This window comes from Pantherophis guttatus, chromosome 8, assembly GCF_059756535.1.
Source record: "Pantherophis guttatus breed Tessera chromosome 8, ASM5975653v1, whole genome shotgun sequence".
Classification (NCBI taxonomy): Eukaryota; Metazoa; Chordata; class Lepidosauria; order Squamata; family Colubridae; genus Pantherophis; species Pantherophis guttatus.
The window spans coordinates 30,484,971-31,061,686 of record NC_142070.1 but is presented as its reverse complement, the minus strand read 5'-3'; the positions used below and the strand labels follow the sequence as shown (position 1 = coordinate 31,061,686).

Genomic DNA, 576,716 nt, shown 5'->3' with positions numbered 1-576,716 from the left:
CAGGAAGAGCCTTACAATCTGGTTCTGCCAGCTGGGATGGAGCCCTGTAAGAGGTGCTCTATGCTGGGGTGGCTAACAGGGTAGAGAGAAAATTCCCACTCCATGTTGCCTGTCCTCTTGGTTTTTACTCTTTAACTAATCTTTTGTAATTTTAATTTAATTGTTTTGTATTATCTTTTTATCATTTTGTAAGCCAGTCAGAGTCACAGCTGCAGTGGGATGGGTGGCACATAAATCTAATAGATAAATATTGCAAGGCAAAATAAGATTACAACTTAAATTATGAAGAATTTTAAAATGAAATTTGGTTGTCTAAATGACATAAATTCCAATGAATTTTTTTTAGTCTGCGGAAGACTGCTGTCAAAGCCAACATGCTCAATTTAGTATGCTTAATTTTGGATATCGAGACTTTTGCTACTTCATTTAGAACAGCAAATGCAGCTGTTACTACATCATTAACTGTTGTAAAGCTTTTTGAAGCAGTTTCATAGTAATAGAGCAATGATGAGCACACTAAGCTAAATATCTAATGATTCAGAAGTACAATCAACAGGGTTCAGCAGACTGAGATATGAGATTTGGAGCTAATAATTCCCCCAATCCTGTTGCCAATTTGTAAAATGGAAATATATTTTTATCTATGATATTTTATGAAAGTGAGTACCTACACAATTAGAATGAGTTTTTCTAACACCATTCACAGGATCATGATACAGCAGATAGCTTATGTACTGAATTTACTTACTTGTGAGTTTAGACTCTGCATAATTATCTGCTTGTGCAGATGGAATAAATTGCTGTTCTTCCTCTGGTGCTCTCTCTTCCTTGATATCCATGATCAATCTCTCAGCCTGACAAATTTGAATTCACAGTTCTTCAGAATTTGCCTGGGTGCCACAGCCCAAGATTCATAGGCAGTCAGTCCTTGGTGCAGCTTTAAGATAAAGATCTGGGTCTCCAGGCTGAAATTCTGTGTTCAGAAAACATTTGACAAAGTTTCATTAAACCAAACTTTACCAGACATCTTTTTGAAAATTATCATGATATTTCTAGCAACAATTTTGCACATCTTTCCCACCTATCACCAAAACGTAAATAACCAAGCTGATGTTCCATAACCAATCCTAGAAGTAGATGGCAGCATGAAACCTCTATTTGGTACATTGTGTCAGGCCTCTCTTGGCAAGACAAAGAACTGCAAAAGCATATTTCCCAGGAGATAAAAGCTCAGATGAGTAGATTTACTGTTACAAAACTATAAAATCATTCCAAAACAATTCCACCAACTGCAGTGTATAAAATGCAAGCTCCATGTGTAACAATCAGTGTTCAAGTTTTTTCTTATATTTCTCCTGTCCACTTTATATAAAGAGCTAGAAAAAAATGTCTTTGGGTAGGAAATACAATTTCCATCTATTCCTCTTTTTTGTTTTGTTTTTGTAACAACTGATTTTTATTTTGAGTTGCTTACTTTTGACCATATAAAAACTAAGTTTCATATTTAGAATTTCAGCAGGAGGTTTTTCCACGCTATTAACTTAAAAAAATATTTTGTAGTCTGAACAGAATTAATCAAATGGATTTCTGAGATTCATTTGAGAAACAAGTATTCATTATTTGTAAGGAAATAATGTTACAAGCTAACCCTCACTTTGTCAATGAAAGTCAGACTGTCTGGGCATTATAACACTGGAAACCTTCACTGGAACAGTTCCTCCTTCCCTTGCCTCACTTTCCATAAAACGAGCAAAACAGAGCTCTGATCTTCAGAGATATAAGGAATACATAAGGAATTCTACTATAGAACTGGAGGAACCAGTGCTTCTTTACCCATTTAATGTCTGATCTTGATCCATCTTCCCCTCATCACTATTATCAAATTCTGGTTATAGCAAATTAAAAGGAATTAGAAAGCTTTCCAGAAGAATTTAACTTACTGGGCTTTGGGTTGCAGGAATTTGTGTTAGGTGCTTATGAATCTCCTAATCTCTTGAAGTTCTCTCTTCTCTCTGCTTGCACCGAGTACGTTACTATAGCTTAATACAATCAAGAAAGGCTGAAGCCAATTACCTACTAGCTACCTCTTCTCTTTTGCCAATCTTTTCTGAATACCTAGTGAGGACTGCATTTCTTCCTAACCTTGTGGGTGCGTTCATGAAAGGTTCAGAGGTTTACCACCCTTCCATGTGCTAAGCCAACTGGCACTGTCCTTGCTCATATCTTGCTCAAATCAGTAATGGCCATCAATGGCTCAGCCTATAATGCCCCAAAAGAATATTAACTCTAAGCTATCAAACAAACCAACCAAAAAATATCAGAGGAGTTATTGGTGGCTAGTTTGTTGTCTACAGGTGAAACTAATCAAGAGAAGGACAATATGGAATATGCCAAGGCCAAATTGAAATTACCTGGCATTACAATGAGTAGGCAGCAACGCGGATTTCTTTATTGCCAAGTTGTGGAAAGAGATCTTACAAAGTTTTTCATACCATCATACATGTCAGGCTCCAAAACTCAAAAAAGACACCCTGGGGTTCTGCTAAGCAGTTTCCTTTATTGTGCCTCACCTATTGATAGAAACCTTAACAAACTAAAAGAGACTACTTGCACCATGAAACATACTCTGAGACTCTCACACAAACTATCTAAGCTTCACTGTCTTTTGCTCCTTTGGAATGCAGAAGAGATCTTGGGAATCAGAAGAGATCTTACAGTATTAATTTACATATCAAACAAACTACCTGACTAGATGGCTCAGTGGCTAAGACACTGAGCTTGTCAGTCAGAAAGGTCGGCAGTTCGGTGGTTCAAATCCCTAGTACATGTCTCCTGCATAAGCAAGGGGTTGGACTAGATGACCTCCAAGGTCCCTTCCAACTCTGTTACTGTTACAATGTATATGCTGAACAATGCAACAGACTTCATGGAGTACAGCTTCAGGCTCCCATGCCTAATGTAAAAATCAATTTTAAAAGTTTGAATGTTATTTTTTAAAAATATTTCCTGGAATTTCCCCAAGATATTTTTTCTACTGTAGACCCGGGTCGAACTCAAAAAGTTCTTTATGCTTTTCACAATATAGCCAACTGAGCAATTGCCAGAGCTATTTACAATGCCAATAGGAGGCTAATGGAGAAAGCAAAATATACAAATTAAATCAAATGTTCAAACACTGCCTGTTGCAAAAGATCAGCTGCAATAACCATTGCATGGTATCTATTAATTTTCTGAGATATAGTTAACTAAAAAACCCTCCCAACAATTGGTGCATTTGTGAGATAAAAACAGCAACTGGGGTATGTTATTGGCAGGGTATACTGATGCTGCAGGAGAAAGGAAGCTAAACAATCAGATGTGTGATAAAATATGCAAAAGCACAGTTTTCTCATTTTTTCCTAATGTTTGTAGCGGCAGAAACAAATACACAATCTGATAGCTTATGCATCAATTACATACATGCCAATATTCAAACTATAAAGAACAAATACTTTTATAATACACATCCTAAATACATTTGCCAGTATAAGCTGTAATATCAGTATCATACCTACATTTAAAAATATTGGTTAAGAGAAATCATTAACTTGATTTGCTAAAATGTTGTACACAACTAGAAAATTTCTAAGTCTACATAAGGATAAAAAATATCATAAATCTTGCCCCCAATTTATAATCTAATAAACTATATAAAGGAACAAAGAAACAGAAAAGAGAAAAATCAACAAGTTCAGACAATTGTATTTCAGTGTAAAGCACGTAATACAAAACCACAAAACCTGGGTCTGCCGATTAACCTGGAAACCCAATGGGGAGATATCACACTGGAGTTAGTGAACTAGGAAGAAGCTCCCATCTCCACTCCATTGCATTCCGAATGCTAACATTTGATTTCTGTTAATTTTTAATATACACTGCTCAAAAAGATAAAGGGAACACAAGCAGAAGACATCCGAGATCTGAATGAATGAAATAGCCTTATTAAATACTTTGTTCGTTACATACAGTAGTTTTGTGTTACCTTTAATTGTTTGAGCAGTGTATAAACTACTGTATGTAAAGAACAAAGTATTTAATAAGGCTATTTCATTCATTCAGATCTCGGATGTCTTCTGCTTGTGTTCCCTTTATCTTTTTGAGCAGTATATAATGTTTTAGTATTTTTTGCTTTTATGATATTGTAAGCCACCCAGAGTTGCCCAATAGTGAGATGAACAGCATATACATTTAATAAATAAATAAATAAATAAATAATACAAATAATACAAATAAATAAATAAATAATACAAAGAAAATGTAGTTTTAATAGAAGAAAATAGATCAGGGTTGAACTCTGGACTTGGTTGTTTGCTTGGAGATGTTTCATTACCTGACTAGGTAGCATTATCTGTACTAAGTGGGTGTGGATTTATTATATTCATTAATTTATTTATTCACGATGACTATTATGCTATTTTTAACACCTGTTCTTTCATATGTTAATATGTCAGTCAATAAATTAATCCACAATTCCAATCTGCACGAACCTAGGAGGAGATACTATTCAGTTATGTTGTGGAGATATAGTTATTCTACATCTCTGTCAACTGAACTATATTTTGTTTATTATGTAGTCTACGGACATTTTTACCTGATGTACATGTACTCTTAGTAGAACTAACAGTGTAGAATAAACAAGATCTCCTCAGATGTCTTCCCGTTACAGGCAGTCCTCAATTTACAATTTCATTTAGTTATCATTTGAAGTTACAATGGTACTGAAAAAGTGACTTATGATCATTTTCACACTTACGACGTTATGTGATCAAAACTCAGGCACTTGGAAACTGGTATGTATTTATGACAGTTGCGCTGTCCCATGGATATGTGGTCACCATGACCTTCCCACCCAGATTCTCACAAGCAAAATCAATCGCAGGGGACCTGAATTAACGACGGTGTGAGTCACTTGAGAACTGTAAAGATTCGTTGAACAATTGTGGCACAAAAGGTTGTAAAATGGAACAAAACTCACTTGACAGCTGCCTTGCTTAGCAGTGTAAATTTTGGGCTCAATTGTAGTCGTAAATTGAGGACTACCTATACTGATCTCAAATATAAGAATTTCCCCAATGTTCTTGCATTTGCAAACCTTTTTAATGGATTTTAACCTATACAATTACATGAGTCTCAAATTTTGTAACATTTAATTGGTGTTACATATTCAGTTATAAAGAGTTTTAAATTCTCAAAAAGCCAAGCACAAAAATTTGGATGGAACCGATTTAAATTAGAAATAATCCCCTGGGGGATGGCGGAATATAACAGCATTTTATTGTCAAAAAGGAATCTATAGCTACCTAAGCCATAGACAACCTTGATTTACCATCTGGTTGCTTTTGTTCATAATATACTTGGTTCGTTCTTCCTCAAATTTGTATACCTAATTTATCTCTAACTTTCATTCTTCAAATATCCATTGTGAGTTTGCTTTTCCATATAATTTCATCATCGATTTTAGGAAAACAATAGGATTAATTAACAATTGAATCTTTGTCTTTTGCATTATTTAATAAAGTTTTAACACATTTATACAGATAGACTACCATTTTACTATTAAACCATGGTAGTATGTTATCCTATTCTTGATCCCCCTTGAAAGGACCACTCAATAGATAATGCTCAATAACAGCAAGGCAGCTTTTTAGTGGACAAGGGCTGCTCTTTACATTTGAAGTATAAGGCTGGCTGACTGTGAAAGTAAAGGTGCAATCATTTCATGCATGAGCAAGAACAGTTTTGTGTTCTTGCTTCAGTTTTGGAGAAAATTATTTCTTTCTGCGATATACCTAATTGTACGATTTTGTTACTGTAACTTTACAATAAAAATAATATTAGTACTTGTCTAATATTAAAGAAGCATTAGTAATGCTTCTTTCTTGACTATCTCAAAGGGCTGACAAGATGTCACTAGGCACACTGATAATCAGATGCATGGGAATTGGCAGTGAATCCATACGATACATCACAAATTGGTTTCAGACACTTTCTTTAATGTAAGCAGTACATAAAATAATGTAATTACAGATAACAATGAACTTTTAGAAAAAAGAGTAGCATAAAAGTAGATTGAAAATAACATAAATTTGGAAAATTATATGTTATAAAGATTGCAATAAAAGAGTAGAGTAGAATAGAGTAAAGTAGAGTAGAGTACAGTAGAGTAAATAGAATAACAGAGCTGGAAGAGACCTTGGAGGTCTTCTAGTCCAAGCCCCTGCTTAGGCAGGAAATCCTACACCACTTCAGACAAATGGTTATCTAATCTCTTCTTAAAATCTTCCAGTGTTGGAGCATTCACAACTTCTGGAGGCAAGTTGTTCCACTGATTAATTGTTCTAACTGTTAGGAAATTTCTTCTTAGTTCTAGGTTGCTTCTCTCCTTGACATAATATAATAAATTGTTTAAATTATGATGAGTTTGGAATTAGGAATGGAAGTGAGACAAGATTCTTCTAGTTTCGATCCCTACCCATCAGCAAATATGGGTGGCATGATGGCTCAATGGTTAAGACGTTGGGCATCTCAGCTGGAAAGCTGACAGCCTGAGTTTGAGACACAAGTATCGCACGATGGGGTGAGCTCCCGTCTTTACCTAGCTCCTGCCAAAGTAGCAGTACCAAAACATGCAAATGCAAGTAGATAGATAGGTACCACTTCAATGGGGAGGAAACAGTGCTCTTTGACATCACACTGGCCACATATCCACGGAAACATCAGACAGTGCCCAGATAGTGCCCTTGAAATGGAGATGAGCACTGACCCCTATGTGAGTTACGACCAGCGGAGTAAAATTTGCAGAGACTCCTTTCCCTTTTTCCTGTCCATCAGCAAAACTTGCAGTTATCACCTCAATGATCAGACAAAAATAAACTAGTTAAAACTTTGTAAGGATACAGAATTACAAATAGCTCTATCTGTCCATCCTTATACAGATGAATGCTTTCCTATAATTGGTTATAAATACAGGAATAAAACCAAATATCCTTCTGATTCATAAATTACTTGGTGTCACTATGATTTATTTCCTTTAGAAGATATTACACTGCTGCATAACTCTCTTGGGCTCATCCATTTGACAGATGTGTTTTACAATTGTTGTCCTTACTTGTTAGTGCTCAACAGATATATTACACTAATTCATCTGAAAAATATAAATTATCAAGCTGACTACAGATAAGATGTAGGTTGGTATTAATTTTACCACTGGCTCCATGATTCTAAAATCTTGTAATATAATCTCATGGTTTGGATAACTTTATAGCCCCATAAGAGGTTTATGATCTTGTGCAGACACTAACAGAGGATATTATAAAAAATGAGCCTGCAGCTGTTCTGAATTCATCCAGAACTATTGTTATGTTTTTAAACTTTTCAATGTTTTTGAAGTATTATTTTGCATTCATTAAATTATAATTGGAATATGTGTTACAAATAGATATATTTATTAGTTAGCAACTCATTAGCAGTAAGCTTATTTAGTTTTTATTCATAATATCATAATGAAAGGAAGTGTGGAACACAGAGGTGCAATTACAATATTTTTGGATTGCCAGACAAAACAAAATAAACATTAGAAATCTAAATTTTATAATTAGAAGTCCTAAAATCCAAATTAGGACCCTAAATAAGTTTTGGGTGTTTTTAAATTCCTTTCAACAAATACTCTAGCATGACATCTTTATAAAAAGAATTATCCTATGCAGAGTTTAGTTTTATAAAAAACAATTTGCCCACTTTCCTACTTGTTGAATGTCTCCATATTGTCATCAGTGAATATTATTGGAACGTCTGAGCAAACAGGTAACATCAAAATTGGTCCTTGTCTTATTTCATAACCAAATAATTCAACATATTGAATTATTATTATATTATAAAAGTCACTGTGCCTTTAGAGTCAATAAACAATTGTAACCATCTTCAACTAAACTAATTCTCTAGTTTTAATTAACGATCAGTCTCTCATAGTGCTGGGTGGAAATTTCAGCTTACTTTTCCAAAGCAAATACGTTCAGCTAATACATTTGACATTTTTCTAAATTCACCTGTGTTTTGGATGCTATCACAATAGTTATGTGAGATTTTATAATGAGATCTACTTTGACTTGTCCATTCCAAAATGCTGTTTTTTTCAAAACCTTGCTTATAAGGCTGTGGTCACTGTCTGGTTGAATGACCCACTACTCTTCAGTTTCAACTGACAGACAAATGGACTGATACTTTGCTATTGAATTTTTAGATATGAATCCACGAATTCATATCTAAATTTCTAAAGCAGAATTCACAAATCATGCCAAGCTGTCCATATCTAAAAGCAGCAACTCAGCTCCAAACTAAAATACCACCAACTCCAGGCTTGACATTTGCGATCATGTTTCTGCTATGCATAATAATGCTCATCTAGCCTGAAAAGTTCTGCTTTTAAACAGTTCCACTTAGTTTCTGTTTAAAAAACAACAAAAGAAAGCTCATCATCTCTAAAAGCAATTTCCAAAGGTAATTCTGTTCTGTTTTCTACATGATGGGCATCGAAATATTTGAAATTTTATTAACAGTATCCACATACTGTACCTTGTAAGTTAACTCTGTACTCCTCTACAGGTCTATGTTTAATGGGGATAAGGAGGCCAACTGTATTATAAACACACACATTATTTTTATATTTTATATTACTATTTCTATCTGGTATCCTGATCATCTATTTTCACTTTACAGTAAGGAAGACAGGACAGAATCTGCCTTTCCAAATTTCAGGAAATTGTATGTGTGATAAACTGAAAGACATACATTTACATCCTTTCATTTGTTTTTGAATAAATGGCCAGGATATTTTAAGTACCCATATTAATTACAGTGACCTCAGACAATAAAGTTCAAGATCAAGATCTATGATTTTTTTTTATTATCTGATTTATAAAGCATTTCAGGCTCTATTATTTGAAATTTAGAAATTCTGGAATTGAAGACAGCACTAACTGCAATTTTGTAATTCATGTAGAGTATGAAGAAATTCAGAAAGAGAAGTGATTAGTATCTGAAAAGAAGGAAGAAAAAGAACGCATAAAATTGCAGCAGTTCTCATAATTCCAAAATGCAGAATATGGCCTAGATTTGGAATCCTTTCTACAGTTCCTATAATTCTGTGTATCTTGAAAAGTATCTTCTGGTATTGATATTTAAAATTTTCTCTAGATAGGTATCTTTACATGATCTGGTATAAAAGCTTTTTATGCTCGATACTTTATGATAAAATTTAAGTTTAAATTGTCGGGTTTTGTAGATGTAAGGTAAAGGTAAAGTTTCCCTTCACACATATGTGCTAGTCGTTCCCGACTCTAGGGGGCGATGCTCATCTCCGTTTCAAAACCAAAGAGCCAGTGCTGTCTGAAGACGTCTTTGTGGTCATGTGGCTGGCATGACTAAATGCCAAAGACGCACGGAACGCTGTTATATTCCCGCCAAAGGTGGTCCCTATTTTTCTACTTACATTTTTTATACGTGCTTTCAAATTGCTAGGTTGGCAGAAGCTGGGACAAGTAATGGGAGCTCACCCTGTTACGCGGCACTAGAGATTTGAACCACTGAACTTCCGACCATTCGATCGACAAGCTCAGCATCTTAGCCATTGAGCCACTGCGTCCGTTTGTAGAAATGGTTATCACCAAATGGCAATGTTCAAAAAACTGAATGCATATCAGAAGAAAAGTCAGTGTTCAGATAAAACTCTTTAGGCAAAACATGAGATCTGAAACTAGCACCTTGAAATACAGTAGTTCAAGAGTTGAGCTCCTGTGATTCAAGTTGACCTTCAAGTAACCAGAAGTATAAAACAGAATAAGAGGCCAGTTTACAGCTTCCAGCGTAAATTGACAGAAAAAAAAGGTTTGATGTTAAAACTTGAAGGCTTATCTAGACATCAACATTTTTCCCTGGTGAAATTTGTTCACCTATAAGAGTGCTATGTTTCAAGTATTCCAAGAGCCAGCAAATCAATTCAGCAGAACTCATGAGGCCTTTTTTGGGATCTGCTGCATTTAGTAACCTAGAAAACTCTGTTAAGATTCAAAATTATGTGTGCGTGGAAGGTAAGGATGACTGCAAGTGACTACTAGCTTCTTAAAATTATATAGAGGACTGAGGACAGCAAAAGAATATATATATATTTGCCGTGATGTTCACCACATGCAATGGAAGCTTAAAAATATTAACTTCTAGAGTGTTTTTAGTGGCCTAGTATAAATTACCATCCAATTTGCAAGTCTAAGATAACACTAATGAGAACATAAACTAGGATTCTCATTAAACAAGAATCATAGATTTTAGTGCTTCCTTCAAAGTAAAGTCTTAAAGGGATGGAGCTCTTGGGAAATTCAGTAAAATAACAATTCTGTAACTTGTATATGTCCTTGGTCTAGAGCCAAGGGAACAGTTAATCTTATTTGGAGACTGGGAGTCTGAAGTAGAATTTTGAGCAGGCACTGGGCATGCTTCCAAAATATTATACATATATATTTTTTTTAAAAAAAAATATGCCCATGCTGCTATTTGTGCATATCTATGGAAATTATACTGGATAATATGTCTTCTGGAACAGTTGACTGGTTTTGTTATGACATTATTACAATATGATTTAGAACTATTTTGAAACTCTGTGTGTGAGAGTGTGTGTGTGTGTGCGCGCATACACACACACACACACACACACACACAGAGCACTCTCTGAGCAGTTTACAGTGTCAGCATATTGCCCCCAACAATCTGGATCCTCATTTTACCGACCTCGGAAGGATGGAAGGCTGAGTCAACCTTGAGCCTGGTGAGATTTGAACTGCCAAACTGCTGGCAGCCAGCAGTCAGCAGATGTAGCTTGCAGTACCGCATTCTAACCACTGCGCCACCACGGCTCAGTGACAATCAGCAATCTGATAATTTCACTTTACCAGAGAATCATTAACCTTAGCCAAAAAGACTTACAGTATGTTCAGGTCCTTTTTTATACCTCAGTCTAACCTCTGATCCGTAGCCTGGTTTGACAACGAGTATAGCTTAGCGAAAACATGGTAATTCTTGCCTACAAGAATGTATCTATGATTCGACTGGAAGCGTCACCGCAAGTCAGTCGGGGAATTAGTGGGCTCCGATGAGCTCCACGAAAACCCGAACTGACGAACCGCTGCCAAGTGTATTTGGACTGGAACCGTCCTGTAGGATTGGAGAAGAAGGAGAGGCACCTCGGAAGACCAAGAGGAACAGGCAAGTTCCATGAAGGTCAGAGGAAACTGATTCAGCAGTGGGGGCATCGGCCATTGTGGCCGGCAAGAAGCTTGGGCAACCGGGCTAAGTATTGAGCAGGAGCAGTGACTGGAACAGAGTTTTGAAGCTGGGTGAGTGACAGCCAACCCATAGGCGAAATAACAACAAAAAGACTTTTAAATCTGAAAAAAACCCAGCGTAAAAATAGTGGCTAATGGGCATGGGGGGAAGAAAAGAGGATGTCTGAAGTGGAATTGAAAGGGACAAAAACCTGAAAAGAAAATTGATTATTGAATAAAATTATTTAGAGAACTTTTAAAAACAAGAAGAAATAACCCCAAAATTGGCTAAAGAATTGGAAAGAAAATAAGTAGATCCTTTTTTTTTACATTAAAAAAAACAAAAGAGAAATTGGAAAATAAGCCCTGCAACAGAAGTGCTGTAAAAACAGAACCAAAAAAAAAAAAAAAAAGGAGGGGAAAATATTGTTTAATTCAGACTGGACTATAAAACTGATTTGGCATTTTCAAAGTTAAAAAGAAGAAAAGAGAAGCTAGTAAAGACTGTTAACGTGGATTGAAACAAAATGGATACTTTGTCAGACTACTGATAAGAATTGTGGATTGTAGAGAGACATTTTCAGGAGAAAAAAGAACACTGCAGTTTGGAACTTTTGTTTTGGAAAATTCTGAACTTTATTAGTGGTAACAGCCGTGAGAACTTTTGGGGAGGATTTCTTTGTCTGCAAGTGGCTTGACATTGGGAAAAAAAGAGATTACAACTAAACTTTTAAAATTGAAATAATCTTAACCCAGAAAGAATAAAATGGCGCAGGAAATTAGAAAAATGATGAAAATGATGTACTCATCATGGAAAACGGAAATAAGGGAAATAATTTCAATATTACATGGAGAATCGAAATCTGAGGACCCAAAAACTGAGATAGAACATGCTCAAGCTGACAAGGAAATAAAGATGGAGAAGCAAGACACAGCGACTGAAAATAAAGAATAAAAAATAAAAACAACGAGATTAATTATGGAAAATTAATTGAATATGTGGATAGTAACAATAAAAAGGATGTTTTTAGAGATTACATTGGGATTAACAATGGAAAAAACAGAGAGAGTGGAAAGAAACAAAGAAGGAAAGAAGGGTGGAATTAGAAAGAATACAAAAAACTTAAATGATTACACTGAGATTAACAGTGAAAAGATAAAAAAGAGAGAAAAAGGGTGGAAAACAACAGGAAATATAGGGCAAAATAGAAGAGTCCAGGACTTTGAAATACAGAATGATTACACTGAGACAAGCAGTGGGGAAATAATTAAAAGAGAAAAGAGATGGGAAACATTGGGAAATATAGGGCAAAATAGGAGAGTTCAAGATTTTAAAGCTCAAAAGAAAAAAAGGGGAAAGAAAAAGGCAAAAATAAAAATGAAAAGGGAGAAAAGGAAAAAGAAATGAAAGCGGAATATGCTATATATACTTAGAATTGAAAAATAAATTGTAGTAAGAAATAATGGAAAATTATATGATTGTAAAAATGAATTGAATAATAATTGGAATATTTTTATCTGCATTTTTGAAACCGAGACAATGATGAGTTTTTAGAAATATGAATACATTTAAATTGTAATAATTGAAATACCTTTAATGGAATATGGTGGTGAAAGTAGAAATGACTAAGTTGTGGTTTTGAGGAATATATGGGGAAAGCTATATGATTAGAGGATAACAGCTAGAACATTTTTAAATTTAACTAGGGAAATTGCAATAATTGAAATATTTTTAATTGTAGATTGTGGCGAAAGCAGAAATGACTAAGTTGTGGTTTGGAGGAACATATGGGGAAAACTATTTGGTTTATTGTTATGTAAAGAGAAAAGATAGTTACATAATTAATTTATTTTTTTAAGAAGTTGGATTGCATGAAAATGGAAAAAATGGGAATATTCATGTTCATATTTTTGGAATTTATATAAAGAAATATATTTATTTTTTTATTTTATTTTATATTGGATTTCTATACCGCCCTTCTCCCTGAGGACTCAGGGCGGTGTACAGCCAGATTAAAAAACATGCAGAACAAATATTAAAAACAATTAAAAGATATATAAATTTGGCCCAATTAAAACTCATTTACCAATTAAAAACGTTTAAAACATTTAAAAACAGTTAAAAATTTCATCTTAAGCCAGCCCGGCTTGTTTAAATAAATGGGTTTTAAGGGCGCGACGGAAGGCACTGAGGTCTTGGATTCTCCTTATCTCTGGGGGGAGCTGATTCCAGAGGGTGGGAGCCCCCACAGAGAAGGCTCTCCCCCTGGGGGTCACCAGCCTACATTGTCTGGCTGATGGCACCCCGAGGAGGCCCTCTCTGTGGGAGCGCACGGGTCGATGGGAGGTCGTTGGTAGCAGCAGGCGGTCTCAAAGATAGCTAGGCCCTATGCCATGGAGCGCTTTAAAGGTGATAACCAACACCTTGAAGCGCACCCGGAAGACAACTGGGAGCCAGTGCAGCTCGCGCAGGAGCGGTGTTACATGGGAGCGCCATGCTGCTCCCGTCACTACCCGCGCTGCTGCGTTCTGGACCAGCTGGAGCCTCCGGGTGCTCCTCAAGGGGAGCCCCATGTAGAGAGCGTTGCAATAGTCAAGGCGAGAGGTGACGAGGGCGTGAGTGACTGTGCACAGGGAATCCCGATCAAGAAAGGGCCGCAACTGGCGAATCAGGCGAACCTGACAAAAGGTCCCCCTGGTTACAGCCGTCAGATGTTCCTCCAAGGACAGCTGCATATCCAGGAGGACTCCCAGATTGCGAGCCCTCTCTGTGGGGGCCAATGACTCGCCCCCAATAGTCAGTGATGGAGTCAACTGACTATATCGGGATGCCGGGAGCCACAGCCACTCAGTCTTGGAAGGGTTGAGCTTGAGCCTGTTCCTCCCCATCCAGATCCGTACAGCCTCCAGGCACTGGGACATCACTTCAAGGGCTGAGAAAAGTTATTTGGTTTATGATTAATATACAAAGAAAAAAGATAGTTATATAACTAACTGATTTATACCAAAATGTTGGATCGTATTACCTAAGGAAATGTATGTTATAAAATAATTGGGTTTATTATTCCTATAAGAAATGAATGATTGTAACACCACATAACTAATTAATTTGATGATGGATATAAAAATAGATGACAATGGGAAATATTACTAATCATAAGAAAGGAATATAATGAAATACTAGGAATCATTATTAGGTGAGATTTTAAAGTTGAGGGGTACAACATAGAATAGAAGGGAAAAATTGAATTTGGTTAAGATTAGAATGAGAATGAAGGGTAATATTGGTTTTAAAAAAATAGATGAGAATAAATATCATGGCAAAAAGGAAGTATAGAAACTGTAAATTTAGTTGAAAAACTGTGTAAATTTCTGAATCGGCCAAATACTCTGTTCAGAAAAAATACATTGTATGTTTGTATGTATGTTTGTGTAAAAAATAAAAAAAAACTTAAAAAAAAAGAATATATCTATGATGACTCTCCTTCATGTGAAAGATTTTACTTTCTAAAAAGGTCTATAAGAAACTTTAAAAGAAAAAAGCATAGTTATGCTCTTAATAACTGGATCAGAATCCAACAGGAAGTAGTCAACAAAGAAAATTGCCTGTTCTGACAATATCTCAATTTTCATCTAAAAAAATTGTTGGCAGCACCAACCTAATTTCCCTTGAATCTTGGACTGGATATTTCTGTAGTTTATACACTGCATCTGAAAGCATTGAACATCCTCCTTAACCATTTTATGAACCGCTCTTTGATGGCCTTTGTTTTCACCCCAGAAGTCCAAAAACTAACTGGAAAATATCAAAACTTCTGGTAAATATTTAGACCTACCAGCATTCCTAAAACACTACATGATGGACATATGTACTTGCTTTCCTCTTCAGAGTCATAAATAATTTCTTATTTCTCCCCAAAGATGGATTAACTCTATTATTATTCCTATTTACAAGGAATCTATCAAATGTGATCCAATATGTCTCCAATTATATATTACAATTTCTGTATTAATAAACTTATGGACTGGATGTCCGCCAGAAACATTTTGGCCTAAGGCAAGCAAGCTGTAGCTCCAAACTTTTAACCATGGATCAATATCACACTGCATATTGTAACTTGGCTGAGAAATATTACTGTCAGCCCAAAGTTCATTTTCATGTACTTTATTGACTATAAGAAAGCCTTCGATTGTGTTAATCACATTGAAGCTATGGAAAGCCCTGCAAGACTTTTTTTTTTTTTAATTTGATTTATATGCGGCCCTTCTCCGGAGACTCAGGGCGGCTTACAATGCGTTAAGCAATAGCCTTCATACTTTTGTATATTTATACATAGTCAGCTTATTGCCCCCACAAACTGGGTCCTCATTTTACCTACCTTAGAAAGGATGAAAGGCTGAGTCAACCTTGAGCCTGGTGAGATTCGAATTTACAGTAATTGCAGACAGCTGGTGTTAATCACAATGCTTTTAGTCTGCTGAGCCACCAGGCCCTTGGAGCTACCAGCACATCTAGTCAAGTTGATGCAATCACTGTACACAAATCAGGAAACCACTGTGCAAATACCATATGGAGACATTGATTGGTTTAAGATTGCACTCTCTCCCCTTTCTTATTCAATCTGTATGCCAAAATGATCATGAGGAAGCTAAATCTTGAATAATCAAAAATTGGAATAAAGATTATAGGAACAATCTTTGATACGCTAATAATACAACTCAACTCTCAGAAACCAAAGACCTGGAACATCTGATCAAGAAAATCAAAGAAAAAAAAATGAGAATTTTGGTCTCTTTCTGAACATCAAAAAGACCAAGCTCAGGACGATTGCAAGGAATGGAAACATCAAAATAGAAATCGACAGTAAAGCAATAGAATACATGGAAAAGATCACTTTCCTAGAATCACAGATGGCTCTAAGGGTTGAATGGAGAACAGAAATAAAATGTGGGATTCTATTGGGTCGCACAACAATGATGAACATGAGCTGAATATGGAAAAGCAAGTGCATCAGTCTGACAGCCAAACTTAGTCTGTGCTATTGTGTTACCTGTAACTACCTATGGTTGTGAAAGTTGGAGCTTAAAAAAGGAAGACAAGAGGAAAAGTGACTTATTTGAGCTATGGTGCTAAAGTAGGTTCATGGACAGCAAAGGTGACTAACAAGCAAGTACTAGAGTGCTAGACGTGTCACTGGAAGGCAATATCACAAAGCTGCATCTTACTTACTTGGGTCATACCATTGGGAGAATTCGCTGGAGAAAGCAATTATGTTTGGAAGAGTTAGCAATAAAATGAAACCAGGATGTCAAAGAACACAGTAGCTGGTTATTATCAAAGCTGGCGCTACTTAGAAAAACTCAAAGTAGTTGTGCAAGATTGGAAGTTGTGAGCTCTGGCCCATAGAATTGCCAAGAATCAGACACGACTGAATGGATAACATCATCATCATCATTATATAGCCTTTAGAGACCCAAAGACAGCCTTTGATTTTGTTCCATAAAAAATGCCTCTGGAGGAACAACAGTCTGCCATCTTCTTAAACTAATAAACCTGTCACAGCACAACTACTAGCAAAGGCATTAAGCAAGGCTGTAATTGCACCACTATTATTTAAGCTTTATATTAGCACTCTTGATGGACATTTGTTAAGCCAAAATTCCATCCTCCCTGCCGTGCCGACCCCCACCCCTATTCTTCTTTGATGATGCAGCCATAAGGTCAGTAACCAAAGTAGACCTTTAAAGATGCCTTAAAACTCTTTATCATTTTCCGGTAAAGAGATCAACCTGAAATAAACTACAAAACAAAAAGTATTAGTATTTTTTAGAAAGTACTTTAAGGCCCTAATTATATAGACTAGGGGTAGCAAACTCATGACGACACGTTGTCATCACATGACGTATTGCAACTTTTTTCATCTTCGCTAAAACGGGGGTGGTCGTGGTCAGCCCGTGACACATCTGGCCCATGAGTTTGACACCCCTAATATAGACAATCAACAGTCAACTTATCTAGCAGGTAACTTGGCTCTTACTTACTTGGGTTGGCCTGTGGCCCTGATGGCAGCGTGCTATATGGTTGATTGAGTGAGAGACAAAAGGCATCCCTGCATCATTAGTTCTCTTGCTTTTAGCGTTTATTTAAGTGTTTTAATTTTAATGTTTTTTATATTTATGCTTTTATGGCATTGTAAAATGCTCAGAGTCACTTTTGATAGTTAGATTGGTGGCATATTAAATGAATGAATAAATAAAATCCCTTAAAAATCTAGATATCAAGTTTTCAGTATTCTATCTGATAATCTATTCAAACAAAAGGGCTTCTAAGTAAAAGCCCCAAAACTGTTCCTTGCAAATGCTAAATTTGCACATCAATTTTGTAATAATTATGCCTCAGAAGCTATTAAAATATTTAAAGCCACAGTTCTGGGTTTGATGTTGTATGGTGCGTAGATATGCATGTAGAAGTTTAGTTCTAGTTTAGAAGCAATTCAGTCAAAATACTTGCAAATCTTCCTACAAATTCCTTTTCAACTTTTAATGTTCTAACATAACGAGAATTAGGCTATATTTCCCTTGGGACCTGATTAAGATTTTGCAGTCTTAGATTCTGGCTGAAGCAAGTCTGTAGACCCATTTCATCTTGCTAGATGGGCTGTCTTCCACCTTAAGACAAATTAATGATGATCTGACATACTGCAGTCTCACCTTGTCAGCACTCCCTGCTGTGGGACTTGATAAAAGCTTGGCTGAATTAAGCAGAGGATTTAGGATCTAGATATCTAAAACAATAGAACCAAATATCTCATCCCTTTTACAGTACAACCGCACCTTCTCTCTAGATTATCCCTAGAAGTAAATAGTCTTCTGTGTGCAACATAGAAGATAATTATCTTTAATTTAATCTTTAAATTATCTTCTATGTTGCACACAGAAGACTATTTACTTTGACCCAAATTGGGGTGCTACCTATTAGAGCAACAATTGGGATCCCAAGCTATCCCAATATAAGCTTCCTATATGAAAGCAAAATGTGTTTCTATTCAGATTCAGAATTAGCGCTGTTCTCACATATGCCATTAAAATCTCCATTGTCCACCAAATGGTGATCAAGCTTAATAATTCCAATTGTTAACATGCTAGTTGCATTTGTGACAATAGGCAATTATCCTTGCCCAACTATGTTTCCCACCAAATTCCCCAAAAGGCAAAACTGGAAATACAGTGAAAAGGTGTCCAATATTATTGGATCCAAAGCAAACCTCTTCAGGATACAGTGCACTACAGCATTCTTCAGGGCTGCCATAACCACACATTTTACAAAAGAAGCACTGATCAGCTCCCAAATCCCATTATTCATCCCCCATTGCCAAACCCAAAGGAATCAAGTGGAGCACGGATCTAACCCACAAAGTGTTGCTCCTTTCATATCTACGGACCGCACCCAATTTACCCACATAATGTTGTGCAAATAACTCAAACCTATGGATTCATTGTCTTCCCACCCTAACATGTATCACATTTGAATATTTATATCACTTAACATAATCCATGATCATCCTTTTTAGGAAACAAAGTTCTCAATATAGTATTTTGCCTTTCTGGACAAGATCTATTGTGAGCTTACTCATTGGAAAGCTTGAAAATAATTGAAACCAATTTGCTGTCCTTCAATTTTAGTGCCTTCCATAGGGTGAGAATTACCATCCATAAGAATAGGGAAACCAGGTGTACATTTTAAACATTAACCTATACAGTGCAGATCAGTGGTGGGTCCCTCCCGGTTCAGCCCAGTTCCGCAGAGCCGGTAGCGGTGACAATATGACATCATCGAACCGGTTCTCTTTGTTCGGGAGCTGGGCCCTCCCGCCCCGTCCGCGTTATTCTTACCTTTTATTTGGCCCTGCCCCCAATCTATTCGCTGCCTCCCGAGTCCCAGCTGATGGCTAGAAGGAAAAAAACTGTTTAAACTCTTGCCACGGGGCTTCAAAGGGCCGCCCTACAGCTGATCAGTGTTAAAAGGCAGTGTGGTGGTAGACCGATGCTTCCAAAAACAAATGAGTAGACCGGTGCCTCCAAAAACAAATGGGTAGACCGGGAAACTCGAAAAACAAATGGGTAGACCGGGACACTCGAAAAACAAATGGGTAGACCGGGACACTCGAAAAACAAATGGGTAGACCAGGACGCTCCAAAAACAAATGTGTAGACTGGTACAGCTCTGCAAGCAGTTAAAAGCCTGGTAGACCAGTACCTCTGCTAAATCCTAAAGAATTGTCACATGACCATCAAGCCATGCCCACAAAATAAGCCACACCCACAGAACCGGTAGTAAAAAATGTTAGAACTCACCCCTGGTGCAGATCAAAAGGAACATTTAAATCAACAGGATATTTTTACATTAGTTATGGATCACATTGAAAAGGACATCGTCGTCATTATTATAGTTCTTATTATAATTATATATACTGTTTAGAAATGTAAAGATGTTCTCAGATTGATCTCAGCTCTTGGTGAAAACAAATAGAGTTAGGGTTTGTTAAGTGAGTTTTGCCCCATTTATAATCTTTCTTGCCGCAGTTGTTAAGTGAATCACTGCAGTTGATAAATTAGTAACATGGTTGTTAAATGATTCCCAATTGATTTTGCTTTTCAAAAGGTCGGAAAAGGTAATCATATGACGTTGAGACACAGCAACGGTCATAAACATGAACCAGTTGCCAAGCATCTGAATTTCGATCACATGGGCATGGGGATGCTGCAACAGTCATAAGTGTGAAAAATGGTTATAAGTCACTTTTTTCAATGCTATTGTAACTTTGAACAGTCACTAAATAAAATGTTGTAAGTCGAGGGCTGCCTGTATAATAATAATGTTTTAATTTATTAATTAACTAATTTAATTAAATAAAATAAAAAGAGGACTACTTGTATTAATAATAAAAAAAATCACAAGGAAGTTCCAGGGCTATATATTACCCTGGAAAGTCAGGAGAGGAGAAAGGACTGGAATAAGGCAACAACAACCCAGTTCTCTATCATTGCCAAGAAAATTATGTCTTATGACTTACACTATGTCTAAAAAAATCACCAGAAGGAAACTTTATCATTTATATTTGTCGGAAGTCATCTTTCTTGAACTAGAGAGATGATTCTTTACATGGATGCCTTTTCTAAAGTAATTTGTCTTCTAAGATATACTAACAGAGTATCTTTTGCCTTGAACAACCCAATCACCCTAGCTCTCATGTAGTTTCTTTATGGTCCCAATAGACAATAAATGCATCCATCATCTGCTTTGTTTTATGTTATTATTTTATGCACTTGTCCAGCTTAAATTTTATTATTCATGCATGACAGGTACTGTATTATTAAAGTTATTATGCACTCTAGACTTTGTTACAAAACAAGTGTTTAAAACAAGAATTATGTGCCTAAGCAACAAAATGTCTCAAAATTTCTTTTTTTACCTATTCCGCTAAATATAAAGAATATAATGGCATTAGAAAGTCTCAAAAAGACATCACTACCACCCCAAATTGCAAGGCTTAAACTGCTAGATTGTTAGAAGGCAATGATCCATATGAATAGCAAAGTGGTTTCAAGTATTAACATTCCTCAGGGTAAAAACTACACCCACACAATTATGGCATGCTGATTTCCATTACAGGGTCCATCAGAAAAAACTAGTATTTCTTCCATATTATATTGGTTGTTTTCTTAAAAAAAGAAAAAAAGAAAAAAAGCTAGTAGAAAGTTTATTTGTCCAGACTTTGAAAAATGATACATTAAACTTCAAATTAACATAAGAGGATGCAAAACACAGAGAAGGGGTGTTGGTCCTACCTGTGACGCACCTTCTTGTTGGCTGAAGACAGCAGCCAGGCATGGTTGTACTTGTCTGTTCAGATTGATGGACTGAGTCTGTCATAGTTGTTAAGTCCCACCCTTGTTGCTAGGGGCTCCCAGCTTTTGGCAAAGACGAAGAAACAGACTTGACGTGTGGGAGAAAAAAATAGAGTTAGCAGAGAAAGGACCAGACTGACAGAGGGTGGAGCTGGCTGCTGTCTCCACCCAACAAGAAGGTGCGTCTCAGGTAGGACCAATGCCCCTTCTCCATTGTGGGTGAAGCCAGCAGCCAGGCATGGGACATACCAAAGTTCATTGTCCCTAGGTACGGGCAGGACCAGTCTGGTCCGAAGACTCCACCCCAGTAAGAACCCTTTGTAGCACTCTACGTCCAAATGCAGCCTCAGCTGAGGTGAACTTGTCCAACTTGTAGTGCTGGATAAAGGGGGAAGGGGAAGTCCATGTCACCGCCCTCTCCAGCAAAGACGCTTGGGTGGCCCAAGCCGCTGATATAGCCACACTGCGGGTAGAATGCGCCATCAGGTTAGCAGGCTGGGGTAGAGAACGCAGTTCATACGCCCTAGCGATTGTCTGCCATATCCACCATCCGATGGTCAAGGAAGTTACCCTGCCACCTAAAGAGACTGGGAGAAACAACACAAACAAAGACTCCGTCCTGCGGAAGTCAGCAGTTCTCTTAAAGTATACCCGGAGAGCCTTCCGGATGTCCAACGTATGCCACTGCCGTTCTAGGATGTGTGCAGGGCGAGGGCAGAAGTCAGGCAAGATGAGTTCCTGCATACGGTGAAAAGTTGTATTGATCTTAGGGACAAAGGTAGGGTCAAGACGAAGAACCACTCGATCAGCATTGAACACGCAGAGGTCACTGCGCACAGACAGTGCGGCAATCTCCGAGATCCATCTTGCAGAGGTGATGGCCACCAAAAAGGCAACCTTACACGATAAAAGTCGAAGGCTAGCTGTCCATAAGGGCTCATATGGGGGACCCGTAAGGGAATTCAGAACAATAGACAGGTCCCAGGTGGGGTACCTGTGCACCACAGGGGGACATAACTTAGTGGCCCCCCACAGGAACCTATGTATAAGAGGGTGTTGGGACAAAGAAGAAAGGGACCCATAAGTCAGGACCGTTGAGAGAGCCACCACCTGTCTCCGAAGCGTATTGGGCGAAAGGCCGTTGTTTAGTCTGTCCTGGAGAAAAACAAGGACATGGACAATCGAGGCCTGAAGGGCTGAAACCCCTTTACGGTCATACCAATCACAAAAGGCTAATCAAGCAGCCGAATAAATGCGTTCCGTAGACAGCCTCCACGATGCTTGAATTGGTTCGGATAACCTCGGAGGGAATGTTGTCTCTAGTCAGGGCGCACTGCTCAAGCACCAGGCGGTCAGTTGGAGCCACTGAGAGTCCGGGTGGACCACTGCCCCTGGCTGAGAGAGGCAACGCCCTGTGGAATCCTCCAGGGAGGGGCCACAGACAACGAGGTGAGATCTGCAAACCAAGGCCTCTGTGGCCAGTGAGGGGCCAGAAAAATGAACTCCGCTTGTTCCTGCAGAAGTTTGGATATCACCCTGGGGATGAGAGGTATGGGCGGAAAGGCATAGAGAAGGCCTGGCCTTTGTTCCACTGGGAACAAAGAGCATCGACTGCTTCCGCTTGTGGTGTCGGGAACCGTGAGAAAAACTGCGGAAGCTGTGTGTTCAGGTGGGTCGCGAACAAGTCGACCTCCGGGGTGCCAAACCGGGCCGTTAGGTCCCTGAAAATCATCGGACGCAGGTCCGCATGGTCAATATCCTGTCGACTCAACAGTCCGCCTGCACATTGGACACCCCGGAGATGTGCTCTGCCTTCAAGGAGCAAAGATGACGCTCCGCCCAAAGCCCCAATCTCTTGGCCTCCAACTTAAGGGACTTGGATCTGGTGCCGCCTTGCTGATTTATGTGCGCTTTCACCACAACGTTGTCCGTTAACCCTAAGACATGTGTACCTGCAAGAAGACCTTGGAAGGCACGGAGGGCCAGAAACACCGCCCTTAATTCCAGCCAATTGATGCTCTGACAGCTCTCGCTGGTAGTCCACCTGTCCTGTGCTACCTGCGACTGACAATGTGCCCCTCAGTCGAAGAGACTGGCATCTGTAGTTACCACCAGCCACTGAGTTCGTAGAACTGGCAACCTTTGGCAATGGCTGGAGACCGCCACCATCTGAGGGATTTGAGTACCTTGGGGACAGGAACCGTGACTGATGACATGCTTCTGCCTGCCTTCTGAAATGGCAAAAGGAACCATTGGCAGTCTCTTGAGTGTAACCGGGCCCAGGGAATGATGGAAATAGCCGAAATCATTTTGCCCTTTAGCTGCGAAAGTAAGAAAGGGGACTTTTTCTGCACCCCTCCACCCTGGACACAAGGGCCACTAGGCTATTTTGATGCTCCTAGGATAAATAAACTCTGCCCTCAACCGAGTCAATCGCCGCTCCCAAATGGAGGAGACGGGTTGAAGGGATGAGATGACTTTTCTCCAAATTAATGGAGAATCCATGGGATGCAAGGGCCTGAAGGGTTAACTGGAGGTCCTGGCAGGCCTGCTGAATAAAATTAGACAAAATTAAAATGTGGTCCAGATAACACTGGAGACGAACAGATCTAACCCTGAGGGAAGCAGCCAAGGCCGCTAAAACTTTGGTGAAACAATGGGGAGCAGAGGAAAGCCCAAAGGGCAAGGCCCGATATTGATAATGGGCCCCTGCATAACAGAACCTAAGAAACTGTCTGTGAGAGGGGAGGATAGGAATATGTAGCTAGGCCTCAGTGAGGTCAATAGAGGAGAGGAGGTCGCCCTTCCTAACGTCGTCTAGAATGGAACACAAAGACTGCATTTTGAACCAGAGATATACCACATAACGGTTCAAACGTGTAAGGTTCAGAATAGGTCTCCACCCCCGATGACTTTGAGACAAGGAATACACGAGAATAAATCCCCTGCCCCACTTGATCCTCAGGCACCCTTTGGATAGCCTTGATCGACCAGAAGGTGCCGCACCGCCGAATCCATAAGGACTCATTTATCGCTGCTATAAGAAAGCGGACAGCGCACAAAGAACATCAGATGGGAAGAAAGGAATTCTATGGCCAATCCCGATCTTACTGTGGCTAGGACCCACTTATCAGAACTATTTCGCTCCCAAACGTCAGCGAAGAGGGCCAATCTGCCACCAATGGGGGGGGGATCCGAAATGCAGCTAGCAACGGTGTTAGGAAATGATTTTACCTAACTTGTTGGGTTGGCAATATATAAACCATTAATATAGTTTTAAGACTGCTGTATTGCTGTATTGCATCATACTGTGTCCTGATTGGTTAGCTCTGTAGCCAATGTCCTTAAAAGGGAGCTACAAACCTGGTTTGTTTCTCTTTGCTTCTCTTTGCTGTGTTTGCTACTGTTTGCAACTGTTTATCGTGTATGACTACAACGACTGGTAAGAAGATTTTGTTATTGGATTATTCCTGGACTATTGTTTTACTATCTACTGCTTTATATGTGAATGACCTGAACTGTTTATTGGACTGTGCCTTAATATTATTTCCTGAAAGTAAACACAACTCAGTGTTTCTCTGTTGGCTGTATTATTTCCTAATTACTCTCAATCGCTTTTCATGTGCACACCCTTGCTACTCAAGGGTTGCTCTGCGAATTCCTCAACAGATGGCATCAGATCGAATGACCACCTCCCTCACGAAAGGGCCGCTTACTCAAAAAGGGTCTACCCCTTGAAGACCTGTCTTGGAATCCCCACTGTCTGGAAGTGAAAGACCCAGTAAAACGAGAAGTACCCATATGCCCTTCTGGTCCTCGAAACTGGGAACGCTAGGAATATGGAAGGAAGCGGGACTCTCCCGTACAGTGTGCAGTAAGTAAGACCTTCCGCTTATCCTTGGTCTCAATAAGGAAAGGCTCCAACGACTCCCCAAACAATTTGGATCCCATAAAGGGGACAGACGCCAGACACCACTTGTGCCTAGAGTCTGCCTGCCAATGACGGAACCAGACCAGATGGCGAGCCGCCACCGAGGAGGCTAAAGACTTAGCGGCAAAATGGGAGGCGTTAAGGGTGGCGTCAGCTGACAACTGGACAGCCATGACGATCTTGTTTAAATCCTGATGCATTCTAGTGCCCTCCGGTGACAATTTATCTTGCAACTGGCGTAACCACAATAGAGTAGTCCTGTTGAAAAAAGAGGCCGTGGTAGCCGATCGTATCGCCCAGGCAGCCCCTTGATGAGCACACTGAAGAACCTGGTCTGCCCGACGCTCCTCAGGGCGCAGACCTTCATCCGGATCCCCGGGAATCGCAGCATTAGAAAATAGAGCGGCAACAGGGGTGTCCACGGTTGGCACCTGGAGGTGTGCCGCCAGATCAGGTGCCACACTGAAATTCTTACGGTCGGCTGAAGTTGGGGTCGGAACCGACCCTGGCGAGGACCACTGCTTCCTGACTACATCGAGGAACAAATGTGGGGATGGAATGGAATCCATTGGACTGGCAGGCTCCACAAACAGAGGGTTCAGACTCCCCTGAGAAGATGGGAGAACCGCCTCAGATGAACCGGGACCAAGCTGAGCTACATTAACCGCCTTGAATAATAAAGATTTGAAAAGGGTCTGCGGGAACAGGCCAGTGAATGCTGGTTGTTCTGGGGGAAGACCCTCATCCTCAGAGAGATCCGGTTTGTGGGGCTCGACCTCCTCCAGAAACGACGGACAGCTCACATGAGAAGAAGTTGGGGTGTCAGGTTTCGATGCTATCTCAAAATAAATGAACTTCCAAACTGCCCATCTTTAAGGAAATTTTCTCTTTATTCGAGTACAGCAACCGGACCCTGGCTCTTCGTGGTCAATACTGACCTTTGCCCCCCAATCCCTCCCTTTCCGATCCCCAATTCTCTGCTTCTCATTGGCTATCTTCCAAGTCACTCTCCTGATTCCTTTTCCCATCAGTTCACAGGAATGTTTCCCCCCTCCTCATCTCCAAGGAGACCGAAACTCCAAAGGGATTTAGCAGGCAAAAGTTCAGGCTTCATCCTCCCTTTTTTATGTCAGCGCTGAGACGCTGATATGGGGAGGCAGGATGCACAGAATACAAAAAATCCTCCTGGTCTTCCCTATCAGGCGACAATAGTGCAAAGGAGCGCATGGAACGTTCCCTGCTGGTAGGCAGGCATCTAGCTGATAGAGACTGCTAAACAGCAGTATCAATCATCTGCCGAATTTCTTCAGGCGACAACAAAGTGTGAGCACGGTCTTGAGTGGAGCCTGTTCCAACAAGAGCATGGACCGCAGAAGAGGAAGAAGGTCCTGGAAGTAAGGTGGGAGCAGGATCCGCATCCGGAACCACCTGAGGGATGAGAGCTGCGACCGACCCCCACAAAGTAGAAGGTTGAATAGTCACCGGGCAATTTTGGAGAGACACCTGGTCCGGTGTCACAGCTTTAGCCCCTGCACTGGAGGCCTCAGGGCCCGAAGGGCAAACACCTGCCATAGGATTAGTTGACAGGGACAGATGACCTGCAGCCTTGTCACATAGTTTCTTTAAGGCCTTGTCCCGTCCCCTCTCATCCTTCACAGGAGCAGAGGAATGTTTGCTGGATTTATGGTGAGAACGAGAGTCCTTGCTGCTAGTGACCTTGCTCAAAGGGCCAGCGCCCTAAGAAGTTGTGGGAACAGAGTCCCCCAAAATGTGACCCAACCGCCCATTAGTCCCGGCCTTCCAGCCATGCTGGGATTTAGACGTGGCCTTGGGCATGATCAAGTGGTCAGTTTTATAACAGAAGCTCAGTCAGAATATCAGCAGAATTAACACAAGGTCACCAATTGCTCTGGAGAGGCATACTTGTCAAGCAGTTCCTTTATACACAAAATGGTGTCAGCAGGGAAATCGTCCCCAAACAAGATGGCCGCTGGGAAAACAAATTTGGAGGCGAGGCAGCCGCAATCGCCAAGAGCCAACTGACCCAGGACAATAGGCCAGGGAGGCAGGCCAGAATAGGGAGGTCTGTAGTATCAGAACCGTGGACCCTTGTCAGCAAGGCACAGGCCGAAACATGGAGGCCAGTCGAAAGGCACGATCCCTTACTGTCAGGTACTTTTGGCAACAAACAAAATGGCTGCTGGCAAAAGAAAATGTAATCGGGAGTGCGAAGCTCCTCTTAATGGCGGCCCTGTGCAGTAATCACCAAGCTCAAGGCTCCTAAAGCTGCAGCCGCAGAACCGGGAAAGAGAATGCCAACAGCACAAACGCCAAGCAAGGCAGGCTGGTGAAAAAGAAGGAGCACGAAGCTCCGGATGGCTGATAAGACGTCGGGCGGCAACTGACAGTTAGTGGAGGGAGTGCGAAGCCCCACTTGTAAGGCAATGTGTAGCAAAGTCGACAACAGCCACCCGACAAGCCCGCAGGGAGCGCGAAACTCCACACAATCTACTGGCTTCTGGGAGTGCAAAGCTCCACATAAATTAAAAAATGTAGCTCCCTCTGGGAGCGCGAAGCTCCATGCCGCTCCGGAACGCCTGCCTGTTCAACGGAGGGCAATACACTTGGAACAATAGAGAGGTGAAAATACTCCTAGGCAGACAAGCTACTGTAGGAGGAAGAGCACAATCCACAACTGAAAACCAATCAAGCAATCCTGCACTCACGATCACAAGAAAAACACAGTCCAAATTCCAAAGAAGAAAAAGTCACTAAGCAGAGAAACAGTCCCACACACCTGTCCAGACTGAAGGACTGAGTCAAAAGCTGGAAGCCCCTAGCAACAAGGGCGGGACTTAACAACTATGACAGACTCAGTCCATCAATCTGAACCGACAAGTACAACCCATGCCTGGCTGCTGGCTCCACCCACAATGGAGAAGAGAATACTAGGATCAAAGCATATCCAAAAAAGAATAATAATATTTCCAATAAATTCTGAAGCCTTTCTATTCTTCTATTATGTGTCTTGATTTAATTTTTTTAAAGTATCTGACATAAGATTTAAACTTTAGAGATGATTCAGTGGTAATTAAAATTAACAGTAGAAATAAGATGTTTCGAGAAGATGAATGCAATTCTGATAAATCAGCATTGGTCATATTCTCATCTACTTAAGTATATAAATTTAATGGTTTGGCAAAAAAAGAAAAAGAAAATGTGTATTTCGGTAAATCAGAACAGTAAATTACACTCTGCATGATTTTCAATATGATAAAAGGCAGCATTTATTATATGATTCACAACAGTCCAATTAATAACAAGCCTGCATTTACAATTCCATCTAATTGTGATTATACAGGAATGTTGGTGGGCTTTGCTCTGTGGTTGCTTGTCCTAATTTTGGGGGGGAGGGGACTTAAACATGCAAGAAGTTTTTATGTTTGATTGATTTAATGTCATGTGCAAATTGGGAATGGTGCTTTTCACTCTCAAGCTAGTCTGAAATTGTAAGCGGTAAACAGACATGCTTTGGACTGTTTCAGTTTCCACATTATAATGGAGAAGCAAGCCAAGTTTATATAAAACTACTTGTTTGCTAGTTATTCTAAACAAACATTGGCTTGCTTAATTCCTCTCACAAGCAGAAGAAGCCAAGTGGAAGGTCAAACATCCTGTGCTAGAACACAATGTCCTAATGTCTATGTTAATATTTGTTTTAGAGTAAAGAAGTTATAATTATCACCTTTGAAGAGGCATTAAACAAACAAGCATACAAATAAGCTCTGCAGATAAATTAAAAAGGAGTAAATCTTCATATTTTGGAGGCTTTATTTGAGTTCATAAACAAAGGCTGATCATTATTATTTGAGAGCAAGATAAACACCCTTTGAAAAGTATTTAGAAAAGGAATTATGAGGCATTAGCTAAATTTAATATTTTTGTTACTGTGTTTCTAATATCTGCTACAGCCAGAAATGTTGTATATGTTGTAAGATTGGACCAACATCATACACCAAATAAATAAACTTTAAGCTTAATTGCTGAATAGTCTACTTTATTTTTAAAAAATGACAAGATGTCTTAAATTTTACATAGTAATAGTAGCAACACCTGGCTTAGTCTGTAGAGCATTGCAAATTGAGTAAGTTTGGTTTGTTTTAGATGGAAGAGCATTAAAAATACTACAGCTGTCAGCTAGATCTGGGAGCTGAAAGATATGCCAGTAGAACATAGTAGCATGTGTCACCAGTTTTACTTGTCTTTACCTTTACAGAGTAATTCTGTATTTTTATTGTACTGGACATGACTTGAGCTCTTGAGAGAAAAGGAAATACTTAAACAGCATGCATAATAAATGCCACTGTTCATTCTAAAGTGCTCTTGACTGTTAAATATATTTCTGCACCTTTGGACGTATTCCTATTCTTGAATATTTATTAAAGAAATATATTCAAGGCACGTACCAATACCCAATTCATCTTCATTTTCTAAATCAGAATTATACATACTGTAAGGTTGCAGCATTGTGTGCAGTTGTCCAAACTATGGGTATGGCCCTTAGACCTATCCCCAATTGAAATAGGTACTATGACAAGGAAGAGAAAACATGCAGAATGTATTCAGAATTTTATACAACTCCTCAACAGCAGTTTAACTCTGGGTGAAGGGGAAAAGAGAAAAAAAGGACTTAGGATAGGAGCTGTCAGTAGCATTCCAAGGGGTGGCAATTGGTTCTAATAGGGACATTTTTCTGGATTTTCTTCATCTTTAAACTTGTTCTCACTTTGCCAGCTTTTTCCTCTACATCAAATTTGTTCCTATTCTCTTTTCAGCTGAGAGTCAGATAGAGATAAAATCCTGAACCCTTCTTGCCCAAGTTCTTTTAAAAGGTGGAAAAAAATAACTAAAGAAGAAAAATGAATGGATACTTATGTATGCATAGTATTTTCAGGTAAGCTGAATTATATAGAGCAAAAATCACAAACAAGGAAAAGTCAGACAACAAATGAAAGATAAAAAATAAGAGTAGAAAACAATGTATTCCTGGAAATCTTTTTACTAATACAATTCACTATATCATTTCATTTCTTTTTGTCCTTGTAAAGCATTTTTGCTTCCACCACATCCAGACGGTGTTTACCTACTGCTTTTTGCTCTTTGGACTATTCTTTTTTGATCTTATAATTTCTCATAACTTCATTCTTCATTCGTAGATTTATTTTGAGATTTGATCCTCATTCATTTACACCAGCCATTCATTTGTGTACTACAGCCATATTCATTCAGGGCACACTTATTATTGACCCTTCCTCTTCCTGTTTTATAAAGTTCACACTTAACCATCAACATGGTTTAAAATAAAATCCTCAAAAATAGGCTAATATATATTTAAGAGGATGTTCTTTTCTGGTGTCTTGAGATAACAATTCAAATGTAATACTAGCCAATTAAGGTACTGCAGCTAATTAGACACTAATTTGTTAGGTGATTAAGATGTAAATATGATCCCACTTTAAAATGCTTCAAAATCCAAAACTGAAATATATGTACATGACACAATGTCTATGAAACCTGGAGAGATATAGTTGTTTTAGACAAATATTTATTGAATATGACATCACTGAAGAAAACTTCATTCTACTATGTCTTTCTGTGAAAGTTATTCACTTACTATAATCCTTTTATGTGTGCTATTAGTAAACTAAATTGTCTGGCATCACCCAAATTCATGGACTTACATTTGTTGGTTGATTAAGCAAATTGAAGGAAGTTAAAAATTCTTGAACTTTATATATGAAATATCAATTTGGATTAAATAGACCTGCAAAGCTATATTTCTATTAGTTTAGATTAAGACAAAGGGAAATTAGAACTGCAAAATTTATCTTTCCTGCACTTGTACATTTTCATATACAAAAGATGTAATAAATCAAGTATTTTAAACTCGTACATCAAAATAGCAACACTGTCTCTAATCAAGATTTAATCTCCTTTCATTTTATATAACTGTCAGAAAAGCAAAAATCTATCAATATACTACTTTTAAAGCTCATGACATCCTTTTCTGTTAGTTTAGATTAAGACAAAGAGAAATAATTATGCAAAAATATATTAATATTGGAGAGTTAATTATGGTTATAATCTGTTAGGAGAATAAAGACAAATTCCAGTAGCACTTGAGACAAACATACCACAATTTCTGGACCTGATTATTTATGTTTTGTTTATGCCATTTTAGAAAATCAGCTTTAAAACCTTTTTTTCAACTTGAGCACTTCAGTCCTATTAATGTGGAATTATTGCCACCCACCCCTGGTCTTTTGACTTTCCTGCCTCAATCATCCTTACCTTTATTTACTTTAATTTTAGGGTTAATGTTTTCAAACAAGTCACTTGACCAATTTGCTCTGATAAAGCCAATGGTGCCTGCTGGGTGGAGCTGGTGGATGGGGTCAAAAATACAAGTTAACAACTGTGGTAGCAACAACTGTGCTATCAAAGTCCTTTACCTTTGCATGTCTGTGCAATGTGTACTTGTGTTCCCATTCTTCTCTCCATTTTTTTTGCACAGGTGCATACCTACACAGTTCCCAACACTGCCATTAATCAGATTTTCCCAGGGGAGCTTACAACATATTAAAGTCATATTTAAAATAAAATTATATTGTTTATGAAATAATACAACATATAAGCACTATTCTGAGATGAAGAATGATATCATTTCAATCATATGGCCAACCCCTCCCCCTTTATAATGTACCTCTCTGCGTTAGAATATTTATTCATTATTTACTACTGAAGCATATTTTACTTCTCCCAGAAAATGTAACTCTTTCTTAACTGATTTTGAAATCCATCTCCCAAAATTTGCTAGTAAAAATAAATCTCCAAAATAACACCTTTATCATAAGCAGTACTCTATATTAGTATAAACTTCATGAAAGATCAATAAATGAAAAAAGAAGAAAAGGAAGTATATTCTTCTCATATTTATAATATATATTCTAGGCAAATCAAACTATTCAAGCACAGAACATAATAAACAGATCATGTAAGGATTGAAATGCATAAAAAGCAGACATTTCCAAAGCTTAGGGTTTTTCATATCTATTTTAGGAGGGTTGATAAGAGAGCTAATTTACTAACCTACTAATCTTCTTTTAAAATTGATTTTCCTATCAATTTAAATGTGATTTAAATCATGGTATGTTAGGTTTGTCAGTGAAAACAGAACTCTTTTTATGTGCACAAAGAAATATTCCAACTATAAATTTTTGTTCTTTGTAACTCTACAAGCAGGAAAAAGGGTTTCCTGTGTGTTTTTTTTTTTCCTTTTGACTTAATGCTCAAAATACTTTTGCTTTTTTTAAATCTTAAGTGAGAAAAATACTAACCAGTCATAGCATTGTATCAATTCGGAGAACGATTTATACATGTCTCTAAATTTGGGGCTGAGAATTTCTTATCAAGGTGATTTTATTTTCTTTAAGACTATTGTGTGACCTTTAAATATTATATTGTGTAATCCTACATAGATATTATTTATAATGACTCTGTACGGACTCCTGTATGAAAGTGGTATCCTGTCAATATAAATTGCAGGAAATAAAAATATTGCTGGATTTCTGGAATTGGGCTGGCTTATTGTTGTAATAGACTGTAGTGGAGGGAGGCAATACCAACCACTACTGACATGCTTATCAAATACCGTAGAATGCAGCAAACATAAACACTCCAACACTGAAAAGAAATAAGAATGCTATTATCCAAAAACCCTGTCATTAAAACATAAAAGCCCACACCATGGTCAGTACTATGAGCATTAATTTATCCAGCCTCCAATACTTTTCTTCTGCTTTCTATCTCATAGCAACTGTGCCCAATATGGATTCCTTACTCTGCCCAAAGATATGACCAATTCAAGCCAGCATTCAAAAATACACTAGACTGTGATTTATATATCTCAATCACAGCAGTCATCAGATCACCAACAATTTAAAGATTCCCAGAGTTTATGGGAGATAAAGAATCAATATCACAAGCAGATAGAAAATCCAATTCACTTTTAACACATAAAAGTGAAAAATAGTCTTTTTTCTGACATGCTTTCAAAGAAGCTTTTTTTAAGTTAAAAGTACTACAGATAAAGTTCCAAATAATTTCAAAGTGAGTCTAACACTATACTGTAAATCTTAAGATTTCAATCTATCTTTATCCACTGTGAGTTTCAAACAAAATAAAACTGTGTGTATTCTTTGAATACACACTTTAAATCAAATCACTTCCTGGAAAATATAAGGGAAAGAAATGGAAGCAGTGACAGATTTTATTTTTGGGGGCTCTAGGATAATTGCAGATGGAGACTGCAGCCATGAAATTAAAAGATGCTTGAGAAGAGAGCTATGGCAAACCTAGACAGCATATTAAAAAGCAGCAACACCAAAGTCTATATAGTGAAAGCTATAGTTTTCCCAGTAAAATTGTATGTAAGAGTTGAACCATAAGCATCGAAGAATTGATGCATTTGAATTGTGTTGTTGGGGAAGACTCTTGACAGTCCCTTGGACTGCAAGGAGATCAAATCAGTCAATCTTAAACGAAAAAGGTGTTGGGTCTTACCTGATACGCTTCTTCTTGTTGAGTGGGAACAGCCTCCAGGAATGGGTTGTCCTTGTCTGTCAGCCAATTAGACTGAGTCTGTCAAAGCTGCAAGGATATGCCCTCTGCTAACAGTCCCAGCTTTTGGTGAAGATGAAGGGACAGACTCAATGTGATCAGGTCCGTTGTGTGCTATGTTGGACGGAGGGCCAGCCAGTCACTACGGTGGGGCTGGATGCTGTTCCCACTCAATGAGAAGAAGTGTATCAGGTAAGACCAACGCCTCTTCTCCATTGTAGTGGGAACAGCATCCAGGAATGGGACATACCAAAGCGGTCCTGTCCTAATGGATGGGTCGCAGCCTGGCCCGATGTCCCCTTATCCGCACGCACCCTCTGGAGGACCTGCCTCCCAAAAGCTGTCTCAGACGAGACATAGCTATCCAGTTTATAGTGCTTGATGAAAGGGGACGGGGAGGACCAGGTAGCCGCTCGGCAAACCTCTTCTAGAGCCCATGCCGCACTTGTGGCCGCACTCCTTGTGGAGTGTGCCACTATACTCTTGGGCAGTTGAATGGCCTGTATCTGGTATGATTTGGCAATACACGCCCTAATCCAGCAGCCCAGAGTCAAAGGAGTGATCTTTACCCCTAAGGAGGCAGCCTGGAATGACACAAAATGTGACTCCGGCTTCCTGAAAGAGGAAGTTCTTTTGAGATATATCCGGAGTGCCCTCCTCACGTCTAGTGTGTGCCACTTCCGTTTCAGTGCATTCACTGGGTTGGGGCAGAAATTGGGTAAGATAAGTTCCTGGGCCCTGTGGAACCATGAGTTTACTTTCAGAACAAAAGATGGGTCCAGACATAACACCTCCCTGTCAGGGTTGAATACACAGAGGTCTTTCGGGACGGAAAGCATCGCCAACTCCGATATCTGCCTGGCCAATATGATAGCCACCAGGAATGCCACTTGCAGGTCAGGAAGCGCAATGTGGCCTCTCTCAGTGGTTCAAATGGGGCCTCGGTCAGCACCTGCAATACCTTAGTGAGGTCCCATGTAGGGTATCGGTGAACCACCAGAGGCCTGAGGTTCACTGTGCCCCTGATCAACCTGCGGACGGTTGGGTGTTGCGCAAGGGAGTCCAGCCCCCCGCAAGAAAGGACCAATGACAGGGCCGCCACCTGGCGACGGATCGTGTTAGGCCAAGACTTAAGAACAAACACATAGAAATCAGGACTGAGGAGAAAGCAACAGACAGCAAATGTTGCCACTGCAAAGAAGCTGAAGAAACTGTGGGCCACCTAGTTAGCTGCTTCAAGAAGAACACACAGACTGACTATAAAAAATATTGTGACAAAATAGTAATTGTATATTGGAATATCTGAGGCAATTATCATCTGAAGCAGGTAAAATGCTCTGGGATTTTAGACTGCTACATAACCCCTCTGAATAACCCCATTTTCTATAAAAAAGACAAAAATGTCTGGATAGTGGACATGTCTATCCAGAGAAAGCAAAAAAGAAGAGGAAAAAAAAACCAGGACAAAATATTCCCAGAAGCAGAACACAAGCGGTCCCAGCGGGCTTGGACCGAAGCCCTTCTCGCTGGTAGCACCTCAAGAATCAACAGAAACTTTTCCTTTTAAAATTAAATTCTCAATTAAAGTTTGCAGAAATGTGCCAAATGGCAGAGTAATGGCTGAGTGTGTCTGATCCAGAGCAGATCGAGTCAGAAAGCTGGGAATCAGCAACAGGAGGGGAGCTTCTCAACTGTCTGACGCGATCCATCAAGATCAGGGCACTTAACCCTCTCATTCTCATGACCACTGGCCCCTCGCTCCCTTAGAACCACTACTGAACCATTCTTATTCCCAAATCAGGCACCTGACTGTATGACCAACCATAATAATACATTTATATGCTGCCCAACTCCCAGAGATTCTGTCTTCCATTTGTCACCCCAGCATTCACATTTCTAATTTCATTTTAGAATGGCTTATATAAATTGCTGATAATAGGTAAGATCTCTACAGATTGCCATGTCATATTTGAATGACACAACATTCTAAATCAATGAGGATACATCGTTCTAAATCAAACTGATTCTTTTTCTGATACACTGTTAAAGTCATGTTGTTAAAAATAGATAATAGGAAATGACAAAGTAGGCTTGTATTTTTCCTTTGAGGTCAGAATGTTTTCCTGTTTTTCTCTTTTCCTCTACTGCTTTCTCTAACTATATCTATTCCTTCTAAATGTACAAATTATATTTCTCGTTTACGTTAGATTATACAAATTTACCTTTAGTTTCAATCTATATTCATGAACTACAAATAGTACTTATTACATATGCCAAATACTTCTCAAATTCCTAACTACTTGGATTATATTTGGCATTTTATTTGAAATTTATTTAGTACACCGATATCAGGATTTCAAAAGCATTCAAAGTGGCCATGCCTCACTGCTTCCACCTACATTCACTTACAAATAATTCATTCAGGATCAGACTACAAATTGTATTTCCACTGCCTTTTTGTAGTTGTAAGCATGCAAAACCTGAAATTATCATGTGATAATTAACTTAGGTTCAGTTATTAAGAGGCAACTACATGTTCACATGTGACCCTGTATATTTTAAAGGAGGGCGGCTGCAAGAGCCATAGTGGATAAAGATTCACAGCTAAGGCTTCCATACATTTCCATCAGTAATCATGGTGGTTGAGACTGCTGGAAGTTGTAACTCAGCCATAGCTGCAGGGCAATGTGTTTTCCAGTCTTCTTCAATCTTACACACAAGAAAAAAAGTAGGGCAAGGGAGAACAAGTGTCCATGGAGCAGAGCAAGCATCTATTATAGTTGTTTAAATGTCTGGATGTACTTCTATCATCATTTAAAATCTGTGCTTGTTTGTTTGGCATTATTCTACTCAGTACAATATGAATGTAGGTCTCCGGCAGATATTTCTCTAGCCTGCAGCCCTTTCCCACTGTTGCCAATTTTCAGTCAGTAAATAGTTATTTAAAAGAATATGGTGAAAAATAATAGAATAAAATGAGAAGGAAAGTGAGACACTATGAGAAGAAATGATTTTTCACTTTGGATATGTCCAATTAGCTCCCCCTCGTTTGCCTGCTCATTTACAGTTCCTGAAACTTCTGACCAAAATCACCATAAAGCCCAAATCTTAGAAAAACTGTGAACCCATGATTTAGTTCTCAAGCAAAGCAAAAAAAAAAAAAAAACCCAGCCAACCTTTTCTTGCGGAACAGAAGTTCGAAAGTTTGTGTTACAGATATTAGTGTTGTGAATGGTTGATAAACTTAATGTTTGGATTTGAAGTTTGCATTACGATGTCATAAAATATTCTCCTTCCCAGTTGTCATAGCCCCGTGATGGTGAACCTATGGCACGTGGAGCCATATCTGTGGGCACGCGAGCGTTGCCCTAGCTCAGCTCCAGCGCACATGTGCGTGCTGGCCAGCTGATTTCAGGCCTTCTGGGCCCACTAGAAGTTGGGAAATGGGCTGTTTCCGGCCTCTGGAGGGTCTCCAGGGGTGTGAGGAAGGCTGTTTTCGCCCTCACCAGGCTCCAAGAAAGCCTCTGGAGCCTGGGGAGGGCAAAACATAGGCCTACGGGGCCAACCGGTAACCTTTTTGCTGTCGTGTGCCAAAAGTGAGGGGACCACGGGAGGGAGGGGCGGGGGGCATTGAATTATGGGTGTGGGCATGCGCACGACCCCCCTGCATTCCTCCTGCTTTTGGCACGCAATGGCAAAAAGATTAGCCATCACTGTCAACCTCCCCTGTTTATCATATGCATGCTCAACTGCCAATAGAAGCTAACATATGGATCTGGCAGAATATATTTTATATATAATTTACTACACCATTTATATACTGTATTTTGCTATACTATCATATATTTATATATTATAGTTACTATTTGTATAATATATATTTACTTTACCAAAGCTTGTAAATATGTTGGCAATAAAATTCATAACATAGTGGCATTTTGTTTATTACTAACGGCGCAATTTGAAAAATCACTCTAGAATAGCGGCAATTACAACTCACAGACAGAAAACTAAAGGTGATGTCTGACTTATATAAAAACACTGCAGTAATAAAGGAAGGAAATGAGAAAAGCACTAGAGAGAGAGTGCAGCAGAAAATTATTTGAAGGAAATGTTACCAGGCTAGATTTTAAAAAAACACAAGAACTATTTTCCTTTCTTCTCTATAAATATCTCCAATTATCTAGGTTAGTCCATGCTGTTTTTTTCCTGAACAAAGCTTGCATAAAGAAATCCTTTATCAATGTTGTCATTAGTGTAGAGCTTCTAGAGCCTGACTCAACAGATTGAGAAAGAGACCCTAAAAAATGAACAGGTACCTTTCTTCCAAAACAAACCACCAGAAAAAAAGCTTTGTATCTATTCTCTAGAGCAATAATTTGGTACTCTTTTGATTCTTTGGATTGTAGCTCTCCTATAAGCTGCTTATTGGCCATGTTATTTGTAAACAATGGATACTGTAGTCCATGAAGGATAGAAATTAAAGTTTTCTTGTGATGAAATATAGTTACCATTTCATTCTCTGTTCATGATTTGATATCAGGCACAATGGAATGTACATACCCTTAGACTAAATGAAATAAGGAGCATATTGTCATAAGTCAAGGAGCACATGTAACTTTTATGTAAATGAACCTTAGGGATAATGCATTCCCTTCTTCTAATATAAAAAGATCAGAAATTTCACTTCCATCTATAAATTAACTGGTGATTACAAATAATTATGTTAGTCAAAATGAGAAATCACAAGAGTGTTTGGATTTGTAAATAATGGCTGGACCAAGAGGCCCTTTTCATGGTCACTTGCATTTTTGGTTATCTCTCAACTGCTCTACTGCACAGCTTTCCTAACATAGGCGCCTTGCAGGGTTATAGATTTTAACCTGCAGATTTCCTCAGCCAAATAGATCACAATGTTGAAAATTCTGGTGCCTAGGTTTAGAAAGACTAGCTTAGCATAAAAGGTGAATTCAGTCAAAGCTAAACTACAATTAGTTGCATATGGAAGGAAAAGCTTTGTATCTTCTCTTAGTCACACCAGGAGAGGAAAAGCAGATGGAACTCAACTTTATTGATGTGATTACACACTAAATTTCATAATTCTTTGAGTTTATTGTTCAACATAATCCATAGTTTAAAGCTATATAAATGTTTCAACATGCCACTAGCATTTTTAATTCTAGGAAATCAAAGTACACCTTAAGCTGCTATCCAAATAGATTAAATGACTTTTTAATCTATAAATTCCATATGTTTTTCATAGTATATTATAACAGCTGGCAATCTTTTCATATCTCTTTTGGGGATTACCATGGGAATGATATTACAACACTTAAAATAAGCCATTATACTTACATTTGTTCTACACACATTGTATATAGTTATTGATTTATGAACCATGGACTATTTTACTAATGCTTTTCTATCAACTAATAATCGTTATAAATAGTTTGATGTGTGCTGCAGCTTATGTCAAGCTTTTTAAATAATTAAAAAGTTATTTTCTGGAGATACATTTTCAACTAGTTACTGGTGAAAATCAATGTTGAGCAGCTTCATGATGTACTGAAAACCTAAAGTAAAACTCAGCTAAAGTTAATTCAGGGTAATGGCAACCTATTATGACATTTGCAGTTCATAAAAAAATTATTTTATAGTGAATGAACAAAATATACAGTTTTAGAATGTTTTTCCTCTATCTCTGTACAAATACTTAAAAGTGAAGTGTCTAAGCAAAATAAAAATAGCATACACACAAGGAACAAACTGATCTAATAGATGAGATCAGTTCCAATTATTACATCATTTGGCTAAAAATTAAGAAACATATACTGCAACAGACAATAATGTCTATTTTTTAAAATAACTACAGCCTATTTAATCACAAGTCTACTGTTAAGTAAAGCCTTAAGTGCAGACTTTAAACAGCACTTCCAAATGTATGTTTATTCAGATTACAATGGTTTTAGGAGATCATAATTTCATAGTAAAACCAGAATTAGTATTGCTATTCCCTTTGCTTGTAAAACATTAGTTAATGTCACTTAATACAACTCAGTGAACCATTTTGAAATTGAACAAAAGACAGAATGGAATCCCTATAACATGAGAATAGTTCCAGGTTTTATTTTTATTTATTTCATTTATTGATTAAATTTATATACTGTCCATCTCGCTATTTTGCTGTGGCTCTGGGAAATATACAATATAATAAAAAATAGAAATATAGAAAATCATTATAAATATAAAAATAGATTTTAAGAAAATTGTCTTCTATACAGACTGCTTATTTTCCAGCATTCTAAATAGTAAAGGCTCAGGCAAAAAGAGACAAAGTAGAAGAGCTAATAGCAATACATCTGGGACATGGTGGTTCAGGATTCGGAATAGGTATTATAGGAATTCTGCTAAAAACTTCAGGATTCAAGATCAGGACAATGGACAGCAACCCAGGATCTAAGATAAAAAAACAATGTATGCTCCTTCTGGTAAGTCCACCCATTTAGACTCTGCAAGTTTTTACAGATTCAGTGGTCTTTTCTTTGAAGACAATAGGAATTGGGCTTGAGGAATAGGGATTTTGATGGAAAATGCTTCTTGTAATGTTTCAAATCACTGGTTGAATCTGAAAAGCATTCATACAAGGGTAATTTAGTAAATTTGAGTTAACTATGGCTAACCAATCCTGCACAAGTGAATACTAACTCTGGTATGCTCTGCTCTTACATAATTATGGAGTCTACGGAATTATTTCTGAATGGCCTGTGAGGACTTACCAAGTGATACTGGTTGATAATTTCATTGAGGACCTGTATTCATGGTAAGCAAATAAGATGGGCCAGTGATATTACCATACATTCAAAATGCCATCAGGTTCCCATTCATGGGATTCTGAATGGGATCACACTTGGGTTCTGGATTCACAACTTCTTCACCAGGAGACAAAAGGAGTGTTTGTCCAGCTTCAACTAATGTATCAGTTGCAGCCTTTCTAAGAGTAAGCTGACACATGCACTCATAGTCTCAAAGGTTTATTTTACAATCAGTGCTGGGTTGCCCCAGTTTGGACCGGTTCGCAAGAACCGGTAGTAAAATCAGCCAGGCTCCGCCCACCAACCCAGAAGTGCACGCACAGAAGCGCGCATGGTCCCACTGCGAACTGGTAGTTAAGGTAAGTAGAACCCACCCGTTTACAATGAAGTTTTTTTAATGTTTTTCATGGGCAGTCAGAAGTATATCAAGCATATACAGAGCAATCTACTTGATGACTGGTGATGTCTGGGTAACAAAAGTTTCATGGATGGTATCAATAGGTTTCTGAATAGAACTGAATGCTGGTTTTAACCTGTAAACTCCTACCTGCCTTGGCTCCCTGTTATCCAAAGACCTTCAAACCGAATCTGCCTATTCAGTGCCCTCCATCTAAAAAGTGACACTTTGAATTCCTTCTTTGAAGCAAAGCTGACGGAACTTAAGGTCATGTTTATCAGGATATCATTCTCTCTGCAGTGGTCCAACTGCACATGCTTAAAAATAATTCTTACATTTGATTGTGATTTTATAGCTATTTTATGGAAATAGCTGTGGGGTTGCTTGTTTTATTTTACTGACAAGAACTGCTCAGAATGACCAAACATACTGTTGAAGATTCTCTCATATTTTATAAAACACCTATAAAGACAAGTGGAAAGCTTTTGGGACAAGTGCTGAATCTTTTATTAAGAACAACAAACCAAGTAATAAAAAGGTAAAAAGAAACAGATGAATTCAGAGGAAAAGCACAGACATGAACGGATGATCACATAAATTGTCTTACTTTTCATTAGAAAGATCAGATTTCCTTTCAGATGGCACCATTTCTCTTCTGGCTCTGTGTAGGACAAAAACAGTTTCAGTTTGAATAGTCTTTCTGCACTGATTCTTAAAAATAATAAAATTGGGGAATCATTAAAAATATGCTTCATTGGTAGCTGATATAAGTTAGATTTTTACACAGCAGAAGGAATATGCAGCAGAAGGAATATGACATCCAGTGTAGCAAGGTGGTATTTCCATTACAATATTTATTATTACTACCATCCCATTTTGTAGAACACCCCCAAACAATTATATTTGCAAAATCAGATGACTGTATGGCATTAGGCTGGCTTTAAATGCCTTTATTTACTTTTTTAAAAAAACCCAAAACCCAAAATTTCTGCCTTTTGTATTCCATAAATAATTGTCCATTTTTGCTTTTCAGATACGCAATAGGGATTAGGTGCCATAAACAGAGCCACTGGGTGGCTATCAGTGGATGCAATAACGATGAAGAAATATTGATGCTTTGCCATCCTTATTGAAGTTGTCCCTAATTGGCAAGCAAAGAGCACCTCAGAATCAGCATGCAGAGAATGGCTGCATAGGAACAATATGATCAAAGGCTTCTACCACTTACCCATGCCAGGCAGATATCAGGCCCTCAACCAAACTGCCCACCAGAACCTCTGGGGCAGGGGTGTCAAACTCACGTCGTCACACCAGCGTTACATGATGTATCGGGACTTTTTTCCCCTTAGCTAAACCAGCTGTGGGCGTGGCCAGCATGTAACACATCTGGCCCGCGGGTCGGAAGTTTGACAGCCATGCTCTGGAGAAAAACCCAAGCTTTCTCTGGAATCCCATTTGATCCATCAACTGCATAGAGCAGGCTGATCAAAAAGGCCCTGTCTCTCTGCAGGAAGGCATGACACCAGTGAGTTGAAAGAAAACCAGAAAGGAATCTGTCCATGGCAATGGACAAATATTAATATACTCCACTATCAGATCACATCTCAATGTTCCTGAGAAAAAACCAAATATGTGTGGTCTGTAGTATAAATTGAATAATCAATGACTCAGGACAGGACCATGGTAGCCATGATATTCCCTAAATCCAACTTCAGTCAGAATGCCTCACATCTGGTTTTGTGTGGAGTAAAATCTATAACAATTCATGGATGAAAAAAGCCACCCACCCCTCTTCCCCATCATGGACTCTTGTTTGATAGAGAGCCTGGACATAATTTCTGAGAGGATAACCTCTCCTCTAGGCCAAATCAGGTCTCAGTAAAATTTGCCAGATACATGTCCACCTCCAAGATAAAATCATAGATTTTATAGCAAAGCAAGGCCCCAATAATTTGAATAATAAAATCCTCTAAAATCTAAGCGGAGACACTCGTTTTAAGATTGGGGGAGATGTCTAACCTTTCTTCTACATATTCAGTTGTGCAGCTGCCCATTTGTCCATCTTCAGCTGGGTACCTCTAGCGTCTAACCTCATTAACCTGCTTCTAGCTACATTAACAACCATGTCGAAAATATGTCTACTTTGTTTCTAAATTAAACATAAAAGGAAGATTTTTTTCACCTATATAAAATAATCCAGTTAACAGCCAATAATAGCAGGACTAATCTGCCAGCATGAACCTAATTCACCACAGCTATGGCAGAAGAGCAATCACTTCAAAGATGTTTAGCAGCACTCAACCATTAGCAAAGAAGAAAATGGATTATACTGAGAAATCTGCGACTAAGACTGTAAGCTGACAAGAATTGCCAAACACATATTTGCAGACAATTGCCTGTTATTTTTACTTCTATATTTGCCATTCCTGAATATTCTGCATATCTCCTCTGCAGATTTCCTTCCTTAACAAAACCAGCCACAAAAATCAATTCATTAGTATTTTATTGCATCCAGCTGTTATGCGCTTCATTGATTATAAAAAGGTCTATGACTGTGTTAGTCACATGAAACTATAGAATGTGCTTAGAAAAGTGGGAATCCAAGAACATCTCATTGTCCTCATGAGAAACCCATACACAGGCCAAAAAGCTAAACGATAGACAAACCATGGTAAAAAGACTGACCCCAGGTTGGTAAAAGAGGGAAAAAACCTGTATATTCTTTCCTTCTTTATTCATCTTATATGCTGAATACCTCTTAAGGGAAACTAGACAGGAAGAAAATGAGTGTGTTTTCAAAACTGGATGAAAAAACATAAATAACCTGCACTATGCTGATACTATTCCGATAATTAAAGTAAAGGTAAAGGTTCCCCTTGCACATATGTGCTAGTCGTTCCCGACTCTAGAGGGTGTTGCTCATCTCCGTTTCAAAGCTGAAGAGCCAATGCTGTCTGAAGACATCACCGTGGTCATGTGGCCGACATGACTAAACGCCAAAGGCACACGGAATGCTGTTACCTTCCCATCAAAGGTGGTCCCTATTTTTCTACTTGCATTTTTTATGTGCTTTTGAACTGCTATGTTGGCAGAAGCTGGGACACGTAACAGGGGTTCACCCTGTTAGGTGGCACTAGGAATTCGAACCGCTGAACTGCTGATCTTTCTATCAACAAGCTCAGCGTCTTAGCCACTGAGCCACCAGATCCTCTTCTAATAATTAAACACGCACAAAAATGCAAGGTCTATTAATAAAAGTCAAGAAGCTTAGTAAAAATGGGACTAAAATTAAATATAAAGAAGACCAAACTAATGATAGGAGGTACAACAAACACACTTAGAATTGAAGATATCAAAGTAATGGATAATCCGTCGCGCGCTCAAGACTTTCCTATTTCATCAAGCCGGCCTGACCTAAGTCTCTCCCCTTTTTAAATGGAAATTTTAAATTTGGTTTTAAATTATTGGGGTTTTAAATTTGTTCAGCCAAATTATTTAATTCGTTTTATTCTATTTTAAATTTTGATTTTATATGTTTTTATTCTATGGCTGTTCACCGCCCTGAGTCCTTCGGGAGTAGGGCAGTATACAAATTCAATAAAATAAATAAATAAATAAATAAATAAAATAATATCTGCCTTTCAAAGGTTAACCATTAGCAGTAAAAGAAGCAGCAAAAATATCTTGCAAACTAGCACTTGGTAAAGCCGCCATAAAGGCCTTAGAAAAAAATATTCTCAGGTGTTGTGATGTCTACACTTACAAAGATCTGGATTGTCTCTGCCAATGTTGGTTTTTTGCAATAGGATAGGAAGAGGATTGACGCTTTTGAAGGTTGATGTCAGAGAAGACATCAATACTGAAAGTATTGTGGACAAGAACAAATGGATCACTAACAAAATCATTATTGCTATAGGTACAAGTGATTAGGCTTATTTCATTTGCTTATTTCAGACACATTATGCAAATATCGAGCTCTTTGGAAAAGGTTCTAATGCTGTGAAAGGTGGAAAAGTACAGCCAGCGGTAAAGTGGATATACTGAGTTACAGTGGTGAGGGGACATTGCCAGAAGACCTCAAAGTTGATTTTAGTGATAGACTGTCATGAAATCTATCTCTGTGTTTTCTAGGAGTCAAAATGATTTGATGTCATATAATAAATAAATCAGCTGTTCATGAAGAGAAAGTTTGGACTAAAAGAGAGATTACACTTGGGTTGATTGAAAGCATGCAAGCAAGATCAAGTACAACATAAAGATTGTGCATATTTATTTATTACTTCAGTTTATATAGCAGCCCATCTCAAATATATGACTCTGGAATATAAGAATATAAATATAAAAGAATATAAGAATATAAAAAAGTAAGCATTAAAAAATAAAAAGAACCCCATACAATCCATATCTGAGATATGTTGTTGTTAGCGCTGTCATATTCATCCTAAACAATGTCTTTCTTTCTTTCTTCCTTCCTTCCTTCCTTCCTTCCTTCCTTCCTTCCTTCCTTTCTTCTTTCTTTCTTTCTTTCTTTCTTTCTTTCTTTCTTTCTTTCTTTTTTTGATTTATATGCCGCCCTTCTCCGGAGACTCAGGGCGGCTTACAAAGCGTTAAGCAATAGCCTTCATACTTTTGTATATTTTATACAAAGTCAGCTTATTGCCCCCACAAACCAGGTCCTCATTTTACCTACCTTAGAAAGGATGGAAGGCTGCGTCTACCTTGAGCCTGGTGAGAATTGAACTCGCAGTAATTGCAGGCAGCTGGAAGCTAAATACTACCTTTAACAGTAGCATTAGTCTGCTGCGCCACTCAGGCTCCTTCATTTACTGTCTACTTTTATGGATTAGCATATTGATTTATTGCAAATAAGAATAGCAAAGGCCACAGGGTTTTGAATGTTAAATTACACATGAAAAGATTTAAAAACAAGGCGCAAACATTGAAGCATTCCTTCCTGTGCAGGTGTTCACAAGACCTTTCAAAGGATGCTAATGACACAGAACGGGTCTATTCATCATTTTCTGCTGTTCTCCCTGATTGGTATGGCTAGCAAATAACTCCTTGGATTCTGGAGTTGCTGCCAATATGAGTGTGTCTAGGATTTTATGCTAGGCCCTCAACTACTTAGAGATACTGGTTGGCTAGTGTAGTCTTAGAGAGGAGAAGCCAAAAGTTATGGCCAATCACAATACTCTATGTGCCATGCCTTTAGCTTGGCTTAACCTGCCTGTTGAACAGCAGTACAGAAAACAGATGTTTTCTCTGATGTCTTTATGGATATATCCATGTGCAATTTAAAATTTAAACTTGGGCTAAGACATAAATTTAAAGGTCAAATGTGATTTGAGAACCATCCCTGTGCATGAGAGAGGAAAAACCAATGCCAGCTCAGTATAGTTTTGTAATTTTTGAAGTCATTTCTTTTGTTCTGCTGGAGATTGGAAACACTAGCAACAACACACAGTGGATTAATTCAGGGGAATTAACTTATTCTCCCTTGCTTTTTGAAATTTAGCTTTGAAAACAAAGCCTTTGTGGTTGTAGTCCTACTACAATGGCTTTGCGGTTATAGTACTAAACCTGGGGAAGAAAAGACTCCTGATTGTTGGGTGAAAATTGAAAGTTACTAGGGATCAGGAGGCATATATTTGGTTAGCTAACATGAATTAGTTTTGGCTAATAAAGTCAAATAAGATTTCTGGACTCCAGCTAAACTATAAGAGCCTTAAATTAAAAGCTAAAGATAATTCTTCAGGGAGGTAGGAAAAGCAATGACAATGACAGAATCAAATGTTATTTTTGCTTTTCATGATAATTTGCAATTATAAAAAAGCATTAGACATTTGCTTTTCAATTTTTCACACCAAATACTTTAAAGCTATGTTCAACTCTGACAAAATTGGATCACAACATTTTAGAGCTGTATCAGCATTAAGTTTAATTTAAAGTAGTTAAATCTGGTATTAACATTACTGCAAATGTCTTTTTTAGGTTATAAAGATTCTTGTATCTCATAAACATTAGGAAATCTTTCTCTAATCAGCATTTCTTCTTTTGCAGCAATACCGACTTAGCTAATTTAGAGCTGCTGTAACAAAAAAAATGTAGCAAGTAAACAGTTGTTATCTGTCCTTTTCCTCTTCTAGTTTTCAGACATTAAGACTTAAATAGTCAAGGCTAACAATATTTTAAAGTTATTATTTATTTGTAAATGTCTAATAGGCATGACAGAAGCATTATCAATTGCTAGAATAGTTGAACTATCAAACCTCCAATCTCTGGAGATCACTAAAAAGAAATTTTGGAATTTTAGAAAACATTATCGCTGGCAGACAATGGCCAGTTATGCATGCATTTGTTCATTAATATTATTATTTAATGACTATTTCTATTTGTACCCTATGGTCCACTAATCTTACAGCATTTAGGGTGGCTAGCTGAAAAATAGCAGCAGAGCAATAGGTAGTAAAATCAACAACCTTTTGAAAGGCCTAGCTAAATAAAACTGAAGAGTATGTAAATAATAATGATATTCATTTGTTAAGATAATCATTGTAAGGTAGAGCTCACATGACAGTTAAAGATAAATAACTTCACAAGGAACCAATTTGTCAGAAGAAAGAAGTGCCCAAAACCCATCTTTGCACCTAAAATAATAGAAACCCCTTACTTCCAAATTATTTTTCACAAACACCTTAGACCAAGGGTTTCAAACTCAAGGCCTGTAGGCCGCATCGGCCCACAGGGTGCTTAAATGTAGTGTGTGGGGCCAGCCTAGAAATAGCAAAGGACCAGCCTATAGTGCCAGGGTGCTGCAGGAGGCATCTGGCCCACGGAGAACTACAATGCTGATTCGGCCCTCAAAGATATCCAGTTTGACATCTCTGTCTTAGACTCTACACTACAAACACATACTGTATAATACATAACCAACATGGTCACAAGCAAATATCTTGCTTTAGCCCCTCAGAATTGGCCTGCAAATTCCTCACAATAACATCTTAAACTACAAAACCACCACTCTCTCTTCCAGATCATTCCTTCTCAAGGGCACAACTGCACTGAATCTCTCAGTCACTCATATTGCCTGCAGAATTGCCACAGCATCCAAGTTATCAAGCAGATGTTCTCTTTGTATTTAGCTTTAAGAATGGGCATTTATTCCTTAATTATTGTACTTCCATGTTGTTCTATTCGAAATCAGCTCCAAGCATTGAAACTAAGCAGCATCCCAGCCACTATCTTCATTCTATAGATCTGTGTTTCTCAACCTTGACTTTCAGATCTATGAACTTCAACTCCCAGAATTCCCCAATTAGCCCTGCTAGAAGAGCAACATGGAAGTATGATAACTAATGAATAAATGTTCTCTCTTAAAGCTAAAAAAAGAGGACATCTGTTTGAGAACTTGGATGTTGGGGTAGTTCTAGAGCAGGTGTCAAATTGGCCCATGGATCAGATGTGTCATGCACAGGCCACGCCCACCCCAGCAAGGGGGATGTCACGATACGTCACATGATAGCAACATGACGCCACAAGTTTGACACCCATGTTCTAGAGGCAATATTGTGAGTGACTGAGAAATTCAGTGCAATTGTACCCTAGAGTAGGATCAATCTAGATCATGGGTGTCAAATGTGCGGCATCACACTGCCGTCATATTTTACGATGTTTTTCCACGAGCTTGTGTGGGCATGTCCTGCATGTGACGTATCCGGCCCACGGGCTGCCAGTTTGACACCCCTGATCTAGATTGTTTTAGGACTAATGCTGAGTTGCACTCAGGTGGCTGCAACTCAGTGTTGAGTTTAAAACACAACATCCTGGTTTTGCCACTTAATAAAAACATTTTAAAATGCTTTTTCAAGTCACTCATAGGAGGGTTCACAGATCAAAAGAAAAGGTGTAATAATACTTTTGTGTCCAATTATAACCCTTTGTTCAATTAAGGAAGTGACGTACAAAAGTGTTCAAATAATGTTACATTCATAGACACTGAAGTAAGTACATTTTCTTTCAATCTGCACATTCTTTAAATTCATATATTACACTTCAGCATCCCATAAACCTGGAATTAAACACTGTGCTTAGTAAGAATGCACAATTTTTTGTTTGGCTTTGCCATTGAATCTTGTAAATTATGGTTTCACACAATTCATAAATCCATGTAACATGGTTTGCAACACTTGCAGTTAGGCACCGTTTTTGTGGGTGGGAGCACTAACTACAGTTGGGTAGGCAGACATAAAATTATGCATTGCAACATTCAAACATAAACAAAAACAAAAAACCTCTTTAAACATTTAATTGAATAATTCAAGTCCTCAGTGTTTTTCTTTATATATTGGTTAATAACAATATGCTTCTAAAATAGCTTCTAAGTTGCTAGCAGAATGCCAAAAGCAAGAGAACTGGCATTAAGTTCTGATGTTGAAGTGCTGGGTTTGTTTGTTTGTTCAGTTCAATGACAGTTATAATAATTGTAAATTTATCTTCATGGTTCATATGCAAACTGTTTCTACACTTTCCCCACTTTTCCTTTGTATATATTCCATCTATTTCTGTCATTTGCAATTCAACTATTCAAACAAATGAAAAGAAATGAAGGCTTCTGAAATAGCAATGAAATCTCAGTACAGACAGAAAATAGTAATAGGATATTTTAAATCCCATAAAGGATAAGAGTCATTAAGATAAACAAAAAGGTCTTGCTAGATTGCTATTCCCCACCATGATCACTTCTCCTCATGATTCATACTAATTTAATTTCTCTGTTCCAAATGGGAAGACAGCAAGAAAAATGAAAGAATTACTGGTTTTACTTTAAAACTGCTTTCTTACATTAGCTGAGTAAAATGAGTCATGCAGTTTTCTAAAAAAAAAAAAAAATACTGTGTTCTTCTATAGAAGAAACTACATGACCTATAGTGTTCATAATCAATCAATGCAGTAGCACTAATGATGGATGGTAGAGTGAAAGAAAGTATATCTATGAAAAAAAGGTAGAAAAATGAATTTTTGCAGTGATTGTTTAATCCTTCTTTTTCAATAATGTTATAAAACTTAGCTTGGGGAAGGACAGCCATGTTAGTCTATGGTAGCACTTTTTCTAACTAACAATTTTATTAAATGTCTCACGGAATCATATACCTTTTAATAAAATTTCTTAGTTAGAAAATGTGCTCTCAGACTCCTGATTTTTATACTACTTAGCTGTGAGCTGTAGTTTGCACTGCATGATTTGATGATGCAGTCAAAATAGAGACTTTTTAAAAATGCAAGCTACAACAGTATCTTTTCTTAAAAGTCTTTTTTCTAGAACCAAACAAAAAAAAGAGATGATGTTATCCCTTTATGACACCTACCTACTGTATATTTGTTAATGACACTGTATATTGGCTTAACAATGCCTACCAGTCTCCATGACTATGAATTCTTCCCTTCCAAGCACACAGGTGCTCCATCAACACCAGAACATACTTACTCTTAGGGTCTACTTCATGCTCATCATAATTCATCACTATGGCAATAAATCCCATACTCTTAATCTTTTGTTTCTGTGATAATAATGGATAACCTCCATTCTTGCCAAAATTATATAACTCATTCTCAATCATTCAACCGGGGCACCCCTTAACCGGGCAATTTATTGGAATGGGCGTTGTCTTACCTGAACGCCCCTTCTGGGGACCGGGAAGACAGCGGTCAGGAAAGGGTTATTTGCTCCTAATCCAGAGAAGATCGGGTCAGGAAGTTGATAAGCTCCTCCTCCTGTTGCTTCTCCAGCTTTCGGACGAGGATGTGATGCCTTCCTGACGACGCACTAGCCCACCTAGAGGAATTGAGAAAGAAGTGGCCCGGCTGAAACGAACCGGCGGGGAAAAAGGGCGGGGCTGACCGCTGTCTTCCTGGTCCCCAGAAGGGGCGTTCAGGTAAGACAACGCCCATTCTAGGGAAGCGGGGAAGACAGCGGTCAGGAAAGGGACATGCCAAAGCCCGAGCACTATAGGGTGGGACCCGCCCGGGACGTGGAGGCCTGGTCCGCGCACACCTGTTGGAGAACTCGACGGCCGAATGCCGCCTCCGCCGAAGCGAATATCGATTCTATAGTGGCGGATAAAGGGAGTAGGGGATGCCCAAGTGGTGGCCCAGCAGATGTCTAACAGGGAAGCTTGAGTTGCCCAAGCTGCTGAAGTGGCGGCACTGCGGGTGGAGTGAGCAGTGACACGCCTGGGGGTCGGAGTGGAAGAAGCCTCGTAGCATGAAGCAATGGTGGCACGGAGCCAACGACCCACAGTGTGAGAGGAGACCTTAAGGCCCAGAGTGGACGGTTGGAAGGAGACGAAAAGCGCCTCCGACCTGCGGAACGAGGAAGTCCGCCTAAGGTAGATGCGGAGTGCACGGCGAACATCCAGGGAATGCCAAACCTGTTCCCTAGGGTGGGACGGGTGGGGGCAAAAATCGGGGAGAATTAATTCCTGGGACCGGTGAAACGGGGAATTAACCTTTGGCAAAAAGGTAGGATCCAGGCGAAGGACCACCCTGTCCGGGTGAAAAACGCAGAGATCAGCCCTCATGGAAAGGGCAGCCAACTCTGAAATCCGCCTGGCAGAGGTGATTGCAACCAAGAAGGATACCTTATAGGAGAGAAAAGGATACAGTACAGTACGAATAGGCTCAAAGGGTTCCCGAGTGAGGGCGTTCAACACCTTTGGGAGGTCCCAGGTAGGGTAACGGTGCACGGGAGGGGGCCGAAGATTCGAAGCCCCCTTGAGGAACAAACGAATCAGTGGACGATGAGCCAGGGAGTTACGGGACCCCAAGCAGAGAATGGAAGACAGAGCGGCTACTTGCCTGCGTAACGTGTTTGGCGCGAGGCCGGCGGCTAACCCCTTCTGAAGGAAGATGAGTACCTGGTTAGTAGAAGCCTGCTTCGGATCGATCCCTTGAGGCATACACCATTCCGCGAAGGAGCGCCATGTAGCTGCGTAGATGCGTACCGTGGCCGGACGGCACGCCGCCAAGATGGTGTCTATCACGTTGTCGGGCAGGAGAGACTCCATCAGGAGCTGGCGCTCAACCGCCATGCGGTTAGTTGTAGCCAGGAGGCGTCCGGATGGCGGAGCGATCCCTGGCGAACGACGACGTCGGCGGAGGGAAGACGCCACGGAGGACGAATCGATAGAGCCTGAAGGTCGGCAAACCAAGGCCGACGGGGCCAGTAAGGAGCAAGGAGGATTAGCTCTGCCTGTTCCTCCAGAAGTTTCCGGACGACCCTGGATAGGAGGGGAAGGGGGGGGAAGGCATAAAGAAGGCCCTTGGGCCACCTGCTCAGGAGCGCGTCCGTGGCCTCTGCCATCGGGTCCGGAAATCTGGAGACAAAACGAGGTGTCTGGCAATTGTCCCTTGTCGCGAACAAGTCCACCACCTGTTCCCCGAAGCGACGTGTGATCCGTTGGAAAAGGATCGGGTCGAGGCGCCACTCGCCGTGGTCCAGCATGGAGCGGCTCAGCCAGTCGGCCTGGGTGTTGACTAGGCCGGAGATATGGACTGCTCGCAGGGATCGCAGGTTGGCCTCCGCCCAGGTCCCCAATCGCTCCGCTTCGTCCATGAGGGAGCGGGACCGGGTCCCCCCCAGGCAATTGACATTGGCCTTGGCTGCCACGTTGTCCGTCCGGACAATTACGTGTCGGTCCTTGACGATGTCTTTGAAAACCCTGAGGGCCAGGAAAATGGCCCGGAGCTCCAGCCAGTTTATGTTGTGCGATCTGTCCTCCGAGGTCCAGGAGCCCTGGGCCATGCGTGAGTGAACGTGGGCCCCCCAGCCTAGAAGGCTGGCGTCCGTTGTTAGGATGACCGGGTTGGGCTCCCTGAACTCCCTCCCCTTGAACAGGGACCTGGAGGACCACCAATGGAGGGACTGAAGGACAGAGGGGTTAAGGTGAACAATTTGATTAGAAGCCGAATTGTGGGACTTCTGATACGGGAGAAGAAACCATTGCAGAGCCCTGCAGTGGAGACAAGCCCATGGCACGATGCCGATGCACGAGACCATTTTCCCAAGGAGTTGAGAAAGGGTCGCCAAGGAAACGGGGGATCCTTGAGCGACCGAGCTGACCAGAGACCGCAGGCTAGACAGCCGCTCCTCGGAAAGGAAGACCCTGCTCTCGACCGTATTGATGATAGCCCCTAGGTGTTGAATCCGGGTCGTGGGTACCAGGTGGCTCTTGGCCCTATTGATGGAGAAACCGTGAGCCATCAGGATCTGGAGGGTGGTGTCCAAATCCTGATGCGCCCTATCCTCCGAGCTCGATAGAATGAGAAGGTCGTCTAGATAACAAAGAATCCGAATTGGTAGAGCTCGAAGGTGAGCCGCAATAGCGGCCATCAATTTAGTGAACACTCGGGGGGCCGAGGAAAGGCCGAATGGAAGGGCGCGGTACTGGTAGTGGCGACCCGCATGGCAAAACCGGAGAAATTTGACATACGCCGGATGAATAGGGACATGAAGGTAGGCGTCAGTCAGGTCAATTGATGTGAGGAAGTCCCCGACCCTGATGCTGTCTAGAATCGAGGAAAGGGACTGCATCTTGAACCGCCGGTAGGGAACCCAGCGGTTCAAGGACTTAAGGTCCAGAATTGCCCTCCAACCTCCCAAAGATTTCTGAACGAGGAACAGGCGGGAATAAAAGCCCTGTCCCTGCTGCTCCTGTGGCACCAGCTCGATGGCCTGAATGTCAAGGAGATGTTTGATAGCACAGGCCAGCAGGAGCCGTTTCTCGCGATCCCGAGAAAGAGGGCATCGCAGAAACCGGTCAGGAGGAGTGGAGAGAAATTCGAGGGAGAGGCCCCACCTAACCGTCTCCCGGACCCAAGCATCGGAGGAAGAACTCTCCAACTGGCTGGCAAAGAGAGCCAGGCGGCCCCCAATGGGAGGAGAGGGGAGAGGGCTATCTGGACCTGCGGAAGGGACGACCCCAGGAACCCCGGGGAGGACGTCTGGAGAATCCCCTTTGATTTTGATATCCCTGGTGGTCTGGAATCCTGGAGCGGGGAAAGGAGGCCCTGGGGAACCTATCCCCCGAATAGGGAAACTCCGGCTGACGAAAGGAACGAAAATTAGCCGGGGGAGGGCGATGCTCAGAACGCCTAGAGACTGGTGGAAGGATACGTTTCTTGTCTTTTGTTTCAATTAAGAGAGGTTCTAATGGTGCCCCAAAAAGGAGGGGGCCCTCAAAGGCTGCAGAGGCAAGGCGCCACTTTGATTTGGCGTCCACCTGCCAATTCCGTAGCCAGAGCAACCGCCGGGAAGTTATGGCTGATCCAATTGCCTTAGCTGAGAAACGGGACGCATTAAGCGTCGCGTCAGCGGAAAATTCCAGGGCTGCTAAGATTTTGTTAAGGTCCTGATGGGTCCTGGAATTCGACACTGGAAGCCTGTCCTGCAGTTGTCGAATCCATAAAATGGAAGCCCTATTGAAAAATGACGAGGCCATAGCAGATTTAGCTGCCCAGGCCGAAGCCATGTGAGATTTGACTAGTGACTGCTCCAGTCGCTTGTCCTCCGGCCGGAGGTTTTCCTCAGGAGGGCCAGTAGCATTAGAGAGGGCCGGAAGGCCTGCTACCGGAGGGTCCACGGTCAGGAGTTGGAGCAGGGAGGCCAACTCTGGGGACATGTTATAAAAGCGCCTGTCAAGCTGATTAGGGTTAGGCCCCGAAGCAGGCGCAGACCATTGTTTCTTAAGAACGTCCCTAAAGAGCTTGGGACCCGGGATTTCCTCGGTTTCAATCTCGGGGACCTCAAAGAGGGGAATAGAGCTCTGATTGTCTCTGCTAGAAGAAGGGACGACCTGAGGGGTACCCAGGCGGGTAGTCAACTTGGCTTTGTATAAAAGGGACCTGAAAAGGTGAGGTTTAAATAAACCTATGAAGGACGGCTGATCAGGAGCAAGGTCCTCATCGTTGGAAAGCTCCCTTTCCCTAGCATCCTCGTCATGGTAAGATGGATGCTCAGATGGTGCCCCCGAAGAGGCAGCAATCGCAGGGGTGGCCTGAGCCTCTTCCAAGAGGGAACCCTCCATCTCCAGATTCGAGCAGACAGATTCGGCCACCCAGGAGGATGTTCTGCGCTGCTTCATTAATTCTGCTTGAACCCCTTTTTGAATAGCAGATTGAATGAACGCCAAGATTTCAGGAGTAACAGAGGGCCCCGGGGGTACATTGCTCCCCAAGTTAGAAGGTGCAATTTCTAAAGGGGTAGAAGAGGCGGGAGCCTGGCCTTGGGGAGGAGTATCGGGCTGTGCCCCGAAAAGGGCTTCACAAATCCCCCTTTGTGGAAGGGCTGGTATTTGACCCCCATCCGGAGATAAAGGGCGTGATTCCTGGGCCTGCAATTCCGTTGGCTCAGGTGGAGTGGCCACAGAGGCCTGGGGGGCCAGTGGGGTTAGAGTGGCAATACCCCCTTGAAGGATTGGGGCCTCCCTAACAGAGGCCTCCTTGATGGCTTTCTGTATGGAGCGTTCAATGGCCTGGTGCAGGCGAAGCTCCTCTTTAGCCTTGGCCGCCGCCTTCTTCTCCTCCCTAGAGGCCTGAGATTTTTTAGATTTTTTTGGTGGCTCAGCTGATGAAGCTGAGCCGGATCCTCAGAGGCATGGCGCTTAGTAGCCTTAGGAGGACGCGATGCCATGCTGTTTAAAATTGGGCCTCTAATGCCACGAGGTGAGGCAAAATGGCGTCCGTTATATTCAAGCGTTCAATGGTGGCCTAGGGTGACAAAATGGCGGCCGGTATAAAATTACTCTCCAGACGCCGTCCAAAGCCAGGAGAAAAGCCCCAAATAATAGCCCAGGCGTAAAAACGCCTTCTTTACAATACCGCTTCTTCGCTCCGTTGATTTGGAAATGTCTGGCGGCGAGCGCAGGCGATGACGAAGCAGTCAGACGCTGAGCGGCTCAGGGGCGGCGGCAGGCACGAAGCGGCTGCTAGCGGCAGCAATTTAAGCTGCCGAGAGGTGCCTTCGGCGAGGGAGAGATCATCTCGCCGGAATACAAAGGGCAGCCGCTATGAAGAGACAGAGAGCCTCAACTCCACGAGGAGGCTCTCAGCGGCGGAATCGGGCGTGAACCGTTCACGCCGAGCAGGAGAGACCCAGCTAAGGCGTCCTCAATCCACAAAGACCGCAAGCGGTCGCAGCGGAGTTGGACCAAAGCAGCCCTTCTCGCTGTGCACCTCAGCAAGCAATTTGAAGAAATTTAGAAATAAAAGGACCAAATTAGAGTTGGAGATCAAGACTGCAAAGCAGGAGAAAGGCTATGTGCGTTCGATCCAGCACAGATCGAGTCAGAAAGCTGGAGAAGCAACAGGAGGAGGAGCTTATCAACTTCCTGACCCGATCTTCGCTGGATTAGGAGCAGATAACCCTTTCCTGACCACTGTCTTCCCCGCTTCCCTAGAACTGGACATTTTCTGTTTAACTGAATTAGTCTTGATAGCTACATAGCACAGTAGGGACTGCTTAATGGGAGGGAACCCAAAGGGCTGGTGAATAAGTGGAAGACTGTTGGTCTTTGGATCAGTGCTTTCATTGCTGCTGTTTTTGGACTTGGGTCCTTTATTTTATTTCTCTTCCTGTCACCCTCTTTTCAGATAGCATTTCCTGCTTGTCCAATGGAGAAGGAGCTACTGATATATCCTTACAGCATTCCCTTGCTGCAAGAGCTTAAGTAAATTCCAAAGTGTGAATAGTTGATATAATTAGTGTGGATTTTGTTAAGGAAAATTCATTAGATTGGTTAGCTGATTGAGCCAAGTACGTTGTTGGAACACAACCATATAACATACACGTGACTCTGCCAGTTTCTTATTGCCTTACACTCAGTTTTTCAAGCCTTTTCACACAAATAACACTGATTTTAAATTCTAGAAGTGCTGTGTTACATTTTAGCCTGAAATTCTTAGTACCAGATAAAGTATTTCAAAGACAGCTAAACTAAAGAGCATTCTAAAGTCAGATCACTTAAAAGGTCATCTTGCCATGTACTTTAAAAATTATGGCAGAACTGACACAATATGCTGGCTGCAATGTCTTTGGTTACCTTAAGCTCAGTGTTTTGTGCAAAGCAGGCCTGCTATGTTTCCCCAATAGCAGGGAATAACTTTGCATTTAAATTAACGAGCTAGTGTGTTCTGGAAGCATGAACACAGATCATTATATACTGATGTCCCAAGGACAGATCACTTTCTGACAATGACTCACAAGATAAGTCATATTTAACAGACTTTCCTTGTTGTCCCCAATCATCCCCAATGCCGTATATAGTTTGATTTATTATTGATATATATGAAACATAATATTAATTATAAGAAATATTAATTATTACATAAATAGCATCAAATATGAGGTGAGGATAAGCTTGCATTTCAGTCATGCGAGAAATTAAAAAGAAAAAGTAAAAAAAATAAAAAATAGAACAGCTTGGCAAATAAGAAGTTACCAAGCATGGTCAAATCTACTACTTGTTATCATTCTGTTGCCTTATATCCATAACTTCCCTCAAAAAGGGCCTGGTGGCTCAGCAGACTGATAGCATTGTGATTAACACCAGCTGTCTGCAATTACTGTAAGTTCGAATCTCACCAGGCTCAAGGTTGACTCAGCCTTCCATCCTTTCTAAGGTAGGTAAATTGAGGACCCAGTTTGTGGGGGCAATAAGCTGACTTTGTATAAATATACAAAAGTATGAAGACTATTGCTTAATGCATTGTAAGCCGCCCTGAGTCTCTGGAGAAGGGCGGATATAAATCAAATTTTTAAAAAATTATTTATGAAGTTTTGAATATTCCCAGAATTTAGGAAATACTGCATTGGATTGATATGCATTAGAATGGGATTGCACCGTTTAGAAATGAACAAACATGACAATATATTTTATTGCAGATTATTAAATTTGTCCATGTAAACTGAGGAAGCTTCCATGTTATGAAGGGCCTTTCATCAACTGTAGCATCTCATAAGACAGCCTTGGCCTAATTTTTCATTTTACTAATTACACTTCTGTAGTCCAATATTTGATACAGTATTTGTTATTATATATAATGTTTTATAATCACTTGATTCCCAAAGTTGGTTAGCATATGTTCACAACCTTCAATATGTAGGGTGAGAGGCTTAAGATGTGCTCTACTGCAGCGATCCCCAATTTTTACAGCCCAGCAGGGGGTTGTGGGGCGGAGAGAATGACATTCTATTTATTTATTGAATTTACTTCCCACCCTTTTCTCAGACCTTAAGGAACATATGAGATGTTTCTCCCAGTATCAATTCTGAGTGGTATATTGGTATGAGAGAGAGAGTTACTAGCTTCAAATCACCACGTGTACCTTATGGATAACCTAGAACAGAGGTGTCAAACTGGCGACCTGCGGGCCAGAGGAGTTATGTGCAGGCCACACCCATCCCAACTCCGCAAATGGGAAAACATCGCAAAAGCGAAACATCACTTGACAGCAATGTGACGCTGCGAGTTTGACACCCGTGACTTAAAACATAAGCCTTAGTTCTTAGTGCATAAATGCCCTTACAAAGACAGATCCTGAATTATAATTTTAGACTACAGAAGAGAAAATTATTAAATGTGAAGAGAAATTATACTGATTCAATTTAATAAATATAACTTAAGTTTTATTAAGTTGAATTTCAGATAAAACAAAATTATTTCTTTTTCTTTCCCAAACCACTTTTTCACTGTAACCTCTGGCCAACAATCAAAGGCCCTTAAAATCTGGATACCATATTTTACTGTAAGTATACATTTAGTTACTTACATGTTTACATCAACCATTGCAAAATAAACATTTGATTTGAGTAATCTCTGATTGTGGAAATCCATTCTAACAGTATACAGTTAAAAAAAAAACCCTACCATACTGTTATTAAATAGAGTACTGCAAATAGAGGCTGATATTGCTTTTTCATCATTGCACAGAAATAGAAGGCATTAACAAAATATAATGGGAACAGCACTCAGTAGAATACCAATTTCAGTAGAACACCAATCTAAAAAAAAAAGCAGTGACTGCTTGACATTTTATAACATTTGTTCTTTTGAGCCTCAAAAATGAATAGGAACTTCAAACCTGATGAAACATTCTCAGTTCTTTATACTGTAGGAAATGGTGAATCCGATATTGCTACGCAATGAACACACAAGGAAAAATACATTCTAGACAGGTTTCTCATCTCAGCCCTTCAAAAAAGAGTGAACTACAGATCTTTCATAAAATCCCTTTTGTGGCATAACCACATTGTGCTCGTCTTCCATATCAGTATCAATAAATGCATCCTAAAACATTTTTTGTATTTGGTTTAAGAAGAGTTACATGATTATAAGTATGGAAACTATAAATTGTGTCTACCTTTATAGTATACATGGAGGTTTATTGGCACTTGCAAATTTTATTTCCACTTCCTCTTGGTCTAGTGGTTCTAAATCTATGAAGACTAGGAACAACATTCTAGATTCACTCTTGTGTCATGACAATTTGCTTTAAATTTTGAAATACTTAAAAAATCCAAGTCTTTTAAATAAATAGCTTTTGTTGATATAAACTTATTGTTTCACTTTCATATCTGTGAATTTCACTTTCAGAATTCTCGGTAAACCCATGTCGGATGGGGAATTCTGGAAGTTCAGGATCACGTATTTACCATGGTAAGGTAAAACTGCTGTAAATTATTAATTAATACTATCTCCAATGACTTGCAGTAAATAGTCTTTCTTCTAGCATTTGCCATTCATTCATTCATTCATTCATTCATTCATTCATTCATTTAAAAACAGGCTCTGGGTGGGGTACAAGTAAAATATTGTATTATAGTCCTACTCCAACAGCATATGATTTATTCATTCACTATAGCAGTAAAATAATAGATTACATGGGCTTTGGTGGATTTAAGAAGAAACCTATACTTGTACTACAAAAAGTTAACAAGGAATAAGCATTTTCTTAGATAAGCCCAGGGGTGAAATCCAGCAGGTTCTGACAGGTTCTGGAGAACCGGTAGCGGAAATTTTGAGCAGTTCGGAGAACCAGTAGCGGAATTTTTGAGTAGTTTGGAGAACTGGCAAATACCACCTCTGGCTGGCCCCAGGTGGGTTGGGAATGGAGATTTTGCAATATCCTTCCCCTGGAGTGGGGTGGGAATGGAGATTTTGCAATATCCTTCCCCTGGAGTGGGGTGGGAATGGAGATTTTGCAGTATCCTTCCCCTGCCACGCCCACCAAGTCACACCATGCCTACCAAGTCACACCCACAGAACCAGTAGTAAAAAAATTTGGATTTCACCACTGGATAAGCCCAAAACAGATTAAAATGTTCTATAAAGCAATGGAGACCCTGAGAATGGCTACATTCCTTTAAGTCTTTTCCATCTCCCATCCCCCACCCAAAGGACATAATTATCTGCTTTGCATAGTCTGCTTGTGAACAGTCCTCAAAATATCAGTTCATAAAAATATCTCAAAAATAACCAAAGACAACTGAACTCCTCAAAACTGAACTACCCTTTCTTGATGTTAGCTTCTTTCCCTTTCTATCACAGCCCATATCACACTGAGAACAACAATATTCAGTGATAGTTTTTAGTACAGCAGAAACCACAGGGATAGGAGAATCCCTTTCTATAAGCTATTTTCCATTCACAATTTTCACAATCTAAACTAAAGTCATCAGAGAGCACCAAGAGGTAGGAGAGGAAATCTAAACATAGACTATACTTAAAACCTGAATTAGGTAACACACACTTGCTTTTGGTTGCTGAGTTCCATTTTAGATCATATATAACCTCTTGTAAACCATACCCAAATCTGAATTCAATAATACAACCAACAATTTTTAATTGCATTTTTTATAGAGTGCCACCATACATCACTGAAAGAAATTTCAAAGACACTTAGGGCCTTTGACCAAAGCTGACCTATTCTGCAATTATCACATCCAACAATATGTGTTGTTTTACTGCATGAAAGGCTTTCTTCTTCGTATAATTATTTTTAAAATGTTTATTATCCATTTAAGGCTTTCTAAAAATAGTATCTAAGAATAGAGGAGAATTGCTTACCTCAGTGAGTCAGCTTTTTACCATCAGAGAAATCTATGCCATAACTGTCTTATCAATAAGCATTTTATGACTTCACAATACTGAATAATATCTTTAAGTTTACCTTTGAAATAAATAAATTTCTCATAGTTTCATAAAAGACATAAAGCTTATGCCTGGCATCATTTAAAGCAGGAGTGTCAAACTCAAGGCCCGCGTGCAGAATCCAGCCCATGGGGTGCTTAGATCTGGCCCCTGGGGCTATCCTGGAAACAGCGAAGGACTGGCCTGCGATGCCTCTGCCAGCAAAAATGCCAAATTCAGTCTGAACATCTGGCTGACTGTGCAATGAACAATAATCTAATATAACCAATTTCATATTCTTAAAGGCTAATGGTTAAAAAGAGAGACAGCTGCGTATTTTGATATTTTCTAATTTTCACTCATTAGTGTTATGGCTTGCTGGACATATCCTCATATGAGGAAGGTGGTGAAGACCCATCTAAGTGTGGGTGATTTGAGCAGTAATGGAGCCAATAACTCCACTCTGGTTTACGCAGGTCTAGATATCCCCAGAACTCTTTGGCTGCACCCACTGACAGCCTCTTAAGACTCTGAAATTCAGTCACCCAGTCCTACACAGAGGCACATGATAAAAATTCAACAAGAGAGAGCTGAAAGACTTGTCAAGAAACAAGTCAACAAAACAGCCAATGCTGAGAAGTAAAGTGCCTCAGCTGGGTATTAGTGGAGGCTGAGCATGATTGATTTTTTTGGCCTCATTCCATGAGAGCAGATGTTGAAAGCCACTTTTGAATTCTCAGCTTTGTCATGTTTACCTTGCTGTGGCGTGGATTCTATTTCACAATGCCTCCTGTGCTTCCCACTGGATTAGTCACCTGTTCATTGGATTCCTGGTCTCAGTCTATGCCAAGGTTGTTGGCTAGGTTTATAGTTATCATTTTATCATTTTATGATTCCTCAACTCTGCTGTGCCTGAGCTTTACCTATCATTGGACTGTGGCAGGCATCCGGCTTGCTATCTTGTTGGCTGGCAGCCAAGCTTGCCAGCACAGAAAAATTGATGATAAATATCTATTTATTCATTTATATGCAAACTAGCGAAGTCTCTTTAGGAGAAGAATTTCATGGGTGACATCCTTTCCAAGGACTATCATGTTCATAAACTTTCTGATCTCAGATATGAAACCAAAGCAACTAATTAGAAAAACCAAAGGCACACTGGAAATAAGTATTTTTAATGATATCATCGTATTGTTAAAAAAGAATAATATATAGGTGGGGGCAGTATGTAAGAATAGAGATTTAGCCTTCTACCCAAAGATAATTGTGACATTCCAAAAAATGATATGGATTGGTAATGAGTTCAGGTTGCAGAACTTTCATTAGGGAAGAAAAGTAATTCGAAATCTATGCCAGGAAAAATGAAAACCTTAACAGATTTTGTTTCCTGATGGTGATGAAAGGAAAAGATTGTGAAGGTGAAAGTCAAATTTATTAAATTATATATAGGACATAAGGAAAACTTTGTTCTCTTTGCTGAGTTATTCTTCTGTAGGCTAAAGTCAAGGCCAGTAATATTATTTCCTCAAAGGCGTAAATTAACTGTAAGGAGACCATCTTATTACAGGAGTTTTTCACAACCTGTATTCAGGTATTAACAGCTTCAGAAACTGACAATTCTATCACAATTATGTTAAAGAAAAAAACCAAATGTTACCAGTTAACAATCTAAGAAACATTAAGAGGAGCAAAAAAATAAAGGTTTAAGGTCCAAGAGATATGTTTCCAAAAGCTATTTGAACATTTGCAATGTTGATGTGGATGGTTGCAAACTATTTAAAAAATGGATAGCTGTGTAGCCAACATAGTTACCCAATTATAGTATTGTACTGAAAATCAATGAAAGGGTACTTTAGCAAAAATTGTTAAGGAATCTAACCTCATTTTTAATCTTGTAAATTACTTTTACAAGGCAAAATTAAGTGGAGTTGTTTTTGCCTTCTGTCTTTCCTTAGTTTTGTTTTAGTGTATCATATCAGCAGGAATAGCCATTTTTAAAATGTCCTGCAGAGACTTCTTTTATTTCTGTATTAAAAGCTGGATGCAAGCAAAATGGAGGATTGCAGAAGATAATAAAAGAGTAAGAAACATATTGTTGAGTTTTTTTCACCTCAAAGTTGGCTAAATTATAAAGTTCACATTTTAGCAGTCACTTTAATCAGTTTCAGAAATTCAGAATCTATTTTACTAAGCCAATCCAATTAGGTTCCTTGCTTTTTTTAGTATGCAGTGGTTAATTGTATTAGTTATCTTGAAGAAGCTTTAATCACTGCCATTCAATCTAAATACATTAGAGATAGTAAAATAAAGTATTTAAAAAAGGAGGAGCTTATTGCAAAGGTTCTTCTTCTGGCAATATGACAAGTATATTGATTCAAACACAAAATACATCAGCTTCAGTTTGAATCACTATTTCAAGTTTTTTGCAGTTTGGTGAAATTTTCCTGGACAATTTCACAAGGTTTAATTTGGCCCCCTGCTTTATTTAATAACCACATGAAACTGCTAGGAAGAATCATATATAGGTTTGGAGCCATTTATCACAGGTCAAGCTTTATGGACCTCAAAGTTCAGAAAGATTTGAGTATTTTACCTCATTATTAGAAAGTGGTTTGCTCAAAAGGAGCAATTCTTTTATCAATCCTTCATATTTACCAGTATCTGATAAATACTCTGCTGACACAGAAATGGGAGGCTTTCCTCTGACTAGATGCATTGTTTTGACTTCAAGGAAACTTGAAAAAGGAATACAACATTGTTTTACAAGACCATTTCTCAAAGCAGGTAACTGAATCTCCTGTGACCTATTGTGATGCTCAGTCTATTTCAGTTTATTAATGTCTCTCCTAATTAACCATCCAGGGAGAAAAAGTGACTGCTTTTCAGTTACGACCATTGCAGTATGGTCACGTGACCAAAATTCAGATGCTTGGCAACTGACTCACATTTATGATGGTTGCAGTGTCATTGGGTCATGTGATCATCTTTTGCGAACTTCTGTCAAGCAAAGTCAATGGGAAAGACAGATTCACTTAACAACCGCATTATTAACTGAGCAGTTGCAATGATTCAACAACTGTGGCGAGAAATGTCGTAAAATTCTCAACAAATGTCTCACTTAACATCATAAATTTTGGGCTAATTGTGGTCGTAAATTGAGGACTACCTGTATTTGGTAAGCAATTGTTTCAAGTCATAACAGTGTTCAACAAATGGTGGTTACCACAAGTCCTTGGACTTCCAGTCATTCTGGTATTCCTACAGAATACAAAAACCATGGTAGTGCAGGCGTTAGAATGCAGTATTGCAGGCTAACTCTGCTCAAAGCCAGGAGTTCAATCTTGAGAACCTCAAGATTGATTCAGCCTTCCATTCTTCCGCGGTTGGTAAAATGGGGACCCCGATTGTTGGGGAAAATATACTGATTCTGTAAACCACTCAGGGAATGCTGTAAAGCTCTGTGAAGCGGTACATAAGTCTAAGTGCTATTGCTATTGCTACTATCATGTGATCATCTGGATGCTTTGTAACCTATTTGCATTTATGAGTAATTGTCAAGTGCCCCACATCACATGATTGCCAGTTATAACTGGCAAAGATTTTTCCAGAACATCAATAGGAAAGGAAGCAAAGATCTCTAAAGTCACTAGGGTAAGTCTTCCACTGGCACACACTCCCTCAGACACTTGAAGCATGTGCTACACTGGCCACTCTCCTGCATCCCCGTACACCCCTTCCCAAACCATTCCATTCCTGTGAATACTCTTTAACCTACATGGCACTTGTCTTGTACCCTCTCTGATCTGCATGGCATCTCTCATGTACCTACTCACACCCTTCCCAATCTGCACTCCTCACACATCCCCTCAAATGCTCACACATCCTCCAAGACCCATTATGTCTCTCATGAAGCTCTTTGCATACCCATTCCTCTTGCATCCTCTCTGACCATCAGTGCTATGTCTCTTGCACACCCTTATGTGCTCCCACATGACCTCCTTAAATCATGCAGCACCTTTCATCTGCTTCCTCTCACCCTTCCTCACCCACCTGGCACCTCTCATGCCCCACTTCGCACTTTATGCACCTTCCCCGGACTGGATAGCATCTCACACACACTCTTGCATAGCCTTCCTGACCCTCCCCTACAGTCATACCCACACAACCACTCCTACTAGGCAGGATAAACTTACCTGCCTGTACGCCTGGCACTTGCAACTTCCTGCCAAGTTCCCCACTGACTTTGGATATGGGAAGCCAGTAGGAAGTTGGCTCATCTAACAATTTGGTATCAGTTAACAAAGGCAACTAGGACTTCAGGAATTGCCATCACTAAGTGATGCAGTCATAAAGTAAAATTCCAGTCTCGTTGTTATAAGACAAGGATTACCTATATGTTATTTTATTTCTTGTTGCTTATATTGCATTTTCTTTTGCTGACTTTATATGTTCAGCAGATTATTGTCCTCCTATCATAGCTAAATAAATAATACTAATAAATAATAATGTTCTATTTATAATTTATGAGTGCAAAGGCATTCAAGTTAGTTTTTTTGCTCTTCAGCTATAAAATGTTGTTTTTCTAGAAGGCAGGGAGGATTTCAAATTGGAAAACAACTACAACAACCACCCTATCTGAATAATCAGATTATTCTGATTATGACATACACAAATAGGTGTTTAGAGCAGAAGAGAGCCAAAATGCCAATGAAGTGATTTTCTAGAATTAGTTCAGCATTGCTTTTATGCACAGATGTACTGGAAGGATTAGCTTGTATAGAGTTTTTTTTATGTTAAACCTGCATTTTTAGAGGCAGCCATGGGAATAATTCCTCAGCCTTCTCAGCAATTCAGAAAGTAATGGGACCAAAGAGTCTACAAATCATCTCCCCATCTGTAGGTCATGTCCATGACGGAAGCTTTTAGAGAAGAGTGAGTCATCTAGTGACAAAGTCTTTTAGCTTTTATAACCATAATTGCCATAGGCATGAAAGGCATGGTCCAAAGAATCTACTCTGCTATCCTCTGCTTTTGAATAAAAAATTCTAGCCAGGAAAGATTTAACCTTTATAACATCTGGACTGCATCAGGCAAAAGAGCAATAGGAATAGAAAAAGCAAAGCTAGCTGCCTTAGCAATATATGGTAAGAAATACTAAAGAAATGTGTGTGTTTTTCACAAAACTTCTATGTTCTTCTGAATTCCTTCTCTAATCAGATAGCAGTAATACTTCAAAAGCTGATCTCATCTCTCTCCACATACATGAGTATGGACAGACACTTGGTTTTATTTGAAATGAAAAAAATGAACAGGAGGCTCCCGATCTGACATCAGAACAAATGAACAGCAGAATTTCCACTGACCTGAAAAGTGGAGAAGGAAAAAGGCCAAACAGGCGTCAAGTGTGTTTACATATGTATGCCTTTATTTACCAATTAGGACATGTAAGGACAAGTAAGAAACAACATTGCTTTCATAATTAGGAAGGGACAGTATTTGGCTACAATGCAAAAGTATTATCAGTTAGTTTTTATGATAATCCTTTAATATGAAGTTTATGTTCCTGTCCTTGATGCAACAGAAGAGGTAGCTGATGAGTTTATATGATGATATTCAATTTGAAATCAACAGAATAAAATATGCCAGCAAACTGTGCTTCGTGTGGTTGGAGACTGGGATGCCAAAGTTGGAAATATCAAGGAGGAAAATGTAGTTGGACTATATGGGTTAGGAAACCACAAAGACAGAGGAGAATGATTTATCAATTTCTGCCAATCCAATAATTATCTTCATTACTAAAACAGTAATTGGTAGTTTAGGATCTCCTTACATCTAAATTTAACTGTTACTTATTTTTCTGTGTTTTTTAAAGTGAATTTTATTTTTATTTTATTTTTTTGTTTGCATTTTTAAGGGCTGTTTTTATGTGATCATGTTATTTTAAATCCTTTATATTGTAAACTAATCCAGGCTCATCTAGATAAGGGGGGCAGCTGCAGAGGGTGGACAGGAAATCAGCCATGCTGGGAAGGTCACTGACATAAAAAAGGAACAGACAGGAAGTCCTTCCCAGCCAAAATAAAGGGTCACGTGGTAAGTCATGTGGTTTGTTTGGCACTCGTCATTTTTAGTACTCATCGGACCTCCAGGAACCAATTAATGAGTATTAAGATATCAATGTATGCAAATTACTTTTTTAAAAACTTTGCATAAAGCCAGGAACCAAGAGACAGATGATACAGGGATGATACCCTAAAACCCATCAGTGAGCGCCCTCCTTAGCGCCCCAACCAGCAAAACCAAGTTTTAATGCCCTTCTAGAAGGCCAGAAGGGTGGGTGCAGTTCTCAAAATATCCCAAAAATGCTACTGCAAACTTTATTTATTGTCTAAAGGCATATTCACAATATATTTCAAATGTAAAAGCAGAATTGCAGTCTGTGTTGGCAGGGGGCAGAGGTCGACCCCAAGGCCCCTTATATGTGGGGTGCCACAAGGGTCGGTCCTCTCGCCCCTTTTGTTCAACATTTATGTAAAGCCGCTGGGTGAGATCATCCGTGGTTTCGGGGTGAAGTACCACCAGTACGCTGATGACACCCAGCTGTACATCTCCACCCCAGACCACCCCAACGATGCCCTTGAAGTGATGTCCCAGTGTCTGGAGGCCGTGCGGATCTGGATGGGGAGGAACAGGCTCAGACTCAACCCATTCAAGACCGAGTAGCTGTGGTTTCCGACGTCCCGATATAGTCAGTTGACGCCATCGCTGACTATTGGGGGCGAATCATTGGCCCCACGTCCTGGACTCACGGCTGTCTTTAGAAGAGCATTTGACAGCCGTGACTGGGAGGATTTTTCATCAGGTTTGCTTGATTCGCCAGTTGCGTCCCTTTCTGGATCGGGACTCCCTACACACAGACACTCATGCCCTCGTCACTTCCCGCCTGGACTATTGTAACGCTCTCTACATGGGGCTCCCCTTAAGGAGCACCCGGAGGCTCCAACTGGCGCAGAGTGCGGCCGTGCAGGTGGTTATGGGAGCAACATGGCGCTCCCATGTGACACCTCTCCTGCGCAAGCTCCACTGGCTCCCGGTGGTCTTCCGGGTGCGCTTCAAGGTTTTGGTCACCACCTTTAGAGCGCTCCATGGCTTAGGACCTGGTTATTTACGGGACCGCCTACTACCACAAACAGCCTCCCACCGGCCAGTACGCTCTCATAAAGAGGGACTCCTCCTCCACCGTCAGCCAAACAATGTTGACTGGCGGCCCCTAGGGGGAGGGCCTTCTCTGTGGGGGCACCTACTGTCTGGAATGAGCTCCCCCCAGAGATACGAAGGATCCCAGACCTGCGCACCTTCCGCCGCGCTGTGAAGACCTTTTTATTCCACCAGGCGGGCTTGGCCTAATCCTTTCCCTCTTTTTTAATATGTAAATTTTAATTTGTTTTAAATTATTGGGGTGTTTTAATTTGTCAGGGCCAAAACTATTTAATTCGATTTTATCTGGTTTTTTAAATTTTTTGTATCTATGTATTTTATTGTTTGGCTGTTCACCGCCCTGAGTCCTTCGGGAGTAGGGCGGTATACAAATCAAATAAATAAATAAATAAATAAATAAATAAATAAATAAATAAATAAATAATAATAATAATAATAATAATTCTTCATAGTACAAATTGCATAACAAATTCAGCAGTAATTATTCTTTTATTTTTTACCCGAAGAATGTTCTGATTAACCAAGAAAAACCAAAAATAAGAAAGTGGGGTAGAGGTATAACACAGCTTCTACAGAGATGTCCAACCACATATTCTAATATAACACATCAAAAGTAACTATGTTGGATGTAATTGTATCATACCTTAAAAGTAAACAGGCACATTTTTAATAGTCTACTAATCTGTTCTTTATTTCTATAAAGCTTAATAAATATTCATGAGTAGCTCCATGACATCTCATTAGTGAACTGTTAAACAAGTTGAATAAATGCTGAATTAAACATCTGTAATGAATTACTGTAGCCTCCTAATGCAATATGAAAACATTTATTCATATATACAAAAACAAATTTACTTTCCTAGTTCCAATTTGTATTTCCAATCTGAAATACAACTGTGTTTGCAAAGGATAAGTCTATATTGCGTTTTTATTTTAAATATTCAATCCAACAATACCAGCCCTGTATGGGTAGGATTGCTGATAATAACATTTGTTATTATCATTTCCAATACAACTTCATATGTTGTATTGGAAATTTGCTCAAGTCAACCTTTCCCATTCTGATGTCCTTCAAATATGTTGATTTCAATTCCCAGACTCCTTTAGACACCATGTCATTGGCTCTGCTAGCTGGGGAATATGGGAGTTTAATTCCAGTACATTTGGAAGGGATAAAATTGGAGAAGACTCTGTAAACAATTCAGCTGATTCTGACTGAGCATCAAATGGAATTCACTTTTACCAAACACTATTTGGTAAAAGCAAATACAAGAGCAATATATTATTCAACATTGATAAAACCTTTTGCATTTTAAGCATTTTACGGTTGCTATGTAAATGCATTTTTGTTTAACACAAGTGATTGAAAAAGTAAAGGTTCAGCTTCCCAATTATAAAATTTGAAAATTTAATTATTGTATATGCTAGTTAGGAATTTCTGTTTGTTACATTGGTAAGAGTTAATAAATCTTAATTTAAAATACTATTGCGAGTTAATTACAAAGAAAAAAGGAGAAGAAACATGAAAGTATTATCCAGGTGTCAAACTCGATCACGTCACATGATGTATCTTGATGTATCTTGCCTTTGCAGAGCCGGGTTCAACACCCCTTAGCAACACAGCATAACAGAATATTTGTCAGGCTACTGATAATTCATGACACCTGGTTTATTTCTGAATAGGAGAGTCAATTTCAGAAGTCCGAGTTCTCAAATTCTGGCTTTCACTAAATTGTTTTCTCTCCCAGGTTCTTATATTGAACTACCTATAATCCTACCTAATCATTGGTGGGTTGCTACTGGTTCTCCCTGGTTTGGGCAAACCGGTAGCAGCAGCGGTGTAAGGCTCTGCCCACCCGCCATCAAAAACGCTCTGCGCATATGCAGAACCTTTTGCACATGCTAGTAGCGCCGCGCGCTCCCGGGAATTAAACCCACTACTGTATCTAATACATTTGAAAATCAAATGGTCAAAAATAGAGAAAGAGAGAAGTAGCCTACCCATTTTAACCTACTGATAAATTATTTTTACTGCATGGATTTTGCGGTGAAACTGCCTATTACAATATCTCTTGAATTACATAAAAAGTAGGAAGTATTCTATTATTATTTATTGCTGCAGCGAATTTTTATCTAAACTTGTTAGTCTAGTTATTTCTCCTATCTGTGACAACAGTGCATGCAAAATAGGAAAATATTATATAAGTCAAAAAAGAGGAACAGTGATTACACAAACTGTCATGGCTCTCATTTACATTGATTTCCCTTTACATTACATTACTCTAAAAGGAGATATATTTCTTTGCAAGTGTATATACCCCAGACGAATTGAAAACAAACAAAATTCATATTCATTTCTCTTAAAAAAATTTTCATTATTTGAACTGTGTGTGTGTGTGTGTGTGTATGGGTATGTATATGTGTACGTGTACGTGTACACATACACATACACATACACATACACATACTCATTCAGTTGTTGGAAATATATATTTATATTTCCAACAACTGAAATTATATAAATTTGTTAGTACTGTATATTGCCATCTAGTGTACAGTTTTTTAAAGAGCAAAACAGTTCATAAAATGTTTAATATAGCAGCAAGGTTTTCATTACAGGTAGTCCCAACTTATGACCACAATTGAGCCCAAAATTTATGTTGCTAAGCAAAACATTTGATAAGTGAGTTTTGCCCATTTTACAATTTTTCTTGCCACTGTTGTTAAGTGAATCATTGCAATTGTTAAGTAAGTAACACAGTTGTTAAGTGCATCTATCTTCCCCATTGACTTTGCTTGTCAGAAGATTGCAAGAGCCACAGCCACAGCCAACCGTCATAAATATGTATCAATTGCCAAGCATCTGAATTTTGATGCTGCAATGGTCTTAAGGGTGAAAAACGGTCATGTCATTTTTTTCATTGCCGTTCTAACTTTGAATGATTACTAAATGAACTGTTGTAAGTCAAGGATTACCTGTGTAATGCACCAGTGGACTTTGGATACTACAACATGACTTTCTCTTCCTTATATTTTACACATAGCTCTGAATCTGTTCCATGAAACTGAGGCTCAGATTGAATAATTCACAAAAGAGGAAAGGAAGAAGTATTACCTCTTTTTATTCTATCAACAAATTATTCACTTTATTGCTAAAGTGAAACTTACCTGAACTACTTCACACTATCATAATTAGAATTGGAGACAGAATTATGTGATACATAATGTAATTGCTAGGTAAAATTATAACAATTTTATTCCATTTACTAACTATTCATGAAGAAATGTAATCTTTACTAAATTATTCACGATATATGTATCTAATAATACATCTGGTATCTAGTATTTAATGATATTCTACTAAAAATATTCCCTGACAAAGGATCCTTAAAGGGACAGATAACCAGCATCTCTAACTTGTAAGTCTAGAACAAGAGTGTCAAACTCCCCATGTCATGTTGCCATCACGTGACGTATTGTGATGGTTTTTCCCTTTGCTGAACTGGGGTGGGCGTGGTCTGTGCGTGACACATCTGGCCTGCAGGCCACCAGTTTGACACCCCTGCCCTAGAACCTCCTAGTGCCGTGATGGTGAACCTATGGCCCACATGCCACAGGTGGCATGTGGAGCCATATCAGTGAGCACATGAGCTCAGCTCAGGCGTTCACGCATGCGCTGGCCAGCTGATTTTCGGGCCTTCTGGGCCCACCGGAAGTAGGGAAACAGGCTGTTTCCAGCCTCCGGAGGCCTTCGGGTGGGTGGGGAAGGCTGTTTTGCCCTCCCCAGGCTCCAGAGAGTCTCTGGAGCCTGGGGAGAGCAAACAACGGGCATTCCAGTCCCACTGGAAGTCAGTAAACGGGCCATTTCCGGCCTCCGGAAGGCCTCCAGGAAGTGGGGAAGGCCGTTTTTGCCCTTCCAAGGCTCCTAGAAAGCATCTGGAACCTGGGGAGCACGAAAAACAGGCCCACTGTGCCATTGCGTGCCAAACATGCGGGTCGCACAGGGGGGTCGCACATGCATGCAGGGCACATAGAACTATGGGTATGGGCACATGCACATGCAAACCCCCCGCACTCCCCCCATTTTTGGCACGTGATGGCAAAAAGGTTAGGTATCACTGTCCTAGGGCAATTTCTTATCAATTTTAGCTTGAGAGTAAAGGAAATAGGTGTGATAAGCTTCTTAATGCTTAGGATACTTCCACGAAGAAAAAATCCTTGCAAAATTATTAAATAGAGAAAGAAATCCCATTTGCGTCTCCTTTCATGATAACAATTACATCCCCATCTTGCCCACTGTAGACCTTAAATGTTTAAAAAAGGCAATTAAAAAGGCTGTTTATGATTTGCCCATTTGTTTAAACATGGTTTCATTTCACTTGAAACGATCATTTGTAGTCTATCTTGTCCTGCAGTTTTTACTTATCAAATTAGACTGGGACTGGAGGGTTAATAACATTTCAAACTGCGAAGAGAAAAACAGTAAAGAATGTCCACTTTATAATGTTTATTTAATATTATGGGCACTTAATGAATCCTCAAAGTGTATGTTTGTTTTATTGGATATGTAACAGCCATAAAGCAACTCTGATTAACTAACCTAATAAAAACATCAATATATTAACAAATAAAGCAATATCATAAAAATGAAAAAATGAAAAAGAAAATGAAAAAGATGGCCATTAAGGAGAACCCCATAATGGTATACATTTTATTCACACATAAGCCCATCTACAGATAAGCCACCCTCAATTTCCTAATCAAAATACCATGAAAAATGTTCCCCCTGTGAATAAACCAACCTTCACTGGCACCAAAACTCCGTATACCCACAGGCATATATGATAACAGCAAATTCATACAATTTTCAGCAGTTTAACTATCTTCTGATCCCTATGGACAGCCAGATCCAGGTCTTAAAGGCTTTGAGGAAGCCACAGAGTATGCCTCAATCTAATTTCAGGTTGAATGCATGGCAAGCACTGCAACAGACAACTTCTTGGGTCCTTCCAGGTGACAATCTTTAATTGACAGGATCCATAAGATCCACCTTCTTCCAGATTTGATGGGGCAGATAGAGACAATTAGACAAAGGGACTCCATCAAATATTCCAGCATCATTTCAGGCTTTATAGATAACAATCAACACTTCCAGTTGCATATATTGACCTACTGGAAGCCGAGGCAGCTCACAAAGCAAGGATATAACATAGATTTACCAAGATATGCCCATAATTGCTCTTGCTACTATTTTCTGGACCAACTGAAGCTTCCAGATGTTCTTTGAGGACAGTCTCATGTAGACTGCATTGCAGTAATAAATTCAGGAAGTGACCGAAGTACATCACAATTGTTTTCCTTTAAACAAATTACAGTTGCAACTGCTCTGGTAAAAATAAACAACTCACTTTATTGTAGAAATGTTACCTTGACATTATTTTAAAATGTTAACATATCTGAATTTTAATTTTACGTTTCATCACAAAATTGTTTAAAGAAGAAGGAAACATCCTATAAAATAACTGCAAAGTAAATGAAATTTAATCCTCAAACAGGAAAATCTATGTAACATTTTATGTAACATAAAAGCAGGAATAAAGTATCTAAAGTAAAAGATCTAACAATGCTTCTGACAGTTTCAGTCTTGTATTCCATAACTGCTGGATCTAATGTAGTAGAACAGTAGAACAGAATTGACATTTCACTATCATTTCTGGCTAGATGACCAAGTTCAATTATTTTTGAGAAAAATATGTTACATCTCATATTTTTCTTCAGGTTAGGGTAAAAGAAACAAAAATAGATTATACAGCATGCCAAGCTACAAACCACCAAGAGATCAAATCTATATCTCCAAAAACTTGACACCATGTCACTGTTATAGTTGTTACAATTAGACTGATTCAGAAAGATTTTACAACATAAACTTGAAAGAAATCAGTAGATATTACAGGGAGGATTTACTTGTATTTTTTATTTTTTTTGCAAGATATAGGTACCCATTTGACTACCTATGCATATCAACTGTAACATCAATTTCCTCCCACTAAAATATATTAGGATTAAAATCCAGCAGAGATAACCAGATAATATAGCAAAAAGCTGGGAATTTAAGGCAAGAAGTTCTTCTCCTGCTAATGGTCCACTTATTTGAAAACTGGTACATTGGGAGGAGGAAGCGATAGATTCTCTATTAATATTCACACCAAGTACAAATCTCTCATGTCATTAGACTTATTGTTCAATATGAAAGCACATCTTCAGATGAAAGACAGATCTTCCACATCAGAATGTAAATAAATATTTGCACTGCAATAAATGTGAATTACTTGTTGTTTCATTCCCTGTTCCTCCTGGCCTTGTTAATATGTAATCTCCCATTCCTTCAATTAGCAGAAAAGCATACTGTCTTTTGCACCAACAGATGGCCTCTTTTCTGTCTCAATTACAAGGCTAGCTATTGTATGTATGACCATTTACACAAGCGATTGGTAAGTTGTATTGACTTCATTTTTCTACATTCTCAGCCAGTGTCATCTGCCAGTGGGAAGAAGAAACACCAGTTGCTTCCCTTTATAAGCACTACATGCGACTACCTATGAGGAGTATTCAGAAGCTAAAACTAGTGCACACTGCAGCATCGAGGGCAGTTCTTGGGGCCTCTAGTGTGGCCCTTTTACACTGCTGTTCTGCAAGCTACACTGACTGCCAGTTGGTTCTGGGTGCAATTTAAAGCCCTACATGGCATGAGTCCAGGCTAAGTGATGAACCGTTTCACCCCAATGGGACTGATCCCCTCCACCTATGCCAACAGAGGAGGCATACTGCAGATCCCACTGGTCAGAAAATTCCAACCAACAGGCTCCAGGAGAAGAGCCTTCTCTGCTGTAGCCCCAACCCTTGCCCTAATGGGGGATTATTATATTGGGATGGTTTGATGGACCAATAGTGGATCCCACTTTTCCCCACTTACATTCTGCTCCCTGCTTCCTTCTTCCCCATACTTTTGTTATAACTTGTATTTTTACAAATATTGTATTAAGCGAGAGATTTTAATGTTGTAAGCAAAATGAATGAATGAATGAATGAATGAATGAATGAATAAATAATACAATACAATACAATACAATACAATACAATACAATACAATACAATACAATACAATACAATACAATACAATACAATACAATACAATACAATACAATACATACTGGGACAGCTTTGAGCAATTGCAGGCTGTTACCTGGAGCAGTCTTTTAAGTTGCACAAAAGACAGTTCTGCTTCTCAGTTTGACTTTGACTTCCAGTTATTTCTGAATATGGATTTAGTGTTTTTAATACTATTTGACCTCTTTAACATGAGTCTTGTGCTCTTCTGAATAGAGCTATGTCTATGTCCAAAATATAGTCCAATTAAAAAATTGCCGAGGGCAGCGGCCCCCAACTTTTGGGGACCAGTTCTGTGGAGAAAGGTTTTTACGCAGACCAGAGGGGGTATGGTTTCACATGCTGCCTGGGACGGGGCTTCGCTTGTTTGCATGGCCTGGTTTCTGGTATGCTGCAGATTGGTGCCGGTCCATGGACCAGGGATTGGAGATTCCTGGCCTACAACCTATGCCTCTCTACAGAGTGGACAGGCATAGGTTGAAGCAAGCAGGATTTCTCCCACATTTCTTCCATTTCACTTTGCACTTTTGTGTACATGTGATCAATCTATCCCTTAAGGAAAGTGAAAGGGAGCCATCATTAAGGCTCCACATGGATGTCAGTATTGGCAGTGAATGGCCATGACCAGCAGCTTTTGATACTAGTGCTTTTGGCTACACTCTTCAGACTGAAAGGGGTACAGGGAAGAACACTGTACAGGATAGCTGTATTTCAGCTATTAAATATTCCAAAGCATTGTATTCTTCAATAGAATGCTGATCATGTGAGTAAACAGCTAGGTCCAGCAGCACCCCAGACGTAGCTAATGGGGTTTGCAAAATGACAGTGGCATTCTCCTAAAAGCAGTAAATGATACGGTCACTGAAAAACACTTTTGTCCACATAACCAACAAACATTACTTGGGAAGAACCAGCAACAATCTAGCTCTGATTTCCATTTCTCAACGAGAGCACCAATTCTGTTTTTTAAATATAGATGCTTTCCCAAAAGCCATGTTTAAACAGGTTCAAAACAGGTTTAGTGTTCTTCCAAGAGAGCATTAAACCCACAAAAATGAAGCATACATAATGCCTGATTAAGCATTAGAAAAATAGATGTATTTCAGAAGAAAAGATCTATTCTCCCTAGCAGCCCAAACCAAACAGTCATTGAGGGCACTGCCCTACAAATGGAGGAGGAAGAAGAGGTGTGCGTAGAGCAGCCTATATTGGCAAATAGGTGTTAGGAAAACACCAATCCCCCAATGATATCATCATCAACACTGACAACAAAGCAATGGCACTGGTAACAGTAAAGAACAGTATGCAGTCATTCAGGTAATGTCCCACTTGTGACAAAGGGAATCTATGAGAGACACAGTGGAAATTAGTTTCCCAGGAAAGGTTGACTATATCAAGGGACCAACTGCTACGTCATAATGAGTGTGAAAAATGCAAACCCATATATTCATTAAACCATGGAAGAAGTTGAACAGAATAGTGGCTTTTACCTGCAGTGGTTATACGGAATTTTGGCCTCATTTTAGCAGACAGTAATCAAATATTTAAGAGGCTTAATTCAAGTGTGCAATAAAACTTCTTCACTAGCTGTACCATACTGTCTACTTAGCGTATGCTAAGCCACCTAAAGAGGGGATCTGACAGTTCCACAGGATTGTATCATGTCCTCTATGCTGTTCCATTTCTGCATGAAACTATTGGAAATGGTCACTCAGAACTCAAGTAGGGCTTTAAAAACGCTAGTAATTCAGTACTTATGAATCCTGCCTGTGCTTGAAAATAGGGAGAATGATAAGTGCTTGGTGTTCTTTGAGCTTGGTTGCTTCCTTCCAGGCATTTCGTTACTAGACTAGAAAACCTCTTCCACGCTAGAATGGAATAGAATTTGCTCTGTTTATATAGTAAGACACCCTGTCAATGTCGATGGCATGTTGTTCTCTTCTTGGATATTATGGTCATAAATTATGATAGTCATACAGCAAGTCATCGAATGACTGACCTGATTCAAAACTTTTTTTGCAGCAATCATTAAGTGAATCACTTAAGTGAATCCATGTTTATTAAGTGAAACTATTGTTCATGGCCAGAACCATAGGGATACAGTGGTTAGAAATGTACTATTGCTGGCTGATTCTGTCCACTGTCAGAAGTTCAATCCTGACCACTTCAGGTTGACACAGCCTTCCATCCTTCCAAGGTCAATAAAATGAGGGTTCAGATTGTTGCGGGCAATATGCTGGTTCTGTAAACTGCTTAGAGAAAGCTGTAAAGCACTATGAAGCGGTATATAAGTCTAGGTGCTATTGCTATTATTGTATGGTGCTTTTGCCAAAAAACAAAAGTAACACAGCAAAAACATAGTAGATCATAGGCATGTGACTGCAGGCTACTGCAAATGGCTGTAACTGTGAGCCAGTTGCAGCCTGAAATGCAGACATGTTACTATAGTGGGCAGCCCTGCTGTCAGAACTGTCAGAACCAGATCATAAGTACCTTTTGGGAGGTCCATCGTAACTTTGAATGGTCACTAAGTGACTGGTTGTAAGTCGAGGACTACCTGTAGTACCTTGTTCAGGCTGTTTACTGCTTGATTGATTGTCTGTGGCAATCGTTCATTGATTAGGGTATTGTTTCCTGTTTCTTTATCTGGTGTTAATCTTGGTGTTAATCCCCCAGTTAGCTGGGTATTGATTACTAATGAAGATATGTTCTGGTCTTTTTGTTTCTTTTTCAGCTTTTTTATTGTTTCTTTTGAATGGTATGTAGATGTTGTTTCAACAGATAAAACTGTGCTTGTTGATGGCTGATTTGTCATAGTACTAGGCTCCAGAAATTCTCTAGCATTTTTGGATTTAGCTTGACCTTGATGCTCGCAGTCTCCTAGTTGAAATCATGGTTTTCATTGTGTCTTCTGACTGCTAGTTTATGTTCATGGATGCACTCTTCTAATCTTCTGCTTGTCTGTCATAGTGGCTGTTATAATTCTTTACATATTTACATGTTTTGTTCTTTGGCTTTTGAATCTACTTTTGTTTTACTTAAGATGTTTTAGTGGGCTTTGGCTGGTTTGTGCTACGATTATGCCATGTGGTTGTAATAGTCTGTTGACTGTTTCTGAGATGTTTGAGGGCTGTTAGCCTTTTCATAACTTGCATTGGTTGTGTTATAGTGGGCTAAGTGGTTAGGCACTTTTTGATAAAAGTTGCGTGGGGAAAAGTTCAATATTGATGGAAGATATTGTATAGGCAGTCTGTTTCCTTTTTCTGAGCTTCTGGATTGTTGCAGTGCATTTGTGCCTGTTTAAATAATGTTCTTATACAGCTGCTCTTGAGGGAAATGGGGTTGTTAATTTGGGTAGTGGAGCACTTGATTAGTGTGGGTGTTTTTCAACAAACTTGTATTTCTAATTTGCCACCATTTCCTCTAATCAATCAGGATATTCAGGAAGGGTAGTGAGTTGTTCTCTTCTTCCCTTCTGAATTTTATTTTTTGAAGTTGTTGTTAAACAGTATCTTCCTATATAACTGTCTACTCTAGTTGTTCCTTTTTTATTGAGACAAAAGTGTTGTATTGCAGCAACCCATGTTTAGATTACTGCAACCATGAAAGGCATCTGAGAGTTTCAACTGGTGAAAAATGCAGCAATCTTTCAGAGCACAAAACTAAGATTATATAATCTCAATAGTGATTATAGTCCAGTGATTGTTAATTGTTTAGAACTTAATTTAGAATCTTGCTTTTAATATTTATGTATCTAAAAATCCGTTTCATTATGAAATTGGGTTATTAATTGGGAATGTTACTCCACTGGCATATTCCAGCCAATTGGCATCAACACTGGACCCAGTCAACAAATCCTTCAAGGACCTGGATTTTGGGCTGCTGCTACTGAACACCAGGTCAAGTTTATAATGAAGCTGGCTTCATCCGTGATCTGATCATCTGGCAGGACAATTTTCTGTCATGGCACCTGCCATCTGGAACCTTATTCCTCCACACATTAGAGCCAACCGAAACCCTGCTAGCTTTTCGTAGGCCCTGAAGACAAGGTTTTGCCACAAAGCTCTCCAGCCTAAAGGTTTAGGTAAGTCTATTTTTATGGTTATATTAACTGCTGTGTTAGTTGTTTTTTCCTGCATGCTATTTATAATTTTGTTATATTTTATTGTTTTTATTGTGTTCTTCAATAATGGTAGCTACCCAAAGTTGTATGTATGAGATGGACAGTCAAATAAATTCAATACATAAATAAAATCAAGTGAAATATAATCAGACACATGAGAAAAAAACGATTGCCCCAAAGTTTTGGTTTTAGAAAAGTCCTTAAGGCTCAGACTTTTGCTTCTGGTGTCCTAAAATGCTTTTAACAGATTCATTATTCTTTTTCACTGTTAGTGATATTATATTTTTGGATTAATATTTTTATCACATTGCTATTATTTTATGATTTATGATATCCTATATTCAATTTAGGTAGTTATATAGACAAAAGATATAAAAGTATTATAAACAATAAGATAATACTCTCACAAAAATTCAACCCCTTCTTTTTTTCTATAAGCAAAGAAAAATACCATTACCAAAGTCAGGGGTAAGAGAATTAATGCTACTTATTAAATCTGTAGTACTAAAATATATGTGAATAAAATATCTGGGCAAACGCAAACATCATAGCCCTTATCTGCCCCAGAGTATTATGAAGTGCTACATTCAAAAAATATCTTCTTCTGTTAATTCTTCCCAGATGTACCAAAACTTATCATATCATAAATATGATAAAATGTGCATTGACCTGTACATTTTATGCATACTGTTATCTTTCATTAAAAGCTGTAGGCATCCTTACAATTAAAGCCCCTTAGGTACTTTATCTATGGAGCATGACGCTCCAAGCTAAATCCATGATAATTCATGTTTGTCTAATAAAAAATGACTATAAAAATAAATCATTGAAGTGTACCGCAATTAATCCTGGCTGAGTCATAGATTTCATACACCATTTCTAAAACCTAACCAGCACATGATAATTAGGATAGGAAGGGGCAATGGCTTTTTTAAAGAAGATTTTCCTTTCCATTAGAAAGAAAAATGGCAAATTAATGTAACTAGCAACAGAACATTGTTTCTGTAAACATACTGGGGATCATTGATATGGAAGACCACCAATTAAATAACCCTTTCCTCCCTAATTTGAGGTTTGACATTGAATTACACGTTTTCAGCTGTGGTTGTCCAATAGAATAAAATAATCAAAATAGCAAGATGCGGCCTTTATGAATTGGCATTAAGCAAAAATTACAAAATAGTCACTGAAATATGCAGATTTTTTTAGTCTTGAAAGTAGGCAATGATTTAAAAAAATAATTCCAGAAAACTACTGGTATGGTCATAATTTCAAAATCAAAATGGAAAAGTATTTAATGTAATTATTTTGGGCATTTATGTGTATCACAGAATGCAGTATTTGTTTATTTAATTGGATTTATATCTGAGCTTTTTCATACTGAACCTGATAGTTTATATTATAGTAAAAAAGGCTTTTTCGTTGAGTAAAAAAGTAATAGCATAGCACTATTTTATATGAAATCTTAATGTGGAAATTAATGAATAACAAAATGGAAAATACTATTTATGGTAACTTAAACAATTTACATATCAATTAATTTAAGTTATTATAAATTAAATTACAACAAAATTAATTTTAATGGTTTTAATAGCTGATTTTATTTAAATACATTTTGAACTTAATTATTAAAAAGCCGTTTTATTGGATTTACATCTGAGCTTTTTCATACTGAACTTTCAGCTATGGTTGAGACATTTGGTCTTTATTTTGATGTTAATTATTCTTAAAAACACTCCACAATATCACAATGAAATTAGCTTTAAAAACAAACAACAAACCATCAGCTCAGAATTTTTAAAAGCAGAAATAGGAACCTGCAATTATGCAGATATTCCTGAATGATAACCAGCAAACACAGTAGGAAGAGATTCTGAAAGTTTTCAACAACTCTGGAGAGTCACAGATTTTCCTATTTTCAATTATTTATGATTAGTCTCTTTAGTTCACTAAAATTTAATTATTGTTTAATAACTGTGCCTCTACTGTCTGTTCATCTAATATGAAAAATTAGCAATGCTCATCTAATTTGCATAATACATTATGCAAAACACACCCTATATAAGCTCTGATTTACCCAGAAGTAACCTTTATATTTAGCTTTATTCTGTTAGGCTGAAATCTTAGTAAAAGAACTAAGCAATGTGAGTTTTACTCTTTAATAAATATACAGAAACGTTTCTTTCATTTGGAGACTTTCCTAACCATAAAATAAAACGATGAAGTATGACTAAGAAATAGAAGTGTAATACTGCATGTTTTTGTTCGTTTCTTTAAAAATGTTATATGGCCTCCAAATCGAACAACATGACTCTGGATGGCTTAAGACAACCAAAATAAAACAATTAACAGTAATAGTAGTAATCAATAATATATGATCTGGCTCTTCCTGCAGATCATGATCCTAACTCTTTGAGACATAACCATATTGTAAAGCCTTTTTAAAGATCAATAGGGTCAGAACCAAATGAACTATTTCTAGCTATTTCCTATTACTACTAATAACTATTTGAAATAGAACAGAACCAAATCAAATCTTTATTGCAGTCAATGTCCAGGCCATAGACTATTTAACATGTGTTGCACTAAATTCAGTTGAAAATTTAAAAATCAGGGCGAGGACCATACTATCTATTCTCTATTCCGTATAGCAAATTCCAAATTAAAGTATACCCAAGAGATGACTATTAACATCTGTTTGGTAACAGGCAGAGGATTAGAAATCCATTACCCACCATATTAGTTCAATCATCTGATTTACTACATTTATCCTAATACTCACTGCACAATCTGCTGTCCTCTAACTTATTACCATTAAATTAAGTCTTGCCATTCTTGCAGTAGAAAAAATAATGGTCTCTTTTCTATGGCAGTCATTTGACAAGTGCTGTCACATATCTTTTTTGCCATTCAAATCATCTTATGGCTAAATGTATCCAATTCTTTCAAATGTTTATAGACCTTGTTTTCAGGATGATTACTCATCTTTTGAATCTATTCGCATTTATTTTGAATCATAGGGCCCAGAATGTCTCAGAACAGCTTTATTATGTAATGAGTTATAAACTTTTAATAAAACCCATAATTTATTTTTTTCATATATGAAGAGTACTTAAATCACTACCGTAAGGAACAAATAAAAAGAAAATGATCTGTAGCAATGTATGAAAATGCTATTACTCCTCACTGCTCAGCTTTACAATAACTATAAATTACAATGAGTCCTGCATCCTCTGAAACTGCATTTCAAAGATGAATCAAACTACTTTACTTGAAATAGGCAGCACTGTACATTCAGAGCTAGGTATTTCCTGCTGGATCATACTAAAGCTGTACTTAGCGTGATGACAAGAATAGTTCTCGTTTTAGAGAACTAAGAATACACAAAAATGCAGGCCTAATGCAGATTAAGCCCCACAATGCCCTTAATGCTACCTCTGTCTCATTTTGGAGCACTGGTAGCAAGGAGATGGGCATATATACACACACGTCATATGGGCTTAAACAGATATCCATTAAGCAGCTTTTGGATATCATGACCAGAGATTATAGGGCATAATTCAAACCAGCTAGAGAGCATCTTATTGGAAGAAGCTGCACTAAAACTAGTCCTCCAATATTCTTCATTATTCTCTTTCGCCTCTCCAAACACAAACTACGTATCTATAGAGATATTAATATAGATATAAACAGTGATTCAAATTTATATTCAGAGACACATAACAATGTATTCTATGAGCTACAGTTCCCATAGGATGGCTATGCAAGCTGCACACTTCCCTGGGTAGTTTTGAAAATATGTAGAGAAAATATTTTTTTCCCTGAAAATCTTAACAAATGTACCAAAGAGCATATACATCCCAAATGAAAGCCCAGAACTTTCAGATCCTGCTTCCTTTTCTTTGCATGATAGCATCTTCTCACTGTATGCAATTTAACCATTAAAATTTAATATTAAATATAAAGTCCTAAATAGAAAATAATATCTGCTTATCTGCAGATCCACTTATGAGCAGAAACTCATTAATAATGTTGACAGGTAATCCTCCACTTACAACCATTCAAAGTTTATTTATTTATTTATTTTAACTTTATTTATAAAATTTATTGGCCACCCATCTTGTCTCAGGGTAACTCTGAGCCACTTACAATCATAAAAAATAAAAACTGTACAAAGATGAAAGCATAAAAATACTACACAGAGCCAAAAACAGCGGCCCAATTAAAAGATGAGTAGGGAGGAAACAGAATGGGAGGAGAGATGGTATCTGATGTGATGCTCTCCCATTGAAGCCCCCCAAGTCAACTTGCAGAGTCAGTTCTTTAGGCTCTTATAGAAGGTTGGGAGGGTTGGGCCAACTTCACTTCAGGGGCAAGATGTTACAACAGCACTGAAAAAAGTGACTTATGACTGGTTGTCACACCTTACAACTGTTGCAGCATCCCCATGGTCACATGATCCAAATTTGCACATTTGGAAGCTGGCATGTATTTGGGACCGTTGCACTATCCTAGGGTCATGTGATCACCATTTGAAACCTTCACAGCCAGTTTCTGACAAGCTAAATCAGTGGGGGAAGCCAGATTCGCTTAACGACTGTCTGATTCATTTAACAACTGCAGTGATTCTCTTAACAACTGTGGCATAAATGTTGTAAAATGGGGAAAAACTCACTTAACAACTGCCTTGCTTAGCAATGGAAATTTTGGACTCGATTGTGGTCATTAGTCAAGGAGTACCTGTATACTTTCCAACCCAATAGATAATGTGAAAGAATAAAGAGGCTGGGACTTTACTTATTAGCATGACAATTATTTTATAACAAAGTAGAATGGGACCAAATTTAGAATGGGGGAAGAAGCACCAAAAGAATGATTAAGTTTGAAATTGAGTAGAATCCTGATGGTGGCAGAAGAAAATAATATCCATGTATGCTAATGTATTCATGGAGCAGTATTTCTTAACTTTGGCAACTTTAAGATATGTGGATTTCAATTCTCAGAATGCTGGCTGGGGAATTCTGGGAACTGAAGTCCACACATCTTAAAATTGCCAAGGTTGAGGAATCTGCTCTAGAGGTGAAGTTGGTAACAGCTCAGAATGTTGCCCAAATCTTCATTCTGAGCCTCTCCTCCTCCCTCCCAGGTGCATGACCTTATAGAGCTGTTATTAAGGGATTAAAAAGAATTCAAGAAACCATATTCTGTGTGCTTTTTAAAAACCCAGTTCTATAGATTTTTTATGCATGACTAATCTGATGCCCTGAGTCATGTCCCCTTTGACTCCAGTACTAGATGATATTCACTCCAATAATAAGCCTGTTTGTGTGCATCTATTTGAACCAGTTCAGTGCTTTTCTTGTTTGCAAATGAATATTTATGAATGGTTATATAACATCCCATGTACAAAAATGTCCAGATCAAACACAGACACGCTTCTACTTCAAACAGCTCGTTATTATATTTTATTTTTAGTTAGTACTCAGTAATAATTTATTGACCCTGTGTATTTATTTTGAAGAAAATGTCTATGACTCAAAATCATTATGATTTTAAAAACAGTTTTCCCAGTATGGTTCAGAAGCTTTGAGACTACAGTGAAGCAGCTTTCAGCTATGAAACCACATTAAATTAATCATCTTCTAGCATATTTTCAGAATAAAACCATGACATTGAATGCTATGAATACCCTTTATTACCCAATACAACATTAGGCCATTAGCAATCTATAGTTAGTAAAGTTAAAAACATATATTTTACCCAATTAACAAGTACCTACTATTATTTATTCAATTATTATGCTGTCCAACTGTCCAGAGAAAAGTATGGATGCTTTTCAAAGAGGGCACTGTATACTGGAGTTCACCTAACAACTTTCCCCTAAAATGTGACCACAAAATTCTTTACGGATAGGTCTAAAATGTATGCAGGGCAATGTTTCCTTGTAAGGTTAGGGAAGAGATAAGGAGCTTCTAATCTAGAGCATGACACATCAAGTGTCATTTCTAACTTTCCTTCCAGAGCAATCAGTTGTAGCACTTCTCTGAAAGACAGCATGCATGTAGTTGGAAGGTACTGTATCTTTTTTTCGCTTAGTTGATTTTGTCTGAGATGTTTAGTAAAAATTAAGCACGCACCAAGTAATCGACTGTTTTCTGAATCCCTGCACAAGATTCTCCAGCACAAAGGGAAAGGGATTGTTCTTCTGGCAGTGCTGAACAATATTCTTTTCCAAACCTCTTAATCAAGGGGAGCAAGCAAGCAAGCCGGGAAGACTTCAGAATTATCAATCTGTCCTTTCTTTTCCCCTGCATACCCAAACGGACTGAAATGCAGCTGCTGTGTTGCTGCTGCTCTTGGTGTGGTTGGTTTTTTTTTTTTTTCCTACAACGCAGTTACAAAGGACCGACACGAGGAGCATCCTGCCTTATTGGAAAGCAATTCAGGATCATTCAGGAGAGTTTTAGGTTTAATGTGTTTCAGCGCGAGAGTTGCACGACCACAGCTTACCTCTGCGACTTCTCCACTTCAATATAGGCGCATTTTCTCGGGCAAAGGTACCGAGGCATATTATTATTATTATTATTATTATTATTATTATTATTATTATTATTATTATTATTATTATTATTATTATTATTACATCTTACATCCTCCGACGATACCTTAACAGTTCCTAGGTCCTTGGTTAGGACTCGAGCTGCTGAGCTATTAACCATCCTCAAAGGCTGTGAATCTCACTAAAGATTAACCAATAATGATGATGATGATAATAATAATAATAATAGTAATAATAATAATAATAATAAAAATGAATGAATGAATGAATGAATGAATAAATAAATAAATACCACGCAGTCGGAGGATCAAAGAGGATGGCAAGAGGATTACTCCTTCTCCGTTCGCTCCTTCCTTTCTCCTCCTCCCAGAGAGGAGGAGACAGCTTACAAAAACGATCGCCTTGGAAAGAGCAACTGCAGGTAAGGGGAACAGGCTCTAGGCACTAAAAAAAAAGAAAAAACCGCCCACCGGCACCACCAGCTTTGGAAGCCACTAAGCTTGAGACACCCCGCGCCCCGCTTTGCCCTTCTGTCTCCCGACTGAAAACCGCGCCCGCGACCTGCTCCGGCACCAACGCAGCCCCCTCCCGCCTCCACGTCTCCGCCAAGGAGAGCCTGCTTCAACCGATTTCGGGGATGGGGAATGGGGGGATCAGCCCTCCCGCGAGCCCCCGACTCCAGCGCCCGCCTCGCCAGACTTGCGCTCCCAGCGAAACTGCAACAGGAAGAAACTTGAAAGGGGATCCAGAAGCGACGTCGGGGCAAAGACGGAAAGCTCTTCGCCTTTAGAGAGAGACGATCCCCCCGGCAGCAGAAGCAACAGCTTGCCGCCCCCTTCCTTCCTTCAAAGTCGAAGGGAAAAGGGCCAAAGCAAAACTCCCGGCTTTTTTTTCTTTTCTGTTATTTGACTTTTTTTTTTCTTTTCTTTTTTTTTACCTGGTGGTTCCTCCCTTCCAGCCGAGACGTCACGGTGATAGCCGTGCCTTCTTCCCAGTCCGTTGCACACAGCAGCGTCCGTAGCCGGAGCTATTTATAGTCCGCAGCTTCCTTTCCAGCAGACTCCGGCCAAGCAACGGGGCAGGGAAAAAAAAAAAAAGTGGCCAGAGAAGCAGAGGCGGGAAATGGCGGGAGTCCCGCCCGAACGACCGGCTCTCCGATCCGATCCCCTCTCCCCGAGCGCCGGAGCCGCACGCACCGCGAGGATAAGTTACCTGCCCCGCAGCTGCAGCTGCCGCTCGCTCGAGCCAGGGGCGCAAAAGCAAGGCGCGCGCTCTTCCCCTCGGCGCCGCCTCCACCCTCCCAAGTCTCCTCCCTTTCCCCCCCCCCCCCACTCCCTCTCCTCCTTCCGACAATGTCACCGCAACCAGCCGGAGTCTCCCGAGCTCGGAAGGAGCGAAGGGGCCGAAGGCGCAGGCGCTTTAGAAGACGGGAAAGCGGGTGCGCCACGCTGCGCTCGGTTGGTTTTTTTTTTTTTCCCTCCTTTTCTCTCTCTCTCTCTCTCGCAGGCCCTGCAAAGCAGCTCTCTGAGGTGACCGTTGGTGCAAGAGCCGGAGAGGAGAGGAACAGGAAGAAGCGGAGGCTTGTCGTTCGCCTCCCGGTGCCCAGAGGGAGCTCCACTCCTGCGATTTTTTTTGGACCAGCAAAGACGGGATAGAGAAAATGCTTTTCACCGCCTCGGATTTTCCTATTTTCCTGGCGGTGTCCTAGGCGGCAAGCGTGTTTTTCTGAAATAGTAATGGCTAACCCCATGATGATCTGAATCAGTAACAGAGTTGGAAGAGACCTTGGAGGTCATCTAGTCCAACCCCCTGCTCACGCAGGAGGCCTGTACTAGATGCTGTATACTGACGTAGGCCGGCAGAAATCGAGGCGACTCAGGCTATCAGTAACTAAGCATTTTAATCATGTAACTCAAACGGGTAACAGTAACAATCTCGAACGGCTAACTGTAAGAGGAAGAAGCAGTTCCTTCACGATCTGACAGCTCTTACATCCTCGAGCTGTCAGGATCTGAACCAATGAGCGATCACCTATTTCCCGCCATGATAGCGCCCTCATCTGTCGGCGGCAATTACGCATGCGCCAATCTGCCAGGACATAACACTAGGGATTCGAACCACCGACCTTTCTGATCGGACAAGCTCAGTGTCTTTAGCCACTGAGCCACCTAGTCAGATCTGATGGAAGTTTCCTGCCATGCAGCTCTATGTCCGCACTTGGTCAATGTTTTTTTTTTTCCTGAACAACCTTTAGGAAACCTGAGATAAACGAAATAAAGGTTGTTTTTGGATGGATTTCTTTATGGTAATTTGCATTGGGCATTCAGGTATTAGTGCCCGTTATGAATGTTCAGCCTGTGTTTTAGCTCTGTTTGAGTTTATTTACCTAACAAGGGCGATGAATTAGAAAGAAAGACTTAATAAGTGCCCTGGAGCAGTGGTCTCCAACCTTGGCAACTTTAAGCCTGGCGGACTTCAACTCCCAGAATTCCCCAGCCAGCGCTGGCTGGGGAATTCTGGGAGTTGAAGTCCGCCAGGCTTAAAGTTGCCAAGATTGGAAACCCCTGCCCTGGAGCACTTCAGACAGAGCAGGAAACTGTAGCTGTTGCTCATGAGAAAAAGCTGCAAAAAACCAGAAGGTTTCCACCTCTTTGATGCCTCTGAGGGAGAGACCAGGCATTTCTGAATCCCACTGTAGCCACGCTAAGTAGAACTAAGGAGCAATTTCCTGACAGAACAACAGCTCCAGGGGTGGGTTCTACTTATCTTTACTACCGGTTCGCAACGGGGCCGCGCACATGCGCAGAAACATTTTGATGACGTCGGGGTCGGTGGGTGGAGCCTCCCGCCGGGTTTACTCCCGGTTCTATAGAACTGGTGCGAACCGGGGGCAACCCACCACTGAACAGCTCGCTTCCAGAAGTTGTGGGTGCTCACTGGAGCTTTTTAAGAAGAGGTTGGACAACCATTTGTCTGAAATGGTATAGCTGAAATGCTTGTGCAGGGCGTTGACCAGAAGACCTCAAGGTCCCTTCCCTTTCAAAGAATCACAATAATATTTCCATCTTTCATATTCAGGCTAAAATGAATGTTCTCATATAAATGCCAAAGTAGATAGTCTATTTGCATATCAGCCTGTTTATCATACTTTTGTCTTGACTTAATTTTTCTGAATTCTAATATTTTGAGAGATACATTCGCCATTCCTTCATTTTTTAAATGCAGAATATTAAAATACTGTGTAATAAATCAAACATTTTTGCAGCCTTGTTTTTTTCACTTTTTCCAGATCTACAATATTCTTTTTAGATTCAATGCCTGAAATTGTTTTATAAACCTGATTAATGATTCTTTTTTTATCAACAATCTGACTAGATCCGAATTTCCAAAAGAAGAAATTACCAGTTTAGATTATAAACATGTGGCAAATATATTCTTCTGGTGGCAATCTATATTATTTAAGTACTGGTTCACAGAAATTTTATGCAATATGCCCTTAGAGTCTCTGCTAATCTTTTCTCACAATGAACCGTAGCGTGTAAATTTCCCCCACAGATAAAAATCTGTAGTTTTCCAACATTTATTACCACAATCATGGCAGCTATAAAAATGTTTGGGCACCATGGGAAGAATCAGTACAAGAAAACAATGACTATTTTTTTTCATATAGTATGATTATCTATGCAAATGTATCATTGAGGACTATTGGTTTATATATGAATGTTTGTTGATGACAAGCCAACAGTCTTTAATATTCTGAAATAAGTAGTATATGAAGCTGAAGTGTTTGGGAAGACTATTACTGTAGCAAATAAGGAACAGAAATCAATTGTAAACTAGGTTAATATGCAAGCAATATTATAAAGATCTGTGAAAGAATACCACCATTTCTCAAGTAAATCTTGATGGGCACTCAGAAAGACGACTGTAGGGACATGCAATCACATACCCTAAGATGGAAATGCTGCTGCCTTAATTCTGATTTGCAGAGCCACAGACAAGCAATATAATTCTATTTATATACAGAATTATGGGCTTTATGGATTCTTGCGGTGTGATGCTGAAAGCTCAGAATTCTACCTAGAAATGGGAAGGAATATTTTCATTTTATTTGGAGTGCTCTAGCAACAAAAAAGAAAAGCACAGCATCACCAACATCTGTATTCTTTGGGAATCCTGAGTCTTTAAAGAAAAAGAATTTATCCTATGTTATGAGATAACTAATCCTCATAACAGTAAAGATATAGTAGACCAAATATTCAACATCTCACATATTTTTCATTCTGTTTATCAAAAAACTTGGAGAATGAATGAAAATTAGGCAGAAACATCTTCAACAGCTGCATAAAAATCAAGATTGTGATCCACAATTTGTACCAGACAAATTTAAAGCTGCTCACAACACAAAGTGGATCACAATCTTGATTTTTATGCAGCTGTTGAAGATGTTTCTGCGTAATCAGAAATGAATAGTGACCACCATAAATGTGAATATCTAATTTTTTAAGAGCTAAAACACCTGAATTGGTCTACTTGCATGAATGCATTTTTCATATACTGTATTTTGGATTACAATTTCAACCAGATACTAGCTGGAGCTGATGGGAACTGAAATCCTGGTTTTAGAACACTTGTGATTTCTTTCACATTCAAAATCTTTTCCAACCTACACTCTTTTGTACAATATTTATGCTGAGGTTGGAGAGTTACCGCAATAAAAAACAACAACCAAGCTTAATTTCTTGCCCTTTTTGAGTTCTATGAAGCCAAAAAGATTGAGAAAGCAGTGAGTGTGAGGGTTTTTTTTTTTAATGAAAAACCTATTTTTAACTGCAACTACAATCAAATGTAAGCAATTACTGCTTACAGAATTCTAGGTTAGATTACACAAAGATGTGATATTGACTGTACAAGAAATCATTGAAACAGATAATGAAACAAGTGCCTTATCTGCTTTATGCAATTGACAGCAGTTAATATATGACTAGAGAAATGTCCATTATTGTGATGGGTAAAGGTTAGAGAAGTGTTGTAAATTGCAGGGACACATTATATTTATGCCTAGCTTTATTAAATTCAGCTGGTCAGCTGAATTCAGATCAGGCTAAACAACATCCGTGAGCTTTATTCTCTTTAAAATGTCATTGCTTTACAGTTGCCAACTTTTTAATGGATACTGCTCCCTAGCTTTTAACAACAACTTAAAATGCAGATTTGATTTTGTATTCATTTGACCGAAATTTATTTTCAGATAAGCACATATAGCAATCCTGCTTCACCCCCATCCCCCTCACTTATGAATTTAGTAGTTCATAAACTATAATCCAGATGTGACAAAAAAAAAACCTTACAAATTGTTCTTGGTGAATGTGTGCATTTCTTTTACAATCATTAAATACGAAATACTGTCCTGCTACCAAATTTGTCTGATGGCTATAGTTGGATTACCATAAAACCATTTATGTTTGATGCAGATTACCATGACAAAAATATAATAAAATATGTCTTTGAATATCATGTTTCCTATTCTCCTGCATCCATTCCCTCAATCTAGAATCAGTCCTATTTTCTCCATGGTTGGGCAACCAGGTATCAGCCATATATGAAGGGGTGGGTTTACAACACTCCTATTTCCTACTCACTGATCATATAGCGGGGGATGATGGGGACTAAATTGAAAATCAGGAATAATAATAATAGGCTTCCTACCCCTATTGTAGACAAGTACCTTAACATGGAAAATTTCTCTGACTACAATCTCGGGAAAGGGATCGAAATAGAATGGTGACCATAATCATGTAATACCCATAAAAAATGGTGGCACTTCGTTTATATGGTTGTAGCCACCATCCTGACATTTTTTGATCCTCTCTTGCAGATGAGTCTTGACATAACCTATCACAATACAAAGGAGAGACATGTAAAATATATGCTCCATAATACATTCCATAACAATAACAGAACCAGGAGTGAAATCCAGCAGGTTCTGGAGAACCAGTAGGGGAATTTTGAGTTGTTCAGAGAACCAGCACATACCACCTCTTTCAGGCCCCAGAGTGGGGTGGGAATGGAGATTTTGCAATATCCTTCCCCCAGGAGTGGGGAGGAAATGGGGATTTTGCAGTATCCTTCCCCTGCCACGCCCACCAAACCATGCCCACAGAACCTGTAGTAAAAAAATTTGGGTTTCACCACTGAACAGAACCAACCAATTACATGTAGAAACTGAACAGATTATTATCATTTCATTTTCAATAGTATGACAGCTTGAATGTTGATCAGTTCTGCATTTGTAGCACATGGCTGTTCTTTTCTGGTCAGTGTTTCTTAAAGCCTAAGAACAGTAAATACTTCTAAGCAAAATCAGAATGTTGAAAAAGGTTTTGAGTGTTCCTACCGAGACACACAGCTTTCTATCAGTTCTATTATTGCTTGCAAGTGTATGACTAGCCTGTTCATTTATCTTAAACCTGGTATTTGTCTACCCATCTTAAGTAAATACTGGTACAGATATGAGGATATGTAAATAAATGCAGTTTTGCAAGAAGAGCTGGATAGGATCTGGCTGCAAATAATAATAGTAATAAACCAGTTTTTATCTTGATGAACAACCTAAAATTGTTAGAAAAATGTCCTCCATGAATAAACATCTATTTTGAATATGGCGGTTATCTATAATTTTAAATTACCGTCAACCCAGCATAGTATTATTTTAGGGCAGCATAGGGACACTGTAAACACTGTAAACATGTAAACACTAGGTTCCACTTAAATTTTAATATTTCAGAATTCCCTAGGTGAAATTTAGGGAATGTAAATGTATAAAAGAAAATATATCTTAGTCTATCAGGTTCTTCACCAACGTTCAAACTGTCCTCCTTAGAAGTCTACAGCTTGGCAGTATTGAAAAGGGTGCCAGAGCTGATCATCCTAGCTGGACCTATATTAATGGCTTGGCTGGACAGGGAAGGAAGGAAGGAAGGAAGGAAGGAAAGGAAGGAAGGAAGGAAGGAAATTTTTAAAAGGGAAATAATATGCATGAATTTATGTTTTTCAGCAAAGATAAAGGATTGTTCTCTGATACTTGCAAAATGCTTCTGAAAGTTACGATTTTTATACTATTCACACAACTTAAAAGGTGGTATTAATTTGGTCATCGGAATGCCTTGATTTTTTTTTTTATAATGGCCAAACAAAGCATCTTTGTTTGTTGCTACTTGTATAGCAAGCCTGTAGAGAAGAAAGGACCAAATTGATAAATTTTAAAATCCTTATGGATCTCAAAAGAATTATTGGGCTGCTGTTCCGCTGTTTGGTGCCTATAGTAGTGGAACAGGAGTAACACTCAGCAGCATCTCTTTCAGGGCACCGACAGCAATGAATGTGTTCCAGTGCTTTTTTAAAAACCCCAATGGGCTGCCCAAGGCTGCTGGGTGGATTGCATGTTGAATAAGCTTGTTTTAGAGTTTCTTCTGCTATAGAGTAACATATCCAAAACCTTTATTCTCTGGTTCACTTCTTTTTCACCATGCGATCCAGCAAACAAAAATGGAAACTATCCTTCATAGCATTATATTGTCCTAGTGTCTTTTTACTATAATTGCATTTGGTAATTTCCAGATATTCAAGCAACAATAACAGATATATCAGGACAAAAAAAAACTTGACTGATTTTTAAGACATATAAATTACTTCTGTGCTTCCTTCAAGTCTTTCCTCAGGTTATGCTGGTAAATACTATAATATGTTTTTAAAATGGGAAGATTCATTTATAAAGGCAGGGGTGAAATGCTCCTGGTTCGGACCGGCTCGGGCGAGTAGGTAGCAATGGCGGTGGGCAGTTCGGAGAACCGGTAGCAAAAATCCCTGCCCCTGCCCCCCATGCTCAGCTGAGCCGCGCGATCATCAGAGGCTTTTTTTCTTTTAAATGCCTCTGACAATCCAAGCTGTGATGATCCCAGCTGAGTTGCCTACTAATCAGGCAACTCAGCTTGGATCGTCAAAGCCATTCAAAAGAAAAAAAGTTTTTTCTTTTAAATGGCTCTGACGATCCATGCTCTGACGATCCCAGCTGAGTTGCCTGCTAATTAGGTAACTCAGCTTGGTCTCGTCAGAGCCATTTAAAAGAAAAAAAGTTTTTTTCTTTTAAATGGGTCTGAAGATCCAAGCTCTGACGATCCCAGCTGAGTTGCCTGATCGGCAGAGGGTTTTATAAAAACCCTCTGCCGATCAGACAACTCAGCTGGGATCATCAGAGCCTTTTGAAAGCATTTTTTTACATGGTTTTACATGTAAAAAATGGTTTTAAAAGTAAAAAAAAAATTGGCCACGCCCACCCAGTCACATTACCACCCCCATCAAACCATGCCCACAGAACCGGTAGTAGCAAATTTTAGATTTCACCACTGTATAAAGGTAAAGGTAAAGCTTCCCCTCACACATATATGCTAGTCGTTCCTGACTCTAGGGGGCGGTGCTCATCTCTGTTTCAAAGCCGAAGAGCCAGCACTGTCCGAAGACGTCTCCATGGTCATGTGGCCGGCATGACTCAACGCCAAAGTCACACGGAATGCTGTTACCTTCCCACCAAAGGTGGTCCCTATTTTTCTACTTGCATTTTTTACATGCTTTCGAACTGCTAGGTTGGCAGAAGGTGGGACAAGTAACGGGAGCTCACCCCATTACGCGGCACTAGGAATTCGAACCACTGAACTGCTGACCTTTCGATCAACAAGCTCAGTGTCTTACCCACTTAGCCACCGTGTCCTTTCTCATTTATAAAGCAGAGTCCAAAGACAAGGGGCACTTGCCCAGGATCGAACAGAGCCAAGGATCTGCTTAGTTTAAAAGGGACTTAAATCTGAAACCCAGGATTCAAATTAGAGCCCAGAGTGTAGAAGTCCAATATCACCAGTGTATATCTATAAAATATGATAACTAGAAACTATTTTGTGTATCTCTTAACTGCTAGGAAGCCATTAGTAAGGGGATTCAGGGTAGAAAAACAAAATTCAGAACCAAGACTTTTAAAAAAAGGATTCAGTGGTAAGACTCAAACACCACACTTAGAAATATCTGCCTGACCCATGCTAGGCTATAAACCATAATTGTACATTTATGATGGGTGAGAACCACAGTGAAAAAACCTAGCAAAATCACATTATGTCTTTCTATAATGTCTTAATCTAGTCAATAACTTTCTTTCTTACAAGAACTGTTGCAGTCTAATTGTGGTTTTGAGCAACGGGATACAATATCCAATTCAGTTGCTCTGTGTATAGACTTTTAGCCACTCTGTTAAGATAGAACATTGCTTGCAGTATACCATCATGAAGGTAGTCTACACTGCATACCCCTTCATATACTTCATACATAAGGATGGAGGGCTTCGTTAGATATTGAATCATAATCAATATTAATTATGGGAGCGAGACGGCTAGCTGTTAGAAAAGAAAAAAGTGAGAATCAAACTGCTGGCAGTCAGCCACTGCGCCACCACAGCTCATATATATATATATGATATTTTATTTAAACTAAATTTACATATCAGGGATTGCATCATCTTTGTACATGCCATAGGCAGGGATAAACGTATTTGTTAAAATATGTTTATCCCTGCCTCTCTTCAGGCATGCAACTTCTAACACGACCCTTAATATTGTGGATTTTATTGGAATATTTTATTGGCCAGTCAAGAAAGCTAATCTGAAGACAGGGAAAATCCCTAATTGTTCTACAGTTGTTCAGTCATCAGATAATTACAGAAAGATTATCATATTATTACACTTACAATATTTAGCTCTTCTATGAAATTTGTAATAAATAACATTTATTCATACCTAATTATTCTAATATCAATTAACCAAAGAAATTGTTATTTATGCAAAAAAAATTACTGTTCTCTTGTTCAAAAGTCATAATCTGTATAGATAATCTACAGTTTAGATAATCTAATGCATCTAATTCTTGTTTTTATTGTTAGCTAATGATTATCAAAGGAAATTATAGAAGCAAACCAACATATACGCTTTAAAGAACAAATGGCAGATATCTTTGCTAGGTCTGTGCTATATGCGTAACCATTTCCTTTCCTGCTGAGTTGTACGCAGATAAGAGATGTCAGTTGTCAAACAGTATTAAATGAGATATACACAGCATTGGGTTGTGAATTTTAAGGAATAAAATTAGCAGCATGGGGCAATATGAAATGTCAAATGAGCTATGGTTTTTTTTGAATAGCTTGTTGAAGTTAAAGTAAATCTTCTCAGGATCTGATAGACTGCTGGGAATGTTCATATATAAGCTTATACAAAAAATGCAGATACAGGTAGTCCTTGACTTACAACCCCAATTGAACCCAAAATTTCTGTTCCTAAGCAAAACAGTTGTTAAATGAATTTTGCCCCCTTTTACGACCTTTTCTGCCACACTTGTTAAGTGAATCACTGCAGTTTTTAAGTTAGTAACAGGATTGTTAACTGAATCTGGCTTTCCCAATGACTTTGCTTATCAGGTCACAAAAAGGGATCACATATCCCCAGAACACTGCAACCGTCATAAGTACAAGTCAGTTGCCAATCGTCTGAATTTTGATCACATGACTATGGGAATTCTGTGTGAGAAAAGGTCATAAGATCCCTTTTTGAGTGTAGTTGTAACTTTGAATGGTCACTAAATGAATGGCTGTAAGTCAAGGACTACCAGTACAAATACACTTAATAAACATTGTCTATGCATGTATTTATTAAATATATATAACACCATATCTCCTGAAAACCTGATGGCCATTGGGAAACACATCAGCTAAAATGTCCAGGTTAAAATACGATTTACCAGAGGTGTCAAACTTGCATCATCGTGGCATCGTCCTGCCATATACATTACATGAAATTAGAAGTTACACATATGACAACTGTCATTGATGATATCACCATGAACTCCTGAAAAGTTTTCAGAACAATTTGACATTAAATAATATACATAGGCTAGTACCGGTACTAAGGAAGTCAATTTTACTTCCAAGAGAAGAATGTTCCTCTTTCAGATTACCAATCATAATGGAAAGGGTACACTTCCAGGATTTAGTCCCTCTCATTCTTAAAATGGAGCAGTGTAAGAAGCTTTCTCATGGGAGACCACTTCAAGCAGGTCCAATCCAGTTGGAGAAGGCAGTTTTTAATGTATCCAGGTGTCAAGGCCATAAAGAGTTGGGGACCTTGATTGTTGGGGAAAATATGTTGACTCTGTAAACCATTTACAAAGGACTGTAAAGCTGTATATAAATCTAAGTGTTATTGCTATCAGCTGAAATCAGCATTTTGTGTTGTATTCTGAAACCTACGTGCAACTAGTGCAAGTCCTACAGCATTGATCATGATCATGATACACATTAAAAACAACATATGATCACTGGATTCTATACCAGTTACACTTACTTAATGATCTATAAAGACAGTCCTATATAGAGTCTATTTGCTGCTGAAGGCCTGAATCACCGTAGCAATGTCCTCCTACACTCGATAGAAAGGAACCTGGCACATCAGCTGAATCTGCGAAAGAGCTCTTTCTCTTTCACCAGTAGCTGTAAATCCAGAAAGACCAGGATACCGTGAGTTCTAGTCCCACCTTAATCATGAAAACCAACTGGGTAACTTTGAACCCATCACTCTCAATCCAACCCATCTCACAGTGCTATTGTGGGGAACATAGGATGAGGAAGAAGTGTTAAGGGTGTTCACTGCCTTGAATTATTTATAAAATAAAGACAAGATATATATACCCACATATACATGCTCTGTGTGTGTATGTGTGTGTATGGGATCCTATATACATACACATACACACACATATGCATACATACATGTGCATATACATATATATTACACATGTATGTATATGTATATGAGCTTGGTTGTTTTCTTGAAGACATTTCATTACCCAAACTAGATAACACCATCAGTGCTACCAAGGAGTGGGGTTTGCTCTCAGATTATATTCTAGTGAGCCGCGGTGGCACAGTGGTTAGAATGTAGTACTGCAGGATACTTCTACTGACTGCCAGCTGACTGCAATTTGGCAGACCGAATCTCACCAGGCTCAAGGTTGACTCAGACTTCCATCCTTCTGAGGTCAGTAAAATGAAGACCCAGATTGTTGGGGGCAGTATGCTGACTCTGTAAACCACTTAGAGAGGGCTGTAAAAGCACTGAGAAGCGGTATATAAGTCTTATTGCTATTGCTATTGCTAGTGGCTGGCTTGCCCTATCAGTGTTGGTAGGAATGGTTTTGGAGGTTTTTTGATTATTTATTGGTTAGCTTGTTTGGTAATTTATTGGTTAGTAATCAGTTCCTTGATTGGGGTATTGGTTGTTGGTCTGATGTTAATCTTGGAATTAATCTATGCTCATCTGGGCATTGATTGGTGATGGGGTGGTATTTTGGTTTGGGGTTGTTATTGTTTTTGTTCTTTTTGGTTTGTAGATTGTCTCTTTTGCACAGTATGTGCTGTTTATGCCTATGACTATTGATGGCTAATTTGTCAGAGTACCAGGTTTCTAGAAATTCTATAGCATTTTGTACTTCACTTGGTCTAGGATACTTTCATGTAGTGGTTTATAATGCAGTTCAGACTTAAATAAGCTTTTATTTTAGTCACAAATGGGTTAGTTGGCCTGCCTATAGTGGGACATCTGTGAAAACTGGCTGATCATCAATCCAATGAACTCTGTAAGATTCTCTAACAAAAAAAATCTGGAAACCAAAATGCTTTAACATTTTCTGAAAGACTGCAGACTTTTATGGACTTTTTACTGAAAGAAGAAAAAATGATATGATTCATGAGTTTAAAGATTAAAAAAGAAGTGGACTAAATGAGTGATTGAAGGGATTTATATAACATGTAAGAGGGAGGGAAGATTATAAAATTATAACTATAATTGTTGGTTGATGAGAAAGTTGGCAGTTATTAAATTTCATAACTTTAATTTCTTTTTTCTTCTCTTGGAACTTTTTTCCATCTCTTTTATTTCTTTTGCTTTAGATTAGTCTGTTACTTCATGTAAAATTCTGAATAATAAAACTAAGACAAAATATTTTTTTCCAGATTTCTCCACATCTGGATTGAGTTGTTTTTTTATAAGCTAATATTTCTATTCCTTCAGTCACACACATCTGTAAAGCAAAGCACCAAATAAAATATTTCAAAAAAGACCTCTGAGTTCCATGTAGCTAACAGAAGTTTTATCTGAATCTACAAAATAATCCAGTATTTGCATGAATGTCACATTGCATAAAGAAAGATGGCATGAGAATATTTAGGAGAAATTAAAAGAGGTAGATTCTGATGAATATTGATTTATAATTGGCCATGGCTGCCATAGCAAATGACTATATATATTTATAGTTCCAAAAAAAAATCACAAAAGTGCTATATTCTCACTATTTGATTTATATTGGCTGAACATATTTTCATCTGTCAGCAAATTAGTTATATCAAGCATGGCAAAAGAATTTGAAACAAAAAAAAAATAAAAAGCAATCAAAATAATAAAGACTGACAACATGTCACCTGTGCAATCATATTGTTTTGACAAAAGAAATATAATACTTTCACCAAGATTTTAAGACTCCAGTAACCACAGTTATATCATTCTAGTAATTCAGTGCCATGTAATCATGTGTTAGCAAACTGTCCTAACAATATTTAGAACAGGTTTTTCAATTAGTTTTGATAGATTATTACTTGAACCATTTCCATGCTTTACCATGTGCAAAATTGTATCTCTTTTATATCTGAGGCCAAATAGTATTTTAAAGAGTATTTTAATGTTAGATTTGAATGACACAAAATAGATTTTCCATTCTGTTTTTTTTTACTATTATTTTGATTGGTTGGTTGGTGCCATAAAGCTCTGCAGCAATCTGGATTGAAAAGTTGAACCAAGATGTATATTGGAGCTCATATTGTCCGTGTTGACAATTTCTCAAAAGCTTTGGAGATTATACAGCTACCTTCACACAACCTCAGGGAAAGGCATATTTTGATTTAAGAAGATGCCCTCGGTGCAGTGATGCTCCTAATCGCTTTCTCTTGTTTGACCACAGCTGGTTGCACAGCCAATATGTATTTATTGTAAAGATTACAATAATATATATCCATACTGTGCATCGCATTAATGATACAGATGTATTTATTAAATGGTGCAGTGTATTAATTATTAATACCATTAATAAATGCACTGTATTGCATTAATACTCAAATTCATAAGAAATAAGCCATATAGAATAAGGGAAATCACTTGACTTTTAGTTTTTTTAAGTCTTCAATAGAGCTTAGATCAGGGGTCTCCAACCTTGGCAACTTTAAGACTTGTGGACTTCAACTTCATCTGCGCACTTTCCACCGTGCCCTCAAAACATTCCTGTTTCAGCAAGCCGGCCTGGCCTAACTTTCCCTTTATATTGCTTTTTTTATTTTATTTTAAACTGGGATGTCTTGAATTATCTAGGACCAGAGTGTTTAGTATATTTTAATTGGTTTTTTTATTAACGTTTGTATTACATGTATTTTTATCGTTCGCTGTTCACTGTCCTGAGTCCCTTAGGAATAGGGCAGTATATAAATTTAATAAATAAATAAATAAATAAATAAATAAATAAATAAATAAATAAATAAATAAACTAACTAACTCCAAGAATCCCTCAGCCAGCAAAGCAAAGGAGTTGAAGTCCACAAGTCTTAAAGTTGCCAAGGTTGGAGACCCCTGGCTTAGACAATATACATGTTCCAGAAACAACTCTTATACTGATATTCATTTAACATAGTTTCCTTGATTTACCTCTCCAAGGTCCTGACAATGCTTGGTTTTCCTCAGAATCAGATCTGCCTAGTCAATGCATTCATTTAACTTTTCCTTAAGTTGCTTGTTCATTGATTCATTCAATTTCTTTGCCTGCCCATTTCACACAAGTTATTTCTTTGAATTCTTCAGTCTACCCAGACGCTTGTAATACATACACATACACACTTCAGGTACATGGTATATGTTATGATCAGCAATGCTTCCATTTGTTTTAAAATGGAAAATAATTCTGGGCTTCTAAGCCAACCAAGCAGTCCCCAGACATCCACAATTCACCAAATTGCTCAATTGAAACAGAAAAGGCTTTTTTTGTTTTTATTGCTGTTAGTTTTATATTGTTTATTAGGTTGTAAGCCAAAATTATTTTAAAATGGGAAGATGTACAAATGCTTTTTTTAAAACGACAGAGATATATTCAAGGGACAGCATTTTTCTTGAAATAATTCTCACAATCCCATTTGTCCCCCATGTTTACAGCACATTTGTAATTTGTAACAAAATGATTTATCATTGTAATCTCAAACTTTTGGTTAAACAGAGAATTCCTACTTCCTAGCTGTGAATGTTTCATAGAAGTAAAAGTGTTCCACTATTTCATGGGCAATCTGTAGTGCAGATGGTCCTAACTTACTGATTGCAATAGGCACCAGGCACTCTTTCACTAAACAACCCAGACATAATGTGAAATATATATCCACAGCAGTTTTTATGTTAGTTCTGACTGCAGTCATGAACCAAATCATCATGAGTCATTAAGAGTGACATCATGGGACTGTACCTTGTGACTTCCTGCTGACTTTCCCATTGATTTTGTCAGAACCCAGCTGTGAAATTCCCAAAGGTTGATCACATGATTGCAGGAATGTGTGTGTATGTGTGTGTCTCTCTCTCTCTCCCTCCTTTCCTCCCCCTCTCTTCTTCCTTACACTTACATTGTAGAAACAATGCATTTGGTTGCTCTCCTAACCATCCTTTTTATAGGAAAGATGGTTGCTTTGCAATATATATTAGAGAGCAGAAGTAGTTACTTCATTAGTTACTAACTCTCAACAAAGTTCTAATCAACTGCTACTTCTCTATGAGCAACTATTCTCTATGAGTAACTATTAAGTCTTGATTAGCTGTTGGTTCTCTATGTCTTCTAAAGATGTAAACTTTTCCACTTAGCAATGTATTCTAACAAACCTAACAGATGTGGAAATAGTTAGAACGAACAGTTAATCCCAGCTTCATTTTCATAATGAAATGAGATGATCTGGATAATAGAACAATTGTTTCTCTGGAAACACCAGAGTGTAAGCCAGCTAATCTTTGGAGGCTAATGTAAAACTAGGATCAGGGATAATAGGTTCTCACTCTAAGTACCATTTTTCTCTCGTTTTAAATGAGTTGTGTATGTTAAAAGTGAAACATAATTTTATAAGGAAGGTTTACAATATGTGTATGTGTGTGTGTGTTTGTGCATTTTGTGCATGTTTGTGTGTGTTATTAGTTTATAACTAATGCAGTGCTGTACAATAGAATAGATGAGAAAAAAAACCCAGCTATCGAAATATGGATAATTAATAAACTGCATAATATTTACATCAAGCTCAAACACACAGGAGGTAATTTGACTTGAATAATTCTATGTAACTTATATTTTTATCATATCTACAACCCATGTAATGGATTGTACACTTAAAGAAAATGCCTACCAGAGACAAAATCTGCTGCTTTGTATGCTAGAGGAAACCCAGTTTGCTAAGCAACTCTGCAGTTATGATATGTTACAGTGATACCATAGGTTAGTTCTATTATAATGTACACAAGATTTTTTTTAAAAAAGGAATAAAGGTTTGATGGATATCTTAAATATCAAATTCTAGAAAAGTTTCTTCTGGGCTGGGCTCAGAACAGCATACTAGGCTAACATATGCTTGGCTAGTTTATTACGGTGCTGTGCCTTGTCTACTGTGATGGAATTTCTAATAGACCTTGGAACCACTGTGAAACATTAAGACAGTTAATGGAGGGAACAGACCCATTATAGAAGAGATTACCAAGTGCAGGAGAGGGGGAGAAGCATGAGAAAGAGACTGAGAGACTCAGAACAACTGCTTTAATTACACTAGTGTGTAAGAGAATTTCTTTGGTAGGCATTCAAGAGTCTGTTATATTACCCTACTGGCAGTAAAAATCCAAGTGCTTCTTGTTTTCCGAATTTGCCAGATTTGCAGGGCTTGACACCAATCAATGTAGATAGTTCTGTGAACCAGGCAGTTGGGTTAATTCAATTGAATTTAGGGATTAGTATACTGCGTGAATGCGGCCAGTTTATTTATTTTATTTATTTTTATTTCACCTTTATTCTTTTTATAAATAACTCAAGGCAGCAAATATACCTAGTACAGCTCCTAACCCCTGTGAGGTTAGGCTGGTTTAAGCTGAGAGAGAGTGACTGCTCCAAAGACAGTCAGTCTGTTTTCATGTCTAAAATGGATTAAAACTGGTTCTCCAGTTAAGTAGCCTGATGTCTTAACCACTACACCAGACTGGGTCTTCATTTCCATCAATTACATTTGATTTAATTAATTTAGTAACTGAAAATGAAGGGTCAAGCAAAAGAGTGGCTGAATAAAACTATTTGGAATAGAATGTTATAATGAGTAATTAAACATTTACATTTTAGAAGGTTTTTAATATTATCTATGCCTAAATTCATAACAATTTGTCTTAAATTCTGGAGATTTTTATACATAACAAATATACCTGTAGGAACAAGTGCAGAGAACAAGCTAGAATTCTAATAGACATCTACATATGTAGAATAATGTCTGATGTTACATAAATAAAATTACATAAATAAAATAAATAAAATGTTGGTTAAAAGCTAAGATAGAAATCTTATCAGAAGTCTTTATATAAATAGTTAACTCAAACCACCATCCCTCCCAAAAATACAACCACGTAGCAAGTCAGAAGAACCCCAACTGTAAAAGTGTTTAGCACAAAGCAATCTTGCATCTAGGAAAAGGAGGTGTCATTCCAGGAATCTTATCTAATTCTTAAAAGAAAAGGTCTTTGGTGTATTGGTTTTTTTCCCTCTTTAACAATAGGAAATGCAATCTTCGTTTAATGAGAGAAAGCTAATATATGGAAAATCTATAGTACAAAATAAAATACCATATCCCAGCAAAACAAAGCAAAGCAAGACCAAGCCAAGCAAAAGTTTTATGGAAGACTCAATTGAAATATATACCAGCCAATACTTGGTCCAGTTTTACATCCCTGAATTCTTCTCCTCGTATCTAGAGCTGCATTGCATTTTCCAAATCTTATCATTACTATTAACAAGAGCTCTAGTAGAATCATATGCTACTACAGATCGATTGAAGCACCTTTAAACTTCAGAAATGTATGTAACTTTTTTTAAAAAAGGATTTCTTTTTCCATTTTATTTCTCAAGATAACCAGAAATTATACTTTCTAGAATTTCTGGTATCTTGGGTGTAACTCCAGCAGTAGAGGAAAAATATGAAGCATCTTTGCTTCTTCCTTTCCTGCAATAAAAATAGACTGTTGCCTAAAGAGCTGGGCTTATGTACTGTGCTAAACTGTAGTGGGACTTGATAGGTCCCATTGTGGTATGTGTCAGTCAAGCCATTATGTTTTGCCCAAGTAATCCATGACTAAAAGAAAGTTGAGCTTAATGAAATGTGTGAATCCAGTTACTGACAGTGAAAAGTTTATCCCCTGCAATAGTTTTGCTTATTTAGGAGATCCAGCTTCCTGATAGAGGCCCAACTCCATACTGAATTTTAACTATTTTCCTCCTCACTCATATCGTCCTATCAGGTGAATGACATAAGCAAATGGTAGAAGCCACAACAAATGATGTGAATTATATAATGTGCATCAGTTGAGGAACTGATATAACTTACATTTGCACAATCATATCATGATGTCTGTGATGTTTTTGGGCCCTACCCTATGTGGATTTCATCTGAAAGTATCACTTCTTGTATTACATTAACACCTGAATTTTATATTCACATGATTAAGTGGACTGATTTATGAACAGCTTTGCACTAAGTGGCATCCTGCATAACATAAGAGCCGAGGTAGCGCAGTGGTTAGAGTGCAGTACTGCAGCTACTTCAGCTGACTGCTAGTTCAGCAGATCAGCGGATCAAATCTCACCGGCTCAAGGTTGATTCAGCCTTCCATCCTTCTGAGGTGGGTAAAATGAGGACCCAGATTGTTGGGGGCAATATGCTATTTAGTATACTGTCTTTGGTGTAAGCCACCCAGAGTCCTCGGAGAGTGGGCGGCATAGAAATATGACTAATAAATAAATAAATAAAATAACATGTTATATTAGAAGACCTCCCACCAAACTCCAAATTAGAAAGCATGGATTGTGAGCATACTGCTATTGACAAAAACTTTGTTAAACATAATAAATGTTATTCCCAGATTGACACATTCATATACACTGTAAATAATTTGACAGTAGCATTAATTATGTTTACCAACAGTATTATCCTCAAAATGTATGCTTTCTAATTCAGAGTTTGGAGTTTGGTGGGAGGGTTTTGAAATATCACACATCATGGCAAAAAAATTTCCCCTAAATAGGAATTTAATATGTCATCTGCCATGCATAAAGTTGGAAATTTGTCCTTATTTTTATACAATGAATTTTGTTTATTAGACTATGCACATGAAAGGCCTTCCACAATATTACAGTCCAGGCTATGATAAGCAGAGTCCCATTTTTATGAGACAGTTTTGATAGGTATGTTCTCTTTCACAGCTTCTCAAAATGACAGGCAAAATATAGTACTTCTGTATGTATTCACTCTAGACTAGAGCTGTCAAATAATTATATAAATAAAACTTTAAAAAATTAATAGGTTACAGTAATGCAATTCAAATGTATGAAAACAGATATTTTTTTCCTTATAGGAATAGGTTCACACATTTTAGATTATGGAATAAGCCATGATTCTCTGGGTTCATAAAACCAGACAATCACTCTGGTTTGGCATAATGCAACAATCCACTATATGACCATACTGATGACCTTCTTAAAAAGAGGTTTTCATTTGAGGTATCAGCTCCAGCCTGCTATTAAAGCTAAAGTTCCAGGATGAAACCTGCAATAACCCATCATTTTCTGCATGTGCATATACTGTGTTTCCCCAAAAATAAGACCCTATCTTATATTTTTTTGAACCCTGAAATAAGTGCTTGGCCTTATTGCCATGCGCTCAAAAGCCTGATTGGGCTTATTATCAGGGGATGTCTTATTTTGGGGAAAACTGGGTAGAAAATAAAGGGTAAAAAAAATTAAACAATGAAAAGTAATTGTCCCTTCCAACAGGAAAACGATATAGCCTCATAAATCAGAGAACTGCAGAAGGGATTTCTGATGTGTCAGTTGATTAAGGCTTCCAGAATTTTTATCTTACTGAAAATACTTTTTCTTTTGTCAAAAGCTAATCAGCTGGAAATCATGGAAGAAAAAGGATATTTTAGCTGATATGGTTCACAAAACATTACTTAAGCCTCATGAGTCTGATGGACAACAAATTATTGCCTCAACAGCTCAAACTAGTGCAGCATTTTTCCATGCCATTTAATTCAACGTTCTTATTTGTCACCAACAATCAAGGGAGGAATTTTGAGGCAGATTTCTGTGGCCCATTTTCTAATGGGAAGGTTTCTTCTATTACTCACCTATTATACTTACAGCTTTATTTTTGTAGACAAATTATCCATATTATCTAGACTTTTTCCTTGGTCACACTTGTGAATCTTTGCTGGAACCTGTATGTAAAGAGTACATACAGTTTTTTAATTTGGATTTATTGGCTGCTTTTGATACCATTGGCCAGGCTATTCTTTTGGATTATTTGCTGAGCACTTTTTTGGGGCAGTTCTACTCCTACTCAGTAGGCAATTCCAATTGATGTGGGGGAGAAGAGGTCAGCATTTATGTCATCGACTCTTGATGACATAAAACCAGCTCAGCTGAGCTGAACCCAAGCAAGTTGCAACTGCAAATTCTCTGTCAGGCCTGTGTTGTCTCTGGGAGGAAAAGAGCTACCTCTGAGGAAGGAGATCTGCAACTTGAGAAGTCAAAATCTCTTGACCACTCTTTATTATAGAATACTAGCTGGATGCCCTTGCTTCACTATGAAACTATGTGATCGGATGTGATAAATTGATATTTAAAGCCTGAAACTTAATGTAGAATAAGGCAGCTGGCAGTTGGAACAGAGGGGGAAGGGGAGTAGAATGTCCCAGCCCGCAGGCCAGATGACTCATGTCCTGGCAACGCCCACGGTCAGTTTAGTGAAGGGGTAGCATCAGAGTGTGTTAATATAAGGCAACTGGCAGTTGGGACAGAGTTCCTTTCAGATGAGGATGGGGAATAGAACGTCCAGCTCCTTAGCATCAGAGCGTATGAATCAGTGGTGGGTTCTTCCCGGTTTGGCCGGTTCCCCTGAGCCAGTAGCGGTGATGATATGATGTCACCGAGCCGGTTCTGCCCCCCCGCCCCACCCACCCACCCCCTGCGTTATTCTTACCTTTTATTTGGCCCCACCCCCAATCTATTGCTGCCTCCTGAGTCCCAGCTGATGGCTAGAGGAAAAAAAACTGTTTAAACTCTTGCCACAGGGCTTCAAAGGACCGCCCTACAGCTGATCAGTGTTAAAAGAAAACAAATGAGTAGACCGATGCCTGCAAAAATACATGAATAGATCAGTGCCTGTAAAAATACATGAGTAAATCAATGCCAAAATACGTGAGTAGATCAGTGCCTGCAAAAATAAATGGATAGACCAGTGCCTGCCAAAATACATGAGTAGATCAGTGCCTGCCAAAATATATGAGTAGATCAGTGCCTGCAAAAATAAATGGGTAGACCAGTGCCTGCCAAAATATATGAGTAGATCAGTGCCTGCAAAAATAAATGGGTAGATCAGTACAGCTCTGCAAGCAGTTAAAAGCCTGGTAGACCAGTACCTCTGCTAAATCCTAAATAATTGTCACATGACCATCAAGCCATGCCCACAAAATAAGCCACGCCCACAGAACTGGTAGTAAAAAAATTTAGAACCCACTCCTGGTATGAATATTATACTGTATATGAAATACTAATGATCTGATGGTCATTTTGAAAAATCCTTTCTTAGCGAGCAGCTATAAGCCAAGAGGAACATACATGCCAAATTTCAAGTTTTACCGTTCTGGAGATTTCGTGATGAGTGAGTGGTATTTGGCTTTTATATATATAGATTTAGTTTAGCTGAATTAATATTAACAGGCTACAGTTAATTCTAGTTACATATGTATAGCCCACTTGTATATTTGTAGAAAAATAAGAAATTTCGTCTAATAAAATAGAAAGGCAAGGATTTTCTTTAACCATTCAGTTTCCCCTGTGTCCTAAAAACCTTCTCTGAAGATCCCTCAAATTCCTGCTTTGTGTGAGCAGATTTCAGCTCATGTGCCACAATTACATTTGTGATCCTCATGGAATTGATATTATTTGATTCTGTCATAATTTTAACCAGCAGATATCCTCCCATTTTTTATTTCTTGAATTCAGAATTTCAATATAAAAATCTTTAAAATCATTTCAACTTCCAGAAAATTGTATTTATTTGTTTGTTTGTTTGTTTATTGGATCTCTTTGCTGACAATCTTACTTCAAGGTGACTCTGGGCAGCTTACAAATATAATAATTATGTTATAAAATAATTATAATGATAATGATAGTAAAAATGCATGAATTAAAAATTGGTTTCCCCTGTATTTTATTCAGCCCACAGGAATTCAAGAATTTCTAAAGTACAAAACTGCAGCTGTAATATTTTAAAATCTTGGAAGTACAGACATCCATATAGATTATATTATTTTCATTTTTAAAAATACACTTGCAGATACAGGAAACATCTGTGTGCATGTCCAGGACAATTAAGGTTTTTAGGGAAGGAAATTGAAAAGGATTATGACTATCACTAATGTTAGAAAAACTACTGGTTGCTATAGATAATAAAACTGCTGCAGCAAAATGTGCACATTAATAAGTTAGTGTTGAGACAGCCAATATCCTTGACTCTTCTAGAAATTTTACAGCTCCTTATTAAATCCAGGAGTAGAGAAAACATCATACAATGATCAAAGAAATGCAAAATAAGAGCTCTTTGACACATCCATGTAGTTTTAAGGTATTAGGCTAAAAAAAGGGAAACCATGAGTTCAAGTCCTGCCTTAGTCATGAAAGCCAGCTGGGTGACTTTGGGCCAGTCACTCTCTCTCAGCCCAACCCACCTCACAGGTTGTTGTTGTAAGGAAAATAAGAGGAGAAAGGTGTACTGGATATGTTCACTGCCTTGAGCTATTTGTAAAAATAATAAAGACGGGTTATAAATAAATAAAAGGGTAGCTGGAGACAGATAATAAAAAGAGTAAGACCTGGAAAAAATAACAAAATACAAAGGCCTGCAAATAGAAGTAGAAACACTATGACAAAAAAACAAAAATATTACCAATAATAACAGGCACCTTGGGTGCAATCCCAAAACATCTTGAGCACCACTTGAACGCCATTGGCATTGACAAAATCGCCATCAGTCAATTGCAAAAGGCAGCTTGCTCAGAACAGCCTATACCAGTGATGGCTAACCTTTTTGCCATCAGGTGCCAGGAGAGGGGGGGGCCGGGGGAGGGTCACACATGCATGTGCCCACGCGCATGCGCACGCAACCCCACCCACCCCCGCTCCTGGCACATGATGGCCTGGTAGGCCCATTTTTCTTTCTTACCTGATTCCAGATCCACTCTGTGTATCTGGGAAGGTCGAAAACAGCCTTTCCCACGCCCTTGGAGGCCCTACGGAGGCTGAAAGGGCCCATTTCCCAACTCTCGGTGGGATAGGAAGTGATTTTTTTGCTGTCCCCAGCCTCCAGAATCTCTCTAGGAGTCTCTAGGAGCCTCTCTAGGAGTCTCTGGAGGCTGGGGACAGGAAAAAACGTCACTTCCTGTCCCACCGGGAGTCGGGAAATGGGCCCTTTCAGCCTCCGTAGGGCCTCCGAGGGAGTGGGAAAGGCTGTTTTCGCCTTCCCAGATCCATAGAAAGGATCTGGAGCCAGGTAAGAAAGAAAAACGGGCCTTCCCCACCCCCACCTGGCCCTCCAGAGGCAGGAAACAGCCTGTTTCCCTACTTCTGGTGGGCCCAGAAGGCCCGAAAATCAGCTGTCCGGCACGCGCATGCACCCCAGAGCTGAGCTGGCGTGCCCACTAATATGGCTCCGCATGCCATAGGTTCGCCATCACGGGCCTATACATTGCAATGATACCTTTAAGACCATCAAATATCCACATCCCAGGTCCTTAGAATAGGGTTAAGGTTAAGGTTAGGGTTATGGTTAGGGTAGCGGGAGAGGGGGAAATAGCAAATCTAGTCTGAACATTGGCTGAATGTGCGATGAACCAATAATAATAATAATGAAAAAAATGGTTTGCCATTGTCTTAATCTGGAAGAGAGAGAGGGAGGGAGGGACAGACTGAGGGAGGGACTGAGAAAGAGAGAGAGAAAGAGAGAGAGAGAGAGAGACTTACTTTCCATTTTACAGCTCTAGGAATTCTCCAACTCAGATAATAACCAAGACTGACTTTTCAAGATCAAAGTTGCAAAGTGATGCCATCTGGTGTGACAATGTGAATTTTATTATTGTGAATATAAAACTTTACAAAATATCAGCTGACTACCATTATAAGGACAAAAACATTAATGAGGAACTTTTATACTTTAGTGTTCTGATATGAAGTAATCTAATTTAATCTTTGGATTATTGCATTTCATTATATGGGCTTTAAGGAATAGCAATAGCCATAGATTTTTCAGTATTTTCTGATAAAGTGTATAAATCTCCCTGTTTAATAACTAGATCTTTAACTCTTGAATGTTTATTACTTTGTGTTTCTCTTTCAATAGCATTGCTTGTGTGGACATTAAAATAGCTGCCGCCACCTCCTGCAGAGGTTATTGCAGTAATGCTTAAAATAACTTGTTTCTTTCTTCTACAGACAGTTTTACTATACTGATAATGAACCACCTGAAATAGTTATATGCACCACATATGTTATTTGCAGTTTCAGTCATGCCATTTAAGAGGAATCCATTTCAAAAAATGTTGAATCTGGATTACAGTTCAGATTGCATAACCTAAAGTTATCAGAAGTTACAAATTACATTTTTAAAAAATGTTGTCCACCTTTAATTACACATGTAAGCTTCAGTTCAGAGAGGGGGGAGACAGGAAGGAAAGAAGGAAGAAAGAAGGAAGGAAGGAGCAATGGTGACACACCATTTATTAAGGTTTTTGCAAGTGAACTCGGTTTTTAGAATAGAATAGAATAGAATAGAATAGAATAGAATAGAATAGAATAGGATAGAATAGAATAGAATAGGTCAAGTGTGATTGGACACACAAGGAATTTGTCTTTGGTGCATATGCTCTCAGTGTACATAAAGAAAAATAAAATATATTCATCAAGAATCATAAGATACAACACTTAGTAATAGTCATAGATTACTATTAAGCAATCAAATTGTACTAGGAAATAAATAATATAAATTGTAAAGATACAAGCAACATAGTTATAATCATAACTGGGAAGAGATAGGTACTAGGAAGAATGAGAAGAATAATAGTAATACAGTCTTAGTAAATAATTTGACAGTGTTATGGGAAAAAATTGTTTAGCAGAGTGATGGCATTCGGGGAAAAACTGTCCTTGTGTCTAGTTGTTCTGGTGTGCAGTGCCCCATTTTGAAATAATTTATGTCCAGGATGTGAGGGGTCTGTAGATATTTTCACAGTCCTCTTTTTGACTCTTGCAGTATACAGGTCCTCAGTGGAAGGCAGGTTGGTAGCAATTGTTTTTTCTGCAGTTTTAATTATCCATTGAAGTCTGTGTCTATCTTGTTGGGTTGCAGAGCCCAACCAGACAGTTATAGAGGTGCAGATGACAATAATTCCTCTGTAGAACTGAATCAGCAGCTCCTTGGGCAGTTTGAGCTTTCTGAGTTGGCACAGAAAAAACATTCTTTGTTGTGCTTTTTTAGTGACTTTTTTGATGTTAGGTGTCCATTTTAAGTCTTGAGATATGATAGAACTGAGAAACTTGAAGGTCTCTACTGTTGATTCTGTGTTGTCTATTATTGTAAGCGGTGGTAGTATAGGTGGGTTTCTCCTAAAATCTACCACAATTTCTATGGTTTTGAGTATATTTAGTTCAAGATTGTTTTCATTGCACCACAAGTTTAGTTGTTCAACCTCCCATCTGTATTCAGATTAATCGTTGTCTTGAATGAGACCAATAACTGTTGTATCATCTGCAAACTTCAGTACTTTAACAAAGTACTTTAAATTAAAGATTACTTTAATCTTTTGAGATGCAATCATTGGTGTATAGACAGAACGGAAGTGGAGAGCGCACACAGCTCTGGGGGGCTCCTGTGCTAATTGTACAGTTATCTGATGTGATTTTGCCTAGCTTTACCTGCTGCTTCCTGTCTGTTAGGAAGCTTATGATCCATTTACAAGTGTGGTCAGGTACAGCTAGCTGATTTAGTTTAGTTAGAAGAATATCTGGAATGATGGTATTGAATACTGAGCTGAAATCTACAAAAAGGACTCTTGCATAGATCTTTGGAGATTCAAGATGTTGTAGGATGTAGTGCAGAGTCATATTAACAGCATAATCTGTCAATCTATTTGCTCGGTAGGCAAATTGCAAGGGGTCTAACAGTGGATCTGTGATGGTTTTCCAGTGGGCCAGCACTAGCCTTTCAAAGGTTTTCATTGGCTTTGCACCTCATTATCTGTAATCAACAGAGGTGGTGAGCCTAATGGGATGGGGTAGGTTGTAGGAGGCTTAGCTGTTGTTGGTATGTCTGAGATGGGGATTATGGAGATGGGTGGCAGTAGTTTTCTCTCAAATAAACACATTTTTTCACTTTTTAGTGAAAAAGTTTCATATATTAGCCATATTGCTGTTGTTTCAGCCATGGAAGTACCAATCATTAAAAAGGAACCACAAAAGACTTGTATTTTTCCCCCTAATAGACTTAAATGCAAATAGAAACTATTTTCCAGTTGGTTTGACTTGGATGCAAGACAATATAGAAAGCAAAAAGTAATATTTTTATACAAAAAAAGCTACTGTATGTGAACTATTTTATATCGTTCAGTCTGATGATCCTATTTAATTATGGTACATTTTTAATGCCTATCTAGTTTGTTGTTTCATACAATACTATACAGTTTTGTAATGGAATAAGTAATGCATATGATTACAAGATATAACTAATAAGAAATATTATAGAATGTTATCACATTTGTTTCTAATTACTGTATGTTCATATCAACAATGATACTCAAAATAATTTTTTGGTACCATAACAGCAGCTATTAAGATTGTCATAAGACAGTTGCATTGTTTTTGGAATTACATCTAATCAGAGAAACTGACAGCTAACAAGTAATGACGATAGCAACAGAACACATTTTGACAGCATCCATGGCAGCTCCACTAGCTCAGATATCACTATGTGATGAAATGTGCCTCTGTTCAGACAATGAGGGGAGAAATCAGCATTTCTTGTATCTAATGCAAGGATCATGGGATATCATCCAATTTACTTTAGGTAATCAGCAGACTTTAAAAAGATACTCCTCTAGCTGTTCCATTAGTAGATACATGTGGTATGAAACAGTGGTGGATTTCAAAATTTTTTACTACCGGTTCTGTGGGTGTCTTGGTGGGCGTGGCATGGTTTGGTGGGCGTGTCTTGGTGGGTGTGGCAGGGGAAGGATACTGTAAAATCTTCATTCCCTCCCAATCATCTGGGACCCGGGAGGCAGAGAATAGATGCGGGTGGAGCCAGTCAGAGGTGGTATTTACCAGTTCTCTGAACTACTCAAAATTTCCACTACCAGTTCTTCAGAACTGGTCAGAACCTGCTGAAACCCACCTCTGGTATGAAAAGAACTTGATGCACTTCATGACATGGTGAAGATGAAGATGCAAATGCACATGTAGGCCACATGCAAAGAGCTACTCTTTTGAGGAACAAGCATGCTTTGGTGCAAAGATTCTACTTTAAGAAAAGACATACTTGGAAAATTCCACATACAAGTCCTGTTAGGGGAATAATGTGCTGACTGCATAATTTTTGTGAAAGGAGTAAAGTTGGGGAGGGGACACGGAGACAGCAGCAGAACAAGGAACAGTAGGAAATACCGCAGGCATGACAGAATGGGGCCAGTAATACCAGGATCTGCTGGTAGCTTAGCAAAAGAGAACACTTATATAGGAAATAAGAGCTGACAGTTCAGATATCACTATAGAAAACTGTTGACATGACCACCGTAAGATAAATCAGCTTTTGTGATGCTTGGCCTGCTACAGTCAACTCAAAGGATAAAAGGAAGGGGGAACTGAAGTTAAATCTCTACTGCACTGAATAACTACACAGAGAAACTCATGCTGTATATGCAAAAGAACAGAGATGGATCAGAGGAAGTTCTTCCAGATTGTTCCACATAATTCCAAAATGCAGACTTTCTTCCTAGCAGAATAGACAGTGAAGAGTTCCAAAATGTAAATTACACCTAAGCATAGCCTCTTTTTAAGGTCAAAAGTGTAAAGCGGTGTTTCTCAACCTTAGCAACTTTAAGATATCTGGACAATTCCCAGAATTCAGATATCTTAAAGCAGCCAAGGTTGGTCCAAAGTAAGCCTATAGGCTGCCCCTTGGATCAGGACTACTATGTGTTAGGAGAAGAGTTTTACATCTTTCCCCAGATTTTTTTTTTTTTAAATTTTATATGCCACCCTTCTCCGGAGACTCAGGGCGGCTTACAATGCGTTAAGCAACAGCCTTCATACTTTTGTATATTTTATACAAAGTCAGCTTATTGCCCCCACAAACTGGGTCCTCAATTTACCCACCTTAGAAAGGATGGAAGGCTGAGTCGACCTTGAGCCTGGTGAGAATTGAACTCGCAGTAATTGCAGGCAACTGGATGTTAAATGCTGCCTTAGTAGGAGGCATTAGCCTCCTACGCCACTCAGGCTCCTGAGTTTGTTTTCCAAATGCTTTGCCCCTGCCTTTCCCACAGATTGGCTTCACCTATAATATTGAATTACAATGTTCATTTTATCTTAATATATTGCTTGAACTCAACCAAACGGCACTGATTCAGAAAACTGAGTTCAGTGGTTCTTCCTTAACCCAACTGTAAGTTCTTCTTGATTATGTATTTATGCTGTTTCAAAGTAGAACCGGAAGAATTGTAGAACAACTCTAAACCTATGTACTGGGTAAAAGATAGTGCCAGAGTGGCTGGTGGGGGCATGGGAAGCAATTGTAAGGTGACATGAATATATATTTCCATTCACTCATATTTGATTCTTAGAGACTGCCTGAACAAATCCCTGCAGTTTTCTTGTCAAGGCTTTTCAGAAGTGGTTTGCCTCTGTCTTGTTTCTCAGGCTTACAAAGAGAAAGAGACTGAACCAAGGTCACCCAGCTGGCTTTGTGCCTGAGGTGGGACTAGAACTCCCAGTCGCCCAGTTTCTAGCCTGATGCCTTAACTACTGCACAAAAATGGCTCTTAATCATATATTATCTATATGCATATAACAATCTTATATAATTACATCTATAATAAAACAGCACATAATCATAGAATCATAGAGGGAAGAGGAAATTATTAGTTGAATGGGAATGGGAAGCAATTACCTGGAACAATATTCTCTCATCTACCAGGCTAAACCCTGTAGCTCCCTCTGAATTCTCTGATCAATTTCCTATCTTTCCTATCAGATAAGCACAGCTATATCCAAGAGACTTTAGTCCTGTTTTTAAAAGAGGTATTTTATATTATGGCAGTATATAAATGCTGTTAAATGAATAAACAATAACCCTTGGTTTGTAATGAGCCTGCATAACATTTAATAAGTGCTTCAGAAAGCACCACTAAGGCACTGGGCGATTATATATTATTTAAAAAGTTAGGGTTTCAGTTTCTTCTGCAGCCTGAAGCAAAATTGCCATGAGGGTGTTGTGTCAACCTTTGAAGGCAGGACAGGTCAGGGAATGCAAGTACTAATTGAACTCTTACTTTATTTTTGAAGGATATAATAACAGAATCTTGAAAACTTGCTAATGTATCCCTCTGCTCTCTCTTATACAAAGCAAAAACAAGATGGAGTTATCTTGAAATTCTTTCTCATTCTGTTCTTCATTCCCAAAAAACTGAATTTATTTACTAGTTTTTGCATTCTGTCATGAACCAAGCATGACTCTGAAGAAGTTGCTCCACTGAACCTGTGGAATGTAAGCCTCAGGAGACGCCACGCCAAGAATTACTTGAGGCTGCCCATACACAGCCACCATCAGAACATCTGGAGCATTAAGATGATGAGCCACAGTCTCAACATCCTGGACTCTGTGAGCAGAGCAAGGAAGCTCAGTGAAGCTCCTTGCTAGGCAAGGCAGTAATTGTCTTAATTAAAAGCTGGCTGCAGCCTGATTTAAGAGGCAAGCTTGAATCTTTCTCTTGGAAAGAACTGCCTCATCCCTACTTTGATATTCCTATATACCAGTGGTGAAATCTATTTTTTTTTCCTACTGGTTCTGTGGGCGTGGCTTGGTGGTGGTCATGTGACTGGGTGGGTGTGCTATGTAGTCATGTGACTGGGGAGGGGGTCAAAAGACAGAAACTCACTTTAACAATATCCTGCTGGAGCAGGGGGTTGAACTAGATGACCTCCAGGTCCCTTCCAGGCCTGGATTGATTGCTGTGCTCTTTCAAGGTATCCTCTGAAGTTGCATCTAGTGCCAGATTTGTGGTCCTTCCTTCCTCTCCTTTTTCCCTCCCTCCCTCCTTCCCTCCCTTTCTTTCTTTCTTTCTTTCTTTCTTTCTTTCTTTCTTTCTTTCTTTCTCTCTCTCTCTCTCTTTCTCTCTCTCTCTCACTCTCTCTCTCTCTTTCTCAGCACTCCTACACACACACACACACACACACACACATTTTTGGCCTAGCAGGGCTCAGGGAAGCCTCCTAGGAGCAAAAACGGACTTCCCCCAATAGGACACCGCCTGGGTGTCATTAATTCCTGGTTTTAACCAGGAAGTAATGTGTTTTTTACCTTCTGCACATGCACAGAAGGTTTTGCGCATCCTCAGAAGGTCTGCACGTGCTTTGCTTGCGCACACACGGCGCATGCACTTCCGAACCGATAAGGAAGGTAAGTAGATTTCACCCCTGTACAGGATCCAATCTGAGTTAGTCACTGGGACCAGAGGTTTTGTTTTCCGAACTTTCAGACTCCTGTTGGAGCCCATCCTGGGGGAACTTCTCGGTGTTCCCACAGACAAGTTGTAGAACTTCTTTAAAGAAGACACAGAAAAGTTCCCTGAGGATGAGCTCCAGCATGAGTCCGAAAGCTCAAAAGGCAAAACCTCTGGTCCCAGTGACTAACCCAGATTGGATCCTGCAACATTATCCTGGGCATCATATCACCTTCATGCCGGAGATAAAATATTCTGTATTTCTTTGCTTCCATCTAGTGGCCATGTTGACTTCTGCAATCAAAAGCTGGTCATTCCAAAAACAAATCCCTGAACCATCTGCAAGCCTATTCTCTCAGAAGGATTTGGAAATCTCTGTGACCTTTCACAGGCTGCAAAAAATCAGGGTCTACAATTTTGCTATAAATAATTACTGGTGCATATTTAAGAATGTATTTCCCTTACTCCCTCCCCTCTCCAAATCTGAGGAAGAAGTGCTGCTAGTTTCAAAATTTTCCTTCCACAAGAAATAAATTATTCAACATAAAAACTTTTTAGTTTTAAATTGCGCCTGACATTCAATCATATATTTTTTTCTCCCTCATTTTTCTTAATATTTTTGGTTGAATCGGTGTTTATCATTAATCACTGCAGGTGGTAGAACAAGACAGTGATTGGTTAAATCCAACTTGTAGGTGGTCCTTGCCTTTGGCCATTATTTGCCGTTTATAGGATAACATAGAAGGTTATATTAACTGTCCAAGCTATCCACACAACTGTCAGCATGCTGGATGGAAAAATCAATAAAGAAGGGCAGCAGAGAGGCAGAAAGAAAAGAAAGGAGAAGAAATTACAGGCTGCGTGAGGTAATCTAGTATGTAGGACAGGCAAAAGGAAGAAACACAAGACAATTTCTCTCAAAATCAGCCAACAATTGAGAATTTCTTCTGCCTACAAAAACTATAAGTAAACCAATTACCTTTACTTCTATTGTTAGTTCTATCCCAAACTCTTAATACCGGTAGAACTGTTTGAATGGGAATTGCAAAGGAAAGTAGAAAAACAATTGCTATTGTACCTTTCAGCTTCCCTAAAAGAAAGTCTAAGTGAGTAGTCAAGTCCCTCCATCTGTCCCTCTTCCTAAATCATTGCATGTATCCCTAAATGACAAGATAATTTGAAAGCAGGAGTGGGGGAAGATATTTTTACAGGGTGACTCAACTGAATGTACGGCAAAGCATCTCACAGCCCCAGTAGATATTTCAGCTTTTGAATAGTTAGTTACATCAGTAAAAATCTAGATTCACTGAAAAGTGAGTTTGGAGATTCTGCTTATAAGCCTACTGGAAGACTCTCTTCCTATCCCCAGTCATTTGTTCTGGCAAAAGCAATTCCATCTGATTATTTTTTTAAAAAAAATTAGGTTAGTAGGTATAAAAATAGTAACTTCAGCATATATAATTTAAATCTCCCTCTCAATTTAAATGTATTTTCTCTTCTTTAAACTTTAAAAAAAATTATAAAGGGCCACCTTTATAATTATTGACATCTACTTCCCCCTTTGAGAAGGGACCTAACATCATCTCTCAGAATGTTAATGCACTTCAAGGAGATTTTGGAAAAACTTCCACAAGAGATCCATGAGCTGTTTAGAACAGGGGTCTCCAACCTTGGCAACTTTAAGACTTGTGGATTTCAACTCCCTGAGTTCCTCAGCCAGCTTTGCTTTGCTGGCTGAGGAACTCTGGGAGTTCAAGCCCACAAGTCTTAAAGTTGCCAAGGTTAGAAACCCCTGGTTTAGAACATGCCAGCTGCAGTGGTGGAATTAAAATTTACTACCGGTTCTGTGGGTGTGGCTTGGTTGGCGTGGTGTGGCATGGTGGGCATGGCTTGGTGGACATGGCAGGGGGATAATACTGCAAAATCTCCATTCCCACCTCACTCCAGGGGAAGGATACTGCAAAATCCTCATTCCCACCCCACTTTGGGGCCAGCCAAAGGTGCTATTTGCCGTTTCTCTGAACTATTCACAATTTCTGCTACTGGTTCTCCAGAACCTGTCAGAACCTGCTGAATAGCACCCCTGACCAGTTGGCTTCTGCTAACTCAGACTATTTGGCTCATAGAGTAGGAATGGGGAAATTATAAGGCCAAGGATGCATATGCTTTCTGAACCAGTAGTAAAAAAAGAGGCTCCGATGATAGCAGCTGTGCCGTGCGATCATCAGAGCCTTTTTTTTTTTACTTTTAAAAGCATTTTTTACAACCTATTAGGTTGTTAAAAAATGCTTTTAAAAGGTTAAAAAAAGGCTCCGATGATCACAGCTGTGCCGAATAGGTTGTAAAAAACTGCTTTTAAAAGTAAAAAAACCGGCTCTGACGATCACACAGCACAGCTGATCACACCTCCCCCCATGCGCTGTTCTACTTACCCCATGCCTCCTTTTGGTGTGCACTGCACACGCGTGTGGGTGCATAGCTCACATTTGTTGTGGGGTGTGCACTGCACATACACATGCGCAGTGCACGTTTGGCACGCAGCGTGCATGCACAGCCAGCAAACTGGTAGTAAACCGGTTCAGATTTCACCACTGATTATATGCCACCCATCTCACCAAAGGTGAATTTTGCAACTTACAATCAAAGACAATCATTATGCAAACAATTCAGTTCAAATGCAATACACATCACACCAAGCATCCCTTTATATGAAAGAATGGGAGGGATAAATGTGTTGAATATGTAAATAGAGAGACAAAGATTTCACTCCGGTCCAGGGTGAGTAGAAGTATTAGCATACCCCCGCTCATTGGCCCATTCGAGCAGCGGGAAAACAAAGCGTTGTCAGTAGCCGGGCTGCCTGACAGAGCCCTTTAAAAGAGGGCGCTGTCGGCCAGTCAAGCAACATGCTTTTGCCTAACCTTGTAATAAAGAACTGAAAGAACTATCCGGAGTCCTGCCTCTTCCTTCAACCTCCCCACTTAAGAAAATGGCAAATTTAAATGTCTTTTAAGGTGTACAAGTCAATTATATCTTCTTACTGGCAGTGGACAATGATGTGTGTGTGACTTCATCTTTCATACAATAAAGTTTCTGATCTAGGCACGCCAGGCCTGGCAGCCTTCTGCCAAGTTCCATCAAGATGAGCTAAGCTATGATGTGTCAGAAGGTTTGTTATTTATTGTTGAGTCTTGGTTAGGAGGCCTAATGCAGACATGCCAAGAACTTTAACAATTATAAGTGTTAATGTTACAGGAAGGGGAAATTGTGAGTGGAAAATAACAACATTAACTAGTATGGTCAACTAAATTTAATTGGAACTTACTTTAACTGTAAATTATTTGTGCAATAGCCAAGTTGAGTACCCACTTAGACACAGTTTACAACATTTATATTAATAAACATAGAAAGAACTGTAATATAACTTTTCACAATGTATTCACAAATATATGCTTGAAAGTGTGGCAGAAGTGCTGTGCTGACTTGAAGGATCTACATAGGTATCGTAGGAAAACACCCAGAAAGTCATTGAAATAGCAAAAAGAGAAATATGCAAGTATGGAGAATACTCTATTTACACAATTGCATAGAAAGTTAGGTACAACATCATGTGCTATAAATCTCTTTAGACTTACCTGAAACTTTCCAGTGAGCAATACGCATGCCCAAGATGGCGACGGTTGCCGAGATCGCGGCTTGAGGATGAGGGACTGACCTACCCTTTGGGGTCTTTGGGGGTCGTTGTGAAGATCTACGACCCCAGGCCCGGTTAGGAGAACTCTCTGCCCACACGGAGAGGGTTTTTTCCCCTCCGGATATTGAGGCTGGGCAGAGAGAGAGAGCGGGCGATGTCGGGAGCAGCGGACTGCTTCAGCTGGGCGTCGGCAGCGTTTCCTCCAGCTGGAGTCCACGTGGGCGTCGGAATCGGCGTGGCGGCGTTTTTTGCCTGGGGCGCTGCGGTACGGCGATTTCCCAGGCTGAGGGGTTGCCCGGAGTGCTATGGGAGTTGCCGGATTTCCTAGGAGATCTTTGGGACGCTGCCAGACCCTTTTGGGCGCTACGGCAGCGACGGCGGTGATGGCATGACGACGGCAGCTGTGATGGCAGCCCAGAGGGTCTGGCAGGGAGGAGACACCCCCCCCAGAAGTTGGGGATGGGGGGGCAACGAGGCCGGGAGATCATCTGCCTTTTGGGTTGGGCAAGGACCTGGCATGAGACGCTTTCAGATCTTGGGATGCCTCCATTGTTATGTGGGGGCTGGGGGGGGCTAGAGATAACTGCCCCTGTTTCCCCCCAATGCTTCTCTACCAAGACTATGCCCACCTTGGATTGTCGGCTAGCTCACTGACTCACCTGACGCCAAGTTTATTTTCATCTGAACTTTCCCTAACTGTGGGGAGGACTATTTAAATCTGAATGGGGGCTGGTACATGGCTCCATCCCATCAGCTGAGAGGGCTGGGCTCAGTTAAACCACCGTGAGAGGGTGGCTCTGATGTCGGGGCCCCTGGGGGCTGAACTGGGATGATATTGAATTCTTGCATCTGCCAGCAGAGGGGACCTGACCATCGGACCAACCACCGTGAGAGGGCGGTTTTTGGACCTGAGCCCCGGATGCTGTGCTGTCTGCATTGGTTCATCGCTGCCATCTCACCAAAAGAGGGGGTCGAATGGTTGATCGGACCTCCGTGAGAGGGTGGTTGGGTCTTCCCCCTTCCCCCCCTTGGACTGTGGTCGACCTGGAACTTGACTTCGTCCTCTGTTGTGAGGGGACAGTGGACCGGTCCTGTTGAAAATGTTTTTGAGACTCCCATTCCATGTCTCTCCCCTGGACCTTCTATATGGACCCCTAGGATATGGTTGCTCCCATCCTCTGTGGTCAAGATGTATTCCGCAGCGGAGCTTCTTGGTCTGCGAGACTCCCCCCTCTCGCAGGCTTGGCCCTCCACTCTATCGAGGGCCTACCTCGATGATGGGCTTTGGAACCCCGAGAGGTGGCATGCCGCAAAGAGGGGGTTGTGGGGTTTTTTAAAATTGTCTTTTTGTAATCTTTTAAGGGGCTTAGGGCGGGGGGTGGGGAGGGAGGGGCATAGGTCAGGCCCGTTACAGGGGCATGGAACGGAAGGCGGGGAGCGGGGTGTGGAGGAGCTCAGTGTGGATAGGGTGGAGGGCAGTTCTATCAGGACCGTGGTTGGGAGGGGCAGATATGGCGGGAGTAGGGGGCCACATCAGGTGGGGGGGGCACGCACCCGCTATCTCCAAGCGGTGGCATGCCTCGGCCCCCATGACTCTTCTCGTTTCCCCGGCTGTCCAGAGTCTCAGAGCCCAGGCCTTAGACTGATGTTGTGCAACGCCAGGTCCGTGGTTAATAAGGCCCCCCTCATTTGTGAGCTAATACAGGAGGGGGGTGCGGACCTGGCAGGTATTACAGAGACCTGGTTGGGCCAAGAGGGGGGGTCCCCCTCGTAGAGATGTGCCCACCAGGTTTCCGCGCATTCCATCAGCCAAGGGCCCAGGGCAGGGGTGGGGGGTGGCGGTCGTTATAAAGGAAGGTCTTGATCCGAGGGAGGCCACTGTACCTCAGATAGCCGGATGTGAGTCTCTCCTGGTGAAGTGGGGCCATGGGATGCAGGTGGGCCTGCTGATCGCGTACCTGGCTCCCTGCCACGTGACAGCGGCCCTGCCCGAGCTTCTCAACGTTATTGCCGGGGTGGCGGTTGATACCCCCAGACTTTTGGTCATGGGGGATTTCAACCTGCCATCTACCGGTGGGGCGTCTGGGATGGCTCGGGAGTTTATGGCTTCCATGATAGCCATGGACCTGAGACAATTAATTCATGGCCCCACTCACGCGGGAGGACACACTCTGGACTTGGTTTTTATCTCTGGTCAGTGGCGGAGTGGTCTGGATATAGGGGATATAGTTATTGAACCCCTGTCATGGTCGGACCATTCTCTCCTGAGACTGGACCTTTCGACCACTGCACCCCACTGCAGGGAGGCGGAACCGACCAGGTGGTTCCGCCCCAGGTGCCTGATGGATCCTGATAGGTTCCAGAGGGAGCTTGGGCCAGTTCCTGAAACTCTGGCACACGACTCGGCTGAAGATCTGGTGGCTGCCTGGGATAGGACAGCCGCCGGTGCTCTGGACCGAGTCGTGCCTTTGCGGCCTCTGACCCGACGCCGAACCTGCCCGGCCCCTTGGTTTTCCGAGGAGCTGAGGGAGATGAAGCGCCGGAAAAGACGCCTAGAGAGTGGTTGGAGGGCGAGTCGCTCCGAATCCGACCGAACACTAGTTAGGTCTCATATTAAGACCTATCTAGTGGCGATAAAAGCGGCAAAGCGTAACCACTTTTCCGCTCTTATTGCATCGGCAGATAACTGCCCAGCCACCTTGTTTAGGGTGACCCGCTCCCTCCTACATCAGGGAGAACGGGAGGACCCCTTGCAAGGGCAGGCTGAGGATTTTGCACAGTATCTGCACGATAAAATCGCTCAGATTCGGGAAGGCTTGGACTCTGACTGGGTAGATCCCGGCGGGGTGACTGAGGCTGGTCTTGAGAATGTTACCTGGGATGAGTTCGACCCTGTGACTCCTGAGGACGTGGACAGGATCCTGGGGAGATTAAACGCAACCACATGTTTATTGGACCCGTGCCCCTCCTGGCTGGTACTGGCCACCCGGGAGGTAACACGAGGCTGGCTCCAGAGGATCATAAATGCTTCTCTGAGAGAGGGTTTCTTGCCTCCCGCCTTGAAAGAGGCGGTGGTGAGGCCCCTCCTCAAGAAGCCTTCTCTGGACCCGGCCGTTTTGGCAAACTATCGTCCGGTCTCCAACCTTCGCTTTGTTGCGAAGGTTGTGGAGAGTGTGGTTGCGCGACAGCTCCCACAGTTCCTGGATGAAACCGTCTATCTAGATCCGTGCCAGTCCGGCTTCAGGCCTGGGTACAGCACAGAGACGGCATTGGTCGCATTGGTGGATGATCTCTGGAGGGCTCGGGACAGGGGTTGTTCCTCTGTTCTGGTCCTGTTAGACCTCTCAGCGGCTTTTGATACCATCGACCATGGTATCATGCTGCGCCGGCTGGAGGGACTGGGGGTGGGAGGCACCGTGTTGCGGTGGTTCTCCTCCTATCTCTCTGACCGGTCGCAGTCTGTGTTGGCAGGGGGGCAGAGGTCGACCTCGAGGCGCCTTGCTTGCGGGGTGCTGCAAGGGTCGGTCCTCTCGCCGCTCCTGTTCAACATTTATGTGAAGCCGCTGGGTGAGATCATCCGTGGTTTTGGGGTGCGATGCCATCTGTACGCTGATGACACTCAGCTGTACATTTCCACCCCAGGCCACCCCAATGATGCCCTCGAAGTGATGTCCCAGTGTCTGGAGGCCGTGCGGGTCTGGATGGGGAGGAAGAGGCTTCGGCTCAACCCTTCCAAGACCGAGTGGCTGTGGATGCCGGCGTCCCGATATAGCCAGCTGGTGCCATCGCTGGCTATTGGGGGCGAGTCACTGACCCCCACAGAGGGGGCTCGCAACTTGGGCGTCCTCCTGGACACACGGCTGTCTTTAGAAGAGCATATGACGGCCGTGGCCAGGGGGGCTTTTTATCAGGTTCGCCTGATACGCCAGTTGCGCCCCTTTCTGGATCGGGACTCCTTGTGCACAGTCACTCATGCCTTGGTTACGTCACGCCTGGACTACTGTAACGCTCTCTACATGGGGCTCCCCCTGAGGAGCACCCAGAGGCTCCAGCTGGTGCAGAATGCGGCCGCGCCGGTGATTATGGGAGCGACGTGGCGCTCCCACGTAACACCTCTCCTGCGCGAGCTGCATTGGCTCCCGGTGGTCTTCCGGGTGCGCTTTAAGGTGTTGGTTCTCATCTTTAAAGCGCTCCATGGCTTAGGGCCAGGGTATTTGCGAGACCGCCTGCTGCTACCGATAACCTCCCACCGGCCAATACGCTCTCACAGAGAGGGCCTCCTCGGGGTGTCGTCGGTCAGGCAATGTCGGCTGGCCGCCCCCAGGGGGCGAGCCTTCTCTGTGGGGGCACCCACCCTGTGGAATGAGCTGCCTCCTGGAATACGATTGATCCCGGACCTCTGGACCTTCCGTAAAGCCCTGAAGACGTTTTTATTTCATCAAGCCGGCCTAGCCTAAATGGTTTTTAATTGGGATTTTAAATTTTATGGATTTGGGGTTTTAAATTTGGGTAGCCAATGATTTAATTCTTTTAATTATCTTAACTTTTGCATTTGTATGTTTTTTAATTTTGGCTGTTCACCGCCCTGAGTCCCTTCTGGGAGAAGGGCGGTATACAAATTAAATTAATAAATAAATAAATAATAAAATAAAAGAAGAGAGGGTGTACTAGTGAGCAGTATGAAAAAAATGCATTTAGTTGTATTTTATCTACAGTTAAGGATAATGTATGATGCCAATGATTTATATATTTTTTTATTTAAAGGAGCTAAAATAATAAGATGTGCTTTATAGTATAAGTAGTGCTATTTTTACTACTGCTTCCTTAAATTTTTAATGTATGTACTTTAAATCACGTTCTTTCTTAATAATATGCAGTGGCTTTTATTTCTATTAATCTCTTTATTCAAGAAATATGCTATGCTCTGCTTTTATGCTTTTTTATATTATATTTTTATATTTATAATTTTGGAATAATAGTTTCATTGTGTAATGAATATGAAATTCAAAAGCTTATTTTGAGTTTATTTTGAATCCAATCAAAGACCTACAAGTTTTTCCTTGATTTGCATAAGGGTTTTATCCAGGAAGGCCAAATTCTGTGATCTGCCGGAACGTGCTGGTTTTCTCCTCAGAACAAAAAAAAAAAAATAGTATCTATTGCATTTTAGATGAAAACTGCTGAGGAAGCTTTAAAGCAGTTCATTACTCAGTATTACATTGTATAATTATGAGGCTGAAATAGCTGCAACTTTCATCAAGGAATATATTTATGCATAAGAGACAATATTTGTTATATTGGTCTTAAGAAAATAAAGCCAAAATTAGTGGAAAGGAGTGCAAATAGCAAAAAAAAAGTCAACAAAAATTTTAAAAAAAAGAATTCCACAGAACTAATGTCAGGCAAACATTACAAAAATATGATTGAGCAAAAAATACCGTAATTGACGTGGTTCTGGAATTTGCATTGTTAAATTAAACTAATGTAAACCTCAGGAATGAAATATGTTGATTTTCTCCTTCACTCTATCTGTCTTCTCCCAATCTTTGTTTTATAAAGATAGCTGGAGAATTGACCTTTGAATTGGATTAATAAAAGTATTTAGCTAATAGGGATTTTGCAATATTTACTCATGTTTATCAGTGCAACCATTTACAAGTATATTTTACTTAGGTGAAACATTTTAAGAATGTTCTTAAAATGTTCTCATCTTAATCACTGAAAATTCCTAATAACAGCTGTAGTTTATCCCACTTCCATAGCTCTTTTTGATATCTTTCCATCCCTTGGTAGCTGTTCTGAAATAACATACATTTCATGCTAAACAGTATACGTCCCAAGTATTTTACCGTCTTCTTAATTTTGAAGCCAGTCCTTTTCTTCAAAATGTCTTAGTCATTTGTGCTACTATTCTTTAATCAACAACTTTGTTTTTTGTTTGTTTACTTTAAAGCTGGCTAATACACCAAAGTTCTTCAATTTCTTCATTAAGTATTCAATATCATTACTAGGCTGAAAACTAGATCATCAGTAAAACCCCTCAATTTAGAAGTATCTTTTTAATTTTCAATCTCATCATTTTCTCATCCTGTTTAAGATCTCTGTTCAGTACCTCTAGAACTAAAATGAAAAGACAAAAAACTGTAGAAGACTATAAAGTATCAAAATCTGAAAATCAAAATGGAAAGATTATGGCATAAGCTGGCTATGATGGTCACAGTGGTTATTGGCGCACTAGGTGCTGTATCAAAAATATTGGATGGCACATGAGAAAATATGTGCAATGATAAAATTTCCACATGTCAAAGGCCACACAGCTTGAATTTACACATATATAACCTCCTAACTTGTTGGGAAGAACTTGATACATATGAAGGCCAATACCAGCTAAAGAACTGGCAACTGTGATTTCATATATTTGTGTATACAAGAATGAAACATTAGAATAATCAGAAGTTTTAGAAAATAGGGTGATAGACGCTATAATTGTTTGAATATTAGTACCTTATATCCTTACTGTCTCCATGATGGAACTCAGTTCCCATCAGATTTTCTGTCAAACACTATATAGGCTTTGACTTACTAAAGGCTGGCAAAGATACTGATCTAGCAACTTCAACTCATGTCAAATCTGCCTTTCATGATTGGGTGATCCAGTATATTCCCATGCAGTTCACTATGCTGCAGGCAGGAGGTAAATTCCAGCAAATCTAGAAAGTATTATTTGCAGAAGATTTGAGCTAGACATACTAAATGAAGGCAGACAACTTGATAATAATCATGTATATTTGTCTTCATTCTCAAGTCAACTTGATTTATCAGAAATTTTATCACATGTAGATAAGAAGAAAGATTGTATTCTGGTGCCACTAAGCAAACGAACAAGCTAGCAAGCAAAACAAAACAAAACTCAGGCATTACATTTGTATGATTTCATACAATCCCTCACGAGATACAAATTAATTCATTCTACCACAGTTGTCGTTACTGCTGCATAGCTGGCAAAAGAAAGCATTTGTAAAGGTTTTCTTGAGGGTTTGAAGAATGTTACAGGCTTTCCAATTTATCCTTTTGTCAGACCGCAAACTTTTGAATTGGGCTGAAGGAAGCATTTAACCCCTCAAAATATTTTTAGTCATCTTTTTAAAAATGTTTAAATAAAATATTTGCTTGAAGCCTTTTCCAGAAACAGAGATAAAGCCTCTTCACATATCTGAGCTTGGCAAAAAAAAAAAAAAAAGGAGAATGTAATTCTCTTCTGCTAAGAAGTGACAGCATAATATGCCTATCGCAGCATTGCAGATGCCTTGTCTCACAGAAATCTCATTTTCCGGCCCAAACTTTATGTGCCTTTAACACTACATTTGAAATGTGTTACTCTCAAATGTCTTATGGACATTAAAGTTCATAACTAGATTATATATCTTCTGTCTATGTAGAGAAAGTTTCTAATTCTAAAAATGTAAATGACATTATTGTACTGAAGCTGTGAAAAAAGGAGGCAAATTTATGGTTGGGAAAATTTGACATATACAAACATGCCACTGTTGTCAGGTGGACTCATTAGCACTCAGCCTAATTTTAGAGTGGACAAGCGGACAGGGACCACCCATGTGGTAGTCAAAAAAATCAGGGGGGTGGGCTGACAGTGCAATTGACAGCTTGTCTCTTTTTTATGCATGTTGCATGTGATCATGGAGATCATGTTAAACCAGAGGTGGGTTTCAGCAGGTTCTGACCAGTTCTGGAGAACCGGTAGCGGAAATTTTGAGTAGTTCAGAAAACCGGTAAATACCATCTCTGACTGGCCCCACCCCCATCTATTCTCTGCCTCCCGAGTCTCAGCTGATCGGGAAGAAATGGGAATTTTGCAGTAACCTTTCCCTGGAGTGGGGAGGGAATGGAGATTTTACAGTATCCTTCCACTGCCACACCCACCAAGCCACGCCCACCAAGCCATGCCACACCCACCAAGCCACGCCCACCAAGCCATGCCACACCCACCAAGCCACACCCACAGAACCGTTAGTAAAAATTTTTGAAACCCACCACTGTGTTAAACCCCTGTGGACATTCTGCAAATGGACATAGGCATGGAAGGGGGAGGGAAAGAAATCAACCGCAACATATAATCATACAAATGTTGTAAACTATATGGAAAATATAGTTTATATATGCTTCTACTATGCTTCTTTAGTTTATATGCTTCTACGGAGCATAGAATATGTGCCTATTGTGCAGTGGTGGTATTCAGCCAGTTTTATCCAATTCAGGAGGCTCCGCCCACCTGCCCGGATGTCATCACGTCCCATTTTTGACGCTTTGTGCATGTGCAAAGGTGTGCATGTGCATGCTCACATTTGCGAACTGGTAGCGAAGGTAAGTGAATACCACCCCTGCTATTGTGCTAGTACAAGATATCCAATACAAATGGCCAGCTATATCATATCTGATTTTCTAATCTTGATTGCCAAGTAGAAGACTCTTGTTAAATGCTGATCTTATACAATGGCGCAGTTGTGCTGGTGTACAGTAGCAATAGCTTTAATTTTCTTTCATCAATTCCTTGCAAGCTGTCAGATGCAGGAAACCGGGAGCCAGCCAATATATCCAATACAAATAGGTAGCTACATCATATCTGATTTGCTAGTCTGAATTGCTATTCGGAAGACTCTGTTGCTTAATGCTGACCTTATACAGTTGCGCTAGTGTACAGTAGCAATAGCTTTAACTATCCTGTTTCAAATCCTTGCAAGCTGTCAGGGGCAGGAAAGCAAGAACCAGAATAGAATTCAAAAGCACTTCTAATTTATTCCATGCAACCTATATACAAGACTCCAATCTAATAACAGTCAAGGCAAATTGGCACCAGAGAAGAATCAATGGACTTCAAGGCAGGGTGAGGTGGAGGGCTGGACTTAGGTCTCTTTCGGGACTGTAGGGATTCCAGACTAATGATGCATTTGACCACACTCTTGGGTCTGGTCTGGTCACCTCCTACACAGGCAGAACTCAAGTACAGGGTTAGCAGCATAGGGAATTTTGGCAGCCAACCTCTTCCAGCTAATCTTTGAAATTTAAAGAAGAATAAAGCTGGGAATCTTGCAGAAAGGTTGGATCAAGCGTAAATAAATTGTATAATGAAGAGATGCAATCCACAAACGTTTGGGTTTTTTTTTTGTGTGTGACTTTTAGAATGAATTGAATTATATCCAATCTCTCTTTTAGGAAATCTACAAAAAGATATTTTCATTTCTTGAAGGCGACAAGGCAAAATAGAATAAAAAATATTTACTCTATTTATTCAGTCTAAATCTATTTCTGAGACTATTGTACCTTTAGATTGCTTAATTTAAGCATTTAAGATATGTCACATGAATTGCATAACTTGCCAATGATAAATTCATATGGGTAAAAAATCAACACTACTGTTGTCACATTAGGAATACGTTGTCTTGCCATATTTGAAAAATTCTAGCATTTTACAAATCACGATCTATAAATAAAAAATGAATTTAGAAGTACTGCAGAAATTAAGGGGTATCTTTCCTGAGAAATGGACAGCTAAATCTAATTTTCTGATTAGATTAGATTCTAGTATATAATCCTGATGTCAAGGAATATACATATGTACTGTGTCTTCTTTGCTGCTTATTATTGTGCCTTATTGGCATGAAAAAATATTTTTAATAGTTTATCAAGGTATTATTATAAGTTATAGCTTATAACAATAACAACAATAACTGCTCTTGTATGATTCTGACCTGCCCCTTTGGGTTATTACGTAACAATATTTTCAGGTCCCTATAAATCAATTTTAAATTTTCATTTATTTTTTCCTTTTGCTTAAAAGCATGTTCTCCACATATATTCCATTGAGCTCCTGGAAGAGGGAATCTTTAGTATGCTATGAATGAGTGGCTATTTCTTTTGCCCCAAGAAACCCATAAAAAGCACATATTTTTTAAAAAATCAATTCCAGTGTTTTAAACTTATATTCTAATTCAAAGTCTGCCTCAGTTATAAATACCTCATTCATTTAACTTCACATGAATCACTCCAAAAAAGAGTTTGCTGATGGATAATCCCTGATAACTACTATAATCTTTGTAGTTAAATTTCTTTCCAGAATCAAAGAGTGCTTTCACCAATGGTGTCGTACATCACTGCTAATTTCTACCCTTGATGGGATTATGCTTTATTCTGGATATTTTATTTTGCTGTCATCAACTCTGCAAAACAGAACAATAATAGCAGCAAAAATCTGATACTAGGAAATCTCACAGCAAGCTTGTCTAATTTACCTTAAAAAGGTAGTATGGTTTTGGGTTTTACAAGTTTTTAAATTGATTTTATACTCTACAAAAATGCAGTTCATTTATGCATTTATAGCCTATCTTTATTTTTTTTATAAATAACTGCAAACATATCGAAAGCTCCTTCCTTCTCCTATTTCCTCCAGAAGAATTCTGTCATTGGGCGAGGCTGATAGAGAGAAATTGCCGACAAATTACTCAGCTAATATTCATGCCTAAGGTGGGAATAGAACTCTCAGTCTCCTTGTTAGTAGCCTGGTGTCTTAACCACAAACTAGTTATCACTTATTAAATGTTACAGCCAAAGTTTCTCTAAGATACACTGCACTCTATTAATAAAAACACCTATATATCCCTAGTTGTAATAACATCAGTACTATTTTAATAAACTGTTTTAAAAGTGTTGCTATTTAAGAAGTATTAAAGAATATTCTCTCAAATCTTCCATTAACTGAAATAAAGGATAGTATTCACACATCATTAAGTCATAGTTTACTTAACCATGGATTTTATAGAAGCCAAAATTGGCTTCGTTCACACAAGACATTGGTCATGGTTTAGAAATCACAGCAGTTAGATTCACTCAGCACTTAAACTAAAACAACAATTTAAAAAATCACTTTATAGGTTACTGCAATGTATAAGCCAAATCTATGAATCTTACTAAAATGAAAAGCATGGAGACTGCTCTTTTCCAAGCAGTCATCACCTGAATTTCCAGCTTTTAGATTCAGTATAATTCACAAAAGCTTAGGGCTATCAGATCCGGGCTGCAAGATACAGAATGACCAATACGGTAGACAGCAATATTTAGTTTACTTTATTGTCATTGCACATCGTTCAACGAAATTAAATGCCATCTTCATTGTACATTATAACTATAAAAATAAAAACACAAACACACATTCTATATAATTGAAATTGAAAACCCGATATTGCATTAATACTGCACTATACCGTAGAATTCAATATAGTAGAATTACTGCCCTGGGATAGAAGCTGTTTTTTAGCCTATTTGTCCTTGTTTTTATTATCCTGTACCATCTGCCAGATGGTAATAGTTCAAAAAAAAGAGTGCCCAGGATGAGATAGGTCTTTAAGAATGTTTAGAACTTTCTTAAGGCAGCGGGAGCTATAAAGTTCTTTCAAAGAGGGGAGAGGGCAACCAATGATCCTCTGGGCAATATCGTTAATCCTCTGGATCACTGTCCTATCTGTCAGTGTGCAATTGGCAAACCACACACAGGTGCAGTAAATTAAAATACTCTCTATGGTGCAGCGGTAGAAGGTCACCAACAGTTTTTCATTCAGTTGTTGTTTTCTGAGGTAGTATAATCTCTACTGGGCCCTTTTGACCAGTGCTGCAATGCGAGTGTCCCAGGTCAGGTCCTCTTTTATGATAACACCCAGAAACTTAAAACGGGCCACTTGCTCCACTATTTGTTTTTGCGTGGCTCTTTTCTATCATCTAAGAATGATCAGGATCCTGCAGCCTAGATCTAGTATCCTAGTTGTACATGGGTTTTTTTTTTTAATTGACAAATTATATTAGAACAAAACTCTGGATGTTTGGTTTGAATAAAATATACTATAGAGATGAAGAATTGTCCATACACATAGGGCCTTTACATGTTTTAACCTTCTACAAATGTATTCAATTAAATTTTCTTCATTCCTACTTTCTGTTGCATTGTTTATATTGTAAGCTAGCTGTCATTGTTTGATAGTTTCAAAAAAAAATTACAATGTTGCTTTTTGCCAAATATCTTTAATATACCATTTGTTTTCTATATCTGGCTGGTTGCAACCTTTCCCTATTCATTTAATTTTGTTGTTGTTCATATGGAGGATATATATTGTCTGATTGAAATAGTTATTCAAGTTATATTTAACTAAAATAGCTATTGTAACATGAATTTCAGCAATATCTAGAATATTGGAAATGAATTATTGCAACAATGTCACTTTAGCTCCTCTTGGAAAATAAAAAAATAAGCTCTAAATAACCCAAGAATAGTTAGTTTGAGAGTCACAGGAAAGTTATTTGTTGTAATTATCCAACTGGGAACTGGAAAAACTAAGCCTTTGTATCAAACTATCTAATATTTTGTTAATAACAAGGCCACAAGTTGATTAGTGGAGCAAAAATAACAAAAACATGATACTTAATAAAGTGTATTTATAACCAAACTCCAGGTTTTAGGCTATGGTTGTTGATGAAAATTCTGCAAATTTCTCTGAATTAATAAGCAACTATAATTACAAATTGTAGTTGACTGCTACTTTAATTATTAATAAAGTGATTCCAACTGTCGTTAATTTTAGGGGTAATTATAATTATTGTACATGTACTCAATATTTCTATTTGTTACTGCCATTTCACATATTTCAAGGTTAATTCTAGTATCAAAAGCAGATTTTAAATTTAAAATCTGCATATCGCTGCACATCACCACGTCACTGCATTATAGCACAATAATTTATAGCCTACTTGTCAGCACATTCCCCCCCCCCACTCTCTCTTCATGCAGATTTGAAACATGTGATACTAGTGTATATTCTTCTAACCCCAGATGTTAGACATTCAACCTTCCAGAATTCTTAACCAGCATGACTATTTTGGAAAATGTACAATACTAGGAATTGTAAGCCAAATATATCTGGAAGGACTAGATTCAAGACATTTGTAATAATGTAGAATTCAAATAGTGGACAGAACTGTTTCATACTGGTTGGGCATATCTGCACTTACTATTTCAGCTTCTCTGTCCCTCTGTTCTTGATGACTGACTCTAACACAGTTTAAGAAAAGCCTATCTTAACCAAGACTTTAACAAAAGCTTGCAAAATAGATATTTTAGTCTCGCCTTCCTTTTTCTACCAGGAAAGCAATTGCCATTTTTCTTCCTGTATGTATGTGCATTGATATATACACATACAAAACTATTTTAGATATACAGCATCAAAATGCAGATACATGCAGACACAACAAGTTACTATTGCAGAAGTCAGTAGCATTGGTGGATGAAGTAATCCATTAGTGAGTCATGATCTTGATAATACCTCTAATCAAGCAGTTTGCAATGCATGACACATACTATGTTAGCAAACCTGGTTATCATTGCTGTTGCCATTATCAATTAGAACAAAGGCTTAAAGTTCACCCCCACGTCTGTGAATCTTACATATGATTAATAATAGCAACTAAGTCTTCACAACTTCCTACACAATAACATTCCCTGAACACCCTTTCGCCAGTTCATATGTATTCAGCATTTCAGTAACATGTTAGTTCATTGGTTCGATCAATTATAATAAATCTGGAATTGGCAGTGTTTTTTTCTTGATTTCACACAAAATCATGCTGGTGCAAAATTATGATTAGTGTTGAAGAAGAATTAAATTAATTATGCCATTTCTACATCTTTTGTCCAGCTGCCTATAATAATCAGCCTACTTTTATCATATATACCTAATTATTAAAACCTCTTTATATCCTGTAGGGATAAATGTGGGATTGTTTTTTTTCCAACAAACCATAAAAATGCATTTAAGCACTTATCTTGTGCCTTATAATTAGAATATTAGGGGATAAGATGGCTTAGTGGCTAAGACGCTGAGCTTGTTCATTGAAAGTTCAGCAGTTCAGTGGTTCGAATCCCTAGTGCCACGAAATGGGGTGAGCTCCCGTTACTTGTCCAAGCTTCTGCTAACCTAGCAGTTCAAAAGCATGTAAAAAATGCAAGTAGAAAAACAGGGATCACCTTTGGTGGGAAGGTAACAGCGTTCTGTGTGCCTTTGGCGTCTAGTCATGCTGGCCACATGACCACGGAGACATCTTCGGACAGCGCTGGCTCTTTGGCTTTGAAACGGAGATGAGCACCGCTCCCTAGAGTTGGGAACGACTAGCATATATATGTGAGGGGAACCTTTACCTTTACCTAATTAGAATATTGAAGTTTATTTTCATTAAACCATTTATTTATTAAACTCATATCCTTTCCACGCATTAAGATTTCAGAACTAGTTTGTATTATTCTTGGATTACTGAATCTTTAAAATGATTGTTTATTTTCCATACAATAAAAAGTGGGGGAGAGATATAGTAAATTAATAAAAAAATACACATATCCTGCACATTTAACTTCTTTTTGTATAGAAGGACCCATCACATTTTTTCGGACCATAAGGACTGCAATGCATTTTTCTTTGGGCAACCTTTTGTTATCATTAGAAATGTGTGTGTAATTAGAATTACACAATCAGATACTTGGAAAATACTAAAAGCATGCAAATTCTTTCCCATTAGTCAATAAGCCAATTTATTGCTTATTTATTGCTTTGCCAGAAAGCATTTGAAAAAATCCATTAATCCAAAAATCAATTAAAATCCATAATAAGCAATAAGCAAAAATAATCCTACAGTCGTGGAAAAGTTGTATTAAAATAATCCAGGTATTCTATGGAAGTGAAGCTCCAAATGACTAGAAATGAAACTAGTAATTAAAAACTTATAAACACACAGAGAACATGTGAAAGGAAAATTTATCCAGTAATATATTGTGATTGCTTATTTTTTATAGGAATAAACATAGTATTCCTCCACCAAACCTAGAAAATATTCAAGTGAAATTGACAAAAATGAATCTATTGCAAAATAATATGTTGTATGGGGAAAAAAAGCAAACTAGAAATGTCTCATGGAATATGGTTTCAGTTAACATCAAATACATTCCCAAAACAGTGAACAGAATATAAAGAGGTGTTTTATTTTTTAAGTCCAATTATTTTCATTTGGGCTTTGTTGTTGTTTTTACACCAATGCTTTTCCCTGCCTTTTCTCAAGATCAGTTAATTTAACATCAGAGGTGGGAATACTGCAAGATATTAAATATAAAAAGCTATTCTCAATTAAAAATTATCAGGAATGTTGTTCTCTGGTTCTGTTTGTTTCTGATTCCTGAAGGAGATTCTCTTTGGGTGAGTAGTACACATACACTACACTGACTTTTATTAACCTTGCTACAGTGTCCCTGGAATGTTCTGATTTTTGTTTCTCATGAAATCTGTCAGCTAATCAAGTCAGGAACACACAAGAATTTCAGAGGTGAGGCTTCCAAGTCCAAGTTGGAAGCAATGGAATAAAGAAAGGCTGAGTAGAAGTCAGAAATCTTTAGGCATGGAGGGAGGCCATGTAGTCACCCTTGAAATTTAAGCTCTGAATGTCTGACTGGATTAATTCAAAGTGCTAATTTTGAGGTCATGATTCACTAAGCAAAATAAATGGATAATCACAGGTACGTGATGCACACCATCCGTAGTTTGCCTTGTCACTATTCCTATACACCTATCTTTACAGAAATTTTGGGATTGCATGCTTTTTTTTTTTTTTAAAAAAGGAGCTGATTGAAATTGGAACTACCAGCTATAGAGACAAGAAAAGTTAAGTATTCACCATGCAGCCGGTGTCATCCTACGTGCACCCGAGGCTATGGAAAAATATTGGGGAGAACAAAGATACTGCAACTGTAACAAAGCCATTTTATCACACACTCTTTGTCTCAACTCATGTTCAGAGGTCAGAGCAGGAATCTTAAGTTAAATCTGTTTTTTTCTCCATTCAGATTCGAACAATACTTTGGTCCTGTTCATGTGGCATGCTTGATAGGGGTAGGGGTTAAATGTGTTACATAAACACTTCAGTGCATAGATTACCTGCTTAAGTACTGCAAAGATAATTAGGTTTAGCCCCAAGTAGGCCTTTCCTTCTGTGGAGCTAACCTAACTCTTCCCTATGATGCCAATTACTCAACCAGAACATTACCTGCATTTCCAGTGTCCATGCCTGAGAGGTAGGCTGTTTCTGACCTGTAGCAATTTGGGTTTTCACTTTCTGCACACTGACATAGGGGTTTTTAAAAAGGTTAGAAATAAGAGTGGAGGTGGCCCTGACAATTCCTGTTGTGTTATCATAGATTCCTCATTCTCCACACCCAAAATAAAAGAAATATAGAAAGGAAATGTAGCCTTGTAGTCTTCTTCGCAGGAACTGGAGGAGCTAACATATTGATCCCTGACCAGAGTAATCCTGTGTCTCATTCTCTGTTGACTACAACAGAGATATGGTGTCTTCTCCGTATGCTCCAAAGTGTATTTAGATATTTGTGTTTTGTCCGTACACTCCAAAGTAATGGAGTGGATAGAAATTACAAATCCTGGGTAGAAATTATAATAAAGATACTTCTAAACCACAGTTTAACCCATGCTGTCAGTTTGTACCTCGTGCTGTGCTTAATCATACCATGGCTTATTACAGTTTTAGGCCATTTTTTCAGCTAGGGGACTGTGCTTTTTAAATTATCTTGTTTCCCAAAGGCTGAGCAAGCAGAATTTAATTCCCAGTGGTATCACTGGAAAAGTGAGATAAACACATTCGCCTATTTGGGCAGAGATAAGATCTGTTACTGGTGAAAAATGCGTTTTGCTTTATAGAATCTTAGCACATCCATTTCAAAAGGGGTTTTTTGGGGGGGCGAGAAAACAAAAAAATGTATTGCCGAAAAATAGTCATTTTTTTATTAACTTTTAGCAGCACTATTAGTGGGTGCTCTTTTGGGCTACAAAATGTGGTATGAGTTTCAATTTGCAGAACCTAAACTCATTATGTTGAACAAACTATAACATATTATTGTTTATTTCTTTGATTTCTAAAAATAGAACTCAAATGCAAATTTTGAAAAGTGTATATGTGTTTGTATGTGTGTGTTTGTGTGAATAAACAAAATAGAATAATTGAATGAAAGGCTTTCAAAATGCATTAGGATTCTTATTTAACTTATTTTTTCAAACAACTCGATTCAAAATTTGACTTTCTTTGAGCCTTCTAGACTTGTTTTGATAGGCAGCAGATAGATACAGTAGATGGTAGATCAATTGAGAGAGAGAGAGAGAGATAGGCAGGCAGGCAGATAGACAGACAAGAAAAAGAGAGAGATTAGTTTAGGAATTTTAAAATGGGACAGAAGCCTTAACTATGTGAACTAATTTGCCTTTTTCATTCAGCATTGCAATATGGATGACAGGAGCATGAGATAGTGATCTTTTGGACACATACAGTTCAAAATCACAATTTCTCCAAGAGAACACAATCTCACTAATATTTTGCAGAAAAAATACAGAAAATTATAGGAAGTTAATATACATAAAAATAGTGTTGCTTCAGATCACTTCTCTCCTGCCACCCCATTTACCCAGAGGCCCACTATTTCTAGAACAGTTAACAATAAGAATACTATGTAAGGCCTTTGCTTAAAAAAATCAATACTAAGTTGGTGATATTTTATGGCAAGAAAGGATATTGTTTTGCCTATACATGCACAAAGCTAAGATTACTTAGTTCTGGAATCACAGGATTGTTTATTTTTATGATTCAGATCTTTAAACAACTATATTGGGTATTTTATTATAGGCCTCCTTGAGAGAAGCAATAAAAGATCAAATGAAATTCTAAAGCTTGTTATTTAGAAAAGGAAGTATCATGTTATGAAGTAATCTGCTGGTGTGGAGCAGTGATGGGATTCAAAAATTTTTACTACCGGTTCTGTGGGCGTGGCTTGGGCATGGCATGGTTTGGTGGGCATGGCTTGGTGGGCGTGGCAGGAGAAGGATACTGTAAAATCTCCATTCCCACCCCACTCCAGGGGAAGGTTACTGCAAAATCCCCATTTCTTCCTGATCAGCTGGGACTCAGGAGGCAGAGAATAGATGGGGTGGGGCCAGCCAGAGATGGTATTTACTGGTTCTCCAAACTATTCAAAATTTCCTCTACCGGTTCTCCAGAATTGGTCAGAACCTGCTGAATACCACCTCTGGTGTGGAGTCATTTTTTTCTACTAAAGAAAAGACAACTTTTGCTGGGCTTAAAGAATAAAAACTCTTCCACCTTTTACAATATTATTCTTTTCCGTTTAAAAAAAATTCTACCTCTTAGGGCCTTTCCAACTCTATGACTACATGACATAGCTATACGGTTAACTATGGTTCTTTTGTAACAAGGACAGATAATTCTTAGAAATTCTAAAAATATATATGTCCGTGTATTTGTACATTTGTACATTTATCAGGCATTCTTGATGTAACTTTCTCCAATCTTTTAAATTCCTAGTCAGCATATTAATGTCAATGGAAGTTATAGGATTGTATTCCAGCATATAAAGATCTTCAGACACTGGATGATTGTTTATTAGAAATGGTCTACTAGTCTCTGCACTGAGGAAGAGATGGAATTAGCTAACCTCTAATCTAGCCAACTCTATAGTAATTATGCCCACCTACTTTGAGTGCTATAATAATGGTCAGGCCCTTTTATGGTTGCTACATCCCAGTGCAGGGCACTTCATAATTGATGCAGGGCTGAATCCTGGTGTCAGCATTCTGATGCTGCCATAAAAAGGAGGAGACAAGGCTTGACTTTTCACCTACTTATTTTCTCTGTAGATAATATCCCCTAGGAGATGGGATGGGAGGGGTACATTCCTGTGGGCTGAGGTCAGAAGCTGGGGAGAGTGACTTGGAAGATGGCCAATGAGAAGATGAGAATTGGGGAACGGAAAGGGAAGGGTCTGTGGGTCAGAGGGTTAGTATCGGCTATGACGAAGTCGGGGCCAGATCTGTCGTACTCAATAAATGGAATATTTCAGCAAAGATTAATTGTTTGGGAGTGCAATTTATTTGAGATGACATCGAAACCTGACACCTGGAACAAAATAATATATTGCAGAGCTGTACAAATTCTTTGAAGGAAATGCTTTACAAGGCAGAGGAGCATTAAAAAAGTTGTGTTTTTTCCAGCCTCATACTGGTTGCTTTGTAAGCTACCCTTGGCTGCCTATACAGGCATGTACAGTCTTACTATTTGACTCTGCTATAGAGATACAGCCAGCAACATTTTCTGAAGCAGCTGCTTTGAAAAGACATACTGCTTTAATGATAGGAAGGAAGGTGCTTTACAGATGCCCCTGTGTGTTGTGAGGCATACTGCTTGCAGTACCCTAAATCTTTTCTGCTGGACCAACTCTGCATTATGCCATATGGGGTGGTTACTTCAAGCAGCATATACAGTCTCAATCAAAATAAATTATTGCCAAAGGAGAAATGGGTTGGAAATCCTAGTTTATTCAGCAAATAAGCTTACTGAATATATGGTAAACATTCTCTAGATTTGACCAACATGTTCAGTCTATCAACCTGTAAAGAATTTGAATACTCAATGTATCTGCTCATGTTTAACCTGCAGTACTTACCATAAATTATATTCTCTTACACAACACATTTTAAAGAATTACCAAAGGTACAAGTGCTATTATTACACCATCATTCTCAGTTAACTCCCTTCTTATTGCAACAATGCAAATTATTTGTTAGCAGTAATCAGTTATGTCAAATATTTTTACACTCCTGACCACTCTGATTTACTGAAATGGAATTGGCTTTCAGCCACTAACATCCTTTCTTGAAATATATGATTTGTTACGCTACTAGAACATAGTACCCTCCTGTTCCAGCTTATTTCCTTTATGTGCTCCAGTCCAAGTTTTATATCTTGTAATTATGTGCATTGTTGTATTAAAGATATATACAACTTTTCATTCTGACAGTCTAGTGAGTTTGGGTGACTACAATGCCACCCAAGTTTATAATTTTGTAGAATATTTTGCCATCCAAGTGGCAATAAATAGAATTTTTTTTGTTGGTAGAATAGATACTATTTGCAACTCTCAGTATTGTTCAATATACCTATTTGTTTAATAAACAATTGTTAGAAAGACTCGGGAAAATGAAAAGAGGATATAAGATTTAAGGTATTTCATTTTTAATCCTATTTTAATCCGAATGTTTATAACCAGATCCCCCCCCCAACCTGGGACTATCCAAATATGATGAACTGTACTAACCCAACTCATCTAGAACATCTCTTCTTTGGTGTTATATATTGGACTATAAGAGCATAAAATTTCAGTGGAAACCAGTATTCTTACAAAAAAGAACACCAAGATTATGCTATGCAATGTTAGAGCATAACTGGAAGAGATCTCCAGAACACTTGGTTGTTTTTGTTTATGAAGAAAATAATTTTGCTTCCTTTAAGAGAGAGTTCCCTAACCTTTCCAGCTTTGGGGACCAGCAGAGGAGGGGCAGAGGGGATGGTTTTGTGCAAGCGGCTGGCAAGCACATGCATGTATACAGCTCCATTTCCATGAGAAGCATGCATACAGGCCTGACGTTCACACAAATGGAGCACATGTACATGTGCTTGTCTGCTGCTCACGCAAGTGAGGATGTGTGTGTGCCTGCTCACCCACCATTTCCACAGCCCGGTTGCAAACACCTCACAGCCCACTAGTTGGGAACTCCTGCTTTAAGACATCCAATAGAGTTGAATAAATACATGTTTCATGAGAGAATTATTACCATAGCAGCAAATGGTATAATATAAATGTCTGCAGCAGTTCTGGTTATGGTATATTCAGATGTGCAAGCATATATCTTGCTTCTAATATCCTACTAGAAGACCTCCAGGGTTCCTTTCAGCTCTGTTATTTTGTTATGTCCTGTGAATTGCCATAAATGCTAAAGTAAAATGCCAAAGATAAACAATCAAAAGGACTTCTGGTTGACATTGCGGCAAGAACAGCTTGGAAAATAGTGGGCATTGCCGAGCCCTGCAAAATCCAGCCAGTAACCGCTGTCGGGAGGCCCTACGGAGTCAACGCCACCTTGTGGGGTGGTGAAGAAAGGAGTGGTGCTTCAGAGACCACAAGGAACTCACAATTTCCTAATTAGGTCCGAAGCAAGTTCTCCCAAACGGCAGCAGGGACGATGGCCATTTTTGGCAGTCACAAGCTGGGACAACCGGAACCATAACATTTGTGCTGGAGTGGTCCATGAACAGAGCATTGAAACTGGGTGAGATAATTTTCAACTTTTACTCCAAAGATTTAATTTAAGTACATGAATTTTAAAAGATAATGTCCAAGAGTTAAGGAAGCGGTGATTAGACACACTGAGAAGATTAAACACTGAAAATTAAGAGGCAAAAGAAATGCCCAAGGGAAGCTTTAAAATACAAAAAGCCTGGAAAAAAACTTAAACAATTTGAAAGGTGATTTTTGGGAGAAACTGTCTTGCTTATTTGTATTTTAAAATCCCTTGGACTTATTGGATAATCAGCTGTTTTTGACATACGGTTTAATGTTGGACTTGGGAGCAGGAGAGCCATCTACTGGAAGAAGAGGAGCATTACAGCCCCACAGCGTCAATATTCTTAGTGAAAGTGAGGTCCAATACACATAAAGTCTAATATACAAAATAGAAGAATATATATAATACCTGGAAGGCGTTAAGTATGCATGTTTATTTGTATTATTACTGTTAGCATTGTTTAAAAAAGATTTGACCCAGTCAATATGCTGTCCACACAATATGTATGGTGTGTATTATATTAAAAAATAAAAAAATATTTAAAAAACAATTTTTATAAAACACAGGTACAAATCATAATCCAGCAAATATATATTATAGATGAATGTGATTGGTGTAATATTATAGATGAATATGATTAGTGTAATATTATAGATGAATGTGATGACATTAACTTCTTTGCTTCAAGTTATTCAGAAATAGGACCTTTCAAAAAAATTGGCACTAGATGTAATATCAATAAGTTAGGAAAGGTGACATTCATAAGAAAATTAGAACACAACTGCTCATTTGGTGATTGTTCAAAGTTACAACATTATTGAGAAAGAAATAACCAGTTCATAAACATTGTATCTTTTTTAATAATAATTTTGTTAAAAATTACAACTATAATGATGAGAAACCAATACAACCTACAAGAAAAACAAAAAAATAGAAGATGTGGAAAAGAAAAAGAAAATAGAAAATAAAGAAAAACAAGAACTTAGTAAAGAAAAAATCGATCTCCACAATTTACTTCTGCAAGCTGCTTTAACATATTTACAGTTATTGAACCAACAAAATGGCGTAAGAACAGTATATTTTAACACATTGTTGTTAATAATCCTAATTTTGCTCAGTGGTTTGCTGATCTCTCCTCTTTTCCTCTTTCCTTTTTCTTCTTTAGAACTAACAGAACTGTAGTGAAGCCAAAATAGTCCCCAGATCTAGTTCACATAGAAACATACTTCTGGTCGACTTCACTTGGTTTTACAGAGTTGCAGTTTAGGATCCGAATATATCCCAGTTGGCTTATTTATGTGCTGAATAAAAAAAAAGGATTTGGTGTCCAGTGTGTAATTTCTCCTGGCATGTTATTTAAATGATGTCACAGAAAATAGAGATCAAATCCTGTCTTTAAAGTCATTTCTACTGCTTATTTTACAGTTTGTCCTTACAGTATAAACCAGAAGCAAACGGTTATCATTCTGAGTGAGAGACAAGGTTATTCTAGTAAATGCTTAGGTCTGTATTTTTAATCGTGCATTCCATGCTGGTTCGGGAACATTTAGTTTAACATTTTAATATATAACATGTTGTTACAATTGCATATCGGTAAAAGATTTGAGCAAAGAATGATTAGCAGCAATGTGGAATTGGTTTGGTTGTACTTAAGAGATATGCTTATCTCAGGCTGATTTGAAAAAGCAGGTTCCTCATCTAAAAGCTGCATTAGAATATTGTGCTTCTGTAAAAATGATTGAAAAGTAGTCTGTAAATGTGTAAAAACACACTTATCTGCCACTTAATCCTTCAAACTGGAAATGCCAGGGAAAGAAGATGGCATTTTCCATCTGCAAGCATGCACTTTATTGCTGAGCAATATTCTTTCTAAAATATTGACCTTTAATGTGCTCTTTGGGTGTTAAATAGAGAATACATAGCTCTAGATTTTACATTGTCAGGAACAAAAATGATCTCACGCTACCTGCCTTTAAAAACATCTTGCTCTGCAGAACTCAGCAAATGAAATATTTGTGAAGATACTTGGTAGACATGTAAAAAGCTAGAAAACTCGGGAGTCAAATTCATACTCTGATTCAGAGGATTTAAAAAATTAATATATAATCGAAACCAGAAGTTTTTCTTTTAAGATTGCTGAACAAACAGTTGGAAAAAAGTTATGGAACTTCATTTTTATAAATGATAATGCAGTGAAATTATTGCATGCATAAAGATACAAAGATTTGGCACTATGTCTCATTTGATTTCTTTGATCAGAGAAAAGATATGTATGTTTATTGCTGAGTGAAAACCCCTGATTAAGGGGAAAACCTGAACTTAAGATATATGAACTTAAGATATATGAATTTAATTATTAGGAAAAAAACAGATTATAGAACTGTGGGAAGCCACCCTCTCCCAGAAGAATGAAATATTTTAGGAAATATTAAAAAGGCAGATTATATTTCCCCTAAAAGAAAAATAGAAATCTTAAGGAAGACAGAAAGTCAGCCCTAGCTCCCTGCCCCCGACAGGTATTTGGTGCCCATTAAGAAAGACTGGGCCAGTCTATCTACAAGACAAAAGACCTTCAGCCTCAGGGTGATGGGATTAGTCTTCACTCAAGATCCAAACCAGGACAAAGCCATAAAGCCACAATAAGACCCTTTCAGAACACAAGCCTCTTCATTACATCATCACCCTCCCAGCTTCAACCAAACCTGGAAGCTCAGACAAATTCAGCTATGACCTCTGCATAGCTCCCTGGGAGTCTGACAGCAACCAATAGAATACATGCTCTTGCCACAGGAAGAGAAAGCTCAAGTTCAAAGCCCAGAGAGGGTATAAATAACCCTCACCTCCATGTGATCAGTTACCTAGAAACACACATGCTTGGTGCTTCTGCTTCACCATTAAACCATCTTTCCAACCAGCCTCCATGTTTCCAGTGTCTTTCTCCCCACTTGGAACTGAACCAGATGGATATTCCTTCCAACAGAACAAGTGAAACTTCCTGCATCCGTAGAAGAAGAGATTAATTTACATTTATACTTATAACTGCTATAAAGAAAAACAGAAGGCACTTCTCTGTATCTTTTTTCTTTCTATTTTTCTTTTTTCTTTCATCTTTAACTTTCTCTTTCAATTCTTTTTTCTTCTTCTTCTTACTTTACATTAGTTTGTATTAACTGTTAGTATGTTTTTAAAAAAACCCTTTAACCAAAATTATATATAAAAAGAAATATTTTTGACAAGTAGCGAGTTATTATTACTTAAAACGATTATCATTACACTGTCATTTTGGCAAATAGCAAAAGGTATATATGCAACTTAAAAATATTTACATTAAAGTCTACTGTATTATACAGAATAAACAGGTTACTGTTCATGTTCCTAAATTGATTTTTAGGAATTGATTATTGATTTTATCGCTGGCTGCTACAGCAAAAACCATTTTACTATCAGGAAATTTCCTATAAAGAGACAATAATGCTGAGAAAAATATCCATATGGAAACCTGAGGTGCCACTGAAAGCACTGCAGAATTCCCCTGCTGTCTAACCAACAGACAGAATTAATAAGTGGATTTCCATTGGTAATAGCTGTGACAGGGTATCAATAATCTGGAAAATAATCCCTGGCAGGGAATAGAATAAGCCATAAACCAATAAGTTTCAAACACACTGGTTCTCTGCTGTTAATAAATGGGAATCCAGTGACCTACTATAAGAACCACAGCACTCCAGATGTTGCAACTCTCAGCATGCCTCATTCACAAGTAGCTAATGATGAAGGATTCTGGGAGCTGTAGTTTAACTGTAATACCAGGAGAGTCTCCTGCTGACTATCCTTGGTAAACTAAATCCCCTCTAGGATGCCACCATTTTGCATTCCTCTCAGGACTAATTGAGGATCAGGTCAAGAAATGGGCGTGACTTATGATTAAAGCCCCATACCTTTTTATGCGATTTAGGGCTTCAGTCATGTCCACCATCTTGATCTTTGTGAAATCCTGTGGACACATTTGACTGCCCTTTAATCAAGGTTTGAGACTTTCCAAAAGCCCTACATATTATATGAAACCAAGAGAATCTGTTATTTTTTACATAAAATGGACTGATTTTAAAACTTACTATTGGTCTGCTATTAAATTTGTACATCATCTAACTCCTTGCAATAATGGGATGTTCACAAGTTGAAAAACACAAAATAAACCATCAACAGTAAAAACAAGGAACAAAAAAAATATTGAAGTCTGGGAAACAGGCCTCTTGTCAGTCAACAGGAGTGCTGATTTATCACCAGCTTATCAGGTACCGTACTTAAGAGCCAAAGGACTTGGCAGGACAAGGAAATAACAGCCAATCACTTAATAGCCAGCCATCAACTTCCCAATAAATGAATAAGAAGCTATCCAAGGGGTGTTAAACTCTATTTCATTGAGGGCCACATCAGGGCTGTGGTTGAACTCAGGGGGCTGGCTGGGCATAAATCAAACCCAAAACTTTGATTTAGATAGGTTCATTGTAATTGAAAAAGTTAGTATATATCACTGTGCAAAAGTAAAAAGTTGAGACTGTAAGGTTTATTATCTTCTACTGTGCTAAAAACAGTTGGAAGTCAATGCCTTTTTTTTTCTTTTCCCCCTTCTTACGCCATACTTTCTCCTCTTCCTTTAGTTTCCCATTATTTTGATATTCCTTTGTGTTTTATATTCTGATAAACTAATAAAAATGAAATACAGAAATACAAGATGCTGCTGGTGGTTTGGTTGACAAACTAGGATATAACCCAAGAATGGTGTAGGAAATTATCTGTCAACTCACAAAGCATCCCTGGGCTGTTCTCAAGTTGCAGTAGGCAAGGGGGATGATAAAACAAACTTTGCAGCTGCAGCGAGGGAATCGCATTTCAGTCAAAACCAAAGCACATTTCAGCCATCTCTCTGTCAAGGCCATCTCCGCAGTTACCCACAGTGGTTGGAGGGGAGTGATCTCTACAACCCACAAAATTGCTTCGTGGGAGAATGTGACCAATGACACACCTTTGGGGGAGGGGGGAAACAAGGTCAGAACCGGGACGTAAATTAAGTGAGGTCAGAGTTGGCTTCACTTGGAATGTGCCAACATGAAGTTCCTAATAAATAACTGGATTTCTTTTGAAGTTTGGCTCCAGGCTCATGATTTAATTAGATGTCCTGCTCCCATCGGAGTCTGAATCTGAGGGGGAAGATGAACAGCTGACAGAGAGTGGGAGAGTGGCTCCATTGGCTGTGGAAGAAACTGGGGAAGGGCGAAGTCAGGCTGGGCAGAGCAGGGGAGAGGTAGAACAGGGAGAGGGGATTTGGATGAAGACCAAGATCCACACCCTCCTCATCCTAGGGCACGCAGGGAAGAACGGAGAAGAGAGAAACGTGGGTTGCATGGCTTACAAGGGACACCTGGGGATGGAGTTTAAAGAAGAGGCAAATGGGAGGGACATTTGTCAGGAACAAACACTGAGTTCATCTCGTGTTAACTGCTTTATCTGAATTCCTGACATCCTCCCAACTGATTTGATTTACTGCCGTGCTACTTCACTTCTGGAACTCCTTATTTTGCTTGCCTTGCCAGATTAATTACCTTATCTTGCTTTGTTGGATTTATAGTTGGAAGTTTTCTGCTTATAATGCTTGGACTCGAGTATTTTCAGCCAAAGGCTGTTACAGGTTTGTGGGAGAGTTTTTCTCCAGACCAGAGAGTAAAAGGGACTTTGGGGGCAAAGCTGGAGCTAATAAAGGGACTCATACTTATTCTCTGGCTGTGTTGCCTTTGTGCCATGCCCTGGGTCATCACATTAGGGCATCAGTCTGAACCCTGACATTATCAAGTTTTATGTGAAAATGAGATCTGATTTTGTGCTAGGTCTGGGGCTAGGGATTTGTGTATGTCCTGTGTCCATTTTGTGTGTATGTCAGGAATGCTATTTTAGTCTGGATAGTCGTATTGTTTTAGTTAAGTTTTTAATGTATGTATTGCATACTCTAACCCAGGGGTCCTCAAACTTTTTAAACAGGGGGCCAATTCATGGTCCCTCAGATTGGTAGGGGGCCAGACTGGCTGGGTGGGCGTGGCTAAACGGTCATGTGATTGGGTGGGTGTTGCCCATTTATTTATTGATATGGATTTTTATGTTTTACATCTATAGTTTTTATATAGCTCTATCTCACTGTTGTGTGTCACCCAGAGTCACCTTTGGTGAACTGCTCTCATCAGAATCTAAGGCAAAAATATTCAGAAGGACCCCAAAGCTAATGCAGCTTCTATAAAAGCATTTGCAAGATTGAACTATTCATATAAATCCTGGGTGAGATTGCATCATCGCAGATATTCAAATACCTGGGAAGGGAGTGGAGATAACACCTCCCATAGCAAAGCCCATAAAAATCCTGATCTTGAGTGAGACATAGACTGGATCACTTTATTTCAGAAGTGTAGTGGAATCTTTTATTTTATTGAAAGCCGAAAGGCTTTGTGATTAGCACAGTCCTCATATAAACCCCTCCCTCATAATATGAACTCACTGGTTCTGAAACATGAAACAAATCTGTTCCTTCTTTAAAGACTTGAAGAGAAAGATTCCATTGCTTCTTATTGTCCCTTCTCCCGACTCAGGGTCTGCAACACTCCCTCTCATCTCTCTCTCTCTCTCTCTCCCTGTCCAGCAGCAGAGGCTTTCCTCCTGCCCCTCCCCTGCCACTCATTCCTCAGGAAGCTCGGATTTCCAAAAGGAAGAAAGAAAACCGGGTAGCAAAAAGCCCCAAGGAAAGCACACAGGGTTTTCCGAGTGAGAAGACTCACAGAGTCAGGGAGCGACACACACACACACAGAGGGAGACTGGCTGATGGGTGAGCATCTTTGGTGAGGGCCGAATCGAGCCGAATCTGACTCTCCCCTCCCCCTCTGTCTCTCTGCCTGACTGGTGGGAAACAGCGGGCGGCTACTTCCAGGTTTGCTCTCCACCTCATGAGACAGAAAGAGCTGCCAGGGGCGAGTGGGGCAGGGAATGGGCTTCTGGAGGAGGAGGGGATCCAGTCTCCCCCATTGTGAAGTGTGCTAGCTTTAGCTGTGTTGTGCAAACTGCTGCAAGAGCAGCGGGCAGGTATTGAGTGGAGAATTGGGTCTTCCCCCCCTGCCTCCTGCCAAATGAAAGCCAGCTGGGCTTCTCCTTCCCTCTGATCCTTATCCCTGCTCCCTTCCACCTACTCACTCCTACTTTGAGACAGAGAAGCGCACACTGAAAACGCGTCTTCTGACCCTCTGGCGCTTGCCCACAACTCTCTGCACTCCTCCAGGCCCAGCTTGCTGAGGGGGGGATCTTCCCTGACACCTCTGCTGCCTCCCCCTCCAGCCATCGCTGTCTGGGGAAGGCACCAGCAACAGAAAGCATTCCACTGTGAGAGCTGGGCCATCCAACTCACAAATGCTGGGCCATCACCCCCCCACTGGGCTGTTGTGCTCGGTGGGGGACAGCAGGGCTTTCCCATGCCGCCCTTTTTCTCTTGGCCCCGCCAAAGGAGAAGGCCAGGCTTGGGAGATGGCCCCCACCCCACAAGATCCTCCCCCACCATTCTTCCCCACCTCCCAGCCCACCGCCGAGCACAGTGGGCACAGAGCATGTCTCCCTCTCCTCTCATTTGCGGGCAGCTACAGTGAGATTTTCAAGCCCTGTGAGCTGGAAGGAGAGGCTGACAGCGCTCAGCCCCTCTTCCCGCCAGCATCTCCACCCAGACTCTCCACAGCACAGCTGCTGGGGGCAGCTAGGGACCACGTGGCTGCGCCGCCAGCATCACCCCTATGCCAGCTGGCACCCACCTGCCATCCCACACCCTTCAGCCTTACCTTAGCAGTGAGCAGACCCCCGTGGGCTGGAAGATAAGGGTGATGGCTGGGAAGCGCGAGGCTTAATCACCACTGTGCGCGGGCTGGATAGATTGCATCGGCGGGCCGGATCCATCCTACGGGCCATAGTTTGAGGATTCTTGCTCTAACCCATCCAGAATCTTTCTGGAAATGGGCTGCTTAATGAATCAAATAATTACTTAAAAAATAAAATAAACCTATCCAGAACTGGTAGGCAAGAACTCCAGAACTCCTTCCACACTGCCATTATTTTTGTCATGTGTTTTCCTTGTTAAAGTCAATTACATTTTGAAATATTCTTATCCTGAAACAAATCTGGTAAATTTCCCACATTTACAATGAATAAAAATTGCATAACTTCAATAATAAGTCCGGTATCTCTTAAATTCCAATTCCAATCTTTTTTCTATCAGAAAAAAAAGTTAGTAAATGTAATTATTTCTATTTTGGCCATTTATAATTACATTTAGAATTCATTGTTTAACAATATAAATGTGCTAACAGAATTTGTATCTGCTGTTTTTTTTCAGCACCTAATGGTTCATCTTTACCCACTGAGTTGGCTAGTATTTGGTTTCCTTCTTAAAATGTATTAGAAATGTCCAGTTCAAACATATCCTTCAATAAATCATATGAGAAACACTCTATACTACATAGATCTACTGAATGAGAAAATCCAATATCGTAGTCCAGGGGTGAGCAACCTGCGGCTCTGGAGCCGCATGTGGCTCTTTCACCTTTCTGCTGTGGCTCTCTGTCACTCAAAATATGTGTCACAACTGCCAATGTGCAACACCCACCAGCATGCGATGTATTGAGCTTTTCAACTCCTAGTAGGCCAACCGTGGATAAATCCAAGAAAAGAAAAGTTTCAGAAGAAAACAGAACATTTAATTCAACTACATATGCTACTTTTGTGGCTGCTCAAGAAATAGTCAGGCACAGGAATGGTTTTGTGGCTCCCGGTGTTTTCTTTTCTGTGGGAAATTGGTCCAAATGGCTCTTTGAGTGTTTAAGGTTGCAGACCCCTGTCCTAGTCTAGTATAACACAACTTTGTATATACTCCAGCAGAACTGGAGAACAATGATACAATATTAGCAAAGAGTGAGAATATTATAGTTCTATATTACAATGCTGCCATCTAGGGATAGTTTAGATTTTTGCAGCCCAGATATGGCAGGTCTACAACAGAGTCAACAGAACCTTTTTACATTTAGTAAAAGGTCAGGCTTCTGCATTTACTGAGATCTCCTTGTAGCACTTTAATGAGTAAAATATAAGAATTGTGCCTACTCTCAATAGTTGAAGGAACAATGTTTCTACGAGCAAGTACAGGAGATGACAGTATATACTATTATGTTAATTCATCCTGCTATCTTAGCTTTTATTGCTTTGAAATAGTCCTAAAATTGATTTTCATAGAACATGGCTTCCATATTCAAAGAGCACACTCTGCTGGTTGACTATCTGATCTACTGTGTTTGCTTTAGAAGAGGTTTGTCTTCTTAGTTCATATAAAACTAAAGCTACTGCCCTACAGTAACCTTAGTAAGGTTTATTTTTCAAAAAAACATGCAAAGACTTGTACTGTATACTTTGTTTCCAGATTTTTCTTTGTCCACAAAATATGTGTCAATGGCGTTATTTCTAAATGGTAGGCAGACCTTAATAAATTATGTAATCCACACATGATACAAGCATTTGGTGCCCAGTCAAGGGGCTTGACCAAATGACATTGGATTTCATCAGATGAAGCAAAGTTGAATTTTTACAAGCAACCTGAATTAAACTAGGAAACTTCATGAGTGCTTTGGTGTGCTGCAAAAAAGTAACGGCTATCATTACCTATCAAAATTGTCAGTGAATTAAGTGTGGTTTATTTGGAGGCTTGTTTATTTTGCAGTGATACTAGCTGCACTAAAAATGATCTCATCCATTATTACTTTCCAGGTGAACTATCCACGCTCTGCTATTGCAGATATATTTACAGATTGCTGCTTAGATAAGGAAGTCTTAAAAGAAAGTAGAATGAGCAAAATGATCATTCTTTGATCATTCTGATCCCAGCAGCAACAAATGATTTCTGCAATGTATTGTTCATTTAAGGATTTCTCATTTTGAGACATTAGCTGTCCTATGCACTCATATCAATGCACATACACTTCTGATACATTTTGCTAATGGCTGGTTTCATATTTTATTTCTGATACATAGCAATTACTATCCTGCAGAGGGAATGTATTATAAGAAACACTCCTTCATTATGTTTTACTGAAGAGGCAGTCACTACACTTCTGAAAGACATTTGTACTGCTTCTATATCATTCTCAGATAATGGGGATCGGAGCAAAATCATTATTTTCAGAACAAATCTAGAGGAGACAAGATCATGAACTGGCTCTGGGTTTTGGCATTTCTCTAAGATGTACCATCACTTGAGCAATACAAAATGCAACGATTCCCTTATGGTTTCATTCAACATATTTTTGTAAGAGTATGACAAAAATGATATAGAAAACCATCAGGTGGGAAATATATGTTTGCTATTATTAAATTGGCAGGTATAGCGGGCAGTTAATGATCCTTTGGAGTACAATTGTTTATCCAGCTACATGCAATATCTTGCCCAAGTTATTAGTTTATCGGGAAATAAATTTGTATTTTCCAGTTTGGGTCAAACAAGATCAGCTCTTGTTTCAGAGCATCATGAATTTGAAAACAAGTCGTTACCAGAGCTTAGCCATTGTGAAACAAATACTGATTTGCAATCTTTTTTTTTTTTAAATTGAAATATTTTAAAATACACAGTACAAAAAATAGAAAAGAGCAAAAAATAGAAAACTATCACACAAGAAACAAAAACAAACACATCGAAACTTAAACACTAATAACAGCTTTTCTACATCGGTATCTCTATCCTAATTAACTTCCATATACAAATTCTACTTCTATATATCACTATCTTAATTTACATTGTTATCTAAGTTATAATAACTTCTATTCAATATTCAGTTTCATGACAAAATATCACTTACGTTTTAGATTTACTCTCCAGCCAGGAATACCATCATTCCAAATTAGATAGTACTCAGTGTCTTTCCTTTCCTTAATTTCCATGGATAATCTGTCCATTTCTGCGCATTAGTATATTTTTTTAATTATAATTTGGTCTGGGGGGATATCCGGTTGTTTCTAATTTTATACTATGACAATCCTACTTGATATATTGTAAATTCTTTTCCATTTTCCCTTCCAAAATACCCAGGAGGAATAGTTCTGGTTTTCTTTCTATCTTCCGCCCAGTTATCTCTTCCAGCCACTTTTTTTATCTTCCACCAAAATTTCCTAATCTTAGGGCAGGTGCACCACATGTGGTAGAACGTCCCTTGGTTATGGCCGCACCTCCAACATTCCAGGGACCTATTTGAGAATATCCTAGCCAATCTCACTGGTGGCAGGTGCCATTGGTAAAACATACTGATTTGCAATCTAGTGACATATCAAAGCATACACATATACAAAACAATTTGAGTCAGAATATACTGTGATTACGGGGCTTCAGCAAAAATTCTCTTTTCTAAGCATTTGTTTTTGGTAAACACAAAACATTTTTAATTAAAATAACAAGGAAGCATTCTTTCTGAATGACTATCTAGTTTTCATTTATTATTCAAAATGAACAAAAACTACATGAAAAATATTATTAAAAAATTCAAGGAAAATAAGTACTTTATTATTGCTATAATGTTTGGGAAATTACAGCCAGGTTTATTTTTGTTTAGTATACATAAGCCAGTGAATATATCATACTGGGCCAAAGAAGTGCATTGCACTTTATTATTATTATTATTATTTAGACATGATTCATATGTGTTTTTAAGTACAATGAATCATACTCATGCCCAGCCTTTACCCCATTTCAAATAGTCAACCAGAGCAGCAGCATCTCCACATTCCTTAACAACTGGAATTTAGCAGGATGTTGCTTCCACTGTTGCTCCATTTATTTATGTAATTTCCATTATAATGTCAAAGGATAGTCGTCTTGTAATACAAAACACCACAGTATAACAATATAGTGTGAACAAGTACTTCCTTTTTCCTGTTATGGATAATCCCACAGCCTAGAATTGTGAGAAAAATGGGAAGGTGTTGCCGTAACTCAGGGGATGGAATTCAGCTTATTTAAAAAGATAGCTTACATTTATAATACATTGGTTAGTACATTATGATATATAATATTTAATACATTACAATGGACTTTCAGTGATACTAATATTCACTGTCAAGTAAAATAATTCAAATGTCCTATTGTACCATGTATAAATCAATATTTGCAAATATGGAATGTTTTATTCTATTCTTTCTTTACCAAGAGATCTTTATACTCTAGTTAGGTTCTATCAAACTGATAGAAAATCAATAGAATCATATTAACACAAATGAGGAAAGCATTATTTTTTTGCTTCTCAATAATACAATATTTTGGACTTATTGGTCCCATTGTGTTTGTACAGAAAAGAAATAAGTGATTATGTTGTTTCAGATGCCAGAATAATACTTCATTAAAACACATAGTTTTGTAGTGTTTTAAAATTATGTTCTATGCAGAAGTAATCATATAATTTATGGTCCCAGTTACCTAGGAGATTGAAGACCTGATGTTAATTGCAGTTTACAAACAAGTTATCTGTAGATGTAGATTATATATGGACAATTACAATGAATTTTTAAAAAATATTTATTGAAATTGATATTTAAAATGATACACACACATATCCCACACCACAGACACACACATACAGTACACAAAGAAGCCCTCACATGTACGATTTATGTCATTATTTCCTTGAGGTAATTTTTTTCTTTTTAAAAAATAAGAAAAAAAAATCCTTATTGCTTTGACAGAAAACTGATTCTATTGTCCTGCAATTGGACAGCAACTAAGAGATAATGCATGGTAACATAACATATAACTATACGCAGTCCAAGCAATCAATTTATTAATTGTTAGTACAAGAGCAATCTAGTAGCAACAACATTGATACCACTGAGAGTCTATGACACGGGTGTCAAACTAGCCACATGAAGTTTCATGACATTTTTCCCATTCACGAAGCTGGGGTAGGTGTGGCCTGCACAAAAGCATCCGGCCCGCAGGCCGCCAGTTTGACACCCCTGATATGTGATTGCACCAGATGTAAGTTAATAAACCCCTCATCAATGTTTGGTAATTTTATTGCAACTTACTAATTATAATGTTGACGGCATCAAATAAAATGACAGTGAGGAGGACGGCTTGCTGATAGTACAGAAAGTGGCAAAGTTTACAGCACCTATGTCATAAATCCCAAACAGATTAGTAGCACATTTGCAACTTTTCCAAAGAAATCCTTTGTGACATTTTGTTAAGCATTTTAAGATTATTAGTGTGGAGACAAATAACAATAGAAAATAATATTCTATCTTTACATATGATTCTGGAGTGCACATAGGTAGCCCCCGACTTGCAATAGCTCATTTAGTGACTGTTCAAAATTACAGCGGACCTGGAAAAAATGACTTGTGACTGTTTTTCATACTTATAACTATTATTGTATCATGGTCATGTGATCAAAATTCAGACGCTTGGCAATGGACTCATTTATGATAATTACAGCGTCCTGGGATCATGTGATCATTTCCCCCCACCTTCTGACAAAGCCAACGTGGAAGCTGGATTCACTTAACCATGTTACTAGCTTAACAACTGCAGTGATTCACTTAACATAAAATGGGGCAAAACTCACTTAACAACTGTCTCAGCAACAGAAATTTTGGGCTTTATTATTGCCTACTATCTAATGCAGGACTTCCTACATTAGATAGTGCAGGCAAGAGCAACTATCTAATGACTGTGGAAGTAGATAGGAAAACCCAGGTTGTCATCCATTTTATGGTGTAAGAATCAATGTGTGGGTACAATAAAGGCAATTTACTCCTCTCTCTGAACTGGACCCCAGCATCAGCATCCGCTAATAATGTTAAATGGCATTAGAGTCAGGTAAAACAGTAATACTTCTACATATAGTCAAAGCTAAGGCTTTTTATTCCATAAATATGGTTAGAGTAATCAGCTGAGATAATTTTTAAAAGGATTAACAGATACAGGTAGTCCCCAATTTACAACAATTCATTTAGTGACTGTTCCAAGCTACGTCATTGAAAAAAGTGACTTATGACCATTTTTCATACTTGTGACCATTATAGCATCCCCATAGTCACATGATCAAAATTCAGATGCTTGGCAACTGACTCATATTTATGACTGTTGCTGTGTCCCAAGGTCATGTGATCACCTTTTGCGACCTTCTGACAAGCAAAGTCAATGGGGAAACCAGTCTTACTTAACAACCGTTACTAATTTACCAACTGCAGTGATTCACTTAACAACTGTGGCAAGAAAAGTCATAAAATGGGGCAAAAGTCATTTAACAAATGTTTCACTTAGCAATAGAAATGTTGGGCTCAATTGTGGTCATAAGTTGAGGACTACCTATAATTTCATCAGGTGAAGCAGCACTTTATAATATTGTGAAGATTAGGTGATATTTTTCTCTTGTGCCCAGCTACAGTAGAAACTTTCCCAGAAACGACAGGATGACCACTTTAGCAGCTAGGCTTTTGTCTGATTCAACAATTTATTTTGTTTTTCGGACAAAAGCAAAAAGCATCTCTTCGAATGGTGTTCCATATTTTTTAAAAAGCTACACATTTTCACAGCCATACATTGCAACCGGGAAAATCATAGTCAAGGTATGGTTTTCCCGATTGCAATGTATAGCTGTGAAAGTTGGACCATAAGAAAGGCTGAGCGCCAAAGAATTGTGGCCTTTGAACAATGGTTCTGCAGAAGACTCCTGCAAGTCCCTTGGACTGCAAGGCGATCAAACCAGTCAGTCCTAGAGGAGATCAACCCTCACTGCTCTTTAGAAGGCAAGATGAAACTCAAATACCTAATGAGAAGGAAGAACTCACTGGAGAAGAACCTAATGCTGGGAAAGATTGAGGGCAAAAGAAGAAGGAAACAGCAGAGAACGAGGTGGCTGGATGGAGTCATTGAAGCAGTTGGTGTGAGCTTAAATGGATTCCAGAGGATGGTAGAGGACATGAAAGCCTGGAGGAACATTGTCCATAGAGTCGTGATGGGTCGGACACGACATAGCAACTAACAACAACACATTTTCAGCTGATTAAAAGAGCAATTCCATGTCAGTGTGGGTCATTCTGCCTCTCATCGGTCTTCCATCAACTGATACAGCAAAATATTACACCTCCAACATCCATAACTTTCCAATTAATCAGCAAATACAGATAGTCCTCAAGTTAGAGACCAGAATTTCTGTTGCTAAGTGAGAAATTTGTTAAGCGAGTTTTGCCCCATGTTATGACTTATCTTGCCACATTTGTTAAGTGAATCACTGCCGTTCTTTTTTTTTTTTTAATTTGATTTATATGCTGCCCTTCTCCGAAGACTCAGGGTGGCTTACAATGCATTAAGCAATTGTTCTTAAGTTAGCAACATGGTTGTTAAGTGAATCTTGGTTTCCCCCATCAGAAGATCGTAAAAAAAGGTGATCCCATGACCTGGAGACCCTGCAACCATTATATACATCTGACTCAGTCGCCAAGTGTCCCAGTTCTGATCACGTGACCATGGGGGGGGGAATCCTGCAGCGATCATAAGTGTGAAAAGCGGTCATAAAATGAGATCCAGACTACCACCACCCTATTGGCCTTCCGGAAAGCGGTGAAGACCTGGCTTTTCCGGCAGGCTTGGGGCCGTTGATCTCGCTGTTGCAATCTTGCGAGATCCGGCCATGAATGATGTGCACGGGCTTTTAATGTTTTTAAAATGTTTTTATAATGTTTTTAATAATTTTTCTATGTTCATTGTTCGCATTATGTGCTGTAAGCCTCCCAGAGTCCCTTGGGAGTTGGGCAGCATAGAAATGCAATAAATTAAATTAAATAAACCCCATTTTTCAATGCCGTTTTAAACTTCGAACGGTCACTACACGAACTGTAGTAGTGTTGTTAAGTGTTGTAAGTCGAGGACTACTTGTAAAAAACAAAACAAAACACAAGTCCAAAGGGAACAGCGGTAATAAACCCTACGAATCAGGTCCCTTTAAACTTCCTGCTCTATTTCTGCCTCCGCCCTTCCAACCGCATTCTCCCTCGCGCGACGCTCTCGTGCTTGAGGTGACGCAAAAGGCCTCCGGCCTTTCCAGCGCAGGGGACGAGAGCTAAAGCGCAGGCGCGTCGGCCAGGCCGCCGTCCTCCGAACAATACTTTGTTTATGCGCAATTGGAACGGCCGCCTTCTATTTCCCGTCCGGCGTGACGATGCGTTGTTCTGTTGCTTCCGGGTCACGTGTTCCCCCGGCGTTTGGGGCCTCCGACGTCTGTGGGTTTTGAGGAGCCTCTTGAGAAACGCCGGGTCGGGCCGATGTTGAGGCGTCGCTGCTGGCAGGGAGGTTGAAGGGCGGCCGCGGGAGCGAAGGGAAAGGGCCGAAGGGGACCCGGTGGCCAATGCTGGGCCGTCGCCCTTCGCCATGGAGAAGATCTTGGAAGGCCTGGTGAGCTCGTCCTACTCGTTGCCGGTGAAACGTATGATCGTCAAGCGCGTGGTGGAGTCGGCCGAGTCGCCGCTGAGCGGGCCGCAGTGCCAGGCCATGTTCGCCCTCAGCACCCGCCTCATCCTTCAGGGCCCCGACCAGTTCCAGCGCCAGGTCGGCCGGCAGGTGCTCGAGGCCTACGCTCTCCACCACCGCGACGACTTCGAGGCCTTCTTCACGCGCGACCTGGTCCTGGCTTTGCTTCACGGAGGAGGAGGAGGAGGAAGCCCCGCATCCCTTCTCTTCCTCGTCCCTCCTCCGTCGCCTGCTCCCGGCCTCGGCTCCAACTTGGACCCCGGCGTCTTAGACTACATCCAGACCGGCCTGAGGCTTCTCATTAGCTGCCCGGCGGTGCTGGAGCTGTTCGCTCTGCTCCAGAGGGAAGCGTTACGTCTGGTGAGCGAGAGGCCTCCGGCTCCTCTGTGCGCTCGCCTTTGCCAGCTTCTGAGCGACTTTCCTCAGTGTCTGCCCCGCGGTAGAAAACTCGCCCTCGCCTTTTGCCAGCAGTTGGTACGCAGCATTGCTCACTTCCAGACCCAAAGCACCCGCGAAGCTGCTCTACGCCTCTACGTCTCCCAAGTCACCCAAGTCAGCAATCTGCTGCGCAGCATCTGGAAAGCAGAACCCGACACGCTGCTGCCTTCCTTGCAGGAGCTCTTTGCCATCATCTCTTCCACCGGTAGGCTCGCGTTTCCCTCCTGTCTGTCTTCCTCTTTGAATCTAATCCCGTTCTGTTAAGTAAAGGGGGAAAAAATAAGAAGCTGAGGGGGATATCAAGAGAGGGGAAAAGGCCTTCCAGCCAGCCAGCCCCAGAAAGGCTAGGAACCAGAGTCATGTTGAAGTGAAGCAGAAAGCTGGTTAAGGCTTCACCTGGATGGCAGCACAGAGATGCTGAAAACTGAAAATCCTCTGCTGCTTTCTAGTGGTTTCTGGATTTTTGCAACTCAGATATGTTATACCTCTTTTTGGTTGCTTTTTTAAAAAAACGCCAGCTAAATATTGGAAAATGGAACCTTCTCTTTACTGCTAATAAGGTTCTCATTAACACAGTATTTGTGTGATATCTGATTAAAGTTCCTAAAGTTTCAAAGAATGTAGGTAAAAAATTGATTAAAATACTTAGCATTGGTATTGGTTAATAGAACCAGTGACTAGATTTTAGAAGTTCTTGGACGTAGGAACTGAATGTAAATATTTTGGAGAATGTTAGATTAGCAAGGTATATATTTTTATTCCTGTATGCCATGACGTCCTTGATTTGTGATGGGCTTTGATTTATAATATAATTCGGGCACAGCTTGAAAATCAGATGGATTCTAGTTTGATGAGTGAGATAGAAGTCAGTTTATATTTTTGTTATTTTTTGAAACTTTTAAGTCACTTATAGTATTATTAATGATATAGTTAATATTAAATGTCATTGAGTGGCTTCTTGGGCTGTCTGCATGGCCTTTAATGACTGTTGGCTTTAAAGTGCACTCATTTTTTTTTCTAATGTGAGATTTTAACACAAGTAGAAAGTTTTTAGTTGCAGTACCATAGAACTAGTTTAGTTTAATCAATTGAATATATTTACAAATATAATTTGTACACTACACTTTGTGTAGTGTAGTTATTACCATCCAGCTGTGCTGTACATGCTTTAGTACTAGCTGCAGAGATACAACTTATGGCTTCTCCATTTTGGGTTTCTCCTTGCAAAATAAATGATGACATGGTGCAATATGTCATGTGTTGCTGTTCATCTGAGATTGTACTCAATTATTTTTAAGAACTGCTTAGGACCAGATGATTTTTACGATGTCCTGATACATAAAACTTGAAGACGGTGTACTTTCTTTTTCACATGACTGAATATGAACTGTAGCATTTGCTAAAAACAGAATAATGGATGTTGAAGCTGGTGTCCTTTTTATAGTAGCATCACATTACTGAATGATACATCTATATGAGTGTGAGACAAATAACTTACATACAAAATGTAAATAAGAAATTCTATCAGTTGTATTATTCAGAAATTTATTTTTATTTTGCCTTTATATTGTTTTTATAAATAATTCAAGATGATAATTACACAATATTCCTTCCTCCTATTTTGCCATAACAACAACCATATGAGGTGGTTTGGAAAGAGAGTGACTGGCCCAAGGTTACCAAGCTGGCTTTCATGCCTAAAGACTAGAATTCAATTTCTAGCCTGGTGCCAAACCACCAAACTATGTTATATCCAGACTACCTGTGAGCTGAACTATGATACAGGAAAGCCCCATTAGAGGAAAGCAAAGAGCTGATTTTTCCAGTACTTTTGTAGTTTTTTTAGCTTTTCTCAAGATGAAAATAGGAAGCAATGCTCAAATACTATATTTTATCCTTCCAGCAAGGAGCTTCCACTGAATATCACTCTTTTTGGGTTTCAAGGGAGTCTGATAGCTTTGAATTGGTTCAGAATATGGTTAAACTTGAAACATAATCTTTTAAAATTGATTAAAATCTTACTGGAAAAAAAGCAGAAATAATGTATTATAATTTCTTATATGTTTGGCAATTATAGATACTTCTGAACCTTCAGTTGCTTTGGCAAGTCTTGTGCAGCATATCCCTTTACAAATGATTACAGTCCTGATTGGAAGCCTTACCACAGATCCAAATGTAAAAGATGCAAGTATGACACAAGCTTTATGCAGGTATAGTATTCAGTCTGGCAAAAGAGTAATTGTTAATTAAGCATCTTGTTTATTACATGCATTTTAAAGGGAAGTTTATTATTTCAATTTATATCACTACTTATCTCAATTTCATGACTCTAGATACCATCCAGTACTGAAACCACAGCAAAGAAACAAAACAAAAAATTATACATGTAAATAGCAGCTAGGTAAAAACAATGACAACATAACTATTGTATGGACTACTGCCTACTGTCACAAAGCATGGATGTCACAACAGAAAGGCTCTCAGGGCCCAACATATAGCATTCCCTACTAAACTGACCTGAAGTATGCCTCCTGCCAGACTTAATAGTACAAGTACACAATCAGGTGGAGGCAGTTCCTCAGATAACTAAGTCCATTCTAGTTAATATGCAGATTAAATCTGCATATGTCTGAACATGATGTTCCTGTGTTGAATATATATTTGTATTGGAATGGAATACTTTATTTGGCCAAGGATAATTAGAAAGAGAAGGAATTTGTGTCCAGTATAAAAGCACTCAGTGTACTTGCCAGCAATGGAGAGAATAATAATATAATACCAATAAAATGGAGAAATGAAGAAGATAATGAAAAGGATAAATAATATTCCATGGTTTAATATGCATGCACATTAGACAGAAATTGCGAGAATCAGGTGTTCAGCAGAGTGATGGCATGAGGGAAAAAACTGTCTCGTCTTTAGTTGTCTTGGTATATAGTGCCCTATAGCACCATCCCAAGGTGAAATAGTTTATGTCCAGGATGTGAGACATCTGGAGATATTATCTCAGTCCTCCTTCTGACTGAAATTATTTTTTCTGCAGTGTTGACCATCTGTTGATGTCTGTACCTGTCCTGTTTGGTTGCTATACTAAACCAGAGAGTTATAGAAGTACAAATAATAGACTCAATCATTCCTCTGTAAAGCTATATCAGCAGCCTTCTGGGATAGTCTGAACTTTCTGAGTTGATGCAGAAGAACATTATTTGTTGTGCCTCTTTAATGATGGTTCTAATGTTAAGCATTCATTGCAAGTCTTGGAAAATTATAGAACTCAAAAACTGAAGGACTCTACTGCTGATACTGTTCTATCGAATATAGTAAGAGGCAGTAAAATAGAAGGGCTCTTCTTAAAATCCGCTCTTCATTTCTACAATTTAAAGCATGTTCAGCTCCAGACTGATTCAGCTGCACCACAGCCAAATAAAACTCCTTTTGCATTAATTTAGACAGCTTAAATTAGCCATGCAGCAAGCTAGCTCTAAACAAGAAATTTGTTTATCTTTTTCTTTCCTATCGTTTCTTCCAAAATAAAATACTTAGGGCAGTGATGGCTAACCTTTTTGCCATCGCGTGCCAGGAGAGGGGGGGCGGGGGAGGGTCTCGCGCGCACGTGCCCACACGCATGTGTGCGCAACCCCCCCCCCCGCTCCTGGCACATGATGGCCTGGTAGGCCCGTTTTTCTTTCTTACCTGGTTCCAGATCCTCTCTGTGTATCTGGGAACGGCAAAAACAGCCTTTCCCACTCCCTTGGAGGCCCTACGGAGGCTGAAAAAGCCCATTTCCCAACTCCCGGTGGGACAGGAAGTGACATTTTTTGCTGTCCCCAGCCTCCAGAACCTCTCTAGGAGTCTCTAGGAGCCTCTCTAGGAGTCTCTGGAGGCTGGGGACAGGAAAAAAGTCACTTCCTGTCCCACCGGGAGTGGGGAAATGGGCCCTTTGAGGCTCCATAGGGCCTCCAAGGAAGTGGGAAAGGCTGTTTTCGCCGTTCCCAGATACACAGAGAGGATCTGGAGCCAGGTAAGGAAAAAAAACGGGCCTTCCCCACTCCCCCCAGGCCCTCCAGAGGCAGGAAACAGCCTGTTTCCCTACTTCTGGTGGGCCCAGAAGGCCCGAAAATCAGCTGGCCGGCGTGCGCATGCGCCCCAGAGCTGAGCTGGCGTGCCCACTAATATGGCTCCGCGTGCCACCTGTGGCACGCGTGCCATAGGTTCACCATCACGGACATAGGGTATATACAGTAGCTTATTTTGTTATTTTCCATTAGCTAACAATTAAAAAGTGTGCTGACTGTATGGTAATCTATTTTATATAGGACTCCTTTTTCTGTGATCACAAACACTGCAACAAATATGCCTATATATTTTAATTGCTGTAGACTACAAAGTCCATGCATGGTTTAGGAAAATAGTGCCATTTCATTAGAAATTGGGTTAATTTTGCAACTGTAATTGACAAAAGGAAAGGTAAAGAAAAATTGAGAATTCTTAGAAAATGTTTATGTTTCACAGTAATTTCAAACCTTTTTTGAATTTCTCTACTACACGTGAATAATTTAGAACTACTGTACTTTTCCTTATATTTTCTTTTAGACATTTCCTTAGCTCTCTCTGGCATCTTTACTTGATTTACCTTTTTCCTTGGGGTGTTTCATTTTATTTATTTTATATTACCTAGGATCAGTAATGATAGACAATTCAGCTTTCTGAGAAACTAAGCTAAAGTTAGGAAATGGGGAAAAATTCACCTTTTTAAAAATTAGATCATGAAACTTTTATTTCCAACAAAATTCAACAGCACTTCTGGTTTCCAAAGAAAACTTAGTGGAGGTCTCGTGTAATTGCAGAATATAGAAACATATTTATTGGGGGGTGGGGTTTTTACAAATCTGGAAGAAGAAATATTTTAAAGTGTACAAAAATGGTGAATATTGTAATTTAATAGAAAATTTAATTTGAAGATTATATGTGGAATATAAAATTAATGCTATCAAGAATTTTTTATTTTTTTATTTATTTTTTTGCTATAATAGATGTTTTGATGATAGTGTAAAGAACATATGTTGGCTTTGATAGTTTTGTTTATGTAATGTAATAAAACCAGAAGGGATTCAAACTGTTTATCTGTATCGTGATGTCCATATAGTTCCATAGAGCACTGCAAATTACAAAATATGTGTTGCCTTGATGGAAATGAGACAAAATACTCAATCATCGATATAGCTTCCCTAGAGGAACAGCTATCTGGCAAAGTTTTTCTCCCAGCCAGAGCATCTTAAAGTTCTGGTCTCACCTGTGATCTGTGACCTTCATATAATTGATATAATATGTAAACCAATATCAGAGTTCAGAAATTGAGTAACTGGGATATAGATTTTGCAGCTGAAATACTAAAAATGAGAAATTCATCACTTTTCAGGATGATTGACTGGCTGTCCTGGCCATTAGCTCAGCATGTGGAGACCTGGGTGATAGCACTACTGAAAGGACTGGCTGCAGTTCAGAAGTTTACTATCCTTATTGATGTTACTTTGCTTAAGATTGAATTGGTAAGTATTATTACTCAATGATTATTAGAATTTTAGTTAATGTTTTAATAAAATTGTAAATGGGTTGCTTTTTTATAGAAATTCTTCACTTTAATTTGTGTATTTTAAATATATGATACAGAATTATAATACTGCTGTACATTTCTTATTTTTAATAATTCTTCCTTTTCCTGAAAGGTATTTAATCGCCTTTGGTTTCCTCTGGTGAGACCTGGTGCTTTGGCTGTCCTTTCTCATATGCTGCTCAGTTTTCAGCATTCTCCAGAGGCTTTTCACTTGGTGAGTTCTATCTTTTTTTTTTTTGCTTTAGAACTCACTGAAAAAGAAAATATCTATAAGCATGCCATCTTACTATTATATCAATAAAACCAAAACCACATTCTTACAACCCGGAAAAAAATGAATCAAAACAAGTAACAGTAGTTTAAAGAATTTGCTATTTATCTATATAAACATGTAAAATCTAGTAAGGAGAGAGATACTTTACAGAATGTTGTTGCTGATGTCTGTCTGGTTCTTAATACTTTCTTTCTAAGAGTGTTGTATCTTACAGTGGGTTGTATCAGATTATGTTACTCCAGTGGCCAAAACGTCTTTGATCCTACAGATTTTTTTTGCATTCTTTCATGAAGCCCCCTCCAATACTCCTATCTTGATAACCTTATGGCATAGGAATGGCTCATGCAGAGTGAAAGTGAAATCATCAAAATTGATTCCTAGTTTGCTTCCTTGAAGCTTCAACTGAATTTAAACAGTCTGTCATCAATGAACTTGGATGCAATTTATTTTATTTGTTACATTGCTACAGATGTCTGTTATAAAGAACAGCATGGGTTATAATTTAGCAACAATGCAAATTAAACTAAAAATTATAGGAACAAACAATCAAAGATGTACTCTGCTAATTCTAAAATGATTGAATATTCTTTTTAGCACTTTTGTAAGGTTTTTCCTTATTTGCTAGCAGAGGTGGAAAATTATGGAGCTATAAAATTAATTTCAGGAAGAGCTCACAAAAATAGAATGTTTTATACCTTTGCAGACTTGCCATACATTTTAAAATGTTACTGTTTCAATCACAGCATGTAGAGTAATAATGTACTAGTATTGGCTATCCTGATTTCTATCTCAATAGAATGTGAAATTATATTTCTTAACTTGAAGTTGCTCATTTAAAAATATAGATAAAACTGAGATGTTCAGGTAAATAGAAATATCATAGTTAATTATTATGTTCTGACTTCATAATATAGTAATTTTTTTAAAAATGTGTTACGTTCAACAAGCAAGCCAATTATTAATCTATTTATTTATCTTAAAATTAGATTGTTCCACATGTGGTTAAATTGGTGATATCGGTCAAAAGTAATGGTTTGCCTACTAGCACAGCATTCTTGCAACAGCTGAGTGAATTAATGCACTGTATGATGTACCATTACTCTGGATTCCCAGAACTTTATGAACCCATTCTAGAAGCAATAAAGGTATGCAAACACAAATATTTCAGTACTGAAGGATGTAAACATCATTTTTATTTTTATACATAAAAATTGTATCAGATTTCAGGAAAAAGTAATGAAAAACATTGAAATCAGCAGAGTAATACTGTCATTAATGTAAAGCTTTTAAATAAAATATTGAGTTTTATCTATAAAAGAAAATGGTAATGTATATTTTTACTTCAACATGGGAAGATTTTCATAGAGGTATTTCTTGCCAGTTAATTATATTTTTAAAAAGTCATTTTAGCTAATTCTTTGATATCAGAGATTGCTGTTTAAACTAGCCCAAAGGTTGCCAGATTAGAAAAAAGTTTTTCACATTTTTGTTAGCAAGGGAATAGTGTTTTAGAAGATAATGTGTGTTTAGATGTATGTAATAAACTTCCACAAGATGTCAGACAATGTCTGTAAAGGTGGATTGGTGACCACTTAGCTGTGATCCTTGAATTGAACTGCAAGAAATAAAAATAGATCGTAGTGAACAAGATGGTTATATGTTGTTGTCAGTTTACAAATAGGCACTTTTCTTAGCAGAGAAGTTGTTCAAGATTTGGAAGAGTGGAACATAGGCTGCTTGGCTACTCTTTTAGTAGATATAAATGCCATGGAAACGCTTGCATAATACTCCCTGTTCAACTTGTGTCTCTGATGTCATTATAGGAGCTTTCCAAACCCAATGAAGAAAAAATTAAGATGATACTGAATCAGAGTGCCTGGACATCTCAGTCCAGTTCCTTGCAATCTTGTCTGTCTAGATTTTCTGGAAAATCTGAAACTGGAAAGACTGGTCTGATTAATTTAGGAAATACTTGCTACATGAACAGTGTGATTCAAGCACTATTCATGGCTACAGAGTAAGTTTAAGCCTATTTGTTTTAAGGTTTGCAACTTTTTATGTATGCAATGTTTTCTTTTTTTTAAAAAAATACATGGTATTTTTAAATTTTAAGATCTAAACAGTCTCTACTCTACTGGCATTTCAAAGGGCCCTGAAGACATAGCTGTTGGTGATGACAACTGGCACTTCCTTTTCCTTGTTACCATCTAGGCTTGTTTTCTTCGCCAACTTTGTTTTTTTTTTTGTTTGTTTGTTTTGTGTTCCTTGTTTTGTTCCTTGTGTTTAAATCTTTTGAACAATTTGTAAATGCCAAGAATCGCTGGGAGTTGAATCGCATATAAATTTCAGTTGTTATTGTTTCTACTACTAGTTCTGTGATGGCTTGAATATGGTAATAAGAATCTGAGTAAACAGCAGAACGTGTTTCCTTGCCTCAGTTCACATCATGATTAAAGAAAATGTAAATCGCAATCAATAAATTTTTATTTGGTCATTGACCAGCAAATAAAACAAGAAAATTACAATTATTTAGGATATAAATATCAGGAATATATAGGTGGACAGCGGGGAGATAGGCAGCAGTGCCGAAGGAGATGGTTGTGCATGTGCAACCTAACTCTGCGCATGAGCAAATCAAGTTTTGCATGCTCACTCTTTGCTTGCATGGCCCGGTTCCCAACAGATTGCAGACTAGCACCTGGGAGTTGAGGACTTCTGAGTTAATGAATTGCCAAACATATTTCTATAGTAGAAGGAAACTTAAAGGCATTCCTTCTGCATTATTTATAATTGGAGAAACTTACTTGAAGGTTGCTCCCCCCCCCATTTCAAACCAAAGCAAAGTCATTTCCCAAAGTGATTAAATTGTTCTTCAAAAGTATGGCTTAGCATTAAGATTTAGTTCAAGTTTGAGCAATCTCATATTGCTAATATGATTTGGAGCATAGTTAAATTATTTTAAATTAGCATAGTAAACACTCTTGAAACATCGGAGTGTCTTTGTATAAGTTGTATCTGAAAACATGATCTCATTTTTTGCAGTTTCAGAAGACATGTGTTATCATTAAATCTAAATGGGTGCAATTCACTAATGAGAAAATTGCAACATCTTTTTGCATTTCTTGCTCATACACAGGTCTGTATTATTTTCTGAAAATTAAAATAATATTGCAAAAAGGGGTTTTTGGCCTTATTTATGTGTAGAATTAATTATGGAATATTTGAATTTTTTATAAATCAGTAGAAAATGCAGACCATTTTGTTTCATCTCTGAAATTTTGAAAGAAGAATTGGATGCTTCTGGAAAAAGTGCAGACTGGTTGAAACTGGGCACTATACTGATACCGTACTCGTAAAATTGTAAGATACTCTCATAAAACAGTAATTTTAAATTAGATATAATCAAATGTTTTATTCAAACATAATCCCAAAGGTTAAAGTAATACATTAAGAGGTTAGGATTAATGTCCAAAATTACTTTGGAAAAGGACATGAAACAATTCTTGTTGCACCTGAATACATAACATTTCATTAGTTGTCTTTAATAATAACTTTTATTTTTCTTGTATTTCAAATATACTTTTTAATTCTAAATTAATATTCAAGATTGAATTTGAACATGAAATTGGGAAGTAGATACTTAAATATTAGGATTTATTCTGCAGTCAGAACAGTTCATTTCCACTGTATAACGGTATGTGAGAAAGACTTTGAGAAGTGGGACAAAGAGATCATGTCTAAGGAACAATCAGATAAGAGGGTACATCCTGCAGCTGCATAAACCTCTCTAACTTCTCAGGCTTTAAATGAAATATGGTTGGAGATTTGTACATTTGCAAGATTCTGTTAATGTAACCTTACAATAAATTAGAAGTAGCTTGTGTGGTCTGTTTCCTATCTGATGTACCTGGGAAGGCGGACATCTACTCTACTTGCCTCCTATTCACTTGATTTCTGTTTTTATAAATTATGAAGTGCTTTGTAGAATAAAGTCAGTGTTTGAAATCTGTTTTGTCTTTGTTTGTTTTATCTAGAGGGATGCCTATGCTCCTCGCCTTTTCTTTGAGGCGTCTAGGCCTCCGTGGTTTACTTCTAGATCTCAGCAGGACTGCTCTGAATATCTTAGGTTCCTGCTAGACAGGTAATGATATTCTGAATTCATCATCCAAGATATTATTTTTAAATACATTTTATATGCAAAATATGTTGTAGGCAATACATTTCTTGTAATGGGTAAGAAGTATTTACCATAAACTTCTTCCACAGAGAGCTATAAAACTTGAAGCAGTCTTCCCAATCTTCAGGTACAAAAAATATAGTATCTTTGTAAAAACAACTATTATTTAAAAATAAAATAATTGAATTTTATATGGTCTGAAATAATATGCGTTGCTTTTGACGTGACATCTCAATCACAATCTCTTTCAATACAACCTTTGTTTTCAGGTACTGTTTGCTAAAAACCATTTGAATCTCTGGAGTGGAATGTTTCTCTGTCTATAAAATTCATATGATGCATCAGACAGCTCAAACTTTACCCCAGTTAGAGCTGAAGTAAAGTAAAGTAACTGTTAGAATTAAAGCAATGGAGCAGAGTATATTTGTAGTTGGGCTGACGGCATTCAAACTATAGTACTTTATTCCACACTAGTCTTGCGTAGTAAATAATTGGTTGTGTGTATAAGCATATTGAAACATAGTAACGTATCAAATAGGTAAACTGGTGGAGAACAATATAACTTGAATAGAATTATTTTTTTTCCTAAGGCTACACGAAGAAGAGAGAACCTTGAAAATTCTGTCTTCATCAAAGCTTCCTGAGGATATGAACGAAGAGTCCCTGGTCCAAGAAGTAGCCAACAAATCTCAACTATTTATCAAACAGTCGTGTTCAATGAAAGAGGAGAGAACCTTGATAGAAAAAATGTTTCGAGGGAAACTACAAACAAGCATATGCTGTTTAAATTGCAAAAGTACTTCTCATAAAGAAGAAGCCTTCACAGATCTTTCACTTGCTTTTTGTCCTCCAGTATTCTTTAAAAATGTTGGTCCACCAACTGTAGAACATTCATCTGATGAGAAAGATGAGTCCATGGAACAAGTCAGTGCTAGGGCATTGAGCCCCGTGACAGAGATGCCATCCGGTGATTCCTGTGAAATGGTCACAAATGATGGGACTTTGAAAGATGCCCCCACTGACTCAAATTCTGAAACTGTTACTGATCCTTTTATCTGTAAGACTGAAGTTGGGGATAACTTGAAGAAACACGTCAATGAAGTTACTCCTTCAGTTACTGATTTGTTAAATTATTTTTTGGCACCTGAAGTTCTTAAAGGGGATAACAAATACTTTTGTGAAAAATGTGCCTCCTTACAAAATGCAGAAAAAATTATGCAAATTGTAGAGGAGCCAGAATACCTCATCCTTACTCTTTTGAGATTTTCATATGATCCCAAGTGTCATATTAGGCGTAAAATCCTAGACAACGTGTCTCTTCCGCTTGTTCTAGAATTACCTGTTAATAGAACTGTCTCATCCTTAAGTACATTGTCAGGCATTTGGTCTATGAGTGTTGAGTTTTCTGACACGGGGGAGAATTTGGCTAAAAAACTAAAGCCTTCTGGTGCTGAAGAAGTCGGTTGCCCTCAACTAATACCTTATGTATTAAGTTCTGTAGTTGTTCACTCTGGCATATCTTCTGAAAGTGGGCATTATTATTCTTATGCAAGAAATGTTGCTAATTCAGGGACTTCGCTAGGATCTTTTGATCAGTCCCAATCTCTGGCTTTAGCTTATCCTCAGAGCAATTTAACTGCAGCTACTGAAAAGGATCTGGATGAAAATGAAGTCTCCAAGGAATGGTTTCTATTTAATGACAGCAGAGTGACATTCACCTCATTTCAGTCAGTCCAAAAAATTACAAGCAGATTCCCCAAAGATACTGCTTATGTGCTGTTTTACAAAAAACAAACCAGTGCTGGGACTATCAGTGCGAAATCAGCCAGTGGACTCTGGATCAACGGAGATCCCCCTCTGCAGAAAGAACTTATGGATGCAATTACAAAAGACAATAAGCTGTATTTGCAGGTAAATTGCAGATATTAAGGAAGGAAGGAAATCAGTTCTGTAATTACTGTAAATGTGGACTGTATAATATAAGGTTGGGAATACAAATCTAGGCAGATTATTCTGATTAACCAGCATTATTAAGATAATGTTACCGATTGCTAAATTTTAGTATTCCCAGATTTCTGGCAAAGGAAAACCTTAAATATTTTCTGAACTGAAATAACAGTTCTTTGGAACCACAGTCACAGTGTGTTAAATTTTTTATAAAGAATTTTATTAGTAGTATATTTATTTTTCACCCATCTCACAGATTGAGATGAATCTGAGTGGGATTTTATGATCTGCATTTGTTGAATATATAAATATGATTATATAATTAAAGGCTTTACATGAAAAGTCATTTAAAAACTCAGGGTACTGTGAATCCACAATTTAGAATTCAGTTTGACAAAAAGCTGTCCCATTACTAAAGTGTTCGTATTTTTCAATATGCCAAATCTAAATCTCTTTCTAACTCAGCAGTATACTTCAATTATTTTAAAACGAGCAGGAGTCAAGATGGGGAATACTAGTTCTTGTCAGCTCTTGAACTTCCATTATTTAATGAATATTCTTGAAATCAGGTTAACATTTATGTTTTATATAGCTGACCATTTCACATATGCAATTCTGGGTGACTCATTCTAGCTTTGAATAATTCTAACTTGAAAAAAAATTAAAAATTGCAATATTTGTATGGGATTTGAGCACAAGGCAAAAACCTAGTAATGTGATTTTATGTGTAGAGTTACTTGGTCATAATGATGAAATGATAAATAATCCATGATTTAGATATTTATGTGGATAAGCGGGAAAGTAGGAAACACAGTTAATTTGTAAAAGCAGTCAAGTAATGGATCAAGCAAGTTTTTCAATTGGGTGTAATTTTGTCTGTACATACCAACTTACTCTCAAAAATGGCTTAGTCATTATCATCCTAAGGTCCTGCGCAGAGCATATTGGGCAGCGAGTGGTTTCCAGTGGTTTTGATCATTCGCAGCATCTTTAGCATCATCCCAAGAGACATTAATAATCTTAAGAATTTAAGTGTTTGATACCAAGTTTTCCAAGGCTGGCCTCACTTCCTCTTTTCTTCAAGAAGTATCAAAAATGACTCAGTCCCAAGTCAAAGAAAGCAAGTTTATGCTGGTACAAAATTAGCTATCTTAGTGTTAGGATAAGAAATAACATACATATTTATTTATTAAATTTATATGCCCCCTATCTCACTATCCAAAACAATTGAAGAATGCAAAGCCTAATTTATTTAAATTGTCCAGTAATTTTGGAAATCTTCCTGACTGACTACAATAACTTACTGTAAAGCTATGGTTCCAGTGGAAGTGAAGAATTAACTTGAGGATAGAGCACATTTTATCCAGAAAACCCAGATTAGATAGGTCTCAAATTAAATTCCCATCAGAAACTCTAGGAAAGTGCTCAGTGAATCTATGTGAATCAGGTTAGACCACAATTGTTAATTTAAAAGTTCAACTGTGTGATTTAACTTTTTGATTTAAAATTCAGTGCAGTTCAGTTGTATTTATACCAGTTCAAGATTTCATTTGGAAGAAAAGATTTGTCTTTACTTTATCATGAGAAAGTCTTGAATGTCTGAAGCAGTTTCACTTCACTTTTTGGTTTAATGGAATCCCTGATTGTATCAAGGATATGGTTTGCCTGTAATATCTTGGGTTAGCTAGACATGGCAGCAGAAGGATGTTAGTACAGTTACAGTGCCATAAGATAGGCAGTCCATAAGAAAATAGTAAAAGTGTCACCTGTGCCACTAGTCTATACCCTTATATACTACACCCTTACTTTTAGAAGAATAAAGAAGCTTAAACCTTTTCTAGCTGTGCAGAGTTTAAAAGTAAAGCAACCTTACTATTTTACTTCTCATGTGAGGTCTGACAAGATGGGCATTATCCAGTTCCCCTCAATTAAACAATCTTGTCAGATGGGACTTAGGAAATGCACCTCTGTTCTGTAAAACAGAATATCTGTTCTGTAAAATAGCCTTGTCCCCCAATATTGAAATGCCCCTAATCCTGTAATACATGGAAAACGTGATAATTCCTCTGGTAATTGGAACAGGAAGTTACCGTAAATGTGGTAATTGTTGATATTTTAATTTGTTGTTTGCCATCCAGGGTCATAAGTCAAATGGGTGGCTCTATATAGCTAGTTAATTAATAAGCTTGAATCTATATTTACATTGCTGAAAGCTGAGTTGAACTTCCAGTTGTGTTTGCAGTATCAGTACATTCCATTAGTGCAAGAGAGAGATTAAGGCTTGTGACTGGCCATATTAAAGAATGTGACAGCTGAGAAAGTGAAAGAAAGCCTAGGTAAAGTTAGCCTTGCCAAGAGCTAATTTGGTAGATATTATAATGAACAAATAAATTACTGGCCAGTAATTTGTGTCAGTGCCAGAAATCATAATATTCAGTGCTGAAGTTAGTACTCTATATATTATTTATAAGAATCACAACTATCCAAATCTCTGAAGTGCTTTGGATTCACTTTACTTGATTAACATACCTGCTTCAGTGGCTTGATTCAGTCAACGTTCTGCTGAATCTGTTGACCCATTCAAAATGTTACACAGTTTTACGTCAATAGATGCAATATTCAGTGGGAATAAAAAGGATAGGAATGCTGGTAATTTGAGTCCTTGATCTATTATACATTTTATTAATCCATGGTTTTAACAACTGAAAACATATCCAGAAAGCTTGCCAAAGGATTTATATAGGATTCTTGCAAAACTGGTATTTGATGTGCTTAATTGTTTACTTAATTTAGTCAACAATTTTGCCTATACCCTAAATCAATCTGTCAGGGTCCAAAACTAGAAGTGTCTTCATATAGGACTTGGTGGTTTTTTTCATCAGTAGGCAGACTAATTAGAACTAGACTAACTATTTTTTCCAGAATGTTCTGGAGAAATACTAGAATTATGATGAATCTAGTGTCTGCTTATTAAAAGATTTTAAAGAAATTTGAAATGTTGCAGGATCCAATCTGAGCCAGTCACCAGGACCAAAGGTATATTTTCCTTCATCTACAAAATTTGAAATGTTCTGGAATAGTTCCTTAAGTTTAAAACGAAAGTTTCTAAAACTAGTAAAAAAAAAAGGATACTTCTGGTTTATTTTGTAGAGAATTTGTTTTACGTTTTATAGGATCATAATTGAAGAGGTATTGGATAAAACTATTTGATATAGCTATGTCATATGTAGAATTCTGTTTCCCATTTCCCCCCCTGGAATTTACATCATAATCACGTTTCTTAAAAATCTGTGTGTGTGTGACCACCATTTGTTTTTTTTTTCTTTTAGGAACAAGAGCTTAGTGCTCGAACCCAGGCCCTAGAAGCATCTGCAGCTTCGTGTTCTTTTCGGCCAAATGGATTTGATGACAATGATCCCCCAGGGAGTTGTGGTCCAACCGGTGGAGGTGGTGGGGGAGGTTTTAGTACTGTTGGCAGGCTTGTATTTTAAGGAAGATTGCATTGGTTTCTAAACAGCTTTGATTCCTGCACAGGACTGTTATGTTACTGAACTGTATTAAATAATGTCCCAAGCTTTTTTCAAGATGTGATTTTTGTTCTAAAAAGAACTTTTGTTTTTTGTTTTTATTTGAAATAAATAAGTGCATCATGGAGAAATCTACCTCTTAAATTCACTTGTTTTTTGGAAAGATATTCTTGGTCAAAAAAGGAATTAAACTTTTTAAAAAACAATATAGATCAGAGAATAAAAGCACTTAAACATTTAATTCCAAGTCCAGTGATAAAATAATATTTGAAAAAAAGACATGTTTGTGTGACACCAACAATGCTTGTGTTTTTGTTTTTATTTTATTTCTTAAATATGTAAATTGTCAAAGGCATTAGAAATGATAACTATTAAATGGAAATCTAATCTTTTAAACAATGTAACCCAAAATAACAAAAGCTCTAATTCAATATATTTGTATTACAAGTACAAGTATGTAAAGATCAATTTCATGTGCGTGCTAAGTCACTTTTCTAAATGGGTATGGTCTTGTAGAGAGAATTTTTGGGGGGAGAAAGAAAAAAACATTTGTAGTATTTCTTATTGCTTTGAGGATTTTAAAATTATTTCAGGGAGTACATCTTGCTTTGAAGGAAGAGTTTCTATGTGCCTTTCCATACTGTAACAAAGTACAAAAAATTTTGAAGCTGAAGAAAAGTGTAGAACATGAGTTGTTAATTTTTTGTTTAATATGAAGTTCATGAATTTTTGAAAAGTGTTAGCTTCTCCAAAAGTAAAGTCTGATGGTTCCAAAAATATAGTAGTTGCTCATGTGTTTTTAGTAATAATACTGGTTAAAACCTTTTGCATTGAAAATTAACATTGTATTTAAAAATTGGAAGTGAAGCTTTACTTATATTGCTGAGATTAAACCTGTTAGGGTCATATTTGCTAAGTTTGTGGTAGTTGGCAAGAAACTTTTAATTTTTTCCCCCTCACATGCAGTCTTATCTAGATTTTTTTCCTCATATATCCTTTTGCATTTCAAGATTATTCGGTGAATATGCAGGTTTTGGAGATTGAGAAAAAATACTCAAAATGAAACATAAGGTGAGGGCACTTTTTGAAGTTAGAACACATTTACACCATTGGAATATGCTATAGCCACACAATAAGAATTGAGTACTGGGACCTTAGTGGCATCAGGAGTTGAAAGTCAAAGGAGTTTTGTGAGCCCAGTACAAGATTAACGTACACATCTTACTATAATATGTGATTTTTAACTGTTATTTTGAAGGGCACAAGGAGTTGTAACACTAACTGGATTTGTATTACACCAAAGATGCATTAAATTAAAAACAAATTACACTCATTATCCAAGAAGTCAGCTGTTGCCTATTTGCCTGTGCTAGTATTGTTCAAATATTTTTAGTAAATTATGGAAGATAAAAATAACAACTCACAGTTGTTTTTAAAACTTTACATTAGTAAAAAGAAAAAAAATCAGTATGTGGTCCTGTCCTAACACTTAGGAACTTTGGATTTTCCCTTATAGGTTTGTTTGATTCTGTCCACATTGCCCTTAATTGTGTTGTGTTGAAATATAGGCAAAAAAAGTAATCCATAATAACCTGCAACACGAGAGCCAAAGAACTAGATCACGGGTATCAAACTTGCTGTGTCACATTGCTGTCATGTGACATTTCACAATGTTTTTCCCACTCGTAGAGCTGGGGTGGGAGTGGCCTCTGTGTGACGCATCCAGCCCACAGGCTGCCAATTTGACACTCCTGAATAAGGTAGTCCAGTATATTGTTTTTCACATTGCTAATCAAATGGATTGCTTGCCAACAGACTTGAAGGCAACTGCCATTTTCTGCTATTATTTTCCAGAGTCAAAATATCCACTGACAATTGAATTAATGTTCTAGGGTAGTGTCTTATGTAAATAGCATTTTATTTCCTGAAAATAGAAAAAAAAAGTTTTAAAAAGGTAGCATCTTGAATAGTTTCCTGTAGTCACAATTCTACATACAAAACCACTATCTTCTTAAACATGGGGTTTGTAAGGGTAAGGCTAAGCCCAAGAATATCATAGAACAATTCAGCCAAAGTTCAATTCTTTATTTACTTACACACAATAGACAAAATCTTGCCAGGCTAAACTTTACTACTCTCACCTAAAGGATATATCCTGGAGATTCTGTTGTTACTCTTCCTTGTCTCCTCTCCAGCTCTGGGCTGGGTTACTTCTTATCTTGTCCCTTTTTCTAGAACGGGGGTGTCAAACTCGCGGCCCGTGGGCCAGTTGCATCACGCACTGGCCATGCCCATCCCCAGTTTAGCAAAGGGGGAAAAATTGCGATACAACATGTTGCCATGAGTGTGACACCCCTGTTCTAGGCTATGCTCCCTCTTTCTGGGGAAACTGCTGCTTCGCTATAATCCATCACACCAGCTTCCCTCTCTGGGCACCATTTCTCAAAGGGAGCAACAGAAAACTAACTGCACGTACCAGGAAAAGATCAGAATTCGCCATAGTTTCTAATTAAAATATTGCCGAGCCATTAAAATTAATAATTTTCCTTTAGGTTGCTATTTTGCTATGACTTTGAATGATTGCAGAGATATGTTTTTGAGACAATTATCTTTGAAATTGCTCTTATTTTAAATTTATTGAATAAACACTTTAAAAGATATTTGATTTGCACTGCACAACTGTAGTATATTTTCTATAACAATAATTGGCCCGATAAATTGGTAAATATTCATTTTCATATAGTCCAAGCTAGGCAAAGCCTATAAAGTTAGCATAATTTGTGAACATTGATACAGATTTCAGCACACATCAGCTATAATTCATGTATATTAATATTCAAACTTCGTTACTTATATCAAAACTTCCATACAATTAATGAAAAGATTGAATCCTATAATCAAAGAGACGGGTTTCTTTTATAATCATTTGGTCATTCCGTACCACCTCAATTTTCTGAAAATATTTACTATTCTGCCTGCTGTATGTTGAATTTCATTTCTCTTGGAAATCAATAATTCTCCCAACTCTGGGTGTGTGAATGTGGACTGTAGTCCATTCAGACATAATTTGAAATAAGCTCATGGAACGTACCCCAGGTATGTATATGGATAAATCTGTGAAACTTATGCTAAAACAGTACAGGGCTGAACTTTTGCTAAACTATCATTCATTGAGTTCAAACAACATGCTAAGCTCAAACCAAATAAACTATATTATATTTGAAAATGAAGTGTGAATTCAGTGATTGTACTGGCCATTGTTCAGTAAGAGCCATGCCTCATAACATCCAAATTACACAGGATATTTATATAAAGTAAAAAATAGCAATAGCAGACTTATATACTGCTTTACAGCCCTCTCTAAGCGGTTTACAGAGTCAGCATATTGCCCCCAACAATTTGGGTCCTCATTTATTTATTTATTAGTTCAATTTATATGCCACCTTTCTCCGGAGACTCAGGGCGGCTAATTTTACCCAACTTGGAAGGATGGAAGGCTGAGTCAACCTTGAGCCTGGTGAGATTTGAACTGCCAAACTGCAGGCAGGCAGCAGAAGTAGCCTGCAGTACTGCACTCTAACCACTGTGCCACCATGGGTCATAAAAATGTTTATAGAGCAATGCTGGCATATACTGCTTCAAATGCTGAAAAATATAATTATCAGAATCTGAAGCACTGCAGAAAGAAAAAAGTTACTCCACTACTTTTCACAGAAACTCTGTACATGGGAATATATAGCTTTCTTTGTCACATATGTTCCCCAGTATGAGATGCATGTGGCAGGTCTGCTGAGGCACTGACCAAATGAGGGCATGACTCCCAAATATTTGAATACCAGCCACACTTCACAAATCCTATTTTTACAATGGCAATAAATTTTTGAATCGGCACTATTATTCCCATTCTTTGCTTCATGCTTTGCATATGTCCAGTTTAATTACTATTTTCTTATTTCTGCTTTCTTTTAGTCCTTTTGTTTGTATTAAAATTAATACAAATAATTGTTCAAGCTAAACAATTTCCCCATGGGGAATCCCTTTTTTCTTCTGCGTTAAACACAAAATAATTCTCAATTTTATCTTCAAGTAATAGTTCCATGGCTATAATCGACAACTCAATAAATTATCAGACTAGTTAAAAGCAGGGAAAGTACTCTAATATCTAAACGAGCCAGAGAGAAGAGACTAAACGTACTTCAAATTAGGAGCAAAAATGCTATGGGCCACTGAAGAAAAAAAATCCCATCTTTCTTCTCTTTCTATTAGGCTAGTAAAAATATTTATAAATTATTTAAGAATTTTTTTAAGAGAATGAATCTGGGCCAACAAGATAATCTGAGTTTTACAAGTATGTTCTTGAAAGCTACATACAGTTGATACAAAACATACTTGTCTCTGACAAATGCATTCATTCAACAGTTCATTCTAAGACCAAGAGTGGAACGTATGACCTAATTTTATTCCGGGTTTTTGTCTGAATTCTGAAGAATTTGAAAACTTGCAAGCTTTTTTATTAGTATTGGTTTTAAATATATACTATATCCAAATTTAGATTTTTTTTCTGGTGGACGAATATTGATGCTACATTGATTCTTTTTATTTATCATACTTTTCGGAGTATAAAACACACTCCCCCCCCAAAAAAAGTGGGTGGAAATGTCTGTGCGTCTTATACACCGAATGTTGCTGAAGCCCCGCCCACTCACCGGCTCCCACCTGCTGGCCATTTCAGCCTCCATGCATTGCATTTTCGGCCTCCGCATGCTCCATTTTAGACCTGTTCCAGGCTGCGGGAATTGCCACAGCACATTGTCACCGATCGCCACCTCTGCACGTTGTATTTTTGGCCTCCACATATTGCATTTTCAGCCTCCGCATGCCCCATTTTTGGCCTCAGTGCATCGTATATTCGGCCAGTTCTAGGTGGCAGTGATCAGCGGCGGCAATCCCCGCCACCTGGAACCAGCCAAAAATGCATCATCTAGTGCAGTGATGGCTAATCTTTTCTGGACCAAGTGCCCAAAGGGCGGCTGAACCCCCCCAAATGCAATGCTTGTGTGGTCCCCGCGCATACACACATACCCTGCCCTCTGCACATGGACATGACTCTGTCCCCCCATGCATGCACGGCAGAGACCCGAAGACCAGCTGGCCAGCAGGAGGCATACACGCATGCGCAGCGGAGTTGAATTGGGGCACGGCTCATGTGCCATCAGAGAGGGCGCTGCGTACCACCTCTGGCACACATGTCATAGGTTCACCATCACGGGACTAGACATTCCCAGTTCCTGCAACCATTCTTCATATGTTTTACCCTGTAGTCCCGTAATCATTTTTGTTTATTTCTCTGATTAAGGTGCAGAATTTTTGTTTATTGTTTTATTTATAGGTTTTATGGTTGTATGTCACCCAGAGTTACTTAATATGGGAAGCCATATAAATCAAATAAATAAATGTAAAGCAATTCCAGGAAGACACTTCTTGTCCTTCCCCTTATACCTGCGTTGCATTGTTCTCAAAGTTATTCTCATATTCTTGTCTTTCTCCTTTCTACAATGATACCTGGGAGTTAATAAAATGTTGGCTCTTAAATTAATTATCTTGAAGTGAGACTATAGCCATTACTTATTGGCTAATCGCCACTGACAATATCATGGGATTAGAATTAATCATGTATTTAGGCCAAATCCTGTCACTGATTGCTGATGATATTTCAATTTTAAATATTCCAGAATCATTGTTTTTCATGTGAAATAAAATATTTAGAATATTACCACTTTCATTTGATTTCTCTTCATATTAAGATAACTAACTACGTTGATGTCTATAGAAATTCTCAATCATCCAGATCATGGTTGTCCCAAAAGAGCTTTTTCAAAAGGCAACTGGACTTCCTTGGTTTTTTCTAACTCAGTTAGAATTGAAGGAGCTTCTTGGATGAGAAGCAAAATGTTTTCAAAGAAAAAAACCAAGAATCTCCAATTGCCTTTTGTAAAAAGCACTTTTGGGACAACCATGATCTGGATGATTGAGCATCTCCATAGACATGATCGTAAAGGGTTATTTTAATATGAATAGAAGTCAAATGTAAAAGATTTAGAATATGACCACTAAAAGTTTCCAAATATCTGTTGAAACACTTCAACAGATATATGTTTGAACCACTTGTTCAATTTCTGTAGTTCAATACTGAACAAAATAATGAGCACAATATGTACACAGCCAGTGTTTCCAGCTTGAACCTATAGGTGGTGCTGTATTTCAGTTTTTCAAAGAGTAGTGCTATGCACTTTATGACATTTACTTTGCAATTTGCACAATTGAAAGCTGGTCCCTCTTAAACCAAAGCATATCATGAGAATTAAGCAGTCAAAACAGCAAAGGAATTGCTGAATGTCTCTTCAATTGTTTTGCTAACATGCTCAGATCTTTTCACCATTTTCTCCATTGCCACAGAACACGTTAATTTTGTCTTTAATAGAATTATGCATATTCTCACTCTTCTACCATTCTAGTCCCAGAGATCTTCCTCTACCACCATTCTTCCTTCTTCTCCATGCCAAAAATACTAGGCACAGCTTTTGGAGCCATTTCTGCACTTAATAGGCTTCCAGCAGTGCTGGATGCATGTTTGATAAAGCAGGCAATAAAGGCTTATGGGGGATAATATAATATAGCCTTTGTTGTCATTGAACATAATATATACAACGAAACTGGTTTAGCCTCCCTGGTGCAATCCACAACAGAAAATACAAAACAACGTAAATAGTATAGAGAATAATCCCTATATAAGTAGAATAATCCCTATACAGTACAAGTAATTGGGGGAAAAAGACTAGTCATATGTTTCCGTATGTGCGTGGAGTGATTGTGATTGTGTTTAAGAGTCTAACAGCCCATGGGTAGAAGCTTTTTTTAACCTGCTTGGTTGGCTGGCTATGCTTTGATGTCTTCTGCCCAATGGTAGAAGCAAAAAGGGACACTAGCCAGGGTGTGAATCATCCCTAAGTATCTTCCTTACTCTACTGAAACAGCGAGACCTGGTGATGTCATTTAGTGATGTTAGAGGGCAACCAATGGTTTCTTGTGCCAAATTGATCACTCTCTGTAGTGCCTTCCTGTCCGCAGCTGTTAGACCAGCATACCATACTGTTATACAATATGTGAGGACACTTTCTATCGTAGACCATTGTTCCACTTGATTTTTCTGCAGGACTCTAAGGAAATAAAGTCTCTGTTGAGCCTTACTAACCACCAGGATGTGTTGTTTTTCCAGATGAGATCTTGACTAATGAGCACTCCCAAGAATTTAAAAGAGGAAATCCTCTCCACATGGCCCCCTTTGATATACAGTGGGGCAGGTTCCTCTCTGTGCTTCTGGAAATGCAGCACCATCTCCTTTGTCTTGCTAGTATTTAGATGTCAGTTGCTTTTTGAACACCATATGGATACCTTCTGGACTTCTTCCCTTTGTCCCCTCCAGTTATTAGCCCCAACACCATTGTGTCATCTGCAAACTTTATTATGGTGTCATATGCAGTCATATATATACAATGAGTACAGGAAGCGGTTGAGCACGCAGCCCGGAGGGGAGCCTGTGCTGAGTTTCAGGGTGGAAGATATCAGAGGCCCAACCCTTACTGTTTGTGGACAGTCCATTAGGAAGTTTTTGACCCAGTCACAAATGAGAGGAGGGAAATTCAGGTCAGTCAGCTTTTCAACAAGAATGCCTGGTAAGATGGTATTAAAGGCCAGGCTATCTATATATATATATAAAAGGATGTATGTATGTATGTTTGTTTAAGCATAACTCTGGAACACCTCGAGCAATTCAAACCAAACTGACTTGCCCTCTGGAGACAAACACTGTGTGTGTGTCTGTGTGTCCCAGCATAACTCTGGAACGCTTCGAGAAATTTCAACCAAACTTGGTACACAGGTGATTTATCCTCTGGAGACAAACACTGTGGGGGTAAGACACCCTAACACCCTTGGTGTATGTGTGTGTGTGTGTGTGTTCCAGCATAACAATGGAACACCTTGAGCAATTTCAACCAAACTTGATACACAAATGACTTTACTCTCTGGAAAAAAATACTATAGACACCCCTAATACCTCTTGGGGTGTATATGTGTGTGTGTTCCCTCTGGAAAAAAATACTGCAGGGGTAATACACACCTAACACCCCTTGGGGTGTTTGTGTGTGTGTGTGTTCTGGCATGTAGGTGGCATACAGAGCCCAGCTCAGCTCCACCATGCATGCTCGCGTGCTTCCTGCTGGCCAGCTGATATTTGGGTCTCTGCTGCACATGTGTGGGGGGTGGGAGAGCACAGGGGAGCTGCGCAAGTCCCCCACGGCCCATTTTGGCTGCAGGAAGGCATACTAGGCCAAAAATGGGGCACGGGGGGGCGGGGCGGCCCTCCAGCAGCCCATTTTGGCTCACAGGAGGCTTCAGGGAGGTCTACTAGACCCAAAACAGGCCCCGGGGGGGGGGTCTTGCATACATGGGCGAGAGGCGGGGGGGGGATTAAGTTGAAAAAATACCCAGGCAGCACCAGGTCATCAGCTAGTAGGCTAGTTTGCAGAGTGAGGGACCTCCGACTGCAGCGCCGATTGCTGGCCAAGACGAAGATAACCCTGAGAATGGTGATAGACAGAGCCCGCGCTGCTGAACTATCAAACCAATCTACTGCTGAGATCCAGAGGACAAACAGTCCAACCCTAGCGCAAAAGCCTAATACAATTCATCATGAGGAGATAGACTCTGATGATGGGACGGACGAAGAGGATGACATCCACCGCCTCAAAACCACGAAAGCAAAGAGCTGGACCAGTGACAAAGCAATAACTCAAGCTGTATGTATGGGAGTGGCGGGAATCACCCGCAAACAACCTGCAAGTTTAGAAATGTTGCTTGCCGACAAAGAGAAGAAAGGTCACTTAGCCAGAGTTTGTTGGGCTAGTCAACCAACATCAATTCCCTCAGCGGGGGCCTCTTACATCAAGAAACCTCCAGTCAAACTAGCATGGAGGAGAGAAGACTGTTTCACCCAGTGGTGGGATTCAACTAGCTCGCACCACTTTGGCTGAGCCGGTTGTTAAATTGCTGGCTGGTCCCTCCCTCCCCACCCTTCCCAGAAGTCCCCCACGGCCTGTTTTGGCTACCAGGAGGCTCCAGGGAGGCCTACTAGGCTCAAAATGGGGTGTGAGGGGGGCGGTGCCCTTCCCCGCAGCTCATTTTTGCTCCCAGGGGCTGCAGGAGGTCAAGTGCTGCCTGTCACACCCCATGACCTCACCCACCATGGCCACGCCCACCCAGCCGGTCATAAAGGCAGAGAACCAGTTGTTAAATTATTTGAATCCCACCACTGGTTTCACCATAAGGAAAAACACCTGCCCAGCTGAAACTATTATCGGGCAAGCCAACCTGGGACACAAGAAAATTTTCCTCACAATTAAGTTGGAAGGGAATCCTTGCAAATGGAGATAGACACAGGGTCAGCAATGTTCCTGGCCTCCTGGAGCACCCTAAAAAGTTTGCTGCCTTATAGGCAGCTGACATCATTAATTTATAATTTATCCCAATGGTCTAATTCAATACTGTATCATGGATAAATCAAGGATTACCTGTACTAATTTTACAGTAAGCCTAAATAGCCTTTACAGCCGGCCTGGGGTTGGTAGTAGGGACTGTACATTTTATGTTGTCCACAGTTTTCTGCCAACATACAGATGCATTGGTATTACTTTAATTTAGGTGTGTGGAAAAGTCAGTAGTGAGAATTCAGCCAGGACTGGGAAGACCAACTTTCAAAATCTCTCCTCTATAATAAAATTATTCATGATTTAGTTTAACTCTAAATTGGCATTTTGTGCAAAGGTAATCACAATAACATTTGCTTGATTTACTATATTATATGATCCTAGCCACTGTAATTTTGAAATCATGGCTCAATTGGCACACCCAACCAATTGAGATTTATTTAATAACAATGTTTAAATAAATCATGTAGTGCAATATGTGAGCCAAATTCCCCCAAAAAAGTATAGAAGTATGCATAAATTGAATTGTCAATATATATATTCATGCAAAATGGCCATATGATTAATTATAAAGTTTACATTGCAGGAAATGACATTTAACGATGGCAGTCTTTAGTAACTTTAGTAACTAATGCCATCTACGTATAGTTTCTATCAGCCCCAAGCAGTAAATGATTAATGGCATCTGAATAGGATAGCTGGTTTATATTAATTGTATTTTTATTGTAAGACATCTTATATTTTAAGGGGAACCTAATAAGTGGAGGTTTTTTGGCTTTTTGTTCTAAACCACCTGCTTTCAATAAAGCATTTCAGGCTGGACAAATGTGCTTTCCAGACTTTGCACCAATAACTTGTGGTCAGATGATAGTTAGATTATGATGCTCAGGCTTTAAAGTACAGCCGCAGAAGTGACAGAAATGGGATCTAAGGCAGCTCCAATTTAAGATGAGCTTTTATGTACTTCCCAAGAACAATGCAAACAGGCTTTGATTTGAGATCCAAGCTGCAATTCTATACAGCCTTTCCTGAAGTAAATCCCAAGAAACTCAGTGGGATTTTTTTTTTCTGGGTTGGATTTTATTGCTAGTATCATAGATTTATTAAAGTAAGTTCCTTAGATACCAGCAATGTAAATTAAATCTGAAAGACCAGACTATTGTTAAAACAATTGAGGAAATAGGTATTTGGTTTCCATCTGATGCTTTTAATATTTCACGTGTTTAGTTTCTTTGAATAGGATTATTATTTTTTTGTCAGTAAAAGCTAGCAGAATGTTTTTGCATCAATTTCAATTGGACATACATTTTGCTAATATGCACAATGTCACATTAGATTATATGTATAAGCCTACATAATACAAAAGCAGGAGTTTTATTTCCATCATTATTTAATCCCTTAATACATTGAATACAGAGATAAAATGGAACTTGGTGAAGCCCTTAAATATATAGAACTAGGTATTTACACCTACATAGTCAAACGTTTTATAAAAAGGATTTTCCAGGGATGTAGAGAAAGATTGCATGTGCATATATAACGTGCAAGAGTAACTAAGGCTTTCAATCAATTTATTGTAGTTGCAATTGTTATTGTATATGGCAACAGACAATATATCTACAAAAGATTATAATCCAGTGCATACATACCTGTGACTAAATTCCAGAGAACATACTGGGATTGAGTTGTGTAAATGAGGATTGTGCTATCAACTGTATCTAGTACTCTTAAAGGAAAAGGAAAAGAGCAAAAAATTGGGAAATAAATCAAATTTCAGGAAGACGTTTAAGAGAAACAGTCAATTTTTTAGTTTTAAAAAAAATCTTTAACCTGTAAAGTATTATGTTAATTTTCTTGTTTTCTTTTTTGCCATTGAGAAACTTTAGACCAGGAATGTTTTAAGCAACTTTTTTTTTTTCATGATTTGATCATCAGTTGTTTTCAATTTTGAAATCCATACATCCTTCTACCAGGAATGATGGTATTCTAGACTATATCAGAGTTTTTGATAGTGGCACCAGAAATGAAACTCTTTTTCCAAATGGAATTATACTCTTTCTGTGTTGGGTTTTTTTTTGTGTGTGTGTGGGTGTGTGGACTCCTGGCCAGGACAAGTCCCTGCAGTTTTCTTGGCAAGAGTGTCTGGCCCAAGATGGAACTAGAATTCTCCTGGTTTCTAGTCTGATGGTTTAACTGCCACACCAAACTGGGACCTCCCAGACTCATGGCTCCTACTGAAGAGCAGATGGCAGCCTTTGCTAAAAAGGCCTTTGCTCAAATTTATATTGCGCACCAGTTAGGTTCTTTCCTGCATAGGGAGGCTCTCTACTCACTCACTCATATCCTATTTGGACTATTGCAATTCCTCAACATGGGGCTATCCTTAGAAAGTATTCAGAAGCTTCAGCTGATACAGAATGTGGCCATGCAGGCAATCTTATGCATCCAAGGTATGGCTCATGTAACACCTTTGTTGTGTGAGCTGCATTGGATGCCAGTTTGCTTCAGGTCCAATTCAAGATGTCAATTGTGACCTTCAGGTTATGATCTTTCATGGTATGGAGCTAGGCTACCTACAGAACCGTCTTTGTCCCATTACATCTGCTCATCCCACCCAGTCAGGTAGAGAAAATATGTTGGGGACCCCATCAGTTAAAGAACTCAGACTGGTGGCCGTCTTTTTCATAATGCTTCCTTTTTCTGGCAATATATTAGATAACAAAGAGCATCTTTTTGATAGCATGTTCTCTAGCATTATCATTTTATCTTATGTGGCTTTAAAAGGAGAATATTGTGAACCCAAGACCTGATGGCCTAGAGGTGGAGCTCTTGCCTCACAATCAGGAGGTTGTGAGTTCGATCCTAGGTAGAGGCAGATATAGGGTCTCCTGCTTGGGCAGGGAGTTGGACTTGATGACTTGCAAGGTCCCTTCCAACTCTGTTAATCTGTTAAATAATAGAGTTCCATTTATGGAAAAGACCCATATTTATACATACGGTTATAATTAGCTGAGAATCTAAATAGGAATTAAATTGCTGAACCCATCACTGAAATGTCCTACATAATCTGAAGAAATTACTTTGAATATTTAAAGGATTGGTCATAAGAACTATGTTTATTTGTTCTGGAGTGAAGAAGTTCTGAGTAAAAAAAAAAAAACCACTGAACATATATGGATCATCTCTCATGGAAATCTGTTTGCAATTGTTCTTGATTTATTCATTATCCACCTAGATTTAGATTGCTGACTTCCAAAAATAAAGCAGCTATTAGTTTCACTAGAAGACCTCTACTCTCTTAGCCTTCCAGAAGGAAATGAATAGCAATAGCAATAGCACTTAGACTTATATGCCGTTTTACAGTGCTTTACGGCCCTCTCTAAGCAGTTTACAGAGTCAGCATATTGCCCCCAACAATTTGGGTCCTCATTTTACCCACCTCGGAAGGATGGAAGGCTGAGTCAACCTTGAGCCTGGTGGGATTTGAACTGCCAAATTGCAGCAGCTGGCAGTCATCAGAAGTAGCCTGCAGTACTGCACTCTAACCACTGCGCCACCAAGGCTCCATCTTTTTCCCTAGCATTGGACAAGGATAGGCTCCTGGAATATGGACATGGTATGGTGACAACATGGTGTTGTGGGGAAAAAATATGCTTTCTTTTTTGATGTTATTTTATATTTATGTAGCCAAATAAGTCCTTCAATTTGTTTAAATAAATAAAAAATACTTAAATAATCCCCCCTCTGTTAAGAAGTAGTTGTGACCTACTACACAATTACTGGCAGTAGTACCAATAATTGTACTCCTCAATTACCCCCAGGAGTACCATCAACTGATCTATAACTATGAATACAGATGAATGGTCTGCAACTGAAATTGCAATCCTAACGTGTTTTTAGTAAACAGAACTCTATAAGATCATGACAACTATCATAACTTTCTTCATATATACATTGCCCTATTGGCTCAATTTAAAAAATCTGATCACTGGAAAAACGTCAAACTGATCAAATAAGCCTTACATCAGTTATAAATATAAGAAAGTATTGCAAATGGGAGCATTTAATACATAAATTAAACTTTAGGTTTTTATGATGAATATAATGTAATATGAATTCATGAATTAGGCTTGGTAGAATGGACCTAGCTTACCTTGTGAATGTAAAGAAACAATCTTTCTTAAGTTGGGAAAAGCCATACTTAGAGATGATATACACAGAAATAAATATGAATTGTTTTCTGTACTTTATGCATCCCAGATGGCAACAATTATAAATTCATTCATATGTCATGGATTACTGAATGGGCTTATAGAGAAAATGCTTATGTTAGACAGCTATATAAGTAAGGAGGAACAATAATGTAATGCATTAAGGGATTTTTTATTGGCATTTAAGCTTTGAATTTATATTAAGTAAGCCAGTGTGAAGTATCTGGTTTGTCATAAACATTCTAGTGCTTGGCAGACTAAATAAAAGAAAAGGTAAAGAACCTTCCTTTAACTCTTCTGAATATTTACTGAATTGGGAAGAAATGCAGTGGAAGTATTCTTACCTGTCACATCAGTGTTGTTCTGCTATGATTTTCATCATTAGTTGATTTCCAAATATGTTGAATTCCAAATAAAAATAACAAATATGCAGAATCAAGAATATCAGCATTGTGTATATGTGTGTGTGTATGTATGTGTGTGTATGTATACAATTCATAAACATGTAGTACTTTTCATATGAACAGGGGTGAAATGCTACTGGTTCGCACCAGTTTGGGCGAACTGGTAGTAAAAAAAAGCTACCAGTTCAGGCGAACCAGTATTTCTGATGATCAGCTGTGCCACGAGGTTTATATTCACTAGAAAACAGGAAATCCTGCTTTCTAGTGAAGCTAAATTGCGCAGCATAGCTGTTCCCCCCCTTGCTGTTCTATTTACCTTCCCAAGCCTCCTTTTCTGTGTGAAGCGTGCATTTGGTGTGCATTGTGCATCTGTGCACAGTGTGCTTTTGGTGTGCACTGTGCATGCGTGCATGCAACATGCTTTTGATGTGCAGTGCACATGTGCACATGCAGCACGTTTTGCACACATGTGCACATGCAGCACATGTTTTGCATGGGCAGCAAAGCAGAGGCAATCCACGGAGGATTTCACCACTGCATATGAATATGATTATTTGAGGAACCGTCTCACCCCAATGGGACTGCCCAGTCCCACACATGCTGGCAGAGGAGGAATGCTCCGGGTCCCATCAGTCTGATTATTCTGGCTGGTGGGGTCCAGGAGGAAGGCGTTTTCTGCTGATGTTCCTATCCTCTGGAACATCTTGCCTTCCGATGTGAGGTTTGCCTATCTTCCAATGTGAGGAGACCCTATCTTTTAGTAAGGGCCTAAAGACCTGTTTCTGCCAGTTGGCCTGGGGCCCCAGCAGTGGTGGGTTTCTACCAATTCGCCCTAGTTCGGGTGAACTGGTAATGATGGTGGTGAGAGGCTCCGCCCACCTACCCGGATGTCATCACGGACGTTCTGTGCATGCACAGGTTCTGAGCATGCACAGAAGTGCCACGCGCGAGCAAAGCAAGTGCATGCACGCTCACAGTTCCGAACTGGTAGCAAAGGTAAGTGGAACCCACTACTGGGCCCCAGTGGGGGAGCAGCACAGTACAGTGGAGGTGGTTGATCATGAAACAACTGCTCTCCCTGTGGTTCTTAGATTTTAATGTTTGGTTTTAATTTATTTATATTTCAATGTAGATATATTTTTATGATTGTAAGGTGCCCAGAGTTACCTTATGGTATGATAGGTGGCCAATATATTTTATAAATAAATAAATATCAAGCGTATACACACTGGATCTGGGGCACGAGATGTAATGGTATTTTCTTTCTGCATAACATTATCAGTTATGGAAAGTAATCTTGGTTTATTTGTTGGAAGGAAAATCCATTTGGTTCAGTTCCAAGCTAGAAGAAAGATGTTGGAAACATCATGGAAGCTGATTAGAAAGAAAATGTATTGATGAACAGAACCACACCACACAAAGTCAGCGTGCAGTTCTGGGTCAGCTGAACAATTAGCTAGATGAGTGACAGGATTTTTATACAGGTCCTGAAATGCTCCTGCGGGGTGGAGGGTTGTGCAATGTCTGACATGTTCTTAGAAAATTGTGCAATGTAGTGAACTCTGTGTCTTCTGCTAAATGGTAGTGGGTTAATCTTATCGTGTCCTAAATGATCCTGTCCTGTTCTTAGAATTTGGGTGGAGAATGTAAATTTTTAACCCCATTGCTGCAGGTAAAGGTCTTTTGTTTCTAAATAGGCTGGCCCAATCTTTCTTAATGGGCACAAATATTTGCTTGGGGGGGGTATTAAGAAGGGCTGAGTCTGATTTCTGTCTTTAAGAGCATGTTTCTCCATTTCTCCTTTAGGGAAATATAATATTCTGCCTTTTTAATATTCCCCCAAATATTTCAGTCTTCTAAGGGGGAGGCTTCCCACAATATAAAATGGAAAGAGGTGGTATGAGAAGGGATGCTTTTTCTTTTTATTTATTTATTTAGTTAGTTAGTTTGTCAAACATGTACGAGATAACAGGTATAAGTATAAACATGGACAAGAGCACATGAAATGAGTACAAATGGGGACAGTAGGACAGGGATGGTAGGCATGCTGGTGCGCTTATGCACGCCCCCTTACAGGCCTCTTAGGAATGGTGTGAGATCCACAGTAGTCAGTTTAAGGTTGAAGCTATGGGGCAGTGGTGAAATCTAAAATTTGTTACTACCATTTCTGTGGGTGTGGCTCAGTGGGGGGGTAATGTGACTGGGTGGGCGTGGCCATTTTTTTTTATTTTTAAAACCATTTTTTACATGTAAAACCATGTAAAAAATGTTTTCAAAAGGCTTTGACGATCCCAGCTGAGTTGCCTGATAGTCAGAGAGTTTTTTAAAAAACTCTCTGCCGATCAGGCAACTCAGCTGGGATTGTCAGAGCTTGGATTGTCAGAGCTTGGCTCGTCAGAGCCATTTAAAAGAAAAAAAGCCTCTGATGATCGCCCAGCTCAGCTGGGCATGGGGGGGCGGGGGCAGGGATTTTTGCTACCGGTTCTCCGAACTGCCCGCCGCCATCGCTACCTACTCACCCGAGCCAGTCGAAACCGGGAGCATTTCACTCCTGCTATGGGGGTTTGAGGAAGTAACAACAGAGTCCGATAGAGCATTCCAGGCATTGACCACTCTATTGCTGAAGTTGTATTTTCTGCAGTCGAGTTTGGAGCAGTTTACATTTCGTTTGTATCTATTGTTTGCCTGTGTATTATTGCGGTTGAAGCTGAAGAAGTTGTTGACAGGTAGGACGTTGTAGCAGACAATTTTGTATACTGTGCTTAGGTCAGATCGTAGGTGTCGTAGTTCAAGGTTGTCCAAGCCCAAAATTTCAAGCTTGGTGGCATAAGGTATTCTATTGTGAGCAGATGAGTGGAGTACTCTTCTCGTGAAATACCTCTGGACTTGCTCAATTGTATTAATGTCCAATATACAGTGTGGATTCCAGGCAGATGAGCTATATTCAAGGATTGGTCTGGCAAAGGTTTTGTATGTCCTAGTTAGCAGTACAGTACAGTGTTACCAGAGAAGAAGCTTCACAAAATTAGGTAACAACTCTTAGTGCCTTTTTGGCAATGCTGTTACAATGAGCTCTGGGGCTTAGATCGTTTGAGATGAGTACTCCTAGGTCCTTGACAGAGTGTGGGTCGTCTATGAGGTTGTATCCGCCCAGCTTATATTTGGTGTTCTGGTTTTTGTTGCTAATTGGTAAGACAGAGCATTTATTAGTTGAGATTTTGAGTTGCCAATTGTTCGACCATTCTGACACACAGTCAAGGTCACTTTGAAGGGCAGCAGTGTTGTTGGTGGTGTTAAATAGTTTTATGTCATCAGTGAAGAGGACACAGTTGCTTATAATATGATCGCAAAGGTCATTTATGTAAAGCAGAAAGAGTGGGTCCTAATACGCTGCCTTGGGGGACACCGCTGTTAACTGGTGCAGGGTTTGATAAAGCGCTCCCTATTTTGACTACTTGTTGCCTATCCACTTGTGCAGGGATCCAGAAATTCCGTAAGAGCTTAGTTTTAACAGTAGTTTGTTGTGTACCACTGAATCAAAAGCTTTGCAGAAGTCTATGTAAATTGCATCTATTGCTTTATCGTGGTCGAGTTGTTGGGTCCAAATGTTTCTGCAGTGTTGTAGACTATAGGACAATTTTTTCCTGAAACCAAATTTGCTTCCACTGTCACTTTCTTTTCCTTAATACCTGAAAAAAATCTCCACAGAAATGGTGACTCAACTACGTTTCACTTTTCCAGGGATATAGACAACTCCAATCATATTTACCATTAAAACAGGTGTCAAGATTTACAGCGTGGTGCTTGTCTCTTTCTCTTCTGAGACAATATGTAAGTACATTTACTGAAGTCCGTTCCACATGAACTTTGAGTAATATAGAAACCTGTTTGAAATTGAATCTTAGACTCAAGCACTTGGAAGGTGCCTTTTAGGCCAGCTGTGGAGGGCAGCCACATGATCCAGGAGACAAACACAGCTGCTTTCCAGAGTTGCAGATTGTGCTATGTTTGTATTTCCTTGTGATTCAAAGCACTCTTTTGGAATCAAATTCAAAGCACTGAGTAGCACTAATGGTTAGTGCTATTAATAAGAAAACTTCCTTAATGGGAACAATTTTTAAATGATAAATGCATACAATGTGTATTAGAAAGGGAGAGGCTGCAATTATTTCCATTTTCTGGTTTAATAGCAGAGGAGATTATTTTTGTTGTTTCCAGAACCCAAAGTAGCTTGAGTCGGGCAGCAACGGAGATATATTTTTTTGCATTCATCAGTGGGGTGAGGAAAAAAGATGCCACTTGAAGACTGTGCTATTGGGTTGTATCAAAGGAGGTTGGTTGTGGCTAGGTTATTTATTTTTAATACTTTTTCTTTTTTATTGTTTCTATGACATTAGGTTTTATTCAACTGTTGTGAACTGCCCAGGATTGTATCTCTTAAGATAGAGAGTTACACCAATCTTCTAAATAAATGAATAAAAATGAATGAAAACATTTATTTATTGAATTTATATTGCCGCCTATTCGTACATGGTGACTCAAGGTGGCTTACAGAATATAGGTTCCTGGTGTTCTTTGCTTTTCTCTGCATTTAGAGAGCTGCAGAAAAAAATGTCTCTTCAAAGTGATTTGTAAGTAATTGAAAAGTGGAAATTCTGGGGTGTCAAAGTCATAAATATTGTAAAGAAGGAAGATACTTCACTTGGCCTTTGATGGGTGGAGATAGGGAGCTTGAATGAACCCAAGGCGAAGTTTAAATATAACTTTGGTTATGTCTGTTATTAGAGTAAAATACAGTCATATATAATATATACAGTAGCATTTACTCTTCAGTCTTATAATGATTATTCCTTTCTCTCATGTTGAAAATCACAAAAAAACTACAATTGTGTAGTTTTTTCTGTAAAGGACCCTGAAATGGAGATGGAAATATTAATGCTATTAACCGTTTCATTCCATGGTTACATAAGAAAGGCGATCATGTTAGCAGAGTTGGTAACATCAAAGCTCCAGTATGTTTTAACTGAGAACATAAGATGATTTCTCATTATCCTGGGAGATTTCATAATAGCTTATTGTTAGAGTGGGAAGGCATTGCGATTAGCATCAAAGGGGCATTTTTATAATTTAGGCTGAGCTTTTCTGTGAAATGAACATTTCTTTTTCTACATAGCAAAGCACATTTTTAAAAGCAAAGATGCAAATCTTGAATTTAGTTTGCAAAATGAGACAAGAAACGGCAAAGGTTGCACATTTATTAACTAGTAGAGGAATCAATAAAGTGGCAAAAATTAGTACTATATTTCACAATTCTTTGCCTTTCTGTTTAAGACAAAAGTGGAAGTTCACTGCTGCTTTCTTTGGTGGACTGCTGACTTTGCACATTTACTCAGAAGATAAAACAGCTGACTCTTCTACTTTAAGGCAGAGGTTTTCAGGGAACTTAGGCATGAGATAAATAATAGTTTTGGCCTTGCAGATGTACAATAGTCTGAACTGGAGCAATAATAGTATTTACCTTCATGCTTCACTTTGGGTGGTCCACAATTCTGTTTGGAAAAGTATAATTTGCCTCTTTGGCATGAGAAAAAAGATCTAATGATGTTACTGGCCACAAAACTGCAGATTGCAGTTCTACTGAAAGAACATCATGAAAATCAGAATTCCCTGGATAACTTTTATAAGAATGCAGAAAGGAGAGTTAGGGGTGGAGACTATGTCAGATATTAGAAGTTTTCCTTATATTTAAGAACAAAAAAAGAGCTATAATGGATCAGACCACAGATCTGTCAGTATACTCTTAGTAGACTGTTTCTGCAATGGCTGCTAACCAGATGCTCCTGGGATATGAGCACAACAATGTTTCCTGCTGGTCATCCAATCTCCCCCCCTCCCCCCGACAGAGATTGTTTTGATGATAGGAAAGTAAATAACTACTATGGTCACCGTACTTTTCAGAGTATAAGATGCACTTCTCCCCCCAAAAAAGTGGGTGGAAATGTCTGTGCGTCTTATACAGCGAATGTTGCTGAAGCCCCACCCACCCACCCCTCTTCGGCCTCTGCCTCCCAACAATTTACCTCCTTGCAGCAAACAGCAAACAGCATGGTCAGCTTCAGCACAGTCTGATTTAGCACGAACAGCTGACTGGCAGCTGGATTGACCTCCCAGAATACCATCTAACAGCTGTTCCAGGCTGCAGGGGTTGCCACCGCCCATCGCCATTGTCACCTATCGCAGCCTCCATGTGCTCTATTTTCAGCCTCTGTGCATCTTGTTTTTGGTGTCCACTTGTTCCATTTTTGGCATCCACATGTCCCATTTATAGCCCATTCCAGGTGGCAGGTATAGGCGGTGGCGATGCCTCTCTAGGAGTCTCTGGAGGCTGGGGACAGCAAAAAATGTCACTTCCTGTCTCACCGAAAGTTGGGAAATGGGCCCTTTCAGGCCTCCGGAGGGCCTCCGAGGGAGTGGGAAAGGCTGTTTTCTCCCTCCACAGATACACAGAGAGGAGCTGGAGCCAGGTAAGAAAGAAAAACGGGCCTTCACCACTCCCCTGGAAGCAGGAAACAGCCTGTTTCCCTACTTTTGGTGGGCCCAGAAGGCCTGAAAATCAGCTTGCCGGCGCATGCATGCACGCCAGAGCTGAGCTGGTGTGCCCACTGATACAGCTACGTGTGCCACAGGTGGCACAGTGCCATAGGTTCGCCATCACGGGACTATACTATAGCCAGAATCCATGTTCTCCACTATCTCCCTGACTTTGCCAGATTCATGTTCATCACATGGATGACACTATCTAACTATCTTATCCTCTACTGTCCTTTCTCCTTTTGCTTTCAATCTTTCCCAACATCAGGATCTTTTCCAATGAATCTTCTCACTTGGTGACCAAAGTAGTTTTGGATTAAAGTTTAATTATTCAAAATACCAATAATCTGTACCAAATTCTTTGCAATTCCCCTGTGAATAAAATAAACTTATGGCATCTGAAATGAAAAGAATATTAATCTGATGTCAATAATCCAAACCCAAAATGAAGAGTTATCTAAAGAGCATAATGAATTTATTTGTTCATTAGTGCATCTAATTCTTATGAATTATTGCTGATGTAACTCATGTAATTTTCCTTTGAATTAAGAATGTTCTCTACCAATATCCAACTACATATAAAATCCCATGTTTTTCTCCAGCCATATATAAGCGTCATTATACTTGCATACAGAAATTTTTATTTACAGAAATTTTTATTTAAAGTCGGGATGCTTTTTTGTTCATCCCAAACCAACCAACCACTGAAATAAATGACATGAACATGTTTTGAATGTTGTGCTTTTTTCTCTGCTGTTTTCCTAGCTCTTACTAAGAACCTTTGTATTCTCAAAAGAAATTATATATAAACCAAGAAATCTTTACAAGTAAATTTATATTGTAGAGAAGAATTTTTTTGTTCCTTTGCATTATGCACAGAAATCAGCTTCCCTTGGTGATTTCCAGATATCATCATGTTGTTTACTGACTTACTTGCTAGGCTGAGGAAAGCAAAACAAAAAGATGAAATTGCTGATGCTGTAGTATAGTCTTTTTACAAGTGTCTGAGGTTCTTTAAAAAGATAATAGATGTGGGACAAAAGAATAGAATAGAATAACAGAATCTAGTCCAGGTGTCAACAACCTGTGGCTCCGGAGCCTCATGCGGCTCTTTGGGCCCTCTGCTGTGGCTTCCTGTTGGGTGATCCCACCACTGGCTGGCCCCGTCCCTCATCCTCCCCTCCCAGTCACTCTTTGCCTGGCCTGAGAATGTAAGGGCGACGGTGGGTGATGGAGAAATGGCTGGAGCAGAGACAGAGAGATACAGGGGGGTGGGGAGAGGGAGAGAGGGAGGGAGAGAGAGATGTCAAAAGGGTTTTGTGGTTCCCGGTGTTTTTTAACAACCGGTTCTCTGCCCTAATGACCGGCTGGGTAGGCATGGCTAGGGAAGGGGTCATGTGACTGGTGGAAATGTATGACATCGAGCTGGCCACGCCCACCCAGGTTTTGAGGCTTCCGGTGTTTTGTTTTCTGTGGGAAATGGGTCCAAATGGCTCTGCGTGTTTAAGGTTGCAGACCCCTGGTCTAGTCCAACCCCCTGCTTAGGCAGGAAATCCTATACCAGGGGTCCTCAAACTACAGCTCATGGGCCGAATACGGTCTGCCAAAACCATTAATCTGGCCCGCAAGGACCATGAGGCTGCTCCACCCACATCGCCCCACCCACCCGCACCCTTCAGTTGAGTGCTGGACTTACCTTTGCGAGACCTGCGGGCTGGAACTGGAAGGTAAAGCCAACATTTTTGGCCAACAGAGTGTGACTGAAGGCGGGGAAGGCCAAAAACGGGCCCATTTGTGGCTTGCAGACTGCTACTGGAGATAAGGGGAGATCAAAAACAGGGCATGTGGATGCCTCAGGAAGCCTCCACATGCCCCATTTTTGACCAGAAGAGTACTTCTGGAGGTAGGGGAGGCCAAAAACAGGCCCATTTTTGCTCTCCCCTGCCTCCAGAAGATAGAGAGAAAGAAAGAGAGATAGACAGAGAGGGAGAGAGGGAAATAAACAGAGAGAGAGACAAAGAGAGAGAGAGACAAAGAGAAAGAGGTAGAGAGACACAGAGAGAGAAAGAGAGGGAGGGAGAGAGAGAGAGAGAGAGAGAGAGAGAGAGAGAGAGAGGGAGGGAGGGAGGGAGGGAAAGAGAGAGAGAGAGAGGGAGGGAAAGAGAGAGAGAGAGAGAGAGAGAGAGAGAGAGAGAGAGAGAGAGAGACTTGTTGATTGTAAGCTCCTTGGAGCTGAGAAGAACTGCTGCAAAACTGAGTTTCCGGATCACTAGACTCCTAAACAACTTAAAAAACGATCTAGTAAAAAGAAAACCAAAAGAGCAACCTGCAAACAAAAGCAAATAGAACACCCCCAGGAGCAAAACAAATTAGAATTTAATCTGTGTGTATTGTTTAATGGACTGTTAAATTGGCCATGCCTACCCAGACACAGGACCACCTAGCCACACCTGCCCGCCCGCCCGCCTGGTCCGGCCCCCCAACAGCCTGAGCGACTGTGAAGTGGCCCCGTTTGAGGACCCCGGCCCTATACCATTTCAGACAAATGGTTATCCAATCTGTTATTAAAAACTTCCAGTGTTGGAACATTTACAACTTCTTGGGGTAAGTTGTTCCACTGATTAATTGTTCTAACTGTCAGGAAAATTCTTTTTAGTTCTAGGTTGCTTGTCTTCTTGATTAGTTTCCACCCATTGCTTCTTGTCCTGCCCTCAGGTGCTTTGGAGAATAGCTTGACTCCCTCTTCTTTGTGGAAGCCCCTAAGATATTGGAACACTGTTGTCATGTCACCCCAGTCCTTCTTTTCATTAAACTAGACAAATCCAGTTCCAGCAACTGTTCTTTATATGTTTTAGCATCCAGTCACTAATCATCTCTGTTGCTCTTCTCTGTACTCTTTCTAGAGTCTCAACATCTTTTTTACATCATGGCGACCAAACCTGGATGCAGTGTTCCAAGATAAAAGATGTTTCTGTTTTTTGTAAATAAATACCAAATATAAATCTTTTATTCTTATCAGCCTACTCCAACTTAATGCTTTTCAGGATGTATTTTTATTATGTTTATAATTATTATTTTGATGCATTGTATTATTTCAATGCAGATTTCAATAATATTAAAGTAATATGATTAAAATTATGAACATTCTATTATTTGAAAAGCCTCAAGAATTGAACATGAAAATAGTAAAATCTATATATATAAAAGCGAAAACCACTAATGTCGTTATAACGAAATCTCCAGAACCGTAAAGCCTACAAACTTGAAATTTGCCATGTACGTTCGTCTTGGCTTCTAGGTGCTCATTAAGAAAGGATTTTTAGAAATGACCATCAGAGCATTAGTATTTCCTATATTATGATTAACAGACTCTGATACTAAGGCATTCTACTCCCCCTCCCCACCTGAAAAGAAATCTGTTCCAAATGCAACACAAGCAGAGGAGAGGAGTTTCAGTTTCAGTTTTACTTTCACAGCAGCAAACGGGATAGGCTAGGGGAGGCTTCTCTGGGGCGAGAAGGGGATAGGATAGTGGAGGCTTCTGTGGGGCAAGGCTGAGGGAGATAAAGGGATAGAGAAGGGGAGAGGAGAGGCCGATCGTAACTACTCATTAATTTTCAAGCTTTAACTGTCAGTTTATCAAGCTCCATCACATAGTTTTGTAGCGAAGCACGGGTATCCAGCTAGTTTATATTATATTAGTATTGATTGCACTTTAGGATATCAATATTAAAGTCATAAAACATTTGACCCTTCATCCATAGTTCAATGTATCAACAAAAAATCCTGGGGCAATTCACACCAAAGTGTTGTTATATAATAACAGTTTTGGAAAATGCCCACTTCTTTTTCTGATGGCAGAAAATAGGAGTGAAACTATAGTTTGTTCCCGTGTCTCTGGCCTGGGATTTTGTGCATATGGGAAGACAGACTAATACGGAAGGTGGTATAGAAAATCAGAGAGATAACCTTGAGGGAAATAAGCAAAATTGTTATATAAGCGAATAGTGCTAAAACATTCCCTAAATCCTGCAAAACAAGACAGTGTTTGGAATAGCCATACACAGGCTATTCCCTGACTCTCTGGGATATAAAGATGAGAAGTAAAACCTACTGAGGCTTGCAAGATAGCCTATCTCAATAATGTAAAGTTCTAATCTTATGGAGTTTCCTGATCTGAAGAATTAACATAGATTATATCTATAGTGTTCCTCACCTTTGTTATCTCTACTCTTGACAAAGCCATGTTGGTTCTTAGTATTTGCATCATTGTCTTCAAGAAGCTTACAACTGATTGCTTTAGTACCTGCTCTAATATCTTTCCAAGGACACTGTTAAATTCATCAATATTATTGCTATCCTCTCTCTCCCCCTTTTATTTGTTTTCTTGAAGAAAGGAATCTCATTTGTTATTTGTTGTTCATAGTTGTGCACATTTCATTAGTATTATCTTAGATATTTCTGAGGTAAGCAGAAATCTCCAATATTCTTCAAATCAAGATAATTGGACAATTTATTTCCAATGCTTGTAGAGTATTGACCCTTGACCACTGATCTGGCTTTTTAGATCCTAGATTGCTCCTTACTGATTATTTTCTGATGCTATATTTATATGTTACACTTTCCCATAAATATACACTGGCTGGATTTGCACAACAGTAATCTAAAATGTGCTTGGCTATTTTTGTGGCTCAGTGTGTCATAGCTTGTTTCTGTTAAGAATAGGTTTTCCTGAATGTTGAACTTCTTGCTCTTCCTTAAGGCATTTTAAAAGCCCTATAATTACCAATGATTGCTTCCTTGACATTTTTGAACATTCAGACAATTGGCCAAATTCTTTTCAGGATACTGAATCAAAATATGGATTTCATGAATAAAAAAAAATCAACATTATTTGTTAAATACTTTATAGTTCATTAGACATTTTAAGTATGAGAGACACATGGAAATCTTGGTATACAAAAAAATATCCAGGTTTATTTGACTCTGCAGTAGTTGGGCTATGTGAGAGCCAGTTGTTGTAGTGGCTAAGCAAACTAGTCTTGCCCATATCCAGCTGGGTGACCTTGAGCTAGTCACTTTCTCTTAACTCTAGGAAGGAAGCAAAGAAAACCAATCTAATGGACAAGAAAAAGAACAAAACAAAACGGGGATCATTGAAAAATAATAAACATCAGGACTACAGTAGGCCTGCAACCAAAGCCAGGTTTTCAAAAATTTCCAGAACCCCAGGAGGGAGTGGGTGCAGTTAATGGAGGGTGTTGGCAACACAACATAGAAGGTACATTTCTTGGCTCTCATAAGAGGGGCAATGTTTAATGGAAGGGACCTGGAATGCATCCATTCTGCTAGAACATACTGTGTGGGCAGAAAAGTTGTACGCTGCCCGAAGTCCCTTCCCTGTGAAATGAGTGGCTATACAAATATGATAGTTAAATCAATCAATCAATAACTATCCAGGCCCTATAACGTGTACGGCTTTTGTAGGTAATAATCAGCACTTCAAACTGTACTCGGAAGCCAACTGGCAGTCAATGCAGTTTGCATAGCAGTGGTGGTGCATAGATAAATTGAGAGGCACCTGTTACTGCTTGTACTGCTGCATTTTGAACCAGCTGTAGCTTCCAAGTGGTCTTTAAGGTTTTCAGTGGCAGACGTACATGAAGTGCATGCATTAATCTAATTGCATTCTTTGAATGAGCTATAAAAGCAGACTAATGTTTCTCTAAATGAGAGGAACACATTGTAGTTGAAATGGGGCCCAGCTATTGGAATTGGAAGGCTGAAATTTCTCTCAAGTGAAAGACATAGTCAGATTACTCACATGTGCTCTGTACAGCTGGTTTTCTGTTAGTGGGTGGTAAGAATTGTGTTTTTGTAGTCAGTTTATGATTGGCTGGGTGTTGTGGGATTGTATTGGGCTTAAATATGCTAGTGTTGCATCTATGGACTAAGTTTGATTGGCTCATCTCTTAATCACCTCAGACTTGTTTTATTCTTTGATTTTAAGAATTAAGAATCTTCACTGGTGAGTTTAATTGAAATCATTGGGTGAGTATCCTTTAAGTCTTTTTAAAAAAGTTTAATTATAAATATGAAGATTTATATTTTGGGGAATATATAGCAAAATAATGATTATTGTTGGCTTTAGAAAGTTTTATATGGATTAAAGGCTCAATGGACTTGGTTTAAAACTTTGAAGGTGATTGAAAGGATCCTCTCCTGTGAAAAAGTCCTGTTTCTGTTCTGAACTGTTAGAAAGACTTTGAAGACTATACACTAGAAGACATCAGAAATTTTTGAACTATTTAACTCTTTACTGGCATTGGCTAGTATTATTGCAGAGAAAGAAGCCCCATTGACTAAAACTGAAATTAGTTTACCAGTGGAATTAAAATTTAAAATTTACAGGATGGAGATGGAAATACTGGATTTACAAATGAAATATAATGGCTCAAAAATTGAAAATATTGCATTGACAAGAGGGGTTCGCTGGAATTGCTGTGTTGGAACTACAAAGAAGGCTTGATATAGAAAAAAATTTTGAGAGAAAAGTAGAAGAAAGCATAAGAAGTCAAATGCTAGAACTTGCTTTGTGGATTTTAAACACTGCCTGAAGAGCCAAATCCTCTACAAAAATGCCTGACATTTTTGGGGAAAAAATACAAACTCTTTCTACAGAATTGGGTCCATCAGTTGCCTGGGATGGCCATCTGAATATATTCTGCCCTCCCTCCCTTTCTAAATTGGTCCATATTAAATGGTGAGCTATGATTTCTGTATACTATGTAAGAAAAGGAGTTCCTATGAAATTTGCTTTCCTAGTCATAACTGACTATATGGGGTGGCGCTAATCTCCATTTCAAGGGCCATTGAGCCAGCACTGTCCAAATATGTTTCTGCAGTCATGTGACCAGCATAATATCACTGTTATGCTGTTTTCCTCCCACCAAAGTGGTACCTATTTATCTGCTTGCATTTGCATGCTTTCAAAGTGCTAGGTGAGCAGAAGCTCACCCCATCGTACGACACTTGGGTCTCAAACCAGGGATGTCAGCTTTCCAGCTGACAAGCCAGTATTTTAACCGCTGAGTCATTGCACTGCCTGAATACTAGGTAAGCCTCAATTTAAAATACAGCTTGAAACTTCATGAATTTTAATTTCCCCAAGAGATCACAATGTTGAAATCCTATTGTGGATTAAGATTTAAAGAACAGGGAGAGTTAGTAGTTACCACTCACCTTCTTGAAAAGAGTATATCAATTAGTGTAAAAAATTTCAAAAATTAACAATAGCTATTTTGTGTTGTTTTTAAGGACAGACACCCTAAACAATGTAATAATATAAAAAACAAAAAATTGATAATCAAAATTCATTAAATCAATATAAAACTTATTCCTGATTTGATTTGCATGTTGCATTCTCATGGTTAGTTAAATTATGCACCGCATACTGTGTTCATGTAAGCTTTACATTTTGGTATAGCATGATGTGTTAATCCAGATACTATACCTACTGGTACTTAATTGGAGGGGATTTCAAATAAGTTTCTTCCAAGCTCTTTCTAGAGATAACCCGGAGCTGAAATCTGAAAACTTTTGATTGGAAAACTTGAGCTATGACAAGAATTCTCTGTTCTTATTTGATATTTTTCCCTAATTAAGAATGCACAGAGTTATAGAGGCTGATCTTGTTTAGAATCTGAAATATGTAGCAAAATGCCTACCCAAAATAGCTAGACAAATACAATCATGATTTCAACTACCAATTCACTTTATTTGCATCACTGTGTATAATCCGTGGTTTGAAAACTTTCCAAGAGCCGAGGTGGCGCAGTGGTTAGAGTGCAGTACTGCAGGCTACTTCAGCTGACTGCTAGCTGCAGTTCAGCAGATCGAATCTCACTGGCTCAAGGTTGACTCAGCCTTCCATTCTTCTGAGGTGGGTAAAATGAGGACCCAGATTGTTGGGGGCAATATGCTGACTCTGTAAACCTCTTAGAGAGGGCTGTAAAAGCACTATGAAGCGGTATATAAGTCTAAGTGCTATTGCTATTGCTATTCTAGATCAGTGGTCCCCAACCTTTTTATCGCCGCGGACCAATCAGCCTTTGATAATTTTACCGTGGCCCGCTGAACGCGCGCAGGGGTGGGGGCTTTGGGCCACACGTGCGTACCTGCGCGGGGCTCTCTTCCCTGGAGCCTTTGCGCACGGCCCAGGAGCTTTTGCACACGGCCCAGGAGCTTTTGCGCACGGCCCAGGAGCCTTTGCGCTGCAGCGTTCATGTCCCCCAGCCGCTGCGCGGCCTGGTGCCAGGTACTCCACGGCCCGGCACCGGTCCATGGACCGGGGGTTGGGGACCACTGTTCTAGATGACACAATTTGCCAAGCATCCCATTGTCTGATTTGCTCCACATATTTACTCTTTATTTCTGCAGAACTCTTGCACGGCTGCATTCCAATTATATGGGTACAGCCATGTATGAATATTACACCCTGTTAATGCTTTGCTGCTATGTTTTCAACAAGATATGAAATATTAAAAATACTCCGATTTGAGTATACTCTATACTCAAAATTTCATATGTAGGCATTGTCTTGACCTGTTGTCCTTATTTTGTTTTTCCTGGCCTTGAATTCAAGGACTAAAGAGAAATAGGTTTTTGTGCAATTCTCATCATTTCAATGATCAGGACATGATCAAGGCAAGAATGCTGGGCAGTGAATTGTAATAAATTTTTAAAAGAATCCAAGGTCAGAAGAGATTTTTTTTTAAAAAAGAAACTCTAATGTTACCGGTAGGTAAGACATAGTAATCCAAATTAGAAGACTAAGGTTAAAAAAAAAAAAACAAACAACTCATGATACACTCTAATCAAATATTTTGGTCTAGTGCCATAAATTGCAATGCCATAAATTTTCCCATGAGGAAATCTAAGGGATTTTCCCTTTCATATATTTCCATTATTGCTTCCTCAATCTCTTACCAAACATTTCACTTACCAAACAAATGTAATTGGTTATGGCCTGAGAAATATAGTTTTGAAATATAAGTTCTTATACATATATTAATTCATCATCTCCATTCAACTAAGTTGTCAAACTTTTGCATTTTTAAAAATCTAATTTTTCTTGAAGAATTGAAGTATTACTATTCTGTTTAAAAAAAAACTTTTTTTTTCTCTTTCTGAAAATGTTACTATAACTTCTGCCTCTTTTCCCTCCTGTCTGCTCCCTACCCCATTTTCCTAAATTAAAACTACTCTTTTTATTTTGCTGTCCTGGCCACCTCCGTGCATTTTGCTAAAATTAGATCCTATCAGATTCCAGGCAGCTCTGGAGAATGTTTTCTCAAAACTGCCTGGCTATCGTATCAACCAGACTGAGCTGTAGAATGCCAAATTCTCCTGGACACTTTGATATGGTGGTTTTTAAGAAGTTCTTTCCCTGCTTCATATAAAGCAGGTATTGGATGGCAAATGACCAGGGACTACCAGGACTGTAGAATAGACAGAAATGTAAAAGGTAATAGTGCCAAACCATGTAATCATCAGAATTAAGTATCATTTAGATAGGAATCATGGCATAAATCTCCTAATGGTTGTATAGAAAATATTCCCCTCAGATTCTGGAAATTGTAGGAAGTAGGAATTGTCTGTTTTGTTAGATAATAATCTCTTCTGATGTTCTTTTTTATAAGAAATTATTCTGATCACAGAAGATGACATGGACAAAAATACAGTGTCAATAGATTGCATATATTAGAAAATACACATACATTTCAGTAAAACCAGCCAATTCTGTCCATTTCAGTTTTATAAAGCAAGGGAAATAGCGCTGGAGAGATTCTTTTTATTTTTGAACTTTTAATGACTATAAAGGCATCACGGATTGTGACAACACAGTTTCTGTTACACTTTGGAGTTAGAGAGAGGAGAGATGGCCCAAGAAAGATAGCTGATACTGTAGCAGCATGAATGAGCAAGCTACTATCTGAAAGCAGAAAGCAGGGTTAGGGTATGAAGGTGAGAGGGCCTTTTCCAAAGAGATTTGATACCTTCAGCCTTCCACACGACGTCACCACAGGCTCAGTGCAAGCTCTTCTACAGCGTTTTAGTGCCTTGGCAATATTTGAAGTATTTCTAAAGAAAAATTATAGAATATCAGAATAACAAAGTTGGAAGGGACTGTTGGAAGAAATATCCTTCTGGGTTCTGCTCCAAGTGGGGAAAAAGACACTGGAAACATGGAGACTGCTTGGAAAGATGGTTTAATGGTGGACAGGATCACATGGCTTGAGTTCCTGAACAGAAAAGGGTCGAGACAGAGCAAGTCCCCAGGTTTTATCCTTTCTCTGGCTTTGAACTTCCTGGGGCCCTGAAAGACTATCCTGATTGGTTGTCAGGCTCCCAGGGGGTGGGGGTCTTAGCTAGCCTTGCTGGCTGATGTAATCTTCCCAGGTGCCATGTGGTGAGTTTCTGTTGCTATTGTGTTGCAGATGGGTCCTATTGTCAAAGATTGAGTTTCTGCCTCTGGCCCATTAACAAAGGGGAGGGAGGCAGGAAGGTGGGAGTTGCTTTGTCTTTAAAACATGTTTCTCCATTTCTCAACCAGGGAAACATAATATTCTGCCTTTTTAATATTTCCTAAAATATTTCATTCTTCTAGGAAAGGGATGGGTGCTAACTTCCTACAGGACGTTCTAGTCCAATCCCTGCTCAAGCCAGAAACTCTATACCATTTTAGACAAGTTGTTGTCATATCACCTCTTAAAAAAAAACTTCCAGTGTTGGAGCACCCAACGCTTCTGGAACAAATCATTCCAGAGATTCATTGTTCTTATTGTCAGGAAATTGCTAGGTTGCTCCTTTCCTTAGTTAGTTTCCATGCATTGCTTCTTGTATTGCCTTTTGGTGCTTTGGAAAATAGGTTGACTCCCCTCTTCTTTGTGGCAGCTGCTCAAATATTGGAACACTGCTATCATGTCACCCCCGTCCTTCTTTTCACTAAACTAGAGATATCCAATTCCTGCAACATTTCTTCATATGTTTTAGTCTCCAGCCCCCTAATCATAGTATCAACTTGAGTATCAACATCCTTTTTATATTGTGACCACCAAAATTGGATGCAGTATTCCAAGTGTGGCCTTCTTGTAATCTTGATACTATCTCTCTGTTAATGCAGCCTAATATTGCACTGGATTTTTTGGTGGCCACAGCACACAGTTTAAGTGACTGTCTACTAGGACTCCAAAATTCCTCTTGTAGTTACTGCTATTGAGTCAAGTTTCATCGAATCTATATCTGTACATTTGGTTTTTCTTGCCTAAGTGTAAAACCTTACTTTTCTCTACACTGAATTTCATTTTGTAAGTTAGGACCAAGTGTTCAAGTCTGTCAAGATCCATTTTGATCTTGAACCTATCTTCTGATGTTGGCTATTCCTGCCATCTTGGTGTCATCTGCAAATTTGATGTGTTCCCCTTCTATTTCTTTATCTGAACTGTTTATGAAAATATTGAAGAGTATTGGGCCTAAGATAGAACCTTAGAGTATCCACTGCTTACTTCCCTCCATGTAGAGTTATTTCTATTAAGGAGTACACATTGAGTGTGATTTGTCAGCCAGTTATGAATCCATCTGGTGGTGATGCTCTCTATCCCATATTTTTCTAGCTTGCCAAGAAGTTGGTTGTGGTCTGCTTTGTGAAATGCCTTACTGAAATCCAGGTATACTATGTCCATAGCATTTCACTGGTCCAACTAATTTAATCACTTTGTCAGAGAATGAAATAATATTTGTTTGCCATAATTTGTTTTTGACAAACCCATGTTAGCTTGATATTAGCTTGATAGGTATTAGCATGTTAGCTTGATAGCTATTGATGTCAGGCTGATTGCTCTGTAGTTTTCTAGATATGTTTCCCCCCGTTTTTGAAGATCGTAACCACATTAATTTTTTTCCAGTCCTCTGGTAGTTCTCAGGTGCTCCAGGATCTTTGAAATATATGGCTCAATGGTTCCAAAATCATGTCTACTAGCTCCTTCAGAACTTTGGGATGTGATCCATCATGACCGGGTGATTTGAACTTATCTAGAGTGGACAGGTGTTCTCTTTTCTTGCTGATTTTAATTTATATTCTTAGTCTGTCTTTTATAGTTCGGTTTTTGATAGGCTGGGCTATTTTTTATTTTTGCACGAAGACAGATGCAAATAAGGTATTAAGCACCTCTGCTTTCTCCTTGCTGCCCATCACTTCTTTGCTATTGTCTCCCATTAGTAGTCCGATTGTTTCTTGCAAGAAATGTATTTTTGACATTTCTTGCAAGTTTAGTTCATTCTGAGTCTTAGCTTTCCTGATTTCATCTTTGCAGATTAAATATGTTCCTTAATTAAAAAAACTATCTTGGTCTCTGACTGGAATTCAGTATCTAGACTGAAATCCTTCTGACTTTTAATAAAAGTCTGACTTTTATTAAAAGACTTTTAATAAAGTCTGAGCAGTTGATTTCAGTTTTAAATCATATATGTTGCTTAAGTAATGAGGTCAGAAGAAAAGTAGCTATTATTTTTACATGCAAAGTACATTGTATAATGATATTAAAAATTATGTTTTCTAAACTAATATATTCATGAAAAGCTGGCTAATGATGTTTTACTGGCCAGCAGCTGATTTCTTTTTAAAATAAACCCAATGTGCTTCTGACCTCTAACCACAAATCCTAATGTATAAAAGTATGTTTTGACTTCTGAATCAGCTCTAAAGGCAATTCACTGAAGAAAAATGTTATACTGCAAGATTTTTTTAACATGTCTCCATAGTACCATATGGATCCAGGACACCTGGAAACATTCAGTTATTCCATTGCATGGCTGAACACTTAGATCATATTTACTAAAAAGTTAGCAGAAGTCCTGCGCAACTAGCAGAAATGATACTATGCATTTAGAAATCTACAGTTGTCAAAGAGAAGAAAAAATGAGCTTTTATTATTACTTCAGATTAGATCTCAGGTATTGGCCGACACTTGAAATGAGCAGATCTTCCATCTGTTCAATTTAGGAATATTCTGCTTTGGCCCAGTACAAGAGATTCTGGTTTACGGTATATTTGTAAGTAGTCCATAATGCTTGGTTTAATTCAATAGTATCGTAGTCAGTGCTCAGCTAAATGTATCTGGAAATATATCAAGAAGACATGAAGACAATTGCTGTTTTGCCTTGCCGCTCCTCAGGAAATGGAATTCAGCAGCATACTGCCCTGAGTTTTTTAAATACTTGGAAATAAATTTCGCTGAACGCACAATAAAAATGCATAAGGCTGACCCTTCATCCCGCTGATTTCTATGGACAGTAAAAGCCTTTTCTGCATACTGCTTGTATATGCTACTAGGCAATGTTGAGGGGCACTTAGAAAGGAGCTATGCACAATTCAAATTCCTATTATAAATAATCCCTAGTGATCTCCTGACAGCCAATTTTGTGTAATGGTTAAGACAGTAAACTAGGAATGGTGAGACTGAGTTCTAGTCCCACTTTGGGGCTAAACTGACCGGGTGACCTTGGGCCAGACACTTTCTCTCAGCCCTAAGAAGAAGGCAATGGCAACCATTTCTTAACTAGCTTTGCCAAGAAAACTTCAGGAACTTGTCCAGGCTGTCTGAGAATTGAACATGATTTCATTTCTAAAAAAAAAAAAATTAACTGCAAATCAATTTTTTTCTTTCAAAAAAGTGATTTTCCACCTAAGTATTTAACAGACGGAACCTGCTTTAGGAACTTCCGCCAAAGTGCTATTTTATACAATGAACCCAGCATTGCTTCTAAAAAAATATGTATTTTAAAATTGGTTAACTAGGATGAATGTGCTAAAAAAGAAGTATCTGAAGCATATTGAACATACATTTATATTGTATTATGTTTTTTTTAAAATATGGAATTTGCATAATAGGAATCTGGGTGATCTATGAATATTTCATGAATTGGGCTCACAAGAACAGTTTTTCAAATTCCACCTTGTCCCTCCACCTTCAAAAGCAAAAGCAAGAGGAAGACATGTGGTTGAGAGGCTTGCATCAAATCCTTCTGTTTGTATGCCCCAGGAAGAGAGTAAGTAAGATACAAGCTGGCCTTTTCTTTCTAGCTTTCTGGGCTTGCAGTCTCCATATGTTGAGGGCAAGATAACCTTGCCTTTCTCATCTTCACTCCACTGCACTATGAGATACTTCATTCATCAGTGTTCCTCAACTCTCAAATTTAGGATGTGTGGACTTTACTTGCCAGCTAGTCTTCTGGGAGCCCACACACCTTAGAGTTGCCAAGTTGAGAAACAGTGTTCTTTATTATCCTCCCATACCAACTCTTGGGAGAACCAGCCTAAGAAGCTTTCCCCACCCACATTTAGTCATGGCCCAGATCAGTTTGAAGACATTTTTCTGTATTTAAAATATAATTACCGTATTTTATTATGCCGCATGGGGGGGTTTGGGAGGCCCCCCAGTGTCGCATTTTTGCTCTCCCCAGCCCCCAGGAGCCCTCTGCAGGCCTCCCAAACCCTCTGTGCACCCCGTTTTTGTGAAAAACAGGCCTGTTTTTGGCTTTCCAAACCCCCACATGTTGCGTTTTTGCCCTCGCCTGCCCCCAGGAGCACTCTGCAGGCCTCCCAAACCCTCTGCGCATCCCATTTTTGCAAAAAAACAATCTGTTTTAGGCAAAAACAGGAAGCGCGGGGTGGGGTTTCGGGAGGCCAAAAATGGCTGTATTTGGTGTATAAGACATGCCAACATTTCCACCCTCTTTTAGGGGGGGGGAAGTGTATCTTATACTCCGAAAAGTATGGTAATGCAAACATTTACAACAGCTCTTTATACCAATCATGAAAAGTAGACAAAAAAGTTGCATCTTTCTTTTCCCAAATCTCCACTCTCTTGCTCAGTGCTATCCTGGCTTTTCTGAAAAAGCTTTCCTTGTTTTGTAGGCCTTCAGCAATTCTCCACCATCCTTTTGTTGCTTTGTTGTTGTTACACTGTACAGATCCCAGGATCCTTTTGACGGATTTGTTCAATTTGCCTGCCTGCCTGCCTGCCTGCCTTTTTGAAAGAAAGCGTACACGTGAGAGGGAAAAAAAGAAAAGCAAAAACCTGGCCAACTTTCTCAGAGAATTTCGACTTTGGATGCTGAGTGCAGTACACAAAAAAGTTACGAGGCCAACTTTGGGGAAGAAGGAAAGATTTACAGCAGCCAGAGTAAAGAGTCAGCAATTGATTAGTGCAGGCCGGGTAGGGCTTGCAGGAGAACCGGTCTAGAAGGGGAGGAAACTTACAGTACGGGTGAGATCTATGTCTTAGTCAGATAGATAAGATAGTAAAAACTGAGTAAGGTCACACACTGTGGTAAACCGGTGTGGTGATTTGGATTTGATTTCAATGGTAGACTCTCCTTCTTTGTAAAGGACGATTTAATAGAGTAGCATAATATGTGAATGTAGACACATGAATACATGCATTCAACAAATATGGGGAGTCCTCGACTTACAATAGTATGCTTAGTGACCCTTCAAAGTTACAAGGGCATTGAAAAGTGTGACTTATGACCATTTTTCACTGTTATGACCTTTGCAGCATCCCCATGATCGTGTGATCAAAATTCAGATGCTTGGCAACTGGTTTATATTTATGACCGGTGGCCGTGTCCCAAGGTCATGTTTTGCGAGCTTAGGACAAGCCAAGTCAACGGGGAAGCCAGATTCTCTTACTAACTAACTAACTTACTTACTAACTCAGCAACTGCAGTGATTCACTTAACAACTGTGGCAAGAAAGGTCATAAAATGGGGCAAAACTCACTTAACAAATGTCTCACCTAACAAGGAAATTCCCAGCTCTATTGTGGTCGTAAATTGAGGACTACATGTAATGATTAAATCCAGGCTGGCTTCACAAGATATGCTTACTCACAGTTAACCAAACTCAGTTGTCTGAGTTCGCAGGACGCGCCGTACCACAGACGAAGCGCGCTGGCTCTGTTCCTAGAAAACGCTGGGCTCAACGGCGGTTGGCTGGTTTGTGGTTCAGCGCTCCCCCGCACGCCTTTTGCCCAGGACCACTGCTCCGCCTCCCGGTCCATCCTCCCCCCCCACCCCCCAATTCCGGGCTAAAACTCTCGTCGGGCTGAGGCGCCGCTAAACGACCAGCTCAGCCTTCGAGTCCCGAAGACTCGCGCCTCAACTCAAAGACGGCACCGAAGGGGCGCCCGAGGAAGCCGCTCGGGGCTGCAGAAGAGCCCAAGAAATTAAGCGCGAACGGCTGGGCTCCTCCTCCCTTCCCCGTTGCGCTGGCCGCGGGCGTGAGGGAGTCACTGTGGGCGGACTCCAGCCTTGCCCAGCCAAGGCGAGGCGAGGGAAGCCCTCCGCCTCACGCTTCAGTAGAGCGGGTGGGAGGTTCCTGCTCTGTAGAGGACCGAGGAGGGAGGGCTTTCCCGACGCCGGGCTTCCGTGCAGCTGCTGGGTCGCAGTAGTTGAAAGTTATAGCAAGCGAACACTTGGTTTGCCTGGAGGGAAGAGGGGCGGTCGCTTCAGCTCCTCTGGGCTGTCTGTCTCCGCTCGGAGCACCCGCGTTAATATTCACAGACGAGCCCCACACGCACCGTTCGGCCCTCCCTCCTCCCAGCCTTTTTCTCTCTCTCCCTTTCCCGGTCGTCTCCTCCCTCTCCTGCGCTTCTCCCTCCTCTTTCCCTTCCCCCAGAGGAGCTGCCGGAGGAGGCCGGCAGACAGGCGCGGCGCGGCGCTCCTCTTGTGTTCTCTTGGGCTGTTTGTTCGGCCCGGCCCGGCCGTCGCAGCTGCGGAAGAAACAGACCCCCCTCGCTCTTCGGGGGCGAGACGCAACCATGAGCGGCGGGGAGGTGGTCTGCCAGGGCTGGCTCCGAAAGTCTCCCCCGGAGAAGAAGTTAAAGCGCTATGTAAGTGTCTCCGGTGGCTTGGCGGGTTCTCCTGCTTGCAGGAAGCGCCCTTCTCCGCTTCTGGCCACTCTTGGCGGTGTTTTCTGTCTCATTGCTGGCTTCGTCTGTCCGGGTTCCCTCCGCGCTTGTCCCCTTCTTTTCTCGCCCTTAGTCCCTACGATAGTTATCCGCTGCCCAGGCTCTCAACCCCCGGCTACCTCTGCGTGTAAAATTATGTACACACGAATACTTCGGTTCTTGGGTGACTTTTCAAACAATCTGATAATGTCTGTTTACAGTGGGTTAATTCACCCGAATCTGACAGCTTTGAATTATGCAGTAATAAATATATATATATATATATATATTATTATTTTGGTTAAAAAAAAGACCTCTGCATTGACTTTTCATAATTGCCAAGTGCGCAGTTTTGTTCCTACTGGGGCTTTTGCAAGGCCCTGAACGGACCCAACTTTTCTCTTCTGATTTATAGCCCTTTGCGACGGAGGATTGGGGAAGAGCGGACGAAGTTTTCCGGAACACATAATGTCTTAAAAAGTGGGGGAAAGTCTCCGAAGGACTCGAGACGGAACTCGGCTGTTTGGTCGCTTTAAAAAAAAAAAAAGAGGGAGGGGTGTAGGAGGGGAAGATCCTATGGAAATCTGCAAATATATTTTGCTCTTGGAACTTTCAAAAGTTATTCCGCCCGTGATATCTGTCTAATATGGTTTTCGATCGGTTTTGGAAGACTTGCATTTTAGCTGCCTTCTACCATGGGGAACAAAACATGCAGGAAAGGAGAAAGGGAATCTGTGTATTGATTGCATTGACTGAACTTGCTGCATGTATAACATAGTTTCATTGTGTTACCTGAAGCAGTTACTGTTTACACTGTATTCAACATTGAGTGTAACACATGGATATGCTTTTTCTTTCTCTGAATGAAATGGTTAGCAGACTTTGGAAGTGCATTGAGAAATGCAGTGATCTTTTGGAAAACAGATTCATGTGCACAAATACTTTGGGTCTTTGTGACTTTTAAAATAATCTTACAATGTTTGTTTACAGTGGGTTAATTCACCAAAACTGACATCTTTGAACTATGCAGTAATAGAAAATAATTAAAAAAAGATCTCTACATTGACTTTGCTTTTAACCGTAATACTATTTCCACAAAAATTTGCATTAGGGCCTCTAACCAATTTGTTGCATTTGCACTTACTTAAGTGTCATTCACATTTGAAAATAGTATTTCTGGAAACATTTGATTATTATACAAAGACAAAGAGAAAGTTTGCTCCCCATTTAATATAACTTTTTATTCCAGAAATAGGGACTTGTCCTGTATCTTTTCACAGACTACTAGGCAAAACATTGCATAATATACCGTAGATACACCTAACATTGGGAACATAAATTACTTCAAGACTCTGAACACATTCAACTCAGCAAATCAAATTCTATCAACTAATTTATTGATATGGTTATTCAGAACCTTCAAATAGAATAACTTTTATCCACTGGCTTCCACATATGTTGATCTACAACATCTAAAATTTGCAGCCACAGTCCAAAATTTCTAGAATAGATAGTGTCATCAAAGAAAACAACAGTATGAAAAGGTGTATTTTAAAGATAGGCTGTTGTTTTGCTCTTGAAGGTAGTCTATGGTACTTGGGTTTTAAAAGAATCCAGCAGTATAAACTTCTGGACTAATAAATGTACTTGCCTGCCAATTGCTGTTTCTGGTTAAACAAAATATTGTTTATCTTGCACAGCTTTGCTGGCTGCATGGTACTACTCTTACTAATGTAGCATAGACAATTTTAAAGTACACAAGAATATAGTAATTATGTAGTTATTTAATTGTTCTGAAAAATAAATGTAAGAAATGCCTAACAATTCTTAAATACTGTTTAATAGCTTTTAAATTTTTTAGATTGAAATAATGAGACAGAGTAAAACAAGGCTAATTCATACCAGAGACAGTTCTCAGATTTTGTTTTCCACAAATGAAGTGAAATTGGGCTCCAGCAGTTCTAAAAAGGTATTCATGGAGATTTTGAAATAACATTGGTAGGAAAAAGGTATTCATGGTGATTTTGAAATAACATCGGTAGGGTTACTGACATGTATAGACAAGGTTGTGAGATTGTTGGGAAAAAGATAAAAAAGGCTGGGGAATTGCTTTCATTGCAGTCACCAATCAGGCTGAACATAGGAGAAATGCTGCAACTGTTTAACTTCTTTGGTTGAGTATTTGGAGTGAAAATTGACTTTATTACAGAGGGAAAAGCCTTACGTGTTAGGGAATCTTTCAGTTAAATTGACTTAGACCTGCTGCTGAAATGTGTTAAGTATTCAGACTATTTCTCCCTTTCTACTTCATTATGGCATTCAGTAGAAATATGTATAAAAATAGCTTAATTATTAGATCTTAGGTTAGAACTGGGCAACTTCTGTTCCATCCTGTTTGCATATTCCGGTGCAGTTTAAACAAGTTCATAATTATATTAGATCATGTAGAAAGTGAAGTGACAAGTAGATGAAGACACTCCAAGCTGCATATTAGATGGAACATAATATTACAGTGTGAAAATATTGCACTGAAATTTTCAAAGACTGAATTTCATCAGTTAGCATTTAAAGATTAGTAATGGTCTTATCATTAGTTCTGCATTCTTATATCAAAAAGGAATAGAAATAACTGGTGTTTTATAAAAATGACATCCGATGTAGTTGACTGTGTTGCACAACTGACAATGTTAGTGTTTAAGGTGTAACTATTTTCGCTTTTAAGAATAACTCAGCCAGCCTTCTGAAACTGGTATAGGGTATAAATGGAGGTTATGCAAAATAGTAAGCCTGAATTACACATATAGGAGGTAAGCCTTAGTTCAGGTTTTCATTAATATGTAAAAAATTAATGGACAAAAGTTACACTTTAAGATACTCTCATTCGACAGTATTGTTTTATAAAATTAATAGCTATAGATGTATTAATAATGGCAAATAAATTAAAACCAGAAAAGTTGGGCTAATATGCCAGCAGCTTTTTAATTCTCTTTTCCCCTATTCTGTCTTGTTGCTACCATGATATAAGCCTCTGGGGCAGAGAACTGCCTTACATAGCTTTGTAGGAAGATCATGAGTTTTGACATACAGTCTTATACATACAGTCCCTGCTGGTAGAAAAATACATAAAGGATTGTGATCCTAAGGATATGTCACAAATTCTTGTGTCACTTGTAATGTAACTTGCTATTTTAGTTTCTTTCTGGGAAGCACTTCAGGCAAGTATTTGTCCACTAAATGTTTTAAATAATTTTTCTTCTCCATTTTCGTTTCCAGTCCTCTGATTATAGCTAGTACTTGGACATCCTAAACTGGATTCCAGTTCACAGATGCTGCATTCTTAGCTGATTTCTTGCTTTAACTATATTGAAGCAGAATTGTTCATTGTAAGATTTAGAGCAGAGCAATTTTGAACTCCGTTCCTTGTGTTTTTGCTTGGTTTGTTGTCAGTATGCATTTGTTTTCTTAGAATGAATGTTTTTTTAAAATTTCCTCACTTGGACAAGACTTTCACTTTTCACTTTTATGCTTTCCTTCTTCACATGTATCCATTTATACTTTTATCAATTATATACAGTACATTCTAAAGTAAACTGAATGAAATCTTGGCTCTTGGTGCATATTCAGTTTCAATTTCATACTCATCTGGTTTTTGTAAGTTTTCTCCTTTGAAATCAAATATCATTTAAGTGAATTGGCATTTTCATTGTTCAATGTTCCATTTACGTATATATTAAACTTGGGAGCATTGTGGTCACTAGTCCCAACTGCTCATATCATGCTCTACATCCGATCAATATTTAAAGTAATTTTTTATTATTATATAGTGAGGTACACAGAGTGGTGGCCTAGTGATGAAGACGCTCACCATTCAGTGAGGTTGAGAGTTCAATCCTAGACAGCTGCAGATGTTTCTCTTTCAGGGCACAAAGAGAAAATATCTGCTGCAAACACTGCATAAGTGTCAGGAAGGGCATTCAGACAGTAAATGCTCAGCTCCATTCAGTCGCCCCGATGACATACTAAATAAAGGAATTAAAGGGTCATAAAAAGAAATATATATATAGTGAGGTACATGATTAATTGCTCCATATAGAAATGCAATATCTAATAAGCTGTTTTGCACCCATCCCTTATTAAAGCAGTTCCTTCTTTTAACTGTTCTTAGTTTTTTCCATATTTAATTCTTGCTTCAAGTTAGAAAGTTGGTCCTCGACTTACAATCATTTAATGACTGCTCAAAGTTACAGTAGCATTGAAAAAAGTGATTTATTACCATTTTTCACACTGGTTGCAACCATTGCATCATCCTATGGTCCCTTGATCAAAATTTGAATGCTTGGCAAGTGGCATGTATTTATGAGAGTTGCACTGTCCCAGGGTCATGAGGTCACCATTTGTAATCTTCCGAGCTGGCTTCCAATAAGCAAAGTCAGTGGGGGAAGCCAGATTTGCTTAATGACCACCTGATTCCCTTAATAGCTGCAGTTCTTCACTTAATATCTATGACAAAAAAGGTCATAAAATATGGCAAAACTCAGTAACAACTGCTTTGCATAGCAACAGAAATTTTGAGCTCAATATTGAAGTCAAAGACTACGCCAATCATATTACAATACTATTTGTTTGTTGTTTGCTATAAATTTATACCTTATCTTCATGGATTTTGTTTCTTCATTTATCCTTTCTAGATCCTTTTTTCTTTTTTGAAATTGGTCCTCTTATGCTTTCTAGTTTCTTGGACTTTCTATACTCCTTCGAATATTCTCCCAGAAGGAGAAGTAATTCCAACTGCAATTCTAAACTCTTATTAGCTTCTTTTCAAAATTTGTGAAAAACTATACTGTAACTTTTTTGATGTTTCAGACAAGCAGATTAGATTGATATTATATGAAAGAGGCAGCTTCTTTCAAAAACTTTCTCAGAAAATAAACTTTAAATCATTATTTGAACAAGTACTGCAACTTATATATTTGATATATTGTAATTTTATCTGTGTAGTTAGACAAGTAACATATAAGGGAAAAAAATCACCTTTCACTCAGATTATTTTGCTGAAATGATAAAGCTTGTGGTAACCAGACAGAATAATTTTTATCTGATATGATTTGAATTTAGTTCATTTTAGTTCTCAGAATACATTTCTGGACTCATGATTATTTCAGTTCATCTAAAAATTGTGGCTAAAAGCAAAGTAGACTAAACAAACCTATAATATTCTTACCACTGAAATATGAGAGAGAGGTTTTATAGCTTGAATATAAATGGATGTCTTTTCAGAAGTAATAATGTTTTCTCTTTAAGGGCTTATTTTTTCTTCTCTTCTCTTTATGCCCCAGTGCCATATAATTTTCAAAAAACGCAAAAGGAGTTATTGGCAGAGATCTTGTTTCCATACTCCTCCCCTATTTTCTCTTTAAACTGGGGGTGCCGTGTAAAGTCTTCTCTAAAGGCACTTTTGATAGTCCATGGGACATGTAATTTTTTAAAATGACCCAATTCCTACAAAATTGCCAAATCTAGCAACAAGATTAGGTGATTAGGTGTTAATCCCATGGCACTACTGGTTGGAATGTCAGAGGTTAGACTGTAGGCAGTTATTTTTTTCAACTTTATTTTAGTTTGCTGTTTTATCAATATAAGCTTTGGAAAATTTAGTGAACAATGGTGCCACATCACTGGTCATTTGTTTATCATCTAAGATTATAATAAGAACTGGTGGTCTAAATAATCTGTTTATTTTGAGAATGAATTTATTTCTTAATAGAATTGAAATATAAACGCACCTTCTAAGTACTGCCTCAAAAACACAATCATGTGATAGTCGTTATAACCTTCCTGGTATCCTGATATTCTATAATACGTTTTGTCCTTTTCTTTGTAATTTTAAATAAGATATTTCCCATATATCTTTTAAAGATAATTGTTGTTTGACTTTAATAGCATTTTCCTAAAGCAGATAATACAACAAGTAGGCTCTTTATATGATTGTCACAAGATGCTCTTACAAAAGTAAGATAGTAACTAAAATCATAAAATCTAACACCCCCCCCAAAAAAGGATGTGGCCACCTTACACCTTCATATGATGCACTAAACCTAGTTTATCCAACTGCTATTGATTAAATAATATTAATAATCAGCAGATATGAGTTTAAGGAATTATTGGCCACAGGAGTCTTCAAGGTGAATATAAAAGTGGCTTGTAGTTGAATTGATTTTATGCAGCAGAGACCATTTTCTACTCTTAGAAGTGTTGATGTTGGGAACTTTAGGAAGAACTTAAATTCACAGAGTTTCTATAAGTACTACTATGTCTTACCCAGACATCATTTATTAGGTATTTGCTTAGGGTCTTCCTTGAATGCTTTCAAAATGACTGGCACAGATTTATTCTAGCAAATTTCTATAAAAATAATTTTTACTAAATAGTTTCATATTTTTAAGTTACTAACAAAGAAAACAGTGGGAAACCATATACATACCTGGAACACTTGCCTCTTGTGTCCCTAAGTATAATTACATAAATTTCTTAATGCATCTTTTCGTAATAAGTCTTATCTGGAAATAATTTAATTTTAGTACCACTTTATTTCCTCTAAAAAGTACATTGGAGATTTTCAGGGGGTATAATTTTGACTTCAGTTTTTGGTGTTCCAAGCCATTAGTTTTGTTATAAATAATATGTGTGGTATGCTCTTCTCCTTTTATAAATAAAGTTATTTGTTTATTTGCCACTTTGTTTCTGGATGAAATACATCATTGAAAATTTGTCTGGAAACTCATTTGCAATTTTATTTCCTTCTAACTGCCCAGGAGCAAAATAAGCTATAATTGTATGTTTATTGGTGTAATTAAAACCAGATGAGAAAGAACACATCCCACCAGGAAATGTACTTCTCACAATAAAGTAAAATCAAAATAAAAAACTGCATCAAGCTTGTACAGTGTTTGCCTGGAAGAAGAGTTTTGTGGTGTACAGGTGATATAATACTTTCTGATAAAGCAAAAAGACAATGAGATATGTTCAAAAAAGTACTTCACATAGCCTCATAGTATCTCCCAATCTTTGCCAATGGCCAGTAGCTGTACAAAAGCTAGAATAGGTTTTATGTTGATACTATACATGTGCAGAACTTTTTCACAACTTATGCAAGTCTTGTAGGGGCAGGATGGAAGAACAAAATAATGCAATCTGATCACTTCAATTTAGAAGCAAAAAGGCCTCATTGTTTTGCAAAGGAGCTTTAGAGCTTTGCTTGGCTTTCAGTAAAGACCCCTTCAAGATTTATAGGCCTTTAATCAGCATATCTAAAGAATAAAGACAATGTTGGTAAATAAATAAATAAATAAAGGTGTTTTCAGGTTAGTGTGAAACTGCTTTGTTTAATTCCTGGGATTTTACTAGGCTTGGTGAAGATAACAGTAATGTGTTGCTTTGTAACTCACTTGTTTCCCACAATTTTTCTATTTCTTATGTTCTCCCTCCAAAAATGGAATAGCAGAGGGCATTCTGATTGGTAGAGCTATGAACTGTCTGAATATTTTGTCTTTAGAAAAACAAATAACAATTATTGGGTCACAAAAATATGAATTAAATGCCTCATGTAACCAGTTTTGTGAAGTTGGTATCAAAAGCTTAGTGAAGAAGACACCAGACGCAATCAGATTCTCAGACGTTCCATAAATAAAGGGCTGTAGCAGCCCTTCAGCTGAAAAGGCCTCTTTCTAGTTTTTACTTGCCTTACCCCAGAAAGATGTGTAAACCTGGAAAGAACCACTGGTGACTCTGAATGCCTTTGCAGATTCATTCGGGAATAGGCAGACTTAACTTGTTATGGAAAAAGATTGTATGTTCTGGTCTAGCAACCTGGCACAGGGAGAACTCCTTATTGACATGATTATTTTGAGTATCATTTTTGTTATATAACATGTTTGGAAGTGATTGCAATCTAAATTTTTAGATCTGATTTTGGTAATTATTTTTAGGCTCTTGTGGTCTCATTTCTTTCAGAAAGAAAGAATTTCTGAAGCCACTTTTATAGAGGGATCAATTGCTCTATTATTGTGACATTTGATAGGGATCCTTTTTTGGCTGTTTGCAGTTTATTGGAAGGAAGCTTTCCTTTTGGGATAGAAGTGTTTAAATTGCAAATTACAGGAATAAAAAAGCCCAAAATGTTATTCTTTTTCTAGCCCCCTTCTGTTTTTCCTGTGTAAATATTTTAATAGGCTACAGTTGATCTGACATTTTAAGTTGCATGAAACAGTCTTGTTTGCTGAGATGGCACATTCCTTCACATGGAAATAACAGCATTGTTGTGTGTTAAGTTTTTCAGCTCTTTCCAAGACTTTCTAGTTGTGTTGGGACAATGGATGTTGCAGAAAATGTTTTGTCTGTGGGCTCTTTATCCTAAGATCAAGTATGTGATGCCTCTGTTACTTAACAGATAATGTAGGCTTTCATGTGGATTGTTCCTTATGTGATAATGTGGGCCTGTCCTTTTATCTCCCTTTCTCTCTCCCTCCCTCCCTCCCACCTCTGTCTCATTTTCTTGCAGATACACACCCCATTTGATTCCCCTGAACTTGATGGACCATATGAGGAAGATGAAATTTGAGTTTAGTCAGTTGATTATTATTATTTGCATAAAGGCCATTGCTCAACGTTACAGTGTTAAACAATTGTATAGAAAGCATTTCTAGGGTGGAAAGAAAATGTGTTATTAAATGTAGATTTTAAAAAAAATCTGAAATGCAGCTGTAAGCTTTCATGTACGAATCTTCAGCAGCAAAGACAGAGATTTTACATCTGATACTCATCTTTGAAATGACAAGAAGACTGAGATTCTTCATCTCAGTTTTGGGCTCCCGATTACAAGCTTCACAAGAAAATATTTTGTGTCTTACTAATGATACCAATGACACACTATGAAGTTATTTGCATTATAATTGAAGTATTTCCTTAATAGCCATATTTCAAAACAAAATTTGTGAAATACTTGAACTGAAGCATACCAACATTAAAGATGAAAAACTAGGGTTTTTTTTAAAGATGAAAAACTAGGGCTTTTTTTACTGAGGAAAGCAGGTGTTGTGATCTAGCTGCAGGAAAGCAATTGTGCTACTCAAAAGTTGAAGCCATATACAGATCTACTTGGTATGCAAGCAGTCCAGCTTGACTATTTGTTCATATATTTTATTACGGTAGTATGTTCATGTTCAGTCTTTCCTTTAAGTAGAGAGTTTTATCCTGGAAATGGGAGTTGTACTTCCCTTACTCAGCTGGTGTCCATGAAATCTGATCTGCTGCAAGATTATCCAAGGATATTTTGCTAAAAGTCTTAACTCATCTAACATTCATCAAACCTTGCAAGGATATCTAGGCAGACGTGGATTCTCACTTTCATTCCTAGGATACTATTCTTTATCTCTCTGCTTTCATTAGTTTGAAATATAGCATAGAAATGTGCTAAACGATCATATAAGATGGTGATATTCATCTTAGTTTTTGAGAAACCCAAGCTTGTGGAACTAATTCTGGCTAAGGTCTTGTGTTGAGTAGATAGATCAGAAAATTATATTTAACTACAAGTTAGGGACAGCTTTAATTCTTTACTGTTATCTTGTTATCCTTTGGATTTTTGCAGCCAGGTTAGGTCTTGTACTGGATCATTGCTCAATTGATGCAAAAGCTTGTAGAATTTGTCTGATCTGCATTTTTCCTCTAAGGAGCAAAACCATACTTAATGGTTGGTTCTCAGTCTGATAAAAAGCCATTACCTAAATAGCTCACTACTGGGGACCACCTGGTGTCTGGGGGGGGGGGACAGATTTAGAGTGTGAAAAAGAATCTAGAAACCACTTCCTCATGTTTGCAGATATATTTTGGTTCTATTAGTTTCATCCTAATAAAACTTAGTGATGAGAAAGCTGAGATTTATGCTTGGGAAAAATTACTTTTACTTGAGACAGATCTGATAGTCTGATACCATGAGCCACAAGCTCCACAGTTAAATAAAGCCAAGCCATTAGTTTTCTCCCATTCTCAATTATGGTAAAAGGAAATGGAGAAGTCTGGTTATAACAACAAAAGGACTGAGAGTAAATAGGTCACTGACTATTCAATTAAAGTTCCAAGTCAAACTAAAACTGAAGAAAGACAACCACATTTCATAATATGATTTTGAGCGTAAAATTACAATTTTCAGGGAGAACCTCAGAAATTGCTTTGAAGTTCTGAACCTTCATTGACAGCAAACAGAGGAACTGTGGAATAAAATCAAATAAGATAATGATATACAGTATGTTAAAAGAAAGTACCAAAGACCTGAAAACAGAAGAAATCAAGCTATGGTTATAAAATGGTAGAAATTGCCAAGCAGAGAAGAGAAACCCAAGCCAAGAAAACTAATTATCTAAGGAAGTAATTTAAATAATTTCAGAGAACTGTTGGAAGAAACGAGAAACAGTCTTACAATGACTTCTGTAAAGACATTGAAGATGGAAAGAGAAATTGAAAAACAAGGAAATATTTTGGAGGTTCCCCTATTCAATTGGTATGCTGTAGGATGCTGATAGTAATGTTTAAAGAAGACTAAAAGTAAAATTAGTCTGAATTATGCAGTAGAGATGGCAACATCCAAGATCCCTTAGAATATATTCTATACTTACAAGAACCATTATTATTAGAGCATAATGTTAATGTTATAAAATTGGAAGGCTGCAATATTGATGAAATATACACAGATGGCAAACAACTGAAGAATTTTAAAAATATTTTAACTAAACTGTGCCAGTAAATCAGGGGAATGACATATGGGTTGAAAGACTGGAAGTACATATCAATATCAAAGCAAACAATTTTAACAATACTGATAGAAGAAAATATTTAGTAGCTTGGGTTTGAGCTGTAGGGTCCTTGGTGCTCTCTGAGCTTGGGTGTTTTCTTTCAGACATTTCATTACCAAACTGGGTAACATCATCAGTCCAGTGTGCAAGAAAGCAATCATGCTTAGAGAGCACCAGGAAACTCACATATTTAACAGTCTATGCAAATTATCATACAATATCCTTAATTTCACATGCTATCAAAGTAATGCTTAATGTCAAACAACACAGATTACAGTTCTATATGGAAAGGGATATACCAGATGTTCCAGCTGGCTTTAGAAAAGGCTGAGGAACATGAGACATTATTGCTAATGCACACTGGATAATTGAAAAATAACATTATTGCTGATGCACGCTGGATAATTGAAAAATAAGTCAATTTGTGCTTCCTTGATCATAGAAAAGTCTTTGGTCAATTATATCAAACTCCATGTGCTTTAAAAATCAGAATCCCAGAACATCTCATTTTCCTCATGCAAAATCTATATACAGAAAATCACAGTGCATACAGATAAGGCAAAACAGACTGGTTGTATATTCTCACCTACATCAGAATGGGGCTCTGACTTAAAAAATGGAGGAAGAAATCAGTAATCTCTTACATTATGCTGATGACACTGTTCTGATAGCTGAAAATGCAAATGATCTGGAACCTCTAGTATGAAATTCAAGAAGCATAGTACAGCAGTCTGGCTTAGAACTGACAATGAAGATACTGAAGGGCTGCATAGTTTGTTTTTTATGATTGATTATCAACAATAAATGAATAGAAGTCAATGAATACATCAATTTTAGTGCTTGGTAAGTATCAATGTAGACATCTGAAAAGGTGTGGTGTTGTGACTATGCCTCTAAAGATCTGAATTGTGTAGACATTGTGTATACCACTTGAAAATTAGAATAGAATAGAAAGATTGAACTTTGTATTGAAAAAGACACCTGAAAATATGGATAATCAAGAGAACAACAATGGAACATAGAAGAAATCCGTTCAGAGTTGTCACTCAGGGCACAAATGACCAGCTCCTGTTATTGTATTTTGAATGTATATGTGCATATATTTACTTCTATGGAAAAGTCTATAATGCTGTGAAAGGTAAAAGGAAAGAGAAAAAGAAAGTTACCAGTAGCAAGGTGGAGGGACAAATAGTCCTCGACCTACGACCACAATTGACCCTAAAAATTCTCTTGCTAAGTGAGAGATTTGCTAAATGAGTTTCACCCCATTTTTTGACCTTTCTTGTCACAATTGTCAAGTGAATCATCGCAGTTGTTAAAATAGTAATGAAGTTGTTTAGTGAATCTGACTTCCCCATTGACTTTGCTTGTCAGAAGGTCGTAAAATGTGATCACATGACCCCCCAGGACACTGCAACCGTCATAAATATGAATCGGTTGCTAAGCTTCTGAATTTTGATATTTGACCATGGGGATGCCACAATGGTCATAAGTGTGAAAAATGGTCATAAGTCTCTTTATTCAGTGCCATTGTAACTTCGAATGGTCAGTAAATGAACTGTTGTAAGTTGAGGACTACCGGTAATTACAATGGTGAGGGTTACATTGCTGGAAAGCCTACAGGACCAGTTTTGAAACACATCCATCTATGTGGTCACTAAGACTTGACACTGACTTGGTGACACATAATTAGTCAAATTGTGTGTGTGTGTGAGTGAATGAGTGAGTGAGTGAGAGAGAGAGTTTGTGTCTGTATGTCTTGTTTCAGTTGATTTAAAAAAAATGGTTCTTTTATGAACTATAAATTTTTAATGTACATCTTTTATGATTGTTTTCTGTTGAATACCTTAAAAAAAGAATGTTTCATTTGGATAATGTTTTATATGGTCACAGAAAATAGAATAGTCCTTATTTGGTTATATTGCTGAAAATGTATGCAACCAAAGCATGTCTTATTAAGCAAGAAATTTGCTGTACAAAATATAAGAAAATTCTACATAGAATTTACAACATATAAATTAGGTTTTAGAGTTTCAGGTTCACCAGAGGCACAAGGGCATTGCCTAACCACTGCATCAATCCATTTTATGGGAATGGGAAAACATTAAAATATGCACAGCAAAGATAATGATAATGAGCGTAATATAACAAATAACAGCAAACAAGTTCAGGTTCCCTCAATTCATTGAGAAGAGGATATCATTAAATTATTCTGAAGTTCAATGTTTTCTAATCCTGTAAATTTTCTGTCATAATAAGAGTGTTGTAACCAATATTTAGAAGAAAATGGGGGAATATGCCATTATGAAACAATTATTGCTACTGGTACATACCATCTATATTTAAAGTTGTCACATACTAGAAGGAAAAGAAGCCTTCTGGGAGATGGTTGGATTCTAAGCCAAAGAGGTCTGCTTAATTGCCAGCTTCTTGATCTGATTGCTGGTCAGCTTGGCCACTGGTTATGTAGCAATGGAGACATTCTAGGTGTAGATGATAGATGTAGTATAGATATAGATTCTACAGTAAAGTAGAATTAGTTCATCTGGTCATGCTTCTTGTCTAGACTACTACTTGTCTGGACTATTCACAGAACTAATAGTATCATTCTTTTGCTTCTCCATATAGTTTGTGTGCTGCCCCACATGCTGCTCTTCCTAGTATTTCCATTTGCTATTTTCACTGCTGAGTTTCAAATATGGTATACTCAACCAGGGTGCTATTCCCCCATGTCTTCTCAGCATCTCTCTTTCCCTCCTTCTTTGTAGTAGCACCCTAAAAAGCACTTTGCCTTTTTAATACTCCAGCCTCCTTAGAATACTGCTGCCTGTGATGGCTGTTACAGACATTATATAGTTAAGGAATGTTTTGTGCATCCCTCCAGACTGAATTTGTGGCCCAAGAGTCTCAACAGAAATCACATTCCTATTTATCTCCCTTTATAGATCATCCATCAGGGAAATCAAGACTGTTTCCATGCCTAATCAAGGTCTTAAATGTAGGTTAAGAAGGGTCAAGTACAATCTAAATGTTGCCGGAGATATAGTACTGCTGCTTTTTTCAGCCAACTTTGCTAAATATGGAATAGGCCTTTAATTTTTAAAACCAACCTGTCCAAAATGCATCTTTTAAAAAGAGCTTTGTTGCTACCACTTTTGAGGAGTCAGGAAACACTGCCTGTAAAAATTGACTGTTAATTATCTCAGTCATTATTAGGAGGACAAAGTTCTTAGAGGCCCTTATAAATCAAGATACTTTATGGGGTGGTATAGGTAGCTATCTGAACAGATCTGAAGAACTGTATTTGTTACATAAAGAGAAAATGGTGCTGCTCACCATGGATGCAATATGGTTCAAATTAGCTTTAAGCCTTGCATGAGTTTTAATGATCTGATGCCTGAGGATTTGCTCAAAATTGCTCACAATGGAGCTCAGATAAGGCATAGTCCCTGCCTGACAAGACCTTAGGCAGTTTTCTGGGATATGCTCAAGACAGAGAACTGGTGCTGCTTCTCTCTTTTGCTGTCACTTAGATCTTATGATAAGGCAGCCATTGATGTGTTGTTGCTGGTACTTGTGCAAACAGCCAATTACATTCCTGTGCTTTTTTTTATCTTTTGTATTCAGATTCTTAAACTCCCCCACAAAACCACGAATTCATTGTGTTGAATAGACCTTTCATTTGGGACAGTCCAATTCCTATTATCAGTTAAAGATAATTTTGCTGATCCACACAATTGCTGATTGTGTGAATGAACTTCATCTTGCACAAAGGCTTTTTCCACTCTTCTGTCCTGGAGTAAACTCCTGGCTATCCAGATTAAATTTAGGGAACTTGAAAAGAGATAGATAGAATTTCGTATACCACTAATATCTGCTTGAATTGTGAAATGAGATCACTCCCTTTAGGATACACTCCCTTTAGGAGTGTTTTCGTGTTACACTTTGTTCTACAATGTATCTTATTTGTTGGATTATGAGTTTCATTATTTTATAGTTTAATAGAATTTGATAAAAAAAATGAGTTAGATAACTAACAAGAATCGTTTTTATACAATTATACTTACTTTCTACCAAGCTCCTCCCCAAACTCACTCTGTGTTTGTTCTGTGATGAGATTATGAGTTAATATCTGCATTTATTGTTAAAAATTCAGAATAATGTAACTCAGTCATAGCTAGCGTATTTAGAAAGACAACTGTAGCAGTGAAATATATGCACTAATATAGTTAATGACAAGGGGGTAACGCTAGGTGATATCCCCACCAACTCATTGGTGACCTAATAACCGTACCTATCTGAAAATTGAAATGCCCATTAAATAAGAGAAAGGAAAAACCCTGAACTGAATATGTTGCAATCCATACTCAAATGCACAAATATTGACACCAGCTGAAGGTGGTTTTGAGATAATAAATTATTGCTGGGTTCCCCAACTCCAAAATCTGTCATTCCTGTATTTTTCCAACCAAAAGGAATGTTGGAAATAAATTATATAATGAATTTGGAATACTGTTGATCAGCGAGATAATATTGTAACTCTCTGAAAATAGAAGGCAGTGGGACCTACACTCTTGTGTAGAGTGAAGGTAGCAAAAGAAAGACTAACTTTAAAAAATGATCAGAAAGCAACAGAGAAAAAAAATCCTGAAAACATCCCCAACATATGTCTGTGGGAAAGGTGGATTTGAATGTTGGCAGCTACTCTATTTTAAACCTACCTTCTGTCTCCTGGCCCTTAAGCCAGAACAGACCTTATGCAGCTTGCCTATTACTGCCCATGCATACATACAAACAGATATAGATACTATATGACAGAACAGTACAGGTGAAACATTATTTTGTTATACAAAAAATAATAGATACGTCCTATGGCCACTACTAGTAAAGACATTGGAAGAAATTCCAGAATTGTATGGTATTCCTATTTTGTTATGTTATTTAGATTCTTCTAGGATCATACCACTGAAATACAAGGACTACTCTTCTATAGATGAAAATTAAAATTAAACAAATCTTGAAACTCTTAGGCAGTTGTTCTCTTTAACAAAACCTTGAGGCATTTTCCAATTTTGTCAATGCATTTATCAGGCACTATTTTAAGAAATTTTATATAAAATAGGAATACTTAAAAATGAAAATACTGATACTGTTATAAAATGACATCATTGTGTGATGATGGCAAGTTTTCATTCTAAGATTATATTACCCGTTTATATGTTATATGCATACAGACATCTTTCTTTTTCTATAATGTTTAAATATGCTCACTTTATATGGATTTAAAACATTAGTCTTTGACTGCCAGTTGTAGTTGTAAAATTGTTTCAAAAAATGTATTGAGGATTGTGCCATACAAAGTTCTTGAGTCCTTGGTATTTAGGACAAGAGAAGTCTTTTGACTGTCGATTTACAAAACGTATATTTTAGAAGTTACTTTAGGGGGGTGGAAATCTTCCTTACCGTTTGAAGCTATTTTATTTTATCGTTGAATGCTCCAGAATTGGGAAATACTCAGTTTGTGCCTTTGTGCAGCAGATTATGAAAGTCTTAATTATATGTATGACAAAATCTTATTTTGTAAGGGACAGCATAATCATTGATATTGTTTTTTTAGAAGGGCTGCTTAAAAAATGGGAAGAGAATGTTACTTATATACCTTAATAGCTGAACTTTGATGATTTGATCCAAGAGCTACTGATTAAGACCTTTCTACCCACTGTAGGTTGTTTCAAATGTTACACTTTTCAATTCATAAAGCAAGCACTTACATTGAGAAAATGATGCCATTTTATTCACCTCATATGTTGCTATTGCACGTCTTCAAATTTTCCTGGAATATATCCATGCTCTTGCTTTCCCAGTGTGAGTGTACAGATTCAGTGCAGACATGGCTGTAAACTGCAATTTAGCCTTACCAGAAAACAAATTGTCCTCCATAATCTCTTGCATTTCTGCTTTAAATTAAACACACAATTGGGCTATCATATAAACTCCAACTGTAGTTAATCTAAAGTATTAAAAAATGAAAAAAAAAGCCTGATTCAAAGCATGGTTTATGAAGATTCAAGTAGTTACAGTTACTGTACTAATAGTTAAATGTTGGATAATATGCTAAATCATGCTCAGTTTAAATTGGAAGAGAAAGCTTCCAGTTTCTTCTTCTTTGCAGCTCTATTGGCAGAGAGGAATGGAATGCGAAACCAAGGCTTGCTGAGACTTTTTCTTGAAGTCCTGGACATTAGCTTAGGGTTAAAAATGCAGACACACACACATTATTTATTTCCCTACCTAAGCTTTTCTATTTCACCCTAGCAATAATTGTTTTAATATTTCAAGTTTTTTTTAAGAAAAAGCCTTTTGATAAAGGAGAATATTTGTAGCTCAGAGTTAAAATGAGGGGTCCTTGGGGCTCTCTGAGCTTGCTTGTTTTCTTGCAGACGTTTCATTACCCAAACTAGGTAACATCATCACTAGCACTGATGATGTTACCTAGTTTGGTAATGAAACGTCTGCAAGAAAACATGCAAGCTCAGAGAGCACATCAATGACTCCCTCACACTTTAATATCTTTTTTTAATGGTTATTTTGACATAACATTCTCACACTAATTCTAGGCAGAATTTGAAATTTGTCAAATTTGAATTTTCAGATTTGTAATATTAATGGAACAACTGCATTTGGCAAATATTCATTTCAATTTTAACCAGTTGCGTTCAGCTCTGATTAACATGGAATAATAATGAAGAAATTTCTTAGTTTATTTCTAAGCCTGAAAAAGTTATTTTCTTCAGTTAATAATAAAATACAGATGCAATACAACTACTAATATTTGCATAATCAATATATTCAATATATGTATGTTTGTAAGGAAAATACAATTTGTGTATAATTACAATATTTTATATGTTTACTTCAATGGTGGGCTTCAAATTTTTTAACAACCGGTTCTCTGCCCTAATAACAGGCTGGGTGGGCGGGAAAGGGTGGGCATGTGAGTGGATGGGCATGGCCAACCCGACATCACTCACCAGGCCCTGCCCCTCTCAGCCACTCCTTGCCGCTGGAGAGCGCCCCGTTGGGAACAGACAGTTAGCCCTGACTGGTTTCCTAACCGCAGCTAGGCAGATATGCAGCCCGTCTAGCTTCACGCCTCTATTCGCACGTTAGGCTAAGCTCAAAAAACGCTGGGAAACAAGCCGTTTTGGCTTACAGGGCTACACCACCCTGTAATCTGCCCCTTTGGGGATGTCACATTAGCAGGTCTGCATCCTGGATGCCCTCCACCCCCCCTCATGCAAACAAATGAAAACAAATTTTGCGCTCCGGGGCACTGCCAAGCTCTCTCGGACGCAGCTCCCATGGATGTTGCAATGCAGGGAGAATGCAGATGCGGAGGAGAGGAAGCAGACTTAAGCTGCTTCCAACCATGGAAGAGGAGACCAGACTCCCCACTCTCTTCTCCACCTTGCTTCTTGCCCCTTCCATCTCCCTAATAAACCAGGGATAGTGTGTGTGAGAGAGAGAGAGACACCCTTCCAGGCCATCCCTCTTCCATCGCCAACTCGCCTCCCCGGCCTATGCGTTTTTGCGCATGGCTTTCCTGCTGCTCCCTGCTCCGGCTGCTTCCCCTTGGCTAACGCCCAGCAAGGGGAGAAGTTACTCTGCCATGAATGGTCTGAGACAGTGGGTGAGGGGGTGCCGGAGCACTCCTGTGGCGAAAAACCTTCCCTTATTCTCGTCCTATGTAAAGATCAGGGCCTTTTTACTCCATCTGGTGTAAAAATCCCAGTTGTAAATCCCCCCCCCCCCGCTATCAAAGAGGATCCTGGGTGCTGCACTCAATAGGGAAATGATAAAAGGAGCTGCCGGCACGAAAGACAAGGCAAGGAGAAAAAGTGGCTTCCTTCCCTCATGCTGGCTGCTCTGTTCCCACCCCCCATCCCCTGCGCTCTCAAAGAGGATCCTGCCTGGGCACTGCACTCCATAGGGAAATGAGAAAGAGAGCTGCCGGCACAAGGGAAAGACGATGCCCCACATGCCCCAATGAAAGGCAGCAGCAGACTGGCCGCTTTCCCTCCCCTCCATCTCCAGTGCTGGATGCCACAGGGAAGGTAGGTAAACAGACTGGGCTGCAGGCACCATGTGGTAGGCCATGGGGAAGGCAGGTAAGCGGGCTATGCCTCTGGGTTAGGAGTGAAGGAAGGCTTACCAGGCAGAGAGAGCTGGGCGAGGAGTGGAGATCGGCGAAGACTCACCAGGCAGAGATCAGTTGGGCCGCATAGTTGAGGCAAGCGAGGGAACCAGAGAGCAGCAGCAGCAGCTGCTGCTGCTATGCCTTGGGCATGACTCTAGGCACCGGCCAAGGCAGGTGAGGCGAGATAAGCAGTGACTGGGCAGGGCCAGCCAGTGGTGGCATTTGCCGGTTCGTCAAACTGCGCAGAATCTTAACTACCGGTATGCCCGAACCAGTGCGAATTGCAGCAGCCCACCTCTGGTTTACTTGCAATTAAATTCCAGTTATCAACAGAAATTGAGTTTTGAAAATTGTTGCCTTAAAATCTTGATTATACCTGGCACTATAAACATAAACAAGAAATATTACTCACACATTTTAAAAAGTAGAAACAAACAAGATTTAAAATTATATGATTACAGTAGTGTTGAGAGGTAAAATCATGTTTTGTTTTCAAAATGAAATATAGCCAGTGGGAAAGACTGTATAGAAGATAATTAGTTTGAAATCTACCTAATAGCTATATTGTATGAATGCTCATAACAAGGTATAAATAATTCAAAACACAATCTAAATAAAGTGTTTTAAAGTTTGCCCTCTTAAAATGTTTTTAAATCTTATGGGAAAAAGTATGAGTGTTACAGGTTTAGTTTAGTAATAAGGCAAAGCCTAAACAGTTTACCCTCAGAAAAGACAAATTCTGAGGAGGTATGTACAAAATGTAATTCACAAATGAACCTGACTTTTTTTTTAAATCAAGAATGCAAGATGACAGTTTTCCTAGTTTGTCTTATATGGTGGGCTTTCTTTTGCTGAAGGCATTTAAATAAAAACTGGTCAACTAACTGTCAGGGATGATGAAGTTATAACAATACTGCATTGAACAAGGAATGGGAGAACCTGGCCTCTAAGCTTCAATTATGTTTACAGTCCATCTGATATTTTTTTTTGTAAAGTTGCATTTTTGTCTGACTCAGCAAGGGGGTCTTTGGGTTTTCATGTCATTCATTTTCAAAATGGTTTCAGGATTAAATCTTAAATTTCAGTACATTTTCATCCTTGTTTTGTAGATTTGAAGTTTTATCAGTCCAGATACGTAATGAACTTCATTATTTAGTTAACAATATGCATGGTGTATAGAACTATTGTTTTATTTCTGTCAAAATGAACCCCATGGGGCATTTTTAGTTATGGTATCTTTCTTGAAAATCAAGTCAAAATCACTTTCTGTCATAACCTGATTATATACTGGAAATGAAAAATGCTTGGTGCTTTTGATTTTATGGACATATCTTGCTTCCAGAATATTTCCATGCTCCATGTAGCTATCATGTGGAGCTTTTTTTGTCTGTGAAAACAGATTTGTGAAGTGTTTAAAATGAAAAGGTGAATTAAGGTTGCCAGAAAATTCTTAGTGGATACCTCAATTGCATCTAAAGTAGCTTTGGCAAAGTTGAGATAAACATATTTTTATTAGCTACATTCATACATACATACAGGCAGATTTTTATATTTTTTTGTGCAAAGCTGAGGTATGAATGTAACTTCTGCTAGATATTTATAATTGATCTTAGAATCCCTCAAAGTAAGCATAATCACAAGCTGGAAGTGTCCTGATAATACCAAAATGTGACAAATTTCCTGATAAAATTGGTCATTATCTGAGATTAAGAGGAGTATCTGAGACCAGAAAAGATTTCTAATCCCTGGTATAGAGATTTATGTTAGTGCAATTAAGTAGATATTTCATTAATCCAAATTTGGGATTGTTTTTCTTCTTGAGTTCCCCAGGTTTCCTTGGTCTTTGTGAGCATAAATTTGATGAGAATAGAACAATCAGACCAGTGGTGAAATCCAAATTTTTTTACTACCGGTTCTGTGGCTGTGGCTTGGTGGGCATGGCAGGGGAAGGATACTGTAAAATCCCCATTCCCTCCCCACTCTGGGGTCAGCCAGAGGTGGTATTTGCCAGTTCTCCAAACTACTCAAAATTTCTGCTACCGGTTCTCCGAACTGCTCAAAATTTCCACTACTGATTCTCCAGAACCTGTCAGAATCTGCTGGATTTCACCCCTGGATCAGTCTAGTTTCTTGAATCTAATCAAAGAAATTTACCAGACAGAGGCAAAATAAATCTGTCCTTTTCAACTGATTCTTTTAAAGAAACTCATGATGTGTTCTCACACCAGTGATCAATGCCATAGATGCCCGCTGGTGTTTGGAATTCTGTTTCACTTAAAAGAATAGATTTGCTCTGCACAGTCTTTCATTTTAAGTTTTCTGTGAGCATGCTATTTTAAAAGATAAGTTAATATTTCTGCAAAAATGGAAAAACATCAATTTCCATAATGGAAGAAAGGATGGAGTTGACTTTCATGACAAAATTGTTTTAAGTAAAGATAACTTCTAGTTTTGTTTCTACTTGGAAACCACTTCTGGACTTTATGCTTAAAACAGGAAAAAAAGAAAAATTGGTCTTAGGTTTTGATAACTATGGTAGATTGTTGTTGTAGAAATTTCTTGTATCTATTAGAAACATAAAGCAAAAAGTTGAAGCTGTAACCGTATTTCGTACTGTACTGAAAAAAGTCAAGTCACTGCTTTTCTTTCTTTTTACTCTACACGTCTTTCCCCCCTGATCTTTATTTCCATTTGTATTTCATATTACAATAAACTATAATAAATATTTTAAAAATAATTTAAAAAATAAATTATTAAAAAAACCACGTGACTGCTCCTGAATCTTCTCCTCTAGAAAAGGAGGCAGAGAAGTGAAGTTGCATGCAAAGATGAAGCAGGAAACAAGTGTGGTGAGTGGGTGCAGCAAGATTGGATATGCTCCAGACCAGGGGTCGGCAACCTTAAACACTCAAAGAGCCACAATGGTTCTAACCAGAAGCCCCCTGTTCAATTCTGGAGCCAACCGGAAGTCCAGTTCCCCCGCCATAGAGTCTCCTTCTAGCGTGGCGTCCTTTTTCTTCTGCCGACTGGAAGTCTGGTTCCTCCACCATAGAATCTCCTCCTAGCATGTCATCCTTTTTCCTCTACCTGTCCTAACTGAAAGCCCTATCAATTGTGGAGCCGACTGGCGATAGGGAGCTGCAGCAGAGGGATGAAAGCCACATCTGGCTCCAGAGCCACAGGTTGCTGAGCCCTGCTCCAGACAATGTACAGATTCTGATTAGGAAAGGAAATTATGTTGGGATGAAAGTAAACTTTGAGAAATTTCTGCAGGGCAAGCAGGGTAACGAGTCTGCTGAGGTAATGTGAAGTTAGCAATTGTGATAAAGTAGGAATTAGTGATTTAGTGAACAGGGTTTTCTCTCTGTCCTCAGATACACCCAGGCAATTCTTTCCCTGCTTGCAGAGGACTTAAGAATCTTGTTTGTATACATGTTGAATGTTTTTCTGGAATTCAGCCCTTTTACCCCAAAACAAGTGTTCAAGAATAGCAGTAGCAATAGCACTTAGACTTATATACCGTTTCACAGTGCTTTAATCTCTCTAAGGAGTTTACAGAGTCAGCATATTGCCCACAACAATCTGTGTCCTCCTTTTACCGACTCTTGGAAGGATGAAAGGATGAGTCAACCTTGAGCTGTAAAAATCAAAACTGCTGGCAGTCAGCAGAAGTAGCCTGTAGTAAAGCCATCTCTGTCACCTCTTTGAAAAGTGATGCAACATACATTGCTAATTCAATTTTAGCTATTTTCCTGATACTCATATTGAGATATTATGGATTTCTTTTATTGATTTTAGTACTGATTTGTACTGTTTTGTAATGTAACTTCTCTAAGCCACTTAAGAGTGTGCTAGGTTTCAGGGAATAGGCAAATTGCAAAAATCACATGGGATATATTAAAGTATGCATATTAATGACAACTTGTTTATTAAAGAATTACTTTATAATTATTCATATAAAATAAATTTTCTATAGGAATACATAAAATATAATCCCTATTGGATCAGATTAAAAGACTCCCTAGTCTAAAATTCTGTTCTTATAGTAACCTGACCTGGCAAACGCCTATGAGATCTTTCACAGGTATTCCCAATAATTGTTTTTCAGAGCCATATGACCTTTATTATTGAAAGTAATATAGACTAGATGCTGAAAGCTTTATTTTCAATAAATATTAATTTTATTTTTAAACCAACTTTCTAGTTATAACATCTTGTAATAAAATTCATAATATATCTATATAGTGTATGAAGAAGTAATGAGTGTCCTTATCCTTCTCATTCAACTTCAATAGATGAGTCTTTTAATCTTATCAGAGGAGGAAAAAAATTCTCATGCATTTTTTCTATACCTTGCCCATTGGATATTGTCCATTACCTCTTATCTCCACTTTTTCTAACACAAACTTGTACCTTCCTGTGTGGTGGAGCTGCTGTGCACTTTTTAAAGCTTGACATTCACAGCACAGTTAGAACTATGTATATTATTCAAATTTAAGTCCTCCATAAATTTATTCAAAGCAGTAGTAGTACTAGATAATTTTACAATTTGCATTATAATTCAGGTTTGTATTAGCCATTGTTGAGTAATAGATAATGGCTGGATTCAAAGTGATCCAAAAAATAATAAATTATTATTAAATTAAGACTTAATAGTGTGTGTGATTCCAGCTACTGATTGTATAGGATTAGTCGCTAATCTTGCTTACTGATATTTATTAACTGGTGGTAATGAACCATGTAATGATTAATGAACATTGCTGCCTATAGTATTTTATTCTGTTCTATCCTTTTACAAGCAGTATTTAAGGCAGTGTTAATTTTTTTTTAAAGAAAATAGCAGGAATACAATAAATAGAGTATTTTGCCACTTTTTCAAATGTAATTATAGGGAATTTGTTACTAATAGAGGGTCCATCTGAAATCCTCACACAGAATTGATGCACAAGTTTTTTCCAGCACTCTAACATGCTGCCACCCTGTTCCAGCTCATGCCTATTGGAGGCTGGGGAAGAAAACACTATGCTGCAGAAATTGGCAGAAGAGGGGAAGATGGTAGATGGCATATATTGACAAATCTCTGGACACCATTAGCAATAAAAAAGACCTTTTCCGTCATTCTTGGAAGATTCTGATTCTACCTTGTTCTCCATAGCTAGAGTTTAAGCAAATCTCAGATTCATATCTTTGGTCACCAGGAAAATGCACTTAAGAGAGAAAGTTGAACATATTCATCCTCTTTGGAATACAAAAAGAGACAGAGGACAATATGGCAAGACTGGAAACCTGAAATTCATGCAGGCCTCTTCATATGACTTAGATGTAGCCATCTTTGCTCTAATAGTGTAGATGACTTCCAAACCTTCTATGTTGTCTTTAAATCCACCTCTGATGCAGTGGCGGATTAAGGCTCACTGGTGCCCTAAGCACTGACAAATCTTGGTGCCCCCCTCCTTTCAATGAAAAATCAATCTTCATTGGGGTTTTTTTCTTTTTCAACTTTTTGGTGCCCCCTTTGGCCCTGGTGCTCTAAGCACATGCTTAGTATGCTTAATGGTTAATACACTACTGCTCTGATGGTATCATTGGATTTCAGCAGCAAACTTTCCTGCCTTTTCATGCTGAAAACAAATTAAACTATAGTCTAAAAATAAAAATAAAAAAGATGATCTCCAACTCTCCAAAGATGAACAAACGGCAATCTAATCTTACACAGTTTGTGTTCTGTTGTATCCACGTCAGTGGTGGGTTGCCCCTGGTTTGCACGGGTTCTATAGAACCAGTAGTAAAACCAGCGGGAGACTCCGTCCACTGACCCTGACATAATCAAAACACTTCTGCCCATGCGCAGAAGAGCGCACGCTCGCTTTGCTCGCGCAGGGCCCCATTACAAACTGGTAGTAAAGGTAAATAGAACCACCCCGATCCACATATACACTTGGCTACTTCTAATATAGTTGAAAAACCACTTTCTCCCATTTCATCATTCTAGACTAAAAGTAAGAAATAAAGTGGGTGTTGTATGGGAAAGAATAGCCAAGTGTAATAAATTGTAATCTTTTAGAATAAGAAATACAGCATGGAGGGCATACATGAAGCTGAAGTTGACCTACACTTTAATATTAAGAATTTTGAAAATACTTCCATTTTCTAACAAAGTTATTTTTTAGACATGGTCCTATTTATATCAATAATAAATAATTTCTAAACACGTTTCAGTTCTGTTCAGATTGTGATAAAATTAGAGTTCAAGCTTGAGTTCCTAATCACTTTGAGAGAAAAGGTATTTAGGACTGACAGTTTTGAATAAATTAATCTTAGCTGAAGCAGTGAATTACTGGCATTAACTAATACCGGACTAAAGCCAGTAAAACAGCTCACCAGTTCTGTGTGGTTGGATAAATTCCTGCTGAAATTGGTTAACCCAATAATCCTATTATGGGAGACCACATGGCGCTACATTTAGTATTTAGATGTTTATTTCAGTTGCAGTATATTACTCTTGAGTCTGAATGAATATGAGAAGATAAGAGGAACAGGTTTATCGAAAACAGTAAAAAGTCATCACAAATATTTCAGTTGCACTATTCTTTCTAGTTAAAGTAAGTTTTACAATGAGGTTGAAGAGAAAATATTTTACTGTTCTTCATTAAAGATAGCTTAAATGTGTAAGTTTGATAGATTTGAAAAAATATTGAACAAATCTGTTATTTTTAAAGACTGTTTCTGAATATATAAAGAAATATTGAATAAAAGTAGGAAGTGAAACCATAACACTTGAACCTTCATATGAAAGATGAAGAAAAGGAAACTTTGGGAGAATTATCACAATTATTACTTTTACTTTGTAAGCTATTTCTTTCGTATTTTAAGTTGGAATGCAACTTATGTATCTGTCTTCAAATATAATGGATCTTTGAACTAGGCCGTAGTAAAAGCTTAGTAGTTTTCAGTAAAGATCTCTATAAAGTGTAATGCATTATTGAAAGATGAGAGAAGCTCCATTTTACTTGATAAAATATTGATTATTATCTGAGTATTTGGAAAGAGAAGACTGTTAAAATATATTCTATTGTAAAAATTTTAAATTGTGTAGCTCACAATTTCGAAATAAGGCAGGTTTTTGGAAACTTAAGAATGTTTCCTAAGAAAAGCATAAGAATATTAACCATTGCTTAAAACCAATATCCATTACTGTTTTTTATAACCTTATACTATTTAAAGATAATCAGATACGCTGACCATCAAAGAAGATAGAAACTTATGCTCAGATTAGAAAAGTTCAATATGAGTCAGGTATCCCTGAGTTACAGATTATTATCTACTCATAAGTAGATGTGACATTGGAAGAAGTGTCTCTGCCCTGTATAAATGGGGCTAGAAAAATTCTCCTTGTTTTGACCATGGTTCTAAAATGCAAACTATTAAACATATTGTGCAACACTGGCCACGACGGGAATTTTCTGGTTCCTTAGAAGATCTGTTTGAAGCAACGCCAAAGGGGATTGCCTGGATAGCTGAACTGGACATCCAGTTATGAGGCCATTGCCATTTTGTATATAATTAGGTGGATTGTGTGTATGTGATTAGTTCTCTTTGTCATGTTCTCGTCATACGCTAAATAAATAAATAGTCTGCTCCTATAATTTGCTAAAAGAAATAGCATTGTTAAATAATTTACTCTATCAGATGGAAGTCATTAAAATTTAATGCATGTATCTACTATGGCTCTGCAGTACTTGTATATGTGCCTTTTTTAAAAAAATAGGCTGAATATGCATATAATATACTGGTATATAGCGCATTTGGAAATGCAAGCTTCTAGGAACAAATAGTTCTAAAGAACAAAAAGCCTGAAATGGATCTGGATGACTTCCACTCCTCCAACCTGGCTCTTCTGGCATCATTATGCTTTGTCCATCTTTTGTCTTTATCTTTTATTGGTTTTACTCTGATTTCTTTTATTGTTGTAGGCTTCCCAGAATCATTAATAGTTGTATTAATATACAATATTAATTTATTATTATTATTATTATTATTATTATTATTATTATTATTATTATTCTTTTAATAACTGGTTAACATATGACAACTGTTGTAGCAAACAGAGAAAGACTTTATGACATCCTATTGGTCCCACTACAATAAGAGGAAGTAATTTGGATGCACAGTGATAAGAAACATAGTAAAATGTTATGTATACATATTTTTCACCTTGAAAAAAAAACACAAGTTGTCCTTAAATCAAGAAGTTCTGATGGAATGTGATACTGACTATACTTAGTTGTTGGACCTGTTGACTTACATGATGGAAGCTATATTCCAAGTTGACTTTAATTCCTGACGAATACTGTTTTCTCTAATTTTTTTTAGTGGTGGTGTTTTGTATTACTGGGGATACAAAAATTATCTGTGCAACATTATATGATTATTTTATCTGGATTTCATGATTCCAAACTTAAATACTTACTTTTGGTTGGCTGAGAAAAAAAACCCCTTCATAGTACATACTGAATGCAATTGTTTTGGTAATGCAAAGTGGGGAATGTAGAGACTTTAATTAAGAGACTAGCGCCACAGGTGCCAAACTGGAGGCCTGCGGGCCGGATGTGTCATACGCAGGCCACGCCCATCCCAGTTCCACAAAGGGAAAAAAGTCTCGATATGTCACATGACAGCAACATGACACGGCGAGTTTGACACCCATGGATAAGCCTATTGAAAAGGTGGCATTGCATGAAGGAAACCAGTGTCTGCCCAATCTTTAAAGAATCAAAGTGTGCTTTCATTTCTGAATTTCACACACCTCTTGCAATCTTCCATTAGAAACTATATAAGTTAGCCTATACTTATACAGTAACCACTATAGGCTGACTTGTAACTATGAGGATTGTAGCACAATAGCAATAGCAATGCTACTTAGATTTACATTAGGATAGCAATTAGAGATTAGAGAAAGGTGTGTACAGTAATTTATGGATCTTCACTACTTCAAAGTGAAAAGAGGCTACAATTAAATGGAAACAGTACTTTAAAAGTTCCAATACAGAATATTTTAAAACATATTGTTCTAATCTAAAATCATTCAACTATTTCATATTTTATTAATAAATGCATAAAAATACAAAATTAACCACTGCCAGCTGTGAAATTTTGATATTGTAAAAAATGATAATTACATTCTAAAAGAAAAGCTGCTTTTCACAGTTTTCTTCATGACTATAAGAAGTTTGAGAAAAACTTTAAAAGCATTCTCTCATTTGAGGAATATATGGGAACCATAAAGATAAATTATATGTTTATCTGAAAACAATTTATGTCATATCATTTAGTTTAACATTTATTACCCTAGAGAATAATCAGTTTGCAAAAATTGTTTTGACAATATTAAATATCATTAATAGTTCACAAATGCACCATTTTAAATAGAACATTCTTGTCAGCTCCGATTCTGTTTCTTTTATTTCAACATCATGTCCAGGAAAGCCTGACAAAAGAAGACCAAAAGTAGAATACACAGGTGGCAAAATTCTCCTAATAAGATACGGTTACATTGTGCTGAGGAGTAAGTATTAATTTGACCAGGGGGTAGCAATCTATGATAAACTTTCCAATGTCTTTGTTTCTAACCTGAGAACTGTGAGCTTTGGAGGTGCTTACGAAAGACAATTTTTTGCTTTTAATTGATGGAAAACTCTATAGAGAAGAGCTATATAAAACAGTAGTTCTCAAAGTTTTTGGTCTTAGAATCCCTTTATGTTGTTAAATATTAATGAGGATAAAGATAGTCCATGACTTACAACCACAATTGAGCCCAAAATGTCTGTTGCTAAATGAGACGTTAAGTGAATTTTGCCCCATTTTACAATTTTTTTTTGCAACATTGTTTATTTAATAAAAGGTTTGTTCAGTAAATCTGGCTTCCCATTGACTTCTCAGGTCGCAAAAGGGGATCACATGATCCCGGGAGACTGCAATTGTTATAAACATGATGGCAACTCGATTTCTTTTGAAGCTTGGCTCGAGGCTCATGATTTAATTACGGCATCGGTCAGAACCCTAACACATGAATCAGTGCCAAGCATTTGAATTTTGATCACCTAAGTGTGAAAAACGGTCATAAATAACTTTTTCAGTGCCATTCTAACTTTGAATGGTCACTAAATGAACTGTTGTAAGTCAAGGTCTACCTATATTAAAAAAATTGTTTATAAGGGTTATATCTTTTGATATATGTCATATTAGACATTAAAACTGAAAGCAATTAATATATTCATTCATATAAAAATAACAATATACCCATTACATATTGATATAAATAACACATTGTTTAAAAGATATAAGGGAAAAAAGTGGCATTGGTTTACATTCTTTGCAAATCTCCTTACTGTCTGGTTTAGTAGAGGACACCTGGATTCCCATACCTGCTTCTGCATTCAATCTGTTGCAATATGTTGTTGTCTTTGAAATATATGAAGAAAATCCAGCCTCACAAAGAGTTGGAGACTTGGAGTAATTGGAAAAAGGAAAATATCTGAAAATTCTAATAATCTTTTCAAATAATTGTAGATATTTTTCAATATTACACACAAATTTACAAGTGTTGGTTTCTTAAAGATTAGTTGCAGTGTGGAATCTGAACCTTAGCAGTGAAATTTCCATACTTACATTAAAACCCATTGTACTGCCTTGCATTTTGACTGGATCTTTAAGCATTTTGCAAAATCATTGAGTTATATGGCTTTTTCAAATGTCACATTTCAGTATACAGTGGCATTAATATTCTTTAATATCACCATTGAACTTATAAAAAGTCTTGAAATATTGAAAAGATGTCAAGCTCGTGGTGGATTGAAGTTTCCCAAAATTCTAATTTTTACTTGAAAGCTCAGCTAGCACTAGCACTTAGACTTATATACCACTTCATAGTGCTTTACAGTCCTCTCTAAGCGGTTTACAGAGTTGGCACATTGTCCCCAACAATCTGGGTCCTCATTTTACTGACCTCAGAAGGATGGAAGGCTGAATCAACCTTGAGCCTGGTGAGATTCGATCTGCCAAACTAGTGGCAGCCGGTGATCAGCAGAAGTAACCTGCAGTACTGCACTCTAACCACTGCGCCACCACAGATTCTATCATTTGTACCAAACATTGCCATTAATCTGAGCTGATGGGCTCGTGGCCCTGTTCCCTCATATGCATATGCGTGTAAAGGCGCCCTTCCCACCCTCTGGGCCACCAAGCAGAGAGGTTAGGGAACTCGGGGGTATGGCATAGAAGGACATCTTCTGAACCAGGGGTGTCAAACTCACATCAACATGGCGGTGTCACATGATATATCAGGACTTTTTCCCACTTCACTAAACTAGGCGTGGCCAGTGCGTGATGCATCTGGCCCGTGGGCCGGAAGTTTAAGAGCCCTGTTCTAGACCTTACCTGCTGACCTGCACTTAGTGACCATTCGAAGTTAAGCTACTTATGAAGGTCTCCCTCCACATGATCATATGACCACATTTTAATTACTAAGCAACCAGCCCACATTTATTCTGTTCACAGCATCCCTTGGTCATATGACTGAGATTTATGTTGGCTTTGCCAGAAACCGGTATTTGCTTCTGATTTCCAGCAAAAACCATCCATAATGAACAATGGGTTCACTTAATGATTGTGGCATTTGCTTAATGACTATCACAAAAAAGCTCACAAAATCAGGCCTAGACCCATGCTAACCCACTTTACAGGCATCATGACTTACAACCCTAATTATCAGGCTCAATTATGGTCAAAAATTGAGGACTACCTGTACTGGTTTATTAACAAGACCTAAAAAATAGTCATGAACTTACAACAGTTAGGGACTGTTCAAAGTTACAACAGCACTGAAAAGAAGTGTTTTATGACCATTTTTCACACTTATGACCATTGCAGCATCCCCATCGTCATGTGGTTTACATTCAGATGCTTGATAACTGATTTATATTTATGACGGCTGCAGTGTCCCCCAGGGTATTGTGATTATCTTTTGTGACTTCTGACAAGAAAAGTCAGAAATAGTAACAGTGTTTACTACTGTTGCAAGAAAAGTTGTGAAATGTGCAAAACTCACTTAGCAAATTTCTCACTTAGCAACATAAATTTTGGCCTCAACTGTGATCATAAGCTGAGGACTACCTGTACCCAACCTTTGTTAAAAATTTTTTGAATGTTTCTTTGGTATTACCATAGTATTACCATAATGTGTTATCCCAGGGTGCCATTGACTGGGCATTGCAAGGTGTATTTATTCTACAGATGGCTACTGCTGGGTGGACAGATGGAGGCCGTGGCTGGGAGGCTTTGCTCCATTTGCTGTTACAGACCTGTTTCCCAGGTATAGTACTTCTTTCCAGAGAGGCAACACTGGAGCAGATAATTTCAATGCACAAACAGCAACTATATCTTTCATCTCAGCTAGACTCAGCAGCCTCTAAATATTTGGGCAACATTGCTGGTGGCCCAGGTTGGTAATATGCATGGTGATCTAACAGTAGATTTACACTCCCAAAGAGAGTGTTTGCAATCTGCTTCACATGTTTAAAGCATAAGTTACTACATTTCAGGGTGAATGTTGTGTTTTTCTTTTGGGTAGATAAGGGAGGAGAAAAAAGAAGCTGAGATTTTAATTCTCTCTGCCAAGCAGTAGCAATACACTGATATTAAGAAAGCAATTTACCAAGGCTTAACTAAGTGTTTCAACTTGCCCTGCCACATGCTTTCTTTTAGGCTTGTTTGTCTATTGTACATTTCCAACTGGCTTATCTTGTTAAACAAGTACTGCTAAAAGTTCCAAATTTGCTAAGAGAATGACAGTAACATTACTATAACATATTATCCCAGGGTGGCATTGATAACTGGTGTCATCATGCTGTCTTTCTACACAGTTCTTGGATGAACATCATCATCATGGTGGTTCTTTTCATTTTCTCACAGTAAAAGATACAAATCTGAAAAGATGCCAGAGTTTAGTAATTATTTAAATATAATTTAAATATTTTAAAATATAATTTTAAATTTTGGGCCAAAGTCATATAATTCTTTTAAAAATTTTAAATTTTGTATTGGTATGTGTTTTAGTTCTGGCTGTGCACTGCCCTGAGTCCACTTGGAGAAGGGCGGGATATAAATTGAATAAATAATAATAAATAATAATAATAATTTGGGTTAAAAAAACCAAATATTTTTCAGCAAACCCCTTGTAAATAAGAGTATTATCTTGTACATCAAAATAATGACTAAGCATTTTGTTTGAAGGAGCTTAATGTTTGTTCTATTCTGTTGGAATTATTCAGATTCTTAGTTTATGATTCTATTAAATACATTCATATCATTCCTATCAAGTTGTACTAGAATTATATCTGTTTTGGCAGTAAACCTAACAGTCTAGGCAAGTAAATATTGCATTATAGGGAGATCTGTTACCAAACCTGTCATTGGACAACATTCTAAAGCATCTCAATAGCTTTTTGGCTTTAAATTGCAATTTGATTAGTAGAATTCTTAGGCAAGAGTGTGTTATTTTCAGAGATATAACATATTGTGTATTGTATATGAACATTTATTTTGGGATACAATTTATTTTGTTTTAGTAATAAAAAACAGATTGTAAATATTATTTCAAATATTTTTAAAAAAATTTGTTCCATCTTTTTAAAATTCATATTGTGCACCTGTATAAAATGCCAACAACTCTCTAAAATGTTTATAGAATGTAAATAATTTATATCAGATTATTTTGTATCCATATATGGTTGATGCTTAACTTGTGAACAACTTCCAACACTTCAGTGATAGCCTGAAAGCTTAATATTAATATTGGCCCACTATCTGACGTCTAATTTGTCCTTCATATGCATATATTTCTTAAAGCCCAGGCACTAGAGAAACATTACAAATATAGGTATGCTAAAATCTGTATAACAATGTTCCACATTTTAATACAGGTAGTCCTTGACTTACGACCACAATTAAGCCCAAAATATATGTTGCTAAGTGAAAAATTTGTTAAGTGAATTTTGCCCCATTGTATTACTTTCCTTGTCACATTTGTTAACTGAATCACTGCAGTTGTTAAATTAGTAACATGGTTGTTTAGTGGTTTCCCCATTGACTCTGCTTATCAAAAGGTCGCAAAAAGTGATCACATGACCCCAGGACACTGCAACTGTCATAAATGTGAGTCAATTGTCAAGCATCCGCATATAAATCAAATGACCATGAGGGTGCTGCAATGGTCATAAGTGTGAAAAATGGTCATAAATCACTTTTTAAGTGCTGTTGAAATTTCAAATGGTCACTAACTGAACTATTGTAAGTCAAGGACTATCTGTAGTTGCGGGGAGGGATCTCATGGTCTGTTGTGCTATCTGTATTTCATAGCACTTGTTCAGTTGCCTTGCCATGGCACTCACCTTTCCTAGTCCATGCCTCCTGCCTTCAGTGCCTGCCTATAGTCTGCAGCAGTTGCCTCTAGCATCCTCAGCCCAGTTGCCTAGGATACAGTTTCAGGTACCATAAGCAAGCACTTCTGGATTCAAAACTCTTCCCACCTAAAGTTCTCACTTAACTACCTGCATGGTTCTCACTTAATGACGGCAACCGGGACTGCCAGGATTGTTTTTTTTAAGCAATGCAGTCATATGACCTCATGTTTTAAGACTTCATCATTTAGCAATGAAAATTTTGGTCTCAATTATCAACATAATATCGGAACTCCCTCTATTTAAAATTTCAGTATAGCTGTGATTTCTGTTACCAGTCATTATTATCTTTCTTTTTATGCCTTAAGTATAAATAATATTTTTAGTATATGTATGTGTTTAAAAATTTAGTATTTTTACATTTTGGAGCAGAAAAAGCAGAGTTTATATCTTGATATGACATAATGGTTTCTACATCTCTCTCCTACATATGATAAAGGAGTATTGATGTCCCTTCTTTTTCAAATTCCTCAAATTACTTGGTCATCCTATCCTCCTTCTGAGGTTGCTGGAGATTTCTGTTGCATGGCTGCAATTCAGAAATGAATATGTAAAAATTCATAGTATTCCAAAACATAGATTAGAAGATAAATCTTATCAGGAATTAAAGTTGGTTTTTATGTTGCACTTGTGACCAATTAACTGGGAAGAACTCATAGCTTTGATTGGATAGAATTGTAATAGTCTAGAGCAGTGGTCCCCAACCCCCGGTCCGCGGACCGGTGCCGGGCCGTGGAGTACCTGGCACCGGGCCACACAGCGGCCGGGGGACATGAACGCTGCAGCGCAAAGGCTCCTGGGCCGTGCCCCCACCCCTGTGCGCGCTCAGCGGGCCACGGCGATAAAAAGGTTGGGGACCACTGGTCTAGAGCAGGGGTCCCCAACCTTTTGGACTTCAGGGACCACCAAGTTCATAATTTTAAATCCCACGGACCAGTAATACGAATCCAGTGCGCCACTTGCTGACGCACCTGGACTCCCAGTGACAGGATGGGGTCCTTCAGGCACTCTCCCTCCTCTTTCTTTCTCTCTCTCTCTCCTTCTCTCTTTCTCTCCCACTCATTCTCTCTCTGATTCTCTCTCTGTCTCTTTCTCTCTCTCTTTCATTCTGTCTCTCTCTCATTCTGTCTCTCTCATTCTCTCTTTTATTTTGTCTCTCTTTTTCTCTCCCCCTCTCTCTTATTCTCTCTTTCTTTCATTCTTTCTCTTTTTCTCTCCCCCTCTCTCTTATTCTCTCTTTCTTTCATTCTTTCTCTTTTTCTCCCCCTTTCTCTCTTTCTCTCTCTCTTTCATTCTCTTTCTCATTCTCTCTCTTTTTCTCTCCTCCCCTCTCATTTTCTCTCCCCCTCTTTCTCTCTCTCTTTCATTCTCTTTCTCATTCTCTCTCTCCCCCGTTCTTTCTCTCTCTCATTCTCTCATTCTCTCCCCCCTCTCTCATTCTCATTCTCTCTCGCCTCTCTTTCTCTCTAATTCTCTTTCTCTCTCCTCCTCTTTCTCATTCTCTCCCTCTTTCATTCTCTCATTCTCTCTGTGTCTCTTTCTCTCCCTCTCTCTCCCTCTCTCTCTCCCCCTCTCTCTCTCTCATTCTCTCTCTCTCGTTCTGATTCTCTCTCTGATTCTCTCATTCTCTTTCCCTCTCCCATCTCATGGGTCATCTCATGTATCTTGGGGCTGACAGGAAGTCAAGCGTCTCCCCGAGAGACGAGGTGTATAGAGAACCAACAAGGGCCGAAAGAAACTTGCTTATTTCTCATTCTTCTTCTCTTTTGGTTCATGGAATAGTGTTAAATCTCTGCATAAGTCTAGCTTGTCACCACATAATAAGATTGAACAATTTTTTTACTCAAAAAATATTTTGGGATGTTGAAATAGTTTTTCATTAGTTTGAAAAGTTTTATTTTCACTTTCTTTTGTCTTATTTGTGTCCATTTAACTTCTATAGGGATTGGAAAATATGTTCATTGTTGTCAAGGTGTTGCTGACTAATGACATAATGTTATAAATCTGCACTGCTCAGTGCTTCCTTTGAGTAGCTACATAAATTGAATAAATAAATGAATAAATCAGAAATAATGACCCCTGAAGTTGTGAATGTTATTAAATGTAATACGATATTCTTATTGTCAATTATAGATAATTTTATATAACTTGGAAAGAATGTTTGTAGGTATTCCTTTGTAATACTTCATGTATGCTATTTCAATTTTGAAGAGCTATAAACCTAACCCAGTAATACAACTTGTTTGAAACCTCAAATATGCTTGCTATTTTTTCTGACTCCCAAACTCCATAGTTTGCAACTTTCTGAAAGCATGTGTAGCATTATTCATGGGTAAACATTTCTTACCTGTGCTTTGGCTTCTTTTTAAAGCACCTTTATTGACATGATTATAAATCAGCTGTTTCTCAGAATGAATTGGCAAGGCTTTTGTCTAATTGACATTTTTATATTAACTAGAACTTTAAAGCCACAGTACCGTACCAAATAATTATTATTTATATATGTTGGTGACTTTGAATGAGTTGGGTTCTTTTTCATAAGACTTGAGTTTGTACTAGCCAGAAGTCTTGGAGTCCACATATTAGTACAGTGAAGAAAAGGAAGCGTAGGCTGTTCTTTTTTGTTTTTTAGTGTTTTGTAGGGATGGAAATCTAGAAGGATGCCTGAATGGCCAGCTAATTAATTCCTAGGAAAATGAACCTGGAGATAACAGAAATGGGAGTATTAGAAATTAGACTGTTTTCTAATCTGCACGGTCAAATAAATCCAAGACCTCTATGAGATTCTGTTAATTCTGGCTCAGTTTGCTTACCCTTACTTTCAAAGTTAATTTGCTACCCTTAGGGTGTACTAGGGATGGATTTTGATCATTGGCATGATAGGGGTCTACTTTCCTCATCTCGGGGCAGAGTATTCGACAACGCAGGGGCAGCAGCAGAGAAAGCCCTCTCCCTAGACACCCATTCTTTGACTAACAGGGTCTGCAGCATACTTTCCCTGCCAGAACAGGTGAGACAGGAAATGGTATAACCGGCATGATAGCTCTTGGCCACAGCTGCCACCTGCTCTTCTAGCAAGACCCATAAATCTAAGACAAACCCCAAGTTATGCACTGGGTCTGTATAGAGCAGGGGTGTCAAACTTGATTCCATTGAAAGCCGCATTAGGGTTGTGTTTGACCTCAGGGGGTGGAGTGGGTGTGGGCAGGGTGGGCAAGGCCAACTTGACGTCACTTGTATCGGGGGCGCCTGTGGTGGCCCGAGTGCACTGCCAGAGAAAATGGGCTCCCGAGCTCTGTTTTCGGCTGTGACGGCCTCATGCAACCCTCTGACTGTGAAAACAGAGCTTCGAGGGCTGCATATGGCCCTCCCAAGCTCCGTTTTCACTCGTAGAGGCACAATGGGCCACTCTTTTGCTGTTTCCAGGGTGGCCCAGTGGGCCAGATCTAAGCACTCTACAGGCCGCATCCGGCCCCCAGGCCTTGAGTTTGACATCCCTGGTCTAGAGTAAAGGAGCCCCATCCAGGACCAAAGATGATAAACTTTTGGATACAGAGGGGGCCCATCCAAAGCCACTTTGTCTTACTAAAGTTCAGGTGGAGTCTGTTATTCCTCATCCAGATCTCCACAGCTTCCAGGCACTGTGAAAGGTACCACTGCATCACTCACTTCATCCAGTATAGAGACATATAACTGAGTAACTTAGCATCTTAATGTATTGGTAATACCTTGTCCCATGGTGACAGATGATCTCACCTATTGGTTTCATGTAGATGTTAGAAAGGAGCGGAAAGAGCATCAAACCCTGTGACACCCCCAGAGGAGAGGCCGTGCCCCCTATTAACATTGATTGGGTGTGGTGCCTTATTTTCCCCAAATGTGAAACAGTGGATTTTTCTTCCCCTTTCTTTTCCTGTGTTACTTTATTTATTTTTTAAATAAAAGGTGTTGGTTGCATGCTGTATCTATATGATCAGCAGGTTGTATTTTGTTGTACTTTCTTCAGAGCAACTAGTAATACAATATATGTGTTAAAATTATTTATAGCCTCTAAATAAAGTTTGGTATGATTTTTACAGGTAGTGCTTGGGTTATAATGGCAAATCAGTACAGGAATGTCTATTACTAAGCAATGCAATCATAAAGTGCAATGTAAAATGACCATGTCATTAAGCAACAACAGTTCCGGCAATCTTGGATGTTATTGTTAAGTGAGAGCCATGTTGGTCATTAAGTGAGAATCTTGTGACAAAGCTTCCAACTTCCTGTTGGATTTCCCATTGACTTTGCTAATGGGAAGCCAGTATGGAACATCCAAAATTGTGATCATGTGACTGTGGCTCACCATAATATTGTAATTGGGAGTGGGCACCAAGTGCCCAGAATGCAATCGCCTAACTGTGGAGATACTGCAACGGCAGAAACTATGTGGACCTGTCATAACGTAAGCTCAGCACTGTCGTAATTTTGAATGGTTGCTGAACAAATGTTTGTAATCCAAGTACTATTGTAATTTTGAGGGTTATTTTTCAGTAGCACATCAATAAAATACTATATTTGTCCCTTAAATATTATGTCATTCTCCTGACAGTGAGGAAGGTTAAGTATTTTCTTCAAGATTGGTTGGGGTCTTTGCATAGGAATTATTCAGCTAATGAATTATGTGAAAATATGTGAAAAGCTGGTCTTTTTCATTTGAAAGTCTTTCTAAGACTGCCAATTATTTATTGCACTTTTACTTCTGTAATAAAAGCCTCTTTTTTTTATCTTGTTCTTGTTTTCTGGCTATTTGACCTTTGCATATCTAGGATTTGGTATTTTCTTTTAAAAAAAGAAATGTCCATGAATTCTGTTCAAATGAATATTTTCTTTACAGTTTATAAAATGTTTGTGGTTATGAATAATTCTAGTAGTATTTTAATTTTAGTTTTTAAACACAATGTTTGTTCTCAGTTCAGTTATCCACAGATTGAAAGAAAAAGTTGCGTCTCCTTGTCTCATCACATGCAGAGATTCATAAAATTTCTTTTTAGACAGTATAAACATTAAAAATAAAACTCATTCAAGACATTTCAGTGTTTTCTAAAACAGATGAAAATATCCAGATAGTTTAATTTCAATGCAGCTCCTAGCATAAGGTTTGCTTATGCTTCTTCTATTGCTGGACCGATGTTATCCTTGAATTTAGATAACTCTGGTATTATCCAGAAATAGTTTACTGCTGTGAAGAGAGAGTGTAGCAGGTCATTTAACCAATTAATCCAATTAATTAACTAATTTAAGACATAATGGTTGGCTTACTAGGTAACATCTTCTATTCCTTGAGGCAGAAATAAACCTTTTTAACTTCTTAGTTAAAAAAAGAAAATATGGAATTAGATGCGGTAAAAATATAAGTACACAATAGATTGGAATAATAATAGTATGACCTTGACCAAAATGGGTATGTAAAATAAGAATATTTATGAAAGGGCTTACTTACAAAGAATTTTTAGTACCTTATTGAAATTATTGGTGATTAGATTAACTGTCCCAATGTAAAATCTTCTGAGATTGATTGATATTTTGCAAATTTATTCTTAATAGCTACCAAATTGTAGCTAGGAAAAAAATGTAAATCCATAATTGTACAGTAACACCTGCTGCCTACTTCTCCTTTCACGTCTTGGTTGATGGTAGTAAATTCATTTGTACCATCAAAGCATAATTAAGAGAATATATATTTCATAAATTACTTTTGTTAGAACTAGCTTTAAAGTTTGCCCTGACATACAATTTTGATGATTTGATGGAAATATTTGTAATATAATGAAAATGTATGTTTTTTGGCTGCTTGAACTCTGGGAAAATGTGACATTCATGAAAGAATTGATGAAATTTTAAGCATAAGAAAGAGTGTTATATCCTCCCTGTTTTATGGTTTGGAGTGTTCGGCTCAGTATTATTTTTTTTTTAAAGGAAGTCTGTTTTTTAAAACTGAAAAGATTTTGTGTTCAACTAATTATTTTGTTTGGTAGAGATTTTACTCCTAACAAAGAATAGGCAACTTCATCGTTCTCTGTTTTCTTGCCTCTCAGGGAAAATCTATCGCAGAGAACGTCCTGTTCTATGTGAAATAGATTATATTACTTTTTTCCCTCATCTTCTGGTCTGTCATTTTGGTTCCACTGTTCCCAAAAGCTTGTATGACAGAATGGCTTATGTCAAGTTATAAATATAATATTAATAATTTCTCTGCTGATAAAATCTTGCACTGATAAATGTTTCACATAATCATGTCATAGCTTATGTTCTCAATGTGTCTTAGAGTTCCAAATCATACAGTTTTAAAAAAAACTACATTTAATTCAATCAAAACTAGTCTTAATCACTATCCAGAATTCCCCAGCAGTCAACTAGATGCATGTGAGAATCTGAGTGTAATAGAACTGGCTAGCCTTTGTTTTCATATTGTATAATTTCAAGTTCTAGAACTATGAAAAGCTTTCATTATCCATTTTCTTAAATATGAGCTTACATTAAACACATCTATTACGTCTGTCACAATCATTTTCCAACTGAAACAGTCCCAAATCTTTTTCTCTTTAAGGGAATTGCTTCATGAACATAAGCCCATTTGCGTATATTTTCAGAGTTTAGAATGCCCTTTTGGAATTGTGTTGGCCGAAACTGTATATTTTATTCTAAGCATTTTTGTTGAATTATATTGTATTAATATAAATGAGTGCAATTATATTGCCCTTCATTACTCAGGTTCCTTGTTTTTTTTTTTGCTGTTTGCAAAGGTAGTGTAGGTCAAATACCCTTAGAACTTGTTGATATGCAAAGAGAGAGCATAAAATGCAACCTTTAAGAAGTATCCTGATCATGCAGCATACGGTGTGGTACCTTATTTGGGGAAATTATTTTTAGGAATTACACATATGCTCATATCAAAGCAAATACCGCAGATGCATGTTTGTGCAAATAAACTTATTCCTCATTTTTCTGAGTTAGCTACTTAGGACAGATGTGATTTTGCTCTGAATTGACAAAACAAAGATATCTAAATTTTTATTTCTGTCTTTCTGGTAGGAGCTTTTTTTCCTCCTCCCCTTTCTCTCAAGATACAAACAGGGGCTTGACCAAACTGTCTGAGGAACTCCATTTTCTGTCTCTCCCTGCATGTTACTAAATGAATATGGAGCAGTTGAAGTCACAGACTTGGCTCTGGGCCACTGGTGCTCTGTGTGTAGCTTCTGTGCCACTTTAATGAATAGATATTCAGAGATAAGCAGAGATTCAACTTGGAAGAGGGTATGTTTTTCTCTTTCTGTCTAGTTTTCTTGACTGCATCCAATCCCAATGTACTCAATATATCTACTATTCTTTCCCCATAGCTTTTGTATCTTGCCAGAATGATTTAGCTTTCTTTCTAGTTAGACAAATTGATGTTTTGATAACTGAAGATTTGCCTCCATTAGATAATAACCAGTGAATGTAGAAAAGTTTGCTCAGCCCTTTTGTCAGTTAAGGTCAGGGGAATATTGCCGCGTATGTACATTCAGCTGAATGGCTTTAAGATGTAAATTCTTTCATAAGGCAAGTTAGGCAGCCGGAGACAGCACACTGTGATGTAATACTCAGATTCCATTAAGTATGGTGCCAAAATCCAGCTAATTAGATTTGTGTAATAGATTGGATTTGGATTAGATATTGCTAATAAGAAGTAATTTATATACTGTAGATATGTCTTAGAAAACATTACTAAAACAAACAACAAAACCACAAACATGTCATCATGAATCTGAATAGTTTTTTAAAATATATATTTATGTCATTTAAAATTATTAAGGAAAGATGATATGTCTTAATTTTGTTACTGTTTGACTTTTGTTTTTCTTGGTTTTAATAGCTTTACTTCTCATTTTTAATGCAAGGTAAGCACATTGCTTAAATATAGCAGGTATTGTTATGATTCTCATTTTTAAATGATTAGTCTCTCACAAATAGTATAGTTGATTGTCTTATTTTTCCAATCAAAAAATATAAAATTTATTAAATAATAATATAGTAGAGACAAATACTCTTAAGGTCTTTTTAATAAAATTGTGACTTTTTTCTTGTTTTAACTGAAATTGTACATTTCATGGTGATTTTTAATTTGCTTATAGACAAAGATAAAAAAGTTTTAAAAAGCATTATGGTAAGGGTACAATTTGAGGGTAATTAAGTTATTACCCTCAAATTGTGGGAGGGTAATAAAATAAATAATTTCTATGAATTTTAATTGTAAGTAAATATGAGTTCTACAGTTTTTTTTAGTCCAGACTACCTGTTCCTTTGAAGGTAAAATAAAGATGAGCTATGTTGTTCTTTCTGTCCTGAATATTTCTGAGAATAGATTAAAATTATCTATATTATTGATTGGTTTGCATGGTAGCACACATTCTTCTGAAATTAAAAGATTTATACAGGGTGACACTTTTGAACTCTTAACTGGCATAGTGGGCTACTGTTTCTGGAACGCTTGCAGATGGTTGCCTTAGTTATAATTATTTGCATTACATTTATTTCAAAGAATTGGATAAAAACTATTAGGCAAGTACCTCCAATTATTATAAATAAATCTAATTTCTGATTATGATTAATATAATTATATTTAATAAATATTAACATGATTAATATAATTTAACTGTGAAAGAAGGTCCTGTAAGTCAGTGAAACAAAATATGGTTTTGATAGAAGTTAAGACTTCTATAAAGTAAAGAAAAAAGAAAGTTACAGAAGGAACTGTTGGACGAATTAGGAAAAGCGGAGAAGATAGTGCAGCAAAACCCAGGCAATGAGGCAGCTAAAGAAAATTGGATGATCCTACGACATAAATTAAACATTCTAGATCAGGAAGAATTGGCATATAAGATAAAACATACCAAACAATACTATTTTGAAAATGCAAATAAACCGGGCAGGTGGCTCTCCTATAGCTTAAAAAAAGAGAAAGAGAAAGGGATTATATATCAGATGGAAGATTTAGAGTGGCATATAGTAAATAAACAAGAAGATAAATTAGAGATTACTCGAGAGTATTACGCTACTCTATATGAAGAGGAAGGAATTCCAAAAGAAAAGGTGGACAAATACCTATCGGAAGAAACACTCCCATTAAAAGGGGAGGATGAGAGAGAAATGCTCAATAAAGAAATCACAATGATGGAGTTAAAGATGGCGATATCGAAACTTAAAATGAATAAATCACCGGGCCCAGACAGATTCCCAGGAGAATTATACAGAAATCCAGACTTAGAGGAAAAAATTCTACCAAAACTGTTAGAAATTTACAATGAGGCCCTGACAAAATCCAAAATACCAGAATCATGGCGGGAGGCATACATTACACTCCTCCAAAAAGAAGGTGCAGATCTAAAACTGATAAAAAATTATAGACCTATCTCACTTCTCAATATGGATTATAAGATCTATATGAGTGTTATAGCAGGAAGGCTAAAAATAATCTTGAACAATTTGATACATAGTGACCAAAATGGATTCCTCCCCGGGAGACAGATAAGAAATAATACAAGGATGGTAATAGACATACTCGAATATTATGAGGCACACCCAAATAAAAAAATAGCACTGGTTTTCTTAGATGCCCAGAAGGCTTTTGACAACTTGAATTGGGATTTCATGATACAACAGATTAAAAAGATGAATTTCGGTCCAAATTTTGAAAACACAATAACCACAATATATGACAAACAAAGAGCCAACATTTTACTTAACGGAGAATTGACAAAAACCTTTCAATTCAGAAAGGGGTGAGACAAGGGTGTCCCTTGTCACCACTTTTGTATATATTAGCCCTAGAAGTCTTATTAAAAAGAATTAGAAACAATAATGATATTAAGGGATTGACAATTAGAAAGGAGACATATAAGACCCAGGCATTTGCTGACGATGTGGCCCTCATTATGGAGGAGCCATTAGAAACAGGCATAAAAATATTGGAAGAATTGGGTAAATATGGAGAGGTAGCCGGCCTTAAATTAAATAAAACCAAAACTAAACTGCTAACCAAAAATATGACAGAGGAACGAAAGAAAGCACTTGAAGAAGCAATGGGACTCCAAATAGTCAAGAAGGTAAAATATCTGGGAGTGTGGATATCGGCAAGGTGCTCGGCCCTTAAGGAAGACAATTACGTGCCCTTAATCAGAAATATTAAACGGGACCTAGAAAAGTGGGGAAAACTTCAGATATCATTTTTAGGCAGGATCGCGGCAATAAAAATGAGTGTGTTACCAAAGTTGCTGTACCTGTTCCAAACTGCTCCTATCAAATTGGACAAAAAATTCTTCTTCGAACTTAATTCTACCATAAGAAAATTCATTTGGGGTGGGAAGAAACCCAGGATAGCGATTAGAAATTTGCAAGACAAAAAGGACAGAGGTGGGTTCGGACTCCCAATATGGGAAATGTACCACAAAGCAGCGAATTTGGTTTGATTGAAGGAGTGGGCAATTCTGGAAAATAAAAGACTTCTAATCCTGGAAGGGCACGATTTACAGAAGGGCTGACACACCTTTCTTTGGGACACAGGGAAAAGAGTAAGGACATATTTTCATAGTCATAAAATAAGGGATACACTAATACAGACATGGGGTGAAATAAGACGAAAACAATATACAAAAGTCCCGAGATGGCTCTCCACAATGGAGGCCATGATATATCCTAATTTATTGGAAATGGGGAAAATGGTCAAATACAAAGAGATATTAGATGGGGGAGGGAACCTTAAAACAAATGAAGAATTGGAAGAACAGGGCATCCACATTGATTGGTGACCGTATGCACAAATAAAGACCCGTTATAAAAAGGACAAGGAGGAGTTTGGCATTGAGATAGGTATCAATGGATTTGATAAGATATGATGGGAACAGATAACAAAATATTAGCTAAATTATATAATTACTTGCTGGAATACGATATGATGGAAGAGGTGGTTAAGGAGCAGATGATAGCATGGGCCAAAAACATTGGACAAAGTATAAATTTAAACGAATGGGATACAATTTGGAATAGCAATCTTAAAATGACTAGGGCGTTGACTTATAAGGAAAATCAATATAAGTTGCTATACAGGTGGAAATGTGGCCATCACCAAGGCACTTTCTACCATTGCTGGTGGACCTGCCCCTAAGCGAAAAAAATTCTGGAAAATGATTTGGAAATGGATTAAGGAAATAATAAAAGATAATATTGAATTTGAACCGAAAATCTTTCTCCTGGGAATCCTGAAAAAAAATACGAAAAAAAGAAGAAGTATTTAATTATACACATAATGACAGCGGCAAGAATAACCTACGCTCAGTATTGGAAGGAGAAAAAACTACCACCCGAAAAACAAGTAATCAGAAAAATTTTAGAGTGCGCCGAAATGAATAAGCTAACATTAGAATTTAACGAAAGAGAGAACACAGAATATTATAACGTGTGGGAGTTGTGATATGAGTGGATAGAGAAAAGAAACAAAAAGTGAAGTTTGAGATGTACAAAGTTTAATTAATAATGATCATAAAGAGTTAAACATTACCATGTGCATTATTGAATGAAGGTTGCAAACTATGTAAATAACAGGTAAATAAGATGTATATATGATCACAAAGAACTGTGCATTACCATTTGAAATAATACCCAAATCATACACAAGCAAAGATACAATATTATGTAAATAATATGTAAATAATATGTATTTATATTCAACACCACAGAACAGAAAAACGTTGAATTGTATTTCTATATTTCATAATAAAAAACAATTAAAAAAAGAGAAGAAGTTAAGACTTCTACTTATTACCTTTTTAATAGTAGGCTTGAGTTGCTGAGTGTGGCTGACTATATAGCCTTGTCATAGTTTCTTCTCTCAACTTTCTTTATTTGTTCTTTCCAATGTAATTTATTGTGCCGTTTGTTGAATATGTTGGATATAAAATTATGAGGGTCGGAAAAAATGAGCTTGGAAAGCATTAGCTCTTTTTGATATTTAAAAGACTTACGTTGAAAGCTGACATCTTCTTTGCTAGAAACAAAACATGTTATCTTGTATAAAATAAATTTCCAGGCGTTGCTTTCTGAATTTTGCTTGAAAATTCTATAAGATAGAAAAGTTTACAGAGTTTACAGTCTCTGGCAAATGTGTGTGAGTATAAAGGCAATTCAATGGACTAGTATTTATATTCAGGTGAATGCACAGAATGGTTGCCCTTGCTAGTAAATTTAAATGAATTTCTACCCGTGGATAGGAAAAACAACTGGAATGATATATTATTAAGCATCACACTGTGTACCACGTTCTGGCATTTGATAATCTACATCTTCCGGCAGATACTGAAAATCTGTGCAAACTTCCCCAGTGTGAAATTGCAGAATCTAATGGTTCATGTATCCAGTAATGACTACAGAAATAAACCATATGGGTCCTTGACCTCTTTGCCCTCCATCAGTTAGCCTGAATGACAGTGTGCTTCTTTATATTTGTTGTATGCTTGGAATTATGTAGTTAGCTGTCTCTGTCTGGGCCATCTTTCCTTGGGGACTATAAGTGGAAGTTATTGCCATAAATAGACACAATAACAGCAAGTAGTGCTCTGGCAAGTTCAACTGCATGTTAATTGCAAATAATACAAATATGAGGAGCAGGAATAGATTCCAAAGCAGATTATTTTGAATTGTTCATACATGTTTGCTATTACTTGTAACTGTTTGAACCCTAACTTCATTTGATAAAAGGAATGTTTATTTAGAGACCATGTATCATCCGGTGTATTGGATGCTTCAAGCAATCTTAAATATATAATACTTATTTGTAAAATATATAAATAGTGAGCTGATTTGAAAACTTGGTCAGTTTGTGGATTGTATTGTGTTACATATTAACAACAGAATGCCATAGGATAATAGGAACTCAGAAAATAATGTATGTCGACAGTATATGGGTAGTTGAAAATCTGTCTGGAAAAAAATTACATTGGAATCTGCATATAGAAGAAAAGGATTTCCTGAAGCCTTAGATTTTGAGGCATTTTGGCAATGTGTGAAAATGTGCCACATCACCAGTGATTGTTTGCATGGTTTTAAGACACTTGGGAAGGATGGAGTATGGAATGAAAAATAATTTATGGCTAAGACACATAGGAATTTGGGAGAAATGCTATAAATTTTATCTTATTTTGACAGAAATATGCTGTATGTAAATATCCTTTAGTGGAATGTTATAAGTTCTTTCTACTATCCCAGCTATTCAATTTGTAATAAATAGTGTTATTGGGTGATCAAAGATATGGTTGGTGAGCATCAGCTCTTCTATACAAATGTTCTGACTTGTTTGTAGGCATAGCAAGAATTTATTTCAGGACATTTTCAATGGGTTATCACTTACCTCAAGACGGGAATTCCAATGAACTACAAAATTGAGATTGAATGATAGTTGTTTGAAGAAACCAAAGCTGATGGCAGTTCTCCCTCCACTTGCCAGTTCTTACTTTACCTGAGCTTCTTTCATGTTTCTCCATTCCCTATAGCTGTTATAAAGTCCTTTCCCATTGGATGTAATGTACCTATTCTTCCAGTAACCATTTGTAGCCAGTGTATTGTAGTTATTCTGGCTGAGAGTGACAGGAAGGAATCCTTACCAAAGCCGCCTTCCTTCCTATTTTTAAAATAATAGAATGGATAAGTGAATGGCTATAAACAAGGGGTGTCAAACTCAAGGCCTGCAGGATGGATCTGGGCCATGGGGTGCTTAGATCTGGTCCATAGGGTCAGCCTGGAAATAGCAAAGGACCGGTCTGCGGTGCTCTGCTAGCAAAAACATTTTTTTGCATCCGGTTTTGGCTGGCAGAGTGCTGAGAAGGCCGTCCAGGTCAACAATGGGGCACGGAGGGTGCGTGCAGCCCCCCGTGCCCGATTTCAACCGGTAGGGTGCTAGAGGTGCTGCCGTCCATCACGTCTCCGCCTATGGCTGGCCCATGGAGGACAACTACAATGCTGATCCATCCCTCGAAGAAATCCAGTTTGACACCCCTGCTCTAAACCATTTGTAAGGCATAGGCCGATTGCTTCTGTAATATGCAGTCAATAGTTAATAGGTCCTGACAAAAAAAATCAATTTCTCTGTTACATTCAGGCAACCGGGAAGAGACCATCAAAGGCAGCCAAGCTATAAACCGCAGGAGCTAGAATTTTAGTAACAGAATAAAGCAAAAATTACACTTTAGTTTTGGATATCGCCTTAGTTCTTCGTATTTCAACATCTGCCAATGCATGCTTTTTTGGTATGTATATTGAAGGAAGCACTTTAATATTTTGCACTTTAAGGTAAAAAGCATCAGTTGTAGACTTGAGTTTAGAAGATCAAGGTCGGCTTTATCAGAACAAAATGCATATGCTACTGCTGGTAAATTTGTACAAGCAATAACTGTTATTGAGAGGTAGATTAGTTGGTGACATGTGAGGACTTGTCTCATCAGGAAGGACTGAAAAGAATCTATTTTAACCTCTAAGCAATTTTTCTGTGGCTAAAAGGAACTCAGGAATGCAGCTTGGAATCCAGCATTAAAATTTAAAAATGTTGCTTGGTGTTATCTAGAATATCTCTGATCCCTCATAGGCTAGCCAAACCTGAACATGTCCTCTCAATATGAGAAGATGCAATGTCGTGATAACTGAGAAAGACAAGTTCCATGATTCTGGCAGCATTTGTTCCTTTTTATTTATTTATTTAGTTTTTTGGGGGAAAAAAGCAGATAATAGATGAATTATACAAAAAAATGTTGCAGTTTTGATGTCAATGTTCACAAGCTGCAGAATTAAGATCCTTTGCTCAGTGATGTGAACTGTAATATTGGTCATCAATTTAAACAAAAGGGATGTGCAATACTTTAATGATAAATATTTGTAATGAATACCAATGAAACACTTGTATGTATCATGGGATTCAAATATATGCTATATAACTAGAGTGTAGAAATCTATGCTCTGTAGCATTGTAACAAAACAAGCAAAGCCTATAATATAATAATAATATAATATAATATAATATGATTTGATATGATATGATATGATATGATATAATATAATATAATATATAATATAATATAATATAATATAATATAATATAATATAATATAATATAATATAATATAATATAATATAATAATATAATATAATATAATATAATAATATAATATAATATAATATAATATAATATAATATAATATATTATGCAGTGCAGTGCAGTGCAATGCAATGCAATACAATATAATACAATATAAGCAAAGTTTATAATTTAAATATGTTTTCTAGATATATTGGAAGTTTTACTATTTGCTAAACTATATGATTATAATTAGAGGTAACTGTGGAAGTTAAACTAGGAAATCATCTGAAGAATTCCACACTGAAGAAAGGTAGTATATTATATGCACGTCTAAATACTTATTTACTCATAGTGAATTAATTTCTCATGTGTTCGTCCACATGCAACCAAAATTGCATTGTCCCTATCCCAAGATGCAGGAATCACAGGATTTTCTCAAAAATCTAGAATGGTATTCCTGAATAGATTCAGTGAAGACCAAATTGATTAGTACCTGAACAATTACTGCTAGGGAAGGCTTGGAGAGAATGGGAAATGGACTGGAATTCTGTACATTCTGTAATATTTTCTTGCAAATCTTGTTGGTATCTTTCCACTAGGACCTTGTTTTATTCCTGCTGTGTTCAAATTAAAAAACTTTTTAAAAAAAATCCCAAAACTTGTCTAAAATTTGATGGTGACATTATTTCTGAAAAAGCCAGGTATAACAACATACCGTATTTTTCCGTGTATAAGATGATACTTTTTCTTTAAAATATTTACTTAAAAATGGAGGGACATCTTATACATGGGGGCCCGAGAGGAGAATCACAGTTGCGAAACTGCCGATACCTGATTTCTACAAACTAGCCTCATGAGCCAAATCTCCACTTGCTTAAAATATTGATTTCTGAATTTTGGGTAAGAAAAGTGTGGGGGGGCATCCTATACATGGGGCGTCTTATAGACGGAAAAATATTTAATCTTCATCAGCCAAAAGAAAAGGTGGATAGAGGTTAGAGAGATTAACTGAACCTTCCCATAGTAAAGACACTTTTCCCAAATACCCAGCAGGCTCACACTTGTAGGAAGTAATACATGTAACAGCATATTGGAAGATAAATGCAAATTTTGGGCAGACTCTCAAGGGAGGAGGCTGTCATTTAGAATGTTGGCCTCAAGCTGTTTAGGGCTGTGTTAAAGATATGTTACTGTATGCACATAACATAGAATACAGCAGTAAACAATGAAAAAAAAAAGAGGAAGGCTGTGCATTAAAAAAATGTGTATGTATTGTACTAAGTTTCTTCAACTGTTGTGCCTTCAAGATGGATAATATATCTATCATGCTGCAGTGCACATGAAAAAGCAATTAGGTTTTGGCTTCTTGACAATAAATCTATTTGGGAAAAATACTATATTGCTGTAGAATTAAGAAAGCTTGTCTTAAGCAGTGTATTCTTAAATATCTATTGTCTTTCTTACTAAAAGCTGTTTTTTATATAACCTAAAACTTAGTTGAACCCAATTTTCACTTTAAATCTGTTTGAGGATTTCTCATCTCTTTACACTGGAATAAAACTAATTCTAAAGAACTAAATGCTCTCTGCCATTCAGTAATCATAAATTCCATTTTATAAAACAGCCCTTTTATACTGGAATGTAAGATTTGTGATTGTTAATTACAAACCAAAAATGGATGAAATTTTCCAGTAGATTTACAGAAGAAGGAAATACAAATCCAGCTTAAAAATTATTTATGTAAACAGCCTGATAATAGGCTCATGAATACAGTTCTGTGTGCATATCATGTGACACACTTTAGAGGTAAGTTAAAGGTGCGTAGATGTACTTTCCTTTGCCAAATTTTATGTTTCATTAACTGGATTCTATACGAAACAAACAAAATGTTAAAGAGTTATGTAGTTTCTTACCAAGCACATCTAAATTACATTAAAGTAACCAAAACATCTTTACAATCCCCCCAATGCACGTCAGAACTTTTGAGCACTCTTAATGCTTGGAAATTAAAAGTTGAAAAATTTGACATGTGCTAAAAATCTAGATAATGATGAAGATAATATCCATAAAATCATGAACTGGTACTTTGAGCTACTAATTGTTGTGTTAATTCTAAAATGCAGAGTGTACCAATTAGTCTTAGTATGCAAGGATTACTAACTTTATTACTATGTTACATTTGCATATGTATATTTATCATAAGCAGTCCAGTTGGAAAGTACATAGAAAGTGTAACCATGCGCTGCTGCTAAAGTACGTAACTCTAAAGTAACAATTAAGTTTTTTTTTAATCTATGAAGTGTCAATTCTTCATCCAATAGATATATTTGGGAATTAAGATATTCAAGTTTTAGAATTTTTCTATGTATAGGATATTTCTTTTGAATTCAAAAATATTTTGCATATTCTTTACCAAGCTAATTTTAATTTGTTCAACAGTACAACAGTAATGAATTTTCACAGTTCGTTAACTTAAGATTTCTATTAGAATCTTAAAATCTATTAGATTACTAATAGATTTCAGTTTATCAATATAATAGACCAGGGGTGTCAACTTGATTTCATTGAGGGCTGCATCATGGTTGTATTTGACCTCAGGGAGCCGGGGGGGCGTGGTCAGGATGGGCATGGCCAGCTCGACGTCACTCATGTCCGGGGTGCCTGTGGTGGCCCGAATGCTCTGCCAGTGAAAATGGGCTCCTGAACTCCTTTTTTGGCTGTGATGGCTTCCTGCAACCCTCTGCCAGTGAAAACGGAGCTCTGTTTTTGCTGGCAGAGGGACCCTGGGCCGGTCCTTTACTGTTTCCAGAGTGGCCCTGTGGGCCAGATCTAACCACCTCGCAGGCCGGATCCAGCCCCGGGCCCTGAGTTTGATACCCCTGTAATAGACTGTTATAATTATAATATATTAACAAAAAATATTTATTTATCCTACACATTAATAGTAATAATTTTTTTAAAGAGTAGGGGAAATTGCATTAGAACAACTACAAAAATATTTTGATCATATTGCTCAAAAGAATATTTTTTTTTTGTTCCCTCATGGTCAAAAGAAACAAACATCCTTTAATTTGAATTTGTTCAAATTAAATTTTCATTAATTGTTTTGGGTCATTTAGTCCATTCCCATGCCTGAAATGGTTCCTTGTGGCTTCAACTCTTATAAATGTAATAAGTACATATTATCTTTAATATGCCACATTTGAATCAATATGTTGATTTTAACCCTAAATAACAGAATGATAGAATAGTCCACTCAAAGATGATAATGGTGTAGTTACTAAATTGCACTTCCAAAAGAAGAGTAATTGTGATGGTATCAGGCTTGATGGATGTACATCTTCTATTTATTCTTCCTAATGGTTAAACATCTAGTAATCCAAACTGGAGAATTGTAACTCTGGAAAGCAACTGTTCATTTAGGATTAAATATTATGATACATTTAAGTATAGGTTTAAACAAGAACATATTTTCATTACCAATATTTATTCCATAGTTTTTTGATGTACTAAGATATATATGCACCTTTTTTTGTTAGAGCAGATACCTTTTGGAGGTTGGATAATATTTTTTGTTGCTGTTTTTAAATCATATATGACCCCATACTTTACTGATATACTACAATTGGCTAGATTTTAGTAGTAGAATATTTCAGTTTTTTTTAATTTTCTGCTGCTCTGTCCTAGATCAGCCTGTAATTGTGCTCACATTAACAAAATTAAACCATGGTTTACTATGAACTAGTGGCTTGGTTAATGGCATCTGGAGATGTCAGGTTAAATAAACAAGTGGTCTAGGATTCCACTTCTTGAATACATTAGTGCAATGGGACAATTGGCGTTCTTGGGTTTACTCATGTAAACACAAACATCTGTCTTTGTGTTACAATTGCAGAATGGAAATGGTAGTGTGCTTCTAGTTAAATTTGGTAGTTTAACTAGAAACCCCCACAGAGTTGAAGGGCTCTGAAACAGAAACTTAGGTTTGGTGGAACCTTGATGATGATAATCAATCATAAATCAAATTAAAAAAAAAATAATGATTGAAACCTCTAATGTGCTTTCACCCACTGGACTGAATTTCTTTGGCAATTTGTATCATTTGCTTACTCTTGTTATTTCTTTTTTGTCCTTTCGGCAGCTTCAGTTTTCTTTTCTTTTCCCTTCTTTTCTAGCCTTTGGCATACCCTGTTCATTTGTAATTCTTTTTGCGAGCATTAAATTACTTGTTAACATTCTTTCTTATTTATGTTCAACTGTGTCTAGATTGTAGGTTTAGCTGGCTCTAAGGTCAGGCAGTTGTGTCTTTTTGCTGTTATTAGAGCACTGTTAGAATAAGCTCAGTTTTCAGGATGATGTTAGTAAAAAGAATGCTCAGAATTAGCCAAATGTATTTCAGTTGCGAGAATTTGGTAGGTTTTCTTTTTAAACTGCTATTTTATCTATAGTAATTAAATAAATCTAAAACTGGTGGTGGATGGAAAGAATGACCCACTATCCAAAGTTATATAAAATATAAATACTGTATAATTTAATGAGCCATCTCTCATGAACCTTCTTAATCAAAAGGTTGGCTATGTCTGTAGAAATCATTTGTGTATCAGGCAGGTTTTGAAATGTAGAACACAGCTATAGTATCCTTAACAAAAGATCATCAGCTCTGCTTAAATATTTCCAGCAAATCAAAGTGCATCAGTCTACAATATAAGGCAGATGGTTCTGTTGTTAATTCTGACCTCTAGAATTTAGCTAAGATGTGATTCCCTGCAGTTTCCATCCAAGTGATTGAAGACCGCTATCATATTCTCTTTTTTTTAAATAAATGAACCAATTCTTTGAACTGTTTCTTCTAAGATTTCTTTTTCCAGATTTATGATTAACTTGCTTAGTGTTTTCTGCAGACATTCTGCCAATATTGTTATTAAAACAGCATGTGAGAGATTTGATATAATAATTTAAATACTTCCTGACAAAAGCAAAAGATAGCTGAATTGTTACCAACCACAACTGGGACATTGACATCTTGTTCACATGATTCCCTCGGTTTTTTTTTATTCCCTTCAATATTTCAGATGAACTACCTATCCATTCCTACCTGTGTTGCATTTCAGAAAAAGATTGGTACGGGTAGGACCTGCAAGGAATGAAAAGGTTTCTGCGAGAATTTGTAAATTTCACAGTATGAAGAATTGGAGTATTTTTTTTTAAAAAAGGAATTCTTCCCTTGCAGGATTTATCTAAAATATTTATTCATGTGTTTATTTACATATATTTTATACATTGGCGTTTTCTTTTCAAGACAAAAATGTGCATTGATGTAGTCAGTTATGCCCCTGCTTATTATTTTAGTATAAGTTCAAAGTTTCAAATAGTTTGCTCAACAGTTAAATAAGTACTACTTTTATATACATTAAAACATTCTGAAAACATACAATTGTTGTTATTTTCAGTCCATTGTGTCTGCTTCCTGCTGGTCAAAGGTTATTATAATAGGGTGGTGTATAGTAAGCTGGAAAGCTGACAGGAAGACTAACACTGAGCTTCTTTTGGGGTAGACGCAACAACTGAAAAGATTAGAATTCGGAGATATGCTGAAAACAAAGAAGAGGTACTTTTTTATTAACAGTATCAAACTATCCATATAAATACTCTCATCTTTCATCTGATATGTTATAAAAATATGTATAGTTGGTTATTTTATACATTTAATCTTTTTTTTTTAAAGAGTTGATTGGTCTTTAAAAACTTTTTTTGAAAATATTTGCATAATTCTTCACTCTTGGAGCTTTAGTGATGTTTTCAGAAACAAAAGTAATCAGGATTTAATGTGTGTTAAATGTAGAATTTGCAATCTTGTTAAAATTTATTGAAAAATAATTCTTTGTGTAAGGCATTGAAACATAGATAGGAGGCAATTCTAATCATTTTGCAAAGAGAAGTTCTGCAAAGAAAGAACTGATTCAAAGACTTGAACAGAAGATGATAAAGTTCCCTATAGTTTTGAGCACATGTAAAGGGTTTGTGACTTTAAAATAACTTTTAAAATTAATTTTAAAAATTAATTAAAAATTTAAAGTAATTTTATTGGAGGAATAATGAAGAAAAAAAAGGGACAGGCTACTGAATAATCATTTATGTGAATTTGGATTCCTTGGTAGTCAACATGCCTTTCTTGATTACTACTGTTATTGTTTATAAAGTGCATGAAATTTAGATGTCAAATTCAATTAAAACTGATCATATTGACTTCAAACTGTTCCCAAATACCACCCTACATCCTTGTTTTTGTCACTTCTTCCATGATGAATAAATCAAAAGAAAGGGAAGACAGATGTTGCCTACTTTCTGAAAACCCCATAAAAATTTAAGACAGCTTTTCATAATTTTGAAATGGGAAACGACTATAAAATGGCTTCTGCTTTTTCAATCAAAACTTGAGCATACACACAGATCCATGAGCACACACACACACACACGTTAGAGTTTGTTGATATATGGAGCAGTTTTGGTATTTTTAGAAAAGAGAATCAATAAAACAAATATTAAAAGAATTACTCTTTAAATAATATTTAAAAAGATAATTCTAATAACATTAGTTTGTTTTAATATTATGCGCTTTGAGGCTTGGGTTAGAATATGTCAACACAACTTGACAAATATTGGTAAGTAAAGGGATTTATTGAAAAGCATCACTTCCAAAAGTTATCAACTGGGTGAGAAAGTTAATATGAAAAAAGTTTTTTGAATATGTATTTTGCAGGCCTAGCAAACTAATGAAATAACAAATGTCAAATGTATAAATGTTGGAAGATGAATTCAAACATTAGATTCAATTCAAACCTGCTCTCTGTGCTAGAGTTTAACTATAAGCTAAAATTATTTATCCTTTTTTTAAGGTTAACAAGATGGATAATGTTATTTGAAGTTTTAAAGCTCAATCAGGCAGTCTATTCCCACATGCCATTACAGTTTTATGAGAGTGGAAGAAAGCATGACCCTTTAATTGTTCTTGATTGTGAATGTGTATAGTGGGATTCCTCCTATGCAGCTATCTTCAAAAAGTGTTATATTTTGCAGGAGCAAGTGCTGCAGGGCAATGCAGGCAGAAGTCAGTACCATTTTTATTACTTTAGCTTGAGCTGGGCAATGCAATAATCTTTTATTGCATGATCAAATCTAACACACCTGGAATCTCCACTACCCAGAATTTACACCCAAGAAATCCTGGTGCTTGTCTGAAGTGCATGTTTACATAGAAGTGCTCTAGAGCTTAATAGCACATTTCAATTTAGAATAATAGATTAATAATTATAAAATAATTACACACACAACCTTATCAAGCATTTTATAGCTTTGCCTGCTTTTAAAAAAGGTTTCAAATATATGCTTTTCTAATTTTCCACTTTTAGGTTAAAAAATGCTGCAAGATGCAAAATAAAAAACACTTTTATATTTACATTGTTTTCAATGTTTTTGTTTGCATAAGTACACTAAAGTTAGAACAGACCAATGCAGAACTGGCAAATGGTGACAATAGATTAAAAACAGGAAATGTTGGCCATGTGTGTATTTCAAACAGCTAATCAGGATGATAGCTGGTGGAGTGGAAACTTCCACTGAGACTATTTTTTCCTTATTTTTCTTTGTAAGAAAAGATGGTGCTTCCTGGAAAACAATTCTTTAAAAATGTGAATGTATTTTTGGCAAAGGGGGAACAGCATAACAATAAGTAAAGATGCACCTAATATTTTCTGTCTTTATTTATAAAGCTTTGTAAAAAGGAGTTAAGATATATTATTACAACTGAAGCTTGAGCAATTATGCTTTAAATAGTTTATCTGTGTAGCAAGCCAGTAAATATCAATATTTAGTGTTAATAGTGTGCTAAATTATTTGTGTGCTAAATGTTGGATGAAATTATTTGTTTATTTGAATGAAAACCTGATGGTGAAGGAAAGTAGTCTGCTTTCCCCATTCATCCATTGGAGACTGAATCTGATAAAAGCCTCCCTTATACATAGGAGCTGCTATGATATAGAGACCTTCATATTCATTCATTAAATATCTTCCAACGTTTAGTGATCCACCATTTTGTTCTACATGTTTATTAATTGCTCGATTCCATCCTTGGGTAGGGGAAGTATTGAATCAGTTGAAAAGTTATGTTGGATTGTAATAGATCAAAGGTTTAAAATATAGGAAGCTTTTTCATCTTAATGCTTTTTTATTTTAATTAAGGAGAAATGGAAAAAAATGCATCCGCTGATGATAAATTAAAATATATACATAAATAAGGCACCGTAGTGGTAAAGTAACGTTGAAAGTAAGTCTCACTGAACTCTTCTTTCTCAATGGTTTGGGGGTTTATTGTTATAATTCTCGATAATGAATAGTACTCAACCTGTGGTCCACAGACCGCTGGGGCTTCAATATCATCACAGGGGGTCCGTGAAGGCTTGAAGAAATGCTGTGCTTTAAATCTTGAGTTAAGTCTTGGGGGGTCTGTGGCAATGGTGGGTTTCAAAAATTTTTACGGTTCTGTGGGTTGGTGGGCAGGGCATGGCTTGGTGGGCATGGCAGGGGAAGAATACTGTAAAATCTCCACTCCCACCCCACTCCGGGGGGAGGATACTGCAAAATATCCATTCCCTCCCCAATCCAGGGGAAGGTTACTGCAAAATCCCCATTTCCTCCTGATCAGCTGGGACTTGGGAGGCAGAGAATAGATGGGGGCGGGGCCAGTCAGAATTTTTACTACCGGTTCTCTGAACTACTCAAAATTTCCACTACCGGTTCTCCAGAACTGGTCAGAACCTGCTGAAACCCACCTCTGGTCTGTCGCCACGGTCCATGGCCACAAAAGGTATTTAAAGGGGATCCATGATGAAGAAAAGGTTGAGAATGACTGCTATATAGTATTACTGACATTATATTGTAATTGATTCAGGGAGCTCAGTTTCTAAGAAAGCATGCATAAGATTGTACAAATCTGTTATACTTAAAATTAAAGCTCGTTCCTTATTACGCTTAATTTTTCCTCTTTTTTTTCCCCTTCAGATGGGACTGATGGAATAATCCCTGCAGTACAAACTCTAATTCTGGTTAGGTTTCAGCAATACTATTATTCTGCTTTAACAGGGCAGAAAAAGCTTGAAAATTGATAATTGCTCATTATAGTAATATCTATAATAAAGACCAATCTTTTCAAGTGTACTCCTGAAGATGTTAACATTAGGTATCCCACCTGTTAAAAGGAATCAAAGAATCTCAACATGGGGGAAAAAATTCTTATTCATATACAAGCCAAATACTTTGAATCCGAAAACCAAAGCTGTGCTTTTCACTTCATTCTGTAGCATGATCCTCTGAAGTTTTTCTCAGTAAGGCAATATACAGCTTCTATCAGGCAGCCAATATTAAAATGTTAAAAATAGAACTTACTTCAAGAATCCCAGATATTTTCAGATAACAAAGAGTGATTTATATGGACTCTCTTTGCAGTTTCATGAAACATAGTAAGGCCATTGTACTATGATTAGCACGCGTGCTGATGTCAGGTCTCTTGTCTAGCTTCAAGCTTTATTCTGCTGTTAAATTGTGCTTTTGTGCTATAATCCAGAGAACCTTTGTGTCTGCCTTAGTAGTGTGTAGTTTCTGAAATTGCTTTTGTTTTTAAGGACAGTCTGTGCCAGTTTCAGTGAGTGACTCATTAAGCAACTGAAATAAACATTCCCATTTTCACTCTGTGAAAAAGAGGTATTCTGGGGAAATAAAGCAGAGATATAGAAGCAGGTGTTAGTTGTCTAAAGGCAAAGTTTTCTGACACGTAGGACTATAAACAAGTTCTGTTTATATTACCAATTTACCAAGGAAGCTGCAGTGAGAGCGATGTTTCGCTCTCACAGAGGATCTTTGTTAGCTCTGAAATACAGAGAAGATTTCAGTGTACAAGTTAGAAAAGAAACTTCCAAATCTGTACTATATAGGTTACAACCACTTTACTGTACAAATCATAGCACACTTTCTTCTCACACTTACATTGGGTACATTGATTAACTGTCCTTCATTTGTTCCTGTAAGTGTCTGCCGTATTATGAAACTCCTATGATCACCTACATCAGGGGTGCCAAACTGGATTTCTTTGAGGGCCGGATCAGCATTATAGTTCTCCTCTGCAGGCCGGCTAGGGGGGAACGGATGCTTTCTGCAGCACTTTGCTGGCCAAAACAGGGTGTAGGGGAGCCACCCGCACCCCATTTTGGCTGGCAGAGTGCTGCAGGAGGCTGTCCAGACTGAAAATGGGGCACAGGGGCCCCCATGCAGCCCCCACGCCCCATTTTGGCTGTCAGGGGCACCACAGGCCAGACCTTTACTATTTCCAGGCCAGCCGTATGGGGCCAGATTTAAGTACCCCAAGGGCCGGATTTGGCCCACGGGCCGTGAGTTTGACACCCCTGACATAAATACTGTTGGGTTACATGAGTACTTCTTAGTACTCATGTAACCCATCAGTACTCAAAAAAGCAATAGTTTTTCTACTTTAATGGAAGGAAATTAGGAATGTTATACAGTATAAAATAATATAAAATATTGAAAGTTAATAGCTTTTCTATCCGAACCATTGGTTAATGTACTGGATTTAAAGGATTGTTTATGAGCAGGCTACTCCAATGTAGATTAAAAATGAGTTGTTAAAATTTGTCCTTTCATAGTTGATGGAAAGTCAAAAAGAAGAGTTCTTGGTCATAAAAGGAATTCTGCTTGAATGGTTTAACCAAAGAAAAGACCATAACTTAGTGGAAGACTAATACTAAATTCTCAATATTTTTGCATAAATAGGCATAAAATGTTGACTTGTTTTCTACAAAAGTCCTACAACTAGATAAAGAGAACCCAATTAAATAAATAAGAAACATGACACTTGTTTGTTTATTAAGGAAAATAATGTGATTACAGCCTTGAATACTTTGTTAAACCAAAATATTTCATGCCAGAAAATGAAAAGTACTTTATGTTTTCTAACATACATATATTTGTACAAGACATTAAGGTAAATTAGTTGTGGGAGGAGAGTGTGCAATGTAAAATAAAAAATATCAATTTAAAAACTGTTAATCTTGTAGCTTTTTCTGTTGGCCACAAAGATTGTGGATATATTAAAGATATGTAAGGCTCATTATTACCCTATATTGCTATTTCTCCTGAACTGAAAAATCTTTGGGGCAACATATGATTTAAGCCTAGTGGCTTTATACTGAGTATTCCAACTATTTTATGTACTGCTAGAAGATTATGCAATCTTACCTGTACTCCAAATTGTCAGTTCCTTTGCCCTTCTTAACTACTGCACTTTCTTCTTATAAAGATTTAATCAGTGGTGGGATTCAAATTTTTTTACTACCGGTTCTGTGGGCATGGCTTGGTGGTGTGGCTTGGTGGGCATGGCAGGGGAAGGATGCTGTAAAATCTCCATTCCCACCCCACTTCAGGGGAAGGATACTGTACAATCTCCATTCCCTCCCCACTCCAGGGGAAGGTTACTGCAAAATCCCCATTTCCTCCCGATCAGCTGGGACTCAGGAGGCAGAGACTAGATGGGGGCAGGGCCAGTCAGAGGTGATATTTACCGGTTCTCTGAACTACTCAAAATTTCTGCTACCAGTTCTGCAGAATTGGTCAGAACCTGCTGAATACCACCTCTGGATTTAATTGAATTCCAAATATTTCAATTTATAATATATTTTTATAGTTTCAAATATTTATTTAGAGTAGTCTGTGCTACTTCAGTAACACACTCATATAAAATATCTGGATATTTTCTCCATCCTCTAGGCATGGAAGAGAAGATGGTTTGTGCTCCGCAGCGGTCGGTTGACAGGAGATCCAGATGTATTGGAATACTACAAAAATGACCACGCCAAGAAACCAATTCGTATCATTGACTTGAATTTGTGTCAACAAGTGGATGCTGGATTGACATTTAACAAAAAAGAGTTTGAAAACAGCTATATTTTTGACATAAATACAATAGACAGAGTCTTTTATTTAGTTGCCGACAGTGAAGAAGAGATGAATAAGTGGGTTCGATGTATTTGTGATATCTGTGGATTCAATCCTACTGATGATGGTGAGTAAATTTTTGTTATATTTTAGCAATTTGTTAGAAATTTGATCCTATATAATCCTGTAGGGATATGGAAATTCAGAAGATAATTTTCTTTTGTATTTAAATCTAATATGTAATTTTGTAATTTTAAAAGATCGTACTGGTTTTTGCCATTATAGAAAATTATTGTGGCATTTCATTAGCCATTGTTTTCTAATGCCACACTTCAGTTTCTGAAAGAAAGTTTTTTTTTTTGGAGCAAAGAAGGTCCAGCATCTGTGCAGCTTCAAAGTTACAGCCTCAAACAGATAATAGTTTACAGTACAGGGAGACAATCTAGGTGTGGAAAAATGGAGTGTCATTTATAGCCACCCGAGATAGCAAGAAAATCTAAGCACATAGGTCTTACCATGGGACAATGATTGCCTGTACATACATGGGGAGAAAAAGGAGCATTTCCCGGGGGCCAAATTGAAGTCTTCCTTTGAACTTAGTTAGTCCTTTTAATGTGGCTTCCTTTGATCATGGAATTCTCAGGATACTATAATGAATAATTTATGTGGTATTCCCCAATTTCTTAGGTATTCCCCTGAGAAATAGATGATGTTGTATTTCTCAGCTAATAAAGTTCCCCATTCAGAAGTGTAGTTAGCTAGTACATTTGTTGGAAAAGGAATAAAAAATATTTTCGGAAATATATTATTATGTATTGTAAATATTTGTTTTAAGTTATTGAATTTTGATGCATGAAGCAAATACAAGTCTTCCATAATATGAGATTATTGTTAGAGTGCAAGAATAGAACTAACCTGGTTTCAAATGGTTTGGGCTACAGCATTGCTGGATATGATCTGGTCCAGTTACTAAGTTGCAACCTACTCAGCTTCACTGGTGAATTGAGTAAATAAAACAATGGGGAGAGAGCCACATATGAGAAGTGGATATAAATTTATTAAATGAATAAAATATATTGTATGTTAGCTGATGTTAGCTGATTCTGATTCTGCGATAATTAAAGTATATGACTTATGGCTTAATTTTTTGAAGTATCTGTATGATTCATATGTGCACCCTCCTTTTTATATTTTTTTCTCGTGTTCAAGTAACTTAAAATTTCAAAGAAAATCTGAGAATACCTTTTGCAGGCTGAGTACTTCAGATCCAGTATTACTGAATCTATACATTTCTGATATCAATTTGAAATGTACTTACTCTATATGATCCTATGCTTAAGTGAGTTGCAGTAAAAATGAGTTGCAATGTCACACAAATACTTTTGCTTGTTCCTGATCACTCATTTCCTTTTGACATAGTTTTTACACAGGCTACTTTGTAATTGTGGCCTTCTTGGTACTCTCTGAGCTTGGTGGTTTGCTTGCAGACATTTCATTACCTAACTAGGTAACATCAAGACCTCAACAGTCCAGCCCCAAGCTACAAATATTTTCTTCTATTGGATCTTTCTAACTAATCCGAAGACCTACACAGATTATTTTGAAACTGCAACTACGAGTATTCCCAGTTAGCGGGCCTCATTGGTAGCACAAATGGCAGAAGGAAAAGTTCCCAAATATTTTCATAATGGATTTTATGAAACAATTTTGAAACATAGTTTTCAGAATCTTAAAGGATTAAGTTTATATATTTATAAAGTTGAACGTTGAGGAAATGTTTGCCGTATGTTATACCACACTTAGAGGTTGTTTTGGAAGCAGTTGGACATTATAACAATGTTGAGGCTAAATTTGGGACAGTACGATGAATATTTGCTATTGCAAAATATTTGCTATGGTTTTCTACTTTTAGAATTTAGTACGCAGATTAACTGAATGATACATCTGTTTTGCAGAATGAATGGGAATATCCATACCAAATTCTTTCCTTGGATAAACAGTTGGGCAGATATCCATAGCCTGGATCCAAAGGGAGTTGTCAATCTTACACTGACTATATCAATGTAGCTTTCTGCATTGCAGAACTGATTACTAATACGTTTCCCTGTACTATGTGTGGGTATTCTACAGTCTAAGATTGTGGAAACTTAATAATTCAAGTTTTAATTAAGGAATTGAGAATTATTAAGGTAGCATCTAAGAATATAGGCAATTCAGTCATAGTGGAATTTTTTTTATTTTTTATTTTTTGTAAAATTATGTTGTTCAGGCCTGATAAATTCAGTATTTCCAGATATCAAAGAAGTTGCTTCAAAGCCTCCAGTCATGACTGGTACAGCAATGGGTTTTTTCCCTCCCCAGGAAACATCCAACTTTTTGCAAGTTGCAAGTGCCTGTATTTTGTATTTTTTTTCCAATTATTTTTCCTCAATCCTAGCATCACCTGGAATAGCAACATTCATAAACAAGCCTTTCTTCTTTTTCGTAACTGGTATATTAAGCATGTTATCAATCACATGCCTGTCTCTTTGGATCTTAAAACCCCGTAAGATCTTAATGCATTGTAAGCCGCCCTGAGTCTCCGGAAAAGGGCGGCATATAAATCGAACCAATAAATAAAATAAATAAATAAACCCACTTATTTTCAAAAACCTTCTCAACTTCATTGTCTCAGTAGTTTTTACTGCATTCAAATCCAAACCTCTGGCAAAGTTTCCAGTGAATAATCTGGCAACTTGGTCACGATGCTGCTTGTAGTCGGTTTATGAAATTTTGCTGCAGCCACTGATCAAATGGTCAATTGTTTCATCCTTTTCGCTACAAAGGCGACATTTGCTGTTGTTTGTTATGATGTTGAATTTTTGCCTTCATCATCGTTATTTTTTTTTTAATAAAAAGCCATTCATCCTATAACACACCCATCAAGCTGCAATAGCATAAAAGTAAATACAAGAACATAAAACGGTCACTTCAAGCACCTCATAGTTAGAGGCTTACTACTTCTTATGTGAACAACATTATTAATTGTGCTTGCAAACAATTCATCATTCTTTTCTGTACTGTTATACATTAACACTGAAATGCAGAACATAAAAAGTCTTAAGCTTTTTTTCAAGAAAAAAAACCACAGGAGAAAATAGAGTTTGTATATTTATTTTATAAAATTGTCAATTGGGAAGGAAATTATGGGTTCTTCTGAAAGGGGCAAATGAAGATTATCTGGTTCAGAGACATCATATCTGAAGATGGATAATTTGATAGTTTACCTTGATTAAGAGGTTGAGAACCTAACAGTCACAATTCTTTTACAGAATAACTGCAGCCTACTCCATTATCTCTTTATCTTGAAGATATTAAGAGTAGTTGATATTATACAATCGAAACATTACTAATTTTAAAGTATAAAATTCCTTGTGTGTCCAATCACACTTGGCCAATAAAAAAATCTATTCTATTCTATTCTATTCTATTCTATTCTATTCTATTCTATTCTATTCTATTCTATCTAAATCAGCAAGTATTTAATACTTTTAAGTTCTTTTAGTAGTGAAATCTTGTACTTCTTGGCTTTTAGTACCTTCAGCCATGATAGCCTTCTGGACTGGCTGCAGGGACTGGAAGTGGGAATCATTCTTCCCCCATGGTCGGTATCTGTTGGATTGGTTTTGGAGGTGGAAAAAATCTAGTTCTGGTCCCCCACAATGTGAATGCTCCAGATTTTGAATCTTTTAGCACACTTTAAATATGAAACAGCTGGGTGAGGTCATCTGATGGCATGGAGGTATAGTATCATCAGCTGAACAGACGACACTGTTTCATTGCTAATCTTCTGCCTGGAGATTGTTAGGATTGTTAGGATCAGAATGAATGGGCTGTGACTCAATCCTAGCAAAATGGACAAGCTTTGGGATTTGGGACTCTCAGTGATATAGCACTTCCCTACACAGAGCTGATAGGCAGTTTGAGTGGACTTGCATCTCCTACTTAAGAAGCAGGTAGCAGCCATGACTAGGGACAGGTTCATTTTGTGGACCAGTTGTACCAATTCTTGAACCAAGAAGCCTTGGTCATGGTCACTCATACTTGATTATTTTCCACTTGGACTATTGCACTGTGCTGTGCAATACCACCCAGAAGTTACAACCTGTCCAGAATACAGCAGCTTGCACAATATGGATGCTCATGTTATACCATTGTTGTGCAAGTTTGACTGACTCCCAGTTTCTTTGCAGGTCAAGTCAAAGTATGGTTATCACTTTAAGGTTCTACATAGCACAGGGCCAGGTTTTTTGTGGCACTGCTTCTCCCTTAGAGTATCCGCCCTTCCACCAGATTGCTAGACTGGCCACGTTTCAGATCCTTAGCTTTAATGTTGCTGTCTAGGATCTAGGAATCATGTCTTTCCTACAGTAGGCTCTTCTCCATAGAACATTGTTCCCTTTTAGATCCAGGTGGCACTAACTTTCTTAAGCTTTTGGAAACCAAGTAAGAGGTGACCATTACCCCAGGAGTTGGGATGGTAAGGTTGGCGCCTAGGGATTGAATAGATAAATAGAAATAAATGTTGGATTGGGCATCAGGTTTTCCTTGATTTTTAGTTCTATTTTTTTTTATTGTTTATGATTTTATCATTGTTGTTAGCCGACTAGAGCTGTGTACAGGTAGTCCTTGACTTATGACCACAATTGAGCCCAAAATTTCTGTTGTTAAGTGAGACATTTGTTAATGGGACCTTTGCCCCATTTTACGACCTTTCTTGCCACAGTTGCTAAGTGAACCACTGCAGTTGATAAATTAGTAACTCGGTTGTTAAATGAATCTGGCTTCCCATTGACTTTGCTTGTCGGAAGGTCGCAAAAGGTGATCACATGACCTTGGGACATAGCAACAATCATAAATATGAACCAGTTGCCAAGCATCTTAATTTTGATCACGTGACCAGGAGATGATGCAAAGGTTGTAACTGTGAAAAATGGTCATACGTCACATTTTTCAGTGCTGTTCTAACTTTGAACAGTCATTAAACTGTCGAGGAGTACTTGTACTGCAAGATGGGTGGCTGTATAACTCTTGAATGAATGAATGAATAAATCAATCAATCAATCAATCAATCAATCAAATCAACCAACCAACCAACCAACCAACCGAGTATTTAGTGACTTGGCTGCATGTTCTGTTTTGTAGATGCTGTGAAGCCACCTGGCAATTCTCTGCCAGCACCAGCCGAATTACCCTTAGCTGTCAGTACTTCCCTACCATCTGTACAAGCCGAGCCATTCCTGCCTCCTCCATATCAGTTAATTAATATCCCACCATTAGAATCTGCCTCCAGTCATGAAGATCCACAAGATTACCTGTTACTAGTCAATTGTCAAAGTAAGAAGCCTGAACCAGCAAGGTAAATATTGCACTTTTTGTGTCATTAAAATACTTTAGTAACAGTTATCATAGGTAGTTTCTGAGAGGTTAAAAATTTTCATTACCTACTGTACAGAGCCACTGTTAGTATGCAGTATTGCAGGCTAATTCTGCTGACTGCCAGCAATTTGGCAGTTTGAGTCTCACCGACTCAAGGTTGACTCAGCCTTCCATCCTTCCGAGGTTGGTAATATGAGAACCTAGATTGTTGGGGTCAATATGCTGACTCGGTAAGCCATTTAGAGACAGCTGTAAACCACTCTGAAGCAGTATATAAGTCTAAGTGCTATTGCTATTGTGGGCTACATTACTTATTCCATTCTCTTCCCAAAGTATTGAAGTTCATCATTCTTGATAAATTTTTTTGATGAATATGCTTTTCCCCCATCAGTTCCTGTGTAACTTTTAAAGAACTATGACTAGAGTCTGATTACTTAAGGATGAGGTAAATTGTCTTAAGTACCTTCTGGGTACATATTATTTTCATAAAATCTGAAAATCCACCTATATACAATGATATTTTATCTTTAAAATTGCTCTTTTTATCAAATATTTTTTCAAAAGGGGTTAGGGTTACTGTTCAAAAATAATGTCCATCACTGATCTCTTAATTTTTATCATGTACTCAAAAAACCAGCTCTTTCATCTTGGAAGAAGTGGAGGAGTATTTACTGCTGGAGGATTTTGAAAGTAAAAAAGTTCCATTGCAGTGAGTGTTTGGGATTTGTCTTTAGAAGTTAACCACAAATCTAAAGCCTGTTTGGAAAAAAAAAAGCTTGTGTGTGTATTTGTGCATCTTGTGCATTTTGCTGTGGATTTTCATAAGCAGTGCAAATAATTACACTTGATGTATCCAGAGTGGCTTGAAATGGAGAAATTGCTGCATTGTTTGCAGATGTATCGGTCATTTTGAAAACACTGAAGTAAAAGGGTTTACCTTTTAGAAATGGGGAAAAAAATCAGTGCTTGGTTTATAGTTTTGGTCCTTGCTAAAAGAATCGTCTTTCCAGCACATAGTCCATACCCTTCTAAAAGTTTAGAATGTTATGCCTCATCCATTTTCTTATGTGAAGCCAAATATAAGGAAGTAGTAAATCCCATTTTACTCTGTATGGAACAGACCATAACTTGGATATTACGCCTAGAAAAATCAAGACAATAGAAAATAAATCCTATGAAGTAATATTTAGACTTGAGAAGCTGAGAGACATTGTAATTTGATTATGTTTAAGAGCTGCGGTGGCGCAGTGGTTAGAATGCAGTATTGCAGGCTACTTCTGCTGACTGCCACTGACTGCAGTTTGGCAGTTCAAGTCTCACCAGGCTCAAGGTTGACTCAGCCTTCCATCCTTCCGAGGTCAGTAAAATGAGGACCCAGATTGTTGGGGAAATATGCTGACTGTAAACTGCTTAGAGAGGGCTGTAAAGCACTGTGAAGCAGTGTATAAGGATAAGTGCCATTGCTATTGCTATGTTCTTCTTCTGAAACTGAAAAAGCAGAAAGTAAAAAACCCAGCCTTCTCTTAACTTAGAGCATGTTACAATTTCACATTAGAAATGGTCCTAACACTAAAACAATGCAGCAGTAAATCTAATGAATTAGTTACATGGTGGATGTAGCCAAATAGAAGTTAGGTATCTGCTTGTCAAGGTTGGTTTAATTTGGATTTCTACATTGAGCATGTTTGAATTTGATAAAAAAGAGTTTTTAGTTCTATAATTTTATGAAGGTAGCAATAGAGAAGGATGCTGCAGTATATGGATCCAGATGGTCAGTCCATTCATATTTAAGAGCAAAGTGGTATTCACACCTGCTTTTGAACAGCATTTTTGTCCCTGGCTTGTATTCCCATTCCAAAAAACAATGTTGTTTTAAAAAATTGTTTTCAAACTGTAACTTCAAATAACTTTAAAACATTGTTTCTTAAATAACTTTATATACCTTTAAAACATTATTTCTTAGTTTGAAGAACTATATTATTCCAAAACTGAAGAATTCATAACAAGTTATGGAAAGAATTTTTTTAAGGCTTGAGGGAAAGAAAGTAGTTAAAAATAATAAAGCATAGTAATAATAAGGCAATTTAATAAGAATTAGTATAATTAGTGTTAGAATAATTAGTATAATTTGCTATTAATCAAAGTTAGATAACTAACATTGACTATTTATAAGAAGAGATATCTTAGAGGCCTTGCTGAGTAAAATCTATAAACAGAATGAGAGCCGAGAGTTTAGCAACATTGTGTGGAAATACAGTATATCATGAAATCAACTACTTTTTGAATTTAAGAATGAAAAATGCCACATTGGTACCTGCTGTCCTAGTGTGACTTATGATTTACCAAGAAGCAGTTTCTCCCCTCAGGTCCTTCTGTATGATATGTGCATGTTAGCAATACATATAAAGTTAAATACATATAAAAACTCTGTATGACACGGAGTTGTGATTATCTATTTTTGTTTCTTATTTTAGGAAACATTTGTTTCTGGAAGAAATATGCCAATGCATTTATTTTTGTTTGTTTTTCGTTTAATATTTAGGTTGTCAGCTGATACAGCAAAATCTGCCTGTTCTGAAACAGATTGTAATGATAATGTGCCTTCCCATAAAAGTTCTGTGCAATCACTAAATAAGCACACCGTGAATGGATATTTTCAGCAACATAGTGTGTATGATTCCCCCACATCAAGAGCGGCTTCAGTGTCAGTAGATGGCAGTCTTTATAATCTACCACGGAGTTATTCTCAAGATGTTTTACCAAAGGCATCCCCTTCTGGAACTGATATAGACGGAGAGCAACATGTTTTCAGCACTCCGTCTGCATCCTCTTCTCTTGATACACAGATGAGGCATTTCTCCCTTAGTTATGACATTCCCTCAACACCTGGAAGTACTTACCAGATTCCACGAACTTTTCCTGAAAGTTCATTGACTCAAGGTTCAAAGCTAGAGACTATTCCAGATGTTCCTCCACCACGTCCTCCAAAGCCTCATCATGCTTCAGATCGCTCTCCAGTGGAGGCATGTAGCATCTCACGTACTTCCTCAGATACTGATAACAGTTACTGCATCCCTACAGGTGGCTTGCTCCCATCTCGCAGCAACACAATTTCCACCATGGATATGAATCTATTTCGCAAAGGTTAGTGGGTTTTTTATTGGATAAATGCTATCAAAGATTTCATTTGTATTTCATTGAAATATTCCAAGATCCAAGAGAAGGATGTTAGCTCAAAATCATTGGATTTGTTTTAATTTCCTTTTAATGTGATGTTATAAATCTTGATACATTGTATTATTTCAATGCAGATTTCCATTCAATAATATTTATGTAATATTATTTTAAAATGTGAACATTCTATTATTTAGAAATCTCAGAGTATTGATAAAAAAGGAAGACTAAAAATATATCAGTGTTAAAAGCATTTTAAGATGTCAATACTGCAAATTTAAAATGATTTAATTTTCCACCCAAAATTAAGAATAATATAAAAGTACTGTTGCATTCATATCAAAATAGTACTTATGTGATAGTAGTTTCAGTCTGACACTGAGTACTTAATATTAAGATCTCCATTGTATTATTATTTAGTAGATATACATTTATATACACATTCATGTATTGATAAAAGGAAATCAGACAATCAAAATCATAGGTCTTTGAGGGTATTGAGGATATTGTATATAGGGCATTGATGTTATGGGAAGCTGAATTTGCTGAAATCAGGGAGAGTTTACTTTGAGTGAGTGAGTTATCTTGACTATGGTATATGTTTTTGGACTTGGTTTTCTTGTTGCGCTACCTTTTGTTGTAGATTATTAAGAGAGACATCACTTAGGCAAGGGTGTCAAACTCAAGGCCCGCGAACCGAATCTGGACCATGGGGTGCTTAAATCTGGCCCACAGACTGGCCTGGAAATATCAAAGGACCATCCTGCGGTAACTCTGTCTGCTAAAATGGGCTGTGTGGGGCCCGTTTTTGGCCGGCAGGGTGTTGCTGGAGGCCAAAAACGGGTCACGTGGGGGCCTCAGAGGAACTCCATGTGGCCCATTTTTGGCTGGCAGACTGCTGCTAGAGGCCAGCCAGGCCAAAAACGGGTCATGCAGGACCCGTTTTTGGCCCATTTTGGCCTGTTTTCAGCTCATCCGTCCTGTCTCCCTCCTGCTCCCTGCCTCCCCCCGCTCCCCCCCCCCCGGCCAGCCCATGGAGAACTACAAGGCTGATCCAGCCCTCAAAGAAATCCAGTTTGACACTCCTGTCTTAGGGCTACTGCAATATGGATATCCTACATTAAGAATTAGATGAAGCCCTCTAGTACTGTCAAATTTCAGTACCAAAACTGAAATATGCACGCATGTTTACTATGTTTTTTTTCTTATATAGTAATGGGTGGGTAAAAATTGTGCTAGGCTTGATACATTTATTTTAATTAATTTTCCAATCTATAAAAAAAAGTTCCTTTTATGGCATCATTGCACCATCATGTATCACCTGTGTCCCTAAGGAATTTTTTAAAAAGCAGGCCTTATTTGCAACGGGGTTACCTGCCCTTGGCTAAATGCCTTCAAATCCTTTTGAGCACAGGTGTCAAACTCACAGAGTCACGTTGTGATGTTTCACGGCGTTTTTCCCATTTGCGGAGCTGGGGTGGGCTTGGCCTGCGCATGACGCATTTGGTCTGCATGCCACCAGTTTGACACCCCTGCTTTTGAGTCTGAATGCTATTTATGATGTAAATCAATCATTTCATTATTAAGCAAGATAGCTTCCAGAGTTCAAACTATTTTTAATCTGAAAATTGCCATTGTGGTATTCATCTTTTATTATGCAAGTATGCCGTAATCATTTTAGTGTCTACAAAGTAGAATTAGGCTATTTAGTCAGGGGTGAAATCCAGCAGATTCTGACAGGTTCTGGAGAACCGGTAGTGGAAATTTTGAACAGTTTGGAGAACCGGTAGCGGAAATTTTGAGTAGTTCAGAGAACTGGCGAATACCACCAATATCCTTTCCCTGGAGTGGGGTGGGAATGGGGATTTTGCAGTATCTCTCCCCTGGAGTGGGATGGGAATGGGGATTTTGCAGTATCCTTCCCCTGTCATGCCAACCAAGCCACGCCCACCAAGCCATACCATGCCCACCAAGCCACACCCACAGAACTGGTAGTAAAAAAATTTGGATTTCACCACTGCGTTTAGTGCTTTTGAATGTTGTGGCTTTCAGCTCCCTTCTGCTTCTGTTGGAATAGCTAAGGCTGAGGTTGTATAAAGAGGCGTGAGCTTGGAAAGTATCTCTTAGATATTTATGTTTGTCCCTTGCAACTTCATAACATTTGAAATCTCTATGAGTATTATGAATCTTTATGAAATCATGAGGACGGTATGGGATTAAGGAGGAGGTTGGCATGTGCAGAAGAGCCAAAACTGGCAGTCAAAATGAAAATTACAGAACAAATTGGATTAAAAGAAGGATGGGAAGGAATATTTCTCTTTCCCTTTTAAGTTTGATTTCTTTGTTCACTGCTTACATCTATAAGGTTGAGCACTGGCTCCGTTTGCCAGTGCTCCATTTTTAAACTGTGACATAGCGAATTTTCCTGTTACTGAGTTATAATGCTATTACCTATTCTTGAAGTTGGCTGAAATGTATAGTGGCTAGAAATTTTGCCTATTTTGACGCTAACCTTAAATGGTTTTGGAATAACAGGAAAAACATTAATTCCAAGATTAATCTAAGGATGACTTACCCTTATTTTAGTCAGGGGCTGGAAATCAGGTGAAATTAATATTATGGTAGTGCAACAACAAAACCGGCATGCTTGTGGCTGTACTTAGCTATAAGTAGACACCTGGGCTAGTCCTTCTAGCCTTCCCTCAGCTATAGCTGTATTGCACTTCAACTCTTCCAGTCAAGTGAAGTTTGTGTGAATATATGCAAAACATAACAAATGTGGGAAGGCTGTTATAGAAAGTGCTTATACAAAATTTCCCATTTTGACTACTTGCACTTAATTGTGTGTGATTTTATGTCATTGGGGGAAAACATTTGCTTTCTTCTCCCTTGTTTTAGACCTTGGTTCTCAAGACTGCTATTTTGTTCCACGAACATTTCCAAATGATAGATCAAGCTCACTGGAAGGCTTCCATAACCACTTTGTAAGTATTATTTTGATTTGCCAAGGAGGAAAAAAAAGTTTCTAAAGCTGAAATGTCAGTTGACTTACTATTCAAGTCAAGAAAGAATGCTGAATATCAAACATCAAAGTTTAGGCTGACCATCAAACATCAATCATTTGCTTTATTGTTTTGCTTAGTCAGAGACAACCTAGATATTCCCTGCGCAGTAAATTGAGATACCATATTTTTAATACATGAAGTCACAAGATCAGTACAAGAACTCTCTTAAACTTAAACTCTCTACAACAAGAAATTCTTTGAGAGTGTTCTCATTCTGATCTTATAACTTCATGTATTAAAAATATGGTATCTCAATCTACGGCATATGGAATATCTAGGTTGTCTCTGACTGTTGTCTAATGTTGTCTCTGAAGGCTAAGAGGTCGTTTGTTGGTCAGAGGAATCTGTAGTGATGTCTACTGGGACTTAGCATGAGCAAATACTTTAATGTCAATATCTGTAGGCCTATTATCAAGATGATGAAAATGCCCATTGAGTCCTTACTGTACCATACATATTTCAGCATTTATCATACTGAGCATTTGGTTGTGTGCATATTCACTAATAAAAAACAGTAAGGATCTTTAATAGAGCCTGTGAAAAATATTTGCAAGGATGACTTGGCTATTATGTAATAAAAGGGTGTCTTTATAATGGTTCATCAACCTGATGAAGGAAAGGGAAGGAGCTTGGAAAATATAGTGCAAATAATTCAGCACATAAACATTCTGCAAAATGTATAGAAAGGTGGAAGGCACATAATAGGATGGCAAGGCATAGAGTGTGGTGAATGTTTAAATGTGTAAGGGATGAAAAAAATAATTATTCCATGAAGGAATGGTTGGGATCCTTTGATAAATAATGTAATAATGTATCATACAACTTGAATCATAGTCAGTGAATTCTGATTAATTTACTGCTATCATAACTCTTGTTTCTAGAAAAATAAAAGTCTATTGACTGTTGGAAGTGTTTCAAGTGAAGAACTGGATGAAAATTATGTTCCCATGAACCCTAACTCTCCTCCACGTCATCATTCTGGCAGTTTTACTGAACCCATCCAAGAAATGACGAACTATGTGCCAATGACTCCTGGCACGTTTGATTTTTCACTATTTGGAATGCAAGTGCCTCCACCAGCACACATGGGATTTAGATCTAGTCCAAAGACCCCGCCTAGAAGGCCAGTACCTGCGGCAGAATGTGAACCTCCTCCAGTGGACAGGAACCTGAAGCCAGACCGGAAAGGTGAGAGATGAGTGTGTGCAGCCAGTTGCTCTAAGCATTTTCTTCCCATCATTGTTTACCGTTCACAGAATAAAACCATATTAGAAGTTGATAGCCAGTATGAACAATTTTAATTTAGAGTTTTATTATCAAGATATTAAATAGGTTCATTCATAATTTAATATAACATAGCTTAATATAATATAATATTATAATATAATATAATATAATTATATATAATATATAATATATATATATATATATATATATATATATATATATATATATATATATATATATATATATATACATATTATAATAAACTATAATAATATAGTTTAAGGGGATACGGTGGCTCAGTGGCTAAGACGCTGAGCTTGTCGATTGAAAGGTTGGCGGTTCAGCAGTTCGAATCCCTAGTGCCGCGTAACGGGGTGAGCTCCCGTTACTTGTCCCAGCTTCTGCAACCTAACAGTTTAAAAGCACATAAAAAATGCAAGTAGAAAAATAGGGACCACCTTTGGTGCGAATGTAACAGTGCTCCGTGCGCCTTTGGCGTTTAGTAATACCGGCCACATGACCACGGAGACGTCTTCGGACTGCGCTGGCTCTTTGGGTTTGAAACAGAGATGAGCACCACCCCCTAGAGTCGGAAACGACTAGCACATATGTGCGAGGGGAACCTTTACCTTAAGTTTATAGTTTAATTTTTAATTTGTATCTTCCTTTTAACACTTAATTTCTGTAAGCCACTTAGAGCCAATTTGGTCTCATGTGGTTAGATGAATTATGCAAATAAATAAAATCACAGCAATTTTTAAAACACATTTGCAATATTTTATTGTTAATGCTATACTTTAAATTAAAGTTTTGTTTTTAATTTTGTGCAAAATCTTGTACAGCAGATTAGATCTCTGTTTTGGAAGTAATTTAAATATCATTAATCTATGATCATCAGAATTTATAGATAATGTTATTTGTTTTTCATAAAATAAGTTATTAAATGGATGTCATTTAAATCCTTAATTTACAAATAGCTACAGCATTTTTGAAGCTGGCAAACTCATAGTTTTACTATTCATTGTCATGGAATAGCAATAGCAGTTAGACTTGTATACTGCTTCACAGTGCTTTACAGGCCACTCTAAGTGGTTTACAGAGTCAGTACATTGCTTCAACAACCTGGGTCCTTATCGAGATTTTTACCGACCTTGGAAGGATGGAAGGCTGAGTCAACCTTGAGCCGGTGAGAATTGAACTGCTGGCAGTCATCAGAATTAGCCTGCATTCTAACCACTGCACCACCACGGCTCTCTAATAATAGTAAACTATTATTAATTATTACTTCTAGATGTTGTAAAATTACCATTCATAGCTTGCCTCATCATTGGCCATGCCAGTGCAGTTCAATAACATCTGGAGGGCCCTGCTTCAATGTCTCACAGGCTTTTTAATTGAATCATATTATTTGCTACCAATAGAAGAGATTGTTTGTAGCTTAGGGATCCTTGCTGATGCCTGAGCTTGGTTGTTTTTCTTGTAAGAAAATGACCAAGCTCAAAGAGCATCAACACCCTCACAGATTATTTGCTTTCCTGAGATCTACTAAAATGGGAGAAGGAGCATAGTGGCAATTTTCTCTTATTCCCTCTGTACAAACTTTTATATAAGATTATAGGAAGGAAGAGAAAGAATAAGAGAATATTACTGCCATATTTCCTTTTTCTAGCACGATGATTTGCTAGATTCAAGTTCCTATTTGTTTATAGAGGTAGAAGCCTGGATCCAAGTCAATGTGTATAAAAATTGAGGCAGGTAAGTTTTTTTTCTTCTAACAAGAGAAGACACACATTATTTGAGCATGTTTTGCATATATGTCATTTTATAAAGGTTTTTTTTTTACCTTGACTCATACTGAATTATGTGCTGATCATAATTATGCTTTTTTGCTGTTCTAATCTTTTAGTGCTTGCAAGTGTTTGTGATGATACTTTCTAAATCTCAATGGTAGCAAATTCAGATTTTGCTTTCCCTCAGCACTGCTGATCAGCATTTCTACCGATCAAATAACTTGAGTTACTCAGAACTTTTACTTAAGTGTCATTAAAACTCCTTATTGATTTCAAATGTACACAGAGGTGTAGCCTCAAAGATAAAATTAAAAGGATTTGTTTTTAAATATCACATCAATTACTTTTATTAGCACCTGTCTTAACAGACATGTCCTAAGTTTAATATAAAAATTATTTGACACAAAATATAATTGCAAATTGGTACATAAACATGAATTAAATACTTAATTACAGTTGAAATTTCATACATTCCTGAATTTTTTAGTAGATGATACATTGAGATATTTAAAAATGTTAACAGACCTCCGAGTGCTCATGCTAAAAACTGATTAGCTATCTGTAAAGCAAAGAAAATAGCATGTTTGGTTTCTGATGTATTTGTGAACAGTTTTATATAATAAATAGTTAACAAGGCTTTTCAAAGCTGGTGCTTTAGTTTCTCTTGCGCACTTGTCTTTAGAGCACTGTTGAAGTAAGAATACAGCATTCTTTTGTTGTTCATGTTATAACCTTTCCTTTTGAGATAATAAGGCATTTCCTATGCAGTGAGAATTCTATTTTGTTATTGCGGCTCTTTTAATTTGCATACTGGTGACAGCTGTTTGATATTTTACTGTAGAGCAGGGGTGTCAAACTCGCGGCCCACGGGCCGGATGCATCACATGCTGCCCACATCCACTCCCGGTTTAGCGAAGGGGAAAAAAGTTGCAATACATCACGTGATGACAACGTGACAATGCAAGTTTGATTCCCCTGCCCTAGAATTACAGGTAGAACATTAAACATATAGCTTGGATCCTAAAATACCTTTGCATAGTAAGGAGGTTTTCTGTTTTAGCTGTTCTACCTTAAAGGTGAGGGTTACCCTTAAACAATATGAAAGAGGAAGGTATAGAACATGATTTCCTAAAATCACATAAAATTCTCTTCCTGTGAACCTCATAGTTGTAAAGGATCCTAGTCTACCCAATTTAAATGCTAAACCTAAATAAAGTTTATTGTCATCTTGATCTGTATAAAATCCTAAAAATGAACTATAGTTCTTTCAACCAGCAGAGTATGATTCTCAAACAATTGTAAAATAAAAATAAAGAATAGTTTTAAGTTAAAATATTAGCCAGATTTGATACTTTTGTCAGTAAATTTACGTCAGTAAATTTTATTTTTTAAGATACTGTTGCTTCTGTAAAATGACATAATATTGTATATTTGGAAGAGGCCTGCTTTAAATTTGATAATCCTGATAATCCTGGTTTCTAGACATTAGATCTAAGTTCACTTTGTTATCCTGTTATTCATAGCTTTATTGAATTCATTTAAAGAAAGCTAAATGTGAGATTTTCGTGGGCTTTTTTGTTTGAATGTTGGTTTTTGATTGAACTTTGCAGGAACCCACAAAACCCACAACAATGCAGGAAAACGTTACGAAGTCAGTTTTTTAAAGTATTCCTTTTGCCAGCAATCATGATATTCCAGTAATAAGCAGTTACTCTAAGTGAAAACTATTTTATACCTTTCAAAGCTTTCATCATATCATTTAATGTTAGATATTGGGGCAAGGCTATCACAAATAGAATTGAAATTTTAAAATAATAATTGCATCATAGTCACCCTGCTTATTTCTTACAGCTGCATTCATTCTTGTTGATACAAAATTAAATAAAGTTGCTGCTGTATTTCACTGCTGAAATTGAATTGCCTGCCTATAGTAGTAAATTAAAGGGCATTTTATTTATTGAACTATAGAAATAGCAATAGCAGATAGACTTATATCCCATTTGATAGTGCTTTACAGGACTCTCTAAGCACTATACGGCATCAGCATATTGCCCCCAACAATCTGGGTCCTCATTTTATCAACCTTAGAAGGATGCAAGGCTGAGTTAATCTTGAGCTGGTCAGGATTGAACTCTGGCAGTGGGCAGAATTAGCCTGCAATACTGCGTTCTAACCACTGTGCCCCACACAAGCTCTATATGCTATTGAAAAATATATTGTTTCTGTAACCTTCCAGTAGGCAAACCAGTGCATCATAGGGCAACAATTTTTGAAACAAGGTACCTCAAATGGGCTATCTTACGGATTGCATCTAAAATCCAGGACCTGTGATTTCGATAGGATTGAAATGTGGCAAATTTGTTGTCAATTCAGCGATGCTACGTCACTATCCAGGGGATCAGTAGACCAGTACCACCCTAACTTTCCAGAGGCTAGTTAGATTGGCCTCTCTTTTGACTGCTGGAGACCAAGTAGGAAAGTCCCACTCTAGCCCTTCAGAGACCAGGTAAAATGGTCCTACCATCACCTGCTGGAGTGCAGGAAGTCAGAAGTCATTCCCACTCTCATGGTATTTTGCTTTTGGTCGTTCTGTTTTTCTGTGCAGATAAGGAAATATTTTTGAATATTTTTGAGTCATCTAGTAGTTTAACATATTTATATGTTTCAATAATTAAAAAATACTTTTACCGTAAAATGGTATACAGAACACATCCTCTGTGCTGTGGCTCATCTTTTTTTCCTTGATATACTTTAATTCCTTTCACTGTATGCTAGTTTGCTTTGTTGAAGTATCATTGTAGTGTTCCTCCTTCTAGATGGTAGCTAATAGTGCTGTTTTCAGCAAGAACATCATATTTGTTGGTAACATTCAACTCAATTGCTTCCTTCAAACAACTTTGATGCATGGGCTCTCAGCATGCTGCATGTATCTTAGTGTGAGATTTCTGTCTGTCACTTGCTTATCTTTCACAAATGCAATCTCTTTCTGCAAGGCACTTTGCAGCTTCTTAATATTCGTTATTTTGCTAGTTTGTATCTTGATAATAAAAAGCTATATTAAGAAAGATTCCTTTTTTTTTATCAATTAGGTCAAAGCCCTAAAATTTTAAGACCTAAACCCCATGGTTTAGAGCGAACAGATTCACAAACCATAGGTGACTTTACAACAAGGAGAAAGGGTATGTACTTCAGCATTGTATGATCTACTGGGCTCGGTATCAAACTCCAGTAAAAAGTAATCCTGATTACTCATATCGTTCCAGTTCATAGGACTGCTAGCTTCTCAGCTATATTTTTAACTTGCTTAGGAAAAGACATTTGTAGTAAAATGTGTTGGAAATGCTGCATGTAAATCAGTTTTCTTCTCTTTAACTTACCTTAGGCATTATTTCAAATATATTTTGCTTGGTTTTAGATTATTTACACATTATATGTGTAATGTGCTATTCTACCCTGTTTCCCTCAAAATACGACATCCCCTGATAATAAGCCCAATTGGGCTTTTGACCGCATGGCAATAAGGCCAAGCACTTATTTCAGGGTTCAAAAAAATATAAGACAGGGTCTTATTTTGGAGGAAACACAGTAATGTGAAATACATAAACACCCAAGTAACTGAGTTATGCCATATTATGATTTATGAAGACTACTCTTTATAGACATTTTATTAGTATAAAGGAATTTTTTCAATTAATGTGTAACAATGGGGAAAAATTTACATCTTTTTACACACACATTAGATAAACTTAGTAATGTATCTCAAAATTTATCTAGTAATAGATAAAATTTAGTAATGTCAGAAGTAATTGACACATTGCTATTTTAAAAATATCCCTGCCTTGATTTGATTTTTGGTAATAGATGTATTATATAGTTCTGAAGGCCTTTCAACAATTAAGAGCATTTCTGCTACTTGTTTCTTGAACTACTTCAAAGGTCTGGAAGGCTTATATGGAAACCAAAAAAAGAACAGGCTGCTTCAAAGAATAGAAGAAAAGTACTGTGTTTAATGTTCACATGCATTAAACACAAATGTGTGTTAAGCACATTAAACTTCAAATATGTTTTGAAGCACATTTTCCCAATTATTTTTGAAGTGTGTGCAATTTAATTGTTATACATTTATAACATTGTATTAAATTGTGTATTTAAGACAAAGTTATATGTTTTTAAAATGTCATAAAAGATCTTTTTTCTCCCATTGCCCTATCTTTAAAAAACTTTCTAACATATTTAATGCTCCTTTAAAAAAATTGATAATTACTGTAAAATTAATGTATGTTAAAAATACAATGGATATACATGCATGCTTATTCATGGCCCAGTTAGTATTTTAAGCATTTTAAAGCAATTTTGAAAATACCATTTTTTTACTAGTCTAATCAAGAATTGTATGACTGGTTTAAAATAGTTCTAAAGAGAATATTCCATGTACCAAATTGTTTAGAAACAGAAGTATGGTAATATGTTACAATAATGAAACCTATTATACTATTTATTAATTTATTTCAGTAACTTAACACCATCTATTAGTTACAATAGAGTACGAAATTGGAACTAAAACCTGAGATAGTAAAACCATTAAAAGCAACTATACATTTTTAAAAATGTGCTTTTAGGGTCTTTTAACATATCTTGGGCATTATTTCAAATGTATTTTGCTTGGTTTTAGGTGTTTAGGATATTTAACACAGAGTGCACTTAAAAAAATTGTAGGCAGACCTTCTCAGATTATCTCTAAAGAATAAGGAGAACATATACAAGCAGATTTGACTCAAGTAGCCTGCATTCAAATGATAGGAAGCTTTAAAGATATTAAACAATGTTTTCTATTTCACATTTTGTATTAAGCCTGAAAAAGGATATTTTACCAAGTTAGTTATTAAATAGCATTAATTGTTTTAATACAAAACATCCTTCCTTTCTGCATCATTTGATCACTCAAGGCTACTAAAGTTCAACAATACGCAAACATTCAAAAATCAAATGCATGAAATATATCAAAAAATATTTGCCTGCATATGTGCTATCACCAATCTCAAAGTGATGGATGTCAACATTTCCCAGGATCTGTTTGTTTTTAATGCAGGGTAATATTAAGTCATAGCTAGTTGCTCTAAGGTTGTTTTTAAAAAATAACAAAGAAAAAGAGTTAGGCAGTTAATGCTTAAATCTAGTATACTGAGTGAGACCTTCTTAAAATGATTATGATCTTATGACATGGTTTAGCTAATAATAATTGCATTCTCATGAGCTTAATAGGCTAACATTAACTACTTTCAAAGAAGATCTGAATTCTATGATCTTCTGCTAAATCATACACTATTGTGTTGATTAACTTCCCTTTCTTTATTAAAAAGGATCTTACAAAATTAACCAAGGTATTTCGGAGGGAAAACAATAGTTATGGTTGTTTATTCTAGCAGGATACAACTCCTTGAAAAGTGAAAAATTGGAATTTATCTATTAAAAACAAACAGTCTGAAGAACTGGTTTGGTGGAAAGTCAGTTAGTCTTGACTAATCTTTTAGACTCTAGTAACAATTTGCACAAAGCAATTTTTTGTTTCTGTGCATGTTTTAAAAGCAGTAATGAGAACTAATACAAACTAAATTAGAACAGAACAATAGTATTTGATCTTGGCTGTTCACCGCCCTGAGTCCTTTGGGAGAAGGGCGGTATATAAATATAATAAATAAATAGATAGATAGATAGATAGATAGATAGATAGATAGATAGATAGATAGAGAAAATTAAGAAGAAACAATATAGTATATTAAGAGTATATTAAATTTATTTTCCCATAACATTTCATGGTGAAGTTTCATATGGAAAATGAACTATAATAAAATATGTATATAGTAATGTAAGATTTCTCTTAAAGTACATTATTTTCAAATCTGTTTCTTGTGTATATAGTGAAACCTGCACCACTAGAAATTAAACCTTTATCAGAATGGGATGAATTGCCAGCTCCAGTTAGATCTCCGATTACCAGAAGTTTTACACGAGAGTAAGTCTTTGACTTCTTCTATATTCACACTACAGTATATTCTTTTTTATTCAACAGTGACCACAACAGTTAGGTGTTCTGCCCATATAAATTGGTTTACATATGTTCCTGCCATTTTACCATACAGCAGAGAGTCTAGTAAGGAATTATGAAAAAATCAAGTTGGCAGTCATGACCACCATCTTTATTTTTCTGAATCCCTGAGATGCCACCTCAGAAAGTCTTGGTTATATTGCTGGGATTTTCCTACATAATACTTCTCCTATGGCACCACAGTTTTGTTTTTTTAAAAATCTCTTCAGGAACAGTTTCTGATATTTTACTGCTAGATTCTTTTGCATTTCTTATTTCTTGAATTATCATTCAACTCCTTTATTTTATGGTTCTTGCTTTTAAAGGGAAAGATGGAATAGAAATACTTAAATAAATACAGAAATATATCTATGAACAGCATAAAATAAATACACCACACATTTTAAAATACTTTTCTTCATTTAGTTCTTCCAGGTTTCCATTATCCCCCCGGCCAGATTCAATTCATAGTACAACTTCTAGCAGTGATTCGCATGACAGTGATGAGAATTATGTACCCATGAATCCAAATCAGTCCACTGATGATCCAGTAGGTGGTTTTACATCATAAATATGTCCTTTCTTCACAATCATATCACATTTTCTGTTTTTCGGTGGGAGGGAAGGTATTAAATCAATTAAATACTTTGAGGCTTATAAAAGTGAAATAATGTTTAAAATAATATGAGCATTATTTTGTAGTTACACTTAACAAATTACAGATAGTGACAAACTGGGTAATGGGATGAAGCAAATTAGTCATGTTTGTTTTTAAAATGGTTTATTTCATGTATTTCATACCTTGAAATGTTACCATTAATGTCTGGCAATTAAGTTCTGGGGACCATAAATTGAGTAAAATCTTGGAAGTAATGGGATTTAGTTGCCTCTTTCTCATTTTCAGCCTTTTCTTTGTTTGAACCTAAGATTCTTTTGATTAGAAATGGCCAAATGGCCAGCCAATACCTATCACAAAGTAGGGAACCTGTGGTTTTCCATATACTGTTGAATTTCAAATCTCCTAAACTCTGCTCAGAAATAATGCTCTTTTGAATCACAAGTTTCTAAAGTGGCTGGTGAAAATACACAGGAACTACACAAGACCAGTATTTTTGTTCTAGCAAAAGATATTCTTTAGTCATTATATAGACTTACGGACTAGAAGCCTTCAGTGTATACAAAAACTTTCAAAACTATTTGGCTATCATCATGTCTTCTGATAGTGAATGAAGTACATTATATCCCTGTACATTTTATACAACTTTAAGAAATATTTTATTTATTTATTGTGAAATAATAGTAAGAGAAGGTAGGCAAATCTTTATATGGTCTTTGACCAACATGTACCCATATATGGGGGAGCGGGGAGGGAGACAATACATACTGTGAAGTAAATTCTTATGACTATTAAGTAAATATTAATGTGGCTTTCCAAAATTTAAGTTTCATAACATCTCTTCTGACCCCAATAAACACGTTTAACACTGTTCCAGCCATTCCAGGAGTGTTCTGAGCTTGGTCATGTTCCAGGTTTGGGATATTTCTGGAACGAACAAAATAGTACGAATAAAGGAGAATATTTGTAGCTCAGGGTTGGCATGAGTAAGGAGTGCAGTGGGGGTACATCACACTGTACTCCTTACTAGCACTGATGCTTTACCTAGTTTTGGTAATAAAACATCTGCAAGAAAACAAGCAAGCTCAGAGAGCACGAAGAACAAAATAGTGTTAAGCCATTTCTAGTTAACTTCATACAACTCACGTTGACTTTGAAACCTTTTGCACATCTGTAACATTAAATCTTGAGTTTGATTTTAGTTTTTTCCTATGCTGTGCCACTAAATAATTTTAATTAAAGGCAATCTTAGTTGTAAAATATTATTGGATATTGAAATACATATTACAAAATGGGACAACAGTGCTTCACAATGTTGAGGGATACATTATATTAAAGTTTTTCACAAATAATAACAATAATTCCAATTAAAATTTCAGGGTTTGTTCTGCAGCAGCAGCCTTGATGGGGGAAGCAGCCCTATGGTAAAACCTAAAGGTGACAAGCAGGTGGAATATTTAGATCTGGATTTAGATTCTGGAAAATCTACTCCACCTCGCAAGGTAAACACAACTGCATAGCTACCCACAGATAATTTAGCTCCTGGCAATGAATCATTTTATTTGTCAATTATAGTTGAGCTCCATTCTTTTTGGATTACCAAAATGGAGAAAATACAACTTTTTATGTTATTTTCACTATACTGATAAGCTTAGAACTTTTCTTTCAGTCAGCTTTCCAAAACTGGGTAGAAAATGACTTTTATTCAAATACTAATGAATGTACGGTGTATACCTAATTACCAGTAGTTGCTTTCTTCTTCTTCATAAACTTAAGATCAAGAGTTTGATCTAAGCCTCTAGTTTGAAAGAATGGAAGTGAGAAATAAATAAATAAGAATAATTGATTGAAAAAAAAAAGTACCCCATTTTTTCCACTAGACATTTCTGCTGAATCACATTCTCTTCTGAAAATGAAGCCTTTCATTTGTGAAAAGACTTTTATGTTACCTTGTCTTACTATAAGTCTCTCTGTGTATGTGCCTTAAAATCATTGTTGACTCCTGAAAACTACCTTGACAAGTTCCTGCAGTTTTCTTAGCAGCATTTTCAGAAGTATTTTGCCATTCCCTCTTTCCTAGAGCTGAAAAAGAGTGTCTTGCCCAAGGGGCTTTGTGCCAAAAGCAAGTCTAAAAGTCTCCATTTCTTGCCCACTGCATTAACCACTATAACCAACCCCTTTCTGTTTTTCTACTTTAATGTCTTGTTTTGTTTCTTTTCCAGAAAAAGAGTAGTGTTTCTGGCGGTAGTGTGGCTGATGAAAGAGTCGATTATGTTGTTGTTGACCAACAAAAAACATTAGCATTGAAGAGTACAAGAGAAGCTTGGACAGATGGAAGGCAATCAACAGAATCTGAAACACCAACAAAAAGTGTGAAATGAAAATAAAAATATTTGAAGTCCTGTTGAAATATTCTTAAAGAGAGCCACCATTAACTGAGAGAGAAGAATACTTCAATGAATTATTTTTCTTCAAATATTTCAATATCAAGCTGATGACAACATGAAATAAAACAGTAGCCTGTGGCAAATCTTAGTGATTTTCATGATGTAAAATAGTGTATCTTGGGTCTGAGAAAAGCATTTTGATCTGGAATTAACTGATTGATAGTATTACAATGTTGTATGCACTTTTTCCTTGTTAAAATGGTGGTTCAGCTTTCTCCACCTAATGTACTTTTAACATCCTCCTTTCTCCCCGACACTACTCTATAACATTCTAGGAAGTAAGCTATGTGTATGATATTGAAATTAAGGTCTGAGGTGCATTTTAATAGCTCAAAGATCAATTAGAAAAAATAGTTTCACAATTTTAATCTACTTGAAATGTCAAGAGATGATTTGTTAAATGCCTATGTTTTTTTATATTTAATACATGCAAAATATACTTCAAATTCTACAGGTTGCCTTCCTATCAGAAATGGCTGTGAGTTAGTAATAATAGGCATGTTTCTGAGTCTACTCTAATGTCTTATTCAATAATGCATTAGTTAGAGGAGGTCCTTTTGAATTTTCACTGAGAACAGTGTTCTTTATTTGCTGAGCAAAGATTCTGCAGGGAGGGATCTTTGCCCAGAATATCACATAAATCTCAATATCACTGAAGGTATGCAGTAATGACTGATCTCACTCTTTAACTGCGAAGTGTAATATTTACTTCATTTACAAAAACAGAAATTATGACATCAGGTACGTACCTAGCACCACATTGTGCTAGTTCACATATCAGGTTCAAACAACGTGCTTTTAATTTTCTACTGCAACCAAGCCTTTGTACTGGTTTTTAGTATGAAAATTCATGAGGCGGTGTGACATTCACTGTTTATAGTACTAGAAGATACTGTGATTTTTGTTTTGTTTTGTTTTGTTTTGAAATCAGATTGCAATACAAATGGAATTATTATGTCTTGACACCACATGAATCTTTTTAATGATCCTTGTTATGCCAAGTTTCTTGCTTGGCCTTATATTTAAATTCCTATGTAAGTGGTATTTTTAACATTTTGTTCTTTTTTAAAAGGAAAACACAAGATTTATCCCATTTTTAAAAAAAAGTTCTTCAGGTACAGAATTAATTTTGAATACTTTTGATTTATTGCATCACTATTCTTATTCCAAATAGTAGCTGCTTCAACAGCTGAAAAGGGAAACACTAATTCTCTTTAAAGTACAACTTTAAAAAATCATTAATCGTGATGGAAAAATTTACTAATTCATTCTTTTGTGGTTGTAAAAAAGAGAATGTTCTATTTCTCAAACTTCATAAATACTGAATAAAGAAAGAAATGCTGGCCTTAATATTATATCTAATTTTCTAATCCCATTCCAACTTAATAGTTTGTAAATTTTATTTCTAACAAGGTTTCTTTTTAAATTAGAAATATTTTGGTGTTTTAAATGTTTTTTAAACTAAACATTGCATTTCGAGATGAATTTTAAATAAATCCAAGTTGTTCTGCTTCATGTGTGTAACTCATTGAGAACCATAAACATACATAGTTGTTAACCCTTAATAACTTCAGTATGTAGATTATTAAATGAGATAACCTATTAAAAAATAATGATGGTAGTATTTTTCAAACTGAAATGAAAGGGTATCTCCAAAAGATGTCTACCCAGTTTTTAATGCTTCTACTACTGAGCCCATTTGTTCATCAAAATTCTCTAAGTAGATGTACCTGTATGAGCCATACAGCCTAGATGAAGACAATCAAAACAGCAAAAAAGTCCGTTGGCCACCCAGAAGGGGGTGAACCCAGTGCTGCTATGCAAGCAACAAGAGACCACAAGGGCCCCAAGACTATACGAAACCTAAAGTCAGGTTTTAAGAGTTTTCAGAACTGATAAGAGGGGCGGTCCTTATATCAAGGGAAATGTTCTTCCAGAGGACAGGGGACATAGCAGATAAGGCTTGCTCAATATGACAAGAGAACCCACACATATCTGAAACCCACACATATCTGATGGACAGAAACAGTCTCTCAGATATTCAGGCTCTACTCCATGCAGGACTGTACATGTTCAAACAAGCCCACTGAATTTCACTCAGAATCCAACTGACAATCCATGTAACTTGTATAGTAGCAATGACACATGGATATATTAAGAAGTGCCTGTTATTGTTAGTGCTGAAGCATTTCGAACCACCTGTAGCTTCTGGGCAGCCCCATATAAGCCACCTATAAGGCACTTCATGACTTAGGTCCAGGATATTTGCATGACCTTCTTCTGCCTGCCTCTCACCGTCCTGTTAGCTCACATAGGGCCGCTGTCCTCAGGGTTCGACAGCGAGCCAATGTCACCTTGCTGTGCCCAGGGGCAGGGCGTTCTCTGTGGGTGCTCCCACCCTCTGGAATGAATTACCTACTGAGCTCCGGACGGCTCCTGATCTCCACTCCTTCCGTCGGGACTTGAAGACTTGGCTTTTCAAACAAATAGGCTGACACTGATTCCGGGCTTTATTATTTACTACTAATTAATTATTTGGATTAAATTATGATTTTATTGTACTTGTTTCTTAACTTGTGTTCACTGCCCTGAGTCCTTTGGGAGAATGGCGGCATATAAATACATGAAATAAATAAATAAATAAATAAATAAATAAATAAATAAATAAATAAATAAAGGGTACATCGCAATAATTCAGTCATGAGGTGAGCATACCATGAGTAACTGATTGGAGGCACTCCTGACTGAAAAACGGGTGTAACTGGCACCCAAGTTGAACTTGTGCAAAGGCCCTTCTGGCCACAGCTGTCATCTGCTCTTGAGCAATAAGCTGCGACTCCATAAGGAACTGCAACTTGTGTACCAGTCTTCAATGGGGATATGCTGCCTGATCTAGTGGAAGTGGAATTGTGGGCGTAAATGAGAAGATGGAGCAAAATATATGCTGCTGTGAATTCCTGAATGAAAAAGGATATATAAGTCTAAAAAAATAAATTAGTTATGGAAGTTGAGATCCATGTAAATATACGGTACTCTTGAAGTATACAGTAGTGACCAAAATTGTGGAAACCTTTTGGGAAAAATGTACAGTATTTTTGAGGTTTGATGGTTAATAACACCACTTTTTTTGGAGAAGTACCATAAAATATATCCTATGTCCAGGTAACATGGGTTTTAGTCCAGTTTAGTCTTTTCAACCTTTGTTTGAGATACAAAAGTGGCTTTTTTCATGGAATTCCAGATTTTAGGTCAAATTCCTGCAATCTGCGCCAAACAGTCCTTGCGCTCAACTTCACATTGCATTGCGCCATTTCATCTTGTATACACAGATTTTCTTCCGTCACATAGGCACAGTCTCTTAATTCTTCTATCATCACTTGCTGTTGTGCACCTTTTCTTGCCTTTACCAGTGTGGTTTTGTAGTGACTGAGTCTCCTTATACCTCTTCTTAGAAGAGGTGTACTTAGAAATGCCACCGTTGGTTAAGTTTCCACCAATTTTTTTTCTAATTTCTTTATAACTGTAGCTTTGTTTCCTTAATAATACTATTTTATATCACTTTCTGGGCGACCAGTCAACTCTTTGCATCATTACTTTAATTTTATTACATTTTAAAATCTCACTAAATGATAGAACACAAAAAAACCACAACCAACTTGATAGCAATCACATATCACACTGACAAATGTCCTCTCAGCTTTAGTACATAACATCAACAACTGAATTGTACTGTGATCTGATTGGCTCATTGCCAAAAAAAGATGACACCTGATTGGCTCTTGAAACACTCATGCTCATTGGCTACAATCAGATGCAGGAAAGCTACCTGATATCCACCTAAGCAAGTTGTGTTTCCTTTTTCTGGTTATTTGGCTATAACTTTTCATACAATACAGATAATTGAACAAACTTTGTTGCATTACATTCTTGATTAAATTATCTTTCCATTGATATATAATTTTATGGTTTACTCCAAAAAAAAAGTGTTATTAGCCATCAAACCTCAAAAATACACTTTTTCCAAAAGGTTTCCACAATTTTGGCCACTACTGTAATGCCAGTCATAAGATGACGAAGTGAAAATGCTACTGTGCAATGAAACCTAGCTACAAATAGGCTGTCTCTTGCAATGAAGAATGACCAATCAAGAAATTGTTTCTTACTAAGAAATTGGTAAGAAAATAGCAATATAGGAGCTGATGTTGAATTTTGTTTTAAAATACTTGTTCATTTCTTTGTTTCATGTTTTTAATTTGGAGTACATAATCACATTTTAAAAATAATGAAATTAATCTCTTCTTAGGAAACCACTTCCAGCAGATCCACCCTACCAACAGAATAAGGCAGGCCGGATGCTACTTTTTCACTTTGCTACTCAATATCACTTTTTCCCTGAGATAGATAGATAGATGAGAGAGACAGAGAGAGAGAGACAGAGACAGAGACAGACGAGAGAATTTTCAAGAATCAGTATAGAAATATAAATAGTTATCTTATTGTATTTTATTTTATTACTATTTATGCAGATTTAAGCAAAATGAACTCAAAAAGTATCAGGAAAATAATTCAGAGTTCTAATGCTAAAAACAATGTAAAGTTCTAATGCAAAAGCAGTACCTTTGTATTGTTAGAAATTATACAAGTGTTTTGATAACCACTTCATCTACAACAATAACAATATTAGACTGATTCAAGATAGATAGATATATTTACCGGTAAATCTATATGTGTGTTTGTGTATGTATCAGTGGGTTGCCCCTGGTTTGCACCGGTTCTATAGAACCAGTAGTAAAACCGGCAGGAGGCTCCGCCCATTGACCCTGATGTCATCAAAACGCTTCTGTGCATGCGGCCCCGTTGCGATATATATATGTAGGTCTTTGGTTATCCGGGTTTTCTCCCGCGTAAAATTGGAAGTGTCTTGGCGATGTTTCGACTAAGTCTCATTCGTCATCTTCAGGCTGGTGTTTTCGTCGCCAAGACACTTCCAATTTTACGCGGGAGAAAACCCGAATAACCAAAGACCTACATACAAACACCCATGAAAACTTCAGAAAACAAATATATACACACACACACACACACAGAGTATTTATATATGTGTGTGTGTGTGTGTGTGCGTGTGTGTGCAACATTTTACAATACCATTAAACTGTTTAATTAGTCAAAAGATCAAACACTAATCCATTCAAATTATAAATGTTCATAGATACCAACAGGTTTGAAAAAGCTTTGGTCGTATTTAGGCTTATAAAATTAATTTCAAGACTATTTTTTTTCAAGCTGCAAGCTTTGGGGGTTTATTCTTGTATGTTATAAAATCATTTTTCAAACTTTTAGACTGAAAGTAAGAATTGAGCACAATAGCTGTCTTACTTAATTTTGCTGTTCTTATTTTATATATTGCTGACATTCTATATTGGATATAAATAACAAAACATTTGAAGATGTGGTTTGCATTTCAGTGTTTCACTTCATTGAATAATAAATAACCATACATTTGACAGATTTTTTGCTACATTATGAAAATCATTATTTAACCTAGAAACCTTCTATTATTAAATGTCTAGAAGACTGAGCAAATATACCAATTTTTTGTATCCATATCTGTAAATAAAATCTAAATCTTGTTACTAAGAATTCAGGAAATCTTCACAGCACTACAGTCCCCATATTTTTCAGCAGGGAGTTGAACAAGAGACATATTGAGTTCATGTTGCATGAACTCAGCCATTGTGCTTTATAAAACAGTGTGAAAAAACTCAAAAATTTGCTTTTAACTGCATTATGCTAATATTTTAAACCTTTAAATATGTATATTTTAAACTATCTTTTGGCCAATTCAACTCAACTTGCTGCTAATGAGAATTAAAAAGAGAACATTTTAAAAACAAAGAAGGTATTGGAAATCCTTCATGTTTGCTGAATTAGTATAAGTATAGCTGACATGGCCAGTGGCAAAGAATGCTAGGACAATAGTATCAAGGGTCATTGTTTAATCATCCTTATTTAAAAAACCCCCACCAGAATAAAACAGAAATCCACCAGAAACTATCGAAGTCTGTTGTTATATTTTTTTTTAAGCAGTGGTTTCATGAACTATTTCAGACCCTCGTCAATACAATGGCTGGATTCACACATTGCACTAATTACAGTGTGGTTGGTGGGCTAAAGGCTATAATTGGATTTGACAAATTGGAATTTATAGTTCAATTTTTATTATAAAAGACATAAACCATGGTTAAGCAAAAATTATAAACTAAGTCAATGTTCCTTTTCCTGAAAAACTGGCTAATAAAATTGAAAAGAAGTAAAAAAAAAAGATTAAAAGTCCTGTATTAGATTATACAAAAATTTAATCTGATGAAATTTATTTACATATTGAATGGCTGTAGGTCAAATGAATAAAAAAAAATCAGTGAGGTTATGCAGTAATTAAAGAGACACCCACACAAGCAATAACATAGATACACCAAACTCAGCAGGCACTAAGGAACATCATGGATACAGACTATTGGAAAGCAATCAATGAATGTAAAAATGACTGGTGGAAAAACAACTGTCCCAAAAGTAACTGATTGTACAGTTTGAACATGATAATCACAAGATTTGAATTGGGGTAGGAAGAAAAAATACGGCTCTGTGCTTAAGATTTAAAGTGATTCCATTATTTTTATGTGAGATATAAAGAGGAAATAACTGGAATAGCTGAAGTCTACTGATGTTTTCTATTCATGGTACACATTTCATTTCATGTGTTAGTGATAAAATGTGATAACTCTGGTAACTTCTTGGAAAAAAGTAGCAATCTACTATTCTAATCTAAAAATTAAAAATTAATAAATATACCAAGCCCATAAGTGTAACTGGAGAAGATTTCTTATATATCACTGGTCCCATACTGATCACAATAGTTGTATTAGATGACCATAACTAGAATATCAAACATTCTACTCATGTGACAGTTTTATTCATAGGTTTCCTACTTTGGACTGCAGAAATCCAGATAACAAAATTACAACATTTTACTGCCATCTAGGGTTCATCAGAATTTATGCAGAAATTCCAAATACATTACATTCAGTTTAATGTTCTAATGTGATTTTCTAGTCCTATTACAATTACGCAAAAGTTGCAGTCTATCAACTTCCTCTGAAGACACTGAAACACCATTTCAACTGCCATTTTAATTGCCATTTGTTAAGATTTCACAGCTCAATAAATTGATGTTGAATGATCAATTTTTGAACACTTAAAAATGAAGACTTTATATCCAGATCATATAGTCCAGTGGTCCCCAACCTTTTTATCGCCGCGGCCCGCTGAGCGCGTGCAGGGGTGGGGGCACGGCCCAGGAGCTTTTGCGCACGGCCCATTGCGCACGGCCCAGGAGCTTTTGCGCACGGCCCAGGAGCCTTCGCGCTGCAGCGTTCATGTCCCCCGGCCGCTGCGCGGCCCGGTGCCAGGTACTCCACGGCCCGGCACCGGTCCGCGGACCGGGGGTTGGGGACCACTGATATAGTCTCAAAGGTGCTTTTCCAAGACACTGGACTTTGTCTTTGAGGAAGATGTTTTGCTTCTCCATAGTTTCAAAGATCAGCAAATTTTACTGAGATGCTAATGCTCCTGAAACTCACATAACATAGAAATCAACATTACCCCTGTATTAATTCATTAACCATTCAATCAATCCATTTATTGTTATCTAGACTATAAATTAATCCATTTAGATGGAAGATTCTTTCATAAACTTTATGTCTATATACCTAACCCTAACTAGTTATATATTGTTATTGTACATTTTTGTTGCTAATATTTGTTTTTACTACACAAGATAATGTTTTACTTTGAAAAGCTTTATAGCATTATAAGGCTTTGTTGTAACATAGCCATAACCATATATAGCCTCTGAAAAATTTGCTTGCAACCACTTGATAGCACCAAACGGTCGCAGAAAATTATTTAATTAGAGAAATCTGCTATTTAATGGCCCTCTGGATTTTTTCCTATTGGATAGACTCCTTAATTTAAAAAAATGAATTCTGACCAAACTACTGGTATGCTTAATATGAGTTAATATAACAGCGCCAGTTATATTTTATAATTTGTAAATTTAAGCTTCGATATTATTTATGAAAATCAGGTTTATCAAAAATCCTAACAGCTATAAGTTGTTAATTATAAGAATCCAGCGTCCGTCCTAATTTTTGAAGCCTTCGTGAAAACGTGCCAGTATTTTCCAGTATTTCGGGAATCCTGCAGGAGATTCTGCCAACAGGCAAAAAATGCCGGGACTCGTCGTTCCGAAAGAGTAGAGGGCTGCACAAATCTCCCATTTCTATTCTTACTGACGTAAAAGTTTGGGAAGATCTGAAAAGACTACCAATATTTCTCAAATTCGACAACTTTAAGATGTATGTATTTTTATGCATGGCTGGCTGGGGAACTCTGGGAGTTGAAGTCCACACATCTTGAAGTTTGTGAGGCTGAGAAACTCTGAGCTAATCTTCCGGCACTTCGACTTTTCTTTTTTCGTTGCCTCTCATCTGCAACGGAACTGTAAGCCCCGCCCCGATCTAATGACGCAAGGAGATTCCCGCTCCCAGTTGTGGACTCATGGGCAAACTTCACCCGTTCCTACCCCAAATACCGAGCACTTGGGTGCCCAAAGGAACCCGCCTTCTTGCTTTAATTGGCCAATCAGACTTCGGCTTCAGCCAATGTAAGAACCAGAACGGGCTTTTTTTTTTTCTTTTCTTTTCCCCTCTCCGTGTTTTCTTCCACACCCAGCCCGCGAGGCTGAGTCTCGCGATACTCGAGAGCCGGCTCGGTTCCTGGTTGGTGGGACCGCGTTGAGAAAGCCGGGGCGGCAGCGGGGAGAGGGGCCTGAAAGAAAAAAAAAGAAGAAGAAGAAGAAGAGAAAGAAAAGAGCCCGGCCCGAGTCGCGCGCGGAGGGAATCGGCGAGAACTCCCTTCATTTCACTTTTGTGTTTCGAAGGAGGAGTCGGGAGCTCGGCGCCTTTGGCCGTTTTCATCTCTCCGGACGGTCTTCATGATGTCTGCGCTGGGACCGGAGAACGAGAACGTGAGCTCCCTTTCGGGCACCGCTTCGGTTCCCAGCGGCATGGAGAACACAGGAGGGGCCCCGGCTTCCGCCGAAGGGACGCCCGGGATAAATGACGAAGGAACGGTAAGAAGAGTCCGGTGGCTGGAAAAACCGGCGCTGTGGGGGCGACCCGCAGGTTCCTCTCGCCGGCTCAGGCGGGCGGGCGGGGAAGGGCAACGTGGGGCAAAGAACCTCAGCCGTTTCTTCGGCCCGAATCTGTGAAGCGCTCTTAACCGCTGAGTTTCTCGGACCGAGTTTGTCGGGTGGGGAACCGAGCCGTTGGCGCCGGAGACAATAGGAAGAGCCGAGCGGCTGTTGAAGCTCCAGCCGAGCGGCGCCTCCGGCGGACGCCTTTGCCAGGCAGAAGAGCGATGGGCGCGGGTATCCCGATGGAGGCGAGCGATTTCCCCGGGGACGCCGCTCCTTTCTCCGGTTTAATCGCGCCGCCTCCGCTGCGGCCACCCCCGCCCTCCCCCCCCCTTTTTTTGTCTCCGCCGGCAGCTGAGCCGTTAAATAACAATAGCATTGAGACTTATATACCGCTTCACGGGGCTTTTTATAGCCCTTTCTCTGGGTCCTCATCGGCGAAGCCGCGCCGGGTCTTATCCGTTCGCCTCCCTGTCCTGCTTTTCTTCCACCGCAAAAGCTCCGTCGGCGCCGTCCTGGCTGGGCTGCAGGTGGAAAAGGGGGCTTCCAAAAAGGGGGAATTGGCCGCGCGTCGTGTTCGCAGCGAAGCCGACGCTCGTGGTCGGTTGAAACGTTCAGTGTTGCGGCTTCAAGCGGCGTCGAGATACGGTTACCTTCCGTGGGGCGCGGTGGTAGCCTGGCTCTGGCGAACCTCCGGGCGCCTTAGCTCAGAGCTTGGAGGCTCCCTTGGCAGAGCGGCGTGGTTGGTGCTTGAGAGGCCTTCGCTTTCGGGAGGTGATGCGGTAATCCTGCCGAGGCCACTTCCCTTGTTTTGACGATTAGGATGTGCAGATGTCAATAAATAAATAAATAAATAAATAAAAAATGCTGTTGCCAGGCCCGGAGACCGCTGCTCTTCATTGTGGAAAGTCATTTGGACTCGGTTCCACCTGGTGGATGTGCGTTTCTGGAGAAACGACCCTTCTCCACTTGTCCCAGGCTTCACCTGCTTTAATGGACAGGGAGATTTCTGCTCAGACTGTTGAAAAAGCTAAAGATAAAGTTAAAATGGACAAAAATACACAAACCCTCAAGGGTAAATTTTAAGTAATCGTTCTTAGAAAATTAACATAGAGTCTTTTTTCTTTCTTTCTTTCTTTTTTGCTACAGTATATTGTTGATTTAAAAATAAAACTGGTGAGGTATACTGTTGGAAAGGCTAAAGGTTGCATTTACTAGTCTATTAATCTGAAATAAACCAGGAAATGCAGCCTATTTGTAAGTGGATTCCAAACAATTTTACTTCTAGGTGCTGCTAAAGTGGTGTTAGTTATGAAGTTGTGTCCCATGGACAACGTTCCTCCAGGCTTTCCTGTCCTCTACCATCTTCTGAAGTCCATTTAAGCTCATGCCTACTGCTTCCAGCCACCTCGTTCTCTGTCCTCTCCTTCTTCTTTTGCCCTCAATCTTTCCCAGCATTAGGCTCTTCTCCAATGAGTTCTTCCTTCTCATTAGGTGGCCAAAGTATTTGAGTTTCATCTTCAGGATCTGGCCTTCTAAAGTCAGGGTTGATCTCCTCTAGGACTGACCGGTTTGATCGCCTTGCAGTCCAACAGACTCGCAGGAGTCTTCTCCAGCACCATAATTCAAAGGCCTCAATGCTTTGGCGCTCAGCCTTTTTTATGGTCCAACTTTCACAGCTATACATATATGTTGTTATAAAATGTATTCGGAAGTGCAACTGTATCTGTGTTTTGTGTCCAGCTTCTGTCATACATTCGCACTTCCCAAATTTATATTAGTACAGTGACACCTGAAAACTACATTGAATAGTTTTGAATAAATGTCTTTTTATAGTTACACAATAAGATACATCAATGTTAGGCAGTGTCTTGCTTCCTTATATCTTTGTTTACAGATAGAAGATTGTAATTACACTGAGTACATGTTAACAAACTTGTTTGAATCATGTGTTCTTTTATTTCATTTTTAGTAATGTAATAAGGTAAAGATGTGAAACTCCAAATATGTCATTGGTAGCATAATTCAAGAATGTATAAATTTCATAAATCACATTAATTGATATATATTTGGAAAATAAATAATGAATTGATGCAAAATCTTGTTAGAATAGAGGAATTATTTATATCGGTTCTACAAATTAAGTAGGACTTGTTAAGCATTTCTAGCTATTTATTTTTTATTCTACCCTTTTAAAAGTACATTCTGATCAATTCAAAGCAATAAAGTCTCATGGTTGTACAATCACATACTGTTTGAAGTCTTGACTTAGTCCACAGTTTCTCACTGTGGTCTCTTTCAAACGTTAGACTATTATTTTTATAATATGTTTTATGTAATCATTACTGATCTTACACAATTTCAACTAATATATTTTTGTAGAAAATAAAAGGAAAAAAGCCTATGTTAATTCACTGAGGACAATTACACATTTACATTAAGGCTTTTTTGTGTTTGTACATTTTAGCTTATATCTTTACTTATTTAATACTTTTCTATGTTATCCCATCTACATACTCTAAGACAGGGGTGTCAAACTCAAGGCCCACGGACGGGATCCGGCCCATGGCGTGCTTACACCTGGCTCTTGGGGCTGGTCTGGAAATATCAAAGGACCGCCTTGCGGTGCCTCAGCCGGCCAAAACAGGGCACGCTCCCCATGGCCCGTTTTCAGCTGGCAGAGTGTTGCATGAGCCGTCTGCCCCCCACTGTCCGGCCCACAGAGAACTACAATGCTGATCCAGCCCTCGAAGAAATCCAGTTTATATCCATAAAAGAGGCTCACTAGTTTTAATAACAACCAAATCATATTACAAATTTAAAACACAATCAGAAGCAATATTATACTTTCTAGTATTTTGACCCTGCAGGCATGGAGAACCTAATTAATATGGTCTGTTGTGTATATTAGACATCTTGGAGTACAGATAGTCTTCGACCTATGACCACAATTGAGCCCAAAATTTATGTTGCTAAGTGAGACATTTGTTAAGTGAATTTTTTCCCATTTTATTATCTTTATTGTCGCAGTTATTATATGAATCACTGCAGTTGTTAAGTTAGTAACAAGGTTATGTGACTGCAACCATCATAAAATTGATGGATTGAAATGAAGTTCTTAGTACTCTCTGAGCTTGGTTATGATCTTGCAGATGTTTCATTATCCAATGAAGGTAACATCTCAAAAATGGGCATTTTGCTGAGGGCTTCCTTCTCTGAAACACTCACCCTAGTTGTGAAGCAAGAATAATTCTCATTCTTCTGTTCTTCTCAAAACTTGTAAAAATGTGGTGTTCTTCATGGTCTTTGGAACTTGTTATGCTGTAGAACTCTTAGTGGCAAAAGTATTGATGTAATGTAATGCAATGCTGCACAATGCAACACACACAAGACAATATATAACTTTATTGTAATTTTATATTTATTATGTTTTATATTATTACTTTATTGTCTGCAGCTGTTCCTTTTGTACCACGTAGAATATGTTTTACTAATGTGATTTATAAACTCATAAATACCATGTTTTCCCAAAAATATGACTTACCCCGAAAACAAGCCCTAGCCTGATTTTCATGCCTATGCCTAATATAAACCCTACCCTAAAAATAAGCCATAGACAAGCCCTGCCACCGTCTGGTTGTACAATGTGGGGCAAAGTGCAGGTGTAAAACTCAATGGCACAATACACCATGCAGCGTCCTGCCACAAGCAACTGTACTAGTGCGACGAGCCTCATGGTGTCCTTCCTAGAGTGGCTCCACTGGCGTGACAAGTCTCATCCATTCTTCCTAGAGTGGCTCCACTGGCGCAATGAGCCTTGTGGCATCCTTCCGAAAGTGGCTTCATCGGCGCGACAAGACCCAAGCTCCAGTGTCCCAGCAGCAGCAGGGCCAGCAGGCAGGAAGGCTGGAGGCCAGGGCGCACGGAGAGGTTGAGCTGTTGCGGCCACAGGCAAGTAGACGGTGGGACACAGGGTGAAGCTGGCAGTAGCAGCGCTCCCATTCCCATCGGCCCTCACACTCGCCGCCTCCTGTATGTCAAAAAAATAAGACCTCCCTGATAATAAGCCTGAATGCTTATTTCGGGGTCCAAAAGAAAATAAGACTGGTTTTATTTTCGGGAAAACATGGTATATACTTTTGCTGTACATAGTTTAGATTTCCAAAACAAATCTTAATGTTTGTAAAGTTATAAAATGTGAAAGAATAGTAAGGGATGTTATTTGTTCCTTAGGAATTTTTTGGTGATGAATCTCCAGGAAAACAAAAAGAAAATCAAGAACCAGATCCTACCTATGAAGAAAAAATGGTAGGTATTTTGTATTGTAATGTAGGTGATTACTTCAGGACTTGACAGTTTGGTTCATGCACTGGGCAACCAAGCACCTCAAACTTGGACTGATCTATCAAATAATCTTGATATTTTATCAATGTAATTTTGGTTTATTTTAGAAGGCTTTTAAAAATGAGAATAGAAGTTTGTTTCAAAGAAGCCACCTCCTATTCATACTCTTTAAATTTCCTTCAAAGTCTGTTGACATTCCCCACCCAGTCTTCAGCTACACAATTTCTAGCAGTGTCATGGTAATCAGAAGACTTCCTTGACCCAAAGATTGGATGCTAAATTATGGTGTTTTCTGCTTTTGCCCCTTTATAATTGACTTTATAATTGATTTTCAAATGTTAAAAACTAATTCTAGAATTTGATTTTTTTTCATGTTTAAACGTTCTTATTTTCTTGCTAATCTTTTTAACTTTATTGCAGCAAACCGATCGAGCAAACAGATTTGACTATCTGTTGAAACAGACAGAATTGTTTGCACATTTCATTCAGCCTGCTGCTCAGAAGACTCCAACTTCCCCCTTAAAAATGAAACCAGGACGACCAAGAATAAAAAAAGATGAAAAACAAAATCTGTTATCTGTTGGAGAGTGAGTATCAACAGACTCATATTTATTCTGAAAATGTGTCATTGTAAAATATTTTTAGCGCCTTTGAGTTGTAATGTGCAAAGGGCGTCATGCAACTAAATAAATAAATGTGAAACACAAAAATAGATCATGATTGAATACAAATATGCAGACACTAGAGTAGATCGTATTTAAATTGTCTGCAGACGTCTACCTCTGATGAGAGGGGCCATATATGTAAATAGCACATATATAGTGCTTTGGAGCCCTCTCTAAGCGGTTTACAGTCAGCATACTGCTCCCCAACAATCTGAGTCCTCATTTTACCAACGTTGGAAGAATGGAAGGCTGAGTCAACCTTGAGCCGGTCAGGATTGAACTCCTGGCAGTCAGCAAAATTAGTCTGCAATACTGCATTCTAACCACTGCGCCACCATGACTCTTCACTGTAAAACTCTTCAGTTTGGGATATAAGCAATACCTTCTATAAGGAATAGCTTCTATAGTGATGTTTAAGAAAGCTTAAAAAGAGTTGCCAGGGCGCTGTCTTTGAATGTTCTTTTTTCAGCATGTGAGATAGGATTATCTCTCTTTACTCTTTCTAGCTTTAAGTTGGAGAAGAATAAAAATCAGCCTTTCATTAGAATGGGCAGCATTTTTTTCCTAATAGAGTTTCATATATGCATGCTTTGAATATTTTCAGAATCAAGTCAAATTGCAGATATGGTTTTAGTTCAGTTTCTGATTTACATGATTGAAAGAAGGTAAACTGATATGGCAATGTGCTGTGATGAGATTTCATCCTCTTTTAATGACCCCATAATTCCTTGCTGGGTGGAGTCCGAGCAATGGAATGGAGCTGAGTGTTTACTGGCTGGATGCCAGGTGTAATGAGATTTGATACTTTAGAAATAGAAAAACAGCCAATACTTCCTGAAAACCACATATGAATAGAAGAACCATACAGAGCATAATATAGTTGTAATTCATAATAGTTGTTTGGAAAGCAGGAAAAAGCTTAAGAATGGAGATGAGCCAATGGCATCTTGAGCTGTGAATAACTGCCTCTCAAACTGGAAGCATTATGAATTTTTTAAATGTGTTGTTTTTATCTTCAACCTCAGATAACGGATTTTTTTTTTTTTTTACTTCTTCCCCCAACCAAATGTTTTCCAATAATTTACTTGAGTTTTTAGGGAGTAATAACTTGGACAAAGTCATGAATCCTATTACATGAACTCTTTTCAACATGTATTTGATTGGAACGTATTAAAAGTTGTGATGGATGCATTTTTTTATCCAAATAAGAGTTTACCTAAGCAGCTTGTAATAGTTGTACAATGTAAAAATTTGGTTTGTTTTGGACTCTACAATAGTTAGCTATTTATTTTCTTAACATTTCCATTGTTTCTAGCTATCGCCATCGTAGAACTGAACAGGAAGAGGATGAGGAGCTTTTAACAGAAAGTTCCAAGACTACTAATGTATGCACTCGATTTGAAGAATCTCCATCCTGTATGTAATACTTTTTGTTGTTTATATGTTTATATATTTTGGGAACTATCCAAAATTAAAAGATTTTGATACTTACTTTGCTCATTTAGCAAAGTTAATTCTCAATGGTATTCACATATTTGCCAATATTATTCAACTTAAATTAATATATTTTTTGAAATGTTATATGCTCCCTTTCAAAACAGAAGTCTTCCTAGAACAGATTAGAAAATATTCACATTGGCATTTTGAATAAAATTTTGCATGCAAACTTTTAAATATACTTATTCTGCCATCGTGTTTTACTTTTTTTATTCATTATATCCAACTTTTAATAGAACGAAATCTATTTTTTAAGCAGTATGATTTTTCTAGTGAAAAATGGGAACATGTTTTAAATTTTCTACAACAAATTATATTTCCAAACTGGATTCTAAATTGAGCATCAAACTTATCTCTTCTAGATCTACTACAGAGAAGTTATGTGTAAGCTAAATCCATACCCAATTAAATATGAGTGTAATTGAGAGAGATTTCAGGTTTTCAAGTTACACAGTTTTAAAATATATGTTCCCATGTGTGCTCAAAACTGTTTTTCCTCCTTGATTTTGAATGTGTACCATGTATAACACAAATTCAGGGATTTGTTGTTTGCTGCTTCATAATGAACACTTTAATGGGGTATCATTTCTGGTGTTTGAGAACAGAGAGTTAATCTGTTCTGTTAGCGGGAGGGAAGTTATACACCTTTCAAAAAAGATTGCTAATAAGTGCATCCATGCATTTGTATCTAATAACTTACTCTGATTTGAGAGGGTTTGTTTATCCTGTTGTCAAGATATATTAAAATGCCATGATAATTTGTTTTCATTAGTGTATGGCATTTCCTTTCAAATAGAAAATAACAAAATTATCTAGTTTTCTATTGATTAATCTTTGTAGAACAGTCAGTATTTTTATTCATTTGTAGAACAGTTAATATTTTATTCATTTGTACTCTTCCTGTTTCTGATGTTGATTAGCATTTTGTTTTGCAAACATTGCAACTAACCTGTTCCCCTAAATTAAGACATCCCCTGATAATAAGCCCAATCGGTCTTTTGAGCACATGGCAATAAGGCCAAGCGCTTATTTCAGGGTTCAAAAAAATATAAGACTGGGTCTTATTTTCGGGGAAACATGGTAGTTGGTAGACATGAGAAAAATCCTGAGTTACCAATTAATTTGCTTTGTATATATTTAATTTAGTCATAATATCATAACATTTTGCATTTTATTCTGTTAAGAATATGGACTGAATATTAGTCCTTTCTCCTGGGGTATAATGAGAATACTTACTATGAAGAAAATAAGAGGTGACTTTAAATTTATTATTTAAATTTACTACAGATGTGAAATGGGGAAAATTGCGTGATTATCAAGTCAGAGGATTGAACTGGCTCATTTCTTTGTATGAAAATGGCATCAATGGTATTTTAGCAGATGAAATGGTATGCAGAAATCTGATTTTATTTAGAATTAAAGTGATAATTAACATTTAATTTTAATTTTAATTACTACAAGTTTGTCCAGTTTCTTTTTAGTGAACTGTTACTAAATTGAAATTGGTTATAAATTGTATAATAGCATGAAATGCAAGTCACAGTGAATTAATTCAAAATAGAATAAGAGTAGAATAATTTTGTGTCAAAATGTAGGTTTTCTGGTTGTAGATTTTCTAGTCAGTCCTGTCCCAATATAAAATGATACAGTTGTAAAAAGCCTAATAATAGCAGATATATGTTCAGATTTTTTTAAAAAAATCAGTGCTTATTCTAGTAGCAAATTGAAAGTTGGCTTTTTTGAGTATTTGTAAAAATAAGAGATATAAATGTTATGTAATCAGATTTTAACATTTTAATTCTATTTATTGTTGGGTTGTTTTATTCTGTGAGCCGCCCCGAGTTCCTCGGGAGAAGGGCAGCATATAAATATGACAATAAATAAATAAAAAATGTAATTATTTGATTGGCTTTTGTGAAGGTTTTCTATCTTGAATAGAATTATTGTCTAAGTTAGTCTTGGTTCTGGAACCATTACTGTAAAGTCTATATAAATTCAGAATGTTTTATTTTATGTTCTGGAGTTGTCCTGGGTTTTATATTTTGAACATGATATATCATGCAGGTTGCAGTCTTATTTTCCTACATAGTTAAAATTCTGAATATATAAGCAGAGTTTTGAATGTTATCTAACTAGAGATGGTTGTATATTTGAAAATAGGCTTTCTGATAATAGAGAAGCTCATCCTAAGAAAATTAACAATTCTTAATAGCACTTTCAGGAAGAGTTTATGATATGGGATACAAATATATATGCTTACACGATCATAACATTTTCTAAATTTAATATATTGATACATACAAAGAAACACACACAGAATTCCAAGATGGATAAAACACACACACACACACACACACACACACACACACACACACGCACGTATTTATCTTGCTCCCTGATACAAATTAACTTTTTGTGTATATACATTGTTAACAGGGTCTTGGAAAGACATTGCAAACAATTGCGCTTCTTGGATACATGAAACATTACAGGAACATTCCAGGTCCTCATATGGTATTGGTTCCCAAATCAACTTTGCATAATTGGATGAATGAATTCAAGAGATGGGTGCCAACTCTTCGAGCTGTATGTCTGATAGGTGATAAAGACCAGCGTGTGAGTATGAACCCAAGTGTGTTTCTCTACTAGTCTTATATATGTTTACTGACAATTAGCCTACTCTGCCCATAGCAAAGTACAGGGGATTGGTAAGTGAAATTTCATATGGATAGTGACAGACTTATGATGCCATTAAGTACGACATCACTTAATGATTTTTCTGCTAGCTTCTCCATTGACCCTGGTTGTCAGAAATAGGTTGTGAAGCATGTAATTGGTGATCACATCCTAGATGCTGTGACAGTTGTAAACTCCTGTTTAAAAAGTGCCTGAATGGCAATCAATGCCTGGAGGGGTACTGTGATGGTCATAAAGTTACATTTCAGCACCATCATAACCTCAACTGATCAATTGGCAGGGAAGTCACTAAAGGTCTAACCATGTCCTACTGTATTCCGGTAAGCAATAAATGGTATGGAATCCTTTAAAGTTTCTTAATAATTATATCTCTATTTGACAAATGCATTTTTGCCAGGAACTGTGGTGGCACAGTCGTTAGAATGCAGTATTACAGATTAACTTTGTCCACAGCCAGTTTAATCCTGACGTTTCAGGGTTGACTTGGCTTTGCATGTTTCCGAGGTCAATAAAATGAAGACCAGATTGTTGGGACAATATGCTGACTTAATAAACTGTTTAGAGAGTGCTGTAAAGTACTATGGAGCAGTATATACGTCTAAGTTCTCTTGCTGTTGTTATTTTAAGCAGCTTAAACTTTGTGTACAATATTGGAAGTTAAACTGAAATCTATTTCTAGCTGACACAAATGCTTTTAAATAAGTATTGCCATTTTTAGAATGGGCTACTTCAGTTCTTCAGGTGGCTTTTTGAATTTTATTTATGGTTTATTAATTGGCAGATTTTTATAATTTAATCCTGTTTATCAAAATAAGAAAAAACGCTGTACTTTTTACTGGTTTTGAGTTTCCACATGAATTAAATCAAATTGCTTTTTTGCATTTTAAATGTGTGTGTTTAAATCTTCTGTTTATAAGGAAAATGATAACTTTGCAGCATAATTAAAATAAGTTTATTTAAATATATGTCAAATCCCAAAATAAAATATTTTAAAAATTAAGGCTATTGTAGTGTCATTGTTTGAAATCTTCTGTTACCACAACAGTGTTCTGCCGGTTAGGAATTATTATTCAATTGAAATTTTAAAATAAATAAGGGTGATTTAGTTTCTTGATTTAATTGTTTCTAATTCTTTATGCAGGAATTAAGGGAAATGTATTGCTATGTTTATTAATTCTAAATTAGTTAATATTAGGACTGATGATTATCTATTATTTTTAAAATACACCCTTATTCCTGACATGACCTGCTGGAAAACCTGGTCAGAAGGCTGATGCAATACAGTTTGTGAATTTTTGAATTATCTATTAGCAGAGTTACAAATTACCCAGAGTTTATACTTCTGTATTAAACCCTGAATTTCCCTAGTAGATTAAGATTATATTTTATGTAATTTTAGGTAACAAGTGGTAACAGATTTGAAATTATCAGGGTCACATGTGGATGTCTTTAATAATAACTAGCCATAAAATACACATTCTGTGGTATAATAATGATTGTCTTTAAAATGTTTAATTCAATATTTTCTCTGATTAAGGCTGCTTTCGTGAGAGATGTTTTGCTGCCAGGAGAATGGGATGTCTGTGTAACATCATATGAAATGCTCATTAAAGAGAAATCAGTATTCAAAAAATTTAACTGGAGATACCTAGTTATTGATGAAGCCCACAGGATTAAAAATGAAAAGTCGAAGGTAATTTTAAATGTCCCATTTAGGTAAGAATTTAAATTTTGCAGATTCCTGTCAGATGTTTATAATAATTTTTTTTCTTTCAGTTGTCAGAAATTGTGAGGGAATTCAAGACTACAAATAGATTATTGTTAACTGGAACACCATTACAGAACAACCTACACGAATTGTGGGCACTTCTTAACTTTTTATTGCCAGATGTCTTTAATTCAGCTGAGGTAATGAATGGAAATATTTGTAATGTTTAGTGGTATCTTAATTAAAAAAATATGGCTGAATGAAAGATTATGACATATATGTAGATGAAGTGATTGGTAAGCAGTTTGTGGGTGAAGCCTCAATGATCCTGATCTAAATAATTCTATCACAATTGCTAATAGAAATTGGAAAATGATCATCATTTGGAAAACTGTAATTAAAAGGGAACTTAGGTACAAGTTTGTCTCTTTTGATTAAGAAGCATTTCTCAGCAAGTATAAATAGTTTTAAAGAACAGCAACAGTTCTGTAGGAATTTATTAGTTGAATTCAATGAGATAACAACAACAACAATAATATAATACTGTCGACAGCAGATTTGACTGTGGCACTGTGAGCTGTTCAATATGAAATAAATATTTAAAATTGAAAATAAAGTAATTTTTATAAAACTGTTAAAAGCATTTGTAAAAGAAGCATTTCTAGCAAGGTAGAAAATAACTGTATCATTGGTGGTGCTTATCTTCATAAGCATAACTCTTCAGACCTGTAGAGCATATAATGTCCAGAGAATAATGCTGTTCGATCCTGTGTCTATTTTGCAGGTTGGAAATCAGCCTTACCTTTAGTGCTATTTTAATTTTTTCGCACTGATAGCTATATTTACTTTATATGGTAGAAATCAAATTATAGCTTTAGTAGATCTTAAAAATCATTAAGAAGATTATTGTGTTATCTATAATCTGTATCAGTGTGTCCTATGAAATTATAGATAATGCGAGAAGAGTGGGGGCATGTTCACTTATTTCATATCATATGTTGACACGAAAATTAGCCAACACGAGTTATCCTAACAGCATTCCTATATTATTTGAGCAAGAATTTGAAACAGAATTGAAACATATTTTTGGAAAGCTAAAACTGAAGATAATAGTTAAATTCTTCTGTTTGTATTTAATAGATGTGTGGGCAAGGAATAGTATATTAAATGCTGATTTATTGGTAGTGAATTATTTGATTATAAAGCATGTTTTTTAATGCAGGATTTTGATTCATGGTTCGATACAAACAACTGTCTTGGGGATCAAAAATTAGTAGAACGGCTTCACATGGTGAGTTTCTTTTAAAAAATGAACTAACTTTGGTCTATATTTACTACATAGCTCTCACTCTGTGCAGCATCTCTATGTATGCTACCTGGAACATAATAAAACATGCCTCTAAACTTTGCTTGAGACTGTTGGTGCAGCTATTGCAACATTTTTCATTTCCATAAATAGCACAAATAGTTTCATGGACATTGACTTCTAATTTCTTCTATGTTTTTTTCCAGAAATGTTATGTAATAGTTGAGGTTTCTCCAGCTGCATGCATGAAGGCCTTAGAATCACTATTAGATATAGCATGGAAAGCTGATACTTTTGAAAGAGAAATTAATCCAGTAGTATAAAATACAATTTACTGTGTGATATTATTCATTATACTTGACAGGTACTACGACCATTTTTGTTACGTCGTATAAAAGCTGAAGTAGAGAAAAGTTTGCCTCCAAAAAAAGAAGTTAAAATATATGTTGGTCTCAGCAAAATGCAAAGGGAATGGTAAGTAATTAAAATTAGTATTTGAATAAATATAACTTCTTATGTTGCTGATTGCTTTTTATTATTATTAAATCTTGAAGTATTTGCATTACATTAATGGAGGAGTGAGAGCCTCAGTTGTCTTTGTCTTTCTATATAGGTACACAAGAATCTTAATGAAGGATATAGATATATTGAACTCTGCTGGAAAACTGGATAAAATGAGACTATTAAACATTCTTATGCAGTTACGAAAATGTTGCAATCATCCGTACCTTTTTGATGGAGCAGAGCCCGGTCCTCCTTATACAACAGATATGCATTTGGTTACCAATAGTGGCAAAATGGTAGTTTTGGATAAATTGTTGCCAAAATTGAAAGAACAGGGTAATTATTTTATCTTATTGCTAAAAATTATTGGATAAAAATCAAGAAAATGTTCCCAATTGCTTTCATTTTCTATAAAAATAATGATACTATTAATTTTTGTAGAATTACAAAATTACAAAAGTAATTCTGTTTATAAATTATCTTCTGCCATTTGCTAAATATATATTATAAATGTTCAAGGATTTCTGATAGTTAAATTTATTCATATCGTATGTTGCTTTATGAGTATATTACTTATTTCAGTTTTTCATAAAATTTATTAAGAAGAATTTATTTGAGTAACAATTTTTAAATTTTTTCTTCCTGCTATAGGATCACGAGTCCTAGTTTTCAGCCAGATGACAAGAGTGTTAGATATATTAGAAGATTACTGTATGTGGCGAAATTATGAGTATTGCAGACTTGATGGGCAGACACCTCATGATGAAAGACAAGTAAGCATGCAGAAACAGGAGGTTTATTTGTTTGTCTTCGCACTCAGTGTGAATTGACCAACTTTTTTTATTGTAGGCTTCTATTAATGCATACAACGAACCTGGCAGTTCAAAGTTTCTCTTTATGCTGAGCACACGGGCTGGTGGTTTGGGAATCAATCTAGCTACAGCTGATGTTGTAATTCTATATGATTCTGACTGGAATCCACAAGTAGATCTTCAGGCTATGGTAAGCTTGATTAGCATGAAATCTTGTGTTTAAATCTGATTTTTTTCCCCAGGGATATTGAACATTCAGCAATATGTTTGCTTGTCTGACTGGATTTTTGATAAACACTATTGCATTAAAATAAGTTTTCTATGGTAATTATTACATAATTAGTTTTAAATTGTAAAGATTTAGACTTCTAAAATTATTCCAGGGAAATGATATCTGTTCACCAATTGTGCATTGTTTATATTACAAAAATGTAATTTTTATAAATTGAATATCCTTTTTTCTTGCCACATAGGATCGTGCACATAGAATTGGTCAGACAAAGACTGTTAGAGTATTCAGATTTATTACAGACAACACTGTAGAAGAAAGAATAGTAGAAAGAGCAGAAATGAAACTTCGCTTAGATTCCATAGTTATTCAACAAGGTAAAAATGTTACACTGTTTTTTAATACCATATGTGGTCAGTAAGCTAAATATATCCAAACTTGGAAAAAATGTATCAAAATAAAAAATGATTGCTAAGTACTGTAATGCGAAAATATACCAAAAAGTATTGTCTAGACATAAACTTGATAGTTAAACAGTATATCTAGAATGTTGATTTAAGAATAGTTGATGTTATAATTTTAATTGTAAATAGTAATTGGAAGGAATCAAAACTTTTTTTGAGAGAAGTTGCAAGTCTTATCCACCAGCGTCAATTTTTATACATTGTTAGATGAGGAACAAAAAACACCCCAAAACAAAACGCAGTATAAACATTCTGTTTAATGTTGGACAATTATACTTAATATTTAATATGAAAAATTGGCCTCACTCTTTTCTGGAATAGAATTACAAATTATAATTGAATAATAAAAGGTTGCTAATTAAAAAATATATTTGTCAACTATTGCCACAGAAGTAGATATGCTTGGTATTATATTATTGTTTTAATCCAGCTTTAGGTACAGAAATATTTTATTAAATTGTTTTTTTAGCTTCAAAACACAAGTTAAATGTTGCAGTGTCAAAGAATTGCATGTTATGCATATTTTTAAAACTTTTGTGAAGTTATCAGCCTCTTGAGAATATTCTCTTTTTTATATATATATATATATATATAGGAAGACTAGTAGATCAGAATCTGAATAAATTGGGAAAAGATGAAATGTTGCAGATGATTCGACATGGAGCTACCCATGTCTTTGCTTCAAAAGAGAGTGAAATTACAGATGAAGACATTGACGGTATTTTGGAAAGAGGCGCAAAGAAAGTGAGTGGATATTATAAACTAGTAGAAAAATTTATGCTAATCCTCTTAATTCAGATTTTATCAAAAAATCAGGTTGACTATATGATTACTTTTGTTGATGATAAAGCAGATTGTTACAAAACACCAATTAAAATCTCTTTATATATGTAGACTGCTGAAATGAATGAAAAACTTTCCAAGATGGGTGAAAGTTCACTCAGAAACTTTACAGTGGATACCGAGTCTAGTGTGTATAACTTTGAAGGAGAAGATTACAGAGAAAAACAAAAGGTAATGCATTTATTTCCCTTCAATATGTCGGTTAATTTTACTGTCCATTTATAACTATGATGCTCCCATACAATTTTCTAAAAGTACCATATGTTGCAGATGGCATTCACAGAGTGGATCGAGCCACCTAAACGTGAAAGAAAAGCCAACTATGCTGTTGATGCTTATTTTAGGGAAGCTCTTCGTGTCAGTGAACCAAAAGCACCAAAGGTGAGTGTCGTTGAAACTTGTTAAAAATAGAATAACTAGAAAAGCTTGTAAACTTATTCCTAAAATGTTTTATACACATAGGTATCCATATTGTATTGATGAAATTTTTGGAATGTAAACTATTCAAAGCAGATTTATGTGTGCTTTTATCATACTTGTTTCCAACTATGTCTATTCAGACAGTGGTTAGAGATAGAATAGAAAATGGTTTTCTTTCCTATAGATTCAGTTTCCAGTTTCTCTAAAAGAATAACATATATCATTTCTATTCATTGAAATGCTTATTAGAATTGTTATACGTGTATATGTGTCTGAATATATGCTTTGCATTTTGTCATCATTTTTGCTGTCTTTTTTTTCTTTCGGTTTACCACTTCATTGTTTATTTTTTTTCCCCTGTTTGTTTTGTAATAATAGCAAACAATGAAAATAAATCAAGCAGAATTGGAAGTTGTAGAAATTAAACCACTCATGTGTATAGATTTCCTCAATTAATTAACAATTAAATACACTTATGTATCAGTGGGGAGACACTTTCCGGGGAGGGAGGCAAATAGAATAAAATGGAAGTAATTTGTATTTTATGTGGAAATTAAATGCTGCTTAACTTCTGTTACTGAAGTGATTATGATTATAGTGCAATGTGTCTTTTTTTAAAGGCTCCACGACCTCCAAAACAACCTAATGTTCAGGATTTCCAATTCTTTCCACCACGTTTGTTTGAATTGTTGGAAAAAGAAATTCTTTATTATAGAAAAACTATTGGATATAAGGTATTAATCATCCATGTTTTGCTTTTTCAAGTTCTTTAAATTTTACTATATGACAGTAAAACCATATGTTTTGAGTAAAGCCGCTAGAGGTTTATATAAGAAACGATAAATGTTTTTAGAGCATGTGAACTAGTTATTTAAAGAAATATAAATTCCTTAGGTACCTCGTAATCCTGACTTGCCAAATGCAGCTCAGACACAAAAGGAAGAACAAATTAAAATTGATGAAGCTGAACCACTTAATGAAGAAGAACTAGATGAAAAGGAAAAACTACTTACTCAGGTATTCGTCACCTGCTAGACAAATTATAGACTACCTTTATTCCTTTTCTAGACTTACTAGTTGTTGTAGAAAAAAAAGTGTTCTTGTTGCAAAGTAGGGGTGTCAAACTCAAGGCCCAGGGGGCGTTTTTTTGGAAAAAATGGGCCCAAAAAAGTCTCAAAAAAGTGCCAAAAAAAGGCACCAAAACAGGGCATGTGGAGCCCAAAAAATGTCTGGCAGGTGGTGGGGCTTCAGCAATATTCAGTCTATGAGACACACAGACATTTTTGCCCCCTTTGGGAGACAAAAAAGTGCGTCTTATAGTCCGAAAAATACGGTAATTGCCTCTTGCAAACTCCACTCCCCTTTCGCTCCTCTTTTATTCCCTCTGGAAGGGGCCAGCAACTCTGCGCATGCACACACTGAGAACAGGCTCCATCTGTTCATTTGCCTCACTAATGTCTGACGTTGAAGGCAGCTGATAACTGGCATCTGGACCTGGCCCCCTCTCTGTGTCCGATGCAGAGCCCTCATCAGAGCCTTCCCTAGACTCCAGGACTGGCCCATGTTCCTCCCCAACCTCCCCAACCTCCTCACTGTCCGAATCTGTTGTCAGTTCTGCTGGCTGCTGGCGGGCCACAATATTGACACCTCTGTTGTAAAGGAATACAAAATTGAACTACAGTTTTGTTCTGCAACTGATGACTCTATAATTTGATGGACATTGTTTTGTCAGTAACTTCATCTTGTAACGTCAATATAGTCACGTTCTCTGTTGGCCTCTTTTTTCGGAATCGTCTTTAAATTGTTAAACTGCACTGTCTCTATATGAGTCTTTCTTTGTTTTATTCATCAGAATAATGTTGGCTTAAGACTTCCAGAAACTAGTGTCCTCCGGTCCAAGTATTGAGACAAATTTTATTACTCTTAAATACTGTTCAGTTGAATAAATTCAACAAATTTATCTAGTCCCATCATTCATAGATTGCTACTGCCAAAGCTTGCTGGATACAGTGGCATAGAAATGCCATAAACAAATATTTATTGTGTCCTTTCCTGAGTTGCAATCCAGAAAAGGGAAAGGTATTATGTGTGGGTATTTCTTCTCCCAAAAGGTTCTATTGACCTCTTCTAATCAAGCTTATACTTCTGGAGTAGCTTTTAAAGTATGAGAATGACCAGAACGTGAATGAACTTGAATGAAATTGAGGATGGTTTTTCAGTCGTAAAGGATTTCTGATTATGTCTTAAGGAAGCAAGAATTGCAGATTTCATTAAGTCCATTAGTGTGGTTATGGGACATATTTAAAAATACTTAGAAGAATCAGATTTTATCCTCAACTGGATAATGTAATTTTTCAAGCTTCAGCTTCAACAATAACCCAATTGAGCCTTGTGTTCTAAAGCAGGGGTCTCCAACCCTGGCAACTTTAAGCCTGGAGGACTTCAACTCCCAGAATTCCCCAGCCGAAATTCTGGGAGTTGAAGTCCTCCAGGCTTAACGTTGCCAAGGTTGGAGACCCCTGTTCTAAAGGACAGTAACATTAAACAACTTTATTCTTCTTTTTTGAAGGGATTTACAAACTGGAATAAAAGAGATTTCAATCAGTTCATTAAAGCTAATGAAAAATGGGGTCGTGATGACATTGAAAATATAGCTCGAGAAGTAGAAGGAAAAACTCCAGAGGAAGTCATTGAATATTCTGGTAACACCGTTTAAAATTTTTAAATAATATAAGAAAAGATATATTCACAATCCAGTCTGATACAATCTGATGCATGCTTCCATTTTCACTCGACTCATTTTCATAGTATGTGTAACCTTACAAACAGTAAAACATCCATAGTAAATTAACATTAAAATGTACACAGTAAACAATAAAATAGTAAAACGTTTACTATAAACAATAAATCAACATTTGAAAATTAACTTGCAAATTTGCTCCTCTTGCCCCTCTTTTTGGTAGCTTCCACTGGCTTGCTGCCAAAAACCTGCAGAAGAGTTTCAATTTATTCCGGGAGAATGAGCATGAACACTGGATGTACACAACTTAAGCTTTAGCAAGCCAAGTACCATAGAGCTTTTTTTGTGTATTTTTAAGTGCACACAGATCATCCACAAACAGGAATCAAGAGAATATATTACAATAATGAGCACATCTGTGCAAAAGAAACTCATTTTGCTTTTTTCAAAGCTGGCATTCAACTAGCCAACCGACCCAAATATATTCATTAGTCATAGAAAACTTGTAAAAATTGATACTATATTTATGATTTTCAAAACTTAGTGTGAGTGTACATTCTTTATGCTCTTTTGTCCTATTGATTCTGGAGATTTCAGACTGCTCTTGAAGATAAAGGCACACTGTTTCAGACATCCAGAATCCCAAAATCATTAGAGCCCAACACCAGGCACAGATGCACATACATCCCTATACATTCTGTTGAAGTTCAACAGGCCAAAACATGGGTACTTTTTTCTTTTATATTCCATCTGCTTCTCTTTTGAAGAACATACAAATGTTTTAAAATTATATGTAACCCTGTAGCATTGTGACCATATTATAAAAGCTTTATCTAAGTCCTTTTAGCAGTTAAAATATTCATTTTGTATCTTCTTTACTGAACATGTTGAGCTAACTTTAATTCTCTTTGTTGGAAAAGAGAGCGTGAGGCACTAGCATAATCAATTCTCTTAATGGGGAAAGATGAGTTAAATGTTCCAGCAGTGGGATAACAATCAGGGGCTTGAATGACCAGTCCTTTTAAAATACACACAAATCAGTTTGTCACTGTTAAAGGCTGTGCTTTATGACAAGCTTGTGGAAGTAAATCAAAAAGATCTTCTCCAACCTCAGAAAAAGGGTTGTTGATCACCATCAAAATGAAAAGGCTACAGATCCATTGCCAAACTTAAAGAATGCTAGGATATAAAGAACAAGATCTGCAGGCCATAACTGCATTTTTTCTTATCAGTGTTCATAAAGAAAATACCACAAAATAATTGTATGCTTAGGAAGAAGGAAGAAACCACTATTCTTCTGAACACACACTCGGATTTGCCAAAGACTCCTGGGTGATCCAGTAGATTACCTAGCAATGTCCTGTGATAAATTCTTCAGGAGAATGTTAGGGTAAGCTTAAACTTAACTTTAAAATGTGGCTCATGACAATCCTAAACAAATAAATCTACCACAGAATGGTTGAAGCAGAGCAAATGTCATCTTTTGGGAAGACAAAGGCCTTATCTTAAGCCAGTTGGCATGTTATGCTGATTGATGTGAGAAGAATTATGTTAGATCTAAAAAGAAATAAAAATACAAAACTGAACAATAATTGATTTACTTTGCAAGCATGCGAGACAAAACTAATAGATTATTACTTACTTTCTTCAGCTGTTTTCTGGGAACGGTGTAATGAGCTTCAGGACATAGAAAAGATTATGGCGCAAATTGAAAGAGGTGAAGCTCGAATTCAGAGGAGAATTAGTATTAAAAAAGCACTTGACACAAAGGTAATTGCTTTTTAAGTTGTATCATGTGAAGAAAAATGGTAAAATATTAATAAGGAATGATACTATTGGTTTTTAAATATTGCCTTTTTCTATTTTATTATTCCAAATGTGCTTTTTCAACAGGAAACTGGACTTTTTGTTTTTTCTTTGAAGACGTTTGCCTTCTCATCTAAGAAGCTTCTTGGATGAGATGCAAAAAGTCTTCAAAGAAAAAACAGAAAGTCCAGTTGCCTCTTGAAAAAACACCTTTGGGACAACCATGACCTGGATGACTGAGAATCTCCATACACATTCCTATTTATTGTTATTTTTTCCATATTTCAGAAAGTAAGGTTGATATATTTTCTAGTTAACTAAAAAATTGGGAACCTTTTTTAGCACTTCTCAGCAGTTCTTTGTTTCAGGTCCTACCTTTCTTTGGCTTCACTCTGTGCTTCTAGAAATACAGGTAGACCTGGAGTTACGACCACAATTGAACCCAGAATTTCTGTTGCTAAGTGAGAAATTTGTTAAGTGAGTTTTCCCTGATTTTATGACTGCTTAATGACTGCAACAATTTATGACCAAAATTCTAGGCTCAAATGTAGTCATAAGAAGACTAAGATGTATTAGTTTTTTTGATCTTTTAAAACCCTAATCCAGTGTTCAAATTTGGAAATTTAGAATGTCTAAATTTTTGAAAGGCCTACAAATCAAGAAATCCACTGGGATTTAAATGTCAGATTGTCCTATTTCTCCCAACTTCTAATCTATACATCACAAGCAGAACTGGTAAGTTTATAGTTAAGGCAATTAATCAAAGGATCCATTATATTGAACAAATTGGGGTATTCTGAGGTTGCGGTATTGTTTACTGAATGCTGATGCTTTGTGTGTTAATTTACATGTATTTTATTAATTTCCTTTTATCTAGTTTACCCTGGACTTATATCCTATGTTTTATTTTTGTTTTATATTGTTGATATGGTAGTAAGATTAATCATTTATCTACAAATCTACAAGGTGCCTGGTGGCTCAGCAGACTAAAAACATTGTGATTAACACCAGCTGTCTGCAATTACTGTAAGTTCGAATCTCACCAGGCTCAAGGCTGACTCAGCCTTCCATCCTTTCTAAGATAGGTTAAATGAGGACCCAGTTTGTGGGGGCAATAAGCTGACTTTGTATAAATATACAAAAGTATGAAGGCTATTGCTTAACGCATTGTTAAATAATAAGTGCATCTTTATATTCTTTTACATGCCACATTGATTTCCTTCTTTTTCTTAGATTGGCAGATACAAAGCACCTTTCCACCAATTGAGAATATCATATGGTACTAACAAAGGGAAGAATTACACAGAAGAAGAAGATCGTTTTTTGATCTGTATGCTTCATAAGCTTGGGTTTGACAAAGAAAATGTTTATGATGAATTGAGACAGTGTATTCGAAATTCTCCCCAGTTCAGATTTGACTGGTTCCTCAAATCTAGAACTGCAATGGTATGTACTAGTTTCAGTTTGAATTGAATCTATAAACATTAAAAATATTTTAAAAACATTAAAAATATTATTAAAAAACAAGAAAACCAGTTTGTGATAGAAAAGACTGTATTATGTGTAGATAAACATTGTTTCCTACAGATGGTCCTTAATTTATGACCACAGTTGCAACCAGAAATTCAGACAATAAGTGGTGGTGTTAATTGAGTCATCATGTGATCAGACTCAATTTTATGACCAGCTTTACTGCATTATACATACTAATAAATACATACTTATTGTTAAGTGAGTCACTGTGGTAATTAAATAAATTACATAGTCATTAATTGAACCACATGGTTGTTAAATGTGGCGAAGAGGGGGTTGAGGGGTTTTTTATGTTAATTTTTGGTTAAACTTTTAAGGGGTCCCGGGGGGGAGGGTAAAATTGGAACTAGGGTCGTGGGTTTGGGGGATAACCTACCAAGGGGAGGGTCGGGCCTGGCCATCATGCGCGGTGGGAGGGGTGGGGGATCCGGAGGTAATGGGGGGGTCAAGCTTGTCCAGATTGTATTTTTACCATCGGTACTGTGAGTGGGAGGGGTAGATATGGCGGGAGCAGGGGGCCATATCATATCTTAAGGGAGCGCACACATGCTGTCTTCGAGTGGTAGCATGCTCCGGCCCCCAAGGCTCCACTCGTTCTCCAGGTTGCACAGACCCTCAGGGCCCGGGCCTTCGACTGATGTTGTGCAATGCCAGGTCCATAGTAAATAAAGCCCCCCTCATTTGTGATCTTGTTCAGGAGGGGGGAGCGGACCTGGCAGGTATTACGGAGACCTGGTTGGGCCCGGAGGGAGGGGTCCCTCTGGTAGAAATGTGCCCACCAGGCTTCCAGGCATTCCATCAGCCGAGGTCACGGGGAGTTGCAGTTATTATTAGAGAAGGCCTTAGGCCAAGGGAGGCCACTCAGACGGCCAGCTGTGAGACCCTCCTTGTGAAGTGGGGTCATGGGTTCAGATGGGTTTGCTGATCATGTACCTGGCTCCCTGCCACGTGGCAGCAGCCGTGCCCGAGCTACTCAGCGTTATCGCCGCTGTGGCGGTTGATACCCCCAGACTTATGGTCATGGGGGATTTTAACCTGTCGTCCATGGGTGAGGCGTCTGAGGTGGTTCGGGAGTTCATGGCTTCCATGACGGCTATGGACCTGATCTAGCTAATTCATGGCCCTAAGCACATGGGGGGAAAACACACTGGACTTGGTTTTTGTCTCTGGACAGTGGCTGAGTGATCTCGAGATAGGAAATATAGTCATCGAGCCCTTGTCATGGTCGGATCACTCTCTCCTTCGCCTTGACCTTCAAACCGCTGCACCCCGCCTCAGGGAGGCGGAACCGATAAGATAGTACTGCCCCAGGTGCCTGATGGAACCTGATAGGTTCCAGATGGAGCTTGGGCCAATCCCCAAGGTTCTGGCTCACGCCTCATCTGGAGAACTAGTGGCTGCCTGGGATAGGGCGGCCGCTGGAGCTCTGGATCGAGTTGTGCCTCTGACCCGGCACCGATCTCACCTGGCTCCTTGGTTCACTGAGGAGCTGAGGGAGATGAAGCACCGGAAAAGACGCCTAGAGAGTAGTTGGAGGGCCAATCGTGCTGAATCTGACCGGACACTGGTAAGATACTAGTGGCGATAAAAGCAGCGAAATGTACTCATTTCGCTGCTCTTATCGCGTCATCAGATAATCGCCCGGCCGCCCTGTTTAGGGTGACCCGCTCCCTGCTCCACCAGGAAGCATGGGAGGACTCCTTGGAGGGAAGAGCCGAGGATTTTGTTCAGTATCTGTATGACAAAATCACTCAGATTCGGGAAGATCTGGACTCCGACTGGGTAGATCCAGCGGGGATGATGGAGGCAGGTCCTGAGAATGTTATCTGGGATGAATTTGATCCTGTGACCCCTGAGGACGTGGACAGGATTCTGGGTAGAGTGAACGCGAGCACATGTTTGTTGGACCCGTGCCCCTCCTGGTTAGTGCTGGCTTCCTGGGAGGTGACGCAAGGCTGGCTCCAGGGGATTATAAATGCTTCATTGGGCGAGGGTGTCTTTCCCGCCGCCTTGAAAGAGGCGGTGGTGAGATCTCTCCTCAAGAAGCCTTCCTTGGACCCGGCAGTATTGGCTAATTATCGTCCAGTCTCCAACCTTCGCTTTGTTGCGAAGGTTGTTGAGAGTGTGGTTGCGCGACAGGTCCCCCAGTACCTGGATGAAACGACATATCTAGATCCATTCCAGTTGGGCTTCAGGCCTGGGTACAGCACGAAAACGGCATTGGTTGCGTTGGTGGATGATCTCTGGAGGGCTCGGGACAGGGGGTGCTCCTCTGTCCTGGTCCTGTTAGATCTCTCAGCGGCTTTTGATATCATCGACCATGGTATCATGCTGCACTGGTTGGAAGAGTTGGGGGTGGGAGGCACCGTACTACAGTGGTTCTCCTCCTTTCTCTCCGGCCGGTCGCAGTCTCTGTTGACGGGGGCAGAGGTCGACCCTGAGGCCCCTTATATGTGGGGTGCCACAAGGATTGGTCCTCTCGCCCCTTTTGTTCAACATTTATGTAAAGCTGCTGGGCGAGATCATCCGTGGTTTCAGGGTGGAGTTCCACCAGTACGCTGATGACACCCAGCTGTACATCTCCACCCCAGACCATCCCAATGATGCCCTTGAAGTGATGTCCCGGTGCCTGGAGGCTGTATGCATCTGGATGGGGAGAAACAGGCTCAGGCTCAACCCATCCAAGACCGAGTGGCTGTGGTTTCCGACGTCCCGATATAGTCAGCTGGTGCCATCGCTGACTATTGGGGGCGAATCATTGGCCCCCGCGGAAAGGACTCGCAACTTGGGTGTCCTCCTGGATTCACGGCTGTCTTTAGAAGAGCACCGTGACCAGGAGGATTTTTCATCAGGTTCGCCTGATCCGCCAGTTGTGTCCCTTTATAGATCGGGACTCCTTACGCACAGTCACTCATGCCCTCGTCACCTCCTGTCTGGACTATTGTAACGCTCTCTACATGGGGCTCCCCTTGAGGAACACTCGGAGGCTCCAACTGGCGCAGAGTGTGGCCGCGCGGGTGGTGACGGGAGCAACGTGGCACTCCCATGTAACACCTCTCCTGCGCGAGCTGCACTGGCTCCCGGTGGTCTTCCGAGTGCGCTTCAAGGTTTTGGTTATCACCTTTAGAGCGCTCCATGGCTTAGGACCTGGTTATTTACGGGACCGCCTGCTACCACCAAGCCTCCCACCGACCAGTACGCTCCCATAGAGAGGGGCTCCTCCGGGTGCCGTCAGCCAAACAATGTCGACTGGCAGCCCCCAGGAGGAGAGCCTTCTCTGTGGGGGCACTTACTATCTGGAATGAGCTCCCCCCGGAGATACGGAGGATCCCGGATCTGCGTACCTTCCATCGCGCGCTAAAGACTTTCTTATTTCATCAAGCTGGCCTGACCTAAGTCTTTCCCCTTTTTAAATGGAAATTTTAAATTTGGTTTTAAATTATTGGGCGTTTAAATTTGTTCAGCCAAATTATTTAATTCGTTTTATTTTCTTTTAAATTTTGTATTGATATGTTTTATTATATGGCTGTTCACCGCCCTGAGTCCTTCGGGAGTAGGGCGGTATATAAATTCAATAAAATAAATAAATTAATTAATTAAATGAATCGGGGGTTCTCCAGTTGACTTTGCTTGTCAGAAGTTAGCAGGGGAGGTCACAAAATGTGATCATGTGACCGCAAGATACTGCAGCTGTTGGTTGCTAAGCACCTGAATTGTGATCACATGATTGCAGGAGTGGTGCAGTGGTAATAACTTTGAGAATTGGTCATAACGCACTTCTACTAAGGCCATCATAACTTTAAACTAGTTTTAAACAAATGATCATAAGTCAAGAACTGTAAAAAATTGAAAAACATTAAATTGGAGGGCAACAAGTGAAACCTGATTTATCAGAATAGCATCTCTCCTTTGGTTGCACCACTTATTATCTGTAAGTTTCCTAGTACAATTATTAATGCTGGTTATAACCTATAAAAGGGCATGGGAGGGAGGGTATGGCAGTGTTCTCTCGTTCCTTCTCATAGTTGGGTTTTAATATGATTTATCTCTCTGGTAGACATGCATAGTATAGCTTTTTTGTATTTTATGTTATTATTTTTTTTACTTTATTGTATTTTGGGGAGGGATTTCTTAACTGTCTTTAATTGGCTGTAGGAAATGTTCATACACTCATATGAAAAAGTACACTCTCTTTGAGTTCCATGGTTTTATGATGAGGATATGGTGTAATGTATCATGTGTTCATTTGAGATTGTATTTCTCTTTTTTTAAAGAACTGCTAAGGAGCAGATGATTTTTACTACGTTCTGATACATAAAACCATAGAACTTTAAGAGGGTTTACCTTCTTTTTCATGTGACTGACTGTACTTTTGTTTTTTTGTTTTTTTCATTTTCTTACAAATGGAATGGAATGAGCTGGAAGGGACCTTGGAGGTCTTCTAAGCCAGTCCCTTGCTCAAGCAGGAGAAGCTATATTTTAGATAAGTGATTGTCCAGTCTCTTCTTAAAATTTCCAGTGATAAAGCACCTACAACCACTGAAGGCACTGTTCCACTGGTTAATTGTTGTCATTGTTAGGAAGTTTCTCTTTAATTACAGGTTGCTTCTCTCTCTTTAATTAGTTTCTTTTACTTTACTTTACTTTACTTTTATTTGATTTATATACCGCCCTACTCCCGAAGGACTCAGGGCGGTGCACAGCCAACAATAAAATACATACATACAAAATTTAAAAAGCAGAAATAAAATCAAATTAAATAGTTTTGGCCCAGACAGATTAAAACCCCAATCAATTTAAAACAAATTTAAACATTTGAATATATAAAATACTAAAAAATTAAAAATTAATTTTTTTAAAAAAAAAAAGAGGGAGAAAATTAGGCCAGGCCCGCCTGGTGAAATAAAAAGGTCTTTAGAGCGCGGCGGAAGGTGCGCAGATCTAGTATCCTCCGTATCTCTGGGGGGAGCTCGTTCCAGATAGTAGGTGCCCCCACAGAGAAGGCTCTCCCCCTGGTTTCCAGCCATTGTTTCTTGTCCTGAGCTCTGGTGCTTTGGAGAATAATTTGACTCCCTCTTCTTTGTGGCAGCCCCTCAAATATTGGAATACTGCTATCATGTCATCCCTAATTCTTCTTTTCTTTAGACTAGCCAAACTCAAATCCTGCAGCAGTTCTTCGTATCTCCAGGCCTTTGATCATCTCCAGGCCTTGGATCATCTTAGTTGTTTTTCTCTGAACGTTTTCCAAAGTCTCAACTTTGTAGCATGGTGACCAAAATTGCTTGCTGTATTCTTGGTGTGGTCTTACTGTACCTCATGGTTTTATAAAGTGGTAGTAGTACTTCATGTGCCCTTGATTCTATGCCTCTGTTTATACAACCCAGGATGGTATTAGCTTTTTTGGCTGCTGCTGCACACTTTGAATCTATGAACATTAAAAATATTATTAAGTATCCATTCACCTTTGCACATATAGGTCATGCTTAATGTTGATGAGGTACAGGTCAGCTTCCATTGAAACATAAAATTTGACCAGAAGTGTCTAAACATCTCCATCCAATTGTATGTTTGGAACAGCATAGTAATTGTGTAAAAAATCCTTATTTAAATAAGGTAGGCCTTATTTACCAACCACAATTGGGTTTGGTAGCTCTGTTGTTACACAAAGCAGTCAGTAAGTGGAAAATCAAATGACCATGTCTATGCTTTTTCCATTGCCCCTCCCTTTGGGATGCTCAGTTTGGCACTAGTTAGCTCAGTTAGCAAGTGAATTTTTGTATTTTCATTCATTAGAAAAGGAAGCATTACAAGAAAATAAGCAGGCATATTGAAAGGAATGAGCTTCATGGTGCAAATGATGATGATGTTATCTAGTTGGGTTATGAAATGTCTGTAAGCAAACAATGAAGCTCAGAGAGCTTCAAACTGTCTACTTTATTCTTAACTAGGGACATAATTCCATTCAAAGATAGTTGAGAGTCTATTCTTCATGTAGTTGTAACCCAAAAGGGACACTGCCATTTTTATCCAAGTAGTATAATGACTATTGACTATGCATTTTTTTCTGCTTTTATTCTCTGCCTCATTTCCATCCCACCAAGAGAAGTTCCTTCCTTATGTTGTCCTGCTTCTAGCATAAATATAGGAATTTTGTACTTTTTAGTCAGAAATGGTTCATGTTTCTTTTTATTTCGAAGCTCACCTCCATAGCTCAGTATTACAGGATTCTAGAACAGTGGTAGATAATCGCTTACCTTCCAGGTGTTTAGTGCTACATCACCATAAAAATCTCATTGCTGAATGTGATTCCCAAGAAATGGAGCTGTAGTTCCAGATACATAGTAGATGTTAAGTTATTGACAAGTAGCCTTATAACATGGCTAATTTGGAAGGCTGGAGGGATTATTCTACAGAGTTTTCCAAAGTTTTGTATTACGTGTAGAAGCATGTAGAAAGCGTAGAATTTTTGCATTACGTATAGATCTACAGTGGAGATCATTAGAAAGAACATAATGTAATTGTGTAAAATTCTTTGTGCAGTGGCAATTATACCATTGAATCTCCCGTTTGCTCTTGATTCAGGAATTACAACGAAGATGTAATACCTTAATCACTTTGATTGAAAGAGAAAACATGGAATTAGAAGAAAAAGAGAAGGCAGAAAAGAAGAAACGTGGACCTAAACCATCTTTGGTGAGAGTATGTTTAACTCTGAAGATTCAGATGAAAGAAAATGATATAAATGATAATATGTATGGGAAAAGATTATGAATCCATATTAGTTATAATTTCTTAATCTTCTAATTTTTTAAAAACCACACATTGTCTAGATTTGCAGGATTAATCACATTTTTATATTACTTCATGCTAAATGGCATAGAATTGAGCAGGATTTTAAGATAGCCTTTGCAATATTTCTTTCCCATATTATTATGAATTTTTTTAAAAAAATTATTTGATATATAATGAAAAACAAACTATAAAATGTTTTTAACCTCACTATAGCTTTACAGTAATTTAAATCATGATGAACAAAATTCTCAGAGCTGAGACTCAATTTTTCTCTTTTCTGATTCAGACACAGAAACGTAAATTGGATGGTACTCCTGATGGAAGAGGAAGAAAAAAGAAACTAAAGCTGTGAATACTGATTTCTTGTAATCACTAAATTTAAGCTAGTTCTTTAATTTTACGGGTCTTCATAAGATGTACTTTACAATTCTCAACTATTATGTCATTAAAGGACATTGGGTTCATGTGTTTACTTGCTGAACTAGAAGAGTAACGTAGTTTCACGTTTTTAAATAAAACAGCTGTGCTGAACTTTTTTTTACCATTAACACTTGAAATAAAAAAAATAGGCTTCATCTAGTAGTTGATGTTTTTTATATGTATATAATATATGTATATATTGTTCAATTCTTTGTTTCACAAGTATGCTAAATCATACTACCCACTAGTAGTTTTATAGATATTGTGCTTAGGTTTCCCAGGCTTTAAAGTTTTCAATGTATGTCCTTAGCTGTTATGGACATATATCCAGTGATAAAATAGCCATTTATCATTGGGCAAACTATTTAGAATTATCCATTAGTTTTCCAAGATGATCTCTGTACTTTAGCTTAACTTTTGTCTTTTTAAATAGGCAGGTAAAGATATCAAACATCCAGCCACTCAACATTTTTATTTTCTATGAAAATGTCTGTGGGACACAAAAGTATCATTGGAAATATTACATTGGAATTGGTACTTTGCATTATAGCATAGAGTCAGTCTTGTTGATCTACAATGAAACTATGATTGTCCCTACCTCAGTCATTTACATCCCTCCCCCTTTTTGGGACTACTTTTTCACTTGCCAATTATTGTATTCTGCTCAATCATAATAGTAATAAGCCAATAAGCCAAAATCAAACTGTATTCCCATTTGTACATCATGTTCTGCCTTTTTAACTGTTAAGCCAAAGAAAACCATCTTAAATTAGTTTACTGCACAATAACCAGAAGGGTAGAATAATGTGTAAGTGAAAATCTTTCCACTCAAATTTTATTTCTAGATTTCTCACAGAAAACAAGAATTGGTATTTTTTCTTGGTTGTACTCTTTAACCCACCTAATAGAGGTTCAGAGAGATTGCTTTCTGTGTAACCTTCACATATACAATCCCTGAAAAAATGGTCACTTAGCAGTCACTGGTATTGGATCAAGTTTCTGCATGTACAAATTAAACATTCTGATCATGGACTGAACTTTTTATTTCACCCAAATTGTGGAAGTCACTTAGCATATCAATTTACATTGTTATAATAAAGTATAATTAGCTAATACAGTCATTTGAAAAAGAAAGTATACCCTCTTTGAGTTCTATGGTTTTATGTATCAGGACTTCATAAATCATCTGGTCCTTAACAGTTCTTAAAAATACCCTTTTTACCCAAAAATAAGACCTCCCCTGATAATAAGCCCAATTAGGCTTTTGAGCGCATGTGCTAAAATAAGCCCTCCCTGAAAATATTTAAGTGCATGCGCATCTGGTCCCCGACATTTCCTCTGGTTAGGAAGAAATCAGGTAAGACGGCAGGAGGAGCCCCGTCTTGCTCCACGCGCCCCAGAATAAGACCTCCCTGAAATAAGGCCAAGCGCTTATTTCGGGGTTCAAAAAATATAAGATAGGGCCTTATTTTCGGGGAAACACAGTAGGTAAATACCTCAATTTAAATAACAACACATTACATATTATGCCATATCCTCATTTATCTTAAAAATAGCCAAAACGGAGAAGCAATGTGTGAAAAGCTAAGTACCTCCTTTCCATAGGTACGAACAGCCTAAATAGCAACCAGGTGCTGCTAATCAAGTGTCCTTGATCAATTAATCATCAGCAAATGTGACTACCTCAATAACAGTTGAAGTTATAGGAGTTCGTTGGTTTCCAGCATTGAGGTGTGTGTTACAATGTCAAAGAGGAAAGACATCAGCAATAATCTTGGAGAAGAAATTGTTGCCACATATCAAACTGGGAAGGGTTATAAGGCTATTTCCAAATAATTTAAAGTCCATCATTAGTGAGGAAGATTATTCAGAAGTGGAAAACATTTAAGACAGTTGCTAATCTTCCCAGGACTGGATGTCCCGGCAAATTCAACCCAAGGTTTGACTGTAATGGTCAAAGAAATGGTAAAAAAACTGAAGAATTGCATCTTGGACTCTTACAGGCCTCAGTTAGCATGTTAAATGTTAAGTTCATGACAGTACAATTAGAAAAAGACTGAACAAGTATGGTTTGTTTGAAAGGTTTGCCAGGAGAAAGTCTCTCTCTAAAAACATTGCAGCATGGCTTAGGTTTGCGAAGTTGCATCTGAACAAATTGCAAGACTTCTGGAACACTCCTTTGACAGACAAGACCAAAGTGGAGATGTTTTGCCATAATGCACAGTGCACTTTTGGCAGGAAAAAAAAAAAAACCAGCACAAGCATCCCATGCCAACGTGTCAAGCACAGTGAAAGAGGGCTTGATGATTTGGCTTATTTTTGCAGCCACAGGACCTGGGCACCTTGCAGTCATGAGTCAACCACCAATACCAAAGTTTTGCAGAATCAAATGTGAGGCCATCTGCTGACAGTTAAAGTTTAGCTGACCTTAGGTCATGCAACAGTACAGCACACCAGAAAATCTGCAACAGAATGGCTGAAAAGAAAAAAAAATCAAGATGTTGCAATGGTCCAGTCAAAGTCCAGATCACAACCTAACTGAGATGCTGTGGTGAGACCTCAAGAGAGCTGTACATAAACAAATGTCCACAAACCTCAATGAATGGAAGCAATATAAAGAAGAGTGGGCCAACATTTCTCCACAATGGTATGAGAGACTGATAAAGTCATATATAGAAAGCGATTACTTCAAGTTGTTGCTGCTAAAGTTTTTACAGGCTATTGAATCATAAGGTATACTTAGTTTTTCAAACATGGCTTTTCCATTTTGGAAAATATGTGTTGTTCATCTGAGCTGGTATTTATCTACTTTTAAGAATTGCTAAAGATCAGATGATTTTTACTATGTCCTGATATATAAAACCACAGAACTCAAAGAGGGTGTACACTCTTTTTCACATGACGGTATATATTTTACATTAGGAAATGTTAGGAATAAAACAGGAAAAAGCTTCTATGTAAGGATAAATTTTAACATAGTAACTTTATATTTTCTAATTACTTGAAAATAAAACTGGTTTTGGTTCAATGAATTCTTCTGTTTTTTTCTACAAAAAATAATGGGCATCCAGTTGTACCAACTAAATTCATATTATTTCTGTTCTTTACCACTTTCTGAATATTTTATTAATCAGAATGCAATCAGTAGTGTAATTTGTGGCAAGCATATGTGACAATTCATATTAATCAAAGACAACTTACAAGAGTAGCAAAAAAATAAAATATTAAATATAATTTAAGATGGTTTATTATAGTTTATTGTAGTAAACCTGTAGTAAAATTACCTCTGATTTTGCAGATTCCAGGCTTTCAACTAATAACAGGATAGTTTGGTCTTCAGCTTTTACACTGCGGTCATGGCATTTAGTATCCGGCCTTATGTTTGGGCCTAATGCCTTAGATAATGTAATATGATAACAAATGGAAAAGACAATACTTGTATGAAAAAACAATTTTTATAAAATGATCTCTGAAAGAGTATTTGGGTAAATTCACAGTCATATATACCATAATACAGTACATTTGAAACATAATGTTTCTGTTCTTGACAACCTAGCTTTACCTGTCCTTTGAAATAAGTGAGTTAAGTATATAGATATATCACTTATATATTTTATATCTGAATGTAATATAAATTGCAGTAATCTACTGTTCGGGAAGTATTTTATTCTACACTAATGAAAGAATGCTTATACTTTAGTGGCTTTCCACCTTTTGGTTGCTAAATGAAAAATAGACTGGATGGTTGTCTATTTTTGTCATATGCCAATTGTCATATAATTCAGAGTAAAACTTTGGAAAGAGAGATTTCACTGAAGTGAGTCTTATTCCAGGTAGTGTAAATAAAACTAGCCTTATCAGAGCATAGATGCTCTCTTATTGAGCAATGTACAAGCAATGCATACCATTTTTCAAAGGCTGTTTCTTTTCAAGATATTCCTATCAGAGTTTGTCTATAGAGAGTCTCAGTCATCCAGGTCATGGTTGTCCCAAAGTTGCTTTTTTCAAGAGGCAACTGGACTTTCTGGTTTTCCTTTGAAGACGTTTCTCATCCAAGAAGCTTCGTCACCTACCATCCAGTCAGAGCTGAAGAAGCTTCTTGGATAAGAAGCGAAACGTAATTGAAGAAAAACCAGAAAGTCCAGTTGCCTTTTGAAAAAAGCACCTTCTATCAGAGTTTGCTTCTTTCTTTAACACTTCAACATAGATAGTATTTGTATCATATTAATGAAATAATCTTCCAACTGCTTGGTAATATAACAGTGGTAATCCTGGAAATGTGAAAGTCTACAGTTAATAAAATATTAAGGTCATGATTTTGACAGAATAACCAATAATTAACATATGATAAATTTGTTCATAATCAGCCAAGTATATAAACCTTATTACTGCAGCTAATTAAAGTAAACCTTGCAAATTTTTATTTCCTTTAAGCAAAAGAATCTATCATTGTCAATTTTACATTGAGAATTTTTCAAACTTCATGCATTTCTTCATAAATGAACCATTAAACTACTTTGGCTTAACAAAAAAGAAAGGAAGAGGAGGAATCAAAACTAGCTGCTATGTCTAGGCAGCTAGAAGGTACAGAAGAAAATACAGCATGGTCCTCTGATGTGAGTAACTTGAATTTAGCTGGTGCAGGTGGAAAAAAATATATTGCTATTGTCATTTGGAAAGGTATCAGGGCTATTCACACTAGCTTTGAAAGCCAAAAATTTCAGTTTGCTTTAATGAATAGTAGAAAACTGCTCTTCTTATACAATTCACATTTCCAAATAATTTTGAAATGTGCATTGCCCTACATGAAATAAAAGCAGCAGCAGCAGCAGCAACAACTGGAAGATCCATTATTAAAAAAATTTTCCTATAAAGCAGGAGACTTTTATATGCTAGTTATTTTTTGACTGATTAGCTAATAAACACTATGAATTAAAATATTTAAAGGAAACTAGCATACAGTATTAAAACAGTTATTATAATTTAGAGATTGGTCAGTAGTATTCTGAGAATTTATTTCTAGACAAGAAAAATAGATAACTAATGCACAATGATTATATCAATTAAAAAGATGAATCTTAATTAAATTGCTTGTAGACAAATTAGTGTCCAAGAACCATTAACAGGCGTTTTCTCCTAAGCATGAGAAAAAGGAAACTCTTTGTTTTAACAACACAATTGCTGTTAAAAAATAAAACTGGCTATCCAATTAACCAGCGATAGTTTTTAGTATATCAAAATACTTTCCACAGCATCCTGATTAATTAAAGCTTTGATCTCACATAGATATTTAAAATGAGTAGATCCTACTGAAATTGCTGTAGTTTCTGAATAAGTTGGTGCAATCTTATTATTAATGTACTTTGTTTTCTATAACAAAACTCATTTGAATCTAAAACTTTCCAGATGTCTAGGGCAAAACCCTATTATGTGAGAAATATATAAATTCTATAACCAAATGTACGATGTTTCCCCAAAAATAAGCCCTCCCCGAAAATATTTAAATGCATGCACAGTTGGTCTGGTTAGGCTTAGGGAGACAGAGCTGGAAATCAGGTAAGACGACAAGAGGAACCCTGTCCTGCTCCACGCGCCCCAAAATAATACCTCCCCGAAAATAGGGCCAAGCGCTTTTTCGGGGTTCAGAAAAATATAAGACAGGGTCTTATATTTCAGGAAAACATTGTAGTATATGCTGATTAACCACACCACAGAACCTCAAGAAATAGAGGCAATAACTTACTTTTACTTATTTTGAAATTATATAGATTCTATCAATCTGGCATGGAAAGTTGCTTTATAAACTAAAGGCAATTCTATCTTGTTCATAATCAAAGATGAAATAAAAAGGGGGTTACCAGCTTTGAAAATATGCACTATTTTATTCAGCAAAGTGCCATCTTGATTCTCCTAAAACAATATTGAATAGCCCTTTCCCAGAATGATTTTTTTTCAAAATAACACGGTAATAATTGTCACATAATTTTTTTAAATGGTTGCATGTGTTGACACAAAATTTACTATGATTGCTTAGCTAAGTAGCAGTTGTTGTTTTTTTTAAAAGGACACTCTGAAAAGAAATTTCCAGGCAGTTAGGGGCATGTAAGTTATTCACAATATTTTACAATATTTTCCAAGTTCCATTAGGAGAGAGCTATTTGAACTAATATAAATAAAATACAACTAACTGCAAGCAATTGGAATAATAATCTAATAATGATTTAGTTTTATGACATTTATGTTACATAAGTACAGAACATTGCAGGATGTTGTATGAAAGACTATTTGTAATACCTGTATATTAAAACATTCAAGAAACATTCTCTTTAAATAAGCTCAGTATTTTTCCAATACAGTGTTTTGCTTATCAATACAGATTCCATTGAGATTTAATTACAGATATTTGCTTGTATCCCGTTTAGTTAAAATTTTACCTTTTTTCTTAACCTCCCTCCCACCCTTTCTTATAAAAATGGTATAAATCTAAACACTATACAATTTAATGAAAAGGAAATCAATATCCCTTTGAATAGCACCAGGCTTTCATGTTGATAGATAAGGCACACTTTTATACCTGCTAACAATTTTTTTTTTAAAGCACCATTTCAAGGGGGAAATGCTAAGTTTAATTAACATTGTAGTCCAGGAGATCATCCTGTGTTCCTGGACATTGGTTGTGGGGGAAGTTATAAATAAATCACATTTCTTTACAGATTATCTTTGCTATATTTTTCTTCCAAATACTGGAATCTCACACAACATAGCACCAAAACTGCAGCAGCCTAATTCCATATCTACCCCACCCCCAGCCCAGCCCCATGTGGTTTCCATTATGTAGGATCTTCAAAGAGTCATCAATGCTGTTAAACTTCAGAGCTATCACTATTGCTCTGCTGTGTAGTCATAGTTTCATTACTGTTGGAATGATTGGTAAATGAGCTTGTTTTCCCATCAGTTGAATGTCCCTTTCGCTTCAGAAGTAATATAATAATTATAACAGTGCAGAGAAGAAGCAATAGTCCAATTGCACCTCCAATAATGGGAATTATCTTGTCTTCTGCATTACTTCCTGGAATTTGCAGGACTGGCTTTTCATAAGGTTTACCTGCTGGAGACCATTCTTTCTGCCTGAATGTAATTTTATTAGATCGGTCAAGAACTATATGCTGGATATTTGTTCCTCTATTCTTATCAGCACCAATATCTTGGGCAAGAGCAGGAATATCAGAAACAGCTCTCCGAGAACGACTAAGATGTGAGGAGCTGTTATTGAAAGATAAAACATGGTGATACTCAATACTTCTTTTTCCAAGGCCCTTATGAGCATTTTCACGTGACCGAACCATGTAGATGGTGTGGATGTACCATTCTCGACCCACTGCTACCTATTAGATTAAAAAAACAAACAAAAAAAAAAAACAGATGAAACAAAATAGAAAACCAAGCAAAATGAAAAAGACAGTGAGCCTCCAATAGCTGCACACCTAATTGGCATGTAGTGGTTTTCATGCAATAACAGTATGATCCACCTTTATTTTACCTGGAATAATGGAGTTGACTGCAGGCTGAATCCATCAGAACCAGGCTGTTTTACCAAAGGATGGCCATCAATGTGATCAACTGCTAGTTTGGCGTGGAACGCCATGCTTCCAAACATTTTTGCTTGTGTATCTGGTTGAGCTTTATCCTAGGGAATAAAGAAATAGTGATATATGATTAAATTTAAAGTTAAAAATGATGTTTATAAGAATCTAATAGTCCAGTATTAGCATACATACCAGGATTTTGAATCTGTACAATAGGGAAGGTGAGTCAGCTAGGCAACCATATTCTTTGTTACTTGGATTATACTTGGGAACATACCCATCGGCCCCTGTACATAAGAACACCTTCTCAATGTTACAGATGAAAGGTTCCCCTAAATTCTGAACGGGATCCACCATGACACGACCGTAGATTTCGGAACCTAAAATTAAAGAAACATGAAGATCAAAACCAATACTGTGGCTCGAAAAGTCCTTGGATGTAATTCCCCAAGATCTCAAATTCAATAACCAAGTAATAATATTTCATGTGACAGAAAAGTAAAATGAACAGAGTAAGATAATCACATTAACCGTAATTTGAATCCACTTTAAATATTTAAAAAATCAAATTTATTTTTTTACTCCAGATCAGTTTACAATTTTGAAAACTTGGCTCTTGGCCTGCCATTCAAGGAGGAAATATGATCCTCAAGCCTGCAAGATATTACAGACTGATATACAGTAATGGCCAGAATTGTGGAAACCTTTTGGGAAAAGTGTATTTTTGAGGTTTGATGGCTAATAGTACCACTTTTTTTTTAAAGTGTTTCAAGATAACACTTCTGGAATGGCCTGGGAATAGCCCAGACCTTAACCCAATTGAAAAATCTATGGAGCCGACTAAAGAAACTTGTTAGTCAGAAGCGACCCAGCAATAAAACCCAGTTAATAGAAGCAATCATTCAATCTTGGTTTCACATTATAACAGCTGCAGAACTAAAAGACTTGGTTCACTCCATGGGAAGACGTTGTAAGGCCGTAATTCATGCTAAAGGTTACTCAACTAAATATTAACTGACATGATAATTTTTGTATATCTTGTTTTTTCTATGGTGATTTTTGTATATCTCGTTTTTTCTGTGTTTCACTTTTCTTCTTTATACTGTAACTGCTATTCTAATAGCAAATCCTTCATAAGCGTTATTGCATTATATTCTTGATTAAATTACCTTTCCATTGATATATTACTTTATAGTGCTACTCCAAAAAAAAATTGGTGTTATTAGCTAGTTTTAGAAAATACTTTTCCCAAAAGGTTTCCGCAATTTTGCCCACTACTGTATATACAGTAAATCCAAATCCTGTATTTCCTGATGTAATCATGTTGTTTGAGTAGCTAACAAATTGTTAATCAATACAATCTATAACACAATAATTAAACATTACTAATGCTAAAATTTAAGTTTAAAAACCCTACAATATAAATTAAATAAATGTATAACTGTACACATGAAATAATGTAAGTCACAATTTACATTTAAACTACAAAGGTCTGACATTATGAATAACAATATTCATGAACAATATATGTTTGGCATATATTCATAACATCAACACAGCATGCCATCACTTTGAGAAGACATGCTAGGCCCAGGAAGCCAGCATAGGAAATTATTTTCCATGCATCACCGCACATTACACTGCACTGAAAGAAGAAAAGGTATGACATTCTGGATAAACTAGATTTATTTTATATATGTTTAAAATATTTTTTATCCTGGCATGTTTTAAGAATTCTGTTTATTCATCCCTCAACAATGGTTGGCTAGTATTATTTCATAATTCTATATAAATACTGCCCTTACTTTGAGCTATTAAGGTAAATGCTTTATATTGCTCCTAGATGCTTAGTTCAGATTTCACTTGCTCTAGCGAAAATTCGTGCAATTCTATTTTTCTTCACCAGGGGTCGGCCTTTATTCAGGACACAAGTAAAGATAATTTATATGACATTACACTAGTGATTTAATATATCTTTTGGTCATCCCACTTACAATTTGAGTAAGGTATTAGTCAATATAAAAACAGGAATTCTGCTTCCTAAGGAAAAATTTTTTGCAGAGTCACATTAAACAATGCATTTTAATTTTTAGAAAGAAGCATTTCATACAAAGATGATTGTTCATCTGCACCACTGTAATTTTAAATATGCTTTTTAATTCATAGTACAAGGGGACAAAAATCCCCTTCTCTCTCAATAGCAAATATTGTAATATAAGAGGACAGGGTTCCTCAGAGCATTATCCCATGTCAATGAACACATTGCAGTTAACAAAAGGGATTTGACAAGGGTGGCCAGAATGGTTCATTGGTCTACTCCGCTGTATGTTAAAGCAGACTTTACCCTCTGTGAATGAGACATCAGTTTCTTCTCCAAATCCCAGAGAGCCATCAGACAGCCACAGATCCTTCTTGGATAGCAGAAACATTTGAGTATTGAGATTAAATTCAGCTGCTACTGGGTCACTGACCTGTATAAAACAAAGACTATTTAGGGAAGCAATTTCAATAGTCTTTCTAGCAAAAATCTAGCGATAATTTAATTGCAGTTTATTCTCAAGATTATTAGAAATACTCAAGAGCGTTCAAGAGAGTAAAACTAAAGAGTTGAATGTGGTCCATGATTTGTATTTATAAATAATTGCTTCAATACAGGGGTGAAATCCAGCAGGTTGTGGAGAACCAGTAGCAAAAATTTTGAGTAGTTTAGAGAACTGGTAGTGGAAATTTTGCGTAGTTCGGAGAACCGGCAAATACCACCTCTGTCTGGCCCTAGAGTGGGGTGGGAATGGGGATTTTGCAATATCCTTCCCCTGCCACGCCCACCAAGCCACACCACGCCCACCAAGCCACACCACGTCCACAGAATCAGTAGTAAAAACAATTAGATTTCATCACTGCTTCAAGAACTAGGTGCTTTGTATAGTGCCATTGTTCTTCTACATAAATGTGCAACCTTGAATTCCTTCTCACAGCCTTTCAAGAATAAAATCTGTAAATGTAGGCTGACTTGATCAAACAACCACCTAGAGGAAATATCGTAGAGTTGGTTGGAATTGGGCAGTATCCAAGTTGATTGCTTGAATGAATGAATAAATATTATTTTTTCATAGAAAGAAACTGCAATCTTAAGTAGGTGCTCCAGTCAAAAAAGCCCAAACCCAACTTAAAATAAAGTGATGTCTGGCAATATTCAATCCTGCTGAAAACAATTCCTGTAATGCAGTTTTACCTAACGTAATGGCATCCAGATCCGTTGGACGTACAATTCTTTTATTGGAAGGCATAGTCTCAAAACAACTGATACAGCATAGTTATAGAAGGATGTTCTAATACAATTCTCCTTTAATGACTTCTACAATTAGAAGTCATTAAAGTGACTTCTAATAATCTCTTATAAGGCAGAATCCATTATAATCCATTATACAGAAAAAATTGCATGACATCCTAGAGACATGCAACTGTGAGACAACATTTATATGATGAAATGTTACTAGAAGAGAGGAAAAAGTTTAATATATGGCTGTTATGTTCAACTGTGAGTCCTAAATCAGAGACATTTATAGATATACTCAGTGTTTAGTGCTATAATCTCTACCTTAAAGGCAACATAAGCTCTAGGGCACACTGCTCTAATTTGACAATTTTTTTGCAATTCTAATTGTCAGAATTCTAAAAGTTTAGCCCTAATGCCACCTCAAGTTGAGAAAAACCAATAAAAAATGACCAAATTCTGATTTGGAGAGAGTGCAAAAGAGAAAATGTGTTGTTAGAATTTTAAATATTTAGGGCTCAGTTTTCTAAGTCAATTTATAACAAACATGTAAAACTAATTCAGATTTTTGGCCCTGATACTGCAATTAAGCCAATGTAATTATCAAGTGATATTTCAGAGAAATGTATCAAAATGCTTCATTAGCTGAGAACATTAAAGTCCTGAAATACTTTACCTGCTGGAACCTGATATCCAGATCAAAAGTGATTGGCTCCCGTGGGCCGCAGATGACAGGCTGGGTATATTCTTGGCTGGGTGTGGCAACACAGGGGATAAGTTTCACAGTGTAAGTGCCAGAATAGTCACGTACCTGGAAAAAGACACAGAAACTAAAATACAGGCAGTCCTTGAGTTTCAACCACAATTGAGCCCAAAATCTATGTTACTAAATGAAACATTTGTTAAGTGAGTTTGCCCCATTTTATGACCTTTTTTTTGCCACCATTGTTAAATGAAATATTGGGTTTGTTAAGTCAATAACATGGTTGTTAGTGAATCCGGATTCCCCATTGACTTTGCTGGTCAGAAGGTCACAAAAGCTGATCTGGAATGACCCCCCGGGACGTTCCAGCCATCATAAAGATGAACCACTTGCCAAGCATCTGAATTTTGATCAAATGACCAAGGGGATGTGAAAAACAGTCATAAATCACTTTTTTCAGTGCCGTTGTAATTTTGAACGGTCACTAAATGAACTGTTGTAAGTCTAGGACTACCTGTATTAACTGATACAAATCAACTAAGAATAAGAAACCTTTGAAAGGGTATCTTGAAATTTCAATTAGTGCAGAATGTGGCAGCGCAGGCAATTATATGTACTTCACATCTGTGAACTGCTGTTGTGGCCTGTCAGCGGCCTGTGCAGCTAGTAGCTGATTCCGATAGTGAGGAGGATGATGTGGTGCTGCGCCAGCAGCCTGTGCAGCTGGCACTCGAGTCGGACAATGAGGAGGCTGGAGAAGATGTGGTGCCAGAGGCGGGGATTCAGCCAGGGCCTTTAGAACCTCCAGAAGCTTCCATGGGTGAAGAGGAAGAAGAGGAGGAGCCTCTTCTCGATGCACGGGCGCACAGAGCTTCCAAAAGGCAGGAGTGGCTCCTCAGGAGGAGGTCTCCTTGAGAGTAAGGCTTGGGGCTAATTGGCCACTCCCTTAGCCTATTTAAGGATGGACGATGGCAGAAAGCCCAGAAGCAATTTGCAGGACACTGATAAAAGAACTAAGATCCAGACGCAAAGGAGACTGATTTATATATTTTATTATGACTGTTTTATATTTTTAATAAATATTATTTTAATATATTTCATTAATTTAATTGTTGTATATCAACCCAATCACCTCCTATGAGATGAATGGTCATATAAATTTTATTTATAAACAAGAAAATAAATAATGGTTATGTGTATCATTGGAATATTTGGCATATGGCTTTTTAAAAATTATTTTTACTATACTAACACAAAATCATTGGAATTCTGAATCCATGGCATGAACAAAATCTGTATGATTAGATGCCTAACTGATTCTGATATACCCATAACATGCTTTTCTTTTCAGACAAACGTTAACCTAATACCCTGTTTCCCTGAAAATAAGAGATCCCCTGATAATAAGCCCAATCGGGCTTTTGAACGCATGCACTAAAATAAGCCTCTCCCCGAAAATATTTAAACGCAAACCTAGGAAATCAGGTAAGATGGCAAGAGGAGCCCCATCTTGCTCCACGCGCCCAAAAATAATAAGACGTCCCCGAAAATGAGACCAAGTGCTTGTTTCAGGGTTCAAAAAAATATAAGACAGGGTCTTATTTTCGGGGAAACATGGTGTAACACTCTACAGAACTAACACTATAGCAAAGATGTGTACATGTGTACCATAGTCTTAAGACACAAAACTGACTCATATGCTTGTATTTACTGAATATGCATGTAAAAATATCTGCTCCTAAGCCATACAAAGTCTAATTTCAAGCCATACATTAAACCATGGTTCACTTACCTGTGATTATTTATAGCACACTGAAATTTATTTTAAAAAGTAAGTTAGTATGAACCTAATCTAGATCTCAGCATCACATACTTGCAAGTGTAAATGAGTTTAATGTTGGCTTTTTTAAAAAACAATAAAAGCTACCACAAAATATTAATGTTAGAACTCACAGCAAAATCGGAAAGAAACTTCCATTGCTGCATTGGTTGATTGAAGGTGTGCTCACTTTGAGAAAGGTTCAATGTGAATGTAAGGCCAGGATGGTCAGATGACATCACCATAGAAGTCAGAGAAGTACCTGCAAAAGTGAAAGACCCATTTTACGATGAAGTTCATTGACGTTATCCCACACACTGTGGAATGGAACTATATTTTCTATTCCAATCTAGGAAACCAAAGAATCAGGATAGAGGGAGATGGACAAGTGGGTAGTGTAGAATCAGGAATTCCTTGCTGTGTGTTTTGAAGACAGAAGGAAATTGACAAAAATGTGCCCCTCTCTTCTCATTAGGAAATCCAAAGCTTTTCATGAATAGATGATAAAACCCAGTTCAAACCATAAGTTCCTTGGGCAGTTTAGTGTTCTGAGTTGTCACAGAAAGAACATTCTTTGTTGTGCTTTTTTGATGACGTTTTTGATGTTAGCTGTCCATTTTAGATCTTGCGATATGGTAGAACCAAGAAATTTGAAGGTCTCTACTCTTGATACTGTGTTGTCTAGTATTGTGAGAGGTGGAAGTATGGAAGGATTTCTCCTAAATTCTTCTTGATTTTCGATGAACGTATCTTTTCTTTTATGTACACTGAGAGCATATGCACCAAGACAAATTCCTTGTGTGTCCAATCACACTTGGCCAATAAAGAATTCTATTCTATTCTATTGTTCTGTTCTGTTCTGTTCTGTTCTGTTCTGTTCTTACTGTTTATGAGATTCACATTAAATCCCAAAGTCTGTTGTCATAGACCCACAAAGCGATTTTTAGTTCAGAAAAGATACTCAGAAAACATACAAAATCCTGGCCTTACCTGGATGGGATATTATGAACTGTCCCCTGAATCGAATTTCAGTCCTGAAATGGACCACCAATCGCCCTTCATCATTGATTTGCATACTGGTTGGGTAAAGAGACCCTAGATGTAAGCAGCCATTATATTATTTTAGAAATGTTCATACAAGGACTAGTTGTTTGGTATCATTCAAATGTGTTGGATTGCAAGTACCACAAATCTTAGTCAGCATTATGTGGAGTAAGGACCCGAATTCATTGCTATGATAAAATAAAGCAATAAACATGAAAATAGAATAACATAAATAATTCAAATTTCGTTTTAAAAGATAACTTGGCTTTGAAGCAACCATCACTCTGCAAATGGCTGGATAAAGTTGCTTACCGCAATCTAGCCTAAAAACCAGCTATTTTTTTCTTGTGAAGTTCCATAGCCACAAATGGCTAATTTGTGTCTAAGAGGCGGAGTTTTCATATCCTGTAGTAGCCAGTTTTCCAGACTAATCTCTTAAGGTTAAAAAGGTTCTGGGAAAGAAAGAAAAAAAAGGAAATATTTATAATTTACCTTGCAGTTCTGCTTCTGGTGGACTTCCAATGCCATCTTTCCATAGAATGGCAGTATCATACACAAAAGTGAGCCTCAACTCAGATTGCAGGTCAAAATGTTGCCAGCCCCCAACTGCTGCAGGTGAATGGAAGACATAAGATACATAGAGGGGCACTCGAAGAGTGACATACGATTGAACCAGATTCAACACCTGGAAAATAGCACAGCATTAGATCACCCTATGTTCATACTGGATCTTCAGGAGTTAAAATCACAGCTCTTCTGAACACAGTATAAAATCGCATCATCATAACTTCCTTTCGGTCCCTTGTTTATTTATTTTCTGATATGTGTTGGCTCCAGAACAAACATTTCTTGTTGCATTTAGAAATCTTGATGCTTTAAAAATGAATTTACAGCTTATGGTAAAGTGCGAGAGAATGAAATGTAGGCCAAAACCTAAGCAGGCAGCCCTCTTCCTGGCTTCTGAAATGCAACCCTGGCAAAGAACAAAACCTACTCTAAAATCAACTTGACAGTCATCCCAGAGTGTGTGGCAATCTAAGATTACAATCAAGGTCCTATTATGGGATTAAGTTGATACTAAAAATCTCACATTCATCTCTTACCTCCGGTGCATTGCAGCCCAACTTTTCAAAAGTGAACTTGTTCATATTCAAAAGTATAGCTTTTGATGATTAAAGATAAGCATCATCATCACCAATTTCCTCTCCTGATTTTAAAACTGATAGCAAATCAGATGAAGAATAAGAAGTGAACTAATCTAAGCCTGTAATCTAAGAAGTAAATAAAACTCCAGATAAAAAGAATAACTGGCACCTAATACTCAAAATAATCTTCAGGATTTCAAGCAGTTGAGAATATTTTTAAAACCCAAAACAAAACTGAATGTAACCACCCATCAGTAATAGCTTATAATACTATAACTTTGATTAGGAGACGACACGCAAGTCAAATTCTCCCTTTTATTTGCATGCAAACATGCTTTCTCCCTGCCTGTTTAAACTACAGGGCTATAATTTAAACATATAGTACATAATTGAATGTGTATGTTACAAAATAGTTCCATTTACTTTTCTGATGTAGTCCCATCCCATCTAATGTGGCTTCCAGTTTTCCCATAAATAAGATCTATGACTAATTCTGTATGGTTGAAATTTTACTTCATGTCAAGTAAGTAAGTCAGTTTCTATATTAGCAATTAATAAGAAATTTCACCACAAAGTATATATTTATCTGCTACTCATGTCTTGTAGCATTTGCTACATATAACAGGTGGAAGGCATGTACGTACATGTTCCTAACTTTAATGTCTTTGTGGCCTCTCTGGGAAGCCTGATATGCAATATATGAGTGTTTACAGCTACATGTATACATATAAACACTATCTCATTTTTACAGGTTTAAATTATATGAAGATGTCAGCTTCCTACCTTCTGTCTTTGACATGCTCCCTTTGGCTTTCATTTAGCTAAACTCCAATCTGGCTCTCTTTACCATCATTCTTTCTTTTTCTACCCTAGCTAGGACTATAGCTCTATGTTGCTTTATAATTCAGGTCAGAACTACAAACAGGATCTCTCATTAACTAATGAGATACCAGTTTACTTCCTTTCCACATGCACCTGGATAGACATCATCATCATGAGCCATGGTGGCGCAGTGGTTAGAATGCAGTACTGCAGGTTACTTCTGCTGACTGCCGGCTGCCAGCAGATTAGCAGTTCTATTCTCAGCATCTCAAGGTTGACTCAACTATTCATCCTTCTTAAGTCAGTAAAATGAGGAGACAAATTGTTGGGGGCAATATGCTGACTCTCTAAACCTCTTAGAGAGGACTGTAAAGCACTGTGAAGCGGTATATACGTCTAAGTGCTATTGCTATCATCATCATCATCGTCATCATCATCATCTCTGCCAGGTTTCAAGAATCCTAGCTGCCTTAAAATATACATATACTGTCTTTAAGACAACTGGAAGAGACACATTTTAAATATATTTTTATATGGCCAATGTCAAGATCTAAAATATACATGTGAAGTACTGAATGGATTTTCAGGTAATTCATCTCAAATATCAATCCTAACTATGAAGGGGATGGCTGGTTCTTTTCTGTTTGAATTGAATAGAATATCTGGGCTGGCAGAAATGTCTATGCTAGCTAGCATCTATCCTTAATGAAGGCACTGTTTCCCATAACAGTTGAATTAGGGCTAATTGAAACTATTTGATTTGTCCCAAACCATGAATTTATGGTTTTAAAATTAAGGCAGAATAGGGTTTAATTAAATGAATTTAAAAGTAAATGAAAGTACAGCAAATTAGTGTTAGTTCTTTGTCCTAGTCCTATCCATTTTCTGAAGCATAGTCTTAGTCACTGCTCCCTGCCTTCTGCAAAAGGCAGCTTTACTTAGAACAGTTTACATCCTGGGACAATATCTTTAATAGTAATAAAAAATGCCTGAAAAAAAATGCCCGTTTCAGGTCCTTGAAAAGGATGTGATAATTGGAAAAAAATCCCTGGCACAGTCAGGGATTGTGGATGCCTCCTTTTTAGTTTCACACTAAACATTTAACATTATGTATTAAATTATAGCACCATGTTTTGGATTTTTTAATAAAATTAATTGTACTGTGAACGTAGCCCTCTACTTTTTATCACCACTGAATTTTGCCCTTCCTTCAATTAACTCTACCCAGACATTTGGAAAAACACTGCTCTATTTTAAAGCAAGAGGCAATGTTATTTCCTCTCACTAAGTTGGATGTCACCCATCAGTAATAAATTGATATTATCAGGTTTTAAGCTCAAATGAGTTCTGCCACCATGAATTAACTAAAACAGATTTTTTTTCTCCTTTATATGGTGTCTCCATTTGGTGCATATTAGTACATTATTGCCTCATCAGGCACACTCTGAAATATATAAGATCTTATTTGGCTGCCTTTAAGTTGCCCTAATTCATGAATTAGTGCCTGTATTATCTTTGTCAGTAAACTCATGCAATCATTTGACTTATGCTCACACTGAGTATGTCCAGTCTTTGAGAGTTAATACATAAAAGAATCATGTGGATGACAGTAGTTTTTTCTTTGTCTATGTATGGAATTTCTATGGTTTTTAAATTAATGGTGTCTAGGAGGTCTGGTCTCCATCATTTTATTTTCATACTGTTATACTCTTGTTAGACATTAAGCTGTCTGCCAATTTTTCCTCCAATCCTAGCTACATAGACACATTTCTCCTTTCTATATTCACTCTGTTTTGATTATACATTATGTATTCATTCAATATTCATTATATCACTTAAAAAGTGGCAATTGGTTTGAAACTCCAAATAACTAATTTGCTTGTAAGAGCATCCTTTTTAATGTGCTATCAGCAAAGCCTTTGTTATGCCATCTAGGTTTATTTTCTAATTGAACTGAACTGTTATGGGCATTAGGCACAAAACTGTTCCTTGGCTTTGTTTTACACAATGCATAGATTCTGCCATTGTGTTGGATAAACTAACTTTATTACTTTGTTTATATGTGAATCAGAAAATAAGGGGGTCTTCAACAAACTGTAATAATTTTTTGTGTTCAACTACATTATTGGTCCATCTGCCCCAAATCTCCTTTCCTGAATAGCAGCAATACTCCTAATGGATAGGAATTTCCTCAAAAGGGGTTAGGAAAAGGGTGCTATGAAAGCTTTTTTTAAAAAAAATTTGATTTATATGCCGCCCTTCTCCGGAGACTCAAGGCGGCTTACAGTGCGTTAAGCAATAGCCTTCATTCTTTTGTATATTTTATACAAAGTCAGCTTATTGCCCCCACAAACTGGGTCCTCATTTCACCTACCTTAGAAAGGATGGAAGGCTGAGTCAACCTTGAGCCTTGGAGAGATTCGAACCAGCAGAAATTGCAGGCAGCTGTGTTAATAACAGGGTGCATAGACCACTGTACTATCAAGGCTCTTTGCTGTAGACAGATTGAATCAGAATACACAATGGAACCTTATTACTTGTTAATTGGTTCTGGGAGATAAAACAAATATTAAAAATGACGAGTACCAAACAAACCATGTGATTTATCACATGACCCTTTGTTTTGGCTTGGAAGAACTTTCTGTTTGCCCCTTTTCTTATGACAGCAGCCTTCCCAGCATGGCCAACTTCCTCTCTGGAAAGAACGGCCTCCACTTCCTCTGGAAGTGACGCTGTCCCCACTTCCTTTTGCAGTGACATTCTTGGCATGGCTGACTTCCTATCTGTTCTCCACAGGTGCCTCCTCTTCCTATTGCAGCAAATCAAGTACCAAACAAAAGATGAGTACTAGGACAATATTTTCATGTCAAAATATTGGCATTGAGTACCAAATTCAACGACTTTTGAAGCAGTGGAGTACTGAGGTAACACTGTATATTTTGATTCTGTATATTATTGGTTTAAATGAAGGAATAATCTGTTCTGGGTTTTCATACTATGACTTGTAGTGTATGCAATTAAGCAAAATCCTTGCATTAATAAAGTTTTGCTTTTCTTCAATGGAGCCTACCTGACCATCTGTCCCAATGGAGCCGCTGCAGTCAGTTACCAGTTCTGACATATCATAATAACTGATAAATTCCCACAGGCAGGCCTCCAGATTGAGATTACGGTAGAAACGTAAAGTTTTAGCTGATCGTATGCTACTGCTGTATTGGTAGGGTGAAGTTTCTCCAATCACTTCTGGATTCTTGATATCATCTGTGATGAAGCCATGTTTTGTTTCAATTTCATTATAATCCAAGAGATTGGAGCATTTGTGATTGCCTACACGAGTGCCATCCGGGCTCAGTGTCAACTCAAAATTGGACAAAGGTCTGGTTGAGATTACTGGCAACATTCCTGAAATCAGAAATTGCCTATTAGATATTTTATGCACTAATAATAAAAATAGCTGGGTGATTACATTACATTAACAATGTTACATTCAGAGCATATGTAAGATTCAGATAAGTTTTACAACAGTAATTCAAATTTCAAAGCAGGGTTAACAAAAACGTTTGTAGTTAGTTGCCAAAGGACATCTTAATCTTTTGTAGGTGAAATATAATGTTTTATGGAACTAAAGTACACTGAAGTAATAGTTATTTCCCATATAAGATAAGATAACCTTTATTGACATTTTTACTGCATTATTCCAATGTATGGTTGTGAAACTTCATATTGTTGTTTTTTTAATTTAAACATTCATATACAAGTCTGTGTTTGTGTGTATATGCAGATATATGCATATTAGATTTGAATCCTCAAATCTAAGCATTTGGTGAAACATTATCTAGAATAAAAAATAAAGAATTTTTAAGTCCATGAATTGATTCTAGGAGTTCATGGTCCAACTCCCAAAACCACTCTGCTTATTCCAAGTTTTCTCCATTTCACCACTAAATCTAATAGATTTTCTGTTTCTTATATTTAAGAATAAATATAACATTCTTTCTTTGTTAAGCACGTTAAGCATGAACAAGGATGAGGATAAGTATTAAAAATTGTCTTTGAATCATTGTTTCAAAAATCTGATGACAATTGTGCAGCACCATTTCAGTTGTTCTGGTTTTAGTGGCACATATGTCTGGTACTTACCATCTATATGAGGCATGGTAACCGAAAACTTGATCAGGTTTGGATAGTCAGGATCATCAGGACCTATGTAATGAATTTTGGCTGAGAAAGGCTCTGCTCCAATTGTACCCAGAATACGTGGTTGGCACAGACCTATGGGAAAACAGCACCATTTATTGATTAATCAATTTAAATCAAGCCACACCTCTCATTAATGTGACTCTGGGTAACTCACACAATTATGAAAAATAAGTACAGGAAGTTTTTGTCTTATGACCACAATTGAGCCCAAAATTTCCAGATAAGCAAGCAGTTGTTAAGTGAATTTTGCCTCATTTTACAACCTTTCTCGCCACAGTTGTTAAGTGAATCATTGCAGTTGTTAAGTCAGTAATACGGTTGTAAAGTGAATCTGGCTTCCCAATTGACTTTGCTCATCAGAAGGTCACAAAAGCTGATCACATGAACCTGAGACACTGCAATTGCCATAAATATGAGCCAGTTGCCAGTACTCAAATTTTGATCACATGACCATGGAATGCTTTAAATGTGAAAAATGGTCATAAGTCACTTTTTTCAGTGACACTGTAACTTCTAACAGTCACTAAATGAAATGTTGTAAGTCAAGGACTACCTGTATTATCTTAATATAATTTTATTTAATAGTAAATGCTGATAAATGCCTGATATGAAATTCAGTAAGTCTAAATGTTTTCTCCAAGTGAAATTACTAATGAAGTTACTAACATAATCACTGAAGCTCTTGTGTTGTGTGTGTGTGTGTGTGTGTGTATGTGTTCGCACATATGTGTGTGCGCGCGTATTATGTGTGTGTACATATAGTATATATAGTATATACTGTATTATATAGTATTATATAATACTATAGTATATATAGTATATACTGTATTATACAGTGTATATATATATATTATATAAAATCAGACAGAAATAATGTTCTCTAAAATTTAAGAAATGTATAGTTTGATCCTCAATTTTCCAATTTAAGGCATGATACATATCCCTAATAGCAGGCAGCTCACATCTACAACACACATATCACAAATACATGTAAATGACAGATTTAGAAATCCTTTCACAATTGTTTTCCTCACAGGCAAATTGTAGGAAGTATCAGATTACATGCAGACTTAAAGCAACACAGATCCTTTGGATACTATGCAAGCCAACTTTATGTTTTCTTTACATGTATGGAAACAAAAATGTTATAAGCTTGTTTTCAAATGACATAAATACAGAGGAACAACCCTAGTCATAAAGCTACTATCTCTATTTTTCACTTGACTAAGTTACACAGGTTCTTAAAGGTATTAATTACAAATTATTATTTTTTTAAAAAAAATTATACTTACTACAATAAATGTATTGAAGTGCAAATGTCATATCTAACTCCCTTTGCTATTAAGTTAATAATTGCTCTTCTAATTGTTCCATCTTTTTCATTACTAAAACAAACATTTCTCGGAAAGAATGTTCTATCTGAATAAAAGTGTTCAGAATCACTTAATGGTTTATTAAACTTACCTTTTTGTCTATTTATTACATGGATGGGACTCAACAGTTCTAAGCCCACATCTCCATTGGCCTTGACAGCACGTGCTGCACACTGAACCCTGGAGCCAGCTTGGAAATAGATGGAGTCTAAAGCAATTGACTTGGTGTTAGTGAAGAAAGTATTGGCATCCACTTCACGCATCGGGCTGGTCACACCATCCATGCCGCTTGGGGCACTGACAAGCCAACGATACAAGGTCACTGTGTCATTGATGTTTTCAGCAGCACAAATAGATCCAGTCTTGTCATAATCTGAGTATTTGGGGTTGCATGCCTAAATGACAAGATGCATACAATATATCCATTTAGTTATGTTTAAATCTTTGCCATGAAAATGCTTAATTAAGATGACATAATAAGATTTTCCTCTCTTTTGGTCTCACTAGTGCAGGGGTGTCAAACTCAAGGCCTGCAGGCCGGATCTGGCCCATGAGGTGGTTAGATCCGGCCTGTGGAGCTGCCCTGGAAGCAGGGAAGGACTGGCCGGCGGTGCCTTGGCCTGGCCCAGGCCAACCGGGTGCATTTTTACCTGCTGGCAACCATCCAGGCTGGAAAGCAGCCAGGCTTAGATCCGCGAGGCCGCTGTGGGGTGTGAGTACAGGGGGCAGGGCCGAGATGGTAGGGCAGCCCTGTGGGTCGGATCTAAGGCTGGATGCAGGAAACAACTGTCCATGGCCCAGGTTCGCTGCTTGCTCACATGCACCAGCTTTGTTTGAGGGTAGGAATGAGATTTGGCCCACAAGGCTGCTCTGGAAACAGTAAGGGACTGGCCATCCCTGCCGGACGTCCCCCGAAGAGCGCACAGGAGACTGTGAGTATGCGGGAGCCAACGGTGTCCAGCAGCAGCCCGCCAGCCGAGACTCTGCAGCATGTGCAGCACAGGTGTGTTTGGCATGCTATGACCGCCAGGCTGGCCCTAAGCAGCAGGCAGAGGCACAGGGGAGGAGGCATGCTATCTGGCCCGTAGAAAGTGCTGGGCGGCTGCCAACCCAATTGCATGCTCTGTCTCGCAGTGTCTTTGCTTGCCCGTGGCCACCCACAGCTGGGCAGTCATCTGGCGCATCTGGCTAGCTGGATTGCGTGCCTCCACCCCATGCATCTACCTTCACCTGCTGCCAGTGCTGCTGCCACGATGCAAAGGGAGGCAGGTGGCAGGGCAGGAGTGGAGCCATCCAACTTAATCTTCTAACTGCGCTGCACATGCAAGATGAGTCTTATGCCTGCCGCCCCACTTGCAAAGGCCCCGGCAAACGGGAAAGGCAGGGAGCTCCCATGCCCAAGAGGCAGCTGGGAGTCTGCAGCCTGCGCAGCACAGGTGGGTCCAAACCCCATGACCACTGGGCTGATGGTCCAAGCAGCATGTGAAGGCATGTGATCAGGCCTGCCAGATGCCTGGGCAGCCACACAGCCTGCCAGATGCGCAGCTGCCTGCTCAATCCCAGTTGCGGTGGCAACGGACAAAGACAGATTGTGGGGTTGTGTTGAGACAGCCCAGCCAATCACCGCCATGCTGCAGCCCTTGCGTGCTCTGCCCCCTCCCTCAAAACTCATCCTCCAGCGAGACTTCTTCCTGCCCTTCCCATTGCTGGGGCTGTTGGGGTGGGAGGGGGCAGGAAGTAGCCTCCTCCATGCCCCATTTTGGCTGGCAGAGTGCTGCAGGAGGCCGTCCTCATCCTCCAGCGCCGCAGCTGCGCATCATTAAAAATACTAGATGCATCCGACCTTGCCAGTAGCCCCCAGCTTTCTGTGCCAAGCTAAATGGCTGCTCTGGGCCAAGAGGGGCCGAGGAAAGGGGGCAAGGAGGGGGAATTTCTGGAGAAGTCGCACACCAAGGGGAGGCAGCCAACATGTCCTTCCCCCCATTTAAGGGTTCTTGGAAGAGTCCAAACTGCAATGGAGAGGGTTGCCACCAAACCCACCCTCCTCTACGGCTGATGAAAGCAGAGCAGAAGAGGTTTAGGTGAGCTGGGGGAGGGGACGGGGGAATGCACTGAGTTCTTATCTGTGAGCATTTTTGAGCCAATTAAAATGCAGGTGTCCTTTGAAAATCACACTTCTTTGAATTTTGCTGCGTAGTGTGCCCCTGGGAAGAAAAATGGCTATTAGAAAGGAAGTTGCACAAAACACCCTGTGTGTGGAGGAAATGGCCCTTAGTTAAACTCCTTTACTGTCCTGAGGCTTTTTAAAGGTTTTTTAGCACAACCTTGCAGGTTGAAGTGAGGGAGAAAAGCTGCCTTATGAAAGGGAGAGCTAGGAGCTATAAGAAAGGAAGGCTAGGAAGGATGAGGAGAAAGTAGATAGAATTTGTGACTCTGTATTTATAATTTCCATTGATAAGGTTGCTCCCCTAACTCAACATTGACCTTGGGGTACCTTCAAGTAAGACAGTACAATATAGTACTTAAAAAACCAGACCAAATACTGTAAACAAAAAATGGCATTATGTAACAGCCAATAATAAATACCAAGTGGCCACATCACTAATTCTATCCCAAAATCTGGAGAAAAACCCATTTAGAAAGAAAATCTACAAGGCTTGTGGCAGGAGTGGGTTCTACTTACCTTTACTACCGGTTCTCAGTGGGGCCGCGCGCATGTGCTAGCTTCGCTCGCGTGCGTGCTCTTCTGCGCATGCACAGAAGCATTCTGATGACGTCGGGGTCGGTGGGTGGAGCCTCCTGCTTGTTTTACTACCAATTCTACAGAACTGGTCCGAACCGGGGGCAACCCACCACTGGCTTGTGGTTCATGGCAATCTGATGTTCCAGAGCAATGCTATTCCAGCCTTCAACAGATCACATGATCAGGGATCCACTCCCTGATACCAATGAAAATGCCTCAAAGTCCACCAAAATCCCTCTAGGCTCTGTGTCATTGGAAGGCTGTCAGTTCACCTCTTTGCCCGTCCTCCACTGCCAATTCAACTTTACTTTGCTCTTGAAATTCAGTGCAATGTAGATCTTCTCAAAATCCATCCAAACTTCTCAAAGCAAAAACAAACCTCCTAAAAAGGCCAAGTGCCCATAAAGTGCCATAAATGACTCTCCCTTCTATTGATATCATGACAAAAAATGGATTGCTGTTTGACTTGCTGAATGCAGGATCCAGTGTGGAAGGAAAAGTTTTGGCTGACAGGACTATCAAAGCAAAATATATGAGCATGCAAGAAGGGACAGGAAAGGAGAAAGGGAAAGAGGAAAGACAAAGAAAAAGAAGAAAAGATGAGAAGAGAGCAAGGAAGGAAAAGTAAGGAAAGAGGGGAAGGAAGAAGAAATTAGAATGAAGAGGGAAGGAAAAAGAAGGGAAGGAAGGAAGGAAGGAAGGAAGGAAGGAAGGAAGGAAGGAAGGAAGGAAGGAAGGAAGGGAGGAGATTATGAGAGTGAGGGAGGATCTCAGGGAAGTCCTGCCTTAGCACTTGACACAATAGATGCCCCCCCAACACGAGTCCCATGGCCATGCCCACCATAGTCACACCCCTGGCCACCCACACACACCCTGGCCAAGGTCAAACACAACCATGATACGGCCCTCAATGAAATAGAGTTTGACACCCCTGCACTAGAGTATTTAGCAAATTCCTTATTCTTGTTATCACTTCATAAATCTGTTCATCCTAGTTGAGAATTAAGTATTACTGACTCTGGCATTTAAATGTAAAAGCCAAATGCTATGGAAAGACTTCAGTTTATTAAAGCTTGAATGAAAAAAAGATATTGATATCATATCTATTAGAAAATCAGGGAAAGTAAGAAATGAAGTATCAGTAGATTATCTAGGAAGTTGCAAGAAGATTTAGATGAAGTTTTAATTCTATGGAGAATGCAAATGTAAATATTAAGCAGACCTTCTTATTCCTTCATATCAGTCTCTTTTCTGTGAAATTGGTATTAACATTATTTTTTTCCATAAGCAAAATTTTGAGAGGACGTGAAACAAAAACTATAACTAATGTCCTCCACATTAAACTTTCTATGTCTTTAAATAGATACTGATAATCAAGTAAATGACAGTATGAACTGATAAAATGGAACCTTCCAGAAGCTTAAAAGATTAATCCCAGATATTTTTTCCATCTAGAAGTAGAAAAATTAAGACATTATAACTTGAAAAAAGATGGATCGTACCGTTACACACACAATAGGATATCCATTGGGAGGGTGGGGATTTATTTTGCTTTTGGCAGTGTCATCATACAACAGAAGTGATACAATTTGTGGCACAGCTGGGAAAGTCACATCTGCCATGCTATCCATTTCTTCAATGTATATAATGGCTTTATTCATCTGAATGGAAAAAACATAAACAGTTTCTATCTCTAAATGTAAAGCTTCTGTAACCAGCTACATTATACATAATATATTAAATGTTAAAATTAATCTATCCAGAAATAACAGAATGAAGAATATGAAGATATAAATTCAAGGAGCATACCATTCAAAATCGATTAATTTTGACACTGAAGTACAAACTATCAAGAAGACTTTCTCATAATAAAACATAATAACCAAGAACTAAAATATATGAAACAATTATCAATTTATTCCTTTTCACGATATCTTAAACCTGATTTATGATGTAGGGTCTTAAGACTTGTCTTATGCCACTATTATTCATTCTGAAGGATGAATCTAAAGGTTTATTTTTGTTAGAGGAAAAAATTATTCACTGGTCAAAGAGAATCAATAGAACCATTCCATGCCTCTAAAAACATATCAAAAAGGAAACTGCTTTCCATCTTATTTGATAAAAGAAACACCTATGGCTAATTCATCTTGATACATGTTCAGAGGGATCAATCCATATTTGCTAGATTCAGATCTAGAATTCAAGCATGCTAGAACTATTTTTCACTGAGAGGCAATTGGATATTATTGGATGGCACCAACACTTATTTTGTCAGCCTAATGGTCAGTCTAAGGGTAGAGATTTTAAATCAAGCCAAAGCATTAAATCTTTCTTAATGCTGAATGCATGGTTGTATTTAATGCTTCTAAACTTTCCAAAGAATAGAAGCAGGTCTGAGCAAAGGCTTTGCTTCCAGTTTGGTCTCCAACAGCAGACTTCTATGAATTCTGAAAAGCTCAGGTTGTTAATGCTTTTGACATTTCTGAATCATCCTCAACTGAATGCAAAATAGAGGGGAAACCACTTGGGTATTTACCTGTGTCTCAGCCACCATATTCTCATCAGGTTTCAAATGCACTGTAAATGCTTCACGCATTTCTCTCACTCCATCATACAAAACTTCAACCTCCACAAAGTGCTCTGTTTCTCCTTCTTTAAATTCAATATCTAAAATGAAAAATAATAAATGAGCAATTTGGGTCATATCTGTGAAATATGAATGTTCATCAGATTTTTGCGCTCATGTTTTATAACATTAATAACATATATAATTTCAGATTTACAAAAAAAAATCTTATGCATTAACATTTGCTGCAATGTTCAATTTAGGATCAGATTCTTACCCTCAGACATTGGATTATAATCTTCTCCAGAAGTAGCTGAACCATCTTTAGTATGTATTCTTACAATAGAAACTTTGGAAGTATCTCCAAGTCGCAAGATTGGGATCTTTAAAACTGCAATTTCTCCAGGCTCCTGTGGTTCTTGAATGTTGTATTTCACCTCAGAGAATGTAATCATTGGTTCTGCAAGACAACTAGAAAATGTCAACTTCTCCTTTCAATCAAGGCTAAACTTCAGTACAGCTTTTAAGAATAGTCTGAGACAGAAAAGAAGTCCTAACCAAGAAAATAACATTTTGCTTAATCCACTCAATTTATTATTTAGCAATGTGATTTGTGTTAAATTTAATTAATGACAAGGCAAGAAAAATGTCATTATGAAAATCAATTGATCAGTTTAAATCATAAAAGGAAGATACAGAATTTTCTAAGATTAAACTTTATAAAACACCTAGAAAAGTCCATTGTTTCCACTCAGGGTTTAATTTTATTTCAATACATTCTATTTTGTCACCATATGCAATACTAGAGTTGGATGAATATAAATCAAAACTGATTCCCATCACTCTGTGCTGGTGTGAATTAAATCCCTGAATGGTATAGCTAGATTATGAATAGTTACTTTCTGAAGCACTATAAGAGCTTCTTTCTTAGACTGTCCAGTGGTACATCAGAGGTAATGTTAGAAGAAATTATTTATAACATTGAGCAGTTTGTTTTCTGTAATTACATAGGGAAAGTCTGTATCAGAGGGTACACATGAAAAGAAAATAGATTTTAAGTAAGTATTAAGAAGGATTTCATAATAAGCTATTAAACAATTGAAAGTTGGTAAACTTTTTTGATGGAAGCAATACAAAACCTCCTAGCAGGCATACAGTATTTGTAAACATGACCAATTTATATTCAGCTATAGTTTCAGTCTTTTCATTTACTACTTCCAGTCTTTTCATTTACTACTTTATTTTATTCAGTGGGGGAGGAGGGGCTAAACATTTCTACATTTTGAAACACAGGTGTACAACTTGTACCCCATATTTCATAATATCTTACCTTCAGAAATTGCTCAAAACATGTCACTGCATTGTAATTTTTAAGGTGACAAAAGGGAGAAATTATTGATTACATGTGATTAATATTTTAAGTACTTTTAATATATTTTAATTATATTTAATTTCTGAAAAACTCCAATTTAATGCTTTATCTGATACACATTAAAATGTAATGCTCATCCAGAAAAAGATAATAAAACAAAGGGTATTTTATTTTAAACTATTTATTTTATTATAGGATGTGGTTTAGGGTAATTTTGAAGGAAAACAGCCATTTTACTATTATCTAACAAAAAGTTATTGACCATTTGACTTCTTTTTCATGGCTTTATTTTATATCTTAGAAGCCCTGTCCTTGAATGCAGAGATTAGCAATATATAAATGAATCCTAATTTTCTTACGTATATAATACAGTAGCTGTCCAGTTTGATGTCCCTTGAAGTAATAATCTAAAGGTCCTCTAATTGAAAGAATAGCAAATAGCTCATCAACCTACTGTCTTCTTCATCTTTAATCTTCACCAGCACTTCTTTTAGCTCCCCAATGGAAGCACCAAATGAAGAAGTACTTTTTGGAGTCCCAAGCACCAGTCTGAACTCTTCCTCCTCTTCATAGATAGCATCATCTTCCAAAATCACAAAACAGGGTTTCTCTATCTCTCCTTTAGGAAGCAAAAAGCCAGGGTAGCTGTTACAGTATATTTTGACTCTTGGTGACTTGATGGATGTGTCCATTTAGGTTTGTTTGTTTTACAACACTATGAAACCAGTTTTTCATTAACATATTCCAATATGGTTTCTCAATCTTCCCTGGAATTTCCTGGCGGTCCTGAGCCAAATATTGGCCAAATCCAATTGTTTAGTTTTCAAGACCAACCAGTTCAGCCAAGACCTGCCAACTGCAGAATCTACCATTTAACTTCAGAATCCATATTAAAGAGATTAAGGCACTAACATTACATATTATCTTATGTAATCACTGAATACTGGAAATAATCAATCTTGAAAAATTGATTTGTTTCAAGCTTCAGTTCCCCTTAATGATCCAGGTCTCCAATGCATCCAAGTCTCCAATGCAAGGAATTTTTGTCCAAAATATCCATAACAAAATTTATATTCCAATTTTTCCCCTCTAAACTTCATAGGAATAAAAATGATAAATTTAAACAACAATAATAAAAACAGGAAAGCAAAAAGAATCCTTAATAAAATCTGCTTGATCAAGCAGTTGCTAAAACTGCTCTGTTCAGACAAAGAATTTAAAAAATACTTGAGATTCACAAATCTTTTATAGTGATGTTTTTATAACCATTGAGTAATAAAGGCTTAATTAGTTTCTTCATAATGGAAGCAAAATTAATGGATTATGCAGTAACATGAGAATCTATGTTTCTAGCTTTACATTCACTTAACTTTCATGTCTAATTTGTATATGTACAGAATATAGTACTGTATATCTGAATGCAAACACCCCAACACACATACACACGTTAGAAAAATGATTAAAATAGGGCTTGGAGTGACTACATGGTGCCTAAAATAATGAGCATGGTCATATCTTTTATCATTGCAACAAGTTGCTTGCTGGGAAGCTTTTTTATTTAAAAGGAGATCTTACCTGGTAGGAATGTTATTATTGAGTCATCTGTGTTTGGTCTCTCCTCATAGTCCATCATAACCTGGGCAGAGCCTTGGCGAGTGTAGCAGCGGACAGTAGACTTATGATTAACATCTCCACTTCGTGAGATCATAGCTTCTACCTGACCATCTTTTTCATTCACAATGTAGAGAGGTTCCTTAAATTGGACTTTGGGTACTGCAAAAGAAATATGAATTATTCTATTTACATTCCATTGTCATATCCACCTCACTTAAGTTCACCTCTGTACTAATGTATAGATAATTAGCAGACCTATCAAATTTATAATCAGGGCTGCTCAATTAAGAACTTGTTGTATCAAAACAATTGGGGTAACTTGTAAAGGTGACTCACTTATCTGAATATATACTGCTCTATACCCTGTACATAGGCACCCCTTTTATTTTAATTTGTCAGCCAAGACTATATTCTTTTGTTTTTTATATAGTTGATTATCTTATCAATAAATTAGTATGATTTATTGTATGATAAATACCTATGGTATGGCATAGGTTCTACCTATGTCATTTATAGATTATGATTAATGAATTAACAGATAAAAAAACCCACTGCATTATATTTATGAATTAGTTGATGGAATTGTTTTGTATAAAGAATTAAAACAAAAGCCATAAAAATATGGTGAGTCCTTGAGTTGCAACAGTTCATTTAGTGATTGTTTAGGGGTTAGAATGGCACTGAAAAAAGTGACTTTTGATTGTTTTCCACACTTACGACCATTGCAGCATTCCATTGTCAAGTGATCAAAATTCAGACACTTGGCAACTGACTCTTATTTATGACTGGGAGTTGCAGACTCCCAGGGTCATGTGATTGTCTTTTGCAACCTTCTGACAAGCAAAGTCAATGGGAAAGCTAGATTCACTTAACAATCGTGTTGGTAACTTAATACCTGGAAGTGATTTACTTAACAACTTTGGCCAGAAAGGTCATAAAATGGCCTTAACAACTCTCTTGCTCAGCAACAGAAATGTTGGCGTTAATTGCAATCATAAGTCGAGCACTACCTATAGTTAAAATTTGATTTCTCAGTGTGCATTTTGTTAGAGCAGCATTCTCTATCTTGTTTCCTTCAGGTATATTGAACTTTCAAACTCCAAATAATCAGTTGATATTAATGTTGCTTGCTAAAGATGATGGGAATAAGTTCAAGTTTTTAAGGCATCAGATTGGAGACAATTGTATCACATACTATTAGTAAGATACTTTGTTCTAATTTTGTCTTTAATTGGCATGAAGATTACTTTCTTCATGTTTGAATAGTTGCCAATGAAAGCTTCAAGATATTTAGCAATGCCATTTTCTATTGTACTCAAAGGATGCTGTTAGAAGGCAAAATTAAAAATGCCTTCAAAATTATTTAAAATGAAGGAAAATAATGATAAAATGATTCCACTAATTAATATCATTTTTTTAAAAAAAGAAAAGCCAAAATCCAGACCTGTAAGATTTGCATTAGGCATTCCATCCTTTTCTGGAAGTAAAGTGTAATTTAGGATGCTTCACCATATTTATAATGAACTCTAGTATAGTATGTATCCTAATATTATCTTGGTAGCTAGGTAGGTAACTAGGTAGGAAGGAAGGAATGCTTTCCTTAAAATTCAGAATTCCTAGCTATACTTTCCATTTAAAATACAGGTTCTATTTTCCAAATTCAGTTTTAGCACTGTCTTGTATGCACCTATGCATGTTATCTTCTAATTTTACCAGAAAATATTTTGTGTCAATTTATAGAAAACCATCTGCAATGCTTACAATCAGTGATGGTATCGTTTATGATGATAGTAGCTTTGCTTGGCTCTCCAAGCACTGCATTCACTGGCATCTGGAGAACAAGTTCAAACTTTTCGGGGCCTTCAAGAACCGGCTGTCCTAGATCATCCAAAATAGTTGCACGAAAAGTCTGCATGTTTACACCAGGAGCAAAATCCATGTTTTGGCTTATGCCAACATAATCAACTCCAGCTACAAAAAGAGACAAAATGTAATTATGTGTGCAGTAATGTTCATATGATGCAGATAGCAGCTTATATACATTTTTAAATGCTTTTTTCATGTACTTTGGACACCTAAACATAGGACAATTAAAACTTTCCATCACTTTTAGAGAACTGTTCTGGAATGTCAAAAGGAGATCAATTAAAAGGCTACAATAATCAAAATCTGAGTACTACAATTTGGACAAATTAAAGCTCTTTTTGTCACAGGAAAACCATCACTGGCTTTTCTTGTTTTCATCTCTACTTTGAGATTATGACAAGAAAATTCTAAACTTAACTGACATACAGGAATTGGAATGAGCAAAGCACAGGGAATTTAATTTAATTTTCTCAAGTTTGAAATGCATTTTTTTTCTTTGAGGATAGTGGTACAGCATATAATTTAATTAGATAATTTGATTATTGAGCAGATATATTAGTAATACAGATGAAACAATTCACCTTCTGCAGATACTGGTTCAGTTTTCCTGGAGCGCACAGTGACAGTGGCTGCTTTGGACAAGTCTGTTCCAGTTCTCCAAACACGAACTTCTACATAACCAGCGCTCTCCGCAACAAAATATTCAGTGTCACCAAAATAGAAAGCAGGTTCTGGGACATAAAACAAAGATAAAAAAGAAAATGGTAATCATTTTTTTTTAAAAAAATCAATGATCAGACTTCTTGTATTTAGTCATCTGGGCAGTTAAGAAAAAGGAAACAAAGATAAATAATTTTGGAGATGTGAAAAAGTTAACAATTGTCAGCTGACATAAAATAGGGGATCTGTCAATATTTTTGGTTTTATTTTTAATGTCCCCAACATTTCCTAGATCGTGCTGAGTCAAGATCAGAGAAAGTCGTGGAGAACATGCATTAACATATGTAACCTTCATGTTCTTAGTAGATTTAATTAACTACATTTATTTATATTTACTATAATCCTGAAAATCTGGATTTTATCCCCTCCCCCTTATTTCCCCTCCTCCTTATTTCCTTGTGAATTAGGGAGACCTATCTGGCAAAGGGTGGAAGGGACTGCCTTGAAGAAGAATTGCTATCAAGGCAATGGTAGGTAATCCCCAATAAATTATGTGAGAAAATGACTCAGGCAAACCCTAATTCACATGAAGGTAAATTGGAAGTGTGGGAAGCACATTCAAACTTGCAAGATTTTGTTATAATACAGGTAGTCCTTAATTATAGACTAATTTTATTTTTTATTATCTAAAAAAACCAAAACCTAGCTTTGCAACCAATCCTTATATCTGCAGCATCCCACAGTTATGTTATTGCTACTCATGCTTCCTAACTGGCTTCCTAAAGCAGATTTTATGCTGAACACAGAAGTAAAACCACAAATTGTTAAGTGAGATAATGTCACACTTAACAACAGAATGAGAAGTTATGTTGTAAGGCCTTCGGGGCCGTATGATTTTTCCACTTAGCAACCATAGCGCTTTGTGATAGAGCTGCCTGTCCCATTTGCGGTTGCTAAACAAGGACTGTCAGTAAAAATAGTACTGACCTTTATGGTTTCTCAGTCTTGTTTACCTTGCAGGTTAGGATTACGGTTAGGATAACAGACTGAGACATTTATACAAATTTTCTGTATGTCCCAGACTTACTCTATCTTTCCCTTGTCATCTTTTTGTTAATGGTGTTCTCCTCTCTCCTTCAAACTATCATCCTTAATCTGAACAGATATTTGTATTATATATATTTTCATATGCATAGCTCTCTGCAATTAAGATCAATTTTCAAAAAATATAATGATGTAAATATGTAGGGTATAAATCAGACTTTGAATTCATTCTCAGATTATTTTGCCAATGGCAACCTAACAACATTTTCTAGAGTAGTATAACTGTGAAAACGCATCTAAAACTTTAACCTGTGAAATTGAAAAGGTCAGTGTACTGTGGATAGTAAAGATCTCTTTTGTAGATTGGATATTGATAACAACAACACAAAAGAAAGCCAATGCCAAATAAAAATTTATATATGATAATACCCTTACATTTTATTGTAAGGGATAAAATGGAAGGAAGAACCTGTATATCTCCAGCTTTGCAAAAGCGTGTAATTATGTCTTCTAAAAATGCAGAAATATTGATCAATGCCTATTTCATGAATTATTAATAAAACATATAGGCAATAGCTTAGAAGCAACCCAGGTGTTTCTCAAAGGTAGAACTATAAATCCACATTTCCTCATATTAGTAATCAGTTTGTACAATCTATATTAACTCATGAGCTTTAATCACAAAGGGAAGCTAAGGAATACTTTTTGAATAGCATATAATTTAAATCAGATAACGTAATTGCAAATTAAAGACAAAGCAAAACATTAACTGTTTATTATATCTTAAATTATGGTTCCTGTGACCATTGATGTTTAAGATTTTCATTCACCCCTCCCAAAGTCAGGGATGGCTATAATCTCAACATCTAATTGTGCATTAAACCCTTTTATTTTCTTATCTATTAGCCGTTTCATAAGTAAATAAAAATACTTTTATTATTAAAAATACTAGCCTCCTCACTTTTGTACAGCAGTATAATGTTCTGTGTAAACTACTCATTTAAAAGCTATTTCTGGTTTCTCAAAGAGGCCCTGAGTGTTTGCTCAGGCTGACTATTCCCCAGTGGTCCCTCCACAATTGAGAAACACGTGTGCCAGTGCTGAAACCTGTTCTACCTGCCCTGCCACTTAAACATTCCTGTAGAAAAAACCATGGTAAGATTTCCACTTCCTTGTAAAATCACAAGTTGTTTGCATCTCCATCTTCAAAGCTCATTATCGTATAACTGGATCCTTTGTTGAGTTACACATGATCAGGCAGCATGTTTCTGCATAACAGTAAAATAATATAGAATCCACAGCTTCCTAGAGTATGATCAAGGGCCAGTAACAAAACCCATATTGTTCACCCCTAGATGGAAGATCAAAGGACTAGATTTTTTTGGTCTTGAGTACTTTATTATGCTGCTTTTTCTTTAATAGGAAACATGAGCAGTTTGCTGGTCTTATAGGTCACCAGCTGTCATGATACTGTACAGAGCAAGTAAACCACTGATTACCTTCTAAAATTAGTTAAAACTAAACCTTCCTATCAGTTCTATATGCATTATTTAATATGAAAGACATACAATTTTCACAATACAAAACAACAGTATTTGTAACATATGTTGTATTGACATCGTATTAAACAGAATCAAAATCTGATTCTTTTACCAGATTACAAAATAGATTCTGGATTAAACAAACAGAAACTTTAATCCCGAGACCCCAGCTCACTATTCTCTTATATGTCAGAAATCAGAAACTATAGACTTAAAATTCTGGCTGGAAATCCTGAAAACAACAGCCTCATTGGAAAATACCAAGTGGGGGATTATGTGATCTTTACTACCTCCTATACTTTGGACAGGTTTTATTTTTTAAGGTTTTTAAGGACAGTACATGGGTACTGTTGTCAGTTTTCAAACAATTCTACATATTTATTTCTTGCTGTTCACTAACAGAATTCAATTCTTCATAGAATGGCAGCCAATTAGTCCAAGAAAGTCAAGCTCTCCCAATACTTCTAAATAAGGAATGCCCAGTGTTCTACATGGTGCTCAAAGCAATGTCTTTCAAAAATTTTACAAAAGATGTAGGATTTAAATAACTGTTCCTTTGCTATATCATCTGGCTCATTCATCCCCACCTTGATTCCCTCAGTTGTCTTAAATTCAGTTTCCACTACTTCCAACCAGCATGACTAATATCTGGCTGCAGTCTATAGAACTGAAACTCAACACATTTGAAAGACATCAGGTTGGAAAAGGTTTCTCAATCATATGAAACCTCTTTTCAGATGTCTTCTTCTCTAGGGTTTTGCAACAATTTAGAATATTATTTGACTTGGGAAGCTGAGTTAACTTATTTGTGCTTCTGGCCAATTTATTACTGTGAAAAGACACACTGATTTTTCCCTTTCCATTGCGGTAATTTACCAGAATTGTTGACAAGCCATTTTCTCACTGGCAGAAATATTTTCCTTACGCTAGTTGTTGGACTCAAGACAACACTTTTCCCTCTCCATATAATACTCCAATATCCTAGTCCTGATGCATATCTGTTGGCATAGTCTGCAGTTGTCGCTTCCTTTCTCTCCCATTGCAACTAATAGCAACATGCAATACATTTGAAATAAATGCTGACATGCTATTATTTCTCTTATTGCAAGTTGTAGTAAGTTGCAAAAGGGTTTAAAATTTAACAAATGGATATCTTTGCTATCAGATGCCCGCTTCATTGAAATAGATTTTTTGAAGACCATTAGACAAATTCATGCAATATGCACTAAAAGCATTAAAGGCGTACAATGTATTCTGTACAATGTACCCTTTTCTATGACTGAAGGTGTCTTTGCTGATTCAGTCTCTGCAGTAGCACAGGAGATGGTACCCTAACGTCTTATACTGATATGTAAAAATCTGTTCTTTATTTGTTGTCAGGGATGTCTGCTGCAACATCATACTGGCAATTTTGGAAGTAGAAATAAGTAGGAAAAGAACTGACCTATGTTTAAGAAAAGTTCCAAATTAATTTTCCTGAATAAATAAATTTTCTCCCTTAAAGAAATGTGATAGGAACCCATCTGAATTTTGATCCACTCACAGGCGCTTGCAACTTTTTCAGATAAGCTTGAGAAGTGTTGCCTGCCCATCTAAAGGTAAAGGTAAAGGTTCCCCTCGCACATATGTGCTAGTCGTTCCCGAATCTAGGGGGCATTACTCATCTTCGTTTTAAAGCCAAAGAGCCAGCGCTGTCCGAAGATGTCTCCGTGGTCATATGGCCGGCATGACTAAACGCCAAAGGCACACAGAACGCTGTTACCTTCCCATCAAAGGTGCTCCCTATTTTTCTACTTGCATTTTTTACGTGCTTTCGAACTGCTAGGTTGCCAAAAGCTGGGACAAGTAATGGGAGCTCATCCCGTTACACGGGAGCGGCTCGAATCCCCACTAGGGATTCGAGCCGCTGAACTGCTGACTTTTCGATCCACAAGCTCCGTGTCTTAGCCGTTGAGCCACCGCATCCCATCTACCCAACCCCAAATAAATTTTCCCTTCCAAATGTCCATATCAAGACACATACAAGTCTGCTTCTGCAGAACAAGCCGGCTACAGGAAACCTTAAATTGAAAGAAAAGGAACCAGCTTTAATGAGCAGCATACTGTTACTTGAACCCTGAAACTCGGAAGCGCAAGTATTAGAGTTTTCTTGGCTTTCTAATTTGAGTGAAAAAATGCGGATGAGTGAAAGTGAACTGTAAAAACATGGCGCTTAGCCTTAGAGCTAACGAGCTGGCGAGTGTGGATTGCTGAACTCATCTTGCTTTGTTACAAAGTTTCTAAACTGCTACGAAGTTGCATTGCTTGCAACAAGAGAAATAAGAGAGAAATTTCTCCCTTTTCAATACTGGACTTTGCTTTACTTTGGTTCTTATTTGATTAAATCTGGGGGACTTTTTCAGAAGTCTTTGTGGAGGTGGGAGAGGAAGAAGAACTTCCTTTTTTAATAAAACTAGCCTACGTGGCAGGATGGCCTCAAAGAAGCAGGAAGCGAAGGCAACAGGAGGTGGATCTCCCACACATAAAGCACAGCCTCCCCCAGTACAACAGATACAGACTCAGAAAAGAAATTAATGAAGTTAAAGATATGGTGAAACAGAATCAAAACAAGGTGACCAAAAAAATATCAGAAGTGGCGTCTGGCCTGGCAGAATTTATTCTGAAAGTTGATTCTAAAGTTGAAGAACTTAAATCAGAAGTTAATGTTAAGATGAAAGACAATGATTATAAAATTGCTGATGTTGACAATAAAATGCAAAGAGTTGAAAATGAGATTGTCATGGTACAATTCAGGGCAATGGAGTTTGCCATACGGCTTCGAGGAATTCGAGAAGAGGAAAGACAGGATTTGAGACAGGTTTGTTCTGAGGCCCTGGCCAAGATTCTACAAATTAATCCTGATGTGGTTTTTCACAAAATAGATAAAATTTACAGAGTGAATTCTTGGGTGGCCAGACAAAGACAATTGCCCAGAGATGTGGTCATATATTTTACAGATAGAGAAATAAGAAATGACATCCTGCAAAAATCCTTTTACACTTCTGTGCAAGTGGGGGGCTCACGAATTGGAATTTATAAAGAATTACCCCCTAAAATGCTGAAAACTAGAAAAGAATTTGGCTTTCTTGTTAAGGAATTACAAAATTTACAGATACCATTTCGGTGGGACGCCCCAGTTGGTATAATTTTCAGATACAAGGGAGAAAGATATCGCTTGAATACTGTGGAGAAGGCACAGCACTTTTACACTACTATTCTTAAGGAAAGAACACCATCTCCACGTACATCTACAGTTTTGGAGATTAAGGAGAGTGAAGAGAAGCAACCTCAATGAGAACTGCAAGAATAGTCTAAGCAGGAATTAGAGGAAATGCAAGGCGCAGAAGGAGGTTTTCTGGATGAGCCTTTGCTGGAATCTTCTCCAATCTTGGACCCGGTTCAGATGATTGAAGTTAAGGATCAACGTATAACTCGAGCTCAATCTAAGTTACTTAAACAAAAGCAACAACAACAACAGGAAAGACAAGATAAGAAGGTAGTTAAGAGTACTGCACAAGAGACTGGAGCCATGGGGGGAGCGAGATCGAATCTTTCGGATGATCTTCGATTATTCTGCTCTTTGCTTCAGAAAGATGAAGATGATGTTTAAGTGTTTATCTTGGAATGTTAACGGGTTGAATTCAGCACAGAAAAGGAAGAAATTATTTACATATTTGAAACAATTTAATAATGATATAATTTGTTTACAAGAAACGCATATCACAACTCAAGATCAAAAATATTTGATAAACTCCAAACTAGGAACACATTTTATATCTTCAACTTCGCAAAAAAAGAATGGTGTGGTTATTTATGTAAATAAAAAGTTAACAGCTAAAGTTATAGAAGCAGATGAAGATGGTAGGTTTGTAGCAATTGAATTGCTTACAGCAAATGGCCAAATTCTTTTGATTGGAATTTATGCTCCCAATCAACAACAGGACCATTTCTATAAAATGTTACATACTAAAATACTGCAATGGGACTACAGATCTATTTTAATTATGGGAGACTGGAATGGAGTAATTGATTCTAAATTAGATAAAAAGAGTTTGGCAAAGTCTAGGATCAGATTACCACAGACCTTTTTTGATATGAAAGAAGATATGGAACTAAAAGATGTTTGGAGAATACATAATCCAAAAGAATTGGACTACACTTTTTTTTCTGATAGACACAGATCCTTCTCTAGGATTGATTTTATTTTGCTGTCAGATGACTTACTTGTTAAGACAAAAAGAACAAAGATTTTTCCAAGAACTTTGACTGACCATAGCCCAGTATGGATAGAAATTGAGATGGATAAGGTTGAGAGACGTTCTTGGAGATTAAATGAGAATTTGTTTAGATACGAAAAAAATACAACAGAACTTAAAAAGCATTTGAAAGAATTTTTTGAAATAAATTTGAATAAAGGTACCCCAATTGAAATTGTGTGGGACGCAAGTAAAGCTTATATGAGAGGGGTACTTATCTACATGAACTCTAAACATAGACTGTTTCGACAAAAGAAAAGATCTGAATTGGAAATAGAAATAAAGAATAAAGAACAGTTACTTATTAAAAATCCAACAGATGAAAGAATACGCAGTGCTATAAAACTTTTGAAAGACCAATTTCAAATGCTTATGGCGGAACAAGTTGCAACAAATTTACAATATGCGAAGCATAATACATTTTGTAACGCTAATAAACTGGGCAGATGGTTGGCTTACACATTGAGGAAAAAACAAAGTATACGGACTATTGATAGTATTGATATTGGAGGGAAAGAAATCTTTCAACAAAAATTAATTAAAGAAGCTTTTGTGGACTATTATACCAAATTATATGCCAAAGAGGAGGTGCAGAATGGACTTATAGAAAAATATTTAAATGATAAAAGAGTTACAAAAATTACTGATCAACAAAAGGAAAGAATGAATTATCCTATAACAGAGGAGGAGATAATAGTAGCAATTAAACAGTTAAAAACAGCCAAAGCTCCTGGCACGGATGGTTTGACCGCAGTGTATTACAAAACTTTGCAAGCTGAAATGGTGGAACAACTTAGAGATTTATTTTGCAATATTCAACAAGGGGGTAAAATACCCCCATCATGGACAACAGCTTACATATCTTTGATACCAAAAGAACAAATCGGTCCTAAAAAACCAGAGAACTATAGACCAATATTTCTTTTGAATACAGATTATAAAATCTATGCGAAAGTATTAGCCAACAGGTTGATGCCAGTAATCCAAAAGGTGATTCATGATGATCAAGCGGGATTTATCGAGGGCAGATACATGAAGGATAATGTAAGGCAAGTAATAGATTTATTGGAATATCTTGAGAAGAATAAACAGATTCCTGCAGTGCTGGTCTTTTTGGATGCAGAGAAGGCCTTTGATAGAGTGGATTGGAATTTTCTACTAAAGACTTTTAAAAAGATGGATTTTGGGGATCAATTTATACAGGTGATTTCAGCAATTTATCAAGAGCAAAAGGCACAGATCATTATTAATGGAAGTTTGACAACAGAGTTTAAAATTGAAAAAGGAACAAGACAGGGATGTCCGTTGTTCCCACTTTTATTTATTTTAACACTAGAAGTCTTGTTAAATACAATACGGGATTCTAATATCTTGAAAGGTATAATGATTAGGCAAGAGGATTACAGAATAAAGGCATTTGCAGATGATCTGGTTGTTACCCTATCACAACCAATGGAATCAATAATCCTGATGAAGGACATTATACAAGACTATGGTAAAGTTTCAGGTTTTAGACTGAATCCAAAAAAGACTAAAATGATAGCTAAAAACATGACACAAGATCGTAAACATGAGCTTGAAAGGAGGGCAGGTTTTGAGACTGTACCTAAGGTAAAATATCTAGGAGTTCAGGTTGCAGAATCAAATATGAAATTGTTTCAAAATAACTATGAGGTGTTGTGGCGAGAGGTGCAGAAAGATATGGAGATTTGGAAAAAACTGCAGCTGTCTCTACTTGGAAGAATAGCAGCAGTTAAGATGAACATTTTGCCAAGATTTCTTTTTTTGTTTCAAATGATTCCGGTGCTTAAAAGTGATAAACAATTGAAAGTTTGGCAAACTGGAGTGAATAAGTTCGTCTGGAACGAGAAGAAGCCGAGAGTGAAATTGAAAATTATGCAAGATGTTCCAGAAAGAGGAGGTCTTAAACTTCCAAACCTACAGCTATATTATGATGCAGCAGCTTTAACTTTAACAAGTGATTGGTTTGGAAGTAAAAAGGCTGGAATATTGAATGCAGAAAGTTTTGATCTTGAATTCGGATGGCATGCTTACTTATTTTATGATGACAAAGTTGATAAAGTATTTAAAAGTCATATACTTAGAGACTCTTTGATGAGAGTTTGGAAGAAGCACCGACTCAAATGGGATTATAAAATACCGCTATGGCTGGATCTTGGTCATACTTTGTGGAATACAAATATAATGTCACTCGGGGGGGGTTTATACAAAGAGGTTCTTTTCACAGATGCGGGCAGATGGCAGCTGAAGACATTGCAGACACTGTTGGACGAAGGGATTAATTTAACTTGGTTACAATATAATCAATTACAATTGAGATGGAAAGAGGACCAAAAAACTGGTATTATGTTGCATGAGGAAGAATTGGTTAGACATATAAAAGAGAAAGGTCCAATGCATATCAAAAGGCTTTATAATGTTCTGCTAGAAAGGGATTCAGAAACTGAATTAGTTAAAGATTGTATGATTAAGTGGGCACAAAATTTTGAAGAACCAGTGATGTTGGAAACATGGGAAAAAATTTGGGTTCAGAATGTTAAATTTACACAGTCGCAGAACCTGAGGGAAAATTTTTATAAAATGTTTTATAGATGGCATTTAGATCCCAAAAAGTTGTCATGTATGTACCCTAATGTTCAGCCAAAATGTTGGAGATGTGAATGTTTGGATGCTACGTATTATCATGTTTGGTGGACCTGTAGGAAAGTTAAGGCTTTTTGGATAAAAATTTGGTGGGTCATGCAGAATGTGTTGAAGAAAAAAATTCAATTCTCTCCACAATTGTTTTTATTGGGTATAGTTAAGGGGTTTACATCGGGTGAAACAAAACTGATACTGTATATGATAACAGCAGCAAGATTGTTGATAGGTAAATACTGGAAAAATGAAGCTTTGCCCACTATTGAGGAATGGACTTTGAAGATGGCCAGTTTTGCAGAGATGGCGAAGATTTCAGCATACTTAAAAGATTGTTCACAAGAGACTTATGAATGGGAATGGAAAAGATGGATAGAATATGTTCAGAACAAATATCAAACTAGAAAGTATCAAATAGCCTTTACTTGAAAATAATGTTTTAGAAATATTTTAATGTAATGAGGTAAAAAGAAAAATTATACAGGGGAGGGAGGGATTCAAGTTTATACATAAGTGTCATATTAAGGTTTGTTTGTTTGTTTTTTACGAATTATGAGTATATTATAGGGAAGTCTGGGGGGAGGGGAGGGTTAGGGAGGGTTAGGGAGGTTGGGAAGTCTGGGGGTGGGGGGGGGGGAAAGGGGTGAAAATGTAATTGTAAAACTTTTGCAATAAAAAAAAAGACACATACTGTACAGACACCCTATGGAATAGCCAACATTCTTAACATGTGCTCAGCTGCAAATATGGTGATGCCTGGCAGGGGTACCTCATTTACTATACAGAATGAAATTAAGCACTTTCTTTGGGTTGCAGAAATGAGACTGTCCTTTCCGACATTAGTAAATGAAGCCTAGCTGCAACACTACCATATTCCCAAGCATCCCTCTGTATCCATTTAGCTGGATCTTAACTTATATATATTTAGCTGCAATTTAATCATTCGTGGAACTGGTCTTGTAGATCTTTCACAAATTCAGTATTGCAGGCTAACTCTGCTCACTGCCAGGAGTTCAATCCTGACTGGCTCAAAGTTGACTCAGCTTTCCATCCTTCTGAGGTTGGTAAAATGAGGACCCAGATTGTTGGGGGCAATATGCTGACTCTATAAACCACTTATAGATTGTAAAGCACTAAAAGCAGTATATAAGTCTATAATAGCGCTATAGTGGTCTGAGAAATGTTGAACATAACGTTCTAAAATTGAGCTTCACTTCTGCTAATTAAATGGGTTCAGTCTATAATTTTCTTAGCTATTATGTAGAAATGGTTGACTGCTGCCTTTTTAAAGAATATTTTCAACTTTTCAGTTTACTGTGCCTTGCTAGTATTCCTCAATTGTTTCCCACTGAAGTGCTAACCAGACCTGACTCTGCTTAACAACTGAAACCAAACTGCTACCTGCTAAGGCATTTCCAAGTATTTTCCACCCTCCCTCAAATATTGAAGTAGGTAGTAGCTTAGGAAATGTGCTCCTAAAACACAATGGTATTCACTTTTATGAGAATCGTCTCTGAATGTTACAATCAGCAACTGATCCTCTGAAATCCTTTACTTAAAAACAAAATACAGTTCTGTGAGCACTGAGACAGGCAGGTTTCCTGACGCCAAATCAAGTTGAGATAAGAAGCACACTGGGAACTCTGATTGTTGGGCCCATTAATGCCATTAGTCTTGAGACAAGTACACAGCATGGAAGACGGTTCATCTTTTGTTGCCAAATGGAGAAGTTTTTTCCCCCCCAGGAAGTATTTTCCTCTTCTGGCCTTTAAAATCTGGGAAAGAAAATAGCTCTCTGATTTTTACAATTGCTTAATTCTCTCTTTATCCTCCTTTTTTGTTAGCAAGAACAGGACAAGTAAGAGGGATGCCATGCAAATGAAAAGTGTAATGCATTTTATACTCGTTCTGTTTAATAAGGAAGCTATTATGGCATGACCAACTCCACTCTCTTGGGGTCTCCTTTTTCCAGTCTTTACCATTTTTTACTGAAGAAACTCATTTATGCTTTCCTTTCCCTCTAACTCCCAACTTCTGACATGAATTTTTGCATTTCTAGAAAGAATGGAGACAGCTTATCATAAACATGTAAAAACAATTAAAGTTTTCTCATGTATTGTTAGGTCAGACAGCCTCATCTACTCAGCCTCATTTACTACTAAACAAGTCAAATGTTTCATTTACAGGAGAGTTGCTGAGTATCTGAAGGGTATAGATGCAATTTTACATATAGCTATGGGCAGAGTCAGATGCTTGTAATAGGCCAGTGATAGATATTGCATACTACTATAATTTGTTTTCCACTGCATAATCATGAGCCAAGGGTCCCCAACCCCAGGTCTGTGGACTGGCACTGAGTCATGGCATGCCAGAAACCAGGCCGCACAAACAAGCGAAGCCCCATCCGCAGGATGCAGGCAGCACATGAAAACACATCCCTTCCAGTCCGCAAAAAAACCTCTCTCCACAGAACCAGTCCCTGATGCTCAAAAAGTTGGGGGCCGCTGATGTAAGCAATACATCTCCTAAAAAATTAAAATATCAAATCTGTATTGCTTTTGGATTTATATAGAATATACATACATTAAAAGGAATAAGTTAGAAATGGAATTTGTAGAACAAAGCAATTGAAGTAGGTTCAATACTTCAAGGGGTTTTATTTCCAAGTATAAGTGCCTAGCACTAATATAGATGTAGAATACAGTTCTGAGCAGACAGTTATATGATTGTAGTGAAAGTCAGTTATTGTTAGTCCCCTTTTAAATTTAATGGATCAAATGATGACTGAAGTTTTACTTCAAAGACATTTAAATATAACAAGCCTCTGAGAATCTAATATAGCATCTCTGCCAGTAGTGCAGACAACTTTGGCTGAGAAACATCTCCTATCAAAATTTGCTTTGAAGAATTTGGGAACCAAATCAAGTTTCAATCACACAGTTGAAGAGAACTGTTTTATTATTTATGACTCAAATATTCTTGTGCAACAGTGTGTGTTTTCCGTAGTCCAGATCGAACAAAGTTTGCTTTTAAGTAATAATCTGAGAGTTATGTCTCAAATGTTCAACTTTCCAAGAAATAGATTTTTAAAATCTAAAGTAAAAGCTGAAACAATGAATAAAAAAATATTAGACCCCAAATAAAAACTTGTTGCATCTAAAAGTGCAACAAAATGTCCAGATAGAACAAATAATATATACCAGTTAAACTATGACTTATGATTGAAAACACGATTCTATAATCTAAGGCAGGAGTCCTCAAACTTTTTAAACAGGGGGCTGATTCACAGTCCGTCAGACTGTTGGGGGCCCCGAATTGGCTGGGTGACTGTGGCTAAGTGGTCATGTGACTGAGTGGGCATGGCTAGGTGGTCATGTGACTGGGTGGGCGTGGCCAATTTTAACAGTCCATTTTTTTTGCTTTTCTTCTTCCTAAGCTCCTGTTTAAATTGTTTTCAAAGACTTTTAATTTAAAGCAGTACTTTACAAGCCCAGAGTTGCTTTTCAAGGTAGCACCAACCCCTCTCCTATTGAAACACCGGCCTTGGTTCACATGGCTGTAAAAAAGACTTTTAATTTAAAGCAGTACTTTACAAGCCCAGACCTGCTTTTCAAGGCTGCACTGACAAGATCACCCCTCAGCTGGCCTTCCAGATGGCTTGCTGGAAGATAAGGCCCACAGTGACGGGCAGGGCTTAATCACACTACTCCGTGGGCCGGATACTTTGTATTGGCGGGCCATATCCAGCCCTCAGGCCATAGTTTGAGGATCTAAGACATACATATGTATGGATAAATGATAGATAGACAGAGAGAGAAAGAGAGAAAGAGAAATTGAGCTAGAAAGAGATCTAGAGATAGAAAGATAGAGAGACAAATAGAGATGATAAGAGATAGAGATGACAGAGATAGAGAGATAATGACTATGTAGATAAATACAGGAAGTGACTAATGTGTTCATGACCTCATGAAGTGAGGGAGTAAGTATTCAGGAACCAAAACTTGAATATATGCACCAAATGTTATAAACTTTGAAAAGATGTCTATCATTATTCTTTCTACTCACGATCATTTGTATCATCTAAAATGATGACCTTAGTACTGGGAAATTCAGCTCCAATTTTTCCACCCAATGGCATACTTAAAGTCACATTAAAATTTTCATCTTCCTCATAAAGTGAATCATCAATAATTATGACCCGGCATATTTTCTCCTTCTCATCCTTATGAAAGCGAATTAAACTGGTATGGTCATCAGGGCGAGATATGTAGTCAGAATATGACAAGACTGTAGAAGGAATTGTGCCGGTGGCAGTTCCTTAAAGAAAAAGAAAATAAACAACAGTGAATATATATTACATTTACAATATTTATATTTGTGTCTGTATAGTACACATTATATTTCAAATAATAATATTTTATATTATAAAACTTTGTTATATTTATAGTCATTTAACTACAGCATGTGGCATACAATGTTCAAATGCTTGTGGTTCTATCAGTGGTTTTACATCAAGCAAATACAGAATTAAAACCAGAATCATAACAACCTAATATCTCTGTGCCACTTAACGAGTATAAGTCAATTCTCTTTGTCCCCAAATATTTTCCTGAAAAAAAAAGTGTCTTCAGAAACCCAACAGGGTGGGGTAGGGTTAGGACACTCCCAATATTAGGAGGCATACTGCTTTAAAGAGGTATCCACCATTGTTATCTCTGTGTGCATGTGTAATAAATTACAGATAGCAGAAAGCAGCATATGACATAATTTCTTTTTTTTCAATTTCCAGGCTGAAAACAATAGCGTGATGCTCAAAGTCCAATTTCTGAAGTCCTCCTTTTTTCCATTTTCTCCGGGTTAGTTTTAGAAGAAAAGTAGACATCCTAAGGCCTGTTGGGTGATTGTTTCAGAGATATTTCTTACCTGAACAGAAGAACACGAACATGGACAGGCCAAAAGAGCCTTGGTAGTACAGTGGTCTAAAGCACCCTGTTATTAAGAACAGCTGCCTGCAATTACTGCAGGTTCGAATCTCGCCAAGGCTCAAGGTTGACTCAGCCTTCCATCCTTTCTAAGGTAGATAAATTGAGGACCCAGTTTGTGGGGGCAATAAGCTGACTTTGTATAAATATACAAAAGAATGAAGGCTATTGCTTAGCGCATTGTAAGCCGCCCTGAGTCTCCGGAGAAGGGCGGCATATAAATCAAATAATAATAATAATAATAATAATAATAATAATAATAATAATAATCAGTGGGAGTAGGAGCAACTTTCCAATTCTTGTCAGAAATTGAAATTCCTTATAGCGAGTTGGCAGTGAGCATTAGAAATCTCCCTCCCTCCCTCCCCTCCCCTTCCTTTCCTAGCAGTAGGTAGGTGGTGGCTGCTCAGTGGAGGAGACAGCGAGGGATCATGTGAATGGCCAGGAAATTGTCAGTCAATAATGAGGAACATGTGACCAAGTGGTATAATAGTGGTATTAAAGCAGCCACAACTTTCCCAAATTTCATTTCCTGAGGAGGAATGGATCCTGGCATTCTGTAAGTTAGCCCTTTTGAGGTACCTTGGTTCAAAAATTGTTGCCTATGACGTACTGTTTTCTCAGTTAAAAGTAATGGCAAATGTTTTAGCAGTATGTGATATTAACACATTTTATTTTATTTATTTATTTAATAAAATTTATATGCTGCCCTATCTCCGAGGACTCAGGGCGGCTCACAACAATAAAACAACCAGTTAAAAATATAAAATACATAAATGTACGTATATAATTGATATTAAAACCCCCAAAATTTAAAAACCTCTCAGTCCAGGCTGGGCGATGTGAACAACCATGTTTTTAATTCACAGCAGAAGGTGCGAAGGTCAGGAGCCAACCGGAGCCCCAGGGGGAGTTGATTCCAAAGGGTGGGTGCGCCCACAGAGAAAGCTCTACCCCTGGGAGTCGCCAGCCGACACTGTCTAGCTGACGGCACCCGGAGCAGGCCCTCCCTGTGAGAACGCACCGGGTGATGGGCAGCTGTTGCTGGCAGCAGATGGTTCGCCAAATATCCTGGGCCTTAGCCATGTAGGGCTTTATAGGTCATCACCAGCACCTTGAATCTCACTCGGAGGGCAACCGGCAACCAATGCAAGTCGCGCAGGAGGGGTGTAACATGGGAGTATCGGGACTTTCCCATCACAACCCGCGCGGCCGCATTCTGTACCAGTTGAAGCCTCCGAGTGGTCCTCAAGGCCAGCCCCATGTAGAGAGCATTACAGTAGTCAACGCGGGAGGTAACTAGTGCATGAGTAACTGCGTAGGGCATCTCAGTCCAAATAGGGCGCAACTGCCGGTCCAGACGAATCTGGGCATATGCCCCCCTTGTCACGGTTGTTATATGATCTTCTAAGCTCAACCATGAATCCAGGAGGACACCCAAGTTGCGTGCTCTGTCTACAGGGGGCAAAATTTCACCCCCTCTAGCCAGTGATGGAATCTCTCCTTCAAACCAAGATGCCAGTATCCACAGCCACTCAGTCTTGGCAGAGTTGAGCCGAAGCCTGTTCCTCCCCATCCAGATCCGTACCGCTTCCAGGCACCGGGACATCACGTCGAGGGCATCACTGGGCTGGTTCGGGGTGGATATAAAAAGCTGGGTATCATCAGTGTACTGATGATACCCCAACCCGAAACCACAGATGATCTCCCCCAGCGGTTTCATATAAATGTTGAACAGAAGGAATGACCTCTGTCCTGAGCCCTCCAGAGATCATCCACTCGTGCAACCAATGCCGTCTCCGTGCTGTATCCGGACCTGAAACCCGATTGGTACGGATCAATTGGTACATACATATTGGTACATACATATACACATACTACTTACTTAAAAACACTGCCAATGCAGCAAAATGTAATAATGCCCATCATTAAAAAATAATAATTGTAACTGCATAAAATATTAATAGCCTCTATCATTAAGACAATACATATACATATATATACTATATATATATATACAAGATATATTGATATATATTAAAAATTCCTTCATATAAATACATAATATAAGTAACTATAAGTAATAAGCAAATGCAGCAAAATGTAATAAAGCCCATCATTAAAAAATAATAATAGTAACTGCATAAAATATTAATAGCCTCTTAAAATGATTTCTTTCTCCTTGTCATTGTTTATAATATGACTTAATATCTTAAGATGAATAGAGACAATAGCAAATGTGCAGATCTAATTAAAGTTTATCTCACAATTAATTGGGTAATTAGGTAATGTTTAGGTACTCTATCATTAAGACAATACATATACATATATACATATACACACACACACACACACACACATATATATACACATAATATACACACACACACACAAGGTATATTGATATATATTAAAAATGTCTTCATATAAATACATATTATAAGTAACAATTTCTCCTTTATCAATCATTTCCCTATTACAAAATTTAATTTATTACAAAAACTGCTTTAAAAATTACAAATCAGTGGATCTGCCCTGACATGTAAAGTATTAGAAGTATTTCACTTTTTCTTCCCTATTTTATATGAGGAACAATTATAATTAGGAAGTTTTCACTGTTAATTATATCCATGTTTAAATATGTGAAATGTGGGAAAGACCTTGGGAGACTAGGCTAGGAGATGTTGCTAATGAGACTGTCAGATAAGAGACAGCCTAGTCCGCTCCTGGAGCAAGAGGCTCAGGAAAGACTCTCCCTAGTTTCCCAGTCTGTACAGGAGGTGGGAAGGGAGGAATGCATTTTCAGACTTGCAAGATTCTGTCACTGCAGCCTTGCAATAAAGTAGAATTAGCTCACATGGTTTTGATTACTATCTAATTTATCCTATGAGGCTAACAAAATAATTACATATTGTATTTTATTAACAACTTATTTCATCAGAATCATTTTCCATACTCAGGCTTTATTTATGACTTTTTAAAAGGTAATGATTTAAAATATTTCTATATTACGGCATTTGTGGATCGATTCCACTAAATCACATATAATAGATTTTGTAAGAGAATTTTTAAATAGTAACATCTGTTTGATATTTTATGCATGTGTAAAATCCCATCTTATGCTTGTATAACCTTAATTTGACATTTAATGGACATTTGTCTCTAGTGACAGCCCCTTTTTACTATAAGGCCATTGAATCAAAGTTTTATTTTGGGTATATGCTATAATAGGCTGTAACAGTGGTGGGTTGCTACCGGTTCGCACCAGTTCTGGAGAACCAGTAGCAATAAATTGGCAAGGGTCGCAGAACCAGTATTAATGACTGGCCATGCCCTCGAATCGGTCCCCTGGTCACCGCCCTGCCCAGTCACTTCCTTTTCCTCCTCACCACCCGGGTGGCTTGCCTGCCTAAGCTGCCTTCCCACGTGGTGCCTGCCCTGTGCCCCAACTGAGCTGCCTCCTCCTGTCTACAGGTAAGTTGCGCTAGCCCCCCCCCCCCCCCAGAGCATGCTGCGCCATCTCCACCAGGCTCATGACCTTACCTTCCCAGCCCCCGTGGCCCATTTTGGCTCCCAGGGGCTGCAAGGAGGCTTTCTAAGCCCAAAATGGGGCGCGGGGGAGGTGCCTAGCAAGACTCCCTGCAGCCCCCTGGAAGCAAAAATGGGCTGCGGGGGGGGACTCCAAGGGAGAAAGAAACAAAGAAATCCTCACTGTTTAGGGAGATCCCCACGTGCACTGAGCTTGAGTTGAGAGCTTATTGTAAGTGGTTGCTAGCTATCCGTGCTCAGGCTAAGATAATCAATAGTGGAGCTCTAAGAATGCCAGATGATCAATGGGCATGTTCTGAGTTTCAAAACGTCTGGCTTTTCTTCCTCCTACCAAAGACCTTCTGGGGTTCTTCACAGAAAGGGAAAAAGAAGAAAGAGAGGGAGAAAAAAAGAAAGAGAGAGAGAGAGAGAAGAAAGAAAGAGACAAAGAAAGAGAGAAAGAAAAAGAAAAAGAGGGAGGGAGGGAGGGACAGAAAACTCTGTGCTATTATTTTTAATTGTTCTCTGATTAATATTTTACACTGTCCCTACACCTAGAGTGATTTTACTGCCTTTCTTTTGCCCAGGGCTACCACATATTTTTCAGGGATTTACATGCATTCAATGTCTATAGTCCAGAGCATAAATATGTGTGTGTTTATTTTGTACATCAGGTTGCGTAAGTCCATCTTAATATGCTATTCCTGGTATGTGATGTTTTATATACATACAGAGAAAGAAGCACTCTTGTGATCTTTGACTTTTATGCTTGCTGTCAAACATCAGCCATAATACTAATTACTGTTTTGAACAATATGCACGAATGGCTATTTTATATGTGAAATTATGACTGAAATATTTCTGCACCTATATTGGTTCTCACTGTCAGGAAGTTTCTCCTTAGTTTTAGGACAAAAACTAACTTCCCTCTTTGTTCAGTTTCCATCCACTGCTTCTTGTTTTGCCTTCTGGTGCTTTGGAAAATACATTGCCTATACATTCTTTCTGGCAGCCCCTTAAAAGCCTGTTGCCTATCACACTCTTGGGCAAAGCATGTGAGCCATTTCCTCCTTTCAGTGGTCCATGAAAGTACATCTATAGTATGCAGATAATAAAGTTGAAAAAAGGTGAACAACATTTTTACAGAACTATAGATACGTTGAGGCTGGATATGACAAGGAATGGCTGGGAGGGGAGGGGCCAGATGAAGGACCCCTTGACCTGAGTGACATTGAGTTGGCCACGCCCACCCAGTCACATGACCATGAAGCCACTCCCACCATCATGACCAAGCCACACCCACAAAATAAGCCACACCCACAGAACCGGTAGTAAAAAAAATTAGAACCCATCCCTGGGCTGTAGGACATGAACTGAAGATTCAAGTGAACAAACAATATTGCCAATCTAATCTATTTATACTAGCTAGAATTGAAACTAACCAGAATGAGCATTTCAAGTTCAGATGTAATGACAAACTGCAGCTACATTAAGAGTAAAAGCAGAATATTTTTATCTAACTCTCTTGTAGTGTGAGGTTCAACATTTGTTGTAGTTATTTCATTAGATGTCTGATTGTTTCTTAATTAGCACAAAGAGAGATTGGATATATCAACCAATGGAACAGTTTATATCCCCTTAGTTGTGTAAGACATTTCTTTCAAGAAGTAACAGCACCATTCATACATGCACATAAATCAGTAACAGCTGCGATGCAGAGTTGAATATTTAGAGGTATACTATTTATCAATAGATTTTTTTTTACTTTTTCCTTTCATTTAGAAAACAATACTTTTAAACTAAGCTTGTATATTAAATTGTAAAAGTTTACAAGTATATGAACTTTAAAAATACAGTACACTTTATTCCCCACCAATTCTATGTTTGGTCCAAGTGGTATGGGCTGTTCTATTGGTTTGGACTTTTAAGCCCCATATTTAGTGTTCCACGTATTAAGTATTATTTTTATCTAAAGATAAAGACTATAAATAAGTGTTCTAAACCAAGCTTTACTATACCCTAAATGGTTGAAAGAAAAGGAAATCATTCAGGATTATTCAGGCATTGAAATAGGGTTTTTTATTGCAAGAGAGCAACAATAAGTCCTCCAAAAATGGCTTTTAAGAAAAAACAAATAAAAATGCACTATAAGCACATTGTAATTACTTAACCCTTATCTTTTCCCTATAATTAATTTAAAAACCAGATATTGCTAGCCCAACTATGCCTGCTCTCAGATCACAAGTGAGGGTAAAATTTGTATGCTGTATTTGGGGAGTACACAAAGTTTGGCAAGAAATGATAGGAATGTAAAGAAGAGCTGTTATCTCAAAAAAGGGCAAATATACAAAGGAAGAATTTATTTGAAGCAGTGGGTTATCTTTTCAATTAAAACAGAATTTAGATTACATTGGCTAAAATACAAAGATACTAAGAGTTTACTTCAAACTTTGCTTCTTTGAGAGGTAATATGTGTTACTCCCTAACATTTGTAGTTTGGAAGAACCGCTGTCTTCCCGTTACTTTATCTAGAAGTAACATGACTAAGATGAATAGGTCTGGTCCCAACAAGGTGAAAAAAAAATTAAAAAATCAAAATAAGCAGAATCCCTCCCCAGTCTCAGTTCCAATCTTTACTGCCCTGTAGTTATAGCTTTAAGTACAGGTAATCCTTGATTTACAACAGTTTGTTTAATGACTGTTCAAAGTTACAACGGCATTGGAAAGAGTGACTTATGCCTGTTTTTCACACTTACCACCATTGCAGCACATGGTCATGTGATCAAAATTCAGAAGCTTGGCAACTGACTTATATTTATAATGGTTATAGTGTCTCAAGGTCTCAAGGTCATGTGATCATCTTTTGCAACCTTCTGACATGCGAAGTCAATGGGGAAGCCAGATTCACTTAACCAATACAGAACCAGCAATTCTGTATTGCTAAATTAACAACTGCAATGATTCACTTAACAAATGTGGCAAGAAAGATTGCAAAATGGGGCAAAACTCCCTTAACTAATGTCTCGCTTAGCAACAGAAATTTTGGGCTCAATTGTGTCGTAAGTTGAAAACTACCTGTAATAAATATTTAACATAAAGAGCACAGAACAAGAGCTGAATTATTTCTTCCCTTTTCCACATTCCACATTCATAGAATCAAAAGACATTTACATGCTGTAAGTGCAACAGGGAAGACTCTATCCTACATAGAAGCTGGTCAAATGTAAATTAAAACATTCATTTTTCTTGCCTCCAAACTATTCTGAATGTTTAGGAGTCTGGTATTACTTTTCAAGCTAAAACTCTTTCTATACACATGCAGTCCTCCAAGTGTTTATTCTATAGTTTTATTGCATTAAATGAGACTCTCAATGAATTGAGCATAAAACTGCAAGCCCTGAAATTAATTAATGAGCTTACACCACATTATCACAGCTCTATTTCTAGTTAGGCCACCTAGTAAGGCTCAATATGAAAGCCTCTAACTAAAGGAATCTAATCATCCCTTTTAAAGTGGCTATGAACCTGTTTTAATACTTTCATCTCCCTATTACATCTTGCAGCTGTGCTGGCATACCTAACATCTGAGACTGACCAACAGCTGTCATGCTTCACAAACACAACTTGACTAGCTGTCTAGCCCATAGGGTCATAAATCTTGCAGCATATGCACCAGGCAGAAGTTCATCCTGCCTAATAAGGAAATAAAGTATTGGGGGAAAATGATCTTACATATATTTTCCACTAGTTCTCCCATTAAGGTGTGACTAAGATGAACAAGAAAAATACAGAGGTATTGTATTTATATTAGCATATTCAACATATTTTTAGTATCTATTCATCATTTCTACATGTTACTTGGCAGTTTGCTTCTAAAATCAATTCACAAATTATCTGATGAATACACTGGCAACCTTCTGTTATGCATTTTAATAAAAAAAAATTAGTTCCACTAAATTTAGTGGAAATTCATGAATGCAAAGCTAGTTTTAAAATTTTTTGCTATTGCTCAGGAAAGGAAACGGCGTTTCTTGTCTGAATGCTTACATCAAAGAATAACCATCCATTAGATGGCTATTAGATCTGGCATTAGAAGAAAGACAAATATCACAAAATATTGGTGTTTCCATAACATGACATGAGATCTTGTACAAGATTACTGAATCTTGTACAATCTTATTTGGGAATATGATTTAGAACACAATCCCTGGAATCTTGTGTGGGTTTAGTAATTTGGAAAGGTAAGATTGCAGGATGGCATCAGAAGACTTTTTCAAAACAGCAAAAATATACAAAGCAAAACTAAAAAGAAAAGAAAAAGACAAATGAAAGGGGAAAAAAACATAGTTTATTCCACGCTACTTTTTATTAAAAAAATGATCTTATTCTTTTTCCCACCTAATTTTGTCCTTTTTAATCTCAATGATCATGCTTTCCCATGGTTTGTTAAACCTCTTCCCCATCAAATGAAACAAAGAACAATTTAGAAAGAAAAGAGAAAATACTTTAAGGTGAAGAATAGCATGTAAAAAATTATTCACTAGCAATTTGTAAGCTTTTTGGAACTGTTTTGCCTTACAAATTTTCTATAATGGATATATTGTGCTAAATTAAATCAAATTCTGCTTTATGGGACAAATACAATATTTGGCATAAGTTAGTAAGAAATACCTTGATGAGTGTAACAAACAACCATTAGTTCATGACTAGTATCTCCAGATCTCCTGATAGGAATTAACAGTTCACCAACATCTTCAGCTACTCTATATTCTGACCCAGGAATATACACAGTAGATTCTGAAAAAGAGCAGAAGGTCAATATACACTAATCATTTATGACAAAGACAAAATATAATAGGTTTGTTAAAATTCTATTCCAGTAAATGGCAGCCAAAATATGAAAGCTACAGGATGGAAAAAAGCAGGAAAAAAAGTAACATACCATCACCAGGATCAATAATCTCCACCACTGCCTTCTCTGGCAACTCTAGGGCAGCCATAACTGGATCTGACAAAATAATCTGGAAGGTCTCAGATTCTTCATATTTATTATCTGCAATTATTCTTACTCGCCAAGTAGCCAGAGTCTGTCCTGGGTTAAACTGAACCTGTTTCTGAGCTTTTCCTCTGAAATCTTTATCCTTTTCTGCTGTTCCATCTTTAGTCCCAATGCCTACATAAATGTTTGGAAGAAAAAAATGGATATAAGAAACCTTATACTTGAAATACTTATTTATGAAATGTACACTACCTTTCTATATAAAATTTTTAAGGCATTTAATAATAAGACACAAATGAGAATGCAAAATTACAGTCAAACAATTAAGATTTAAAATGATATCAAAACACACAAGTTTTTTTCTTTTTATGACTCTGTTATCCCTTAATTTGGGGTAGATTTAATTTGGGATGACTGAATGGAGCTGAGCGTTTACTGGCTGGATACCCTTCCTGATGCCTACATAGAGTTTGCAACAGACATTTTCTCTTTGCACCCTGAGAGAGAAACATCTGCTGCTATCTAGGATTGAACTCTCAACCTTCTGAGTGAGAGGTGAGCATTTTCACACTAGGCCACCATGCCTCTAAATGATATGGTATGTTCAGGGGTGAAATCCAGCAGGTTCTGACAGATTCTGGAGAACCGATAGTGGAAATTTTGAGTAGTTCAGAGAACCGGCAAATACCACCTCTGGCTGGCCCCAGAGTGAGGTGGGGATGGAGATTTTGCAATATCCTTCCCCCAGGAGTGGGGAAGGAATGGGGACTTTGCAGTATCCTTCCCCTGCCATGTCCACCAAGCCATGCCCACCAAGCCACACCATGCCCATCAAGCCACGCCCACAGAACCAGTAGTAAAAAAAAATTGGATTTCACCACTGGTATGTTTTCTCATCACCCAAATGGCAGCCATTTTAGTAAAAATTGAGCTTCATGTGTTAGACATTTTATTTGAGTTTCCACAATACATTTCTAAAATTGCAAAGTAACTTAAACAGGCGCAGACAGTGATATATAAGTTAATCAAACTTTTGATCCAATACAAAAAGTGAAGGTTGATTCCAGCAGTGAATTTATATTAATTAATTTTGATAATTCGAAAACAATTTGAGATTTCAGAGACACTCAATTGTATTAATGCAATACTGAGACCTTTCAGATTAGGCCCATTTTGAATAATTGTAAAGACCAAATGTCATTATTTAATTGAAAATTTATATTAAGATTGTTCAAATCTTTTGAAGGATGTGCTTTGAAATGTATGAGAATACATCTTAAGGACCTTTCTTTGAATGTTTAAGCAGTTGCACCTTTTTCCTGGCTTTCCTGACCCTTTGAATGCATGCCCTTGCATCTGATTAAGTGTATCCACATACATGCAAATACAGCTGTGTAAGCCTAGGAAGATATACAACTACTTTATTGATTCTAAGAGATAAGCTGGGTGTGCCCTTATGTTTTCCTGAAGGACTTGCACAGTTCTAATATTAATATTAGAACCTTGGTACTACAGTGGTTTAAAGCACCCTGTTATTAACACAGCTGCCTGCAATTTACTGCTGGTTCGAATCTCTCCAAGGCTCAAGGTTGACTCAGCCTTCCATCCTTTCTAAGGTAGGTTAAATGAGGACCCAGTTTGTGGGGGCAATAAGCTGACTTTGTATAAATATACAAAAGTATGAAGGCTATTGCTTAACGCACTGTAAGCCGCCCTGAGTCTTCGGAGAAGGGCGGCATATAAATCAAATTAAAATAAATAAAATAAAATAAATAAAATAAAATATGATGCTTTAAAATGCAAGAAAAAAATTGAAAGTGAGAATTTAATTAATGAGAAGTGAGAAAATTCAATACTAATTTCTGCCAGCACGTGGGAAAACTTTTGCTGACATTTTTGGGAACTGTTTCCATTTTGACATCCTGGTGCAAAAATGTGATTTCAGTTATTGCAATTTAAGTTTACTTTAACACCATGAATTTGAGCGTGAATTTGTTAATATCTTATGTTTCTTATGTATTTATGTATTTATGTGTTTTATCTTGTGGCTGTTCACCGCCCTGAGTCCTTCGGGAGAAGGGCGGTATAGAAATTTAATAAAATAAAATAAATACATAAATAAAATAAATGTTTCTACTCAGTTGCAGCTTTAAAAAGTAACTCTTTTAATTAAATTAGCATTTGAAACTGTCAGTTGCAAAATTTTAATAATAATAAATTTCTGTATACAAAAGTACACATGAAGTCACATTCCTAGCCAATACTAGAACAAAACATCCTTTAAACATATATCCTTAACTACATTAAACTCCCAAGGGAAATATCACACATCTTTGTTGTACTTCTTGCTCAGTAATGAACTGCTGGCTAGGAATTTCATTTATTTTCACACATTCTTTACTTCTGTCATATACCGTATCACTCATCACATTCAGCAACCAACTTCAGCTTTCTATATTTGTGCTAAACATTCCATGATTCATGCCTCTTCACTTTGTCTAAATCAGCAGAGTGTTATAAACTTCTTATATAATAAACTTTCAATTATCTTTCTCAATGCTGAAGAACACTTCTCTGGTCTGCCATTACCAGCTTTTAGTCACTTCAGCATCACTACCTACATTCTTCCATTAGAGTTCCATCAAATATATTGTCAAAGCATTGCCAACAAATAAATCTGCCTGTAGTTTATGTAGTAACTCTTGTTACTTTTCTATTTTGTATAGCAAAATATGCAAACATCAATCTTCCAATTATAAGTAAAAATATATAATTCATACAGATTGAGCAATTCCTGTAGAAGGACTCTGGAAGCAAATCATAATGATATATGCAAGCATATACTGTAGGTCCCTTTCCGTAATATTTTTTCTTGAAAATTATCATACACAGCAACAGTTCCACTCTTTGATATATATCACTATCATTCTAAATTTCCTATCACCCATCTCCTCCCACTTATGACTGCATGAGTTAACTTTGTTGCTTGTATTCTTATGATTTATATTGTTTCCTAGTATGATTTGATTGGTTATTTGTACCCTATGACTATCATTAAGTGTTGTACCTTATGATTCTTGAATGTATCTGTCTTTTAATGTACACTGAGAGCATATACACTAAAGACAAATTGCTTGTGTGTCCAATCACATTTGGCCAATAAAGAATTCTATCTAAATACTCCTCCTATTTTCCCCTCACTTCCATTTCACCCCAAACCATTTCATCTTTTTTATTTTTTAATTCCGTTTACTCTGGTGGAGATTCTTGGTTAACCTTCTTTACTCTCTTCCAAAATAATTATATTTCTATCAAAACCTGTCTACATTTTGTCTGTCTCTTTTTAATATTAACCATTTTTTGATCTGCTTGGCAATATGTCATTATACATATTATATACTGTATAATACAGTGGTGAAATCTTAAATTTGTTACTACCGGTTCTGTGGGCGTGGCTTGGTGTGTGTGTGTGTGGGAAGTAATGTGACTGGGTGGGCGTGGCCAATTTTTTTTTACTTTTAAAACCATTTTTTACATGTAAAACCATATAAAAAAATGCTTTCAAAAGGCTCTGACAATCCCAGCTGAGTTGCCTGATCGTCAGAGGGTTTTTAAAAAAAATTTTTTTAATTTTTTTTCTTTTAAATGGCTCTGACGAATTTAAGAATCCAAAAGAACAAAACAAAGAAACTCCCACCAAAGCAAGGAGGTTCTTTGATCACCATTTTGACATGCCTGGCCACATACGATAGCATATACTCCTTAGCCACAATGACCCATGTTGAGTACACAGCAAAGGCTAATTTTTTTAGACTGCCAAATGTGAGAGTTATATGACCCTATCATGGGGATGGGAGTCAGAAAAGTGGCTGGGTGGGTTTTCCCAAAGACAATCATATGCAAAAACAATATTCCAGTGTCTAAAGTTCTCCACAGCTGCTGATTTCCAAGTCAATGCTGCCTCTGTCTTCTTGGGTAGAAATTGTATGTTTGGGGATCAACTAAAGGACACCAAGAAGGTTGCAGCATTTGTTCCTAAGGGTCACTTCTATACTTTTTTTTTTTTAATTTGATTTATATGCCGCCCTTCTCCGGAGACTCAGGGAGGCTTACAGTGCGTTAAGCAATAGCCTTCATACTTTTGTATATTTATACAAAGTCAGCTTATTGCCCCCATAAACTGGGTCCTCATTTTACCTACCTTAGAAAGGATGGAAGGCTGAGTTAACCTTGAGCCTGGCAAGATTCGAACTTACTTTAATTGCAGACAGCTGGTGTTAAATTACAGTGCCTTGTCTGCAGAGCTATCCAGGCTCCTTTGAGCCTTAATAAGTAAAATGTTTGAAATCACCTCTGACATCTCCTCCCCAGCTTTACAGTTTATCTTAGCACTTCTAAAAAGCCCTGATGAAGAAACTTCAATGTATTGCATACACTTTGTTTTTCTGTTTCTTAGAGGAATTCACTGAACCACAGTTAACAAAAAGTAATCAGACACGTTTTATTCTAGGTAGGAAAGCTGATGGATTTTTGAAAAGATTCAACATTAACAATTAGCTGACTACAAACATGTCAGCAACATACTATGTTTCATGTACCAGCCAGTATTTGTTGTAACAGGTTTGAAGAGGTCACATAGCTCAAATCAAGAAAGAACAGCAACAAATTGCTAATATGTCCCTAGAGAACAGCCTTCCTTCCCAAGTTAGAAATATTTTTATACAAACAGGAATAAATGCATTTTTGAATCTAAAATAAAAAGAAGCCATTTCAGAAGTAAATGGTTAGAGCCCAATATTAAAAAAATCCATGAATCTGCAGGGCATCCATAAAAACATACATTTATAAAAATATTGTGCTATGTAGGATAATCAATAAAGGTATATGTAAGGCTGATTAATCTATAGCTAGAATAGATTAGTTTAATACACTGCAGGGTTCATTCAGAAAGAGATCTAATATGAACAAACATTCAAAGTACATAGTAACAGGCTGACAAATTTGTTAACATCTCCATTACTGTATACTTGTTGATATGATATTTTACACTATAAAAGTCTATTTTCTTTTAAGTAATTTTATAGTGCCTTTAATCTTTTGACCAAGAAAACTACAAAAATCACAAGTTCTCTATAATAAAGCTACATGTTACATTTATAATATTTCAACATATAAAAGCCATACTTACTAACAAATGAAGTCTCCCCCAGATATCCTCTGCGTTTCAGCGTTACCTCCAGAACCTTGGAATCCTCATCTATCATATAATATTCTTTTTCCAGTGAAATCCAAGCCCAGTTCAAACGAAAAGGTTGGCTCTTCAATCTGTTTCCTCCTAAAATTCAGTTCAATAAATATATTATTATGTAGTACATATAATCTGAAAGATATCCAGAATTCTTTCAGTATCCACATACAGGATGTACGTGATATACAATATGAATAAAACTGCATGAGTAAGACAATATTTCTTCATTGTAATACTATGTAAGTGTGTTATATTAGGTTTCACTTTGTGTCTTTTTGATGAGACAAAAATACAATGATTATTTAAAAAAGAAGAAAATATTTTGAAGACTTTCTGTCTGCAAAGGAATGACATTTGTCTTTCAAATTCAGAACTGCTGAATTTTGTCCTAGTGGGTTTGTTCTCCTATGTTGTGCCATGGGTTTGTGATGTGGTGTTCTGTATCCCCAAAGAAGACAGCAAAGTCCACATTCTGAATAGGGAGGACCACTGGTTTGAAGAAGGGGTCAAAGAGGTCATCTATGTAAAAATTGAACAACAGGTAAGACTATAACACCACCTATCTCAGTGATGGCTAACCTTTTCTGGACCGACTGCCCAAAGCACGTGTGTGTGCGCATGAATGCACATGTGCGTGAACCCCCAAAATGCAATGTGCGCTCGGCCCCGTACATGTGCCCCACACCTGTGCATGCACACGCGGGCCCCATGAATGCCCCCTGCCCCCCGTGCATGTGCAGCAGAGACCGAAGACCAGCTGGCCGGCGGGAGGCGCACATGCATGTGGGGTAGAGCTGAACTGGGGTGACGGCTCGCATGCCCACAGAGACCGCGCTGCGTGCCACCTCTGGCACGCATGTCATAGGTTTGTCATCACGGACCTATCTCCTTTCTACCTTTCAGCAGTCCCAAGAATGTTCTACACTCATTTGCACTCTAATTCAGGTAATCCTGAGGGTAGGGATAAAACCCCAGGGGCCTCAATGAGTCACAGGTCATGATCAACCTTCAGAGTGCTAACAACCAGATGACTGCAAAGAATATAAATCCTTCCATTCCTCACCATTGTCAAAATTAAAGAGGCTTTCTGGATGAGAAGAAATATGTTCAAGGGAAAAAAAACCAAGAAAGTCCAGTTTTCTTCAAAAAGCACTTTTCGGACAATCAAAAGTGGAACCTGGATGATTGAGAGCCACCATAGAGAACAATCTTTTTTATTTATGATGATGTGAATGAAACTGTTAGTAAGCTAAACAGATAACATTTATCATTAACCTAGGATCATATTGAGTCCACCAGCATTTAGTCACTGGCTATCACAGTCCAGATAAGTTGTATCAGACACATCATCACAATGGATGATTGCTTTATGCCTTGCCAATTCCTCTACAGTGTACTGAGTTGGAGAAGAGATCTTGAAGCTAACCATGAAAGCACTATGAAGACACTGTGAAAGATAGCCTATGACACTGTGACATCCAGCCAAGGGAACTAGAAGCTGAGCTGCTGACAGAACATACTGGTGTCTCTGTGCTATGAAGCCTCCATCAGCTTTGAAGACACCGCCAAAAGAAAACTATGAGCAGTGTCACAGAATAACACCCACAGCTGCCACTACAACAGACTTCCAGTGCCCTCATTGTGCTAGATTCTGCTTTCAGATTGAGAGTGCAGAGTCACCTCTGTGTCCACAGATTAATAGAGTGCAAAACAGAGTTTTCTTCAAACCTGAAGGACTACGTATAAAATGCATAAAGAAGCTTTAATAAATTGTAAGAAATCTGTAAAGATCAAGTAGTTCAAAATATAAATCTTCATTAACTTCGCTAAGATATATGGCAGAGAATAGGGAAAAGCCAGTACTTCAAAGATAGCCAGTTAAGGCATTAGACTAAAACCCAGGAGAATAGGTGTTCCAGTCTTGCCTTAAACACAAAGCCAGCTGGATGACCTTGGACCCAGGGGTGAAAAGCTCCCGGATCAGACAGGTCCGGTAGCGATCTTGGCCGGTGGCTCGGTGATCCGGTAGCGAAGCTCCGCCCACCCATCCGGGTGTCATTACTTCCTGGTTTTAACCAGGAAGTAATGTGTTTTTTACCTTCTGCGCATGCACAGAACGTTTTGGGCATGTGCAGGTCTGCACGCGCACGTGATGCATGCACGCAGCAAATGCGCTTCCGAACCAGTAAGGAAGGTAAGTAGATTTCACCTCTGCTTGGACCAGACATTTTCTCTCAGTCCTAGGAAGGAGGCAGGGGCAAACTACTTCTCAAATCTTGCCAAGAATACTTCAGAAACTACTCACACTGAATTTTAGCCAATTAAGAATGAGATCATGAGGATATATTCCTAGAATATGCAGCCTTTAGTTAAGATTACAATAGATGTGTAATTATAAATAGCTCTGGTATATAATGAGTGGTTTGCTTGACTATTTCTGTAGCCTAATTCATCACATTACTTAAAATTGTTTAAATTCACAATCACCAGAAAATATTAATATTTTAACATACTTTTTACAACTGGAGATTGAACACATTCCTTTATATAGAGCTGCATTGTGAAACATGGATTAGAGTTTATTTATAATTAACAATAGCAAACTTAGTTACCATAGGCTGTAACCATACAGTATATAAATAACAGAGTTCATACTATCATGCCTTCATGATTTAAACGCAGGGCATAGGGTTATATTTTTTTTAGAAATTAATTGACTGAACAAGTTGCAAGGTACACATTTCACCATTTTTTCTGCTCAGCCAGTATCCCCTCCCTTCAATCACAGGATTGTACTTTGTGCCTTTCAAGAGAAGCTGAAAGAATTAGTTAGAAAGATATCTGAGTTTTAAAAAAATGTATTACTGTTCATTCAAAAAATTTCAAGCTATATCCTATTTTATAATTTTGGTCTCCTATTTCCATACATGCTATCTCTTCAAGAATGGTTTTGCAACTTATTTTTTAAAGTATTTTGTTCCATTCCTTTTCTTATTATTGATACAGCACAAATAATAAATAATAATAAAAAAGTTAAAAGTTCCCCTCACATGTATGTGCTAGTCGTTCCCGACTCTAGGGGGCGGTGCTCATCTCTGTTTCAAAGCCGAAGAGCCATTCCTGTCTGAAGACATCCCCGGGGTCATGTGGCCGCATGACTAAATGCCAAAGGCGCACGGAACGCTGTTACCTTCCCACCAAAGGAGGTCCCTATTTTTCTACTTGCATTTTTTATGTGCTTTCAAACTGCTAGGTTAGCAGAAGCTGGGAAAAATAACAGGAGCTCACACCATTATGAAAGAAAAGTAACGGGAGCTCACTCCATTATCCCCATTAGGGATTCAAACTGCTGATAAATAATAAATAGCAGGAGTTAAAATGAAAGTGTTAGGTTTAAAGGTCCATCTTCCAAACAACAATGTACAACATGGTGTTTGATACTGCCACACATCCAATTCCATCTTATGCTTAAGACTACTGTAGCACATACTTACTTAGGGCTGCCCTTGGAAAAAGTCCGTAAATGTAATCAAATGCAAAATTGTATGGATTTGTTCTATGCATTTTAAAGATCATGAGATTCTGGTCTTGAAACAATTGCACATGATTCCAGTTTGTTTTCAGATATAATTTTTAAAAATCCTGGTTCTTGCTTATTATGCTCTAAGAACTTTAGACAGATGTCTGAAATACCAATATATAAACTCGTCCAAATTACCATTCAACAAAACCTTGTCACATGTATCTCTTATTGATATCCGATAGCTTCCTAAAATCTTTTAGTAGCAGAAAATTTGTACAGCCCCTACTTCAGCTACATAACATCGAGAAGTAAAACAATACACACAAAGACAATATAAAAAGCCACAATCCATTAAAACATTTCAATCCAAGGAAAGGAGTACTACCAGGGGTGAAATCTAAAAATTTTCACTACTGGTTCTGTGGGCGTGGCTTAATTAGAGGAAAGGGGTTTGGTGGTAAGGCGACTGGGTGGGCATGGCTTGTTGGTCAGGTGGGCGTGGCCAAGTCAATGTCACTTCTTTGCCCTCTTTTAACCTACAAAACACAACACAACTGGCTCACCCACAATGTAAAAGCAGCTGTGCTAGACCCAAAATGACCCCTGCAACAAGCAGGAACCTCACAAAGCCACAAAAAGCCCAAAAAACCAACTTTCACACTTTACACACACACACAACACAACACAACACAACTGGCTCACCCACAATGTAAAAGCAGCTGTGCTAGACCCAAAATGGCCCCTGCAACAAGCAGGAACCACACACAGCCACAAAAAGTCCAAAAAAACAACTTTCACACTTTATACACACAAAATTCCACATATAGCTTTGTGAGATTTTGTGTGTTTGTGTAGTTAGAGTGAAACACTACAGAAACACAAAATCTCAGAAAGCTGCACAAATATTATTTTATTTTATTTTTATATAAAAGCAGCTAAATTTAAAACTTCCTAAACTTTAAATGGCTAGGTCTAAAAAAAGAACAACTAAAAAAAACCCCAATTAACTATTTTTTTTAAAGCTCCCAAAGGGGAAAAAAAACTTACCCAATAGAACAGGGGTCGCCAACCTTGGCAACTTTAAGACTTGTGGACTTCAACTCCCAGAATTCCTCAGCCAGCAAAGCAGGCAGATGGAGCTGCTCACTGATGAGCTTGATTGCAGGCAGGGAGATTCAATTGCTTGCTGATGCAATGGATTACAGGGAGCAAACGAAGCAAGGCAGGCATTGCGACCAGCAGCTAAGGTATGCAAGCTGGAGGCTGGGGGGGGGATTTTTGCTACCGGTTCTCTGAACTGCCCGCCGCCATTGCTACCTACTCGCCCGAGCGGGTCCGAACCAGGAGCATTTCACCCCTGAGTACTATATAACAATTCCATAAGTCACATGGATATTAGGTTTTCTTAACATCTTGACCCCAGCACTGGGATGATAGGCCAAGTTTTATCTGCCTTCTGGAAGACCAAGTTGGTTGGAGCCAGCCAAATATAAAGAGAGGCTGTTCCACAGGCCAAGCAATCCCTGGTCCTACAAGATCCCCTCTTGTAGAGGGGATCTGGAACATGCCCACTCTGTCATATCAGGTATAAAAAACTGACATCCTCAGACATAGATGGTCCCACAAGTAATCTGTCCCCATTTCATGTAAGGTTTTAATGATAATAATCAGCACTTGGAATGCACCTGGAAGCATACTGGCAACAAAGTTGTAGCAGCAATGGCATAACATATGAACTTTGAAGCACCCAGACCGTACACACAGTCAGATTCTGTATCAGTTAAAACTTCTAGGGATGTTAAAGAGCAGCTCCATCTAGAGAATGCTGCAGAAATTTATCCAGGAAATACCTAAAGTATGTGTAAAAACGAGCAAGAACCTCCTGGTCCAAGAATGGAGGCAACTGGCATGTAATCATATCAGTGAAAATATTAGAAAGATTAAATTAGTCACCTAATGGTTTTATAGACAGTTGGTAAAGATAACATTGATTCAGACTTAAGGTATTGTGCAAGTCTAGCCATTGCAGATTATAAAACTTGTTGATGATTTAACAGATTCTGGTGCATTCGATGGAAGGTAATGAAATAAATTATTGCAATAGTGGCAAATATCTGGAGCTTAGGTGTAGGATGAGAGTGAGGTTTGTTTTCTGAGCTTGTGGGTTGGTTTCTGAATGTTTCGTTACCAGGCTAGAAAACATCTTCTTCTGAGTTTAGGGGATGTCAGTGTCAGGGTTCTTCTGTTCAAAAAGACTTCAGGTGTGGGTGTGTCAAGTGAGAGTCTTGTATATAAATTATTGTTTAGCATAATGAGAAAACATGCAATAAGTAAAAAAGTAAGATGGCAAACTGACACTGATTGCATTTGGATTAAAATTCCCATGTGCTACAGCCAACTGTGGGCTATAAAAGTACGTTATGATAGTAGTCCAAACATTTGATGTATACCAAGTTGCTTAATGGATTAAAAATATTAGAATAACATCTAATAATAGTAACAGAAATGCCAGGTCTTTGCCTTAGTCTCAGATATACTGTATCTGACAATCTACCACAATGCAGTAATAACTTTTTATTGTTTTCAACAGAAGAAATATATAAAACTTGTCAAGGCAGAAAGGACAATTGTATTTAAAATGAAATATTTCAAAGTAAGAAATTTACTTCTTTGGTTCACTGGTAAGAACAAAAAACCTGGAACAGGTCCAAGCTTTGTGCTTCACCAGACACAGTCAATCGCAGAGGTAAAACATCTAAAAGGGACCAGGAAAGATCAGCTCACAAACTGTGACAAAGTGACTTTGATAATTTAAGAAAAGACTAACTTTTTTAAAGGAAGGGCCACATATAGATTTTGAATGGTTTATTGGGGAAGGTTGCATTCCAAAACTGTTGACAGGACCAGGACAAATAAATGGTATAGCCTAGGTAAAAAAATAATAATTCCAATTTAACTTAATGTACATTTAGAATATAATAGAATGGAATGGAATGGAATGGAATGGAATGGAATAGAATAGAATAGAATAGAATAGAATAGAATAGAATAGAATAGAATAGAATAGAATAACAGAATTGGAAGGGACCTTGGAGGTCTTCTAGTCCAACCCCCTGCCCAGGCAGGAAGGAAATCCTACACCACTTCAGACAAATGGTATGTATGTATGTATGTATGTATGTATGTATGTATGTATGTATGTATGTATGTATTTATTTATTTATGTATTGGTTCGATTCATATGCCACCCTTCTCCGGAGACTTAGGGCAGCTTACAATGTGTTAAGCAATAGCCTTCATACTTTTGTATATACCTGCTTAGTAGGGCTTTGCCCCCCCCCCCCCCGTGGTGTTCTTTTTTATACAAAGTCAGCTTATTGCCCCCACAAACCAGGTCCTCATTTTACCTACCTCGAAAGGATGGAAGGCTGAGTCAACCTTGAGCCTGGTGAGATTTGAACTTGCAGTAATTGCAGGCAGCTGGTGCTACTCAACAGCACTTTAGCTGAAGAGCCACCAAGGTTCTTCAACATGGTTGAAGAGCCTTGTTTATCCAACATCTTCTTAAACAATGGTTATCCAACATCTTAAAAATTTCCAGTGTTGGCGCATTCACAACTTCTGGAGGCAAGTTGTTCTACTTATTAATTGTTCTAACTGTCAGGAAATTTCTCCTTAGTTCTAAGATGCTTCTTGATTAGTTTCCACCCATTGCTTCTTGTTCTACCCTCAGGTGCTTTGGAGAATAGTTTGACTCCCTCTTCTTTGTGGCAACCCCTGAGATATTAAAACACTGCTATCATGTCTCCTCTAGTCCGTCTTTTCATTAAACTAGACATACCCAGTTCCTGCAACCATTCTTCATATGTTTTAGCCTCAAGTCCCCTCTTCTCAGCACTCTTTCTAGAGTCTCAACATCTTTTTTACATCGTGGTGACCAAAACCAAATGCAATATTCCAAGTGTGGCCTTACCAAGGCATTATAAAGTGGTATTAACACTTCACGTGATCTTGATTCTATCCCCCTGTTTATGCAGCCCAGAACTGTGTTGGCTTTTTTGGCAGCTGCTGCACGCTGCTGGCTCATATCTAAATGGTTGTCCACTAGGACTCCAAGATCCCTCTCACAGTTACTACTATTAAGCATTTAATTTGAGCTCAATTAATATGATTATTTTCCTGCCTATTTAATAGTTCTTGTCTTCTGTCAAATTCTGTCAAATTGAGGACCCAGTTTGTGGGGGCAATAAGCTGACTTTGTAAAAATATACAAAAGTATGAAGGCTATTGCTTAACGTATTGTAAGCCGCCCTGAGTCTCCGGAGAAGGGCGGCATATAAATCAAATAAAAAAAAAAAAAGAAGAAATACAGTTTGGTGACAGCTGTTAAAGGAGCATTGAGAGTCACACCCAAGATTTGGGGGGCCACATATAAACCTGGGACTGCAGCTTGAGCACTCCATCTATATAAGGTAAAGCAATCTGCCCATTTACAGACATCCCTAGTTATTGATGATCTTCTTCTCCAAGTTGCAATCCTTCATCAGTCAGATTATGTGTGGATGAAACAATTACCCTCATGGCTGTATAGATGTTTTGTTCCCAACCCTTGAACCTCCTTTACAGATCCACAGTCCTTAGTTTAGAACTCAGGCACAAGGAAACACGGATCATCTGTCTTACACAGAGATAATTAACATTCCAATGATATACCCTTTGCCTCCCCTATACTACTTCTGTTTTTCATCTGTGATACACACTTCACCAGTTGAGAACTATTGATGCAGATCACTAACTGGAAACAACAGTTCAAGGGCTTCAAATTGGCAGTTTTCCCAGCCCTACAGGGTGATGCCAAGAACTCAGAATTTAACTCTTTTGGCCCCTTCCCCAAATTATTACTCTGATTGGCAGTGAGCCTTGGGCACAAGTCTTTTTCCTCATTCATATCCATCTGTCTGTTGCTAATAAATAACTCTGGGGTTTGCAAATCATGTAAATCTAAACTATAGTCTTCCCCAAAATGGGTGTACTCCTATTAATTGCAGCATTGAGGAGGTGATTGCTACACCAGCTTGCCAATTGCAATATTTCACACCTTAAGGAGACTTAATAATTGTCCTCAAGTGTGTATGTAAACATTATGGCAGAATATTAATGGTTACATAAATAAATAAGAATAAGGAGACCATAGCACTATAATTATCCTTCAGCAATATGCTGTGAAACTTAATTGTTTGGAAATAATATGTAAGCATGTTATATTAAGTAAGGAAAGTTTTGATTGCAGCAAAGCCTCACAGCTTCATGTTGAGGCAATTGTGTTCTTGCACTGCCTCTTTGAGGCCCTTCCCAAGTTATCTGGACAAGTATGCCTACCCATATGATTCTTCTCCTGGGTTTACTAATGGACGAGCAGATGACATGGTAGACTTGAAACAAGCACAGACATTTTGAAAGCCTTTGCCCAAGCAATTTAAGGAATGGTGTTTTCCTCGTGGCGTTAACATGAACAAAGTTTCTGAAACCATTGGCACACTAAGATAATTTTGGAAATGAAGCAGTGTTCCACATTTCATTTATATTTAAAGCTAATGCAGTGAAACACAGGAAGTTTTGCAACCTAGATAATTCAGATGCAGACACTAGCAGTCTGCTGAAAAAGCCTTCAGTACTCCCATCTGTAACCTCTTCACCTACACACATCCAATTCTACCTCTTGCCCAAATGCGGAAACTTTTTGGCTTTTCATTATGTTTTTTCACAATGTACCCAATGTTGGCAGTCCAAATTTTATTTCATAAATAGAGACTTTATTTACAACATTTCTAACATGAGTAGTCAAACTCTAACATACTTTAATGATATACTTAACATATATAAACATATATTCTGCTTCTAAGAAACACTCTGGAATCATCGTGCCTTCTAAATTATTACTCTCGTTATCATTTTAAAGCTATACTAGACCTAAAATATTCATACAGGATTAAAACATAATATATTACTGTGATGTCTGCCATTATTTTTCCCAAGCAATTATATACTCCAATACTGACAAAACTTATCCTTAAAACATAACTGATGTAATTATCTCACAAACGCTACATTTTAAAATTGTCCTGTTGTTAATTTAAGAAGGAGACATATCTTGTCTACTAGGCATTCTTTATAGATTTCCTTCATGTTACCATGTTATAATAATGTGATCTTATTTATTCCTGGACTAAATTAGTCCCTGAATACTCACTGGCCACAGATTGGTTTTCTCTAGTGAAATACATTTGATCAAGTAAAAGAATATGTTTATTTATAATTACATGTATTATGTATACATGTTTACTTCTCTTCTGTCATGTTCTCATGCTATGAGATAATAATAATAATAATAATAATAATAATAATAATAATAATAATAATAATATGAACCATGGTTTGCAATCAAGACAGAGTTATAACTATTAGAAGCTACCTCACTAGATGCAGCAAATCAGAACTATGCACATCCATAGCTACTGCTGCGTAATAACAATGCCATCCACTGCGTTTTTAATCTTGTATGAAATGAGATTAAATAGTACTGGTAGATATTGACTAATGAGAGTGATTGTACTATAGTAGATGTTTGTGAGGATACAAAATGTCCTCCCACCAATTTTGGGTAAATTTATTATAGAACATTCTTCCCTGAAATCATCCTGCAACCATGCAGTTAAATAAGGATTTCAGGGTTGATTCCCACAGGAATGAGAGTGATTGCTATTTCCCTAGAAGAGTAAGGTATTTCTTAACTGAGTTCTGAACCTGAATACTGAAGATCAACAATATTACAACAATGCTTAAACTTAAATAAAAAGTAAAAATAAAATTACTTAAATAAAACATTGAATTGCTTAAAAAAACCCCAAATGACTACTTTTACTGAACGATACATTAGGTTTTACATTGCTTAGAACACAACCTTTTTTTTGATAGGGATAATATTGGAAAGATATAATTTCTTGCTAGGTCTACCATATTCTTGCCAGCTTTCCAATGTGGTCAGAAAATTCTGCTTCACCAGAATATTGAAAGATCAAAGTCAGTTATAAACAAGAATATGCTAGCAGAATAGCTGTCCAGCATTTAACAAAACAAGAACAGTACTACTCAGTTTTAAATGAATGACTTTTACTTGCTGTTGTAACTCTTTCTGGTTGATTATTAGGGACCTCATCAGCCCAAGTGCATATATCTGATGTGTAGTCAAAAAAAAAAAATCTATTTCTCCATTTCTACACCCATCACACAAACCATGGCTTATGCCATAAGAAAGGCCATTTACTTCTGCAGATAGGCTACATAGTGGGCAGTTGAACAATTCAGATTTAAAATAATATCTGAATACATCTGTTTGGATGTCTCCAATTTTTAGGTATTGCTGGATTGGCATATTTTCTGCCTAATTTTCTGCCTAATAAGGCAAGTGTTTCTTATAAATATGGCAAGCAAAACTGCTATCGAATAGCTAAAATGTTGCTGAAATTGTTTTGAAAAATCAGACATAAATGTAATTATTGTAAACTATCTTTCTATGAAAAACCATTATGTGAATTACAGCGAAGTATTCTATTTCTTAAACATGACTGGAGATATGTAATAAAAGGATATTATTTCATCTTTGTTTATAGTTCTGTTAAGTAAGCCTATAAAACTACTTTCCTTATAAGGTTTACATTTTGGAAACTGTTTTCACTGTTTACAATGCATTTATTTCAACATATTTTACAACTTTTTAAAGTAAGCAAAATAAAAAATACATTAAAATTTTAAGTGATTTTAATATACTTTCAAAACAGATGGTTTTATGTTCCTGGTTTGTTGAATAATAGAAAAGCTGTATCAGTTCCTACAAAACTCTGTTAATTTACCTAATAGAAGAATGCAACACTAATTATTATGCCAATAAATACAGTTAGTTCTCTACTTACAACCACAATTGAGTCTAAAATTTCTGTTGCTAAGTGAGACATTTGTTAAGTGAGTTTTATTACGATCTCTCTTGCCACAGTTCTTAAGTGAATCACTTCAGCTGATAAGTTAGTAACCTGGTTGTTAAGTGAATCTGGCTTCCCCATTGATTTTGCTTTTCAGAAAGTCGCAAAAGGTGATCACATGACCTTGGGACACAGCAATAGTCATAAGTAGGAACCAGGTGCCAAGTACCTGAAATTTGATCACATGATCATGGGGATGCTGCAAAGGTCGTAATGTGAAAAACAGTCATAAATCACTTTTTTTAATTGCCATTGTAATTTTGAACAGTCACTAAACAAACTATTGGACTACCTGTATTTTGCTATTCATTGGAAGATTTTTATACAATTATTTGTTCTTTATCAATGTTTAAGACAATATATGAATCAACTTATAAAAGATACTAAATTGAAGCAATAAAGAGCTAAACATGATTCCCTATTCTGATTTGTAAATATAGTTATCAGTATTTTAAGTTAATTCTAGGACACAGTTAAGCTTGCCAAATATTAGTTTCTTCACGGTACAAAATCATGCCCAGAAAACCACATGTATATATTTTTCATATCACTGGAATACCCAAAACTCATTTGTTTGTGTAATAGTTATTATTGATATATGAAATATTCTGTAATTCTATATAGAATATTCTATAATTTATAAAATGTAATAAAACAAATAAAACAATTTTTTTAAAAAAAAATTGATTTATATGCCGCCCTTCTCCGGAGACTCAGGGCGGCTTACAATGCGCTAAGCAATAGCCTTCATCCTTTTTGTATATTTATACAAAGTCAGCTTATTGCCCCCACAACTGGGTCCTCAATTTACCTACCTTAGAAAGGATGGAAGGCTGAATCAACCTTGAGCTTGGCGAGATTTGAACCTGCAGTAATTGCAGGTAGCTGGTCTTAATAATAGATTGCTTTAGACCACTGTACTACCAGGGCTTTTTCCACAGCAATTTGTTTATCCTCTAACAAAGATTTGACTCTTTTCCTTCAGAGCAAAGATGGTTGTCAGAACAGAAAAGAAATTCAGCTATCCGTTTCTTTGCCTTATTGAAATAAATCATTCTGTTTGGTGTTTTATTTCACCTGTTACAGCAGAAGCTTAACGATACTTTCCATCTATTTTGTTTCTCTTGGCTTGTGTTCAATACTTTTCTTTCATTGTTATTAGTAGGAGTGCATGTTACAAGCCATTAATACTATCACAACATTATTGATGACTGTACTAGAGACATTTTTAAAAGGAGGATCCTTCCAAATTGTAAAATGATCAAAAGTTTTAAGGTGCCACCTGCTGGGTAGGCCATAGAAATTTATTTATTTATTTATTTATTTTATTTTTATTTATATGCCGCCCTTCTCTGGAGACTCAGGGCGGCTTACAAGGAGTTAAGCAATAGCCTTCATACTTTTGTATATTTTATACAAAGTCAGCTTATTGCCCCTACAAACCGGGTCCTCATTTTACCTACCTTAGAAAGGATGGAAGGCTGAGTCAACCTTGAGCCTGGTGAGAATTGAACTCGCAGTAATTGCAAATTAATAATTAATAAATTGTAATTAATTTGTAAACAAATTAATAATTAATAAATTGTAATAATCAAATTATTTGATTGATCAAATAAAATCTTATTTATTGCCATCTAGTACAAGTAGATTTCATAGATCAATATGATATAAACTCACCTTCTGTTTATAAGAGTTCCTGTTAAATCTGGGTTTAGAAAATGAACAAGTAAATTTGCCAAAGTGTGATCGCCCAGATATAAGCGACCACCTGGCTATCCTGCTCTCCCAGCCTTATTTAGCTATTTGCTCATATCATTGGTCACTCTAATGCAGGGGTGTCAAAACTGGCGGCCCGCAGGCCAGATGCATCACATGCAGGCCACACCCACCCCAGCTCCATGAATAGGGCAAATATCGCGAAACGTGATATGATGGTAATGTGACGCTGCACCTTTGACACCCATGATCTAATGAAATAGAAGCCACAGCAGTACATCTAGCTCCAATGCCACAGCTACATTCTTATCCCTGCTCCAAATATCCTCATACTCTGAAATGGGTTTCTTGTGAGGGAGGGAACAATACACATAGATACTGTTTTAAAGGAATACCCAGCAGCTCAGCCTTTGGGGACTGTACTTCTCTTAGTTTATCAAATAATGAATATGTGCTCAAATAGTACACCTTCAAATGCTTTTTCTCCATATCACTCTCTCCTTACTCTCCGGAAGGGTGGTGTTTGTCTCATTGATGTAATAAATCCCATACAATTATCAGGCACTTTGAAACTTTAAGGAGAACTCCATGCAGGTTCTTTAGATGTGTTTCTTTCATTTATTTCTAATCACTGTTTATTACTGAGAGCAGATGAAAACAATAGATAAACTATTTCTTCCTGTTTATTCATTTCCCAAAGTTTCTTCCCAGCAATTCTCTGTGTGTGTGTGTGTGTGTGTTTGTGTACACGAAAGATCGAGAGAGCACATGGGTATAAAGTTATTGCAGTTCCTTGCAGTTCTGGTAACTACTGCAGTCCCTATAGAATTTATTGGAACCAATATAGTTTACTAATCCAGAGTCATGTATATGAGATGAGTGGCCATACAGTACTGTATACTGTATACATACTGTATACATACATACATACTGTATAAATGTATTAATTAACTAAATAAATGAAGATCTCTGCCTCATTTATTCCATATTTTGGCTTATTAGAAGAATTACTATGCAAGCTATCATCATAATTCATTATTTCAAGTCTCCCTGTGACTTCTTTCGAAAGCTAAATGTATCCTCCTGGTTACTCAATTTCTATCCCACAAGATTTATGTTTACACATTAATTATTATGCAATACACAAATAGAGTGTTGCATTATCTATTGTAATTAGAAATAATGCACCTGAGGGCATTCCCTTCCTGTTCTGCCAGTAAACCTGAACATCATATTACATTTAGTCATACAACTCTTAAAACTAATTATCACCTATTAGCGGCTTCAGTGTCACATTATCTATTACCTTCATTAATACTCAGATCATTAAGAAACTTCTGATAAATGTATGTGTCTTCATTCTATATAACCTCAGCTATTAGCTTTTCATCTTTGGTACATGATTGTACCTTATGAAATTAATCACTGTTTACTCCAAAGATGGTGCCACTTTTACTAAGTTCATATAAAAAGGTAAAGGTAAAGGTTCTCCTTGCACATATGTGCTAGTCATTCCCGACTCTAGGGGGCGGTGCTCATCTCCGTTTCAAAGCCGAAGAGCCAGCGCTGTCTGAAGACGTCTCCGTGGCCATGTGGCCGGCATGACTAAACGCCAAAGGCGCAGGGAACACTGTTACCTTCCCACCAAAGGTGGTCCCTATTTTTCTACTTGCATTTTTTACGTGCTTTCAAAACTGCTAGGTTGGCAGAAGCTGGGACAAGTAATGGGAGCTCACCCCATTACGCGGCACTAGGGATTCAAACCACTGAACTACCAACCTTTCGATCGACAAGCTCAGCATCTTAGCCACTGAGCCACCGCGTCCCTTGTAAATTGATATCATTCATTGGCAACCTTTAGTCTCAAAAGACTATGGTATCGTGCTCTGGAAAGAGGTCCTAAAACAGGATCTGGTGTGACTAAAAAGGCCAATTCGAGAGTGGCAATCCCTTCCACATTGAGAGCAGATACATTCTGTCCCCTGCCCAGCCCCAAGGTTTCGCTGGTTCCAGAACTGCTTCTTTGCCTCGGCCTGTTGAACAAGTGTCTCTTCGAATTGGAGAAGGCCATGCTGCATCTTTAGCCTCCAAGCTGAACGATCAGAGGTCAAGGTTTCCCAATCATTAATGTCCATTCCCAAGGCCTTTAGATCCCTCTTACAAATATCCTTATATCACAGCTATTGTCTTCCTCTAAGGTGCTTTCCCTGCACTAATTCTCCACACAGGAGATCTTTCAGGAGATATACTAAGTGCATAAAAGAGACCATATTCATCTTATATATCTTTAGTACATATGAATTTCAAACAAGTTAGTAAATATTTTTTGCTTAACAGAAATCCAGCATTAAATTTAAACAGCTACTGTCTCATATGGTTTTCAGAAAACATATATATATATATAGAATATATTTTGGAATGTAACGAGGTGCCACATTTTTGTGCTGTTTTTTGAAATATTGAGTGTAATGCAAACATTCTCCAAATATGAAATTTCAAGTACAATTAACATTGTACATTGTATCATAAGAATATTTTTGCCTGAAAGCAAAATTATCAAAGCATGTGACTTTACTTTTAAAATCGAGGAATAGTAATAAACCTGTGATCATTGTTATCATTAAAGAGTTTACTGATAAATCAGAAAAACTGTAGCTCATAACAGCTTTTTTAAAAAAATACTGTATATATTTTTTATCACAACCTTATGCATGTTTAAATGAAAGGAAATTCTACTGGATCTAAACAAAATCAATCCTGATGTGGTTAGGACTGGAGACTGGTTTGCATGGTGAATGTGATACATCTCAAATTATCACTTACTCCAATGGATATTAAAGGCTAAAGTGGGAACCGAATGGAGGACAAAATAGACTTCGGGCTATTCTAATATAGCTCTTCCCATGTTATATCCTTATACAGTACATCACAGAAGTGAGTACACCCTCTCACATTTTATAAATATTTAAGTATATCTTTTCATGTGACAACACTGAAGAAATGACACTTAGCTACAATGTAAAGTATACAGCTTGTATAACAGTGTAAATGTGCTGTCCTCTCAAAATAACGCAACACACAATCATTAATGTCTAAACTGCTGGCAACAGAAGTGAGAACACTCCTAAGTGATAATGTCCAAATGGGCCCAAAGCGTCAATATTTTGTGTGGTCACCATTATTTTCCAGCACTGCCTTAACCTTCTTGGGCATAGAGTTCACCAGAGCTTCACAGGTTGCCACTAAAGTCCTCTTCCACTCTTCCATGACAACGTCATGGAGCTGGTGGAAGTAAGAGAGCTTGCGCACCTTTACCTTCCGTTTCAGGATGCCGCACAGATGCTCAATAGGGTTTAGGTCTGGAGACATGCTTAGCCAGTCCATCACCTTTACCCTCAGTTTCTTTAGCAAGGCAGTGGTCGTTTTGGAGGTGTGTTTGGGGTTGTTGTGGGATGACTACTCTTATACTGTCTGGTATAGCCAAATACAGATTAAAATGCTAAACAATTAGATATGCCACGATTTTAGTCTCATCAAGTGATTATAATATACACGATTATTTTCAGATATTGTCCCATAGCTTTCTTTCCTCAATCATATATTTATTAAAAGAATTAGAAACAATGTTTATAAAAGTTGGAAACTGTAGATCTGAATCTTCATTTCCGTCTCTGCCTACCCCAAGCCTTAGATACAGTTTTCCCCATCTTCCAAAAATTTTCACCAAATCATGATTTTAATAGGACAGCAGTAGAAATGATTAAATATATTGGAAGTAGTTATATTGATTGTGTAATGACAGTGCAGCATTTTTGTATTTGAAGTTCTTCAGAATACACAGGTAGTATGAATGTAGCCCGTCTGCAAGTTTTAAAGCAGATACAATTCCTCCAGAATCATATATCTACCCTTTGTAGTTGGCTGAGAAAGGAAGTGGCTGCTTTAAAGACATGCAAACAGATGTGCACCCCTGTGTAGTCTGAACCACTTTTTGGAATCAAAACTGGAATACTGCATAGTTCTAAAATGAACTTCCTTGTGCGCCCCCTTTCTTTGTCATGACTAATTTTAAGATTGCAACTACTAGAACAGAGATCTTCAAACTTGGCAGCTTTAAGACTTGTGGACTTCAACTTCCAGAATTCTCCAGCCAGCAAAGCTGCTCTAAAGAACAACATTTAGAGCACCAGCTGTCTCTTAGCAAGAAAAATATTGAACCTGCCATAGAGATGAGATGGAGTTGCAAGAAACACAAGTAATAATGTATCTATACCAAGTCAAAACAAATTGTAATTTCCAATTATTGTGTAATCTTGTATATATGATATGAGTTTCACTATCTCTGAGCACAAAAGGACTTATGTTTTTAAAAAGCATAGTTTCAGTACATGCGATGTATTTTGTGCAGCCTGAATTACAACAAATTCACAATATTTAATGCCAATATTCATGTGCACACCACTTTAAACCTACTGAACCAATGTAAAAAAATAGAAAATCTTACCATTATCTTCAACTGAAAAATAGAAGATATCGCTCGTAGCATTTTCACGTTCTTTCAAGGCATAACAAATCTTCATTTCATCAATATCAGCTGATGGGAATGAGAAACGTTACACAAGTCAAAATCTTTTCAATACAGGTTAAACTTACCACTTTGATTTTGTTTGTTTATTTGTTTAGAATCAGCTTATATTTGTGTAGGTATCCTACACAATATGTGAACATCTGAAAAGGTTTAATATTTCTCCCTTTGTCATCTGGTATATCAAACCTGATGCCTTTCAGATGAATCTGAACTATTCAGGTGCTCAGATTTCAATGTCCAGAAAGAGATTATGGAACTTTCTCTGCAAAGCATCTGGTTGGAGAAGACTGGTTTAAATGATTGTGAGTCACTTGTTTTCATTTAGAACCTATAACTAGGTGTACACATAGTACTGTTAAGAATTTATAGAACAAACCATAGTTCATACATTATGTTAAGCCATAAAACATTTACAAATCTCAATATAAAGAACAAAAAAGTCATATTAAATCTTCATGTGTGAATCCAAGCTATTAATTACTATATGCTCAGAGTACCTGGAATGAAATATAAAACTGATAGATTGTGCTGGCTGTAATAACTGAATAATACTATAATAATCAATAGAATGACACCACAGTAAAATTGCTTTCTCATTCCACTGGATAATACATATTACATTTTATATATTTGCTAATATATAACAAGTTTTTAGAATATTGACAATTTGTAAAAGTTAAATATTTTACACTGCCAAATATCTGAGAATGCTCATATAATAAATCATATAAATCTATGGCAATTTTAAAATATATTTGTGTCCATAGTGTAAATTCACTTGATCTACAATGGACTGAGCTCTTTACTGCTGGATTTAAGCCATTATGGGACAGGAAATGCTTTGGCTTTCATGATTATGAATCCAGCTAATTTGGAACCTGGCAACAAACCAAGTTAAATAAATAATGGATTGGATAGGTGTAATGACCCTATTAAAGAGTAACTTGCTTGTAGACGTTGATCTGTGAATATGATTTTAAAACAACATTCAAACTGATTTCATTGTTTTAGAAACATTGATCTTCTAAAAAAATGAATAAATAAACTAGTGAGTACATAGTACTAACCTTGGGAAAAGGATTTGACAGTTGCATTTCCTAGGCCAATATTAATGAGAAATCCATGTTTTGGCCCATCTGTGATCTTATATTTCAATAATTTGTGTGGACTATCTCTGTCTTCTGCTTTCAGAGACTTGCTGGTTATTAGGAAGCCCAGGTGTCCAGTTGCTATATTTCTCAGTGTGGAGACACCCTTGTTCACTACTATTTGTGGTATTCCATTGTCTAAAGCATTGATCTGAATTTTCATCATCTGTGGGTTACGTGTTTCAAGAATGGTATCAGGAAAAACATAAAAATCTGGATGTGTCCCATCCGTTACAGTGAAAGAGAAGCTATCATGATTAGTTTCAGTGCCATCATGTTTGTAGCTGATCATATTTTCATTTAAGTCTTGTTTAGTGAAACTGGTGACAGAATAGCTGTTGTTATAAATAATTTGACCATGTACAGGGACTTGAGTAATTATGAAATGGAGTAGATGGTCAGGTGTATCCCGATCATCCACATTTAGCTCAAATGGTGTGATCAGTTTGGTTTCCCCTTCTTGAACTGTGAGGTCATGTAATGTGAGAACTGGCTTCTTATTGTCCACGTCAGTAATAGAAACTCTAAAAGTACGGAAGACTGGATTATAGCCATCAGTCACTTCAAACTCAAAGCTATCCATCTTCACCTCATCATCTGCAGTGTGGATGTAATAAATCTTGTTTCCAGCTAGTTGAAGCTGAGTGAAGGTAGTGACAAGAACTCCAGGGTTGTCAGAATTCTCTAAATGACCTCTGCTTGGTGCCCGGGTGATGCTGAACCTAAGTAGCTCATCAGGACTGTTGATATCACTTGTACTGAGGAGATCTGTAGTGAGAGTCACTTTCCCACCTTCTTTCAGAGTGACTCCTTTATTGATCACCTCTGGAAACACCATATCAATGCCATTAATGGTAATGTAAAAATATCTATCTATCAAGGGATTGATGCCATCAGTGACATCAAACTTAATTAAGTCACGGAGTCCCTGTTGGCCTGTATGTGTATAACATATATATTTATGATCTATGTCATCCTGTGTGAAATTCATGCCGAGTGTAATATTGTATAGCATCTCTTTTTCTTTACTTATATGCTGTAATAAGCCATGCCTGGGGGATAAACGAATAATGTATGTAAGCATCCTGTCTTCCGAGTCTATGTCAGTGGCTTTGAGATCTTGATTGGTGATAACTTTAGATTCACCAACATCTACTTCTAATCCATCATTGATGGACATCCGGGGTGTTTCATCATCAACCAGAATGACCATTATTAATACTTCTTCCTCCACTGTGTGTAGGCCATCAGTGAGCTGGATTTTGAAAGAGTCCTCTTTAGTTTCTGAGTCATCATGCTCATACACAATGCTAGATGCCTCCCGAATTTCTTCCAGGGTGAAATTGGTAACAGACACAGTACCTGTAGCCAGCTGGTTAACAATCTGTCCATTCTTTGGAGGAACAGTTATAAAGAAGCGCAATTCATCTGGGGGAATATCAGCATCAGCACCATTAAGAATGGGTGTGTCAATTACCAAACTCATTCCTTCCAACACCACAAACTCACGTACAAACAATTCGGGCTTCTCATCATTGGTTGGGATAATGATAATTGGAAAGAACTGAGGTGGTGAAAAGTTGATACCATCAGAGCACTGGAAAGACAATCTGTCTTCTAAAGGTTCTATCCCCTTATGGATGCTCTGAACATAGTTGACATGACCAACACGAATATCTTTGATGGAAAATGCACTGATGGGAATCCCAGTTCTGGATTTTTCAGATCCTGGTGCTGGAGAGATATTCTCTAGGTAACCAGCAGTTGACTGTGTTAGAATGGTACAGAGAATATCATCTCTAGGAGTATCAATATCTTCCACATCCAGCAGTTCTAGCCTTAGCACATTCTTTCCTCCTTCTTGAACAGTGAATGGTTCTTCTCCCAACATAACTTCAGGAGCAATGTTGTCCACTGGCAAAAGAGTTACAGTCACACGCACTCCTTCTATTGTGCTTCCTCTCACCACCCACTCACTGGCCCGATCTGAAATAGTAAGATTGAAAGAATCAGTCTGCTTCTTCAATCCAATCTCTCCACTATTGTGAGCATAAACAACTGTTCCGCTTATGAGATCCTCTTGAGTGAATCTTTTTGAGGGTACTCCATCCACTAAAATACTACCCAGCTTAGGGGGGTCCTCTACAATAAAAGTTAATGCCAGTTCATCAGTATCCTCATCTGTTCCCTGGATAAGAGAAGTGGTTATTTCAGTAACACTATTTTCCAGAACATCAATAAAGGCCCCCAAAAGTCCATTACTACTAGGGACCATGATGCTGGGACGTTCATCATCAACTGGTTGAACAGCAATTTTAACTGTGATTGGTACTTGATGAACTTCATCACTTACTTCTAACTGAAAGGAATCACTTCTGTACTCATCACCATTATGTTGATAGGATATGCGACCATTAGTAATGTCATCTAACAGAAAAGATTCACCCTGTACCATCAATCCTTCCTCTAGGTAGCGCAGGTGGCCATGCTGAGGTGTTTCAGTTAAAGTGAAGACAATTCGGTCAGTGTCTGTATCTTTATCAGTAGCATCTAGCTGCGTGGTGGTGAGAAAGAAGCTGTGCCCCTCAAACACTGTGAAACCAGCATTGGTTATTTGTGGGGGCTGATTATTCACTGGCTGCAAGAAGAAAGTGAAAATGCCTAGCACAGAATTACCAGCTGCATCTTCTACACTGTAAGTGAATTGTACTACTCTTGGAGTAATGCCAAGTTCTTGGTCTGGTGGTCTATAGGCCACTTTATGATGATTTATCTGTGCTTGAGTGAAATGGGTAATAGGCACCAGAGGACTGTCAGTCAATACAATTTCACCTGCCAAGATAGGGTGATTTTCGTCAATATCAGTTGGTGATGTAAGCACTGTATATTTCAGCTCTCTGTCATCTGTGTCCAAATCAGTATAACACAGGTAATGCTTCTTGAAATGTGTCACTTGGTATTCGAGGACAGTCATTTGTAAAGTTGTCCCTGGGTATAGTTCTGGAGATAGGTTATCTACTGGCTGTATCTTGATGATAAACACCTTTTCTTCAGATTGATTTGGAGGGTCATTATCATCTTGGAGATAAAATACAAACTGGTCCATCACTACATTGGTGCTATGAGGTCCAATATGCCTGTAGAACAACTTTCCATCCAGGATATCCTCTTGCAGCCATTCAGTCACTACCTTCTCATATATACCCTCACTCACTATAAAGTGCCAGGAGGATGGATCACTATGATCTTCTTCCATATCTTCCTCTTTTTCACTGGATGATGGAACCTCTCCCTGACGCAACAGAAACTCACCAAAATGTTTCCAGACAGGTACACCTGAAGACTTTTTAACCTCCTTAAGCAGAAATCGAATAGTGGAGTCATCAGAGTCTATATCAGTAGCACTGAGAACAAAGGGTGAGATCTGCACTACCTGGTGCTCACTTAGGACCAAGCCAGTGTTGGCATTAAGGAGTGGTGGTTGATCATCATCAGGGGCAATTGTAATTGGATAAAAAAACTCCACCTGGTGTTGTCCATCCTCCATGCGAAAGATAATGTTATCACTGAAACTGTGCTCACTGCCATCATGCTGGTAGATCACCTGTCCAGCTTCCAACTCTGCTGCAGTAAAAAAATGACGACCAGGAGATGCATTCAAAACTCTCAATTCACCATGTTTTAGACCTCTTGTAACCCAAATCTTCACTTCCCCTAAGTTGTCCTCATCACTGATTACAAGATTGTCAGAAAGCGGCCTTGACTGGCCTTCAAAAAGCATCATCTGAGGGCCGGCAATGCGATTAAAGACAGCCACCGGAGCCAAAGTGTTCATAGGTTTCACCACCACCATGAAGGCAAAGGGGTCTGAAGAGGCACCCTCAGGGTCCAACACCTCCAACTCAAACTGGAAGAGACGCTCATGGTCTGAGTCCACTGTAGGAGGCTGGTAGGCAATCTTCAGCTCCCTCAACTCCCGCTGAGTGAAAGAAGTGAGTGGGCGACTAGGATCATCCGTACTTATCAAGTAACCAGTGGTCGCATCTTGCCCTCCAACACTGAGCCAGGGAGAGGTGAGATTAAATAGCAGCAGATCTGACGGGGTCTCCAAGTCCTCCGCTGCCAACATGTCAGGGGTGATGGCGGTAAGCACAAACTGGTCCACCTCCATCATGAGCAAAGCCACAAAGCTGGGCTTGGGGGGAGTGTTCTCAACCCCATCCCGGATCCGAACCACCACCTGAAAGTATTCCTGCTGGCTTTGGCTCTCGGGAGATCCGCTGTCCTCTAGTACTTCCACCCGCATGGGGATGTGGTCGCGGTTGGGGGAGGGCGTGGGAGCCGTGTGCTGGTAGCGGATGCCTTCGCTGAGGAAGCGGCGGCAGTCGTTGCTGTAGCCCGGCGGCAGGGGGCGCCCGTGGGCGTCGATCAAACGCCCGTAGGAAGGCAGGTGGTTGCCGCTGCTGGACGGGTGAGGGAGGGCGGTGAGGCGGCAGTGGCGACGCCTGGCTTCTCCCTCCTCGGCGAAGGCCAGGACTTTGGCGTCCAGGGGCTGGCTGAGGCCCCGCAGCTTCTCCACGGCGAGCGGCAGGTTGCGGCTGAGGAGGCGCAGCTGCTGCGACAGCACCTCGGCCTCCAGCGCGAAAGGCACCACGAACGTGCGGCTGGGCGAGTCGTAGCGGAGCTGGAGGCTGAGGCGGTCGCGGCCGGGGCTGCGAGACCCGTAGTGGGTGTAAGTCACCTCTCCGGGACCGAAATCGCAGGGGAAGCGTTGCGGCGAGAGCGCCCCCGGGCGGTGAGGCGCAGGCGGCGGCCCGCTCTCCAAGACGGTCACGATGCACTTGTCGCCCGGCTGCACGCGGATCACCAGGTCCCGGGCGGGGTCCAGAGAGACGGAGCGGCCGAAAGGCACGCGCAGCCCGCGGTTGGCCACCAAGATCCCCGCGGCGCCCCCGTCCGGTTCCGCCGGCTGAAGGAGAAGCGGCTGCCCGGCTGAGTCCGGCTGGGTGGTCCCGAGCGCAGCCAGAATAGAGAGCAGGAGCAGCGCCGCCCCGAACGGCGCCCGACGGCGGCGAAGGTGCCCGGGCGGTTCGGCCATGCCGCCTCTAGTGCTGCCTCTCTCTCCTTCACGGGCGGTGAGCGCGAGTTCCGACGGACTTTGGGACCCGGGGACGGCAGGGCGGACGACAAGGTGCAGGAGCCGGGCTTCTGTGCTGCTCCGGAGCGGGGCTCTCTGGGACTCGGCCACTGCCTGCTGCAGGTACTCAAGGGGAGGAGAAGGGGGGTGGGAGCTGGCAGCCCCTCGCGCCGCCCAGGAACTGCCTCCCCCTTCCCGGCCCACCCAGGAACCGAGGCTTAGTTTCTCCGCCGCCCGAAACGGCGGGGAAGCGTCCATTCGCTGAGCGAGCAGCCCCCGAAAGACGGCGGCGGGGGGGGGGGAGGACGACCTTCCACCGACCTCGCTTGCAAGGAAAGCAGAGTTTTTCACTCCGAAGCTTAGGATCTCATCGGCAGCGAAGGCGACGGTTCCATTTCCAGCGATCTTTGCCTCCGGGGCACCGATTTTTTATTAAGGCGCCTTCGAAAGAGCAGGGCTAGTGCCGCTGGGTTTCTGTCGCTTGCAGATCGCTGCCTTTCCTCCCGCAGGTGAGAGAGAGGAACGATGAGCCGGTCCAGCAAAGGCGGTAAAAGTGTTATCTTGCCCTTCTCCCGAGACGCTTTGCTGTTGCTGCAACACAGCTCTCTCATCCCTAAATTATTAGGGATGTGTTCAGCTTAAGTTGGGTTCTGATTCAGGCAGAGTGTGTTGTGTGGCATCCGGGAAGACAACCGATGCGTTTGGTGGACCCAACTTTTTCGTCCGTTATATCAGACAGGAATTCTTAAACCAGAATTCCTGGTAATTATTGTGCAGTTATAGATTGGGGAATATGTGTTAGGCTGCCAGGATAATCAATCAGTTTCTTTCCTAGACCCGATTTAGCAATCAGACTCTCTGAGTGATTGTCAAATCCACTCATTCTCATCAACGTTAAGGGGGGGGGGGAAGGGAATACCAAAACAACATATTTGCCAAATTCATAAAAGTCTGACAATTCTGATAAAAACAAAAACATCCTTGCTTTAGTCAGACCACTTTATTTGCTTCACAATCCAGAGGACTTTAACGCATTGTAAGCTGCCCTGAGTCTCCGGAGAAGGGCGGCATATAAATTAAAGCAAAAAAAAAAAAGTGCACCTGGCAGCCTGGCATATGTTATGCTTTAATGTTGGGAACTGACAGATTCCTCTTTTGAGAGGAATCACATATGCCAGGCTGCCAGGTGCACTTTACTGACCCAAGCTTGTATACAGGTCCTCTGGATTGTGAAGCAAATAAAGTGGTCTGACTAAAGCAAGGGTGGGAAGTACAGCTTTAGAGAGGAAGTTCAGGACTCCTGCAAACTTTAGATTTTGCTAATTATACATTTTGCACTGGTGCAGAATCTGTAAGTCAGATATTTATATCTTGCATGGTGTGTGAACTGCTTGTATGTAAATTATCTAACTTTACAATCATGTGCAGACTGACTTGGGAATAAACCCTGTTAGAGTCTTTACAAAGAAATTTAGGTGCCCTGTACTATTGCATTTGTCAGAACATATGTTTAAAGTCTCAAAAGATTTTTACAAACTGGAAGACTATATGGGAATAAAAGTACATTCCTCAGGCCATGAACTGACACAAACCTCTTACAATTCATTTAGTGCACAACAATAATAAAAATCAGAAAAGTAAAGAAAATATGCAAAGCAACACATGATCCACCCAGTACTGACGTTTAACAATAATACCAGCGACAACAACATACATATTCATCACAAAACAGGCTCATCTACCATCCAAAGTCCAACCAACCTTGAAATTTGCTTCCATGGTACTTCCAGCTTCCCTGTATTTTTATATTTTGTGCCCTCACTATCCCTTTTTACCACTTCTAGCAGTTGCTTCCCATCTTCCATTATAATGCTTTTCAAATTCTGAGAGAAATTAAGAGCTTCAGATGTTAAGCTTGAACATTGCTCTTAAGAGATTTTAAAAACTTGAATGGGCAATCCTTGCCTATTTAATTTATACTTTTGCAAAGATTTCTAGACACTTTTAGGACATGTCTGTGTTGTCTGCTAAGCTCTTTGCATCTAGTAATACCAAATAAAAAATGAGAGAAATTGCAAACTTAAATGTCTCAGTTTAATAAAGCAACAACTGAAAGGTTAGAAATGAAATTTCTGAATGGAGGTCCAGAGTTTTTATATGCTTTGTGTAATAAGATAGCCCTGCAATATATGCCCTGCAGTTGCTGTATAAAGTTCCCCTGTGTCTCATAATTTTGAACTGTATATACTACTCAGATAATCCAATATAACAACCCTACACCTCCAAAGGGTCACTGCATACTATGTCATTCATAGAAGTCAAAGGCATAATGCATGTGGCCCACAGTTTTGCCTCCTGAAAAACACAAATGCTCAAAAAATACTCATTTTTCATGGCATGATATTTGCTGCTTTATTAAAATGGGTGCATTAAGTCTTTGCCAAGGGAATGCACCTGATTTGCACTGAGCCTCTCCTAAAGCCCCTAAAGTGGGCTAAAAAGGCCATCCTTGCCCATTAAAGATCTCATAAGAATTACAAAAATCTTATGAGATTTTGCACCTAAATGACATGTGATGAAATCTAATCAACTGGGATAAGGGAAACATAACCAACTAGGATGCTGGTCAGCTGTATCAAATAAATTACTGAACACATTTGTATTTATTTCTATACCCTTTCCATTTCTCATTTGTATGACTTTGCATGAAATAATTCAGCAGCAGAGAAATTAAAATTCTCACCTAGTGCTCATGTATGTTAGTTTTATTTACTGATTATCCCGTGAAATCCCTGTTACAACTATACTATTCTGTCATATTGCTAATTTTTTTTCTGAAGACAATTTTCAAAACATTTAAATACTTAAAATAATTGTTTTTCTTGTTGCTTGTCCTGGCAATCTCTTGAAGGGTTATTAACTTAAAATACAACAAAAGAATGGCTTACTTATTATATAAATACTTATTTATAGGGATTGCCAATCAGCATGAATTAACTTCAGCATTCCAAAGCACGTTTCTTAATAAATCACCACTATTATTTGAACAAGATACTGAAAGATGTATATTTGAAAATTGTCCTTGATCTGAAATTTTGGAGAATTACTGTAGTTTTAGCAATGCATTGAATGTTGGATTTTGATTGTATTTTTAAAAGTATGCTTGAAAAAGTAGCAAGATTATGATTATAGTTTTCTCTGACAAGCCAGGTTTTCTAACAACAGTAAAAACATTGTGGGTTATATGTTTAGCCAAGCATGAATAATATATGTAATATATATGTATGTATGAATGAGTTTATTCCCTTCCATTTCCAGTTAATGTGAAATTGATTTCTATTACCTTAGTAAATATTACTTTGACTATGAAAACTGTGTTGTACACAAATTAACCTTTAGGTGGTGAGTAAGTTGAGTAGTCTATTGCAGTGTCCCTTTGATGTATCTAAGAGCTGATATTTCAGAGTAGATTACCATGGTAATTACAAACGGCGGGCCGTGTGAACAGAAAGGTCTTCCACAAAACTTGATTTATGGTAATGCACCATCCCGTCACACTATGATCCTTTATTCACAGTCTCATCAAAAACAGGCATCAAGATGACAGATTGAAATGACTATAAATGTATTGAGATATTTACTGTATAAGTAGATATTTGAAGTCTTTATTTAACTTGGACAAATTGCAGGAAGATTTTTATGAGACTGAAGCTAATTTAATCTTAAGGAAATTCAGGTTATATAATGAAATTGGTTTTTTTCATGTAATTTGTAATCATATACTTGCCTTTGAATAGATAATAAATGCATGCAATTACAGGTAGTCATTGACTTACCAGCATAATTGAGCCCAATAGTTCTGTTGATAAGTGAGACATCTGTTAAGTGAGTTTTATGATCTTTCTTGCCACATTTCTTATGTAAATCACTACATTTGTTAAGTTAGCAACATGGTTTTTTTTGAAAAAAGTTTTTTATTTTATTTCTTCTAAACTTATTGTAAATGTACATTATCTTATTCATAATTACTCACACATATACATATATTTTCTAAAGAAAAAAAGATTTTTAAAATTATATTCGGGGTTGCTCTTCTACCCGTTGTTCTCACTTATTTTACAACAATCCTTCTTCTTCTCTCTTTACCTTCCCTGCCTTCTTCTATCCTTTTCTACTTTTTTCTTTGCTCCTCTCCTTCCTCTTCTCTCCTTCCCCTTCTTTCCCCTCCTTCTCCCTTCTTCCCTCCCTTTCTAACCTTCTCTCCTACTCTTTTTCCCCTCCCTTTCTTTCTCTCCTTTTCCCTTTCTTCTGTTCCTCTCTCTCCTTCCCTCCTCCTAGCTTACCCTCTACTCCTCTCTCCAGTCTTTCTCCTTTGTTGTCCAATATTTCTCCTATTGATATCCGAGCAGCCCCGATTTTCTATTAATATATGCTTTCTTTTCCATTTCTTTTCTATTTTACCAATTATACATATATCATCATGCTTGTACATTTATATAGTAACATTTTTTCCTTTTCCCCCCTCTCCCCTTTTCCATTTACACAAGTGTCGTCTGGGTTTCTATTTCTTTTTGTCCTGTCTCTCAAGTTAGCAACATGGTTGTTAAGTGAATCTGGCTTCTCAATTGACTTTGCTTGCCAGAATGTTGCAAAAGGTGATCACATATGACCCTAGGACATTGCAACCATCATAAATATGAGTTAGTTGCCAAGCATGATCACATGACCATGGGGATGTTGCAATGATCTTAACTGTGAAAAATGGTCATGTCACTTTTTTTCCATGCTGGTATAACTTGAATGGTCACTAAATGAATGTTGTAAGCCAAGGGCTACCTGTAATTGAAATATAATGCTTTTTGAAACATTCAGCACTAAAGCAGCAATCATAAATACAAAATAAAATTGTACAAAAAAAAGATTGATTCTTGGTTTTCCTTCAACAATGGGAGTGTTTCTTCCACCAATGGAATTCAGTTAGAGATTCAGTACTGCCAGAAGTAGGAAAGATGTCATTTGATTACTTGGCATCTGACTGACTGAATTATTTCTGCAATTCTGACTGTCAACTCCAGTGGTGTTCTGCAGGTCTAACAGTTCCCCAGAGGAATGGGGCAAGAATACAGTACAGTAAAACAGGCATTGGAAAGTTATATCAATTTCTGTTTTTCCAGTAAAATGCTGATAGGATTAGAAGCAGTGCATGGATAGAAGGAGCCTCTTTATTTGTGGGAGGCAGATCATAAATTCAATGGTATATCTTACATAAAGATAATGCAGCCCTTTTTTAAGCTGTTCTATTAAACGGTTGGACTCATTCCCATGTCTGCAATTTACATACAAGAAAGCATTATTTGAAAGACACCACAGATATGAAAGGTCAATCCAGACATACACAATGGCAAGTGGCAAAGAATTAGAACATGGCAGTAGAATTCACAGCCTGTTTTTTGTCTGCAAGTCGTAGCTGCAGAAAGTGTAATCTTCAAAACCAAGGGAATCCTATGTTCTTTCCCATTACATGATGATCTACGATAAATGGATCATTGGTTTGTTGGTGGTTTTAGCAATTGGAAGTCTTCACTATAGTCTCTATTAGCAAATTGATCAGATTGAAACCTTAAACCCACTGAGTAAGAACAACAAAAAATCATTCATGCAACTATAATATATAGTATGAGATACTAAAATATAACAGTTTATAGCATGTTGAAGTACCCACAACTACTCTTTAATACAGTATAACAGATACTTAAAATGATATGCACAATTAGCATACAGTATATTTACATTATGCAATACTCTTGGTATTTAGAAGGTAATTTTGGCTGGCCTGCTTCCAATTAATTCCAAGGTGGTGTACTGACATGTTAGCTCCGAATTTCAAAGTCACATTTAGGCCAAATTGTTGTTAGTGTGTGGGATAAATTATCTCTAGATCTCTAAACATAACCACTTCCTTATATGGCAAAACTTTTATGGAGTATTACTTAAATCATACTAAGTAATGTGATCTACCCTGTTATTGATAAAAAGGCAAGGAATAGTATAGTAGTTATGTATACAATCAATATTTAATGAGAGGAAGCTCATAGCAAAAAAGCTAATTTTACAGTTTTTAATCTCGGTTGTTCTCAATGGAAAAGATTTAAGGATGTTTTATGAAATGCTATGTGGCTAGAGGGTCCTATGTCTTATTTTACAGAAACTGTATCTTAATCAACATAAGAAAGTTACTTTCAGACTGGAATCCTAAAATTCAAAGATGTCCTATAGAATTATATAGGATTAGGACTATGATTTAATTTCCCAAATACTGATAAGCTGGTCGCTGCAGAGGTAACCTTAACTGATAAAGATTAATTAAAAAAAAAAAGTTTTAAGCTAACCAGAATTGTGTGGATACAACTGATTTGGAGAAATGATCCAACTATTTAAATCTTAAGGCAATGATGACCGTACTGTGCCTTCTCAAAATTCTTTTTAAATTTTCACATAATAAAATAATTTAGGGACTTCTGCCCCCAATCTTATTTTGCAGCTGTAAATGGAATAGAATAGAATAGAATTTTTTATTGGCCAAGTGTGATTGGACACACAAGGATTTTGTCTTGGTGCATATGCTCTCAGTGTACATAAAAGAAAAGATACGTTCATCAAGAATCATAAGGTACAACACTTAATCAGAGGGTACAAATAAGCAATCAGGAAACAATATCAATATAAATTGTAAGGATACAATCAGCAAAGTTATACAGTCATGAGTGGAAGGAGATGTGTGATGGGAACTATGAGAAGATTAATAGTAGTGCAGACTTAGTAAATAGTTCGACAATGTTGAGGGAATTATTTGTTTAGCAGAGTGATGGCATTTGGGGAAAACCTGTTCTTGTGTCTAGTTGTTCTGGTGTGCAGTGCTCTATAGCATTTTTTTGAGGGTAGGAGTTGAAACAGTTTATGTCCAGGATGCGAAGGGTCTGTAAATATTTTCACAGCCCTCTTTTTGACTCGTGCAGTATACAGGTCCTCAATGGAAGACAGGTTGGTAGCAATTGTTTTTTCTGCAGTTCTAATTATCCTCTGAAGTCTATGTCTGTCTTGTTGGGTTGCGGAACCAAAAGAGGAAGGGAGATGGTGGAAATTGGGAATTATTGAAGATTTTATACCGAGTCATAAATTAAAACTACTGTTGCTCTCTGATTAGTGAAATGTCCACTTCATACATTTATATTTTATTAGCATAAGCTAAACAAATCGTCTGAGTGTATTTCAACAGCATAATGTCTGAGGTCTTCAGTTCTATTGCTAAGATGCTTGAAAGGGCAATTCTGCTAAGAAAAGTTCGCTTTATACATTATCACACTGAAATAAGCATATTTACTGGAATAATACGCTGAGATTCCATAAAGTGCTAATTATCAAAAAAAAAAAAAAAGACCTCAACCATCTCCTTTTTCCACTGGCTGCTTTCCAAGAAGGGAGTCGTCTTTCTTCTAGGCATATCTGCATTCTTTGTTCTGAGATGTACAACCCAGTATTTAGCTGTATGAAAACACACGTTTTGTTTGATTGTAAGCTTTTAACCAAACAAACTGAATATTTCTCACAAAGCAAGAACGTATAATACAATGTATAAGAGAGAATGCTCCCTTTATAAATGTTTGGTCCATAAGGAATTCTACATTCCATTATGGAGAATCAGTACCGATTTGTCCAAGTATCTCCACACCTTTGATCAGTAGAGCATCAGTTCTCCTCCTTCATCTAATCAGTTTCATTTAAGCTTCAGGCATGTTAATTGCCTTACAACTGATTAAAACAGTACGATGACTAGACAGTTGCAATAGGAGCTACATTCCATATTAAGTGCAATGATCCTCCCCAAAATGAATGATTATTTTTAACAACCGTGGAACTTAGTTACCTATTAATATGATGGGAAGATAAAAAAGGTGCAGAAATGCTTTGGCCAAAGAAGGTAAGAAAAACTACAAATACAGAATTGCCCATAATGACAATTTATACACACATATATGTATACACACATATGCACACATATTTAAAATGAGTATATCAAAGCTCTTACATTAAAATAATGTTTATAGATGGACAGTGCTGAGTTGAGAAATGCTAATTGGTAGATAAATGCTAACTGAATTCACATTAACTCAATAAATGATTGATGCATTAAAACAACATTCTTTGGAGCCAAGTGTTTAGACTTTGTGCAAGTTCCTTTCCTTTGAAATTTGTTCCTTGCTTCCTTCCTCTTACACTCTTTTGTATCCATTGGATCTCACATTCTCTCTAAAATTCCAATTCCATTCCTTATGGATTAACAGTAGAAAAGAAACTTCTCACGAGAGCTTGGCGCATTCTATTATTGTTAAGAATATCTTCGATTTGTTTATTGCGTTTATGTGTATGTGAGGGGAAAAGGCAAGTGAATTACTTTTGGAAGGAAGAAGCATACCTCCCCCTCAAAGCAAACATTCAGTGGTGGATATAAAGCTCCTGCTCATCACCCCCTCCTCATTTTAAATTGGCTTTTCTTGAGGCACTATGACCTCGATAGTTCAAAAATAAATATTTTAAAAAACAACAGTCATTTAAAAATACGCTATGAGAAGAATTTTTTAAAAATGCCAGTAACAGTGCTCTTGAAACACCCTAAAATAAATAATTAAAGTAAAATTGCTCTCTTAGCAAGCTGTTCCAGAATCTGATAATTACCATCTTAGAGGCTTGGTCACTTGTACCCAATCCAGTGCCCATTTCTGGCGGGGGTGAGATTGGAAAAGAAAATTGCAGAACAGTTCACAGACAGATTCTAAAGGAGATGATTCTAATTAGTTCATCGTGCTTTTCAAGAAATAATAGGAAACTTTGTTATCCCAACAAGCAAAGAACAGCTATCATGGAAAAGAATAAAATTATATACAACAGATGATAAAAAGTAATGTCCGTGTGCTTTGAACAATATACCAAGATGCTTGCTTGCAGCTGTTTGATATGTTACCATCCTTTTAATCCCAGTGCTATTTCTTCCTGTCTGGAAGCAAGAGAGATGGAGAATCTTGGAAAGATAACACAGCAAATGAAAGCTTGTCCTTTTCATATTCTCTTCTGGCAGCTCTCAGTCTCAGTGCTTTTATTTTTATCGGGCTTTACACGTGGTCCTGTTGGCCTTTAGCAGCATGCTACAGATTCTTGCCAAGCGCTGTATTACATTATCTCAGTGATATGTTTGCTAAAGTCCTATGAAACCAGATGCTGGTCTTACTCTGTTTGCCCTTGCTCTGTCACAGATAATTGAGAATATAGCTCCTACCTACTGTAGGTTAAATATAGTGAGGATTTAGTTGGCTCCCTATCATGCTTGCCTGCTGCCCCACCCTCTCTAATTTTAGATGCACATGGAGTGTATTTCTCTCAGCTCTCCAATTTCTTTGTTGCTAAAATAAAGTGTTGGGGGGGGGCAAAAGGGAAAGGGAAGCTTCCTTTGATAAACTGAGTGTGTTGCACCATATTTATTTCATTCATTTTTATGGCTCCAGGATATAAGAAATATATTAAAATGCACGGGATCCTAAGATTTTATCAGGAAAGGATGATATAGCAACAACCTTATGCATTAGTTGATAATAATTTTTCCTGTTTTGCAGATCGATAAAATGAGGCTATGATTTAAAGTACATTATAATAGAAGGTTAAGACAGAAATTTTTAAAATCATATTTTCAAAAAGAAATACTCTTTTTGAGAATATGATTTAACCTCACAAACTATTTTGCCATCTTAATGTATGATGGCAGAATAAAAGCAGTTAATATCAGCCTGATTTGCCATAAGTTTCTTCTCACGAAATATTGATTGCGTGCATATCTACTATAATATTCCTTGCCTTTTTCCTGTTTTGCAGATTGATAAAATGAGGCTGTGATTTAAAGTACATTATAATAGAAGGTTAAGACAGAAATTTTTAAAATCATATTTTCAAAAAGAAATACTCTTCTTGAGAATATGATTTATCCTCACAAACTATTTTGCTATCTTAATGTATGATGGCAGAATAAAAGCAGTTAATATTAGCCTGATTTGCCATGTTTCCTCTCACGAAATATTGATTGCGTGCATATCTACTATAATATTCCTTGCCTTTTTATCATAACAACATAGATCACATTACTTAGCATGATTTAAGAAAGTCTGCGTAAAAGTTTTGCCAAGGAAGTGCTTATGTTTGTCTTAATATGTGGTACCATCTTAATCTAAGGCTTTTTGAATGGAGAGCCAATTTGGTTAAAGACTTCTAGTCCTGGTTTAGCCATGACAGCCAGCTGGGTGACTTTGGACCAATCAGTCTCTCTCAGCCCAATCCAACTCACAGGGGCCTTATTTGTAAAAATAATAAAAGTGGGATAAAAATAAATAAATAAAATTTGTAATGTTCTATACTTAAGTTTGCCATAGATATCAAACATTGATAAATATATATATAAAGCAACATGCATGTTAGATATGTGTGGGAAGCCCTGCACCCCGAAGAATGAAATATTTTGGGAAATATTTAAAAAGGCAGAATATTATTTTTCCCAAAGGAGAAATGGAGAAACATGTTTTTAGAGGCAGAAAGCAGCCCCCAATAAGCAGAATCTTTCCAATCATCCTCCATGTTATTTCCAGCGTCTTTCTCCCAGCTTGGAACTAAACCAGATGAATTTTCCTTCCAACATATGTCAGTTTTCCTATTGACTGAAAGGGGAAAAAAATACCTTAATAAAACATGCAACGGATATAAGATGAGAAGCTGCTGTATACTGAATAACAGAATTTACTATTATGATTGACACATAATAATACAGCATTTCTCTAGGATTCAGACTTCTCTACCAGACATAGACAGACATAGACAATTGTCCATTTTTGATCTGGAGTCACCAATAATATTCCTGTAGTATTTCAATTTGCAGTCTATGAGGTGGAACGTTCTGAGACAACCTAGACAACAGAATTCACAGAGAATGGATTTAGGAGTCCTTGGAATGAAGCACACTTGGTTTTCGGTGACTATTATTTCTTTTTTATTTAACTAAATTCAAATAATAACAAAAAGATATACATTACTTATGAAATGGACAAAGGCCAAAAATGTTTTCACATACCATTTCCCCAAACACAAATTATAAATATACAGTATGGGTGTTTATATACTTTGCAGAGGCACAGAATGGTTTGTTTTGGGATTAACGAAATGAAGTCACTGGTTTGTAAACTATGGCTTCTTTACTTATTTAATATGGCTGGCCATCTCAGTGAATGTGATTCTGGATGACCAACAACTAAAAACAATGACACAATGATCACGAAATAATATACCAGGTTGTCCATCCCAGTTATATTTGTTGTTCTGTGACAACTTCTCTAGCTCTAAATTTGGTTTAGAATGAAAAAGCTATTGAATTATAGATTTTGAGATTAGTTTAAAAGATAAATAACTAAAACATAATTAAACTTACATTTTTAAAAACACTGGCTCTTTATTTTAAAGAATATACATTTTTGAGAGGAAGATTATTAGTTTGTTTTCATGAAAACTTTAATCTTGAAATATGGAAATGTTTTTGTTAATTATCTTTTGATCTTCATTTAAATTTAGAAAAAGCTGGGATTTACTTTTTAAAACAAAAGTTGCATTTCTTTGCAGACTTCTTTGGATATAAAACCCATTGAATTAATGTGGATTAACCAGTGGCGTATCAAGTAGCATTGTATTTAAAATAATATTCCAGGAACTTCAATATTTTGAAGGTATCAACCAATAATTTGGATAGCATAATGCTCCAAAGGCACCTTGCTAATATCAATCAAAAAGGTGTCTTTTCTACAAACTTTTGTTTTATCAAAATTTGGCTCAATAGATTGGCAGATTAAATAACAACTAAGTTTTGCTGCAATCCCTTTTTTATTTTTATTCTGCATCAGAAAATATTCATATTTTTTTTAATGAATTAAAACTTTATACTGGCTTTATTTTACACATGAAAGGTTTAATTTATTTTCTAAAAGCCATTCTCAAAGCAAGGTGTCTATATAAGCAATATCCAAAACAGAAGAAGAAAACTGAATGTGATTTAATTCCCAGCATACAACTGAACTGTAGTATTTTACCTGTATATTGAATTAAATTCTAAAAGGTCAAAAATCTAGTATCCAAAAACAGCAGTCCACCGTTCTTTGGTTAAATTTGTAAAGTCCTGCCTTTTTTTTTCCTTGTTGCCAGTCTTATATTTACATAAACGAAGGTTTGCTTTACTAATCAGCAAGAGGCACCCCAACGTTTAAAGTTTCTTGATTCCTTATCAGATCTCATTCCAGGAAACTAGCAACCAATTTGTCAATACATATCAAAAGTTTCTGTAAACCTATCCTTTTAGCAGATTTACCTCAGCACTTTGTACCATTTCAAAAGCATCTTTGTCTTCTGTGTTATGTATTATACACTAGTGTCTTCTTATAACTCTGATCAAATCAGTACACATTTTGTACTATTATTTGAAAATAATCCAGGATAAGAATATAAGCAACCAGATGTGGAAAAAGTTTACATTTTAGTCTTATCACAAGAGATTATTTATAACATATTCTCTTTCGTAAAATGAATAGACTGTGAAAATCCCTCCCCCAAAAAACCTGCAAAAAGGATTCTGTGTTCAAGTGCTAAATTCAAACCACCATATAATACTTTAAAAGTCATTTTCTGATTCCATTTTGCTTTCTCTCTTATCCTTTGCTGGATTGTTATGGTCAATTTGTTTTAGTTTGCAAATAACTTGTATTTTATATGATATTCAGAATGATGTAAACAAGTGTTTCCATCAGAAATTCTGTCTTGGATATCTGAACTTGGAACGGTAATGCGACTAAAATGTAATTATATACATTTTGCTTTTCCTATTCCAGGCTTCTGTAATCTCACTTTCTCTTCTCATGCTTTGCTGTAGAGATCAAACACGCTTTCTCTATTTATCTCTTCCAAATCACACATTGGAAACTATTTAGATATAGCAGCAGCTGGATAAGCCTTAATTATAGGGTATGCTTATAATTGGAATTTACATTACACATGGTGATCGTTTTCCTACTCACCATTATGCCTGATATGGACTCTTTAATTGGAAAGATATTTGGCAACTTTGCTGGATGAATGTCATAGTATAGCTGAATATACTGCCTTGGATTCATATTTCATGAATTTCTAGGCAGTGTGCTTCATATACAAAGATTTTCTGTGTTGAATTCTTTACCTGCTTTTTCAATAATATATTTCAATAATATAGTACAAGGAAAAAAAGATTTTATACAGAGCCATTTTTCCAGGAATTTAGATTCAATGGCATCGGTGGTGCCTCTTGTCAAAGTGATTTATAATTAACCTCATAAACTCTTCCACCATCTTTTCAAGGCATTGTGATATGCAAAGATATATTATTCCAAAACTCACTACACAGGAAAAAAATAATTATCCAGAAAATATGTCACATTGCTTTATCGTATCAGGAAAGACTTAAACAACTATTTATATTCCTTATAGATCCTGTATCCTTGGTTTTTCTTTATACTAGTTGGAATACTTGCATGCAGTTTTGGTTACCATGATTCAAAAAAGATGTCGAGACTCTAGAAAAAGCCACAAAGATGATTAGAGGATTTGAGAATAAAACATGATGAATGGTTACAGGATGGGTGCAGGTGTATCTAGTCTAACAAAGAGAAGGACTGTAGTGACTTGAGAGCAGTCTTCCAATATTTGAGGGACTGCCACAGAGAGAAGGGACCTGACCTATTCTCCAAAACACCTGGATATGGGACAAGAAGCAATGGATGGAAACTAATCAAGAAGAGAACCAACCTAGAACTAAGGAGAAATTTCTTGACAGTGAAAAAAAACAATCAGAAAAATGCCTCCAGAAGTTGTGGCTGCTCCATCACTGATGATTTTTAAGAAGAGAGAGGACAAGCATTTGTCTGGAATAGTATAGGTTTCTCCTGTTTAAGCAGGGAGGTGGACTAGAAGACCTCCAAAGTCTCTACCAAGTCTGATATACTGTTAATACTGTATAAGAGATACATTTGGATCCAGAGGGTCCATGAGCAGAAACACAGGACACTGTATGGAGAAAAAAAGAGAAGAAAGGTGTTCTTCTCATTTTATTTTATTATTATCTTTAGAAGCCCTTCTATTGGAGTCCTGTAGAAATCATTTGATCCTGTATGCAACCTTTTTCAAGTGACTTCCCAATATAATTCTAATGTTTCTTTCCTGTTATTCCAGACTGGAGTAGATTAGTTTCAGTGAATTTTAGTGGTCTGCCATGCTTAACAGGTCCGTCCTTCCTTCCTTCCTTCCTTCCTTCCTTCCTTCCTTCCTTCCGTCCCTTCCGTCCCTTCCGTCCCTTCCTTCCTTCCTTCCTTCCTTCCTTCCTTCCTTCCTTCCTTCCTTCCTTCCTTCCTTCCTCTTCAACTAGGTTCTAAACAGTTGCTTAAACAGTATTTCATGTGATGTTTTATCTATGGTATTTACAGTCTGACAAGATTGCAATATTTATAATATTAATTTTTTTTATTTATTTTACCATCCATTCATAAAGATTCCCTAGTGATGTTGGTGCAGTACATTGCTGAGACCAGAAGTTTGAAGTCAGAAGTCATATTTTGCTTGGTTTCCTTACCTGTTGTACTAATGAAAAAAGATGGATCATGGCACTGTTGACCAGCATAAATGAAACAAAAATTATAAGGCAATAATAACACTTTTATTTCAAAAAAAATATTTTATTTCATGAAATTGTTTTCCTTCTTTTCAAATGGAAGTGCTGTTAGCTGTTATTTATTCAGTAAGAGAGTCTGAGATTATCTGATTACTAAACCTATTTATTTACCATTTTCATGGTAGAACCCAGAATTCGTATATTAAGAGATAATTTGAAATCTCCACTGTTGTTACATTGTTCCTTGGTGGTTTAGTTGCTTTGAAATAATTTAGTTCTCAATTAGTTTTTTTTTTTTACTTTATTCATTTTATTGTTATTAAAATTATACTTAAAATACTACGGTGATATTTATGGAAAGGCAATATAAGATATAAATAAAATATCCAAATAAGATCTCCATCAGATTGAGGTAAATTTTTATAGAATTTATTAGTTTATGAAAAAGAACAGGTGGTTCAAAAGTTAAGCAGTAAAGTGGTGATGTTTTCATGCATTCCTTTTATCTTTCCAAGTGCCTTGATGATCTTGCAGGTGGCATAATTTATCATATTCAGTAGAATAAAACTGGAAAAGATTTGAAAGATTTATTGAAATAAAATGTTATATACTAAGTGGTTTATAGCAGTCTAACTGAAATAAATTCTTTTGTCAAGTAACTGTTATTTGGAATGTTAATCTTTTTCACTCTGAAAACTTTTTGTTGAACAAAGTTATATGGGACAAATGTAACAATTAGAACTGAATAAGTCTATATCCACACACACACACACACACACACACACACACACACACACACACACCATAATGCCAGGATCCATATATATTAATTTCTACAAAAGCTGGGAATAAGAATTGAAATTTATTTATTTATTTCATGTATTTATATGCCACCCTTCTCCAGAAAGACTCAGGGCGGCGAACACAAGTTAAAAGGTTGACTCAGCCTTCCATCCTTTCTAAGGTAGGTAAATTGAGGACCCAGTTTGTGGGGGCAATAAGCTGACTTTGTATAAATATACAAAAGTATGAAGGCTATTGCTTAATGCATTGTAAGCCGCCCTGAGTCTCCGGAGAAGGGCGCATATAAATCAAATTAAAAAAACAAACAAAAAAAAACCATGTACAACAAAATCCCATTTTAAACCAAATTAAATAATAAATAATAAATAATAAAACCCAGAATCAGAGTCACCCTATTTGTTTGAACAGCCAAGTCTTCAGGTCCCGACGGAAGGAGCGGAGATCAAGAGCCATCCGGAGCTCAGTAGGCAACTCATTCCAGAGGGTGGGAGCACCCACAGAGAACGCCCTACCCCTGGGCGCTGCCAGATGACATTGGCTCGCCGTTGGAACCCTGAGGAGAGCAGCCCTATGTGAGCGAACAGGACGGTGGGAGGCAGGCAGGAGAAGGTCCTGCAAATATGCCGGACCTAAGTCATGTAGGGCCTTATAGGTGAGAACCTTATAGGTGAAGCAGACCCAGAGAACCACTGGTAACCAGTGCAGCTCACGCAGGAGTGGTGTTATATAGGAGTAATGAGGGGCTCCCGTAACAACCTGTGCGGCTGCATTCTGGATCAGCTGGAGTCTCCGGGTGCATCTCTGGGGCAGGCTCATGTAGAGGGAATTGCAGTAATCCAAGTGGGAAGTAACCAGGGCATGAGTGACAGTGCGAAGGTCATCTTGGTCCAGGAAAAGGCGCAACTGTCGCACCAGGCAAACCTGTGCAAAGGCCCCCTGGTCACGGCTGTCAGGTGGTCTTCTAGAGACAGCCGAGCATCCAGAAGGACAACCAAGTTGTGAGCCCTACCAATGGGGGCAAGTTTTTCCCCACCCATCAAAAGTGATGCGGCCTCTGAAACCCGAGATGCCGGCATCCACAGCCACTCAGTCTTGGAGGGGTTGAGTCTGAGTCTGTTTCTACCCATCCAGGCCCGCACCGCCTCCAGGCAATGGGACATCACGGAAAGGGCATCTCTGGGGTGGTCTGGGGTGGAGATGTATAACTGGGTATCATCAGTATATTGATGATATCTCACCCCGAAGCCACAAATGATCTCACCCTGCAGCTTCATATAGATGTTAAAGAGCAGGGGGGAGAGAACCGACCCCTGAGGCACCCCACAATTTAGGGGCCTCGGGATGGACCTCTGCCCCCCCGTCCATACAAACTGCAAGTGACCTGAGAGTAGGAGGAGAACCACTGTAAAACAGTACCTCCCACCCCCAACCCCACAGTAGGATACTCCCTGCAGTAGGATACCATGGTCGATGGTATCAAAAGCCACTGAGAGGTCAAGTAGGAACAGGATGGAGGAACAACCACCACCATCCCGAGCCCGCCAGAGATCATTCACCAGAGCGACCAATGCCGTTTCCGTGCTGTGCCCGCGTCGGAAGCCCGATTGGTATGGGTCTAAGTATTCCGTTTCCTCCAGGAACTGTGGAAGCTGTTGCGCCACCACAGTCTCAACAACCTTCGCAATGAAGCGAAGGTTGGAGACAGGACGATAGTTATTAAGTGAGTCTGGATCCAGGGAAGGCTTTTTGAGGAGCGGTCAAACCACCGCCTCCTTAAGAGAGGTACCAATAAAATGTGGTACCAATAAAAAAACTCATCCCATATTACTTAAGTGATCATTGCAAATGCACTATTTCAGCTTTCAAAGGATGCCCTTTGATGAAAATTGTTTGAAGATACAATTGGTGAGCATGTGCATATACATATAAAATGGTACTTCCATAATACTAAGAATGAAATCCTGATACAAACTAAATTAATCCTTTCAGGAATGTGGCCCTGATCAACCTATGATGGCAATGGTCATTCACTCATAATAGAAGTAGAGTTTCTAAACAAAAGCATCTTTGTGAACATCAGCATCCCAAGCTTCATCTAATTTAACTCAATTCTTATCAGTGATTCAAGTTCTTGAAAAGTGAGGAGCAATGAACAACAGGAGCAACAGTGGCTAATACAAACATAGCAACAATGGTTCCCATTCTTTATTGAAAAGGCTAAGCTGGACTAGTGCTTAGAAAAAAGTAGGCCTCATTTGCAATGCAGCTTAGGACAATACACATTTCTCTGTTGAAAATTAATAGTATTTACATTGGAGTTAATAGCCCCAAATTTAAGGAAATTTTCCAGTCATTCTGGTCAATTTTATGTTTTTTGGATTTTTTTACTTTTAGGCATTCTTGACTTTATTACAGTGGCTAAATTTTGCTACTTCATACGCAAAATAAAACTGATTGAAGATATCATCACTTAATTTTATTATTTGTTCTTTTTATATTTAGATATCAAATAAAAAAATTTGTAGCCATAATGTAGCTTGCCCAATATTCATGTATTGGAAAGAATACTCAAAGAAATATCACAACTTGGCAAAACAGCATTGTGACAAATCCCATTTTTCTTTTTCACTTGCAAGAGAATTCCTCTAAATAGGGAATGGGGGCAGCCAGGCCCAGACATCCAGAGACCAAGCAGTGCCTGAATCAATATATATGGCCAATGTTGCTCAGCTCAACAGACATGTGAACTTCAAGTCTCAGTAGAATGCTGGGAGTTGAAGTCCACATCTTTTAAAGTTGCTGAGATTGAGAAACACTAAACTAGGCTGATATTTTTGTGATTACTTTTATGCTAAATAACTACTGTAGGAATCATCTGAAAGATACAATGATCAAGTAATCCAAGACTATGATTGGTCAGAATGACTTTCCCATCTTGGAAATAATTTTCATCCCCCCAATTCTTTGCTTTATCTCCAAGAATCTGGGAATTATCTACATAAAGGTTCCTGTTAACCATAGGTCTGGTAAGTTTTAGTCAAGTTTTAAGTTTTGTTTTGTTTTATGTTACAACTGACAATTTTTAATTCTTCTTAGTTGAATTCTTCAAAATAGGAAAAATATTGAGTTGGGATTTGAAGTTGATTTTTGCCTAGCTTGTGAGAAGTCTTCCATATGTGCCAAAATTCCCAGGTATCCATTCTTGTTTGGTTTTTAAGGACAGCAAAAATAACATTTACAATAGATTCTACTTTTTACTAAAATGTCAATTTACAGGATTAGATTATTATGAATTAGGGATAAAACTTATTAATTAAGTTTTAATTAAGATACACATAATGTGTGATCAATTAAATTAAACATTTAACATGTAGGATCCATCCTGGCTGGATTCTGAGAGAGAGAAAAAAGCAGTAAATTCTCCTCCCCTTTTATATACAGTCTCTCTCTCTCTCTCTCTCTAATTAATCTGTTGACTGTTTTTTCTTCTTCTTTTATATATGTAACAACCATCTGTTATTATATTTAATGCATAGAAAATCCAGTTTCCAGTCTCCTATAAAACTGTCTAGTGCATTAGTCTAATCAAAGCAGTTAATTTCGCCATTTCTGCTAATTCAGTCAATTTCAAAATTCAACAGTCAGCATCTCTTTTTCTTTCCAGTGTTTGGCAAGTACAATCCTCACAGCCGTCACCATGTGAATGAATAGAATCCCAAATTGTTTTTCAATTGGCTTGTTCATCATACCTGAAAGAAAAGCTTCAGGTTTCATTAATATTTGTATGTTAAATATTTTTGCATTGTCATTGTTATATTTATCCAGTATGTTTTCACATTTTTGGAAGAGCACCATATATGATAAAATGAACCTGGATTTGTACAACATTTCCAGCACTTATAAGAAATTATATATTTTTGCTATTCTGTCTGGAGTCAAGTACCAACAATGCATCATTTTATAAAAGTTTTCTTTCAAACTATAATTTAATGTAAATTTTAGTCCATTCAGCCATACATTCTCCCATTTATCTAGCATTATATTATCCTATTTTTCCCCTATTTTACCATACATTCTTTAACATATTCATCTTCTAGATTCATCTTGATCAACATTTTATATATTGTAGAAATCAAGTGATCATGTCCAGAACATAAATTAATATTCAATTTAATTCCTATGAAAAAAAAATCAGATTTAAATCTTTCAAAAAAATCTATAATAATTAAACCAATCACAAGCAAATTCTTCACTTATTAATTATTCTCTCATCTTTATTTTAAATCCTTCTTTTTCAAATATCAATAAGTCTCGATATGTCATCCATTTACATTCCGATATTATCCCTGTTCTATGTAGTGCTTCATGCGATGATAGCCAAAGTGGCACTTTATCAGCCAAAAATCTTCTTTTATACTTCCACCATATACACATGATTTTGTAAAATCTCCATTCACCATGATACAAGTTTTCTGGAATGTATATAGATGGACTTCAGACCCTGTATAAAGCCCAATCCAAAATCCATCTTTTCCATTACTTTAAACATAAAGGTCCAGTTCAAGTTGTCAATCACTTTTTCATTCATCCAGAAAGATTAATGCAACCTGTCTGTCGCTACATTATTATAAATATTCAATTATATTCAAAATTACTCTTAACATTATCTTTTAGATAATGTTCTTTTAGGTAAGAAACCACTTTGGTTTTCATGTATATAATCCTGTAAAATTGTTTTAAGTCTTTCTAAAGACTTAAATAGATGTAAAGAGTTTGTAGTCATTATTAAGGAGAGAAATTTTCTAGGAAGTGCTAACCATCTAATGGACAATTTAACAGTTACCAGATATCCATATGGATTTGTCCATAACAAATTTTGACAGAACAAAATCATTTCATTTTTAATTAGATAATTTATTATATTTAGGGAAAATTGCATATAAAATATGAAGAATTTGACAAAGGATACTGTAAAATTCTGATTAGCAAACTAAATGGTTCTACAATTAAGCAGATTCACAGCTGACTTGAAAATTGTATTCTGAACACGATCAAAGTTTTTTCAACAAACTAGAGTAAAGTGTCAGAACAGAAATCGATAGAATTCAACTTTTATTTTCCAGAAATTAGCTCATGTAATCGATCCATACAAAAATGTTGTTTAGAAAAAGCAGATTGCATCTTTATAATTCCACCAGGGTATTAGGAAATGAGTTCAGTTCCTAAGTAATGTTTGATTTGCTGGCTAGACCAGGATATCACAGATCACTTTCCTTCAGGGCAAATCAACATTTTCTCCAGAGATGCTTGCTTTCACTTATTTCTGTGTTCCCATAAACTGATGATAAATGCAAGGAATGAAGTGGGGGATGGGGTAAAGATAAGGCTTGGATGACCGTATGAATATCCAGGAGGGTGGCCCAGATAATTTCTCTCCAACTATAATGTATGAAACAAACCTGTGTTGAAATTCAACATCTTATTCAATAAATTAATTAAACTGGGCTAGATTTGATGGTAATAATTTAAATTCAATCTCTTGAAATGCAAAATATTTGTAGCTGTAATAATTTGTCTGAGGCAATTTAAAAAAATAAGGAAAAACGAATAGCATATATGTGCGAGTGGAATCTTTACCTTTAGATATCCAAGCTAAAGTATAGTAAGATAAATATGATCAATTGTTTAAATTAATGGATAAGGAGTAAATTTAAGATTAAACTTTATATTTTGTGCATCTGAATTATTTAGGCTTTGATATGTATGTATCTATCTTGTAAAAATAAACCAGTGCTTTATTATATTTAAATAATGGCAGATAATTGAATAGTTTCATATCTTCTCCATTGATCTCAGGTTTATTTTGTGTGGGTTTTTTTTCAGATTCAACCATGCCCTTAAATTTCCTTGCATTTTAGCTATCTGTTTGTTCTGATGAAACTAATACACAATACTGCATTTTTGCAAGAGTAAATGTAGTAAATACTTAAGAAATGTTAGGCAGCATTTGATCCAATTCTCTGATCCAATTCTCTGATCCAATGCTTCTGATCCAATTCTCTGCTTTGATATTCAGATTAGGGTTTCTAAATGCAAGGTTCAATTGTTTTCAGGAAATACATTATGGGGCTATTCTGTGAAGCAGCAGCTGGTCTGGCAATTGTCCTTGCTTTGTGCTGAAAGAAATAAGCACGTTTGGGCATGTGGAAGAATGGGGTGCTTCTGCATCCTCATTCCATGGCTATCTGTGTCATGACCCGGTTGCATCCTGAACTCAGAGTCAGGATACACCTTTTCGTTTTCCTCCACATTATTAACTTGCAAAGCCTCCAGACATATAATTATGAAGCATTAAGAAAGTGCCAGGCTTTCTTTTCCTTGTTCAAAGAAAATAGGTGCAGTAAAGATAAAGTGATTAACCTTCCAATCAACAGCCATATGTTCTGTTTTAAAAGCATGATTCTTCGGACCCTGGAAATGTATAATATTAGGAATAAAATGACTTTTGAAAACAAAGACCAAATATGTGAGTTAAAGTTTATCTTAAGATCAGATTGGGAGTATTTTATTTCTGTTTTATTTTTGAAGTCATTTAACTCATTTCATGATACTTTTATTTTGATTGCATTTAAAGAGGAGAAAAGGATTGATGAGAATAATGTGTGCATCTTTTAAATAGCATTCTGTATAAATCGGTACCATTTTCACAAGAACTAAAGCAAAGCATTTTTGCCTTCAGGCCTCTGGACCAGAGGTCAGTTACTAATTTATACTAAGGGGTCACAATCGGACTAAAGTATTACAAACCTTGGAACTCACAAACCTGGTGGGAAAAAGAACAGTTATTCTTACAGTTTTATGCACATAGAATTTGACATTTCTGCTTTAAAGTTATTTTTTTGTTTAAAAAATATTTTTTAAATATATTGAATGCTTATGCATTGGATTTAAAATGTCTATATATTGTATTTGTTCTACTTTATAAGACATTTTGAATATTTTGGAAATAACATACACATTTCAAACTTAAATATAGAAATTATATTAATGATATATTTACTTACTTTTGGGGTAGTAAAAGAAGGAAGCTTCTAGCATCTATTTAATGAAGAAAATGTAACGAATTATAACAGCTGCTTTTGGAACCTTAAAAAATTTGAGATTTATTTACGTGTCTTGTTACTGAATTGTAAGTCTCCTTGACAGGTGTGATTTGTGTACAAACACAAGGAATAGAAATGTATGTGTGTATACATCCCCATCTGCTTCGACAGTCATACTGGAATCTAATGATATTGATTGCAAATCAATATCATTTATTGCCACACTTGATTTTTGCAGCCTCTGGAGGTTTGAAAGTTTCTTCAGATATAATTTGGTAGCAAAACATCTGTTTTTAGTAGTGCTTTTTATGGGTTTAATAATATAGAAAAATCACATATTATATAATTTATAATCTTTAAAAGGATTAAAGCAGACATGTAACCCTATAGAAAGCTTAATGTACTGATTTTGCATTTAATATCCATGGCCCACATATATACAAATAAAACAAATTATTTGAAAAATCAGTCCTGTTCCCTCTAATACTATGTCTTCTACAACTCTTAGAAGATCACTTTTTAAACAAATACCTAAATAAATATGGAAAAGGTGTACTTTTCCAATTCTTGAAACACAATTTCAGTTCAAACTGCAGTTATATCCTTAATATTTTAAAAATATTATTTTCTATCCCTACCAACTCTACTTTTCAATGGTTATACATAGAGTAAGAACTATAGATACAACTTTTTAAAAAATATTCCAGCTATTTTAAAAACATAAACCAGGTCAAGGGCTGACAGATTTATTACTGTATATAAACTTTGAAGGCTGGAGTCCATGTTAGATTTTTCTTTTAAAGAGAGAAAATTTATTTTGTTTTACATAGAAGAAATAATTAATGTGTTTGAATGAAGGAACATTATTCTTTCCCCAAATCTGGAAAGAAACCAAGGGCGATTTGTTCCATTAATGACAGAAACTTGGAAAAAAGGGCTATTTACCAAGAATGTTTGTTCAACAAACTGCCTTCAGTTCAAGAATTGTCTAGTGAAGTGAGCTTTTCCCCTTTAATCGTGACTTAATGAACTCCCAGTATGTTCGTTCCCTCAGGTCTCCAAAGGTCAAAGAAGCTGACTGAAATGCATTGTTAGCCCTTATTGTGCTATAATATGATAACATCACTCTAAGTATTCAGAAGAGAAGTTTCCTGTTAGCAATAATCAGGAAAGAGCTATTTAATTGGTGGAGTTTATTGAAGTGCATTACTAATCTTTTTAGCTTTTGCCCTTTTAATAGCAAACTGAAATGGCAATCTTTTAATTGGCTTTTAATAAAAAGAGGAAACTTAGAATATTCTAATTATGCCAGCATTTCATGCTCAGTTTAAATAAATGTAAGAAAAGTTTACCATCACACTATCGTAGTACAATCCTCTTTATGTTTACTTGGCAATTAGTTCTTTTTTGTTAAATTGAGCTTATTTCCAAGACAAGACTTTTGGATTTCCAGATTCCTTCAGTTTATACAATCAGTGGCTGTATTTATACCAGAGTTTGGCCACCTTATGTCTCCAGATACTGGAAACTACAAATCCTCTCCATTTGCTGAATTGCCTGGGACTAATAGCAGTTGTCCAAACTATCTGAAGGATCCCAGGTTGTCCATCACTGCTTCACACATCATGCTGAGTCATAATGTGCTTTATAATTTTAGGGCATTGTATGAACCCAATCAGTTCGCCTCAGTGGTGGATTTCAAAATTTTTTACTACTGATTCTGTGGGTGTGGCCTGGTGGATGTGGCTTGGTGGGTGTGGCAGGGGAAGGATACTATAAAATCTCCATTCCCACCTCACTCCAGGGAAAGGTTATTGCAAAATCCCCATTTCCTCCCGATCAGCTGGGACTTGGGAGGCAGAGAATAGATGGGAGCAGGGCCAGTCAGAATTTTTACTACCGGTTCTCTGAACTACTCAAAATTTCCGCTACCGGTTCTCCAGAACTGGTCAGAACCTGCTGAAACCCACCTCTGGTATGCCTACTGAGAAGGGTTAAAACAAAGTCAGTATTGCTGCCATGACTGTGCATTCAAAGCCCTGTCCCAAAGGTGCTTTTTTCTCAAGAGGCAACTAGACTTTCTGGTTTTTATTTGAAGACATTTTGCTTCTCATCCCAGAAGCTTCTTCAGCTCTGACTGGATGGTGGGAAATGGATGATGGCTGGGAATTCTTCAGTCAGAACTGAAGAAGCTTCTGGGTTGAGAAGCGAAACTCCTTCAAAGAAAAACCAGAAAGTCCAGTTGCCTCTTGAAACAAAGCACCTTTGGGACAACCGTGACCCGGAGGACTGAGAATCTCCGTTGACATTCAAAGTCTTGCTTCTTGTTTACATGCAGAACACATAAAAATGAAACTAGGCTTCACTTCTGCAGTTGCATTTCTGAATTCTGCATTTTTTTTTCTGACCCTGGGCTTCACTTGGACTATAAAAGGTGAGCCCAATTTTTTTAAAAAAGACATATTCAGGTAGTCATTGACTTACAACCATAATAGGGACTAGAATTTCTGTTGCAAAACATGACAGTTGTTAAGGGAATTACATCCAATTTTACAACTTTTTCTGTCATTCACTGCAGTTGTTAAGTGAATTATGCCGTTGTTAAGCAAATCTGAGCTTGCTCCATTGATTTTATTTGTCGGGAGCAGGCTAGGAAGATCACTGCAACCAGTGCAAATACTTGCCTGCATTTACAAGGCACCTGAAGTTTGATCACCTGACTATGGAAATGCGGGTCATAAGTGCAAATACCAGTTGTAAACCATTTTTTTCAGTGCCATTGTAACTTCAAACAGTCACCAAATGAATGGTTGAAAAACAAGGATTGCTTTGTAAAACAATGCAAATGTCAGATACACCTATCAGGCTAACTACTATGAAACAATATTAGGCAGAGCAGAGAAAGTGAGTAAGAAAAGGAAGGAAAAGTAATTAAAGATAAGTGATTAAAGAAACGGAAATGTAACAGGATTCAGTTTACACCAAGATCATTCTGCTCCGTTCCTCAGATTTCTATTCTTGCACATCATTCTTGCCCATACCATGTCCATTGCCAGTTCATACCTTGCCTCTTGCTTTTAAAAATTTTCATCTCTGTTTTTGAGGGTATCAGCAACTCCATCTAACCACAAATTTTTGTGTCCCCCTCTTTCTCTCAACCATTAATTCTTCCAAATGTTGCTTTTCCAATTCAGATTTTATTTCCTGTATATGTTTGAGGCACTTCAATGTACTTTCATATTCATCATTCATTTTTGTAATTGGTTTTACAATCATTTATCACCAATTTGTTCTTGTACTTGCTGGTTTTGTTTTTGCCATTTATGTATAATATACTCCAATTTCTCTATCAAATACAACTGCACTAATCTATTCGTCAATAGAGCCTTCTTGTATCATGAGGATGTTATGACTCCCTTTTATCATTATTATTTTTTTTAGACCATTTAAAACATTTTGAGCATGAGCATTCATTTTAGGTATTTTTATTATTCTCATACACAGTGTCTACAATACTCCTTCCAGCATTTTCTCCCTTTTCAGATTAGTTCCAAATAATTTCATCGCTGTTAGTCTTAATTACATTCACTGTGCAGGATGTCGTTATTTTAACCTGTTTACTATTCCCATTTTTAAAGTTTCCACCACAATATCTTTGTTGTTCTTGCCTCTTTTAATTATTCCTTGCTCTCTTTTACCATATCTTTTTTAATTTATACATTACAGAGTATTAATTTACTTCATTTAATTAGCTTATAAACTAAATAAAATACAGTTAATATGATTGCTTATCAATATTTATTATTTTTACCTCTCTAAGGTAAAAAATGCAATATGGCAGAAACAACTATGTTGCAGAGCAAAGGACTGTCATTTAATTGGCAAGAATGTAAATCTAGCCTCTGATTAAAAGAAGCAGCCAGTATTCATGCTAGTGATGCCGGAATTTTGCTTTTATGTTTTCTCCAAAGCCAGTAATTCTTTTATGAGCTGTGTTTATTATACATACCCTATAACTCCCATGTCATTAACATAGTTTGAAAGTTTGAAGGATAAAAGGTGATGCATATTATCACTGAGAATTGAGTTTTCACATTTATATCATGAAATAGTTTCACTTAGCTAAACATTGCCTGCCTTTGGATATTTATAGATTAGCAAAACACACAAGTGTTTTGCTGCATTCTGGGCTTAGTTGGAACACATTTATGGCTGATTCTTTTCCAATTTGTTTGAAAGCGGAGCATGATGGGTGTTTTCTTGAATTGTTGGGATCCTGCTGACCTTGTGAGAAGTTGGTTTTCCCCTTGGTGCAGTGGTGGGTTTCAAATTTTTTTTACTGCCAGTTCTGTGGGTGTGGCTTGGTGGGCGTGGCTTGGTGGGCATGGCAGGGGAAGGATACTGTAAAATCTCCATTCCCACCCCACTCCAGGGGAAGGATACTGTAAAATCTCCATTCCCTCCCCAATCCAGGGAAGGTTACTGCAAAAGCCCCATTTTCTCCTGATCAGCTGGGACTTGGGAGGCAGAGAATAGATGGGGCGGGGCCAGTCAGAATTTTTACTACCGGTTCTCCGAACTACTCAAAATTTCCGCTACCGGTTCTCCAGAACTGGTCAGAACCTGCTGAAGCCCACCTCTGCCTTGGTGAGAAATCAGTTCCTGGTCTATCAACTGAAGCCAGCCATTTCTCTCTCTCTCCATGCTCTACAAAGATTCAATGTCTGGTTCTTAATTTTGTTTTTTCCTATAGTTTATTTTCAATATAATGGAGGAATATATATTATAATATTACTAATATAATATACTAGAATTTTTCAGTTTCTCGAACTGGTCCTCTATGGTAGCATGAAACCTGTCACTTTTTCCTCTTTTAATCCCTGTGTCGGGGGACGGACAGATGGACGTGGAGTTACTTCATGGCAGGAGGTAGGACACTGCTTGGACAATATTATTTGTATTCTCTTATAGCTCTCCTGGAAGAGAGAAATGGAAAAAATGATTGAAAACTGGTAGAGTTGACAACTTTAGACATTTTTGAAAAATAGATAATGGTTTCTTTTATATATATATATATTTTAAAAACTGCTTTGTAAGAAATTGTGTGTGCGTATTTAAACATTGATGGCTTAGAAATGTCCATTGCCTCCCTGTGCTTATCCAGTTCAAACAGCAGACGGCCTGTGTTTATTTTGAAGAACATCAATCAGAACAGAGCTGGAAGGGACCGTGGAGGTCATCTAGTCCAACCCCCTCTTGAAGCAGGAAACCCTATACCTGTGATGGCGAACCCATGGCACAAGTGCCCAAAGTGGCACGCGAGCCATCGCCCTAGATCAGGTCCACCGTGCATGTGCACATGTCTCCTGCCAGCCAGCTGCTTTTCGGGTTGCTGCCAGACATGTAGGAGACATGCGCGCATGCCCATGCCGTTCCTCCCAGGAATCTCTACGCGGCCTGTTTTGGATGCCAGGTAAGTACAGGGCTGGCGCGGAAGCTCTGGGAGGGCGAAAAATGGGCCTACCTGAAGTCTGGAAATGGGCAGAGCGTGCATAGGGGGGCATTGCATTATAGGTGTGGGCACGCACTTTTGGCACCCGAGGAAAAAAGGTTAGCCATCACTGCCCTATACCATTTCAGACAAGTGGCTGTCCAGTCTCTTCTTTAAAGCTTCTAGTGGTGAAGCACCCACAACTTCTGATGGCAAACTGTTTTACTGGTTTACACTGTTAAGACATTTGTCCTTAATTCCAGGATGCTTCTCTCCTTGATTAGTTTCCATCCATTGCTTCTTGTCTTGCCTTTTAGTTCTTTGAAAAATAAGTTGACCCTTCTTCTTTATGGGAGCTCCTCAAATACTAGAATAGTGCTATCATGTCACCCATAGTCCTTCTTTTCTTTAGACTAGCCATATCCAGTTCATGCAACCGTTCTTTATATGTTTTAGTCTCCAAGCCTTTAATCATCTTAGTTACCCTTCTCTGCACTTTTTCAAAAGTCTCAACATCTTTTTGTAATGTGATGACCAAAACTGGATGGACATCTTAAGGATGATCCAAAGAGTCTTGAGTGTGAAGACTTTTCACATATCATTTGGAGCCTTTGTCTTTTAGGCAGCCTGTTGCTAAGGCAGACTAAAGCTTGTCCAAGATGTCCTGGCAAGACAGTAGCATCTCTCTCCTGGAAAAATGGAAGACCCCCCCTCCATCCAGTCAATCTATGGCACATGAAGGTGGAGGCAGGTGAGATGGGCAGTTTGCAAAGCTGCTATTGGCCCAGCAGTTCTGCTGTAGGACCATTCCCTTTTGGATGCAAAGGAAACTAGAATCCTAACTTCTACGATCCTTCTTCTCCCAGCCCCCCATGGATTAGTCCACTGGTCCTTCAAAACGACCAATATTTTACTCATGTAAATGGAAAATGTAATTCAAAGAACTTTGCTGTTGAGTTTCTGTAGTGGGAAACTCTATTCCCAGGAGCTGAGGCTATCAAGGAAGTCCTAGCTCCACATTGGAACCTCCTCATGAAATATTGTTTAAAAAGTTTACTCAGTCATAGAATGTAACTGGCATAGATATGGCCTCAACATATAGTCACATCTTTTTTTCTCTGACTGATGAAATGGCATAACTACTCTAGATGGCATGACTACTAGATGCTATGAGGTAACAATACAAAACTCTTAACTCTCTGCTGCCACTTAGTGGTCAGTAGGTCATTTTGGAACAATTCTATGAAACCACCTCATAGCTGAGCGTATCTTTTATACCTCTCCTTCATTCATATTCTCACCTTGGACTCTATTTCCTTTACAGTTAGGCAGCAGTTACATCTGGGTGATTTCTGTTTTGCAAATCACGGAGATACACTCTTTGCTGCTAGGTAGCCAGGTTTATAACTTGATTGTCTTTGAAAAAAACAAAGAAATAATTGACAAATTCACCTGTCAATTGCAAAAGGCAGCTTGATTCGTAACAGCTTACATTCTGCAACGAAAATCCACATCTGCCTATTGCAGGTCCTTGAGAAGGATGTGATAGGCAGATAAAAATGCCAAATCCAGTCTGCACATCTGGCTGACTCTGTGACAAAGCAAATATCTGTCCTTCAGGAAATGAAACAATGGATGGATTTGTGATTCTTTGCTAACAATGTTTCTTACACCCAGTCAGTATAAAAATATACTTGGATAAATAAATAACAGACACTATTTGTGGCTCTTTTGGGGAGGTTCAGGGCTTACCTGAAACATGTGCTGCACTTTCTGATCTTGGTTTGCTATGCTTTCTTGTCATTCGGGTTCCAGGGAGCACAAGCAGAAAAATTCTTACAAAGAGAGAGAGAAAGAAAATACTGAAAGTGTGTAGAAGCTAATTCTGGAAGGTTTATGTGCTCCATGAAAAGTTCATGTGTAAAGTCTTGGGTCAGATTTCTATGTTCAAAAATAGTGGCTCTTGAAAGTTGGGCTAAATTCCTAAAATAAAATCGGCACTATTTATGAACATCAGCTAAGAATAACTTGACTCCCTGGAGATAGAGAAGCATAAATTTGGGTTCGTCTTATTCTCCTTTTAATTTATCAAATGCATGCTTTTTTTTTTTGTTCATGCATTTAAAAACAGTCTTTTACATTTGCAATCACATTCCTGAGCAGCACGCCCTGAAAGAGAATTCACTGCATGCTACAGCATCTACATTCAAAATGTGCCCACTGACTCAAAAAGGACACGTAGTCTTGTGTGATATCAATGATTCTTCACTACATTCTTAACTTCTGCTCCATCTTTGAGGGCAATCTACAAATATTTCATTTGTCTTTCTTTATGAAGTAATATTTGTATTACAATACAGTAGATACAGATACAGATTAACAGAGTTGGAAGGGATCTTGTAGGTCATCTAGTCCAACCCCCTGCCCAAGCAGGAGACTCTATACCATTACTGACCAATGCAGTCTAGTCTCTTCTTGAAGGTCTCCAGTAATGAAGCTCCCACAACTTCCGAAGGCAAGCTGTTCCATTGGTTGATTGTTCTCACTGTCAGAAAATCCCTCCTTATTTCTAGGTTGAATTTCTCCTTGATCAGTTTCCATCCATTATTCCTTGTCTGGTCTTCAGGTGCTTTGGAAAACAGGTTGACCCCCTTCTCTCTGTGACAGCCCCTCAAATATTGGAACACTGCTATCATGTCTTCCCAGGTCCTTTCCTTCACTAGACTAGCCATGCCCAGTTCTTGTAGCCGTTCTTCATATGTTTTAGTCGCCAGTCCTCCAATCATCCTGATTGCTCTTCTCTGCACTTTTTCTAGAGTCTCAACATCTTTTTTATAGTGTGGTGACCAAAACTGGATGCAATATTCTAGATGTGGTCACCTAGAATACAGTAAAAGTATCAAAGGTGCTTTTTCAAAAGGTAACGACTCTTTTTTCCTTGAGGAAGAAGATGTTTAGCTTTTCATCCAAGAAACTTCATCAGTTGTGATACAGTCCAGTTGCGTTTTGAAAAAGCACCTTTGAGACAACCATGCCCTCAATGACTGAGAATCTCCATAGACAATACAGTAAAAGATCATCATCTGAAATACCATTTGGTGCCGGCATTTTCCTAGGAAATAGTGAGCCTACCAGGTGGTTACACTGTGTGTGGGCTGTAACTTCATTTTCCCACAGCCATATTTGTATTTGTGCTTTAACTGGTTTAATTTTTAAAACATGTATTATATTTTATATTGTTTATTTGTTTTATTGTATATAGCCTAGAGTCATGTGAGATGGGCAGCTATAGAAATTTAATAAATAAATAAATACAATTCTTGACAAGATAGATTTTATTTTTACCTAATTTTGCTCAACTTGTAGCATTTTGCTAACCATAGTGTTCATCTCAAAGCCAGATATAATTTGTAAATAAATAAAGGAGCACAAAGACCCAGATTGTTGGGGTCAATATGCAAATAATGCTTACATTGTAAACTACACAGAGAGTGCTGTAAAGTGCTGTGGGGCAGTATATAAACCTAAATGCTATTGCTATTTCCCCAGGAAACCCAACATTCCTAGGCTTTAATGGTAAAATGAAATTTTCAGGATAATTTTCAGCACTAGTCAGCAGATGCTAAGCACATTAGTATGTGTGATTAGTATATTTATGACAGAATTACGGTTAAGAAAGAATGTTCATAAATAGATAAAGTTTATAGAAGCACATGCCAAGAATTGCCTTATTGCTTCTTTGTGGAAAAAGGGAATCCACCAATCACTGTTTCCATGTGAGTTTAACTGATGACATTTACAAGTTAATGGATTTATGACTTCATCTCTAAGGTAATCCTGCGAGCTGCAGCAGCAAGAACCACTGCTGAAATTCTTCCAGGCCTGCTGTTGTTTCTAAAAACAAGTCACTGCTTGCACTCTAGGAATATCCCTTTAGGATATTATGGGTGTTTATTTCAAGGTACTTCCATGACATCCCTGCCTGATAATATTATTTTAATTTTCTACCAGAAGCTCCTTAGATAAAAAAGATCCCTTTGTATAACTAAAAGAATGCGTATGTATTTTCATATATATGAAAAGCGTCTCTCTGAAGTGTCAGTTGTTCTAAGTATTAGCATTTGAGTTGAAATCTGGTCAGCCAAATCATCAAGAATTGCTAATTGGAACCAAGAAAGATTTTTTGAATTTTAAGAAAACTGTGTGAAAATCATATATGGTCAGAGGTGGGTTCTACTTACCTTTACTACCGGTTCGCAATGGGGCGATGTGCACTTGCTTCGCTCGCGCAGAAGCATTTTGATGACATCAGGATTGGTGGGCAGAGCCTCCTGCCCGTTTTACTATCAGTTCTATAGTACCGGTGTGAACTGGGGGCAACCCACCACTGTATATGGTCCCTTCCTTTATATAATCAGTGTCTTTGGAGAAGTTCTAGGATAGACTATTGGTTTGAGCACCTTACCACTGTTCTACTTCCCACTTCTTCTAAGTTCTACATTAGGGCTATGTAATTTGTCACCATGTTTTTGTCAATGGCTACATAAGTGGCTTTTGTAAGTGACTACATACATTAAGATAACTTATGGAACATGTATTTTAAATGATTAATTTTCTACTTTGAATGACAAACTATTACTTTATCTGATAATTTCTGTGCAGTTTCAAGTGCTGAACCATAATTTCTGTGGGGCCTTCAATATGTGAGTCTAGGGCACTGACTCCAATACTTCAGAAGGAACCATTTACAATATGAATATGAAGGTAAGTAGAGCTAAAATATGCTGCAATTTTAAAAAGGGAAGGAATTTTGGAACAAGAATAAGAGGAGAAAATAGCAGTAAGAGAAATTTGTTTTCCTGAAACTAGAATAAGGATGGAAATCTTTTGGGGGTCCTTTCCCCAGGTTTTTTAATGCTCCACTAATTTATTTATTTATCATATTTCTATAGCTGTGTATCTCACATGAAAGTGATTCTGTGTGACATACAATACTTTAAAAACCAGTCACAATTAAAAATAACTACAATTAAAACAGGACTACAGTGCTAATGTTCTCAATGCTCTTTTAAAGCTAATAGGTATGCCATCTTGTTATTTTGCCACTAGCAGCAAAATTTCTTGACTGTATTCTTCAGAAGTAATCATTTGGAAGGAAATGTAGTATGTTTAACTAAATTGACTGAAGTCGTATTTAAAACATAGAATGGGAATAAACAATTTTTAGACTTTCTGGAACGGCAACATTAATCTGGAGATGCATTGAATAAGCAATTACATTAACTTTTAAACATGTCTCCAAAGAAATGTATTTCCAATGATATGTTTAGAATGGAAGTCTTGGTGACTGATATTACAAATTTAATATTACAGTTTATAGATGATTTTCTTTATATCTTTTTTCAAATACACATATTTGATTTTTTTTAAAAAAGCCTCCCTATGAAAGACAGATTTCTAATCTAATCTTTTTATGAGTTTTCATAGCTCTAGTAAACAAGATAAAACTACTCATTAAAAAGGCACAAAATCATTTATTATATACACCTTGGAAGAGTAGATGAAAGCAAAGCAAGATTCATTATCAGAGAATCCAAAACAAATAAGAAGGAGAAGCAGAGGCAGGATAATAAGCAAGATAAAGAGGGAAGCTCCATTCCTGGACAAGTCTATTATCATTTTAGAGAATCCTTAGATCTGCATCAACATTCCTTTCTCTTGTAGCCCCCTCTGGTTTCTGTATCAATATGACAATTTATTGTCATGTTCTGTAAAAGATCTTAAAATTATATTAATGGAAAATAATAATATTCTTTGTGACGTGATAGAAAACATGTAACATTCATCCAACATCTCTGAAGACTGAGAAAACCCAGAATATGCTATTGGAAAGAGACATGTGAAATATGGAAGCATTTACATTCATTTACAATGCAAATATTCCTTTGATGCATCTCAGTTCTTTACCCCACATTTTTATTGATTAAAAAAAGAATGGGAAGGCAGAACATGAACAGTGACACAAATTGCACAATCACACTAATTACACACAGTGCTGTTTCCAGTGGCTTTGGAAAGATGATATAGGATAGATATGATTTACAATATTCATTCATTTATTTAATTACTATAATCTCCCCATCTCAACCAAATGACTCTTTTCTTGCCAAACTCTTTCCTGCTGTTTATGTTTCTTCCTTTCTTCCTATTTTTGCCAGATTTTTGTCTCATTTTGATGATCTGAATATAGAAACTCACTGGGAGGATGCCACATATAAATTAATCTGGAAATTATCCACAATAATTTTTCAACAATTCTTGGCAAAACTTATGTTGGTACAACAATGTCTGGGGTCCTTATTTAATGTACGATAAAACATAGTTTTATATCATTGGTTATAATGGATTAAAAGTTAAATAAAAAGACAAATAGAAGAATGAATGAATGAATTAACAACATTCTCAAGGGTTTATATTTTGAGACAAATTTATGTTTAAACCTGCTGGAATGATTCAATTCCTGTAATGTTTTCATAGCATTTTAACTATTTATTTGTCAAGAATAACAACATGACAAACTGCCTTCTGTAGAAACAGGCCGTACACAGCTTAATGCTTTTCAACCTCAGCAACTTTAAGATGAATGGGCTTTACCACTCTGGCTGGGGAATTCTGGGAGTTGAAATCCACACTCTTAAAATTGCCAAGACAAATTTTCATGGGAAGCAAAGGCTCTAACACTGAGTTGCAATTTCTTATTTCATCTTGGAAACACTGGTGATTTTTCTGTTGATAGCTACAATGTATTTATAATGAGTGCTTATTAAAAAGGAGTGGGGCTTTGATCAATTGCATCCTCCACTACGAAGGCAATAGTACTTTCCGTGAACTGTTTGGGGATATGAGGCATGAAGGTGTGAAGAGTTCTTTTTCTTGCCGGATGTTCAGGAAGCTCAGGGTAAGATTAAGAATTGTATCAATGCTCTTTGTAGTCAAAAGGCATAATAATAAACAGTAATGGGCATTCCTGAATACTTCCTGGATTATGATTCCAAAAAAAGGTTGGAGAAACCTACAGAAACCTACAGAAACATAGCCAAAGGAAGGCTATTGCTGAGCACATTGTAAGCCGCCCTGAGTCTCCGGAGAAGGGCGGCATATAAATCAAATTAAAAAAAAAAAAATGCAAATAAATTTGGCAGGTGAATGTCATGCTTGTCTTCCTTGTTGATTCAAATCCTTTAGTTTGTTTCCTCACTCCTCCCATTTTTTCCTTGTCTCAATTTTAAACAATTTCTAGATATGCAACTTCCTTTCTTTTTAATTATAGGCATGCTAACTAAAGTATAGATGAAGGAAGTGCCCAGGGACATTCGTTAACTTATCCACCAACTACATTCATAATTTCTCCCTTCTTTTTAGTCCTACCATCCTATCCAAGTTAATTCTTAATAGCTCAGTAAGGTAAGCACTTGTAAGTAATACTGACAGCACTTTCCCTCCCTTCCAATATAGTCTTTACTGACTTACCTTTCTTGCTTGAAATATTGGATCTCATTTTCACTAAAATTGTATGCCCGGAGTCATCCCACTTTAAAACCACAGGTATGGTTCATGTTATCAAATGTTATTCTGAGTTATAGAGAAGAGTTATAACCTGGTATTTACAGGTATCCACGTAGAAGGAAGTGTTGGCATAGAACTGCATACAATTTTACAGGGCCTCCACCTTGAAGTTTGAAATGGTTTGTTTGAAATAGAGATGTTACCACTTCAATAAAAAGCAGGAAACCCTAACAACAACAAAATAGTATAAGGAGAAATGTGTTTAATGACCAAAGTATGGGAGTTGTTTTAGTTTCACATGAATGAACAGCTACTATTTAATCTATTACAATCTTTATATTACTTTTGTTTTATACTAAACCATCTATCAAGGGATTATAAGGGAACCACCTCTGTTTCTATTCCCCAATGTTTGCAAATCCATTCATAGCTGACTATTGATAATCAGTATCCAGTAATAATCAGGTTTTGGCAGAAGGGCAAAACAACAACAACAACAAAAACACCACATTTCTTTGGGGATATGTGTATTGTCACAATGCATGTAGAAAAAGTAGAAAAAGGATGGGCCTTTGATTGCAATGCTGGGGTGGCTGTTTTTATCACTCTGAATGTCCCTGGTTTCCTTGTGGATCCTGATTCCATCTTCATTTCAGCTACCTTGAAATGCTAAAAATCTCTGTGAGTGAATTTTGGAATCCACCACATCAATAGGATAATATATTTTGATTTTAAAAATCCTATATCAGAGAAAACAAATTGTTAGTGCACGCCCCCACCACCCCACAATTTCCTTATTGGAGATAAGCCCTAGTGGCACAGTGGAAGAAGGAAGGAAGGAAGGAAGGAAGGAAGGAAGGAAGGAAGGAAGGAAGGAAGGAAGGAAGGAACCCTGGTGGTGCAGTGGTTAAAATGCAGTATTACAGGCAAATTCTGCTCACTGCCTGAAGTTTGATCCTGATGGGCTCAAGGTTGACTCAGCCTTCCATCCTTCCCAGGTTGGTAAAATGAGGACCCAGATTATTGGGGGGTAATATGATGACCCTGTAAACTGCTCAGAGAGTGTTTTAAAGCTCTATGGAGCAGTATATAAATCTAAGTGCTATTGCTATTACTTATAAAGGAACGTTATCTGAGAATATTAGAGGAATTCACCAGTCCAGGATCATGCTAAACATGTCTCATGACATCAAATCAAAGCAAATGAAGGGATAGAAATCCAGAACAGGTCATTTTAAGCAGGCTTTGTTTCTAGTTGATTGAAAGCCACTGAAGGTTGCAGTGTGGAAAAGGAGCCATTTCAATTAACTGAATCCTTTAGTAATTAAGGAGCAAAAAAAACATATTCTTAGATATTTTTTGTATCTATTCTTGATTAAGAAGCATCTTGCAAGATCAGAGTAAGATAGATCCAGTAATAATTAACAGGGTCAAGGTGGACTTTTACCTACGTTCAGCCCAACTCTGGTTTTAAAGAACATTATACAAGAGGAAACATCTTATAACAAGAGGAAACATCTTATAATACCTTAATATTTTAATAGAATATTAACAGGAGAGTCAAGCAATACGCTTTTGATTCACTGAGAATTTGTTATAAACAAGTGTTTTGTTGTTAGATATCTGAAACCAAAATCCATTTTTTACCTTAAAAAAGCTGATAATATAAGTTCCTACTAAAAGGGGCAATCACTAGTAAACAGTGCCCTCTGGTGTTTTTCCTTTGGAGAATTGGCCCATGTTTTTCATTGGGAGGAACTTAATTTGTCGCATTTTGTTCCATATTGATGCTTTTGCATCTTGCATAGCAACAATTTTAAATTTAGTTTAAATTCATTATTTGGTTTGCAGGGTTGAGTAAAACTCCAATTATGCATGCAATGATTCCTAGTGAATAATGGCAAGTCTTATATGTGGAAGTGTCATCTTTTGATATGTTTTTGGAACTATAAAGTACAAACTACATAAATTACAAATATTTCATGTATCTTTTCCTCTTTTATCTGACAGTTTTGACTTATCAGTGGGAATTTAAATACGTTTAATTATTGGGATAATGTTTATTGAGAATTAAAAATAAAACATATACCTCTTTTAATGTTGTCATTCGTTTTCCTTCACTGGCCCTTGTACAGAGCCCCTTGCAGATATCTGCCATTGTTTCCAGTTTTCCTGATGTTAACTACCCTGCAGGTTTCATGCCAGGCAGGTGTCAAGAAGTCATTTGGAAAAGTCACTTCTCTTTCTTTCTTGTGCACATAGATGGCTGGCATCTATGCCTGGATCTTTTGGGGGTTAACTGAACAACTTGACACTTCACATCATCCTTAAATCTTGATTTACACCATTGGCCATCTTTGTATTGATTTCAGCTTTATAATTCTCTTTCAAGAGTTTCTTGTTCTAATGATGCTGTTTTATAATGCTCCCAGTAAATAGTAACAATTATTTGAGTTAAAAGGAAGAAACAGCTGCGATCACACATTGCTCCTAGAAGCACGAAGCCGAAAACACCAGCCTGAACATGAAGAATGAGACTTCGTCGAAATGTCGCCAAGACACTTCCAATTTTACGCAGGAGAAAACCCGAATAACTATTATTCGGGTCTTCTCCCACGTAAAATTGGAAGTGTCTTGGCGACGTTTCGACGAAGTCTCATTCGTCATCTTCAGGCTGGTGTTCTCGGCTTCGTGCTTCCAGGAGCAATGTGAGATCGCAGCTGTCTCTTCCTTTTAACTGCTAGTGGGGGTGTGAGCTGATTGGGTGGGGACTTGGCTGTGTTCTGATTGGGTGGAGGTGTGTTCTGATTGGTTAGGGGCTTGGCTGTGCTCTGATTGGATGGGGGGTTGGTTGTGCTCTGATTGGATGGGGGTGTGTTCTGTTTGGGTGGGGGCTTGGATTTACAAACAAGAATTATTTAATTGGTGTTTATATAAATGGTATGGTTAAATAGATAGAATTTAGGGAAATAATTGGAAAATTGCATTATGTAGCATTATTTGAATTAAGAACTATGTTTAAATGTTAAATTGCTATATTTTCAATATTAGAGATAAGATTTAAATTTGATAAAGTAATAATGAAATAAAGATTTAATGAGCATTACATGAAGTAATAAATAAATGTAAGGAAGTTATAGAAATGGAAATAATTTTTGAAATATAAACATGTTTGAATTGTATTGTTAATAGTGAGGATTTAGGGTAAGAATTGTGAAATGTATTATTAGGTATTAATTGAATTAAGATTTAAGGTGGGTTAATAGAAGGGTAACTGTTTTGATTAAGTAAATATGAGTAAACTTTTTCTAAGATGGTATTAGTTGAGATATGTGATTTAAGAATAAGAAATAAATGTTATGTCAAAATAGAATATATAAAATTTTGTTGAAGATGACAAAAAATTGAACAAATTGATGACTGGATCAAAGCTCTCTTCCGAAAAGATGTAATTTGTTTGGAAAAAAAATAAAAAAAACTTTTTGCAAAAAAAAAAAAAGAAAAAGAAAAGAAAAAGAAAAATCAAGCATATTTTAGGATAAGTGATGAGTTGAGGAATTTTATCTTTATCCCATCCTCACTCCAGAAATTTGGAATGAATCTGTAATATCATTTTCAGATAAAGGATTAATGTGAAATATTAGCCTGAACAAAGAAAAAGAAATATTCCAAAAGAAGAGCATATATGTAGATCAGGGTTGAATTTGGAGTCTTTGGTGTTCTCAGACCTTGATTGTTTGCAGACATTTTATTACTCACTAAGTATCATCATCAGTGTAAGTGAATATGGGGTTTGCTGCCTGTTGGTATACATTAGCTTATCCTGCCAGTTTTGGTGAAGTTGTGCTTTTCTTCCTGAACACCAACTAGCATCATGAATACCAACTAGTATCCATGAAAACCAACAATAGTCATTAGTCATGATGAAAACTCTTAATTCATAATACATGGACTGACCCAAGCACAGCTTCTGCTAGGAAACTGTTAGCATATTTGACCAAATTAAATCCAAAAATGTTAGAGAATTCTTGTAAGTTGGCATTTAGACAAATCAGCCACCAACAGATACATAGAGACAAGTCATATTTACACACTATTCAAAAGAGACAATAAGAAAGCTAAGAAGGAACGAAAATGTCAAAAATGTCAGAAAATATTCTCTCCAGCAGCCAATACCCAGATAAAGAGATTAACACCAGAAAATCTATCAAACAGAAAATAATATCTTAATGAAAGAACTACCAGGAAAACCACACCTTCACCAAAACTGCACGGCAAGCTCCTTTGTATAACCAGTGAGCAAACTTCATACTCATTCAAACTGAAGATATTACTTAGTTGGATAAGCAAATGTCTGCAAATAAACAACCAAGTTCAGAGGACACAATAGAAAGAAATATAGACACATGTACATACTTTTAACTTGGTGCAACAGAATCAAAACAGAACTAAATGGATTAGATCCAGATTTAATTATATGTAGTGTATATCTTTTTAAATTACTGAATTCATAAATATGTTTTAATTTTAATACTTAAAACATAGAACACATACAGTAATTATACAGTTGGAAGGACCTTAGAGGTCTTCTATTCCAACCCGCCATTCAAGCAGGAGACCCTATACTGGACAAATGGCTGTCCAGCCTCTTCTTGAAAATCTCCCATGATGGAACACCCACAAGCTCTGGTTATATAATTTTTATACACACCCACCCACCCGTGGTGGGTTGCCCCCGGTTTGCACTGGTTCTATAGAACCGGTAATAAAACTGGTGGGAGGCTCTGCCCACTGACTCTGACGTCAGCAGAACGCTTCTGCGCATGCACAGCACACGCGCACACACGCAGCCCAATTGCAAACTGGTAGTAAAGGTAAGTAGAATCCACCCCTGACACATACACACGCAAACACACACACACATACTTATATATAAGTATATAGAATATACTTATTCTAAGTATAATGACAACTTCAGTATTTCCGTCACACAGGATTGTACTGTTTGAATTGAATTTAACACATATTGTTAAACTGGATCCAACATACTGTTTGACTTAATAAAGTCAGTCTAGAATTTTCCATTTTTAAAAAATCACTGTAATATGGTCAATTTGTGGAGCACAGTGAGCTTTTGTCAAATACTACCAATGTTGCATGCTTCATCTGAATTTTGCTGATAGTTGGTAACTAATAGTTACCAAATTAGCCTTATTCTGAATAATTACTTAGATATAAAACTTGAAACTTTTCTATACCAGGTTTGGTAGTTTATTATACAATGCTGAGAAAAATATATACCCTTTTAACCAGTGGTGAAATCCAATTTTTTTTACTACTGGTTCTGTGGGCATGGCTTGGTGGGCATGGTGTGGCTTGGTGAGCGTGGCAGGGGAAGGATATTGCAAAATCCCCATTCCCTCCCCACTCCTGGGGGAAGGATATTGCAAAATCCCCATTCCCTCCCCACTCCTGGGGGAAGGAAATTGCAAAATCTCCATTCCCACCCCACTCTGGGGCCAGCAAGAGGTGGTATTTGCCAGTTCAAATCAAAATTTCCGCTACTGGTTCTCCAAAACTTGTCAGAACCTGCTGGATTTCACCCCTGCTTTTAACATAATTTTAATGCCATAGTTGAAAGTGATTCAAGGAAAAAAAATACCCCCCCACCCCCCAAAAAAAACTACATATGGAAAATATGAATTTTGCATTCTGGAACATGAATACAACTAGTCCTCCCAAGATACTGAAAACATCTGAAAATGTCATTGACTCATAGTATTTTAATGAATGACTGAAGAAAAATCTACTACCAGCTTAGATATGTTTGGATTTCATAAAAGTTGCACAATATGGCTGTTATTTTTATATGATAAAATGTCATACAATAGTGGGCAGAGAAAAGAATTTTAAAATAACTTTTCCAACATAACTTTCCTTTAGTTGCTCATAATTGCTAATAATAAATATGGTCTTTCCCTTTGACTTTTTGGAGGCTTCTGCTGTGTTCAAAATAGATCAAAGGAAATGACCTGACTGGAATTTAAAACTGGAATGAAGTGGTAAGGCACTCTGCTTCCAGAAGGACAAGAATTGAATGGCTGGGTTGTAAGTTATGGGAAAAGACAAGGAATCCCTTTTCTGTCACCTTGTTATCTTCTAGAAGAATAAACCAAAAGCCTGTCATTTTTGGCAATTGGGAGATACAGCCCATAGGTTGATATGAAAGAGTTGAGTCAGGAGACAGAAAGGGCAACTTGATGAATCACACTGGTAGATCGGAAAACTGCTAGACTGTGAGTCAGTGCAACAGAATCCGAACAGAACTGAATGGGCTAATTAAGTGAAATATTAGAAGCAACCTCAATTAAATAAAGATTTTTGCTCTAGACAGTTCTTGCCTGATTCTTAAATGGTTGCAGATATAACTTGAAATAATGGGTGCATTTGGAAGTTTGAAAGCATGTTGTGGGCTTTATCACAAAATGTCTGCAGTCTAGTGAAGGCTTCCTTTTTCGTAAAATGGCTGCAGTGGAAGGCACCAAAGCAGGGGTGGGTTGCAACATTTTTTACTACCGGTTTTGTGGGCGTGGCTTATTTGGTGGGCATGGCTTGGTGGTCATGTGACTGAGTGGGCGTGGCCAACTCGCCCACCAGAAAGCCTCCGAAAAAGCTTTTTTGTCAACCACTTTCTCTGCAGGCTGCCAAAAAGGATCTGCTGTTGTCGCCATGTTTTTTGCGCATGCACATTCCATTGGACTTGCAAGGCAATAGGATGTGCATGTGCAAAGAACATGGCGGTGATGAACATGGTGGCCGGGAAACCTGTTTGGGGGCATGGCCAGCCAGCAACTACTACCGGTTCTCCAAACGGTGAGAGATTTTTACTACCGGTTCTTCAGAACCGGTGCGAACCGGGAGCAACCTACCACTGCACCAAAGCAACAATGCATCAGGATGTTCCCTACTCCTCCTTATGCCTTGCCTTGTCTTGACAATAATCATAAACTTGAACTACTATTGCATTAATCCCAGAAGTAGAATATTCAAAACCCAAAGAGAGCTGTTTAGTGCAGAGGTCTTCAAACTTGGCAGCTTTAAGACTTGTGGACCAGCATAGCTGGCTGGAGAATTCTAGGAGTTGAAGTCCACAAGTCTTAAAGCTGCCAAATTTGAAGACCCCTGGTTTAGTGTATAAAGGACAATTTGTAGAGAAATGCAATGATAACATTCCAAATATCAAGTTGTTTGGTAGAAATTTCTAACTCACCTTTTGCAGATGGTTTCTAAATTTAATAATTGTCCTATGCTGAAGCAAATAAGAAAGGTTCTAGGTGTACTTTTGTATGCAGTAGTCATGGAAGTTCAGGCATTGAACTAAAGGAATGACAAATGAAGTAGCAAAAAAGTCAGGATAATGTCTGCCAGTTGTTTTGCAACCAGTGATTACTATTTTTTAAATGTGGACATTTCTCTCCATCATGCCTGTTGACACTTGGGAATGTGTCTAATGCCAGTTAGCGTCATCAGAGAATGGAATCTCTATGTACATGGTTTTGGATGCAGTAGTTCTGTTGGAGTACTGGTGGTGGTGAAGGACAAGCAAGAAGGAGGACTGCAAGGCAAAGCTGATGAAAAGATGAATAATTAGAAGCAAGGGGAACAGAATATTCTGGATAACAGCCAACACCAACTCATCTCTGTTCTAAGTAGACATGCTATAAAGAATTATATTTTAAAGCATCCGTGTATAAAACATTTAATCATATAGTTTGACTGAAGGACACAAGTTCTCCTTATAGCTTAGATCCATATTATGAACTTCCACCAAGAGCTCAAGGCAGGTTGCATGGGAATTTCCCTTCATTTTGTCCCCACAAGAGCGAACCTGGAGTTAAGTCAGCTAAGGCTGAATAAGAGAACTAAACTCACTTATTGTAGTAAATTTCTACATGCCTAAGAGTGGACTTGAACCTGGTTCTCCCCAGTCCTTGCCCAAAATCCTGTCAGAAATCCTATCACACTGTTTTACCATAAAGCTAGTTTTATAAAGTTTTCAGGGTTCCAAGTCAAATTAAAGACATTAAAAGTCTTGTCAAAAATACTCTCTGGGTTTCCCTACCCCCCCAAATTTATTTCCTTTTGAAGTAAAATTGATTGACACAGCTAAAATGACACCTAAAACTGAAGTTAATACTACTTATTAAAGAGGTGAGGAAATGATTTTGCCATATAACCAATATTTCTGTTTTTCTGCACCTGCTCTTGTGGTTCACATAGAGCAGGGGTCAGCAACCCATAGCTTTGGAGCCACATGTGGCTCTTTCATTCCTCTGCTGCGGCTCCCTGTTGCCAGTCGGCTCCACAATTGATAGGGCTTTCTGTTAGGACAGGTAGAGGAAAAAGGATGCTGCACAGGAAGAGACTGTATGCTGGGGGAACCAGATTTCCAGTTGGCAGAGGAAGAAGGATGCCATGCTAGGAGGAGACTCAATGGTGGGGGAACCGGACTTCCAGTCGGCTCCAGAACTGAACGGGGGACTTCTGGTTAGGACCTTTGTGGTTCTTTGACTGTTTAAGGTTGCTGACCCCTGACATAGAGGGTAATGCAATAAAAATATAGAACTATTAGCAATTTATTTATTTATTTATTTATTTATTTATTTATTTATTTGTCATATTTCTATGCCACCCACTCTCTGAGGACTCTTAGAGATAGGTTCTGGTTGGTGTGTTTGAAGGGAAATTATATAGCTAACTCTTACCAGAACATGTGTCTATATCTATTGCCAAATAAAAATGACATTATGATTGGTGCAGAGAATTCAAGGGGAAATGAATATCACAGGGCAGCATTTTAAAATCTACAAATGGTACATGTTTGTGATTAATTCACATTCTTTTCACAAACACTTAATGGTTGTCACTTTCCTTCTTAAATAGTGCCATGAAACTTTGACAAGGACATACTTGTAAATGTACTATTCTGAAACAAAAAGGGAAAAAAAGAATTTTAAAAATGTCTTTCACATGATGAAGAAATTACTCTAAATTTCATTTCACTAAATGCCAGTTAGCGTCATCAGAGAATGGAAATATAGCTAGGTCTGGATCCAAAGTGTTTCATTTTAATCCAAGAATGCAGAGCCTGGAAACAGGATAGTACAGAGTGGAAAGGAAGAAAAACACTTCGTGTGGAAATAAATATTTTGCTTCTCCAAATATTTGCCGTATTTCTTAATAACAATCCTTAGATAACTAAAATACTACACTGAATTTTTCAATAATTGTTTCCAATTAATTTGAGTTTGTGGAACTAAAGTACTCTTTCTGGAACAAATAATGTATTTTATGAATGTAGAATATATTCATATTTAACATCTCTGATTTGTTTTGATAGCACATAGTTTTCTCTCCTTTGGAAAAAAAATAATTTTAGGTATATGTGAATATTCTTCAGCACAAATTATATCTCTTTTACTAATTCACTGGATCAAAACACTAAGGATCTGTTAAACAGATCCTTAGTAGTACTGTATGGCATATTTATAAACCTGCCCTTCTCCTTAAAACATGTATTCCAAATGACCTTTGCTCTTATTAAAGTTTTTATGTCCTCCTATGAAACGTCTTCTCGCCCTCAAATCTGAATTTGTATCCTTCCCTAATAATATATTTTCTCAGGGCTACATCAATCATTCTCTTCTTGCACAGACACACATTCATTACCACCTCATAGTCTACTAATGCCAACCACAAAAATTTTCTTAACCATATCTGAAAGTCACATGTATATTCCAGGCTAAAGGCTCTTTATTCCAGGGAGTGAGCCTCAGAGGTGACTAACTGACATTTGTGCGAGAGATGTAGGAATTACAGTTGAAGTGACTTGTATCAGACCATCACTTTTATAACCACATCAGGGATTTGCCTCAGGCCACCTGGTTTGCTTAGGTCCTAGACCCAAATCTCTCAGCACCACAGCACAGGCCACTAACCACTGACCTAACCACTCTGATTTCCAGGCTCAAAGCTCAGTTGTTCGGGAAACCTGACCAAAAATGTCAGTCATGAAGAATTAAAGTGAAAATTCTTTCTGTTTAGCACCAGAGGTCGCCAAAACTCCAGATACTATTAAATAATGAAAACAAAAATGTGTTGAGGCAACAGCATCTGTCACTTCAATCCACACTGTTACTGGAAAGTCTTTGAGACTCCAGAATTGGAGACAGTCGACAGTCCAAGTCATTTATTCCGAGTGTTAAATGTGTGAAGAGATAAAAATTGAATGCAAGCATACTATCAAAAGCTATTTAGCTGATCTCAGATGCCTTTGCATTTTGAGCGCTATGACAGACAACTTAGCAGAAACACATAGTCTTTTAAAGGAAGTGATGGGATTTGAAATACAGAAGTGACTCCCTACTAATCAATTCCTATTTTGTGTGAAAAGAGAACATACAAGAACATTGAGATTTCTCCAAGTCCTCTGTGCAAAAAGATGAAAGTGAATTGAATGAGCACATGACAACATGTAACCTTATTAAAAATGTTATTACTGGAAACAATTCCATCTTTTAGGCACCTGGGTAGAAACCAGTCCTGCCTTAGCCATGAAATCTGGCTGAATGACTTTGGGCCAGTCATTTTCTCTCAGCTCAAGTCATCTCACAGTTGTTGTGTGGAAAATACGAGGTGGAAGAAGTATTGGGTATGTTAGCTGCCTTGAGTTATTTATAAAAATAATGATGGGATTAAAAAAGTTATCCCCCAGTTACATATTTTGATTTCTTTTAATCATAAAAAAGGATGAAAATCCACTTGAAGAAAACATTCATTTATTCTGTGCCACCAGAAGAGCCTAATTCAATAAGCAATCCCTTTGTGTATAAAGCAAACTGGGCTTGTGTTTATACAGATTTGGTTCGTGCAAATCCACAGTAAACTCTTAGTTACATCAGTTGGGCAACTAGATGGACATTTAGTCAGTCAGGACTAAATGGTTCTGTACATCACAATCAAGAATATGTTATATGCTTATATATTATTGCATGCACACACACATGCAAATATACAGTATAAACCATCTACATACTTTATATGACTTGGTTATTTCGTTACTCTTCTGTTTTTCCTAAGTTAACAAGATTCCAATATTCAGTTGAAACATGAAATAACTTTTCTCCCACAGCAATAGCTGTTTGAATGTGGTATTCCTGGTCTCCTTTCCTAACATTCTTGAACTGGGGATTGTTGTTATGGGATGTTTCAATTTCAAACGAAAAGGCTAGTCAGCTGCTTCTGAATGAAAATGCAGAGAGATATCTTCATTAGTGATGCTTTGAAACGAGGCCAGTTTTTAAAAACACGTTTGTTCATTTCTTTATCAATATATCCCCATGGATTTAAGATACTTAAAAGGAAAATGAGATAATAACAGAAAAATCAGTAATGTAAGCTTATTGGTCTTTTAGTCTAACCTTTGCTTTAAAGCAAGACTTAAATAATGTCTAATTTCTTTTTCAGGCAAAGGTTGTTTATTTTTCAACAAGTATGGATTTTGCATTTGTAAAAACAGTTAATCAAGTATTAGTTATTATTAATATTTTAGTATTAGTTTACACAGTCCTAAAAATTGCAATGTTATACATTGTTGCTGTACCTTTTTGCTATTGAGCAGCAAACATCCACATTCACTGAAATATTGGAAAGAGGTAGAGTAAAACTATAACTATACTATAGAGTATAGAGTAAAACTAGAACTTCAGTTCTATATGTGTGTCTGTGTAAGGCACAGATCAGTTGTATCCCTGACAGACACAGAGCAGATTTATGCTTCAGTATGTTTCAACTCAACCTGATTTTCATAATTTGATCATCTTTGTTTGTAATTTCATCTAATTTTTTCTTGTTATATATCTTGAAAGCATCTAAATGAACCCATCATATGCAACTTCTACTTCTTATTTCAAAGCTTCTTCATATTAGAAATCTATCCACCTTAACTTGTTTATTTCTAAGTTACTTTTTATTTCGTATAAAAGTTAATTTTATTTACATGTCTTCTGATACTAAAGTCTAATTTCAGAATTCACGTTAAAAACAGGTGCTGGATCAATCTTTTCTTTGTATCCAAATAGGCAGACTATTACTAAGCAGTAAATGGAAAAGTAAATTTATTTTCATTTCACAAAGTTGATCATGGTTTGATACATTTTAAAAATAGATGAGTTTGTAGTTTTTCTCATTGAAATCCATAAAAGATCAATTTGAATTTGTGGTTCTGGCATTTCCTATTTTTCTTCCAAAAAGTACACTGTTCAGTTGTATTTTTACCCTAGGTCAGTAAGTTTTTATTGTTTTTTTCATTATTGGAGGCTTTTAGATCATAAGTAGAGTAGTTCTTTGAATAAGAATAGTTACCATTACTGTTACATCAGGGTAAGGTGAAAAACATTTTGAAATGCTAAAGGAATGGCTACCAGCACAGGGAACACACACACACTGAGTTCAGGAACAGTCGTTTCATATATTCTTAATCGTGTCCTACGTTCTCTATTTCCAATGTTTATTTTTTTAAAAATGTAATGTACTATGCTACATACCCATTGTTGGTTTAATAGTTTAACTCCTTCATGTCTAATATGTTGTTCAATCACAAAACAGGTCCATTTTAGTGCAAATTCCAGCACCCCGATCCAAGAATTTCAGAGGGAATTTTCCTTTTTGAATCTGTGTCTTGGAGCAGATGTGTATGTGTGTGTGTGATAGTGGTGGGTTTTAAAATTTTTTACTACTGGTTCTGTGGGTGTGGCTTGGTAGGTGTGACATGGCTTGGTAGGTGTGGCTTGGTGGGCATGGCAGGGGAAGGAAACTATAAAATGTCCATTCCCTCCCCAATCCAGGGAAAAGTTACTGCAAAATCCCAATTTCTCTCAATCAGCTGGGACTTGGGAGGCAGAGAATAGATGGGGGTGGACCCAGTCAGAATTTTTACTACCGGTTCTCTGAACTACTCAAAATTTTCGCTACCGGTTCTCCAGAACTGGTCAGAACCTGATGAAACCCACCTCTGGTGTGTGAGTTAGAATAGTAGAGGATTAAAAATATCTCATTGCTAAGCTTTGAATGAAACTTATCCACAGACTATTATATAGCGTCAATTTATCTCTATAAAATATAGTGGATGGAAAAAGAACACAATAAATAGTTATATACAGAACAGTAAAACAAAAAAGCATAAAAGGAGGAAGTATCTTCAAATTGTTAAAGCAGCCTTGCCTTTTGTAAAGCTTTGGGCTGGTTCCCAAAAGCTGCTCCTAGCAGAAGGAAAGTGGCTGTGCATACATATCCTATGGGGAGACAACTGGAAGGACCCTCTGAAGCTGCTGCATGAGCTTTGTAAGAGAGGCAGTGACTTTAACAAGTCCAAGAAATGTACATGATTTATATTCTCACACTTTGATGAGTACCTCTTCTCAATACTTTGCAGAGCTCTAATAAAAAAGAACTCATCCTCCCTTCCAAGTTTAAGAATGTGTACAAATACATCTGATATCAGTATTACAGCTAGAAAGACATTTGTATAGATGAAAGTAATATATTGTGATCTACTAATACAAGAATAAGTATGCGAATACCATAAATGATCTCCCTGAAAATTTTAGTTTTCAGACTGAAAAGTGAAGTAGCTGTCTGTACAATATAGTCTTCCAGAAATCTCTTCTATTGGAGTTCTACTACTGTGCTATAGCAATAGCACTTAGACTTATATATGTTTTACAGCTCTCTCTAAGTGGTTTAAAGAGTCAGCATATTTCGCCCAACAATCTGGGTCCTCATTTTACTGACCTTGGAAGGATGGAAAGCTGAGTCAACCTTGAGGTGGTGAGAATCGAACTGCTGGCAGTCGGCAGAATTAGCCTGCAATACTGCATTCTGACCACTGCACCACCACAGCTCAAACTCAAGAGAGTCAGATTTAATAAAAACTAGCATGAATGCAAATAGTTTCTTCTTCAAATACTTTTTTTTTTAGAAAAGGAAAAGGCAATATAAGATAAAAGAGAAAAACTCAATCTATTAAGTGAAAATTATTCCTAAAATAATTATTAAGAATTGCTTTGTGACATAAATCCATTGAACTAAACATAAAACCTTTAAATCTTTAAGCGACATTCAGGCACATGATCTTACAGAGTTTGCATTCATGCTTGCTTTCATTAAAGCTGTATCCCTTTGACTTTGAACTTCATTTCACTTTGAGGTACATTGCCCAGGGAATTAAAAAAGAAGATTATGCAAAAATTAAAAAAAAATGCTGGTGTGTGGTGTGCAAGGAATATTATCCTTGGAATATGAAAAAATAACTGCAGATGATGTGATATTTATTTTCACAACTTTGTTTAAAGTACCACATTGCTGAACAGTCACTGAGTTGTGTTGCTACACTTAAAACACTTCACATCAGTGCATTATTTATGATGCTATAAATACACAATGACGCAGGATTGTCAGTTTTCCCTGGCATATGACGAGAAAAATGGAAAGCAACGGGCTTTAGGGATCTGTTATATGAGTGGTCTGAAAGATGTAAATAAATGCACTGCTGTAGGCTGCAGTGTGCAACACATAAACATTGCCAAAAACTCCAAAGTCATTAAGTGAGGGAAAGCATGCTGAACAGGAATGAGGCCAGGAGAGGCCAATACCTGGCTAGTTGAGCTGGTCCAGCTATTGAGTAGTGTGACTGCAGGGAAAAGATATGCTGAGAGTTTGAAAAATTTGGTCAATTAAAAATGAAAGGAAGGGTTATAAGTATTAGAAGACAGCCTTCCTCAATATGGTGGGAATTCTGGGTCTTAGTACGCCAACATATCTAAGGGATACCACAAGGGAAAAATTGTTATACAGTAGGCTGTAATTGTATGCTGACTTCTCTAGAAGTAAATCTAGAGAAAATCTTGTATGATATCTTATATAATTCATACACAGAGAGCTTCTGCACCAGAGACAAATTCCTTGTGTATCTAATCACTCTTGGCCAATAAAGTATTCTGTCCTGTCCTGGTCTGTTCTTAAGAATAGAATAGAATAGACATAACAGAATAGTATTGTATTCATAATAACTTCCCAATGAGGCACTACCATCATACAATTCTGGGGCTTGTGTTCTCTGGAAATGTTGAATTGTATGGTAATACAACAGACCTGAACACCCATATTCTACTAAAACCACCTTGTTTGGAGATGCCTATATTCTTAGATGCCACCTTAGCATTCTTAAATCCTTGGTTAGGATTTGAATTGTTAAGTTTTCACCACAAACTTGTTATATTTGCTAATATATCTTGCCATTCAATTGTTGATATATAGCCGTGATGGTGAACTTTTAGCACATGTGCCAGAGGTGGCACACAGCACCCTCTCTGATGGCATGCGAGCTGTTGCCCCAGTTCAGCTCCGCCATGCATGTGCGCGCACCTCTCGCTGGCCAGCTGGTCTTTGGATCTCTGCCGTGCATGTGCAGGGGGCGGGTTGCATGTGGGAGAGGGGGTCACATGCGCAGGGGTGGGGCACATATGCAGAGCATGTGCACATGTGCATTGTGGGGTGCATGTGCATTTTGGGGGTTTAGGAGCACACACATGCATTTGGGCACATGCACGTGCATTCGGGCGACATGTGCGCTCTTTGGGCCCTCGGTCCGGAAAAGGTTAGCCATCACTGATATAGAGAGAGCACTACAGAGTACAGTATAAGAACTAAGCAATTATCAGGGCTAGGTGATAGTGACAAGAATTTGAGATAAGAAAGAATTCACATATGAATTCAGCTCTGAATTTCACTGTGTTATTTTTAGCAGGCATTGAGAGGTTTGACACATCACATTGAACCATGTTTTTCTAACAGTGGTCTGACTCACACATCATTCCATGCTGTATAGCCCACAATGGTTGGGTTCATGTGTCATGCAGTCATCAAATCTAACAAGCTATGTGATGGCTTTGCATGAAATATGCACCCAGCATTTGAATGCCTTTAGTGGAGGTTTACTTTATGAGTGCATGCCTGACTAAAACAGCATTCCAAATTTAGGGTTTAAGATTTAAAATAAGTGCAAAAATGGGTTGTGACTTTTCCCTGCAGCAATAGCAATAGCACTTAGACTTATATATTGCTTCACAGTGATTTTACAACTCTCTCTAAGCAGTTTACAGAGCCGGCATATTTCCCCCAACAATCTGGGTCCTCATTTTACCAACCTCGGAAGGATGGAAGGCTGAGTCAACCTTGAGCCTGGTGAGATTCGATCTGCCAAATTGCAGGCAGCCGGCTGTCAGCAGAAGTAGTCTGCAGTACTGCATTCTAACCACTGCACCACCACGGCTCTACAGTTTATCCTCCACCACCTCTCCTGATCCTTATAATGCAGGATGCCTTTAGCAATCTCTAGAACAGACTCTGATACTTTTGGACTTCTCATCCTTAAATCAGAGTCTACCAAATAAGAACCAACTTTGGTCCATAAAATAAATTTGTAACAACAATATTTTAGAATTAAGAAACAACCAAGCGTGGTAGACTGCTTTGAACAGGCCAATTTATCCATATTATGTTCAGTGCTCCTCTTCAAAGGCATTCCAACACTATGTGGTTTATAAAGTGAAGGAGACACTGACTACTTCAAGCCATACATAAAGCTTCATGCCTAATAGGAGACTTGAATCTGGACTGCACAGTTCCAAAGCATTATTCACTATTCCTCTCTGATGGTTGAACTATGACATAAATATGAAAAGGCAATAACAGAACAAAAAGTTCTTGGACCAGAATGGAGAAGGAACCATAGTAAATAGGCAGCTATGTCCATTATGAGATTTAGAAGTGTCAGCTGGCTGATGGCCTTCAGATGTCCAGTTTTCATGAAAAAGAATGCTAATTTCTAATCTCTCCAAAAATCAAAATAAGAGGCAAAAAATTTAGTTGTGTTGCTGTGGTTTTCTTTTGTAAGATCTGTTGATTGAATTAATTCAAGATCTGTTGATTGAATTCATTCAATTCTTCAATTTGTTTTTATTTTTTAAAAAAAGACAAAAAGTTTTGATTAATGGGAAATTGAATTATGTCAGTCCAGCAAGGTTATCCATGGTGTAATGCCCTGGGAATGGTAGGGGAGAAGAGGTATCTTAAAAATTTGCAAGGCGATAATATTTTATTTCATTTTTTTTCTTGTTTGAATCTGTCCCACATTCTTAGAACACAAAATTCTCAAAATTAGAGTTTCTTGTATATTCTAATTCTATTCTAAAGATACTCAATTTTTTTTTCTGTCTTACCTAGAAAAGAGACCCCAAGAAGTGGATTGTTAGCAAGATTATTATAAAAATTAAGCCAGAAAGTATTTATTAAATTTAAATTGCAAGCTAGACAAAATCTGATTCAGCAGGATATTGTGAAATTGTCACTTGGATAAGAGAGATTGTCACTTGTGAGATTATCCCAAATAGCCTATACATCCCTTAGACTGCTGTGTTATATTTCTGCCATGGAACAAAATAGGAAGCAAAGAAGCATATATACTGTAGAATAAAAATGGAGAAATGTACTGAAATGACCCATAAGATACTGCACAAATTGCAGTGTTACATTGTGATATTGCCGTTGTTTCTGCCCCTTTTTCACAATTGAAAATTTCCACTGGATAGCAGGGCAGAAAGCACAACTATAGTTTTGATATATGGTATATATTAAAGTTATTTGTAATGTATGTTGTGAAGACTATAGCTTTAATAGGTTTGTAAGGTACTTTAATGTACCATTCTAAGCAAAATGACATATAAAATATTATACATGATTCTACTACAATCCAGAATTCTACAATTTTGAAATACTAGGTGCTGTGAATTTTGAATACTAGGTGCTGTTTGGTAGAGTCTAAGTTTGGGGTAAAAAACTTGTAACAAGTTTTTTTTTTTTTTTTGCCTGTAATCAAAGCAGAAAATTAAACTAGTCTCATAGCCAGTAGCTTACAGACTAACATAACTTAGCTGTTTGTCTGCAGTGGAAATCCATGTGCCACATATGAAACTAACTAAAACAACAAACTACTGTGTTAATGGCCACCTACAGAATAAAGAGGAGTGGAAAAAGAGTATTGTTCTTTGATAATCATAGAACTGCTGTTAAACATCAACCTAATTTAGAGCATTTTCTCCTCTACCAAAATTCTTTAAAGTGGTTTTTGGATGGAAAAGGATGATGACATTTTTCGCACACAAAAACATTCCTAAATACTTTTTAGAAAACGAACAGATTCAACTAGCCTTCCTAGATCTGATGACATCCTAGTGCATAACATTTCATAACCAGTGGTGTATGGATTAGGGATAAGATAGGAAAATTGTAATCTAACATTTGTAGTGGCGACTGCCCGGAGGCAATGCGCGAGCAAAGAGCATGCATGGAAGGCACGCTCACATTTGCGAACCGGTAGGGAAGGTAAGTGAATCCCACCTTTGCAATGCCCCATAAGGTGTGCGCTATGGCAGAAAAGGCATATCTTTTAGGTCCTGTCAACTGGCATTCCTTAAATGATGGGATCCAAAACATCCTGCTTGACTGAATCAGATGGGTAGAAGCAACTGGGGAGAGACAGTTCCTCCAGTAATCCAGTCCAAATAATATCTGTTTGGGTTGTAATTAAGATATTTGGCTACTTGATGTTGTTTTTCTTTTCAGTTCATAACCTGCTTCTTCATCATTTAAGTCTTTCTTCACAGGTCATAATGAAACTATTTAATTCTCTAACAATTATGTCAATATTACAGTGTCACATGATCACATAAATCAAGGCCACTACCAAGTTTTAATGAAAGTGTCTCTTATTTCTTTATTATTGATTTCTTCCATAATTTAGGCCAAGGCCTTTTATTTTGTTTTGAAATCCTGAGATTTTACATGTTAAATCTACTAATAATAATACTTCGGCCAGAATACTAAACTTAAATAAGCAAGTAAGATATTCATTGTTGCACTTTCTATCACTTTATCATCTTAGAAATGCTATTATATATTGGTATTTGAACCTGAATGAAAGGATTAGTATTATGCAACAATTTTAGTAATTTTAATTTTTCTAGGAACTTTTTTCTTTTTTTAAGTAAGGCATTTGTTAAAATGGTATCATGGGCATAAACAGTTAAGTATCTTAAACAGCAATGCTAAGTACACTTTACAGAAAATAAATTCCAATGAATCAGAAAGGAAAGATTATCAGGAAAGTTATAACTATACCATTAAATTCATAATATGGAAAAAAGGCATAATGTAGTATGTATAAAATATAGACCTTTAATGTTTTTACTGATCTCATTCATTCAGTGAATTTGCAACTTAAAGGAAGACTGAAAGGCAGCCATTTTTCTTCTTTTCCCAAAATATAAGAATCCAAGGTTTCGAATTTTGACAATGATTTTATGTAGAAAATGTAATAATCTGTGTTTATGGCTACTGTGCAGTGGTGCGTTGCTCCCGGTTCTGTGTGGTTCTATAGAACCAGTAGTAGAACTGTATGGTTCTATAGAACCAGTAGTAAAACTGGCGGGAGACTCCGCCCACCTGCCACGACATCATTGTGGGTCATCTGCACATGCCACGAACCGGTAGTAATCGTGGGTCATCTGCGCATGCTGCGAACCGGTAGTAAAGGTAAGTAGAACCCACCCCTGCTACGGTGAGTTATAAGATGAAGCGCTAAATAAGATGGACAAGTTTATATATACAAATAGACTGTTTTGGGATTGTACAATGTACAATTTGAATAAAAACTATTTCATTTAACCTGTGTCTTGTTTAACCATATTTTATTTTATTGAATAAAATCTGATTAGCATTTATAACTAAAGCTAAATCACAATCAATGATGATTTCAAAATCTCAGTGGCTGGATTCACACAGTTTATTAAAGCAGATCTAAACAAACCTTATCTACTAAACCAGCTTTATCCTTGGTAGCTAAGGGGTTAGATAGAATGCAGTATTGTAGGCTAATTCTGCTATAGCCTGGAATTTGATCCTGACAGGTACAAGGTTGACTCAGTCTTCTATCCTTCCAAGGTCAGTAAAATGAGAAGCCAAATTGTTGGGGGCAATATACTGACATTGTAAAGCATCCACAGACTGTTGTAATGCACTATGTGGAACGATATATAAATCTAAGTGCTATTGCTAAAACTGTCCATTTCAGGGGAGGTTATGAAATTTCTGTCCCTTATCTTTTATAGACCCAACCTAAAGTAGATACTTCTGATTAAAAAAATAGCATTTCTCTCTCTTAGATTAATGTAGTTATGAAGTTCTTTCTTACAACTGTGTTAATATGATTTCTTCCAGTCCTTGACAAGGACACAGGATACTGCCCTGACAATCAAGCCATGTTGATAAAAAAAATCCCTGATACATATAATTGTTATGGACAGGACAGAACTACTAGTATTTTTGATTTTTAAGCAGAGTTCTAGAATCTTTTCAAAAGAGTTTTAAAACCTACTTTCAAAAAACAGAACTAATTTCAAAAGAGTGTTTAACCTGTTTATGAAAGGAGCCTATGTGAGAGCTAGCGAGTTCTTTGGAAAGAATCAGTTAGGCATTATGTGGGCAGATGCTTCTGAACATCTGTCCCATCTTTCATGCAGCTGAAGCCAAAATGGCCATAGAGGGCAGTGACCAGAGGAGAAAGATAATGCTCATAGCATCCTAAAGGGGCCAACAGGTTTGTAGTCCTGGGCAGATGGATAAGGTAGCCATATGTTTAAATACAACTTTATAAAAATACACTTACGTCAGTCTTTCTATGAATATTCTAAACAGGATATTCATAGCTTTATGAGAAGTTAGTGATCCAGAAAAATTTCCAGCCATGGAAATTGAATTCTGCACATTCCAGTCTTTTTCCAGGAACGTCTTCCAAATTAATACAATATGCAAAAATGCAAGGCCACCCTTAGGTTCACAATATGTAGGAAAGCTTATGAATATAGTAAAGCATGACTTTGAACTAATGTCAAGGGTCTACAACTTGAGGCATCTGCATGTGTATTTCAAAGTCTTTTTTGTTTCCTGACCACAGGCATCACAGTTGGATTTAATACTATTGTTATAGCCAGCAATTTTTTTTTAACCATGATGCCATTTTCTTCCCCACATATTATATAAATGAAATAAGTCTTAATTTAAAAATAATTAAAGTTAATCATAATAATAATATAATACATTTTGTTCACATATATTAGTAATATACAATATAATATGGTGGTGGGCATTTTGTTTACCAAGATGTGGAAAATATTCTCAGGGAAAAAAAAGAATTTACTAACTATAATGAACAAATGCATGCAAATCGCATCATTCTTATGCCTTAATGTGATGAAATAACCAGCATTAAGATGCACATTCTATTTTTTCTCAACCCACAAGATCACAATCTTGAGTGTTCCTCAAGTATATACCGCAAGTATCTACTTGTCTGCCTATTATCCTAAGGGTATGGTTCCTATAGACCTCCTTGTTGTTGAATTACAGTTTCAAAAGCCAAGTCATGAACTGTCTCGTGAGCTATTTCTTTTCTTAATTTAAGTGCTTATTATTAACAGAATACATTCAGTTAGGATCTAATTTGGACCAAAATAGTTCTCATGAGTATGTGTGAGACCACTTTCTTCTTTTCTGACCTTTAGATGCTCATGCATGTACGTGCACACATGCACCCACCCATGCATTTATGAATCACTTGATCAAAGAGCACGCAGAAATATTTTAAAATATGAACATATGACAGTAAACACTGAAGTGCTAAAAATAAGACATTGTTAAGTGAGCCAAAGCACTTCAAAATAGTCAGTCATATTGTAAATCGATCCATGCTTCAAAGCATTTCTCTGCCTCAAAAGCTTCAGCTACTTTGACAATATCTTGAGGGAAAATTGCATTTTGGGAGAAAATGTTTCTACCATCTTCTGATTAAAATTTTAAGGAACAATCACAGAACAGAAAGGTATTACTCAACTTCACTTGGCCGGTGCTCAGTTAAGCTGCTTGACTATTTTCAGGGTAAAGTACTAATAATTGATCATCATTCTGACTATTTTGTTGAAGGGTCAATGACCTCTGAAATGAAAAGAATGGTTTAATCCTTTAAGATGTATTCATTTTCACTATTATTTCATTTATAGAACTAGTATCTCATTTTTCCAACAATTTATGATATATTTTTTTTGAATTTTTTAAAAATTATTTTTAAAAACAGAAACATAAAATACATCTTTCAAGAACGAAGCATTGATCTGGTCAGAGATAGGTATAAACGCTTACCCCTCTTTATCTAGCTCTTTCCCAAATCTCCGCCATTACATCTTTTAAAATAAACACCAAAACATAATTTTTTCCCCACAATTATAATATCTTAATCTAAACATTTGCCATTCTATTATTTCATCAAAAATCTTAATTTCCAATTAACACAACTCAGTATTTAATTACAATTATTTACCCTAAATTCTATCTATATGTCTATCCCATGACCCATTACATTAAATCTTAAAATCCTAATTTCATTTAACTAACACCAATATTTCTTAAACTTATCACATATTACACTCTTCATTAGACACAAATTTCATTGTCACAATCTTATTATCTTCATTTTGTTATTCTTATCAACGTAATCACCTTTATTTTTAGTGCTAATCCCAACATAATCATTTTATTATTACTATCAATTCCACCTTAAATCGTATTTGTTTTTACCTTTTTATCTCTTAATCGTTTTCTTTTGGCTGTTTTCCAGCATATTCAGTTATTGTTTGGCTGTTTACCAGCATAATCTTCTAGTGTTTTGGCTGTTTTCCAGCATATTCAGTTATTGATTGGCTGATTCCCAGAATAATCCTCTATTTGTTTTGGCTGTTTTCCAGCATATTCAGTTATTGTTTGGCTGTTTACCAGCATAATCTTCTAGTGTTTTGGCTGTTTTCCAGCATATTCAGTTATTGGTTGGCTGTTTCCAAGCATAGTCTTCTAGTATTTTGGCTGTTTCCCAGCATATTCCCATTATTTGTCTATTTTCAACATATTCATTTAACACATTTTTAGTTTTACAGTTTATCTCTGTATAATCCTCTATTTTATCATACCTTCCATCTAGATGTTAGTTCTATATATTTAATCTTATTATCATTTTCATCTTTGTTTACAATTCAACATTGAGGCTTAGTTCTTACATTAAACATCACCACATATAAATCGATAACATTTCTTGGATTTTTCTCATATTCATGTACAGTCCTATTCATTTATAAGAAACTCCTTTTTATCAATACATTTCATCTTTACTACATTTTTCTATTTTAATCACATTATTTTATTTTCCATCATTATATCTCTTTAGATACCTCCTTTTATAATTAATAATCATCTAAACAATACAATTCATTTATTAATCAAACTATTTTTATATTCATCTTTCCAGCCGTGTATATTTCTTCATTTCCTTGTCTAGCAATTTATAATCCATATCAAGTTCAATGTTCTCAAGATTGTTTCTTCATATATCAATTAAGTCTTATTATTTCCTGCAAAGTATATCGACTTTCCTTCTTTTGTTCCTGCGCCATTTGACTTCTTTTGTTCCTGCGCCAGTTAATCTCAATTATAAAAGTTCCATTGTATTTCCTCTTTCTTTCCACCAAATAAAAGCCATCTGTAGACAAAGAAAAAACCTCTTCCACCAACTTCTCACGACTAGTTATCAGTAATTTCATGCTTCTCCCAAACCAACGGAAATGTTTCTTTTTAAAATGGAAGGTGTTGCTCCTCAATTCACACTTTCCCTTAGTCACGCCAGTCTCCATTTTGTTGTGATTATATAATAGTCCAATTTAGCTCTTTTTTTCCTTTAGGTATTAAAAGTATTAAATCCCTTTTCTTTTTCCCCTTTTTTCCAAGTCCAATTCTAATTTAAAAGTTTTTTCCAGGCTTTTCAACCTGCCTCAATGTTTAATTGTTCCAATTAATTCGATACCATAGTAATTTTCCGTGCGGGTCTTCTCCTTCTAAAATCACTTTTCAAAATCTTCTAAGCCCCTCAAATCCACAGCCGCTGTTTAAGGCTAGGGGGTCTTACAAATATCAATTATTGCTCTAGCGTTGTTCCAAGCCTGGGTTGGTGTCACTCACTCGGCTTCAGAGAGCTTTGTTCTTTTTCACTTTCCTCCTGCACATCTCTTTTTTCGGTTTGTCCCAGCTTCGTGGCAGCCACTGCCGAAGAGGCTGCCACAAAGAGTCACAGAGGGTTCCCTCCGACCTCTGAGGAACTTGCCTGTTCCTCTCAGTCATCCAAGGTGTCCCTCTTCTTCCCCCATCTCTGCAAGATGGGTTCGGTCCGAAGACCCATTGGCGGCGGTTCGACAGCCGGGGGTTTTGCGGGACTCATCAGAGCCTGCTATTTCCTGACTGTCTCGCTGCGACGTCAAACCGGAAGTCTCAACAACTTATGATATTTAACAGTCATATATTTGTTATATACTTAGCAATCATTGTGACAGACTGTGTGGAGAAAACCTTTTTTTTTACGCCAGGAATATTTCAATATTAGATAATAAGTTGAATTAGAAAAAAACTTTGGTTACAAAGCAGAAGACAGTCCAAATTCTAGATTTTATATATATGCAATATAGTTGCATGCATGATTTATGCCTTTGGTACTATTTCTTCTGTAGGTTTGAAATAATGAGTAGTAATCTTCTAAATTATTTCAGTGCAAATCATTTCCTAACTTTTGAGCCTTCCTTTGGAGTCAATTGTGGTCCTAAATCGAGGACTACCTCTACCTATATTATCTTTTAAACTTGTATGAATAAGTCTTAATTAATCTGGCTATTTGATATTTCAGGAGTGATTCCAAATTTGAGGGCAAACCAATTCAGTTCAAATCCCTCCAGATTGTTACAACTTATTTTTAAAAAATGTTTTAAATTATCCATAGGTTATAACAGAAATTTGCAGATGTTTCATATTTTGACAAAAATCAGGTGAAAACAACAAAACAGTAGAAATTTGGTAGATCTTTCTAGGAACCTTAAAGCAAGTTCAACTGCCTATCTTCAATAGTTTCAGCATAATAAAATCTTGAAATACTCTTCTTGCACCTCTTTAAAAAGTAAAGAGGACCCTGCTATGGCTTGCTGATACACTGGACAGGTAGAATATTTAATGAAGTGATAAAAAATATTAGCTTGTCATGCATTGTACAGATTATCCTGTTCAACTCTCCACCCTGCTTCATATGTTCCTTGTAAAGACTTAGAGTTTTAATAGGTTGATTAAAGCAACTTCATGTAATGTGTGAAGCACTTTAAAAGGAATCTGATCCATTGTGATGAGTAAATAATACCTTTTAAGAACTACATGGAAATTTTGCCCAGGTAATCACACATACATGGAATTAAACAAAATTTGCTTTTTCTATTGAAAATATGACCTCAAACCATCTTGGCTAGTAATACCAACAAAATGGCGCCCCAAACCCCTTCTAGGCATAGATTACTGGCTATATTATTGCCTAACCACAATACATTTTCTGCTATTAGTAAGCAGAGTTCCAATGAATCAGTGACAAATTTTAACACACTGTAAGATTACACTTCCTGTTAATACCCAGATGTTATGCATGAAATGTCTATAACTGGTTAAAGTAATGTGAAGCTTGAAGGGTTGTCTTAACTGAAAAGATTATATTTTTCTAAATGGGCTAAATAAGTGGTATAAATAGCTGTGTGTGTGTGTGTGTTTACTTCATTAAAAGAGGATGTTTAAATATGACATGATCTATATTTTGCAGATCCACATACTGAAGTGATTTCTCTTCCCAATCTTTTTGCATGCTGAGATTCTTCCCTTTCTTGACTGTTCAGAAAACAATCTGTAATGAATCAGTCAGAAGTTCTGAACAGAGGAAGTCAGTGACAATTCCTGAATAGTAAACTTGCTACTGAATGACTGCATGACCATTCAGGAATACTCAAGATTCTGTTCACTTCAGATTTTAAAGCAAACCAAAACATAAAGAGGAACAATTTTCTGAATATGATATCAGAGTTAAAAAGTACCAAAATAAATATGAATTACATATTTTGGGAGGGATAAATGTTCAAATGTATTTTTTGAATTTTTATTATTTTTTATTTTAATTTTCATGAAGCTGGAGAAGGAGGAAGAGGAAGAGGAGTAGAAGACAAGATTTCAGCCGATTCAAATGTATAGATGAAACTGTACAATTTGACATAAATCTGAAAAAAACCCTATATATCCTTAATTCTGATAGATGGATGACTCTTTTAATAATTAAGGATTTGATATTCTTTGGGCATATATTTCATATGTGTTAGCTCTCATATCAAGGACTGCTATTGTCAGGCTTCTATCAAGGGCCACATTTCCTGATTCTAACTGTATCCTTCTAATCATGTGTCCATGTCCTTCCACACTGTTGAGAATATCGCACTCAAAAAGCAATGAAAATGATGTGGTATGATTTCTTAACACTATCGTAATAGAAAAGATATCTCAGATTTTCATACTGACCAATTTGGTATGGAAAACTATACATCTGTAGCCTGCATCCGTTATTACAAGCAAATCATGATATAGTCTTCAATGAAGTCTCTGAAATAATTATGCAAAGTTATCAGCCATAGTCAGTTATTCACCTTTTAATGGTTTAATAAATCAATTAAATTTTCCTATGCTTGCGTATGATAGAAGTCTTGAAAACTAAAAAAGCATTATTTTTAAGGTTGTTCATTAATCTATACTGAGATTTATATATGATAAATCTATGTTTTAGCATCTCTTGTCTTAAAAGATATATTTCCTTTTATGAAATAATAAAGAACAGAATGCAGAGAATGGTATACTCTTCTAAAATAAGCAATTTCTTATTCATGCAGTTTTGATAAATTACTTAAATGAATATTTTAAAATATGTTCCCCAATCAATTGGAATGCCTTTACGAAAAGTTTCTACTTAATCAGTATAAGATACAAAGCTGGAACTCTACTTTTGATTATACTTCTGAAATCCCAGTAAAGTTAGAATTTAACTTTTATAAATGAAAAATAATTATAGTACATGCTGCAATAATTTTAAACTATGCAAAGATCCATTTATGTTCTATGCTAGTAATAAAATGCTGAGAAAGACTTTGTTTTTTGCTAACCAAAAACCTGATAAAATGTTCAAACCTATTTTTATTTATTTATTAATTAAATTTATTTGCCATCCATCTCTACAAGTTGACTCTGGGTGGCTTACAAGGTTAATTTCAAAGATAAGGTTCTGTATCTATTTCAAGATATCAATATTAATATCAAAGATACATAGTATGATTTTACATTGGATTTGTGCTACATTAAAACAGTAAAGACAAATATTACTTAAGTGAAGGAAACATTAAATAGCCAAAAATAAAATAAAATAAGGTGTAATCAGTAAACTAATTTGGGACTCTGCTATTGCAACGCATCCCATGAAGCAGTTTAAAATGCATATAAAATGATAATGACTGCTTTCCAGTCTATTCAGACTACACAAAATTCATTCTAGAAGCCCTTTTGAACTGCTCCAAATGCTCTGATTCCATTTCACCATTCATCTCACTACCTGTGTGACTCAGATTTTGCACAGGATATTTTATTGTTTCATCTTGAATAATAATCTAGCCATTGAGGAAATATTTTCACCATTGTGTTTTGCTAACACCGGAATGAAAACTAGGGATTCATTGAAGATTTAGTGGAAGAGTTGAGTTCATATGCAGCGCCATTAAAAATTCCCTTTTTATGACTCTGTAATCCCATAGAATTTTGAAAAAACAGAAATCTTATATGTCTGTAGAGGTAGATCCCTTCAAACCTGGAACTGTGGAACCTCATATGAATGAGGTAGCATAATATCTCTTTTTAGTATATCGAATATTTTGCTTTACAGGGACACAAAAAGTTCTTTGCCACAGAAATGTTTGATGATTGGCAGGCAACTTTCGTAAATCATAGATCACCACAAACATCTTCACCACAATCTTTTTAGGATTAAATAAGATCCCTTGCATTGTCCCTCATTGTCCCTTTTACCAAGGGAGTCAAAAGCAATTACACCCATATAGGGAGAAGGTGCATTGTCCTCAGAAAGTTCAACAGGAAGAGTCATGTGAGTTGGATAAAAAAATCCACTTGTACCCACTTCAGCTGTGAAGCAGTCTACAATACCCAGTGGATCTAAACGATAGTTCAGTATATATTTTTTGTATGATTGATTTGCCACCATCCCCACTCTTCACTGAAATATAAACTGAAATATAATATTCAGTTATAAATATAACTGAAGAAGACAAGTGTTAATAAAAAGGAAATCTAAAATGTAGCCAGATTTACAAATTAATGGTCTGGTAGAGAATTGAGTCAAAATGTTAATTAGGCTGATTAATACAATGCAGTAAGACTTTAGCCCTAATCACATGCTTGAAATAAGGCAAATATATGGAAGAGAAGGGGGAGAAGATTTCTTATGGCCATGCCTAGGCACTGTGCATCTCCAGATATTTTGCTATCAGACCAACATATATACAAATGAGTGTAACTCCCTTGTCTTTATTCAATGTCTCTACGCTAAAAGGCCCAGGCCAGTAAGCTATTAGATGTTAAATTGTGTGTCAATTTTTTGTTTTTCTTAACAAAAAAAAAAAAAAAGGCTGAATTGATTTCAAACTATCTATAGCAATATTTTCTTTGACATCTTAATGATTGGAAAAATCAGCAGACAGACGCTCTGCCTTACATTTTAATCTTTTCCAGTGGTTTCTTCCATGTTTGCCTAATCATTTATTAATATTTCATTTGTACAATGGTAGACACTCACAAGGCTTTTGCTTAAAATGGCAGGCTTTCAGACAAGATCTCCCAGCCTAAATGTTGAGGCTATTCCTATATAAATAGCCAAAATAAACATCTGGATAGGCTTGTGAAGTTCTTCGGGAATTTTCATGTGACTATTTTTCATAAAGCTTCCAAGAGTAGGTGAAACTAAACTGATTGACTAGTGTAGCTTTTTAAAAAATGGAGAATTAAGTAGAAGTAGAGTTAAATGAGACTCTGAAGTTGAGTATGTTTATATTCCATAAAAGAAAAGAATTAAGTAACAAAGAGTAGACAAATAACATTAAGTTTTTCTGAAGATTTGTATCCTCATTTAGTACTGAAGACTATCTGTTCCTTAGGAGCATCCTGCTTTTGATTTTATTTTTAGTCTTCATATTACTGTATTGACAATATGATCTTCACTGCCGCCTTTTGTCTTTCATCTCTTTACTTATTTTCTTTTTATTCTTCTCATTTGGACCTTTTCATATTTTGAAACATCTCTCATCTTTCCTTCTCTTGTACTTTTTAATAAATTCCTTAATATTGGCCTGGTTCATACATCCTGCTAAGCTATTATGTACTTTGGCTTAGCATATTGTGTGAAATCAAATATTGTGGTTTATAACTTAGTCCATTGTAAATCTAGCCAAATAGGATGATTCAACAATAATTATACAAAAGATGGTTTAATATAGTGTATGAACCATTGCACTGCTTGTTACCTGTATAACAATAATTTCAATAATTTCTTAAATCTGCCATTTTTTTCAGAATTATGTCATAACATTTTTGCTGAGCTTCTATTATTGTGGTTTTATCTAACAATACTGAAAAAATGTGACCTTTTTACTTGCCTAAGTTTCCTGTTCTGAAATCAAATGTGCCTCTGTTACGCTTTCATAGCAATTTTTCATCTACATACAAATTAAATTGGAGAGTGTTGCTCAAGAAGACAAATATTCTGAACTATATTTTGGGCATTTCTTATGATTAACTGGTTGTATGACTGCTGGGATAAAGAAATAAATTGAGTAAGGGCTAATCATCTGATTTTTAAAATATGAAGACCAGCTGAATATATATGTTAAAAAGCCAGCAATTATTATGCAGTATGCATCTGATTTTAAGAAGAACTATATTTTATGAGCAAAAGTATAGAAAAATTGTAACAGCACTATGAAAGTAAAATATGAGGTGAAGCATTAGACCGGGGTGTCAGACTGGATTTCTTCGAGGGCCAGATCAGCATTGTAGTTCTCCATGGGATAGCTGGAGGGTGGGGGAGCGGGATGGATGCCTCCTGCAGCACCCTGCAGCCAAAACGGGGCATGGGGGGGGGTCTGTAGGTGTCCCCCGTGACTCGTTTTTACCCTCTATGGCCCATTTTCGGGTCCGTTTTCGGGCTGTTTTCATCTGGCAGAGTGCTGCAGGAGGCCATGGAGGTTGAAAACGAGGCACAGGGGGCCTGTACACGGCCTGTTTTAGCCGCCAGAGGCACCACAGGCCGCTCCTTTGATATTTCCAGGCCGGCCCTGCAGGCCAGATTTAAGTACCCCATGGTCTGGATCTGGCCCGCAGGTGTTGAGTTTGACACCCCTGCATTAGACAAAATGTCATTAGAAGTCAAGCTGAGCAAATACATAATGTTTATATTTCAAAATTGATCTTGTAAATGGCTACTTTCTGCCTTTTCCGAAGTACCCCCCCCCCAAAAAAAGCAAAAAAAAAAAAAAAGGGAGGTGGAATCAATCTTGATCCATTATAAAATATTCAAATTAGGATGATGCCTTTATTTGGCACTTAATTTAATTATAAATTAAACAGATATAAACTATATGAAAAGTATATGTTTTAGAGGAGTAACCAATAGTCCAGAGTTTCTCTTCTATCTTCTGGTAATAGTCAAGTTAAAAAGACAATGGTCCAAAGGCTAAATGACATTAAATATCAAACTGAAGTTGGTATCTTTTCTCAGAAAAATGAACTTTGATAGTAAAGAACTCCAGTTGACCTACAAGTTATCTACTCACATTGACTTTCTTCTGGCTGAAAAATAAATGTTTTAAGGGGAAGCACAAAGACAAAGTGCTACACCTGGTGTTAGGGCAGGCCAGATTTGCCATGTGATTCTGGGAAATCCAAACAATCCATCATATATTCTATAAGGACTTTTGTAATTTCTATAATGAACCTCCACAAGGACCTCATATTATCGTTGTTACAGCCTTTCCAGGAAAGACAGATGGATATAATGCTAACCTTCTTTCAGATTCTAACCATGTTCTGATCAGTATAGGTGGTCATGGTGAAAACAAGGAAACAACTGAAGTCAACGTGACCAGTTCTACAGCCCAAATGTCATGTCATTTATTGTTTTAGGTATAGATGACGTTTGATTGTAAGACTTGTTCATAGAACTGATGTTTGGGAGGTTCAAAAAGTGAGTTCCATATATACAAAATCATCTTGAATTACAAAAAAAAGATAGGATATAATATAATAATAACAATTTTAATGTAAATTTCTAATAATTTTTTGTGTATTTTTAAAGCTGAATGCAACATATTAATTCTTAATAAAAAATGCATAAAAGCCACAGAAGATCAGGAGAAAATGTTATTTTCCTGATGCCTTTCTTCAGATTTCAAACCTGTTAATTCAGGCCCTTTCAATTGTTAAAAATGGTTTAATTAATCCCTGAAATAAAAATATTTTTAAACATTCAATCTGAAAGTTCATTTCAACTGAAAACACCTTTCTTTCTTAATTTTTTTACTGATTAAATTTCAAGACAGCTTTCATATAGTCAAAAGTTGCAGACCACCCTGGTGAATTGCAGCTGATTGATGCAGGATTGCAGGGTGTTTCTGCTGGCATCAGGGCTGTAATGGATCAGTATAATTCGGCTTTTATCTAACATGAAAACCCTCTATGAGAATACTGTGTGGTCCACTATGAGTGTTTTATGGATCTAAAAATAGTATTGGGGAAAACTTCACCACCTGTGAAGAATGCAACATTTCTGGAAACCAATCCACCTTCACAAAACTAGATAGATCTAAATTCTAATTCTGTCTTAAAGAAGTTCAGATCATTCTCATTGCTATTCTAAAAAGCCTTTCCATAAAGTAACTTAGAATCCACCACTTCAGGACCTAAAACCTCTAAATGAGGTGCCACATTTCCTTTCATCCTAATCTCTTGGTGCTTTGCCAGCATCATTACATAGCATTAGTGCCTCATTATATATTATAAGCTAGAAAGGTTTTCTGGTAGCAGGTTGTTCAAGACACAAGTAATGAAATTTCAAATCCTAGAATCCCCCATAAAACATTATTGATGAGTTTTTTGGATGCATACACATTGGTAATATACATTGCTAATATAGGCATACATGCACTTTGACTTGTTCCAAATAATCTAGATCAGAGATGTCAAATTTGCAGCCCGCAAGCCAGATCTGTCACATGCTGGCCACGCCCACCCCGGTTTAGCAAAGGGGGAAAAAGTCACGATACATCATGTGATGACGTGAAGACATGAGTTTGACACTCCTGATCTAGATACTTTAGACATACCATATTTTCCGGCGTATAAGACGACTGGGCGTATAAGACGATACCCGACTTTTCCTGTTAAAATATAGGGTTTGGGCTATACTCGCCGTATAAGACTACCCCTCTCCCAACGCACACCAAATAAAAATTAAAAAACATCAACTGGCTTACCCACAATGTAAAATCAGCTGTGCTAGACCCAAAATGGCCCCTACAACAAGCAGGAACCTCACACAGCCACAAAAATCCCCAAAAAACCCCAACTTTCACACTTTACACACACACAACACAACACAACTGGCTCACCCACAATGTAAAAGCAGCTGTGCTAGACCCAAAATGGCCCCTGCAACAAGCAGGAACCCCACACAGCCACAAAAAGCCCAAAAACCCAACTTTCACACTTTACACACACAAAATTCCACATACAGCTTTGTGAGATTTTGTGTGTTTGTGTAGTTAGAGTGAAATACTACAGAAACACACTAAATCTCAGAACGCTGCACAAATATTTTATTTTTATTTTTATATGAAAGCTAAATTTAAAACTTCCTAAACTTTAAATGGCTAAGTTTAAAAAAGAACAACTAAAAAAAACCCCAATTAACTATTTTTTTAAAGCTCCCAAAGGGGAAAAAAATTTACCCAATAGAACAGGGGTCTCCAACCTTGGCAACTTTAAGACTTGTAGACTTCAACTCCCAGAATTCCTCAGCCAGCTTTGCTTTGCTGGCTGAGGAATTCTGGGAATTGAAGTCCACAACTCCCTGCCTGCTTGATTGCAGGCAGGGAGTTGCTTGCTGATGGAATGGATTCAGGCAAGCGAAGCAAGGCAAGTGTTGCGACTAGCAGCTAAGGTAAGCAAGCTGGAGGGGGAAAACTTTTTTCCTTTTACAGGGCTCTGGCTATCCCAGCTGAGTTGCCTGATTAGCAGGCAACTCAGCTGGGATAGTCAGAGCTTGGCTCGTCAGAGCCTTTCGGGCTGGTCTGCCTGGTTACAGGAGAACGACACCCGGCGTATAAGATGACCCCCGACTTTTAAGAAGATTTTCATGTGTTAAAAAGTTATCTTATATGCCGGAAAATACAGTATAGACTTTATCGACATATAGTAGTCAGGACAAGAATTAATTTCTTTTTAACAAGCCAGATTCCCATGACAATGTGCTATTGACACCAGGTAAATATAACTACAGTACAGACCAAAGCAATTCTAATGCAAAATGTCTAGAAAAATAGATTTTATCTTAGAGCAGTTCTTGAGATGAATATCAATCCTTAAAACGTTTAAGTATCATTCATCCTTTAAAAAATATTGAATTGCATTTATTTTAATGTTTCCAAACACTTTACAGATAAATTTCTTTGTATCTTCCTACAAGCAAGCATTTACTGAAGCAAGATTATGAATCACACAGCCCATTTATGACGTATTAGAAAGAGATTGTATGATTTGTACTCAGGATTTCTAGGGAAGCCCAAAATTTAAGGATAAACAGTATACCTCACAAAAAAACAGGATGGAGAATTTACAACTTCTCAACACTCTATTTATGCCATTTAGAATCCTTCCTCCCTAACCTAGAGAAATTCATTTCTTTTCATTATCTATCAATCTTTAAATACATGGGAGTTTACAATATATAGAAAACCGCATCTCCCCAAACCACACAAACCTTGACTTAAGAGGAGTTCCCCCATAATTTATACTTCAAGCTTCTTGTGGAAAAGCTCTATTACATTATAAAGGAAGGCACCAACTGAACTTCTAGAAGCAAGATGTTTCATAGGAGGAACGCAGCACGAGAGAACAATGTGCTCTCACTTCCCTCTTCAGCTCTTTTTTGTGGAAAAATGTATTTTTGGGCTGAATATACCAGGTGGATCATTTGTTCCTGAAGCAAGTAGTCCCACAGACACCATGATATCAAGCCACAGAAGAACTGTACTTAATAGTCTGCTTCACATACAGAAAAATGCTTTGTATGAAAATCAGCTGTCAACTATATACCAGTATCCTGATGAAGACAATTTCACATTTAAAAAAAATCCCAGATTTTGATATCTTGAAAAGGTATTTTGATATCTGGACAAGTTCTTTCCTGGGAAGTAATTCACTTTATATAATGCACGGTAAAACTTTATCAGATTTTGTCCAATGGACTTCAATGCAGCAGATCAAATTTCCAATGTGGCTTTTTGTCACTTGAAAAATTACAATGCCATAATGCAAATAATTGATATCATTATACGAATTTCTACAATTCTGTATTCTCCAGATCAATAATAGATGCTCCCCTCCAATTAGTTACAGTTGATGTATTAAAATTTGTGGAAGCTAGTTCTTACAAGTTGAAAAGAAAACAACCCAATACTAGATCAGGTAGAGCTACCCTATTACAAGTTCTGGAATTCTTGTGTGCCAGTTTACTGGCATTCCAATCTATTTGGTGATATATATTTTTTTGGTATAAAACCTAGTTTTCTCAAAGTTAAAAATAATTCAGAGGAGAGCAATGAAAGCTTTTACTTTGAATACAGCATGTGTTCAAATTCAGAAAATAATTGTATTTATCATGGTTCTTAACACAAGGAAAAAGGTGCAATATCAGTATTGCCATAACTATATTATATCTCAAATGTGAACTCACTATATATTGTGTAATAGTGATTCCTTGAATTTACTTAGTATTTGTTGAGTTAATACCAGTGGTGAGATTCAAATAATTTAACAACTGGGTCTCTCCCCTAATGACCAGCTGTGTAGGTAGGGCCCAGTGGTCATGTGACCATGTGGACATGTGGGTGTGGCCAACTCAATGTCACTCACTTCGATGGGTACTTCACCTTAGCTTTTACAATGTAATAAGGGTTAACCAGAGAGGCAGTTTCTGTAAGGAGGGCAATAAAGATTAGGCTAGAAACAACACCAGAATGTTTCCTTCCTGCCTTCCTTACAGGATTTTCCCTGTAAAGTGGGAAAAAAACAATATAAGATTTCTTCCAACAACTGGTTTTCTGAACTGCTTAGAACAGCGGTTCTCAACCTGGGGATTGCGACCCCTTTGGGGGTCGAACGGCCATTTCATAGGGGTTGCCAAAGCCCTCTCTCGCCCCCCCCACGCCTTCACTCACCCTCACTCTCTGCTCTGTTGGATCGCCGGCCGTTCGCTTACCCCACCCACTCCCAATCTATTGCTGCCTCCGGAGTCCCAGCTGATGGCTAGAGGAAAAAAACCGTTTAAATTCTTGCCACGGGGCTTCAAAGGGCCGCCCTATAGCCAGTGGTGCAGCCGAACTGTTTGTTAAATTGCTGGCTTGCCCCGCCCCTCCGCACCACTATTTATTGTCAATAAATAGTGGTGGGCGAGGGCAGGGGGAGCCAGCAATTTAACAAATGGTTCGGTGTTTTTTTGTAATTTTATTGGCCCCCGGAGCTTCAGCATAGGCTAATTAGCCCTTGATTAGATTGGCTCCCAACTCTCAGCTGATTTGCTCTTAGCTGTTTTGCTCAGGGCTCTGCTGCTTGCTTGCAAAGAGTGCAGATTTTTTTTCCCCTAGCTATGCTGAAAAACGAAACTGGAAGTAAAGTTGCTGCAACTTAGAAAACTAGGCAGGCAGATTTCTTTTCTTTTTCCTCACCAAAAAAGGTAGGTGCAAACAATGGGAAATTTAGGGAAAAAGAGGAGAGTTCAAGATTTTAAAACACAAAAGAAAAAAAGCTCTATTTAACTAGGGAATTGTAATAATTGAGATACTATTAATTGTATATTGTGTTGAAAGCAGAAATGGTTAAGTTGTGGTTTGGAGGAATATATGGGGGAAATTATTTGGTTTATTATTATTGGTAAATATAATTAATTGATTTGTAAGAAATTGGATTGCATGGAAATAATTGGAATATTCATGTTCATATTGGTTAATATACAAAAAGGTAGTTATATAACTAACTGATTTATATTAAAATGTTGAATTTATATTAAACAACTGTAATATTACATAATTATCCAATGTGAGGATGGATATAAAAATAGATGACAATGGGAAGGGATATAATATAGAATAGAAGGGAAAAATTGAATTTGATTAAGATTAGAGATGAGGATGAAGGGTAATATTGGTTTTTTACAAAAATAGATGAGGAATAAATATAGCAAAAAGGAAATATAGAAATTGTAAATTTAATTGAAATGACTGTTTAAATTTATGAACCGGCCAAATACTCTGTTCAAAGAAAATACATTGTATGTTTGTATGTGTGTTTCTAATTATTATTTATTCATATTTGTTCTCTTTTATTCTTTAAAGTTTAACAATTCATTCTTTATCTTAAAGATATCTTAATATCTTTATATTTGTTTGGGGTTGGCTTTCTTCCCTTTCATCTTTTTTATTGTACAGCAATCTTTCTCCTCAAACCTACCACCTCCCTCTTTTCTTTCCTTCTTACTTTCTCTTCCTCATCCTCTTCTTCTCCTCCCTACTTCCTCTTCCTTTCTCCTTCTCCTCCTCTCTTCCTCCCTCTCTTACCCTCACTCCTACTCTAATTTCCCTTCCCTTCCTTCATCCCTCTCTATTGCTGTATCCTTTTATGCATATGGACTACTCAGAGGGCTGAAAAAGTTATTTTTGACTGGTCCTCGCACTTTTGACCAGTCCTCGAACTTACGACTGTCCTCACATTTTACGTTTTTGCCCTATCTTGTCACCATGGTGAAGAGAAGCAGTTGTGAAATGAGTGACACGGTTGTTAAGAATGCTACAATGGGCATAAATGATGACCAGTCATAAGTGCAAAGACCGGTCAAAAGTGCGAGGACCTGTCAGAAATGACTTTTTTCAGCCCTCTGGGTAGTCCTTTTGTGCATATGGACTACTCAGAGGGCTGAAAAAGTTATTTCTGACTGGTCCTCGCACTTTTGACCAGTCCTCGAACTTACAACTGTCCTCACATTTTAAGTTTTTGCCCTATCTTGTCACCATGGTGAAGAGAAGCAGTTGTGAAATGAGTGACATGGTTGTTAAGAATGCTGCACGGGCATAAATGTGAGGATGGTCATAAGTGTGAGGACCAGTCAAAAGTGCGAGGACCTGTCAGAAATGACTTTTTTCAGCCCTCTGAGTAGTCCCTATACACATAGTCACATGACCAGCTAGCCACGCCCACCCCAGTCACATGACCTCCAAGCCATGCCCACAAAATAAGCCATGCCCACAGAACCGGTAGTAAAAAAATTTAGAACCCACCCCTGGTTGGGGGTCACCACAACATGAGGAACTGTATTAAAGGGTCGCGGCATTAGGAAGGTTGAGAACCACTGGCTTAGAAAGTTAACAACCGGTTCTCCCGAATATGTGCGAACTGGCTGAATCCCACCACTGGTTAACACCCCTATAATTATTGAATCATCATTTAAATTACCTGGGTGAGTCAATATCTTTTGCTATTTTTTGGAGGAAGAAGTAAGTCATCAATACTTGGAACATCTGGGTATATTTTATTTTATAATTTCTAACGGTGGTGCTCATTCATGCAAACTTATGGATTACAATGAAATACTGACCAGAAATTTAGTTGTTGGTGAGGGAGGGATTTTTCTTTAATACAATCTTGATGGAGAAGCGAGGTAATTTTGAAAACAATGGATAATTTTATCTAAAGTCTGATTTGGTACAGCAACCAAACAGGACAAGTAAAGACTCTAACAGATAGTTAAGACTGCAGAAAGAATAACTGCAACTAGCCTGCTTTCTATAGAAGACCTGTATATTGTGCAGGTCAGAAGGAGGCTAAGAAGATTTGCAGATCTTCAGATCCCTCACATCCTGGAAATAAACTGTTTCAAACTCTTCTCCTTGGGATGGTACTACAGGACATCACAGGCCAACGCAACTAGACACAGGGACAGCTTTTCCCTCAGGCTACTGAGGGAACACCTTCAGGTCTACTGAACACCTAATTCTCACAGTGCTTTCTATTGTCTATGTGTATTTACCCAAACTGTTTGTCTGTGGCATTATTATTATCCTTCTTACTACCCCCTCCTATTAGTATTATTACTATTATGATTATCATTATTCTGTTGCTTTGCATGAAAACTGAGAGCTTTTACCCTGGATACAAATTTCTTGTGTGTCTAATCACACTTGATCAAATAAAATATTTTATTATGCTGTATTGTGCTGTGCTGTGCTTTGCTCTAAATTCTATTCTATTCTATTCTATTCTATTCTATTCTATTCTATTCTATTCTATTCTATTCTATTCTATTCTATTCTATTCTATTCTATTCTATTCCATTCCATTCCATTCCATTCCATTCCATTCCATTCCATTCTCCTTAGCCCAATCTACCATTTGTATTAAGATGCTAAAATAAGAAGGCTGAAAGTTTTTCAGCTGAATTATTTTTCTGTTGCTATTTGTTTCAGCTTTGCAAAGAAGTGACAGACAGACAGAGCCATTGTGTTTTTAATCACAGAGAACTTGTTTACTCCAACCTAAAAGGAATTCATACCATTATTAAATGATCTGATCCTCAAACCACTTTCATTTCATAAGGTGAATTCCAATTCCAGACGCAGAGGCCAGAAAACCCCAATAGAGATAGTTTCCATGTACAAAAGGAAGGAACTATTTTCCTATTGATTTTTTTTTTTTTACTGGAAAATTGTAAATGCAAAGACCACACTTTGGAGGGATGGTAAGTTATTCAATTTCTACAGGAAGGATGACAAGCAATGCCAAATTACTATCCAGTTACTTCTGAGCGTTCCCCGACTCTAATCGGAACGAAAAGTTGAGGTTTTATCATAAAGGGAGCACACTGAAATACTGCGTGGATTGCAATCCTGAAGAATGACACAACATCTGTTTTTATTCTTCATTCCTGTAGAATCCTTCCAGTTGATAATTTGGATTGGAACCAGATTGGTTGTTTTCATAGGTCCTTTTCTTCTCAGCTCAGATACAAAAAACCTCTCCCATGGGTCTAGCCGTTTGTGTTCTGAATTTGTGGTTTACATGGCAAGGATTCTCTGTATTATATTGCTAACATATTATCCAGCTTGAAGAAAATAAAAGGAGATATGCTTTATGTAAAGACTTCTCCTGTTTTTAAACTTGCTGGTCAATAAATGCTTTTGTAAAAGCAGAGGAGCAAATATCCAATTTCCTTTGATTCTTTCCTATTTTCCCTACACATTCACACACCTTCAAATGCAACATTTTAAATTTAAAAAAAAACTTACCGGAATTTTTCACGCATCAAAACTCTTACTTACTGTATGGACTCTTCTTTTGAATAGTTTGAGCTCAGTAGCACTTATTGATGAAGAAAAATCTTTATCTGGAAGGATAGATGTTGCTCCAGGAAACACAAGCAAATGTTGCAGAATCAGCCAGCTCTGGTGGAAGAGGCTTACATGTAATAATAATAATAATAATAATAATAATAATAGTTATGATGATGATGATGATGATGGTGATGATGTCATTAGTGCTCAGAATAATTGCTTTACATAATCACGAGAAGCCACCAACATTCCACAGTAGCTGGATTCTCATTGTACTCTAAGGTTAGAACGAGGTTAAGAAAATATAAAATATGCATTCACATACATTGTGTGTGTGTGTGTGTGTGTGTGTGTGTGTGTGTGTGTGTATCGGTGTGTATATTAGGTGAACGCAGATTTTGTATTTTCTTAACCTGATTAAATTGTGCATGTGTGAGATCCAACAACTTGCTAAATGCCATACTGTGCAATCCTGCTTTAACCTGATCTAAAAATTGGTGTGAACCTCACCAAAGTATATCTACTGTAATCTTCTAGAACTGGAGTGCCCAATCTCTGGGGTGTGGCCCACTACAAGGCCTTGATCTGTTCAGAACCGGGCCATGGAAGTTGTTCAGAACCGGGCTACTGAAGCCGTTTGAAACTGGGCCATTCGGAACTGGGCTGCATCCCCTCTCCCCACTCCCCCAGGCCTCAAACAATTTGATATCAAAGTAAACACATATTTTGTTTTGAAGAGGTATTAATCATCTTAATGAAAACTCAAAAAAGAAGGCCAAGTTACAAAGCATTGGTACTTCTAGACATTTTTACATGTAATCATTCGGGTTCATTTATGGAATTCATAGGGTCAAGATATTGTAGTCTTTGTTGTTTCATAATCCCCTTTGTTTTTCCTGTTTCCTCTTACATCTTTTTTGCTATTAAAAAAAAAGAGGAGCAATAAGAAAAAATATGGAATACTGCAAAGTGTATTTGTCTAATGGTCAAATGAATTCTGGAAACATCCATAACCATATATACTGGTTAGTATATATGTAGAAGGTCCTTACACTATTAAAGTTCTTGTTCTTTTTCTTTCTCTTTATCTCTCAAATTTTTAAGGTCACTCATTCAATATGGACTAACCTTAATTTCAATCTAGAAATCGTACAGATAATCATACTTGATATGTTATGTGTAAATAACTTACTGGCCTCATATTAGGAATGAATTTTGGGAGAAATCCTATCAATCTATCCTAAATTTCCCAATAAATGGAAGACAATGGTAGACAAAATTCCACAGTGCTGCTTTGCCCTCTGCAAACCTATTTTTTCCATTTGAAAAACTTACAAATCACTTGTATAAATGGGTTTTTTTGTCTGAATTTCCTATTAATTTAATACCTATTTTGTCAGAATTCGTGTTAGCAATGTTGTAAGATCTGGTGTAGACAGCTTTCAGGCTGTTCTTGCAATGTTTAGCACTACATTTATTAGATCAGTTCCAATTCATTCAAGAGGCCAAGAGCCAGATAAGGTGTTAACAGCCAGCAGTTTGTCTACATCAAACCATTTAGCTTTCCAACTGTGGAAAACTAATCACATTTTTAAAGAGTTTCATATTGATAGAAACGATGATGAAAGCTTTAATTCAGAATTCAAGAGTTTTATTTAAAACTCAAAAGTGATTTTTTTTCCAAATAAAGTTGTAAATTCATTGCACATGGAATTCATTATTTGTCGTGACACATACATTGCCTGTGGAACAGTTAAGCATTTTCCAGCTGGGATTTATGGATTGAGAATCTAGTCAACTTTAAATCTATAAACATTCTTGTTTTGAGCTCTTGTCTTCTAAATTGAACATTCAGGTTATATTCAGGTTCTGTGATCCCTTAGTGCCAAATTCTTGAGTTAATTTATTATTGTGATATACTTACTTGCTGCTATAGAGACAGAAGAGAATATTTCTGGTATTTTATATATCTGTTGATAGAATTACTTTTCTGATAGAATTTATGTTACATTGACTATTAAATATTTTAATATATTTATTAATATAAATATATTGGGTATTAAATTGTCATGGGCACCTCTACATGAGTATTTTGCACTATACCTGTGGAATACATTTGTCATTTCTGTTTGCCATCTGACCAGGGTCTTCTGTTTCAGTAGCAATGCTTTCAGAATTGTAATGAAAGTAATTTCTCACAAGAAATGATGAAGCTCTGCATCATTTTCATGTCAATTGTTTTTACCCACATTTTATTTGACTCACCCACTTATGGATCATGAGCATATATCAGGTTCTGTCACATTCTGTTAAGGATTCACCACCATATCTTTGTCATCTTTTAAAAATTTCTGTAGCTCCTTCCTCCCTGGAAACTGCTCAGATCTTTTCCCGCTCCCAAAAGTCTAGAAAAATAAACACAATATTAATTAAACTACGGCTGTAGATTGCAGGGTACAGATTGAATGTCTTTCTTTGTGTTTTCTTATTGATCAGTTAGAGATAGCAAAGATTGTATTCTCCATGTTCTAAAAGGCCCCATAGAGAAGACATTGATTAGATAGTTTTCAGACTGCTTTTGAGAGAATGCAGAGTAAAAACAGTGACACAGAAGTGCTTTCTCTGCATGCTTTTAAAATGAGGATCATCAGTTGTTAACATTTATAATAGCCTCTTTTAGCAAGAGACTATTTAATTTTTCAAAGTATGCTTTAAGAGGCTGGATGGATACAGGGCAAGCATAATGTATGGAAAAGAAACTGAGATATTTGAATTACCTAGTGCACTTTTGCTTTTAATGTTATGGATCAAAATATCTGCTCCAGTAATCAGCTGTTAATAGATCCGAAGATCCGAAGATCCTATATGCAATCCTATATCTGTTGATAGAATTACTTTTCTGATAGAATTTATGTTACATTGACTATTAAATATTTTAATATATTTATTAATATAAATATATTGGGTATTAAATTGTCATGGGCACCTCTACATGAGTATTTTGCACTATACCTGTGGAATACATTTGTCATTTCTGTTTGCCATCTGACCAGGGTCTTCTGTTTCAGTAGCAATGCTTTCAGAATTGTAATGAAAGTAATTTCCCACAAGAAATGATGAAGCTCTGCATCATTTTCATGTCAATTGTTTTTACCCACATTTTATTTGACTCACCCACTTATGGATCATGAGCATATATCAGGTTCTGTCACATTCTGTTAAGGATTCACCACCATATCTTTGTCATCTTTTAAAAATTTCTGTAGCTCCTTCCTCCCTGGAAACTGCTCAGATCTTTTCCCGCTCCCAAAAGTCTAGAAAAATAAACACAATATTAATTAAACTACGGCTGTAGATTGCAGGGTACAGATTGAATGTCTTTCTTTGTGTTTTCTTATTGATCAGTTAGAGATAGCAAAGATTGTATTCTCCATGTTCTAAAAGGCCCCATAGAGAAGACATTGATTAGATAGTTTTCAGACTGCTTTTGAGAGAATGCAGAGTAAAAACAGTGACACAGAAGTGCTTTCTCTGCATGCTTTTAAAATGAGGATCATCAGTTGTTAACATTTATAATAGCCTCTTTTAGCAAGAGACTATTTAATTTTTCAAAGTATGCTTTAAGAGGCTGGATGGATACAGGGCAAGCATAATGTATGGAAAAGAAACTGAGATATTTGAATTACCTAGTGCACTTTTGCTTTTAATGTTATGGATCAAAATATCTGCTCCAGTAATCAGCTGTTAATAGATCCGAAGATCCGAAGATCCTATATGCAATCCTATATCTGTTGATAGAATTACTTTTCTGATAGAATTTATGTTACATTGACTATTAAATATTTTAATATATTTATTAATATAAATATATTGGGTATTAAATTGTCATGGGCACCTCTACATGAGTATTTTGCACTATACCTGTGGAATACATTTGTCATTTCTGTTTGCCATCTGACCAGGGTCTTCTGTTTCAGTAGCAATGCTTTCAGAATTGTAATGAAAGTAATTTCCCACAAGAAATGATGAAGCTCTGCATCATTTTCATGTCAATTGTTTTTACCCACATTTTATTTGACTCACCCACTTATGGATCATGAGCATATATCAGGTTCTGTCACATTCTGTTAAGGATTCACCACCATATCTTTGTCATCTTTTAAAAATTTCTGTAGCTCCTTCCTCCCTGGAAACTGCTCAGATCTTTTCCCGCTCCCAAAAGTCTAGAAAAATAAACACAATATTAATTAAACTACGGCTGTAGATTGCAGGGTACAGATTGAATGTCTTTCTTTGTGTTTTCTTATTGATCAGTTAGAGATAGCAAAGATTGTATTCTCCATGTTCTAAAAGGCCCCATAGAGAAGACATTGATTAGATAGTTTTCAGACTGCTTTTGAGAGAATGCAGAGTAAAAACAGTGACACAGAAGTGCTTTCTCTGCATGCTTTTAAAATGAGGATCATCAGTTGTTAACATTTATAATAGCCTCTTTTAGCAAGAGACTATTTAATTTTTCAAAGTATGCTTTAAGAGGCTGGATGGATACAGGGCAAGCATAATGTATGGAAAAGAAACTGAGATATTTGAATTACCTAGTGCACTTTTGCTTTTAATGTTATGGATCAAAATATCTGCTCCAGTAATCAGCTGTTAATAGATCCGAAGATCCGAAGATCCTATATGCAAACATCTTGTTGTAAGGATGTTACGACAAGAAACTTTCTGTTCTGTCATGTTATGACAGAAACTGTCCCATCATTAGTTGGCAGGTTAAGGTATTTTGCATACAGTGTTCTCCATTGGTGCCAGTTTGATTATCTTATATAATCAAGTTTTGTATGAATGACATTATGTTTATTCTAGTCTCATTCCCTGCTTGTTCTTCTTGCACATAAACAGCTACACCAATACTAAACAACTATAATTTCACATTATAAACACAGATGTGGAGAAATCTGAGCTATTCACGAAGGTCAGTCAGGTCAAGAAACACCAGATTTTCATCACCTGATTTCTACATAGGATACTAATTCCAAACTATAATCAGCTGATTCTGTAGCTTTGTTTTTCTGCATAGGATTAGAAAAACAAACTTAAGGAAACCAGTGCAAAATAATTCCATGTACATCTGGTAGCACAATACAGTTTGATATTTCTACAGGATATTACAAAGCTGTGGCACCTAGCAAAAATATTCCAAAGATGACATGAAGGTATAACTTGTAGGTTTGAACTAGATGATTTGAAAGGATATTTAATATTGCTTTACTTCCATTATTGTATTTATTTTACAACTATGCATGAAATGGTCTGATTTGGATTCAGACCAAAGTGTATGAAGCAAGTGGAACACAAGTGGATAGCCTTCTGTTTCTTTGTTGGGACAAAAAAGTCAAATTCTTCCCTCCTTAAATGGAGTATTTAAAAATACCCTCTGAACTTCCACTAAGTACAGATGATTGAATTCTCCCAAACAAATAGCAGAAAAGTGTTAAGTTTCCATTACCAGTGAATGCAGTACTCCTGAAGTATTGTCAAATATATTTTTAAAGAATTTTTTTGTTTTTTTAAAAAAAAACCCTCTGGGAAATTGATGTTGAAATCTTGATAATTTTCTTCAACATAATGTGTCTTAAGAAACAGTAGCAGAGTAATGCACTACTTCCTGTAGGGTCAATGACCTAGCTTAGATATAAGATTTCCCAGTTCATAAATCATGATATAAAGCAGAGGTGGGTTTCAGCAGGTTCTGACCAGTTCTGGAGAACCAGTAGCGGAAATTTTGAGTAGTTCGGAGAACCGGTAAATACCACCTCTGACTGGCTATGCCCCCATCTATTCTCTGCCTCCCGAGTCCCAGCTTATAAGGAGGAAATGAAGATTTTGCAGTACCCTTCCCCTGGAGTGGGGTGGGAATGGAGATTTTGCAGTATTCTTCCCCTGGAGTAGGGTGGGAATGGAGATTTTACAGTATCCTTGGCCTGGAGTGGGGTGGGAATGGAGATTTTATAGTATCCTTCTCCAGCCACGCCCACCAAGCCACACCATGCCCACCAAGCCACGCCACGCCCACCAAGCCACACCCACAGAACCGGTAGTAAAAAAAATTGAATCCCACCACTGATATAAAGCCATAGACAGCAACCTCTTGTTATTTATTTCATGACTTTCATGTAATACTGAAATCCTGATTTGTTTTAAATGAAAACTTACTATTCTAACCAAAATTAGTATTGGGTTATTTAATCAAAATCTTAATTTGACCAATAGATCCTAGTAAATGGGCTGATTTTGCCAGTCTGTACTTTTCATAAATAAAAATAGACATTTTTTTTGTTTACATTTACTAGATGTAGCCAAATTAAGTCAAAAGACACTAGTTCAAGGGTATCTAAAGTTGAGATATCAGATTTGAATAAAGCTAACATGTAACATTGTTTTAGGTTTATTTTTGTGTTCCTGGGGAAGATCTGTTTCTTGAAGTACTAATTTAGCACCTCTCCGGTCAGAAGAATGCAGTTTTTAAAGCAGAAAATGCTATTCTGATGCTAGATTTTGTTTTCTTATTTAATCAGATATTTTAAAACAAAGTTAAAAATAATCAAGGGAAAGGATAAATGAGAAGAATCTTGCCTAACTGAGATTTCAGATAATACACATTTTAGGACTCATGCAAACATATCTGTTTTGCAACATAGGATCAATATGATAGAGTATAACTTCTATTCTATTCTATTCTATTCTATTCTATTCTATTCTATTCTATTCTATTCTATTCTATTCTATTCTATTCTATTGTGGTATTCACTTATTTTCCCTACCAGTTCGCAGTAGTGGTTTTCACTTACCTTGCTACCGGTTCGGAACTGTGAGCATGTGTGCGCACGTGCTTGTTTTGTTTGTGCAGGACCTTGTGCGCATGCACAGAGTGTCCATGATGATGTCCGGGAGGGTGGGTGGACACTCTCGTTGCCACTACTGGTTTGCCTGAACCAGGCGAACTGGTAGAAACCCACTGCTGGCGCCTAGCCTCAAAAACATGCCTAAATAAGATGGCAGAGAGCCACGATGGTGGGCAGATGGACAGGTTCACCCATGATTTCCACTACTGGTTTGGGCAAACTGGTCTGAACTGGCTGAATACCACCACTGATTCGATTCCATTTGATTCCATTTGATTCCATTCCATTCGATTCCATTCCATTCGATTCCATTCCATTGCACTCTGATAAAGACATTAGAAAGTTAATCCTGCACATCTGCCTATAGAAAAATATAAACTGACAAGGCATTCCCTTGTGCCTGTTTAAAAAATAAAAAGGAGAATCTAAAGCATCCCAGGGTTATTGTAGCATTTTGCATAAATTAAGCAAATACCTCTGTTTAAAGTCTTGCTTGTTTTTCTTGCCCTGGGCTGAGTTCAGAGAGATTCTACTGAATTGAATCCAAGACTTCCATCCTCTGAACCCTGGAGTTTCACGGAAGATGGATTGATCTCAACTCCCTTCTTGGAGGCACTCATATCAGAAGGCTTTTGAGTTATTTTAGTCTCAAGCTTATTAAAAGTTATTCTCTAATTCTTCTCTGGAGGGGGTCTGATATAGACAAATTGCTTTATTGTAAGTGTTAACATACCTTTGTTATCTCTCACCAATTTCTGATTGAGGAAAGGGAACAACTTTATCTTGTATCTCATGCCACAGATTCAGTAATGTAGAGTCACAAGCCTCTTTCTATATTCACTGATTCCTTACACGCATGCACACAAAACAACATTTTGCTAAATGAAATGGAAGTATCTAGCTTTTTTAAAATTTTAAATCAGCTCAATTATTAAGCATCTCATTGCAATAGGCCCAGAAGAAGGTAATAAACAGTGGAATGATTTCATAGTCCAACAGGAATAATAAGGATTATTTAAAAGGACAAATTTATTTTGTTTCTCATCTAAACTGATAGCCAAGAAGATCATTACATTTTTCCAGTTATTCAGTCATGCAGTATAAAATTAACAATATAACTCACCTAACCCCAGGAAAGTTATATAAAAATAATCTGAAGCTACTGGAAGCTCTCTGTAGGAGAACACTCTGATGCTCTCAATTACCACTTTAAGAGGTGGGGGGGGGAAGAGGGACAGAAGCAAAAAAATATAAACAATGCCATCAATTTACTCCAAATTCTTCATGTTTGACCGGACGATAACATGGTTTCTGTTTGTCTTTGCTGGCTCCTCTATGTGTGTGTTTATCTGCAGCTTGCAGCTAACTGATCACATTCCATATCTGTTCCATTGTGGTAAACCAGCACTATTTGGTTTGTTATTTTTTTCCCTTGAGGTGCCTTTTAAAATACTTCCAGATGACAAGTGGCCAAATTGCTTTAGGAGCAGTAGGACCAAACCATGTTCCTTCTCTGAAATGACATGTGGAAAACAGATTTCTGTTCTAGTCTTTCAATATAGTTAAAAGAAGGGAAAAATGGTCATGTGTGCCCATATTAGCAATGGAGCCCCTCTACAATATTGTCGATCAAGTTATAAACAGAGGAACAAAGAGAGAGAAAAGAATAGAGAGAGGGAGAAAGAAAGAAAGAAAGAAGGAGAAAGAGACAAAGAAAGAGAAATAATGGAGAGAGAAAGGAAGAGAGAGAGAGAGATACCTGTTTCCCAAAGAAAAGAAAACACCGGGAGCCACAAAACCTGGGTAGGCATGGCTACTGGGGGTCATGTGACTGGGTGGGAGTGAGTGATGTCAAATTGGCCACGCCCACCCAGATTTTGTGGCTTGTTTTGTTTTCTGTGGTTCTTTGAATATTTGAGGTTGCAGACCCCTGGACTATACCCTGGTAAAACAATTGTGCAAAACTAGAGTGACGTAGATAGATGACTAAACCCACCTACCTACCACATGTCAAACGTCACTTCCTTAGCCGGAGCCAGTGTGTACCTCAATCTATATTAAGCAGAATAATTGGTGGATATTTTCTTGCAAGTTGTGAGATTTGAACTGAGGGAGGAACCACAGCTAGGGAAATAAAACCCATCCCTGTTCTTTATGTGCCTTATAAACCGTAAGGATACCAGGTATTGTACCTGTGACAAGGGAAAGATTATAAATGGATCCAAATGTTGTGTTATTTAACTATATCAGTTATAGTTTTTTTATGTTTAAAGGACTACTGGGTATTTAATTTGATTGCAAGGAAGAGTTCTTTATGGGAAATGTTCTGCTGTATTTTTTGTAACCAGTAATCAGGATTTATGGACTAAATCTGTCTTTTCAAAACAAATCATTAAAATTCAGTTTTTTTCCTGCCTTGATGAACTTTTGAACAAGAGCAGTAAATGTAAAATGTACAATTCCTACATCATAATTTTCAGAGTGTGGTACTCAGGACAACTAGTTGGAAGTGCTGCATAACATTCTTGCAGAAATATCAAACTCTATTTTTGGCTAGGAATATTAATTGGAACAAAACTCACAATCGTGACAAAAATGCAAGGCAAATTGGTCTTCTTTTTCAATCCAAATTCAGTTAATTTCTTAAATAATTAAGATGTCACAAGAGCTCAGTGGGATGTGGTTGTAAGTCATGTTTAGCATCTTCGTAATTCTTAATGTATAAGAATACTTGAGTTGAATCCGACACAATACATCCAGTAACTGATTAATATTCAGTAACTAACTAAAATTTGTACTCCGAATTGGAATACAAATTTTAGCATACTGTTCAGTTGTGCACAGCTGGAGAAATGTATAGCTTTTAAAACATAATACATATTTTCTACCTGCAAATTTCTTCAATTCTATATGGGGTTAAAGATGATGAGAAAAAATGTTGCAAAAATGATTTACAGCTTTCAAACAGTTCTGTCAAGAGACCTATAAAATAATTGATTGAAGCATACATAACTCATAGGATTAGCATAAGATGTTTAAGTGCTTTCCAGTGCATTTCATATGCAGAACCAGAAGGATGGGAAATTGAAATTTGAACCTTATTGCTAGGATAATCTATGTGTCGCATCACACTATAATGAAAGTTGAAAATGGTCTAATATGCTATATGACATATGGCTAAATTGTGGAGGGCAGACTAGACTGTATAAAGTATATAACTATTTTTTGGTCATGAGAAACAGCTAAGAAGGATGGACTACCATTGCTGTTTCTTAGCATCTGTTGTCTAAAATGATTGCTTCACACTCTAAGGCTAGAACTAGTTATGATAATAAACCAAAAAGTTGTCATAAAAAAGCTGTCATTGAAGTTGTTAGAAATATTATGGGAGAAGGAGCAGCAAAGATAGTGCATCACTGCTGTATGAGTGAGTCAACAATGTTTGTTTTTATGGCTGCAAAGATTTGCCCCAGGTTCGCATGAAAAAATGCTATTTTGTTTTCTTCATGCTGATTTTTGACATCAGGTGAAGACTTTTTCAGAGCATGTTTGTTTGTTTATTTATTTATTTATTTTATTAGATTTTTATACCGCCCTTCTCCCACTAGACTCAGGGCGGTGAACAGCCAAGAATAAAAACATCACATACAAAATTTAAAATTTTAAAAAGAAATAAACAATTTTTGGCTTAATAAATTTAAAACACCCCAACTAAAATCAATTAACAATTAAAAATATCTAAGGTGGGGGGGGTGTTAAGCCAGCCCGGCTTGATGAAATAAAAAAGTTTCAAGGGCACGGCGAAAAGCACGGAGATCTGGGATCCTACGTATCTCCGGGGGCAGGTCTTTCCAGAGGACAGGTGCTGCCACAGAGAAGGCCCTCCCCCTGGGGGTCGCCAGCCGACATTGTCTGGCCGACGGCACCCTGAGGAGTCCCTCTCTGTGGGCTGGAGTTTGAAACAGATGGCATCTCTTGGCTGCTATTCATGGGAAATAGCCATATACAAAATCAGATTATATGTTCATCTTCATTTTGGAATAGAATAGAATAGAATAGAATAGAATAGAATAGAATAGAATAGAATAGAATAGAATAGAATAGAATAGAATAGAATAGAATAACAGAGTTGGAAGGGACCTTGGAGGTCTTCTAGTCCAACCCCCTGCCCAGGCAGAAAACCCTACACCATTTCAGACAAATGGTTATCCAACATCTTCTTAAAAATTTCCAGTATTGGGGCATTCACAACTTCTGCAGGCAAGTTTTTCCACTTACTAATTGTTCTAACTGTCAGGAAATTTCTCCTTAGTTCTAAATTGCTTCTCTCCTTGATTAGTTTCCACCCATTGCTTCTTGTTCTACCCTCAGGTGCTTTGAAGAATAGTTTGACTCCTTCTTCTTTGTGGCAACCCCTGAGATATTGGAACACTGCTATCATGTCTCCCCTATTCTTTCTCTTCATCAAATTAGACATACCCAGTTCCTGCAACCGTTCTTCATAAGTTTTAGCCTCCAGTCCCTTAATCATCTTTGTTGCTCTTCTCTGCACTCTTTCTAGGGTCTCAAAATCTTTTTTACATTGTGGCGACCAAAACTGGATGCAATATTCCAAGTGTGGCCTTACCAAGGCATTATAAAGTGGTATTAACACTTCACGTGATCTTTATTCTATTCCTCTGTTTATGCAGCCCAGAACTGTGTTGGCTTTTTTGGAAGCTGTTGCACACTGCTGGCTCGTATCTAAATGGTTGTCCACTAGGACTCCAAGATCCCTCTCAGAGTTACTACTATTGAGCAAGGTACCACATATACGGTACCTGTGCATTTTGTTTTTCTTCCCTAAATGTAGAACCTTACTTTTTTCACTGTTGAATTTCATTTTGTTAGATAGCGCCCAATGTTCAAGTCCTTCTGTATCTTGAGCCTATTTTCTGGAATGTTGGCTATTCGTGCCAGCTTGGTGTCATCTGCAAATTTGATGAGTTCCCCATCTATCCCCTCGTCCAAGTCATTGATGAAGATGTTGAAGAGCACTGGGCCTAAAACAGAGCCTTGAGGTACTCATCTGCATACTTCCCTCCGTGTAGATGCAGTTCCATTGAGGACTACACGTTGAGTGCAGTTGGTCAGCCAGTTACAAATCCATCTGATGGTGATGTTGTCTAACCCACATTTTTCTACTTTATCTAGTAGTAGGTTATGGTCTACTTTATCAAATGCTTTACTGAAGTCCAAGTAAATTATATCGACAGCATTCCTCTGATCCACTAATTTTGTCACTTTGTCAAAGAATGCAATAAGATTAGTCTGGCATGATCTGTTCTTGACAAACCCATGTTGGCTTTTGGTTATTACTTGGTTTGCTTCTAGGTATTCGGTGATTCGTTGTTTGATTATCTTTTCCAGAATCTTCCCTGGTATTGAGGTCAGGCTGATAGGTCTGTAGTTTCCTGGATCTATTTTTTTTTCCTTTTTTGAAGATGGGAACTACATCAGCTCTTTTCCAATCCTCTGGCAGTTCCCCTGTGCTCCAGGATCTTTGAAAGATATAGTTCAGTGGTTCTGAGATCTCGTCTGCCAGTTTCTTCAGAACCAGAATCAAATGCAAAGCTTTTATTTCTAATTAAATTGCTATGGTGGCAGTTTAATCACATGATAATAGATAAACTTAACATTCTCTAAATTACAAAGATTGGTATATTAAATCATGCCACATTTAGGTTAGCAGTGTAAAACTGGGCAATTGTTTTCTAGCTCTCAATTGGCCTTTAAATTTCCAAAGAGAAACAGATGTTAAACATTGTCTTGAATGTTACCAAGACTAAGTATAAGTTCATCTCAGCTGCTTAGGTATGTGGCTATGAAATGACCCATTTAAAAGAAAAATACACACACCAGCTATGCAGCCTGCCTTAAATAATTTGACACCACCAAATATAGCTTGTATTTTGTCATAAAGGACAATGAAAGAAGATCACATTTATTGCACAGATTATAGTTTTCTTAAGGCAGATTTTAGTTTTGTACAATGTATTAAGATATTAATATTAACATATTAAGACTATCATTTCCATTTGAAAACAAAAACTATTTTTGCCTTGATTAATATCAGTTTGCAATGACAAGTTAAAATTAGCTGACACTGACTTATAACAAACATTACAGAAGGCCACAGGGTCTATTCTGAAGTAGACAATCTTAACTGTTTCTTATAACTGGCAAGTTTGATCTTTTTAAGTTAGTCCATCATATAGTACAAAGCCCTTAGGCTATTCTTGTATTTTTGATGCAGTAATTCTTTTGGAAAGGGGTGCTTAATTCTCTGTAATGTTCTCTCTTATTACTATATAAACAGTTTGAAGAGCACTATTTTACACAAACATCCTGGAGAAAGAGCACATGGGGATTTAGCACATAGTGACATCCTTTAGCACATGATGCTAATAGATAGACTCGTCTTCTTTGTATGTGTTTCAGATGAAGTTGCTGGTTTTTTTAAAAAAAAGTGTCTAAATTTTGTGCATGCTCAAATTGTAACTAGGTTTATCAGAAAAGGGAAGGCTAATGTTAGCCTAGCCACATCATCCTTGAACAAATGTAAAACCTGTCATGGATGAAGATATGCTCCGTTTTTTGTTTATACTTTAATTGTAAAACAAATTATAACTTTAAAAAGCAAAAATCACAACATTTAAACAAATGACAATTTTCAGACTAGAAGACATACAAAAAAGCAAACATAAACAGCCTTTTAACAATTTCACAGAATGTTTCTGAAGTTGATTTCATAAACACACAACGCAACCAATATGCAATAAACAAAAACTATATCCAGATTCATATCATATCATTATAGCAATAACTGTGTCTAACACTCTACACAGAAATAGTTGCAAATGAGTTTTTTATTAGACCTGCTTGGCTTCTTAATTGCTTTCTTTAATGTTATATGAATGTGTATATACACACATACACACACACACACTCTAACATGGTCATAGTGGCAATCAGGTACTATAGCAACCTTATTTTACCACTGTACCACTAGCAAATACATATAGTGACAGCCCTAGTTAAGGAAATAATAAGTCTACTAAATTATTGGTCTGAAAATATTTCAGAAAATATTTTCCAGCCTGCTGGTTCTTCATAAAAGTGTTGGTGGAGGAAGAACTGTTTCTTTGAGGACAAAGTTGTATAGTGTTTTCTTCTCAATCTGTTTCAAAACCAAGCACTGGGAAGGGGCTTCCTTCCTCTATGCTCAGCTTGGAAATACAAGGAAATTCAGAAATGGGAGACAGTATGTTGTTGTTGCATGCCCTTTCATTTGACAGCTCACAATCTGCTTGTCTGCAAACAATTCCCTGTCACTTAAGCTGATTGTATAAATATAAGCCAGTAACACCAAAGGTTAATCTCATATTTGTGTGAATGTAATTTCACTCATGATCATATTGTACAGATGGAGATAGATTTGTTTAACTGTAATGATAGCATTTTGTTAATTAAATTCTGTGCATACACAAATGAGCAGGTCAAGTTGTTCACTTAGGGCCACTTAAGATTAGTGAAATCTCTTTCTTTTTCTTTTTTTGTAAACAAAGAAAGTTGTGAAAGTGCATTTCCCAAAACTGAATATACATGTTTCCTAGCAAAATATCATGACTGACATATCCCCATAACAGATTGTGTAAACATGGAAAATATGTATTTCTTAAAAATCACCCGTGTTTGTGTTAAAAAAGCAAAAATGGACAAGCAATCTTTTGTCTTGTTTTCATGTTTTGGCAACATGGGCAGAAGCTTCCACCTTGCCAACCAGTTGGCTCTGTGGGATAAACATAGTGGTTAGTGGCCTGAACCTTTTGTGGCCAAATGTGTCATTAAAGCCTGGTGGTCCATGCGTAAGGTGAAACCACAACCGTATAAACACGCATGCCATTTCCCACACATCCAAAAGAATGTTGGGTCCTCTGACATCTTCACAAAGGAGCTGTGTTCTGGGTATCAGAAACTGGATAGAAGCATGTAATGGACTTTGAAAAAATACACAGCTGTTTTCAATTAAAATTATGCCATGATGATGACCAAATGAAGCTTCATGGGGAAGTTCCCTGGATGCCATTGTTAAACATGATCTTAAATACATCACTTCAACATGATTTCCTCTTATTTTAGTAGAAATCATTCATTTGAGCAAGAATCAGCTTTTCTTTGTCATATTCAACTATTAACTCCATATCCACTATTTTTTTGCTCACAGAATTCACAGATTCATCTATTGTGCAATAAAGACAAAATGATGATGTTTTAAAGTGAGGCGTAGTGTTTTAATATGTAAAATGGCAACAGCTTATTGGGTAGAAAATTATTTATTTATTTAATTATTTGTCAACAAGTACAAGGAACAAGTATCAGTATAGTCATAGACATGGACACATGAAAATTGGCACAAATAAATGGATATAAATAAGCAAAACATAACCATAAACACATAAAATGAGTACATATAAATGGGGACAGGAGGACAGGGATGGTAGGCACGCAGGTGCTCTTATGCACCGGTAACATGAACCCAATCATGTTACTAAAGTTAAAGATAAAGGTTTCCACTGTCCAATCATGTCCAACTCTAGGGGGCAGTGCTCATTTCCATTTCTTAGCCAAAGGACCAGCATTGTCCAAAGACAGTTCTGTGGTCATGTGGCTGCCATGACTGTATGCTATTATGCCAAGGGGCACTGAAGACTGTTATCTTCCCACCAAAGGGGTACCTATTTATCTACTTACATTTGCATGCTTTCAAACTGATAGTGGACAAGAACTAGGGCAAGTAATAGGTGATTACCTTGTCATGTGGTGCTCGGATCTTGAATCCAGGCTGTCAGGTTTCCAGTTGAAAAGCTCAGCATCTTTAACTGCTAAATAAAACTGCTGAGTAAAACACTGCTTTAACGGTGAAACAACTAAGAATGACAAACTGATGGAGGTATGTGTTGGTCATGAAACAAATGTAACATTATGTCAGTAAAAAAGGAATTGCCAGGATTTACTCTGTTCAGAAATGGTGCTAAACCTGTATTTAAAAACAGATTGAAGAACAGCTGAGGTGCAGAAACAGTTGTTCTTTGAAGCATTAGGGACAAAGTGATATTCCTCCTTCCCTCCCTCGCCCCCCCCCATGTGTGTATATTTTCTGTCCCATCTCTTTTACATTATATTCATGATTTCATATTCTCTTTTTCTCTTTCTCTTTTTTCCTTCATATCTCCAATACTTCATTTTAATTAAATGTTGCTTCTGGTGCCAGTTCAAAGTAAAGACTTATTTTATTTGTCTTATTTGTTTTATTTATTTATTTGTCAAATATGTATAAGATAAGAGATATAAGTATAAACATGATTATGAATACAGGGTAAGGATAAGAATAAATGAGGACAGTAGGACAGGGATGGTAGGCACATTGGTGTGCTTATGCACGACCCTTACAGACCTCTTAGGAATGGGATGAGGTCAACAGAAGACAAGCAAAGGTTAAAGTTATGGGGGTTTGGGGAAATAACCACAGAGTCAGGTAGTGCATTCCAGGCATTGACTACTCTGTTGCTGAAGTCATATTTTCTGCAATCCAGTTTGGGGTGGTTTAACCTTAAGTTTGTATCTATTGTGTGCTTGTGTATTATTGCGGTTGAAGCTGAAGTAGTCATTGACAGATAGGACGTTGCAGATAATTTTGTGTACTATGCTTAGGTCAGACCGAAGGCAGCGTAGTTCTAAATTGTCTAATCCCAAGATTTCAAACCTGGTGGCATAAGGTATTCTGTTGTGAGCAGAGGAGTGGAATACTCTTTTTGTGAAATGTCTCTGGACTCGCTCAATTGTATTAATGTCGGATATACAGTGCGGGTTCCAGGCAGATGAGCTGTATTTGAGAATTGGTCTAGCAAAGGTTTCGTATGTCCTAGATTGCAGTACAATATTACCAGAGAAGAAGCTTCGCAAGATTAGGTTAATGACTCTTAATGCCTTTTTGGCAATTTTGTTGCAGTGAGCTCTGGCGCTTAGATCGTTTGAGAGGAGTACTCCAAGATCCTTGACAGAATGAGGGTCGTCTACAAAGTCGTATCCACCCAGCTTGTATTTGATGTTCTGATTTTTTTTTGCCAATGTGTAAGACAGAGGATTTGTTGGTTGATATTTGGAGTTGCCAATTATTTGACCATTGTGACACATAGTCAAGGTCTCTTTGTAGGGTAGCACATTGTTGGTGGTGTTGAATAGTTTTACAGTGAAGAGAACGCAGTTGCTTATAATATGACCGCAAAGGTCATTTATGTAAAGTATAAAGAGTGTGGGTCCTAAAACGCTGCCTTTGGGGACACTGCTGTTAACAGGTTAACTTGTTTTTTTTTTCAGGATAGGCAGCTAAGGCCAGAGGAGGCAAAAAAAGCTGTAAGAAAAAAAGATACCTCAGAAGATTTATTTTTTTAAAAGTGAGCCACACTATTTGTTTTTAATCTTCATCAGTTTGTATGAATTGATATTTAGAATTTTTCTTCCATGTTCCAGAACTGGAATACTGAAATATTTTAATATGTATCTTTGAAAAAATTAATGCTTGCAGCACAAGGTAAACCCAACTACATTCCATGTTGTGCCAAAAATATAGGAAAATTCAGTTTTTAAAAACGGGTCTCTTGCAGCTTTTCGTAATAGAGCTATAATCCAAGCCATTCAGAAAGTGCTCAAAGAATCAGTTCCAGTATATTGTTAAAAAATTATTTCAAAACAGAAGACCAAACAGATAAAGAATGAATAAAATGTGTTTCCAAAATACTCCTCAAATAAAATCTTTAGATATTATAAACAACAGAATTTGGGGGTTTGGCCAGTTTCTTCGCATATTTCATAAGGATGCCCTACTTTTTGTTGAAAAAAAAATCCTGTGTATAAATGAGATAACATGCATAACTGCTGTGTTTAGAAAACAGCAAAGTACCATGTTAAAAGTCTCTGTTTTAGTCAGCCCACCCACTGAGAAAAAAGTTGACATTTGAAAGCAGGATATAGTGAACAGTTTGTACCATTGTGCCCGGTAAATCTGACAGTTCCCTGCTGACATTTTACTTTAGTAGATATACTGAGCTTTGTCAACCCCATAAGGAATTTTATCAACTTTTGAATGCTATTTTTATTTCAGTTATGTTAAGGCAATGGGTCTATTAAAAAAAAGAAGCTAAAAATGCCCAAGGGAGTTTTTATTTTATATTAATACATCACCAGATTTAACTGTCTTTGGACCTCCTACTGTAATCCTTGAACATCTTGTAAGTGATGTTTATAACTTGATGCAAATGACAAGAATTGAATGACGGGCTGAAAGACCTAGATTGAAACACTTTGGGTCTACAGTGCAGCTCCCATGTGCAAAATACTTGTCAGAGCAAGAGAGAAATAGCTCTGCAAAACAAATCTGTTCAGATTATAAATTCTGATAAGAAACACATGCTGTTCTTGTACTATCAACAGTATTCCTAATGGCAATCTCGGTGGCATGAAAGTCTTAGAATGTATATACCTAAAACAAATGGAAGATCAAAATTAAAACTCGGATTAAAATTCAGTCTGAACAATAAATCAGAATATATTTGATTTCTCATGGTAATACACTGACTTTGACTAAAGTATCAGGATGAAAAACTGCAAGTTCTTCACCCTAAAGTAAAAGGCTCCCCTTAAAAGGTGACAATCCCAAGAATGCTATAGCTATGGCCTATTCACACCATGTTCACTGCTCAGTTTCATCTCAGAATCCAGCCAATGGCAGTCAACATGCAAAAACCGGAACGGCCAATTATATCTTTTTCCTGCCAACTACTTGATAATTGCATTTTATTTTCCCACCTGACAAGATAGAAAAAGCTGATTTCATGCTCATGCAGAAATAGAAATAAATGTAATTTCTGACTCAAAAAAGTTGAATACAAACATTTTATCTGATGCTTTTCAAGTCTCTTGGATTACATTTCTTCTGTGATGATTATGACTGTTTCCCAGTCGATCAGTGTGTAAGGATATCGCTAAACAAAGTTTTGGTAGGATAAGTAGATTTTGAAAACCATAGAAGGTTAAACATTTCTTCAGTATGTTCTCATCAGATATAATATGTCAGCTTTATTAAGAACCGCAGTGGCACAGTGGTTAGAATGCAGTTGGTTAGAATGCAGTACTGCAAGCTACTTCTGCTGACTGCAGTTTTGCAGTTCGAATCTCACCAGGCTCAAGATTGACTCAGCCTTCCATCCTTCTGAGGTGGGTAAAATGAGGACCTAGATTGTTGGGAGCAATATGCTGACTGTGTAAACCGCTTAGAGAGGGCTGTAAAGCACTGTGAAGCAATATATAAATCCAAATGCTATTGCTATTGCTATTGATGGCACTGCTTTTTTTCTTGTCTGATGTCCTGAGTCTTCAAAATATCAGTAGAGGAATTCCATTCATGAATAACAATTAGCAGTCAGAAAACATAATAAAAAAATCCTTAATTTCACAATACATGGAGAGTTCTCAACCACAGTTTCAATTGGGAAACTGAACATTCTCGACTAAGCTAAATCTAAAAATACTAGGGAATTCCTGGAAGCTTGGCACTTAGACAAATCAGCCATCAACAGGCACATGAACAATATTTACACACCATTCAAAAGAGACACTACAAAAACTAACAAAGAAACAAAAAGACAAGGATATCACCTCGCCAGCATCAATGCCAGATAGGCAATGATTAACACCAGGATTAACATCAGATAAACAAGCAATAAGCAATATCCTAATCAAAGAACTACCAACTGAATCAAGCGGTAAACAACAGCTAATCAAAGACTTACTAAGGAGCAAACAATATCCCCATTAATTCCAACAGGAGAAGCTACTGTATATAAACAGAGAGGAAATCCCACTCTCTTCTAACACTGAAGATGTTACCCACTCAGATAATGAAATATCTGCAAGAAAACACCAAACTGAGAGATCATGATGGATTCCATTCTTCATTTCTTGTATATAATTGCTATATTAGTCAGGGATAGATCATATGCTTTGGGTACAAAAGTTGCAGATTCTGTCCATCCGTGGCTTTTGCACATATTTATGTATTCGTTTTTTTCACAATCTAATAACCTTGCTCCTGGTGCAATCTCTATAGTTCCTGGACATTTCTCCTAGGCTATATGCTGTAGTTCTTTCTCTGGTAGTTTCCCAATTGATGGTTTCCAATGGAAAAGTTAGAGAGTGGAAACTGGTAGTGTGAGCCTGATCTAGATGAACCTATGGTCCAGAGGTGGGTTTCAGCAGGTTCTGACCAGTTCTGGAGAACCGGTAGCGGAAATTTTGAGTAGTTCGGAGAACCGGTAAATAACACCTCTGACTGGCCCCGCCCCCATCTATTCTCTGAGTCCCAGCTGATCGGGAGAAAATAGGGATTTTGCAGTATCCTTCCCTTGGAGTGGGGTGGGAATAAAGATTTTACAGTATCCTTCCCCTGCCATGCCCACCAGCCCACGCCCACCAAGCCATGCCACGCCCACCAAGCCACACCCACAGAACCGGTAGTAAAAAAAATTTAAACCCACTACTGCTATGGTCTCTATTCAGGCGAGCCTGCTAAGCCATATTCTAAGCATGCTAAGAGGGCTAGAACAGATGTCTTGAATAAGACTTTTGCCCAAGAGCTCTGCTTGGAAAATAGTGCCCACAAAGTCTAAGGAAATAAACCAGTGGATATAAATTAGAGGCCACAATTTTTTTTTCAAATACATAGAAAGAAATAGCTTACTCTAAAAAGGCTGGGTGTTAGAAAATATCTTAAAAGGCATTTTATCCCTGGATCCTGTCCAGTACCTCCACGATATCTTGTGTGAAGCAGTAAAGGGAGGGAAAAATGCAGCTGCTAAAAACAGCAATATTCCCCAAATGTTAGAAATGAAACATAGTAACTCTTATCCTGAATCTTCGTTAAATGTGGCCTTAAAAATATTTACTAAACTGCTAACCACAAGACTAAACAAAAGCATTACTACCATTGTAAATCAAGATCAAGGCAGTTTCATGCCAAGGCAGGGAGGCAGCTGATTAATTTAAGAAGAGTGCTACGTATATTAGAAGAGGTGAGAGATGATGGCAAACCTCCTGCTGCCTCTTTTTTAGAAGCTGAGCAGGCATCTTTCTCTGTGGGATCATTTACTGCTATCTACAGTGAGCCTAGAATAAGTTTTGTTTGAGATTAGAACACTGAAATCTAATTAAAACAATTTACTTTCACCCATTGGCCTTAATCCTTATGAATAGCTGACTGTCTTCTCCAGTTATTCTGCTAAGAGGCATTTACAAATATATTCTTTCCTTTTTATGGATCGGCTCAGCTAGATTTCTCAGGAGAAGCAAACATGCTCAGCATCAAGACAAGATTTGACACCCATAATATTTTGTAGGCCACATCCGATTCTGTTTATAGAGGAAGATATATCTGTGCTTAATTTACGTCAGCAATTTTGTCCCAGTACAAGATGGAAAACATTTTGTTTATAGGCCAATTTGTCTCTAAATAGTATTCTTCAGCAATGTTTGTCTGATAGTTACGATTAAAAAGAGAGGCTTTTGCTAAGCAAATCTTGTCCTTTCACATATGCTTTCAGGCTTTAAAGATAAAATCAAGGATAAAACCATTATCAAAACCATAAAGGCTTGAGTACTGTTAGCTTCTGAGAGACAGAACATTGGAAACATTGTTCTTATATTGCCACCTAAGATATTAAACAGGCTTATTTCTCAGTATGTTTTATTTAAGATATAGAATTTCCTCACAAGTAAATATATTTGGGATTCAATTTCCCAGGTAAAAATAGAAAGTAGGAGTACACGGATGCTTTAGAGGTAAAATGTTTGTAATGACAGTGACTTGCTTGAAACTAGGAAGCATGTTGGATTTATTGTTGAATGTGAGTAGATAATACGTATAAATGAAGTCATACCATTTTATTTATTTGTTATTTATTGATTTGTAGCATTTACAAGACCACCCAACTTAAAACATGTAACTCATACAACAAGAAGAAATGCTAACAAAACCCCAAGCCCCAAACCATATGTCATTAAAAAAATAACCAAATGTATAAAAAGGAAAACAGAATGGAATAGCTAAAATATCCAGAAGGGATTCCATTAAACTGAACAAAATGTGTCAGGGGGACAAGCCAGGCCACAACTGCCCTTCTAAAAGGAGGGGCCTCATAAATTAGGAGGTAGATTGTTCGGCCACTGAAAAGGCATGCTTCCTGGGTTCCAAAATATGACAAAGTTTAAAATAGTGGATGAGTGTGGTGGGTTGATTTTCTTGGGAGCTGACAGTCTCACAAATAGCCTGGACCTATGCCAAGTATGGCTATTAAAATGATAACCAACACTGTAAGTTAAGCAACATGTTGGAAATCAATGCAGCTTATAAGCAAGGTCACAGAAATGTACAGTAGTTGCATTTATAATTACCCATGTGGCTCCATTTTGAATAAGTTGAAACCTCTGGATAGTCTTCAGGACAGCCTCATGCATGTTGCAATAAGCCTATCAGGAGGTGACTAAGGTGGGACGGACCATAAGTAAGGCCTCCCAATTCAGGAAAAGGTGCAACTGTCACACAAGATCAAGTTATGCAAAGCTCCTCCTGACCACAGTTACTATTTAGACTTCAAGTAAAACTTGTGAATCTAGGAAGATCCCCAGATTGCACATTGAATCTGAATGGGACAGTGCAGTCCTGTCAGAACCAATGAGGATAACAGCCCAGTTCCCTCATCCGAACTGGCAGCTATTCAGTCTTGGCTGAGTTGAGCCATGAACTGTTCTTTCCCATTCAGACCCTCACAAACTGCAGAGATCTCTGAATCATAGAGATATTCAATTGGTGTAATGAGAATATTGGTGAGGCCGTACCAATGGATGAGTTTACCCAGTGGCTTCATGTAAATATTAAAAGGAAGGGGAGAGTCCACAACACAAAGCAAGGGCATAGGGCTTGAATGCTTCCCCTCCATAAATATTGACTAAAGCTAAAAAAAATATTAAGTAAAATAGTGTGCACCATTCCCCATCCTCTAGATTCTTCCAGAAGGATATCATGGTCAATGATAACAAAGGTGGTTGAGAAATCAAGGAAACCCAAAATGGACATGCTGTCACCATCCTGATCTTATCACAAATGATTGACAAGCACAATTAAAACTATATTCAATATGAATCCTGACTGGAAAAAGTCCACATAATTTGTTTCTTTGAGGACCCTCTGAAGCTGGAGGTTGATCCCCTTCTCAATAGCCTTTTCTAAAAAGAGAAGATTGGAAAATGCATGAAAGTTGTTCTGATCAGCTAGATCCAAGCAATGTCTCTTGAGGATGAGGTACACTCGGTAGTGGGTTCCACTTACTTTTGGTACCGGTTCGGAGCCAGAAGCGCTCACGCATGGCGCTTCTGCACATGCACAGAACCTTCTGCGTATGCGCAAAGCATCTGTGTCCGGGCGAGTGGGCGGAGCCTCCCACCGCCACCACTACTGGTTCACCCAAATCGGGGCAAATCGGTAGAAACCCACCACTGGGTACACTATCACTTCTTTCAGAGCCACTTTGGTGTCTCTCAGGCTTTCTAGCCCACTTGACTTTTTTCTTTCTCTTAATTTTTTTTAAATTAAAAATGAAACTTTTTTTTGCTTACATATTTATATAAAATAATTACTCTTGACCTATATACGTGTCACAGGGATTCTTGGAAAATAAAAACAGAGAGTAGCGCATTTCTAGGTTTATACAGGTGTTCCTCAATTAATGACCACAACTGAGACCAGAATTTCTGTTGTTAATTGAGGTAGTTAAATGATTTGCACCTGAATTTATGATCTTTTTTTGCCATGGTTGTTAAGTGAATTACAGCAGTTGCTAAGTAACTTGAGCAGTTGTTAAGCGATTCCTACTTCCCCCACTGACTTTGCTAGATGGAAGACAGCTGGGAAGGTCTCAAAGGATGATCATGTGATTCCGGAATGCTACAACTTTTATAATACATGCTGGTCACAAAGTGCTGCGATGATTGTAAGTGTGCGGATCAGCTGTAAGTCACTTTTTTCATGACAGTGCCATTGTAACTTTGAAGATCACTAAATCACTAAAGAGCCATGGTGCAGTGGTTAGAGTGCAGTACTGCAAGCTACTTCTGCTGACTGCCTGCAATTTGGCAGTTCAAATCTCACAAGGCTCAAGGTTGACTCAAGCCTTACATCCTTCTGAGGTGGATAAATGAGGACCCAGATTGTTGGGGGCAATATGCTGACTCTGTAAACCACTGAGAGAGGGCTGTAAAGCACTGTAAAGTGGTATATAAGTCTAAGTGGTATTGCTATTGCCAAACAGATAGTTGTGAGTCATAGACTCCCTATACCTAATCAGAAAAAAACAAAGGTATGCTAGGTTAGTACTAAAAATTTCTGAAAAGCTGGAGCATGTGACAGGTGCAACTTTTTCAGTTTGTTTTCTGCAAACTGTGCATTCTGTCATTGAGAAGGCCCATGGGATTCTTCTCACACATTAAATGTATCAGCTTCCAAGGTTTTAGAGATCCTGGACAAGATCACCCACATTCTTGCATAGTAGTTCCATTTCCATTCCACTCTGATTGATGCATGTTGGATGTTTTTTTTTTCTTTCCTTGTAGTATGCTTATGTATTCTCCTATATCCTAACTGAGGATATGACTCAATGTTTTTAAAGTGGCGACTAAGTGACAAATTACTGAAAAAAAGGTTCCTCTATATCCAATATTTCCATTTAGCACTATTATTTTCCATTTTTGCTGAAGATCATAGAAGTCAGTTTCCATTTCTTTCTCTTGGGAGAGTTGTGAAAATTTGCTCACTGTGGAGAACAAATCATCTCTAAGTGTAGTCCATTGATTTCAGAAGGAACTAACTGCAGCTAGTGTATACACTTTCCTGTTTATTTGAAGTAGCATTGCTAGAAAAAATGTAACAGAGGACAAATCAATAAGGATGATTAAGGGATCTGAAGTAAGTCTAGTGAAGAAATAGAAGATATACATTACATCTTTTGCCTGCATTTGCTTAGTAGATGTTTACTGAGCTGTTTAAATTCTGGGACAATCTTCCATACCATATTGGTCCAGAATGCAACACTCTTTGGAATCAGAGATGCATCCTGAGGAAAAGAAGAGCCTTGGTGGCGCAGCAGACTAAAGCACTGTTAAGTAACACCAGCTGCCTGCAATTACTGCAAGTTCAAATCTCACCAGGCTCAAGGTTGACTCAGCCTTCCATCCTTTCGAGGTAGGTAAAATGAGGACCCGGTTTGTGGGGGCATTAAGCTGACTTTGTATAAAAAAAGAACACCGCTTGGGGGGGGGGCGAAAGCCCTACTAAGCAGGTATATATAAAAGTATGAAAGCTATTGCTTAACGCATTGTAAGCCGTCCTGAGTCTCCGGAAAAGGGCGGCATATAAATTGAACAAACAAACAAATAAACAAACAAATAAATAAATAAATAAATAAATATTATGTGCACGACAAATATATATGATTATTCATCCTCCACTATCACTCTCCAAGTGGCATATATTACAATGAAACTATAGGGCAAAGGGGTCATGAGGTATAGATTTTCAGATACTTTCAACCAGGATTTTACATTAATACATTAATTTATTTTGCAGTTTCTCAAGAATTCTCTGCCAAAGATACTTTCATTTTTCTGTTATTTTCAGGATGCTAGAGAATTTTCTTCCATTTTTTTGTCTTGGTAATATTGTGAAGAGGAAAGTGATGAAAGTTTTGGCTACCAGTGTTGCTTTCTTTTACATGTTTTTCCATTGCTCTGAATTCTTCCCTGTTTTCTGGGTTTCTAATCTGAAGGGGGAAAAAATGGGAGGAGCCCTTCTCTAATACCTTCCCTTGGCATCATCTGAGCATGAGAAGCCAGGGACACTGCAGACTGCCAGACAGGTGATTCTATAATGGGAGAAAATATATGCACACACATCTTGTGGCCAAAAACACCATTCATATGAATTTCACCACAAAACTCCTTTGAAAGAAGTTTCAAATACAAATCATCTTTCATCTTACTGAATGAGAAATGGCAGGAAAACATGCAGGGGAATTCTTTGGCATAACACCAATTCACACTGAATAGTGGGGAGCAAGCTACGGTAGTATCTAAAATTGTAAATTAATACCATTTTTATGAAAAGCAACCAGCAATTTTGTTGCTTCCCATTTTATTATTTTCTGGCTGCCAATTCGTTGTCCTGGCTGAATTTCCAAGGAAAGAAAAAGACTATGTCTTTAGCAGCTTATTTAGAAAGGACTGGTCTACAATGATAGAATATCTATCATATCATATCAAATGATCTAAGTGCCAAAGCCCATTGTAACAGCATCGCCAAAAAGGCATTAAGGGTTGTAAACCTAATCTTGCATGGCTTCTTCTCCGGTAATATTACATTACTAATCAGGGCATACAAAACATTTGCTAGACCAATTCTCAAATACAGCTCATCTGTCTGGAACCCACACTGCATATCAGACATTAATACAATTGAACATGTCCAAAAATATTTCACAAGAAGAGTCCTCCACTCCTCCGCTTGCGACAAAATACCTTATGCCACCAGACTTGAAATTTTGGGATTAGACAATTTAGAACTATGTTGCCTTCGGTATGACCTAAGTGTAGTTCATAAAATTATCTGCTACAATGTCCTACCTGTCAATGACTACTTCAGGTTCAACCACAACAATACACAAGCACACAATAGATACAAACTTAAAGTGAACCGCTGCAAACTCGATTGTAGAAAATATGACTTCAGCAACACAGTGGTCAATGCCTGGAATGCACTACCTGACTCTGTGGTTTCATCCCAAAACCCCCAAAAATTTAACCTAAGACTGTCTACTGTTGACCTCACCCCATTTCTAAGAGGTCTGTAAGGGGCGTGCATAAGAGCACCAGTGTGCCTACGGTCCCTGTCCTAATGTTACCTTTAATTGTATTCATTTTATGTATTCAATTCATGGTTATACTTATATATATTATCTAATACGTATTTGACAAAAAAAACAAAACAAAACAAAACAAAACAAAACAAAACAAAACAAAACAAAACAAAACAAAACAAAACAAAACAAATAAATACTGCATGTAGAAAGCCCTGGATTCACCCTCTCCCATCTCCAAATGATGACTGAATGAAGTCAGAAATGCTGGGAAAAGTCCTTGCCTGAAGCCATAGATATATGCTGCCACTCTATAGCTCCAAGTGTACATTATAAATGCTCTAAACATGTAAGAAGCTGCTACATATATTCCCACTTTTTAAATGTCTTCCACTGAGCTTTGAAAAGATATAGTTTAACGAGGATGTTGAATGCCAAGATCCCTTAGCCTGTTAAAAGACAGACAAGCTGCAACCATTCATTCCATTTATGGACAATCTGCTACTATTTATTCTGTACATGCTGGTAGCAAAGTGATTATGTCTGTCACAGCTTCAATTCTCCTTCGGTTAATAGTAGCAGATGGTATTACATAAATATCGATTGTTGCATTATTTGTGCATCATAACTTCACCGGTTAATGTCTCTTCCCTAAATGTTTGCGATATAACATTTAGGCATTATGTCTATCTGACCTTGGCAAAATCTCCGCTGAATTATAGAATGCTAAGCAAGCACATACATTGCCTTGTCTACAATTAGAATAAGTGAGACAACTGACCAGATTGTTCTTAAATGTTCAGAGTTTCCATATGTGTCAGAATCTTTCGTCAGCTTTCAAAACATGACTAGTAGAATTTCCAAGTTGGGAGGAAAAATAAGCCTCACTTTTGTTGGTCAGGAAGGGAGAGAAAATTGGATGAGGTTGAAAGCAACAGTTTTCAGAAACCTAAAATGGAAAGAGAAATTAACAGGAGAGAGAAAGAGAGAAATAAAGAGAAAGGGGGGAGAGAGAGAATGAGCTATATTTAAAATCTTCATCTTAAGGATTATCAATATCTCCAAGAGTATTTCAGGTTTTCCCTCAGAAGTACACATAGCTCCCATCTTGTTATAATACTAGAAATAAGTTAAATTTATTTTATTTCAGCATGCCATTCTGTTTTTATTTACATTTCCATTATTATATTTTCTTTTCTCTGATGTGCTGGGTGATGCACATTCCCTAAAGGTCTATGGGATTTAGAACAAACCTTCTAAATAAATAAGTCCTATAAAATAAACAAATAAACTTCAGCTCCAAACAGACGTGCTGACAAGTGGATTATGGCGAGTGTAAGGAAAGATATCAAAAGGCTGATGATTTTTTCCAACTTTTATTGACGTCTTTCACGGAGAGGAGGATGGCCGGTTGTCTGCGAGGAACAAGTCCACTGCTATTTGCTTAGCTTAGAAAGATGGCTTTCCTACAAAGAACAACTCATTGCTTTCTGGGAAAATACATGGGTTTGTGTGTGCAGTGAGAAGACTTGTTCTCCTTTCCCTTGCCACTCCAGGATCTCCTCTGAGATCATTGCCATTTGACATCATAACCTTCATCTGGGACCACACACATATCTCTCAAGCTAAGTGTAAATTCATCCAGCTCAAAAAGAATTTCCATCATGCTCAAGTTAACTTTTGGCCCAGAAGCAGCATTTCAGTTGGCTTAGAAAGGCACACAGCAGTAGGTTGCTGTTTATTTGTATATTGCAATGGTTTTAATCAGTGCTGTGTAGGTTAATATAGTCTACTAGGGTACTTTTTAAACTAGCAGCATGAGTAGGGGATTGATACAGGACTCACACAAGCTTAGCCCAAGCATTTCTTTCAACAACAGAATTTGGCTCAGAAATGAAAAAAACATGAAATATCAGTTTTTTTAAAAAAATATGAACATGCTCAAACTGTTTTTCCCGGCATTCTAGCCTGTTTCATTGAACTCTCAGCTATTGACATTAGGTTTTAAATGGATGGATTTGGCAGCACACACAATCACTTTAACAAAATTAAGTTTCAACCTCTGGAGGGATGCTATTCCAAAAGGCAGGTGTCATGACCGAAAAGGCATGCATGGTTGCCTCTCTCTGTTATCACCCTTCCTTTCATGAACATTTCGGTATCCTGCTTAGTTACCACTCTTTCTCTGACCCGACTGAAACAACTAGGAATCAAAATCACCCATCTGTTCCCCACAGTTACCTACCAAGTTTGCCTTATCAATATGGTCCATGACAGGAAAGATAAACTACAATTCTTGCATAGAGAAAATGTCTTGAACTAAAGAAAAAGTTAAGGAGACATTTATCCTCAGGAGCCAACCCAAGAGAAGAAGAAATTTGGACTATTAGGATTCATGCCAAGAGAGGACAATTCTCTGGAGTCAAGAATGCATAGTTAAAAATGGTCTTCTCAGAAAGACTATATAGCATGCCCATGACAGAGTCATGATAGGATCCATATTCGTTTCCCCTCAGCTTTGCTACATATTCAAGCAATGATATGTAAAGGATGAATGGAAAGCATATCTGTCCTCACCATCTCCTAGCAAGACTTCCATAAAGAATCTTCATGTGTAGGTTCAAGCATTTTACAGAAAAGCATTCATCCTTCACAGATGTAATGAAGAATACAGGAGGAGGAAATGTATCATGTATACTTCATATCAGTGGTGGGTTTCAAAATTTTTTACTACCAGTTCTGTGGATGTGGCTTGGTGGGCATGGCTTGGTGGGCATGGCAGGGGAAGGATACTGTAAAATCTCCATTTCCTCCCCAATCCAGGGGAAGGTTTATGCAAAATCCCCATTTCCTCTCGATCAGCTAGGACTTGGGAGGCAGAGAATAGATGGGGGTGGGGCCCATCAGAATTTTTACTACGGGTTCGCTGAACTACTCAAAATTTCTGCTTCTGGTTCTCCAGAACTGGTCAGAACCTGCTGAAACCCACCTCTGGTTCAAATTAAGAAGGGTGATAAGAATCTACAGTTTTGCTAGTAGTCACCCAAATGATGTTCCACCACCAGGAACACTAAGCCCAGCTAAGGTTAGGGTTGAAAGCCTGCTGTGCTGGTAGACAAGGTTAATAGCACACCAACTTGGATGTTTATCAGAATATGCATTCTCCAGCTTTGCCCAAAAGAGGAGACCCAAATACTGTAGAATCATGATACCAATTGGATACTTCTAAATACAAAGCCATTGCCTGATATAATTCATAGAGTTCTTCCCTATATATGAACCATATCACAGTCCTAGCATTAGGTAGTTGGGATGTTTTGGTATTGTGTGGAGGACTGGATAGGAAATGGATGGGTGCCCCATTATTTGAAGCAAATGGGAGTTGTTCATGTACTCCCAATTATGTGAATTGTGGCACTGAAATTAAAATAAATAGGATCTGGTGGCTTAACCCCTGGAGGGACACCTACTGCTAATCTTTTCCTCTTAAACTATCGCAAAATTTGCAGTAGGGAATTAAGAATTTCGGGCTATAACTAATTAATTTTTTACTATAGCTAGCAAATGCATATAAAATATCCAAACATCACAGTTTAAAACTCATCATGAAACCAAATCTGCTTAATCTGCATAATTTAAATTGCTCTAAGAATTATTTTTCTGTTTAATATGAAATATTTTAATGCATATTTTAAAAAGAAAATAAATGCATGTTATGCACAGTCCTACTTGTTCTTGCAAGTTGACTTCTGCTAGATACAGTTCTTAAGAAACTGGCTTTTTTTGGGTAATGCTAGTATACTTATTATGCTGTGGTGGTAACCACAGGAAACTTTAAGAAAATCCAGGTTTTACTTGACGGCAGAAAATTAGTTTTCACCTGAGACCAACAGAATATAACTTGTGGGCTGGGGATTACATTTTATAAAGATTTTGCCTATTTGCTCTGCTTTATATTGAAATACACATATGTGGCTAAACAGAACAATGATTCCAGGAATGCAAGAAACTATAGATTTAAACCTCATAAAATATGGAGACTATATCTGTAGTGTCTAGCTCAGTACCCTGTTTGCTTTTTATATAGTTTATAGATGGTCTTTATTTACCCAATAAACCAAATTTCTATATGTAATGGTGGACAGCAAACATCAGCTGAAATATGTGGGGGCATGTCATGTCCATATGTAAAGCACTTGGAAAATATGCTAGTGTGACCACTGTCCTGCTTGATCTCATACAGAAAGTCTGTTCTGGTACTAAATTGCGGTTTCATTACTAACATTTTAGTCCATTTTGCTTTTGAACAAAATGAAACTACACAAAACAAACATGTGCTCTATCAAATATTTCTAAATCCTAGAATTATTTTCCATTAGTTTAATAGCAAAGAAATTGAAGTTGATTTTTTTATCCAAGAAAAAGGTTGATGACATTCTGTTGGATAAAATGTAGAGTTTTGGCACATATCTTAGTTATGAGATGGCCAAGAGGGATGTGCATGAATGTTCTGCCGTTCATTGTTCGGTCATTTCTCCATCTGTCTGCAGCTTCCCTTTAATTAAATCTCAGACGAAAACATTTTAAGGAAACTCCTTCCAGGAACATTTTTCAGACCAGGAAATGGAGTCTGCAGAGCAATGCAGGCGTGTGTGATAATAACGGAAGGACCTGAAGCTCTTCTCTGCCACTAACAGAGTGTCTAAAATACTAACAAAAGAGAAGAGTTTTTGAAAATGACAGGAAAAAAAAACCTTTTTGCAAAATGTAAAAATGTTAAACTAAAATACAAATTTGGGCACATTATTTAATAATTCAGTAATTTTTTTAAAAAAAATCATGCAAAGGTTACATCATAGTTTTCAATCTGTCCAAGTATTCTCTGCCAATATTTTCTAACCATTCATCAGTCAGTTCAAATTTTGCAATGTCTTTCGCTGTTATAATGCCTCAGTGACAAAATTAATAATTTAATTTATGTGATCTTAAAAATTGTAATGAGCTGTGGTGGGGCAGTTGTTAGACTGCAGTATTGTAGGCTAATTCTGCTATCTGCCAGGGGTTCGATCTTCACCAGCTGAAGGTTGACTCAGCCTTCCATCCTTCTGAGTTCGGTAAAATGAGGACCAGATTGTTGGGGGAAATATGCTGACTCTGTAAATTGCTTAGAGAGGGCTGTAAAGCACTGTGAAGTGGTATATAAATGTAAGTGCTATTGTTAATCTGGATTACTGCTAATCCATAAAAACTGTGTTGTCAGCACTGATACAAACACTGAGCCAGATCAATACCAAATGCAGGCACACTGTCAACTATAGTGAGGCTACACAAAGCTTCAAATTTTAAAAGAGATAGAATTTTTAAAATTCTAAATTTTACACTTGGTTTAGAACTGAGCTAAGCAAGTGTTTGATGAAGATCTCTACCATGTGGTTGTGATTGAAGAGTATTCAAATCCTCTCCTGCCAATTTGGTTTCCTCCAGATGCTGCCAACATATATCACTATCGTCAGAATGGAAGATATAAACTAGAATTGATCATCTGGAATCTGTTTACTGTTGAGGCTATTTTAAGTTTCTGAGAAGGACATGTTAACTCTCTACCCCATTCACAAACTTCCTTTCCATTGCGTCTTGTATTAATGAAATCAAAGTTTTCAAAGAACTTTGTCTACTGAAGTAAGTGTTCTAGTAAGGCTGTACATCAAATACTGAAATAATTGCTAATGTTTGCTTTTATTTTGCAAAATGTATGGAATTATTTGATGTTTGTATACAGAACTCTAACGTTGGGATTGCCTTTTCTGTTGCTGGGGACAATTGCCTCCATTTTTTTTTTAAATTTGATTTATATGCCGCCCTTCTCCGGAGACTCAGGGCGGCTTACAATGTGCTCAGCAATAGCCTTCATCCTTTTGTATATTTATACAAAGTCAGCTTATTGCCCCCAAAACTGGGTCCTCAATTTACCTACCTTAGAAAGGATGGAAGGCTGAGTCAACCTTGAGCCTTGGCGAGATTCGAACCTGCAGTAATTGCAGGCAGCTGGTCTTAATAACCAGCTTAATAACAGGGTGCCTTAGACCACTGTACTACCAAGGCCCATTTTCCATAAAACTGGATCCATGAATATTTCAAGATACTGAATTCTTTCATTGAGCTGATTTCCACAGACGTATAGTGGGCAACATTACATTTTTAACTCCAAAGTTGAAAGCTTAGGCTTAACTCTTTTTAGTCATTTATTTTCTATTTACCTGAGACTTATCTTGTGAAGTAAAATGGTATGGAGACATTTTCCTTAAAAAAAATTCCCATCAACCATATTAGCACCAAGATCATAAGCAGTATACACATATTTAAACAAAATAATTACAACTAATAGTCATGGTAATAAGTAACATAAGCATTGATGGATCCACATTCATCAGTCCTCAGAACAGCAAGTTTTTACAAATGTTTGTGGCTCTTCCCTTTTGGGGGGTAGGGAGAGCTTCAACAGAGGACATCCACCATTGTCATATGTCCTGGTAGGTTAGAGCCAGTTATCTTTCAACGTAACGACATAAAATTACTTTAGAATTTTTTTCAAAAGAGAACAAATTCTGGGAAATTCCCTTGGGCAGTCTGTAGGGTTCTTTTATTTATTTAGCTACAAATTGGTCAAGGGACCATGGACAGAGCTTGTATCATGTCAGAGCTCATATTTATGCCTAACTGCACAGGCCTACACAAGAAGCATATAGATTACTTTGTGCGGTTATCTCTCAGGCCATTTGCAGTCTTCCTGGTTTCTCATACATTGGTTAAATCCCAAAGGAAACGGTGAACTGGGCATTTGAATAATACAGGGTATACCAGTTGTGGGTTGCTTCGTTTTTGACCAGTTCTCAAGAACCGATAGTAAAACCGGTGGGAGGCGCTGCCCACTGACCCGGACGTCATCATAAGCGATCTGTGCATGCGTGGAAGCGCTTGTACGCACGAGCGAAGCAAGCGTGTGTGCGCAGGCACAATGCGAACCGGAAGTAAAGGTAAGTAGAACCCACCCGTGGGTAGTACTATTCCTGAAATTTTGTTGGAGAAGTTTTCCTTCTAGAGAAATTCTGCATTCAATTTCTCTGCCTCCAAATTCTGAAAATTTCTAAAGGCCATTTTTGACCAGTTGTAGTCATAAATATTTGAATGTGCTTGTTCCTTCCAATACTTTTCTTGAAGATTTTGTGCAAGGATTTTCCAAAATATCAGATAATTATCTGCAGTCTTTTCAGTTTGGGGCACAACAAAGCATGAATGCATGTTGTCATGCCTTACTGTTTTTGCAGTAGTATATGATTATAGGAGTATAGGAAGTATAGGAAAAGGAAGGAGCTTAGCACTTAGAAACCGACAACCATATTTGTCATTGGAAAATCAAGGAGGTTTTTTTATTTTGTCTTCAGTTAAACGGGCAAATAAAGCTTTAGATATGATAAGAAATAAGAAAGGATTGGAAAATAAAAGCAACAAACACTCCCAAGCTCACAAACTGCAAAGCCACTTTTTGCCAACTGATGTGGGGAGAGGAAAATTGGGTTGTGAGGCCAACATTTGACTGAAGAACTCACTTGGGGACACTGGTAAAAATAAATTGCTCGGCTCTAATTTTCTTAGCAGCTTCCATGCTATTCTTTGAAACTGAGTAAGAAGCCCTTGGCCTAATCCCAAGAGCCAATCTATAGTAAATAGTGCACACTTAATGCCTAAGTTCCTTTTTAGCACCCTTCCGACAGTGATTTCAGCCACACAGCTTAGTCATAGCAGACATTTTTGTGGTGAAAGCATTAAACCCACATGCAGCTCTCTTTCTGTGGCCACAGGGGGTCATGCTCCTTTCCCATTAGCTGAATAAATCATAAAGTCTGCGCAGACCACACAAGAAGCCAGGCAAGCTGCAAGCCACAATCGTGCTTACGAGTCTACTATTTCTTTTCAGGGGAAGAAAAGAAAAAGAAAAGAAAGGAGAAGAAAAGGAGGGGGGGAGAAAGAAATGCAACAAAATGGACAAACTGCTGGAACGTACTCTTTTTTTTTTTGGTCTTTTCTTTTATATGCTGGAAGTAAGATAGAGGCATGACTACATTCCCCCCCCCCCCAAAAAAATTACATAATTCCTTTAAAAGGCAGCTTTCTTCTGTGGTCATGGGTAACAAAATGTTGCAATTATAAATATCCTTGAAGATTTATCATCATTGCCATCTTCATCATTATCTCATCTGCTTCATGACACAGTCTAAAGCAGAGGTGATTTTGCAGCTGTGCTAATAATTATGCAACGGGGTTCGAGGAAGATAACACAGAGTGTGCGCCCTTCTTTTTCATACTGTGTGATTCTCCCTTTCTACCAATGTAGTAACAGTTAACTGAGTGAGGTCTGGAAGTCTAGAGGTTAGTTCAAGTTCCCATCAATCAGGAAATGAGATAAGAAGTAGGAATTTTAAACACGGCCATTAGCATACAACTGTTATCTTAGAGGAAAGATACACTCGCAGCTCATTATACTAAGCAGTTTCTTAAGTATTTCTTTTACCCATAGAAAGCAGAAAGCGGAAAAGCAAACACAAAACTCAGCTTTAAAATTTCTTCTACAGTGCATTGAACTTCAAGCATGCTTTAAGTAATGATTTGATTGGCAACTATGACATGTTCTGGCTTTCAAAGACCCATCTAATTAATATAGCAAAACCAAAAATCAAGGGTATAATAGATGAACATTTTTCAATAACCCTACCCCGTTGCCTCAAGTTTGTTTCATGATGCTGATTCTATATCCTTTGAACATTATCTGAGAAAAGAGGATTAAGTTTTTTAAAAAGGCTATACTGAAATATGTCCAGTAAATCTTAATCTCCCTTCTGATTTTGTTCATTTAGTGGCTTGATGGGAGAAAAGACTGATAGGAGTTGGCGGTGTGCACACCTTCGCATCCAGCCACCCTGTCTCTGTAATATCCTATGTGAAAATGCATCCTGTGTAATTTCAAATGCTGTTCTAAGCAAAAGCAAATAATCAGAAAAGACTAAGATAAATTGCAGAGTGCCTTTCTAATGGGAATAAGCACGTACTTAGAAGTAAGAGAATACTTAAATTTTATTTGTGCTTCAGTGGTGCAGGTAGAAGGCATGTGTTTTGCCAATAAGCAAGGCCTCACATTCTAAGCAGAATTGTTGTTCTGACCCTCATGAAATTCAAGAAACTTTTCAAATATTGTATGACATTTTAGTTCTCTTAGGCATTTTAAGGGTAACTACTCTCCCAGGATTAGATTGTCTAGAAATGATTCCAGTATCCTTTTTATTGTTTTGTTTGAATAGTTTTTATCAGAAAAATAATGACAATGAACAATGCCTTTCATCCACACAGCACAGTTTACAGTCTCTGCTTATCAAAGGTGGGTCTGGAATGTTGCAGGTCCACCAGACACTTGAAGAAGACAAAAAGGCATTGGAAGAATATCTGAAGGATAATGAAGAAGATGCACTGAAACTAATACACCAGGAAGGCTTACTGGGTACTGGACAGATCAAACTGGCTTACAAGAAAGATCAAATGAAGAAGAGAAAAAGCCATGGCAGGGTAAAGTATTACATGTCTAGTAATGCTAACAAGCAAGATGCTAGCTAACAATGCTAGCAAGCAAGACCAGACAATGACTAAGAGCTTGAAAGTTAAAGAAAGAGACAGAGGTGCTAATTCTGGCTGCATAAGACCAGGCCTTGATAATAAACAAACAAACAAACAAACAAAAAATAAATAAATCCAGAATTGAGACAGCAACATATATCAAGCCCACTTCTGCAAAGAAGGTGAAGAAACCATGGACTATTGAGTTAGCTGCTGCAAGAAGATTGTAGAAATTGACTACAAATAATGACATGACAAAGTAGCATTAGTAGTGTATTGGGACATCTTCAAGGAATACAATTTATGTAAGTGTAACTAGTGGGATCAGAAATTAGACAAAGTAAAAGAAAATGAAGAAGCTAAAGTGTTCTGGGACTTTAGAATTCAAACAGACAAGCATCTGCCACATAACAGCCCAGAATTAACAATCTGATAAGAGAAAAAGTCTGGACAGTGGACATTGTAGTCGTCAAAGACAGGAGAATAGAAGAGAAAGAACTGCAGAAAAATCACAAAACATAAGGACCTGCAAATAGAAGTACATCAACTGTGGCAAATGAGAGCAAAGTTAGTACCAATAGTAATAAGCATGTTGGGTGCAACCCCAAAACATCTGGAGCACTATTTGAATACTATTGGCATTGACAAAATCACCATCAGTCAATTTCAAAAGTTTTACTTGAAACACTTACCATCATATGATAATATCTTTAACAACATCAGATCACAAGATCTGCAATGTCAGGTTTCTGGGATGGAATTGATACATGGATACAAATGTCAAAATCAGGCTAAACATATCGCTGACTAGGCAACTATCCAACGAAATATGATTTCTGAATGGAAATAAAAGCAATGGTTACAACCTCTCTTTCCATATATTCTTTGAAAAAGGTCAGTTTTCAATAGCTTTTAGAAGGTCAACAACAGTAAGAATGTTATCCCAACTTCAGTGATGTCATTCTTCCATACCATTGGGACTATACTGTAAGTGAGAAATTACTGATATGCAAACTATTAAACATATTGTGCAAGATTGCCCATGACATTTATTCTTTGGTTCCCTAGAAGATCTGTGTGAAGCAACCCTAGAGGTAATCACCTGGATAACTGAACTGGACATCCAGTTATGAGGCCACTGCCATACCCCCATAGAATGTTATATATAATTAAGTAGACTATGTAAAAAATGTATCTTTACCTGTCTTTGGCCATGTTTTTATCAGGTGCTAACTAATAAGTAAATTCCTGTTCATTTATGTCATGGGTCTGGAAGTTGATAAAATGTTATTGATGGGAAGTATATGCCTGGACAAGTCAAACTGGCAGATTCTATGTGGAAAAAGCAGTCATATAAGTAGCATTAGCACTTAGACTTATATAGTGCTTTACAGCACTCTCTAAGTAGTTTACAAATGTCAGCATATCTAAGTCCTCACTGACCTCTGAAGAACAGAAATTAACCCGAGTCAACACTGAGCCAGTCCAGATCTTTGTTTTTTACTTTGAAGAAGCTTCTTAGTTGAGAAGCAAAACATCTTCAAGGAAAAACAAAGGAAGTCCAGTTGCTTTTTGAAAAAGCACCTGTGAGACAAGTGAAGAACCATATAGAGAGAGCAAAGCTCCAGAAGTTGACCATAAAGAGTTACACTGAAGTCACATAGTAGACCCTGCAGGTGTACAGAGTACTCTGGTTATATTATTCCCAACAGGCTATTATATTTAAATTACAATGATTTATTTTCATTTTTAACATACAAATTGGGATGTATAAATGTTATCAACTTTTGAGTCCTTTTCCATGTATTTGTTTATTGGATATAAATTCCATCTGTGTCTTCTCAATGAAACTTCAGGTAGTCCTCAACTTACAGCAGTTCATCTAGTGACCATTCAACGTTACAACTGCACTGAAAAAAAAGCGACATGACCATTTTTCCACACTTACAACCTTTGTAGCATCCCCATGAACATGTGATCAAAATTCAGATGATTGATACTGGTTCATACTTATGACTGTTGCTGTGTCCCAAGGTCATCTGATCACCTTTTGCAACCTTTTGACAAGCAAAATCAGTGGGGAAGCCAAATTCGCTTAACAACTGAGTTACTAACATATCAACTGCAGTGATTCACTTAAAACTGTGGCAATAAAGGTCGTAAAATGGGGCAAAACTGACTTAACAAATGTCTCACTTAACAAAACAGAAATTTTGGCTCAATTGTGGTTGTAAATCAAGGACTACCTATATTATAAAAGTTTCCTCTTCTGCTTCTGCTTGTTAACCATTCAATGGTTAGGGATAGTGAAGTGGTTATAAAGATAATACCAACACCTTTAAAATATTGATCATACATACCATTGTTTTCCTTTATCCTGACTTAATAATTCATTCAGTGTTTTTAAAAGGCTTTATTTTCAATAGTTTTATGTCTCTTAATCTGGTAAATATATATTAAATATATTTAATAAGGTAAAAATACTTAAACATGCAGAAATATTATGGTGTATTATTTATAAAGAACATATCAGGATTCTACACGTTGCAGTATTAACATGGAAAATTTAATGGAAATTTCATTTGATCCTTTCCAGAATAGTTTGTTTATTGCTTGTTGACCTTTTCCAAAAAAATATTGTCATTTTTTTTGTGTAATGTTTTCCATATGTTTTCCTCTGTATAGGAAAGACATCATATGATATTGATGTTCTAAGGCATGTCTGTTGCTGCATTTTTTCCATATTTTTTTTAAACTATGCTTTCTTTTCCTGGTTCACCTATTTTTCTGCATAGTGTGAAGAAAATGTACGGTTTAGCAGCCTCTATGCTCAAGAAGGTGGTTTGCAGATTCTGAAATTATGGAAGTTGCTACTTCCAAGTTTGTTAGCTTTTATTTACATAATGCATGATTACATGATATAGCATTACGCTGTATAGCCTTAAATTATGTTTATGCCCACTGCAAGACAGCTGTGAAGGGTCATGGAAACAAAAAAAAAAGTGTATTGTTATGAACAGATTCTGAATCAGATTAAATTGCATCCAAAACTTTCCACTTCTTGGAATCATCCACAATAAGTTCTTCACTGCAAGTCAAATGGTAGCGTTTATGTTTTGTGATTCTCAGAATTTTATTACATACGTTTATTAATTAGGTTTGATTTAACAGAGCATTAATTTTATAAACTGACTGCCATCTGCCCAAGATTAGAATAAATTGCATCTGCCATAGAATCATTATCTGTAGCCCCTTCTCAGGTTAATCACACCTCGGTTTTAATGGCATTCAAATAAACAGTGATAGAATCATTTGTTACCACACAAATCTGGGGAATATTAAACTAATAGAAAGTGGATGAATTATGACTTCTTTAGGATCATTTTGCTAAGAGTGGTTCACTTTGGGGGACTTTTGGTATATTTGTAGAACTAGTAGTTGTGGTTACAAGTATAAGTTTACATGTCTGTCCAAATCAGCACCATGTACTCAAGATGGATTTCATCTGCCAGAGAGGTCAATCTAAACTGCTTGCACAAACCTGCCTTTATACTCCTGTTTATTATGTTCGCATGTAGTAGATGTCTTGTGCACTAAAACAGTGCAGCCATATGTCAACATTTCTCTGGTGGTTCTGAATGTTGTAAACAACAGTGAGGGTGCAGTGAACTCCCATGTAAACTTTATACAACAGATTCGGCAGAACTGTAATTATTTACAAAATGATGGCATGAGAAATCTCTGGATTTATATCTTACATTGAAGTAACAAGGATTGTGTGTCCACGTAATACTTGACATTGTAGTGGTTTCAGCTTTATTCTATTATTATGTTAATACAAGTCCTATATAGTCCCCATTAAATTGGGGAGCACTAAATTCTTGGCAAAGATTTCCTTGTAAGGCTGGGTAATGCTGGCATGGTAAATGAAAGCAGCGATAACTAAAAATTATCTTTAGCCTCCAGAATGAAAATTCATATTGACAAACCTTTGAAGTTTTATCAGTTGTACTTCTTTACTTATATAGAAACTATAAGGGGACATGGTGGCTCAGTGACTAAGACACTGAGCTTGTCGATCGAAAGATTGGCAGTTCGAATCCCTAGTGCTGCGTAACGGGCTGAGCTCCCGTTATTTCTCCCCAGCTTCTGCCAACCTAGCAGTCTGAAAGCACGTAAAAAATGCAAGTAGAAAAATAGGAACCACCTTTGGTGGGAAAGTAACAGCATTCCGTGTGCCTTTGGCATTTAGTCATGCCGGCCACATGAGCACAGAGACGTCTTCGGACAGCGCTGGCTCTTTGGCTTTGAAACAGAGATGAGCACCACCCACTAGAGTTGGGAACAACTAGCACATATGTGCGAGGGGAACCTTTACCTTTACTTTACAAACTATCAAAGCCTCAGTGTTGTTTCATATTTAATCAATTATTTGTAATATATTTCAAGGACAGAAATGGAATGATGGTACAGCTGAAAGTTCTTAGAATAGCTTTTGAGTAAGTGGACACCTTTTGATAATTCAGAAGAAGAGATTCTAGGATTTCAGAGTCTTCCTCAAATGAGAACAAGGTTCATATATTGTGCTTAGCCATTACAAGCTTTAAGGTGGTTTTGTCTTTAGCACACTATGTGAAGTTAACTGCTGTGCTTTTAAATCATAGCTTGAAGCATAACATAATGTATATAGGAGATAACAAGGCTGAGCCTGAAGGAGGGATTAAATGCATCATAAATCATGAGTCCCTGCAAGAGATCCAAGTCCAGCCCACCTTTAATGCCTTCTTAATTTTCACTCATTTCCCTTGACTGTTAGTAGCTCAGATTTTTCTAGAGAGCTTCAGCTTGCAATAAATCTTTATACTCATTTGAATTGCATCTCCTGATTTCTCTGTCACTTCACAATGTATGAATCAGGGCAACTCTGACTCAGTCTATATGTGTTTAATCAAATTATGACTTAGATGATGTGTGAACTCTGTACTTTCTGTACCACACATATGATCTTTCACATCTATTTGTAGGATGAAAAATGTACTAATCACTCTTTAAAATTTTCAGATAGCTTTACCAGTAACACTCTCACATCACCAATGGAATTTAGCTTTCCTATTCACATTACTGAAAACAAAATGGCCATTTTTGGAGGGAAATTATGTGCATATTCTGTATTGATTTGAATAATATCTCACAATTAGCTATGCAATAAAACCCTTGCTACTAAAAAATAAAAATTATATAGAATAGTACTTAAAACTATGTACATAAACAGCCTTGATAATATAAGTTGTTGGAGGATAGGATCTTTTTGACCTGAACACTTTGCTTTGGACCATTATATTTTCATTCAGCTTAGTCCTACATTGTATAGGAATAGCATATAGTCAATTGTATTAATATTAGGATCCACCAAGACACCTGTGTTTTTGCCATGCAATATTTTCATATGCTAAAAAGCTATAGCGTAATGTTTTAAACAATGCTTCAGCCTTTTGTAGAATTCTTCTATGGGCTGTTAGTTTGTAAATCATAGCAAACTGTTGGTGTATGGCAGGGGTGTCAAACTTGATTTCATTCAGGGCTGCATCAGGGTTGTGTTTGACCTCCGGGCGCCAACGTGGCATAGCCAGGGTGAGCATGGCCAGCTTGACATCACTGGTGTCAGGGCTTCTGTGGTGGCCTGAGCGCTCTGCCAGAGAAAATGGGCTCCCGAGCTCTGTTTTTGGCTGCCATGGCTTCTTGCAACCCGATGCCAGCGAAAATGGAGCTTGGGAGGGCCGCATGCAGCCCTTCCAAACTACATTTTTCACTGTCAGAGGGACTGCAGGCCGGTCCTTCGCTGTGTCCAGGGTGACCACGCAGGCCAGATCTAAGCACCCTGAGGGTCGAATTCGGCCCCCGGGTCTTGAGTGTGACACCCCTGGTCTATGGTGACTGAATTGCATTTCACATTGGTTATTGGGCTGCACAAATCAAGGTGGCTATTACATGGTAGCAAATTAATATTTAAAATTTGATAACATCCAATTGATCACCTGATTTCTTTGCATCTGAGATCCAAGACCTCAACTACTTGATAAATATAGTGTTATCTACTTATATTATAATTTCAATTTTGTTGCAATCGTGAACTAAATCATGTATTACCAGACACCTATATGGTAATACTGTTTCTGTTCAAAAGACTTATGATTTCATCAGGTAAGATTGAAACTGATAAGATTGAAACATAAGAACTGATAAGACTGAAACTTAAGAATTGATAAGATTGAAACTTAAGAACATAATTTGAAGGATTAAGCCATCTTAACCCATTTTGTTCTTCATAGTAGCTAATCAGATGCCTCTGCCGTGCTCATAAGGAGGAAATGGAGACACATCTCTTTTCTACCACTAAATCCTTGCAGTTGATATTTGAAGGCCTAGCACCTTCAATCAATGGTAATTTTGAAATATTGGTGCAAAGTATGATGAGGATACCCAGCTACATTGATTCCTACCTTCTAATTCCAAAGAAGCAATCAGCACCCTTCAACATTGCTTAACTTCAATGAACTGTTTGAAGGAGGTAAAACTGAAATAAAATCCAGCCAGGACAGAGATACTGTTGATGGATTCCTGGAATTGTGATGAGATCCCATTGTTCGGGATCTGATAGTAATCTCTCAAAAGGAACATGTTTGCAGTTTGGAAAGGCTCCCTGATCATCATCAGTCACTGGATATACAAATGGTAACTGTGAGAAGGGCTGTGATATATGCTTATGGCTCAGTGGTGGGTTGCTCCTGGTTCTTTCCAGTTCTATAGAACCGGTAGTAAAACCAGTGGGAGGCTCTGCCCACCCATTACAACATCATCATGGGTGATCTGCGCATGTGCAGAAGCTTCTGCGCACGCACAGAAGTGTGTGCACGCGCGCTCCCACTGCAAACCAGTAGTAAATATAAGTGGAACCCACCCCTGTTATGGCTGGTATTTTATTGGTTACAACCAGCTTGACTACTTCAATGCTATTCTTAAGAAGTGTCACGAAATTGCAATTGATGCACAATGTGGTGTCTTGGCTGCTGAGTGGTATAAGGAATGTGTGTTTTATCATGCCTGTACTGAAAGGCCTACACTGGCTTCTAATCAGTGGTGAAATGTAAAATTTGTTACTATGGGTTCTGTGGGTGTAGCTTGGTGGGGGGAAATGTGACTGAGTGGGCGTGGCCAACTTTTTTTTTTTTTTTTTTTTACTTTTAAAACCAGTTTTTCTACAACCTCTTCGGCTGAAGAGGTTGAAGAAAAAATGCTTTTAAAAGCCTCTGATGATCCCAGCTAAGCCATGCAATCATCAGACGCTTTTTTTTTTACTTTTAAAAGCATTTTTTCAGCCGAAGAGGTTGTAAAAAAAATGCTTTTAAATTTTTTTTAAAAAGCCTCTGATTATTGCGCGGCTCAGCTGGCAGGGGAGTGGGGCAGGGATTTTTGCTACCAGTTCTCCGAACCACCCACTGCCATTGCTACTGGACCGGGCAATCCGGTCCGAACCGGGAGCATTTCACCCCTGCTTCTAGTGCCTTCTAGCTTTTCAAGGTGTTGGTATTCACCTTTAAAGCCCTTAACTTTAGTTAAAGTTCTGCTGAGGCAAGATTTCCCCCCAAAACATTCATTAAGATATTCTATATTACTTAGTAAATGCATCTCAGTTAATTCCAATGTGATTCTCTAAAGGCCTATCATTACATACATATACAACATGTCTTTATAAGTAAGATAAATGTAATATGACATGCACTGGTAAAATAGGAGCATTTACATGCTTTTCAGAAAGTGAGCAAATTTAATAAATATTTGCAAGCTCTCCTATTAGATACTAGCATGAGAAAAAGAGCATTCCTATATTAAACGCTGTTCATTGTAGGTGGCCCATTAATGTCCATTTCCTGAGTTGGAATAAATCCTTTAAATATATACATAAGCATATAATCTCTTATCTACTGAGGCATTACCAATTTTTTAACAAATCCTTGCAACTTCAAACACTGATTTAATGCTGCTACAACATGTAAAGAACTTAGTTTTTAAGAAGATAATCTGTTCTAGAATGCTTCAGAATAACTACTTTGAAATGAAATTGTACTTTTATCCCATTAAGAATTTTTTTAAACAAATCAGATTATTAAAATAACTAGAAATGATCACCTAAGGATCATTCAAAAATAAATTTAAAGCAGAAAAATATAAGTGGAATCCAAATGGAAAAACAATGCTTCTCCCTGAGATGGTTCAAGATACAATATTTATTTGAGAACTTTATTTTTGTTGGAAATTCTATCTTCTTGAAAACTTCAAGATTTACATTTTGATTACCTTAGTGCAAACAGAAATGAATATTTGTGACTTTTATCTGGCTTTTCCTAATCTTCCAGTTTTGATTTATTTCAAGTTTTTCAAGTTTTGTCCATTTAACATACAACAAATTCTTATTTTCATATCTTTCTTCTAATATGCCAGATTTACTCATTCTTGAAAGTTATTTTTCTTAATATAATCAATTAATTTATGTTAAGTATATGTTTTGTGTACATTTTGCAATAATATCCATAATTTGAATTGAAAAATGAATTACATAATTCTTTATTTTGAAATGAAAAATGAATTGCATATTTTGAATTTCTTGCACTTTCCTTTTTTGTTCTATTTTTCTTTTTTAATTTTTCTTTTATTTTATAGGGAAAAAAATCTACAGATTAAAAAGGGAAAATTGAATTGCAACATTATATACGCCATCAGTAATATGACATCAGGTACATTTGCATTAAAATGCAATCCAGATTGCATTTTAAAATAATACATAAAACTACTATGCAGCGTTATATTGTCAATCCACAGCTGAGTATTCAGCCCTAAAGGGTTAGCAGTGATTATGCTCTTGATAGGTTTGAAATATAGGTCTAAAATCACAGAAAACACCATACCTGAACTCTTTGACTTATTAGTGAAGAATATGTTACATTGCTTTACAGAATATGAATCACTAATTCTTTCCCTGTGTGCAACATCTAATCTAAAAAATGTGAAACTGGTAGCCTAGGAATTCTAAATCTGGAGATCCCAGATCACGTGCCTAAATACAGATGAGTTCTACTGCCTTTCTGTCTAGTGCTGATCTCTACTTTGCCTGAGAAGTATCAGGATAATCTAAGGCTAGATTTTGTTCCTCAAAGCTCACAGATAGCACACCTCAGTAGCACACCTCAGTTTTGTTCCTGTATCTGGTACAACCTTTCCCTCTTTACCATCTTTATGAAGGCTTTTGGCTTCTAACCATAACACTGAATGTCTTGGAATACTATCATTTAAAAAAAAACAGTGGGAGAAAAGTGGAGGGGGAGGAATATTCTTGCCTTATGCAGATTTGCATTTCTCTCTCTTTCTCTAGAGATGCCTTTTAAATGTTATTCCTCGCAATTCCTCTTTCTCTGTAGAATAAACACCTTATCTGTTTTCAGAAAGTGTTGGCTTCATTTTAACCAAGAGCCTTACTGCTAAACGCAAGTGATGCAAGAGAGAACATCCTTGTAACTTTATACAATAAGCAAAGCTCTCAAGTATTTACAGACCACCCTGTATATCCACGTCAATGAACTCAATGAGGATGCACATTTTAGGGCTTTGATGTTTTTAACCCTCCTCCTCCCCCCCCCACCAAACAAACAAAAGATATCTAATGGTCTTCTTCCCTTACATGGTAGTGAGCAAGGTACATTTTTGATCTTCCCATGAGTAAACAGAGAGGCACTGACTGTCTCTTGCTAGGATTCCATGAAGCTCTTCGTTTAAAGGAAGCTGAATTCTGCTGGCTCTGGCTGTTGCCTCCCAGTGTTATTTCTTCCTCTTGGCATCTTATGGCTGTAATTCTTCTGAGTAGCCTATGGCTATAACAGCACAGACCCAGTTTGGTTCTCACAAAACACCAAGCCAAAGCTAAATCAATCACATGATGGCTTAACCTTTTGTGAGAAAAATCACCTTTGTTTGTAAACCACAAACTGTTTATTATGTTGTGAGAACCCAGCCAATTCATGATTTAGAGAGTTATAAAAATACATTCGCTGATTTCAGTGAGCATAAGCATACCTACTTCTGTTTGCACTAGAACTGCCAAGTTCAGACATAGCGTCCAGCTGAGATTTTCATGAGCTGGGTGAGCCTTTGCTAGCTGTGGAAGTGTCCAGATCTTTTTGGCACAAACTATTCTGATAAATTACACCTACATCCTTTTGTATACTTAGGAACAAATGTGCGGTTTTGTTATCAGGGAAAAAATAATGGTTTTTAAAGAAAAATCTGGAAGACATTGATTTCAAACAATGCCAAGCAAAATTCTACGGTGAGGTTAATGTCTGTGTTATCACTTAAGCACAATAGGCACAATACTGGAGACATATAAAATTTTGGGGCTGATCAAAATATGAAAAGTAACAGTTATGTTCTAAAATTAAATGTATTGAAGATATTATCCCTACTATATTATGGATATATCTACCACAATCTATTGAAGAATATAGATCTAGGAATTAACTTTATACATCTGGATTATAATTGCAAGAATAACCTACAAAGAAATATGTACACAGGACCTAAAAAGATCTTAATGTGGTCTGGCAGTCCAGGAAGATATGTAGACATTCAAATTATCCCTAATTTGAAAGTGAATCTTTTCAGATTCAGACCTAGTCCTTCATTTATTCTGCCATATTTTAGCAAGCTGATAACAAGCATACAAAGCAAGAATGGAATTTTGTATACCTTTTACATTTGACAAAACACCTTGATTTCTACTCTTTATATCTTTGTAAAAGACAAGGATGTTTTTTTTTTTATAAATACTTATTGATTTTTTGAAAAAAAAAATTTTTTTAAAAAGAAAATATCAAATCTCAGGTAACATCTGAGGTATTGTACGATTACATATATACATTATATACACATCAAGTATCTTCAAATCTATCATTATTAGAAATAGACAATAATAGAACAAGACTATAAGGATATGTCTATTTCTAATAATGACAAGGATGTTTTATCTCCCTCCCACTAGTCCAAATTTCTCCATAAATGACAAGTTTTGTTCTTTGCTGCAAAATATTTGCACTCCAAAGCAAAATTAAATCTACTTTGCAAAGGAGCATGACGAATTTGACTCACCAAATCTCAGGTGCAGAACAATCCAGGTGATTGCAGCAAAGAGTTGAAGATATATCTTTTTTGCCACCATCTGATGATCATTCGTATTTTTTCAGTCAAGATCTGATTGTTCTAAATTTGATCAGCACCCTTGATATTTATCAGACTAGAGTTTAATTTGCCAATGTTACCTGTATATAACAAAAATGTTCTCAGGAAAATATTCCAGTCCTCTCTCTATTATATTTCAGATGTTGGTTAATATGACTGTATGAACTATTTATTCTTCTGAAGATACTAATCCTTGACAAGGAGTTGTTTATTGCAGTTTGTTGCACTTTCTTTTTGACTTTTTATTTTGGTCACTAATACATATTTTTACCATTTATTAATTTATTGAATTTGTATATTTGAAATTGGACAGAAACATACAGGAAAAAACAATTAAAAACTCTGTGATACAATGTAGCAGTATGAAACAATAAAAGATCCATGATAAAGAAGCTATCTATAACACATCTACATTTATACTCTAGTATTATTAATTAATTAAATGAATAAGTAATCACTAACTACAGTGCATCCAGAAAGTATTCAGACTCCCTTCACTTTTGTTAAATTTGTTATGCTGCAGCCTAATTCTACAGTTGCTGAAATTCATTTTTTTCTCATTAATCTACACTCAGTACCACATAATGACAAAGTGAAAATCAGAATTTTAGAAATGTCTGTAAATTTATTAAAAATAAAAAACTGAACTATCACATTGGCGTAAGTATTCAGACCCTTTGCAACAACACCTGAAATTTAACTCAGGTGCCTCCCATTTCTTTCAATTGTGGCTGACATGTTTCTATACCTTGATTGAAGTTGACCTGTGTTAATTAAATTGATTGGACATGACTTGGAAAGGCACACACCTATAGAAGGTCTTACCGATGACAATGCATACTGTAGCAGAGCAAAAGCCATGAAGCCAAGGGAAGTGCCTGCAGAGCTCAGAGACAGGATTATTGCAAGGCACAGATCAGGGGAAGGCTAAAATAAAATTTCTGTTGCACTGAAGTTTCCTAAAAGCACAGTGGCCTCCATAATTCTCAAATGAGAGATGTTTGGCACAACCAGGACTCTTCCAAGAGCTGGTCCTCTGGTCAAACAGAGCAATAATGGGAAAAGGACCTTAGTAAGAGAAGTGACCAAGAACCTGATGGTCACTCTGAGCTCCTGAGATCCTGTGTGGAGATAGGACAGAGTTCAAGAAGGACAACCATCATTGCAGCCCTCTACCGATCTGGGCTTTATGGCAGAGTTGCTAGACAGAAGGCTCTTCTCAATGCAAACATATGAAAGCCTGCTTGGAATTTGCAAAACGCATATGAAGGACTCTCAGACTCTGAGGAACAAGATTCTCTGGTCTAATCAAACCAAGACTGAACTGTTTGCTCTCAATTCTAAATGTTATATCTGGAGAAACCAGGCACCGCTCCTCACTTGCCCAATACGATCCCAAAAATGAAGCAGCAAAGATATTTTTCAGCAGCAGACCCTAGTAAACTGGTCAGGGTTGAAAGAAAACTGAATGTAGCAAAGTACAGGTATATCATCAATGAAAACCTTTTCCATAGCACTCAGGACTTCAAACTGGACCAAAGGTTCACTTTCCAACATGACAACAATCCTAAGCACACAGTCAAGACAACACAGGAGTGGCTTAGGAACAACTCTGTAAATGTCCCAGACTGGCCCAGCCATAGCCCTGACTTGAACCTTACTGAACATTTCTAGAAGGAACTGAAAATGGCTGTCTACCAACGGTTGCCATCCAACCTGATTGAGTTTGAGAGGATTTGCAAGGAAGAATGGCATAAAATCCCCCAATCCAGGTGTACAAAGCTTGTTGCGTCACACCTAAAAAGACTCGAGGCTGTAATGGCTGCCAAACTTCTTCAACAAAGTACTGAGTGAAGGGTCTGAATACATATGCCAATGTGATATTTCAGTTTTTTCTTTTTAATAAATGTAGAGTCATTTTTTTAAAAAAATATTTTCATTTTGTCATTACTGAGTGTAGATTAATGGAGGGGGAATGAATTTCAACAACTGTAGAATCAGGCTGCAGCATAACAAACTTAACAAAAGTGAAGGGGTTCGGAATACTGTCTGAATGCACTGTATAAATAATCCACAATAGCATTACACACAACAATGCCACTATTTTCATTCCATTTATACTATAATTTACCTAACTATACATAGACAAGCTTTTTCTAACTTAAACATTTCCCCGATATTTTGTGTCAGTCATTGCAATATTGGCAGAAAATTGGAAATGGATTATTGGATTCATTCCGATCACAGAAATCTGGAAAGTATGTGATTTGAAGAGATTACTAAAATGCTATCCTTGCCAGAATCTGCAACCTCACAAATATGTTGAGACTCTATTCCATTCCGGCTAGTTTCAAATCAAATTGATCTGCCTGGTCACCAGGTTAAGATGGCTGTTGCCTTACTGGGGAGTCACACCATATTTTATTAGTAGTAAAGTTATAAATAGCCTTTTAAAACCTAAGGATTTTTCATAGCAGTACAGAAGAAGTAAAAATGAACAATTAAACCTTCTAACCTGCACTGGCCAGTATGTATATTATGAACCATAACTTTAGTATAAAAAAGCCTTTATTCTGAAATGGATTGATTCAGACTGATAACAATTCATCTATATAAAATATCAAAGGAAGAAGTCTGTAGAGAATGAATCTGGGAGTGAGAAAGGCACCACAAATTATATAAATGCTCAATACTCCCCCAGATCACATGAACCAGATCTAAGAGTTTCAGTAATACCAGAAAGAGAGGGTTGTAACCACAGCAAAAGTCAAAAGTGCAACCAGTCTTGGTATGTCACTGGTTTTAAATACTTAGACGCTAAGACTGATGTAGGGTGTGTGGAAGATGGATACATAGATTGTGCCTGGAATTGAATTCTGTTTAGCTATGCTAACTACCTTTTCCCTCCTAGAAGAGGAATTACTAACAGACAGAAGGTTACAGTATCTCTGCAGGTAGCAGGATGTGACTAACATTAGAATGAATTGCTAGTAGCTGTCAGGTGCAAGATGGATAGAGTTCAAAAGTACTACAGGTTTATTTCATGCTACCTGTACACAACAATCTGAACTAGTAATGGTCAAGGGAAATTGGTGCAGCACAAGAGTCAATGGACTTCAAGGGGCGGGGGGGGGGGGGTGAATGTAAGTCAATTGATGTACAGCGGTGTAACTGATGATGTGTTTGACATTTTTCTCAGGCTCAGCCTGGTCATCTCCTACAGTAGCTACTACTATGACAAAACAATTCTGGAAACTAAGTGTTGTCATAACCACAAACAGATGACTTCCTGGTTTTTTAGTAACACAGAAAAGAATAAAACTGATTAGATGCTTGTGAGAGCCAATACAAATTATTTTTCTCTGCTTCCTTATACAGTATCCAAACAGACTATATAAGCTTGCTTGACTGTGCTTGAGGTGTTTCCCCCAAAAATGGTGTCAAGTGGTTCTTTGTGTACTTGACCAGTCTTGTAAGAAAGACATTGCAGTTCAATATGGAATTAGAAATTGTCTTCTGAGTGAGCAGACAGATGGATCTAAACCTTGTTCCCTTTATATTTCACCTTTTATATTAAAAGCTAGAAAAAAATGAAGGTGAATCTAAAACTTCTTCAAATATTTTTGAGGGCATAAGCTATCCAGACTCTCAAATGTATTTACCACCTTAAAAAATTATATTTCTTCCATTGTGCAACACTGGTTCCACAATATAGCATATAATCACACTACATTAATAATTCAAGAAGAGTATAGTTTTAAAACATAAAAAGAAACACGAATAGGTAGTGATTCTGAAAATACAACTTTGTTAGTCAAACCTGCAAAGGATCTTCAGGCTCTAGTAACAAAAGTCAAAGAGCCCAGTAAAAAAATAGGACTAGAATTAGATATTAAGAAGATCAAACTAATGATACAAAACTAGACTTGAAATAGAGAATGAAGTTACTGAACTGGTAGAAGCTTCTGACGTTTGGGATCAACATCAACAGTAAAGGAACAAGCAATTAAGTAACAGGTCAGAGAATAGCATTTGTTAGAATAGCCATGAAGGTTTTGGAAAAGATATTCAGATACCATAATGTGTCTATAACTATAAAAATGCTATTCCCAGTGATACTCTGGGGAAGTGAAAGTTGGACTATTATTTATTTAGAGTATGATGAGAACACAAAAAAAGAAAAGTAAACATATACACACAATCAACACAATTATATACAAAACTTCTATGTGGGTATGGCAGTGGCTTCATAACTTCAGAAAAGTTGGACTTCAAAAGCAGAATAGAAGGAAAATTGATAGTTTTGAAGTCTGGTATTGGAGAAGACTTCTGAGAGTACCATGGGCAGCCAAGAAAATAAACAAATGGATCAGCAAACAAATTAACCAAACTTCAAATAAGAGTCAAATTATCTTTCAGTCACATTATGTAAAGACCTTAAGTAGCGCTCTGGACAAGGCTCTAATGCTGGGAAAGATGGAAGGAAATAGAAAAAGAGAATGGCAGAAGCAAGGTGGATGGACTCAGTTATAGTGGCAATGAGTACCCCATTCGAAGACTTGAATGATGAGGTTAGCAACAGATTGTCATGGAAACAATCTGTCTATGGTTGATTAGAATCAATACCAATTTGATGACGCATAGTCAGTCAAGCATAATATTTTACATGACTCAGCTTTGCACTTTGTTCAATCCTCTTTTTAAATGTGCATCAGGGATTGGATGAATGCTATAATACATATTCAGAGGTCCATAGATAAAAAAAATCTTTAATTGTAAATATGCCTGGATCTATTCATATATATTTCTGATTACAATAAACCTTTATTATAGTTTTCTATATGGAGTATATCAATTTCCCCCTCCATACAAACATATACAAAATATTTGCATCTTTAAGTATCAAGGGTGATATGATTATTCTTCATGAGAGTTGGAGGACCATTCAGACAGATTTCTTTAGATTTTGGCCCATAAGTGTATTAATAGAATTACGAAGGTATTTGAATAGACTTGCGCTGATAAAAATTGGAGAACAGTGCAAAAACAGTGATTTCTATCTGAAATCAAGATGACCTGGAAAGATGGCAGAATGCCATTTCTCTTGTATGTGTGCTAAGAGATTTAAACAATTCTATTAAAACCATTGATCACCAAGGGGCAAACTTTTTCCCCATCTACCTAATATTAATAATATTGTACTTTGTACTTTTAGAATATGGTTGTGTTGCATATCTATGATCTATGAACAAAAAAGTAAAATTAGCTTAGGTTTCAATCATATTAGATATTAGGGCTATATTCTGAGTTAAATAATAGTTCGATGAAATTGCAATTAGGTTGGCATGCATTCTTGTGGCATGGGAAAAATAAAATACATGGTTACTTTCAAAGACATTATGTTAGGAATGAATTATTGTTAGTGTGGGAGAAAATTAGAGAACAACATTACTTGAGGATACCAGTTTGGCTTTCAACAATGGAAGCACTGATTCACCCAAATGTTATTAACATGGACAATATTGTTAGGTACAAAGATATTTTCAATGAAAAGGGGGAACTCAAAATTAAACTTGAATTGAGCGATCAAGGGATTGATATGGCATGGTACTCACAAGTGCAGATACATTCTAGATATGATAAAGATGTTAAACTATACGGATTTTATAAAGAATTAACAGAATTAGACAAGATAGTAACAGGGACAGACGAAAAATTGATAAAGAAAATGTACAGCTACATATTGGGCATTAAACTGAAAGATGAACAAATGAAGGAGACAATGATAATATGGGCAAAAACTTTGGTTATACAATAGAATGAGACAAATGGCAGAAACTGTGGAACAGGAACTATGAGATGAGAATGTGATCAGGAAAATATTAGAATGTGCAAAAATGAATAGATTAACTCTTGCAATTAAGGAGAAAGAACAAACTGAATATTATATGACATGGGACTTATTTTATCAATAGTTAGATAAAAAACATGGAAGTTAGAAACAGGGAAACAAAAGAAAAAGATTTGTGAAATAAAGAAGATATATTAAGAGAGAGAAGCAAACATTATGATTATTATGTTTGATATTACATTTTAATATTATAGAATGAATGCTAATGTAATGAATATTGTTGTAAATATTATTATTTTATAAAGATATTTGTATCCGAATTACATACTGTTTAATTGAAGATGGAATTATTATATTAAAAAATAAAACATTCAAAAAAAATAGCAATGAATTTTAACAGTTGACTTGTGAATTAGTTCATGTTCTAATTTTTCAAACTCCAACTGCAAATTCATTCTTATTCAAGAAGGAAATCATGGTTGAGGAGAGACAACTTATAGTTATAAATTACATTCCATATCTAAAAGGTATTTTTTAGTCTCATTGACTGATCATGAACTAAGTCGTAATCATATTATTGGCCAGTGGCAAGCACACACTGACTAGAGGAATTAATTGAAACATTTATAGGGTACCAATTGGGGAAGAGTGACTATAAGTAACAAATACTTTCAATTTCATTTGAAAAGTTTTCTCCTCGTTCTTTTATATTATAATAATGCTGAAGAACTTTAATCATGCTACTTTTACTTTTTTTTACTTTTGATTTAATGGTCAGTTGGGGTTAATGGCCAAAGGCTATGCTCCAGGCCAAGTACTCCTCCCAGTTGGTTATTAATTCCCCAGAATTAATATTCCCCAGGGCTAGGAAATCACTGTGGTTGACAGCATGCCATTTGTTACACACAAGAGACAAGCATTTAGTGAATGTAATTAGCTGTTTACAGAACTGTAACAGCAAAGTTTTCAGATTTTTGTATGAAGGTTTGAGTACCACTGTTGCTGTTAAGGTTTATTTTAAAAAATAATGGTTGGACTGAGAGATTTATATGGGAATGAGAGAGAGAGTGAAAAAGGAAGGATCACACTTCATCTCTGACCAACTCTCAATTATTATTATTAGAATGTGGTTTTATGAAATATATTTAATGTTTAGTATAATATATTTAATATATTTATCCCTGATCATAACTTTTCTAATAGTAAACTCAACAATAATTTACTATCAGAAGTTTGGGGGAGGAAACATCCTGAGTACAAAATAAAAATACAAATGCCTTTTTCATGAGGAGAGAAAAAAAAAATTACAAGCCACGTTTCAGCACAGTTTAATATTTTGTTGCTTCATTATATATATCCCTTGTAAGAACCTTGGGCTAAGGAGTGAGACCCCATTCTCCAAAAGTCACAGGTACAAAGATTGTGCTGTGCAATTCATTGTCACCTACATACCATACATAGCTTGGAATACAATCTATAATTTTATTGTTGTAAGTCACCTAGAGTCATTGAGAGTGAGCTGGATGGCTGTATAAATTTTCTTAAATAAATAAACAAACAAACAAACAAATAATACTGTTTAAAGTTGAACCAAAAATATGGCTTAAAGATTACATTGAAATCATGACAATCAGTAGCTCCTATTGTACACAATCAGTTTTACATCTGGTATATAACCTCTAGATGACCATCAAAATACAGAAGAAAAAATTTGACTGGTCCCCATTTATGATGTATTTTGGAATCTCTGGTATTTTCTCATAAAGTCTTCTACTAAATTTTTAGAGGAATTTACAATGTTTATAGATTTCCTTCCCAAGATGCTTGTTATGCAGAAGGGAGAAAACAAAAAACAGAAGCCCTGTATCCCTTAATCCTCAGCAATACTGAAAACGATTTTCTATTTTCAAAACAATGTAATCAGAAAAGATTTCTCACAACTTGTGTATATAATATTTATTAATTTATATATTCAAACTAACTACTAATCTTACTTCAGTAACTTTTTTCCTGTTTCGGATATTAACTTTGATCTATTTGTCTTTCCTCAGTGCCTGTCAACTAAAAGAAAAATGGTTCTGAAACATAAAGGATGTGTATATATTCCTACAATTGCTACTCTAAGAAGTGCCTTTTAAGGTATGACTGAAAAATGACTTCAGCTGAGTCAGTACAATCCATATTTCCTCTGATTACTTCATAGAAAATGGTTCTCACGATACATAGCACAATAATAATAAAAAAATCCAACACAGATAACTCATCTTCACCTACTAGTTATTTGTCATGTTAGTTTTAATTTTTTATATATGCAGAGAAAACACATATGACAATTCTGGGCATGGAACAGCTGCTTGTTGGACATTTCATAATAAAACAATAATAAATAATTTCATAATAAAACAATCTGAGGACCCAGATTGTGGGGGCAATAAGCTGACTTTGTATAAATATACAAAAGGATGAAGGCTATTGCTGAGCACATTGTAAGCCGCCCTGAGTCTCCGGAGAAGGGCGGCATATAAATCAAATTAAAAAAAAAAAAAAACAGGCTTTCATTAAGTTAGTAAGCAATCTAATAAAAAAATAACATGACCTGTTGAAATCCTAAAATAACCTCTCAGTACGTGACTTGTTGTGATAAGCTTTACACCATGAAATGGTCAATTATATTTCTACTTCATTTTCAGGGTGCTTGAGTGTTTCTATCATGAGGTTCTCATGGTGGTTTATTTTTTAAAAAAATCCTGGAAGTGGTGCAAAATATTATTGTTAGTGTTGCTTTCCATCTGCTGAAGCTTCTCTGGCAACTCAAATTTTCCCCTACAAAAAAGACCCATAAGATGAATTCCATCATGAAATTTAGTCAAAACAAAGATGACAGAGCACTAAAAAAAATGATTGCATTGTACAATTCAGGACAGTTGCTCACAAATGTTAATCACCTCATAACTAAATAAATTAAGAAAGCACATGTATTAGGAAAATAATTCGAATTTTTCTTCCCCTTTGAAATAAAATCTAAAGTAAATCTCTTTTATTCATTTAAATAAAATCTGGTAGAAAAAATGGATTTTTTTTTTGCGTAATTCTACCACTTACACATGATTTACTGAAATCAGAGAGCAATGGTGAAATCCCATTTTTTTTTACTACTGGTTCTGTGGGCATGGCTTTGTGAGCGTGGCAGGGGAAGGATACTGCAAAATATCCATTCCCACCCCACTCCAGGGGAAGGATACTGCAAAATCCCCATTCCTTCCCCACTCCTGGGGGAAGGATATTGAAAAACTCCATTCCCATCCCACTCTGGAGCCAGCCAGAGGTGGTATTTGCCAGTTCTCCAAACTACTCAAAGTTTCCGCTACCGGTTCTCCAGAACCTGTCAGAACCTGCTGGATTTCACCCCTGATATTTGACCAAATTATGTCACGATATTTAGGACCTTCGAGCTTTGCTTCCTGATCTCAAGACTAGCTGCTGATTTATCTCAAAAAGATCCTTTTCTGACAGTTAAATTTAACTCTTTTAAAAACTTTGCAAGATATGATTTTTTTAAAATCTAGGTTTGTGGGATTTTTTTTTATTCCCCACTTTAAAAGAAAAATTTCAGATTTGTGCAGCCCCAGTTCGTCTCATCATCCCAACCGTTTCCCAAATCTATAAAATTTCTGAGAAAGCTACAGGAGGGTCAAAATATGGTCATTGTTTTTACAAAGGTAATAGATATTGGAAAATAGGTATTGTCCAGTAGATACAAGAAATCCAGATGGATCCCAGATTGGGAATTCAACAGTTGAAATGAGAACTTAATGCAGTTTTCCTGATGATAGATTGTTTTGACTTATCATCCCAGTGTCTGTCTTGTTGAGGAGACATGTGTTTTTGTATTATAAAATAATTCCTGGTTAGTAAGATATGTCAACAATTGGCTACTGTCTTCTTTTACAGTGGATGAGTGTAGGGAATGAAACAACACTGCAGAAATAAATTAGCTTCAAATACCTGTCTAGCACGATCAAAACATGTTTTTGTGACTATTGGAGAGATATGTGTGGCATGCAGGAACCCAAGAAAACAAGCAAAAGTTAACACAAAGTTGGTAAATTATAACTCAAGCAACATAAAGATATCTATCAAGCAGAGCATCATCTTAAGAGGGAATCTTTTAGAAGGAACAATCTATAATTCTATCTTACTCAAACTGATTATTGTCGGCATAGAGCAGAACCTCTGCTGAATTACTTTCAGCATTATGGTCATCCCTTAGGAAACCTTTAATTACTGAAAATGGGAAACTGGAATAAGTACACAATTCATTACTCTTTGGCATATATCTCCTCAGATTGGAATGAAGTGTGTGGGAAAGGGGAGCAGTTTGTTCTTATCTTTTGTGCCAAGAGATTTCATAGATAGTCCCTGACTTACAAACAGTTCATTTAATGTCCCTGACTTACAACAATTCATTTAGTGTCCATTCAAAGTTACAATGACCGGGAGAAAAAAAATCACCATTTTTTTCACTTACAATGGTTGCAACATCCCCACGGTCATAAAATCAAAAGTCAGATGCTTGGCAACTCACGTGTATGACGGTTGCAATGTCCCAGGGTCATGGGATCACCTTTTGTGATCTTCTGACAAGCAAAGTCAATGAGGAAGCCAGATTCAGTTAGCAACCATGTTACTAACTTAACAATCGCTGATAGGGAGTCTATCGTATATTAGCAATTGGTCGAGACCTGATATTTCATATAGCGTAAACCAATTAGCAAGGTATAATGCAGAGCCAACAGATAGGCATTGGCAAGCTGCAAAACAGATATTGAGATATTTAAAGATGACAATGCATTATGCATTATATTTAGAACCTAACCATGATCTTACACTGAGCGCATATGCTGATGCTAGTTTTGCTATTGATTTGACCACCAGAAAGTCTACATCAGGTATTGCGATAATGTTAGGTAATTGTTTAATAGGACGGAAGTCAATAAGGCAGAAACATATTAGTTTATCCACTATGGAAGCAGAATTTTCATGCTTGTCACTAGTATGTACTGATTTAATTTATTATAAACAATTAATGCTAGATGTCAGATTAAAGGTAGATTATCCTATCATAATTTATGAGGATAACCAAGCTGCTATAAAAATGGCAACAAATTTAGCAGTTAAGACAAGATCAAAATATACTGATATTCGTTATTTGAATGTTCGTCAGAGTATTCAAAGTAATATGGTTCAATTGGAATATTGTATGTCTGAAAACAATGTCGCTGATAATTTCACCAAAGCGCAGGGTGCAATTAAACATAAAATGTGTTGTGAAAGCTATGGCTTGAGAATTTGAACAGGTATATATTAGCCTGTCCAAAGGGGAGAATGTTAGGATATGGTATAAGTCTAACAGTTGTCCAGGCAATATATGTGTTCTATCACTTTAAATGTATTCTGAAACTCTAAGATGTAATGCTGAGTAATTGTACTGCTGAGTCATTGTAATGACTAATGACTGCTGACTGACTGCTGAATGCAATTATACTAATTGTCCTAATTATCCTGTTGAGTCATTGCACTGCTGACTTCACTTATCTTAAGTGGATAATTACTAGTGTAAGCTGTATATAAGAAGGAAGCTGAGCTATAGTCATTGTTGGACCTGCTCTCATCATTGCTTGTCTTGCTGCTTGACTTGCTGGTTGAAACTGTTACTGTTGTGTGTGAAGAAGTGGATGGATCTGCTATTATCGTGATTTGTTACCAGCATGAATTACTGCTGTTTGTCTGGTAAGAAGATATCTGTAACTTCGGACTGATTTGAATGGCTAAAGACTTGGATTGACTAAAAGACTATGCAATTTTTTTTCACTACAAAGTAAAAGCTTTGTTAAACCAGTTTGTATGTATTGTATTCATTGCTCTCAGTACCGTTTCTCTGTGCACTTACTCTGCTGGTTGGTAACACAACAATATCCTTAACAATTCACTTCACAAATGTGGCAAAAAAAGGTTGTAAAATGGGACAAAATTCACTTAACAAATGTCTCACTTAGCAACAGAAATTTTAGGCTCAATTGTGGTCATAAGTCATTACCTATTTGTAATTGATAATTTATTTATTTATTTATTGGTTCAATTTATATGCTGCCCTTCTCCGGAGAGGGCGGCTTACAATGCATTAAGCAATATCCTTCTTACTTTTGTATATACCTGCTTAGTAGGGCTTTTGGGCCCCCCTAAGCGGTGTTCTTTTTTATACAAAGTCAGCTTATTGCCCCCACAATCCGGGTCCTCATTTTACCTACCTCGTAAGGATGGAAGGCTGAGTCAACTTTGACCCTGGTGAGATTTGAACTTGCAGTAATTGCAGGCAGCTGGTGCTACTTAACAGCACTTTAGTCTGCTACACCACCAAGGCTCTAATACATTACATTTATAATACATAAAATATATACCTGCACTGGTAGTATTTAAAAATTATATGAACAAGGAACAAGGAGCAACAAAAAGAGAAGGAGAATATAGTTAGACAACTGATTGCATGGTTTCTAAAAAAAAATAGTTTACATAGACATCTCTCCATTGTAACTGCTGTATACCACTGTGAAAAATCAACATAGAGGAGGTACTGTAGTGGACTGTATTGTCAAATAGTTTTTTGGTAGTGCATTCATCATAAGATCTTAATGCCATGTGCGTATGTCAAGATTTTGAATAATCGGCATTATTCATGACCTATGGGAGGAAAGAACTTTAGAACTTTATGCCATAATTCCAGGTTCTCTTGTTACTTGTTCACACTATTTTTTTTTCTTTTTCTCTTTTATTTTTATAGAATAAAAAAAGCTGTTTCTGGTATTATATCGAAATTGAATTATTTTGCACATAGTGTTCCCCAATCCTTGGTTATTATGCAAATGAATATTTTCGTATATTGCTGAAACATGAAAGGCCAATAAGAGTGGGATGGGTTGCTACATTGTAGACTTTAAGTAGAGATAATGAGACTTTGCAAAAATGTTTAGCAAATTTCAAGGAAATATATAGCAAAATCCACAAAAATATATGGCATGTTTTTCTTTGCTTCCAGGTGTGTTTTAGGCCAAACACTACCCAGAGTTAATTATCATTAAATTCTGTTTTGCAAGCTGAGAATAGATGTTTTAGAGATTGGCATTTAAACTATACAGAAGAAAGATCTGTTTGGAAAAGTGACATATGTTCCAGTGGTGAAATCCAATTTTTTTTAATTACCAGTTCTGTGGGCGTGGCTTGGTGGGTGTGGTGTGACTTGGTGGACATGGCTTGGTGGGCATGGCAGGAGAAGGATACTGCAAAATCCTCATTCCCTCCCCACTCCTGGGGGAAGGATATTGCAAAATCTCCATTCCCACCTCACTCTGGAGCCAGCCAGAGGTGGTATTTGCCAGTTCTCCAAACTACTCAAAATTTCCGCTACCAGTTAGATAGATAGATAGATAATTTTATTTCTATACCGCCCCTCTCCTGAAAGACTCGGGGCAGTGCACAGCCAAGTAAAAAACACAATACAAATCCCAATTAAAATTTAAAATTATTAAAATTATTACATTTACGGTCAAGTTTCGTTAAAAACCCAGAAATTTAAAACTCCAAATTTAAAACTACTTTATAAAGATAGCCCTACCTGTCGGAAGAGCAGGGTCTTAAGGGCACAGCGAAAAACTCGGAGGTCAGAGATTGTGCGTATTTCCAGGGGCAGTTCGTTCCAAAGGGCAGGAGCTCCCACAGAGAAGGCTCTCCCCCTGGGTGTCGCCAGCCGACATAGTTTGGCCAATGGCACTCTGAGGAGTCCCTCTCTGTGGGAGCGAACTGATCGGTGGGAAGCTATTGGTGGCAGGAGGCGGTCTCGTAAGTACCCAGGTCCTGAGCCATTCTCCGGTTCTCCGAACAGCTCAAAACATCCACTACCGGTTCTCCAGAACTTGTCAGAACCTGCTGGATTTCACCCCTGGTATGTTCCCTTTTATATTGGCCTAAACAGTTTTCTGAGAGGTCAGCTCTGCCCCACAACTTTGGTGAAGGTATACCTTCCTTCCTTCCTTCCTTCCTTCCTTCCTTCCTTCCTTCCTTCCTGCCTGCCTGCCTGCCTGCCTGCCTGCCTGCCTGCCTGCCTGCCTGCCTTCCTTTCTCTTCATAAAAATGCATGAAGAAAACACAGAATTGCCTGGACGTTCGTGCTGATCATTCTTCCAACCAACTTCACTCAAAACCAAAGGATTTTAGAGAGGGAGGAAGAAAGAGAATACAAACAACTAAAAGGACTAATGCAAAAAGAAAGGTCATACAAAATGTTGTAATATGTTCCTGCTTGGCATATTAGATCTGTGCCTCCTTCATTCTTCTTCTTTCTCTTTTAATAACCCTTGCCTTCTCTGTCAATTGGCTTTATCTGCTCAGATTTGTCTGCATTTGAAGCCAATCCTCTCCTTCATTTCCCCACTCCCTGTGAACAAGGTCTAATGATCTGTAATGAGAGGGCTGTTGGGAGGGGGGGTGAAGAGGCGAGAAGGTTTTTATGAAAATCTTGGAATTTTCTGGAGAGTATTACTTTCTTCTAATTCTTGTTTAATTCCATTTAATTACCTTCACATTCACACTGCAAATGTACCAGTTGATTACATTCATCTAACAAAAGACTGCTTGGATCCATATACTTCTCAAATACACAGCAGTGCTTTACACTAAATAACACCTGATTGTGTATCTCTAGAACATTGAAATTCACAGAATTTCATGGCAACCATGACATTCCATGTATTTTCTTTAGTATAGACTCACAATGCAATGCTTTCCTCTGGTTGCGTCTACCTGTTGGAATTCCTTTCCCATGAAGGAATAACCTTCCTCCTCCCCCATTATTAGTGGTACATAAATGATTGAAAAGCAGGTGTATTTGATGAGTAAAGAAGTGCCATCTATTTATTGGGTAGCCATTTGAATTTTAATTTTCTATCATAATTACTGTAGCATGGACATTTTAATGTAATTTCACCAGAAATCACCGGTGGCACAGTGGTTAGAATTTAGTATTGCAGGCAAACTCTGCAACAGCCTGGAGTTCAATTCTGACAGGCTCAGGTTTTGATTCAGCCTTCCATCCTTCCCGTATGAGAAAATGAGGACCCAAATTTTGGGGGCAATATGTTGAGATTGTAAAAACAGCTCAGTGAGTGCTGTAAAGCACCAAAGAGCAGTATATAAGTCTAAGTTCTATTGCTATTTAAAGATTGTATTATAAACTGTCAAAACTGTGTTGAATTCAGTGGGTAGGAATAAAATAATCACTATCTTAATTGTATTAATTTAACTGAATCTCACTTGTGAAAAAGAATGATGGCAAGAATGACAAATAGGCAAAGAATGATGCATGAAGCTTCATTTTCCCTTGCCAAAAAGGAAGAGAAAAGAACCTCATTCCAGAAGGCAGATGCTGCTACAGAGAAGGCACAGTTTGGGGGTCTAGATAAATGACATTTTTAATCAATGGAACGCAGAGTTGCAAGCACCAACCTTGCAAGATGAAACTGAGCAAACTGATACAATGGGACACAGACAGACCCTCACAAAACTCAGCCATGTGCCATGTTCCCCATTTCATTTCCTTGACATATGAATATAATATACATTTTTTTATCACTTGTCTATTTGTTCGTATGATTGCATCCCTATTTTTCTGATACAACACATCTTTAGCTATACCTTTACCTTGGTGAGAACCAGCTCCTTTTGCCTTCCAAAAGGATTCTCAAATATTCCACTACCTCCATCTACAACTAACCAATTCAGCTAAGAGAAGACAAAAGGCATAAGATTGTCTCTTAAATTACCTCTAAATGTGAAGTAAATTAGCAAGGGGGAAAAAAGGGCATGTCTCAGATAGCAAGGAAAGCATAAGAATAATTCAATAATCTGTTCAGTGGGTTTTTTTTTTCTGATTCTGATTTTTTCCCTCTCATTCTGAAATCATTCCTAGAAGTCATACATGCACCAACCTATCCAGCAATTCTATGTCCACTTTTAAATCAAAGCAATGCTGCTAATTTATATGATCACAATATCTAAGCCTCAGGCTGATTTACGTGTGACCTGGTTGTTTAGTGTCGGAAGACTAAAGGGCAACTTTGGGGATTGTATTTTGCTAATTCATTCACTTAGTACTCCTTCATGGTATTTTTAATGAAGAGCACCTATGTAGTTTAGAATTTGTCATGGCATTAGCTATGTTCACGGAATTTAGAACACAATGCAGGATTAGAGCAAAGTCTTTATGGTAGATTTGGAAGTTATACAACTTGATGAGCTCCTTTCCATTCTGCAGACCATTTTAATCTTTTTCAACAATATATTTTTAGACAACTGTCCTTGCAGAAAAATTGAGGAATGTAGTCCAGCAGAGACCATTTCATAATATGGTCTTTGAACCTTGCAGGATGAAACACACACTTGCCTTCATTTATTTATTGGTATTTATTGCTTCTACTTTCTAGCTTGTAAATGTTCCCAAGACAACAAACCATGTAGGATGAAAATTTTAGCAGATGCATTATTTATAATAATGAAAATAAATAATGAAAAAAGCAGCAGCATCTCATCTGCAACCACAAACCAAAACCATAAATGCTGTTCCTTCTCCAATATGCATCAAACATTTGAAGTGGGCTAAAAGTTTATTTTATTAGAACTGAAACAAATTTGGCTCCAAGAATCCCTTCTTGCAGATTTTGAACTTGTCATCACAAGCAGCCATCTGTCCTACAATCTTATGTGAACTGCTATCTCCTGTAATTCTCTGTAAGAACTCCAGTTTACATTTATGTGCCTTGTAGCATATAAATCATACTTACTAGACCAAATGCATAGGAATGAATGGATTCAGATGAAACAGATATTATATGTGCTTATCATGAAATGCAAACCAACCAATGACAACTGGTCAATAACAGAATCTCTAACCACAGGCCTAATCTGATTGGTCAAGACAGTTCATCTAACTTTTAGAGACACTATTAGTGCCCTTCTTCAATTCTGCCCTCCTTAGTGTAATTTATAGATACCTCCACTAAAGCATTTGCAAATCTGGTTATATGTCTGCCACTTCATGCCTTCCACAGTAGGAGGGGAAATGTGGGTTGGCTAAGATTACCAAGAGTTTTCTTTATGGGTATCTCAGCCAGAGTTCTTACAAGTGTATATCTGCCAGGAAAAAAACCACTTCAAAGCATCCACTGTTTTATGGCCAAATTTTAGCTATAGCTCCAATGACATCAATTGGCTCACATGATGTCATTGCTTAGCACAGGTTTTGGCAATATCTTCAGGAGCCAGATGCCCATGAAATTGAAACTGGCAAACCTTGTAAGACTGCCAGTTAGGAAAAGGCTCAGCAAATGCGATTGCACAGAGTTCCTCTTGATTAATGTTAATTTTTCTTAATTTTATGTGGTATGTATATGGCTTAGTATGGTGTGACAACTCAGAGAGGTCCATTAATTATGGCTTAGTGCTGTGCAAAGAAAAGAAAAAAAGGATTCAAAGATCAGGTTTAATATTTTAATGCAACCACGGTTTGGAAAAAAAGGTCAAAGAAGAAGGAACAGAATGAAAAGTAAGAAGAAATATAGGTAAGTTATGGTTTGTTGTTGGTACATTAAGTAAGTTGTGCTGTTTGTCTTTTAGTGAATTAAATAAAAGGATCAGCCAATGTCAGGGTCTGCAGTGTTACTTCTCCTGTCACATTAAAATTAGTAGTGAAATACTGTATGTGGTCACCCCATGGAGGAGCAGGGCAATTGAGTCAGGAAGTAGCATAATAATTTTTCTCATGGAAAACTATTCAAAATCAATTTACAGTACCTAAGGAATTACTGCATAGAGATATGCTGTTATTCTTCTTCTTCTGGCATTGCCACTAGAAATCAATTATTGTCTAACCTCAATTCTATTTATTTCACGTTAGAAGCCAAACCTGTACAATTAGAAGTACGTATCCATTTAATTCAATTATGCTTACTCCCAGGTTCTTCTACTTAGAGTTTAGTAATGTGAGCTTTAAATACTAGTTGATGATTACAAGAAGAATAGCAGCACATTTCTATCCAATAATTTCTTAGGTGCTGCAAACTGATTTTGGGTAGTTTTTCTTAGAAAAAAAAAATCTTATGTTGCTTCCTGGCTTCTCCTTATGCTTCTCAATTGCCCTGCTCCTGTTGACTGATTGTTGACTGACAAGGAGTTAGTTTATCAGTCAACAGGAGTGCTGACTAGTTATCAGATACTTAGAAACCAAGGACTTGGCAGCACAAGGAAACAACAGCCAACAACTTAATAAGCGCAATCAACACCTCAATCAACAACTAAAAAGCCACACAAAACCTGGCACCACATAAACACTACACATAGAAGAGCCCAAAGCACCCATTCTGGTGAGAGAGAAGTTCCCTGAGGATGAGCTCCAGCAAGTTTCTGAAAGCTCAGAAGACTAAGATTGGATCCTGCAACATTATCCTGGGATATTCACCGGGGTATTTACGAGACCGCCTTCTGCCACCAATAGCCTCCCACCGGCCAGTTCGCTCACACAGAGAGGGCCTCCTCAGGGTGCCGTCGGCCAGACAATGTCGGCTGGCGACCCCCAGGGGGAGAGCCTTCTCTGTGGCGGCACCTGCCCTCTGGAACAACCTACCCCCAGAGATACGCGCGATACCAGACCTCCGGACTTTTCGTCGGGCCCTGAAAACACATCTATTCCATCTAGCCGGGCTGGCTTGACCCCATCCTTATGGTTTTAAATTTATAATTGGTTTTAATTGGGTTATTTTAAATTGACGGCCAAAAGTATTTAATTTTTTAAAAATTGTTTTTAAATTTTATATGTTGTGTTTTTACCGTGGCTGTTCACCGCCATGAGTCCTGTTGGAGAAGGGTGGTATACAAATTAAATAAATAAATAAATAAATAAATAAAATATATTTACCTTCATTAATTTGTTATTGTCTCTAGTGCCCACTTACTGCTTTTCAGGATTACTCTGGATTCAATCTGCTTAATCACCCAGTCACAAAAGGCCAGAATAAGCAGAAACAAGCAGTCAACCAGAAAGATGACTAGAAATATGGCAAGAGGTCTGATGAGCAACATGAGCTTCTACAATGGAATCCAATGGGCATATGGATTACAATGTCTGAAACAGGCTGTCAAAGTTTATTAGAAAGTTCATTTTCACCCATGGTATAGGTCTCCAGCTTGAACAGGGAGTTGGACTAGAAGATCTCCAAGGTTCCTTTCAGCTATATTCTGATTGATTGATCGAAATAAAAAAAAACAGTCCAACCCCTGCTCAAGCAGGAGACCCTATGCCATTGGTGAAAATGAAGAAAGGAGACCCTATACTCTACCTATAGCCATAGCACATATGGCTCTATTTATTTTCAATTTCTTATTACAAATTCATGCATGATAAGATACATTGCTGTTCTCTAATACTGGGCCATCATTCAAGAAGCTAACACAAAGGTGCTAGACCATTGACAATCCTTGTGTTTTTCTTGGCTTTACCTGCTTTGTTATCACAAGTCCTGAAACCAGCTTTTTGCCCCAAAATAATGATACCATGCTGGCTCTGGCTCTTAACAAAGGCTGCATAGGAATTGCTCATTATAAGGTAGTACATCACAGGAAATTTGGCAGTCATAGAAGAAGAAGACACATCAGAAACTTGTAAATCAGGGTGGTTTTGTTGAATTTGTTTTCTATCTGATTACCAAGATCCAAAGAACAAACTTTGGATTCAAAGATCCAAGAGCAAAGTGCCAGAAAATGGTGCTTCTCGGCACAATCAGGCCTAGAAATTTGTACTCATATGAACCTGTTATCAAAAAGTTCAATTTTTGCAGATGGAAAAAGTCATTTTGCGGTGGCTGTTAAGTATCAGGGAGTGGAAAATGCTTCCTGAATACATACACCTTTGATCTATTCAGGTGTCATCTCTTATAAACAGTTCATTTATTATCAATCTACAGGTTAAAAAAGAAAAGATCAACTGAAGGATATTAGGAAGAAGTGAATTTTGTCTTAAATTATATTCTAACAAGCAGGGAACTATTTTTTTTTTAAATTAAAAAGCAGCCTGCTAGCGGAATGATTTTTAATCTGTATTTTTCTCCATATGTGCACTGTGAGAGGAAACATTTCTGAAACTCATACTTAGTAAGTTTTCAATGAAATTTAAATATACGGTAAGATTTTATTGTGGCCTTTGGGAATGTTGTTGAAGGAATGAAGAAAAGGCGTATATAAATATCTCCAGTAGGGGCATGGATTAAAAAAAAAAAAAAAGACAGACCTGGTGGCAAATATAATATTGTCTCATGCCACCACAAACATGAGACCACCAGAGAAGTATAAGACAATCAAACAGAGGATGGAACAAAACAAAATAAAGAAACAACTCTAAATCCATGCAAAAACATTTGGGAAAGGTCTGGAATTGGTCTGGAAACATTTTAGAGCACTGCATTTGCCTTGTTTGTTTTTCTAAATCAGTTCACTCTCCCTTAATTCATTTTAAGATACAAACTTCTAAAGGGAGTTGTTTCAAAATCAATATTTTACATCTCGTACACATGGTGCACAGTTCTTTCACATTCTCCATTGCCTGCCATCTAGTATTGTTGATATTATGCAGCATTTTGATTTTAAACAAACTAACAAAGTAGAGTATAACCATAATAAGTATACATTATTTTTCACAAGGTCATAAGCAGGGTCAACAGAATATGGTTTCCAGTGCTACGTGCAACCAAAACACATTTCCTAGTGATGTTTCTTTATCTCATGGCCCACAATGAATTTTCCACACATGCAACCAGTGAAGAATCAAGAGAATGCCAAAGACTACAGAAGAAAGAATGAAAGCAAATATGCTGGTTCCGACCCAGAGCCCTTATGAGGCTATTTCAACAAATGTGTTCTCAAATCTTGGGTTAGGTATTGAAATTTATTTGAAGCAGCATAATTAGGGTTAACAGATATCTAAACAGGCAAAGATTATGGGTATGGACTTCAGCCATAGCTGCATTCATGAATTGGATGCTTCTTAAATATTCATTTTCAGATTCAATATATCAGTGATTAGAATAAGTAATTGGAGCCTTTGATTTATTTCATTTCAATGTGTTTTCTACCTTTTGTGGGGATTTATGATAGATGGCCTTAGAAATATGAACCTGTAACTAATATATAATATGAAGCTGCTATATTGGACGAAAATACAATCTCCTTAAACTGGCTTTTGAAAATTGTTGCAAGGGCGTCTTAAGAGATGGAGGTAAATTAAAATATTGTTATTATAACTTTCTCCCTTCCCTCTGCTGCCTGATCTCTCTGTCTCTCTTTCTCTCTCTGCTTCTCTCTGTGGGTCTCTCTGTCTCTCTCCCTCTTTCTCCCCCCCTCCTAAACATACACACACATGCACATACACACACACGCACACGGAGCAAATTCTACCATAATCACCTGCTTACATTTATTCCTGTCCGCTTCCGTTTAGTTCTCTTGGGCAGAATCTAAGAGGGGAAGCCTATGCCAAATTGAAATAATACAGAACCCTGCGCCAAAAGGAAATGTAGGATAATAACTATAATGAGGCTGAGAAGGGTGAGCAGGCAGAGTCTGTGGCTTGAAGAAGTGCAGTGTGTCCGTTAGAAGGAACTGTGGCCTTGCTGGCTGGGTGACAAGAGCCCCAAGCGGTAAATCACTGGGCAGCCAATATGTCAAGAATGTTTGGCCACCCCTGGTGTACAGGCATCAGGCAACAAAATAACCTACTGTGCTGAACTCCAGAGGATAAGCCATGTGAACAGGCCAAATGCCCAGCGTCCAAGTAAAACTGCCAGAATTTAATTACTTTAAAACAAGAGGCCAAGACTGAAGAGAGAATGTCTTATAATCATTAAAAGACATGAGGGAGTGTGAGAGGAATCTAAAATATACAGTACTCTAATTTCTAAATGCTCCCATATACGTTGGAAAAATAATGTCTTTCAAACTAGCATAGACCAGCTAGTTCTGGGAATTCTGGGTTCTGGGAGTTGTTAATTGACCCATCTGCTGAAGACATGACAAGAACATACCTTGGTGGCTAAAGATATATCTATACCGCCCTCTTAAACTGCACTTTTAAGCAGTTCCTTTCCTATGTTCATGCCATTTTACCTCTAAACCAGTTTAAGACAATCCTATGTCACATTGGCAGCAGTATGTAAAGTGTTCACTCTGGAGTGCAGCAGGGGTGCTATTCAGCAGGTTCTGACAGGTTCTGGAGAACCGGTAGCGGAAATTTTGAGTAGTTTGGAGAACCGGCAAATACCACGTCTGGCTGGCCCCAGAGTGGGGTGGGAATAGAGATTTTGCAACATGCCATGCCCCCCAAGCCACACCACACCCACCACGCCCACCAAGCCATGCCCATAGAACCGATAGTAAAAAAAAATTGAATTCCCCCACTGGAGTGCAGGCTATTCACAATCTTCCCCTGTAAACTATAAACTCTCATCTTTCTTTTCCAGGAAAATTATTGCTGACTGCTTTCCTAGCTGTGGGTGGGTATTTCCTGGGCAGATCTCAAAACATGTTTCTCAGACATTGTGAAGATCATGACCACTTTCTAGCACCCTTTTTAAATCAGTTTTTAACATGGACTACGATCCTTGCCTGAATGGCATTTATCTGGGTGTCTGCCATTTAGACTGCTGGACACCTTACTGGAAATCAACACCTGGAGTGATAAAACGTCTACTGATGTGGAGTTCGTTGTTTTATCCTCAGAAAGCAAATGATTTTTCCAAACTCACAGAGAAACCATTCTCCAATAAGTAGTTTACTTTTCAATATTATTTCCATACACACACTATATCCCAATTATACAGCTGTAATAAAAGTTGTTTATAACGCAAACGTTTTATTTCAGCTCTGACCAATTCTTCATTCAATTATAATGGTTGTTTCTGCTCTATTATCATTCTGGAAACCTTGATGCCTCTAAATTCCTAGATTGCACAAGTACAAAGATTTAAAAGATGTAGTTTAAAGTAACATTTGTCAAATTGCCATTACTTAAGGCAGCTCCCCTGAATCCACGAGAAAAGACCATTAAAAATAAGTATTCTGAAGAGAACAGCATTCCCTTTCCATTGCCTTTCCCTCCTCAGAAATTCAGTCCTTACACGGCATTCTCTTTATCACACTTTTCTGGCAACCCTAGACTCAAATATTTGTGCTATAAAATGTTGGCTTGTCATTAGCAATCTTATTTGTTGTGCCAGTTCTATTTATTATCCCATAGCAAAGAATCTCTTACAGCAGGCAGAAGTAAGACGCAACATGTGTTCTGCAGCACTTGAAGAATTATAAGCATATGGTCAATAAAAATGGAATTCTTATGTCTACATTTCTACTCTGCAAAAGATGTTGCAGGCACTATAATTATGTCCAGATGGCATTTAAGAAACAGGTTCAGCTTCAGGTATCTGTATAACCGGAAAAGGCCTCAGAAAATAATTGTGTAAACTGGATCCCTTGAATAGTGAGGGGTTTTTTTCCTACTGGATCTATCTATAGCCATGGTAAGTAAGTAAGTAAGTAAGTAAGTAAGTAAGGAAGGAAGGAAGGAAGGAAGGAAGGAAGGAAGGAAGGAAGGAAAAGATCAAAATACACAATACATAAAATAGAATAGAATAGAGTAGAGTAGAATAGAATTCTTTATTGGCTAAGTGTGATTGGACACACAAGGAATTTGTCTTGGTGCATACACTCTCGATGTACATTAAAGAAAAGATGCATTCATCAAGAATCATAAAGTACAACACTTCCAACACTTAATGATAGTCATAGGTGACTGCAGCTGATATTTTTTTAAAAAATCAGCACAGGAGGCCACTCTGGAACATGGTATGAGTGGAGTAAAGATTTAACCTTTCTGACCTATGTAGCAGTCTGAGTGAAATTCTTGCTTAACGCATTGTAAGCCGCCCTGAGTCTCCGGAGAAGGGCGGCATATAAATCAAATTTTTTAAAAAAAATTCTCCCCCTACTGAAGGTCTATTTATCCTGGAGGTAAAGCTGCTAACATTAACCATCCTGATTCCTAATCATATGCACTGTTATTCAATTAAAAATAGGGAGTGATACATTGATTTGACATATATATACTTAACATATTGCCTGAGTTGACTCTGAAACATAGCTTCACATCTGAGATGCCTCCAACCAAACGTTTTATAGTACGGCTGCAATGTCTCATTTATGGAATTTATGGGAATCCCTCTTTCATTTGTAATACTCAAGTGTCCTTGCTGCTTCTTCTATCCTTTTCCTTAGAAAAAAAAGAAAAAAGGAAAAGAAATATGGTATAGTTATGCAGTGCTTTTTTTCTGGTAGTGCTTGAATATTTCCATCTGGAAATATTCCGGGTTACATACATATTTTATTTGAAAATTCCAAGAGTTTACAGTATGAAACAAAGACAGATTAATATTTAAGCCTACCTAGAAACTATATTCTAATATTACTAATGTTTTAGATGTGTGGAGACCATATGTAATTATAAAATAGCACTGATGATGTTACCTAGTTAGGGTTAATAATATTTGCACATTACAAGTTGGTTATGAGCATATTCAGTTCGGACATTTATAACATGATATATAACGGCATGCAGATATGCAATAAACCTGTTGGAACTAACAATGAAAAAACAGCAATATGAAAATCTCTTCAAGCTCCCATTTTTTAATCTACCAGGATAACAGAACATAGTAACAGAGTTGGAAGGGACCTTGGAGGTCTTCTAATCCAGACTCCCACCCCAATTGAAGCAGGAGACTGTATACCATTTAAGATAAATGGTTGTTCAATCTCTTCTTTAAAATCTCAATTGATAGTCCATATATCAAAGCTAACTTCAGGGATTGTCATCTGCAGACACTTTGCCTGCCCAGTACCAAGCAAGATTTTCAGTGCTGACCTTAAGGAATCTTTCCATCCGCTATGAATTTTACTTGCTGCTGTAGGTATCTAATATATCCTGTTTCATCTAATCTAGACAGAACTAAAAAGTGTCCAATGGAAGATACATATATGAGTTAAGCCAAACATGAACTTTTAGGGCTGAGGATAGTTTATTGACTTAATGGCTCATCACTGGATGCTAGAGTTATTTTTAAAGTGCAGAACACAGCAGTCTGACAGCTAGGATGAAATGGCTTCATAGGGCAGCAACCAGTCATTGAAGAAGGAAACATGCAAGACACTGCATCAACTTGGAGATGGTACTTCTACTAGGATGGAAGAAAACAATGAAACATTAATTTTGAAGGGCTTAAGACATCTAGGATCCAAAAATGGCAGTTTTGAATTGGAAAACAGGAGGAGGACATATCATCAGGAAGGGGTGAGTGCCTTTTACTGGACATAGGCCAAGCAGAAAGTGTGATCTCCCCTTAGTGATGATGTTATCACCAAGAGTTGAGAGTCCAACTCTTGGTGATTCTACGGATCAGGTCTCTCCACATTTTCTGATCTTGCAGTATTTCCTTGAGTCTTTCTCTGCTCAGGCTAGAGTCAGCTTGATGGTGACTACCATGTTCTTTCATGGCTTGGTTTCCTTTTACCACCAACTTTTCCAAACATGATTGCTTCTCCAGTAAATTTCCTTTCCTGACATGGCCAGAGTAGGTGAGATGCAGTTTCATGATTTTTGCCTTCTAGTGACATGTCTAGTGTTATGCATTCCAGTATTTGCTTGTTGTACTTGCAGTCACCTTTGCTGTCCAAGGAATATGAAAGAGCCTTCTCCAGCACCACAGCTCAAATGGGTTGATTTGTTTTTCTGTCTTGTTTTTTTAAGGTTCAACTTTCATAACTGTAAGAAGTGATGGGGAGTGCAATAGACTGAACTAACCTACATTTGGTTACCAGGCTGATGTGCTTCTTTTCCATATTCAGTTCATCTTCATCATTGCTGTGCGACCCAGAATAATCCAGCATTTTATTTCTGTGCTCCATTCACTCTTTTGAGCTATCTGTGTCCTAGAAATGTGCAAATTTTTACACACATTCTTTCTCTTCACCGTCAATTTCTATTTTGATGTTTCCCTTGCTTGCAGTGGTCATGAGCTTGGGCTGTTTGATGTTCAGAAAGAGACCAAAATTCTCACTTTTTTCTTTGATTTTCTTGATCAGATATTCCAGGCCTTCTTTTGTTTCTTAGAAGAGAGTTGTATTGTCAGCATATTGAAGATTGTTCATGTTTAGCATTAATGGGGTTTTCAGACATCTGAAACAAATATATAGAAATCTATAAAATTAAGGCTATTAGGATTAGAAAATACATTGTAATCAATCAAAAAGGGGACAATGAAGAAAATGAAACAATATGAGAGACATGGGGGGGGGGTCACAGTGGAAAGCAGACCATGAAGAAACATTTGTTAAAAAGAGGATATATTTGTCATAATGTGTAGTAATACAACAATAAAACTTTTTTTTAAAAAAAGAAGATTGTTCATGTTTCTTCCATTGATCTTTAGCCCAATTTTTGATTCTTCAACATCTAGCTTCCTCAAGATCATGTTGACATACAAGTTGAGTAAGAAAGGGAAGAGACTGCAACCTTGTTGCACTCCTTTATCTTAAACCAATCAGAATATCCATATGGTGTTTGTACAGTGGCTTCCTGATTTGTGTATAATGATTGCACCAACTTGACCAGATGTGCTGGTACCCCCAGGTCTTGAAGGGCTCTCCATAGCTTCTCAAGATCAACATATTTGAAGGCTTTCTTGTAGTTGATGAAACACATGTAAATGATCTTTTGATATTCATAAGATTTTTCCATGATCCAGTGCAGATTTGCAATATGGCTGGTGATGCCATAACTCAGGTGGTAAAAATTGGATAAATATTACAGTGTGGGTCGGTACTCTTGCTTGTAAGTTTATATTCCTCATTATGTTGTCTGCCCTCATAAGTGAAAGTTCATACAAATTTTGTAAGACATTAGGCATGCTTTTTCATTTGTGGATTCAGACTACACACAAATTCCATTTTTGAGGTCTGTCCCTGTCTTTTCTTCCCCACACAATAATATATTGTCCATTCAAGGGAAAAACTCTATCTTCTGATTTTGGAGCAACACCTAGTTGATGATAGCCATGGTACAGTTTTTTTAAGTATTTCTCCACATATATTATTTATATGATCTCATGCTGAAAATTTTGTTGGATTGGCACCATAATTTATGTCTGTAAAATTAATGATATTACGATAAATGGTAATGTATAGAAACACCACTATATTTTATAACTTTTATCAATAATGCTGTACAGTTACATTGTCAATTCCAGAAATACTGAAGAAGTATAGAGAACCAGCATGTCTGTGAAGTGCTGGGACCCATGTGCATCTCCAGGCTATCATCTATCTATCTATCTATTTATTTGGTTGGTTTTTTTGTATCCATATTTCTTAACCATCCATCTCCCTTAGAGAGGGGTGCTAGGCAGTGTACAATATAATATTCCGTAATAAATAAAATAACTCAACCATCTCACCCTAACTTCCACAGATGTTTCTAAATGAGGTCAAAGACCACCAAACTTTAGTGGAGTTCATCCCACCATAAATGCTCTGGAAGCAAATGTTCTATTCAAACAAAATCTGTGGCAGAATTCTTTTATATCCCTTTTGGAACAATCACTATATTAGCTCAGCTAACTTCACTGATTTGTTGGGAGATAATATTGTCTTGAGCTAGTCGAAGGAAAGAGATGATAATATAACAAGAATGCAAATGTGGGGCAGTCTAAAATTAAATGAGAACTAATCTTAGGAGAATTTTCAAGAAATGTGGATTGCAATAATTTGAACTCTGTAATAGTTCTCAAAGAGTAAGAGTAAGAAGAAATGAAGAAGACATTCACACTAAATCAAAAAATGCCAAGTTTGATATGGGGTACAATGTTATAATGATAGACTGGCAAGGAACAAATAATAAATATGGAAGCCATATTAGGCTGGAAGCTTCCATGCCGCCACCTGACCTCAAAATAATATTATTTGTTCATTAACTTGTATGAAAGTGAAATTCATCAAGTATTAACTCATTGTCATGAGGTATTCTATTTAATACCATGGTGGTGCAGTGGTTAGAATGCAGTACTGCAGGCTACTTCTGCTGATCACCGACTGCCAGCAGTTTGGCAGTTCGGGTCTTACCGGCTCAAGGTTGACTCAGCCTTCCATCCTTCTGAGCTCGGTAAAATGAGGATCCAGATTGTTGGGGGCAATATGCTGACTCTGTAAACCGCTTAGAGAGGGATATAAAGCACTGCGAAGCAGTATATAATTCTAAGTGCTATTGCTAATACCATAAGTGATAGGTCCCATATTCAAGAAATATGGCCGATGGTGTGAATAGCTCTTACTCTATCTCCTCTATAAAATCAAAGAAAGAGAGAAGGAGATCAATAACAGTCTTTCAGTGATGGTAAATAAAACATATAATTAGAAAAATACTGGAGTGTGCAGAAATGAGCAAACTAACACATGAGATAAATGAGGATGAAAATTCAGATTACTATACTGTTTGGGGAAGGTGGTATGAATGGATGAATGATAAAATAAAAAAAGGAGAAAAAGATGTGCCTAATAAAAGGAATAAGTAGCTTAAGAAATACCAGGTGCATATCTTGTATATATGTATAGATGTATAAACACTGCACTTTCGATGTAAATAGAAATGATATTTAATGATTTTCACAAACTTAATAAAATATTTTTTTTTAAAAACTCCTTGATAAATTATTTTTATTGCATCAATATTTCCTCCACCCATTAAAAAAATTAGGAAGAAAGAATAGAGAGGAAGAGAAAGGGCATTTTAAAAATAAGAAGGAAAGAACAGAAATGAAGGAAAAAGGCCTTTTCCTTCTAATTTTTTAATGGGTGGAGGAAATATTGATGCAATAAAAATAATATATCAATAAAAATAATAAATCTATTATGGTTTATTAGCTGTATTATCTGAGATATATAACTGGACATAAGCCAAACGTTGAAGATATGTTGATTTTTAAATAATTAATATTAATTGTATTTTCAGAACTAGTTTCATCTGGGTTCTTTCTCAAAACCTTTACAGTGTTCTGTTTTATTCCCAATCTAGTGTCTGTGCTGATTTTTTATTTTTTTTTTAAAAAAAGACATCTGTGCATTATTCCTAGGGACTACTTTTTGTAACTCAAATGCTACAACTATACAGTATGTTTGATTTAAGTAATGTGGATGTTGTGATAACTTTGGTACTATTATTTCTTATTTGGAAATCTTAGCATTAACTAGCCAAATAAATATTTAAAATGGCTAGATAAAAATAAAGAGAAAAGCAAAGTGAATGTGGAAATAATCAACTCTTTCAAAACTGAATTCATGTGATGAGTGCTAACAAGACTGTAACCAGAAATGAGGCCAAGAGCCAAGTATCAGCAAGGAATCTTTAGACAAAAACCCAAGGAGCACATTCAATTGCCCGAGTATACAGTGCAAGAAAAAGGAAAACAGAGAGCCAGTATGGAGTAGGCTTGAAACTAAAGATTGAGTTCTACTTCCTCCTTAAGCACAATGCCAGGTGGGGGACTTTTTCTCAGATCTAGGAAGAAGGCAATGGCAAACTTTTCTGGAATCTTTCCAAGCAGACTACATGGACTTGTCCAGGAGTCAAAAACTGAATCAAAGCGATAAAAAAAAATGGGGAGGGGGATAAAACAAAAAGGGAAAAAAGAAGATGGACTGAAGAAAGTCCACAAAAGTAACACTCGTTATCACAAAAGATAGTAAAAGTCTAATGATCATGATATGGAAATTTTATTTTTACAATGAAAGACTGAGAAGAGAAGGAAAGATTCTTATCTATCTGTTATGACATAGGTAGCTTTGAGACAGTTCTTGAGTCAAATAGTAACGTGTTTAAGAGGGCTATGCAGCACTTATTCCATTCAAAGAAAGTCCTTTAAAATGTACCTATCTGCAACTCTTCCAATAAGAGCTTGGGATCCAAAGATTCAGGATTTGCAAATATTAAAATCAGAAAGTTGTCAGATAGGCAGGAAAGAGTTCTGGTAACAGATTTCTGCTTCCAAGTTTGAAATCTGGTAAGAAGCAGGGGGAAACCTTATAAATAATGGGATGTTTTCCCAAAGACTACTGCATTGTAACCTATATATTTTTAAATAAATTAAATATACTTATTTTATTATAAACTAGAAAATATATACTAAGACTGCTTCACACATTCTAGTCCATCATTTTTGATACACACAGATCTATATTATTTAATTTAGTTATCACTTTGGAATTAAGTATATTATAATATACAGATGGAGAAATTATGTAAATAAACATTCTAGTATTTTGCTTGTTTTTTAATCATTGAATGATGCTGACCCTTGAATAATACTGAGCATTGAATAAATTCAATGATTTATATGTGGATATGACAAAAATGATATAGGTTGAAACAAGAAATTCAACATGTGAATTTAGAATAATATAGTGCAGGGATCAGAGAGTTGGATTAGACCAGGACATCCTTATTGGGCTTTAAATGTTCATGGTGTGAAGAAGGATAATTTTGGATGGTTCATATCCCCTAATCTTGTTCATTTCACAGATTGTAGTGAGCCTACATAAGGATGGAAAAATCCTGAATTAGTGTACAAAAATTAGCAGTAAACTTAGCTGCTTTACACTTTAGAAAAGTATATTTTATTAGTATATTCACAGACCTATGTATCATGGAAGTTCTTAACCTTAAAAATTGGTATTTGGACAAAATTCATATTTTTAATTAGGGAATTGCAGCAACATGATTCAGGATTTCTTCTAGTCCATTCTCCTGACATTCTCTAATCTCTCAAGAATGTACAACATAAATGACTTTTTATTCTAAAACATAGAAAGATTATTGTGCTAAAAGAGTTTTTATCATTCTGCTGGAGAAGATCTCCACTGTATCTCCAGGATTGAAGTAAGAACATTGTTTCTTTTAGTGCCATGAAAAAGATAATTTATAAATATGATCTCATATTGATTGGAAGTTTAAACTTATGAAGAACAGTTGCAGGAATTGGATATATCTAGTTTAATGAAAGAAGGACTAAGGGTGACATGATAGCAGTGTTCCAATATTTGAGGGGCTGCCATAAGGAAGAAGAGGTCAATCTATTCTCTAGAGTACCTGACAAGAAGCAATGGATAGAAATTAATCAAGGAGGAAAGCAACCTAGAACTATGGAGAATTTTCCTGACAGAACAATTTAATCAGTGGAATGAGTTGCCTTAAGAAGTGATAGGTGCTCCAACACTGTAGACGTTTAAGAAGAGATTGGGCAACACTTTGTCTGAAATGGTATAGGGTTTCCTGCTGGAGTAGGGGGTTGGATTAGAAGATGTCCAAGTTCCCTTCCAAATCTGTTATTCTGTTATATAGATTGGTAGATAAGAAATTCTAAGAATGAGGCATATAACTGTGTATCCAACTTTTACCTTTCAGTAACATAGAGCTAAAATTTGGAATTATCTATGCAATCGAATCAAATGTCTAAACCTGGCCCAATTTATAGTAACAGGTATGAATTCAGCTTCATTTATTTGCTGCTTTCCTTTAAAATTAAGTGTCAGATAGGCAAATATTGAAACTGGCTTGGAGAAAAACAAGATTGCACTTGAGCATGACCTAGTGGCTAGTTCACTGAGTGGCATTTATGTCAGAAACAGAGATATCTGTCGGATGAGATTGGATCCTGCAACGTTATCCTGAGACACACATGTTCACCTTCATTCGATAGAGATAACTGTTGAGATGTGATCAACCAAAATGCTACAAGCTGAGAAGTGACATAAGCACTTAAGGAGCACCAACATCTCATAAATTATTTTGCCATTTTTTTTCTTTTAAAGAAAAAATAAAATTTTCTCAGTGAGCTATTTTCCCCCCGTCCTGCCAATAAAACTGTGTTTCTTGTCAATGGAGAGGTCAAATAAAAATATGCTATATAAAAGAGAAATCAGTATCCAACCACTTGTAAAGTTAATGCTAAATTCATTCATAAATCTTACATTCATATTGTTCTGGACATTTTTCACACATCTTTTTTTCTAATATTTTTTCCAAATACTATAACAAGAAAATTTTAAAGAAGTTTGTACGTATGTAAGCCACACAAAGTTCTGTGAAAGTTATGTGGCCTCCAAATCTAAATAAGTTAATTAATTAAACTCCACAAGATGATTTTTTTGAGAAGAGAACTCATTGGGCTATACCAAACTTTGGGAGGAGATGTGGGTTGCCCAGTTTTAACTGAGATGATTATAAAAGGTTTCTAAGCTATAAAATTTTTATGTCTTATTATACAAAACAAACTACATTGTTTGTGGAAACATGGAATGTCATTTTAACCTGACCAAAGATCAAATGTTTTCTTAATTTCCAACTATATTCTCTGAATATAAACTCATTACTCAGTGAATATAAACTATATATATATTACTTTCAGTGAAAAAGTAAGACTTTTGCGTTGATTGGAGGAGTGGCAAAACACAGCAAACATGAATTTTATAAGAGTCTCACTGTTGTTCAAGCC

At 37.3% G+C, this 576,716-nt stretch overlaps 5 protein-coding genes and 2 long non-coding RNA genes across 27 annotated transcripts in view; 5 read left to right on the top strand and 2 right to left on the bottom strand.

Annotated features, from left to right (window-relative positions):
- The window catches only part of INPP4B (inositol polyphosphate-4-phosphatase type II B), a 216,057-nt gene extending 128,163 nt beyond the window's left edge, over positions 1-87,894 (bottom strand). For 6 of the 11 annotated variants that reach the window (XR_015729073.1, XR_015729072.1, XM_087874550.1 and 3 more), the window contains exons 1-3: positions 87,267-87,894; positions 41,687-41,740; positions 749-973 (exon numbers count right to left, since the gene is read on the bottom strand). Coding sequence is in view for 9 of the 11 variants with exons in the window: in XM_087874550.1 (XP_087730676.1) it covers positions 749-839 (91 nt within the window). In the remaining 2 variants the exon portion in view is untranslated. Of the gene's footprint in view, positions 1-748; positions 974-41,686; positions 41,741-87,266 lie in introns of those variants that run through there. The other 5 variants (XM_087874553.1, XM_087874549.1, XM_087874551.1 and 2 more) reach the window with 3 other exon arrangements.
- On the top strand, positions 56,735-66,678 carry LOC148112578 (uncharacterized). Of its 2 annotated transcripts, none has more exons than XR_015729074.1 (3): positions 56,735-56,815; positions 59,727-59,789; positions 66,480-66,678. It is a non-coding gene; the product is annotated as an uncharacterized LOC148112578 (long non-coding RNA). The 2 variants fall into 2 exon arrangements; XR_015729075.1 differs by lacking the exon at positions 66,480-66,678 and adding an exon at positions 63,994-64,039.
- A 71,115-nt stretch (positions 87,895-159,009) lies between the features above and the next one.
- On the top strand, positions 159,010-175,153 carry USP38 (ubiquitin specific peptidase 38). The gene is made up of 10 exons (XM_034401358.3): positions 159,010-159,768; positions 161,641-161,773; positions 164,983-165,112; positions 165,290-165,391; positions 166,438-166,596; positions 167,275-167,468; positions 168,494-168,587; positions 169,486-169,592; positions 170,219-171,539; positions 174,905-175,153. The coding sequence occupies exons 1-10, from the start codon at positions 159,027-159,029 to the stop codon at positions 175,064-175,066; spliced, it is 3,144 nt and encodes a 1,047-aa protein (XP_034257249.2). The 5' UTR covers positions 159,010-159,026; the 3' UTR covers positions 175,067-175,153.
- A 7,493-nt stretch (positions 175,154-182,646) lies between these two features.
- On the top strand, positions 182,647-298,899 carry GAB1 (GRB2 associated binding protein 1). 7 transcript variants are annotated; one of them, XM_060686855.2, is made up of 12 exons: positions 182,647-182,806; positions 193,004-193,093; positions 273,397-273,691; positions 278,749-278,962; positions 281,525-282,126; positions 285,055-285,140; positions 286,103-286,409; positions 291,328-291,417; positions 294,158-294,251; positions 294,750-294,873; positions 296,319-296,441; positions 297,162-298,899. In XM_060686855.2, the coding sequence occupies exons 3-12, from the start codon at positions 273,634-273,636 to the stop codon at positions 297,318-297,320; spliced, it is 1,857 nt and encodes a 618-aa protein (XP_060542838.1). In that variant the 5' UTR covers positions 182,647-182,806; positions 193,004-193,093; positions 273,397-273,633; the 3' UTR covers positions 297,321-298,899. The 7 variants fall into 7 exon arrangements, with proteins under 7 accessions (XP_060542838.1, XP_087730650.1, XP_087730649.1 ...); XM_087874527.1 differs by lacking the exons at positions 182,647-182,806; positions 193,004-193,093 and adding exons at positions 212,013-212,808; positions 279,620-279,691; XM_087874525.1 differs by lacking the exons at positions 182,647-182,806; positions 193,004-193,093 and adding exons at positions 267,093-267,172; positions 269,803-269,887.
- Positions 298,900-305,977: 7,078 nt separating this feature from the next.
- SMARCA5 (SNF2 related chromatin remodeling ATPase 5) lies at positions 305,978-335,574 on the top strand. 4 transcript variants are annotated; one of them, XM_060686858.2, is made up of 25 exons: positions 306,157-306,576; positions 310,432-310,590; positions 310,873-310,947; positions 311,404-311,570; positions 312,964-313,064; positions 314,433-314,533; positions 315,582-315,761; positions 317,380-317,535; positions 317,619-317,750; positions 318,773-318,841; positions 319,221-319,330; positions 319,470-319,696; positions 320,012-320,133; positions 320,210-320,362; positions 320,646-320,778; positions 321,461-321,609; positions 321,760-321,879; positions 321,979-322,089; positions 322,749-322,862; positions 323,023-323,145; positions 324,698-324,830; positions 326,520-326,638; positions 327,908-328,120; positions 334,790-334,900; positions 335,286-335,574. In XM_060686858.2, the coding sequence occupies exons 1-25, from the start codon at positions 306,439-306,441 to the stop codon at positions 335,349-335,351; spliced, it is 3,282 nt and encodes a 1,093-aa protein (XP_060542841.1). In that variant the 5' UTR covers positions 306,157-306,438; the 3' UTR covers positions 335,352-335,574. The 4 variants fall into 4 exon arrangements, with proteins under 4 accessions (XP_034257311.1, XP_034257310.1, XP_060542841.1 ...); XM_060686857.2 differs by having other exon boundaries at positions 334,790-334,906; XM_034401420.3 differs by lacking the exon at positions 310,432-310,590 and having other exon boundaries at positions 305,978-306,576.
- Positions 335,575-338,855: 3,281 nt separating this feature from the next.
- FREM3 (FRAS1 related extracellular matrix 3) lies at positions 338,856-421,261 on the bottom strand. The gene is made up of 24 exons (XM_034442957.3): positions 415,435-421,261; positions 414,284-414,373; positions 396,445-396,591; positions 391,200-391,430; positions 390,929-391,054; positions 381,813-382,064; positions 368,131-368,280; positions 367,445-367,654; positions 365,645-365,842; positions 364,524-364,688; positions 362,975-363,157; positions 362,668-362,798; positions 361,631-361,789; positions 357,477-357,780; positions 355,953-356,084; positions 354,883-355,214; positions 350,338-350,530; positions 349,792-349,896; positions 348,936-349,063; positions 346,956-347,090; positions 345,350-345,476; positions 343,198-343,385; positions 342,960-343,106; positions 338,856-342,804 (listed from the first exon to the last, which is right to left on the bottom strand). Exons 1-24 carry the CDS (start codon positions 420,908-420,910, stop codon positions 342,283-342,285), a joined length of 9,831 nt encoding a protein of 3,276 aa, XP_034298848.2. The 5' UTR covers positions 420,911-421,261; the 3' UTR covers positions 338,856-342,282.
- A 27,094-nt stretch (positions 421,262-448,355) lies between these two features.
- LOC132710504 (uncharacterized) lies at positions 448,356-458,484 on the top strand. Its single transcript, XR_009621226.2, has 2 exons — positions 448,356-453,584; positions 455,039-458,484. It is a non-coding gene; the product is annotated as an uncharacterized LOC132710504 (long non-coding RNA).
- The last annotated feature ends 118,232 nt before the right edge of the window (positions 458,485-576,716 follow it).

Excerpts from the sequence above, each read along its gene's own strand:
- USP38 (XM_034401358.3), top strand. The coding sequence starts at position 159,027 with ATGGAGAAGATCTTGGAAGGCCTGGTGAGCTCGTCCTACTCGTTGCCG. Across the intron at positions 161,774-164,982 it reads ATGACACAAGCTTTATGCAG|GATGATTGACTGGCTGTCCT; the intron begins GTATAGTATTCA and ends ATCACTTTTCAG. Across the intron at positions 169,593-170,218 it reads CTTAGGTTCCTGCTAGACAG|GCTACACGAAGAAGAGAGAA; the intron begins GTAATGATATTC and ends TTTTTTCCTAAG.
- GAB1 (XM_087874527.1), top strand. The coding sequence starts at position 212,737 with ATGAGCGGCGGGGAGGTGGTCTGCCAGGGCTGGCTCCGAAAGTCTCCC. Across the intron at positions 282,127-285,054 it reads TATGAATCTATTTCGCAAAG|ACCTTGGTTCTCAAGACTGC; the intron begins GTTAGTGGGTTT and ends CCCTTGTTTTAG. Across the intron at positions 296,442-297,161 it reads AATCTACTCCACCTCGCAAG|AAAAAGAGTAGTGTTTCTGG; the intron begins GTAAACACAACT and ends TTTCTTTTCCAG.
- FREM3 (XM_034442957.3), bottom strand. The coding sequence starts at position 420,910 with ATGGACGCTTCCCCGCCGTTTCGGGCGGCGGAGAAACTAAGCCTCGGT. Across the intron at positions 349,897-350,337 it reads ACCAGAAGCAGAACTGCAAG|GGTCTCTTTACCCAACCAGT; the intron begins GTAAATTATAAA and ends GCTTACATCTAG. Across the intron at positions 347,091-348,935 it reads AGTTTCTTTCCGATTTTGCT|GTACGTGACTATTCTGGCAC; the intron begins GTGAGTTCTAAC and ends GTCTTTTTCCAG.
- SMARCA5 (XM_060686857.2), top strand. The coding sequence starts at position 306,439 with ATGATGTCTGCGCTGGGACCGGAGAACGAGAACGTGAGCTCCCTTTCG. Across the intron at positions 319,331-319,469 it reads AGCAAAATGCAAAGGGAATG|GTACACAAGAATCTTAATGA; the intron begins GTAAGTAATTAA and ends CTTTCTATATAG. Across the intron at positions 320,134-320,209 it reads CACCTCATGATGAAAGACAA|GCTTCTATTAATGCATACAA; the intron begins GTAAGCATGCAG and ends TTTTTATTGTAG.